Genomic DNA, 576,716 nt, shown 5'->3' with positions numbered 1-576,716 from the left:
TTCGAAGTTCGGCAGGTTTATGCCTCCCTTATCACTTGTGTTTTGCGATTTCCACAGTGCAACCCTATTCCTGGAGATGCCCCATAGGAAGCCCCTACACATGCTGTGAAGTTTCACAAAAAAGCGTTTGGGAATCAAGAACGGGACATTCACAAAAAAGTGCAAGAGTCTGGGCAAAACCACCATCATGCCCAGGGGTAGACGAGACCAAAACACCATGCTATTGCTAATGCCCTCAACTGCCTTCACTATGTTGTGTTTGTGCTCCATCTCTGTCTTATGGTAAATGTTTACGCCCAAATACCGGAATGTCACGGGCTGCCAGGGTATCTGCAGGATGGGTAATCTCTCCAGTGGGGTGTTCCTATATCTACCCAAGGGGAACAAACTGGACTTCCCAGGGTTCACCGATATTCCCGAGAGGGTGGCATAACGGTTCATCACCCCCAACACATACTGCAGGTTCTCCTCAGGGTAGCGCAAATAGAGGAGCATATCGTCTGCGTACAATGATATCAGATGTGTGCCGCTTGTCGTTCGGATACCAAGCTCCCCGTGTTGTTGCCGCAGGCATATTGCCAGCGGCTCTAATGCCTAAATGTACAACATGGGCGACCAGGGACATCCCTGTCTGGTCCTCCTACTGAGCTGCCATTTATCAGAGATTATGGTTCCCGTTTTTAACTCTCGCAATCGGGGAGCTATATAACATCTGGACCCATCTGGTATATCCTGGCCCCATCCCATATCCCTTCAGGGCCGCTTTCAGCCATGGCCACCGCACTGAATCGAATGCTTTGACCGCATCTAATGACACGATGGCCAGCTCACCAGGGTCTCCCTCAGCCTGATCAATAATATGGTGTAACCTCCTATGGTTATCTGTAATGTTCCTACCAGGGACATAGCCTGTTTGGTCTGAGTGTATCAGTTTGGCAATTACCCTCTTTAACCTATTAGCCAGCACTGCCGTGAGTATTTTACTGTCTTGATTGAGCGTAGACAGGGGCCTGTAAGACCCACAGTCCGCGTCTGGCTTGCCTGGTTTCAGGAGCGGGATGATTACTGCCTCACGGAGAGACACTGGCAGTTCCCCTTGCTCATAGGCCTCATTAAACATGGCGAGTAGCGGCTGGAGTAGCTCTTGCTTGTATGTTTTATAAAACTCACTGGGTAACCCATCTGACCCAGGCGCTTTACATGTGGGCAGGTGTTGGATCACCATCTCCAATTCGTCTGAGGTGATGGGGGCGTCTAGCGCAGCGTGCTCCAGATCATCTAAGGTGGGCAGCCCTATGTCCTCTATTGTTTCTTGTATTTCTTGACTCATTTCTTCTCCTGTATCCTCGTATAGTCGTCTATAATACTTGAGGAACTCCCCGTTTACTTCTTCCTGGGTATTACGGATTTGGCCTTCCGCGTCCTTGACCTCTCTGATCATCTGATGGGGGGGTCTCATTTTTGTATAACCAGGCTAGTAATCTACCCGGCTTGTCTCCCCCTGCATGTAGCCTCTCTGTACATTTCTTGTTATTTTATCTGCATAATCTGTCCCAGAGTTCACTGCAGGTCATCTGTAAATCCCTAATTCTGGCGCCGTCTCCACTAGAAGTCCCCCCACTTTGTATCAAGCCCTCTAGCTCTCTCTGTCTTTCTTGCAGTTCCTGTTCAATACCTCCCTGGAGTCCCTTGGATTTGGATATGGCCTCCCCGCGCACCACCACCTTTAATCCTTCCCATACTGTTCCCTCGGAGCGTACACTGCCGGTATTAATCTCAAAATATTCCTCAATGGCCTCCCTCAGGTCCTCTTGAAATTCCGGATCCTGTAAAACCTCAGTTCTGAGCCTCCATGTCAGGATCCGTGCTCTGGGGGGTTGATGTCGCCATTCGACGACCAAAGGTGAATGGTCGGACAGTACCCGGGTCTTGTATTCCGTGCCCACCATTTCTCCCATAATCCCTGCATTCACAAACACATAATCCAGCCTCGTGTAAAGGTCCCGAGGTGCTGCATAGTGCGAATACTGCTTGTCCGTTGGGTGCAATCGTCTCCACGCAACCTCTAGGCCAAGGTCTGTCAGCAGTGTCAGCAGCGCCTTGGCTGCCGGCGCCGGCTTTTCTAGTTTGTCATCCGACCTGTCTTCCCTGGGATTCAGGGTGCAATTAAAGTCTCCACCCCACACCGTTGCCCCACCCACCATGGGGCTAATTTTGCTATATAGGGATCTGAAATATGCCGCAGTATCATGGTTGGGGGCGTACACATTTATGATGTTTACCTCTCTATTTTCCAGGAGTCCCGCCATCACCACCATCCTACCCTCTGGGTCTATCGTCGAGCTAAGCAGCTGAAATGGCACGTGTGGTGCCACCCATGTAATTACCCCTCTTGCATATGCAGAGTATGTGGCCCCCATGACGGTGCACCCCATTTTCTCTTGACCACCTCCAGCTTCTCTTTAGTGAGGTGGGTCTCCTGTAACAGAGCTATGCCAGTCCGCATCCTCCTCAGGTACATCATCACCTTATTATGTTTTAGATAACTATTGAGGCCCTGCACATTCCAGGTAACAATTCTGAGATTACCCGATGCCATTAGCATGATGCATGCAGTACAGATCCCACTTCCGTTTCAGTGCCCCTAGGCTCATTCCCACCTCACCTCTCCCTCCAATATCTTCTCCAATGACCTGTTGGCTCGCCCCCCCCCCCAACTTCCCCAACTATACCCCACTGCACACAACTCTTCCCCACCCTCCTTCCTACCCAGCCCCAACAATTGCCCAGCTCCATCCCTGGATCTCAGGCTCAGCCGCGTTTGGTCCTGTCTCGTACCTCTGGGTACAAGGCGCGGGGCGTCACCAAACTAATAGTGACCTAACTAAGCGTAACGCTATGGGGTTCGAGGGTCGTTTCCCCAGAGCTCCCGCACATATGATAAGGTTTAATCCGTTCAACCGGGTCTTACATGAATATATACTATCCAAGCAGCACCACCTCAGAGGCTTATTCAATGCTATATTCTAGTCCCAGTGTCTTGCGCTCTGTCACCAAGGGTGCCACAGCCACATATTACTTATCTCCATCCGCTGCCGCCTGGATACCCGACTCCTCGGGGTGACTCTGCATGTCCAGCCAGCCCATCGCGTCCTCTGGTGTTCCGAAAAACAAAGTTTTGTTCCTGTGGAACACCTTCAGTTTGGCCGGGTAAAGCAGCATATATCTCTGGCCTGTTTCTCTCAGTCTTATTTTCACTGCTCCGAAGTTCATTCTGCTGCGCTGTACCTGCAGGGTGTAATCCGGGTGTGCAGTGATTTTGGCAGGCCCCCTCTCAATCGTTCTACCCTTCCGGAAGAATTCGAGGATCTTTTCCCGATCTCGGTAATTCAGAATCTTAGCCATCATTGGCCTGGGAGGGGCCCCTGGGGGTGGTCTTCTTGTCAGCGCCCTGTGCGCCCTTTCCACAGCAAACCCGTGGGTCAGAGTCCCCCCAGTTATCTCCTGCAGCAACATGGTTTCCACAAATTCTGTTGGGTTTGGCACTTCCATTCCTTCTGGCAAACCAACTATACGGATGTTGTTGCGCCTAGCACGTCCTTCTGCTTCCTCCGCTCTATTCTCCAGGTTGCCTACTCGCTGCACCAGGGCGTGTATTTCCGATCTGTGGGTGGCGCAGTCTGCTGTGTTTGGAGCCATGTCTTTCTCCAGATCTCCAGTACGCTCCGCGAGCGATCTCACATCTTGTCTAAGCAAGTTCACCTCCTCCTGGACCTCGCCAACCTTACGATCCAGTGCCACCTTAAGTTCGTTCACGGCCGAGCTCAATTTAGTCTCCCAGGTAACTTTAAGGTCCGCAATTGCCGCTAGCACCTCTTGGATAGTGCCCGGGGCCTCCTCAGTCACAGTGGAGGAATTGACTTTGCTCCGGGCACTATCCGCCCCGGGAGATGTTTTTGCAAAAGCCTCCAACGTGGGCTGCCTGCTCTTCAGTCTCACTATTTTGTTCGACATTATGGCGTGTCTCCTGCGTGTATATTGGCGCAGCCGCCTCTGCTGCGTGGGTCCACTTGGTGTGGCGCTGTTCCGGAGGCAAGGGCTTGGCAACCCCGTTGGGAGACGACCTCTGCTGCCCGCTGCACTCTAGGAATGGGCTGTGTCCTTCCACGTATGTGCGCTCGTTAGGTACCTTTCAGCTGGCTCTCTGGTGGCCAGAATCTGCTGCCTCTCCTACCTCTTACTGTGCCGGGGTCTGTCCGGGCCTCACAGCTCTCAGGCCCACCGCCATGTGTCTGGCTTCATTGTGTGCCCAGTGTCCATTTTAGCAATATTCCACCTCACTCACAAGTGGTGGGGCCTTCCAGGGACCACTCTTGTGCAAGCAGCCTCAGTGTGTTGTGCCTTGGCATCGAGTGCACAGCTTCCGAGGTGCGACGACTATTTCCCCCCCTCCATTGTTATACTGACCAGAATCCTTTCCCCCCCTTCTCTTGTCCGCCAGAACTCCTGTCACATCCCCGAGAATCCCACGCGGCTCTCTCCAGCGTCGCCTCTGGCTCTTCTTCCCACCGCCGTGAGCCTCCGGCTCCCCTTTCAGCACTCGCGGTCCGGCCGGGCTGCTGCTTCCGGGAAATCAATCCCCTTTGTTCCTTGTGCACCTAACGCCAGTGCGCTTCATTCGGGCACCGCTCTGTGGAGTCCTCGCGGGGGTGGGCACTCCAGTCTGTGTCCGCCTCCGCAGGGGGCAGGCACCCCTGCTTCACGCAGCTCACCTGGCTCACACCATGTGAGCTATTCAGTCTTGGCTGACTCGCCGGCAGGTGCCCTCGTACGGCAGGCACTTCTGCAGCTGCCGTTACCTCAGAGCGCCCGCCTCCCACAACACTGGCCGGGCGCTCTGCTTCCAGCCACTGGCCCTTCGCAGCCCGCCGAGCCCTGGCCTGGGCTAGCACTTCGCTGCGGCCCCCTCTGCTTATCCCAGAGGGGGGCCCATGATCTTTGGGTAACACGCGTGGGCCGTTTCCAACCCCGCTCGCGGCGTAGGCAATTAAGCCCCGGGTGATCTGCCGCCGCCGATCAGCGCTGAAGTTCTGGTCCTCCTCCATCTAACTGCTGCTCCCCACTTCGTCATTCGCTACTCCGACTTGACCGGCCATTTCGCACTGGGCTCAGCGCCGGCCCTTCGCTACTAGGATATGTACATGCAGCGAAGCTGCAGCGGGTGCCTCCACGCTACCAGTAACCTCTGTCCGCGACTTTAATGTCCTGGTCGCTTTACGACCCTTTGTGTGCCGCCGCTATTTTTGCTGTTCCATAGAGTCAGGCGCTCAGCCAGCTCCTTTCGGCTGCAGCTCCCTCAGCCGACGCCGATCAGCTCCACTCTGCATGCGGTGTGCTCCCTGAGCGTTCACGCATCTCTTGGTATGCCGCCAACCTGTTACATCGCCTGCATTCTCCGGTAATTCAAAGGATCGATAAAGGATAAGTGGGAGCCCCGTCAAGACGCGTCCACTCACGTGGCCATCAGGCCACACCCCCATAGCCAAAACTATGACATTGGATGATGATCCTGCCACACACATCCAGTTAATTCAGGAGATGTGGAGGGCAGAAACGGGAGAGGCATGGGACAAGAATTTGGCAAATTGTTACCACCTGCTAAAGAATGGACTCCCCAAGGAAGTTCACCATGTTCTAAATAAAGTGGTAGAGGTGGTGGCCAAGAGTTGGCCAGACATGCCAGCACATATTGTGAATTTTACGACCCAGAAGACAAACCCTGTATAGGTGTGCAGGTTGGTGACCGAACATTCTCATTTATGGTCAACACAAGGGCTACAAAATCTTGCATTAAGGAAGGTGAGTTCCCCTTGTCAGGTAATCTGCGGCAATATGGGTCTATCCTGTTGGTTCCTGATACTGTAGATCTACATATTAAGGTAGGTACTCCAAATGTATCTGCCTCTTTGTTGTATTGTAAAGACACCCCAGCAAATGTTTTGGGATGAGATCTCTTGAGCAAGTTGCAGATGTCGATTGCTTTCACAGTGGAAGGTATAGTATGCTCAACACCAGGTTAGTGTCCGTTAAGGGAAGCAGCACATTTGCATGCATACTGTAGTAACAGCACAATAAGGGGGGTGCCTATGCATACACCCTTGTTTCTTTATGGGCTAATGGATTTGTTGAGTGGGTTCCTGGAATCAGAAATCAGATATGGTGGATACAAATTGAGTCCTTGTTTCTGCCTGTTGTGCCGCAGGAGGTAACACCAGGAACCATTGTTGTGATTCTCTTAGAGGCAGTAGTGATCAAGAAGAACAGGATGGTTCTCTCAGGCACAGATCAGGAAGGCAGAGAATGGCGCACAGTTATGTGCATCGATCCAACCTTAACGCTAACTGATGTGTCTGATGAGCAACTGTTCAGACACTGAAGACATAGGAGAGATTGTTTTTGAAATTGGGGTGCCTTGCAGATAGCGATAGAGCAAAGGGAAATACCACAGACCATGCTCATTGTTAAAAATACATCACCATATTGGAAGGAGGATTTGAAAAGGTGCTGGACCATTTATGGACCAGCAATTCTCATGATGTAGGGGTGCTAAAGAGTGTTGGAGGAGTGCGAATAAAATTGAAACCCGGTGTGATATTACAACAGGTTAAGCAGTACACCATGTCTAGAGAGATGGACGAAGGGATTTACAAGACCATTGACGTGTTGAAGCATGGCATAATACAACCTTCTGTGTCCCCATCCAACACGGCCATATACCCAGCAAAGAAGGCAAAGGGGTCCAGTTGAAGGACGGTCCAGAATTTGCGCCCCCTCAAGAATTCCCAGAGGTACCGAATCCTGCCACCGTTCGCTGTAACATCTTTACTGGGTCGACCAACTTTATGGTGATTGATTTAAAAAATGCATTTTTCTCAGTCCCATTACACCGTGATTCTCAGTACCCCATAGCGTTTATGTATCATGGTCAGAGATTTAAGTACATGAGGTTGCCCCAAGGGGTACTGTGAATCTCTGAGTGTCTTTAACAGGGTGATTCAAATGGATTTGGGGAATCTACATGTGTCCAGTACAGTAATTTAGTATGTTGATGATTTTCTATTTTGTAGCAATGCAGAGGTGCAGTGTCGAGGAGACTCAATAATGCTCCTCACCCTGCTTGAGGAAAAGGGGTGCAAAGAGGACAAAGAAAAATTCAAGTACTGCATTGACAGGCAGTATATTCGGGGCAAGTAATATTGCATGCAGGAAGGAACTTAATGCCAGCAAGAGCCACTGCAGTTCAGAATACGCCTCAGCCAGTTACGTGAAACAAATGCAGCAGTTTGTGTGGCTCTGTAACTATTGTAGATCATGGATCTTTGACTGCTCTAGTTATGTGAGGCCCTTACTGCAGGGGCAAAAGGAAGTGCAGAAGGTGAAAGGTCCAACAGAGCGGTCTAAAGAAATGTCAGCTTTTGGGAACTCAAGACGGCGGTCAGCAATGCTTGGGTCTTGGCAACCCCAGATTTCAATAAAGCATTCGATTTGATTTCTCATTTAAATAGGCAGGTGATGACAGCGGTGCTGACCTAGCAAACATCGCTAGGCCACAAACCTTTAGCATACTACAGTGGACTCCTAGACCAAGTAATGCAGGGATAGGTCGCTTCTGAGCTAGCTTTAGCGGCAGTAGCTTTTGTGATTCAAAAGTCTTCAACCATTACTATGGAATGCACGGTGACACTGTACATAGAGCACGCGGTGTTCACGATTTTAGAAAAATCTAAGTAGACTTTAACCACCCAAAGAGTTTTCGGTGCATGAGGTAATTCTGCAAAATGCATCAATACATCCTGTGCTGTGTCACCCAGTCAATCCTACATTAGTAGCTGAGCCAGTGCGACCTGATGATATTGTTCATGGTTGTACCACTTATGAGGGGGAAGAGAAACAGAGGATAAATGTCAAAGAGGATGCCTTGAAGGGAGGTGAGGTACTTTCTGTTGATGGCTCTTCAATAATCAATCAGGACCCTGGTGAGAAGCATGCAGATGCAGTTGTTGTGGGCTTTGTGGATGGGGAATACCGAGTCAGATTGAAGAGAATTCTGCCTTTTGCATTACTCCGCACAAGTGGTGGAAAAAGTGGCACTTATAGAGGGGCTAGAAATGAGTATGCAGAGACAGTCACTATTTATTCGGACTCTGTGTATGTCACCTCCACTGTTCATTTGGGGTTGTCAAGGTGGCAGAGAAGAGTGTTTAGGAGATCTGCAAGGGCCTCTGTCCAGCATGCTGCGCTGCTATCCAGACTACTTGAAGCATTAACTTTGTCCGCAGAGGTAGGGTTAGTTAAATGCACTGTGCATACTAACCATACTAATTCAATATCCCTTTGGAAACGATGTTGCAGACAAGGAAGTGAAGGCAGCAGCACACTTACCTTTAACAGATTCACAGAAAATAGAAACCATGTCCCAGCAGGAACATATACATAGAGCTACAAGGAAAAGCCCGTAGAGAAGAACAGGAGATCTGGAAAAAGAGAGGATGTGTCCTCTCGACCATGGATTTGCTGTGGAGACATGAGTTGACAGGGAAAGTAGTAATGCCCATAGAACTGCTTCATTTGGCCCTAGAGCGACTACATTACCAGTTGCATACTTCTCGGTGACAAATTGCAGCAGAGCTACAGGAAGAATGGTTTATATGGATGTAAAGAACCTGCACTGGAGGGGGGTGGTCTGTACCTCCGCTCTCTATATGGTAGAGGAAAGGCACAGAGAACCCCTGCCAAGATTTTCTATTATTAGTGCGTGGTCAAGCAATCAAGGCCTAGCTTCTCAGGAGGTGATGCAGGCTGGTTCTTAAGTACAGTGTAGTCCCCAAGCACTGACAAAGGAATGTCCACACACTGTATCGGTTAAAACACAGTCTTTATATAATTAATATTCAAGGTCACGTACACTATCACGATAACTCACTTTGTACTCCGAAAATCAATAATGGTAAATATATACAGTTCTAAAGTGGTACTACTAACGTTATCAGATCACATTAAAGTGCATACGGTCAGAATGACACACAGATCAAATAAAGAGGAAACCAGCATGTAGAGAGAGGAAGGAAAGCAAGATGGTTGAACAATGGGCAGAGTACTGGCCCCGTACCACTAGACACGGTTCTGTGTGGAGATCCCGCCACCTGGGCAACCTGTAGAAGAAAGATACAAGCCCAGTCCATATATTGTTCACACTAGACTTTCCAATAGTTCTGCAACCCCAAAGTACCTGGCGTTTTAGCGTTCCTCATCGGGGAATCGACAGCCCTTCTTGAGTGTACTCCTTTTCAGGCAGGAGTCACAGGTCGTCGAACGTCTGACGGAGAACAGGTTGTGCTACGACGGTGAAGTGGCTGCGTCGTTCCTAGCGGTGCTCGTTGACGGGGAAGCGTAAACGTACTGCAAGGAAGAGGCGTGCGGGCACCTTGATGTCGATAGTTCTGGACCCCAAAGAGTTTGAAGGACTGTGGCCCAGCAAGGGCGTCGAGTCGTCAGCGTGTCTGTGGTCTTTGGGTGGCGGGAAACCCACCGGTGGATGCTCCTCGGCGCGTCGACGGTCAGGCCTTCTCCAGCAGGATACAGCGGCGACGATGCGGACGAGAGCGTCCTTGGATCAATTGAAGTTCTTAGGCAAAAATGGGAGCACGGCGGCTCCAGTCGGCGACAGCGGTCATCGACAGTGGCAGACAACAGTCCGGGCGCTTCTCCTTGGAGTTCCTCAGCAGTCTCCATATCGGGTCGGCAGCCTGTCGAAGGTCTGTCTACCAGGGAGCTTTGGCAAAGATCAGCTCGCGAAGAGGGCGCCTTACCAGGTCCTCTCTGGGTCAGTCCTTGGAGGCACAGCAGCTTTCAGATTGTGAAGGAGAGCAACAGCAATTCTTCTCGTCCAGCAAGGCTTCAAGGTCAAGCTTCAGTTTCTCCAGTTACTCGTCTTAGTGGACGTCAGCCTCTGAAAATGATTCCTAGCAGTGAGAGGTCCCCAGATATACTGTTGATATCCCATTCATTCCGCTGGGTAAAACTCAAGCATCCAATCACGACTAAGGGCATCCCTGCAGGCAGGCAGCCAATCAGCCACACAGTGCATTCAGGCCATTCACTTATCTCCAGACACTCACAACAAGTTATGTGTATTGGGACAAGTACGGAGCCATTCTACACTCCATACTGCATTCATATCGGTGTCGGGCAGGGCTGTCTCAGTCATTGTGTCAACCACCAGATACTAGACACCCACAACATAGAATGTGTATTCGTCACACACTCCATTCATCCAGGTTCCACCCACAGGCGTACCCACAACATACAGTCGTTGAGAAGGCTCCAGCCTGTCTGGTCGGCACTTCCCCACACTACCATATATGGAACTTCCACCAAACAGCCAGTCAGGGGGAAGGGACAGAGTCAGTACTTCCCGGGACTTCGGTAAGATCAAGGTAACAGGTGATGGAAGGCAAGAGGCCATGGGGGCCATTTTGTCTCATCCGGAATCTACCGATTTCAATGACAGAGCCTGGGCATCCCAAAATGGAGGACGCTCAGGGCACCAGGCATTTCAGCACGGAGCTTTCACCAGCCTGTACCCTGCTCTGTGGGTCACACACAGGTGCCCAAAAACATACACTAGGGGCACAGGGTTGTACCCCTACCCATGGGTGCCATAAGGGTATCCCATAGGTTTTTTCACCAAACCAAAAGAGAGAGCTGCACCGCCAGGAGTCCCACAAGAACTCCTGCATGGAAAACACGACAGAACACATGATAAAACGCAGTAAAGGACAAGGATACGGAGGCCCTGTCCCTCCGATGCATTTCCAGCATCACAATGGAACCTCCTAGGACATGTAAGTAGATTTGTGGGAAACTGTGTAGTTTGCAAATAATTAAGTCCCAGAAACACCATGAGGTCAATAAGTGAAGTCTCGCCTAGGCCCTCTGGGTTGTTAAGGGAGCTCCATATTGATTTCATGAATGTGATCATGAGGTGCAATAATTATCTGTACCACATTGTTGTTGTTTGTCTATTCTCCCAGTGGCTTGAGGTTGCTCCCTGCATACATGCTGATTCTAAGTCCTCAGCAAAGTTTCTGGTGAGGAATGTATTTTCACGATGGGGAATTTGTGAATTCTTAAAATCTGACAATGGAATCCACTTTTGTAATGCCTTGTTCGCAGACATTACTTCACTTTTAGGAAACAAGCACAGGTTGTGCTCGGTAAACCACCTACAAGCCAACGGCATTGTCAAGATATTAAATGAGGTCCTTAAAGCCAAGATAGCAAAAGTGTGCAATGATTTTAAAAAGTCGTGGTACTAATGTCTTCGCTTAGCATTGTTTTATTTGAGAAATCAGCCAGGAAAAGACCACCACTTGAGCCCCCGCAAGATCATAACAGGGCTTAGGCTATACACGCCTCTTTCACTTGCATGCACTTGTATCTCCTCTGTCATTGACAACTTATCCAACCTCAATCTGGCTCAAGAACTGGCCAAAGCGTACTAAAACATGCTTGAGAATGTGGTCCACAGCTTGGTTCCAGTTAAATCCTGTCTGTTAAGAGCACAGCTTAATAAAATGTGGTTCTCAGCAGATGCTTGCAGTCTTAAAAAACTCAAGCCCAAAGCACTGAAACAGTGGACATAAACTAAATCCCTCCAAGATAATATCAACTATTCTCTTGCTGCTAATGCATACAAACTTGCCATTTGTGATGCAAAAGAAATACACTATGACCAAAGAATCTCAGATGCCTGCATCCAACTCTACAGAGCTTTTTAGAATCCTTAAAGAGCTGAAGGATCCATGCTCCTGCCCGTCTCAGGTGACCAAAGACTCCAGCTGTTGTACAGCCATCCAAAATGGCTTCAAAGTTAAGCTGAAAAATATACAGACAGCTCTCGCAGCTAAACATGTCACACTCGACGACGGGTAATGTGAAGTTAGTTCCCTCAGGGACTATGGAGACATCCCCTAAATTTGAATTTCAGGCAGTTAATGAAGATCAAGTAACAATAATCCTGATGAAACTCAAGCCTACAAACGTTAAAGGGGATCTTTACCCCGCACTTACACTGAAGTCATGTGCCCCAGATAATCCCACTAATTAAAAAATTCATTAATGCCTCTTTCAGAGAAGACTGTGTACCATCCTGCATTAAAAAGGCAAGAGTCCCCCCCCACCTGATTAAAAATACCTTTATGGATCCTAATGTGCCAGGTAATTACCAGCCCATTACCAATTTTCCCTATCTCTTGAAAATCCTCACTCAAGTGTCCCATATAAAAATTGAGGAGTTCCTCTCTAAGCATGAAATCCTGGGAGAGAAACAATCTGGTTTTAGGCATGCACACAGCACAGAATCGACTCTGTTAGATTTGAAAACTAACATCTACAAATCTTTTGAGAAGGGTAATACGGCTTTGCTTGTGATGTTGGACCTGTCCACAGTATTCGACTTGGTGGATCACGCCATACTTGCGGATGGATTACAGCATTCGACCCCCTTTTCACCATCAGCGACCAAATGGTTAAAATCATTTCTTTCAGATTGCAAGGGCAAGGTCTTCTTCAAAGACGCAATGGCAGAGGAGTTCCCAGTAACTTGCGAGGTCCCGCAGGGGTCATGTGTGTTGCCCACACTATTCAACATATTCATGTTACCCTTGTTCGAACAACTGGACGCTGAGGGCATGGTGTATGCCAACTACGCAGACAACACGCAATGCCTGATCTCCCTTACTGTGAAGCATGCCACTGATTCACTCACTATCGATGCTATTTATGGCCGGTTTAAAACTTGATTGCGCATCAACGGCTTCACCCTTAATGACTCTAAGATTGAGTTTATGGTTATGGGTAATGCTGTGCATCTCCGGAATTTAGGCCCAGAATATCAGAGCTTTGTAATTGCTGTCTGTACTATTACTACCCAAACCAAAGTCAAGCCTTTTGGAGTTACTTTTGATCAAGAGCTTAATATGAAGGACCAAGTAAGCCTCCTTGTTTCTAGAACAGCTTATCAACTTAAATTGATTGTCCAGCTAAGACCATTCCTAAATTCCACCAACTGTGCCACTATTGCACGAGCCATAATAGCAGTTAAACTCAATTATTGCTCTACCCTTCTGATGGGCATTGCTAAAGGCGAACTGACTCGGCTGCAGGTAATCCAGAACAATGCTGTGCGCATTGTCGAGGGACTCCTCAGATCAGATCACGTATCTGCTGCTGGCACGCTCTACACTGGCTCCTGATCAGCAGCAAAATCTCTTTTAGAGTTCATTGTATCACACAAAATTGCTTGTATTGCTAGAGTCCAAAGTGCCTGTCGAGTAGTATCGCATGGGTACCTGCCCACAGGGTCCTAAGATCCAATAATGCCTGCCTCCTAGACACACCATGGGCTAGACTGTCCATTGTAGCTCAAGGGTCTTTCCCTTTTGGAGGCCCTAAAATATGGAAAACACTGCCTCCTGACGTGAGAGCTTGCTCCTCACTGGCTAACTTCGAACAAGGACTAGCAACTTTGCTGTTGCACTAGACTTCCCTCTCTCTGCTATTGCCCCTCCTGGCCCAGGCGTCCCACTCTGATTTGCACCTTTTGTTCCCTTTCTTGTATGTCTTGTCTAGACGCCTCTATGCCCCAGGGCTTCTTCTTTTGCACCATACAAATAAAATAAATAAATGCAATAAATAAATAATCTAGAGAAAAAGCCTCAAGACAAATATCTTCCTATCTAACAAATAAGTCAAACTGTCCTTCTTTTAATGAGTTAAATGGAAGCAGATCTGCCCTTAAAATTAGCTCAGTTGTGGAAAAAATCAACTTTGTGTAAGAAGACTACAAGTCCCAGAATCCCAGAAGTCCTGAGAGGAGGACGAGGGCTGAAGAGGCAGGCTGCCTGGGAGGCATAAAAGGCATCCTCAGGTGCAGGCAATAGGAAGAAGTGGAATGAGCTGGATCTGTGACTGGAATGCGAGCTGTAGCAGTAGTAGAAGGAAGAAGGCATGAGGCTGGCAAACCAAGCAGAAGTAGGAAAACAAGAGGGACGCCGGAATGTGGAGACATCAGATTTCACCAGCTTTTTTTCTGAGAGGGTCCTGTTCCCAAAACTCTGAAGTGCAGAGGATGCGCAGCAGAAAGCGTGCAGGAGAAATGTCTTTTCCCATGTGGCCTGATTGGCCTGGTTGTGGTGCAGCATACGTGCTGGAGAACAAGGAGTGGAGCAGTTGTCAAGCCGTGGGTCTCAGGAGAGAGTGGAGCTCCAGAAACGTGAGGCCGGACCGGAGGCACCTTTGCAGAGGAAGGAGTGGTTGCATGTCCCTATTTATGGACAGGGAACGCTGTAAAGGCATTACCAAATATGTAACCTTGACAATTCAATAATTGAAACCTTTACTTGTGAAAACTACATCAAGGAGTGGTTGTGTGTGACAAATTGTGATTTCCAATGGAGGATTGAACTTTATCCTTCACTTTACCACAGAGATGCAATTCAATACAAGTCTTTAAACTGTGAAAACTATGTTAAGAAGTGGTCAAGTGTGCATAATTGTGATTTCTAAGGGAAACCTGAACTCCATTCTTTACTTTAACATGGCACACCTTTCATTTCTAAGTTAAAGGGCCTCATTACGCGGTATGCGGTAACCATGGCGTTATTAGCGCCATGGTTGCCGCCGGTATTTTACCGTGTCCGCCTTGGTGGATGGCGGAATTACCGACCTACTCCAAGGTGAGCGGGGCCGGTAATTCCCCATTCACCAAAGCACTTCCCCATTCCCATTTTTGCCACTATAGGGCTCAATTGGAATGGGGAAGGAGGTAATTACGGTACCGCAAATTGCGGTACCGTAATTAGCACAGAGGTCCCTTTGCGGGCCCAGTCCTTAACGGCTGGTAAAACCAGCCGTTGAGGTCGGGTCCGGCAAAGGGACCTTGTAGTAAGGCGGTAAGGGTTTACCGGTACCGGTGCCCTTACCGGTACCGGTAAACCCTTACCGCATACCATGTAATGAGGCCCAAAGTGTATAAACAAATTATTTATTTATTTATGTATTTATTTAATTATTTATTAGGCCCCGAATGCCCACAGGCATCGGGTTGCCATGACATAAACACAAAAGGACAACCATCAAGAAACTAGACACATGGCAACTAGATTAGGCCGGAAGAATTAATTTGAACAAATGACCTTTCATAGATGTCCTGAAAGTAGCAAGGATGGCTTCAGACCTCAGGGCGATAGGATGTGAGTTACTAAATGTAGCTGCCTTAACAGGGAAAGATCTTCCCTGTCCGTTTGCCCGTTTGTGCTCCGTGCAAATAATCTGCTTTTTGTAAGAGGAGAGAAGGGTTCTAGTAGGACAGTACTGTGGAATTGAGGTATTCAGATAGGTGGGGGCTTGACCAAAATAGCATTTGTGCACCATGTTCCCGTTTTAAACAGGATTCTCTCCTTGATGGGGAGCCAGTGAAGATTCTGACTGTGCTTAGAGATATGGGTACGGCTAGAAACATTTTTAATAATGCGTACTGCATCATTTTCCAGAATCTGGCATTTTTTGATTCTGGCGCTAGACGCACCAATCGACAGGGCATTACAATAGTTGAGCTGGGCAATGCTGGTAGCTTGAGCTATCGTGGGACTATTCTCTTCAGAGATGTAAGGCCAAATGTTTCTCAGGAGATAAAGATGATAATTACAGTTTTTGCTCAACAGATCTACATTGGCCTCAGAGTTCAAGCTGGACGCCAGAGTCTTTACCTTGGTTTGAACAGGGATGATGTTATTATAAATTGAGAAACACTTCAAGGGCGGACTTAACTTTGTTCTGGCCTGTCTGGAGCCAAAGATAAGAATCTCAGTTTTGTTGGCATTCAAACATAGCCAGTTGAACGACATCCAGTGTTCAATCTGTTGGTAATTATTAACAAGGAAAGTGTTGTTAATTAAATGACCACCGGAACACACGAAAATGAGCTGGGGGTCTTAAGCGTAGTTAGTAAACACACCTAAGTCATCTAAAAGAGAACACAATGACCTTATGTAAAGATTGAACAAAATGGGAGAGAGGCTAGCCCCCTGGGGAACACCACACCAGATATGGATTGAAGGAGAAGCACAAGTTCCCCACTGGATTTTATGTTCACGTCTGGGTAAGAAGGAGTGGAACCAACCAACCGCCCCATCTGAGCATAGACCCAATTGACCTAGGCAGTGCAGGTGGCATTGGTGGTTCACCAGGTCGAATGCTGCGGATAGGTCCAAAAGGACCAATAGACCTACTTTACCCCTTTCCATCAAACCCAACATATGTGACTGCAGATCTAGCAAGGCTGTCTCAGTCCTATACCGAGATCGAAAGCCTGATTGTCTATCATGTAGAATGTTCTGCTTTTCCACAATTGCTTGAAACTGCACACACGCCAGTTTGTCAAGGATCTTAAGAAGAAATTGGCAGTTCGTTATTGGTCTAAGGTTGCCAGGGTCCCTAGGATCTAAGTCAGGTTTTTTTAACAAAGGTGTGACCACCAAAGATTTAAGTGACCTAGGGATCATGCCATCTCTAAAGGAGGTATTGACAAATCTGGTCAGGAAAGTGGCAAAAAGATCTCTATGTTCTAGAATCAGCATCAGAGGGAGTATACTTTCCAAACATGAAGTGGGGTGCATAGAGGACTGTAGTTTCTGCATATCTGGAATAGCTATGGCGGTGAAAGTAAAAGAAACGTGGCTCTCTTGATCATGTTCCGTGACATTTTTCTCTCTTGGGGTGTCCCGCAATCAGGCAAGGACTCCTTCATTTTTTCTCTCGCCATGGGTATTTTGGCCTCAAAGGCTAATTGAACAGCAATAGTGTCCTGGAGTGTCGCCACGATCAACATTAGAATGGGTTTAGGCTCCTCTAGGCGTCTCAGATTCTCAACGAGTTTTCTAGGACAGTTGGAGGCCTGGTTAATATCAAAGTAATAGTACTCCTTTTTCGATTTAACAATTTTATTTTTATAGGTTCTGTCTAGTTCCTTCCATGCTGCTTTATTTTCTTTGTTTGGATGTTTTAACCACTGGAGTGCCAATTTGTGTTTCTCTTTTTTCATGGTTGTGAATTGGGGGCTAATGTCACAAATACCAGACGGGGTAGAGTGCTGACACTCCCCCCCGAACCACAGAAGCCGAAATAGATTTGACTCTCCCACCGTGGTTGGCACAGGCACCTGATGTCAGTATAACAGGAACACCACGTGGCAGCCAAAGGGGGAAGAGGGATTAGGGAGAGGTTGTGGATAGGAAGGTGGAGATAAGGAACACCGGAAAGAGGGCTAGGAAACACATAATTGGATGGGACATGGGTAGATAGGAACAAACATACATAAGCATGAACTTGCAAAACCAGCCCCCTGACCTGAACACCTCCAATTCCTGCCTCAGCCTGTAACCTAGTTTCTATAAATGACACGTAATCATAGTGGTCCATGTGTCATGAAAGCCACCCACACATTTAGTTCGACATAATGACACTAACAAACATTGAGCATGGCAAAAATGAATCAAACAAGGGGATGACCCCTATTCCATGACTATGACAAAACCCATGGCCCATTGGGCGAGCGAAGCACATACTGCGGACTGTACAATGGATAATCATGTAGTACTGGCCCCAATCCTATAGTCTTTTTCCAAAGATTGTCCACCTGAACGTACTCGTGTCATAAATAAGTTCACAAACAAACTCCAAACCCCTAACTTTCTGAAGAGGACATGGACCTCACAAAATTAGACAATGCAGTCCTTATTCGGCATAATTTTGGCACAAAGTCATATAGGCACAACACAATACATCTTGGTTGTACTTATCTGAATGTCTGAGTGCTCCGGAGAACACTCGGACCAGAAGAAACGCTTCCCAGCATGAAGTCTTCGCCGCAGCCCCGGTCTGCCTTGTAACACTGCTCGAGTCAAGAATGAATAGGCAGCTGACTTTCCATAGTATCGTAGAAGCACTATGATGTTAGGGTCTGGTAGCACGCCAACAGTCCTTCGGCATAATGGAGCTGGCGAGATTTCTTCCTGCGAGCCGCCGCGTTGGCCCGTGCGGAACGCTTCAATAATCCGCACCTGGGCACGGGCGGCCGGGGTACAAATATCCCCACCAGATGAACTTCAGCTGCGTAACAGCGCGCAAAGGAACTACAGCTTCCCTCAAGGGTTGATGGAAAGTGTAGTTTCGAGTCATTACACAGTATTCGCTACAGTTTTCTAGCACCCACACGCCGCCGCCGCGACAATGCAGAGACCCTGACAGTTAACCATTTTTGATGGCCAGGGTTTTCTTGCACAATTTTAGACCAGAGCAGGGCTTTTTCGTTGAGCATCTTCAGAATGATATTGAAGAAGGCGGAGACCAGTTGTTCAACAGAGTCCCCACTGTTAGTTTCATTCAAAACCGTTGTTCAGCATGCAGAGAGATCCTGAGCCTTAATCCTATTGAAATGATGGTTAATAATGACTTTAGAGGGATTAGGGAGTTTGGTCACAGATTAAGGCAGGTGAAAATCGAAGCTCACAATATGATGGTCTGACCAGATAAAAGGTAGAGTTTCAGTAATGGAGGCAGGTATATTTTTGGTAACTACCCAATCTAATATATGATTCTTGTCTGTAGTGGGGTCAATATCAATAGCATGAAAATCAGGGTTGTTTAGAGTTATTTCCAGCTCTATAGCTCTATAGCTGTTTTGTCAATTTCTTACCCTTTCCAATAGTTGAAATCCACTAAATAGAAAAACGCTTGATTTCGCTGTCTACGAGTCCCAATATCGGGAAGATCTCCTCAATAAAGTCCGGCAACGCAGGAGGCGGGTGATAGAGGAGAATGAAATTCACACAAATGCCGGTGGTGGGGGTCATTTTTGCATGAAGGATCTTGCAGAGAAGCAAAGAGTGCCATTTCAGATTTTGCTATAATTGCCACTCCTCCCCCATAACCTATTTCTCTCTTTTTACAGAATATAGAGTAGCCAGGAGAAACAGCCAAATTAATAGCTGGTCCACTGGTGTTTCGAATCCAGGTTTCAGTTAGAAATAAAATGTCCAGTCGACTGTCCTGGATCAGATCATGTATATCCTGTTCATGTCTTATTAGGGATCTGGTGTTCAGCAAGGCCACTTTACATATAGTCCCATTACACCCTATGGTATCTGGAATATAGTTTTGTGCAGTTTCTTGTGGTAGAATCACAGGGTCTTCGGTACAAGTAGCACCAGAGTCTTGCTCAGAGTTCAAAATGTTACTTTCCTTCTAAGTTGGATAGTTTGACACTGACTTAATGGGGCTGACTCCCTGACGTAGTCTGATGGCAGGACGACTGAGACATTACAAAAGGCAGGCTGATGGTAGTCAGTCTCATCAAATTTGGAATACTTAAGCTTATTAATTAGCGCAAGTTGTTTTGGGTGCAGGAGAGCAAGAGAGAGGGATTCTTTGGGCAGAAACCCCATGGTTTACAGTCACAATAGTGTCTGTAGCAGGACAAAAACCTGAAGTTACCTAAAAACCAGAGAACTCAGGCAGAGAGGAAATGCCAACACGTCAATTCGGGCGATAACAGGGGAAGACTGGGCTTGACACAGGTGCACCGGCGCAGGTGCGTCTGGTCATCAGATAAATAGGAGTTTAGGAATGCTGGCAAGTGTAGTTCCCTGGCAAAAGGTAACAAAATGCTGCTACAATGTAACCAAAAAGCTGCTTTAAAATTGAGTTAGCATCAACTCACTATTGAAGAAGAGAACACGCATTGCCGAAGCCAAGAGTCTCCCCATCTTAAAAGTGAAAACAATGTTTCTTAGAGTTGAAAAGCAATCTAACTATACTGTGAAGTTAACAACAGTTCATTGGCCTAAGATACAATTGTGCAAGCTTTACCTGAAGCTAAGCGAGTGGTGTCAAAGCTGCTGTGTAATTAGTTGGGCTGATAACTGGCAGAAAGATGTAACTAAGGTTGGAGGAGGGAAACTTACTGCTTGTAAAGACTATGTTGAAGTTGACTCAACCTGTAGTGTCAAAGGCTGTAGAAGACAGAGAAAAGGGAGTCTTAAAGGCAAATCCAGGTGGTCATTGTGGATCAAAGACAATAGAGGGAAAGAGGCTACCGTTTTTTGAAGAGAGTTGTTCAGAGGAAGAGTGCCTTGCCTACTTGAAGTTGTTGAAGCACTTCAAAGTATATCTTGCCAAGGCCTCACTAGAAGTACAAATCACTGAAGTTGTAGTAGTAGTCCAAAGTACAGAAGCTGTGGTGGTATATCTAAGTGTCAGTAGATGCAACATTGTAGTAGTCTAAACAAAGTGGAGTACCGTGAGACAAAGGTGACTGTTCTAATTAATAGTGTATCAAGTAGAAGTGAAGTTGTTGAAGTAGAAGCAACAGCACTGAGAAGTCAGCCTGACAAATATACCATTGTGACGTCTAAAACTGTGACAAAGAGAATATTAACTGTTAACCAAGACCTGTATATTACTGGCAGTTATGGATGTTGCATTTTTATTTTACTGTGGTAAGTCTTCTTGAAGAGGTAACAAAGCAGTGTCGGCTGGGATTACCATTGGTGCTCTTTGGTGTAAGTTTAAAGTGGATATTTCACCAAGGAGAAGAGATGTGCTATCATTGGGACTTTGGTTAACAAAGTCAGGAGAGCAGTTTCCATGCTTCTGGCTGCTCTGAGGCCAGGCTGATGGTCATGGAGACAACCAACAGATTCAGTGTGTAGATTGAGCTGGGAGATGGCAAGCTTTTCAAGGAGTTTGCCCAGGAATACAGAGATAGAGATTGGGGGATAGTTAGCCAGAATGGAGGGGTCAGCTAAGGGTTTCTTGAGAAGAGGGTGCACAAGAGAGTGCTTCAGGGTGGAGGGGAAGGTCCCAGAGGCAAAGGAGTGGTTGCGGAAGTCCGCCAGGGCTGGAGCGAGGGTGTCAATGTGGTCCTTGAAGGTTTGTGAAGAACAGGGAAGAACCTGTTTTTAAGAGGTTTTCATAGATCGGACTTGTCTAGAAACCTCATCAGGGAGAAGAGAGGGAAGGCAGCGAAGGGGTCGGGGGTGGCCGTCGGGCGGCCAGGGGAAGAAGAGAGGCTGGAGGGATAAGTAGGAGAAGCTGAGAGGGTGGACAGGATGACATTAGTTTTTGAGATGAAATGAGAACCCATGTCTGAACAGAGGGCCTGGGAGGGGACAGGAGAGGTAGACTCTGCAGCAGAATTGGCCAGCTCCTTGCAGATTTTAAAGAGTTTGGCCGAATTGTTAGCTGCTGCAGAGGTGCAGGCTTGGATGTATGCTCTCTTCTTAGTAAGGACAGAGAATCGGTATTGCCTTTGGAGCAGGCGGCAGGCCGGTTTTTGTCAGAGGATGAACAGGAAGCAAGCCATTTCCTCTCAGCCACCCTACACTTGTGTTTAAGGGTAACAAAGTCAGAGTTGTACCAGAGGTTGCACTTAATTTTAGGCTTCATGCGGATTCTCATGACTGGGGCAAGTACATCAAGGGTATCAGAGATAGCAGATTGGAGCATGGAAAGGGCTGTGTCAGGGTGAGAGTCAGCAGAGGTGCAGGAGGGGAGAGAAGGATTCAGTAAAAGCCTCAACTGACACACGCTTCATGGATCGAATGACTGAGAAGGTGGGTGGGAATGTGGGGGTAGGTTTGGCCTGAGGGGTATAGAGAGAGTGAGATGGGAGGAGAGGAGAGAGTGGTCACTCCAGGAGAGAGGAATAGTGAGAGTGTTGAAGAGGGGGAGGTCTGAGGAGATCATAACATCAAGAGTGTGCCCTGCAGAGTCAGTTGGGCCAGAGGGAATGTTATTTATATAGTGAAAACATAACTACCAAGCAATAGACCAATGTTAAAAATAGAAAAATACAGAAAGTAACCACCAGGGAGAGCTGGGGCAGATGCCATTTATGTAGGGTCCTCCCTTGGTGCCAGGTGTTGCCTTTTATTCTCAGACAATCAATAAAATGAGTGCAATTTACTTGTGTATTATTTACATATGCTCTTTACAGTGCACTGCAGGCATCCAAGCAAAGCTCAGATTTTGGCCTGGTTTTGCTAACAAAAGAAAAGGATCAAATAAATATATCTCCTTTAGTTAACCTGTACACCTGCTACAGGCTCCCCGTAACATAGAGAAGGACTGCAATGTAGTGAACTTCTGGCTCCACCCCAGGTAAGGGCTCTTCATCCTTGAAAAGGAGGAAGGCACTCACATCCAACAGGCTTTGTCTGGGGACATATTCCACGTTGGTCTTGACTTCACAAAGAAGGGGGTTGAGGTAAGATAGGGCATCATTTCATGTAACAAAGTCATTGTTGGTGGGAGAAAAAAGGGTATTGGTGCAAAGATCTCAAGAGTCACAGAGCAACACCCATAGCAGTAAATGGTCTTCTCGCTCATCACCGTTATGCATTGGTAAAGATGTCAGACCCCATGATGCATTAAAAATGAGTCACCAAGCAACATGGGGCAAACAGGTAGATGGCCAGGCAGGTCTCATACTACTTCTGAAATGGAATGCAAGGTTTGCATATGGTCAGAGGAAAAATCAGAATAAGAGCAGCAGAGCTAACCCTCAACTTCAATTACACGTGAAGGTCTCAGACATTCTACATGCAATCAAGTCAGAGTGCTCGGAAACTGACCTGCCATCATTCAGAAACCTGCATGCTAAAAAATGGGGCCTATTTAGGCAGACTATGCAGGTGTATTTCTGCAAGGGAAATCCAGAGAAGGCTAAAACAAAAATGTAATCTGAGTGCAGTTTGTAAAAGAACATCACATTGCAGCTGAGAAATAAATGCAGCAATTCTTTTCAGTGAAACTGTCATCCATCAAAACAGGGTGCACTGGGACAATTTAGACCAGCTTTTCAGCAGAGAAATGAACAGCAAATAATGAAAATGTATTTTGTTATTGACTGAAAGAAACAGACGTACACTTTCAGCGCAAAAGTAAAGTGAACTCTAATCAGTAAATCACACTGTGTGTCAAAGAATAAAGTCTGATGTTAGAAAATGAATGCAGTATGTGAGTTCATTTCAGCCAAGGACAATGGGCAAAATTCACAAATGGCTTCCCTTACTTCCAGCCCGGTTTGTGCATCCCAACTGTTCACAATTGCAATAAAATGTGGCATGCCTGAATGGTGTTGGGAAAAGACATTTCTCGACTTGCTGTCTCTGAAGGCTTGGCTCTCTGCAGGACAATTGTCCCTGGCTGGTGCATGACCGGAATGTAGGGGGGAGGCATGAAAACAGGGGCTACAATCAAAGGAAGCTAAAACTTTGAAAGAAATTATAGAGGAGCAGCTGCATGCCGCTGCAGGTAACCCCACCCTCCTGCCTCCCATATGTTGTAAGCCTGAGTTTGTTTCGTGTTTGACACCAGCAGTTGTGCCAATACCGCAGCGTATGTTCGAACAAAAATACCCATTGAGACAACCCTATCAAATGTATCCCCGAAGTGATGAATTGAATTTGAGGGAGGAACTCCCTGAAGGAATATGAGAATAGAGCAAAGAAAGAAGCCTTTGACATCATAAACGAGTATGAACAGCGTCTCAGTATACTGGCTGAAGAGGATGTATGGATCCTACAGAAACTAATGACGGAGTAAAGAATCAAGTGAACATTTAAATACAAAAAAGATTACACATGCACGAAGTGCTACAGAGAATCAACCGTTCAATAATTATACGGACGCTGAAACGAAGTAGACTGTGGGGCTGATTCATGGAATTTGTGCACCGAAAAACAGGGATTTGTGCGCCATTCGGCCCAAAAATCCCCATTTGTTAAACAGGGATTTGCAGGCAGAATGGCGCACAAATCCCCGTTTTTCGGCGCACAGATTCCATGAATCAGCCCCTAAGTCATCATAGAAGCTGGCTATATATAGTGAATTGAATGGAGGCAAAGCCGCCATTGTATAAAAGCTGGATATCGGTATCATGAATTCAGAAAACCAGGACCCATGAAGAGGGAAGAGAAAAAATATGTCGCAGCAAGGATAAATTGAATCATGGTGCTGCATGACGAGGCTGTCTGGCCTGAAATCAAGATTGAAACAGCCAAGGTCAGCTATCTATTCTGGAAAGGAGTGAATGTACAAAGGATGAATCATCCCTTGTTAAGGTGAAAAATAAGAATGCCAAGAAGTGCCAAGTTTAATTAATTTAACACATTTAAAAGCTGCAAAATGGACCAAATCATGGTTTCCTGTCACATGAGCCAAGGATGAAAATAGAGTTTGAACTTGGAGTCCTAGAACAATTATAGTGAGCGCCTGAACTCCTGTGTATTCTCATAGACAAGGATACTTTGCAAGGCCAAGTTAAAAGACAAGCTTCATGGCAGAAGACATGGGTGATGAGAGAAGTTGGGCTAATTGGATGGGGAGGTAGAAACAGGCCCACCTCTTTGCACCTGGGTCTGGGCTTACATGCTGCTAAGTGATCTGAATGTTCCAGACATGGCACAAGCATGACAATCAATTGTAGACATCGATATGACGAGGGACGTTATAGTTTGAGAAACCAATAAGAAACAGTATACATAATATTTTTGAAGATTACATGTTTTAGACATAGGCATATGTAGTCCACGTGAAAGTGGGCAGCCAATTGGAATCCCAGTTCCTTCAGATAGTACACTTAGATATTCCCCTTAAGCCTATCCCAATCCCCAGTAGGTCTTTCATTATTTACCACATAGTATGACATCACCTCTGATGTATTTTTAGTATAAAGTCTATGTTGTGTGAAAATATCACAGAGATGTCCATTGATGTTCGTTGTAACTCCCTGTTTTAGATAATTGCTAATAAAACAGTACTTTGCCATCTTCCTGAGTTGGTTCGGTTATTTGGACTCTGAGATATTCTGTCTGATCCCATCCATTACCTGAACGTTCCTAAACAGCCATAAGCTCAAAATACAAGAAAAAGAAGCCTTTCAGATTGGAATGATGGTCCCCTTCAGATAAGAGGACAGGTCTTGTGACATCAGAGGTCTGGCCCAGCTCATTATTTGCAGTGGGAGATCTCTCTGTAGCAAATGCATCTCCAATTTATGATCTGCAGCCACCAACTTCAAACAACCAACATCAAAGAACAAAGAGACTAAAAGAAAACTCTGGCCATAGGCTGGCCAAGAGAGGCAAATGGCTTGTAGAAAGCAGAGCTCCTATTTGCATTAACATTAAGATTTACTATTAATTTGAAAGGACTTTTATAACTTAGGCCTTTTACCAGCAACCACAAGTCGTACTGCATTGCGACTTGGGACTTGGGGAACTGTAATGACCAGCTAATATGGGTTTCTGGCTGATCTGAAAATGTCCCGAATTTAAGAGTTGGCAAACGGGTGGAGTGTAAAATTTGGTATTTGGAGAGTAAATTCCGTGTTCATAATGGTTATGCTTTTTGTGTGAACAGTATAAAATTTCCACGTTGCTGTGCAACATGATGCGGAAATGGCTGTTGTTTTTTTTAATTACATTTCTCATGAGTAGCTGAAGCAGAATATATATATAGTTCTTTTTGCTTTTTCCTGTCAGTGACCTTTTAAAGCAATATAGTGATTTTTTTTACTGGAATCCACACAGTGTCCCTGCCTTCATTGCAGAAAGACATTCAGGCATTTTTCTGCTGCTTTTTGGGAGTGCACCCCGCCTGTTTTCTTTTTTTTTCTTTAGAAAGGATTCTCCTCAGTGGTCGAAGTGTACAAAAAGAAGTAGTGGAACTATGTTCCCTACTTGCCTGCACCTCTCCCCACAAACCCCATCACTGTGTTCCCTCCCATGCACAATACAGACCCCACAACACATGCGCCTGCTGTTTAAGGGAACGTCTAGTGCAGTGCACTGAAAGTGCAAGCTTCAACTTCTTCCGACACTTTTATTTTTAAAACGAAACTGTTCCAGAATGTTTTCTTTTAAAAATAAAAGTATAGGAACCATAAAACTTAATTAAATGAAGTAGAGGAGCACCTCTCCTGACCGCTCCTGCCCACTTCGACCACTGATTCTCCTGCAATATATATACACACACATATATATATATACATACATATATATGTATATATATATAAATATATTTATATATATATATATATATATATATAATGGCAGTTACTAGTACATCACAAAGTTTTTGACACAACTAGATTTTCCCAAAATTTGATATGTTAACAAAAGGGGATTGAAAATGGGAATTGCCAAATGTCTGCTCCAGACTCCTAAACCAATCCTTAGAAAGAGTCTGGACTTGAGAGGTGTGAAAAAGGTAACTGTCCAATCCTATTTGTGAGAACTCTTGCAGGACACTGCCAAAAATTGAAGTCTTGACGGTGTTATCACTGCTATATAAAGTGGATGCACTATGGGAAAAGGAGAGAGCTGCTAAAATTATCATCAAGAGAGCTGCAAAAACGTATCATCTGACAGCCTCAAGGAAACACCAAAAGGAGATTTGGCTTAGATTGCATCTGGGTGAAGCTGTATTTTGTTGGGACGGCCTTAAAGCTGACTGGGCCCTATGATGTGATATGATATTTTATTTATATCGTGCCCATACATAAGTGTTGCGGAGCATGACAAGGCAAGGGAGGGGTACAAGGGAGGACTAAACAACAAAATTACTAGGCCCAGTGACTTTGTTAATGCACAAGTGCAGGGGAGAGGGAAGGGGGGAAAGTGCAAGGGACAGGGGGGAGTGGAAAGTGCTGAACACATGATCTAACCAACAACAGGTAGCGTGGCCAGCTGGTGGCAGTGCAATAATAAGGTACAGACAAACATTGTCTAATAAGTGCAGGAAGGGGACTGTAGGGTTGCAGATACAGACCCAAGTGGGAGGCAGTATGGGTATGCGGCTGGGTGGGTAGGGATCTGGGCCCGAAATCAGAGGGTAGCCAGGTGCCTAATGCCAAAACAGACAGAGATCATCAGGGGAGAGGAATAGAGAAGGCAGAAGCAAAGATGAAGGTCTTGAGGTGCTTCCAGAACCGATGATGGTTCTCCTCAAGTTGCAGGGGGGCATTTAGGCTGTTCCACAGGGAGGACCCCACCGAAGACAGAGATATACCCCCAACTCGTTGCTTGGAGAAGCGACTGACCCTGAGGGAGTTGGAGGTAGAGGAGTGAAGAGCTCGAGTAGGAAGGTATTTCGGAATTGAGAGTTGAAGGTATTGAGGACCAGGTCCCAGAAGGCCTTGTGGACAAAACAAAGTGTCTTGAACTTAATCCTTGCAGCCACTGGGAGCCAATGAAGAGATTTCAGGGCTGGAGCGATACAATCCCAGGGCTTGAGGCCATGGACAAGTCTTGCAGTCCTGTTCTGGATGAGTTGCAGAGGGCAGAGTAGTAGCAGGCAGATTTAGAAAGAGGCTGTTGCCATACATGTCAATATTTAGAAAAATCGGGAGCCAAAGATTTTCCTATAGGAATGCATTGGGCAAAGATTTATTTTAGGCGGGAGAACGTGAAAAATAGCATTATTTTTCACTGAAAAATCGGGAGTCTCCCACCTAAATCGGGAGGGTTGGCATGTTTGTGTTGCAGTAGTCCAGCCTGGAGAAAACCAGAGCTCTAGAGACAGTGAGCTTCTGGGGAAAGGAGAGGAAGGGAAGAATGCCTCTGAGGAGGTGCAGTTGGTAGTTAGACTTCTTAGAGACATAAGAGAGAAAAGGACAGTGTGGATTTGAAGATGACCCCAAGGTTCTTCGCCTCACAGGTGTGAACAGGGATAAGGGCAAGGGAGACCTGCCAGAGAGTGACAGGAAAGGAAGTTGCAGGAGTGCCGATGAGGAGGAATTCTGTCTTACTGTCATTAAGGCAGAGGTCGTTGTCGGTCCACCACTCCTGGATTGCAGACAGACACTCAGGGATGAGAGAGGGAGAAAACCTGGAATAGGGAAGGCTGAGTGTCATCTGCATAGTACTGAACATTGGAACAGAGAGCAGCGATGCGGTGGGCGAGGGTTGACAGGCATTGGTTGAAAAGCCGGGGAGAGAGGTTAGACCCCTGGGGAACAGCAGAAGTGGAGAGTGGGATAGAGGAAAGGAAGGGCCCAAGTTGGACCTGGGAGGGTCAGTTAGAGAGCAAGGAGGTCAGCCAGGACAGTGCCTGATCAGTGATACCCAGGTTATGATATGATATGGCATTTATAACGCACCTATACACAAGTGTTTCAAGGCGCGACGAGGCAAGGGAGGGGAACAAAGGGAGGACAGACAACGATCCTACTAGGCCAGGTGTCCTTCAGATCACTCAAGTGCGTAGGAAGGGGGTAGGGACAGTGCAGTACATGGGAATAGATAGAACAATAAGTAAGGTAATAGCCATCACGTGGCAAGTGCATGGGTAAGTGCAGACATCAGGTGTCAAGGGCTGGTAAGGGGACTGTAGGGATACAGAAACAGTCCCCAAGTGCGGGGATTGACAGGTGGGCAGTGCAGGTGTGTGACGCTGGTGGTCGAGGGAACTGGGTCCGAGATCAGAGGGTGTCCAGGTAGCCGGTGCAGTTCCAGTAACACCCAGGAGGTCAGCAGAGGAGAGGAGGAGAAAAAGCAGTTACAAAGAGAAAGATTTTGAGGTGCTTCTGGAATCAGAGATGGTTCTCCTCAAGTTTAAGGGAGCCTATTCCAGAGAGAGGCCCTAGCCGAAGAAAGAGATCTACCACCAACTCATTGCTTAGAGAAGCGACTGACTCTGAGGGAGTTGGAGGCGGATGAGCGGAGAGCTCGAGAAGGAAGATATTTGGGGAGAGAGAGTTAAAGGTATTGAGGCCCCAGGCCCCAGAAGGCCATGTGGACAATGCAGAGGGTTTGAACTTAATCCTCACAGCCACTGGGAGCCAGTGCAGAGATTTCAGTCCTGGAGAGATACCATCCCTCGGCTTGAGGCCAAGGACAAGTCTCGCAGTCCTGTTCTGGATAAGTTGCAGAGGGCGGAGAGTAGAAGCAGGCAGATTTAGAAAGAGGCTGTTGCAATAGTCCAGCCTAGAGAGAACCAGAGCTCTGGAGACAGTGATCTTCTGGGGGAAGGAGAGGAAAGGAAGAATACCTCTGAGGAGGTGCATCTGGTAGTGTGTCTTCTTAGAGACATCAGACATGTGAGGGGAGAAGGAGAGTGTGGAGTTGAAGATGACCCTCAGGTTTTTAGCCTTGCAGGTGGGAGCAGGAAGAGGGCCAAGAGAGGCCGGCCAGAGAGCTACAGCAAAAGAGGGAGCGGGTGTGCTAATGAGGAGAATCTCAGTCTTACTGGCATTAAGGCAGAGGTCATTGGCGGCACACCACTCCTGGATAGCAGACAGACAGTCAGAGATGAGGGAAGGAGAGGAGGAGGCAGAGCGTAGCCTGAACATGAGCTCGGTGTCATAGCATAGCACTGAAAGCTGGGGCAGAGAGTGGCAATGCGGTGGGCAAGGAGTGCCAGGATTTGGTTGAACAGCCAGGGAGAGAGGTTAGACCCCTGGGGGACACCACAGGTAGAGAAAAAGATAGCGGAGAGGAAGGACCCAAGTTGGACCTGGGAGGGTCGGTCAGAGAGGAAAGAAGTCAGCCAAGCCAAAGCCTGACCAGTGATACCCAGGTTATCACAGAGATGGTTGAGCAGGATGGCATGGTTGACAGTGTCAAAGGCAGAAGAGAGATCAAGCAGGATGAGGACGCAGGGGGTGTTAGCGTCAAGGTTGGAGAGCAGGTCTTCATGGATGTTCAGGAGAGCAATTTGCAGCCTTCTGGCTGCTCTGAAGCTAGACTGATGGTCATGAAGACAACCAACAGATTCAGAGTGTAGATTAAGCTGGGAGATGGCCAGTTTATCCAGGAGCTTGCCCAGGAAGGGAGTGACGGAGATTGGGTGATAATTAGCCGGGCACAAGGGGTCGGCAGAGGGTTTCTTAAGAAGAGGGTACACAAGGGAGTGCTTCAGGGGGTATGGGAAGACTCCAGTGGCGAAGGAGTGATTGCAGAAATCAGCCAGGGAAGGAGTCCATGTGGTCCTTGATAGTTTTGAAGGAACAGGGGTGAACCTGTTTCGACGAGACTTTCATAGCTCATACTTGTCTAGAAAACTTGTCTGCAGAGAACAGGGGAAAGGCAGAGAAGGAGGGAGGAGAGGTGGCTGCAGAAGGGCCAGAGGAGGAGCAGGGAGTAGAGGGAGGGGAGGATAGGAGGAGAGTGAGTTTTAGAGATGAAGTGAGAAGCCAGTGCCATGCAGAGGGCCTGGGAAGGGACAGGAGAGGTAGACACTGCGGCAGGATTGGCCAGTTCCTTACAGATTTTAAAGAGTTCAGCTGAGTTGTTAGATGCCGCAGAGATGCGGGCTTGGATATGAGCTCTCTTCTTGGTTAAGACAGAGAGCCGGTATTGCCTTTGGAGCAGGCGGTAGGCCAGTTTGTCAGAGGGTGTACATGAAGCAAACCATTTCCTCTCTGCCACCCTGCACTTGCATTTTAGGGTGACAAGGTCTGAGTCGTACCAGGAGTTGCACTTGGCTTTGGGCTTCAGGTGGATTCTCATGACAGGGGCAAGGATATCAAGAGTATCAGATATAGCAGAGTGGAGCGTGGAGAGGGCTGTATCAGGGTGAAAATCAGCCAAAGAGGGAGGAGGGAGAGAGAAAGTGGCACGAAAGCCTCAAATGACACGCGCTTCATGGGTCGGATGACCGAGAAGGTGGGTGGCAGTGATGGAAGTGGCTTGGCCTGAGGGGTAGGGAGGGTGAGGTGGGAGGAGAGGAGAAAGTAGTCACTCCAGGAGAGAGGAGAGCAGAGAGGGACAGAGAGGGGAAGGACTGAGGAGATCAGAACATCCAGAGTGTGCCCTGCAGATTGAGTTGGGCCAGAGGGGAGAGAAGTGAGTGAGAGAGAGTCACAGAGGTCACAAAAGAGTACAGAGGGAGGATAGGAGACATCCAGGTGGATGTTGAAGTCTCCAAGAAGGAGCAGTTGAGTAGTTGAGGCCACAAGTGAGGAGAAGAGGTCCGCCCACTCAGAGAGGAAGGAGGAGATTTGACCAGGTGGCCGATAGATAGTAGCCACAGTAAGGGAATGGCTAGGGGGGAGAGAGAGCCTGCAGACGAGGCATTCAAAAAAGGAGTAGGACTGCGTAGGAGTGACAGAGGCAGGAATCCACTCGGGGAAGATCAGGGCTACACCCCCCCAGAGCGGTTGGACCTGGGCGTGGAGAGGATCTTGTAGCCGTCAGGTAGGAGGGTGTCAAAGCTATTGACAGAGCTGGCCGTGAACCATGTCTCGGTGAGACCAAGGACTTTGAGGTCAAGTTCTTCCAGAAGGCGGCAGATATCAGAGGAGTGTTTGACAGCAGAGCAAGAGTTTAGAGTGGCAATATGGAGAAGGTTGCCATCCTTGAAGGACTTGCGGGGAGGAGTACAGGTCAGAGGTACGCCCTTTGGAGGTGTAGAAGGAGCCCAAGAGAGGGCAGGGAGGGAAGGAGAAGGCAAGGTAGCCAAGGAGGAGGTAGAAGGGGGAGGTGAGGTTGCCGCGGAAAGGGTATAGGGGGAAGCAGGAGAAGAAAGGAAATTTATGAGGCACAGGAAGCGTCTATCAAAGAGGAGAAGGTTGGCCTGAGGGCCTTGGACCAGGACGGTCCCATTCGAGTAAACATTAATGATGAACTTAGAGGAATGGAAGGAGGCCAGGAAGGCATCCCAATGCGTGCCACCATTAATTGGAGGAGAGGAGAAAGGAGAGAGCACAGAGACCATATGAAGGTTCCATAGGTCTGGCGAAGGAACAACAAAGAGGATGCTGGTGAGAGTTTCCTTGGAGGTGGCACTGGTGTAGGTGTTAGTGATAGGGAGGCCTGGGTTGGAGACCAAATGTCCTTTTTAAACTTCTTCCTACCGGATTTAGTGAGGAGAGCAGGATAGTTAATAGAGAAGCAGTTAGAGAAGATAGGAGAGACAGAGAGCACCATAGAGTAGTTGGGAGAGGAGAGAGGTGGAAGGGAGAGGGGGAGGTACTAGAGAAGGACACTAGAGTAGGCAGGCAAGACAGCGAGAGGCAACCAAGAAAGTTTAGCAGGATGGCATGGTTGACCCTGTCAAAGGCAGAAGAGAGATTGAGTAGGAAGAGGACAGAAGGGAAATTAGAATCAAGGTTAGCAAGCAGGTCTTCACGGATGTTCAGGAGAGCGGTTTCCGTGTTTCTGGCTGCTCTAAAGCCAGAATGATGGTCATGGAGACAGCCAGCAGAATCAGAATGAAGATTAAGCTGGGAGATGACAAGCTTTTCCAGGAATTTGCCCAAAAAAGGAGTGATACAGATTGGGCGATAGTTAGCCAGGCAGGAGGGATCGACAGTGGGTTTCTTGAGAAGAGGTGGAGAGCTGGAGGCCATCCTTGAGAGTGGAGTGACCAGACAACTGCCCTACCTTTCCATAGGGTCCTGAAAAGCAGCTTGCTGTCCTGTACTTTAAACAGAGGTTTTCAATATAAGTAGACTTGAGCCTTTTGTAACCAAAAGGTAGTGGAATCTGCAGGCCTTAAAACCTTTCACTTTGCAGTGGGCGGGGGGGAGAGGGCAACACTGTGTAGATCCGTAGCCTATTTAACTAAAAAAATATTAATTTAAGTAATTCCCCTTGGCAGAACAATACAGGGTGATTTTTGTTCAAATTTGAAATTAACCAAGCTCATTCCCGGTGTGCGCTGAAAACTATAGACATTAGTGCAATTGGGTAATCCTATTTTGCCTGTTAAACCCAACTTCTTTTAGGAAGAGGGGTGCCTGTGTTCCCAAACCAAAACTAAAATAGAAATCCTCCCCATTTTACCATGCAGCTTCCCCAACATAGGCCTTTAAGTGGAGGGTGTTCTGAAATCAAAAATTACCAAATCATTCAAATATTTCTGTAGGACTTCCTAAACACAAACCAAAATGGGGGAGGGGGTCTGAAAAACAAACTGCTAAATCACACTGTTTATTTGAAAGCAAAAGTGTGGGTGAAATAATAATTGCCGTATGCATTTGCACATATTATTCTTATTATTTTTTATTATGTTTGGTTTATTGCAAACCTTTCATTAAATCAATTGTTAACTCTACCTTAACATCTCACAGTTTACATCACATATGCACAGTTCTTTAAAAGAAAACATATTTCATTATTCCCCCAGGACATCTTTTAGCTTCAAATTAGAAAAGGCGGGAGACAGGTAAAAAAAAGGGTGCGTCTCACTCTTATTTTCATCAATTTGTGCATTTGTTCAATATTGAATCTTACATTTTCAAAACATCTTTTAGATAATTCCTTACTGCTTGGTTGATAGTGGGTTTTTCACCCACTAGTAGTAAATCCCAACATTCATCCACACTTAGTGAGCTATAGTCTGCGGTCACTGAAGCTTCTCTGTCTTTCAGGTGCAAGACTCTCACACTCAGTTACTAAGTGTTTTGTGGTTTCTACTTTTCCATTGGTTGCACAAAATCTACAAGTAGGCTCTTCATCAATATTTAGCTTTCCCATTCCAAGAATCTCTCTAGTCAGTAAAACTTTAAATCTCAGACGCATAAACATCTCTCAATGTTTAAGGGTCGGGAATTTCTCGAAGTATCTCGGCAGTTGTTCAAAGCTCTTGTTTCGTGGGAAAGGTCTAGAAATGCTTTATACATGCCTCTCTTCACCGGAGTGTTTATTCAGTCTTGTTACACAGTTTGTTCTTATCTGTATTGATAGTAAGGTTTCCTTGGATTGATTGAAGGTGTCAATACAATCTTGACACTCAATTTTCCATTCATCAATCACTCGGTCTATTTTGGTATCGTCTCTGTTTTTTAGTCTCTCGAAGGGCAATAATTCCTCTTTTTCGATACACTTCCGATAAGAATCTATTTTGCGCCATTCAATCAAGGATTTAGGAAATGATAGTCCTAATTCGCACCGTATTACAGATATCGGCAAAGCCTGTGGTAAATGAAGGACTTTCTCCCAAAATTGGCCTTCAGTCAAATCCCAACAATCTTCTGGAATCATGATTGCTGTTTCTGCTCCATATGTTAAGATTGGTGCAACCTTTTGTTTATAGAACACAATGCTGGAATTAGAGTGAATTTCCCAAATGTCTTTAAGATCAGAGTTGTCGGATTAGCCAAGCACAAGCATTGACCTATGATGCATTCTACCCAAATTTTCTCTTTAGAGGTACAATTCACTAGTACACCCAAATAAGTTATTGATTCCACTTTCTCTAATATTTGATTATCGAGTGTCCATTTAAATTTGCAATTCATTCTACCCCTTTTAGTTTCCAAAATCATTATTTTTGTTTTCTTTATGTTTATTCTCATGTCATTTCCCTTGATGTAAGCATTAATTTGATCCAACTGTCATTGCAGTCCAATGGGAGTTAGGAGCATCATGTCCAGGTCATCCGCGTAGAGTGCCAACTGAAAATCCTGGTCATATATTTTAGGGGGAAATGCTCTTACCTCTCTTTGTGTGACTGCCTTGTCAGATAGATATAGGACAAATAATTTTGTGGCTAATGGATACCCTTGTTTCACACCTCAATGTATTTTAATCAGTGGAGTCAGGTGGCCTTCTCGCAACATTTTTATCCTTCTTGAGGTTGATGAGTATTATCCTATTATTGCTTCTAATAGCTCAGGCGGACAGCCCCATTTATTCAATTTTTGCCAAAGTTTGTTTTTATTGACTGTGTCAAACGCTTGTTCTAAATCAGTGACGGCTACATACATTTTCTTTTGTGTTGTTATAGCATTTATTTTTAATATGTTCAACAAGAACACATGTAAGTTTGTTCCAATGCCTTTAGAGAAGACCGCCAGCCTTTTATCAAGAATTCCTGCACATAAAGCCCATTTTTTTAGTTGGGTCAATAGGATTGATGCTTAAATCTTACCCAAAGAATCAAGAAGGGCTATGTGTCTGTAGTTTTTAGGATTTATCCTATCTTGAAAATTGGTATGATTATTGCTATTTTCCAAGAATCTGGAATTCGATGAGTCTGGCCAATTTGATTAAACAAGACAAAACAGAATTCCGCCCACTCCTCTGGATTTTGTCCAATTAAAAAATGATTTAGGCCATCCGGCCCAGCGGCTGTGGAGAGATTTAATTTCCTAATCAAGTTGGTTATTGCCTCTTTGTTATAATCATTTGGCCACAGAGAATTGGTCGAGTTCATAGAGAATTTCAAGTCCTGAGGTATTTCAGCAAATAGCTCACTAAAATGAAATATCCAATTTGCATCTGTTACTGCTGGGATAGCAGTCGCTAATGGATGCGTATTGCATTGTTCAAAAGCAACCATAACTGTCTTGCATTTTTATTAGTTAGACTATGCATCATTATTTCTGCATCAGTTTGGAAGCATTGAGCTTTGGTAGCAATCAACTAGTTTCTATATTGTTGGCGCCTTTATTTTTCAGCAGGACCTTATTTTCTATTGCAACATATTCAATCCTCCGTACATCTCTTCTTAAGATTCTTTTAGTCTGTTTCACCTGATAATTTGCAAGGTTTAGACTCTTGAATTCTCTCTTATTATGATCTCTATGTTGTTTCTGGAAATATATGAGGACTCTTGGATAATCAAGGGTGTTTCGATCAGTACCCAAGAGTGTTTTCAAATTCAAATTGATCTTCCTTGAGTAGATGGTGATCAGTATGAGCCATTGGGATAATATTCAAGAGTTTTCACCCATCGCTGAAGGTCACCAGACACAACGTAGTAATCGAGACGGGCAGTCAAGGATCCTCTATACACGATGTAACACCCCCAGGTATATTGCCACATGTCTGGCCATTCACCATTACAATATCTTGCTCATTCAATTCAGTGATCAATAACTTTGCTTTCCCTGCTAACATAGCGGTCTCAATAATTGAGCCATCTTTGTACGTGCAGTTTATGTTTAAATCCCCACATAAAAGTATGAGTGGATCATCAAATTGAATACACATATTATCTATCAAGGAAATCACAGTTTTTAGAAAAATAAGATCATCAATTCCAGAAGAGTTCCAATAGAGGATGAAAAGGGCAATTATGGACAAAGTTCTCATACAGTTTTGCTTCGACTTTAGAATCAAAAGTTGTATATACGGATTAATGTAGATAATTTTAATGAGTGTGAAATCACATCCCAGTTCTATCATTGTAAGAAGACCCGAGGAAGATCTAACACCTTTGTGTTTAAAGCAGAGTTCAAGTAGAGATCAAAGCCTTTCACAAATTGGTTTAGTTAACAGCCATGTCTCCTGTAGGCATATAATGCCAAAGCCACTGTGATTCCATGAGTCATCAATAAAAAGGTGCTTAAATACTCTGGTATTCCATGATCCAAAAGAAATGGGGGTCTGGCCATTGAGCGTTTGTTGTAACTATTCTTGCTTCTCTGCTAAGGCAACCGTGAGTGTAACACTTAACTCAGTTAACTGGTCTGCCTATCCATTCTCTCACGTTGCGCAAGCTGTTCCGGGTTCTTCCTCTAGTATGTCGGAACACGGAACAAGCTGCAACGCTCTAGAGTTTCTGCTGGATCCCAACGAACTGTTGGCCACGCCCCCAGGCTTTCGCACAGCCTATCTGGACATCTCACCGGCGGCAACGCGCGTTGCTTCTCTCGTCCTGAGTGGCGTTACGCTCCGTAAATTCGTTCATAATCTAATCCTACTTGCTTTCTTTACCTCTTAGTGCTGTCGGTAATTTCCAGCTCATTATATCCTTTGTTTCTTCCAAGACGGACTAACAGGGCTTTCAGCTGTTTGTTTTCTAACCGTCACAATACCTGTTGATTCTGACCGTGCTAGCTTCTTCGGGAGCTCGTTTAGGTACGTTGCAACGTACATATTCTGATAAGCTTCCACCTATATATCGAATATAATTTTTTCCCTTTCCTTGACACTATTATGTGTACGCTTTATCCCGTAGCACTCCAGACTCTATCTATTGTACAGGAAGAAGTAGGAAATTCTACCCGGAAGTACAGGAAAAGGTATTTCCATCCGGTTATCTCTTCAGGCGGTAAGAGGAGCTATCTTCGTGTTTCTGAACAGAAGCCATGAATCCAATCCATTTAGACTGACCCCCTTGTCTTTCTATAGCTCTTTGAGATTAGGCGTCAGCCTCTAACCGCTTTAAACATCTCGTTCAGGATTGGCCAGTTGACATCAAGGTAATCCTTTTTCTGCTCTATTATACACTGTTTATCCTTCCTTTCTACTCTCTAGTGCTGACTATTCTACTTCTTTTATTACATATCGCATCTCAGTATCCTGCTCTACTGACATCTTACAGAAAGACCCATTGGCTGAGGTACATCATCCCAGCAGTCCTCAGGATTCTACGAACCCTAGCAGCCCAACACAGGGTTTATCCCCCGTAGGGGTTTTCCCTGAGGGCTCCTTTACGTCCCGACTCTTGGAGCGGGTAGTGAAGGGGTTCCTAGGAGGAACCTCATTTGTCATCAATCAGAGATATTACAAACCCCCGGGAGAAATCAAGTCAAGAGGTGGGTGATATCTTGTATGTTGCTAGTTATGTTTAATGATAAGTACAAATTCGGAGGTTAGATATTACAGCAAGCAAGGCATGATTGGCCTAGAACTAAGGGTCAACATACAAGTATCTTATTGATCATGGACCAGCAGATCCAGCAGTTGATAACCGCAGTCCAATCCTTGACTGCAGAGGTTCAGAACCTTAAGCAGGAAAATGCCAACCTATGGCAAACCCAACAGAATCAGCAACAGGCAGCCCAATATGCTGCTCAACAGGCAGTTGCAAATAGAGTACCTCATTGTTCGGAAGTTCCTCCGGGGCCCTTGCCAGCGGGTCAGTTTGATGAAAATCCGCACAAGATTAAGGAGTTTCTCGACACCTGTTCCGTTCAGTTTTCATTTAAAGATGCCTTTTTTCATACTGACCGAGATAGAGTTGGATATATGATATCCCAAATGGTGGGTCCGGCTCTCACCTGGGCAACCCCTTTGGTCACAACAAATAATCCCATTCTTGACTCCCACACTGCCTTCTGTAACAGTGTTAAAATGATGTTCGGAAGACAGGAAATAAGAATCGCCACCCAGGAGCATCTGTTAGATTTAAGACAGGGGAATCAGGATATATTGACATATATTACCAGATTCAAACAAATCTCTAGTGAATCCACATGGTCAGATGATGCCCAAGTAACCTTATTCCGGAGGGGTCTATCGGAGGAGTTGAAAGACGAGATCTCTAGAGTACCTCGTCCATCATCCATGACTGAATTTATTACACTTGTTATGCAGATCGACTACAGATTGAAGGAAAGAAGTAGTGAAAGGCGTAAAGAGAAATTCACTCGTACCTTTTCTACTCCAGTCTCTACCCATAAAGGACAAGTTCAGAAGAACCAATGCAGTTAGGGGCAAGAGGGAAAGGGCCCCTACCCCCAGAGGAAAGGGCGCGCAGAAGGTCACATGGACTATGTATGCACTGCGGTTCAAACACGCACATGGTACAAGAGTGTCCGATTACGCCTCCAAGAAAATCAGGAAATGCCAACGCCCGGCCGTAGGAGGAACAGCGGTCCTGGATCCCGTGTCTCATCCAGGTTCCTCCACCCTTTTGCAAACCTTTCAAGGCAGTAATCCACATTTAACGAATATGCTAGTATTGCGTGTCATACTGAAATTTGGATATCATATTCTACCTGAGGTATTAACTTTACTGGACAGTGGCGTAGCAGGTATTTTCATTGATGATGGATGGGTTATGCAACACCATATCCCCAGGACGATCAAGGCAGAGGTTGTTCCAGTAGAAAGTGTCAATGGCAGCCCATTAATATCTGGCCCTATAATCAGTCAGACTTGCCCATTATCTATGTTTATTGCGACTCATAAGGAGATCATTACTTTGGACATCATACAAGCTGCTCATTATCCCATTATATTGGGATTACCGTAGCTTCGAAAGCATAACCCCTTTATAAACTGGACGGCTGGTTCATTCTTTTTGTGTTCACAATTCTGTTTAACTCATTTTATTGGACACGCTGAGAAGGGGTCTTTAGAGAATCATCCTCACGCTGAAGCCTCTATGCAAGTTACCTCCAGGCAGTTTACGTCGCTTAAGTTTGTAGCAAGTCTCCCAACAGATTATAAACAATTTTCTGAAGTCTTCTCCCAGGTTGAATATACTGAATTACCACCTCAGCGGAGGGATGACTGTGCCATCGATCTCATCCCGGAACAACCATTACCATTTGGCAGGATGTATATTCTTTCTACTTCAGAGAAGGAAGTTTTGAGAGACTACCTACACACAAATCTAAAGAACGGATTAATAACCAAATCCACCTCACCGGCAGCAGCATCCCTTTCTTTGTTCCCAAGAAAAACTCTACGGAACTCAGGCCATGTATAAATTTCAGACGGTTAAATAAGATCACCATTCCAGATAGGTACCCCATGCCTTTGATCACTGATATCTTGGAAGCCATCAAAGGAGCTAATATCTACACTAAATTGGATCTTAAGGGCGCGTACCATCTGATCAGAATAAGAAAGGTTGACGAGTGGAAGACTGCCTTCCAGACTCCTTTTGGACACTTTCAATATCAATCAAGTCATGCCATTCAGGTTATCTAATGCCCCAGCGGAATTTCAGCGATTTATGGACCATCTATTCTCGGATCTATTGCTTCATTACGTCATAGTTTACCCTGATGACATTCTGGTGTTCTCTAAGAATAATTCCGAATACAAAGTTCATGTTAAAGAAGTACTAGGTAGACTACTGAGTTACCATTTATATTGTAATTTCAAAAAGTGTTCATTTCACCAACCCAAGGTAACATACTTGGGGTATATTTTGTCCGCTCAGGGAATTGCCATGGATCCTGAAAAAGTCACAGCTGTTCAAAACTGGCCCATTCCTAAATCATGCAAGGATATTCAAAGATTTGTGGGGTTTTCCAACTTTTACCGTCGTTTCATACCCAACTTCTCCGCTCTGACTCAGCCCCTTACCAACCTTCTGAAGAAAGGGGTTCCTTATCTCTGGACCGAATTGACACAAAAGGCCTTTGAAACGCTAAAAATAAAGTTCTACACAGCACCTATATTGAAGACTCTGGATCAATCCCAGGGTTTTATCATCGTAACGGATGCATCTCAGTATGCTTTTGGAGCAGTTCTTTTACAGAAAGATGAACAGGATGTAGAAGGTCCCATCGCATATCTTTCTAAAACTCTTTCACCGACAGAACTAAATTACACCGTTCTTGAAAAAGAATTGCTAGCTATTAAAAGATCATTCGAAGAATGGAGATATTTACTGTTGGGGGCCCAACATCCAACAGAAGTAAGAACAGACAATCAGAATTTACGGTTTCTCCAATATGCACAGTACTGTAACAGCCGACAGGCTAGGTGGCCCATTATTTTCACCTTTCAGAATTGTATTCACTTTCATTCCTGGGAGGAATAATTTACAAGCTGATGCCTTGTCCCGTAAAGACAGTTATCTCAATCTTTCAACTAGACCTGAACAGATTTTTCCTTGTTTGGCAATGAGTTTGGTCAAGTCCCCAGATTTTGTACAACATCTGGAACAACATTCTGGCCCTTCCGCCTTAAAATCACTTACTAAAAAGGAACAAGTCACCCTTAGCAGAAAAGAAGGGTGTTATTTCAGGGGTGATTGAGCATACATACCAACCAAATCACTACAAAGGGAGGTTCTTGGCATGTGCCATGATTCTAAACTACAGGCCATCGTTGTTATGCTACCACTTATGAGTTAATTTCTCGATACTTTTGGTGGCCATCTCTGAAGGACGATATTCGCAGTTATGTGGAATCTTGCCCTCCTTGTTTACAGTCCAAGAGTCCCACACATCCTCCTTTTGGGACATTGGTAAAGATGCCGATACCTGCACGACCTTGGCAAATAATTTCTACAGAATTTATAGTCGAATTACCTCCCTCAGGAGGATGTTCTACCATTATGGTAGTAGTAGACTCTTTCACTAAAATGGCTAATTTCCTACCACTTGCTACCTTACCATCTGCAGCCTTAATGGCACCTTTCTTTATTTCTTGGGTTTTTCCCCTACATGGCTTACCCGAAACTATAATCTCGGATCGAGGATCCCAGTATACATCCAGGTACTGGAAACATATCTGCCATAGATTGGGGATCACTCGAGCCCTAAATTCAGGTTATCATCCACAAACCAACGGCCAAACCAAGAGACTCAATCAGACATTAGAAGGATACCTAAGGAATTACATTTCCGCTGCTCAAGACAACTGGAAGGAAGTGTTACCCATTGCAGAGTATGCTTACAATAACTCATATCATTCTGCCATAAAAACATCTCCGTTCTACTGTACCTATGGATTTCACCCAGTATCATTTCCAGAGAAGAGAACACAGGATAACAAAATTCCTGATGTGGATTCTTTACTAAAACAAATCCATCATTGCCAAGACCTCGCTAAAGAAGCTCTGAAACATACCCAGGACAGAGTGAAACGGTTTGCTGACCGACATCGAACCCCTGCTCCAGGACTGAAACCTGGGGATTGGGTTTGGCTATCTTCCAGATTCCTTCCCAGACATCTCAGACCCTCTAAGCTTTCGCCTAAATTCATGGGTCCTTTCCGGGTGGTAGCTGCCATGGGAACTGCAGCATTTAAACGCAAGCTTCCTAAAACATGGGCACGCATACATCCAGTTTTTCATGTCTCTCAATTGAAACCAGACCAACGGAGTGCATTCCATCCTTGTTTTTCCACCCGGCCCGCACCAGTTATAACACCCACAGGCCCTGAGTATGAAGTCTCAGGCATTTGTGACTCCCGTACACATCGTGGGAGGCTCCAGTATCTAGTTGACTGGAAAGGTTATACCTCATCGGATCGAACCTGGGAACCTACATCTGCTGTCCATGCACCACAATTGATAAAACCTTTTCATCAGAGGCACCCTGGAAAACCAGGAGGGATTAGACCTAAGAGGGGGCATACTGTCACACTTAACTCTATCATTGTAAGAAGACCAGAGGAAGATCTAACACCTTTGTGTTTAAAGCAGAGATCAAGTGGAGATCAAAGCCTTTCACAAATGGGTTTAGTTAACAGCCATGTCTCCTGTAAGCATATAATGCCAAAGCCACTGGGATTCCATGAGTCATCAATAAAAAGGTGCTTAAATACTCTGGTATTCCATGATCCAAAAGAAATGGGGGTCTGGCCATTGAGCGTTTGTTGTAACTATTCTTGCTTCTCTGCTAAGGCAACCGTGAGTGTAACACTTAACTCAGTTAACTGGTCTGCCTATCCATTCTCTCACATTGCGCGAGCTGTTCCGGGTTGTTCCTCTAGTATGTCGGAACACGGAACAACCTGCAATGCTCTAGCATTTCTGCCGGATCCCAACAAACTGTTGGCCGCGCCCCCAGGCTTTCGCACATCATATCCAGACATCTCACCGGCGGCAACGGGCGTTGCTTCTCTCGTCCTGAGTGGCGTTACGCTCCGTAGGTTCATTCATAATCTAATCCTACTTGCTTTCTTTACCTCTTAGTGCTGTCGGTACTTACCAGCTCATTATTTCCTTTGTTTCTTCCCAGACGGACTAACAGGGTGTCATGACCCACACTCCAAAGCCAGCCTTTGGGCCAGGGAGAGTCTTGACCCCAGTCACCACTAAGCCCAAGAATTCGCAGCCTAGGCCTTCTTGGGGCCAGTCCTGGCACCTTTGGCGCCAGGCTCATGTTTGAATATGGACTTGTGCTTGGGAACTACTTTTTGTTGATGCCAGTCAATGTGGAAGCATCCACATAACCTGGCTCCTTGAAACCAGGCTTGCAGTATAGTGTTTTGGGAGTGGTACCATGGGGACTATTTTACCGGGACTTCTTTCTTGAAGCTATTTAAACCACACCCGAATGGACTGACATGCTTCGCGTTAGTTTGCATTTCTGCAACGTAACGCTCACCGTGTTCATCTCCAGCCACGAACCTCGGAATAACAGCACCTGCAGAAAAAGGAAAAGACATCAAGAGAAAAGACAACAGCTTACCTGAACTTCATTGCCAGCGATCCGCAGCTCTCCCAATCATCATTCTGGAACCAGCGCTGCTCGGATCGACGGACCTGTAAGAGAAAAAAGACATTAGACATTACAAACCTTGCTGAAAGGCTTACCTCACCAGCTGCTCCTCGATCAGCATCACTTTGGAAATTCCAAACTCCGGCCGAGTACTGCGACCTGTGAAGAAGAAAAGATAACAGGTTAGCAAAGGCAAGGCATCTTAAGCGCAGCGCATAGCGCCTACTCACCGCATCAATGCGCTCCAAAACGCCCATACTTCGCGGCGAAACACAGATTCCACCTTGCCACATTCTGGACTTCCGTGTACCTAAGGAAGCAAAAGACATAGTTCAACAGGCATGCAAGGACAGCAATATTCACAGCAATAAGACCTACATAAAAGACTTAATACGGGCTGGCATCAGTGAAGCAACTCGATCGCCGTTGCCCACCAAGCACAACGCGCCCCTGCCAAGACAGCAGGACGGAGAACCCGCCAACATCTAAAACAAGGTGAGGAGAAGTCCAGAAGGGCCGCAGATCTACTGGGAGTTGGGAGGCTATTTACTCCGGCTGCCTAGCCCTGAACATCGCTTACCTGTATTTCAGGCAGAACTTATCCGCTGGTCGCATCTGGGCATCGCAAGGAGGGACACCTGAACCCCAACTGCTGGGTGGCGCCCCCGTGGAACCAGGTGAGCGTAACACAGGGCTTTCAGCTGTTTGTTTTCTAACCGTCACAATACCTGTTGATTCTGACCGTGCTAGCTTCTTCGGGAGCTCTTTTAGGTACGTTGCAACGTACATATTCTGATAAGCTTCCACCTAATTTTTTCCCTATCCTTGACTATATTACGTGTACGCTTTGACCCGTAGCACTCCAGACTATATCTATTGTACAGGAAGAAGTAGAACATTCTACCCGGAAGTACAGGAAAAGGTATTTCCATCCGGTTATCTCTTCAGCCGGTAAGAGGAGCTATCTTCGTGTTTCTGAACAGAAGCCATGAATCCAATCCTTTTAGACTGACCCGCTTGTCTTTCTATAGCTCTTTGAGATTATGCGTCAGCCTCTACCTACTTTAAACATCTCATTCAGGATTGGCCAGTTGACATCGAGGTAATCCTTTTTCTGCTCTATTATACACTGTTTAGCCTTCCTTTCTACTCTCTAGTGCTGACTGTTCTACTTCTTTTATTACATATTGCATCTCAGTATCCTGCTCTACTGACATCTTACCGAAAGACCCAGTGGCTGAGGCACATCATCCCAGCAGTCCTCAGGATTCTACAAACCCTAGCAGCCCAACAAAGGGTTTTTTCCCCGTTGGGGGTTTTCCCTGGGGGCTCCTTTACGTCCCGACTCTTGGAGCGGGTAGTGAAGGGGTTCATCAATCACAGATATTACAAACCCCCAGGAGAAATCAAATCAAGAGGTGGGTGATATCTTGTATGTTGAGACGTATTTTTAATGATAAGTACACATTCGGAGGTTAGATATTACAGCTAGCCAGGACCAATCCACTATGTCTTGTTTATTGGAGATCAAATTTGGAGTGGCCTTAACTTCTCTTTGTATGGCACTCACTAGTTTAAAAGTTATTTTTAAATCTGCTGTGTTTTTATTGCTTGCTGTATTTTCAAATTCCGTTTTGTTATTCACTCTAGTTTCTTCGCCATTAATAGTAACCTGCTTATTTAGGAAGTTAACCTTTTTCATCTTGTTGTTTCCCAGATCTAATGTTTCTCGTTTGTGATAATTCCAATGCAGCACTTTTTTGGAGAGTTGAAATCCCAATGGTAAGAAGTCTCGGGCTGCATCTAAGTGGGATTTTTTCACAAGCGGAGAGTATGGATGTAAGATCACCCAATCCATTCGAAGCTCAATGACAAATTTAACGATTTTAATATCATCAGGAGTGATATATATCAAAACTGTTGAGCAATGTAGTAATTTCAAGATGTTAGACCTGTTCTTAATTAAACCATTGGCCTCTGTCAGTACTCTTTCTAGTACTAATTGTATTGGGGCTGGGCCTACTTTTTCTGATGGTAAACTTGATCTTAACATCTCTCTGTTTTCTTGTGGACTGCTTTGCTTCACCGCATTTGTATCTAATGGTTCTGCATTATGTATTAATGTTAATGCCATTCGTTTTTGTTCTAATGTCATGAAGCTTAAATCTGTCTGAGTAAGATCAACCACAACAGAATCATTCTTATACTTACGATTCAGCAGGCATTTCATCTTTGTAGAATTCATTATCGCCGGTGGCTGTGGATCTAATTCAAGTTGGATATCAAAGGTGTTGTCTCATAGGTTCTCGGCCAGTTCCGTACTCTTATCAAATGAGTAGGTGGATAGATTTAACAGTATACTCATATTCAGGTCATTTGAATCAGAGACATATGATACTCCATTATAATTAGATGGAGGCGCATGCTTTTTGAGATCTGCATTATCTTGGAGGTTTCAACCAACAGTTTGTCAGGAAAAGTTAAGTTCCTTAAAAACACTCTTGGGCAATTCGACTTGAGTTTTTTTATAGGACAACATTCTTTTGCTTTCATCATTTGAACTGATGCTTTTTTAGAAGCTTTTCGGCCAGAAGAGCTTGATTTTTCAAAACTCAAAAAGGGTCTGGAGTTTGTTTTTTCCATGCCAACTGTTGTAGTCCCAGTTAATTTGGGCGCTATTGAATTTCTCTGTTTAGCGCCATCCATTTTAGACAATTTTGTCTCTTTGTTTGTACTGTTATGCGATTCTCCTGGTCATTATTTGTCAATACCCCAGCTGTATGTTGATGAATTAGCTGTTTGGCAACCCTTTTGGTGACTATTGGATCGATATTTATGTCGCTGGCCTGCATTGAACTGTTTGACGTTGTCATTGGTCTCGATTTATTTGGGGTCATATTTGGTTTATTATTTGTCAGTATCTCCTGCACCTTTGAGTCTGGCTTAAGAGTTGGATCCCCGTTCTTGGGTCTTGTTCGATTAAGGAGTTCCAGAATGGCTGACATTAGCGTCGTCTTCTCAGCTACTTCACCTCTGGCTAGGTCATAGAGTATGGTTTGCAATTGTGAAGTTAATTCAGCCTCTCTATCCAGCCGGATTTAAACACAACTACTGAAGGCTTTGATAGTTTGTATTTTTGTTGTCATTGATGCAATTCATACTGTTTGATCGCGTATTACCCCATTCAAGCCTTCATAGAGGTTAACAAAAGGATTTAGCCCAATTGCTAGTGAGGCAACTATCGTGCATTCTAGTTGGGCAATATCTGCAACACTTAACTGGCGCGCTGTTAGTATTGGTGATGTGGGACCAGTTATTTGCGCATCGAACTCAAAGGAGTCTCCAAATGACGAAGTGGTATTCTGAGGTCTTGAGAATTGAGGAGTGTTACTGGTTTAGGTTTTGTTCATGCTTTCTGTTTGGTTTGATGGATTTATATTCAACACAGGCATAGTTCCACTTGATGTCATTGGAATTTCAACACTCTCTTCTGATGCAATTTGTTCTTGCATGATTACTGGTCTGAATGTAGTTGGTGTTGAGCACTTTAGCAAATACTGTTCACTGAGCAAGTATTCCTTTGTTTAGCCATTGTTGCGCTTATGTTTGCCACATGGGCGTAAGATGTTTCTCTAAATGTCGATCGTTAATAGTGCCAGTTAGTGTAGCATATTCTGGTGAGTCTGGTCTCGTAAAGACTTCTTCTAGGAATACCAGATCAACACCCTCGCCATAGGCGTCGATGGTGTCATATATAGAGTCTTTACACCATTCTTTGCATTCATCTGCTGTATTCATTTTTTGGGTGAATCATTTTCCACAGTCTCAACCATCAATGTTTCTTGCCCTTGTAGTGATGGTGATATTGGTGATGGTGTTGGTGATGCTGAAATTCTCACTGTATGTTCCGACAACTTGTGTATTGCTTCTACAGTTTTATTTATGCGCACTTTGTATTGTTCAATTGTCTGGGTCTATGGTTGCAATAAGGTTTTATGCCCATTTATTTGCACTGGATTAAGTTGTGCCTGGCAAGTGTGTACTTGGTGTTTTCTATCAGCGTATGTCCTAGTTTTTCATGAATCTGTATGCTGTTTGGGTTCACTCTGACTCCGACTCCCAGCGCCCCATTCGCCAGAGGCGAGGTATTAAACTGTCTATCAAGTGTCGGTGCTTCACCACTCTCGAAACCCATGCGTTGCTCCGACCCACAGCTGGAAATTGTCAAGGAGATATTCTGCTGCGAAAAACATGGTAGGACTGGACGGATTTCTTTTTTTCCTTTTCCGCGTGTACAGGGCCCTGACATTTTAAACGCAAGTGGTGTACTCTTGGATGCTTTATTTTGTGGAGCAGTGTACGAGATGTTAGAGCAAAGTTAAAGAAATATGGATAACCTGCCCAACCATTTGAAGATATTGCAATATTCGCAAACACATTCCACTGGATAAGATGCTGGATAAGACGGAGGAGCCAATAAGACCGTAGGTCTCAAATCGGCAAATCGGCAAAGATTTCACAATGAATTACAACAGGAGTGTTCTCTCAATGGGGGCTTACCTCGCCTTCTCTACAGATATACCAGAGGTCGCAACTCAAAGATCTTGAGGATTTTATGTTTCTGCACCAATTTCTTTTAGCGGTCGCGCCTCATAGACCTTGCAAGGACTGCAAAGACTGCAGCACCTCTGCAGCAGCTCCACGGCACGCTCCGCGCTGTGGGGCAGGTTAACAAAGCAAGCTCCACCTCAGCAAACCACAGCCAGCAAGGAAAGACTTCCGTACAGCAAGGACTGCAACACCGCTGCAGCAGCTCCGTGGCGCGTCTGCAAATTTGTAAAACTAAACTGCTAGCCTTTTAAGCCCCCAGGAAAATCGAAATTGCACAGCATTGCATATGTAAATGGAATTCTGTCATTGACCAGTGCTTATTATTTCTTGAAGTGAACTCGGTAGAAAGAAAAGTATTGTAATGTGTGTTTTTCCCAACCCATTGGTGTGATTTATTTGTGTAACAAGAAGTTAATTGTGAGCCACAAAGAAGGTGGAGTGTGTAGTTTAGTGTGATTTCTATTACCTATAATTCAAATAAATACAAATATATTTCCTGTACACCGGCCTGATTCTTGGCTCATTGGTAGGGATCCAAGGGGCATGATAGGAGGCTGAAATAGGGTTGAGTAAAATAACTGACATTAACCGTTTATGGTGTGACAGCTTGGGGAGGGAAGGAACTACCTGTGTTGAGGGTGGCCTCTAAATAAACAGTTAAAGGAAGTAGCAGGCTTTTGCAAGAGATTTTCTCAAAAGCTTTGGTGGGCAGGGAACCTGAAAATAAACTCGCATTACAGAGGTTGACAAATAAATCTAAAGAGGGAGCTTGAAAGAACTGAATACAAAACATGGTGTTATTCCGAGAGATCAAGGTGAGCAGTTTGATGGGAAACAAATAGGTCAGTGGAGTATTTCGTATTGTTATCTAAATCAGATGGTAATGGTTTGTAATGGTTTGCATCAGAGATGTCAGATCTTTTGTTTTGGAAATTATTTTGAAAAGCTATTTCTGTAAATTTGAGGCGTTGGAAATCTCTTCTGAAAAACAGTGCTGCTTTGCTTTCCAAATGTTTTTTAAGTAGTCTACATGTATTTTCTGGTTTCAATGCTTTATATACATCGGCAGGCTCACTTTAATGTGTTCTGATGTATGAATAAGATTAATAAAGCATGAACATCACTGGAAAGACACAGAGCACTGTGCGTAGGGACAGATTCAGATTTTAAGCTGTCTAGGCCCACCGGCGAACCATTTTTCATGAATTTTATTAGGATATGCCATTGTTTGCTTAGAGACCAGTGCCAACAGGGTGCTTGATAAAACAGTCATATAATTACTCATTTAGACAGAGTCACACCCACCTCTTAGGAAGATCAGAACGAAGAATTCTACTTAATCCTGGCAAATAAATTCAGCCAAATCACAAATTTCCATTGTATACTTGTTTGTTTGTTTAATATTTATTATGCGCGCCAGACCCGAGGGTATCAGGGCGCAGGAAGCAAGAAGTCATACAGCTTAATACACAGGTTACATTGGTTACAAAGTAATGGCCAAAAAATTGAATGTAGCTGTTATTAGTATATAGGGACATACAGTTCGCAGTAGTAAAATATAGACAGTCAATATACAGACTGAATGTACAGTTATTTACAGTTATTTTTTCTCTGATGAGGATGTCATCCTGAACTCCTTTTTTAAGGTAGCCCCAATGACCCACTTTGATGACTCAGGACTCTGCAAGACACATCATACTCAGCAAGGCTGGAAATTAGTTGGGTCTATATGTGCATCCATCTATTGTTCCAATCTCAGCCAACCTGCCACATGCAGACATTGCTTCCACCATTGTGTTACTCTCTAGACTACATTCTGCAGATCTTCATGTTGTGAAGAAACTCAGAGAGCCATGTGTATTCTGTGTGCACAGTTGGGTGAGGTTGGGTGGGTCACATGCAGGGTATAGATTTTGGCACGCATTGCTGAAGGTATGACGATTTTTATAGATACTCAGCAAGCATGAATGGCATTGCAATCCCTCCATGATGGATGGCAAGTTGCTTTGATCATGGTGGAGCCAGGAAATCTGGCATGTTTGGGTAAAGAGCAGGTCAGCATCACAAACCATATGCACATTGAAGGAGTGCTTAATGCATATGTTTCGACATACCTGCTGTCTTGTCCTGGATTGTACATGGGATACATGTGTACAGTTCACAGCCCTTACCATATTGGGTAGGTCTGCTATGTGTACAACTGGGCTTCCATGTGGTTAGGACTAATGGGTCAGTGGGGAAGTAAATGTGGTGATGCATTCATCTCATCATGGTGGACAACACCAGTAAGTGTATGGGGAGAAGCATGGCTGGGTGATCTCATGTGCCAGTGCCACAGTGTGCTGGAAAGTACCCGTGACACAAATGGCATGCTGTAATGGGCTTCTACAGAGAAGATAAATATTGCAGGTTGCCTGTTGGGTTCAGTGTAGCGCTCAATTTCTGCCATGAGGCTGTAGATGGTGGGCAGGTCCAGGCGGTATGGGAAAAAGACCTGCTGCTCTATGAGATTATGCCAGCACAGCCTGGGCCTGTTCGGTGAGTTGGGTCTTGATGTTTTTCTTCCCCTCCTCTTGTTCTGACTCTGCAGTGGGGGATGGGGATGTGGTTCAGGCTGATGGGCTGCCTGCGGGGGCTTCTGGGGTGCAGTCAAGTGGAATATATTCAGGGGGACCTGGGGTGCAGGGTGATGAGCTGCATGTAGGTGGGCCTGGGGTGCTGGCCTGCCTGTGCAGGGTGCCTTGGGTATAAGATGATGGGCTGCCTGCAGGGAGCCTTGGGCTGCAAACTGATGGGCAGCTTGAAAGTGGACTGTGGTGCAGCCACAGGGAGTGCCGGTGGGGGGGCCTGCTGTGTAGGCTAATGGGCTGTTTGGGGGGCCTGTGGTGGAGGCTGAAGGGTAACCTGTATGGGGGCGCATAACCTGCAGGCTGATAGCTGCTACAGGGGGGACTTGAGTGGTGGCTGATGGGTCCCTGCAAGGGGAGGGGGGGCTGTTTTACAGGCCATGCTCTATCATCCCTTCTCCCAGAACAAGCTTGTTCGAATCACTCACCTGACGGACCCCTTCATCTCATAAAGAATCCATCACATTCAACCACATCTACAGACCACCTGCCCTTAGTGACTCTTTCATTACTGACATCTCCAAACTAGCACACACTAAAAATGTCTTTTTATGAGATTTTAACATCCTGAGTCTCAAGGTGGCAACTACAATTGAAGCTTGCTTTCTGCTCTGACTGGATCCTTGAACCTTAAGCAAATTGTGCTCTCCCACATGCACCATAAAGGCAACACAGAAGATTTAGTATATACATCATCCCCTTCATCACCGGCCTAGACCCTATCCCACTCGACTAGTCGAACCACGCCGGTATCCCACTGTCGGTCACCCACTCAACGACGGCCCATAAAGGTCAGATTTACCGCCTCCTCACTCAGCGCTGGTCATTCAAAACCTTCCCACTCAATGAGCTAGAAGCAAACTTTGCAGCCTTTCCCACCTCAAGGAATGTCTTGGTTCTCCTAGAATTATTCAACAATTCTACATTGGAACTGGTGAACACTCATCCCCCTTAAAAGCCAGACATGCTAAGACCAAACCACCCGCCCCTTGGCACACCCCCAAGCTCACCCCAACAAACGCTCAGTCAGAACCCGAAAGAAAAAGTGGAACAAAAATGGTAACCCTGAAAGATCTCACCAACCTCACATTTCTCCCTGCCAATCACATGATTCTGATTACAGAGGCCAAAGCTTCTGACTACCATTATGAACCTCCTGCTTACAGGCAAAAGGTTTGATAAAGTAGTGACTACACAGTTACTCACCTAAATCGAACAACTACATTTCCTAAATGATTATCAGTTAGGGTTCCACCCCAAGAGTAGCATTGAGACAGCCAACATCCAGGTGACTGACAATCCCCACCAATTCATGGATAAGAGTTACTCAAACCTCCTCATCCTCCTTGACTTCTTGGCTGCATTCATCACCTTCGACCACCTCATCCTTTTCTCCATCCTTGCCGAAAGAATGGGATTCTCTGCCACTGCCCTCAATTGGTTTACCTCTTACCTCTTGGGCAGACACCAGGTGGCCAGATGAACACATTCACCTCCTGTCAACTCTGCCAGGCATTACCTTGCGTACCTGACCCCGACTGTGCGATGGTCGTGGGAGCCCATGTCAATTCTAAACTAGATTATGGAAACTGACTTTTGGCCAATGCCCCGGCCAAACAGATTAACCGCTTATAAAAAGCCCAAAATGCTGGAGTAAGACTGGTGTCTTTGGCGTTGCCAAGAATACGCCAACTTCAGATCTTCGGCGATCCTTGCACTGGTGCGGTGGAAGAATGCATACAATTTAAAATTGGATGCCTGGAGTACAAATGTTTAAATCGGCTGGCACCAGTCTACCTAATAAACAAACTGAAACAATATCACCCGACTAGGGCATTAAGGTTGGAAGATCAATGTTTACCTATTATCCCTAGGACCAATTGTGTTTCTCGAGGAGACTGTAGTTTTTCAGTTGCCAGACCAAGACTGTGGAATAGTCTCCCACTTAGCTTAAGAAGGGCAGATTCCCTGCAAATCTTCAGGTCTAAAAACTTACTTGTTGAAGTAGGTTTGGTTATGTTACGGTTCTCTCTTCTAGTAGCGATATCTATTCATACTGTTGTTTTTGCTTCTCAGTTTTGGATTCCAACTGCGCATGGATACGATTCAGTTTGTTGTGTGCGCGTTATAAATATCTCAAATCAAATCATATTGCCTTCTAAACATACTCCCAGTGTCCTGTGCAGTCCCCCAAGGTTCCATCCTCTCACCAATCCTTTTAACCTTTACAAGGTGCCTCTGGGAGTCACCATCCTGTCCTAAATTCGAGTGCCTGACACAAACTTAACCCATTCAAGACTGAAATCATCCTTATCAGACGCCTAGCTAAAAAAAAAAAAATTGTCAAAGAATGGCTAAATGACATCAGCCTAGAATGATTTGATGGCAGCTTTCAGATGCAGAAAAAAATCCTTCGGCTTCACCATTGACAATAGCCTGATCTTCCAGAAACACATAGCTAAGAAGGCCCAAACAGCCTTGGTCCAAATCCCCACCCTTCACAAAAGCAGACCATTTATCCCACCACAGCACGTCTGGACAGTAGTACAGGCCCTTGTGGTCTTGACCATCGATGGGGGAAGTGTCCTCCTGACAGGGCTCCCAACTGTTCACTTGTCTCCCCTAAAAGCAGCCCACCACGCTACAGTGTGGCTTATTATGGGTGTGTGGATAGTTGACTGATTCACCCCCATACTACACAACTGCTTCCTCTCCAGACCAGCATACTGTTCAAGACTGCATGTATCATCTACAAAGCAGTTATGAGTAGCTCATCAGCCTACCTAGCGGCTAAGATCCACATATCTGGAGGCACACACTACTCATGTAGGAAATCGACCAGATGGCTTGAAACACAACCCGTCCGCAAAGAGAGGACCTGCAAACAATCCTTATCTTTTCACACGGCCACCCTTTGGAACTCAATCCGGGGATTGGCTTGGAATGCCCCCACAATTCTCAAAATGTGGCCCATCCCAATGGTCCCACAAATCGCAACTCACAGTACTGTGCTGGTGTTAAAAAATGCCAACCCAAACTGTGGCTACCCACACCCTGCAAAGCACTTCGCTGCTTTCGAACTAGGTCAGCGCTTTAAACAATAACATGAAATAAATAGGCTGATGGCTGCATGCATAGGGTCCTGGGTGCAGGGTGAAGTGCCGTCTGCAGACAGTCCTGGGGTGCAGGCTGGTGGATTGTCTGCTGTTATTCCAGCTGTGCCATCTGTACCTGTACTAGAACTCTTAGCTGAATGAGGTGCAGTTGGAAATGCACTGCTCTTTGTATAGTGATGGAAAAGTGAAGATAAGGGTGTGTCTGTTTTTGTGCTATTCCTACCGTCTAATTGGTAGATTTATCCAAGTGAGGCCTATTGTGGGTGGTTGGACACTTTGTTTCACTGATCTGGTCCAGTTGTGTAAATAGCCATTTGGCACACATAAATAACATCTGCTGTTGAGCATTTGCTATTTTGAGGCGTGAAGTGTACAGTAAATTAATGGGTGTGAATGGGCAAGGTGGTGCATTTTGGTTGAGGTGTTAAGTATTAATGTGAGGTGTTAAGTGCTGATGTGAGGCATTGAAATGAGGCATTAAGTAAAGCATAAACCCAAGGCAGTTTCAAATCTTTGTTACTACTCTTTATTTATGGGGTGCAAAGTGTAGCAGTTATCTCTGCATTATAGATTATGAGGTGCTCATTAAACCAAGGCATATATTATTATTATTATTATTATTATTATTATTATTATTATTATTATTATTATTATTATTATTATTATTATTATATTCATGTATGAATTTGTTTCATGCCTTGTGTGCCTGTAAAAAGAGGTCCTCAATATGTGTACAACCTTAAGGTGCAAAAGGATGATGTATAATGTGAAACCTAGAAAATTGCAAACTGTCAAACCAGACCAGTTTCCCCACTTGACCAATCTATGTCATCCCGTGCAAACCATTCAACCAAAATATCGATAATTTCCCTTCAATACGAAAATAGGATCAATATGGAGTGATTGAATTAAGTGTGCACTACACAAACAATATCTCATTCAGGCGTTGTAATAGAGTACAGGTTTGTTTCATACATGATAGCAATGCTGATCATTCGTATAGCACATGAAACAGGCTGAAATGCCCCTTAGATGACTCATGTCAACGTCATTTGATGACCATGATTCTCTGCTATCATACAAGTGAAATAAATGATACACCACAATATTTCATGGGTGAAGTGGCTTGACTAGGTTTTGGACCTTGGCCACTAGAACAAAAGCTTCAGCCAGACGCTAAGCTTAAAGGTTGTGTCTATTGGATCTCCACCTGTTGCCCCATTTCGTGGCTGGGGTAATTGAGAGATGCAGTGATCTTTGACCTGGGGATACTTACCTAGTCCTGAAGCTTGTCTCCGGCCACACATTGCTTTAGTTTAGGAAGTGTATCTTGTTTGGGGATCCTACAAGACCGAATGTTAGGTGCTACAACTAAACCATATCTCAGCCCACTACTAAGTTAGATCAGTAAGATGGGTGACTAGCTTGGAACAGGTAGATTTATATGTATTTTTAGTGACGAGGAAATTGTCTTCTATATTACGTAAATCAGGAGGAAAGTTGCTCCATAATTTGGCAGCAAAAATGGTTCCTGATCTTCAGTAAATTCTATACCTTTGGTAATGGCCAATGGTCTTGGTATGCTGGTATTGTGCTCTCTGTGGAGCGATGTGGAAGATACTATTCTAAGTACATTTCAAGGTACGTTGGAGCGGTAGGATATAAAGCTTTGTGTGCAATTGTCAGTAACTGAAGAGATTCTTAATTTCATCTGGAGCCAATGGCGTGATTCAAGAGCTGGAGATATATCTCTATATGTGCGCACACGTTTTTAATAATACTGGCTGAAATGTTTTGTAACAGTTGGAGTGAAAAAGAGGTTGATTCAGTGGCACCTGTGTAAAGTGAGTTACAATAATCTAACTTGGCTCCCAGGATTGTTCTGGCCATGGTAGAACAATGAGCCTCAGAAGGTCGGATTTGTCTGAGTAAGATCAATTGCAGATTAGTAGAGAGCAGCATGTTACTTATTTGTGAGGACATGGTTATGTTTAAATCACATCAGACTCCAGAGATTTGATGGCTCTTGATGGCTTGATTGCATGAGCTGATAGTCTAAATGTGCAGTATAGTTGCAGAGTTTTGGTCTGATGTCGGCAGAGGCTAACAAGCAGGATCTTTGTTTCCAAGATTCTATTTTTTAATATACCTTTGAATTTTGATTTGATTAGTGAGGGAATCACCCTCTAACTTGAACATGTTCTGAGTATCATATGCATCATTTTGGAATGTGACACCCAGATATACTAGAATATCATGATGATGTTTGAGGTAGCAATTGAATAGTAGGGAGAATATGCAAGCTCCTTGATGAACACCAAACTGTACCTTAGCTGGCACAGAGACTAAGGATCCTCATTTCACCCGCAAGATTCTATTTTTAAGAAATGAGTTCACTGAGGCTGTGGCTTTATCCAATGCTTGAATTGTATTGTGGAAGTTCTGGTGTAGAAAGGAATGATCCATGGTATCGAACACTGCCAAGAGTTCTAAGAGCATTAAGACACCTGGTGAGCCTTGATCCATAATGCAGTTTGTTCTGTGCTCCTTAAAAGACGAAAGCCAGATTGCCAATCTCCCAACAACAGCTGGATTCTAAATGAGCTTGTAGCTGGATGGTGGCCACCTTATCGAGAATTTTCAGAAGGAACAGGACATTAGAAATGCACAATAATTAGCACAATTCGCTGGGTTTAAATTAGCATCCTTCAATAGTGGCAAGATCCATGTCGGCTTGTGGCTATCTGGGAATAGAGCATCATAAAAGATGCATTAATTAAATTTGCATGTATGGGACTGATGTGATACACACACAGTTTTTTATGACCAAAGGGGGGCATGGATCTCGTGCACATCTAGTAGGGTAAGGATTAAGGATGGTAGATTTAATGTCTTTTGAATTGACTGGACTGAGGTTAAAGTCGGAATCAGACGTTTTTAAAGAGCTCAGGTTGCTCCAGAGTATAATTTGACAATGGACACCTGGTACGTTTGCACTCAGGAGTAGCCAGGTTCTCCCCACCATCATTTGCACTGTGGGGTGCAAATGTAAAGTGCAAAAGGTGGCATACAGGTTTGTACACAACCGTTTTCCCTTCACATTTGCACGCTGCAGTGCAAAGTCAGTAAATGCTGCCTGCCATGCTGGCATGCCAGACAGCATTTAATTTTCATTGTGAACACCGCTTGCCATGTTCGCATGGCAAGCGGTGCTCACAACTGAAATGAAACACTCCCCAAACATGTTGCACGGTAGGCAGCGTGTAAAATGGATCCCTATGCATAAAGCTGGAGAACCCCATAGGACTAGATGTAACACTAATGTAAGGTGCCCGATGAACAACTAAAAGCCGGGTGTTTAATGTATTGCTTGCTTGCATGCTTCAATTTTCTTCCACACTCTCCCACCATCCATGACAAGGGGGCTTTCACCTGCTGCTCCTACTTGTATCTGGTTGGTGTCTGGGGGAGGCTCCTATGGCCTAAGCCATCTAGCAACTTTGCTGGCCCCTTCCCCATTCCCTGACAGGACAGCATGAGCCAATTCAATATTAAACATTTTACCAACATCAGACCAATGAAATGCTTTGCTCGCTCATCCCACATGCAAACTTGTGAACTGAAGTTTGCCTAAAGATCTCAGCCAAAGGTTTACCAATCAACAAAAGTAATTTACAGATTATATATATTTTTTTATTAATATTAATACAGTGTGTTTTAGTGTACAGAAAAAAAAATAACTTTTCACACTTACAAAGATGAGATACATATACATATATATCGATAAAAACTCCTCTAAATTTCTTCAAATTCAGATTTAAAAAAAATTCAAACTAACTTAATTCTTCACAATAGTCGTTAACAGAATATTTCGACTTATTAAATCAATTAAAACAGATTAAATTCAAAGTATTGTTTCTGTGGGGTCACATACTTAAGGATCAGGGAAATGTATGGAAATATATACACGTGAAATCAGATTTTGGAAGTGAAAGCACAAATTGTGCAAGATAGAAAACATTGAATTAATTATAGCCACCAGGTTTTGGGAAGTAGTCCATGCAATTGAATTTTAGTCCATCTGTGCCATTCCAGAAGAGGAGCAGCTGTATGCAAATCAGTCTTGAGTCTGCCACAAATGGGAATAGGGAAGGCCTAGAGATGGGAAGAACTTAAGAGGGACAGTTGAAGCAAGGGCAAAAAAAGGCACCCAAGAGCGAGGGAAGAATAAGAAGAATCAGTTTGTGAATGCTGCAGATGGAGATGCAATGAAGATTAAGGCTAAAAAGAGACTGAACAGATGCATCCAGCAGAATGTTTGGGGATGATGTACGTTTCTAAACAGACTGCCATTGAACCCTAATTACATATTAGAACGGTATCACTGGCGGCAGATCTGTCTTCCAAAGCATGATATAATGCGCCAGATATTGCACAACCTAGGGCGAATCGCAAGTCTTTCCAATTTAAACTGCATGGATGCTGAGCCATCCATCACATGGTGGAGCGATAACACCCATTGGCGAACAATCAAACGGCCTAGGCAAAAGCATTGCCATGTCTATCAGTCAAACACAAGCACGTGCGATGTGACTTGTGAAAGACCAGCAGCCATCACATGGCGGATGTAATCATCCATTATTATTAAGATTGGAAAACAGCAATTAGGCTTGGCATTGATGGTACTTTGGGTCTGTTCTTAGAACAAATAAAATAGAAGTCTTCCAGAAAACATCAACGAGCAAAATAAATTAATTCATCTTCGTAATAGTGCAAGGTATGCCATGCAGCTGGATTACAGTAAGTCATGAGTAAACCAGAGTAACTTACAGTAACTTCGGTTGTGAATTAAAATGCCATCAACAATCAACATATTTTAAATCCGCCTATGTGAAAAATAAGCTCTAATTTAAATAACCAAGCTAAAATCGAAGGAAGCAGATTTAACCCATTACAAACATTTAACAAATCATAAAATTGAACAAACAAAAACATAAAAATCTATCTGCCCAAATGTGTAAATCAGGGAGTGTTGATGTGTTCTGTGGGCTGTAGGAGCAGAGAGGAGGAAGGTCCCCCTGTTCTCCTAAATCCTTAAGAAGTCAAAACATTTTTCAATATAATAGCAGACATTTTGTTAATGGGTACTTTCTTATTTCAACATTTGTTTTATTTTGACAACTTGCACTACATTTGTTGTAATATTAATTATCTTTACCTGGTCATTCGTGAATGTTGGCAGATGAAATAGAGTTATGGCTTTCTAAAGTAACAACAGAGATAGCAATCAACAAAGGTACCTATGTAATCTCGGATAAGCAATATCCTAACAAAATGTATGATAGGGAAATCAGAGACGCTAAGGGCCTCATTACACGTAGTGCGGTAAGGGTTTACCGGTACCGGTAAGGGCACCGGTACCAGTAAACCCTTACCGCCTTACTACGAGGTCCCTTTGCGGGTTGGTACTTTAACGCCTGCTTTTTAGCAGGCGTTAAAAACCAATCCGCAAAGGGACCAGGGTGCTAATTACAGTACTGCAATTTGCGGCACCGTAATTAGCGCCTTCCACATTCCCATAGAGCCCTATGCGGCAAAAATGGGAATGGGAAAGGGCAATGGGGGAAGGGGGAATTACCACCCCGCCAACCTTGGAATAGGGCGGTAATTCCCCTTTCCTCCAAGGCGGTGCAAGTATTTTACCGGCATGGACTAAGGTGCTAATTGCACCTTGGTCCACCGCCTACCTTGTAATGAGGCCCTAAGTGCTTAAAGTGCTGAAATATTCACTTTATTATTTGTTTATTAAAGTCAAAACTATTAAATAAATCAAAACTAAATATAGGAATTAGGTAAAGTGGTGGTGGTTTTCTCATAAAAAGGGCCAATGGCAAAGATTTTTGGAAAGTAGGGACACACAGTGTATGGCAGATGTTGGGTGGGGCGAAAAGGTACAAGTAAACACGTATAGTTAACCCGATACTTTCCACACAATGGGTTAAGTATGTAGCTTTGAATTTTATTCAGGAGGTAACACAGGTTCCTCAATTGGCCATTGATTTAGCCATTGATAGAGACTGTACAATCCACATAAAAAACCTGAAAGTGTCTAGAGCCTCTCTCCCTAATGGGCTATCAAATGCTGTCTTGAAGAATGATCCCGAGACCTGGGGTGTCCTGCTTGAGAACCTGTTCATGTGCCGAAAAAAAATCCCTGCTTCTTGGAGAAAATCATATTTGATACCCACATTTAAAAAAGGGAGGAAGACTGTGTCCTCGAACTATAGACTTTTGTCTATGTTGGACATCACAGGAAAAATATGTGCCTCTTGTATTGTAGATAAATCACAGAAACGGGTAGATTTCATTCAGCCCTTAGAAATAATTGAAACCGGGTTTAGATTAGGTTCAGGAATCATACACAATTGAACGCTTGCTGATAAATTAATAGCAAGATCAAAAAAAAAGTGGCCCTGTTTTATATGCTGTATTCATTGACTTTCATGCATCACTTGATTATCTGGATAGAGACAGATTAGGGTGGAAAATTGAGAGGGTTGGATGCCTTAGAAATCTGTGGCATGCTGTTCGAATGTCGCACAAGGACGCTAGTGTGCAAGTGAGGCTGCACGGCAGGGGATCCATTATGGCACCCATACCAACTAATAAGGGTGTTAAGTAAGGGTGTGTGATGGACCCCGTGCTTTTCAATATATTTTTGACAGATCTTCTGGCCTCACTACGATCGGTACACAATTGCCCACCTAGAATTAATCAGACTCAGGGACCTGTTTATCCTTTGCAGATGATCTTGTTATTTTTGATCACACCTTCACTGCTTGTCAGAGTTCTGTGAAGTTGTTAGTAAATATGCTAGTGAGAATAGTTTAACTATCAACATGAATACAACTAAATTCATGGAATTTTAAGGCACACTGATCGATAGACCCAGTTTGGTAATGGTCAAAGACCATATTGAATATGTGAAAATTACAAATACTTTGGGGTTGAGATGAGTACTAAGGGGGACTACAAGGAGATGATTGCAGTCGAAAGTGGTAGGGCTATGCTGCTGACTTTGCTGATCACAGGTTTTGTGAACGATGCATCAGGATATAGCTTAGAGGGCATAATGAGGCTCTATGTGCAATGTTTTTGCCCAGCACTTTTATATGGTATCAGTGCCCTCGTGTTAAAAGATTATCACTGGTTGCACATGCTTGAAGCCAAGTTCTTGGAAAAAAAAGAATGGGCTTGCCTACAAATGTATTTTTATTGTATGTTAGTAGTGTTTACAAATGTTCTGGTTGTCAGAGAAACTACCTACCAATCAATAGCCAGCAAAAACATGTAATATTGCTTTGGTGCTCACAAAGAAACAGATAATTGGTTTTAATATGTGTGAAACATTCTAAAAAGGATGAATATTTGTACAGCTAAACTGGTGTGTAACACACAACACTATTTAAAAAGCAAAACAATTATATTGACCTTGTAACTGTTTCTTTTTTAAAGAAAATGCAATGTTTGTTTCTAATTATTACTTCCGGTGTTAGATTGTTACACTTGTCTTACTGAGCAAATCATATTATAAAAGCCTTGAGAACCATGAAAATGATTTTCTGAAAGAAGGTTATCCTTCTAAGGTGGACATTTCAGTGAACTTTCTTTGTTTTGTTTCAAAATATCCCTCTGAGAAATGGGAAAGAAAAGAAATAGCAACGATGAGGTTTATATAAGAATGACCACAGATGTTCGCATTTGACAAACATGTGTGCGATAAAAAGCACACTGGGGTTGGTGTCCATTTAACTTGGGGCACAAAAGTTCAAAGCACAAATCATTCTGGAAGCACAATCTGTCCTTTTAAAGGAAACGATTGAAAAGTGTGTTACCTCAATTGGCAGAAATTGACTGGCCAAACTTTCTTTGTTAGAAATTATCTGTCACAATAATTAATGTATTGAATAAGGTTAGATTAGAGCATTTCAAAGTTAAAAAATATGCTTTTTCTTATTTAGCCCTTCTGCCGAACCCTCAAACTCTCTGGATGAAGTGTTGAACCCCCACCATTCATCTTGTCTTTTTCCGCTTGCCATACACACTGCTCCTCCATTTGCACCCGGCCCTTCCATTCAGCATCTTTGCATTCTTTTTAGATTTTTTTTGTACATAATTACAAAGCATAAATAGATACATCTTGGTAAATGTACACGCATATGTAGGAATTGAAGTGAAGTTTGAGATGATTTATGCATGGTAAAAAAGTAAACTGAAGCATGTTGCACTACATGTTCATTTTATACATGTACATTTATCACAATTATACAACTTTCCTATTTACACTGACCCAGCCACAAGTCTGTCAGACTACATTTCACTGATGATCCCTAATAAGGATTTAACTAATATGCAATCAGAAAATAGTCCATAGGCACCACTCTGTGAGAACGAACACCGCTAAATGGCCTGTTCTTTGGGGATGTACCCACTCGAGAGACATTTTAGCTCACTGTACCTTTCACAGAAGGTAAATATCCATTTTCATATCAGTCTTTGTCCCGCCCATATGGGCAGTCCAGCACCGAAATGCTATGGCAATTCTCTTCTGAACAAGAGTACCAACAACAACCCCAGACATGTTTTTCAACCTTGTTGGGCCTCATCAGTGAGGTGGAGCTGTTCCTCTCTGAGCACAGTGAGCAAGGGGTCCACGTCTGGATGACCCTAGGAAACTTAGGGTGATTAAACCTAAGTCACTTAAACAACCAGAAAATAGTTCCTAGGCGCCCATCTGCGAGAACGAACACGGCTAAATGAACTGTGTTTGGGAAAGTACGCACTCGAGAGTCTGCAGCCACACTTTAGATCACTATACCTTTCACAGATGGGAACACTGGCGTAACAGGGGCCCCCGCAGCCCCCGCGGTGCAGGTGGCCCCGCCAGCACATGTCCTGGGAGGGGCCCCCACTTGTAGAAAAAAAAAAAAAATTTGTAAAAAAAAAAAAATTACTTTTTTTTTCTTATTGAATTCCCTCTGCATTTATAAGGAAATAATTTCTGTTACAGAAATAATTTCTTTATGAAGTCAGAGTGACTTCAAAAAGAAACGATGGACCTCATTACGGGTTTGGCGGCAACCGTGCCATTGCTACCAGCAGGTTGCCGCCAGACCCGTAATGATTTACCGACGCCCGACTTCCCGGTAACACCGGGGGATTGCAACCCCGGCGGTCTGGGAAGTCAGGCGCCGGCAAATGGTAAGTCCCCATTTCCATAAAGTCCTATCGGACTCTATGGGAATGGGGAGCATAGAAGCACCGGCACCGTTAATAACGGTGCCACTGCTTCCGTGAAAACTAGGTGGGTGGGTGCCGTTCTGCCCAGCAGGTCTGACCTGCTGGGCAGGATGGCAACCGCCCGCAGAGCTGTAATATGCCGGCCTGGAAACAACAGTGCCGGTGAGCTTACCAGCACCGTTGTTTACAGTCCGGCATAGTTGTAATGAGGCCCAATTCCTTTTTTAAGTGTTAGGGCTCCCCTCAACATCATGACGTGTGTGTGTGGGAGTGTATGTTGAAAGGGTTCACACTTAAATGTATAGGTGGCTGCCTGTGCGAGTGTATGTTGAAAGGGTGCACACTTTAATATACGGGTGGCTGCCTGGGTGTGCCTGTATGGTGAAAGGGTGCACACTTAAATGTATAGGTGGCTGCCTGTGTGAGTGTATGGTGAAAGGGTGCACACTTAAATGTATGGGTGGGTGCCTGGGTGTCTGTGCCTGTATGGTGAAAGGGTGCACACGTAATTTTATGGGTGGCTTCCTGGGTGTACCTGTATGGTGAAAGGGTGCACACTTAAATGTATAGGTGGCTGCCTGTGTGAGTGTATGGTGAAAGGGTGCACACTTAAATGTATGGGTGGGTGCCTGGGTGTGTGTGCCTGTATGGTGAAAGGGTGCATACGTAATTTATGGGTGGCTGCCTGGGTGTGCCTGTATGGGGAAAGGGTGCAGACTTAAATGTAGGGATGGCTGCCTGGGTGTGCCAGTATGGTGAAAGAATGCACACTTAAATGTATGGATGGCTGGGTGTGCGTGTGTGTATATGGTGAATGGTGTGTGTGCTTGCGTTCAGGGGCGCAACAAAACCTACATTTCGGGGGCTAACCCTTCAAATGGTGGGAGAGGTGCCAACTTCATGGGCGGTGGGGGAAAGGCAAACTTATTTGTTTGGGTCATCTAATTTCTTCATGCATTTTTATGAGACTATTCTAGTGCAGCTTCAATGTTACAAGCAGTTAACCTTCTCCTTTAAGGTTTAAAGCACCCACTTATGGACTGCTGTGAGAATGAGTGGTCTCCTGTTCCCTCTCTACCCTTCCAATCACTCCCCTGGCATGCAAGTATTAAACCCACATCACGATTTCAATTGCCTAAAAAAAATGGCATTTGAATGCAGGTACTAACAGTGAATTGCTTTATGTTAGTAATTGGTGGGTTCTTGTTAACAGAGAAACCCAGGTGCCGTTTAACATCTGTGTCCTTTTCTGTCTGGCAACGGCTCTGAAGGTCAGCCAGGTCTGGTCAACATAGCCCAACATTTCAGTGGGGGTGGGGGGAGCTGAATCCTAGTCAACTCAATGGTGTTGCACCAATACTTGTGTTTAATGCCTGGATTACTTATTGGTAATCTTCATTAGCCCTAGCCCTATTCTTCCTCGTCCCAGTGTGCATGAGACAGTACTTGTGTATAAGTCACTCTGCCTCATACACAAGTACCGAGATGAGGTAGAGGTACATGGAAGTAACGCTTGATTTAGCTAGCTGTAATCTTCATTACTCGTAGTCCCACTCTTCCTCATCCCAGTACTTACCTATGAGGCAAGGAGCCTCAACCATAAGCTCTGGGGCAAGGAAGAGGGACGTGGTGGTAATTCTGGGCCAAGGAGCTGATTTTGGAGGTTGGGGTGGGAGGTAGAGGGGATGTGTGAGGGGGGCAGGATTATACGACAAACTATAATGGCTGTCCATGTCCAGGCTAAGCAGGCATGATATGTGGTATTAGTGGCTAAAGAGGCATTTTGGTGCAGCCAGTCTAGTCATTCCTCAGTTTGGTATGACTTTTTTTAATGGGGCATTTATGATAAAGCAGTCCTGCTAAGTGAATTACCTGGCTAGGCTGCCATTTGGGTGCTGCCAGTCAGCCGTTTCTTACTACAGCATTGTATATTTTTCTGGGCATCTGTCATCAAATGATATGGTATGAGTCATTTATAACGCACCTGCACACAAGTGTTTCTAGGCGCGACAAGACAAGGGATGGAATATAGAGGGAGGACAAGACAAACGATCTTACTAGGCCTTGTATCATTTAGATCGTGCAAGTGCGATAACGAGAAGCGCAAGGGGAAAGGGACGGGGGAAGTGCAAGGGAGAGGGGAGGGGAAAAACAGGGCAGCAATGCTCTGAGTAAGTGCTGTCAGGGCAGCACAGCTCTGGGTAGTGCAAGGAGAACAAGGGACTGTAGGGTTACATTTACAGCCTCTAAGTGCATGGTAGGACCAGAGGCAGTGCAAGGGTGACTGATCAAGAAAGAGTCTCGACTCAGTGAGACTCTGAGGGTAGCCAAGCAACCAGTCGGTACAGCAGACAGGTAGATCAGGTAGGCCAGCAGGGGAGGGAGAGAGAGAAAGCAGAGGAGAAGAGGAATGTTTTGAGCTGCTTCCAGAACTTCAGGTTGTCTGCTAAAGCTTGAGAGGGGCAGGGAGGCTATTACAGAGGAGGCACCTGTAGAGGAGAGAGATCTACCCCCCACTCTCTTCCTGGAGAAGCGTCTAACCCTTAGAGAGTTGTAGGTAGCTGAGCGAAGGGCTTGAGAAGGAAGATATTTTGGAAGAGAGTGTTGGATGTAGTGCGGGCCCCGGGCCCAGAAAGCCTTGTGGACAATGCAAAGGGTCTTGAACTTGATACTTGCAGCAACTGGGAGCCAGTGGAGAGATTTCAGGGCTGGAGAGATACGATCCCTGTGCTTGAGGCCAAGGATAAGTCTTGCAGTCCTTTTCCGGATTAGTTGCAGGAGCTGGATAGTAGAGAAAGGCAGATTGAGAAAGAGGCTGTTGCAGTAGTCCAGCCTAGAGAGAACCAGGGCTCTGCAGACAGTGAGCTTCTGGGGGAAAGTGAGAAAGGGAAGAGTCCCTTTGAGGAGGAGCAGCTGGTAGTGGGACTTCTTGGCAACGTCTGAGATGTGAGGAGAGAAAGAGAGTGGAGTCAAAGATGACACTAGTGTTGTTTGCCTCCCAGGAAGGCGAAGGAAAAGGGCCCAAGGCGGGTGGCCAGAATGAGAGAGGGAAAGCAGGGGCAGGAGTCCAAATGAGAAGAATCGCCATCTTACTGACATTAAGGCAGAGATAGTTGGAGGCACACCAATCCTGAATCGCGGATAGACAGTCGGGAATGAGCGAGAGATGAGGAGTCTGAGGGGAGACTGAAGGAAGCAGAGTGTCATCCGCATAACACTGAAAGTTAGAGGAGAATTTAGAGATCAGGTGGGTCAAAGGGGCCACTTAGAGGTTGAAAAATCAGAGTGAGAGGATGGAGCGGGGAGAAAGGGACCAAGTTGGACCTGGGAGGGGCAGTCCAAGAGGAAGGAGGTCAGCCACTCAAGGGCCTGATCCGTGATGCCCAGGTTCTCATGGAGTCGATTAATCAGGATTGATCAGGATGGCATGGTTGACCGTGTCGAAAGCACAGGAAAGATCAGGGAGGATGAGGACAGAAGGAATGCTGGAATCAAGGTTAGAGAAGAGAGCTTCACAGGTGTTCAGGACAGCAGTTTCCGTGTCTTTGGCACTGAAGCCAGACTGATGGTCATGGAGACAACCAACAGATTCTGTGGGGAGAGTAAGCTGGGAGATGGGCAGCTTTTTCAACAGTTTGCCCAGGAAAGGGTTGATGGAGATTGGACGATAGTTTGCCGGGCAGGCAGGATCGGCAGAAAGCTTCTTGAGGAGTGGGTGCATAAGGGAGTGCTTAACGGGAGAGGGGAAAGAGTGATTACAGAAATATGGTTCTTGATGGTTCTGGTGGAGCAGGAGAGCACCTGTTTGGATGACACTTTCATAGATCGGACTTGACTAGAAACCTCGTCAGGTGTTGTCAGAGAGAAAGAGGAGAAAGGAGGAAGAGAGGTAGAGAAGGCCAAAGGGGGGCCGAGAGAGGAAGAGGGAGAGGAAGAGGAGATGGAGGACAGAATGTCCCGAGTTTTAGCATAGAAGTGAGATGACAGAGCCATACAGAGGACCTGGGAGGGAACAGGAGATGTAAAGACCTCAACAGGATTGACCAGTTCTTTTCAGATTTTAAAGTGTTTGGCCGTGTTGTTAGAGGCCATAGAGACACATGCTTGAATGTGTGTTCTATTCTTGATGAGTGTTATTGCTTCGACTGCCATTTTGATGCAACCAGTCTAGATATGTCTAAATGTGGCCTGGCAAGCTTTACTATATTGTTATTACATGTCGACACTGGTCTACCTTGTGCAGCCAGTTGGACATGTTTTCATTGTGGCATGGCATTTTTAATAGCAAAGCTTTAATGTTCCTGTGCTCTGTTGGTGACTTGCATCTATTGGATTGGTGTTACCCTACAAAACAATTGCAAACACTCTGACTTTCTAGCCAATTTTTCTCAGACAGTGTTCTGTATGTTATATTAAAACACGTTGGTATATCTTTCTCCTAGTTCAGTGTGCGGCATATCCGTTCAGCAGCACGTGTGTGCGTATTGCACAAGTGTGATAATCTAGGCTGGCCCAGAGTGTGGCACGACCCTTGATTTGTTGCTGAGTTGGGGGGCCCCCTCAGCATGGCTCGCAGGGGGGCCCCCACATCTTGTGTTACGCCACTGGACGGGAAATATCCATTTGCATATCAGTCTTTGCCCCACCGACATGGGTGTTCCAGCACCGAAATGCTATGGCAATACCCTTCTGAACAAGAGTACCAACAGCAACCCCAGACACGTTTTTCAACCTTGTTGGGCCTCATCAGTGAGATGGAGCTATTCCTCTCTGAGCACAGTGAGCAAGGGTTCCACATCTGGATGACCCTAGGAAACATATGGCGACTAAACCTAAGCCCATTAAACAATCAAAAAATAGTCCATCGGCACCCCTCTCCGAGAACAAACCCGGCTAAATGACCTGTTCTTTGGTAAGGTACCCACTCGAGAGTCCGCAGCCTGACTTTAGCTCATGGTACCTTTCACAGAAGGGAAATAGCCATTTGCATATCAGTCTTGGTCCTGCAGCGAATTGCTATGGAAATTCTCTTCTGAACAAGAGTGCCAACAGGTACCCCAGACGCGTGTTTTGGCCTTGTTGATGCTCATCATTGAGGTGTGCCTCTGACTAATTTTCATACCCAATCAATGAGGTGTGCCTCTGACTAAGTTTCATACCCACAATGCTTTGCTCTTGTGGCCCTGAGCTGGCAGTGAATTCTCAGTATGGCTATTGGGTGGTGCTGTCTCGTGTGTGACTTTTCTCAAATGCCTTGTTCAATTTTTCCGATTTACACTTTTGAAGGGTGAGTAATTAGGAGAGGGGAAGCGTGTATCTACGAATGCTTTGAGAATAGGATATAGGAAAGGGTTGGTAAGAGTGTAAAAGAGGAGGTATTGTGAAACCCAGTAACAACTGAAAATAAGGAAAACAATGTTTTGTGTGTGTTTTTAAGAATTTCTGTGATTTATTTATAGTAGTCATTTACATGTTTTTCAATGACCATACCAACATTTTTTGCCAAATGAGATTCAGCCAGTTACTTTATGATGATTCATTTCTGTCAGGTAATTTGGTCCAAATGAGGAAATCATTTAAAAGTAATAGTTGTTTTCAGATCTTAAAATGTCTTGCTCTTCAGTCAGGGACGTCATTTAGGGGACGCCAGAGGTCGCAAAAAAGTTTTTTTTTGTTGTAATGCAAGCCCGGTGCTATGGCCAGCAATATGTGGCTCTTTACTTCTGGGGTGGCCGGCTTCCTTGTTCAGGCCCCTTAAAAAAAGAGAAAAATAAGAACAGGAGTGCCACAAGTCTAACACTTTCAGCACAGACCCTAAATAAGAAAGAATAGGAATACCAAATGTGTCTTTCTGGAATTCTATACAATAATTGCTAGACTTATTAAAGGTTTATTTCAGGCATCTTAACGATACACATGGCAATCCATTCTGGTATGATAGTGTACAATGCTATGTGATGCCACTTCCTGTTTTGTCAACGGGTGAAAGGTCGTGTTCCATCGCTACCCGCGATATCATTTTGGGGTGGGGTCAAATTACATCACTTCCTGTGATGTCATCACGGGTCAAGGGCCGTGTGATGTCACCCCTGGCATTTTGGTGAAATGACATCCCTGTCTTCAGTGCCTGCTATAAGGTCTGATGCTCGTTATCACCATTGTTTCAAGGGGCTGCAAATACTGACCTGTCAGTGGCAATCTCTAACACTGCAAGGGCCAGACATAGGACTTAAGTGGGAGAGGATCTGAAAGGGGCCACAAGCCGGCTCCTCTATCGCATAAGCATCTAAGACCACACACATTTCTTCTCGAGTTAGTGCCCTAAGTAAAAACATACCAATAGTTCTTACCAATTGTTTACCAGCCTTATGTAATTAGTCAACTGTGAGCAGACTTGTTGACATTGATAAATCTGAAAACCCTACTTTCCACGAAGAGCTGAGGAAGGAGGGTCCCCACTTTAGATGTATGAGTAGAAGTTAAAAAAGACACAGGTTCTTGGCCAAACCACAACTTAAACAGAAGTCTTTTTTTATTATTATTCAGGGGACTTTGATCTCACAAGGTGCACAGAAGGCAATCCAGAAAGTGCTGTCAATGATCATCACCTCTTAAAATGCTTTCCCGATATGATCAACTCCTGCTTTTTTCATCTCAACCTGGCCGTAAGAGACAAGGGCTACGAAAAAACACTGGCGTAATTAACGGACACTTCCAGAAGTTAAAAAGCCTTGTTGGAACCATACACCAGTGGTCACCACTACCATGTGCTCTCTCTTGACTCTTCCACAGTCAGAAATCAGATATTTTGGAGAAAGGAGAATATGCTTAGGGATCTTGGCTAGACCAATTTGGACAGTAAGCATTTTCCACCTTGGTTTTTGTGTCAAGTTGGCATGTACAAAAGTACTGTGCCTGTTGGTAGCTTGAAAACAATTCCACTTTGAACATACCCCACATATCTCAGATCACATGAAAGACAACCCAATATAACAGCTGGTCATTGCAGGCCATCGGATATTTCAAATGCCAGTTTGCCCCTGAGTTTCGAATGGCTGGCAGAAACTCTGCCCCAGTGGTTATGTAATGGTTCTGGCAATTTGTGTTAAAGATGTCACATGCCTTTCCACATTGATAATGACTTATGTATCTTACCTCTGACCCACTATTTACCCCTTTCCCTGACCAAGCAGGTTAAAGGTGAAGCACACCACCAGTAGCACCAAACTGATTATGCAATGGCACTTTTCTCCAGGCACACCTTCTCCACAATCACACCATCACAATATCAATAACAGTGCACTAGAATGCAATTCTATCACATTATCCTGACAATCCCCAAAGACTTCCAGCAGAGTGTATTTAATTCATCCTCCAGCAACTGAACCTCTCATGAGTACTGAGGGCCACTTTGGAGCTGAAGGGCTTTCAGCCTCTGGTGTGCTCTGCAATGGAGATCACCTAGGGAAGATGGGTCATATGTAAGACCACAGTCTTTCTGTTAGTATCAGAACCTTCAACAAGAATGTATTTTCTCATAGGCTTTGTGGTCGCTTTACTTATCTTCCTCAGTTTCTCCTGGGACAGTCGCGAAATCCCTTCCTGACGGCAACAAAGAATCCAAGCAACTTGATTGTCTGGGTGACTAGTGGCTTGTTCGCGAGTATAACTAGCATATTGGTTAAAGAGACAACGACCCTTGTCCAGGCAACCAACAGTCTTAAGACATTGGTGATATGTGAAGTCCATTTGCCTCCTGCTGTTTGGTGCTATTTGGCCGGATTCTCCCCAGCCTGTCACTGTTATCCTACTACTTGTCCTCTGAGGCTTACCACTATAACTCTCTTTTAAAAAGCAGACAAATAAAATTTCTAGCTGGATAGACAGTTCGGATAGCTGTTCATGTCTGGGTACTGTCTTTTTCCTATTACTGCTCCGGACCATGGAAGCTGATCAGCTGCTCAATAGTCTTACTATGGCATATGGGGGTGCACCTGAATCATGTCATCAGCCGGAGCCTTCTCTGCTCAAAAGAGTTCAGTTGAAGCAAAGGGCCTAAGCAAATCCTGCCTGAGTCGAAGGGTGCGTGGACGGCACATCCCTGTGACGGTCATCTTTAGACCCCTGTATGACCAGTGTTGCTCTACAAGGGTAAGATTTCATTTTGCTTCGATTTGTGAATTGATGGCAACATCCCCTGGAGATGTCTGGTCCGCGTCTAGGGCCAGTTGAAATGAACTTTGTATGGAGGAAATAGGACATAATTGCAAGGTAAATAAAGATGTAGATGCATTAAGAGTGGGGCGCTGCGCCAGAACATTATACAATGGTATGGCATTTGCAGTAAAAAACATGACAACAGTAACATAATATACACAGTATCCTCATAGGGCACATATATGCTTGTGTCAACAGATATAAACAGCATCCCAAACCAAGGAAGAATTTTCTTACCGATGCGGCCATGATAGAACTGCATGGAGACTTTCGGTTTTGAAGGTAGCACAACACAACTTGGGACAGAGTCGTGAAAAGTACATCCACAAAACAATGGGTGAGACGGTATTGAATTACTTACCTATTGTATTTTGCAAATGTACATCTTAATGGGGCTCCCTTTTGGAGTGACAAGTTCCACAAACATATTTAATCTGGTCCATTAATGGCTCTAGATGAGAGGGGGTTTCCCCTCTGAGAGATCTTTGCCTCTCATTTTGTGTATATTGCCGCGCTTTTGGGGAGCTGGATGCCTAGCCGGACTCAATCACATTACCCTTTTATGAACTCCAAGGAGAGGACATTGTCTGCCTTGCTAACATATGGGTGTAATGACCTAGATTGGACCATGCCCAAAGTATTTAGGGGCGTGGATATGATAAAGCAGAATGTTATGTTTTTAGAAGCCATGATACATGTTTAAAAATATGGTGGATATAGTGGAGAAAGATCGTAAACATCTTGTTTTTTTTCTCTACCTCTCATCTTTCTCTTTCCTCCCTTTCAGTACAAGTGGCTTCCTCAGTAACACATTTGACTTACAGAAGCATGGGACTTGAATTACTGCTAGAAGAACTGTTTGTTTTTTTCAAAATGTATATGTCCTGATGAGGTGCACTAGACGGAAAGTGTACAGGTCTGTCTGGTTGCCCGAAACTCGAGTAGACAACACCACAGAGCCCACTCCTCCCAGAGTTGGTTCTAACTTGGGTTTATAGAAAAAGAATGTGGTAATTGATACATGTTCAAAAGTAATTGTTTTGGAACATTTACCTTGTTTTTGATTCTCAAAAAAGACTGTCAACAGTGCACTTTCAGTAGACCAGGAATGAGCCCAAACAGATGGGAGTTCTGATTACAGAACAGAATTATTAAAACTGCGGTTTTTGCACAAGTACGAATGGTTGTTAGCATGAATGGGGATGAAAGAGGATGCGAGAAATGATGTGTGAGATGTGATCACTGGTTGGTGTGATATGTATTTTTATAGAATTGTTTTTTAATAGATGAGAAGTCAATGTGTTTCATATGATTTTTTGTAAATGTTTTTCCATGATGATATTTGACCGATGAATAAAACAAATGATTTCTAACATACACACTGGCGGGTCATTATGAGGTAGGTGGTAAAGGATTACCGGCACCGGTAAGGACACCGGTGCCGGTAATCCCTTACCACCCTATTCCGAGGTTCCTTAGTAGGTCTCTCCCTTAATCTGGTGTTACCAGGCGTTATGGAAGGGACCCATTGAGGGACTTCAGAGCTAATAACGGTACCGCAAATTGCGGTACCGTTATTAGCTCCATCCCCATTCCCATTGAGCCCTATGGGGGCTCGAATGGGAATGGGGAATGGTTCCCGGAATGGGGATTTACTGGGTCCTCCAAGGTTGGAATGAACCGGTAAGTCCCTATTTCAGGAACCCGAACCCACAATGCGGTAAGGGGGTAGCTCTTTTGTCTAGAACATGCACCCTTTAAGTAGGGATGTTTTTTGGAAGGGATTGTGTGGTGTTTTTACGCATGAATTGTATTACTAATGATTGAAGGGTTTGCAACTATCCATGGATAATTGCGTTTTTGTATCGATTTGTGACTCACCTGTGTTGTCTCTGCGAGCTTGCATTGATATACCTTGAGTAAAGTACTGTATTGTGTCTCCCATCAATCACAGGTGATTGATTCTTAGACTGTTTACGGTTTCTCCCGCAAACAACAAATACGTACTGCACTATTTGAGGCTCATCTGCAGAGTACTGTCAGATAATCTTTTTTCTTCACTCTACCTGGCTGCATGGTAGATTACTTTGACATCTGGGACTACTGCCCAAATGGGCAGAATCCTAGATCACATGCATGTTGGCTTGTGCAGTGTGCATCAAGTTACTGATTGTCATGGGGTTACTGGATTTAACGTTCAAGACACTTAGCTCCATAGCCCATGAGTTTCTCATGGTAAACTTATCTGCCCGATGCTGAGGGAAATTGCCATCACCAATGCATTTAACCCCTTGATCAGGATCAAGGGTTTTCAGAACAGAATTCAGAGTCATTTGCATGATGTGCCCAACCTCTCTCCATTCTCAGGAGAAAACTGTGATCCAAGAGGCAAGCAGTGACAAATACCTGCTTTTAATTGGAAATGTCCCACTCTTTACCTTGTCATGCCACTGAGCATACAGGCCTCATCCATGTCACACTGTCGACATAACCTGTATAACAGAAAGATGGCAAATCATATTTTATGACCCTACTGCTTCCCTGGCCTTCCACAATGGCTATTTGTTGCTTATTGCCGACAGGAACTAGATCAGTGCAAGGGGTGGTATCCCTTATTTGCGAGGCCCAATTTCAATATACGCTTGTCTTGCTACATAGTTTTGAAAATCTGAGCGCTAAACATGTCTGTCCGGATATTTCTCCAGAACCTTAATTTTTGTGATGTAATCAGGCCTTGCAAATACGAAAAGATCCCTCTAGACTTTCAGGGTGAGTTCTTTAGTTTACATACATGACCTAAGAGAAATACATGCACCCCATGGTGACAGGTTACACAATATTTACCAATGCTTTATGTACAATAGTAAAGTCACCATACGCACACGTCATATTTGGGCCAATGCTGCACACCAAAGGTCAACTATACACAGTGAAACTTATTTGCCATTTAGCACAAAGTTTGTTTGTAGTACATTGGGAATAAATGTTTCAAACATCCCCATACTTGCCAGCAAGGTTGAGTACCATGTAAATGGTAATCACCCTAAATAAAATCTCCTCTCCAATGAGAGTGCGCTGGTAAATCTTGGAAGCCCTGCTATAATTTCACAGGACAGTGACTATGACTTTGCATTCAACCTTTTGGATTTTCATAATTGGGGACCTTTATGATAGTAATGACCCTGGTTACTGACCTTTGAGCTACACTTTGCGACCTTGGCTTCTTACTGGCTGTAAACACATCAACATATAAGAGAGGCTGCATCCTCGAATGGGCCCTATCCCACAAAGTTGTGACAGCCAGTACCCTTGGCCTGCTACTGGATGGGCAAGATCATGAAGCTATTTCATTTCAACATTTGGACCTGCTCACACAAGGGTCACTTAGGATAGGACTACATAGCATTCAGAGACAACCGGAAATTAATAGATGCTCCACTTTCCCTGATAATCAAACAACTGCAGCCTTTCAGTTGGTCACCCTTAAATGTCCCTGACCTAATTAATTATAACACTCCAGCCTGTAGACTGCAATGAAGATAGAAGCCAGGGTGAACATTCTACATGTAATAACTGCATGCCCAAGCTACAATCATGCACTCAAACATCAGACTAGCTTGAGGGAAATGGCAACAGAAAAACATACAATTCAAACAGCAATGCATCGAAAATGTGTTTTAAACTTAATGTGTCAAAAAAGCCTATTAGACGGTTTAAAGATGCTTAAAAATACACAAAAGCCATATTGATAGACTAAAACACCTGAAGAAGTCCAACCCTGAAAAGAAGTCGAACCCTGAAAAGAAGAGACATGTAGTAACGATGTACAAGAATACTTTGAAAACAATATCTGAGGCATATCTACTGCAACAAAAAACCTGGAAATTATTTTGGACTCATAGAGCACTTTTAAATAACAAATCAATCCCCTGATAAAAAAAAAACAAAAAAAAAACACATAGCTAAACTCCTCACTTTCAGATACTTCTCTACTTAGGGACAAACACTTAAACAGAACTAGCACAGGCATTGGTCTTGAGTAAACCTAATTACTGCAACGTCCTCTACTTGGGCTTACCAAACCACCTCATCAAAGAGATGCATATTGTCCAAAACCAAGCCGTAGGACTGGTTTTTGGTATGAACAAACACAAATGCCTGTCACCAGCACTACAATGACTGAATTGTCTACTAATAGCATAACGAGCTCCCCTTAACACTCTTTGCACCACCCACAAGAGTTACTGAAAAAAAGGCCAAGGTTACCTATCACACTCCTCACTCACTGCATTCCTACCAGAGTACTCATGTTCTCTTCAGTGAAGAACCCAAATAAGACTAACATGGTGAAGACTCTGTCTACCAAGCAATCCCAGGACACCCAAGGATCGACACCCTGGAATGAAATCCCTTCTTAATTAAGACCAGTCCAAACAGCATTCTTTTTGGCACGTATGCCACGTGCAGTGTGAGTACATGGGACAGTGAGAAACTCTGAATCTCATCATCCAACAACTTTCAAAACACACCTATCCGTTATTATTAAAGATAGAAGGTAAATAAATGGAGACTGAACAGTACACACAGAGTCAATACTGATATGGTCACCATCAAACAAAGGTTTAGAGAAGTGTTCCTCTACAGTACAAGAAAAATACAGCACTTATTTCAAAATGAAGTGCAAAGCACACACAAATCCAGATTTTGTGAAGTCCTTTACTTTTTTATTTTTTTTATTTATTGTGCATGATAGTTTAGCAGTAAACGTGTTTGCACCACACTTTCACATACAGTTAATACCATCACATAACAAATACAAAAAACAGTTCACTCATAGACAAACAGCATAACCAATTAATTATAAAAAAAAACAGCATAACCAATTAATTACAAGTATATGCATTACAGGTCAAGTATATAACGCTGAAATGGCTATCAACATTAAAAGGTTCTAATGCGTAAAACAGAGCCTTCAACCTTAAGTCAAGTTTAAATGCATACAGTTATGAGCTCGTCTACCTTAAGTTTTAAACCACTTATATTACAATTAAGGGACACTAATAGGGGGTACTAACTATAGAAATCCAATGTACTAATGCAGATCTTCTGATCCTCCGTAGAGTGCATGTGCATACATGTGCTTGGGAGGATAGCTCAGGGGCAATGTGCTCGCCTTGGAAGCAAGATGACATGGAGCAACACAGGTTCGATCCCGGGGCCCCCCCTCTAGGTATTAAGCAAGTTATAAATATCCTATCATACATTCATAAAAGATTTGTCCCCACATTTTTAAGAAGGGCAAAATACGAAAAGTCGGATTTATTATTATTTTGCAGCAAGAAAGCCTGAACAGAGTGTAAAAATTGAGTAAGGAAAGATCATCAATTCTTACCGGAAGTGCGAGTGCATATGATCCAATATTAATCTGTCCTCATCTAATCAGGTTAGTTCTAGTATCTTAGATCAGACACATGGGGGCAGCATTCCCATGTTGCCAATTCCATGCTGCCAAATTGCATAGGCAGCACTGGTCAGTGAAAAATGTGTCATATTAAATATTGACTGCCACAAAGTTCTGTTTTCGTTCCAATCCCTTAACCTTCCCAGTACTCCATAGGTTTTCAGGTAATAATCTTGGAACACAGTGCAGCCTGTCAACAGATGTTCAGTAGTTTCTAGCGGGGATGTGCTCAACTCCTTAACTCTGCCCTTAAGAAAGCTGACAAGGTTCAACTTCTGAACGAGACCAACGAGGAAATATATGAACTAGAACATCTGTGAAACATAGCACATATACCTACTTAGAAAGCACTTAAAAGCACCCATTTGATATTTGTATTTGTTTATTATTTGTATCGCGCTCCGAACCCTCAGGTAACTGGGCGCTGGAAAACTTTAATTTTACAGGCATAAATAAGTGATGACAGTGTTGAGAAGACCCATGGTTACAGATAGGTCTGACGACGGACATTGCAAATGAAAGCGACAGCAGGGGAGATCAATGGTTACAGTTAGATCAGGGGACAAACATTACAAGTGAAAACATGCAAATTAGGCGATCCTAGGAGGGACAACCTAGGGGGGTAAAAAAGCATAGTTTCAGAGGTAGGTAGTCTCATCAGAGAGGTTTGCCGTTAAGCCAACTTTTTACACCAGTTTTGAACGCAAGAAAAGCTGGTTCTAGTCTGTAGGAGAGAGGCAGGGATTTCCAGCATTTGGCTGCTTGGACTGGGAAACTGGCTCCTCCTGCAGTTTTTAGGTTGACCCATGACAAGGTCCTGATGACTGAAATGGACTGCTTTCCCCTTGTTATGTGCTCCCTGTACCCTCCCCTTTCATATGTCAAATAGTCATTTTCCCTGGCACAATGTCTCTCACGGCAGCCATATTTTCTGATTTGTATCTTTGTTCTTTCCCTCTGACCCCATGTTATGTAATCATGTATGCGCTCTAAAGCACATTTGCTTGTTTTGTATACAGCATACTTAAAAATCACAATATATGAATAAATAAATAGGGGTCAAATCTATTCCCAAATCCCACTTTAATTAATTATTTTCAGATTATAGCCACCCAAAAATTCCTCCTTTTGGCAACTCAGTGTTTTGTACCAGCATTCACTAACCAAACCATAAGAACCATTAATAACTTAACTCCTTGATCTGACATAAGTGGCCATTGTTAAGGTGATTTCCAGAGTGGGAGACTCTGCTACGGGCAGAAATGACAAGGTCGTGAAAGACATTTCTCTTGTAACTCTCCATGCTTGATTTGGGACACTGAGCACACGCCCCTAATTTGTTTTTTGGAATGTTAAGCAGCGGAAAAGGGCAGGACAGGACCTTCACAAGAACTGAAATAATGTTTGCTTTAGCCCATTTTGAACCGTCTTGCAAGACCCTAAAACTTACTTTGACAAACGATGATCCATTCTGACGTTGGTCTATTAACACTAATAAAAAGCCTTTTGGGAAACATATTCCAGGTCTGGCTCATGCTTGATTCGTTTATACTTTGTAACTCGACACCATATACTTGGATTGATGCTGGGTCTTAATTGGGTCTATTTGCTTTTTCCCTTTAATGTGCAGTAAATTCAGCCACTTCTCGTCCTAACCCACTCCCATGGCTTCCTGTGCTATTTCTATGCTGACGATACGCAGATTATACTCCGTCTGGATCTCTTCTGACAGGAAACAGCTGCTCGGTTTAGGGGTTGCCTTGAGGAGGTGGGTGGGTGGATGTACGAGAACTGGCCGGAGTTTAACAGTGAGAAGACAGGGGTGCTGGTTGTTGGCTCCTTTCATCCTCTGCCTTTTTCGACTCGTGATTTCTGGCCCTCTATTCCTGGTCCCTTCCCTTCTCCTGTAACCTCTCTGAAGGATTTGGGGATACAAATATCTGCCTCACTGTTGATGCTTGTTCAGATGGCCTCGATCTGCCAAACGGGACATTTGAAGCTTAATATTCTTGGTAAAACTTGGTGGCTGCTCTTGTTCTGAGTGGTATTGAATACTGCAATGCACTCTATCTGGCTCAACCTGCCTATCTTTTTCGCTGCCTCCAGCTGTTGCAGAATTCAGCGGCCAGAGCTGTACTGCAACCTCCTTTTTTCACACATGTCACCTCTTCTGTGTCAGCTTCATTGGCTTCCTGTTCAGATGCGTTTGGTGTTTAAGTCTTTGTGCATTGTTCATGAAGCTTTTTTATCAACTTGGAGCTGAAATTCTTCAAACCAAGATTTCCCCTCATGTTCCTCTCAGAGCTCTTCGTTCCCAATCATCTTTGATGATTCAAATACCTTGGTGAGACTCTCATACTGGTGGCCATGCTTTCTCTGAGGCGGCAGCTAAGGCATGGAATGCGCTCCCTCTGCCCCTTAGAGCAACTATTAATCATCAATCCTTTCATCATGCTCTGAAGACTCTCCTCTTTTAAATTCACGCTGTTTTTTTCTAGAACCATGACTGTTAGATGAGCGCTGTGATGCCTCCGGGTGAACGTGCGCTCTATACATTTCATTAACATAACTGTAAGAAAAACATGTGCAAACAGTGTTAGTCACCTAGCCATAGCAAGCATTGTTAACATTTCAAGATGGCACACCCCTTTCACCAATTCTGAAACTGAATTTGGCCTCCTGAGCCAGGCTGAGGTTTGCAGCATAAAGGTACTTATGAGCAACGTTGCACATTGGACAGGCTAGTCCTCTTTCCTTCTTGTTTTGCATAACACTTTTCTTATCATCACCTTTTCACTCTGTTATTCCCCTTGCTGGACCAAATGCCATATTTGACAAAGTAAAGGTAGTTTCTGCAGAGAGAGTGTGTTCTGACAAATATACACACTTTATACATATGCTAAGTGGTTATAAAGTGGTGTCAGTGGTTGTTCCTTAGCTGAGTTCAGACTTAGGGAGAATGTAAATTAATTACAGCCATTCATATAGCAAGCATCCTGCAGAGTGTTTGGTAACATGGTGGAACTTGCTGCTGGTCTTTTTTCTATTTCATTGCCACGAGGCATGTCATGGTCTGTTTACCTGCCCTTTAAATTGTGCAGTAACCACGGACCATGCAGAGTGCTGTTTGGTAACGTGGAGGAATTTGCTGCTGGTCTTTTGTTCCATTTCAGCGCCAGGAGACGCTGCATTACCTGCTTTACCTTCCCTTTAAAATCTGGAGTAGCCGCGCAGCCTGCTGAGTGCTGCAGAGCGTTTGGTAACTTGGAGGAACTTGCTCGTCTTTTTTCCATTTCAGCGACAGGAGGTGTGTCATTGCCTGCTTTACCTGCCCTTAAAATCTGCATAGCCATGGAGTGCTGCAGAATGTTTGGCAGTGGGTAGCGGGTGTAAGTACCGTGGAAGTAAACAAGCGAACAATAAATAAATAAATAAATAAAAAACTACCAGTATCCAGTTCTTGTGAAACTCTGCCACTTCCAAGGGTTGCTGTGAGCAGCGAGGAGCTTTACATTGACTTCGAGAGGAGACAGCCAAGGCAGAGGTAATCCCTCGCTTTGATTTATCGAGCTCCATGTTGGCGTTTTACAGTTTATATTACGATCTGTGGAGTGGAGCAGGGCAGGGAAATATATCAATTCGGATTTACGAGCAGATTTCGGACCAGGATTTATTATTGGCTGCTAACATGCCGCGTCCAGCTTCTCCGTTGGGCTTTCCCGATGCATGTGTTACCTTTAACTCTGAGAACAGTGACTTTGTTTCTTCTCGGCTGACTACCGGAGTAAGGATTAATGAAAGCAAGTGTAAGCAGTCGGAAATAACAACTTTTTTTTTCTCTGCAATCGGGGCGCCCCTCAGCGCACCCATCTGCTCTGTCTCAGGGCATATTAGATTTGGTAACGTAAAGCACCGAGGCCCAGGCAATTAGGAGTGGGTCCAACCAAGAATGGTAAACTGCCCAGGAGTTACCCATTAGTCCCTCACAAGATACATCTATGAGGCAAGTGATCTCATCTCACTCCTTTTCTTTTGAACTGGACTAGATGAACAACTCCTCTATGGTGGCCACACCTGTGGACCCATCTGGCTTGGCTTTTTCAGAGGCCAACTCATCATCTACTTTTTCTTCAATGTCCTCTACCGTCCAGGTCCAACCACAGCGGCTGTCAGGAGCATTAAAGAATTTGGGCTCAAATTTAGGGTCGGGTACAGAGGACATTTTGTTGTAGATCAGTCAAGCACTGTGCATTTTGGTCACACTTTATGAGGGCATAAAGGTGTAATCCAAAGCCTATTCGTCCCTATTGGATTCTTTACTGTTTGGGACTGAAAATGTGAAAGTCCACAATAATGTGAAAGACTTCTTGTTGAAGAAGTGTCAACTCCCAATACAATCAGTGGAGGGCAATCTTTTGGGCTTCTTCTCTCACAAGAAGCATGATCAAGACTGTGTGATTGAGCCTTTAGGTCATAAAGATTGTAGTTTAAAAGGGCCATGTATTAATGTCACATATGGTTTTATCAGAACAATGAGGGTCGATTGATGCAGGAGGAAGGGGTTCAATCAGCTCAGGCTGAGACATCTATAGTTTGTACAGCAAGTCTGTTGGACTCATTAACATCAAGATTGAAAGCCTCTTCTGGAGTTAGTATCACCTTACCCAATGTCATGGAAGATGGGTTGTATGTTGTGAGCGAGGATACTGTTTTAGCTACCTTCACAGCTCATTCCACTCTTATACGTGAGATCATTCACATGTTGACCGATCCAGGGAAGTGTGACCAATTGGAACTCGACATTGGTAGGAGGGTGACAGTCTCTAAACTAAAAAAGAGAAATATCCAATTGGGAAAGAAATAAACAAATAAGACACCGCTCAAATGGAGTAAACCGGCATCCAAGAACTTCGTTCATTCCCTACTGAAGCATCCTACGGTAAAAGCTATCTTAGAAACGGTTGGAGATGCAATACCCACCATGGGAAACAAAGTTCTTGGATCAAATGTGGAGAGACATAGGCTGGGTGAAGATTTACCAATGGAGGGTAGTAAAGAGGTGGCCACGTCCCAAATGTCTTTACCCGTGATGGACATATGAGTTAGCAAAAGGTGAATATACAACTCTGTCGGAGGATTCGGCGACAGACTGTGTAATTTTGTAAGGGGTCCCTCTGTTTCATAGTCATTGTTAGTCATCTCTACTGTTCCCACAGCCAGCCTTGTAGGAACAGTTAGTAATATTGCATTGGGAAACAGTGGGCAGGTTCCCAAGGCTGTCACATTTGGTAAATCCCCCGTTATTCGGGTCCATCCAATTGAGGGTAATTGAGTGGAGTCTGAGAAAGTCTCAACCAGGATCTCTGGCTCACTGGGGGGCCTGACCCAACAGCAGGTATACTGCATATTAGGAGGATCAAAGGGTTGTGAATCCTTGGAGACCCCTCTTTAGGTTGATAAACAATTTAGCCCAGTAGACCCGAAGGCCTTAAAAAATTGTGATGTTGCAGCGCCAACACTTCCAAAGGAGGGGAACATGGAAACTCTCCATAAGATGATTTTCCAGAGTATTATGAGAGAAAAACAATTTGTCAAAGCCCTTGGGTTTGACCTCTCTCTCTGTCAAGAGCAGTTAGATGTAAGTGGGGAAGCCTTTAGACCTCCTTTACCTTCAGAAATAACAGCTTCACTGGCCAATGGCTCGGGCTGTCTCAGAGAGGGTTTGTCCTTTAGAAATACCTCCTCAGATGTCGAAAGGATACAGGACTGGTCTTGGTTGGTAGGCTTTCTCTGTAGGAGCGGTAACTGCGTTTGCGGACAGTCCTCCTAAAAGATATATGGGGACGGTCAACTACATATTTTGTCATGGAATATTAGAGGGCACAACCATTTAGTCTCAAACGTAATAGTGGCGCAGTTGTTGAAATCTTATGAAAGTGTTTCACTGCGGGAAACTTGGTTACTCTTTTCCCCTGTGTTGGGTGGGTATGTGGTGTGTGCACAGAATGCCAATCAGGGAGTTTTTGGTTGTCAGTATGGAGGCCTGCTAACTTCAATTAAGTCTAGTAAAAACTACCTAGTGATAGCCTCTAGAGCCATCTCTTTTGGTGTATAGCCACTCACATTTGTATCCATCTAAGTTTCACCAGTAGATTTATCAATAGTGAATATTTATTGGCATGTGAAAATGGGAGATTTAAGGACTACTCTAATCTGTCAGAATCTATTGTTGATTGGTATAATGCCTACCCAGGTGGGTCAGTTATTGTTTCAGGTGACCTGAATGCGACATTTTGAATGAGTGTAATTACCCGATTTCCAAAAATAAAGAAGACAAACAATCATTTGGGTATAAATGGTGGAATATTTTAAGTGGCTTCAACTTGCAAATGTTAAATGGCGCCATCGAATGCGATATTCTGAGTCAACCCAGCTGGTCGAATGCGAAAGCGGAATCAGTTTTTGATTTTAACTTTGCCAGTCATGTCCAATTTATTGGTTGTACTCTCTTCCAGAGCCTGAAATCCTAATTTAGTGATCATCGTCCGCACTCAGCTTTAATTAGAATAGGCAAGACAGCGGTTGATTCATCATTTGGAATGTCTCCAGGTTTTAGGGTAAATTTGGCAGGGTGCAGAATTCAATGAAACCCCACTTCTGTTACTCAGGTAAACTAATGCTACAGCAATGTTCGGAGGAGGTATCACAGTCCTGATTGTTTGAAACTTTGGCAGTCCCTAGGTTTGCTAATTTTGTGGAAGATCTACTAGCAGCGGATGTGATTGCAAAGAAGAATTGTTCCCAAGTAGATTGGAGAAAGCATTTACATTCATATAAGGCTGAGTTGGAGAGACCTGAGAAGGAAATTTAACTTTTTGAGAAAAGCAAAGGTATTGAAAGCCTCTGAAAAATGTACAAAAATCAAAGGTTTGAAGCAAAAATATCATAATCAGCAAAAGGGTAAAAAAGCCCTGATATTACAAAGAGATGCAGAGGCAATACTGCTGACTTTCACAAAAGAAAATACTCAGTCTTTTTGTAGATTGTTAAGCAATTCAGAGACTTCTCAGGACTCCTTATAGGTTAATGTCCACGAAGATGACTCGTTAGCTTATTTTCAGAATGTTTTTGCCTCCCGGTATCCTCAGCCCCAGGGTGTGACCGCCTTGAAAATGAAGGAGGATGAGGAATGAAGGCTCCTGGTTGATAAAGAGGACGTAGAGGAGGTGATTGTGAAAATCAGTACATCTACTGGTCCGAACCAACTATCCAATCTGTTATTTAGGGGGACCCCCTCGACTTGGGCATCAATCCTTACTGTTCTATTTAACCAATTTAACCACATGACAGCAACATATACTTTTCCAGATTCATAGTCCTCTGCTTTCATTGTGCCTATATTTAAGAAGGGCTTGAACTTTAATCCAGCAAATTATCACCCTATCAAAATACTTGACACTGATAGCAGTGTCTTTGCTGCCTTGCTGTTGGGGCACTACCAAAATTGGCAAAAATTATCAGGGGTTAATCCAAAAATAGCAGAAAGGATTCCATAAATCTTTGGGTGTGTCTCTAAGTGGATTTCTATTGAAATCAATTTTGAGTGAGGTATGGAATGGGAATGCTGGAAGAGTGTACGTTTTTTTTATTTATTTTTTATTTGTTGTGTGCTTATAAAGCGCTGAAAGCCTGCAGGCATTGGGGCGCATAAAACAGGGTTACAACATAAACAGATTCATGACCATAGCCTTCCTATTAAGGGCAACCCCTTACTTCAAAGGGTATGTTTTTAGGCTCTTGCAACCATCAATCTCTCTACGGCATTTGACACAGTTGATCGTGGATTATTATGGCCAAAGTTGCAATCTTGGGGAATATCCAAAGGTCTTTTACGTGTAATAATTGGGTTGTATGAAGGCTCAAGCATTCAGATACGACTTGATCATAGAGGGTCCCTCTCATGAAAGGTGGCAACACACAGAGGTGTCAGGCAGGGTCGCATATTGGCTCCCTGCCTGTTCAACCTCTATTTGTGCGACATTGATGACTCTTTGAATGCAGCAGTGTTTGCCCTTTTGAAATTGAAGGATGGATGGCATACTCAGACTATTTCCTCCTTTTTGACCGAACACCAATCAGCCCCCAATGCCTAACTTCTGCCTTCACAAAGAATGCCCACTCACACTCACTTACTGTTGATGCACTTAAATCAAAAGTGCTGATGTGTGAGAAAACGAAGAAGAGTTCAAAATGTAGATGAAATGTTGGGGTGAAGGGTCTGGAAAAGGTTCAGAGAATCCTGTATTTTGGCTTTCCCATTGGTGCTAAAGAAAACAAGACCATTGTGAAAGATTGGTTTACAGCCCGTACAACTGATCTGTATCATTAGTTTCTTTGACGCCCGAACCTAACATTTTATGAGGGGAAGGTTCAACCGAAGTTGTTGTATGGAGTTGAGCTCTATTCCCCCGGGATTGTGAACTAGTTAGAGTACCTGGAGGGGCTTTTTTGGCGAACACTCCCCAGAATGCCTGGATTGTTTCCTATGTAGGCTCTGAGATATGACCTGGCAATATATTCTCTTCAATTCAGAGTGTAATGGAAATTTCTATCTTTCTTTCGAAAAAGCTAAGATCCACTAAAGGAGTCACACTTTGTAGATTTTAAAATGTGGCAGTGTTGGGTGGTAATGATTTTATTGGTGCTTACGTCACGTATTGCTCATCACTTCTGGAGCCCTTGGGATTGACACATACCGATCTTATCCAAAACTCTGGGCATTTGAAAAAAATGTTATAACATGCTGACTGGTCCTCCTCCCTTGACACCATGCACAACTACATGCACAACTGCCATTGCAGCATCTTGAATTAGATCAGAAGACCATTGGAATATTGGCTCCTTTTTTAGCAGTTTGCCCCCATTAAATTAACCTATTATGCTTCAAATCCTAACATTCAAAAGGGAATCTTATCCCAACGAGAGAGGTCCTTGGGAAATACGGCTCTCTGACGATGGACATGGTGAATTGCTGAATCTGCAACGAAAATGGACAGATTGAGACTGTAAAACATCTTTTGATCTCGTGTGCAAGCCTCCAAGACTTGCCTTTTCTTTATTTTAAAAGATTTGTAGGTTCCTTTTTTGAAGATATGAATGACATGGTATGTGAATTGTGCTTGGCAGGTCGTACAACCTCTTTAGTCCTAGCTGCGACTGGTTTTATAAAATCACTGCATTTAGAACTATCATAAAACATGTATGTATTGCGAACATTCTGTTGGTTTAAGGATCATTATGGAATGAATCTAATTTAAGCAATTTGTAAAGTATATTATTGATTGGGTATTTTAGGCATTAAGATTTAAAATGAAAGTGATGATAGATGTATTGTACCCATGATGTGAATTCTGTCAGATCAATTCTTTTTGTTTAACTGACTTGTTTTGAACTGATTGTATTTTTGTAAACATGTTGAAATTTGATAAATTGTTAATGATCTTCAAAATTATTTTTTATAACTAAAATAGCAGAAATGTAATTCCCGTGTGAAAAGTCCAAATACACACTAGCAAATGGACGGCGAAATGGCCCTATTTCTGAGATAAAGTTACATGCCATCTCAAATGCACACATAGGAAACTGTGTAGCAGATTCCTCATGTTATCTTCTGTTAAGAGCCCATTGGCTTTTGGAAGATGTCCTAATATTATACAAATGACTCTTGGCACATCTCTAACTATGGCTACTACAACATAAAGGGTGGGGAAAGTATAGTATTTAAAAGGAATGTCTGCTAATTCAATACACTTTTTGGCAGCAATGATGTATTTCAATATATAAAGTCTAGTGTTTAAAACTCCTGAGCATTCCCAATGTTTATTCATAACTGTTTGCAGAGTGTTAGCCCCCTACTGGTGGGATGCTTCATATAACTAAATGCAAAGCAAGATTGTGCACAAAGAAACATGTGCATGAATGTCTCTATCAAAACTCCTTAACAGAGTCAATAACAAGGCCTACTGCTGGATTAAGGAGAAGAGATAAAACTGAAAGAAAACGTGTGGTAGATGTGCAACAGATGAATGGATCCCAGTTCCGGAAGGAAATCAGACATTTCAGGTGAGAAGCAAGAACATAGATACTGAAACGTACAGCAACTTCCTCATAACAAGATAACTAAGCAAGAGTGGCTTACCCTTACCATAGCCTCCAGGCTATGTAATGAGTTCAGAGACACCTTCAAAGCATGTGTCCTTTAATTATTGACTGTAAAGCTTTCTTCTATAAATTGGTCTTAGTTTTGATACCACATAGCGATCACATTTAGAATTGTATTGATAGGAAATGGCTCTTTTCTCTGATCCCAAAAAGGGCCAAATGGTTACATGATGTTTGTTATTGTAAACTCCTAATACAAATTAGAAACAGACTGTAGATAGTGGGTCCTTAATGACAATACGTAATTCATCTATTTTACCTAGATCTGTTCCTTAACACATGGCCTAAAATGGAATGTTCCAGAGACAAGAGTGAACAAACAGACCTATCAAATCCTACGCTACCTAAAGGCTCCTTACACTGCGGGAAATAGCAGCTGAATATTTAGAGCGTCAGCGTGTACAAAGAATGGGCTTCATCCTGACCCTGCCAATATCGTGGTGGTAGAGCAGCCAGGATACCGGCATTCAGTACTAACCTTTACCGGTACTCGGTCTGGCGGCATTGCCTCTGGAATCGCGAGTGCCATTGGGACAGTCTTAATCCCCATTTATGGACTACATGAGGGGATTTGCCATCATTACCTCTACCGACAATGCCAGTGCTTGTAATGACCCGTAGTCGGACGGTCCGGTAAAGTGCCAGTATCCACGGATACTGCGACTTTTTTACCAGAACGCCTGACTTGGAATGAGGCCCAATGTGTTATTTTCAAGAATACCAAAAGACACATATGCTATAAGGCATTGCTGAAAGATACTGGGTGCTATTTTGACAGTTATTGGGAAAGGGCACTGGAAATTTGACAACTAAGTCAGGAGGAAAGTAGCCTGCCCAGAATACAGTCTCTCAGGAGGCTACGTGCAATTTTAATGATGTTTTTGCTAAATGAGATTCTGCGTAGTTAGGTGGAACCCTACTTGAGCAATCCACTAATGCGTTTATAATTATATGAATCCAGTATGCAAAGAAAGGAAAAGGCCCCAAGGGCACATGGCATATTTCCGCATGTGGTACTTGCAGGACTGGATTGGTGAGTAGGCGTTTTTCACCTGGTGTTTAACAATAATATTGTGCTCTGGTATAGCACTTCCTACCAGACTCATCTAACTTTCACGAGCGGTAATCATAGGACTTACAATTACCCTTTTTCGAATGGTACTGGATTTACGACTTCAGAGGGAGGAAGTCAGCCCTGGGCGGGATTCAACCTTGGGGGCGGCCCTCATCTCACAGACTAACACTTTACAAGTACTGGCATCCACTGATAAGATCCTGTCACACCTGCAGCTATCGACCCATATGACGTTATGTATGGAGACAAACATCTATTGAGAATGGTCGAACTATGCGTGTCTTGAAAACAAGCACTGACAAAGCTAATAGTTCATATTCTGTATAGAAAAAAGGGACGTCTTCTCTCGCGCGCTTACACACACACACGTGCACATGCAAATGTGCCCACACATACTCACACACATGGATGGGCTGGAGAGGATATGTGCTGGGGCATAGCTTTGTCAATAATATTGAGTTATGCGTGTAACCAACTAAAAAGAACAGTTTAGTGAGTTTGTAACCAGCGCTGTATTAAGTGCTTTTATTTGAAACATTCCCTTTTTGCCTCACATGTGCATGATGTATTTCAGTCTTAAGCACATGCATTCAAGCCTCTCATGCAAAAGTTCTCATTTGCGCTCTCAAACCACCCCGCAGCCATCCTGCCCTCACATTAGTACTGTTGTAGTTTTATTTATTTCACTTACTCTACGAGGAGAGAACCATGGTTCCGAATTGATATGGTAGTGAGTCACATAAGAGATATTACAACAGTGCAGTCTGTTAATCAGGCATTATGTGTGTCTCTATATAGTGCACACTTAAAAGAATCACTTCAAGGCAATTCCAATTTTGTCAGATAAGGAGGTGAATGCAAATTAATGCAAAATGATTTGTCCGAGATCACATACTTAAGTGGAGCAGCTGGGATTTTAGGCTAGGTTTCATGATTCCATGGCCAGCATACTCTGCTGGTCATTAAGGGTATAGTGGTATAGTAAAAAGGGGCAGTAACAGAACGACAGCGACTCTTATCAAATCACCATTCTGCCGGCTTGGAGGAAAAGTAGAGGAGATACCTCCAGCAAATGGCTAGAGGTATTTTCTCCACTTTACCACTATAAACTGGTGAACGTGCTGGAGGTGGAATTACCTGCCACCTGTGGTAATTCCCCCACGTCCTCAATTGATTCCTATGGAACTCCATGAAGGGGACTAACACCATGTTACAACCACTTTTTTATCGGCATCTGTATAAATGAACGAAAGAAAAAAAAAGTGAATAGGATATTTATTCGAATTTTGAAATGTCTGCGGGAGAAAGAAATCGAAAGTCATTTTTGTTTAAATGACTTTCATTTTTTTTTCTCCCTCGGACAGTTCTAAATTGATCTAATCATGGACAACCCTTTTTATCAGGTGAATTCACCACAGATACGAGTGGCCGTAACGTTAAATGGGTATGATCGTGTTTCTGTGTGTGAAATAGCCCCATACTGGCAATAACCCCTATATCTCCTCCCATCTTTCATATTCCATCTGCATTCAATGCTTTCTACATAGTTGTCTTTCGAAAGCTACAATAGTACCATGTGTTCAATAAATCAGATGTGCAAAGCACCAAACCACATGGTAAATCAAGCTGTCAACAAAAAATATGGTTTACTTTAAAATGCAAAAGGAGCAGCAGAGACTGTGTATTTGCTTATGAATTTAAATGTTTCAGACAGTCTCCACCCTATTATGCAAGGAAGCGAAATTTTGTATTTAAAACTAAAACACATACTGATTTACCATGAGTATGTATATGAGAGGTTGACAAATTTGTTGAAATAAATCCATACCTCAAAATATCATTGAACAATTGTTAGTTTGGGGTGTTCAGACACGTACAACAACATATACTATAAGATGCGATTCTATGTTATGTTATCCAATATGTAAACTGTGCCCATCACCACCATAGTGGCCTTACGGTGACTGGCATTGTCTGAAAGGTGGCATATTGTGACCCTGCCATGGTGTCCCCGGACCTTAGTCTGTGGAAAGGAAGGGGAGGTTTGTCGAGGAGGTGACAGGAAAGAGAAACTAGAGAATGGACCAAAATCATAAAGGAAAAACTATTGGGATGAGTGGGAGAGAATATGTTTGCCAAAGCTGGGATGCTTGTTTATCAAATGTGATATGTTACTGGTAAGCATGAGTACGCATGAGTGTAGGACTCAGGAGGGTACAGCTCGGATTAGAGCAGAGTTTTATTGTGATGGCAATATATAGAACCAATGGAACTAGGGGCAGTCAGATGGTGAGCGGTTGTGCGACGGACTTGAGGGGTGTTCAAAAGGGCCCTAGTAGTGTGGAGGCATTTGCAAGATTAGTCTGTAAGAAACAATACCTATATCAAGAGAGAGCATTGGGTTTGCAAGCTGACAGGAGTGTCGGCACCATGCGTTGGACATGTATAGAAGTATGTCTGGGGAGAACATGAGGTAAGTGGTAGGGGAGGCGAAGAGGAGACATGATGGACTTGTGCCCAGTAATATTAGGTACTTTGAGCTAGGTATAATTCACTTCAGGTATAGGTAAATCAATAAAAATGATGATTTGCTATTTATAGAGCGCCTTACGCCAAAGCACTTTACAGAGAACATATTTACATACATTGGTATTGTTTATCGACATTGAAAACATCAAAGGCTGAGTTAGCTTTGGCGGGATTCGAACCTGCGATCTGTGGATCACACATAGATTGCATCAAGTGCTCAACCCGCTCAGCTATCTTATCAGCATCTTAAAATGACATTCATAGCAAAGTAGCTCAAGCAACTAGCTATTCAAGTTAGGAAGACAATTACAGTCTTAAGTAGAACCGACATCGCATCTTGCAGGATAAACCCCAACAAATGCTAGATACCCAACAGCACCATCTTGCAGATCAGACTGAAAACAACTGCAGAGCGAGTTGCCTTCTCATTAATGCTGATTCTGTGCCCTAATTACAACATCTTTAACTACTCCTTTAAAGCAGTACAATTTTACTCTTTGTTCTACCCAATTAACCACACCAGCAAGAGAAGTGTAAAATGTGCCTTCATAGACAAGATTGCCTTGACAATGACATTACCCTCCACTAGCATTCTGATTATCAGTACCTCCTGCATTCTAAGTCATGGTTACCACAAGGATTTTCTACTAAGAAGGCCCTAGTTCTGCTCCTGTATAAAGTGCTTAAGGATGCAAAGTCTGTCTTTAGCTCAGCAGTAGTCAGATATGTGAACCTTCCACAGTGTCATGGTAAGCCTGGGCATGTTAACGCAATGCCCAAGAAAACACAAAGGCGAATCCCTTCTACTTGTATTTGTATTTCCACCATAACAAAGTTAAAATAACAATGGTACAATCTTTTGATGAACATCGAGGAATAAATCACAAAGCAGAAGACCGGGATAGAAACTAGGACTTTAGGTGGGTATGAATGAGAGACTAGGTAGAGGAAGAACTAAATTGAAAGAGGGAAAAGAGTTCCAGTGGAGTGGAGTGAGAAGAGAAAAAGAATGGGAGCGGGATAAAGCACAAGGGGGTTTCGGAACCACCAAATGAAATGTGCATTCAGAACGAAGAGCTCGGACAGGGGAATAGAAGGCACTAAGAGAAGCAAGATAAGGAGGAGCAAGACCATGAAGACATTTGAAAACAATAGAAAGAAAATGAAACAAAAGACGAGATAAGAAGGAGAGAATGGCAGCAGTAGAGAGAGCAGACAAAATGGAAAATCAAGGGGATAGTGCAGAAAGTAGATGGATAGCAGAGTTGTATATAGAATGAAGAGGGGCAAGATGGGTAGCAGGTAATCCAATTAGGAGAACAGTAGTCAATACGGGTGAAAATTACAGCACAGATATAGAGTCTGGTAGCGTGTAAAGACAGGAAAGGATGAGCATGATGGAGATTATAAAGAAGAAGGTGACAGTAACGGGCAGTAAGAGAAATATGAGGGGAGTAAGAAAGAGAGGGATCAAAGTGAACCCCTAAATTTGGGGTAGTGGTACAGAGGGGAATATGGGAAGGAGGGAAAAGAAGGGAAGGAGGGGGAGAAGGAGAAAGAGAAGAGGGGGGAAGGAAGACTTTCAGATATTGAGGGATTTAGATGAATAAAGTGAGAGATTGTCCAAGCTTGCATGGAAAAAAAGTGATTCAGAGAATTCAGAAAAGGAAAAAAAAGATTTTAGAGTCGTGAGCATAGAAATGACAGGAGAGGTTAAACAAAGAAATAAGAGAAGAGAGAGGAATCGTATCGAGCAAAAATAAGAGAGGACCAAGGACAGAACCTTGGGAAACTCTGTAGAGGAGAGCATGGGAGGAGAAAGCTGGCCCGCCCAAGATACTGAGTAAGTGTGGCCAGAAAGATAAGATTTGAACCAAGCATGAAAAGACCCAGAAATGCCCAGGGAGGAAAGAGTAGATATCAAAGTGGGATGATCGACAGTGTGAAATAATTGCAGAAAGATCTAGTCGAATCAGAATAGAGGAGAGTTTATTGTGCAGAGCAGAAAGAAGAACGTCTGAGATGTGCAGGAGGGCAGTCTCAGTAGAGCGGCCAGACCTAAACCCAGATTGAAGTGGGGAAAGAAGAGAATGAAGATGAAGGTAGGATGAGATTTGCGAATGCAAAATCCTCTCTAGGAGTTTGAATAGGAAAGGAAGTAGGGACATAGGTCTAGTTAGTGGGGAGGAAAGGGTCCAGTGATGTTTTTGTTTAAAATAGGTATGACAGTAGCATGTTTAAAGGAGTTGGGGAAAACAGAAGATGAAAGAGAAAGGTTAATAAGAATAGTAATATATGAGAGAATTTTAGTATAGCGCACAGGAATTAATGTGGAAGGAATAGGATTAGAGGCACAGCCCGTAGGGTGAGCCCAGAAAGAAAGTGAGCAGTAACCGTTTCAGTGAGTGGAGAAGAAGCAAAAAAGGAAGGACTTGGTGAGGGAAAAGAAGGAGAAGGAGTAACCGAGGAATAGGAGGAAGGAGAGAAAGAAGCACATAGATTGGAACCGTTAGTAGCAAAATAGTGAGCAAGTTCAGAAGCAGGGAGAGAGGAAGGGTGGGATGGGTCAGGTGAACGAGGAGAAATAATAGATTTAAGAAGTTGGTAGAGATGACAACGGTGCTGAAAGATAGTCAGCAAAGAAGAGTATTGCTTTTTATTTGCCAGAAGAAGAGAATCATAGTAAGAGTGAGCAGTACACACAAGATTAACGTAAAAAGGGGATTAGGGATTTTTACACCGGTGTTCAAGTTTCTGGAGGGATGTGTGAAGGACAAGAAGAGAAGTAGTAAGCCATGGACGTGGGGGTTTACAAGAAGGAGTAAAAGAGTGTGTAGGATAAAGAGAATAGAAGGTGGCTGTAAGAGCTGCTTGAAAACTATCCAGAGCAGAATCAACGGTATGGGTAGAGCAAGAGTGAGTGGGAGGACAGAGGAAGTCAAAGAAGATATAAAGGAGGATTGATCAAAAGAACGTAAATGTAAAAACAAGTTAGTAGAGGGGGTAAGGGAGGGCGAGGAGAGAAAATGATAGAAAAAGACAAGAACAAGTGATCAGAGGAGTAAATAGGGTAGGAAGAGACAAAGGCATTACAAGGAATTGAAGAGAAAAGAACATCAAGGGAAGAACCTGAAATATGAGCGGGCGGACAGTCAAGAGCGGAGAAATGGTATGAGTCCATTAGTGGAAGAAATGAATAGAGTCAAGGTTTAGGTTCAAATCGCCAAGTAGGAAGAGAGGAGAAGAAGAGTGGAGAAGGGTAGAGAGTAAACTTCAAGATCTGAGATAAATGAATGAAGTGGTCCAGGAGGATGATAGATAATTAGAAAACAGATTTGCAACTGATTAAAGAACGATGAACAGTGATCCTCGAAAGAAGGGAAAGAGGCAGAAGGACCAGAAGATGTCTGGCGTACTACCTACTCCGTGACCAGATGCATGGGGGGAGTAAGAGAAATTGCAAGTAGAGGAAGAAAGAGAGGCAGGAGTGGCTGTATTAGAGGGGGAGATTGAGGTTTCTGTGAGACAGAGAAAATTAAGACCCAATTACTGGAACAAATCGAGAGTGGCATGTGATTTATTACATAAGGGTCTGGTGTTCCAGAGGCCAACAGCAATTGGAAAGAAAGGTTGATTCAAAATGGGAGGGAAGAAAAGGTTAGAGATAGAATGAAAGCAATGATGATAAATAAGCAGGAGTCAACGGGAAGTGTGAACAGGAATGGCATGTGACAGAATGGAGAGAAGTAGAACAATGGAGTAGCAGAGTTGAGACAATGACCATGTCGGCAGCGTGATAGCAAACAAAACCACTCACATCAGTAAGCAAGGAATCAAACGAGAAGTCGAAGAGGACCAGGTGTGAACAGGGGCAAACAGCATATGACAATGGCCTTGGATGAGTTGACCATGGGCAAGGTGCCGTAAGAGGATGTAAAAAATAGGGTGGCGTAAGGCACATGATCCATCACGTGACCCCAGTGTCCCCATGCGGAAAGCAGAAGATGGAGTAGTGACAGCCAGGCCAGGCAAGTCAGGCAGGCAGGGGCCAGCAAGAAAAGACTCAGTGCAGCAATGAAGCCTGCAATGGCGATCAGAGCCACGTCCATCAGCTCCCTGCAGTGGCGTCTCCTAGCCCCTGCAACAATATTTGGGAGGGGTTGTATGGCAGAAATCTGAATTTAACAAGATTGCAAAGCTCCTTGAAAAGCAAACACAATTTCCACTTTCTTTTGTTTCTTTGGCTGAGCAGTGGTTAGGCTCATGAGCATTCTACAGTGTCATGCTTGGCTGAGGCACGTTAAAACCATTCCCAAGCTACACAGCAAACAAAGCCCTACTACTTACTCCCCTGAAGCTTGAATGGTCATGAACGGCCAGGTTCTTTAGATGTGAAGGCTGGAATATGGGCACATTTAACTGAGGGTGAGATTTCTTTCACATCTTCGCTGGTAGCAGAAGGGTATCGGGTAATAATATCCATATATATATATATATATTAAAAATACACATGTGTGAAGGAAAGTTGTAGCACTACAAAAAAAAAACAACAACACCATGTGCTAAATAAACCCTGCACACACGACCAAACCGCTTGCTCAAAAAAACTTCTTTTATTGCATTTCAGAAAATCTCGTGCAACCAACACTGCCTAATGGCTTAAAAAGGGCAGACATCATGACCATGCCTCCCTTGCTGACAATCAGGTTTAAAAAGAACACTCACCCCACCAGGGTGGAAACCGCCACGCGTTCCGCTTGATTAACAAGCTTCCTCAGGCTTTTTTCTTCCCAAATACGTGAAAACACATTTCTTTTATAAAACAGGAAACGGGTCAGCATCGGTGTTAGGCTCCTCCCATTTGTTTTTAAGTATCCGATCATGTGATCGCGAAAGACTATAGTAGTCAACTCACAAGTTTGCGGCCATCTTTGAAGGTGTTCAAAGTGACTAAATTTCGATAAGCGCTAATTCTATATTAGCAAATGCTATGATGGAAAATTAATAGAAAAGCGCGGGAGAAGACACACACCAGATGCCATACCCTAATTCCTGAACAAACATTGAAAACAATAATGATGTGTTTATGAGCGCAAATGCACTAAAATATCATTAAATGGTTTGGTTTCATCCTACATGATGAAAACCACAAACCATTGCACTCCATGATACGGAGATTCCTTGACTGAAGCCAGAGAAGAGTGCAGCGCTTTCCTATGTTCACTCACGTTATGTCACATATATATATTGGATGAGACCGTTTTCCTACAGTCAGAATGGGAGGCTCCCCGTTCGACAGAGAATCACCAGGAAGCATGTTTACTGCAGACAAAATATCTTCTTTATTATGTAGGCCATGACTATAAATAAAAACCACAAAATACGTGGTGCTCCATACTTAGTGGCACAAAAATTATATATATATATGGGCGCCATATGTAATGTTGTCAGGAAAGGTTTGTAGCAACATTATATAGGTGACCATAAATATTGGGACAGGGGGAGTGGAGGATGCAGGGGTGTCCCCCGATCCCCTTGAAAAAAAAGGGATTCAGGGGTGCCGGGCTGTCCCCTGCATGTTCCATCTAATAATGTTCCTGCAAAAAAAATGCAATTTTGCATCAATTTTTTTGCATGGCGTTATTTTTGAGGTGACATCATTACATGGAACCAGCAGAAGCCCTGGTCTGGGCCTTCTGGAGGTTCCTCAGTTCTGATTGGACTTTTATGGAAATGGTGACAGTGTTGTGTGAGGCAGAAATCCTTTTAGGCTGAGGCTGGATGCTTATGGGAGTTCATTTACATATAACAGCCTTTGACTAGCCACCTCAATCTGGTCTGTAGTTAGTGTGCTCTGTTAATAGAGGGCATCATGCAGTTGTTACTTCAAAACAGGTGTGTAGGGTCTAGTTAACAGGTTAGATTTCCAGGCCTAAATTCTGTTCTTGTTTTGTCAGTGTTTTTTATTTTTTTATTTGCATGTTTTAGGCGTGCTCCTGCCTTATGGACACTTCAAGGCGCTTGAACATTGGACATCAAAAGCAAACGATTATAATTAAATCTCAACATAATTTAACTTGACATAACCAGTTAGTATAAAAGGAACCAACATCATGTTCTGGAGCCCCCACACCATGAAAAAGAGGGAATAAATACATACAAATGCAAATATAAACAGCAAAACTCAGGTAGTGTCTAGTTAACGTGGTTTAGTTTTAGGAAAAGAGCACATTAACCTCTACAAAACAAACAATTACACGCCATGTTCCTATAGCCGAAACACATGACATGTCGTAGTATAACAAAACACAATTCAGCATGCCAAACCTAGCTGGGTGTGGCACTTCAAAACAAGGCAAAGCATAGAACATATACCTTAGTGCAGGCACATAGCAAAATATGCCCTTACTAGACATCCCAGTCAAATAATGATGCAACCCAGCAGAAACAGCACGCAAAATAGCAAGGCCCCAGAAAGATATTACAGTGTAGTGTGTTTCAAAGCCCAGGAAAGAAAGCAAATACATTAATAAAGCTGCATCAAAGAAAGAAGAATCAGAGCACAAAAGGACTGTGCTGGGTCTTAGGGCACATTCTATGAGATGGGGATGCTCCGCGAGTAAGAAGCATTGCCTTATTGTATGGGCTACTCGAGTGAGGCGGCTACTAGTATGAAGTGACTTACTAGTGCCCTTCTTTCGTCTTATGTTACTTTGGTTTGACTGTTACCATGAGTCCATGCCACGTTCTGCCTGGTGCTTTATTCCACAGCCAGGGCCTCTCACAGGACTGAGAAGCAGTGAAGGAAGCTTTCGGGAACCCACACCAATAAGGTTCAATATCAGTGCACCCAAGGATAGCACTAAGGGGCCTTACAAAAACATAGATGACAAAGCCCTTCCACTTGCTTGTCTAGACCCCCAACAATACTTGGGAGGGGTTTGTGTCAGAAATCCGAGTTTGACAAGTTTGCAAAATCTCCCTGAAAAGCGAGCAAAACAACCTTTATTCAATGTGTTCCTTGTTTTCTTATGTCATGGTTACCAAATAATTTTTTTTGTAAAACTTCACCAAAACCCGAGGCATTTGCATTTGGGCAAATGGCTTAATGTTATGTTATGTTATGTTACTTGCCATTTATATAGCGCCTTATGTATCATTCGTATGATCTCAAAGCTCTGGTAGGTTGAACGCCTTCGGGACCTGTAGTTCAAGTCAGTAGAGAGAGATAGTGTTGTAGGGTGCGTGGGCGCACCGGATTTGTGTGCAGCTGGTGTGGTTGTTGCATGATAACCGCTTTTTAGCAGTAGGTGTGGTGCAGAGGAAATCAGTTGGATGTGTTCAGTCTGGAGGCTAAACACCCAGACTAAGTTCTGGCTGTGTTAAGCCTGAGGAGACACCTAAACTAGCTGGTAAGGACAAAAGACTGTCTTTGGCTCAGCAGTGGTCAGGATTGTGTGCTTTCCACACTGTCATGATGACCCGAGGCATGCTGAGGCCATTCCTAAGAAAACAAAGAGGGCAAAGCCTGTCTACTTACATCCCTATGCTACCAACATCATTTGGGAAGATTTGTATGTCAGAAACCTCAATTTAACAAGTTTGCCAAAGCTCTCTGAAAGGTTTTTTTGCGTGGTGGTTTCCTTTATTTATGTCATGTCAGGTTATGTTATCTGGCATCTGTACAGCCCCTTCTGCCATAGTTTATGGCATTGAAGCGCTTTGTCAGAGAGGCAAAGGAAAAGTATGATAGAACATGCAGTAGTGAAAGTGAGAAGCCAATTCAGAAAGATAGAAGGGAAGGGGCGGAGAATAGATACGTTGCTCAAAAAGGTATGTGAAGGAAAAGGTGGAGGAGCTATGTGTACAATTGGACCAAATTTATTGTGGGACTCAACTATATTCTATGGGTCATAGCGCTGAATGGAAGGATAGCTAGGGAGAGGTGCTTGCCGCCCCAAGGGGTATGTCTGGATTTGATAATAACATAGCTCAGTGGGTTGAGGGCATGCTGCAGAGATGTTTTTTTGTGTGTGTGTGTTCTCTAATTCAGAGATTTGGTCTTGGTAGCAAGGACATTTTTTAGGCTCATTACAATCTTGCCTATATCCTGGTGGTAAATCCACTAGGATACCGGTAAATGGAAATACCACTACTGGCACTGGTTCTGGCGGAATTACCACTGGATTCAAATGCCAGGGTGACAGTGTTAATCCCCATTTAAGGAGTCCTGCAGGACTCCATGGGGGATTTGTCAGTATTACAGGCGCCGGTATTACCAGCACCTTTAATACTGGTGATTTTTGCCAGTTGGGTAGTGGAATTACCTCTGGCTTTTAGCTGGAGGAAATTCCTCCACTCCACCAGCAAAGTAATAGTTGGCCGTGGCGGAAACATGCCGGTATATGTTAATACTGGCACTTCATTCGCGCCCTGTACAACTAGAAATAAAAAGAACATTACAGTGGACAAAGTGATCCCTGCCATTCTCCCCACACTAAACTCACTGCCTAACAATTCAAACCCTGATTATTTGGTCCATGAATACAATAAAATTATGCTCACCACAATGGATAAGATCGCTCCATTCAAACTGAGACCTAATAAGCCAAAAGCCCACCTAAACAAGTGTTTTAGCTCACAATTAAAGGACCTACACCTCCTAAAAAGAAAATGTGAATCTACCTGGCGACTATGCCTGTCCATTGGAAATAAAGTTAGATTAATGAATATCTCCACGCAATATAAAAATGAAATCTGTCTGGCCAAACAAAACTCCTACAATGAATGCATGACAAATTCCAACTCAAGCACGAAGGAACTATTCCTCATATTAAAATAACTAGTCTCCAATCCCCACACCCGACATCTGCATAAAAAACAAAACTTGGTGTTCAGATATTTAAAACGCCCTAGCCAATAAAATAAAGACCCTCCAAAATAAAATAAACCTCAAAAAAGACTCTCTAAATATACAGGACCCCCCTAACACTCCCTGTCCCAGCAGCACCACTACTCATACAGACCAGATCACCAGATTCTACTTTACTAAAACTACTACCTTAGAGGTTGAAAAAGTTATCTTATCTCTTAAACCTTCCAATTGTAATGGTGACCTCTGCCCTGCCCAAATTATAAAAGATGCCACCAGAGACATGGCCCCATTCATATCTAAATTGAGTAATGCTTCATTTGCCTCTGGCTCCATCCCATCTAACCTAAAACAATCTTGGGTAGTACCCCTCCTAAAGAAGCAAACCTTAGACCCACTCATTCCCACTAACTACCGACCTATCACAACAGTACTATTCCTCCTCTATAATACTGGATAAAGTTGCATATATACAGATTAAAAAATATCTTGAACTACACAAGAACCTAGGAGTAAGACAATCTGGCTTCCGCCCGCTACATGGGACTGAAACTGCCTTGATTGATTTAAAAACACAGATTGATGAGCCGAGAGATAAGGGCAAGACAGCCCTCCTCCTGCTTCTAGATCTCTCAGCTGCATTTGATCTTGTGGATCATAATGTCCTGTGGACTCAGCAGCTCACTTTTCCGCCGAAGCCATCAAATGGATCGAATCATTCTTGAGCGAGAGAACCATGAGAGTCTTCTCACCTTCAGCAGCTGCGGCCCCATCCCTATCACATGAGGTGTACCTCAGGGCTCCTGCGTCTCCCACACTCAGTATAACATATTCACCAAACCTCTGTTCGATGATCTGGACCTTCTGAGTATCACCTACACTAATTATGCAGATGATACACAGATTCTCTTCCCTCTTTCTGGGGATTATGGCAGACATGGACTATGCCTGAATGATGAGAAGACAGAGCTGATAATTTTGGGTACCCACTCAAACCTCGGCAAACTAGACCACAAATTTTCCTCATTTACCATAGATGGAAATGTCATCAAGGTATCCAAGGAGGTTAAAACCCTTGGCTTCTACTTGAACTCGACTATGTCCTTTGACAAAAAGGTGAAGTCACTAGCGTCCACCACGGTTTACACTTGTAAGCTTATCAGAGCAGGCAAACCATTCCTATCAAATGATAGCTGTAAGATTTTGGCCAGAGCATTGGTAATATCGACGTTGGATTATTGCAATGCTCTATATAGTGGCGCTAACAAAGCTATCATCCAGAGATTACAAAATCTACAAAATAATGCCTTAAGATCTGCATTGGGCATTAACAAAAGAGAACATATCTCTGCTACTAGAAGGCACTATAAATGGCTATCCACCCACAACAAAATCTTGCTGAAAACTGTCTCCCTGACCCATAAAGCACTAAACAATGCTACCCCAAGCTACCTCTCATACAGATTAAACAGAAGAGTGAACCTCAGGCCAACTAGAGCTAACAATACCAATTGTCTCTTAGTGCCAAGAGTTAGACTTTCCAGAATTGGTGGTAATAGCTTCCCTGTCAAGGCTGCTAAACTTTGGAACTCCCTGCCACTTGAGCTCAGAGCAGACCAACCATGTCCGCACTTTAGAAAAAAATATTTCAACCTGCTCAATTCCACTTCCCAATAGTGTCCAGTGTAAATATACTGCAGCGGTCCAGGACTGGAATTGTATTTTGTATTGTTGTATATAACATGTACACTTGTATATTCTTCACTTTGTACTCATTGCTCTAACTATATTGTATATTGTTTTGATTGTAATATCATGATCTATATTATGTTCTATCTGCAACTTTGTAAGCTGTGCATTCCCATATTGCTGCACCCTGTTACCCTTGGGTCTAGTGCGCATTAGAAATTAATAAACAAACAAACAAACACCATACCAACGTATAATGAGACCCAATGTGTTTAATTCTTCTGGTGGGAACAAACCAATTAGCTAGAGAGAATAAAAACAGTTGGCCTGCTTATAGTGTTCATATATTCTGCCACTATATTCCTGCAAATGGCTTAATTACCACAAACTTCCAAGTAAGAAACTTTTGAAGGGTGGTAATGTTAACATACTAATGGCCACTTTCATCATTTAACTTCCTTCCTTCATTTACACTAATTTCTGGAAAACGTTGCAGATCCAGAGCTACTGTATTGTCCGACAGAACATTTGTGTTCTGCGGGTTGTTTTTTTTGTATCTCATGAAATGTGTCTCCATTAGACAATAGCAACATTTAAAATTCACAGTGTAAATGCTGATCTTCAAGTAGCAGATGAACAGGGTGAGGCAGGCCTGGAGGTCAGGACTGGTGAAGTATTTAACACTTGACATTGGAACAGCCTGATATGTATCACACCTATCAACTCAAGTTTGTTTTGTGGCCATTACTGACTTTGGACCCTGTACACACTCAAGGCAAGCCACACACTCCTCAGTCGATTTCAATGGACTCCGATCTGCCAAAAACAAAAACGAAAACAGACCAACAATGGGGGTCATTACGACCCTGCCGGTCTGGTAACAACGGTGCTCGTAGGCTTACCCGCACCGTTGTTACCGGACCAGCAGACTACATGTTTGCGGGCCGGATGACCTCCCGCCTACCAGGTCTGACCTGGCGGGCGGAACGATACCCGCTCGCAAACTTTGACGGTAGCACTGGCACTGTTATGAACAGTGGCATGGCTACTTTCTTCATCATTCCCATTGAGTCCTATGGGACTCAAATGGGAAGGGGGAATACCATTTTTCCAGCGCCTTACTTCCCGGAACGCCAGGGTCGTAATACCCCGGTAATTCCGGGAAGCCAGGTGCCGGAAAAATCATGGGTCCGGCGGCCATATATATATATATATATATATGCAATGAAAAAACATTAGTTAATTATCAGTTAAGGTAAAAACCTATCATTCCAAAAAAAAAGAAATTCAATGCTTTGGGGCACTCAGGACTGGCTTACCTCAGTGCATTCCCATTGATCTCTCATATAATATTATATCCCCCATAGCGCCATTTTCTAACTAAAGTGTTTTCATTGAATTTCAAGGGTTTTGCTATTCTATAGATTGCTGCTGCACCACCGGCCATGGCCTGTGGCCAAGGCCTTCAACCATGCCCACTGTATATTTTAGAACACCACCAGACCGCCGTCCCCACTGTATTTTTTAAAATCACTATCTGGTCACAAGCATTGGCCCACTGTCCATTTTAAAACTCTATCGGACCACTAGCAAAGGCCATGGCCAGAGATTTTTCATCCCCGACCTCACTATCTTTTAAAATTACAAAAAACGTTTATTTTGTATTGCTTATTTTCTATAAACGCAGGTATCATTATAATTGGGGTCTCCTGGTTTCTGTGTTTCTGTGTTTCTTTTCTTACTTCTGTTTTTTTACAGTGTTCTCAAAATGCAGAATCTGTGTTTATCAGTATTTTCCCATGTGCCCCAGTCAAACAAACACAGATAACTGTTTTTTTCCAGTGTAAACACACACATATTCTTTTTATTGTTTCATTGCGTAATATCCCTCATAACCGTCTGCAACAATACCATATGCCCAGGTTTGAAAGGTTAACCTCGAAATCCACCCTAATGCAACCCATCCTTCAAACATGTTCATCAATCACAGACTGGGATTAACCTGTTTTGACAGTGGTAATGTTAAGTATAAAAGATGACAGGCTTTGAGAACTCAAAATTATTTTAGGCAATGTGCAGTGAGATTAAATTATTTGCCAAAGATCACACACTTTGGTTCAGCAGCGTGCTACAAGCCGTTGTTTTATGGTTGGTCTCTTTTTGACTGTTTTGAGACATTGCACGACCCAAACTAACCCCATTTAAGCAGCACGGAAAGGGGGAAAACATGAATGACTGCAAGAATAACATATTCCAGGTACTTTTGCCCCTATAGTGAAAATCAAAAGTTGGCACCCATGAATATAGGCACAGTACGTGAACATATATTAAAGTAACCAGGGCAGACACTGTTTAGTTTCAAAGCGAGGAAGGATACAGCCCCCTCAGGCGATGGTCCTAATACATGAACCCAAGTTACAACACCACTTAGAGCAACAAGGCCTGAGCGGGCTGGCCCCTTCCTCGCTTTGAAGCTAAGCAGTATTGGTCCCGGTTACTGCATGGATGGGAGATAGTCCACAGTCCTGGATGCTGTGTGTTTTATCTCATATATATATATCTATATGTGTAAATATCTCATAACACACTAAGAAAACACACAACATTCAGATAATTTAAAAAAAAAAAAACGTGCTATTGTCAGTCCTTCAAAGTATTGCACTCAGACACAATTTGTTTGCCATTTACTGAATTACATTCTGGTATTTGTAGTCTCACAGTGAAGATGGGGGGAATAATGCCACAATTTCACACTTTTGTCTAACATAGTTCTATAAGGATTTATATATTTGAGTGACACTATGGTATGTGTACATTTCAAGTTATCCTTATAAAGCAGATAATTGTTGAAAGCCAGACATGGGGGTGAGGAGAAGAAATGATGAGAGGGCAAGTAAGTCATTTGGCAAGTAAGTTTGCAATCCTGGACACTGGTGCAGTTATTTGCCCCTAACTGTGGCTGCATTTCAGGGCACAAGTAAAGGGCAGAGGAGGGAGGACAACATAACTTATTTTCAGAGGGCGGACGCAACCCTTTGTGTTTTCTTGAGGTTGGCAAGCTTGCTCAAGTATTTGGCTAACAGGATTTTACTCAGATTGTCATGTTACCAGTGCAAATGCTTACCCACAAGACCACAAGCACTTGTTTCGTATTGGGATTTTGTTTTCCAGGAAATATTTCTCGACAGATTGCTGGGTTTAAAAGGTGAGCAGCTTTGTTGGGAAGGGAACAAACCCATGCCACCCCCTTAGGCACTTCAGGGTGAGGTGAGTCCCATTAGAAGATCTATAATAGCCCAGGGGGGAGGAGGGCAGCCTAAGAGTCCCCACACAATCATAACATTATACGCAATTTAGCTGATCTAGACATAATGCGCACATATAAGTAGACGCCATCTTTTAACCATGGTCGAAGTATGGGGCCTGCATGGCCAAGTTGTATTTAGTGTGTTAAGCATAGGCCGCAAGTTTAATGGGAAAACCTAAACAGGCCCAAGCGCTGATGAGGGAAGCCCACGCTGCTAATTTCCACAGAAACCCTCCTTTGTTCTAAAATTGTTGCCAATATGTTTGCTCTAAGATAGAATGTGTCGAGCAAGACCACAAGACAGTGCTGGGCTCCTTGGTGTACGTGTTATCACAAACAGGCCAAAGCAGGCCTCTGACCTTCACCCAGCCAACCACGAGTTATAGCCCCTTCCCATGCCCAGTCCCCAGTTTTGGACCCCTGCATTCCAAAATACAAGTTGACCCCAGACCACCGACCATAAACTAATCAACCATAAAAGATCTAAAAACGATGGCGGTCCCACCTTTATTCACAATGGCATGATTTGTCATGCGAGGTACAGGGGGGATACATTATATTTCAAAGGCGAGGGTGGAAGCATTGGAAGTCGAGAGATGCGATCGGGATGAGGGAAATGTGTGTGTGGCTTAGCATGACCTCGAGGATCGCTGTGTTCCAGTCTTTTGAGCCTGCCAGGTTCACTGTATAATGATAGAGTGGATTTATTTGCAGCTAATTGTTTCTTTGGCTTTGGTTCCCTGGAGATGATGAGCCCAGCAGACTCCACATGATGGAAGATGGACATACTTGGCTAAGACCAATAGCCTGGCATCCCCTATGCAGCCACGCAGGTTTTTTCTGTATATGATGATATCAGAGATGACACCATGCCCTCTTTAAAGCGTCTGCATGTAACCTTTTTCCTCAGAACATTCCTCGACAGCAGAGTTCTTTGCTGGAACACCTATTTTTGTAGAAATAAAACTTTGTATCCTTGCAAGAGTTTCTTGGGCTTTTTTCCCTAGAGGGTTGCATTTTTTATGGTGTGAGCATTTAGGGGTGTGCTTTCATTTGGTGATGCCGAAGTGATACCAGTGCCCCCCCCCCACCTGCCCCATGCCTGTGGTGTCCTGGCCGCTTCTCCGCAGGGGCTGCGGCTACCTACAGCAGCCAGTCCCAAAAAAGGTGTATTGCTGAGTAGTTTTACAGGAACCATCTTTGCAGAATTCCTATCTGCTCTTTGGAGCAGGGCACGGCTCTGAGGAGAGTGCAGGCTGGTGTTGTTGGAATCCCGTGACAGAGGAGTTTGGGTGAACAAGCGCGCGTCAGTGTACACTTGCAAGTGATAACAAGAGGGGGACGGGTATATGGGAAGGTGTAAAGAGTGTGAGCTCGTGGAAATTGAGATTGTTGGCATGGAGTGGATGTGGTTTAGTGGATGTGGTTTATTTTATTTTTTAGTAGTATAAGTGTTTTAAAGAGAAAATTAGGGAACGGAAAATGGAATGGTAGGGAGCCTTCCCGAGTGAGTGGAGAAGGGGTACCACATATATTGGGTAACAGAGGAAAAAAGGAAGCAAGTAGGAGCCCCGTGCAATTGGTGGGCTCAGGAATGGTGGTTGTTTTTATTCTAGCTCGTTATTTTAGCTTGTTTTATTAATGTTTTTATTATGTAGGGTGGAGGCCCGAAGAGGGGCCTTGTGTGATTAGTAGTTTTTTGAGTGTATGAGGTGTGAGAGTGGGGTTGGGGGGAAAGGTATTTTGAATTTTTTGATGGGAGGGAGGGGATGAAGACTGACCGATTTTGACAAGCTGCAGCAGCAGGCTAGCAAAGGCGTAGGTGCAGCAGGACACAACCACCATTATAATGGGAGGCAAACACCAATAGAGTATGTCTATAAGGCCCTACCACTGTACCAGGCCAAACTCAAGAAATACCATAAACAATGAGTGAAGGAGACGTGAGGGGGGATACCCCACGTGTGGTCAGAGCAGGGCTCCCATAATAAGGGTATTCTGGAACACATGTCAATATTTCTGGCCACCAAATATAAGGGAAATCCATTGCAGAGAAGGAAAGAGATACTAGATCTTTGGAAGATGTTTGAAGACCTGGAAGATTGTGAGGAAAGTCGAGGGCAGAATGACAGCAAGGGCAATTGCCCAGTGAAGGAGGGTGGGGTGCCAGCGGATCATGGGGGATATACCCATTGACAGCCCGCCCCAGTGAGTTATACTAACCCATTCTATGTGTCAACAACAGTGACAGCTACGCCACCACCTTAAGCATCCCATCCAGATGTCCGAGCACACGCTGATGCCAATAAAAGAGATTTAGAAGTGGCACTGACATCGGCAAGAATAGTTTTGACTAGATTGCGGGTAGCACAGAATGAAGTGAAAGCTAACAAGCCAGCAGAGCAAGCACCAGATGGGTCGAAACAGGAGACTTTATATTCAGGATAGATAGCACAGCCACAAGAGAAAGAAGGTGAAGGGAGCAAGAGGGTGGACAGTCTAGGGTATGAGAACTTCAGATCTCATCGAGGAGATGAAGACGGGTGGAGTACGTTTGATGAATTCGAGGGTGATGAGGACGAGGAGGCAGAGCAAGTGCCTGAACAAACTCCTCGGGTGGGGAGCTTGTGGGAGGGCAGGTTAAGAAGCAGGTTTGGCCAGATGGCACTGTCAAGGAAAAAGGGAAGTGGAAAGAGGGCTGGCGGGAACAGGCCAAGGTTGCAAATTCTCTTCATACATAAGGGGTCTGGCAGGCCGCACTATGTGCCATGTGAACAGATGGACAAAAGAACATGATAAAAGCACTCCCGCCCCTTACTGCGTGTACAGGTAAGTGAATCTTTGAATTAAAAAACAGACAGCAGGGGTACCCCTAGCAGTCGGCGACGCTAAAAGCCTATTGGTATCGACTATCAGAGACCAAGCTGGGTAGGTGTGGGTAAAAGCAGGATACCCAGGAGTAACTTTGAGTTATGATACACAAGAAGGTGCATCCTTCAATATGATTCAAGCATAAATATGGGACGCGCTGTGACAAGCATTCCCAGACACACCTGATCTACAGTCAATAATGCAGTGCACTATGGGTGAGTATGAAGACCCCTCTCAGTTAATTCTTATAATCCAGTAGATGTGGAGTGCGGAAACAGGTAACACTTGGGATCAATTGATACCCTTTTTTCTACTTCATCATCAAAAAGGGTTTACCCAAAGAAGTACAAAAGGCACTAGACAAAATAGTAGGTTTCGATGCAAAGGGGTGGGCCAAAATACAGAGTATAATAATACACTGTTGCTAAAGAATAAAATAGTGTTATAAGGAAACAGCGCAGAGGCGGCAAGCAGAGGAAGCAAAACTAGTACAAAACAAATTAGCCAAGGCTACTGTGCAAGCATCAGTATCAACACGGGTATAGACAGAGGTAGCTGTAAACTCCCAAAACGTTGCCAATGCCAGAATAGCGGGGATTTGGTCAGAAGGAGGGAAAGGAAAGTGGGGCGGAGGTCCACAGTACCCCGGCCGACAGTGGCAACAAGGAGGGCAACAGCGAGGAAGAGGTGGGTTTCGAGGAGCGAGGGTAGGGAGTTTTGGGGGCATGGGCCCTGAGGGGGGAATTGGCCCTTCGCAATGTTGGAACTGTGGAAAGTGGGGAAACTTTTCAAGGGAGTGTATAAGCAAACAGTGGACAGGGTTTAACTATGCCCCACCACCTCAGGTTCCTTGTTCCCTGGGGCAAATACACATCCCAACTAGGACAGTTCACAGAGAAATCTTGCATGTCAGTCCTGTCAATGACCCTCAACCTTTATGCGGAACCCTTGATGGGGCAGAGATAGGAAACAAACAGTTAATTTTTATGGTCAACTCGGGTGCTGCAAAATCATACATTAGTGAGGGCACTTCCCATTATTGGGCAAAACTCTTGACATGCAGGGCTTCTCTGGGGCAATTTTTACCGTTCCATACACCAAAGATCTAGACGTAAGAGTGGGAGGAAAGATGGTGCACGTTCCTCTATTGAACTTGTTGGGCAGAGATCTGCTCAGTAAGTCTGAACATGACAATCTCATTTACTGATCATGGTATTGTTTGTGCCACACCAGGGATGTGTGCAATGATGGTGACAGTATTAATACATGCAATGGTGGGAGAAACTGTGGTCCGTGGGATACCCGTAGACCCAGGCATGTTCATCTATGGAATAACAGTACTTGTCGAGGCAGTGCCACAAATTGCTAAAGGGTGTTGGATAGTGCTAACAGATTTTATCTTCTCCCCAGAATTGGTTGCAGGCACCATCCATTCCCTATATCTGCAAGGCTTATTGGAATCAACTAAGAGAGTGATTGTACTAGGAACGCACAGGAGCAAGTGGCACACAGTACTTTGCATTGACCCCAATGTGCCAATAAAGGAAGTAACAGATGCAGAATTATTTGAGAACAATGACAATGATGGAGAAATAATATTAGAGATTTGTATCCCCTGCGAAATAATAGTGCAATACTGCACAGTGCAATGCCCCTTGATGGCCAGTGTGGCCCCGCCCCCGTTCATTGAAATAGACTTAGAGTATGCACCTCAGCAAATATGGACCGCCAATCCACACAATGTTGGGCTCTTACAAATACTGACCCCAGTACACATCACACTAAAAGCAGGAGCAGTGCTGCCCCGAGTTGAACAGTACCCATTGTCGAGAGAGGCAGAAGAAGGAATTAAAGACACCATGTAGGCTTGCTCAATGAAGGCATAATAGTGCCATCCACATCCCCATGTAACATGGCTATATATCCTGTGAAAAGGGCAATTGGAGGATGATCCAGGAATTACATCCCCTAAACAATGTAGTACAGAAAGAGTTTCCTGTAGTTCCTAACCCTGCCACCATTTTGTGCAGTATCCCCAAACAGATGACTCACTTCACTGTAGTGGACTTGAAAAACGCCTTCTTCTCAATACCTTTGCACCCCGACTCATTTTCCCTAGGGGTACTGCGAGAGCCCAAGCATTTTTAACAGAATACTACATGATTTAGGGAACATTCACGTACCCAGCACAATTATCCAATATGTGGACAATTTGCTTGCATATATAACGAAAATGAGAAACACTGCTTAAGGGATGCCATTACACCCTTACAACTACTGACCTGGAAGGGTTACAAGGTTGACAAGGCCACATTACAGTACTGCCAGCAGGAAGTGCTATACCTAGGTCAGCTAACAGCAAATGCCAAAAGAATAATACCAGACAGAGCAGCGCCTGTGTGTGTGACTCCCGACCCACCACAGTGAAGCACATGCAAACATCCTTAGGACTGTGTAACTACTGCATAGCATGGATTTTATATTATGCAACATATACCAGGCCGCTCCTTCAAGCCCTCAAGGAAGCGCAAAAGGACAATCGTAACCTCGAATGGACAGCTGACATGATAAACAATGTTAATGATTTGAAAGAGGTGATATCCACAGCCCCAGTGCTCCCTACCCCAGATATAGTCTCCCATTCTAATGGACAACTCATGACTGCAGTATTGACTCAGAAAAGTCTCACAGGCCAAAAGCAATTGGCCTATTACAGCGGCACACTGGCCTTAGTGATACAGGGATAATTTCCATGCGAACATGCACTTGCTGCAGCTGAGTTTGCAATAGAAAAGAGTTCTACTAATGTGATGGGCTGTTTTGTCACTTTGTACATTGAACACTCCTTATTCTCCATTCTAGAAAGGTCTAAATCCACCCTGACCACACAAAGCATCGGCATATGAGATTATTCTCTCAAGTCCAATCATCCATATTGTGCGATGCAAAATGGCAAACCCTGTTACCTTCTGACAGAGATATGTACGCAGGAGGACTTAGCAAACCATGACTGCGTAACATCAGAAGAAGAAGAAGATGACTTCCCCAAGGCAAGAGATAACCTATTAGAAGAGGGAGAGGTCCTCTTCATTGACGGGTCAGTGGCAGTTGACCAGGAGATATGCCAAAGACATACGGGCGTGGCAATAGTCGACCTTGAGGGAGGAGAATATGAGACATGGATCATGAAGAGACTGCCAATGCATTATTCGGCCCAAGCAGCAGAGCTCATAATACTCATTGAAGCACTACGGGTGTCACAAGGTTGCCACATGACCGTCTATTCTGATTCGGCACTATAACAGTGCATGCTGGTCTGTCACTATGGAAAAGGAGGGGTTTCCACAGAGCAGACGGCTCCCTGAAAGACCTGTTTATTTCCGTATTGTCCCAACCCTCTGTGGTGGCGGTCATCAAATGCACCGGCCACACCAATAACAAAGACAAAAATTCACTGGGAAACTCTGCTGCAGATGCTGAAGCCAAAATGGTGGCCTATCTTCCAGCAGCAATAATTTTGGAGTCTGCCCTGACGACACCGTCAAACGATCATCAAAACACACCGTACACAGTGTTGCCTATTGTGCAGCTCATCGAACTGCAGGGCAGAGTGCCAAATGAAGAGAAAGAAATATGGTGGAATAGGGGGTGCAAACAATCACCAACCGATTTGTTGTTGTGGCAAGAATGCACTGGCAAACAGTAATGCTGTATGAACTACTCACAACTCCACCACCCCTCCCACAGTTCAAAGCAGCACATTGCAGCAGACATACAAGAAGATTGGTTTATAGCTAATCTTCAGTAACACCTTCCAAACATGGTCATAAATTGCACCATGTGTCAGACCTTCAGCACAGGCATGATGCTCTGAACACTATGAGGAACCTTGCCCCATCCTATTGGGCCATTCCTTAAGCTACACATAGATTATACAGACATGGGAGAGAAATGTAAGGGGTCCTGATATTTAATTCTCATGGTCTGCCCCTTTTCACGGTGGCTTGAAGCAGGGCCTTGTGCACATGTGGATGCCAAATGTGCAGCCACATTTTTCATCCACAAGGTTTTCCCCCAATGGGGTGCATGTGATGTTTTAAGGTCCGACAACGGCACACATTTTCCAATGAGCTCTTTAAGGAGATCACGGCACTATTTGGCATCAAACACCAGAGGTGCTCAATTTATCACCCCCAGGCCAATGGCGTTGTGGAGAGGATCAACGGCCTACTTAAGAGAAAATGATCTAAACTTTGCACCATGTTGAAAAAGAACTGGGTACATTTCTTGCCCTTGGCCCTCTTCAGTGTATGCGGACAACCCAGCAAGGACCATCATTTATCACCCCATCAGGTGGTAACTAGCCATTGGATAAACACGCCCATATCCCCTGTCACAAGGGCATATGATCCCCATAGGGCAGCAATGATTCTAGGTGAAGAATTTAAAGAAGATTTGACAACATTAACACATCAAATGTATTTCCCAACACCTCGACCAGAGCACACATCGAACACTGCAAACAAACTACGACAGGTTCCCCACCCGCACAACCACTTCTGCCTGGTGACCTCATTTACGTAAACAACTTTGTCAGGAAGTGGAACAACCCCAGGTTCCATGGCCCCTACAAAGTGCTATTTTCCGTGCACCTCACTGTAAAAGTAAAAGGGTTTTGCTATTGGATACACCCCTCAGATGTCCGTAGGGCACCCCAAATACTACACAAGCACCTTAAACAGCACTCAATATTGTTTACTGACCTCAGCATTTATTAGTAAGACTAGACCCCCTTTCAATATTACACTGTTTTAAACATATTTTATAAAATCTCTCTCTCTCTCTCTCTCTCTCTCTCTCTCTCTCTCTCTCACCCGTTCCATCTCCTTGCGCCACCCTGTCTTTTGTGTGCATTTTCTTTTTTCCTCAGGTGTCAAATTCTTCTATTTATGTTAAGAAACGTACTAGTATGATATTAGTCATAGATGTTCATATGCTTACATGTGTGGTATGCATTTTAGTGCAGTGTTATTTACCATTTTAATGCTTAGTTTATGTATTAATTGGGGAGATTTTGTTATATTCGGATCTTAAATAATAGAGGGGGTGTATTTGCAAATATAATCAACAGTACTAGAAACATGAATAATATAAGTGATGAGCTTATTAACAATAACAATAAGTACCCCTGTGCATGTGAGTATGACTTTGAGCACGATATTCAAAAACTTTTTTGCCCTGTTTTAAAAGTGTTCATCATAACTTAACCATCATACCATCTATGATGACATTAGCAATAGAAGTATGATGAGCAAGCCAACTTGGCTATGCAAAAGAATGAAACGGCAAGCATATGACGAATCAACTTCCGGGGGAACCAGTGGTCCATGGATGAATATTGGTTTCTAAACCATCAATCAACCCCACACCTCTAGTACACCAGAAGGGATCTGAACAGATTAGAATACAAGTGAATTATAAGTCCTCCTTGTCCAATTTTGATAACTTGGACGGAACGGCAGGCTTATCTTCGCAAGGTCATGGATCGTTGGTTAGTTGCGACACAGCGAAAATACCATTATTACCCAATGAATAAAGGGACTGTCCAGTCAAGGTTGTATAACAAATATCTACTTTATTATTACTACAACAGATAGTTCTAGCACACTACAATTATGACACACGCTGCAAAGGAACACAGAGGACAGACAGTTTCACGAAGGAAAGGGATGCATTCTGGATACAGACAGGAAGGTATTTAGTAAAGTAATCAGTCTCATAGTTCAAGATTATTTGGTTCCGCACCAAAGGGGAAAGGGTTGTGACTGTCTCTAGGGGACTTCAGAGAAGGACCAGAGGGGCAGAACCACAATGTACCTGGTGCTGAAGAAGTTCTTGGTGCTCAACAGTGTCAAGGCAGTTCCAGGGCGCTTCGCAGCCCTTGAGACATAGTTACTGGCAAGAGACAGCTGTGGGTACCAGGCGGCAGGCAATTCGGCAAGCAAGGCTGGACGGACGTCTGCAGGCTGGATGGATGTCTGCAGGCTGTCCGGTGTGGCGGCTCAGGGCCAACAATCGTTGTCTCTGTCCTGGTTGGTGGATCTGGAATGCTGGTCGAGGTGGCTTGGACGGCTCTTGTGACTGTGGTGTGAAAACAGTCAGCGGTGCCACCAGATGCAGTTCGAGGATTTGACTGTCTCGAAAATGTCCTTAAAAGATGGACGCTGGATGATGCTTGTGTGGCACTCCTAGCTTCTTTGCAGGGCTTGTTTCTTTTTCATTTCCTAGAGTGATTGCAGGAAATGCCTTGTGTTTTGTCCAGAGACTCTCCGCCACTTCCCACCTAGGAAGCTTGCTGGCAGAACCTAGCATGGCACGCTATGTGCTGGCTGGGTACTGGTTCTGGAGCTGCTGGACGGGTCCTCTGAGTCCGGTATTTCCCTCTGTTCCCTGGGAGATGTTTAGAGAAGGGATCTTGCTTCCCTCTTGAAAATCCTGACCTTCCTTTACTGGCAGAAGATGTAAGGTAGACTGTACCTTCAGCTCGGGTCCAAATGAGTCCTTCCTCTTACTCCTTTTGAAGTCTTCGGATGATCTTCTAAGTGAGTGGTGCAGCCCTCTTTTAAAGCAAAATGTGCACTAGTGATTGGTGTAGGCTAAGCCTAACTTAATGAACCAATCCTGGTCCCCACCAATAATCTTCTGTTATGCATGAGTCAGGACCAGAGTGTTTTGCAACAGGACAGGCAAGGGGGTAACAACATATACCTAAGTCCCACTCATCTTTCTGTCTGTTTTAGATCAAAGTGTCTCTCTGGTTAACCGAGCCCTCTGTGACTCTTGATTAAAGCGCAGGTTTTCCTTGGATGTATGTTCTGGGAGCAGACTTCCTTTTTCCTCAAATCGCATACTTTTCTTCTCTGAAACGGGTCAGCTCTGCAGGGGTTTGCCTATGGTAAACAGTGGACCCAGACATGCATTGCACTGCCTTTCATACAGAGGGGTGGGAACTAACTTCAAGTTGACACATTGCACACCAAAGGGGTGTTAGTCCCACTTTCCTGTTGTCTCTCTGGCAACCAAGCCCACTCAGCAGGCTTGCCTCAATTATTTCTCATTAGTATGCACTGCCAACAGCTGGAGAACAAAGGAATTCAGATCCATGGAGCCTTTGATATTTTAATTAGGTTGCTCATGGCTGGAGGAAGGAGTGCCTTCCCCCATCTTGCAATGTTTTGATGTATCCAGGGCTCTCACATTCCATGTGAATATGACAGGGGAAGACGGCGTCTGTAGGCTGTGTCTTCCCAGATCACAGGTGACTATGTGTTTGGTGCGTTAAGCAGATGAAATGGGTGCAGAATGGCTGCAGTATTTTCTCGGAGGGTGGCCTCCCATCATTTATTTTCATTTATCAAAAAATCAAAAAAGCCAGGATGAGTGCACTCTCCCTGTGCGGATGGTCGAATTCCTCACAAAACACAAAGTGCGAAATATGACGCCTTTCAGGGGCTTGGCCTTGATGCCATTGTGGATGAACGACATCCTGAAATGACTAACAGCTGGTACATGGACATGAGTGCAGTAGGAAGACAAACAGACAATGGAAGTTGCTATGTCTGTACACTAGTCCTGCATGTGCCAAGGGCACCCAATTTCTTAGTATCCCAAGAAGTACCAATTATAGAGGCACAGTACCTAGTTCATCTTGCGCTATGTAGGGTTAAAGGCACATTCTAGGCACAAAGAGTATGACTTGAGCTTATTGATCCAGATCCTCTACAATGGAACGACAATCCAAGAGACATTAAATGCTTGCAACAACCACACCTAATTATCCAAGTACTCAAATATATAAAGAGAAAATGATAAAATACCACACTCAGTTGTCTGGCAGAAGGCCTCCTGGGGTACGAAGAGGAACTCCTAGCTTGAGTGGAAGCAACCTGAGCACAAATCTGGACAGAGAACGTCACAAAGCTAAAATGGATTGCAACAATGGAAAAACCAGTGAAGGAGCACCGAGAATAAACATATGAACTTTGCTTCCACAGTGAAGGAACTATCTGTATTGGCTCCAATGAAAAATGCAACAGAACACTCCTGATTCCAGACCTGAAGAATGGCATGGCAGCTGTGATGGATTACTACTGGGTCTGTGGACAACAAGTGTACTTGCACCTCACTGCACTCCTTGCTTTTAGTAATCCCAGATAAACTGTTCTTCAAATGTGGGGGCCGATACCCGACACATCCCCAACCATCTCCCCCACATTTGAAGAACAGAATCCATTACCTCTGCCAGAATTTCATGTTCTACCTGAACGAGGGCAGCATGAGAAATTGGTAGGAAGAAAACATTGTCCAACTATCTATCCAGAGACTCAGCTGCATTGCTCAGGGAGATTCCTGATGAATATCGGTTGTTCGCTCGGCAGAGACCTTCTTTGCCTCATTTTTGCTTCCTGGCGTACAGGCTGAAGCCAATGTAAAATGGCTGCAGATGGTACACTGGGAACTGGTGCAGTTTGCAAATGACACAGGGCAAGGGTTCAACATCATAAAGGTCGAGCTCCGTGCCCTAAGACTGATGACCATGCAGAACAGGTACATCCTGGATATGCTGGCTGCGGTGGAAGGAGGTGTGTGCCGCAAGATCTGGGATTATTGCTGCACATTCGCACCTCATGAAGATGCAGAGAATGGGTAGTTGTCTCACATAATCACAGCCATGCACGGTCTGGGAGTTCCTTGAAAAAAGAAGGAGGAATCTAAGGGAATGACTGGTTTGATGTTGCAATCAATTGGGTCCTGTCCTAGCTAGGAGTCATCATGAAGTTGCGGGTACCTGTCGATGTGTTCATCCTGGTCATCTTCTCCACCTGTCAAATGGGCCTCTGAAGTTGTGCCAAAGGAGTACCTAGTAGCGCAATGATGATGGTTTCAATTGGGGTTTGAAAGGTACCCTGCAATACAAGAGAAGAAGTAAATAGTTTATATCATACCGCCATTGGGCCTCATTACGAGTAGGGCGGTAAGGGATACCGGGCACCGGTAAGGAGACCGGTGCCGGTAATACCTTACCGCTCTATTCCGAGGTCCCTTGGAGGGAACCGTAAGGAACGTGTGGTCTGACCACACGTCACTTACGGGTCCCGCTAAGGGACCAGGGTGCTAATAATGGGCTTGCCATTCGCAAGCCCATTATTAGCACCCCCCCATTCCCATTGAGCCCTATGGGGGTTCAAATGGGAATGGGGAATGGTTTTGTTCAATGGGGACTTACCGGTCCCGCCAGGGTCGGACTGCACCGGTAAGTCCCCATTGAACAACACCGGACTCGGAAACGGTATGGGAGGCAGGCATGGTGCTATTAGCACCATGGCTACCTCCCATCTCGTAATGAGGCCCATTGTCTTACCTCCTGACCCTGAGAACTATGAGGAAGTATGGGTAGATCTAGCAGGCGCTGTGGGATGTATTTACATGACATCTACTCCTGAGGAATATGTGCAATCATGGGAGAGCTTGCGATCCATGTGCATGGATACCACGAAAGGGAACCCAACCATATGAAGCAGCTGTGAGGAGGGAGAATGAGTGCATGCGTGCGGGGGAGTTTGTTACTGTAGAAGTAATGAAAAGGGGGGAATGTTGGGAATGGAACAAACCCATCCTACCCACTTAGGCACTTCAGGTTGAGGCAAGTCCCATTAGAAGATCTCTAATAGCCCAGGGCAGGGAGGGCGGCCTAAGAGTCCCCACATGACCATAACATTATACGCAATTTAGCTGATCTAGACATAATGTGCGCATATAAGTGACGCCATCTTGTAACCATAGTCAAAGTATAGGGCCTGCATGGCCAAATTCTATTTAGTGTGTTAAGCATAGGCCGCGATTTTAACGAGAAACCCTGAACAGGCCCAAGCACTGATGAGGGAAGTCCAAGTTGCTAACGTCCACTGAAACCATCCTTTGTTGTAAAGTTGTTGCCAATATGTTTGTTCTAGAAAGAATATGCCCCACAAGGCCACAAGACAGTGCTGGGCACCTTACTGTATGTGTTATCACAAACAGGTCAAAGCAGGCCTCCGAAACCCACCCAGCCAACCACAAGTTATAGCCCCTGCCTGTGCCCTAGTCCTAAGACCCCTCCATTCCAAATACTGGTTGACCCCAGACTATCGACCATAAACCAATCAACCATAAAAGAGCTAAAGAGTTTGGCAGTCCCAACTTTATTTTTGCAATGGCATGATTTGTAATGCGAGGGACAGGGAGGGATACATTATAGTTCAAAAGCGAGGGTGGAAGTTTTGGAAGTCGAAAGACATGATCAGGATGAGTGAAATGTGTGTGTGGGTTAGAATGACATTGAGATTCCCACTTGCCAGTCTTTTGAGCTTGCAAGGTGAACTGTATAATGATAGATTAGCTTTATTTGCAAAAGTAGCTAATTTTTTTTTGGCCTTGTTTCCCTGGAGATGATGAGCCCAGCAGACCCCACATAATGGAAGACGTAGGTACTGGGCTGAGACCAATGGCCTGGCATCCGGCCGTCCCTGTAAAGGGTTGCACCAACCAGCCACACATGTTTTTACTGTATACAATGATACCAGAGATGACGCTATGCCCCCTTTTAAGCATCTGCGTGTAACGTTTTTCCTCAAAACGTTCCTGGCCAGCAGAGTTCTTTGCTGGCACACCTATTTTTGTAGAAATAAAACTTGTCATCCTTGCAAGAGTTTCTTGGGCTTTGTCCCCCATGGGTTGTATTTTTTCTGGTGTGAGCGTTTAGGGGTGTACCTTCACCTTTTATACTTTGTCAGCATATTTATTAGAACATTTCCTCTCTCAGGTTATTTTTCTGGTGTTCTTTACATGTTTTAAAAGTCCAATGTTGTTTGTTCTTGTGCAGTTTCTTCTACGGGGAAGTTCAAATTAACTACATTTGCATATTTCACTTTAAGATATAGGTTCATTTACTGTGCGTACATTCATGGGTGCCAGCTTTTGATTTCCGCTATGGGTGCAGAATATACCTGGGCATATGTGATTCTTGCAGCTGATCATTTCTTTCCCCTTTTCCATGCTGCTTAAATGTGGTTAGTTGGGGTCATGGGATGTATCACAACAGTCACCAAGAGACCGGCTATGAAACAAGGGGCTTGTAGCACACTGCTTAAGTGTGTGATGCTTATGAATGAATGTAATCTCAATGCACATTGCCTAAAAACATTGTGGTTTCTCAAAGCCTGCAATCCTTTATACATAACAATCCCACTGTCAAAACAGGTCAAAATCAGTTTGTGATGAACATCTCTGAGCGATGGGTTGTAAGTGTTTTAAAATATAGAGTGACCATGCTCACCGGCTAGTGGTCTGGTAGAGTTTTAAAATTGACACTTTGGCCATGCCCTTTGGCCTTGGCCGAAGGCCATGGCTCGTGGTCTGGTAGTGTTCAAAAATATGCATTGGGCATAGCATTCAGCCATGCCCTACCATGGCCCACGGCCCTGACTGGTGGTCTAGTAGTGTTCTAAAATAAACAATGGGCACGGCTGTAACCGAGAATAAACATATGAACTTTGCTTCCACAGTGAAGGAACTATCTGTATTGGCTCCAATGAAAAATGCAACAGAACACTCCTGATTCCAGACCTGAAGAATGGCATGGCAGCTGTGATGGATTACTACTGGGTCTGTGGACAACAAGTGTACTTGCACCTCACTGCACTCCTTGCTTTTAGTAATCCCAGATAAACTGTTCTTCAAATGTGGGGGCCGATACCCGACACATCCCCAACCATCTCCCCCACATTTGAAGAACAGAATCCATTACCTCTGCCAGAATTTCATGTTCTACCTGAACGAGGGCAGCATGAGAAATTGGTAGGAAGAAAACATTGTCCAACTATCTATCCAGAGACTCAGCTGCATTGCTCAGGGAGATTCCTGATGAATATCGGTTGTTCGCTCGGCAGAGACCTTCTTTGCCTCATTTTTGCTTCCTGGCGTACAGGCTGAAGCCAATGTAAAATGGCTGCAGATGGTACACTGGGAACTGGTGCAGTTTGCAAATGACACAGGGCAAGGGTTCAACGTCATAAAGGTCGAGCTCCGTGCCCTAAGACTGATGACCATGCAGAACAGGTACATCCTGGATATGCTGGCTGCGGTGGAAGGAGGTGTGTGCCGCAAGATCTGGGATTATTGCTGCACATTCGCACCTCATGAAGATGCAGAGAATGGGTAGTTGTCTCACATAATCACAGCCATGCACGGTCTGGGAGTTCCTTGAAAAAAGAAGGAGGAATCTAAGGGAATGACTGGTTTGATGTTGCAATCAATTGGGTCCTGTCCTAGCTAGGAGTCATCATGAAGATGCGGGTACCTGTCGATGTGTTCATCCTGGTCATCTTCTGCACCTGTCAAATGGGCCTCTGAAGTTGTGCCAAAGGAGTACCTAGTAGCGCAATGATGATGGTTTCAATTGGGGTTTGAAAGGTACCCTGCAATACAAGAGAAGAAGTAAATAGTTTATATCATACCGCCATTGGGCCTCATTACGAGTAGGGCGGTAAGGGATACCGGGCACCGGTAAGGAGACCGGTGCCGGTAATACCTTACCGCTCTATTCCGAGGTCCCTTGGAGGGAACCGTAAGGAACGTGTGGTCTGACCACACGTCACTTACGGGTCCCGCTAAGGGACCAGGGTGCTAATAATGGGCTTGCCATTCGCAAGCCCATTATTAGCACCCCCCCATTCCCATTGAGCCCTATGGGGGTTCAAATGGGAATGGGGAATGGTTTTGTTCAATGGGGACTTACCGGTCCCGCCAGGGTCGGACTGCACCGGTAAGTCCCCATTGAACAACACCGGACTCGGAAACGGTATGGGAGGCAGGCATGGTGCTATTAGCACCATGGCTACCTCCCATCTCGTAATGAGGCCCATTGTCTTACCTCCTGACCCTGAGAACTATGAGGAAGTATGGGTAGATCTAGCAGGCGCTGTGGGATGTATTTACATGACATCTACTCCTGAGGAATATGTGCAATCATGGGAGAGCTTGCGATCCATGTGCATGGATACCACGAAAGGGAACCCAACCATATGAAGCAGCTGTGAGGAGGGAGAATGAGTGCATGCGTGCGGGGGAGTTTGTTACTGTAGAAGTAATGAAAAGGGGGGAATGTTGGGAATGGAACAAACCCATCCTACCCACTTAGGCACTTCAGGTTGAGGCAAGTCCCATTAGAAGATCTCTAATAGCCCAGGGCAGGGAGGGCGGCCTAAGAGTCCCCACATGACCATAACATTATACGCAATTTAGCTGATCTAGACATAATGTGCGCATATAAGTGACGCCATCTTGTAACCATAGTCAAAGTATAGGGCCTGCATGGCCAAATTCTATTTAGTGTGTTAAGCAAAGGCCGCGATTTTAACGAGAAACCCTGAACAGGCCCAAGCACTGATGAGGGAAGTCCAAGTTGCTAACGTCCACTGAAACCATCCTTTGTTGTAAAGTTGTTGCCAATATGTTTGTTCTAGAAAGAATATGCCCCACAAGGCCACAAGACAGTGCTGGGCACCTTACTGTATGTGTTATCACAAACAGGTCAAAGCAGGCCTCCGAAACCCACCCAGCCAACCACAAGTTATAGCCCCTGCCTGTGCCCTAGTCCTAAGACCCCTCCATTCCAAATACTGGTTGACCCCAGACTATCGACCATAAACCAATCAACCATAAAAGAGCTAAAGAGTTTGGCAGTCCCAACTTTATTTTTGCAATGGCATGATTTGTAATGCGAGGGACAGGGAGGGATACATTATAGTTCAAAAGCGAGGGTGGAAGTTTTGGAAGTCGAAAGACATGATCAGGATGAGTGAAATGTGTGTGTGGGTTAGAATGACATTGAGATTCCCACTTGCCAGTCTTTTGAGCTTGCAAGGTGCACTGTATAATGATAGATTAGCTTTATTTGCAAAAGTAGCTAATTTTTTTTTGGCCTTGTTTCCCTGGAGATGATGAGCCCAGCAGACCCCACATAATGGAAGACGTAGGTACTGGGCTGAGACCAATGGCCTGGCATCCGGCCGTCCCTGTAAAGGGTTGCACCAACCAGCCACACATGTTTTTACTGTATACAATGATACCAGAGATGACGCTATGCCCCCTTTTAAGCATCTGCGTGTAACGTTTTTCCTCAAAACGTTCCTGGCCAGCAGAGTTCTTTGCTGGCACACCTATTTTTGTAGAAATAAAACTTGTCATCCTTGCAAGAGTTTCTTGGGCTTTGTCCCCCATGGGTTGTATTTTTTCTGGTGTGAGCGTTTAGGGGTGTACCTTCACCTTTTATACTTTGTCAGCATATTTATTAGAACATTTCCTCTCTCAGGTTATTTTTCTGGTGTTCTTTACATGTTTTAAAAGTCCAATGTTGTTTGTTCTTGTGCAGTTTCTTCTACGGGGAAGTTCAAATTAACTACATTTGCATATTTCACTTTAAGATATAGGTTCATTTACTGTGCGTACATTCATGGGTGCCAGCTTTTGATTTCCGCTATGGGTGCAGAATATACCTGGGCATATGTGATTCTTGCAGCTGATCATTTCTTTCCCCTTTTCCATGCTGCTTAAATGTGGTTAGTTGGGGTCATGGGATGTATCACAACAGTCACCAAGAGACCGGCTATGAAACAAGGGGCTTGTAGCACACTGCTTAAGTGTGTGATGCTTATGAATGAATGTAATCTCAATGCACATTGCCTAAAAACATTGTGCTTTCTCAAAGCCTGCAATCCTTTATACATAACAATCCCACTGTCAAAACAGGTCAAAATCACTTTGTGATGAACATCTCTGAGCGATGGGTTGTAAGTGTTTTAAAATATAGAGTGACCATGCTCACCGGCTAGTGGTCTGGTAGAGTTTTAAAATTGACACTTTGGCCATGCCCTTTGGCCTTGGCCGAAGGCCATGGCTCGTGGTCTGGTAGTGTTCAAAAATATGCATTGGGCATAGCATTCAGCCATGCCCTACCATGGCCCACGGCCCTGACTGGTGGTCTAGTAGTGTTCTAAAATAAACAATGGGCACGGCTGTAAGCCATGACCACTGGCCATGTGTGGAAAACATCTATGGAATAACAAAAACCTTGAAAATCAAGGAAAACACTTTAGTGGCAGGGACGCGAAGGTAAGCAATGCACTGTAACAAATCCTTTGAAATTCAAGGAAAACATTATAGTTGCTAGGATGTTAAGGTGAGAACGTATACAACAAAACCCCTGAATTCAACTAAAGCCAGATTATATTCGACCCCCTGTTGCACAGCCTATGAACATGATGATGACATCACTGATGACATCACTTATGTGATCACTGGTGACATCGCTAATAACATCAGATATGACATCAATGGTTATTTAACTAATGGCATCAGACATAACATCACTCTAGGTATTTGCCCATATTTAGACCACCTTACGTTTCTTCATATGTGATATTAGCATTTTCAAATAGTTTGTAACCATGTTTAAAACAATAAACAGCTACACAGGCATCATATCACTACTTGTGAAGATTTCCGTTGTAGCACTTTGGGAAAAGATATCTGAATTATAAATAGTACTCTGCTTAGAATGTTCCTGTGTGTGCCAAATATATCTAAGACATGTTCACTATAATTATATAATCTGTATATACATTTACAAAATAAATGTGTAGAAATAACTGGAGACACATGTTGAATCCTAATTATTGACTATGTTATAAAATAAACATGTAAATACTCCACTTCTTTATTGTAAGAAAAATGTGTACACGTATAATTGTTTGAATGACATGAGAAGTACTTTAAAACCAGGAAGAACTATGTATTCAGATATATTTTAAGATTTCCATACATGGGTATTGAAAAAAAGTGATCATTACTCTAACTCTAAAACTTTTGTGGCTGGTGGTATCCTGCCATCGGAGGGTGGAGGCGCATCCGACCACAGTGGTAGGTCTAACTCTGTTTATTCTGGTTTTCTGTACTTTTCATCTAAATAAGCTTCACTTAAATTGGGCTTCCATTTAAAGGACAGTTTTCTAAGCACTTTGGTTTATTGAGAATTTTGCAAGGGAAGTGAGAATTATCTCTCTGGTGAGAGAGTCAACTATTGTCAGTCATTCTACACAACATTATGTCTACACAAAAGGACAGAGAAAACGCACGTAAAGAGCAAGCAGTGTTTTTATTCTGCGAGAAGCAAACCTGCGCTGCTGCAAGCAAGCCTAACAACAAACCACCAGATACTCAGTGTAATGAAGAAGTGAGACTTCTCAGAGAACTGGAAAAGCTCCAGAGAAGGGAGATTAGCAAATGGTGGGATGAGTATTCGCTGCAGAACTACATTGACGTGGGATGGATCCCGAGAGGCTTACGAATACTACCTACACCGACTTTTGAGGAGCAGGACCCGGTCATGCTGGAAGAATGGGGTGAATCTAGCAACAGGTGCTCAGTGACATTCCTTAATATTCTCATAAAATATGCAAAGATTGATCGTCAAAAAGCATTGACCAAAATACTTGAGATTGAGGAACAACTCAAAAAGACCAACCAAAGTGAAGAAGGCAAAGCCATTCGAGTAAACATGGAAAAGGGACTGAAAACATTTGAGGAACAGATAAAACTGCGGAAACAATGAAAATTTCTCTGAGACAAGGAGGATTATGAAAAGGGATGTTGAGAACGCAGCATCGAGTATACCATCATCCTCTGATGTAGACTCCACGGAAAGTGAAAATGATCAGCCCCGAAGAAAATTTAATTTTTTAGAAGAGATGAGACTCTTAGGGATGGATGGCAGAAGCGGAAACAACAAAAAAACAAGAGGACGAGGACGGGGAAAATCAACCAATTCTCGAGGCACAAGAAAACAAGGAGGAGCAACCACCTCAGATACTGAAGTAGCGGACAAGATGGACAGACAGACACTCTCTGGAACAAAAAATTGATGGGAATACAAAGCCAATCACCAGACATGTCTATTGTCAATTTAACATCACATGTTTTCTCAATGGAAGAACAAGAGGTACTTAGACTCGGCCTGAATTTTTGCCCCTCCACATCGTATAACTACGCTGAAACAAGAATAGACTTCGACAAGTATATACGTAAGATCCGCCTGAAACAAATCTTTGCAGTCAATCCTCCCAAGACCAAAGATGATGAACCACGATTGGGATATACTCCTTTTGTCATTGAATATATGAATGTATTACAAGATCTCATACATCTAGAAACCGAATGGCAAGACAATGAAGACATAAGTGATCCCCAATGGGAACTTATGAGTATCTGCACTGATTGGCCCTGTAAGAGTAACCTCAAACTGAAATCACGCTTTAACCCCATGTTCAACCCTGGTGGTAACATAGAGGCTTTTCAAGATCTGGTTATAAATGACCTCAAAAAGTTCAGGAAAACCAAAATCGACATTTCTAATAACAATTTAACTCGACAAGAGCAGGAGATCCTATCCAGCATGAGAACACTGGAAAATTACATCATCAAACCCTCTGACAAAGGCACCAACATTGTCATTATGAATAGGTCTGATTAAATCACTGAAGCCAACAGACAATTAAGGGATCATAAATGCTATAAATTGCTGGATACGGACCCAACATTAGAAATGAACGACAAACATTTTGAGTTACTGATGAAATGGAAGGAGAAAGGCCTATTGGAAGAAGACGTGTAAATATCTGCATCTCTCGTTTCCAATGATGCCTACTATTTGCTTCTTGCCAAAAGTTCACAAAAATAAAACTAGACCACCAGGGAGACCTATAGTAACTTTATAATAATAATAATAATAATAATAATTAGGCTTTTATATAGCGCTACAAACCCTCAGGTATCTGAGCGCTGCTTATTATTACCCACGGTGTGTGGTGCTCATTTATCGACCTCGGAAGGATGAAAGGCTGAGTTTGGCCCCGCCGGGATTCGAACCTGCGTTAACAGGCTCTGCACGGGTGTCAAAGCGGGCGCTCTACTCGCTGTGCCACTTGACTGGCTGTATGTGGGGCACTACTTGAAAGTGTGTAAAAACTAGTAGATGAAACATTGATAAAATTTGTCACCAGCCTGCCGTCATATTTACAAGATACAAAGGACTTCCTGAACAAAATAGACAGCATACCCTGGGAAAAGACATACCTACTAGCCACATTAGACGTGGTCTCCCTATACACTTCGATCAAACCCATAGATGGATTGAAGTCTTGTGAGTAAATCCTAAAAACCAGATCATTGAATTATCTCGAGCATGGAAAGATGATTTTAGAGATGATCAACCTCTGCCTAACAAACAACAGTTTCTTATTTGATAATAAGTTCTACACCCAGCTGCAAGGAACAGCCATGGGCACTACGTTTGCTCCCTCATACGCAAATTTAACGATGGGATGGTGGGAGAAGTTTGCAGTGTGGGTCCCCTCAAACAGTCACCAAACGGACAAAGTGGTCTTGTGGCTGCGTTACATAGACGATCTATTTGTAATATGGGATGGACCCATTGATGAATGGTTGGAGTTTGTTAAGTCACTAAACATAAATGAACACAATCTCCAGTTTACTGAGTGCCACAGTAAGACCACTATTGTCTATTTAGACATACTTGTAACTGTGGCTCATGACAGTTTAGTGACTGAACTGTATCGAAAACCTACAAGCTCCAACACACCACTGCATGCTAAAAGCAACCACTCCACATCATTAAAATGGAGCATTCCCTATGGTGAATTTATCCGCATCAGACGGAACTGCTCCCAACTGGAAACCTATGACAAGGAATGTAGACCTATGGCCCTGTGGTTTCAACAAAGAGGGTATCCGAAAAAAGTGTTGGATAGGGCTTATCACAAAGCATGACAAAAGGATCGTTCCATTTTGCTGATGTCCAAGGTCCAAACTGAAAATGAAATAGAAGAAACAGATACATGACTCATCTTGACATTTAGCAAAGCCTCAAAGCACATTCGCCACATAATACACAAACATTGGCATGTACTTAAACAAGATGAGCATTTGGGACGGACCTTGGGGGCAAACATTAACATTACCTATAGACGTTCCACCTCTTTGAAAGATAGCCTAGTGTCAAGCTACATGAGTCCCAGAACCACATCAGTGGTTCCAAGCTGTCTAGGTGCCAATCCAGAAGGCTTTCACAAATGTACAAAGTGTAAGGCTTGCAAGTTTGCAAAAAATATCAAACAATACCTACATCCAGTACTAAAAAACAATGTGATCATAAAATCTAGGATTACATGCGAAACAGAGTATGTTGTGTATGCCCTTACCTGCCCGTGCAACAAGTGGTATGTCGGGAGCACGATCAGCAAGTTAAAACTCAGATTTTTGCAACATATAAGAGCGATTAAAAATGTCGATCCAACATATCCTATGGCCCTACATTTCCAAGAGAAGCACGGAGGGAAACTTGAAGGTTTTGGGTACTTTGGAATACATACCATCCAAAAAACAGCAAGGGTTGGTAATAGGGAACTCCTTTTGAGACAAATGGAAACCAGATACATTTTAGACCGTGAGACCAAGAAACCACAGGGCCATAACCTAGATGAAGAATTATACACATTCCTAGGTACCTGACTGCGTTTAGTAGCACCTTGAGTAATTTTATGCATGGACTGTTGAAGAAGATCCCAGACTCAAGCATGGCCTGTTTAGTTCCTGTCTTTTCAAATAATATGAGTTTTTAAGACTTTTTTCATGACAAATTGCACTATTAGCCTCATGTCAATCTAAATGCAAATGCTTTTTGTTGTCATTAGTATTTTCTTTGCAGCATTCTCAGGTGATATGTTTTCTCACAAATACTAAGGTTAGAAAGTTAGAAGGTCCATCAAATCAATATTCTTTCTCCATATGGAGGATTTTATGCACCTTAGACCTTTGTTTTCTTTTCTTTTTCTTTTTTATTACTTTTTCACTTCTTTCTCTTGTCAGGGCGAGCAACGTTTATTTTTTGTTGAAATACTTATGAACACAAGAAAAAAAGTAGTTGGATGCACATTTCTTCCTTTCCTTTTCGTCTCTCTCCATCATTGGCCAAAACAACTCTTGGGTCGGTAACATCATTTGTGGTCTGTTTTGCAATTGAGGTTTTATTATGCGTAGGCAATTGTTTTAATGATTGTTTGGAATTTTTAACTCATGCAGTAATCAATGATTCATGTGTATTTTCAAAGTACGGAAAATCTTTCATGCACTAAGCACTTTATTTTATTCTAATACATAGAATAATACTGTGAGGCTGCTAAATGCATGCTGCACTTTATCAACTGTGAGTCGTATTTTATGGCTGCTAAATGCACATAGCACTTTAACAACATTTTGTTGTATACTGCATATTTTGCACAGTTAGTGAATACAGGTATTTGTACTTGAATAGGTAAATTGAAATATGCATGAATGTCAGAACAAAAAGATTACGTGCACTATGCACTAAATTTAAAATACTGCATTGGCTTGTTTATACTAACACAAACCTCACATGAAGTGGTTTTTATTTTGTAATACCTTTTTGCCTAACGTTTATAATGCCCGATTTAAAAGCATGTTTTGTTTTGCTCTGACATTATGTTAGGCTTAGCTATTTAACCCATTGCAAGATGGTAGACTTGAGCAACAGACCGAAGGGAAGTGTGCACGACTCTCTATACCACAACCATAGAGTCTATGAATGAATAAGTAGTCCTTTCTTTGTGTTTCTCGCCCCAAACGTGAACAAGCGGTTTGTTACCGTGAAACGTGTCGTTTTTCGTGTTGTTTTTTCTTGTCCTGGACATTGGATTAATTAAAGTATATCTTTTTGGCTGACATACAATGGTTTCCTGCCTCAGTGTTTTGCCGTGATTTCCGCATGCAAGACCACTTCCTGGAGTGCCTTCTGCCTTCCCTGCACTTCTGTACAGGGTCTACCACACATATATATATATATATATATATATATATATATATATATATATATATATATATATATATATATATATATATAAGAAATGAAGTTTTAAAATTCAACATTTGCTTGAAAACATGTGTATAAATGCACGTTTCTTTCTGTGTTCTTTTGTAAGTGATTAACATGTCACAATTGAAATAAAACACATACTGTACAAAGTAAAAGTAATCTTTAAATAATATCCAATTTTGTATGCATTGACTTTTGTTTGTGTGATGGATAATGTCACCATTGAAGTCACCAGTGATGTCACCAGTGTGGTCATAGGCAGCGCAACAGGGGGCACAAATTTAAGGTGGCTTAGCTGAATTTCAGAGATTTTGTTTTGTTAAGTTATCACCTTAACGTCCCTGCAACTAAAGTTTTTCCCTGAAAATATGTATATATATTTATATATATATTCACTGAAAAAACGTTGTTAAAGGGACGTTATGGTTAAGCTGCACTAGCAAAAACCCATAAAATTCACTGAAAAAACGTTGTTAAAGGAACTTTATGGTTACAAGTAGAACTGAAAAACCCTTGAAATTTGCCTCTTATGGTACACTAAGCAACCACAACTCGTGCCAAATCTGTGCATTGCTAAGACTAACATCCAGGACATGAAAGATGACATCACAGATGTAATTGATGACATCACTTATCTGGCCCACTTCTTTTTGCACACTGACAAATTCCGGCCACGTGATTTTGTTCACTGATAGAGAACATTTTACCTATTAAAAGGTGTTACATATGTACACATCAACCTTCGTGTATGTTGTTAAGGCACTTTCCTTAGGATTTGGCATCAGTTCATGGTACACATACATGGCGAAATAAGCAAACCGCCAACACACAAATCATTGGTGTACTTGATGATGAAGTCTAATGTTACTGTAATTTTTGGGTGGTGTTGTTTCTTCCCTCCTTACTTAAGTTTCCTTCTATCTGCCTCAGATTTGTATGCATTGTAGGTCTTGATGGTATCTAGTAAGTCTTCAATTATTAGTTCTTAGCTATTAGCTATTAGCTATTTATTCCATGTTTATCATTAATGAAAACTTTGATAAGGTTCCATTCATTATTTTACTATCCAAAATTACCAGATTAAAAATAGTGCACTTCTATAGTGCATGCTGCAGCCATTACCTATGTTTATACATGTTTAGGCTCCTGTATTAACAACAATACTCCAATATTATGTTTTGTTGAAATGAGTACATTCATTAATACATTAAGTAGTTCATGATTTATCTCCTGATCACCCCTCGCATCTTGTTACTAGCATAATAAACTCAACCCCTTTTCGAGACTTTTTAGCACAATTAATTCCATATGTGATGTCATCGGTGATGTCATCTATCACATTTGTGATGTCATCTTTCATGTCCTGGGTGTTAGTCTTAGCAGTGCATACAGATGGTGCGAGTAATGGTTGCTTAGCGTACCATAACTGGGGAATGTCAAGGGTTTTTTGGTTTTACTTGTAACCATAACATCCCTTTAACAACGTTTTTTCAGTCAATTTCATAGGTTTTTGTTAGTGGAACTCAACCATAACGTCCCGTTAATAATGTTTTTTCAGTGAATTTCATGGGTTTTTGTTAGTGTAACTTAGCCATAATGTCCCTTTAGCAATGTTTTTTAGTGAATTTCATGGGTTTGTGTTAGTGCAACTTAACCATAATGTCTCTTTAACAAAGTTTTTTCAGTACATTTCATATGTTTTTACTAGTGCCTCTTTCATGTACCACAAGTTCCCTACATTATATGCCCCCCGCCCCAATATTTCAAGTAGGGAGTCAGCTGACAGCGCGGTAGTCCACGGACGTCAGGCAGCATTTACAAGGCTCAGAATCATACGGGAGACGCAAAAAAGATGTACCCAACAAGCAACAAACAGGTGTACCTAAAATCACAACTAATCAAAACTAATGTTTACAACATGCAAATATACCTTTTTGTACAAACACACATGGTAAAAAATACTCATTATTTTTTTATTTAACACACATTACAATGGAATTCTTTCTTGAGTCAATATATGTTTTGTACTATAAATGATTTGTTTATTGTTGTGTAATGTATCTTATTTTTTTTAAACTCCCATCATGAATCCGCGGACACTGCAACTGTCCTGGGTGTCCGCACTCAAAATGGAGGTGCCATCGGACAGGCGTGATGTCCGCAGATGTCTCTTTCGCATGATATACTTTTAATTAGTCTGCGGACACCGCGCCTGGTCCACGGACACCCAGCACATGTGCCCTCCGGTTCCCACCTGAAGAGTGTCCGTGGACGGCCGTTAGGGTTGCGGACATCATCATGTGACCGCACCCGTATGGCATGACAGGGGTGCCCCAAACGGTGTCTGATGACAGTTTAAAAGTTATTTTCCAGCCAATCCGGGGTGTTTTAAGCAGAAACCTTACCCTTGCACAGCTCCCAAACCCACTCTACATTTATCTGGCAACTTTTCACAACTTTTTAAGGCCTATTTCCACTCGATAGTCCGCGAACAGTATAACTGTCTATGGACAGTTCCTCTAAAGGAGCCCACCCATTACGTTTCCTCATTCTCAATCTGGCTATCCTGGGGAAAGCATTTTACATCACCTGTTTTGCATAGCTTTCTGTGTAGACAGTGGATATAATCATGGCATCTGCTATTGCCACTTCTGCTCCCCAACCACCCCCACCACGACCACCATCACCATCTGGAGGGCCTGGACAGGGGAACAGGTGCAATGATGTAGAGAAGGATTAAGAGGAAGATGAAGATGAGGTAGTGGAAGTGCCTACCTCCAGCACCCGGGTTGAGTCCTGGGTGTGGCAGTTCTTTAAGACCCTGTGTGAGGTCCCAAAGGCGAAGGCTGCTTGTGTTGAATGCATTGAGTGTGGGGTGAAACTCAGTCATGGATAACAGGGGCACTGCTCCTTCGGGACCACATCAATGTGCTGCCACGTCCATTCTAACGACCCAGTTGCAGTGAGACAGGCTGTTCCTTTTGCAGGGAGGAGCAGGCTATCTTCTTCTGTGCCATCTTCTTCTCCCACTCCTGCTAGGACACATGGTACTCCTCTGGGGCAGAGGATCCCACCAGCCACCTTGCGTGCCAATACGAATTCTGTAGATCCTTACCTTTCGAGGGTCACAGTGTGCTGCATGTACTGCACACACCACTCTGCAGGGGAAAACAGTTTCACAGTACTTTTGAGGCAGTTGTCAAAGAGCATGAGAAACAGTGCCCCCTACCTTAAATTTAAGGCATGCCCAACATCTTCCCCTGTCCACCTGCCCCTCCATCATCTCTGTGGTTGGTGCCCCTTCATTCACTTCCCTCCCTTCCCCACTTTAACTCCCCTATCCTGCAAAAAAACTGGAAAAGCTACACACAAAAATAAAACACGAAACAACACACACAAAAACGGTTCCTTTAGGAGCCACCTTTCACAGTTAAAAAATAGAAGTGAGAAAAAAAGTCACAGGCCCCTGTACAGCCTGCATAGTCCGCAGACGGCGCGGTAGTCTGGGACATCTAAAAAAGTCCAGGCATGGGACAATTGAAATCATTTTCAATGTTTTGCGTTCAAAAAGGGTGGCTCTTAAAATAACCTTTTTTGTGTTTTTGGCTTTTATATTTTTTTAAAATATTTGGTTTTACAAACTGAACTAAGAAAACATGTCACTGAATTGCATTATTTCTTTGCACTTTCACAAAAACTGCTTCAAAGCATTTTGAATGTTTTCCACAAAAATCTGATTACTCATATCAGTTAGATGGCCTCCATCTCGCCGAAAAATGTTGGCCCTATTAAATTTAATGTTCTCATTATGAAACAGTGTCATGCCAAAATCTTGAACAAAAGCACACACAGCTTTATTAACGTTGTGCCTCGCTTTTTTCATTTGTGGAGCAAATTAACTGGAACGCATCCACATGTGTCTCTGTGGAATACGTGAAAAGATTATTTTGGAATTAAGGAACATTTCCTTCAAGTTTCCCAATGTCTCCTTCATTGCAAACTGCAATGAAATTCCAATCATGTTCCCCAAACTATTCCCACCGCAATGAATGATAATAATGTCCGGATGTTACAATTGAACCATATTTGCACAAAATGGGTGCAGGTCCACCCACTTCATGCATCGCACTCCATGCCAGAACACTTCCAATTCAGGGAATCCAAGATTTGTGGCTATGCCACAATGCTCAGCCTACACCTTCACACAGTGGACCCAAGAGTCCCCCCAAATCCAAACACTCTACCTGCTGAAAGACATTGCCATGGCCATTTTCAATCTTCCCACAACTACTTCTGCTACCATCTCTTCCTGTACACCACACCCAAAAAACTTGATTGGCTGATCCCCCAATGTCCGTGGACACCTCGACTGTCCGCGGCCTCCCCATTCCCCTTTGAGTGCCAGGCAACCTTAAAGGACCTGGATGTGGGCCATGCCATCCACGGACACTGCAGTGTCCAAGGACCCCGTAGCACAGGGGCAGGCCTTCTACCCTTTCCACTTTCATGTTCTTAACACTCCCTTATTTGCTACTTTCATAAAGTCACACATCCATCCACCAATCACATCCAAAACCTCTACACCCAACCCTGTCCTCTCACATGACTTTATTTGAATATAACTTATAGAGCGCAACATTCGCACAAGGGCATCTTGGCACTACAGAGCAGGAAGGAACAGAAAAGCCAACTAGAAGAGGAAGATTTTCAAAGCCTTACGAAAGACCAGATGATTGACTGTCAATCTAAGGGAGTGTGGTAGAGCATTCCACAATTTAGCTGCCACAACAGCCAAGGAACGGCCATTGATGTGACTGTATTTCACCACAGGGATAGGCAAAATGCAGGCATCAGCTGAGCGCAAAGCGCATCTAGGTAACATAAGGCCGAATTTTCACCTAAAGATCCTCAGTTCCCACCCCCAGGTCTTTGACCATAGTGACAAGTGTCGGGAAGGGACCAAGAGACAAAGGCCAGAAATCAGTGGTCCAAAATAAAGAAGCAGAGGAAGGCCTACAACCAACATTTTGGTCTTGTCCCCATTCAACTTGAGCCAGTTGTTCTGCATCCAATCTCCCAGAGCAACAAGACACGCACGAAATCTGGCTGCTGACTCAGGGATGGACAAGTCCAGGCGACCAGGATCTGTGTGTCATCTGCATAAGCATAGCAGAGGAATCTGTGGGATTGGATGAGCTTGGTGCGCGGTTGAACGTGAACATTAAACACGACCCGGGATATGGCAGACACTTAAGGGACACCACAAGTCAGGGAGACTACTAAAGAAAGAAAAGGAGGCTGGGAAAGAGCTCGACAACAGTCAGTAGGAAAAGATGTGAACCAGGCTAGGACGGAGCCCTAGAGGCCGGCCTCTGCCAGACGATCCAGCAGGACTCCATTGTCCATGTTATCGAAGGCAGTGGATAAATCAAGCAGCAAAAGAGTGCTGACACCGACCCCATCATGGACCCGAGCTAAATCATGAATGACAGAGACCAAAACACTCTTGGTTCCCCGCCCCGGGTGAAAACCAGATTGAGAAGATCGAAAAAACGAAGTATCTTCAAGGAACATAGTGAGCAGCCGGCAAACCAATGATGCCAAAGGTTTCATAGCAAAAGGTAGAAGAGAAATAGGACGGAAATTATCAGGTACCAGAGCATCAAGAGAAGGCTTTTTTAGCAGTGGGAAAACAGTTGCCTGCTAAGGGGAATAGGAATCACCACAGTTGACAAACAGATATTGACTGCATTAGTCAGCAGTTGAATAAGATGGGGCGCCATATTTTTTTTTAATACTGAGTTGTATTGGATCTTGGGGGAAGAAGACTTAAGTCTCGAGATGGCATCAGCAACTTCAACCATAGAAAACAGACAAAAGACCGACCAGTTGGCTACAGCCAAAAAGATTGTAGGGGCAGCCGTGGAAACAGTAAGGCCAAGAGAAAAGCAGATGCTGACGAAAGGCTAGTACTGGTGTTGGAACTAATTATGTTAATTTTATCAACAACAAAAAAGAAGATAAAGAGTCACAGAGAGCCTGAGAGGTAGTATTAGATGGTGTAAGAGCACTCCCATGGTTTGCTCACGTTAGAATGTATTCTGGGAAAGCACATTTTGGTCTTGAATGTGTTCTGGGAAAATCCGCTCCCCATAGACATCAAAGCAAATCTGTAAATCAAACTAGCAGCATTAACCCTGCTCCGAGCGAGGCTGGAAAATGAATGTCCCAGCAGGAGCTTATGATCGCTTTATGTGTGGAGCAAAAGTGATTCCAGCTACGAGGATTATTTAGATGTTATTCAAATGCACAAGCCTTGTATATCGAATTATGACTGAATATTTTACAAGTGGCAGAATTTACTAGTAAGTGGACAAATGCTAGTATTGACATATGTGCGGTTTGTGGATCTGGTTATGAAACCTTGGTCCACCTTATGTTTTTAATGTGATGGTAACAAATACTTGAGAGTTAAATACCGGGAACTGCTTTTCCTACGAGCTAGCATGCGTACCGTTGACGAAGCAATGATGTTTTGTAAAGCAACAGATAAGGTGGTTGTAGTTTACAGGGTTGCCAAATGCCTCCACTTAGCCTGGACAAAGAGGCGCCGGTTGTTTACAGCTTTGAACTGATAATTCAGTTTAAATTGTATCAATTGAACGTGCTTTACTGTTATAATTATTTTATGGAAGATTCCTTTTTAGGAGCTTGACATTTTATTTGCGTCACTATGAAGCTGCTATTGCTGATCATGAATATGTTTTATTTGTGTGCTTATAAGTAGAAACAAAAATGTCGAATAAAGGTATTAAAGTCAAGTGCTAATGCCTGTCAAGAGTCACACTGATCAGAAAAGGCCTCATGCTGGGTGAACTGCATGAGCATTCCATGTAATAACGTCACCGCAAAAATGTCTCCTGACAAAAAAGTCGCTGTCTTTTGCAGAGAACATGCAGGGTACACCCCTGCAGCCCCCCAATTTATTTGTTTACACGGGGAGCAGGGGACATCCCCGCAACCCGTCCCCATGCATAATGCCACCATATATAATGTCGCCAATGGCTTTTCCCGGCGACATTGTATATGGTGGCATTATGTATGGGAGCATTACTACCCGATAACCTGCATGAGTACCATTGGCACTAGCAGCAATGCTATCACAAGAATGCAGGCTTCTTATTATGCAAATTCTTTACTACTAAGAGCCAGAAGCAAAGAAAAAATAAATTCTTAGTAGATACACTTGTTTTCTTTTCCTTAGGTATAAGACCTAAGAAGAAAGAGACCTGAACGCAACCCAGAGACTGTGAAAAAGATGTTAGTATTAAGCAATGCAATGATTTCCAAACATGTGAACTGCAGTTTTGACAGAGACCCCAGCAGTGAACATTAAACTAACTGTGCTGTCTGCCTGCCGGCCGATCTCGCCACAAAACGCATGAGCTCAGCTGTGGCACGTTCCTCCAAGAGATGGACCATTGCAGGGTTTCAGAATGGACTGGCACATAAAGAGACCACCCAGACAAAGGTCTTCTCTTGCTTTGCACCAGCCTACTTGATGACCATCCAGGTCACAATCAAAACTGCTTAACTCTGGGGTGCACAACATACGGCCCGCGGGCCATATGCGGCCCGCGCTATCGTGCTTTGCGGCCCGCTATGCACAGAACTTTCAGAATGAAGTGCGGCCCACTTCAAGCAAAAGAAAACAAAGTGGGCCGCACTTCATTACGAAAGTCTTTGAAGCCTGCACATTGCTGGCACAGGTGTCCATAGAAGTGGGTAATTGCACCCCTAATTGATGCCTGTCCCCCCACCCCCGCCTCTTGCAAAGAATTCTTTGCAGGGGACCTAAAGGCACTAATCAGCCCAGCCATCATTCACACATTAGCAGGCTCTATTTGCACCTATTTGCACAGCCTGTGTTCTTTTTTCTGGCCTGAAAGGGACACCCCAGGAAGCAATGGACCATGAATATCACTGGGGGCCATCACTGATGTAAGCAGGCTACCTACATGGAGGTCACACTTTTGTTTTCCAAATGTGCAGTTTAAGCTTGTCTAAAAGAAAAAAAAGACATTTCCAAACAAACATGCTTCTTTAGCTTAAATTCATTTATTTTCTTCGATGTGTGTTTTTCTTTTTCTCGGACTGCCACACAAATACCCAGTGATTTCTGTGTCCCTTCCTTTGTGTTTTTTGACAGTATATATTTCTAAAGCTCTTATATGTTTGTCAAACTGCTTCATTGCAAATACATGCTTCTATTGCGCTAACAGCAGTTATCAGGAAATTAAACTGTGGGTTCATGGGTGCCAACTTTTGATTTTCACTATGGGGACAGGCATTCCCCCACCCTCACCCTGAATATAAGGAAGCTGCCAGCCCAGCGCATCCCCTGGCTGAACACATTTTCATCTCCAGCTACACCGACCCTGTGCATACATTCTTTGACGGTGTTCCAGTGGCGCTTCTCCATAATGGGCAAGGTTGCGCTGACCCACGGGCACCCTCGCCCATAATGGAGTAACCAGCCCATTGTAAGCACTGAGCACTCACTCAGCTGCTTTATGCGACTGAGGCACGCTCCTCGGCTGGCTTGAACTGTCCAAGGGAAACACTGTTTCCATTTGACAGTTCTGTCGCTCAGCCTTCCATATCCAATGAGCCATGCAAAACCGGGGGCATTTTGCTTCCCTAACCTTGCCTGGCCCATTGGGGATTCTGGCTGAGGAACTGCATGTTGGTAAATGCGAGGGAGGGGCTCGTGCGCCTCCTCCCACATACAAACAGAGTGGGGCTCTTTGCTATCAGCGATCCAGCTCTTGCACGCATGTGCATGAACCAGTAAGTGCTCTTTGCTTCCTGTTCGTGCTACGCGGGAGCTGTAGCACTGGGAGGAAACCTCAGGACCAGGGCAGAAGGTACTTTAATTTAAATATGTGTCTGTCAGTGTGTATGCTTGCGTTTAAAAATGTACTCAGGGAGGTGGGAAGGAAGCCTCCCCAACCCCAACACCTTTTGATTTGTTCGGGCTCCCTTGCTATGCTACATCACAATGGCATATTTGAGGCAAATATTTATGCTCCTCCAATTTAGTACACAATTTTACCAACACCAGTGCTGTAAAGCATGGTTATAAGCAGTATAGAAAACAAACTATATCGGTTATATTTTCTTTCCATGGCCTGTACACACCACCTCTGTATGATGCATCAGAGCAAAGTATTGGAAAGAGAATATTCATTAATTCCCTTGGTGACAAAGCAATGTTGACAGCGGGCATTGGAGTTTTTTGTGGCACTACTTCTGAATGCAAAAGTGTTTTGTGGTGGCGTGTGGAGGATGAAAATGTAAAGGTTTTTCTTTAAATGTGATGGTGTTCTATGATGCTGGTGGCCTCCCAGTTTGCCCATACTGCAATTTTGTGAAGTGCAAAGGGTTGAGGCTGCATTCTCTATTAAGATCCAGAGGCAAAGCTTCCTCATGTAGTCATTAATGTGGACAGATCACTCATCAGCCACATCTGCACAGCTCTTTTCACCTGTAGGATAGCCATTTCTGTTAGGTTATTGCTGCTGGGGTGCATGGATGATTTTGTTCTCCAACTATTGATAACATGTTGAAGCCCAGGGGCAAATCAGTTTTTCTTCTGGCTTGGTAATAATGTAAAGACAAGAAGTACACCTCAAAATGCCTATCCTTTCCCCCACATGCTTACTAAAAATGCCTCAGGGTGGTCGTAAATTCACCACATGCCCCGCATGGCAATCTGGCCCCTGTAGACAGCTTGTAAGGTACATTCGGCCCTCCGGAAAAACGAGTTGTACTGTGTTAACTACTCCTGCAGTTCAGGAAGGAACTCAAGACCCTGTCTTCCGGGAATATCTTGGGGTCGCTACGGAGAGGTGGATAGTACCCAGGTAGCTTGGGGCATACAAGCTACTATAACCTTTAGCCTCCTCGTATACCAACCTGTTAACCCTGCATTACTTGTACAGTGTTGTGTTGCTTCCTAGCTTGGTTTCCTCTGTACAAATCCAAATATGAACAAATGTCAAACAATATGTAGTCTTGCAAGTGCTCACAACCACGGAAACGAAACAAAAGATGAATAGAAGTGACGCGTGCCGAGCCAAGGAGTGCCAGAATCCAGAATCCTGATTTTCGAACGAGCGTGACACCCACTAGTCGGCATTAATTCCCTATATATATATATATATATCTCACTACTGCGTGATGAGCGATATTCAACCTTTTCAGTTTCATGATTTTAAACTTCGATGTTTTCGGCCACGAACATATCACAGAGATCCATGTATTATGCATTCTTGATCTACTTTTCTCCCAAAACCCAAAGCCATGCAAACTGGCATACCAAGACTGCCTGAAGTGCTACAATGCCATAGCAATGTCAAATGAGTGCTCTTCAACAGACGCATAACCCAACAAAGTTGCTTGCCTATTTGCATGACCTTGGAAGAGCTTGAAGGTCAAAACCTCCTCTCAGGAGCTGTAGTTTTTGTTGACAAAGTCCAGAATGTTCATTTTCTGTCGACCGGTTTAGGTTTGGGCTACCACCTTAGCATTCTGCTAGAACAAGATCAGAGCTAGTGGGGTGCCAAAGAAGAGCACACCCCCTCACCCACAGTTGTCTTGCCAACCAATGCTTTTTGTGGTCTAGATCATCTGCACATGCCCCACTGGGTGCTCCTACCCTCCATGGGTGTTCTCCATTCTCCCCTCTGCTCTCAATGGGTCCTGTGTGCCCCTTGAGCCATGCACCCTTGTCTCCACAGATCCCCCATCATCACTGGCTGGGGTGATCCTGGAGACTTAAGTTCTTGCTGCCATGCTGAAGATGCCAAGGTTCTGCTGTGGGAGCCACTGTGCATAGAATGTGGGTCCTGTGCCGCTCTGTGTTGCGTGCAGGGCAAGATGTTTTCCTATTTGTGTTTCCACTGAATCCTCTCCTCTGCTCTCCTGTCTTCCTTGGTTGGGGTGATCTGGGGGTCTCCGACTTCGGTTGCCTCACTGTAGAGGGCAAGGAACCATACTGCGAAGAAACATCCTAAGTAGGGGTGGGGTTCTGCGCCGAGCAGTGCTGAGTGCACGTTTGAGTTTTCTACTGTTTTTGTTCTGTGATCTGAGAAGTCAGGTTCTTGCTGGTGACAGTAGGGAACAGGGTTCTATGTGATTTTACCGAAAACATTATTAAATAGATTTTTTACCGAAATAAAATCCATCGGAAACATCATCAAATTTGTTATTTTGTATTTGACGGCGTCGCTACAGCAAGCCCCCCCTTTCCCTAGGTTTTTAACCACCAAACCCTTCGCCTCCTGTTTTAACCCCTTACCCCCATATATATATATTTCTTTAAGTCAATGTTTTTCAGTGGATTTTTCGGTACAAAATTCATCGAAATTATTTTCCCTGGTAAAATCACTGGATACCAGGGAGCAGCACTAGAGCCATGCACATAGTTTGCAGATGCAAGGTGTTGCACTGTGCACAGAGGCAGAGCTTACTCGGACATCCTTAGTCTTTTATATATATGGACATGTCTCTGGAGGATAGCGTGTTCTCCTTGGAAGCAAGACGTCATGGAGCACCATAGGTTCAATCCGCGGGTCCGTGCTTAGAAACCTCTGGGGTATCCTGTATTATTGATGCATGGGGTAGTCAGTCCTTGGTGATGAAGGGTGTGTTCTTTTGTAGAGTTTCTCTTAGTGACCTAACATTCATAAAAATAATGTTCCCTTTTTTGGTCATTCCCATCTGGTTTGTGTTCTTGCTATACCACTTAATTGCACCAATCATGGTCTGATTTGGGAGTGGCTCTTCAGCCGTTTCTTGCTCTTCCAGTCACAGTCTTTTCTCAGCCAATTAGCTCTTGCGGTCCAGTGAGCCTGTAATTTGAGAGGTAGTGTAAGATGTGTTTGGTTGTGAAGTTGGTTGCAATCGCTCAGCTTCGTGGGCGTCTTGTGCTGTGTTCTTTGGAGCTGTGTCGGTCGTAGGTCTGTGATTCGCTGTTTCGCATGTCTTTTACTCTTGTCTCTGGTGCTTGATGGAACCCTCCTCATTAGGCTGTCTTTCCATTGTCGAGGCATTTTTGACCATGTTTAGTGTGGAGACTGAAAATAGTTAGCAGATGGTTCGGGGGTAGTTAATATTGATGCAGGTCAGTGTGTAGTTTGCTATTGGGAACGTTGCTGTGCCATTCTAGTGTCCAGAAATTGAGCAGGACCGCCAGATAATAAGGTCACAGGTTAGGAACTTGAGGTGGTGCAGATGGCGTTTTTGCAGTATTGTTCTAGGTGAGGCAAACATTGATATGGGAGAAATCGGGAGATAAATGCAGGGACCGCAATACAGCTGCAATGCAATGGTGCAATGGTTAGTCTAGTGTACTAAGGGAGCAGACAGTCGATCAAGTGGACCCACGGAGCAAATTGTAATTGGTTATTTATAACGTGCTTAATACCCAGAGGTTTGTAAGTGCGGACTCAGCGATCGAACCTGTGATGTTCCGCATCGTCTTGCTTCTATGGCGAACGCATTGCCCCTGAGCTATCCTCCCAGTATCAATACAATGGAGCAACAAATAATGAAGGAGGAAGCAAAAGCCGTAAATCGATAATTAATGTAGGATAACAAGGGAAAAAGAGAGAGCCGGGCTGCAGAATTCTGCTTGTCAAAAATATGTACGGTGGCTAACAATTAATCTAGGATATCGAGAGAGCAAATGCAGTTGGGCAACAGTTATTTAAATTGTCCTGTCTGGGAATAAGTGTTAAGTCACTAGAAAGCATAGTCCTAGGCTCTGGAGGACACATCAGAGCACACTGCACACCAAGAGTAGCCTGTGGTTGTTTCACTACCTAGCAAAACAATATTTTGGGGTTATTTTTCAACACTTTCTTTACATTTTTATAAGAACAAATAACCCAAAAGCACATGGTTTCCAAAATTTACAGATTAAAATTCAACATAAAAATATTCTTCCTGGATTATGTATTTCCATACTGATCTTATCCACTAAGTCATTTCATGCTGCTATAACAACTACCCAGTGTCTATAGGTCAACAAAATATAATAAATAAAGACAAACTAAATAGACTGGACAGGACAAGTCACAAACAAGGGCAAGTCACAAACAAACACTAATTTCAACACACAGCAAACCACTAGACAGACAACACACAAATCTGTAGCTCCTATATTTGACCAAGTCACGTACAGCCATACATCTCATTGAAAGATCCCCCATAACGCCAGATAAACCTCCTCCCGGTTTTGCTTCAGCAACATATGCTTTTCAAAGTTTGAGAGGGTCTGCACATCTGAGAGCCAGCCCTCAAATAGTGACTTTTTTCATGTATTCCACACACTTAGTATTAGCTTGGGAGGCATAATCAGCACTTTATCAATCCAATATGACGAGTAACGTGCCACATCACATCTACCTTTGGGTGAAAGTAAAACTACCGCAGATGAAGATCTCAGGAATGCCACCCCCAAAATTGCATCCAATCTATCAATCACACCCTTCCAGAAGTCAGCAACCCTAATACAGTCCCATAGCATATGCAGCAGCAAGCCCCTTTCTTGATCACAGCCCCAACACACCTCGGTGTCAAGCATACCCAATCCTCACAGCCGTACAGGAGTACAGTAGAGGCGACCTAGAATTCTCTGGTGAGTATAGTGTAGATTCAAATCCATTTTAGCCCTTGTCACCACTTTCCACAACCCCTCCTACTCTTTTACTGATATGTTTCTGCCTCGCTCCTCTATCCAGGTTTGCCTCAGCTTCTCCCAAGAAAATTTCAGGGAGTCTTCTACTGGCATCATCTTAAGAAAAGTTCACACCATACGGGTGGTTCATCAAACAAATCACATAATTTGGGCTTGTTTTCCATTGGTGTACTCAGCATCCTTAGCCTCTCCGATCACAAGGCTTTTAGAACTTTGTATCTCTTGAGCTCCCCATTACCTAAGCTGTATGTCTGCCTTAGAGTTACAAATGGCATAATTTGCCCATCCTGCCAGATATTTCCAATCTTCAGGACCCCTTTCTTAATCCAACTACGCTAGATTAATATTTTATTATCAATTGTAGACCTGGGTTGTGCCAAATTGAAGCCCCATAATACATTAACAGGCTCTGTGCATAGCCCAAAATCCAAGTTGTCAGTGCAATCTCAGTAACTATGATGGATTGTAATTTTGCCAAGTGCTTAGGCATTTTTCCAAGTGAGTGCACACTATCTAGGCAATATGGCAAATATTTTCCCTCTCTATCAACACCAATAAAGGCACTGATCACTCACTTTCATTAAAGTAATTGGCTGATTTTTTCAACAGAAACGCCTATGACATTTTCAAGGATTGAATAACCAAACCCTCCATTCCACACAATACGTGTCATGATGTATCGTGAGATCCTTGGCCTCTTTCCAGTGCCCAGAGAAATCCCTGGAATTCCTTATCAACACATTTAAGCACCTTCTTGGGAACATTCAAAGGCAGCACTTTTGGCAGAAGCAGCATTTTAATGGCATTTACTCTTGCCCAAACATTCAGGGTCATGTGCTCCCATCTGCGGATATCCATTTGGAGTACCTCTATTAGCTTTTTGACATTAAATTCCACAATTTTCTTTAGGTCTCGAATAAACTAGACCCCTAAGTATTTTACACTCGTGTTTGCCCACTAACAGTGCCAACCAGTCAATCTTCTACATGGTGGAGACTCTTTAATCGGGCAGACCACAGATTTCTCCCAGTTGATTTTGTACCCTGAGAGACAACCCACTTCCTCAAATAGTTGTTTCAGTAAGGCCCCTCCTTCATCTGCGTTAGCTAGCAATATGGTCATATAATCTGCATAGGCAAGTACCTTCACCTCAAGGTCTCCAACTCTCAGACTCCAAAGGCGTTGCTCTTGTCTGACATAGGCTAAGAAAGGTTCTAAACCCAAATTAAATAGCAACAGTGATAGTGGGCAGCCCTGTCTCATACCCCTAGACAGCTGGAAAGGTGTAGATAATTAGTTATTCACCCAAATACTAGCAGTTATATTGGACTGTACCATACCAACAGCGTTTAGAAAGAAGTACCAAATCCCATTTCGAGTAATGTGTAATTCAAAAAGGTCCATTTGATGCAGTTGAATGCTTTCTCAGCGTCCATGAAGATTAAGAACATATTTTCAACTTTAGCTTCTTGCAGTCCCATAATGTCTATTATCGTTCTACTGCTATCATATCCATATCTCAGCCTCATAAACCCTGCCTGGGATGGATCAATTAAATCCCTAATTTATTTATCTAACCTATTAGTTAGTATTCTAGTAAATATTTTAGCATCCACATTGAGCAACAATATCGGACGATAATTACTACATTTAGCATTGTCCCTCCCTACTTTGGAATCAAGGTGACAATTGCCTCTCTCATAGATGGACAGAGAATCCCATTCATCATAAAACTGTTATATAGGTCACAAAGTATGGGTGTCAGCTTTGAGCTGAACGGTCTATACAATTCTACAGGTAATCAATCCATGCCTGGGGATTTACCGGTATTAATTTGATGTATTGCCATTAAGACCGCTGAAGCATCGATAGGGGCATCTAACAAATTCCTTCCTTCCTCCAACAGACACAGAATGTTTATTTTTCATAAGAACCTAGCTAGATATAAACTAGAGGGTTGAACTTCCTCTGCATACAAAGAAGTATGGAAGTTCCAGAAAAAATCACTAATGCTCTTCTTTTTTACAATTATCTCACCTGACCTGAAAGATTAAAAGAATGTCGAGGCTTAATAGCGCACAATAGTAATACGCCAGTCACGAGTACTAAGATACAAGTACACTTTTATTTTAACAGAACAGCTCTCTGGCTCGCAACACCCCACAATGTGTGCAAGCAGACACAGTGAGATGAGAGAGTGCTGGACATTTTAAAAACATGAGTATTTATACAGTTCTCTCACAATCCCAGACACATCGTCCAGCCCCTCTTCGTGTAACACATTTACCTAAGGTACATAACCTTTCCACATAACTAATAAATGTTTAAACATCCTTGAATAGCTTATTGTTTTCTGTTAAACACTTCATATGTTTTTCAAACATTGGACACAAAGGTAACAGTCCTTATTTAATTTACTTATATTTGTCTACGATTTGTTCTTAAGTTTGAAGTCAGCTTAGTTTCAAGAAGCAAAAACAAAGATTTCTGCAAAAGAACATGTTCAGCTATTCATCATTCGGTTTTCGCTATTTGAACGGGGAAGACACTGTTGGTACAGATGGCATCTAAATTACTGATTAGCATGGCTCTTGTTTAACTCCAAAGTTCATTTTGCCCTGCTGGAGCCGAAAACACAAATTCTAACATGGGACAGAAAGCAGGAGTTAATCAATATGGTGGATAACTTAAAAAGGTGGCGTAGTCAGCCTATTTCAGGTTCATTGAAATGCGATTTACAGTGCGATACGAATGTGCTTAGCCCAAGGTTTACTATCAGACAGTATTCATGCAAAATATACTTTTACAAACCTTGCTTTTGACCTAAGCCAAGAGCATTACTCAAACATTAGCATCATCTGAAAACCATGTATCATCGTCAGAACATCCTGAATCACTATCTTCTAAACCATTGATCGCAATTAACTCCTTTATAGCGACATCCTCATTACCAACGCATTAGTAATATTTCTGGGCATATGTGTCTTAGGTTCTAGTTGACCAACCGCTTGTGCACAACTTCCCCCATGATACACATGCCAGGAAGACACTGTATGCAACAGCAGCAAAACAGTACAATGCCAAGGATCACCATTAGAACTGCAAAGATTTTCCAGCCACAAGATCGTAACAAGTCGCAGAACCATGTGCCAATATCCCAGTTTCCCTCTGGGGCGTGTAATTCAGTACTTAAGGTGTGCAATTTATTAATTGCCTTAAATATGGTGGGGGAGGAATCGGGTACAAAAACACAACATGCAGACCCCACCATTTTCCACACCCCACCACACTCAGCTAGAAGGATGTCTAGCACCATCCTATGTTGTAGAGCCACTACTCTAATAGCCTTTTGCTCTAGTGTAATGTTGTTTATGATGTCAGTGGTTTCATTGATGGTTTTCTCTAAAACCCTTGCCAATTTTCTAACATCTTGGGCATTTATTATCTGTCCCCAAAATGGCACAAAGGATTTAGTAACATCACCAAGAATCTGTGAGGGAGTGTCACCATTCTCATCCCACCTGGGGGCGAGGTCTAGAAACTTCAGCAGTGATGGTGACATATACACCTGGTAACAATATACCTAAATAAGAAGTACCCTCCCGATCTCTTGGCAACCAAGGATATGCCTCATTACAGCAAACAAAGTAAACAGGATCTCCTACATATAGAGGTCTATCTTCACTAGTTATCACAGCAACATTCGTACATCCCTCAAATGTACCCATTGGTTGGGAACCCTCTCTTCGTATGCAAAATGGAACAGAGTTTGGATTATGGTTAACAGTATAGGAAGGAGGCATGGCATCTCTATTACCTATGGCAGCCATTTTAAAGGTAATCATTGATTGGAAAGGTCTGGAAAGTCTATCAGAAGGCCTAATAGAAGCAACATTTAGCTTGTTCCTATTCGCAAATAGAGAACATCCTAAAGGTGCTAAAACCTGTTTTTCAAACACATTGAGATTAGTCCCACCAACATTCCCAGTGACACTATTGTTCCTTCTACCAAAGAATAATGCCCTAAGTGAAGAATAACAAGCATTAGTTAGAGGGAGCGGATGTATATACCAGTCTAATCCCTTTTTCCCATGTTGTGGCAGATGTGAACATATCCAACAATTGGTCTTATTTAGAATGGCATGGGTTGTGTTCATGATCATCAAGAGGATGTTGTTATGATAACCCCCTCTATGTTGGAGGCCTTGAGGATGAAGTGTGTGCGAATGCACATATAGTGGAGACACAATGGAGACACTTGCAGTTGGCAATAAAACATCACGCGTATATTTACTTTCCAGATAACAAAACCCGAATGTCTATCTAATTACAATACAAGCTGTTATTGTGATCAGTATCCATTTGGTCCTCAGGAACCATGACCCTCGATGGACAGACTAATCATAAGTAAAATGATCAAGATCCTTTTTAGTACGAGTGGCCCCTAAAATAGGCATAATTCCTCAGCGTCTGCTAAGAAGCCTCACTGTTAGGCTCTTTTAGTTCATCCGTGGGTGGCACTTGACTATGTGGCCTATCTTGATTGAAGGTAATTTTGCCGGTCCCTGCCTTTTATTGTATGCAGCAGAGGAATGACGAGGGACTGGCTGAACAGTGGTTTCTTGTGAGTTTCTTGTGGGCACAGAATCCTAGCTGTACTTTCCAATTCTATTTTCATTAATGTAATGTCAGCAGGCCCTAAATATTAATCATGTTCCGTGGTCGCAGATCATACCTTACAACTCCAGGTACGGAATGGTCAGTGACCAAAGCGTCGTTGTTTCTTGAAGAAGATGAAGAAGCAGAAACAAGATTGATCAACAGTGAAGAAGAAAATGAAGAAACAGCAATCTCCCCAGGTCCCACGGGCTCAGGAAGGACTTTCGTGACACCCTCAGTGTCGATCAAAGCAGGCTTGTTGTGAGCGTCGGGATCAATTCCCTTCTCCTCCCCTTCATCATAGGGCAGAGGAAAAGGAATCCTCTTCACATGTGTCGTGTGGATCCAGTGTTTCTTTCCGGTCACTCGTACTGCAGTTTGCATGGCCAAAAGGATCTGATGTGGTCCTTTCCAACGAGGTGCAAGGCAGGTGCCCCTCTCGAAATTCTTCACTAGGACCCACTGGCCAGGTCAGATTCGATGACCTGGACCCTCGTATTTTACAGGGATAGCTGCTCGTACCTGTCAGACAAAAGTGGGTACTCAATTTCTTCAACTGCTTGGGCCTCAGTGCATTCCATACTATGGCTAGTCTCCCCATGACAATCTCACGTCCTCTGCATAACCCTGCGCTATCAAATTCTGCTGTATGGTTTAACAACGATACCAAGGACGTAGACCTGGGTTGGGCTTTTGGTCATGAACAATGATTTTTAGAATGCAAACTAAGTGACATTGGCTAATCGAGGATGTCTGTGATTTATTAGACAGACAGGGCTAGTAAGGTAGATTTTGCCTGTGCTTCCTCGAATTGGATTATTATATTATGTCACTTAAGTTTTAACTGATTCATTCTTAAAATGTTGATGTATGTATGCATACATTTTCTACACTGGTTCATGTATTTATGTATTGATTAATTTACATAATTACAAACAGATCTAACTGGTCTTTTTTAAAGATTGCTATCGTAGGACCTATGGCCTACGCAATAAATTATAGAATTTTTAATATAACAACAATACTATTCTCTGTGTGTACTGTTCTTTGAGGTAATTTAATAACCCATGGAATAGGGCCCAGTTGTAGAAAAAACTAGGTCTTTGAACTATTTGGTTAATGGGGGACTCCCTTTTGTGTGCTAGTTCTGCTACTCATTTGTCCCCATGATGCCTTTTGAGTACTTATCCCTCATGTGATAGCATATGTGTATTGGGCCATGAGCCATGGTGACCATAGCAGGACATAGGCAATGGGTAGCATCCATCTTTGCTTCTCATTATCCACCCAGCAATTCTCCTCATCTAGACCCGCTGGACCCACAGCCCACTGTTTAGTTTCTTCTAGGGTAGCTTCAGCCTGAATTTCTTTTATACAGCTAATCCCTTCGTCCATCATACAAGTATCAGTAATGCATCTTGTTGGATCGAGCATGTACATCCTTGAGTGCAAATCAATAGCAGTCTGTTTGGCCATTCTGTCAGCAAAAGCATTCCCTTTTACTACATCATCCGTCACTTTCAGGTGTGCAGCACACTTCATTATTGCTAGTTGCGTCGGAAGTGCATGTGCTGATAGCAACTGGACTATCAGAGTGCCATGTTGAATTTTTGTTGAATGTGAGGTCAAGAATCCTCTCTCAGCCCATAGTTGACCAAAATTATGAACCACCCCAAATGCGTACTGACTATCTGTTTATATATTTATACTAAGCCTTTCAGAAATTTCACAAGCTCTGGCTCTGGATAACGCAATAATCTCTGCGGCCTGGACAGAAATACGCAGAATTTGTTTAGTCTCCACAATAGTGTTTTACGTGGTAATTGCATAAGCAGCTGCGGATGTACCATCCGGAAATTTATAACAGGAGCCATCACAGAATAGCTCTGCTTGCGGATTCTTTAAGGGTGTATCAATTAAATCAATTCTGCCCTTAGCTCTTTGTTCTGTAATAAAGAGGCAATCATGTGCCATTTCGTCACTGAAATCCTTCTCTTGTGGAGAAGGCAATACTCAATTTGGATATGCAGAGCAAATAGAATCAGCTTGTATCTTGTTAATCAAGCTGATCTGAGATGTTGCGTCTCTGTTAAATTTAATAGAATGTCTACGGAGTGGGGTGCCTTCACGGTTAAAGAATGACCTAAAACCATACCCTCACTTTGTTTAATGGATGCAGCAGCAGCAGCTACAGCTCTCAAACATCTCAGCAAAGGCATGCAACAGGGTCTAACGTGGAGGAAAAATAGCTGCACAGCCTATTCTTACCCCCATGTTCCTGTGTCAAAACAGCCAAAGCACACCCATCACGTTCATTCACATACAAAACAAAGCCTTTCTCGTAATTTGGTGTGCCCAAAACTGATGCTGAACACAGCGCAGCCTTAAGCAGATCAAACACGTTCTGGCAATCCATGTTCCACGGTAAAGGCATATCCTTTTTTGTCAGTGCCAACATAGTTTTTATCAACAAAGAAAGATTCAGGATCCACTGTCTACAATATGAGGCCATGACTATTAAAGCTTTGACCTCTTTCTGTGTATTTGGAAAAGACATATCAGAGGTGCTTTGTATCCATTCAGGTGTCAGTCATCTTCCTTCGACAGGAGATAGCCCAAATAGGCGACCACCTGTCGACAATACTGAAACTTCTTCAACAAAGCCTTATGCCCATGCTCTGCTAAATGAATAAGAATCAACAAGGTGCCTTCTTAGCAAGCAACTTCAGAATCAGCAGCTAGAAGTAGATCAACATATTGCAACAACCTGCAAGTGGAAGGTAACTGTTCTTTCAACGCTCTACTATAGATGCTTGGACTCTCAGTGTACCTTTGTGGCATACGAGTGAATGTGAACGAGCGTCCCCCTAGGGTGAATGCGAACAAATATCTGCTATCAACATGCACAGAGATACTAAAGAAAGTGTTTTTCAAATCCACAACACTAAAATGTGTAGCTGTGGCTGGAATCATAGTCAGAATTTTGATTACATCAGGCACAATCGGAAACTGTGGAGCAAGAACCTTATTAATTGCGCACAAATCAATAATAAAAAATAAAAAAAAGGAATCACATTATCCCCTTTTTGTAAACTGGTAAAATCAGACTATTACACACACTTCCTGCAATTTCCTCAATTACACCTCGGTGTACAAAATCAGAAATAATATTCTTCAAAGCCTGTTCACCTTCAACCGAAATCTTATTCTAAGGAATACGCTGCAATTTAACACCTGGTTTCAACACAATTTTAACGGGTTCAATTTATAAAATTCCAATGTCATTATCATTAACTGCCCATAAACATGTCGGAACCTTATTCAATTCAATTGGTAAAGGCATAGACAAAAATTGTGGAACGGAAGTTTGTTGAGGTGAAATCATTAAGTACACTCCATCTGGAGAACAGTAATTCACAGCATTCAATTCCTTTAATAAATTCAATCCCAACAAATTTTCACCACAATTTGTCGTCAATAGAAATGGACAAGAATCAGTGAATGGTCCAAGTGTAATTGGTACCGGCAGAGAGACCGGACTTACCACTAGCATACCAGATAACCCCATACAAATGTTGTTCTGCCCTGACAGTGGAATATCTGGAACCCGTGAATGGTCAATAGAACACCTCTGTACTTCTGTATCTATCAAAAAGAGAGGCTCCCTATTCCCCACCTTCATTTCAACGTAGGGGGCTTTCTGATCGATGGGAATAGGTATCGGTTCCAGACCCTGCTTTGGGCTGTCCTAACAGAACAGTATATCATCAGATCCAAAATCCTCAAACAAATAGACATTCGAAGGTTTATCAAAAATATTCCCACTAGTAACACTCGCTTGCTGATTATCTTGTGATGGTGTTTGTTGATTCTGTGCAAACTGACTTCTACCAGGACCCCCTATCCCAGGACGGCCTCTGGATCGTCTACCCATGCCACCATATGTGCTGTTTGATCGCTGTTGGAGGATCAGGCATTGTGCTTGCCAATGACCCTCCTGTCTACAATATGCACACTGGTTCATATGTACAGGACCCAGTTGTGCTCCACCCAGTGGTGTAAATGGACCTCTAAATTGTGTATTCCAACCTCTGGCTCCTCTAGCTATTTGCTACAATAATGCTCTAGTTTTCAGGTCTCCCTTCTTTCTTTCCACCTTCTCCTTCTCTGTATTAACCCTATTCTCATAGTACTGAGCCATGTGTAACACTTCAGATTGTGATTTCACTTGCCAAGCACTCTCAGAAGTCATGATCTGTGATTGGATTTCTGGCAATAATCCATGCACAAACCTATCAACAAACAGCCTCTTTCCTGGATCTGTACTTAAGTCTTAACCACTAAAAACCCCCAAAATACTTGCTCAAATCTGTTAAAATACTCTGTTGCACCCTCTGTCTTCAATTGCATGTAAGCCGTAAGCTTATCCCATATGATTCTTTTTTCAGGAACCAGAGTTTTCAATTTAGTCTCTATTCTATCTGGCAACATCAGTATCACCTGTGGCGGTTTCTCACCGGCATTCCTTTCCCCATCTATTCGTACTAAGTCCTCCCATGTATCACCCATCCCTGCCTGATCGTCTACAGTTCTATTCTTCTTACACAAATCAGCAGGAAGGATCACGGGAAACAACAAATCTATATCACCCAGCATGAAAACTTATGAATGCAAAACAGATTCAATTTCTTTATAAAATCCTGTTGGATTCTTCCAAATATCTGGAATTGATTGCCTAATGGTATTCACTTCCTGTCTAGAAAATGGAACATGGACACACTCTGAGACATAATGTGCTTCAATAGTAGTGGCAGGTGTTCCTGCTGCAGGATTAGATGAAATCTCTACTTTTGGGACAAATGTCGGAGGAACCTCCCTCATCGGCAATTGTACAGTAGGCAAATCCGAACGTCTATTAGGCAACAAGGCTAAATCAAGTGACAAAGTAGTTAAAGCAGTATCACACAAAAATGCTCTTTTATAAATAACCATCAAATCTGCGGGACAACATTCCTTTCTCTTCATAAATTCATCTTGTAGATACTCTACCTTCAACTGTAACACTTTCCTTTGCATTGCCGGAGCATACTGACTTAACGTGTCATGCACTTCAATGGGAGAAATTGAAACATCCGAAATCCATCTAAGAGCGTCTCTTGTGCAAATGTGCATTTCTTCACTCATTGGTTTAAATGGAGGAAGAAATCACTTCTACACATATGAAGCGTGCCGTTCATTACCATCCATTTCATCTTCCTGTAATCGATCTAGCTCCCTTTTAAACACAAATACCTTCTGTACATGCTCATATACTTTCTCTGCAGTGTCCCTTGAGCAGGCAAGGACATTCAAATCCCTCAAACCCTGTTGGACATTCATGTCCGTTAAATCACTCCATATATAAACTAAATACATTCCCATCCGTTCTATCAAAATATTCTGTTCAGGAATACCCCCTTGGTCATAAATCACAACTAAAACAGACGATTCATCACCCTCTTCTATGTACTTGTTAGCCCATGTATACAATTCTCTCATTCTGCCTTTAGATACTGTGCCACAAGTCACTATTCTTGGATCAGCTCCCGCCCCTTCAACCACTACAGGTGGAGCAGAACCACCTGACAAAGAGTCAATAGATAACGGAGGCAATACCACTACCGGTGCAGATGGAGCTATAGGGACATCAACTGTCAGCAAGGGCTGAGGTGCAGGAGGGGGAACAACGGGAGAAAGAGGAACAACAATGGGAAGAGGAGGAACAACAACGGGAGGAGGCACATAAGGAGGTGGTGCAGGTGAAACACTTCTATGTTCATTCAATAATATATTAAGTAACTCATTTGATTTATGAAAATCCTGAGAGGGATATATCTTTTGCAGGTCTAGTTGAAAAGCCCTATCCATACTTCTAATGGATTCTGACAGTACCTGATGATCATGCAACAGCATTCGTCATATATGCTTTTCTCTACTTCTGAGTTGCTGCATAGCGTCCTTCCTCCAATCTCTAACTGCATCAAATGCTGCAGGCCTAGCCTTTTTCTCAACAATACAGATTCTAAAAGCTCTAAGCAGACAATTTCAATACTACCATAGACTGGCCACTGAAGTTCAGAAAAATGCCTGGTCTGTCTGTGCCAAATTTCATTAAATACTATAGTTCCTAGGCCATAATTACAATACTTAAAATAAGCCGGTGACCCATCGGGTGGCACCGGTTGGCCTTGTTTCAAAGAATGTCTCTCTCTGCAGAATAATACCTTGAAACAGGATGACAATTTCCCAGGCATACCAATTAACTGTCTTTACCTGGCATCATTTGTATTTGCAAAAACAAAACTGCAACCAATATCAGGACTTTTAAGAATCGGGACACGACTCACCTGATTTCAAATTTCAAAGGAGTCTGATCTGATTACAAATCATTGTGGCTGGTGTTTTCGCAAAACAGACCTCAATACGGGGACCCTTGTTGTGATGTCCTCCTAAACGCTGCTCACCATCCAGGGATCAGGCATGCAGTACTGTGGAGGAATCGCGTCTCACTTTTCACGGGCCCCCGTTACTCTCCGATCCCTGTCCAGCAGCATCGTCTTCATCTAGCGATGTGACATCAATCCTGAGGGTCCCTATTCGGGCGCCAAAGAATATTGAGGCTTAATACCACATAATAGGAATACGCCAGTCACAAGTACTACGGTATAAGTACACTTTTATTTTAACAGAACAGCTGTCTGGCTCTCAACACCCCGCAATGTGTGCAAACAGACACATTGAGATGAGAGAGTGCTGAAAATTTCAAAAACATGAGTATTTATACAGTTTTCTCACAATCCCGGACACATCGTCCAGCCCCTCTTCGTGTAACACATTTACCCAGGGTACATAGCCTTTCCACATAACTAATACATATTTAAACATCCTTGAATAGCTGATTATTTTCTGTTAAACACTTCATATGTTTTTCAAACATTGGACACAAAGGTAACAGTCCTTATTTCAGTTACTTATATTTGTCTACCATTTGTTCTCAAGTTTAAAGTCAGCTTAGTTTCAAGGAACGAAAACAAAGGTTTCTGCAAAAGCACATGTTCAGCTATTTATCATTCTGTTTCGCTATTTGAACGAGGAAGACACTGGTGGTACAGATGGCATCTAAATTACTGATTAGCATGGCTCTTGTTTAACTCCAAGGTTTCCTTAGTGCAGGAAAAACTATCCACCTTAGAAGCTTCAGCATGCTTATCTATGTTGACACAGTACAAAGTTAATTTTGCTCTGCTGGAGCCAAAAACAGAAATTCTAATATGGGACAGAATGCAGGAGTTAATCAAAATGGCGGATAACTTAAAATGGCGGCGTAGTCAACCTATTTCAGGTTAATCCAAATGCGATTTACAGTGCGATGCGAATGTGCTTAAGCCAAGTTTTACTATCAGACGGTATTCATGCAAAATATACTTTTACAGACCCTTTGTCTATCCTATAAATATATGATCTCTCCATCAATCCCTTCAATTTATTTGCAAGGAGACGACCCACTCGGTCTCCCTTCTCCCAATATTTTTGCCTCATAAAAAAAACTTCTGCCTGTGTATCCATCTCACATGTTAGCAGCACTTTAGCCCTATCCATCTTTAATTTGTCACCCATGTCTTTGGACAAGGCATATTTCTTTTTCATATCACACAGTTCCATCTCTATTACAATTAAGTTCTCCATTTCTGACCTCCTTGCCCTAGAGGTTCAATCCATTAATTCACTGCAAACTGAAGCCTTGAAGCAATCCCATACTATCAGACATTGCATAAAGACTTCTGGGAAACCCTTTACCGGTACGAACACAGCCCATTGACCTGTTCTTGGGTGGATGGCGTCTGGGAGGGTCTCAACCACAATTTAGCTCACTATGCTTTCCACAGAAGAGAGATTTCCATACACATATCAGTCTTTGTCCCACTCATAGATAGTCCAGCACCAAAATGGTAGGCAATTCTCCTCTGAACAGGATTACCAACGAACACGGCCCATTGACCTGTTCTTGGGTGGATGGCCCCCTGCAGGGTCTCATACCACGCTCTACCTCCCTATGCAAGGTGCATATACAGAACCCAAAGTCATCAACGTTCCCTCATATCTCACATTCACCAATAACATTCTCCCTTCATCATCCATTGTCACTTTCTCTATGGCCATTCCCAATCTTTCCCTGAACAGAACACCAACCCCTCTTGACTTAGATGAATAGCAGTTTAGGAACACCTTGGGCCTTATTACAGGTCCGGCGGTAACCCTGCCGGTGCTACCGGTGGGTTGCTGCAGGACCCATAAAAAATTACCAGCACCTAACTTCCCGGTGCCACTATCCTACTCCAAGTCCAGCAGCCGTGCAGTCATGCCCTGGTAATTCCTTTAGTCCCCATTCCCATAGAGTCCGATAGGAGTCCGATGGGAATGGGGACACGGGCGCATCAGCACTTTTGTTAAAGGTGTCAGTGCTCCCCTGAAAACAATGCGGGTGGGTGCCATCCTGGCACCCGCCCACAGAGTTGTATTATGCCAGTCCGAAAACATTGGTGCTGGTAAGCTTATCGGCACCATTGTTTCTTGAATGGCGCACTTAGAAAGAAGCCCCTTGTCATACTTTGATTTGCTTAGTAAATTCTCATGTTTTTCTAGCAAGTCAGATTCCGGTACAAGGACCACATCTACCCTCTCCCTCCAAATCCTTGATAAAATGCTTCTCTCTTTTTTTGGGCAGTTTAAGCCTTTAACATTCCAAGTAGCAAGTGTTAACAATCCCATCTACAACAGTATATATCTGTATGTATGTAGAACATTGTATGTTTGTGCATTATATCTTTTTTCTGTTGTGCTGGCTGCAATGACTCAACAGTACATACAAAGTATATTTGACTCTAATTCCTAAGCCTACTACAGCATGGACGTTTATCAATGTTGCAGAAAATTCAGAACATGTTTCTTTCCTCCATATCAAAGACAAACAAAAAACATAGATGCAAAGACACATAAACAAATGTGTTTTTTGACAAAGTCAGTCAATTGAAAAATGGCCTGTTTGAAAGCACTAATATATACAATTCGTCTCTCATCAGAACTATACCCCAGAACCCCATGCCTCTGTTTTGCTAATATTATTCTTATTTTTACCTTTGTCCACCTTATGTTAGTAAGACAATATATCCCAGCACATTTTCAAAATAATCCCTTATAAACCTGTCAACCCATCTCAGAGCCACGCTTGCAACATTTTAAAACCTTTACATTCTTCACTACCCATCAGTCTGTGTAGGCAGTGTTTATATACTGCAAAATACTAGCTCGATAGAAGGTTAAAGACACAGGTCATTCATGACTATCATAGTCTTACATTACATTTCATTACCCAGAAATACAGATATTACAAATTATGTATTCCTATAATGTTTACCATTTTTTCAGAGACTGCCCTTCCATTTAACTGCCCTCTATTATGCAACATCATTCAAGAATACAAACTCTTGGGAAATAGCCCTGGCAGAAAAAAGAATAATACAATGACAATCTTTTGGGGCATATAGACATAAATCAGCTTAACTCAAATCCTCAACTAATACAAGATACACCCTTGTGCCATCTCAATCGCTCCCATCAGCGCCTCCCAACTGATTTAGGCACATGTTAGTTTAAATCCCTTACTGCATTTAACAAGCAACTGCTGCCTCGATATATGGAGGATCGCTTAGGGCGTATAGTCAGAAGTCAGTCAGCTCGATTCCACAAACTACTATGAGCAACTTACTCATGCCATTACAATCGCTCCCATGAGCGTCTCTAAGGTCTCTGCTTCACACGTCGGTATATGCTTAATAATCTCTCACTGTCTCTAGCAAGCGGCTGCCTCCACGTTACACGGAGGATGGCTTCCGGAAGTTATCCATAATCAGGAAGCAGTGTTGAAGTATTTCCTACCAAGGAGAAATAATGATGCATCACACAACATACTCTGCGCTTTGTGGGTGCTTTCCTCTAGCTTTCTTCATGTTGCATCCCAAGTTCTAATCAAACAAAAATAAGTATAACCGTCAAACGTAACAGTCATCTATGTTATATATATTGCCTGCCTTAAATTTGGATTAATTAAATTAGCAAAATCAGGGAAATTAAATAGACAATGCAAACCATAGTTATATATGTTTTTGAGATGACAATGTGCTCCCAACAAATATGTTGTGTAAACCATTCAGAAATAAAACCCACACTATCTTTTTTTCTTTGAATGCACATGCCTCTGGGTGATAGTTTCCATGGGTTCAATATCCATGTCAGTAAAAAAGCCCTCAGCACTCCTGTATTCTGTGAAGGAGTGTACCTGTCCCTCCAGGATAACTCCAGGATAACACGAACATTGCTGGGTAGACCATATCATATTTTAGCTTCTTGCTCCTTGCTTTTTCTTTTGCCATATCAAAAGCTCTCCTCTTCTCCAGAACATCTTTGCTCAGGTCTCCAAAAATCATGAATTTATTTCCTCCCTAGGAGAGGTCAGCAATTTCCTGTGATTTTTCAGCAATTTCCTGTGATTTTTTCAAGATCATTTCTTAACAGGGAATCTTAGAAATTTCACAATAAAGTGTCTGGGGCATTTGTGGGCCTCTGTCACAATGATCTATGGGCCCTTTTGATATCCAAGGACATCCTTGGATCCAAGTTAAGCAAAGTAGTAAGTGTCTTGTCCAGGAAGGCAATGGGGTTGCCCTGCTCCACATTCTCTGGAAATCCAGCAATCCTAATATTGTTTCTTCTGGAAAAGTTCTCCTGCTCTGATAGTTTGAGGGCCAGTTTGTCATTTTGAATGTGTACATTTCTTATCTGGTCAGCCATCCTCAATGTTTTGTCATACACTGAAGTAAGGTGTTCCTCCACTGTGATCACCTTTGTTGTTAGCTCCATATATCTTTCTTCAGCATTGAAGAGTGTAGTCCTGATCTCAGCGATATCCAAAGTTACTTCAGTCAGGAGATCCAGTAGTTTCTCATCTCTCTTTTCAGTGTCCTCATCACCTTTCTGCCTCTTTGCAGGTTGGGACGCCACAGTTGAATAAGGGTCAGTCATTGTAGAAGAGAAGGTCCAAGCAACAGGGCACAGTAGCACAGCTTTCAAGCTATCACCTGTGGTGCTGGCAGTTCTATAATCCTCAATAATCAGAAGTTTTAAATGTATTTGGTTTTTCAGGGTACAGCAGGAAGATTGTGCTACTAAGAGGCCTTAAAAGGAAAGTGCACCTGAAAGGGCAGTTGGGCAGTGTAGGAGCAAACACATACCAGACTACTGGTAAATTGCAAGTCCTGCACCCTGCCTTGAATCCTTTGTGATGAAAGGGTGTTTTAGGAATACCACAGATTTCCAATAGCACAGAAAACAAGCATTGGCAATGCCAAGAGTTTGGGTTGTGTGTAGGCACGGGAAAGGCACTTGCCAGGCGCTGTCATAGAGGAAGTAACTGGCCATTTATGGTGGCAGGTGCAAAATGGTGTGAGTGCCTGGGCATCTAATAGCAGTGCCAGGCAAATGTCTAATATGTATACACATACCAAAACTGTTGGCTTTGCCAATGCTTGTTTTTAACAGGACTTTAGTGAAGGATATGCATTGCGCTTATACATCCAATGGCCCTGGCCTCGAGCCCAGGGACTGCATGTCTCCAGTGCTGAAATCCCTCCACTGGCTCCCCGTGGCTGCAAAGATCAAGTTTAAGTCCCTCTGCATATTCCACAAAGCTTTCTGGGGGGCTTGGGCCTGTACTATCTACAATGCTCTCTTCCTAAATACTCTCTTTCCAGAGCCCTCCGCTCGGCCTCCTCCAACTATCTGCGGGTGAGCCATTTTTCCAAACAGAGGTTTGGGGGTAGATTCCCATCCTCTGCAGGTGCCTCCCTCTGGAACAGCCTCCCTACCTCTCTCTGTCTGGAGCCAGAAATTCTTAAGGTCTGGAAACTCCTCATGACCTTCCTCTTCTCTTCTTCTTTCCCTCTCCTCTCCCCTGCTAACCTTCTTTCTCTTCTCTCCTGCTTCACTCCCTTTTCTATTCCCCAACCTGCTCAGTTCGCTAACTGGTAGGTTTGTGCACCTCCAGCGCCTCACTGGTGCCAGGCTTCCCAGCCAGTCCTGCACTTGCCTCTGGGCCCCTGCACTCCGCTTTGCACTAATGCACTAAGAATACATTCAATGAGAGTGGCAACCACTCTGCACTTAACCCAGGCCTCCGCTGGACTGGGCGCACTTGTCCCCCTCAAACTCCCTTGCACTTCCTGTCTGCGCACTTGCACGACCTTGAATGTACTAGGCCTAGCAGGTTTGTCTGTCCTGTCCTCCCTCTGTCTCCCCTACCTAGCTTGGTTGTGCCTGATATACTCATACGTAGACGCATTGACCAACTTTGTGTTTCTGTATGTCCTTCTCCCTCTCCCCCTCTTCGCTTCCCATTCTTTGTCATGCATTTACACCAGTAGAAATGCCTCTGGCCTAGTATGATAGTATGCTAGGTATTGTTGTTAGATCATTCCGAATCTTCAAGGCCTAAGAATGACTACTTTATCGCTTTGTACCCTTCCCACCTTGAAGTGCTTTGAAGCGCTTCACTTGTGTATAAGTGCTTTAAACAATTACAATTACAATTACAATGATTGAAGGCAGAGCTGGTTTATTAGTTCGTTCATTCAGACTTTTTTTCAGCAGTCATGCTATAAAAGAAAGGATTACAATACATATCAAAACACAATTAAACCCTGAGTGTGCCAATAAAATCAGACCCGTTAGAATACGAAATGTGGGGATAAAAGCAATTAAAACTACATTTGATCATAGATAAGAAGACCTGAGACGAAGCATTGCTGACATGATATTGTATAAAAAAATCAACCCATGAGTCCAAGCAGGAATAAAACATCTGATTTAGAACGTTTTAAAGGAATGGTTCGGTCAGAAATTTTTATTGGCCCTACGGGTCGGCCATGTGTTTTTAAGTATGAGTCGCTCGATATAAGAAAAATATCCTATGGACCTTACCCGAGTTTTCGTCCATTAAAAGCACGCGAAAACAAGCAGCAGGCCGCATCCATTTTATGATAATCCTATTACTTGCCCCCATCACCCTGGGTGACCCGCTTTTGTGGCACTAAAGCATATCCCCCGCCCCTGAGCCTGACATTATCAAAACATTCATATTCCCCGCCTCTCTCTGTGACGTTACTGTGCTGCATAGGCAAACGCGCCCAGTCGTCTTCTACACGACTTCACACAGAACCCGGAAACCAACACAGATCAACTCACAACACAGCGCGCCACAATTCGGAATATGAAACTGTACTTTAAAATCAAACAGCAATACGGTACATTTGGTAAAGTACATTTATTTGACATTAAATGTTTAGAGAATATTCAGCAATTGGCATATTAAATCGGAATGGAATTTTTTTTTTCTTTGCTATCGATCCGCAAATCCTCTAAAGTTTATCGTGAGTCACGCGCTGTTCCTTTATGGTACACACAGTGTTGGTTTTCGTTAAAAGAAGCACTTTGGTTGCACGGTGAATTGCAAGGCAACTAGGCACTAGGCCATCGTAAAGGTTGATATGTTGCTTCTAGCCGCTAGTACTGCGTAACGGCATATGGGCCCTTGGCGATCATCCCATAAGATAGTTAATGTAGTGCAGTTGTTTACAAGAAGCAGCAGCTGGCGATTGAAGAAGCCATTGGCCGGGGTCTGTAATAGGTGGCAGTCGCAGTATGGTAGGATGTACCTGTTTTGAAAACATACAAATTGAAATTAGTCTCGCCAGCCGATCTTTATTACTATTATTCATTTCATTTATTAGGGCCGAGGTGAAACTATTTGCTTGCGAGGATAGTGCAATGGAGTATGTTTGGCTCTAAAAGCAATGCGAAAACTGACGAAAGAAATCGAGGTTAACACACAATGTAATGATTTATTAGCGTTGAACCACTGAGAAACGACTGTTTGTCTACATGCGTGTCGAATGGGCACATGCATGCCCATGTGCCCGGTAGAAAGACGATCCCACAAATGTTTTACTTCATTGTAATATGCCACACAGAACGAACAAGTGCAACTTAACCTGCCTTTAACGGTTCGCTATTGGTATTATATTCTGGTATAAAATCGTCTAAAGAGTTACTTACATTATATTTGCCATTTCCATTGTGTCGGCGTAATGCAGTCTGTAAAGCCCACTCTGTTTGTGCCAATGATTTCTCATATACTGAACTAACATGAAACTCGGTGTAGTTTCAGAATTTTCAGCCTTATCGTCTCTTACATTATTGCACCCCTCCTTCAAATGAAGTCCTTTCGGCATGGTCCCTGTCTCTCAAGGTCAAAAAACAATAGAACCTTATACTGCCAGTGCGAGCTGTGGGCCTCTTCAGCCCACGAGCAATAAATCAAAACCGCTGACCTTCACTCTGCATGAGCATACATTCTTACTTTGCAACATCCCGTGTAAAGCCATCTGTGAGAACTTGAATTTTCGACTCCATCTTTCTACTAGGCCTCAATGTGCTAATGCAAACTGGCTTCTCTCCCATCTGCAACGCCTCGCTTGGCGCGTTCTAAGCCCCCTAATTTTGTCCTCGTTGTCCGCGAGCTTTGCAGCCCTAGAGAACCATAACTATGGAGACATTGACTTTTTGGGGGAAGGTCAGGAAAAGTATAAAGTACCCAAGGAGTTGAGTTGAAAGTGAGATTTATTGTTTGTTTGTTTTATTATTTGCAATGCGCAAGCCTCCCCTCAGTTAACAGTGTGCAGCATTTACATGAGATTGCGAAGCTTAGTTACAGCAACAAAAATATATACATACACATATTGACAAGGTCAGCGATATGAGGTGAATAGAGAGCGAAGTCAAAGATGACACCCAGGTTGTTCGCCACCGAGGATGGTGAAGGGAGGGGTTAGGGTTAGCATACTTTGTATGTACACTGTACAATAACATTTTTTTCAAAAAGACAATCAGATTACAATGATTTAAACTGGGATTTGTACTTGTCAATGAGCTCTGCTTTGAGTGGACATGGCACAGTGGCAATGTTTGGTGGCAATGCATCAGTGCTCCGCACAGAATCAGTCGAAATTCCATGTCTGTGCTTCTCTAGTACATTAACAATAAGGCCTTTAACAAAGTCGAACTTTATTTCCTCATATACTGGTTTCACCACCCATTTCTTACTTCTTTTTGCAAAGGCCGTAGTGTAGCGAAGCATCCCTACATTTCCCGTAGTCCTAGATTGTTCACGGCACACATTCTCGTTATGGGCCAAGACCGCTAGTAGAGTCCTATGTTTAATGTCCTGTATGCCGAAATGCAATCGCTTTGGCCTGTACTTTAGGCACATATTGTGGAACACCTCCAAACCTCCTGTGTGACAGAATTCTGTCAGTCCCCTCAAATCTCTTGATAGAGTTTTATCAAAAACAATCTTCTCAATGGCATTGTGAGTAGGTGAAGATGGAATCAACCACTTCTTCTTCCGTGCCTCCTCTGTGGACAAAGGGCCATGTTCACATTGGTGGAAATGTTGGTTTTCTGTCCAGAGGTGAACGTTGGTACAGTGGTGCATCAGTGACCGCCATTTTTCAAGTAGGATTTCCACTGACCCTTCACAAGTTTTGGAGCTCCACCAAAGATGGTTGCTGATAGACTGGGACCACTGTGAAATACTTTCCAAACCATTTTTTTCGCTGCAGCCGAGATTTTCTTATTGATTGATTTAGCAAGATGCCATACGTCAAATTGATGTTTAATATGTGGAACTGCTCTCTCATTGTCTTGACTATTGAAACGTGTCTGTCCGTGGCTATGAGGCCGATGTGCATTCCCCTCGATTGTAGATATTCCAATGATTTTATAAATCCTAGTTTCTCCATGGCCACTGAGGATTTACATTGGGACACCTGCACGACCACCGAACACACAATTTTCTTACTGTCCATGTCCTGATAGTGGTAGGTGCAGTACTTGGCAGAAAATGCAGGGCTGTCGCACTGTCCATCGCCGGCTAGCCTGAATCGTTTGCCTTCGAATGTACTTTCTAGAGACAATTGTTCAATTTTCCAGGCATCACTAATGGCCGGAATTAGATAATCATGTTGGAATTTGTAGTACTGCGTTTTAGAAATGAAATGGAGTCCCACAAACTGAAAGAAAGACTCTAACTTTCTAAAACTGGACCCACTCAAAAGTGAGGCAGCTGCACACAGTAGATTGCCTGCTGGCAGTTTCCCCAGCATCGGTTGTGCAGTCCATGAGAACGTATGATGTAATGTACAGGTGCATGTATTTTGACGTTACTGCCTTGTGTTTGACGAGTCGCTTGAATCAATGGCTTCCCACATACTTCCCCTCTAACAGAATACCCACATTTCAGCATACTTATAATATCCATCAAACAACTGTCGAATACTATGTATTTGCTCTCTTTCATTAGACTGTCATCCTGCATCTCAGTTGTTTCAGACTGCATTGTTGCGGACATATCACCACAATTGAAACTAATATCGCTGATATCAGGTTCTGATGCGTCGGTGAATAGTGCTGCTGGTTCATTCTCTGTCATTTAAACATCTGTTGCTTGAACATTGATGGGAGAACACAACAATGTAGACAGCTTCTTGGGTGGCATTTCTTTTGCTGGTGTAGATTGTGTGAATTGATCTGCGACTACTTCAGACCTATCTTCAATACATCCAGTATCATCTTCTTGTGGTGGTGCAGTTGCACTGTAGCAATGGTCCAATAAAACTTTACTGGATTCCCCAGACACATTCAATTCATTTTCTGGCCATTGGACATGAGCATCTCGAGTCTGAACACGCCACGCCTGAATTAATAGTTCCTCCATAGTGTAAATGGTCTGGCAAAAAACATCTCTCATTTGTTTCACTGTCTGTGTATGTATAGTTTGTACACCCACGGGTAACTAGAGGACAGATTGGAAAAGGGATTTTCAGTTTAAACACAAGATAAAGTATAGTACAATTGACAGAAAAAAAACATAATATAGTCCCCAGCACAAAACAATTTCTAAAAACATGACCTGTTTGTAACTAACCTTATTTTTGTTTCTTTTCTTTGCAACTTTCTTCACTCGAACTTCAACATCTGCACGCTGTTGCTCCGATTCGTTTCTGCATGTCTTCCCATCCTCTTGCACTGCAACGACTATATTTTCTGGATCCGCATAGACAGCACGGAATGACGCTCCATCGACTCCCTGAAACATAGTACTTTCATTACTATGTATCACAATATTGGAAACATAAAACACATGTGAGGACGACTACACAGGTATATCTCAATAGCGAAACACGAATTAAACATTGTGTTGAACAATCAAACGTCAAGTTTCCGAGCTCTGATGATGTAGTTTGATGGACCTGTCAGTATCCATACCTCTGGCTCCGCATAGACTGCCATGAATGATTTTATTGGAGAGGGCGCCTCAGCAACTCCCTGAAACACAGTACTTGCATTAGTTCAATATTGTAAACATAACACACACTTGGTGTCAACAGGCACAGGTACATATAAAGAGATAACCACAAATGATGCATTGTCTAAAAGAATCAATGGATATCTAAATATGATCCGATTTAATCGACTTATTTCTCTGATTTCTTTACATCTGCATCATCTACAAGGGATCTTGTGATTGTAGAGGAAGCTCTGTCGTCTCCCTGAAACACAGTACTTGCATTAGTATGGTTTTCAATATTGTAAACATAACACACACTTGGTGTCGACTGCACAGGTACATATAAAGAGATAACCACAAATGATGCATTGTCTAAAAGAATCAATGGATATCTAAATATGATCCGATTTAATCGACTTATTTCTCCGATTTATTTACATCTGCATCATCTACAAGGGATGTTGTGATTGTAGAGGAAGCTCCGTCGTCTCCCTGAAACACAGTACTTGCATTAGTATGGTTTTCAATATTGTAAACATAACACACACTTGGTGTCGACGGCACAGGTACATATAAAGAGATAATCACAAATGATGCATTCTCTAAAAGAATCAATGGATATCTAAATATGATCCGATTTAATCGACTTATTTCTCTGATTTACTTACATCTGCATCATCTAAATGGGATGTTGTGATTGTAGAGGAAGCTCCGTCGTCTCCCTGAAACACAGTACTTGCGTTAATAAGGAAGAAAGTATAGCAAATGGAATCACGTTATATGATCACGCTCGATGGAGCTGTCAGTATCCATACCTCGTGCTGCTGAAGAATATCTATGGATGTTTTAAATGTAGTGCGCACTTCCGAAAGCTGTTGCGCCGATTCGTATACGCATGGTCCCGCTTCTACTTCCCCTGGAATTACTTGAATGTCAGGCTCCGCATCAAGTGCAGGGGTTGACGCTCCATCAACTGCCTGAAACATAGCACTTGCATTAGTGAGGATTACAATAGTGAAAACATAACACACACCTGGGGTCGACCGCACAGGTACATATCAATGGCTAACCACGAATGAAACATTGTGTAGAACAATCAAACGACAAGTATTCCAGCTCTGAGGATCTAGTTCGATGGAGCTGTCAGTATCCATACCTCGTGCTGCTGAAGAATATCTATGGATGTTGTCAATGTGGTGGAAGCTTCAGCATCTCCCTGAAAGACAGTACTTGCATTAGTATGGATAACACTAATTATAACTGAAAACAAACACCAGGGGACGACAACTAAGGTGTATATAAATTGGAAAGCACTAACCAAACATTCAGTAAAATAATTACACGATACATAAAAACTATTACTTGACATGCATAAAACAAGTCTGTAGCGGAAAAGCTAACTAAGATTACCTGATACGTGCTAGAAGTGGTTGATAACTGCATGCACATCACGGATGTAGAATGTTCTTGCTTCAAATTCAGTGGATAGTCAAGCAGTTGTAAAGGTAAATTATTGTTTGATAATGAAATGCCAATATTAAAAATTGCCATGTAAGCCGACAGAATACTTGAGAATAATGCTATTGAAAATGTGCAATATAGCACAGTTCCCTGTGCCCATAAATAGATTTCCTTTGGGGGTTATAAAATCGAAAAATAATTTATTGATAAATGTCATTATTCAAAAAGCTATACACTCACATCAATATCGAAAGTATTACAAGGGACACAACACCTAAAATATCAATTAATCCATTCAGCTACCTACACAATACTGCAAGGCCTAAAGCTAAATCCGGACACTTGACTCACCAGTGTAGGAATGTGGACGAATAGAGTTGGAATAGCGTTTGCAAGCAATTTTTGTGTCGTTCGCCGTTTATTCTTCTTTGTTACCCAAGATGTGGCGTACATGTTAGAGGAAAAGTGCCGGCTGCAGATGCGGTATCTATCACCCCTCTTGTCCTCAAAGACTTGTTGGACTCTACTTTCAAGCTCATCCAGTGGATATCCGCAATGTCTGACCCATTCTCTTATTGGATCAACAGTTTTAGGGAATACATACATTGTAGTGCATTCAGATTTAGCATGGGTCTTCGAAGGGCAACCGCTAATCGAACAGGCAGGCATTGGTTGAAAATTCTGAAAAGTAAATATCAAGATTATTATAAAACCTTGATGAATAAAAATGTCATAAAAAGGTAAATGAACCATACCATGTTCAATGCCAGGTTTGTTTTGGTCACCGGAACTATACCAGTTCATCAAGTGTGGCTTAGTATTTGCATTACTTTCACAAATTAAAAAATGATGGAACTAAACTCTGAACATGTGACTCGTCCCTTGGATGTACTGTCTTGCACGAGAAGGAAACATGCTTACATTATAGACACAACCCAGAAAGGATGCAATTCGATGACAATTTACACAGATGAAAATAAATAGAAACTCAAGTAAATAATAATGAGACCAATGAACATAGCACTATTCAGTACTCTACTCGCAAATAGATAGAAATTTAAAAATGACCGAAATATGACTGTGATACATGGCCTTACCTTGACCAACAAACAGTTAGATTCAGCAAGCCCAGTAGTTTGTGGCAAGTGAACAGGTAGATGGCCACAGCTAGCACACTGACGAGTTTGCTCGAAGCGCTCACAGAAGTTCACAGATAGCACGACGACGAGCAGATTACCATCGATCTCAGTGGTTCTCAGGTAGCAAGTTCAGGAGTTGACTTGCAAAGCACAAAGATGTTCTCATGAGACATATCAAGTGGTTTATAAAGTATTAGAGACAGGGGTGTGTTTGTGAATGAATGACGTGTATATGTCGTGCTATTATGTGGTTTGCCGGGGGGTGGCCAGCGTGACGGGGGGCTTCTGGGGGGGATCCTGGCCGGAGACACGGGGTCTGAGGAGGCCATGTGAGCGATGGCCCCTGGGCGTGGGATACCTTTTGAAGTGTACATGCTGGTTGGCACCTTGGCCGTTTGCGCCCCTGACAGCCCCCCATGGCAGCGCGCATCCACTGGCACGAACCGCCTTTGATAGAGGGGGTAGGATGGATGGGCCTGGGGCGTGCAGATAAGGCACAGGAAGACTGCTGAATGGAGACACACTTATGTGGATTGCAGGGGGCGGCCAGCGTGAGGGGGCATACCTGCCGGAGACACGGGGCCTGAGGAGGCCATATGAGCGATGGCCCCTGGGCGTGGGATACCTTTTGAAGTGTACATGCTGTTTGGCACCTTGGCCATTTGGTTTGTCCCCTGACAGCGCCACATGGCAGCACGCATCCACTGGCGCGAACTGCCTTTGATGGGGGGGGTGGATGGGCCGGTGGGCATGCAGGCAAGGCACAGGAAGACTGCTGAATGGAGACACACTTATGTGGATTGCAGGGGGCGGCCAGCGTGAGGGGGGCATCCTGGCCGGAGACACGGGGTCTGAAGGTGGACATGGGAATAATCACCCATGAACGATAGACAGCTTTGAAGTGTACATGGTGTTTGGCACCTTGGCCGTTATCGCCCCTGACAGCACACCATGGCAGCGCCTAGCCCCGGGTGCGAACTTCCTTTGATAGGGGGGTGGGGTGGATGGGCCGGTGTGCGTGCAGGCAAGGCACAGGAAGACTCTTGAATGGAGACACACTTGATTCATTTAAAAAATCAAAACAACCGTTGTTAAAATATATTTGGTGTTTTATTTTGTTTCTTATTTTGATGGCACAAAAACACAAAACTTTACACATTCTACAGGTCAGGTTGCAGCACAGCGAGGGAAAATCCCCTGTACTGACCGCTGTCACTGGGGAAAGTTTGTCTTATGGCAGCAACGGCACAGGCGGGTATTACTCTTCGAACGCGGTGTCCAAGCCTCCCGCGAAGCCACCATGTAAAGGAACGATAGGCCACCAGCCTGTACCACCTGTGAAAAAGAATGATACAAACTGTTTTTAATTGACCAAGATATGTTTATTAAACCTTTGTTGTCAATGAAAATTCTTGTAACTAATGGCATTCTGCTCGGACAAATGCAGTCTAGACACTGCACACTATTGAACGACTTTCATGCGTTACAATGAAATGTATATGTAATTTTAAATATAGGAGACGACCATGAAATAGTAGCGCCATCACAACCATAGTATACTTACTCGTTACTCAGATTACGAGGACGAACAGTTGCGCGAAGTTCGTGCATAAGCACCATCATTATTCTCAACACAGACCGTGTAAGGCAGGCTGCCCTGAAGTCTGGCAGCTCGGTGATGCATTGCAGCCGTGGCTCGCCTTCCGAAATGTAGGCCACGCATCCCGAGTTTTCACAGCAGCAGCAGTTCTCGTCCTCGGTTGGCATTAGCTCGCACCGATTGCATGTGCACCAGGTGGAAACACCGTCCATGCGACTAGGTCCAGTGTCTTCATCCGTTGATTCGTCCTGCCAACTGCCGTCTGAAGCCCCATCGTTTCGCATGTTTCCCTTTCCAGTAGTTCCTCCCCGGTATACTCGAGCTCGTACATGTAGGGCATTATTGTAGCCATTGAGTGGTAAACAAACTAAAATAATTTATAGCGATGGTACAGGTGTTGACACGGACTACAAGCGGCGAAGGTAGCTGACCAGAGCACAGAAACGAGTCACAGAATACTCAATAAGTATAAACGGACCGTTTCACAACACACAGCAGCAGATTTTCGATTCCATTCCTCTCTCTGTTTTACTTTGAGTAAAGAGGCATCCTGCCATTTCCATGGCGACACGTCATTAGCTGAAGCGCAGCGAATGTTGACACGAGAAGTGCTTTGGCGTTGTGAAATGGGCGGTAAGCGTCTGCTGATGACAGGCTCAGGGGCGGGGGATATGATTTAGTGCTGCAAAAGCAGGTCACCCAGGGCGATGGGGCAAGTGATAGGGTTATCACAAAATGGATGCGCCCTGCTGCTTGTTTTCACGTGCGTTTAATGGACGGAAACTTGGGTAAGGTCTATAGGAAATGTTTCTAATATCGAGTGATTTCGGCTTAAAAACACATGGCTGACCCGTAGGGCCAATAAAAATTTCTGACCGAACCATTCCTTTAATACCTTAGTTGTATGTTCTTTTGCATAGGGCCCATGATTCTCGCTACCCTATTTAACACAAAGGAAACCGAACATTATGACATATACAAAGCATGAAGTTCCAAGGACGATCCATCGTCATCACACACTTGTAATATGTCTAAGTCTCCATGCCCTGAGTAGATAATTACCCATACAATGGGTGGCCAGGGTGTCTTGGCAGCAAAACACAATGGCCCTCATTACGACCCTGGCGGAGGTCCATGGTGCAATTTGCACCATGGACCATGGCGCAGAGCTGCCAACACCGCCATGGGGGTTGGCGGACTTACCGCCCCATTCCGAGGTTGGCGGGGCGGTAAGTCCCCAATCCCCATTTACCCTTCCCCATTCCCATTTTTGCCCCATAGGGTATAATGGGAGTGGGGAAGGCGTTAATTACGCCACCGTAAATTACGGTGGCGTAATTAACAACAAGTCCCGTAGCGCCATGGATTTTTCCGCCTGCAAAAAGCAGGCGTAAAAATCACCATGGCGCTACGGAATGTCGTAGTCTGGCGGAGAGGTACGCCATGCATTACGCTGGCGTAAACCCCTCTCCGCCAGGGTCGTAATGAGGGCCAATGTCATGGCCTTAGTGATGGTTCTAACTGCACGCCGGGCCATCTTAAGTGCTTTTGGGGCCCTGGGCACGGACTTCTTTGGGCCCCCCTCCACCAAACCGAAGGGATTAAGAGATCAAGAATACTGGTCACGCCCCGACCCCCAGAATGATAAACAAGTAGCATTTGAAGACCAACATTAGCTGTCTACAAATGGGTTACTGTTCTAGTACATACAGGATACTTTTTTTATCAATAACATCCAGGAAGGTAGATGTAGTTTTAATGCAGGACTGTATGTAAAAGGTACATGTAACCCATAATAGACAGATAACTCACATTAGCTGCCTCACAGAATGTAAAAGTGTTCATGCATGGACAGACCACCAATTGGAAGGAATGAGAACGTTACACATCCTGTAGCATGGATAGTGGAATCAGATTAGAAGCTACCAGGAAGATGTCTTTATCCAGACTGACTGAGATTAGAAGTGGGATATGGTTTTCAAATAGTGTTGCCATTAGTTATCAAAGGAACAAATGCCTGTGGTGTGCGATATAAATATGCTCACTATTAACACAGTGAAACCATGAATAAGGCTTTTATGAAGATCATACCATGAGAAGGAAATCATTCGGAAGGGCTGACCATTTTGAAAGGTTTTGGGACTGGCAATATTGACAGGTTCGGCAATACAAGATTAAATGAGATGGTCAGGATCACACATTGGTGAAAGGGTGAAGGGGTGAAGCTGGGATTTGTGCTAACTCTGTAATTTCTGCATTCGAACGAGGCATGCTAGCAGCCAGTATCCGCATCGAGGTCAAATAGATAATCTTTTCCATGTATATCAGGCCAATCCAAAGCAGTACAAACAAGGAACCTCACTAGAGACTTGCATCAGGCGCACTCCAAGAAAATGCAGCTCAGCCAGACATTCGCACTATAAGCCCCAGTGCTAATCACCAAAAGTTCAGAGGCACAGGATCCCTCCGTATGCACAGTCACGGGAATTCTATACGAAGGTCAAATGCACATTTAATATCTCGCCACGGGGAGTGATTAGGTGACCATAAACTGCGACACTGTTTTTACAAAGTAGTAACAACAACAACAAAGCATGACCCGATACTAGTAAAGATAAAAACCAAAAGAACCAGGGAGCGAAAACACACACGGCTTGTTCAGGGGGCTGCCTTTGTCCGTCCGTTCCCACATAACAACACGGTTGGGCTTGTTGAAAACGTGTAATATGGGGTCACTTTGAAAATTGTTTCCAGGGCCTCTTTTGGTTCCTAGTCCACCCATAGATGCAGCACTTTCTCAATGTCGTGGTTCTTGGCCTGGAAATTTAGACACCAGGACAAGGAAGAAAAGCAGGGAAGTGGGAGAACAGGAGAGGCAATAGGAGAACCACGTGCCTACCTGCAATACTGGTGTTTTCCTAGAAAAACAGTACAACTGTCACAAACAATGGGTTGGGCAAGAGAAATGCGGCAGAGGAACCCCGGGGACTCCTTACATCTATGATTGTGTGTAGGCCTCAAAGAGTGGGGCACCCCCGAGGTGTGCGAGGCACAGGGGACATGAGCAATATGCCTCACTCTCCTATGGACTGCCAACTCTGGGAGGTGCATCTGTTGGCATCCTGTTGTGACGTGGGCAAAACTGGGAGATAAATGACTGTGACAGTTGTGTGACTAAGCGCACTGTTGGACGTCAGCACAACTCTGCTCGCTGCGATCCCTTAACCCTTTAATTTAAATCATTCAATACCTTTAGCCTGGGCAGGAGAGTAAGAAATAGTGTGTCATGAGATATAAACCTGCCCGCGTTCACCATGACGTCTGGGAGTTAGGCTAGCAATCTTAGTGTCAGTGACAAAATGTCCTAAAAAAGATTACGACGTGCAACACCGTTCTGTAAATTAATATTTTACCTTTCATCACATCTTCCAGAAAAGGTACTATATTAATACGAAGAAAGACTTTGGAATTAATCTAATATGGAAAATGAGTAGCAACTTTTACCTATTATCATCTCCCCAGAATCAATGTCCTTACTTGTGCTATGCCTAAGCCTAATAATAAACATCAAGAGAAAAATATTGTAGGCATTAACTGGCCAACCTGCCTTATTAATTAGGCAATCAGCCACGAGCCCAGGGGGTCCATAGTGACAGGCTTGAGTGAAGCAAAGGCCGTAGCTCAGACCCCAGCGAATTACCTGAAGTGGTAATACCCCCTTGTGAGGGGCTTATTGCCTAATTAGTATCCTGGCCCGTAACTCTGGGTTACTAAAAGCAATATTTTTTCAGTTGTGAAATCCTTTGGCATTTTGAAACTGAAAACATAAAGATTAAAATGGCCACCAAGGAAGGGGAAATTAAGTCTGTTCTCCCTTTCCATGGCAGCCATTGAAAATAGTTTTTGAAAAAAGTAAACAACCAAAATGGCCAAGTAGTCCCTTCTCCATTTCCATGGCAGCCATAAAAAAATTTGGGGAAAAAGTAAACAAAAACAATTTCCGCCATGGAAAGACGCGAAGGGACTACAAGTAGTCCCTTCTTCCTTTCCATGGTGGCATGTGCCAGATCAGAAGTGGACACGCAGGGCAGTGTTGCCAGCGCGTCAGCTCCTGAGAAGGATACAAAATGAAGTTAAGTGGGGGTAATCTGTGTATTGGGGGTGGGGAGCACTTACCTTGTTTCCCAGTGCGGAAGATGGCAGCCTCCAGCCCTGAGGAGGCTCGGAGCGGCGGGATTACCATCTGGAAATGCCCCGTTACGAGCCTCCTCATTGGCTCGGAGGCTGCCCCCCTGGCAAGTACTACCGAGTTATACTGCATCATTCACTGCTGTCCACTCATTCCTTACTTAATGTCCATTCACTGCTAAGCCTACCCTCATCACGGGTCTCACTGTTGCATCCACCACTCACTGTTACAGCTCACTGCTCATTCTACCCCACGTAATGCTCAGGCTGCTCCATTCAGTGCTCATCCTGACTTATTCATTATTCAATGCTCAGCCTGCCTCATTCACTGCTCTATTTGCCCCATTCATTCCTCTATCTGCTGCATTTATTTTTCAGTCTGCCTCTGTTAGCTCGTGATCCCCACGGGGCGCGGCGCAGCTGCGTGCCGGGCCAGTAGCGGTCCTCTCCACCGCTGCGCACTGCACGGTAAATTATGACTGGAGGGGGGGCACTTATGTGGGTTGCAGCTACCCCGTCACCAATGTCAGCTTGTGGGCCATGATACTACATTTGGACACACGCGTTTGCAGCCAGGCAATATGGATACCTGCACACATAGAGAACTGGCAAGAACTGACTTATTTCTGTGCCGGGCGTGGCCACTTTCTCTTGGATCACATGCCCCACATGTTTTGAACGTGCCAGTGTCACCTGACACTAGGCACAATGTTACATCTTCCCCCAAAATAACACTATCCTACCCTATCTCCTCAATCCACCAGCGCTGCGGACGCCGGATGATCCTCCATGGTCACCCGTCGGCTCTGGGATGAATGGGCTCCTCCTGTCACACTTAGCCTTGAATCTCACCTGTTTATCTTTTGAAGTCTTGATCTGGGGTTTTTCTTTCTTCCGAACGACTCGGGTCTTGTAAAAACACGGGCGAGTGTCCTCAGTCGCCAGTGTGCAGGTAGGAATCCAACAGTAGTTAAGTGTGTGTTCAGAACTCCAGGAAGGATCAGGTAAAAAGTCCCGGGAGGAAGGAAGCAAGGAGGGAACCAGAACTCGTACCGATGGCAGGTAGGGAACGAGTGCGCAACAGCCCAGTAGGGGCCCCTGGAAGGAGGACCGCGGGGGAATTACAGCAGGAGGCGTGGATGGGACTTGAAAACTACCTGGAAGGATAGAATGCGCTAACAAGGTGATAGCACGAAAAAGAGGGAAAGTATGACAAACTCTTGCCGATAGTTCGGAAAGGTAGCGTTGAGACGCGCAGAGCCGCGGGGGCCGCGGGAGCGCGTCTATTTTTAAGGAGATGGCGAATCCTTGGAAACACTAGAGCGGTAGCTCTGCACTGGCGTCGGCCATGTTGGAATTACTCTTGTGGGTATGTTGCAGTGTCTTATGGACCACGTAGTCCAGAAAGGGCTGAAACATGCCCCCTCTTAAACTGCGATCCACCTGGTTTGCCTGGATGGGTTAAGTGGAATCGTCGTAGCAACCAGGGGGCATTAATGTTGGACATTGGTTCCCAAGTACGTTCACTGGGTGGATATCCCTTCCATTCCAATAAATATTGTAGTTGAACCCTTCTATATCTGGAGTCACAAATCCTGGAAACTTCAAATTCGACTTGTTCATTGTTAAGTACGGGGGTAGGTTGAGGAGTGGTCCTGGTGGTTTGAGAATAAGGTTTTAGCAAGGATGTCTGAAAAACGGGATGGATCTTTTTCCATGAATCTGGTAATTGTAGTCAGAAGGCTACAGGGTTGATGATTTCTTTTATCGCAAAAGGCCCATAGAAACATGGAGCCAACTTGTTGGGTTTTAAGTGTCGAGGTAAGAGTCTAGGGGAAAGCCAGACCTTGTCGCCGATGGCATATTTGGGACTGGGTCTTCTCCTGGTATCAGCATATCGTTTGACGTCCATCCTGGCCTTTTCCAAATGTCCTTTAACATTCTTGTGTAATGTGACCAAGTGCTCTATCCAGGAATCGACCGGTTGAACCTGGGTGGAGTGAGGCAGGACTGTAGGTCGGACGGATGGATGAAATCCTTGGGAGCAAAAGAACAGACTGGTCTTAATGGTAGCATGGTGAGAGTTGTTATAAGCAAATTCAGCCACTGGAATCAACACAGACCAATCATCCTGGACCTTAGAGGCAAAGCATCGTAGGTATTGTTCAAGTGTCTGATTTACTCGTTCTGTTATCCCATTGGTTTGAGGATGATATCCTGAAGACAAGGCACGTTGAATACCCAACATCTTGCACAAGTACTTTCAGAATTTCGAAATGTATTGAGGGCCGCGGTCAGAAATGATTTTGGAAGGGAGGCCATGAAGTCTGAAGATATGGCTTAAGAAAATCCCTGCCATTTATTGTGCTAGGGTAGCTTTTCCAAGGGAATGAAATGGGCCATATGCGAAAACAGGTCGATGGTAACCATAATGGTTGTGAAGCCCTTGGACGGAGGTAATTCCACAATAAAGTCAGTGGCAATTGTCTCCCAAGGTTGGTCCGGTAATGTAGTTTGATACAGAAGACCAGCTGATTTCTTATTGTCACACTTATTCGGACTACAGACAGCGCAGGCTTGGATGTATGCTTTTATATCATCGGCCATTCTGGGCCACCAAAAGTTCCTCTGAATGAGTCTAAGAGTTGCCGTAATGCCCCGATGTCCAGAATGGAAGATATCATGACAGAGGTTTATTATCTTGGATCTTAATTCTTGTGTAGGTATAACCAGGCACTTGTCCTTGAAAAGGTAACCGTCTTTAGCCGTGAGAACCCAACTGTTTGTCTTAGTATATTCCTTCCACGGATCTGAGGGTGGGGTTTCTGTGCGGATGGTATCCAATAAAGTATTGGCCTGGGCTATAAAGACAGACTCGGGAAACATCTTTGGAAGGGCACAGGTTTAATCAGATTCATAGTCAGGTCGTCTGGATAAGGCGTCAGCAATAATGTTGGTTGTTCCTGGTACATGGTGTATATGAAACTGGTATTGGGCAAAAAAGAAGGCCTAGGGAGCCTGACAACTGTTTCTACGCTCCAAGGACTGAAGGACCTGTAAATTCCGATGAGCAGTCCGAACTTGAATTGGAAACTTGGCACCCAAGAGCAGATGAAGCCATTTGGTAAAAGCCTGACGGATGGCAATCAATTCCTTCTCCAGCACTGAGTAATATGTTTCGCTAGAATTCAGAGTACGAGAAAGATAAGCAATGGGATGTTCTTTCTTATCTTCATATTCTTCTTTCAGAACAGCCCCTATGGCGTAATCCGAGGAATCGGTTTCCACCAGGAAGGGTTTGTTGATGTCAGGTTGAGCCAGGATGGGTCCTTGGGTAAACTTTTGCTTTAATTCTTGGAAGGCGGATACTTGGTGATTTGTCCAGTTGAAAGGAACATCTTTCTTCAGTAATGCAACTATAGGCTGTACAATAGCAGAAAAGGTAAGAATGAATTTCCAATAAAAGTTTGCAAGTCCCAGGAGTGATTGTATTTGTTATACTGATGTGGGTGTCGGCCACGAAAGGATTGAGTCGACTTTGGCAGGATCCATTTCAATTCCTTGAGGACCTAAGACGAAACCCAGATAATGAACAGTAGGAACATGAAAAATACACTTCTCTGGCTTAACCAGTAGTTTATTCTCTCGTAAACGTTGTAAGATCAGAGACAAATGTTCTTGACGTAGTTTAGGATGTCGTCCAGATAGATGATAACAAAAAGGAATAGCATGTCTGAGAATACTCTCTCCATAAAGCACTGAAAAACTGCTGGAGCGTTAGATAAACCGAATGGCATCACTAGATACTCGAAATGGCCGAAGGGTGTCCTGAAGGCAGTTTTCACTGATCGCATTCCCTTATCCGGATCAGATGGTAGGCGTCACGCAGATCAAGTTTGGTAAAAATAACGGCGCCGCAAACTGCTTCCAGGATATCTGAAAGGAGTGGCAACGGATAATGGTCCCCACAAGTGCTCTGATTAAGACCCCGGTAGTCCAGGCTGGGTCGAAGTTCCTTGGTATCTTTCTTAGGAACAAAGAATAAGGACACCCCTTCAGGGGACTTAGAAGGGCAAATGGTTCAGTTGGAGAGATTGTATCCAAGTATTCACGTAGAGCTCTCTTCTCAGGTTCAGAAAGTTCGAACATCCTTCCAAATGGTTTGACTGCAGATTCGTCAGTTTCGATGGCACAATCTTCAGGACGATGGGGAGGTAATGCTTGAACGATATCTGATGAGAATACATCTGAAAATTGCTGATATGTCTCAGGCACCTGGGTAATGTTAGACACACTAATGGACGATTTCTTGGATTTCAGAGTTTCTGAGGAAATGGGTTGCATACCCTGGGACAGTGTTACGCTCACCTGGTATCCATAGGGACGCCACCCAGCCGGGTTACTTGCTGGTATGCTTCTTAGCTTTGCCCTGATGTGGTCTGCGGGGAAGGTTCTGCCTGAAAATACAGGAGGACTGTGTTCAAGACTGACCGACTGGGGTAAGTATCCTCCCTCCACCCCTGTATGATTTCAGTCCCTCTGGCGCCCTCTCCTCACCTTGTGGTAGATTTAGGTGTGCTCTCCCTCCTGCCTTCTTTGCAGGGGCGCGTTATCTTTCATGGGCGAGTGCCGTCCAATTGCTTCACTGACGCCGGCCCGTTTGATATTGTTCAGGTCGGTCTTATTGCTGTTTTTTAGTTTTGTTGCTATCATGCATGCCTTTCTTGTTTAAAATGTCTCTTTTTTCTCCCTTAGGTATGCAGAGCTTCAGTGCGGCGAACTGGCTTGGTTGAGCCCCGCCGGTAAATGATGGCACATTAAGAGCGCTATGATGCGGTAAGTAAGCGCTATGCGCAGCGCTGCGAAGTCTTGCCTTTGCTAACCTGTGTTTTCCTTCCTTTTAGGTCACGGTGTTCTTCAGCGCGAGTGGAATGTCCGGAGTGGTTCCAGCCGAAAGGCGACCAGCCAGGTAAGCCTTTTGAGCAGTTCGTAATTTGTAAATGTCTCTACTGCTTTCTTTAATGTTGCCGCTATCTTCCTCTTTCAGGTCATTCTGTCCTGGAGGCGTGCAGATTCCAGGAAGCTGTTCTCAGTAGCTTCAAGTGTTTAAAGATGAAGACTGCAGGTAAGATGCTGCTGCTAATGATGTTCCTTTTGTCCCCTTGCAGGTTCTGCTTCTCCGAGGTTCGAGGGAATAGCTGGACACGGTGAGCGTCACGTTGCAAGCTGCAAAGTAACGCAAAGCGTGTTGTCTTGCTCAGGTGTGGTTTAAATAGCCCCAACAAAATAGTCCAGGTAAAGTAGTCCCTAGGCTATCACACCCAAAACATTAGACCGCATAGCTTGGTTCTTAGGAACCAAGCTATGTGGATGCCTCCATGTTGGCTGACAATACAATAAAGTAGTTAGCAAGCACATTGTTTTTCATGGTGTACGAGCCTGGCGCCATAGGCGCCAGGACTGGCCCCATGAGGGCTTTAGAAGAGGATGCCAGGCTCTAGAGGCCCGAGTCCTGACTCCACCTGGCATATGGGTTTGCCAGAGGTGGTTTTGGGCGAGGGTCGTGACAGCACTCCCCTCTAAGGCCCCTCCCATGGTGTTCCTTCTGTCTGGCCCAGGTTTGGTTGGGAAGTTCCTATAGAATTTCCTGATTAGACCTGGTGCGTGGATATTCTCACTGGGCAACCGGGATCTATCTTGTGGTCCAAATCCTTTCCAATCGATGAGATAATATAGCTTGGTCCTAGAGTATTTAGAGTCCAAGATATCTTTGACTTCGAATTCTGGTTCTCCGTCAACAAGTATGGGCTTAGGTGGTGTCCCAATCCGTGTGCCGGGTTGCATTGGTTTCAGGAGGGACACATGGAATACCGGGTGGATGTGTAGATTAGGTGGTAAATCGAGTTTCATGGCTGCTGGGTTGATAATTGCCTTAATAGTATAGGGCCCTAAGAATCTGGGATGAAAGGTCTGGGTTCCCTTGATGGGTACGAATTTAGCGGTTAACCAAACTTTGTCTCCTACTTGATAATCAGGGGCCTTTTTCCGGTGTTGGTCACAAATCTCTTTTGTTTTTCTTTGGCATGAATAAGGTGTTCCTTTGCCCTTTTGAAAGCCTGAGTAATGGTTGTGTGTAGAGTCTTTACCGCTGACATTTCCAAGCTGGCTGGAAGGTCTAGTTCAGAGGTACGTGGATGTCTGCCATAAAGGGTATAGAAGGGAGTTTGTCCCGTGCTTGAATGCAAAGAATTGTTATATGCATATTCGGCTATCCATAGTAGGTCTTTCCAATTCCTTTGTTCGTGGTGCAGCATGCACTGTAAATATTGCTCGAGTGTCTGATTGGTTCTCTCGGTTTAGTGTCAGTTTGGGGATGGTGACTGGTAGATAGCCGAACGTCGATCTGCGCCATTGCACAACATTTTTTCCAGAAGTTTGAAACAAACTGGCTGCCTCGATCAGAGACTAGAACCGAAGGGAAGCCATGTAGCTTTTCCACGCCCTCCAGGAACACTTTGGCTAAAGTGGCTGCGTTGGGGAGGCCTTTGAGAGGAATAAAATGGGCAATCTTCGAGAATAAGTCCACAACTACAACGATGGTGTTGAACCCTTATCTTGGAGGTAGATCAGTGATGAAGTCAAGGGAAAGAGTGTGCCATGGAACTGGAGGAATGTCCAATGGTTGTAGGAGACCAGATGGTTTTTGTTTCTGTGATTTATTTTGTGCACAGACATCACAGGACTGAATATACTGAATGGTGTCCTTACGCCAGGTAGGCCACCAAAAGTTCTCTTTCACCTTAGCTAGGGTTTTGGCGATCCCAGGTTACCCTTCGATCAGTGAATCATGATAGTTTGAAATAATATGCTGTTGTAATTCCTTCTTGGGTACATATAGGCGATCCCTAAAAAGGGTAGATGGTCCTTGATGGTATATTGTTCTCCTTCAGTTTGCCATGCGAGGTAGGCATCAGGATTCATTGTCCGTTGGATTTCTTTTCGTAGTTCTGCTTGTGTTAAGGCTGTCATGATACCCAGGAGTTTGTCTTGAGGTTTAATGGGTACTGGGTGTGGAGTTGTATATACTATTTCATCTATGCCCATGCTAGATCAGGCATCCGCCTTACCATTTCTGATCCTGGTCGAAATGTGATTACATAATCATATTCGGCTAAGAAAAGGGCCCACCGTAATTGGCGCGAGGACTGGGCCTTGGCTGTTTTGAGATATTGTAGGTTTCGGTGGTCTGTGATGACTGTAATGGTGTGACTGGCCCCCAGAAGGTAGTGCCTGCAGGCTTTAAAGACAGATTTGATAGCCAGGAGTTCCTTATCCATGATGGCATAATTAATCACTGGAGGTGAGAACTTTTTCGACCAGAAGGCCACAGGATGTAGCTGGCCAGTTTCCGGGTCTCTCTGTGAAAGGACAGCCCCCATTGCGAGACTGGACGCATCAGTTTCAATGTCATAAGGGAGGTCTGGACGAGGATGTCGCAGGATTGGAGCAGAGGTAAACCTTCATTTAAGTTCCTGAAAGGCTCCTTCTGCTTCTTCGGTCCAAGCAAACTTTTTATTGTTTTTTCATAATAGTACTGTGATTGGGTGCACAACCTGAGAGAAGTCTGGGATGAACCGGCGGTAGAAGTTCGCAAAGCCCAGCATGCTTTGTACCCCTTTCAGAGGCGTCGGTGAAGGCCATTTCAGAATGGCATCTACCTTGTGCACGTCCATTCTGATGCCTCCTGGAATAAAGATAAAACCAAGAAATTCTATTTAGGTGACGTGAAAAACAAGCGATGTTGACGGAGCTTGGTGAGGACTGAACGTATGTGCCTGACATGATCTTGTTCCGAGGCTGAGTATGCTAAGATGTCGTCTATGTACACTATGGCGCACACATCAATTAACTCTCTTAAGACGTCATTCATGAACTATTGGAATGCTGCAGGAGCGTTGCATAACCCGAAGGGCATGACTTGATATTCAAACAAGCCGTACTTAGTACAGAAGGCGGTTTTCCATTCATCTGCTTTTCTGACTCGGACCAGGTGGTACGCTCCTCGAAGGTCCAATTTGGTATAAATCTGGGCATCTTTAACTTGGTCTAGCACCTCAGGGATACGTGGCAAGGGGTAGTGGTTCTTCACAGTGATCTGGTTCAATGCGCGGTAGTCAATACAGGTTCTCAAGTCTCCTTCCTTTTTCGGTATGAAGAACAAAGGACTGGCTGCGGGGGACTTTGAAGGATGGATAAATCCGTTTGCAAGGTACTGGTCTAAACAGGATTTCAAATGAAGGTTTTCTGGTTCTGTGAGAGCGTAGATCCTGCCGCAAGGGATTTGTGCACCAGGAACAAGGTCGATCTGACAGTCATAGAGCCTGTGCGGCGGCAATGTATTGGCTTGGTCCTTTCGGAAAACATCCTGGAAATCATGGTATTCACTTGGCAAGGTATTAGTTGCTCCCAGGGTTGATACTGTCGCTCCGGGAGTCATGGGGATACAGACGTCGGGTTTCTCCTCTTGGTAATAGCAGGCAGGGGAGCAGTCACCGGGGACGGTTAGTTTTCGTGCCCACCAGTCTATCAAAGGGTTGTGAGCAACCAACCATGGCATCCCTAGTATTAGCCTGAACTTAGGTGCCTTGATGAGATCAAATGAAATAGACTCCCGATGTCTGTCCTGGCACAGCAAGGTTATCCTGGCTGTGCACTGGGTTACTGGTCCGGAAGCGATTTCTGTCCCATCCACGGTGGTTACTTTGTCCATAGTTGGCTTAGAACACAAAGGAAGCCCCATCTCTGCTGCCAGTTCTTGATCAATATAATTTCCAACTGCTCCGCTATCGATGTATGCTTCAACGGCATGCATTCTTGATGACTGTTGGTGGTTAATTAAGATCACTGGTATTGCAAAGCGCGAGGTTAGCAGCTCTTTCTTCTCACTCTACAAACTGACCTCTACGTTTGTCGAGCTTGGTAGTTTTCCGATTCCTTAGCTTCATCCTTCTCTGTGGCCCCGACTGTTCTTCTTGGGGGTTTTACTGGACAGTCCTTCAGGAAATGTCCTGGTTTCCCACAATACAAACAAAGCTGTTGTTGTCTTCTTTCGTCCCGCTCTTGTTTTGTTAATGGAGTCCGTATCCTTCCAATCTGCATGGGTTCTACAGCATTTTCAGGTACACAGGGTGTGTTTTCCCTTGGTCGAACATACACGGTCCGCGGTCCATCTTAGACCGGTCTGCCTTTCAGTCCTGCAACCGGTGGTCTAGCTGCATGACCAGATTTATGAATTCTGCACAGTCTCTGGGTAGATCAGCCACATGGTCTAAGACGTCCTTTAATTTGCCTCGTAAGCCTCGATGGAATAACGTTGTTCATTTGTTTTCTGGCCACCTAGCTTCGGCAACCAGTCTGTTGAAGGTAGCAATGTACGTTAACAAGACCTGATTCCCCTGTCGGAGGGACAAGAGTTCATTGTCTACTGCTTGTTCCTGGGTATGGCGAGCAAAAGGTTTTTCCATTTCTCTCTGGAATCCCCGAAAGTGATGTAATAGAGGATCGTCATGGGTTACCAATGGCACCGACCAATCTGCTGCACTACCACTCAGGTATGATAAAACCAAAGATACCGAGCTTGGTCGTTTGGAAATGCTCCAGGCCTACAAAGAAAATGAAGGCGGCACTGATTAATGAATGCTCCATACTTCGTGGGTCGTCTGAGAACCTTTCTGGTGGTGCCAGGGGCACTGTTCCAGGTAACGTGATCTGTACCGGAGTGGGTGGTATGGCGGGGTTTTGCATCGTTGGATTGCTTCCAGGTAGAGGCGTCTGTCCTGCCTGTTATTGCAAGTATTGCCTGATAATCTCTTCAGTGCGTTCTTTGGTCACTATTATGTCTCTCCGGAGGGCATTAGTCTCTTGTCGGGCAGAATGAACCTCAGCACGAAGCTTTACTAGTAATTGGGCCAATTGGTCCATTTCTGATGTCTCCATGGCGCCCAGGTGGATTTGTTATGGTAGGCTTCACGTTCTGTTAAGCTCACCTGGTATCCACAGGGACGCCACCCAGCCGAGTTACTTGCTAGTATGCTTCTCAGCTTTTCCCTGATGTGGTCTGCAGGGAAGGTTCTGCCTGAAAATACAGGAGGACTGTGTTCAAGACTGACCGACTGGGGTAAGTATCCTCCCTCCATCCCCGTATGATTTCAGTCCCTATGGAGCCCTCTCCTCACCTTGTGGTAGATTGAGGCGTGCTCTCCGTCCTGCCTTCTTTGCGGGGGCGCGTTGTCTTTCATGGGCGAGTGCGGTCCAGTTGCTTCACTGACGCCAGCCCGTTTGATATTGTTCAGGTTGGTCTTATTGCTGTTCTTTAGTTTTATTGCTATCATGCATGCCTTTCTTGTTTAAAATGTCTCTTTTTTTTCCCTTAGGTATGCGGAGCTTCAGCGCGGCGAACTGGCTTGGTTGAGCCCCGCTGGTAAATGATGGCGCATTAAGAGCGATATTGTTAGGCAGAATCCTGTGCAGTTCCCTTGGGGAACACTGCAATAAGATTAAGACTACAGGAGTAAGCAGTAAACCCAATTGGTAGCAGTCTGCACCAACCAGATTTACCTGGTAGCTGTGGCTGAGCAGTCAGACTTCTCTCAAGATGAGTAGGGCAGTATACAGAGGATACACATTAGGGCTAAAAACACAGTAGAGCAAGCAAACAATGACCAGAGCTTGGTATCAAAAGTATATAATTATTTATTTAAAACACACTTTAGGAAATACACTAAGCCCTCTGAATGAAAGCAAGTTCAAACACAGTCAGATAAAGTATACACACCTCCCTTAATAGTTATTAGACAAGTCTAGGTCAAAACACCACTATTTCTAAAAACAGATGTGAGTTCGTAACTTAGATGGCACTCCAATAATTAAGTTAAAGGGGGAGAAAAAGGCAGGTCATGAAAATAAAACAGTTCCCAACACTTTTCTAAGACCACAGCAAGTTAGTGAAGGCAGAGTCTACTGTAGAGCCAAAGTTCATAGGCCAGGCCCACTTTAAATGGAGCAAGGCGACATGTGCCCAAGATAACACAGTTTAAAAAGCACTCAAGTCTTTGCAGAAATGTTCAAAGGAGGTTGGTTTGATGCAAAAGATAAAGTTAGAAGGTCTGGGGGCCAACCCAGTTGGAAAGCCAAGGATTTAAGGGTCACCTTTAGCAATCCGCAGAAAAGGGAGGCCAGGCGGAACACAGTACGTTAAAGAGTGAGGAAGCTCCAGCGGTGGCAGTTGTTCCTGGCAGCGGGTGCAGTTCATGGCTTCGACCAGGGAAGGGGAAGATCTCGTCAAGCAGGAAACTTGGAGTCGTTGCACTGCCCATGGAAGAGACCAGCTGCGGAGTTCGTTCAGTTAAAAGGTGCATTCCTTTTATTCGCGGTCACAGTGGTCAAGCTTGGCTATCCAGCTGCCGGGGTGCTTGGCACGGGCGATTCGACCAAGGGACGTCCTGGAAGGCGAATGGCGAACTGGTTGTCCCCACCAGCTCAAAAGGAGAAGACTCTTACAGCAGAAGATCTTCTCTTGTCGTCGGGAAAGTGGTGAGGTCGTTGCAGCAGGGCTCCACCGGTGGTGTCACCATTGCAGATGGCTCAGCTTCTCCCCTCTTCGGATTTCTTAGGTCCTGTGGCGACTTCTGAAGTTCCAGCCCCAAAAGCCAGCTGGGTTTGCCAGAGCCGGGCGGCTCACCACTGGGCCAATCAAAACAGAGTGTGAGTTGGGTTGCTAAGGCAACGCAGTCCAGGGTGCCAATTCCCCACCCACACATCCTGTGGAACCCAGACAGAGTGGCACCAGTTGGAGGGCTTCTGTGGAGAAGCCCGCCAAAAAGTGGAACTAAGGGCCCGACCTTGGTTGGAGTTACAGAGACGGACACAAACGCCATTTTGGAAAAGAGTTCTGGCGAAAAGACCCAACCGGTGATTTTATATTAAATAAATAAACCGGCGGTATCTTTACCTTTGCACCAAAAAGTGGTGCGTTTAAAATCAATGGGAAAATCCCATAGGAAATATTCTGGTGGAATATTTTGCGTGGTAACCACTGCCACCAGCCAGAAACTCGACAAGGGGGGACTGGACAGTGCCCCCTTGGAAACAGACCCAGGGGCAATCAAATTAACCCCTTCCAGTACTTCCACAATATGATGGTTTGTACTGGTTCTGTTCACAATTTTGGACTAGTAAAGCCAATGGTGACTTTACATGCCCTGGGAGACAGTAGTCAGTCCCAGGGTATGGAGTCTATGTTTGGGGGTCACTATGACACCCATGTGTTACTGCACTGAAGGAGCTGTGTAACACGTACACTAAAACAGATGATACCCTATGGAGTAAAAAGACCCCATAGCCGATAAGCACACAATAAGTCAAAGACATACCTCAAATCATGCCTAAGAGTGGGAGGAAAAGAGTCTCACTCTTAGCAGGAGAAAAAAACAAACCCCAAAAATCCAGCAAAGCTGCTGGGGGACTCACTAAAGTAAGCGCTATGCGCAGCGCTGCAAAGTCTTGCCTTTGCTAACCTGTGTTTTCCTTCCTTGTAGGTCGCAGTGTTCTTCAGCTCGAGTGGAATGTCCGGAGCGGTGCCAGCCGAGAGGCGACCAGCCAGGTAAGCCTTTTGAGCAGTTCGTAATTTGTAAATGTCTCTACTGCTTTCTTTAATGTTGCCGCTATCTTCCTCTTTCACGTCGTTCTGTCCGGAGGCGTGCAGATTCCAGGGAGCTGTTCTCAGTAGCTGCAAGTGTTTAAAGATGAAGACTGCAGGTAAGATGCTGCTGCTAATGATGTTCCTTTTGTCTCCTTGCAGATTCTGCTTCTCAGAGGTTCGAGAGAATAGCTGGACACGGTGAGCGTCACGTTGAAAGCTGCAAAGTAACGCGAAGTGTGTTGTCTTGCTCGGGTGTGGTTTAAATAGCCCCAACAAAATAGTCCAGGTAAAGTAGTCCCTAGGCTACCACACCCAAAACACTAGACCGCATAGCTTGGTTCTTAGGAACCAAGCTATGTGGATGCCTCCATGTTGGCTGACAATAAAATAAAGTAGTTCCCAAGCACATTGTTTTTGATGGTGTATGAGCCTGGCGCCGTAGGCGCCAGGACTAGCCCCATGAGGGCTTTTGAAGAGGATGCCAGGCTCTAGAGGCCCGAGTCCTGACTCCACCTGGCCAATGGGTTTGCCAGAGGGGGTTTTGGGCGAGGGTCGTGACAGACAGGCAATGTGAAAGACAATATTCTGACCCTAGAAACAAGGAACCTGCTGTCCAGTTGATATATGGGTTGTGTCTTTGAAGCCAAGACATGCCTAGAACCATCAGGTAATGATCAGCTTTTATAATGTCGAAGTGCAGAGCCTCCTGATGGTTGTTTATTGTTAGTAGCAATTCCGTAGTTTGCTGAGTTATGGGCCCTGAAGATAATGGTTTCCCATCGATTCCTTCGACTGCCTGTATGATATCCTTGGATTTTCGGGGGATATTGTGTTTCAGAGCCCAATCATGGTCCAGGAATATGCCCATTGCTCCACAATCTACCAGGGCCAGGACGGGGTGCTTTTCCTTATTGGTAATTGACAGGAACACCTGAAGAATCACCAAGCTATTTGTGAGTTGACTGCTTTCGCTTGGAGAAGATTTGGAGCAAATACCTTTCTCCCGAAGCTGGGCTCCGTTCAAGATCGGGAGCTGGCATTTCCCGAACGCTCAGGTGGAGCTATTGGGCAATTTCTTACAAGGTGTTTGTCAGAAGCACAATACATGCAAAGTCCAGTATTGATTCGACTTGTTCTTTCTTGCGAAGAAATGGGTCCCCGTAAGGAACCAAGTTGCATAGGATCAGGATCTGGCGAAGAAGTAGGAGCTGCCTCCTTTGTACTAGGATAATCCAAGGGAGCTCTTGCTAGCACAGAGCGTGTTTTCTTCTTTTCTGCCTTTCTTTCCTGGATGCGGAAATCGATTTTCAAAGACAAATCGAATAAAGCCTGGAAGGAACTTGGGCACGCCACTCTGGTGAGTTCATCCTTGATTTCACCATTCAATCCTCGACGAAACAACGTGAAACAGGCTTCTGGTGTCCAATCAGCCTCCTTTGCCAATTGTTTGAAACGGGTAACATAAGACAACATATATTGAGTGCCTTGATGGAATTCCAATAACTTATCTTGGGCACTGTATACTTGTTCTGGTCAGTCAAACATGGTTTTAAGAGCGTCCACGAATCCCTCATAGTTGTCCAGGAGTGGGTCCCCTGAATTTACTAAGGGAGTTGACCAGGCCAATGCGTTTCCCGAAAGATGAGAGATTATAAATCCCTCTTTGGCCCTGGGTGTAGAGAAGTTGTATGGTTTGAAAGTAACGTGCACTAAACATGAATCAAGGAAGGAAAGTAGTGCCTTGGTGGTTACATCATATGTGTCCACTATGCCCCTGACCATGGCACTTTCTTGGAACGCGGAATCCCTGGAGAGCACAATCTGTTTCAATGCTGCATTTTCGGCTTTAAGGTTCTGTACTTCAGTGGTTAGCTCTTGCATACCTCTCATGAGGTCCTGAACAGCGGCTTCCATATTTGTATCAATATCCAATCCTTGGCGTCTGAAACTGTCACACTTAGCCTTGAATCTCACCTGTTTATCTTTTGAAGTCTTGGTCTGGGGTTTTTCTTTCTTCCGGACGACTCAGGTCTTGTAAAAACACAGGCGAGTGTCCTCAGTCACCAGTGTGCAGGTAGGAATCCGACTGTAGTTAAGTGTGCGTTCAGAATTCCAGGAAGGATCAGGTAAGAAAAGCCAGGAGGGAACCAGAACTCATACCGATAGCAGGTAGGGAACGAGTGCGCAACGGCCAGTAGGGGCCCCTGGAAGGAGGAATGCGAGGGAGTTACAGCGAGAGGCGTGGATGGGACTTGTAAACTACCTGGAAGGATAGAATGCGTTAACAAGGCGATAGCATGAAAAAGAGGGAAAGTATGACAAACACTTGCCGATATTTTGGAAAGGTAGCATTGAGACATGCAGAGCCGCGGGGGCGCGTCTATTTTCAAGGAGATGGCGAATCCTTAAAAACACTAGAGTGGTAGCTATGCACTGGTGTTGGCTATGTTGGAATTACTCTTGAAGGAACGTTGCAGTGTCTTATGGACCACGTAGTCCAGAAAGGGCTGAAATGACAAATCATGACACCTCCATCTGTCTGCCTTCAGGGTCGGTGCTTCTCTCAGCATCTGACACTTCTTCATCTCTTGTGTACCCCTACTCTTCTTGAGCAACAGTCTCGCCATTCCTCCACCCTGGTGCTTTCCCTGCTGTTGTTGAAGTATCTTTTTTAAGATGGAGGTGTTCCTCGTTAAACATTTGTCAGCTATTTCGGCCGTGACCATAGAGCTATTCATTCAGTGAGGGGTTGAGGGTCAAATGGCAGCTCCTCTTTGTGGGAGGCTGTTTGCTTTGCGATAACACAGTACCCAATGTGTAGATACAATTGTCCGGCTCTACGTTGGCATCAGTGTAGGCTTCCATCTGGTCTTTGGCTTCCTTGTTCTTTACCCGTACTTTGCGGTCATTGGCTCCGCGGTCTCCATCCTTGGATTCAAAGGGCATTTTTGTGCAGACTGGGCATGCAAACATGTTTTGTGCTCGGCATACTCCTGTGGTGTCATGAGGTGTGTTTTCATAGTCCCTCAGGAGATAATATAATGACTGTTCAATGGGCATGTGTGTAATGCTGCATATCCTGACTGCCTTCTTGATGTTTGCCATAAAACGTTTTCCTGCCCCATTTGCCTCGGGCCATAGCGTGGTGACTTTTCTGTGGTGGAAGCCCATGTAGTGTGCAAAGTCTTGAAAATCGTGACTGGTGAAGGGGGGTCCATTGTCCAACTTCAGTTCCTTTGGAATGCTGTATGACAAAAAGGTCCGATCCAGTGCTGGGATCACTGCAGTGGCTGCTGTGGACTGCAGGATCTTGATCTCGGGGTACCTGGAGTACTCATCAAGGAACACTAGCATGTAATCCCCTGACCTGAGTGGACTGAAGAAGTCGATGGCTACTTCTTCCCACACCCCATCCGGGAGTGGCATCATTTTCAGGAGTTCAGGGGATGTCTGGGGTTACAGGCTGAGACAAATATGGCACTCACAGTGGGTGCCCTCAATGATTCTGTCCATACCAGTAAACCACACCTTTCTCCGAAGCATTCTTTGGGTGGAAAATCCCTAGATGACCTTTGTGAGCTACATCCACCGCTCTCTGATTCAGAGGAGCTGGTAGCATGATCCTGCCACGCTTGACGATTAGCGTGGATGGGGACACAGATAGTACCTCTCTGGCTCGGGCGAGTGTCTTGAAGAGTTTCCCCTCCACAGCAAGGTTGTTCTGTATAGCGGCTTCTGTCGACTTCCATCGTCCACTGTGGATGCAGGCAGCTATGAGTTCTAGTGTAGCGTCCTCAGTAGTGCATCGCACTAGCTCATCCATGGTGATGGCCTTTGGTCTAGCGTGGTGCACTATAAAGTTGACGTACCCATGCGCATGAATCCTGGAGGGTTGAGGGCCAGACAGCAGCTGATGTGACAGGAAATCCACAGGATTTTCTTCTTTACCCGGCTTCTGCACGATGTTAAAGTGATATTCTTGCAGGCATCTGCACTGTGGGTTTGCCATAAATAGTGACAAGGGCCTGATGGTCCATAATCATGGTGAATGGTTTGCTGTATAAGAACAGGCGGAAGGGCTTGCAGGCCTACACTATAGCAACACCTTCCTTCTCAGCCTGCGAGTACCATTGTTCGGCTCCTGTAAGGCTCTTGCTGGGGTGCAACACAATCTTCCTTTGGGGGTGTGTTCACTGCTGGAGTGCTGGACTAGATGGCACCTAAGTCGACCAGGCTTTCATCAACAGTCACTTCTATTTGTAGGTTGGGGTCGAAGTACGACATGCAAACTGCTGCTGTGATGTCTTTCCTGATGTTGCATACTGCTTGCTGCGCTGGCTCCATGCAACTCATGGTCATTCTTGGTCAGTGCTCGCAGAGGGGCGCTGGTGGAGGCAAATTCAGCGTGGTAGAATGTGCAATAGCTTGCCAGTCGTAGGAATGACCGTACTTGGGCAACGTTTGTTGGGTGGTGAGCTTCCATCAATGCTTTGATCTTGTCGTGTTCCGGTTTAATGCCCTTTTCCGAGAATATGTGGCCAAAGAATTTAAGGGTGGCTTTGTTAATAGCAGGCTTCTCCTTGTTTAGTGTTAGATTTACGTCGCTGAGGGCTTTGCAGACTTTCATGAGGGTTGCGTCATGGGCCTCCTGTGATTTCCCAAACATGAGAATATCGTCTCTGTAGTAAATACAGTGTGGAGTGTAGCATATAACTTTCCAAATATCGACCTGGAATATTTCTGCAGCCAACGAGAATCCAAAGTTTTAAAATGTTTTCATTGTGTTTTTATTGGCATTTTGATTAATAACAAACATGAAATTCCACCCCCTCTCCACCCCTCTGTCCCCTCACCCCACTTTCACTGTCGTACATGGTTCCAATAGCTTTGTTTAAGGATCATGCAATACCGAGAATTTGGGGTTTCTGAGGGCAATAGGGAATATTGTAGTCATTTTGAAGAAAGTTCAGTACCTTGTCCTAGTCATTGGTGAATTTGGATTGTTTCCCTTGTATGGAGTACGTAATCCATTTGAGTGCCACAAAATTCCAAACCTTATAGAACCATTTGGTAATATGTGGCAGATCTTTCGATCTCTGCCCTTGAACAATCACCAATAGAGTCGCTAGCTGCAAGATGACAAAGGTTTTGGCACGTTTGCTTAGAGCTTTGTTGCAGTTCTTCTTCTATAAAGGCAAAAAGAACAGGATCTGAGAGTTCTGGGCACTTGTAGACTAAATTTCTGTGTCATGTGGTTATTTACTTCTTCCCAATATTTTATTAACCCAGGCCAACTCCACCAGATATGCACCCAATCACACCTATCTGAGATAGACGGTCTCCTTTTGTGTTACCGGGCTGGTGTGTAATGCCACTGAATAAGTAGTTTGTACCAGAATTCCCTAACTTTGGACCTAGTGATTTTCGGTATTTCCTTCCATAAGTTATCCCATTCATCTACCGATAGCACCTTCCCCAGAGTCAGATGCCAAGGATTTGTGTATCTCAGTGGAATTTTGGGAGTGATGTCATCCATTAATTTAATACAAATTTGAGATAAGGGCTGTGTTTCCTCGATAGGAGGTTACACATTCTTTGAATGGAGTTAGGTCTCTAACTACCGCTTTCTTGTTTGGGGGAGCCAATATCCAGTGCCTAACCTGATAATATTGAAATCGAGCAGATTCCTGAAGCCCTACTTCTAGTGGTTCCATGTGATAATGTCTCTGCCAAAATGTCGGTATGCAAGAATGGCAGAGTTTTTTTCCGTGGGCATTATCATAAGGAACTGTGGAGGACACCCCGCAACCCCTGACTTTTTTTTATAAAGGGAGCGAGGGACACCCCTGCAAGCCCCGCTCACATTTAATCCATATATTGGCCCCATATATAATGTCGCCTATGCTGTTTCCCGGTGTCTATATCTATGGCGACACAGGGATAATATTAACTGATACCATTCTAGTTTACATTGTCTAAAAGATTTAGGATCCTTACCATGAAGCATGTTGCATAGTCTGATAGAGCAAGCCTGTTTCCATTTACCTAGTGAGTGGGGCTTAAGGCCTGGGGTGAATTGCAAATTGTAAAACAGTGTTCCTACGACCAAGCTTGTGATCCAACTCATATGTGTGTTGGGGGGACGATTTTTTTTGGATAGCCACAACTTATCCCCAAGCTGCAACCCACCAAGTGTCCTCTCCATTTAGACCCATCTTTATCCAGAGTTTTCCAAGCACCAGTCTTTCAGGGCCTGGATTTGTGTAGCATGATAATATTTCAAGAAGTTTGGAAGACCTAAGCCCCCCTTAGCCGTAGGGATCATCAATGTGCTCAGAGCTTACTGGGGGTGGGATTTATTATTCCATATAAAGAAAGAGATTGCCCAATGCAGTTTTTGAAAGAAGGAGGTGGGGAACCTGGATTGGTAGTGCCTGGAACATATAAAGGACCCTGGGGAGAGTGACCATTTTTCCGGAATTAATTCTGCCTACCCAAAAGAACGAGAGCAGGCCCCATTTCAATATTTGGCCTTTAACTTAATTTAACAATGTGGGATAATTGGCCTTGTATAGCCTATCTAACGTGCAGGGGTTGGTTACTTCAAGCAGCTTAATCCCTCCCTGAGCCCATCCAGGTTGTGTATGTGATTGTAGAAGCTACAGATCATCAGCATTTTAAGCCTGCGACCAACTCAAACTTTGCCAGTTCTTTTACCTCTGCTTCCAAAGAAAGCAACAGATTTGAGGCTAGGAGCAACATATCGTCTGCATATGGCATCATTTTGTGTGGGACGCCTCCAAAATCTATCCCATGAATGGCGCCTGTCCATCTGATCTTGGCAAGAAGTGGTATTAAATGCAGTGCATATAGAAGCGGGGACAGTGGACACCCTTGTTTGGTCCTGTGTTGTAGAGCAATGGGGGATGATAATTAACCGTTGATAAATAGACTGGTGCTAGGTTAAATGTAGTTAGCCTGTATTTTATCGAAAATGTTTGCCTGAACCGCATCTATTCCAATGTTTGAAAGAGAAACGACCATTCGACTCAGTCAAAAGCTTTATTAGCGTCTAGAGATGAATGAAGCGCTGGTATGCTTTTCTTTTCCATTTTCTCTAAAATATGACACGCTCTCCTAATTTTGTCATGGGTCTGATATTGTTTTATAAAGCCAGATTGGTCCAGGTGTATTAATAATGAGGGGCGGTCCTCCATCCTATTGGCTAATACCTTAGTATACATTTTTGCGTCCAGATTTATAAAAGCAATAGGGCGATATGACCCGCAGCTGCTCAGGTCTTCACCAGGGTTTGGAAATAATACAATTTTTGCTACCTCCATAATGGGGGAGATGCAACCCGAATATGCAAAAGAATTATATAGATGGGTTATCCTAAGCACTAATATATTCCGGAATGTTTTATAAAATAAGGCTGGGTATCCATCATTCAACGTAAGGTTACATTTAACCTTGAGAATTTCATCTTGAGTAATATCAACTTTGAGCTATTCCCTATTCACTGGCGCCAACTGGTGAAGAGTGACTGCATGTAAATATGCTTTTAGGGATAATGAATCCGGAGATTCAGACTGATGCAAGTTCAAGTAGAATGTGTGGAATTGTGAAATAATATGGGGAGTCTCGGTGGCTATCTCGCCTGATGGGAGCCGGAACGATTGTATGGTCTGAGATGCCATTTTCTGCTGAAGTTGTCTAGCTAAGAGAAGGTCTGTCATATTGGTTTTTATGTAATATTATTGTTTGAGGTACAGCCTGGATTTGTTCTGCATTTTTAGTTTGAAATAGATTGAACCTACCTGACACCATTGTAAAGGCTTTTTGTGGAGTTTGCCCTGTATTTGGTTCCATGTCATTATTGCTCATCTTAAGTATTCCTCTAGCTCTATTTCAAATGCCCTTTTTTGATTAAATCTAACAGTCCCTTCAGCTATCAGATCCCCCATAAAGTTGCCTTGAAGGCAACCATGTCACATTTACCCCAGACTCCTCGACTGGGTTGAGGTCAAAGAACTCGCCTATCTTTTCTTCAAACTTATTCTAAGCACCTGGTCCCCAAGTAGCTTGAGAGGAAATCTCTGGGCCCATAAGCTTTGTTTCTATTGTGGGATATCCAGGTCTATGGAGATTGGAGCGTGGTCTGACAGCGTTATTGTCTGGCATGTAATTTGCGTGATGTTGACCAAAAGTGGGATTGAGGAGCAAGCATAATCTATGCGTGAGAATCAGTGATGAACTTGTGAGTAGAGCGTGTATCCCCTTTCTAATCCTCTGTACGTTGGCCAAACATCCACCAGGGACATTCGTGCAAATGACTGCTTTAATGTGTTGGAAGGTGGGGATTGTGTGTAGCTTGTGACCATAATCCAATTCTGATATTAAAATCTCCTAGAAGAATTGTTTCGCCCTCCATAAAAGCTTCTCGATGTGTGAGGGTCATTTTTAGGAAACCCTCTTGGCCCACATTAGGGGCATATATTGACACCACTGTAAGTGTCAGGGAACCCAGGCCCAAGATCGCTAATACATATCAGCCTTCTTTATGGGTGGACCACTTTGATTTGGACTCCAGCCCTGATTGCTATAAGAATGCCTGTCACTTTCCCCTCAGCATTCACATGTAAGATAATAGGGTAGTGTTGCAAAGGTAGTTTGTGCCTGTCTGTATGGCAGATATGAGTTTCCTGGAGCACCACCAAGTCAGGTTAGCAGCACCACAAAGCCCTACAATTATTTACATTTTAGTGGTGTGTATAGGCCCCTAATATTGATCATAAGGCACTTGAATTGGCTTGATATTGAAGGGACCTCAATGAGGCATGCGATTGACTGATCCTGCTATGACGTAAGTACTTGAAAACAAACCATAACCTCCGAGCCCTCAATTTAACATTTTGCAATCCTAGAACCTAGAACCGATTTTCCCACTAACCCTCCCTTCAAAAGTCCCCTGGTGTGAGCCACAGTACTTAATGTAAGCTGGGGTGAGAACCCTCAGCTGTGAGTCATCGTTTTCCCCAGGGTAATGTGTGGGGTATCCTAAAACCCCCTTCTGTTACCTGAACAGATAAGATCCAAGATGTTGTGCACTGTCTCTGCTAAAGTTGGGTATACCCCTTAGTTATTAGTTATTTTCATGTTTACCCAGTGCTGCGTTTATATGTAGATGTTTTTGGATTAAGTCCCCTGAGGTGGTTTTCCATTCATCTTTCTGCGTGCCCTTATTTGTGCGCCCTTGTCGATCATATGAAGACCATACCCAGGGTTTGGGTTGCTTGGAGGGCTGGCTGTACGTGCCTTCACTGGGCCCGCTGTCCTCTTCAATCGGAAGTAGAGCAATTCCTTACTCTCGGGCAGTAATTCTATGCTGTCGGCCATCATTGGATAAAATTAATCTGAATGGAAATGTCCATTTGTATTTGATACCTTGTGATTGTAGGGTTTTTACCACCACTTGCATGTCTCTGCGTTTTTGGAGGGTAGTTTGCAAGAGGTACTGATACAACTGGATTTCCGACCCGTTGTATTTTATTGGTGTCAAGTTTCTCACTTCCTTGAGGAGTTGTTCTTTTTGTGGGTATAGTGCACAGACAGACAACTAGAAAATCTCGAGGGTAAACACCAGGTTCCATTCTTTTCGGGCCGTCCTGTGAACCCAGTCTAGAGGGATGTTAATGGCCACTTCCCCTGCGATTAGATCAGCGAAGATATGCGTTACTGTGTACTTTAACTCAGCATCTGCCATTGTTTCAGGGAGATTTTTTATTCAAATATTAGAGCATCTTGATCTGTTTTCCAGACCCTCGGAGTGGATTTCAAGGTTATGTGCAACCATCAACAGATCCATTAAAGGTATATCTGTTTGCTTACTTTCTTGTGCAATTTCCTGTATTGCTCACTTGTTTGTGTCGACTCGATCTCCCAAAGAGGATATTTCCTTGCTGAAGTCAGATAGTGATTGCCAAATTTCAGATGTACACATGGAAAATTGGAGTTGAAAAGACGCAGAGAATTTGTCTCGAAAGGCTGGGAACCTTTTTGTGAAGTCCTCTTTAGAAGCTACCATGTCAGGGTCCGCGTTACGTGACTCTGGTATAAGGTTAGCTTCTGATGTATTTTGAGCTAAGGGCAGGGTCTTTTGGCAAGAGTCTTTGCAGTGGATTATTTAGCGTTTGGTGAGCCTGTGTGTGCCCTGCTGGGGAACGCTTTTTTTTTGCCTCTCGGCATGTGCGTAGTACTGCAAATGTGAAAGTAGCGTGGGTTTCGTTAGTTCCAGCAACAATCAGCTGGGATAGAACATCCCAACATTAGTCAGAGACTTTAGGACTCCTAAATTAAGCTCTGCTGTGCCCACGAAGAAGATAGGTCAGGTGGTATCTTGGGCTAAAATGTAGCCTCTTGTTCCGACCACCTCCCCACCATAAAGAATCCACCAGCAAGGTATGCAGCGACTATCCAGTAAGGGGCGCTCCTGTACTCATCGAGCAGAGGGCCACTATAATACGAGAGTGGTGTTAATAAGAAGGCTATGCCCCGGCCCCAGCCACTGCAGATGCCTTGAAGCTTGGGTTATTTGGAATCGCTTACCCGGTGTATCTGGGTCGGAAGGATCTGGGACTCTCAGGAAAGGTTTAACGTGGAGGAGAGATCTGAACTGAAGAGGGCCTGGAGTCCAACGCTGTCTTCCCACTTCTGTGGTGTGTAAATCTGCTGATGAGGGATTTATTTCAAATCTTTCTGCTCCCACCAGTTGGGCCTTGTTAATTGCGGCAAATGTGTTACATGAGCGGGGAGGAGGAGCCACGTCTATGCCTTGCTCGATTTCGGCAAAGCCCCTACGTAACTAACTGTCCCGGTTCAGATGCATTGTAGCAAGGGGAGCTTGCACAGAGCATTGTTCAGACCTGGAAACTCTGATGCTCCGAGGCAGAGGAAGCCGCACATCTCCAGCATGATTCATCCCAGCTGGGGGAGCATGCCTCCGCTTAAGTTGTGCCGCCCCTGTGGCATCACGAGCAGGCTGTCCGTATGCCAGACTATGATAAGGTTTTTCCCGCACTGCATTCGGATAAGGGCCAGCTGCAGAAAGGTAGCCCAGATAAATTGTTGCTGTAAAGAGACGCAGCACACACACGCACATCTTTGCAGTGCAGTGACCATCTTGTAATCCCGAGAACCCAAAGTTTGACCGTGTTTAGCGAAATTGCCAGAGGTGCATCATGAATGTCATGATGTAGTGGGATTCTTCATTCAGCTCAACCTGTTGGTATCCAATATTCAGGTCTAGCCTGGAAAAGACCTTGGAACCATTCAGCAGGTGCATCATATCGGTGATGCGTGGGGATTGATGGTGCTCCCCCAGTATTGCCTGGTTGGTGAGGTGCATGTCTACGCACAGTCGTATTTGTCCTTCTGGCCCTTTTTTTGGGACTGGTACAACCGGTTAGAACCAGGGGGTGAGGCCCGTGGGGGGGGTTCAATCACATCGGCATAGATAAGGGTTAGCAGTTTGTTCACAAATTGCTGCTGTATGTTGAAGGGTATCCCTCAATAGTGCTGAGCAACGGGCTTCACCAAAGTGTCGATGTTCAGTCATATTTTGCACTCTTTCAGTTGTTCTATTCCTTTGAACAGAGATGGAAAGTTTGCTTCAATCTTGGTGGCCTCTGTTATGTATTTGCCTGCCATGATGTGGTACAGGATGTGGATGAACCCCATCTGGATTGCTGAGTTGAAGCTCAGTATGCATCCACCTAACGCTTCCGCCTCAATGACATGGATTAGTATGCAGTTGTGTTTGTCCTTGTGCCCGCATGTAGTCGTAAATGCCCCTAGACATGGGGGCGGTTGCTTGGCACCATATTCATAGTTTTTCACTCTGGTTTTCTTCAGTCGTGGTGCTTGTGTGAGATTTTGTATTCCCATTTTGGCATTACGTTGACCATTGCTCTTGAGTCGATGAGGAAATCGAACATCTTTCCTTGCAGGGTGATGGGCAGCGTGGGGCTGTGTTCTGAGGTGGATATGTTACCTTTGATCCGTGCAGGACTTGGACTCACATTCACTTGTAGACGGCGTGGTTGTGTGCAGGTGGTGAACCCAACACCTGTCTTTCCTGTGCAAATCTGGGGAAGCGCTTAGATCTGGCGCTGCGTCGTTCCATGTCGTATTTCCTCTCTGAGTACCAGTGTTTCTCTTCCCTGTGTTGTCAAGGTGGAGATTTGTATTTGCGGGTTTTGGGGTCTCTTTGGCTCGGTCTTGAGGCCTTGGGGTTGCGACACACGGATCGAAAGTGGTCTTCCACCCTCCCCGCAGGCTGAGAATTCTTGGCCGATGGCCTGGCATGTGCCCTCGTGTGGGGCACATATCCGCACTGGAAGCACTGCTGTATCTCTAATTTATCATCCCTCGCCTTGGTCGGCAGAGTCACACATTTGTTGAGAGACTCTTCTTTGATTGTTGCTGCTGGCGAGATGTGAATCCTGCTCAAGGTAGATAGTAGCTGTTCTAATGCCATGGTTGTTCTTGCTAAGAGTAGAATTTGGGCTAGAGTGTGGGCTTCTGTGCCAGTTTTTACTTGAGGAACATCGATTTACAGCCCACGATGACTTGGGATTTAATGGCCTCTCCATTAGTGCATGGGCTGAAGTCACAATGTTTCACTTTGAATCTGAGACGTATCACGAATGTGTCCATTGGTTTTCCTGGGCGCTGCATCGTGGTGTGGAAAACGTGAAGTTCATAGTCCACATTTTTGTGGATGGCAAGGCGCTCATTCAGTATGCGCTTTAGGTCTGGGTACATATATTGAAAGCCTTCGGGCAGTTAAAAGATTATGTCTCTCACCTCTGGGCCTGCTGTGAGCGTGAGTAGACCTGTGATGCACTTGTTATCTTGTGGTCCTAGGGTGTTCAAGTAGGCATGTCATGTCGAAGGGGAGCAGGGATGTTATGGGCAATGAATCCCTCACCTCCTGTGCCAGTGCCACAGCTGCTGGGTTCAGCGCTGGATTTCCCATCTTTTCAGTGGCAAAATGGCATGGCGATCCACTGACAGCACTTCAGATGCCTTCAGACGCCTGTGACTGACCTATTACAGAGCATTGTCTCTCACTGGTGCTATTGTCTGGCCCCTTTTGCTGTGATGCAATGCCAAGTAAGTGCTCCTTACAGTGTTAGAGATTTGTAATGTAATACTGCTTGCACCATTCAGGCCTGCTTGGAGTGTTCTGGGTACCCCCTGCCTTGGGGCTGCTCTAAACTCAGCACACATGCCCTTGTGTCACCCTCCTGGGCTTCACGATGTGTTGCTGTGCGCCGCTGTCCTTTATTTTGTTATTAATTCATTTTTTTTCGGGGTGGTGCTGGGACAGCACTTACATGTGCAGAGTTGGGCTCTGATGCCTCGAGCTCTGATGCTGTGTTGCAGGTGCGGCCGCTTCACCTTCCTTGTTCTCCTTCCTTTGTGTCACCTGGGTGGGGTGCACATGTGCGCCCTGTGTTCCCCACAGGGCGCGGGCTGATGCGTGCTGGGCCAGTAGCGGTCCTCTCCACTGCCAGGCACACACGGTAGGTTAAGACTGAAGGAGGGGGGGCGCTTATGTGGGTTGTGGCTCCCTCGTCGCCAATGCCGGCTCGTGTGCCGTGATACTACGCGTGGGCACGCACGTTTGCAGCCTGGCAATAAGGACACCTGCACACACGGAGAACTGGCAAGAACTGATTTATTTCCGCACTGGGTGTGATCTCTTTACCTTAGATCACATGACCCACATGTTCTGAATGTGCTGATGTCACCTGACACTAGGCACAACGTTACAGTCCCATTCAAAATTGAGCCTGACCCGTTAACAGCAGAGTCTGTTCAATTCACTGTTCCGCCTACAATGTAAAGAAGAGGAAGTGACGTTGGAGGGAGGGGGTCTTTACGTTGTAAAATAAATAAAGTGAAGGATATTCTTTGTGGCGTCTCCCACGTTTTCTTTTCTGAGTCCCCTGCCATGCAAGGCGGGGACCAGAGCCGGCCTTAGGCTCGTGCCACCCCGGAGTTTCACTGGGACGCCACATTAGCCTTCCGTCCTGCCACACCAGCTGGGGAGTCTTTCAAGGTCTTCCCTAAACTGGCATGGTGAGTGAAGATACAGCAGGCACCCTATTGTAGTATATTGCACCCACTCTCTCCTGCTGGGCACTCCAGTAGGAGAGCAAGGTGCTTTTTATTAAAATAGGGCGTTGATGCTAAACCAGTATGGGGCAGCCTTTCGCCCAATGATGCAATAGCATTTGCGCCCTATTGAAGCGATTAACTCCCCGCTCCACCATGAGAGCAGGAAGTTAATCACTTGGTTAATTGGTTAAAATGCCTGGTTTGGCAGCAGCGCTCTATTTAGCAGAGCAACGGGGCCCCCTGACAGTCGAGTCGGGGAGCAGTTCCCTGACGGAGACACTAAAGGTCGATGACTGTAAGTGGTGATCTTCTTTGCGCTGCTGCAGAGAACCGTGTTTAAAGTCTGACTCAGAGGGGTATCAGGGAATCTGCAATGGGATCATTACGAAAGGCTGCTAACCCTGTAAACTGGAACAGGTAGTGTCTGATCAGGTTTTATGTATTTGGCATCAGACATGTGACGCAGCACCCTTTGCCCAGAGAATCAGATAATGAATGAACTCAGTCATCAAGAACGGGTTAGGCAACTAGCGAGCGGAAGAGCTCATAGAGAATCGATTGGAAATATGGTAGGTAACCCAACGGCAGGAGCGGCGTAAGCCATGTATTGTAAGATTGAAGAGGGATGGATGATATGTGTGAATGTTTCTGGTAATGCCCATCTTAACCATCGGCACATTTGTCATAGCCCACTTTTATTGAACTGCGGCCTGTCAGGATGGTTGCATCCACATTTCACACATTGAAGGGCACAAAGCAAGAAGAGGGCAGATGGGACCAGCAGAGTAGCGCAAGGTAAGGAGTGGGGCCATGGGTGGGGTAGATTGGGTTTCCTGTGGGGAGGGCGTGGAGGGCAGGGGGTGCAGGGTGAGTTTGGGGAGAAAAAGTGGTACCTAGCTGGAGATCAGGGACTGCGGGGTGTGTCCTCACACAACAGCAGGATGGGGCAAAGAGTCGGTTGGGGGGTGAAGTGCTAATGGGCAGCGGTGTCCTCTACACAAGAGGAGGGGAGGAGAGTGGTGGAACAGATGAACGTTGGCAGCAACACCAAACGCAGAAATGGGAAATCTCGGACTCAGTAAAAGTGGCACGCAGGCAATTTTCATGGATCCAATGTTTCTCTCCTCAGAGCTACTCAGAAGAGTTTTCCAATATTTGCTCCCCATACTCAATGCCACAGAAAATTTGAATACTTTTTGTCTGAGTGTGTTATAATGGTTCTTGGGTGGAATTCTACTTTGTAGAATTCCACCCATGCTATGATGTCATGTTGCATGTGTTTACTGATGGTTATTGTTCTACATTCCAAGAATACAGTTGGTGGTTATCTGAAGAGCTGTACTGTAGGCTCAGCACTGCTGGGCTGAGGCTGGTTGCCAATAAAGGAGTTCACTTACCTACTGTGTTGCTTCTTTACTACACTGGCGACGAGGGCAACCAGTCTCCCAACCCACGCAGCCACTTCTGGCCCAGCAGTTGCTTACATGATCTGCAGGCCGTCCCTGAGCTCTGTACGAGCAGAGGTGCCAACCGATGCTGTCCACGTCCTACGAGATCCTTCCTGCGTCGTCTCTACGCCACAGGCCAGCGTCCCTGGCCTGCGCTCCCCAGCCAGGGTAGAGCACCATGTCCTGCTTCGGTAAGCAGTAGAGTCAGCAGGCACACGGCCAACGGACGCTGCCAGAAGGGACCGGCCTGTCCCGTCTGCGCTCCCCATTCGGGTCGAGTGCAGTGCCTACCTCTTACAGCGATCCTCGAGGAACAGGGATAGTCACAGGTGAGGACACCGCAAACGTCTTTCCCTATGCCGCCGGCGTCGCCAACTGCATCCCTTCCCCACACGGCGAACATCACCGGTTCCGTGTTCTCCACGCCTCCCTGCTGTAGCTCGGCGCTGTTCGTTCGTGGGGAGAGAGGGAGCCGTTATCCGGAAGAGCAGCTAAGCAGTCGGGGCACGGCAGGAGAGGTAGAGCAGTCAGCACCCCCCCCTCCTTCACGTTCCCTTGCTGCAGACAGCGCCGCGTATCCAGAGCGCAGGGGAGAAGGAGGGATTACTCGAGTGTTGTTGGGGGCAACGGTCGAGCAGCCAGACAAGGGAGCCGCAACCTCAAAGAGGCAGTCACGACCAGGAGGAGAGCGGAGAAGGCTCTCGGGTCAAAAGAACCCCCGGCCACCACGCACAGGGGGGCGTGTCGGAGCTGTGTTTTCTCGTCGAGCAAGAGAAAATTAACCCCGTACAACATCCCAGGAGGAAGCCAGCACCAGGAAGTGAGCGGAGACGGCTCTCTTACCCAGCAGGGTCCCGCCCATGCACACACAGAGGAGGAGGGCGTGTCCAAGGAGTGTTTCTTCATCGCTTGGAGAGAAAGTTAACCCTGTGCATACCGACCTTCCATCTGGCACTGTTCTCATTGCTTGTCGTTCACGAGCTTGGTAGGCTGTGACAGTGATAGGAAAAGTTGAACTGTCTCCTGCTCAGTGAATTTTTCTTCAGCGCCTAAAGACAATATTAACCCTGCGCATACTGTGTCCATCCACCTGACACTGTTTTCATTGCTTGTCGTCCACAAGCTTGGAAGACTGACAGTCATAGAAAAAGTTGAACAGTGCCCTTGCTCAGTGAATCTGGCAGCTGGTTTGCATCGGCCCTGACATGCAGCATAACAATGCCCGTCCACCCCCAGCCTTTCTGGCTAGTCCCGGTGAACCTGCAATTATATGGGACTTATGGGTTGACACGTTCAAGGTTTACTTAAGGACGGCAGGTGGCGCAAAATTCACAGATGATGAGAAAGAAGCCGCATTACTTAACTGTTTGGGCACCAAAGGACTCAGGCTGTTCAGGCACCTTCCTGGTCCCAATGTGTATGCTGCCCCCGCGGAAGGAGCTGAAGGGGGTGATGCTCTACCAGGGTTAGTACTAGCCTATGAAACCGCCTTAGGCAAGTTGGAAGTGAGGTTCGGCAAGAAAGCCAATGTGGTACTTCAGAGATATCATTTCTTTTCGAGGGCTCAAGGTTCCGGTGAGGGCATTGATGCCTATGTCACTGCTCTACGTACTTTGATAGCAACCTGCAAATTCACAGGCACCATTGACGAATACATCTGTGATCAAGTGATGATGCGGACGAGTGATGTGCGTGTCAGAGAGAGACTGTGGATAGAGAAAGATCCACCTCTAGATAAGGTCATTGAAATAGCTTGTGCCATTGAAGAATCCAGGAAAAGTGTGAGAGTCATGACTGACAAGGGAGAATCTGTACATGCTATCATCCCCCGCAGGTCCACGGAAACCAGAGGGAGGAACAAAGACACCAGAGCGGGGTCTTCCTCGAAGGACCGGTGCAGGAATTGTGGGTGGCGTGGCCATGCTGCGGGTGTAAAGGGATGTCCTGCTGCCAATGTGGTCTGTAGGAAGTGCAAATCTAAGGGACATTATGCCCGTATGTGCAGGAGTGTTGTCTCCACTAAGGACTTGGTGAACATGGTGGACACTCAGGATGATGATGATGATGTGACCATAGTAAGCTACATGGGTTGTTCTGATGGGAGTGAAAGGAGCGTACTGGAGGGTTCAATGCTGAGTGTGGGAAGTTGCAAGAAGAGAGCTTGGGCGACCCTTATGGTCAATGGTGTTCCTTTGGAGATGATGGTGGACACAGGGTCTCCATATACCATGATATCCCTTGAGCTTTATGAGTCCAAATTCCACAAAAGAGTTTCTGATTTGTCCTCCCCAGACATAAACCCATACGCTATGGACGTCTACCAATTAAGGTTCTAGGATTTGAATGGGCTGACATAGAGTTTCAAGGTAGGAAGGCTAGGGGTAAGTTGTATGTAGCCCACAAGGGTGACCCTGTTGTGGGGTGGGAGGAACAAGCTGCCTTGGAGCTACTTATAAGGCCGGGAAAACCTATTCCGGTGATGAGTGTGACTGAAAGTAACAATTGCAATGTGTGGTCTGGGGGATAACGGCAGAGATCCTGGAGAGTAGGTTTCCGTCTGTTTTCACTTCTGAGTTGGGCAAATTAAAAGGTTTTGCACACAAAATAGTTCTCAAGAGAGGTTCAACACCCGTTGTTCACAAAGTCAGAAGGGTCCCCATCATGGCTCGTGATGCTTTAAAAGAAGAACTGCACAAACTCAAGGAATCAGGGGTCATAGAAGAAGTGGAGTGTTCAGAATGGCTGGCCCCGGTGGTGTTAGCACGGAAGGGTGATGGAGGATTGAGAATGTGTGTAGACCTCAAAGATCTCAATTCATGCATTTGGGTTGACAGACACCCTCTACCCAATATCAATGAGATGCTATCATTGGTGTCTGGGGCTTCATATTTTTTCTACTTTTGATCTCTCATCTGCATATCATCAGATAGAGCTACACAGAGATTATCGCCCACTTACTTCTTTTGTAACCCCTTTTGGCGCATTCCGCTTTTGTAGGATGCCGTTCGGATTAGCTTCCGCTGCTGCGGTTTTTCAGAGGATTATGCAAAAACTCTTCGGTGCCATTAAGGGTGTGGAGTGTTTTCAGGATGACATCCTTGTGTGGGGAAGATCGCAGACAGAGCACGATTGCAGGGTTCTGGAGGTGATGGGCGTTTTGCAGGATAGTGGTCTCACCGTAAAACTCAGCAAATGCAAAGTAGGTGTCCCCTGCGTGACTTATCTGGGACATGCTGAGGGTATTCATCCCAAGGCAGAATTGGTGTGGACATTGAGTGATGCAGCAGCTCCGGTAGACAAGGAACAATTGAGATCCTTTATGGGTCTTGCGGAGTATTACAGCAGGTTTGTGCCCTCATATGCTGACAAGACCGTCAGTATAAGGTCGTTACTGAAAAAGGGTGTGCATTTTGCGTGGTCGGATCAGTGTCAGGCAGAGTTTATCAAATTGAAGCAGGATATTGAACAAACCCCGTCTTTAGGGTCCTTCTCCCCAGCCAGAAAAACTATTCTCACGGTAGATGCCAGTGAGTATGGAATAGGCGCTGTTCTGGAGCAAAGAGTGGAGGGTGAACTACGACCCATTGCCTTTGCATCCAGAGTGCTCAGAGAGGCTGAGGGTAGGTATGCCGTCATTGAGAGGGAGGCTCTTGCTGCTGTGTGGGCATCCAAGTATTTCAGAACCTTTTTGTGGGGAATTGAGTACACCCTACGTACGGACCACAAGCCCTTGGTGCATGTGTTGACGACTAGGGGTTTGTCTCACGCATTTACGCGCATCATGAGGTGGATGGCGGATATGGCTGAGTATAATTTCAAAGTTGAATATGTTCCGGGAGCTAGAAATGCAGTGGCGGATTGTCTGTCTCGCTTTCCGAGATCTCTTGATGATGTTGAGCTGCAAGTGGCGGAGGGGGACGATTGTACCCTGGTGGCCAGTATAGTGCCCGCAGTGTCAGAATTGGAGTGGAGTGCACAATGTGCAACTGATCCGGAGTTGATGGAAATTAGGAGGGCGCTCAGCAGTGGAGTTGTTGGGCCTGAGTTGCCTAAGTCCTATGGGCATGTGTGGGAGGAATTGTCTGTGGGTCCATGGGGTGTGGCTAGGGGCCCATGGTTGGTCCCTCCCCGTTCATTTAGAGGGAAACTTGTGGATTTGGCCCATGAGGGGCACATAGGGAGATCCATGACTAAAAGAAGGCTCAGGGAAGATTATTGGTTGCCAGGAATGGATGATGATGTGGAGGACGTAGTGAAAGATTGTGCAGCTTGTTCCACCAGTGACAAGAGCAAAGTTCCTGCTGCCCAGCCCATTTATCCGGTAGAACTACCCAACGAGGTGTGGTCCAAGGTGGCACTTGATATAATGGGCCCCATTGATTCGTTGGGAGGAAGCTTAACATTTATTGTTGTTATGGTGGATTATACTTCGAGATGGGTGGAGGCCACAGCCTTGTCTACGGTTACTTCCGAGAAAGTGGTTGATTTTCTCTCTGCGGTGTTTGACAGGGAGGGTGTTCCTGCAGGTTTGGTGACTGACAATGGCTCTCAGTTTGTGTCGGAGTACATGCAGAAATTTTTGAGTGACTTGGGGATTCGTCATCATAGAGTCGCACTATACAACCCACAGGCCAACGGTCTGGTGGAACGTATGAACCGTTTTATCAAGGGAGCCATCCAATAGACTCTTGCCAATGGTCTTCCGTGGGGAAAAGTGGTGTCAGAGTCTCTTAAAGCCTACAGACTTACCCCTTCTGTTGTCACGGGTCATTCTCCTTTTGAGCTGATGCGGGGGAGGAAACCTGGCACCAAGTTGAGAGTGCCAGCCCTGGGCGGCGGTGTTCAGACCCAGGTGGACATGCAGGGAGTTTTGGATCGAGTTCGCGGAAAGCAAGAACGCTTCTTGAATGAACAACTGGCCCGTAGGAAGCCCCTTGCTGTGAAGGTTGGGGATTGGGTTCAGGTCAAGAATCCTAGGTTTGTGGCCAAGGGTCTCAGCAGATACTTAAATCCACGCAAGGTAGTCAAGCAAGGCTGTGGCTATGTAAAACTTGATGACAGTTCCACATGGAGTCTTAGGCAAGTAGTGGTGGTGGATAAAGAGAGAGAGTCTCTGCAGGCAGCGAGACTAGTGCGCCTGGGGACAGTTCAAGAGATGATGGGGTGATTTGTGATGGCCCCTTAGAGGACTTAGCAGTTTGGGGGTTACCAGTCAATTGGCAGCCTGTGGTCCCTGGTGTGGTTCTTGATTCCCTGGGAGTGGAAGAACATTCCTCTTCCGTCTCTGTGTCTGATTCCGGTGTTAGGAGTCTTCCGGTGGGTGGGAGTGAGGTCTCGTTTCTGGGGTGGATGCCTCTATTCCTACTCATACTCTGTCTGGCAGGGAGAGGAAGATTCCTTGTTCAGGTTACAACTACACTACTAGCTTTACTTCCTGGGAAGAGAATACATTAGACAGGTTACCACTCTCACTACATCTTGTGGAGCAGACTGCTATCCTGCTGTTAATTTCCCTGAAATGTCCTGGGTACAAGATCTATCTGCAAAGTAAATGAAGTCTGGGTATTATCGAACAGTGTGGAAGAGATCATAAAGAGTTTGTGTTGGGTGCTGTAGTTTAGTATCACCTATTGGTCTGTTTTCTTCATTCCAAACCATGCTTTGGTTGCAGGTGTGTCCATCCTTAAGTGTGTGTGTGTTGTGTGTGTGTGTGTGTGTGGTGTGTGTGAGTGAGTAACCTGGGGTGGTTGTTTTTGGGAATAAAGGGGGGAGAAGTGTTATAATGGTTCTTGGGTGGAATTCTACTTTGTAGAATTCCACCCATGCTATGATGTCATGTTGCATGTGTTTACTGATCGTTATTGTTCTACATTCCAAGAATACAGTTGGTGGTTATCTGAAGAGCTGTACTGTAGGCTCAGCACTGCTGGGCTGAGGCTGGTTGCCAATAAAGGAGTTCACTTACCTACTGTGTTGCTTCTTTACATGTGAAAGTGCAAGAGAATGGGCTACTGTAAACAACTTAATAGTGGGTCGATTAGTGCTGATGTTAGCAAGTCTAATAATGGGACCGGGTCAAATGAAAGAGGTGCCAATATCATTAAAGGGCACTCCAGTGCATGTATGTATTTACAAGAATGGTAAGCTTCAATCTGGCGAAAAATCCATAACCAGTTGGTTCCAGTAGAAGATACCATTCACATCAATTAAATCCGACCGAAATCCAAAGTGTGCATTAGAACTTAGAAAGGAGAGGGTTAGTCCAAATCAGTGGGGAGCATATTCTGATTGGCATGAGGAAGACATAGAAAGAAAAATATGCTTCAAAATTAAAGGTAATTCAAGATTTGAATGAGGAGGTGAAGGGTCAAATTTCGAATTTGAGGGATAGAATAAATCCCAGGAAGATGGTGAAGAGGAGACAGTTTTGGTACCCCGTAATCCTCAAATGGTGAAAGAGGAAACACTAGCAGATATAATTAATGCTTTCACTGGCATACAAACCAGTACTAGACCAGATAATCAGTCCAATGTTCCTGGTACCCCACAGTCAACTGTTACGATGTCTAAACCATATGGCTCAAATTGCAGCCACACCTATTACTCTACAGCCAACCATCCAAAAATTGCACTTCCCTGTGTTCATACAGAGGCGTTCAATACACTCCAAAACAGTCCACAGTGCCAGTGGCACCAGCCTAATCTCCTGCATAAGTACCTGAGGAGTTGACTGGTAGGTTTTGCAGATACCAATCACGCCCACTTTCACAGGGCAGGAACTGACTACCTGAAGGAGGCTCCTATAATACAAGACCCTATGAGACAGATGCCAATACTAGCCCAAAAGATGTGAGGAGAACTTGGTCGTAGAGCAGTTATCCTGGGCATCGGGAAATTTGGGGAAAGTGGTGGAAGAGTTTCCAAACATACGAGAGGAAGCACATTGATTCAATGAGGAGCTGGAAATGTTCATCCAATGTTATAACCCTTCCTGGGTGTATATGAACAAGTTAGTCAGGGTCATTATGCCAGCGTAGGGTAGGCAGAGGCTCATGCCAGTCCCTGATCCATGTTGGCCAGTCCCTGCTCCATGGATGGGTGCAAAAAGTGGTTGAAGTCAGCAAACGCTCTTGAATGCTGTCACCCTGGTGTGTCTCCAGGAACAGGTTGGGCCAACATACCCAACTTTAAGCAAACTCAAAGGGAATCGCCAGCAGACTTCTATGGGCTTAAAAGAGTGTTCACACAATTCAGGCATAATTAAACAATCTAAAATGGTAGAAAAAGTGGTAGTAAATGCCTTTGTGACTACATCCAAACCTACAACAACATCTGAAGATGATATTTGTTGGGTGGCAAACTAAGCCACGGTCCGTACTTGTTACCATAGTGAATCATTGCATCACTTGTCAGGATCAGACGAGAGAGAATGCAGAGAACATGTTTATGACCCAACAATTGCAGAATTTTCAGGAACCAACTTCCCAAGGGAGATGATGGTGTATAGGGGGAATGGCTAGGAAGGGGCAGACAAAAAGAGAGAGGTGAAGTATCAGATACTCAGGCAAATTGGTTTATAAGTCTTGCAGCCTGTAATTATTGAAAGCTGGGAGGTCACTGGAAAAATAAATGGCCCAAAATACCCCAGAAAAATGTTAAACCCCGACACCTTGATCCACCCCATTCTCAGTCCGAAATGTTCCTAGATTCACACCAAATAATACACTGCTCACTTACCCCCCATTGAGGAACAGTATTGAAACTGCCTGACAGAAGACATCATAATGAACCCCTTAGTACTTGTAGGAGGTTCCTATGTACAGTACACAGTTCAAGGGTGGACACATTTGAATTTAGTTGATGGAGGATCTAGTCAAGCACCCATATGATCAGCGATGTCCCTCTATAATCTACTGCCATAAATGCAGTGACTATTTCCAATGCTCCTGTGCCACATCCTGTTTCCAAACACTTATCAGTTGGGCTAGGGCCCATCACAGACAAAAATGCGGCATTCAGCCCCTCTTCATTTATTGCATATAGATCTCCTTCGGAAAGCTGAACTGTAATATTTACTTGGCCCCAGATGGACATTTTTTTAGAAATCCCTACAACAACACTGAAGCTGTTATTGTGACACTCCAATGGGTGTCTTCCTCGGTAAGATGCAAACCAAAAAGAACATCAGATCTCCCCAGAGCTTATTGAATTAATAGCCAGGGTTCCCATATTGGCAACCCATGATAATAAGGTAAGAGTTATTGGTACTGCAGAACAGATCTAAATATGAGTTATAATAAGATATGATTTGATAGGTTATTTATAACATGCTTAATACCCAGAGGTTTCTAAGCGCAGACCCGCAAAGAGTTGATATGTCTATGCGCTTGTGAGGATTCTGCAGTACCAATTGCTCCCAGAAGGGGAGGAGGGCATTGCCCCAGTCATAAAATCAACTTTCAAGCAGGTAATTACTACACCAACTAGTACTCTCTGTAAAAGCCTTAAACGTCAGTAAAAAAAAACAAGAAAGAACACAAATGACATTGTCTATGCAGTTAACCCTGCTGTATTGCCCCCTTCCTTAGCTGTCAAAAATCCTACACTATATTTTCATGCATTCATCAACCAACAGCTACACTTCAGTGGGATAGCTTTTAGAGCCTAATACACACAGGTAGTTGAAATATTTACTACTTATCAAAGAACGCACTTTCCATTGACCGATCTTCCAGAGGGGTACTCCTTGTCAATGACTTTGTTTTCTAAACATCTCAATAGGACCTGGACAGTATCAATTTTCTGGGACAGTCTGTGTTAGTAGTAGTAGTAGCGTTAGTAGTTTGTCATTTATATAGCACCTTTAGCTAATTAGTATTGCCTCAAAAGGCTTATGGGGGAATGCCCCAGGGGATTGAAATCCAGGGTATGGTAAAATTGTCAGAAAGACTAAAATAGGGGGTTGGGTGGGAAGGCCATGCCCCAGTAAGCTACCCATGATGGTCCGCCATGTGGATGGGTGCTGAGAGGCGGTCAAGAAAGTGTGTCTGAGTGCGAGAGACTTGTTTTGTGTACAGCTAGACCTAATTCATTGTCATAGGACATAGCTGTATTCTGATGGCAGAGGTGTTGTGCTTTGTGTTTTGGTCTGGTTTATGAAGGTGAATGCTTGGGTTGGTTGGCCGTGCCTGCGGCTGGTGTCCACTGAAGTGGTGAGTAACTACTTGCAATACATGGCTATGCAAATCGTCTAAGTGCAATACACAGGTTAGCTTTTGCAATCATCTAAGTTCAATAAATAGGCTAGCTTAGTAGTTCTTCTAAGTGCAATACATTGGTTAACCTTCACAGTTCTAAGTGCAATGCAATTGCTACCCGCCAATATTCTTCTGAGTGCACTACATTGGCTACCCTCAAATGTCTTTTGAGTGTAGGAAATTGGCTACCCTAGAGTTCTTCTTAGTGCAATACATGGGCTAGCCTTCACTGTTCTTCTAAGAGACAAAATAGCTAATCTTCATAGTTCTTCTAAGAGCAAAATTGGCTATCCATCACAGTTCTTACAAGTGCAGTACATGGGCTAACCCTACAGTTCTAAGCGCAGTACATTGGCTACCCTAGAATATTTTTCTGAATGCAATACATAGGCTAGCCATCACAATTCTACTAAGTGCAACACATTGGCAACCTTCACAAAATCTTCTAATTGCAATACATTGCCTACCCTTCACAGTTCTTCGAGAAGAAAAATTGGCTAATCTTCATAATTCTCCCAAGAGCAAAACTCGCTAACATTCAGTCCTGAATATGGACAATTTACTCTTAGGACGACACTCATTTGACACTCGAGTGTTATTGACAGCTCTAACCCAGAAAGGTCATATAGCATCCAAGCAAAAATCACAATTGTGCTGGGATCAAGTCCATTATTTTGCATACAACATCATGGTAGGACCACAGTTACTGATTAGCGCACAAACAGAAGCAATTCTCAAAGTATCCAGGTTAAAATCTATTTAAAGAGATGCAAGCATTTCTCACCATAGCAGGTTATTGTAGACAATGGTGTGATACACTATTTGTAAAACTGCTACAACATTTAACAAAGCATGGTACACCAGAACCTTTAATGTGGTTGGAAGAAGCTGAGCAAGCTTTCACACCAGTTAAACGTGCACTGTTCAACACAACAACTCCAGGTTTGCCCGATTACAAGAAGAAACTTACCTTTGACTGTCATGAAAGAAATGGGTTTTCACTAGCAGTCCTGGCTGACTAAATAGGTACTAGATACTTCTTAATGCATCACACATAATGCTGACCCGCTGTTGAGTTCTTAATCTAGATTCCTTACTTCCTAGTCCATTTTATGGGAGTACCCATGATAGCATACAATTACAGATGATCTATTGGGCCCAGAAATAATCTCTTCCACACTGTTCGATAATACCCAGACTTCATTTACTTTGCAGATAGATCTTGTACCCAGGGAAATTAACAGCAGGATCGCAGTCTGGTCCACAAGATGTAGTGAGAGTGGTAACCTGTCTAATGTATTCTCTTCCCAGGAAGTAAAGCTAGTAGTGTAGTTGTAACCTGAGTATGCAAATTAGCCTAGCAGCAAAGCTTCAACATATACACATACTCTAGGCATACATATGGGCGTTCCTGACTTCAGCCAGCTATCGAAGCAGAGAAGGTTCTCAGTTTATCAGGTTCTCCAACAATGAAGCATCAGCATGTATCAACCATTTATATGGCATCACTTTGCCTGAATAATTAGCACGTATAAAGTGTGCAGCACACCAACAGCCTAATGATGTGGTCTCATGCGGTAACACCTTAGCAGATGCAGCTGATATGAAGGTAGCCATTTCCACCTTTTTGGGATGAATACGTCTTACAAATAGCGAGTCAGACACAGGCTCCTCATTTCCCATATCTGGAAGAGGTAGCATTGATACAAAAAACTGCTGCAGAACCAGAAAAAGGATTTTGCTCCAGTAGGGGCTATTGCCTGCACTCTGATATCTGTTTGCAGGATGAACATGATCGTCTTGTTACACAAAAGACTTTGTATATTTCATGTATATCATGGAGTCGCCATGTCGGAAAGAGAGTATGATCTCCACTTTGAACCAGGATTGGAATGCACAAGGTTTTTTGTCCATACTGCAGCTCTTTTGTAGAAAGTGTATAATTTGTCTGCAGAATAAGGTTGGAAAGACTCTTAAAGCAAGGCCACCACCGTTGGTCTCTTTGTTAACACGCAAGATGATTTGTTTCTGCAACAAAAATGCACTGGCTATCAAACCTTTTTTGGCTGGGTAGAGGCCTTTACATGTTGCACAAAGACACTTTATCTGGGATATAACACTTTTGGTTACCAGTCAGCATAAACAGTGATAGAGGTACCCATTTCACAGGATAAGCGGTGAAGGAGCTATGCAGCAAACATTTAAATGCCCCCAACTTCCCCAGTCTACAGGAACAGTTGCAAGGTAGAATGGAATCATAAGAACAGGTTGACCAAGCTCTGCACTGAGCCAGGTCTGAAGTGGCCCAATGCTTTACCTGTGGTATTGTTCAGTATTCGTAGTACAGTTACCAAGAGAACAGTGTTGAGCATACAGGACATATTAATGGGATATCCTTCATGCCTTCCCTCATCTTTACCTTTTTGAGAGTACCTTTTTGAACATTTATTTAGTCAATGATGTGTTGGTGACTTATTGCTGAGGGCCCATCTCTTCCATTAAGTGTTTGCACTCAGAGGTATGAGATGTGCTAATGAAGGGACCAGACGAGGCCTGTCATTCTCTGAAACCATGGGCTTTTGTGCCTGCAAAGGTGCATCAAAGACAAATGGCACTGGAGCCCATGTGGAGGGGGCATTGGCAATCACTGCTTGTAAATGCATCTGCAGTAAAGGTTAGAGAAATATATGCGTGGTATATGCGTGGATCCATGCGACTAACTCTAAACACAGCGTGGTGCCAGAAAATGCAGATCAGGCCAACAGTACTGAGTCTTCTGGAAGACCCTCTTCACATGGTGACTTTCATTAGAGATATCAAACTTTGGAAGAGACAAATTCAAGTAGGTTGTTTGGCTAGATAAATTATCAGGATTCATTTGAGCAACGTTATCACCACCTCAATGTTTCATATTTGAGCATGATGGAGAAAGAGGAACATTATGGCGTGGCAAGTGGGAAACTGTTCTTTTCACTGGTTATGGCAATGTGTAGTAGACTTGACATGGGTATTTATTCCATCTGCAGTAGAGTGCAAAAAGGAATGGGTTGTCCCTCCCTTGTTTGCAATCCAGGACTGGATGTTGGAAGAAGAGTATTCCAGGGCACTAGCTGCTGTTGACAAAGGCCAAACTCCTAGCCCACAAATCAATTCAACGGCCCTGTTGTTGTTCATATGACCACTTTTATACCCACCTCAACGTTAACCGACATAATGCTGTAATCTGGTACCCACTTGTATTTTTCAGAAACTGGCTGACTTAAAGGCATGGTATAGTAAAAATTGTTATTGTCCCTACGGGTCGGCCATGTTTTTTTAAGCCTAAGTGGCTCAATTTTAGAAAACTCTCCTATGGACCTTACCCGAGTTTTCGTCCATTAAACGCACGCGAAAACAAGCACCAGGGAGCCGCCATTTTCTGATAATCCTATCTTTTCCCACATCGCCCTGGCTGACCTGCTTTTGCGGCACTAAATCAATTCCCCCGCCCCTGAGCCTGACATTATCAAAACATTCATATTCCCCGCCTCTCTCCGTGACGTTACTGTGCTGCGTAGGCAAACGCGCCCAGTCGTCTTCTGCGCGACTCCACACACAACCCGGAAACCAACACAGATCAACTCACAACACAGCGCGCCACAATTCGGAATATGAAACTGTACTTTAAAATGAAACAGCAACACGGTACATTTGGTAAAGTACATTTATTTGACATTAAATGTTTAGAGAATATTCAGCAATTGCCATATGAACTCCGAAAGCCATTTATTTTCTTTTATCTGTATCTGCAATAACTGTTCCGTTTCATCTTGAGTCACGCGCTGTTCCTTTATGGTACACAGGGTGTTCATTTTCGTAAAAAGAATCACTTTGGAAGCACGGTGAACCGCAAAGCTGTTCCATCAACTAGGCACTAGTCCAGCCTAAAGGTTGATATGTTGCTTCTAGCCACTAGTACAGCGTAAGGGCATGTGGGCCCTTGGCGATCGTCCCATAATATGGTGATCGTGCTCCAGTTGTTGACACAAAGCTGCAGGTGTCTGCTGAAGAATCCATCCGCCGGTGTCTCAAACAGATGGCAGTGGCAGAATGGGATCAAATACCTGTTATGAAAACAAAAAAATTATAATTAGTCTCGCTAGCCGAACTTCATTAATATTACTCATTTTATTTATTACGGCCGATCAGAAACTATTTGCTTGCAAGGATAGTTCAATGGAGTATGTTCGTCTCTAAAATCAATGCGAAAAGTAACAAGATAAATCGAGGCCAACACACAATGATAAACGACAGTTAGTCTACATGCGTGAGGAATGATATGATATATGATATGGCATTTGAAACGCGCCTATACTCAAGTGTTTCTAGGCGTGACGAGGCAGGTGGGGAACAAGGGCAGACAGACAACGATCCTACTAGGCCAGATCTCTTTCTGATCGCGCATGGGGAAGGGCTGTACATGGTTTGTTGAATACAAATTAAATAATAGGGCCAGCTAGTGGCAAGTGCAAGGTAAATGCCGGGAGAAGAGTTGAAGGATACAGAGACAGTCCCGTAGTGCAGGCAGGCAGTGCAGGGAAAAGTGGCTTGGCCAAGGACCGAGATCGGTGAGACCAGTGGACCTGCATGCCCATGTGCCCACTACGAACACGTTTTACTTGCTTTTCCTAGCTCTTCATTCATTCATTTATTCATGCATCCATTCATTAAATCTTCATTCCGGTATAAAAGCGTGTAAAGATTTACTTACATTATATTTGAAATTTCCATTGTGTCTCTTCGTAATGCAGTCTGTAAAATGGACTGTGCTCTTGACAACGATTTTTCGTATACTGGACTAAAATGAAACTCGGTCTAGTTTCTGAATTTTCTGCCTTATCGTCTCTTACGTTATTGCGCACTCCCTTCAAATGTAGTTCTTTCGGCATGGTCCCTGTCTCAAGGTCAAAAAACAATAGACCCTTATACTTCCAGTGCGACTTGTGGGCCTCATCTGGGCGCTGTCCTTCGCATTCTTTATTTGCAGCATCACGTAGTATAGGCATCTGTGAGAACTTGAAGTTTAGAATCCGTCTATGTAGTGCGCCTCAATGTGCAAATGCGAACTGGCTTCTCTCCCAAATGCCACGGCCCGCTTGGCTGGCGCGTTCTAAGTGCCCCAATTTTGTCCCCGTTGTCTGCGAGCTTTGCAGCCCAAATTGAGACATTTAATTTTTGGCGGAAGGTCAGGGAAAGTATAAAGTACCACAGGAGTTCAGTTAAAAGTGAGATTTATTGTTTGTTTGTTTGTTTTATTATTTGCAATATGCAAGCCTCCCCTCCGTTAACAGTGCGCAGCATTCACATTTACATGAGATGAGACATGAGAAAAATATATACATACACATATGTGAGGTGAATAGAGAGAATTCAAAGATGACACCCAGCTTGTTCGCCACCCATGATGGTGAAGGTAGGGGTTAGGTTTACAGGTACACTGTACAATAACATTTATTTACAAAAAGACAATCGTATTGCAATTATTTAAACCGGGATTTGTACTTCACAATCAGCTGTGCTTCGGGTGGGCATGGCACATTCGCAATGTTCGGTGGCAATGGATCACTGCTCTGCACAGAAACGTCCAAAATTCCATATCTGTGCTTCTCTAACACAGCAACAATAAGGCCTTTCACAAAGTCGAACTGCATTTCATCATAGACTGGTTTGATCACCCATTGCTTACTTTGTTTTGAAAACACCTTAGTGTAGCAAGGCATCGTTACTTTACCCCTAATCCTAGATTGTTCATGTCCGACATTGCTGTTATGGGCCAAGACCGCTAGTAGAGTGCGATGTTTCATGCCCCGAAAGCTAAAATGCAAGCGCTTTGGCCTGTACTTTAGGCACATATTGTGGAACACCTCCAAATCTCCTGTGTGACAGAATTCTGTCAGTCCTCTCAAATCTCTTGATAGAGTTTTGTCGAAAACAATCTTCTCAATGGCTTTGTGTGTCGGTGAAGATGGAATCAACCACTTCTTCTTCCGTGCCTCCTCTGGGGACAAAGGGCCATGTTCACATTGGTGGAAATGTTCATTTGCTGTCCAGCGGTGAACTTTGGTACAGTGGTGCATCAGTGACCGCCATTTTTCAAGTAGTATTTCCACTGACCCCTCACAAGTTTTTGAGCTCCACCAAAGATGGTTGGTGATAGAATGTGACCACTGCAAAATACTTTCAAAACCTTTTTTTTTTCCCTGCAGCCGAGATTTTCTTATTGATTGATTTAGCAAGATGCCATACGTCAAATTGATGTTTAATATGTGGGAACTACTCTCTCATTGTCTTGGCAATTGAAACGTGTCTATCCGTGGCTATGAGGTCGATGTGCATTCCCCTTGATTGTAGATATTCCACTGATTTTATAAATCCTAGTTTCTCCATGGCCACTGACGATGTACATTGTGTTACCTGCACGACCACCGAACTCACAATTTTCTTACTATCCATGTCCTGAAAGTGGTAGGTGCAGTACTTGGCAGAAAATCCAGGGCTGTCGCACTGTCCATCGCCGGCTAGCCTGAATCGTTTGCCTTCGAATGTACTTGCTAGAGACAATTGTTCAATTTTCCAAGCATCACTAATGGCCGGAAACAGATAATCACGTGGGTATATGTAGTACAACGCTTTAGAAATGAAATGGTGTCCCACAAACTGAAAGAAAGCCTCTAACTTTCTAAAACTGGAGCCACTAAAAAGTGATGCAGCTGCACACAGTAGATTGCCTGCTGGCAGTTTCCCCAGCATCGGTTGTGCAGACCATGAGAACCTATGATTTAATCTACAGGCGGCATTTATTTTGACGTTACTGCCTTTTATTTGACGAGTCACATTAATCAATGGCTTCCCACATACTTTCCCTCTAATGGAGTGCACACATTTCCGCATACTTATAATTTCCATCAAACAACTGTCGAATACAATGTATTTGCTCTCTTTAATTAGACTGTCATCCTGCGTCAACGTTGTTTCGGCCTGTGACGTTGTGGAGATTTCAACACATTGGAAAGTAATATCGCTGATATCAAGTTCTGATGCGTCTATGGATGCTGCGGCTGGTTCATTCTCTGTCATTTCGACATCTATTACTTCAACATTGATGGGAGAACACAACAATGTCGACAGGTTTTTTGGTGGCAAATTTTTGGCGGGTGTAGATTGTGTAAATTGATCTGCAACTACTTCAGAGCTATCTTCAATACATTCAATAACATCTTCTTGTGGTGGTGCGGTCGCACTGTAGCTATGGTCCAATGCAACTTTGCTGTAGTCTCCAAACACAGTTAATTCATGTTCTGGCCATTGGACATGAGCATCTCAAGCCTGAACACGCCTCGCCTCAATTAATAGTTCCTCCATAGTGTACACGGTCTGGCAAGCCACATCTCTCATTCGCTTCACTGTCTGTGTGTGTATAGTTCTGACACCCACGGGTAACTGGAGGAGAGATTGGAAAAGGGATGTTCAGTTTAAACACAAGATGGAGTGTAGTAGAATTGACTGGAAAAAAACATAAAATAGTCCCCAGCACAAACATTTTTTTAAAGTTATGAACTGTTTGTAACTAACCTTTTTTTGTTTTTTTTACTTTGCAACTTTTTTGACTCGACCTTCAACATCTGCACGCTGTAGCTCCGATTCGTTTCCGCATGTCCTCCCTTCCTCTTGCGCTGCAACGACTATATTTTCTGTATCCGCACAGACAGCACGGAATGAGGCTCCATCGTCTCCCTGAAACATAGTACTTTCAATACTATGTATCAAAATATTGTTAGCATAAAACACACGTGAGGACGAACACACAGGTACATCTCAATAGCCAAACACGATTTAAACATTGTGTTCAACAATCAAACGACAAGTATTCGACCAGTGATGATCTATATCGATGGAACTGTCAGTATCCATACCTCTGGCTCTGCATGGACTGCCATGAATGGTTGTATTGGAGAGGAGGCATCCGCATCTCCCTGAAACACAGTACTTGCATTAGTATGCTTTTCAATATTGGAAAAACAACACACACTTGGGGTCGACGGCACAGGTACATATAAAGAGATAACCACAAATGATGCATTGTCCAAAAGAATCAAGGAAAATCCAAATATGATCACATTTCATCGACTTATTTCAACGATTCCTTCACATCTGCATCATCTAAATGAGATGTTGTGATTGTGGTGGAAGCTTCGTCGTCTCCCTGAAACACAGTACTTGGATTAGTATGGTTTTCAATATTGGAAACATAACACACACTTGGGGTCGAACGCACAGTTACATATAAAGAGATAACTGCAAATGATGCATTGTCCAAAAGAATCAAGGAAAATCTAAATATGATCACATTTCATCGACTTATTTCTCCGATTTATTTACATCTGCATCATCTAAATTGGATGTTGTGATTGTAGTGGAAGCTTCGTCGTCTCCCTGAAACACAGCACTTGCGTTAATAGGGAAGAAAGTATAGCAAATGGAATCACGTTATATGATCACGCATGATGGAGCTGTCATTATCCATACCTCGTGCTGCTGAAGAATATCTATGGATGTTGCAAATGTAGTGCGCACTTCCGAAAGCTGTTGCACCGATTCGTATATGCATGGTCCCGCTTCCACTTCCCCTGGAATTACTTGAATGTCAGGCTCTGCATCAAGTGCAGGGGTTGATGCTCCATCAACTGCCTGAAACATAGTACTTGCATTAGTGAGGATTACAATAGTGAAAACATAACACACACCTGGGGTCGACAGCACAGGTACATATCAACGGCTAACCACGAATGAAACATTGTGTAGAACAATCAAACGACAAGAATTCCAGCTCTGATGATGACGCTCGATGGAGCTGTCAGTATCCATAGCTCCTGCTGTTGAAGAACATCTAGAAATGTTGTAGATGTGGCGGACGCTTCAGCATCTCCCTGAAAGACAGTACTTGCATTAGTATGGATAACACTAATTATAACTGAAAACAAACACCAGTGGACGATAACTAAGGTGTATATCAATTGGAAAGCACTAACCAAACATTCAGTAAAATGATTACACAATAAAATAAAAATATTACTTGACATGCATAAAACAGGTCTGTAGCGGATTAGCCTAGTAAGATTACCTGATACGCGCTAGAAGTGGTTGATAACTGCGACCACGTCAAGGATGTAGAATGTTCTTGCTTCAGATTCAAGGGATAGTCAAGAAGTTGTAAAGGTAAATTAATGATTGATAATGAAATGCCAATATTAAAAATAGCCATGTAAGGCGACAGAATACTTGTAAAATGCTCAATACAGCACACTTCCCTGTTCCCATATATATACATTGCGTTTGTGGGTTATGAAATCAAAAAAGAATATATTGGTAAATGTCATTATTCAAAAAACTATACACTCATATCAATATCGAAATTATTACAAGGGATAGAACACCTACAATATCAATTAATCCGTTCGGATACTTACACACTACCGCAAGGCCTAAAGCTAAATCCGGACACTTGACTCACCGGTGGCGGAATGTGGCCGAATAGAGTGGGAATAGCGTTTTCGAGCAATTTCCGTGTCGTTCGCCGTTTATTCTTCTTTGTTACCCAAGATGTTGTGTACATGTCCAAGGAAAAGTGCCAGCTGCAGATGCGGTATCGATCACCCCTCTTGTCCTGTAAGACTTGTTGGACTCTACTTTCCAGCTCATCCAGTGGATATCCGCAATGTCTGACCCATTCTCTTATTCGATCAACAGTTTTCGGGAATACATGCATTGTAGTGCCTTCAGATTTCGCATGGGTCTTCGAAGGGCAACCGCTAATCGAACAGGCAGGCATTGTTGATAAATCTGAAAAGTAAATATCGACATTATTATACAATCTTCAAGAATAAAGATTTTGTACAAAAGTAAATGAATCATACAATGATCAATGCAAGGTTTGTTTTGGTCGCAGGAACTATACCAGTTCATTATGTGCGGCTTAGTATTTGCATAAGTTGCAGAAATGTATAAATGATGTGTCTAAATCTGAACATGTGACTCGTCCCTTGGATGTTCTGTCTTGCACGAGAAGGAAACATGCTTACATTATAGACTGGACCCCTGAAGGATGCAATTCGATGACAATAGACACAGATGAAAATAAATAGATCTATTGATAGCATAGCAATGGAAACTCAAGTCAATAGCAATGAGACCAATGAACATAGCACTATTGTGTACTCTACTCGCAAATAGATAGAAATTTAAAAATCTGCGAAATATGACTAGGATACATGGCCTTACCTTGACCAACAAACAGTTGGATTCAGCAAGCAGAGCATTATGTTGCAGGAGAATAGGTGGGTGGCCACAGGTAGCACACTGATGGGTTTGCTCTAAGCGGTCACAGAAGTTCACGGATAGCACGACGACGAGCAGATTAGCGTAGATCTCAGTGGTTGCCAGGTAACACGTTCAGGAGTTGACTTGCAAAGCACAAAGATGTTCTCATGAGACATATCAAGTGGTTTATAAAGTATTAGAAACAGGGGTGTGTTTGTGAATGAATGACGTATGTTTGTCGTGGTTTTAGGGGGGCGGCCTGCTTCAAGGGGAGGCCTGGCTGGAGATACGGGGTCTGAGGAGGCCATGTGACCGATGGCCCCTTGGCGTGGGATACCTTTTAAAGTGTACATGTAGTTTGGCACCTTGGCCTTTCGCGCCCCTGACAGCCCCCCATGCCAGCGCGCATCCACCGGCGAACCGCCTTTGATAGAGGGGGGTGGGATGGATGGGCCTGGGGCGTGCAGATAAGGCACAGGAAGACTGCTGAATGGAGACGCACTTATGTTGATTGCAGGGGGGTGGCCTGCTTCAAGGGGAGGCCTGGCTGGAGACACGGGGTCTGAGGAGGCCATTTGACCGATGGCCCCTTGGCGTGGGACACCTTTTGAAGTGTACATGTAGTTTGGCACCTTGGCCTTTCGCGCCCCTGACAGCCCCCCATGCCAGCGCGCATCCACCGGCGCGAACCGCCTTTGATAGAGGGGGTGGGATGGATGGGCCTGGGGCGTGCAGATAAGGCACAGGAAGACTGCTGAATGGAGACACACTTATGTGGATTGCAGGGGGGCGGCCTGCTTCAAGGGGAGGCCTGGCTGGAGACACGGGGTCTGAGGAGGCCATGTGACCGATGGCCCCTTGGCGTGGGACACCTTTTGAAGTGTACATGTAGTTTGGCACCTTGGCCTTTCGCGCCCCTGACAGCCCCCCATGCCAGCGCGCATCCACCGGCGCGAACCGCCTTTGATACAGGGGGGTGGGATGGATGGGCCTGGGGCATGCAGATAAGACACAGGAAGACTGCTGAATGGAGACACACTTATGTGGATTGCAGGGGGGCGGCCTGCTTCAAGGGGAGGCCTGGCTGGAGACACAGGGTCTGAGGAGGCCATGTGACTGATGGCCCCTTGGCGTGGGACACCTTTTGAAGTGTACATGTAGTTTGGCACCTTGGCCTTTCGCGCCCCCGACAGCCCCCCATGCCAGCGCGCATCCACCGGCGCGAACCGCCTTTGATACAGAGGGGTGGGATGGATGGGCCTGGGGCATGCAGATAAGGCACAGGAAGACTGCTAAATGGAGACACACTTATGTGGATTGCAGGGGGGCGGCCTGCTTCAAGGGGAGGCCTGGCTGGAGACACGGGGTCTGAGGAGGCCATGTGACCGATGGCCCCTTGGCGTGGGACACCCTTTGAAGTGTACATGTAGTTTGGCACCTTGGCCTTTCGCGCCCCTGACAGCCCCCCATGCCAGCGCGCATCCACCGGCGCGAACCGCCTTTATATCAATATATAGTATATCGTCTTTAAATCAATGATAGTATATCGTTGCTTATCAATAACAAATGCCACATAACGGAGATTCTTGTGAGCACAGACCCACACTTCAACCGGTGTATTATAGTGGTCAAGACCCAAGGCCTGTATAATCCAATGGTAATTGTTAGTATAGGCATATGTTTGACTTTTATAGAGACATAACCCACTGAAGGACTTTGAACAAGTGTTATTTAGTGCATGCATTATCGAGAATATGTTATGTTAGCTTAGATAGATAGTGACCACCCTGCTTCACAGCGACCAGACCTTCTTCCATTCAGAGCACAGATGTCTGACGTCCATCCTTGAATGGAGACACACTTGATTCATTTAAAAAATCGAAACAACCGTTGTTAAAATATATGTGGTGTTTTATTTTGTATCTTATTTTGATGACACAAAAATACAAGACTTTAAACATTGTACAGTTCAGGTTGCAGCACAGCGAAAGAAAATCCCCTGTACTGACCGCTGTCACTCGGGAACGTTTCTCTAATGGCACGAACGGCACAGGCGGGTATCACTCTTCGAACGCGGTGCCCAAGCCTCCCGTGGAGCCACCATGTAAAGGAACGATAGGCCACCAGCCTGTACCACCTGTGAAAAGGAATGAAACAAACTGTTTTTAAATGACCAAGATAAGTTTAATAAACGTTTGTTGCCAATGACAATTCTTGTAACTAATGGCATTCTCCACGGACAAATGCTATCTAGACAATGCACACTAATGAACGACTTACATGCGTTACAATGATATGTAGATGTAATTTTGGATATAGTAGAAGAACATGAAATAGGAGTGGCATGACATGCAGAGTATACTTACTCGTTACTCGGATTACGAGGACGAACAGTTGCGCGAAGTTCGTGCATAAGCACCATCATTATTCTCAACACGGCCCGTGTGAGGCAGGCTGCCCTGAAGTCTGGCAGCTCGGTGATGCATTGCGGTCGTGGCTCGCCTTCCGAAATGTAGGCCAGGCATCCCGAGTTTTCTCGGCAGCAGCAGTTCTCCTCCTCGGTCGGCATTAGCTCGCACCGATTGCATGTGCACCAGGTGAAGACGCCGTCCATTCGACTAGGCCCAGGCTCTTCATCTGTTGATTCGTCCTGCCAACTGCCGTCCGAATCCCCATCATTTTCGCGTGCTTCCCTTTCCAGTAGTTCCTCCTCGGTATACTCGGGCTCGTACATGTAGGGCATTATTGTAGCCATTGTGTGTTAAACAAACTAAAATAATTTATAGCGGTGGTACTGGTATCTGTTCACACGGGCTACAAGCGGCGAAGGTAGCTGACCAGAGCACTGAAACGAGTCACAGAATACTCAAAGTAACACAGAGAGAGGAATGGAATTGAAAATCTGCTGCTGTGTGTTGTGAAACGGTCTGTTTATACTTATTGAGGAAAGAGGCGTCCTGCCATTTCCATGGCGACACGTCATTAGCTGAAGCGCAGCGAATGTTGACACGAGACGTGCTTTGGCGTTGGGAAATGGGCGGTACGAGTCTGCTGATGACAGGCTCAGTGGCGGGGGAATTGATTTAGTGCCGCAAAAGCAGGTCAGCCAGAGCGATCGGGGAAAAGATAGGATTATCAGAAAATGGCGGCTCCCTGGTGCTTGTTTTCGCGTGCGTTTAATGGACGAAAACACGGGTAAGGTCCATAGGAAAGTTTTCTAAAATCGAGCCACTTAGGCTTAAAAAAACATGGCCGACCCGTAGGGACAATAAAAATTTTTACTAGACCATGCCTTTAATGACAGAGCTTTATGACAGAGCTTTATGGTGCTAATTACATAGTACAGGTAACTCAAGGTGATCTAACTCCTCAAGTAGGAAGCAGGTAGGTTTTCCCCAAAGCAGTGGGCATCATAATAGTCCAGAATTATTGTGATATTGAGACATTGCATTGATAACTTCAACTGGCCCTTTTGTTTTTTCGCTACTCGCTGAACTATGGAAAACTATGAACCATAACCGAAAGAGTGTTTTCTGACCGATTACGTTATTGTGCAATCAGGCACAAGATTCAAATAAGATCCTGACCTATTATGCAATATTCTATATGCCATTGTATGAGCGTGGCAGAATTTAAGAATATCGCGACTGTGCCAGGACAAGAACTGTAGTATGACATGGCAGAGAGACAAGTCAGAATTTAGGCATACTTTTTAATGTATCTCTAGGTACTTCCGGTCACATTACAATATTCAAATTGTTCCAATGGTGTAGCCATCGACTGGTGTAGCAGAAAGAATTGTTCTTTACAAAAAATAAAGAAATAAGTGGGATACTCGTATCACACATCAAATACAGCAAATACTGTTCTTGCAGCTTGAAATGCTTACGGGGCCAGTCTCTTTGATGACTGTTTGAGTTGTTTAGAAAAAACAACTGTTCTGGGGCACAAATGACAACTGATGATGCCAACAGTGGAGAACTAAAGACAATCTCTGCTCTGGGCATGATAACTAAAGAACGCCTGACTAGTCTAATCTGGAATATTCCCATGGCTGGAGAAGCTCTAGAATGGGATATCAGTTCTGCAGAAGTGCAAGACCTCCTGAATGGGCGCCTGCTGAGGATTGGAAAAGATGCTCAACCTCAGGCCTGGCCTCAGAGCACCCCAGAGAATATGCAATTCCTGCAGAATCTGGAAGTATAGTGTCTAAAACTGTCAGAGGACAAAGGGTTCTTTCCAAGGTTGTGGGCCAGCCGAAGGAGTCTGGGCCCCTACCAATTAGATATTGCATGGTCAATGAGCTGGGTGCATCTGAGACTAGGTTATTCGTTGAGGTTTGTGGCAAGTCATAATTCCAGGGAATCCTGCCCAATTCCTGCTCAGTGTCCCGGAGATAACCCTGGGTGTCTGAAAGGCCTGCCAACAAATTGATGGATCTATGTGATCACTGATACCACACATAATTGCGATGGCCGAAAATACAGACTTTTAAAAAAAATTAAACCCTCTTTGCACCACATAGATATGCAGGGGAGACCCCCCGCAGTCACCCATATTACTATAACATCCCATAACCCCCCACATATATATGTTGGGTAATGGGGATATAAAAAAGAAAAGTCTCCATTTCCGGCCGTCGCAATTTTCAGGTCGACATTTTTGTATGATTCCCAAATTGATAACAAAGGCCCCTTGAGCCTCTGCAACTGCAATGCATCAGGAAGTGAGAACCAAGCCAAATAGTAATGATAGGAAAAAGGCTATGTTGGGAGGGGAGGGATACAGATAGTTGTGTCTGGGCAATTGAAACCTCCTCCAAAGACCTACACCTTTTTCTTAAAACATGTGCTAGAACTCACAATGTGTGCTGGCCCACTGTACAGACAAAGTTGTTAACTTAGGTATGTGAAATGCCAATTAAATTGACCACACTGTTACCCCAGATGTTACTGAATCTCTCAAGGATTTCCCCCTAGCTACAGCGCACAACAAAGAGAAACAGACATATATTTTGGAGGCAGCATATGATGAAGACAAAAATCAAGTCGCATAAGGCTTTAACACCCTGTGCACGCCTTCAGAAATCATATGTTAGTCGAGAAAAAACGTTCTTGTCCCTAAGTATGTTCTTAACAGTGGGCCTCATTCCGAGGTTGGCGGTAAGGGGTTAACGGCACCGGTGAGGGTGCCGGTGCCGTTAGCCCCTTACCACCACATTATGCGGCCCTTTAGCGGGTCCTGCTAAGGGCGGCTGGTTTTACCAGGCGCCCTTAGTGGGAGCCGCTAAAGGACCAGGGAGCTAACAACGGCCCGTTATTAACGGGCCCATTGTTAGCTCCCTCCCCATTCCCATTTGAGCCCTATCAGGGCTCAAATGGGAATGGGGATGGGTTCTCTGAATGGGGAAATACCGGGTCCTCCAAGGTTGGAATGGCCCGGTATTTCCCCATTCAGGGAACCCGGACCCGGTATGCGGTTTGGTATGCGGTTTGGGGTAGCCATGGCGCTAATAGCACCTTGGCTACCTCCATACTCGTAATGACCCCCAGTGTCTTTTATTAATAGCTGCAGGTCCTGTGCTGGGAAGAGAATGATCAATGTCTACACCACCAGACCTCTTGCAACAGCTGAGGGGGACATGTTCCAGATGAATCTTCAAATTGATGATGACCTTAATCATATCAGTAATCAGTTGCAAAAAGAGATTGGCACCTTGATGAATATGGATATTTAGATTGTATTGTGGGGAGGTAACAAAGGTCAGTCCGCATTGACCTAGACTCCATAAAACCAGTGAAATTTGTAACAGGGTGAGGGTTCTACTTTAATCAAAGTGTTTAGTTGAATAGAAAATGCTAAAGGGGGGAGGGATTATGTGGGCAAACGTTATTGATATTTCAATGCATTCTTTGTGTTACTTTTTATGCACAGAACAAAGAGAGAAACACCCAGGATAAACAACACTTCCACTGAAGTGTCATGGATCCAGTCTCGCTCCAGACTCAAAAACACTATACCACCAACAACAGAACTGGATCCGTGTCGCTTTGTGCAGAGGGAACACTCCAACCTGACTCCAGACTCACAGTATAAACATATCTTTATTTAGTCACATGAAAAACCTCTACAAAAATCTCTAAAACGAGTGCTAGACATTCATTAATCAAATACTCTTGCCACATACACTCCTTCAAACATTCCAATACTCAGACAAAAAAAATTGATAACATTTATAGCAACCAGTGTGGGCCTTCCTATTCACAAAGCATGATGGACATCAATGTTAACATTAGATAACAACAAGAACACGTCATGATAGCAAAATATACATAGAACACAGGCAAACTAAATTGTTTGTATCAAAGCCCGACATAACATGTCATGTTTCTGTTTGTTATGCTCTAACTGCAGAACATTCATCAGGGGCTGGAATTAAGTGATCAACTCAGTAGAACAAAGGAAAACACACTGTTACAAGTTTCACAAGAGATTTACAGTATAGCTTTGTTCCCACCTGCAAACACAAAACCAACATGTGCAATTAATGCCAAAATGTCGAACTTCCCAAACCTTGCTGTAATTACCTTATTGTTTCAGGACGGGGAAATAGCATATAAATGAATGCTCTGCACAATGTTATAAACTGAAGCTACATCTGCAGGAAAAAGCAGAACCAAAGCTGTTAATTTCTGTGGCTGTCAATATCATTCCACCACCAACACTTCCAATTACACCTATCCGGTGTCAATCTCAAAAAACTCAGTTCTAACTACAAGGCCTTCAACATTGATGGCAATACCATCACAGTGGCCAAAACAGTGAAAACACTAGGCTTTCACCTTGATGCAACCATGTCACTAAAAAAACAAGTCAACTCACTAGCATCCTCCACCGCCTACACATGCAAGCTAATTAGGGCAAGTAGAGCCTTCCTCACCCAAGCTAGCTGCATCATCATAGCCAACGCCCTAATACTATCCAGACTGGACTATTGCAACGCCATGTACCTAGGAGCCAACAAATGCATAACCAACAAACTACAGACACTACAAAACAACGCTCTCAGAACAGCCCTCAACCTACCCTCTAAGGAACACATCTCCAACAAAAGAAGAGAACACAAATGGCTTAAAATCCATGACCGCATCTCCCTCAAAACGGCATCACTCACCCACAAATGCTTAAACAACACAGCCCCCCCCTATCTCGCATCCAGAATAAAGAAAAAAACGTCCTCCCGCCCCACCAGATCGATCAATTCCTACTGCCTGCAAGTACCCAATTTCAGACAAAAGAAAACCGGCGGCAGCAGCTTCCCTGTCCTGGCAGCCCAACACTGGAACGCCCTCCCACTCCACATTAGGACTGACCAATCCTACTTTAGCTTCAGGCGAAACACCCTCACTTGGCTGCGGGCCAATGATCCTCACGACTAACCCTGCCATCTAATCTGATCATGCCAGTGCTATAACCTGACTACCATGTACAGCCTTAATTTGTAAATATGTAAATGCAACCGAACTGCCCCTATGCACAGTATTAATATGTAAACCTGTAAGCTTTCGCTCAATTATATGTATATATGCACATCCCACACAATGTAACTGTAAATGCAATGCTCTTTTTCTCATGCCTATCTTATTCTGTAACCAAGTTTTTATGCAATCCTATCTTCCTGACCTCTGTTGCGCCCTGTTACCCCTGGGTTTTGCGCGCTATACTAAATAAATAAACAAATAAACAAAAATAAACAAAATAAAAACCCAATCGTGCTACTTACTGGCTCTACCTGGGCTGCAGAAATTGCCAATCTTAGGCCAAATTCGTCCTATGCCATAATCAAAAGGGGGCTGTGAACGACAAAATGAGACACAACTTCTAATTAGATCAACAATATTGACAAGTCCCCAACGTGGCTGTTACTCTGCACTCATAAAGCATTTGCTTACCACATATATTCTTGTTAGCTGTGGACAATAATTCAAAAAACATCCTCACTAGCCCATCGAGCATTTCTGGCAAGTATTTCTAGAGCATGCTCGATGTTACCAATACTGATCACTCAGAGAACAGTGCTTACCATAATTATTCTGTTCAGCCCACCTCGCACTTGGCAACACCAGCCAAATTCCACACCAGCATTGCAATCTTATCTATTTTGCTGCTCGCGGCATAAGCAGGAACTAAAAAGCAACCCCTTTGAATTTTTCAATGCAATGCGAGTGAATGCACAGCCTTTGTTTGGTGGCCATCTTAGAGTGCCCTCATATCACCATTATTAATGGTTCAAATGCAGTAGAGCGTTAAAAAACACATCTCGCTGCCTACGAAACACATGATCTTCCTGGATAACTGACAGGATGATTATACAAAACAGGGCATATGTCCCACGATCCCTTACTCTAAGCGTGCACAACTCCAAAACATATACCCCCTTGCGCATTGCACACAATCCTGCATCTGCAACACAAGGAGTCCATGATGACCACACATGTCCAACCCCGTGTAACCACACAATAGTCCTAAAAAGGGCTTCAGATCTTCAGGCTGTATCTGGTTTACTACAAAGACCTTTGGTATCTGGTATAAGTGGCTGTTGACCTGATCACTAGTGAACACTCTGAGAACACTTATAAACAGGGAACACAGGGTGACCCAATCAAATCGGAATGCCTGCATCCCATCAGTGTTTCAGTTGATGCCTGTCAACCTTCTCATTGATACCCTTTGTATGACAGTCTGTGAGAAAGATCGGCTCCTGCTCCGCTTTGATAAGCTTATTCTCCCCCTCCTGTTTGTGGTCAACAGAGATTCTCAGTAATGCCGTCCAGTGGAAGTCTTCAAAATGATGTTGCATTTCCATGAAGTGCTGAACAAGAGGCGACTTCTCTATGGTATGTTTTAAACAACTTCTATGCTCCTTAATTCGAGTTTTGAGCTTGTGAATAGTTTTTCCAAGGTATTGATGCTTGCAGGGACATACAATCCGATAATCCACACACTCAGTGTTACAGTTGGTAAATTCAGATTGAGACCACAATGTGTTCAGTCGTAGATCTAGCTCTATGGACTTGACGGTTAGTTTGGAAACTCTGAATACACCACAAGGTTGGTGTCCTTTGGTAGGTGGTAAGCCCCATAATTGGGGCAGGAATTCATTACCAACTTTTTGTTTTCGCACTTTGTTCCTACTTACCATGTCATGAATAGATGTATTTCTCTTATATGCAAAAATAAATCTCGGTATCACTGCCCCTTTCTTATGAAAGATTCTCCAATTTTTGCAGATTATATTTTGGATCTGCCATCTTAAATCAGGGAAGGTGGTGACAAAAACCAATTGGGACATGATTTGTTTCTTCTATCTGGGCTCCAACACTGCTTCCCTTTTCTTATTGTAAGCCCTTGTAGGCGATTTCCGCACATGTTTTTTAGGGTACACCCTCTTAAGTAACTTGTCTGTCAAGGGACAGGCCTCATTCTCAAAAGACTCCTTAGTGCCTCTATTTCTCTTCAGCCTTAAAAACTGGCCGAAGGGAAGATTGTCACAGAGATGTTCCACGTGATGACTGGAATAGTGAAGTAGTGAGTTCCTATCCATGCTTTTATGGAACGGTTTAATCAGCAAGTCGCTGTCATGATGGTAAATAGTAATGTCAAGTCAGTTCAGTTCACTATTGCTAAGCTACGTGTAAACTGGAGGAATCTATTTTGACTATTGAGCCAATCAATAAAGGCTTCAGCTTCCATAATAGTCCTTTCCACAGTGTTACCATATCATCGATGTAATGTTTCCAAATGGCGATTTCCTGGCCAAACTGATTTGTCTTTGGATAAAAAGTAGATTTTTCAAAGCTCTCGCCATATAGATTCGTCATGCTAGGGGGGCCATATTGGCCCGCATAGCCGTCCCCTCTATTTGTTGAAAAAAACCTTCCCATACACTTAAAGTAGTTTGATGTTAAAGCCCATTCCACACACCATGTCAGAACTTCTTCAACCACCTACAGAGTGCCATGTTGCGGGATCCCTGTGTATAAAGACACAATGGGCCTCATTCTAAGTGCGGTGGTCTGGAAAAAAAGGGTGGCAGTAAGCTTACGGCATCCTTGTTTCCGGACTGCCACACTATGAGTCTGCCTGCAGGGACCGTTGACCCTGGCAGGGTCAGGCCTGCCAGGCACAACAGCCCCTGCAGGCAGACTTTTCAAAGAAGCACCGGCACCATTAGCAATGGTGCTGGTGCTTCCGTCTCCTCACCCCATGGAGACCTATGGGACTCCATGGGAATGGGGAGTTACCAAACCCACCGCCTGACTTCCAGCACCAGCGGGACTTGGATTTTCCTGGCAGCACTGAGAAGTCAGGCAGTGAATTCAGTGTTTCTGGGTTGGCGGCAAGGTGCCGATGGCACAAGCGGGTTACCGCCGACCCGGAATGAGGGCCAATATCTAACCCCATCAGGAGGTCTTCCAGGGGATTAAACTCAAGATTTTTCAAAGAGGGTTTTTTCATGGTCAGTGTCCTTAATGTAGGACTTCATATTTCTGACCAATGGCTTAAGGAATGGCACATTTAGACAAACGTACTAATACAGAATAAATGCCCAATACAATCGGGTGCCCCCGCAGTTGTTGCACATGTTTATGGATTTTCGTCAAGCAATAAAAATATGGTATGCTTGGATTGCTATTCATTAGAAAATCATCTTCCTGTTTCGTGATCCACTGTCTTTCCACTGCTTTTTGTACCTTCATTAAAATGCTTAATTGTAATTTCTGAGTTGGTATCCGCTATTTATCAATGGCATTCCCTGATGTAAGGGAGCAAGGGTGTGGGGTGCAGGCTACCACTTCCTCTAGACACTTACAGGTGAAGTACACTATACATGAAACAGAAAGTAGTACTTGAAATCTGTATTTTCATTCAGTACATCACAACCTTTTGTGGTACAAAACACGTTTTTATTACAAGAAAAAAAAAAGAAGATGGGTTGAAAACCATCCTTTTTAGAAATTATATACATAAGAAAGAACTTAAAAGCCCATATTTTTCATTATATTGTATAATCATATAATGTAGCTGTCTCATAGCCATAGACAGTGTGAGGGTTAGTACAAGGTGACTGAGAGTGTAGTTCTTGTGAAGATGCACCTATCAAGTTGTAACTGTTTTGTGTTTCCAGCTTAGAACAGAAAACGTAGTATTGGTATAGTTGTGTTCCAAAGCTTTCCACAGGGCTGGGTTGGGCAAGGATTGTTGGCTAATCTTCCACATATTAACAGTTGGACCAAAGTCACTATGGATAAATAAAATGTCAAAGTTTGAAAAACGTGTCTACATACAAGAGGGATTCTTGTCATGTATGTGTGACATAACATACCTGTTTCAATAGCGTTTGTGTCTTGGGACTGGGTATTAAGAAAATGGCGTTCATCAATTGCCAGGAGTTGAGAGTCCTTCTCGGCTCTAGTTGCGGTCGTCAATTGGTGATCTGCAACATAGATAAATTGATTTGTACTGTGGTCTGTCTGTATAAGGGACAGATCTACTTTGTAATACGTGAAAGGGCAGTGAGCCTGTGCTGCTAAATTTAATTGAAATGGTGCCGTCTATGGTGAACATTGTGGGGGAGGAGCTGGGTGAAATTTATCAAAGATCCGTATGGTGGGTCTGGCTGCCCACCTGTGCCTACTGATGCGTAGGGGCTGCAAGCGTCTTGTGCTTGCTGACAGCGATTCTGACCTCTTCTCCTGATGAGGAGAAGACGAATGTCACTCCTCCGAGTAAGCTGTATTCGCTGGAGACCTCCGTGTGTCCTCTGCACATGTGCGCTGATGTGCAGAGGCTACATGAGGGATCTAGAAATCTAAATGGTGTACGCCTGTTGCTATGCGACCGTTCAGTGTACTACTCGGTGCACATGCGCGTAATAGGCTTGCAGCTACTCTACAGGGAACTACTGTTCTGTTTTCAACTGGAAAAACAATCCGGTATGCTCTACTGAGACATGCGCAGTATGAGCAATCGTACAATGGATATATAACAAACATAGCTTCGTTTTTGAATATACATATTTGTATGTTGTGTTTACACAACTTTTGTATACCTATTATCCAGTGCCCACATTGCATTTTTTGGCATTTGACAAGTTTCTTTTCAAGAAATACATAATATGCTTTGTATCTCTATGGTTGGGAATATATGTTTCTTATTGCCCTAGCGGGTATACATATTCACCATTGTCTACACCTATGATAGTGTATGGACGCAATGTGTCCTTGGACTATTTGGGTCATGGGCAGTGTATTTTAGGGTCCCATAATGTGGTGTATATAGTTATTATAGGGGTCTGAATGTTGTTTTTGCGGGTTTGATGCTAGAAGAATAAGTTCCACTCTATGCAGATATTTGCAGGGTAATTCATAGAATTTCGCAGAAAAGTGTCGCAATCGGCTGGCGCAGAGTGTCCGCGTGCGATTGACTGCGCCAGGCACGTGCGATAAAACCGATTTCCGCGCACAGCGTATTCATGGATTACATGCTCCCAAACCAGCCGTGGCGCAGAGTATCGCAGCGACCCTGCAGCAGCGCCAGTAACGCCCCCAAGAACGCCCTCTCGCAAGGAAAAGCCAGCAAAATCGCTAAATCATCGCAAAGGGCTGCGCTAACTCTGGACCAGTTTACAGGGCAGCCAAACAAGGAACGCAAAGCGGGTAACGTGCATATCAGGGGTACACGTGAAGTCATACACGCGATTAGCCAGGGTACGTGTATTACAGGGGTACGCGGGAAGTTTAACACGCGATTGGCCAGGGTACGTGTATTACAGGGGTACGCGGGAAGTTCAACACGCGATTAGCCAGGGTAAGTGTATTACAGGGGTACGCGTGAAGTCATACACGCGATTAGCCAGGGTACGTGTATTACATGGGTACGCGGGAAGTTTAACACGCGATTGGCCAGGGTACGTGTATTACAGGGGTACGCGGGAAGTTTAACAGGCGATTAGCCAGGGTACGTGTATTACAGGGGTACGCGGGAAGTTTAAAACGCGATTGGCCAGGGTACGTGTATTACAGGGGTACGCGGGAAGTTCAACACGCGATTGGCCAGGGTACGTGTATTACAGGGGTACGCGGGAAGTTTAACACGCGATTAGCCAGGGTATGTGTATTACAGGGGTACGCGGGAAGTTTAACACGCGATTAGCCAGGGTAAGTGTATTACAGGGGTACGCGGGAAGTTCAACACGCAATTAGCCAGGGTACGTGTATTACAGGGGTACGCGTGAAGTCATACACGCGATTAGCCAGGGTACGTGTATTACATGGGTACGCGGGAAGTTCAACACGCGATTGGCCAGGGTACGTGTATTACAGGGGTACGCGGGAAGTTTAACAGGCGATTAGCCAGGGTACGTGTATTACAGGGGTACGCGGGAAGTTTAAAACGCGATTGGCCAGGGTACGTGTATTACAGGGGTACGCGGGAAGTTCAACACGCGATTGGCCAGGGTACGTGTATTACAGGGGTACGCGGGAAGTTTAACACGCGATTAGCCAGGGTACGTGTATTACAGGGGTACGCGGGAAGTTTAACACGCGATTAGCCAGGGTAAGTGTATTACAGGGGTACGCGGGAAGTTCAACACGCAATTAGCCAGGGTACGTGTATTACAGGGGTACGCGGGAAGTTTAACACGCGATTAGCCAGGGTACGTGTATTACAGGGGTACGCGGGAAGTTATACACGCGATTAGCCAGGGTACGTGTATTACAGGGGTGCGTGGGAATCATCACACGCGATTAGGCTGGGTGGGTCCTCACAGGTGTTCCCTGTACACCCTCCACGGCCCCTGCAGGCAGTCTACAAAACAGGGGACTACCCTGCACACCTGCTCATGTCCCCCTGCACCCCCACCCCCCCAGCAGTGCAGGGGCAGCCTCCACCAGGCCCCCACTCATGTCTCCCACCACCCCCACCCTCCCGCCACCAGGGGCAGCCTCCACCAGGCCCCCACCCATGTCTCCCACCACCCCCCGCCACCAGGGGCACTCTCCACCAAGCCCCCACCCATGTCTCCCACCACCCCCACCAGTGCAGGGGCACCCTCCACCAGGCCCCCACCCATGTCTCCCAACACCCCCACCCACCAGCACTGTGGGGCACGTGGCCAGCAGGCAGTCAGGCAGCAGCAGATGGCAGGTGGGAGCGTGCTCAGGGCTCTGGGGGGCAGTAATTTCGCCTCCTGGCCAGGAGCGTGGTCTCTCGTGTGTGAACGCGTGGACAGCCTGATAGGTAGTGAAATCCCACACGTCAGCAAAGGCCCTTAGCGCGTAAACCCGTCAACAGCATATGCGCGCCTATAGTCACCTGCACGTGCAGGAAATTGTTGCGTGACACGTCCCAGTGTCAAAGCGTGTGATTGGTGAAAATGGATGTACACGTAGAAGTGACAAAGCGTGTGATTGGTGAAAATGGATCTACACGCAGGAGTGACAAAGCGTGTGATTGGTGAACGTACACGCCGCGTAAGTGACGCTGTACGTGTGGGCCTGTATATAAGGTACATGTAGAACACCATTTCCTTGTACGTGCTTTTCGTGGAGAGCGAGTGGGTGAAATCTGTACTTCTTGTCGTTTCACACGCGATTTACTTCACGGCGTTTCCAGTTCGTATTCCCTGTTACCTCTGACAGCTTTTTCTCTTTTTTCTCTTTTACTGGTTTACCTGGGCCTGTTCCCTCAAACAGTGTCCCCTTCTACTGTTGTCCTGTCTTCTCAGACAGCGTACACATCTTCTTTTGGCGGGGGTTTAGCCAGCCAAACGCGCTCATTCTTCACGCTCTTTTACCTGGCAGACGGTGAGTCACGCACGTATCCAACTTCTGTGCTTGCCCCGTGTGTTGCCTACCCCTTCAGAGGTCATTCTAGGCTGCGTGTGACACGCATACGTTCATTCTTGTGTTACTGGGTGCCACAGCGTAGTGCAGGTTTTTCTTTCTGCACACGTGGTCTAGGAGGGGTTGCGTGCACGTCATCTCCCTTTTTTGGGCCTCCTGTGCGTTGCGTGACCCGTCATCTTTCCCCAGGGGTTACAATCAGCCGTGCTAGAGCACTAGGGTACAATTACCATCTGGTACCCAACCCCTTTGACCCCCAATTGCCCAGGACAATTGTCTACAGCCACTCCCATACGCACATTAATATCAGTGCCATGGCTGGGAGGCGAGGATTCCGTAAGGGTGGCAAAGGTGGAAGAGCCACAAGTGGTGGCCGTGGTGGATCCGGTAGGGGACGTGGTCGTAACTTGCAGGGTGAGCCTGTCCCCCCATGTGTGGAGGACCAGTCAAGGGCACCCATCATCCCCCCCCCTCCCCCCCTCCCCCCCTCCCGTTGAGGCTGAAGTGGCTGACACCATCCATGCTCAGCCCTTGTTGGACCAGCCCATTGTGGCACCAGACCTGGCTGACTCCATGGCTGACTTCCAGGTCAGCAGGGCTACGACACGTGCGCTGGTGCACGTTGATGCCATCATGCCACGTGGATCTGGGGCAGCAAGGTCATCTACTGCACCAAGGAGGCAGGGCGGAGTGGCTGCAGGGGCAGCTGCGGCTCCATCCACCCCAGCCCTCACACACCCAGCCAGGACAGTGTCGGTCCTAGTCCATGCTGCTGAGATTCCCCCTGACACCATCACACTCGAGCCAATGCCTGCACCAACTCCCATGCTGAGTGTGCAATCCCACACTCCTGATACAGAGTCCACCAGGGCTCCTGCCCCTAGTGTCCAGAGCGGCGCAGGACACTCAGGATCACCACCACCTTCCAAGCGGAAGAGGAAGAGTGCTCGTCCGGCACAGGCTGATGCCCCAGACACGGCTACACAGTCCGGCCCGTCCAGGAAGCCCAGCTTCACGGATGACGAACTGAATGCACTTGTCGAGTATGTGTCCGGACATGACAACGAGATGGTCATTGTTGCAGGATCCAAGACCACACCTGCACAACGCCAGGCACACTGGCAGACCGTTGCGGACATCGTAAGTGCCCTTGGAATCGTGAGGCGCACAGCCAATGATTGCTATAAGCGCTGGAATGACCTAAAGCGCAGGGCAAAGAGTAAGCTGGCCTCAAGTCATGCCGCAACTCTAGTGACTGGAGGTGGGTCTCCAGTAGTAGACATGGAACTCACTCCACATGAGTCAGTCGCTGGGACCTACGTCACGGAGGAACAGATCCAAGGCGTGGGAGATCTGGCTGATTACGAGGCATTGTCCGGTGAGTGCACATGCATGTGTGTGTCATACATGTGCATGGTGTGTGTGTGAGGGCTTCTGTTTGGGTGCCAGGAGAGAGTGTGTGCGCCTCAGTCGTATGGGTCAGCCATGTGCTTCATGCAATACTTCCTGCGCAGCTGCATTTGGCCATAGCAGTATCCCTTCTGCCAACAGTAGACATCTAGCACAACTGCACGCCAGTTGCCCTTGAAGTGTCACCTTGACACAACAGATTTGCTTATTTTTCACTGTTCATTCAGTCAGTTTGTTTGCATTCCACCACTTTCACTAGGCATGTCGCTGTCCACTAGTCACATGTCTGACATGGGTATGGTAAAGGGGAGTGACTTTGTTACCTGGATATCATTTGTACACACATGTCCCTGTGCAATTTGACCATTACAGACTGGCAGCTCCAGGTGAAAAATCTGACCTGTTAGAATCAGAAAAGCTATTACATGCGGGAACTGGACTGAATGAATAGGTGCTGCCCTCCTCTCCATCTTCACTCAATAGCAATGGTACATGCCATCTGTGTGATGGCATGTGTGTTTCACCTGCCAATCACAGGCCAATGTGTGATGCCACTGCCAGGCAGCATGCAGAAAATTTGTTCATCTTCCATCTTGGTGTCATCAGTGTGTGCCGTTTGCCTGCACTTCATACGCAGTGAGGGTGCATGCATGGGAGGGTTCTAGTCATGTGGGACATGTCAATCAAGTACTGGTTCTCTTGCTTCTCAGCCCTCAATGTGTGCCATGGTGCTAATGCCTGTTTCCATTACTTTGTTTTCATGTCTTTGCAGGGGAAGACGCACCTGATACTGCTGGGGTTGTGGAGATGGTGCAGACCCAGGAGGTGTCCCAGGGCCGACCAACCACCAGTGAGGGACGTGGTGTGGTGGTGGGGGAGAACCCACAAGTGCTGCAGGTCGTGCTCTCAAGGGGTGTCTCTGGCTGCACCTCCCCCGAGCTGTACTCAGGTGTTGATTCGGATGAGACCTACGTGCCGTCGCTGGTGAGTGTTCCAGGGAGGGATTCTGTTCTGTCTCACCCACCTGCACCAGGGTCAGTACCCTCCATGGGGATGTCAGTGTTGGCAGCTACGCCTTTGGTGGTTACGGATGCAGGGTCACACTCCGCGACATCTGATCCTGTTCCTGGGCCAGCAGATCAGAGGGGGAATGCAGTCCTGCAGCCTCAGGCAGTGCCGGCACAGCAAGGCGCAGTTCGCCTTGCCCCAGACAGGTGTGGTGCCCGCCGACGTGGTGGCCGTACGCCACCTGGCAATACCGCATGGGAGCAATCCATTTACGGTATGGCTACCCAACAGGCTGCATCATCCGAGATGATGGCTCAGGCCATGGATAGGGTGGCCACTTCCATTGTCCCCCCAGAAAGGCTGATGGAGCGACTAGAGCAGGCAACTGACTCCATCTGCCAGTCACACAGGGAGGACATGTTGGGGTCCAACAGGGACAGGCGGGCGGCACTGGCGACTCTGCAGGAGGCCATCTCCATTGAGTCCCAGGGCCACAGGGAAGCCCTGAGGCAGGAGCTCCTACACCTCAGGACGACTCTTGTTGAGCTTGAGGCTTCAACACACCAAAGGACAGAACAGCAGCTGGAGCGTCTCACCCGTACGCTCTCAGCTGAGATGCAGGCAACGAGGGCGGAGGTCCGGGCATCCCGTGAGTTGTTGCATGGGGACCTCCGCACACTCATCCTCCAGAACCAGACCTACCACACCCGCATGCTTGCAGCCATGGAGGAGCAGACTAGGGCCTTGCGTGGGCTGCCTCCCATAGTGCAACCACCTCCGGATGCAGCTGCACAGGGTGATAATAGCGACAGCAGTGACACTCCCACAATAGGGTAGCCGTGTGGGCCATGAGCCCATGGAGGTGTTTTATTTTCCCAGGATCCACGCAGGTGGGTTCTGGTGTGCATCCTGTCCTCGGACCTCCTGGGTGGCCTCCCCAACCCCCCCGGGCCCATCAATGGCCATTTTTGATTTTTTCTTATTTTTATTTTTATTTTGATTTCTTTTATTCCCAATTTTTTTGGGAGGATCTGTCGGCTCCGATCTGTTGGCTCCGATCTGTTGGCTCCGATCTGTTGGCTCCGATCTGTTGGCTCCGATCTGTTGGCTCCGATCTGTTGGCTCCGATCTGTTGGCTCCGATCTGTTGGCTTCCGTGGTTCCTGTGGGCATACGCTGCATTGTGGCTGGGCACATGCAGGCTTGTAATGTATTTGGTTCAGATGCTTGGGTTTGAGTCACACACACCCCTCCTGCTTCCCGTTTCCATGGGCTTGCAAAGGGTGTGCCCAAGTGACAGTGAATTACACAGTGACGTTGGACTCCCATGACCTGTGTGGCCAGTCTGTAGTCAATACTGTGTATACATTCCTAGTGCATATTGCTGTTGTGTTGTACACTGCATGTTGCATTGATGTGTAACTCTTCTTCTGTGTCTACCTCCCAATTTGCAGGTCCCTTCCTCAAGTCCACACAAGGACCTCTAGTCTGGCGATGGGGACCATGTTGGCAGCAGTGCACCTACAACTCTACATGGCGCCAACACTGCACAGTTGGTAGTGGTGGGAGTGCAGGCATTTCCAGGTGGTGAGACTACTAATATGTTACATTTTTGATGTCATGTTAATGGTACTACGTGCTCAAGTATGTTGTTGGTCCGGCATTGCTGTGAGCATTTCAGGTGTTGCAGGTTTCTAATAGTGCCACTGTACATAGTGAGAGTGATGTCATGTTGTGGGGATTACTTTGTTTACCTGCAATTAGCATGACATGGCACGGTGTGTCGTGTGGCAGTGCTGGGGTTGGGTTGGCTGACATGGCACTGTCCTCTTGTTGCATTTTGCAAGTGGGTATTCATTTTAGCTGCTTCAATGTGTAACTTCACAAAACTGCATTGGTGGTGTCTGTGTGGGTAGGGATGCACACATTGTGACACTTCCAGGTGAACAATCTCAGGCTGACATGGAATTCCCGGTTCATTCTCCACACATTCAGGATCAGTGTCAGGTTGAGTCATCATTGATTGTCAGATGGAATGTGCCAGGGCAGTGTGCACTCCACAGGGGTGTGATTTCTATGTGAAGTAATTAGCCACTAGCTGTGTACGGGCTGCCTCCCCCCGTGCCCTTTCCCCTCCCATGCGCAGCGGCTGTGCATGTGGTTGGGGATGTGGGGCCACCACCATGTCCACGGCCAGGCCCCGGCGTGTTGCAACGTTGTGCAGGACACATGCTGCCACTATGATCCTGCACACTACTGGGGGAGCGTATAACAGCTGCCCGCCAGAACGGTCAAGGGAGCGAAAGCGTGACTTCAGCACTCCGAATGTGCGCTCCACTATGCCCCTGGTTGTAATGTGGGCTGTGTTAAATCTTACCTGGGGTGGCGTGGTGGGGTTCCGAATTGGCGTCATCATGTGGGGGCTGAGAGGGTAGGCACTGTCCCCTGTGGAGGTGGGGATTGGTATCATTGGTGAGGTTGTGACCTTGCTCAGTATCCAACATGCATGCATGTGCAGTGGCATACATACTCACCAAGCAGCCATGTATCGCCATGCCGCCCAGCTTCTAGGTCCCGGCTTAGGGTGGACATTCGGTAAATGAAGCTGTCGTGGGTGGAGCCGGGATAGTTGGCATATACTGAGGTGATGATTCCCTTGGCATTACATGCTACCTGCACGTTGATGGAATGCCAGTGCTTGCGGTTCCTATAGATGTGCTCAGATGCCCTGGGGGGACGTAGAGCCACATGGGTGCAGTCGATGGCACCTAGCACTTTGGGGAATCGTGCCACTGCGTAAAAATCCAGGGCGGCAGCATGCCTTTCTGCAGGTGTTCTAGGCAGGTATATGTGCCTGCGGACTGATGGGCGTGCAGTCATGATGTTCAAGACCTGGTGTAGGCAGCGTGACTGGGTGGCCTGTGACACCCCACCCACTATGGCACTTGTCCGCTGAAATGATCCAGTGGCTAAGAAGTGCAGTACATTGAGGACCTTCTCCAGGGGGCTGAGTGCTTGGGAGCACAGGGTGGGTGATGTGAGGTCATCCTCCCACTCAGTCACCAGGTCCAGTATGATGTGTGGTGGAAACCTGTACCTCCCATACACCTGGTCATCAGGCATCCCGAAAAGGCTGGTTCTGGGTGTGAATATTCTGGCCCTGACTATCCTCCTCCTCCTCCTTTGGTAGCCCACTGCCACTGCTGCTAGGAACGGTATGTTCATCCTGGCGTCTGAGCTTGTTATTGTTAAAGTCCGCAATTTATGCTTAGCGCGTGTTCTAGGCGAGCGTGTGACCCGCGCAGCCCTGGAATCCTGTTGCCAGTCCAATAGCGTGTGGAAATTCACACGCACCACGGGATACAGCGTGTGACCCGCGCAGCCCTGGAATCCTGTTGCCAGTCCAATAGCGTGTGGAAATTCACACGCACCACGGGATACAGCGTGTGACCCGCGCAGCCCTGGAATCCAGTTCCCAGTCCAATAGCGTGTGGAAATTCACACGCACCACGGGATACAGCGTGTGACCCGCGCAGCCCTGGAATCCTGTTCCCAGTCCAATAGCGTGTGGAAATTCACACGCACCACGGGATACAGGTTCGCTGACGTACTTGCGTGTGTAAGTGGCCGCGCACCCATTAAATACACGTACATAGGCCAATCGCGTGTACGCGCACTTTTGTCCAATTACACGCGATGACACTCTGACGTGCAGTATCTCCACGTGTGCCCCGTCATCACGTCCTGAGTGGGGAACACCCGTGCGGGTCACGTCACAGACGCGCTTACGCGCTGAGGGACTCTGGTCCAATAGAATCGCGTATGCGTGCTGACGCGCTTACGCGCTAAGGGCCTTTCCTCGGATTTCACGCTGACGTGCAGGATTTTCACGTGCCAAATCACTCCGTATCAAGCTGGCCACGCGAAAACACACGGAAGCCCACGCTCCTGCCCAGAAGGCCGAGTTACTGCCCCCCAGTGCCCCGAGCAGCCTCCCACGTGCCATCTGCTGCTGCCTGCCTGCCTGCCTGCTGCCACCGTGCCCTGCCATTTGGTGCCTGCACATCAGCCATCTGCAGGGGTCCAGTTGCTGTGTCCACCCCTGCTGGAACTGAAGACTCCCGACTGGTATTACATCGCTCCACAGCCCAGCCCCAGGACCCAGTTGCCCACCCACACCTGCCTCTGGGGTTGCCATGTCGGGCACTTCCACATCTGGCACCAGTGGCAACCCCAGGCCAGAGGGGCAGAGGGGCACCAGCTTCACTGTCACCGAAGTTGGTGTCCTGGTGGAGCATGTCCTGGGGCAGTATGATGCCCTCTTTGGATCGTCCCGCGCCAGCAAGGAAGGACGGCAGAGGATCTGGGCCGACTGTGTGGTTGCCATCAACGCAGAGGGGGTGGCAACCCGCAACGTCCTGAAGATCAAGAAGCGCTGGGAGGACTTGAGGTCCAGGACCCTTGTGAAGGCCCGGCGCCTCGTGGAGGGGGGCCGGGGCCGCATGAGTACCATCCAGATGAGGGTCCTGGAACGGGTACGCCCAGCGCTCCACGCCCAGATCCTTGAGAGGGAGGCCCGTCTGGAGTTGAGCGGTAAGTGTCCATGCATTACTGTGTGAGACAGGGCATGTTGCGGTGTGCTGGTTCTATGATACTTGCCTGTATGTGTGCCATAGCCCATGTATGCATGTATGTGTGCAGGGACATCATGGTAATGCATGTGCGACCAGTGATGTGTGATGCACATGGTTGTTGCATGTGTTGAAATGCCGCATGGGGAGCCCTAATCAGATTATGAACATGAGAGCATGCCAGTCTCTGTACCTGAACATGGGTGGGGGTGAGGGATGGGTGCTGATGCCAGGTACATATATGGTAGCCATGTCTGTGTGCCTGACCTGCGTGTCTGTGACTTGTGCATGCCATGGATGCATGACACATGTGTGTGACAATGCAGAGATTCAGTAAAGCAGCAAAATTACCCTTGTATCCGCTGTGTTTGGTGTGTTTGGGGCCAGATGGATGTGACTGAGGTGATGTGTGTGCATGTGATGGGCATGAGCCATGATGCATGTGAGTTACATATCATTGAATGTTTCAAGAGTCCATTGGACATGCATGGAAATGTCCATGGCATGCACCATGCCTGTTACTGTGTGTGTTTTGCCTGGACTGGCCCATGTGTTGTGGAGGGACATGATGGAAGTGTACTTTGACAGTGGTGCTCATCTGCTATTGCTTCCTGTCTAGGGGACCATTGTACAGTGCCCTGATGCTTGTGTTCTTTGTCTCCCTCTACGCAGCGGCTAGTGAAGAAGAGGGCGGAGACGGCGCTGTGGAGCAAGGCGGCGGGGATGCCCCCACGGCTGCAGCGGAAGGGGTGGGTGAGCCCCCACAGGGGCCTGCTACGGTGGGAGACGGTGAGGAGCCATCCAGGTTGGTGGTTTGCACAGAGGAGGAGGAGGCCGCCACTGGGGCACACATGGGGCCTGGTGGGGGCATCCCTGCTGGTGCAAGTGGTGCAGTCCAGGGCCAGGGGCAGGAGGCAGCACAGGTCACCGTGGAGGGGCCTGTGCATGTCGCTGTCCCTGACCCTGTGAGTGCACCACCATGCACCAGCAGGGATGCCCCGTCCCAGGCCTGTCCGCAGGTAGAGGGGATGTCCATGTCACCTGACTCCCCTCCACCTGCGGACGTGGGAACCCCTGGCCGTGCGGAGAAGGTCCTGATTGGGGTCGCGTTGCGCACGGCTCCGATTCGTGATGCCGTGCGTGCTTCCCGGGAGGAGCACGCACGTCATCACGAAGTGCACCGTGCCGACGTGGCCCAATTGGGATCGGCCATGTTCGGGGGTTTCCTGCATGTGTTGGCCAATGTGGCGGCCCTCTCCTCCTCTGTGCAGGCTATCCACCAGTCGTTCTCCTTGCCGTCTTCCAGCCCAGATGCCACCAGGGCCCCCTGTGGACCTGCCCCGACCAATGCAGCCAGCTCGGTGGGGATCCCATCCCTGCCACAGTCGGGAGTCAGAGATCCAGCAGGGGTGGACACCAGAGCAACTGGACCCCAGCAGATGGAGGATGTGACGGCATCATCGGGCAGGGCACGTGCACGACGGCGTCGGTGGTTTCCATCAGCCTGGATGCCGTCGTGCTGGCACAGGCAGTTGCGTCGGAGGCAGCAGCAGGCTCAACGTGGGAGGCATCATGGCTCGGGGCCATCAACATCAGGGGTGCAGGCATCGGCCGGAGGGCAGGAGAACCCTGGAATGGGAGTGGCTTCCGTGTGGGAGAGGTTGTGCCAGCGGATAGGTGCGGAGCGGCAGCGGGCAGAGGAGGAACGGCTCACGATGGTCAGGGCAGAGGACTCCATGCGGAGGGCGCTGAGGCGGGCTGAGTGCCTCGAGGGTCTTCGCAGGGAGTTTGAGCTTGACACTGCGTTATCCCTGCGGGACCTCGGGGCCAGGGAACATGCCCGCCTCCAAGCCATTGAGCAGGAGTTCGAGGATGCCCTGGCCCATGACAACAACCAGTGAGCCGTCCAAATAGCCCGCTGCCTTTGTATATAGTTGTATAGTTAGGGTTAGGTTTCCTTTGTTTTTTTGAATTTTTTTTGGGTTGCGATTGGACAATGCACCACTTTTTTGTATATAGTTCCCTTTTTAGTTAGTAGTCAGTTAGGTTTAATTTGGTAGGGCTCATGGACCCAGGATTATCTTCTTGATTGGCTTATTTTATTTTTTCATAATTTTTTCATGGACATTCATCTTGTTTTGTTTGATTTGCTTTGTGTTTTTTCTTATTTGCTGTTCAATACATATTATTTTTTTAATCTTCAATGTGTCGTATCATCTCATTGCTTTCAGGCATGTCATGTTGGGTGTTTTGTCATTCACTTGCAGCCATTGTGTGTGACAGACATGTGTTAAATTGCATTATTTACATTGGGGGTGTAACATGTAATTGCCTTTGATATGTGGGTGGGTGTGATAGTTGGTTGGGCCTTTTGGCAGGGGAGGATGGGCATTACGGACATGATTGGGGAATGTTGGGACCCAGGTGCAGGGGGGCATGGATTGGACATGGGTGGGGGCCTGCTGGCAGGTGCCCCACAGTGCTGGGGGGTGGGGGTGGTGAGAGACATGAGTTGGACATGGGTGGGGGCCTGCTGGCAGGTGCCCCACAGTGCTGGGGGGTGGGGGTGGTGGGAGACATGAGTGGGGCCCTGGTGGAGGGTGACCCTGGTGGCTGGGGTTTGGGGGTGGTGGGAGACATGAGTTGGACATGGGTGGGGGCCTGCTGGCAGGTGCCCCACAGTGCTGGGGGGTGGGGGTGGTGGGAGACATGAGTGGGGCCCTGGTGGAGGGTGACCCTGGTGGCTGGGGTTTGGGGGTGGTGGGAGACATGAGTTGGACATGGGTGGGGGCCTGCTGGCAGGTGCCCCACAGTGCTGGGGGGTGGGGGTGGTGGGAGACATGAGTGGGGCCCTGGTGGAGGGTGACCCTGGTGGCTGGGGTTTGGGGGTGGTGGGAGACATGAGTTGGACATGGGTGGGGGGCTGCTGGCAGGTGCCCCACAGTGCTGGGGGGTGGGGGTGGTGGGAGACATGAGTGGGGCCCTGGTGGAGGGTGACCCTGGTGGCTGGGGTTTGGGGGTGGTGGGTGACATGAGTTGGACATGGGTGGGGGCCTGCTGGCAGGTGCCCCACAGTGCTGGGGGGTGGGGGTGGTGGGAGACATGAGTGGGGCCCTGGTGGAGGGTGACCCTGGTGGCTGGGGTTTGGGGGTGGTGGGAGACATGAGTTGGACATGGGTGGGGGCCTGCTGGCAGGTGCCCCACAGTGCTGGGGGGTGGGGGTGCAAGGGGACATGTGTTGGTGTTCATTAGTTCAAGGAGACATGTGCCTTTGCTGGGGGGCATGCCCATGTTGGGTGGGCTGCCTGCGGGACATGACCAGGGATGCAGGGTAGTCCCCTGTGGTGTGGGCTGCCTGCAGGGGCCGTGGAGGGTGTACAGGGTACACCTGGGAGGAGCCACACTGTCAAATCACATGTGGAACTTCCCGCGCACCCCTGAAATACACGCGCCCAGGCTATTCGCGTGTGGAACTTCCCGCGCACCCCTGAAATTCACGCGCCCAGGCTATTCGCGTGTGGGACTTCCCGCGCACCCCTGAAATACACGCGCCCAGGCTATTCGCGTGTGGAACTTCCCGCGCACCCCTGAAATACACGCGGCCAGGCTATTCGCGTGTGGAACTTCCCGCGCACCCCTGAAATACACGCGCCCAGGCTATTCGCGTGTGGAACTTCCCGCGCACCCCTGAAATACACGCGGCCAGGCTATTCGCGTGTGGAACTTCCCGCGCACCCCTGAAATACACGCGCCCAGGCTATTCGCGTGTGGAACTTCCCGCGAACCCCTGAAATACACGCGCCCAGGCTATTCGCGTGTGGAACTTCCCGCGAACCCCTGAAATACACGCGCCCAGGCTATTCGCGTGTGGAACTTCCCGCGCACCCCTCAAATTCACGCGCCCAGGCTATTCGCGTGTGGAACTTCCCGCGCACCCCTGAAATACACGCGCCCAGGCTATTCGCGTGTGGAACTTCCCGCGAACCCCTGTAATACACGTAGCCCGCTCCCCCAGGCCCGATCGCGTGAGGAACTTCCCGCGCACCCCTCAAATTCACGCGCCCAGGCTATTCGCGTGTGAAACTTCACGCGAACCCCTGAAATATACGTAGCACGCTCCCCCAGGCCCGATCGCGTGTGGAACTTCACGCGAACCCCTGTAATACACGAAGCCCGCTCCCCCAGGCCCGATCGCGTGAGGAACTTCACGCGAACCCCTGTAATACACGTAGCCCGCTCCCCCAGGCCCGATCGCGTGAGGAACTTCACGCGAACCCCTGTTATACACGTAGCCCGCTCCCCCAGGCCCGATCGCGTGAGGAACTTCCCGCGCACCCCTCAAATTCACGCGCCCAGGCTATTCGCGTGTGAAACTTCACGCGAACCCCTGAAATATACGTAGCACGCTCCCCCAGGCCCGATCGCGTGTGGAACTTCACGCGAACCCCTGTAATACACGAAGCCCGCTCCCCCAGGACCCATCGCGTGAGGAACTTCACGCGAACCCCTGTAATACACGTAGCCCGCTCCCCCAGGCCCGATCGCGTGAGGAACTTCACGCGAACCCCTGTAATACACGTAGCCCGCTCCCCCAGGCCCGATCGCGTGAGGAACTTCCCGCGCACCCCTCAAATTCACGCGCCCAGGCTATTCGCGTGTGAAACTTCACGCGAACCCCTGAAATATACGTAGCACGCTCCCCCAGGCCCGATCGCGTGTGGAACTTCACGCGAACCCCTGTAATACACGAAGCCCGCTCCCCCAGGACCCATCGCGTGAGGAACTTCACGCGAACCCCTGTAATACACGAAGCCCGCTCCCCCAGGCCCGATCGCGTGAGGAACTTCACGCGAACCCCTGTAATACACGTAGCCCGCTCCCCCAGGCCCGATCGCGTGAGGAACTTCACGCGAACCCCTGTTATACACGTAGCCCGCTCCCCCAGGCCCGATCGCGTGAGGAACTTCACGCGAACCCCTGTAATACACGAAGCCCGCTCCCCCAGGCCCCATCGCGTGTGGAACTTCACGCGAACCCCTGTAATACACGTAGCCCGCTCCCCCAGGCCCGATCGCGTGAATAACTTCACGCGAACCCCTGTGATGCACGTACCCTGCAAATCGCGTGTGACACTTCCCGCGCACCCCGGTATACATGCACACGTATTTTTTGTCAGCGGGTGTCCGTGTTTGTGGGTACCCCTTTGCACGTCATTTTTCCTGGAGGGCCACAGTATGGGACATTCATCATGGCAGTATATAGGTGCTATTTGTTGGCGCACCTTTTGGCGCACATTTCTTACAGCCGCAGAGACGCTACCGCCTCCTTTCTTGTGGCGGTCGTGTTTGTGCCTGTGCGCTGGTTTGAGCGTGCGCTTTTTTCCCCTATTCTATTCCATGAATACGTGTTGTAGGCGAGCGTGTGGGCGTTCCGCGCACTTGTGCCCTGTACTTCCCCCGTGACGCCCACGTTTTGGCAAGTTGTTCCCCATTCCGAGTGTTACGCCCGTGTTCCGCCTACTTTTATTGCGTGCGCCGCGCTATGTGCAATTTTCGCTGTGGCCTGTGCGATTTTCGCTGTGACCTGGCGCACGCTGTTAGATGGCCTGTGCGCTAACGTGCGCCGCGCACTTTTTATCGCACATCCGCTGGTTTTCTCGCGCACGGACTTCCATGAATCGACGTGCGCTGCTTTTCGTGCGATTTTCGCACGTTCACTGCGATTTTCGCTATTCCACTGCGATTCGCACGTTTTTGCCCACTTGCGCCGCGCTAATTATTCCATGAATCGGCCTCTTAGTCTGTTTCTTACTGTGTCAAGCCTGTGGATCCATTTTTGTTCAAGTTTTTTGAGTGCCAAATCCCGCTCTCCTCCTCTAGCTTTTTCACTGATGGTCTGGATGATAAACCACTGAAATTCAGTGTGTTTATGTTTCATTTTGGTGAAATGTGCTACCTTAGGTTTGTCCTCTACTGCACCTTTTAGTCACGACCTGTGCTCGCAGATACGCTGCCTAATTTCTCTTTTGTTCTTCCCTATATATAGAAGGTTACAGGGGCATTTTATTACATAGATACTCCATTTCGTCAGGCAGTTGGTGAAAGTTCTGTATTTCCACATGGTTCCATTTAATGAGATTTCTTTTTGATCTTTTGTTAGACTGCACACTGAACATTTTCCATATCGGAAGTGCCCGATCACTGGGGGTAAATTCCACAAATTGGTTTGTCTTATTTTTGTGGGTACTGGATTGGGGTATGTGTGAACCAGACGGTCTCTCAGATTTTTACTCCTTTTGAATGCGAACCTCGTTTTTTCTGGACAGAAAACTTCTGTTTGTAGAAGGTTCCAATTGGCCAGTATAGTTTTTCTGATATTGTTACTGACTGGAGCGAATGTTTTGACACATGTCATTTTGTCTTTGTGTTCTACTCTTTGTCGTTTCGTGAGGCATGTCTCCCTGCTAGTGTTTCTTGCTGTTATCCGCGCCCTTCATATGATTTTTGGTGGGTATCCTCTTGCTTTTAGGCGAGCTTCTAAATCTTTACCATTTCGGTCATAATCTGGCAGGGTTGAAAAGTTTCTTCTTATCCTTAAAAACTGACTGAACGGGAGGTTCTCTCTGAGTGCTTGGGTATGGAAGCTTTTAAAATTGAGCAGTCTGTTTTTGTCTGTCGGTTTTCTATATAGAGTCGTCATCAAGGTATTGTCATCCGTTGTCTGGATGTTGAGATCCAGGAAGGGGATGTGATGTTTATCTGAATGGATGGTAAGTTTTATGCATGGGTCTATGCTATTGAGCCATGTGTGGAATTCCTGCAGTTGGGCATGGGTACCTCTCCAGATGGTGAAAATATCATCAATGTATCTGACCCAGCCTATCAATATGTTTTTGTATCTGTTGTCTTCATTGTAGATGTTGGTGGTTTCCAAATGGTCCATGTACAAATTTGCTACATCCGGTGCGAAAGTCGATCCCATGCTCGTACCTCGTATTTGCTGGAAAAATTGACCTTGGCACATAAAAAGGTTTTTTGTGAGCGCTAGGCGTATGTATTCCAATATGAATGATGTGGGTGTGGTCTGGTCTGCCCTTGTGTCTAAATAGAGCTTGAGTACTTCTCTGCATTCTCTTTGTGGAATTCTGGTGTAGAGGGTTTCCACGTCAAAGGTGACTAGAATGTCGTCTTGTTCCATTCTGATGTTGGCCAGATGATGTATCATTGCTGCAGTATCCTGGGTGTAGGATTTAGTAGGATTAAATTGGACTCTGAATTCAAAAGGGTCATGCCGTTTGGTAACAAGAAACCCTAGACCCTTATTGCGGGCTCTTTCTTCGATGATAGACAATGGGTACTATAAGGAAGTCGTGCTTCGTGTCTGTCTCGGTTCCAAATCCCAATCGCCTCGGCTCCGGCCCTATTGTAAAACAGGCCTATTACCTTGGCCATGATTTGTACTTCGTCGTCCCCTACGGGTGTAACCATAGAACTCTTGGAAAATGTTGCACTATTGGAGGGGCCATCTGCGGCTACCTCTGTCTTACTGCTGTCATCACTTGTACTGTAAGACTTGTCACAGAAGAGGACCCGTTTGTTCTTACTTACCTGATTCGTAGTCTGCTACCCAAGGTTCCATTTATAGCCTTCTTTGATATAAGGAAAGGCCTTCACATGCTCGTACTTATATAATGCTTTCTTAATGTCTCTATGATGTCTTCCGTGGTAAATTAGGCCATCTCCTGTTGTAATTCTTCCAATCTTTTTTTATAAACCTTGAGGAGAATGGTTTCCTTAATCTCCTCTAGCTTAGTAAGATCTATTTCTATTATCTGTGCAACTTCTTCAGCAGTAACGATAGTTAAAATCAGCCAATCCCTCCTGCATGCATTGGCCACATCGCTCCATTGCACTTTAAACTTCTTGTGATCTAGAAATTGACGTAGCTCACTTCGAACTAGCAGATCTTGCAGAAGGGCTTTATTTTGTATGCTACATGTTGATGTTCTTATTAGAATGGCCAATTTTAAACAAAACACTGCAAGTAAATTTAATTAACTATTATCTTCTTGCATCTGTCAGAAATGACAGCATGCATTATGAAATTGTGATTTAAAGTGAGAGGATGCAGGTTTTTACAGCTGCATGGCCTTAGCAGGTACTGGTATTGCTGACATTACATTTTCTGAGGCAAGAACGGCAGAAGGCACATGGTACGGGCACTTGAACTGTTGACTTTGCATGTCTAATTGAATGTTACCAGTATGTGAAGGAGGGAGTGGGTAACTGTTGGTTACCCCTGGAGTTGGTATGATCTAGAAGGTTCTGTGTCAAGTGATCAGTATGGCTGGAGCTTCTGCATCGACAACGGATAATGTGGCAATGAAGGACTGTGTCTTTGGAGTGGGAAAAGGCACCTTCCAAGAATTTACAATACTGTTACTGTTTGCCTTATCTTTGTTTTCAATACCCCCATCATCACTGAGGGGGAGACTATTTAAGCCAGGGTCGAAAGGGGGTGGAGTTAGGTTGCTGCTGAATAGGACAGAGGAAGTGTTGTCTGTTATTGCTTTGTAACGCATACTTTTTCTTTCCTTTGCTACTGTACACATTGTGTGAGGTTGGGTTCCTGCAACCACACAGATGCAGTAAAAGGTCAATGGAAATTGGATGGTCAGGGCATATCAGGGGTATCTTTGATCTTACTGGATGTCTGTGTGCATTTTAAAATGTCTGACCCATGGGATCCACTGTTGGCAACCAACAACTTATTCTAGGACTCCCAAAGTTTGGCCTCTTCTTATGATGATATTAAACGCTGTGTTAGGCAGAGTTTGTATGCAGTGCCCTTTGGGACCACTACACACAACTAGGACTACAGGTGTAAGTAAACCAACCTTTGGTATAAGTCTGTACTACACAGTTTTGGTAGCGTTGCTGTGCAGCCAGGCGTATCTCAAGAGGGGTATGTGAGCTGTAAGGATGTTACACAGAGGTCAACAATCACAAGTATTCAAATAAACTCTTACACTCAAGGTTTCTTGGTAAAACACGTATTAATTTATTTCACAGTCAGTTACAAAACATTCACACACAAATATACTTCAGTACTTGGCACTGTATGTTTGTGAGGCATTTAAACTACTTTGAAGGAGGAGAACAATGGCATTCAGAGTACTTTGAAGTAGGCACAAAAAGGCATAGGTTAATAAAAAGAAGATTACAGTTACTCTTAGACAGTGCAAATACTCTGAGTTCACCAGAGGAGTTATTTCAATGCAATAGGTCAGGCCAAAGTCAATGGGCTAAAGTCTTGTATAGGATGAAGCAGTTCTGCTAGTTATACAGAAAAGTCTTTGACAAAGTTATCAGAAGTAGTTCATAAAAGAAGGAATCATATGTTGGGTCACAAGCTGATTAGGCCTGCAATTTGGGAAAGATTCAAGCGCTTTCACCACAAGAGGTAAGTAATCTCAGTCTCGTTTCACAGTACCTTACAAATGAAGAAAAAGGTGCAGCTGAAGACTTCTGTTCCTGGCACTTCCTGCAGATCTCGCTGTTCCTGAGCCGAAGTCGTGGGGACAAGAGGGAGGACGTTGGAGGACTCCTGCACAGCACTGGGACTGGTCGCAAAGCTGGCAACTGGCAAATCTTTGATTCCGCTAGCTGTAGTAAAGCATACAAACTGGTGTCCCTCTCCCTGGTTATTCGGTTTCCTGCAGCACTCTGAGGAAAATACAACCAGCTCTGAGAATGGTATCCAGGTGGCTTAGTGTCAAGTTGATTGGTCCCACCAACTCAAAGGGAGAAGTCGTCCTTGCAGGGCTTCTCTGTCGAGGTGAAATTAGCTATTCGGACCTGCAGCAGAGCTTCACCGGGCAAACCAACGGTCCAGGAGTTGGAGCAGCCGTCCTCTTCAAGCTGGTCTTCGGTTCTTTCGTTCCAGTGGTCGACTCTGCCTTCCAAGCCAAGAGACTCGCCTTTTATTCAGTTCTCTCCCATTCATCCCAGCCTAGCTGTCACTCACCCAGCGTGGTGGCTGTCTTTATCGGACAGTCAGCCAGCCAATCACACCAGAGTGCATTTGGGTCTACTAGGAGACTAAGCGCAGGGAGTTTCGGACACCTCTCTCACTTCCTGCCCAACCCAGACACTCGGACGCCAGAGGCAGTCTTCAGTCCTGAAGCCCGCCAAAGGCGAAGGAACAAAGGGACAAAACCTGCTTTGGTGCACAGAGACAAACTCTAGAAGGACCTTTCCAAAATGAAATGGCGAAATAAGAAGATCGGAACCTGTTTAAACAAAGGGGGCTCAGACGACATCTTGAAAAACATGGCTCCCACGATTTAACACTATCGGTGTTTGCGGTGGGGAAAATTCATGGTAGTTTGTTGTAAAACCACTACCACCAGCCATTTCGAAAGGAAAGGGTAGCATTTGACTGCTACATCAGTTTCTAGACACAGGGTATACTAGGTAACCCCACCAGCACTCTATTGTAAGATAGGGTGTGCTGGGTCTAGGAATTTGAAAAGCCTAGTAAAGTTAATTTCACTTCACTTAATCTGGGAAACAGTAGTTTATCCCAGAGAAGGTATTTAAACCTTGAGAAAGCCTGAAAAGGTTTCCCTGTGCCGCTGCACTGAGGGTGCTGTGTGACACATATTAAAAGATGATGCCTATGGAGTTGTCTAAAACTCCATAACCAAAGAAAACACAAGACTAAAACACATTCAAAATACATGAGAGAGTGGGAAAAAAGGCTGACACTCTCTCCAGGTAAAAAAAATCAAGTTCTCAAAATCCTGCAAAGTTGCTGGGGGTCTTTAAGGTGATAGGAATTAGCACATTTATGAGAATTCTTCCTAATACGCTGATTCTGAGGCACTCAAAAGGGTGTATAAATAACAATGTGTAGGTACGCAATGCTAGTAAGCTACTAGTGTAATAACTAACTTTATAAAATGTTAAGAATTGTTTCAGGTGTGCTGCTTAACCCCCTGGCAACAAGGCCTCAAATATCACTGCTAAAAGGTTCTTTAAAAATTAATAAAATACCCAGGCACTGCTATCGGATCCCCCCTCAAATAATTAAGCATCTTGAAATGTTGTACCAATTTCTCCATCACATTTATTAAGTAGAACATATGTGTCAATGTTACATAACCAAATGCAATTCCATTTTAATGCACAAGTTTACATATTTTTAATTCGAACAGGAATGACAATGTGCCAACACCTTTCTGCAATGTGACAATGTACGTAACACAGGAGTGTTCCTTTCAACATCAAGTAGATGGATCTTCAGATTGTCGCCTGTAAATCACTACGTTTTTCGGGATACTTCCATTCCTTCTTCAGGTAAGTGTGTACTGTCTTTCTCTCTTTGTGATCTGGTAGTTGTTTATGGCGAGTAAACAAGTAGAAAATGTTGTCTAGATATGTCGTTCACTTGATAATCATCTCAGTCAGCTGAAGCCAACAAATGTGCTCTTTTTGGAAAAAGTGGTGTGTACTCAGTTCCAGGCTTTCGTGGATAAAGAGAACCTATTGGATAATCTCCAATCAAGTTTCCGCCCAAACCATGGCACAGAGTCGGCCCTTCTAACCATACATGATGATTTAATGGAGGCCGCTGATAGGGGGGATCCATAGTGTTAATAATGTTGGATCTCTCTGCGGCCTTCGATACTGTAAATCACCAGGTAATGGCAGAACGGATCGAGCAGGTGGGAAAAGCCTCAGAATGGGTTGTGAAATGGTGTGAGTCATCTCTCAAAGATAGAACCCAGAGGGTCATACTGGATGGTTTCACCTCACAAATGGTGGAACTTGATTGTGGGGTTCCACAGGGCGCCTCTCTGTCCCCACTCATTTTTTATCTTTATTTTCGCCCTGTCTTTAGGATATTCAGGAAATATGGTCTGCTATTTAATTTATATGCGGATGATGCGCAGCTGTATATTGAGTTACAAAATAGTGAAGAGGATTTTGAGAGAATCAACCAATGTATGAGAGAACTTAATGAATGGATGAATAATAACCATTTACAACTAAATGCAGCAAAAACGGAAATCATACTGTTCAGCCCAAAGAATAAAAAAGCATCGGAAATTCAAAGTCCCCCCCCTCTAATCCTAGGGGAACAACTGCAATATGCAAAAAAAGTAAAAAATCTAGGCTGCTGGTGGCAGGAGAATTTGAATAGTGAGACGCAAGTAGGAGTTAAAGTGAAAACAGTTCATTTCGCACTACGATCACTATGAAAAATACTCCCCTACATTCTGATGGAAAACAGAGCAGTTGTGGTGGGGGCATTGACTAACCCCCACCTGGATTACTGTAATAGTTTGCTGGCAGGAAATCCTCAAAAGCAAATGATGAGACTTCAAAGAGCGCAAAATGCAGCAGTAAGAGTAATTGGCAACTTGAAGAAAAGAGACCATGTGTCATCAATGCGGAGACCACTCCACTGGTTGATGGTGGAAGATAGAATTCAATTTAAGATGGCGTGCCTAGTGTTCAAATGCATTAAAGAGCTTGTCCCTGCATATTTAGCTGATAAAATTGTATTATATCAGCCGAAAGGAGTTTACGCTCAAAGGACAAACTCTTACTCTGCATTCCACGAACAAAATGTATTTCAAGAGGAGATAGGAGCTTTGGTGCCTATCGTCCTAAAGTTTGGAATCAACTACCTCCTGAAATCAGAAAGTGTGAAACCCGAGACCTTTTTAGAAAGAGATTGAAAACATTTCTATTTAAATAAATGCAAACAGTTAACTAAGTCAGAATGCCAGCTATGCCCTGTTCTTTTCTTATGAAATCCTTTATTTTTTAGTTACCATGTGTGCCCGAATACGGTTTATTCTGTCTGGTGCGTGTAATTAATTACTCAAAATCAAAACCAAAAATGTATTAGTTTGGGCTATAAGCCGAAACGGATCTATGTGACTATTGCAACCCCCATAATTAGGACGGCTGAAAATGCTGACTTTTTATTTAAACCCCGTTTACACCACATAAATATGCGGAGGGAGATTCCCAGCAGACCCCCATATTACCATTACATCACATACCCCCCCACACATATATATATTTATATATGGTGTAAAGGGGTCTTAAAAAAAAGTCGCCATTTTTGGCCGTCGTAATTGTGAGTGCGACATTTTGGGCCATTACCGCCAAAACTATTGCATTAGAGTACAGATAGACAGAAAAGGCACATTAGGAGGAACACACAGCTTATAGGTGTTGTTTGGTTGTTTGCCCACCCATTGACTATCCATGGCCATGCTAATCCCTATGGCCTATCTCACACAGTTCCTCCCCATCCCCACCCAAAACACCTCTGCATGGGAACTCTTTGAGCTCGCATTATTCAAGCCTTACCATCAAACTTTGCACTTGAAGTGCCTGCCAGTGTTTTTTTCAAAGCAGTCTTTAGAGAGTTATTTACTTAACCCTTAATCTAAACAATAGCATGTGGGACGCATCAACCTATTTTTGCACGGAGCGTGCATTCACATTGCAGCTCCATGTGCTGAGAGGCTACTGCTTAATACTGTCAACCAAAGCACTACATTCTACCATTCTTTGACTGTCAATATATTTAAGTAAAACATAAATATCCTGTATCCAACGGGGTGCACCTAAATGGGACCTGCTCCAAAAGTGCTTGGCCGAAACGCCCGGCACCCAAAGCACTGGGCTGGAATTTCTGGCTTCGATCGGGTGCGCCTTATTGTGCTGGACGAGGAAGAAACTGCTGAGAAGGCCTGGGGACTCCTGCCCTCCTTCCTGACTCAGCTCCCGCCCTTCATTCTTCAAACTCCCTTCTCCTCGTCGGAAGGCAGTTGGATTTGGCATGTGTAAACTGGAAGTTGCCCTGCGCATACCTGTGCGTTCCAGGCTCCAGAAAGGCACAGGGGCAGCCAGAAGCAAGGCATTGCAGTCAGCGACGGGGGATGTCACAGACCAGGCCCTGCTGTTGACGTCACTTCACGCGCTCTCTCCTTTGCTTTCCACCTCTGGGAACGAGAAGAGGTCGTCGCATTGGTGGAGAGGATCCTCGGGGCTGCTTCCAACACCATCTCGATGCCCAAGACTATGAACGTCTTTCTGATCCCTCTGTTGGTCCAAGTTTCTCTGGTCAGCGCTGCCTTTCCAGGTAGGTGACTCCCAATGCATGCTGTAGAGGCAAAGTGTGTGACCCGGGCACCACCCAGAATCAGTGGTAGCAGTGTACCAAAAAAAGTAGCAGAACTGTGGTCTCGGCAGGGGAGAGGGTAGGCAGAAAAATACTGCAACATGTGATAAGGGTGTTGCGGCTGGGGCATTGCAATGATATAATTGACTAGTAACTGAGACTCCTATTACAACTTCACACTTGCACAGGTGAAAATGGTCGTAAAAAGTAGAGAAATGGTAAACAGAAAAAAAATACAAGTAGTGGAACACCACTCCTGACCGTTCCCGCTCACTTCGATCACTGCCCAGAATATTGTGTTACTGCATTTGTACCTACTTAATGCACCTCTCTAGAAATGCAACAAGAGGCCCACAGAGGCCGACCCCCCCCACCTCCACATGGGCCAACACTTTTTGGCCATTAATACGAGATATGGACACAGCAGTACCCCCATCCCACGACCTCTGTGCAGTCGCCTCTGCAGTGTGGCAGCCCCTCTGCAGGCTAGGCCTGGAGTTGTTTTCCCTCATGAGGAATGTGTGTCAGCCCTTTGCAACCAAATGGTGTTATTGGCAAGCAGCCAGGCGTTCTATAACAGCTGACTTCTCTGATCAACGTGGTGTCCACCTTTAGCTAATGTCTGCGCTGGGTTTCGATCCCGGGTGATCAAGTCGGTCAGGCAGGGGCAAGCGAGAAGGAGAGCATCCAATGAGGAAACAGTCAAAGGCAAGTGTTGCTCTGCCCTACAGGCTATGTGGCACGCTGCCACAGGCTGCAGTTTGTGTGGATGTATTCTTTGGACCCTGCCCTATAATTCTGCAGAACAGAGAAGAGGTGGATGATCCTGCAGGATGACCTCCTTAAGAGCCACTCTGCCCATGCACAGCCCCCTCTTGCAATTAGGATTAACACGCCAGTATCTTTCTGGATCTAGATGGGAAACTCAAGTTTAAGTTCCCCCACCAGTCCCAGGCCTTTGAGCCATGGTTGCTATAGCACTTTGGCTAGCCTAGCCGGACAGGCCTTCTCCACCCATTGACTGCTGCACTTTCATGCTCTTTTCCTGGAAGATACCCCATGGATTAAGTGCTCACTTTTGAAACGGGGTCAGACTGCACTTTGCAAGTGAAAATACTGGCAGGGCAGACTCAGCCCTTCTGATGTTGATACATTGCGCAAGGTGTATAGTCATTCCATCAATTTCTTACCATCGACAGACCATTCCATTGAAAAAATTGAAATGCATTTTTTTTATTTTTCTTAATGGGGGGGTCCCCCCAACACCGGCTTTTTTACCCTTTAAAACCCATTCAAATTAAATGAAACCCTTTACCTTCAAAAAACATGCATTTGATGCTTTTTTTATACCATTTTTTAGATGGAAAGGCATTCGATGGTATTGCATTCGATGCAATGAACAAGTACCATTGAGCACTTTTACATTGGGCAGGAATAATAGCTGTTTTTGCAGCACTTAAAAGCAGTAGGAGTCCGCCGTGAAGCACTACATAGCCTGATAGTGTTATCTTCTGGACCTAGTCGGAAGGTGCTCAAGCAAACACAGAGATGACAGCCAGCCAAGGTGATGGGATCTGTCTTCGAATGTCCTGCTTTCGCAACAGGTAGAATCAACAAACACACGCCTAGGTACGATTAAGCAACGCTTGTAAGAGGGTGCTGGCAGCACTCTCCCCGTAATCGCCAATTCCCTGAGGCAGGCGGAGGTATCGCCCAACGAGTCCAACAGGACAGGGAAGTGCTTTCACCTGCTGAGGAGACCTGGGCCATTTTCACAACCGAACCGAACTTTGCACTGCCTGCAGCGAGCGCTGGACTCTGGATCAGAGGGGGCCTGCCACTACCCTACAGTGGAAACCATTCATATTTAAATCTAGCAAACTATGCACTGCTTCCTAAAATGAGCACACACACGATCTCACACACTCACACACTCGGCAGCATAACAATTCTGACTAAACCGAGGCAGGTGTTGCTCCGAATAATGTTTACTTTTCCCTATGTCAATGGAAACAGCTCACACTCCTGCCTGAGTGGCTTATGTTAGTGGCGTCTGTGTTATGGAAGCCATCATCACAGTTAAATATTTCACGCTAACAGTGTTGTTCGCGCAGTTCATCACGTTGGTCTGAAACAAAGCACATCTCAAGGGTATCAGGTAATATTATCCCCACCAAAAATATCGCCGTATATATGGTCGTTGGGGACGGACATAGGCGATATTTTTTGTGGGGATAATATTAGGGTTTTTGGGAAGCAGTGGTTGCGGGGGTGCCCCATGCTCCTTTTAAAATAATACAGGGGTTGCAGGGGGGTCCTCCGCAGGTTCCATGCCTTAATATTGCCGATGTGGCAATATTTTTGTATGGCGATATCTTTGCGGGGATATTAATACATGGAACCACCTCAAGCCAGGTGACAATGATTTTGGATTTCCTGCAGGTGGGGGTTTGAGATAGGTCTCTCATTATCTTCACTAAGAGCAGCACCACGTGTGCCTGTGAGGGGGCCCATGAGCTAGTACTTAAACATTAGTGCCCGTGGGCTGGAATAATCAGTTGTGATGTGCCCTGAAAGCCCGACTTAACAGCCGGAACAAGCATTGGAGTAACTTTGCTGAAAATGTTGGGGGGAGGGCATTTATTTATTGTTTGCTTGTTAGGCGCTTACACAGGAAATACATTCTGTTTCAAAGCGCCTACAGGGCAACAGGGAGGGAACATGGGATTGCACTACAATTAAATAGAAAAAATACAGAGGGGGAAGGGATGGCCAAACCTACTATGCCTTGTGAGTATTCAGAACGTGCAAGTGCAGGAAGGAAGAGGGCAGTGGGGTAGGTGCTGTGATGTCCGTGCTCGAGGGTGAGCCCCAGATGAAGCGTAAGGTAAGGACATGACATCTAAATGAAAAGGGACCCTGCCAAATGAGTGGGACCAAATAGTGTGGCACAAAAGTTGTGGGGGGACAGACACCTTTGTCCCCGTACTAAAAGTACGACCATGGGAGCAAGGTGGGGACCTTCCACTAGTCCTAGCTAGACAGTCTAGAGGAATTCTGAGTGAATACAGGGTAATAGTGCCTAGAACTTCTCAGAAATTCTCGTTCCCGATCTGCTGAGCCAATCACAATGTAATAGAAAGGATGACAATTCATCGATAGAGCAGTAGACTGTTCGATAACTCAAAGGTTTTCACATCCCAGATCCCAGAATGATATCGTCTCTTCTATCCCGGGAGCACCTGCTTTTGAAAAAGTCTCTTTAGGTGACTGATTTGAACCTTAGGGCTTAGTCCCTCTTCATATCGTGTCATTAAGTTAATTCATCTAGTATCCATCTCTTCAGAAAGGAGCCTGGGAGAGGTGGCTGCTCCGCTGTATATTTATATTTATTTATTTATAGTGCATTTGCAAGGCTCTTATACATCAAGTAAATTGTGTTTCGAAGGACCCACAGGGCAACAGGGAGGGGACATGAGAATGATGAACAAATGAAAGAACGAGGCGGACCTACTAGGCCTTGTGAGCATTCAGAACGTGCAAGTGTAGAAATCAGTTCTTAGGAAGTTCACTAGACCGACAAACTGCTTGAGTTTTGCAACTTATCATTTGGTTCTGGAATTCTCCCCACTTAGGTGAAATGATCCTCCATCCTGCCACAAAAACAGAAGAAACAATATTGTCCCACACAAGCCCTCAAACTTCCACCACTTCTGAAATATGTTGTTCTTGGGCCAATAGAAACTGGTCACCAATCAATTATAAGCTTACTGAGGTTTCAAACAAGGTAGAAATATTGAATCTTCCTGCCACATGTGAGAAAGCTCACTATAGGTCCATGGTAATAATCAACAATCCATCTTAATACTCCTCTACCTATCTTCAGATTATGATGTAGTGGCGCACTCTGTACTGTGCACAAATGACCTCACCTTAAGTTGGTTGAATCTTTTTTTTCCCTGACAGGCCTGTCCACGTCAGATTGGGTAACTTCCTCTCTCGCACTTGTCCATTTCCCAGTGTTGTTCCCCAAAGAGCACCCCTTTCAACGTGGCTCTTTAATGCCTACATGAGGCCTTTTCTGGAATTGAACGAATGTACTTGTATGCAACTGTATGTGGATGACGCCTACGTGCTTTTACACATTGATACGTACAGTGGAACACACCCACAAATTGCTGATACAGTGAACAATATCAACGAGTGAATGAGTGAAAAAAATGTATTTGGTCACCAAACCCGAGATACTTTTTTTCAAAATCGAAAATCCCCCCCAACTGTAAGCCCCCCACCCCCAATAAACAAAGCTAGAGATGTTATCTTTGATTATTCGAATTTTCCCCTCATTCACGAATGAATGTTATTTCTAAAGAAAAGGAAGTAGGCAGAGGCGTTGCTTGGCGGTGCTGAGGGGGCTATAGCCCCAGGTCTTTTGGTTGTGGTCCCAGATAGAAGCTTAGGGGATACAGCCAAAAAACTAGCTATTCCCGAATCCCAACAGTCCCAACATTAGCCTAGCCCGCGATCCTTTCCAGAGCTAGCAACACCCCTGGAAGTGGGTCTATTGCTCCACCAAAACCATCTCGAATTAATAGTGCTCGTTTTTTGCACGAATTATAGCACCAAAATCTATATGGTGGGTTCGCAGTCAGGCAAAAAGACACTATTAGTGCGGGTGGGGCACTGAGAGGGTTGTTGGGGATGCAGAGGGGGCATGGTTTGCAACCACATGACATACTGTACTCTCTCCCAGCGAAGCAGCAGATCGAAATTAAAACACCCAGTACTGCCCACCAAACAATTGGAAGTGCAAGTACCGCTCAGGCCTATTTAAGAAACAGCTCCCAGGGAGATTTTAGAGCCGCACTTCCATTGGCAGACTGGTTCCATCGCCCTACACAGACCCAAACAAGGTGCCAGAAACCATGTTGAAAATTGTGCAACAGTCGCTGCCCTATCCTGAAACCTGGCAGGTATTACAAGATACTCTGCAATTCCCTTAAAGCTGACCTTAACTCACAGTACTTTGACCCTCAATAACACATGTTTCTCAATACGATTTGCTCAGTCATGTCTGCAGCCTCCATCACTTTTCCCTCATAATGGAATACAGTTCTGTTGCACTGAGGGACTCTGCCGTGGCTGCAGCACTTCCGCTAGCACTTGCTACTCTCATGTGCTTAAGATTACTGTGCATCCTTCCACAGTCTTGGGAGGATAGCTCAGCAGCAACATGCTAGTCTTAGAAGCAAGACAACAGGGAGCAACACAGGTTCGATCCCCGGGTCTGCGCTTAAAAATCTCAGGGTGTTAAGCGCCTTATTTAATATATCATTGCCCGAAGGTAGCTCCTCGTCAACCTTGCATGGATAGCCCTACACCACTTACCCTTATATGTGCTACTTATCCCCTTTTCCTCCTGTAGAGGAAGTCCCAGATATGGCCTGCACTCCAGCCACCCCTTTTGAAATACCAGGAACATACTTGCCGAGATATGTGACGTATGATGAGCAAATAAACTAACAGAGAGCCACACTGGGGCTCTGCCCAGTGCCCATCAGAAGAGAAATACCTGTTGAAGTGCCAATAACCAGACAACCATGGGCAGCACGGTACCCATTGAGACAACCGTACCAACAGCTGACACGACACAAAGACTACTTTCAGACTGTCCCAGAAGAAACCCAAAGGGCCTTAATGGAAGGTGAATGGTGATGATACAAGAGCCCGGACAGACGTACAGAATGAACATAAACGACAATGGAAAGATGACACACAAGGATGAAATGTAAAGAATAGTGATGTAATGAACATGGAAGAAGAAACAATGTTGAAATATAAAGAAACGTAACCATAAAGCAGGATGAAAGTATGCAACCTGCTAACGCCTGCACATAGGCTTGTAACACAAGAAGCTAAGAAAACAGTACGGCTTGCTATGCTTAGTAGAAGAATAGAGTGGCAAGCCCCAACTATATACATATATATATCTACCTCAATGAAGCACATTATATAAGTGCAGTCCACTTTACATGGAAGCAGAATTAAGCCGAGGATGGTAGGGGCCAAACATGCCAGGATTCATATACCAGCACAAAGCCAGACGAAAGAGTGGAATCGAAACGTAGCAAGAAGCAGCTCATGCCTAGGAATTCGAGGTCAACCCAAGGAAGAGAGGAGAGCGGCAACTCCAAAGAATCGAAACTTAAGAGCATAGCAGCCTACCCGTGAAGGTCGAGATAAGGAGGCCCAGGCAGGTGGCGAGGCCAAAGAGAGAATCAAATATGCAAATAGATGGAAAATGAAGCAGCTTCACGGTGTACCGACACGTGACCAGCCAAACACGAAGAGGTACCAATATCTGATGTCACCCAAAACCAGAGGATGCCATAACTTTTCCTGATAAGAAGCTACAGTTTCGAGGCCGTCATCAGCCAACTAATTGACACATAGCCCTAAAGTACTGATTGATGGAAGGGAGGCAGGGTGCATCTTGGGGCATGCCGCATCTGGGTAACCATTCTGCAAGCTGCAAATTAAAGTGGAGATTTATGCCTAGGGGTGTAACCGACCCAATCACAATGGACCAAATAATCTAGGGTCCTATAGCTAGTAGAACCAATGAGATGTCGTATTTGTAGTGTCGTCTAGCATGAGTGATGTAGAGGGATGGGCGTAGACGCCCACCCGATAAGAGTTATCCAATCCTCACACCCCGTTACCATATACAGTTATAGTACCTATACTTAAGTTACCTTTTCCAACCAATAGACTTGTATGACAAACTTTCGAGTGTTACACGTCAATGATGACGAATATTGCCTATAAAAATTGCTGTTTGAATGAAGATTGTGGAAGTTGAAGCGAGACGGACAATCGCATCACTGATGATTTCCTAATGTTTCCCCGTTTTTTGTACTTGTCATTAAACTGACTTCCCTTTGCCAGACCATTTGAGTTGTCCTTATTGATTGGTGTTGGAGTAAGAGAATCCTGCAACCGGTCCGCCTCAAGGTGCAGCTATTTCGTCTTAAAACACTCGAGGGTCAGCTCTGATCCCATGGGCCCGTCAGAGGTCACTCCGCCCTCTTGTACACTTGGTAGCAGTGAAGATGGTTTTGACCATCAGCTATTGATTATTGATTATTGATAAGACACCTATTGACCGTTGACACAAAGTAACTTTAGGTCTTCGGCAATATCACAAGCCCTTCGCCAGTTTGGCCGTGTAGACTGTGAAGCTTCCCGTGGACAATGATAGTGTAAATTTGTCCAAAAAACTGCAGTGGGTTTGAAGGGCTCCGTTTTATAAACATAAACCCTTCCATTCCTACGGGCAGCAGAACAGACGAAAGACTAAAAGAGGCGGTAGCGGAGGTGGTGATCCCGAAGATCCAGAGAGGAACCATGCAAGCAGTGAGTGAAACAAAAAATTAAATGCTTTGGCAAATGTCATAGGCATTAGAACAAGTAAGGGAAAAGGTAACGGAGGGAGGTGGAATAAACAAAATAGTCAGAAGTAGAGAAGACTGTATATATCTATATATAAGGGCATAATGATTCGAGAACATTTGAGATATTAAAGAATCCCGGGGTAGACACCCGAGAACAGAGTGAATACCGGGGTAGACACCCGAGAAGAGAGAGGATGCCAGGGTGGACACCTGAGGAGAGAGAGGATTCGCCTTGTTCCTGTGCTTTAATAAAGTGGTCAGAAAAAACGTGAACTCAGAACCCACATAATAGGGGACAACTAGGCTACTACCACGTTTAAAGACGTCGTAAAAGGAGTTTGTTTAAATTCCATGTCGGGGTACAAATTAGGGGCAGAGATATTTGTGTCCAGCTGGTGTCTGTCTAGTCCGTCAAATGTCTGTTGTATCTGTTCTGTTGTATGTCACATGTAAGAAATTTTGTCTTGTATCGGTTGAAATCAAATAGGGTTTTTATGCAATTCTATAGTTCAAAGGGGATCGCACTTGAATTGATGTTCTTGAGTAAATTGGTGATAAAAAAAAAAAGTTTTTATGGGAAAGGATTGGATTGGAGCTTGCGATGTTTGGTGCTCGCTCGTATTATTGGCAGTGTTAAAATTGCATGGAAGCATTGAAAAATGGTGTTTAAGAGGAAAGTAGAACAGATTTAAGCATGGAAGAAATTACACCATTAGCACACTTATGTAAGCAACTGCCGAAACATGCACCCAAGCTTAAGAAACATAGCACAGAGTGGGTTAAGGGCACCGCCCACAAGATGTTTATGTCGTGGCCACAAAATGGGTCTTTATCTAAAGCCGTTTTACAGCACATGACGACTTACTTGCATGCCACATATACAGAAAAAAAACTAGAAAAACGCCTTGCTGTTCTAGAACTATGGAAAATGTTTGAACAGTTGAAAGTGGAAGAGCCACCTGCAGACTGGATATTAAAGGTATGCACCGAGGGGGGTGAGATGCCTACCGCACCACCTGCCCCACCTGAAACAGAAACCGAGGGAAGGAAGCCTGAGGGACTCTACCCATTAAGGGAGCTTAAAGCAGCCACAGAGTACAGCAACCCCGCATATCAGTCACCTACTTACAGTAGTGATGAAAACAAGGGAAGGATCAGGACAAGATTCTTACCTTCGCAGTCCCGAGGGACAAGGAGAGACGCGATTATGAGAGGAAGGATCAGGCACAGATTAGTGCATCTCTCGATAAGGGGAGAGAGGGAAAGAAATGGAAAGAAGGTGAAAGCAGAACTGATGAGATAGCATTCGCAAAAGACGAATGGATGGGAGGACAGATATTGTTGAAACTCGATGGAAAAGGAAGTGATGATGTGAGACCTCTAGAGAGGTTAGATGAGGTGCAGAGAAAGGAGAAAGATAAGGGAGTCAAGGGATGAAAGGATGGGATGGAAGGATAGACTGAGGTGTGAACAGCTATACCCGAAGAGCAAGAGAAACAGCTTGATCGCAAACAGAGAGCAGTCTATGCCTTGGACATACAGAAACAGCAAGGTTTAGAAGAAGAGCAAAGAGAACGTGACAAGATAAGAAGATGAAGGGATGAGGAAGTTCGAAGGGAAAATGAACATAGAAATGAAAGGAGAAGAGAAGAAGATAAGGTCAGAGAAGAGACGAGGAAGCGCAAAGAATGTGATGATGTCATAGAACGTAAGCGTAGACAGAGGGCACGCGATCTCGAATATTTGGAGGGGGAAGTTAAAAAACACAATCCTGTTGTAGAATGGGAAGACATTGAAGAATTCCTCCCTGCGTATGACTCAGTACCAGGCATGACCAGGGCAAATATTGAAGATGACTTCGACACCAGAAGCATCGGGGAAACGATCAATAAGATATATGACGAAATGGGTTAGAACAAATATCCCAAGGGGAAAGGGAAGACGAACGCCTGGAGAGCACTCAGCTGTATGACACTGAGGATATCACCCAAAGTAGTGGGAGCAGGAGACTGTCCCTTGACAGACTAGAAATCAGTAAAAATGATGATGACACAAGGAGTTGCGTGAATTAGGAACAATCAATGTCTGACTCTGGAGAGGAAACGGAGCGTGAGAAAAATTAAGAAGGGAGACAGCGCGAAAAGCGGCTCCCAAGGGACAAGGGGGTACGATGGTAAGTTGCTTGTGAGTCCGCACCAAGGACATCAGAGTCTGCCACACAGTCGGACCAGCATGATGGAACACCCCATGGTCAGAGGGGGTGTCAGCACCCGCCTATGTAGACAGGTTGAGGACATTGCCAGGCAGACGGCGATGCAGGAATATTACCCCAGCGGTAGACAGGAGAGCTATGAGAGACGAGAAGGAAGGCTGGGCATTTCAATTTCCCTACTAGAAAAGGGGGAGCAAGACCTCAATATATTCCATAGCCACACATGGATCGAGAAAACCTGAAAAACAAGCTTCCAATGCTGACATCGGGACCCGGAAAGTGGATACACGAGTTAGAAAAAATGACAGGGGGTGTCACGCTCGCAATAGGGGACATTAAAGGTCTCCTGGTAGCCATACTTGGTGAGAGAACAGACGATGTGTGGACACGGGCAGGGTACCCTGGGGTAACCATAATTAACACTGCGCACGACAGAGCACCATTTAATAATTGCAGAGCAGCAGTATGGAAAGCGCCACGAGTGCTGTACCCAGACACCTCTGATATGGGAGCTATAATGACTCGCAAAATGAAGGAGTCAGAAGATCTGTTGATTTATATCCAGAATTTCCAAGACGCATGGGTGCTTGAAACGCATGAATCTTGGACGAAATCTATACCAGTGTTTTACCACATATTATGCCAAGGGTTGCCAGAACCAGTACAGAAACAGCTCAAGAAATTGGTAGGGGTTGAGGCTAAACCTTGGGCTGAAATACAGTTAACTATCGCATATTACTGTAGATTGTTCCAAGAAAAGAATCGGAAAAAGGAGGCAACACGAAAGGGTGAGGAAGCAAAGCTGGTGCAAAAGAAATGATCAAAGTATGCTCTCGAAGAAGCCATGCTAACTAGCCCAGCTGAGCAGAACTTACAACAGGTGGCTAACCCATAGCAGAACAACCAGGGTAACGTAGGACAGTACCCAAGGGGAAGAGGATTTAGAGGAAGAGGATGGCAAAGTAATCAAGGAGGTTTCCAGAGTAATCCAGGAGGTTTTCAAAACGTGCAAATGGGCAACCCAGATATGTCAAACAGACAAATAATCTAACCACCACCAGTATGTTGGCTGCGTGGAATGACGGGCATTTGGCGCGCACATGCAGAAGTCAAGACGTGTGGCAGACTAGCCAAGGAATGGGAGTAGGCATGGCAAATCCACCTGCGATCTCACAACAGGCTAATGTGCAAAACCACACATGTGCAGCAGCAAGCACCAGGCGTGCAGCAGGGTGCGCAACAAGGGGTTCAACCCCTCAACATGGGGAATTTGCCTCAAGGGCAATTTCAACAGGCACCACTGCAATCGTCTCAGGGCACAAACACCCGAAGGGGAGGCAGCCAGGGAGTGAAGGGAATCCGCAAGTGTACAGTGGGCCGAATTTATATATGAACTAGGACAACTCACTGGGAACCCTGATGTTCTCTATCCTATCAGTGACTCCAGACCCTAATACAGAACCTCGGGTGAATGTCGTCATAGGGGGTAAAGATTATTCCTTCTTAGTTGACACGGGTGCAACACGCTCGTGCATAAGTGAAGGCAAGTTTTCCTTTTCCGGCGAGGCCATAGACACTCAGAGTTTTACAGGAGCTCACATTCGAGTTCCCTTTAGAGACGCACTCCCAGTCTCCGTAGGAGAGTGCGAGATGAATGTACCTTTACTATATTCACGACAGACCTCAGTAAACATTTTAGGTTGACGCTTAATGACAAGGTTGAACATGACAATCTCGTTTACAGAGGAGGGCATAGAATGCTCCACTCCAGAAATGCACTATTCAAACGTGTGCAAAATGATCAGGGCATAATCAGGGCACATAGCCATGAGAGCCATACCGCTAGAGCCAGAGGTTTTCACATACGGCATGCGTATGCTCATGGCAGGATTGCCTGGCCTTGCAGATAGGACCATGAGAACCCCCGCTGAATTTTTATTCAGACCAAGAATACCTATGCATGAAGAGGACGGACATGTATTTCCCTTGATGATACATGCCGCAGCAGTACAAGGGAAAGTAGCATTGGTCGAAGGCTGCGATGATGAAGGCAGACAATGGTGCGCGATTATCGCGATTGAAGAAGGGTATCGAGTGACTGATGTCACCGATGACAATCTGTTTAAAGAACAACCAGACTCAGAAGAGTTGAGGGTAGAAGTGAGTCTCATATTTTGTTTGGGTAAAAATGATCAAAAGAGAAGTGCCCCAGAGAATGATGTTGGCACTGATACGTCCGGAATACTTTGATAATGATATGGCCTGTCTCAGTATGGACTACAGGACCTTATGATGTAGGCCTCCTGAAGGGGGAGGGAGAGGTGAAAATGAAACTGAAACCAGGAGCAATTTTACCAAGGGCGCGACAATATCACATGTCCAGAGAGGCAGATGAAGGGATTGCAAAGACAATTTCCGCCATGATGGACCAGGGCATCTTAGTGAAATCAGAGTCACCCTGTAATACAGTGATTTATCCTGTCAAGAAATCAAAGGGAGGGTCATGGCATTTAATCCAAGATTTAAGAGCATTAAACAATATTGTTGAAGCCGAGTTCCCTCTAGTCCCTAATCTATCTACAATCCTATGCAACATACCCATCGAGGCAAAATATTTTATGGTGATTGACTTGAAAAATGCCTTTTTCTCAATCCGTTGCACCGTGATTCTCAAGATCTGACGTCATTCACTTTCAGGCAAATGCGTCTGAAAAGCATGAGGTTGCCACAGGGGTACTTTGAGTCCCTGTTCATTTTCAATAGAGTCCTACAGATAGACCTAAGCAATATTGCATTCGAAAGTGTCATCTTGCAATATGTAGACGACATCTTGATCTGCAGCTCCACGGAAGAACAATGCAGATGCGATTCTATTCGGCTATTGACTATACTGGCTGAGAAAGGGTATAAGGTTGACAAAGAAAAGTTACAATATTGTCAACAAGAAGTGCTATACATAGGCCAGCTGATCACACATGAAGGCAAGAAGGTGACCCCAGAAAGGTCTGAAGCCATATTGAACATGGCTAAGCCACACACGATAAAGCAAATGCAGAGCTTTCTAGGCCTATGTAACTATGTTAGAGCATGGGTCTTCGATTAGAGCTCATACACCAGGTCTTTGCTTCAGGCTCTAAAGAAAGCCCAGGTGACAAAGGAAAATATTGAATGGTCTGAGACAATGGAAAAGGGGTTTGCTGAACTCAAGAGAGCGATTTGTACAGCTCCAGTTCTCAGAATTCCTGATTATGCAGAGGAATTCTACCTGTTTTCACACACAGATGGCAGTGTTATGACGGCAGTGCTCGCTCCAAAAACTTTGTTGGGTTATGAGCCCCTGGCATATTACAGTGGTATCCTGGACCCAGTAATGAGAGGCCACTTCCCATGCGAACAAAGTTTAGCTGCCGCAGCGTTCACCATAGAAAAGGCAACCACTATTGTGATGGGAAGTTCCATGACGTTATACGTCAAACATTCACTGCTTGCTATTTTAGAGAAACCTAAAGGCATGTTGATGTCTCAGAGAGCCTCTGCATATGAAGTGATCATATCTAATCCATCGATCAAAATAGTTCAATGTAAAACAGTGAACATTCATAGCAGAGCCAGTCACTGAAGGAGAGCCGATACATGACTGTGCAAACTATGAAGAATTCTATGATGAAATCCCAGGGTGAGAGAATATGCCCTGGCGGGAGGAGAGATCGTTTTCATCGACGGCTCTTCAAGAATCGACCAAGAAGACGGACAAAGATATACAGGCGTTGCCGTAATGAAACACATAGCAAATGGAGAATTCCGGGTACTCAGTGCACAAATACCATCTCATTATTCAGCGCAGGCTGCAGAACTATTGGCATTGATACTCACCATAGAGAATCACGCAGACCAGGAAGTAACAGTGTACAGTGACTGCACCTATGTAACGTCCACAGTGCACGCATGATGGAGGGGCTACCTCCGAGCGGACGGCATGCCATTGCAGCATGCAGCCTTATTGGACAGGCTGGTTAAGGCACTACAGCTCCCAGTGGGCATAGCGGGCGTGAAATGGTCCACCCACACTAAAGTGACAGATTTCTTGTCACGCAGAAACCACGCAGCAGACACGGAAGCCAAGCGAATGGCATCCAAAAGTGAGACGATCATGGAAGTGGAAGTGGCATGTACACATGAGAGAATGATGGTTTCACGAACCACACCTGAAGCTTATAGCGATATGGGGCAGACACAACTAATGGAGCTTCAAGGGGAGGCACCGCAGGACGAGAAGAACCTATGTCAAAGGAAAATTTAGTAGCAACACTCGCGGAAGACTGGTTCATACCGAATTTAGCTGAGCATGTTGCATTCTTTATGGTGAACTGCATAATCTGCCAGCAATTTACTGCTGGGCACACATTAAAGGTAGTGAGAGGAGTCATCCCCCGGCCAAATGGGCCTTTTCAGCACCTACATATCGACTATGTCGACATGATTCAAGTATGCAACGGGTACAGATACTTAATTGTAGTGGTGTGTCCATTCTCTAGATGGATAGAAGCAGGTCCATATACACACCCAGACTCTACCTTTGCGGCCAAAATCCTAGTGAAGGAAGTGTTCCCTAGGTGGGGTGTGTGTGAAGTAATGAGGTCAGATAATGGTGCTCATTTTGTAAATTCAGTCTTTGAGCTGATTACCTTGTTGCTTGGTATAAAGCACAAGTTCTCGTTGGCGTATCATCCAGAAGGTAATGGTATCTGTGAGAGGCTCAATGGCTTGTTAAAAGAAAGGATAGCCAAGTTGAAGCTTACTCTAAAGAGGGATGGTTGCACTGCCTTCCACTGGCATTGTATGGTCTTTGGAACCAACCAGGCTCCAACCATCATTTTACGCCACACAAGATAGTCACAGGAAGGAGAATGAATACTCCCCTAACCCCTAGAGACAGAGCTAGATGTGATGCCCAGCCAACCCGAGAGGTCCTGGGATCCAAATTACAAGAATATCTGAACTACATGACATCCAGTCTTACTGTAATTTCAGACCAACTGCAGGTACGACGAAAAGGGTGCAGCACAGCACAAAAAGCAGCAGGGGACGCTACAACAGACCCAGCTCAAGGTCTACATGTTCCACTCGTCTTTCCTGGAGATGTGGTGGTAGTAAAAAACCACACCAGGAAGAGGTGGGACGAGCCAAGATTCAATGGCCCTTTCATCGTAGAGGACTGCACTCCTTCAGCTGTAAAACTGCAAGGCAGGAGAGCATGGATGTTTCTCAATGACATTAAGCCCTATATCAGAGAATGTCCTCTAGCTTCACCCCACCACAAAGAAATTAAAGACAACTGGGAAGAACCTCAGCAGGTGCAGACGAGATCCATGACGAGGAAGAAGGACGCATGAGCAGCAAAGCCAAGACAAAGACCTCTTGAGCAAATTGTGGCTTAAATTGGACATTTCCTCTAAGCAAAAAGGGGTATAAGTACATAAAACGGACACTCTGTGCATCCTAGTTGCAGGGTGAAGAAGAGAGTTGCGCATTTAAGCCACAACACGTTCTGTTGACACGAACTTGTGAATTAACCCACACTCCAGCATTGTTGAGAAAAAAGACTCTGACAGACATTGATCAAGAACTTTTACCTTAAGAGCTAAACACAATATCATGAATCACAAAATATCAAGACTTTGTTTGACAGCATTTATGGTGTCCCCTAGCAGAAACATCAAAGAGGACGTACTCACCTACTTCCAGTTAGTATAGGTATCATACCTGTGCTGGTAGGGAGGGTTACCAGTATCACAGACTTTATCCAAGATGCTGCAAACAAGAAGATAATCTGGCAAGTACTTACCGTCATCGCGGAAGCCTTCATTGACTGCCTGAATACAGTGATAAAGACACAAATGCTTCCACCACAGGCAATTATAGATGAACTCGTCAATACGCTTTTCTTTCGCATCATAGAGAAATGCCCAGCTATTGTCGGGAGAACCACAGACACTCTCACGTTTATTCGACATCCAGCAAACTCTGAACTCTTGAGCCAGCTGTGGACCAAGCTAAGTTCTCTGGTCGCAATCCACGAGCCAGGAAAGTGCAAGCATTGTTCATGTCAAGGGAAGAGCCTGTAATCCTGAACCCAGTAAGGCAGGGCAAATGTCCCTGTCACCTGAGGACAGCTGACTGGCTCACAACGTCCTATTCCACCTAGTAAATGACTTTCCAGAAATGGTGGGGAGACCTGTCGAGGTTGACGTCCTCACCTTCATCAGAGACCCAGCTAACGTCGCACATATGGGAACGCTCCTCCATGGCATCATGCTTCAATTGGTGCTGTCCAACTTTCAGAGAGATTATGTAAGGAGATTTCAATGAAACCTTCCGCCGAGGGACAGATCGAGGAAGCCGAAGCGAACACTTCATCTTTACGCCGAGGGACAGATCGAGGGAGCAGAGACAAGAACTTCACCTTTATTTGTTTTGATTGCCATTTTCCAATTTCTTCACATTGAACAGTGTCCAGCATGTCCTCAGGACTGAAGCGATTCGGGGGTGGACTAGGAACTCACCTACTGATAATATACACAGTAAAAGTGACTTATCGAAGTGTTAGTCTAATCTATTTTTCCATAGTCTAGCAAGGATACTGCATCCTGTATCAAGAGACAATCATCACCCGCAAGAGGGGGGACACTTGCGAAGCACCAGACACTTTATGATACAAACTTTTGGAGAACAAGTGAATTGGGGGAAAAGAATAAACATTGACATTTTGTTATGAGCGGGATGGGGGCCCAAAACAGTAACCTGGTCCTCCCACAAGCATAGGGGCACCCTCGCTTCTCTGGAAGGAAATGCTGCCGCCTCACGTACTGTACCATCATGTAATTATGCATTATGTTTATCATCATTTTGCTGTGATAACGATCAGAGCTGCATTTTTTCTTGGTGCACGAAGCGTTCCAATTTCAGTGCACCCACCTGATGATGTACGCATGAGTCCCACAAAAGCACCCAGAACCTATATAGTTATTCCAGTCCCAAGAAAATCCAATGGTAAAGTAAATGAACTGAAAATGAATGTAATTAACAGTGACACATACACACTGGAGGTAACAAATGAAAAGAAGAGCTGGAGACAGGGTCAGCACGGAATGATTGAAAACATAGCACTGACAACTACATGCACCCACACACTGAATGCACACGAACCAGGGCATGTGTCAATGGCCACAGGACCTCAAGCAAAGGCAATCGAGAGCATGAGACTGCCTACCGAACAATCAGCCCCAGAAAACAATGAGAGAAACCAAGAAGAATCAAGAGAAGAGACGACGAAAGAAGACTTAACACAAGCCTTTCAAAAAACAGAAGCGGCTGTCTGAGAATTCACTGCTAAAACACAAATGTTAATAGATCATTTATTCCCGTTTATAGCTAGAACAAAGAAACGGCATGAGGAACTGAAAAATAAAACCGCAGAGACTGTACTTACAATCACTCAAGTTCCAACACAAGGAACAAATACCAGGCCCACGATGCAGCCATACACTGGGCCAGTGACAGGCTGGTGGCTAACAAAGGCACTTATAGAGGGCAGAAAAAGAATGCAAGAAGAGAAGGAGTGAATTGCAAAACCTCCACCTACCACATTGATGCAGATAAAGGAACCTGCTCCATCGACCAGAATGCCCAGGAGTCCTCCAGCAAGGAAAAGCCACACAGACGCGTTTAGAGATGTAGTTATAGCAAACTACAGGAAAACACTAAGGATCAAGAGGAGCCTGCATGAAGATAACAGTGAACTGAACGACTACCTGGACAGCACAGCATATCTAGGAAACAACATTTGGTACCAACACATGAAAGAAGTCAGAAGAAGAAAATCAGAAGGAGAATGCTTTGTTTGCGCACTTCTACCGTACAGCATGGGGAGATCCAAGATCTTTGTGGCTGTAGAAATTGATGTCCCGACAGCACACTGTTTGTCACACGTAGCAATGTACAACACTAGAGGACAGTTTATGGGGAGGGATACCTCGTTGATATGGGCAACCGAGACAAATTACCCCGACGAAGATGATTATATACAGGACATTAAGACAAGAAACAAAGCCCATACCAGGAATCATGTGATCAGGTACGAGAAGCCTGGAGTTAAAGGAGCAGCAATCAGATGGGAAGTGAACCCAAAGCTAAATGTCCAAGGAAAAACTCCAGAAGAGGCAAAAAATTGGAAGAACAGAGGCCAAATGCAGATTTGGGGAACAGTGCTTTCACAAGACGGATGGGAAGAAGGAGGGGTGATCTGTCGAGCATGGATGGTCGATGGAGCCTATAAGGAAGCAATAGAGAACTCACAGAGGTTGCGCAAACCTCAATGGCCAAAACTCACAAGATTACTGACATGGGTTGAAGACAGAGGAGGACCCCTGCAGATAGTGCCACTGGAAAGCCCAAAATTGTGCTTCACGAACAATGGCATGAGGAAGATGGGATTGAATCAGAATTGGGGACCAATTTTTGAGGCTCCAGGAATGACGCATGGAACCGCAGTAATTATGGATCATTACTGGGCTTGTGGATCTTAAGCATACATAAGACTGCCGAAAAACTGGGGAGGCATATGCACAATAGTGAATGTCCATGTTCCTAAACTAGTGATCCTGAAAAGTGACCTGAATAATGACAATTTCCGAAAGCAGATGCTCACCTGAGGAAAAGGAGATCTGTGGAACTGGTATCCCGTAAGAAAAGAGAGAATTACTTTTCTGCCAAATCAGTTGAAGCATTCCATGCAATCTCGTATGAGCACAGGCTCTTCAGCCTCACCTCATCTGTGTTCACAACGATCATCATGCCCAGATTTAATGTCGGAGCAAATAAGAAGTGGTTACAAATCACCAGATGCGAACTACTGCAAACCGTCAACTCGACAATAAAGGGATTCAACGCAATCAAGGAAGAGTTAAGAGCAATCCAACTGATGACTCTACAGAACAGATATGTGCTTGACATGATCACAGCGATGGATGGAAAAGTTTGTGCAAAAATCAGAGAATCAGGTTGCACATTTATACCTTCTCATGATGAAGAAAATGGAACCTGAACAGAAGCTACAGAACCAGATGATCGATGAAACTGACGAAGTTGATGATGGCAGCTGGTTTGGAACACTTTTCTCATGTGTCTCACAATGGATGGCAGACATATTTAAGTTCCTGGGATCCCTGCTACTGATGATACTATTAGGATTTTGTGTTATCAAGATAATTATCTCACAATGCCAGAAAACTGCGAAGAAAGCCATTGGGATGAAGATCATGATCGATGTCAAACCAGGATGGAAGCCCAGAGACCTGACTGATGAGGAAATAAGAGACTTTGTGAATTTGCACCAGAAGGAACAACATTTGTGTATCCCAGGAAACGAAGAAAGTACGAAGGAAAATTGATTTATTGTAGCCCAAATGGACAATGCCAGCTAATGACCTGGAACAAAGATGAACATGTAAAAACAGCAGGAAGTTTGAAAGGAGTGATAAGAATGTGGACTCCGAAGAGACACTCCTTTGCACGATCATGTACAAACCCAGAAGATGAAGAAGAAATGACTACAGAAGAATCAAGTAAGGTGAATCCAAAAGGAGGAAGTAGAAGTGGTCAATGAACCGACCAGAGGGGGAGTGTAGAGGAGGTCCCAGATACGGCCTGCACTACAGCCACCCATTTTGAAATACCAGGAACATACTCGCCGAGATATGTGACGTATGATGAGCAAATAAACCAACAGAGAGCCACACTGGGGACTGCCCAGTGCCCATCAGAAGAGAAATACCTGTTGAAGTGCCAATAACCAGACAACCATAGGCAGCACGGTACTGTCAAGGATGGCACTCTATTAAGAGTGGCACAGGACACAGAGGAAGGATTTGGGTGGTTGTGCCAAATTAAAGAGGACAGAATAGTACACACACAGCGGAAAGAAAGGAGAGTGAAGAGTAGGCAAGTGTAGTAAAGGAAAAGGTACAGGATAGATTTCCTCTTGAGGTGTATGCAGATATTGGAAAAGAGTATTCCACGAACCTTAGGGAAACTCTAACCTTCTGCACAGTTTGCTATAACAGAGGCCCACACTGTTTGCTCATGGCTTGGAACAACAGCTATGGGTGTCTGTAACGTAACAACTAGACAAGGGAAAGGGCAGAGGTTGCCTGACGGAAACCAACAGACAAGCCCTGTACAAGGGTTTTACAAACAGTACAAGAGAAGACGCTAACAGATAAATCCAGGGAAAAGGAAGTTGAATAGCAAACTAGCAGAAGGAAACAAAGGGAAAGCCGTAGAACAGGATTGGATAGGGAGAAAGAACTGAAGGTTGAAAACAAGTAAGAACGCAAGGGAACAGCAGTCAGGAAACAGCGGAACTGTAATAACTGAAAGTAAATAATGAAGGTAAACTGATGTGGATAACAGAGGACGGTAGGGGACAAGGTAGAAAGCTCAGAAAAGCAGGGAAGCAATGGACCAGCCCAAAAGGAGCAGGGCTGTAAGGAAGGAAGCCCTGAGGGATAGGGCTTAGGGCAGCGGAGTGAACCAGGCTGCACGGCAAGGAGCCCAGAAGGTACGGGCAGCAAGGAGTGGGCCCAGAGGAGTAGGGCCGCTGACTGTAGAAGGGTGCAGGAGAACTGTAGAAGGCTGCTAGACTGGAAGCTTAGCAGACGAAGACTGTAGGTTGAAGGCAATGGAGTGATCTGCTGTAAGGCAGGAGCCTGGAAGGCAAGGGCAGAAGGTAGCAGCGGAGCGTGATCGGCTGCAAGGCAGGAGCCTGGAAGGCAATGGCAGAAGGTAGCAGCAGAGCGTGATCGGCTGTTTGGGTGGAGCCTGGAAGGCAATGGCGGAAGGTAACAGTGGAGCGTGATCGGCTGCTTGGCTGGAGCCTGGAAGGCCAGGACGGAAGGTAGCAGCGGAGCGTGATCGGCTGCAAGGCTGGATCCTGGAAGGCAAGGACGGAAGGTAGCAGCGGAGCGTGATCGGCTGCAAGGCTGGATCCTGGAAGACAAAGACAGAAGGTAGCAGCGGACCATGATCGGCTGCTATACAGAGGAACCGCATACAAAGATACGTAGCTCGAAGCAAAAAGGTGCTGGAAGGACTCTTAATGCAAGAGACTGAGCCCCTGCAGGCAGCAGCTTTTATACTGCCCAGCCCAGCACAGAGTCAGGCTAATTGGTCGCACATGGCTAAGCACACCTGCAGACCATCGGCCACCTCCCTCTCTGTTCCTGAGCTGGTGGAAGCAGAGCAAATCCCTAAGGCTTCTGGGGATTGTAGTTCTGAAGATGACGAATAGGAAGGGCCAGGAACAGATTGGTTGTAGTCAAGTACATTGTGGTAAGTGTAGTTTCGCAAATGGGAAATAAAGTCCAAGAAGTGAATATCAGTTGATCCAAGAGTTTTCCACAGATAAATGAATACCAATTTGTCAATTTTGATCGCCAATGTAGGCGCCCATGGCGCAGGCATGACAGGTACCCATTGAGACAACCGTACCAACAGCTGACACAACACGAAGACTACTTTCAGACTGTCCCAGAAGAGACCCAAAGGGCCTTAATGGAAGGTGAATGGTGGCGACACAAGAGCCCGGACTGACGTACAGAATGAACATAAATGACAATCAAAAGATGACACACAAGGATGAAATGTAAAGAATAATGATGTAATGGACTTGGAAGAAGAAATGATGTTAGAATATAAAGAAACGTAACCATAAAGCAGGATGAAAGTATGCAACCAGCTAACGCCTAGACATAAGCTTGTAACGCAAGAAGCTAAGAAAACAGTACGGCTTGCTATGCTTAGTAGAAAAATAGAGCGGCAAGCGCCAACTATATACATATATATTTCTACCTCAATGAAGCACATTATATAAGTGCAGTCCACTTTACATGGAATCAGAATTAAGCCCAGGATGGTAGGGGCCAAACAGGCCAGGATTCATATACCAGCACAAAGCCAGACGAAAGAGCGGAATCGAAACTTAGCAAGAAGCAGCTCATGCCTAGGAATTCGAGGTCAACCCAAGGAAGGGAGGAGAGCGGCAACTCCGAAGTATCGAAACTTAAGAGCATAGCAGCCTGCCCATGAAGGTGGAGATAAGGAGGCCCAGGCAGGTGGCGAGGCCGAAGAGAGAATCAAATACGCAAATAGATGGAAAATGAAGCAGCTTCACAGTGTACCGACACATGACCAGCCAAGCGCGAAGAGGTACCAACGTCTGATGTCACCCAAAACCAAAGGATGCCATAACATTTCCTGATAAGAAGCTACAGTTTCGAGGCCGTCCTCAGCCAACTAATTGACACATAGCCCTAAAGTACTGATTGATGGAAGGGAGGCAGGGTGAATCTTGGGGCATGCTGCATCTGGATAACCATTCTGCAAGCTGCTAATTAAAGTGGAGATTTATGCCTAGGGGTGAAACTGACCCAATCACAATGGACCAAACTATCTAGGGTCCTATAGTCGGTAGAACCAATGAGATGTACTTGTAGTAACGTCTAGTACGAGTGATGTAGAGGGAAGGGCGTAGACGCCCACCCGATAAGAGTTATCCAATCCTCACACCCCGTTACCATATACAGTTATAGTACCTATACTTAAATTACCTTTTAAGACATGCATTACAAACTTGTACCAATAGACATGCATGACAAACTTTCGAGTGTTACACGTCAATGATGACGAATATTGCCTATAAAAATTGCTGTTTCAATGAAGATTGTGGAAGTTGAAGCGAGACGGGCGATCGCATCACTGACGATTTCCTAATGTTTCCCCGTTTTTTGTACTTGTCATTAAACGGACTTCCCTTTGCCAAACCATTTGAGTTGTCCTTATTGATTGGTGTTGGAGTAAGAGAATCCTGCACCCCGTCCTCCTCAAGGTGCAGCTATCTCGTCTTAAAGTACTCGAGGGTGAGCTAGGATCCCATGGACCCGTCAGAGGTCGCTCCACCCTCTTGTACACTCCCTGCCTGCGATAACTACTTTCTGCAGACCTTTGACCACGTGTTTTTTTTGTTTTCTCTTTTTGTGCCATCGAGTCCATACGCACTGATAAGTTTCATTTTAGTGTAGCTGCCTCAATCTTTTCCTTCCCCTGCTCCTTGCCTACTTTCCATCGTTGCCCCAAGAAACCGCATGTCCGTGTATAATTGCATTGAACGAACCATCAATCAAATAAAAAAGGAATGCATAAAAATAAATGCCCCTCTCCCATGTCTGTGGGGACGCCACCTGGGCTTCTCGTGACACTTAAATATCTCACTACAAGTTGGAGTCAGGGACACAGGTTCATCCTTTGGTACTGCTTCTCCTGACTCCGTATCAGTGTAAGAAAACGGATTACCATGAAATGATGTAATGGAGAAATGAACGCATTTTTTTTAATAATTCGGGGGATACCCCCCTTCCACCCTCTCTCCCCTATCTTAACTATTACCTTTACCCCACCCACAGCTATATTTTTGTAAAATGTCCCAAAATGTCGAAATAAATTGGTAAAGAAAGTCGGTCATTTCTCCATTCGTTATTTTAAATTCGATCATTTCTACGGATTCCTAAGAAAGCACAACAGATTGCCGGTCATGGTGTTTGGAATGCCTTCAGACCATCCACTTTGCTGAGTATAAACCCATGTTGAGGATGCTGGGTGATCTTCTTTACACCGAGTCCTAGGTTTACTCATCACAGTCCTAAACACCGGCAACTTGCCCAAGAATCGGACAATGATCCGTGTACTACATGGGATTTGTGCAGCAGGTGCAGAGGGACGCAAGGCTATTGAAACCCCATCCCTCAGGAGGATTAAAAAATAGTGTTAAAACATATATAAGAGTAGGGCACCTGTCTTCAAGGGGGACACCACTCATGTTGAAGCCCCGGACAAGGAAGATTACAACTCAGTGTGGTGAAAATGATTGGTGAGTATCAAGGCATTACCCAAAACACCTGAGCACCTTTAAAGAGGCTAACCTATTTAGGCTGATGAAACTCGTTTCCCATTACTGCATGCTGTAAATACCAGGTACATGGAGAAGTCTGCATGCTTCCAAGTCATGCAGATCTTTCCGTTATTCCCCATTTTCGATTCCCATAGAACTACACAGGGGCTGGTATTTATCACATGTGGTAATTACTGCACATGCAGTGATGCAGTTGCATGAAGGTATTTGCCCCCATGCAGAAGCTGGCAGCCCCATCTGTTGCATTAAGAAAACTCAAAATTTGGCAGAGCGGTGAAGCATCCGGTATTAAAACATACACGACATGTTACCACTAACAACAGCAAACTCTTAATAAGGTGCTTCGAAACATATCTGGATACTTAAATGTAACTGGTCCTTGTTCACCATTTTCTGTGGGTCCTGGTTAAAAAGGTTCCTCTGATTCTGGGTGTGTCCTGTTCTTTGGATCCTGTGAAGGGAATATGCTCCAGTGGTTCTCTGGGTATGTTTGTAAGTCTAATAGATTGTATTATAGTTCTGGTGCTGGCAGAGCACCATTAGGAGTGCAATGAAATAGTCTCCCAGGATACATGAATCTGGTTTCACCTGTGGTTCTGAGCCAAACACTTCCGTGACAGGCGTCCGCGAGGTAGAGGTAGTCAGTGCAACATTTGCCTGTGTTAACAATGTCTCAATATTTGATGTGGCTCAAGGATTAGACCTCGACAGAATATTCGAAGATGTGCATTTTTTGAAAAATGTATAATGCATATATTGGGAAAAACAAAGTTAAGAATGATTTAGATTAGCCCAAACAATTACAGCAATAAGAGGCTGGGGAAAAATGACATTGGGCCTCATTACGCATTACAGGCACGGCTACCGCCGAACTCACATCCGGCACCGCCACCGGCAAATGGGCACTTACCGGCCCATTACGAGTTCAATGGGCCTGTAATTGCCAATTCGCGGGTGGCGTTAATGCCGGGCTCCTCATCTCCATTCTGCCCCAAAGGGCAGAGTGGGGATGAGGAGCATGGATGCACCATTTATAACGATTTCGGTGCATCCATGTGTTTCCCTTGTTGGTGCCAAACAGCAAGGTACCCGCAAGGGAAACTCGGAATAAGGCGGTACGCTATGGACGGTGCCGGTGCCATATCGGCATCATCCATACCGTACCGCCAGGGTCATAATGATGCCCATTGTGGTGCTGAAAGGGCAGATGTGTGGGTGTTGATAAGTTACCTGTCTGTTGAAAAAAGATACTTTCCTCAGAAGGGCATAGTTGAAAGTTGATAGATTCCTCCCCCAGACCACTACCAATCCAAGAGTCTGTCTGGTTTACCCACTTTGAGCACATCTTTAAGTGAAATCACACTGACTATCAAACACCTATAGATATCCTGAAATCTCTGGGTGAACATGGGCTTGCGAGACAATTATCTTTTTGGAGAGTGAAGTTGAGGCAGCTATAAATTCCCAAAAGTCGGGAAAAGCCTGTGACCCTGACCAGATCACAGGAGAGATGTTCAAAAGCAGACTCAATAAATCGATCCCAATTTTAACCAAAATGTTTAATGATATTAATGCAGGTCTTTGATTCTCTCAAAGTTGGTCAAGTGCAACGATAGTTCTGATATTTAAAAAGGACGAACACGTTGAGCCAGCAAGTTATCGACCAATTTCACAACTAGAGTCTTTAGCCAAAATATATGGGAAAGTGTTATTGGGTTGCATGGAGGAGTGGGCAATTGACTCTAATATCCTAGTAGATGTACAAGCTGGCTTTAGAATGGGTCTTTCAACAGTTGACCAAATGTTTAAATAGTGTTTATTAATACAAAAATGGTGAGGAAGAAGGGTTCACCCCAATTCCTCCAAGTCGGACATAGTGGGCCTCATTATGGGTGGGGCGGAAAGGCAACAACGGTGCTGGTAGTGCTACCGGCGCCGTTGTTACCTCTCCACCACACTACGAGTGCTGCTTGCCGGTGCCGGACTGCACGCCTGGTCTGACCAGGCGTGCATATCGGCACCCGCGAGCAGAACTCATGATTGCACCAGCACCGTTATAAACGGTGCCGGTGCAACCATGCTCCCGACCCCCATTCTGCCCTATGGGGTAGAATGGGGATCGGGAGGCCGGCCATAATGGCACCCGCGAAATGGGCAATTACCGGGTCCGCCAAACTCGGCATGACCCGGTTACTGCCCATTCGCGGGTTCCCGGAAAAAAAACAACTCCGGCGGCAGCCGTGCCCTTAAGAAGGGCACGGCTACCGCCAGAATTATAGTAATGAGGATTGCAGGATAGCGAAGTCCGATATATTGAATTGCCTAAAAAGACGCTGTGGCCCAGATAAAACTGAGTTGAGATTTATCAGGGCATCATATAAAACCCTGGTTAAAGCTAGAAAAGAGGCCCATGCATGGCTATAATGGGACAAAATGTAGGAAGCTTTGCAATCTGTTGATTCACACAACTTTTAGAGGAAAGTGAGGTGGAACAATGAAGGGCAAGTTAGGGGTGTGGTGTCATAGGTAAGCCCAAACACCTAAACAAACCACTTCCACGAGCTCTATGGAATGGGAGACCAGACATATGACATGGGTACTATCCAACAAAATCAGGACAGTGGAATATCGTTTGAACCATTCAAATTAGAGCTGTGGGAGGTATGTAATGCCATATCTACCCAGAAGGGGGGATAATGCACCGGGTCCAGACTTAATGCCTATTGACCTAATTAAAGATTAATAAATGGTATGGGTGCCCACTCTATGGCTCCTTTTTAACTCTAGCCTTTAGCAGAGCAGGGTCCCCAATTCCTGGCAAAAGGCAACAATCAGCCTGATTTATATGAAGGGAGGTAGGGAAGACCCAGTTAATTATAGGTCAATTTCCTTATTGGATGGAGTGGGAAAAGTTTTTGCAAAAGCCATACATGTGCATTTGCAAGAATGGGTTTCCGAGGGAAATGTGATAGACCACCTGCAAGCCAGTATTTTACCAAGAATAAGCTCACTAGATCAGGCTTTGTGTCTCCACATGATTACACAGAAATGCGCGGCCCTGAAAAAGATGAAGGTATTCTCGTCTTTGTTGACCTCAGGACCACATTTGACTGCGTGTCTAGGGCGACTCTATGGACACTGTGGACAAAACTAGCAAAAAAGCGGGTACCAGCTGAACTTTTACAAATAATAACCCAACTTTATTCTAACAACACCGCCTCAGTGCGTTGAGGAGGAACTCACAGACTCATTCAAGGTATCCAGAGGCGTGAGGCATGGATGCATCCTGGCCCACCTCCTCGTCCTGATTTAAATAGATGAGGTGGTTTGTTATGTTATGACGAAATGCCTTGATTGCCTGAAGTTGGGACAAGAGGCTTGCCCAATTCTCCTCTTTGCAGATGATGCAGTCCTCTTATCAACATCTGCTAAGGGCCTTAGGACCACGCTGGAGGCTTTTGCAGAGAAATGCTTGGATTTCCAACTTGAGATTTACATGGAGTAAAGCAAGACATTGGTCTTTCGTCCTAGATTTAGCAAATTTGCAAAGTTTAGGCTGGCCATCAACAACACCTCCCTCGAATAAGTGCAACAATATGGCTACCTAGGGGTGAGATTCAATGACCAAGGCAATTGGCCCCCAAGTTGTCTAAATCCAGCCTTTCCCTGGAAAAATATGGGGGGGCGAGGGCATATTGAGATTTTTCTATCCACACAGCCAAGGCCCTATTTCACCTGACATCAAAATCTATTCAGCCCAAGCCAAGTCAGCAGCAATGTACGGGATCGGAATTTGGGGCCATTACGAGAGTAACAAATTGGTGCTGGCATAAAGATCTTTTCTGAAAAAACATTTAGGATTGCCTAAATCATGCCTGAGTACCCCCATCTATTTTGAATTGGGCCTAAAATCAATCCAGAAAGAGGTCCAATTCAGTATTTTTCTGGTTGAGATTGTGGTTGGTCCCAGAGTTGCAAATATATCGGGATGCTACGTCCCACACTCTAGAGGCCGAAGGTGGAAGATCTTTGCCCTGGTTCCAGCATGTTACAAATCTATTAGTGCAAATGGAACTGGGAGACCTCTGGCAAAACCCACAGGGAATCACCCAGGATGATTTATCCAAAGCAAAAAATATCTCCCGGAAACTGATCCAGGTCTAGTTAATCAATGACTGAATGAGAGCAACATCAGGTATTACTTGTCCCACAAGCCAACTATGGGGCTCGAGAAATATCTAAATTATGTCAGGCCCCCATTTGCACGTAGCCTTTACATAAGATTTAGATTCTCTCAATTGAACTTGGCATACAGTGCTAAAAAATTGTTGCACAATGAAAATGAGATATGTCCTGGTTGTGGATCTGCTAAAGAATCTTTGCTCCATTTCTTCTTCTTTTGCCAGGGCTACCGTGTAGCACGACGTACGTTTTTAAAAACATATGGTATACGTCGTATAAGTCTCGCAGTCTGGCTTTTTAAAAACTACGATGATATTAAATTGGTTTATTATGTAGTAAGTTATCTTGCCCAGGCTTAGCGAGTAAGGGCGAGAAAACCATAAAAGATGGAACTTTGGTGCTATGATACTCAGGTACTTTCCAACCTGTATGCACTTTATGAGTCTGTTAAACTTCACGCTAAATGGTGCTAAACCAATGTGGATTGTACTGAGCAAATGATTTTAGAACTTTTTCTAGGTTTTACCAATAATTTTATACTATATATTTCTATTTTGACTACGAAATAATTATGTTTTTAGATTTAGTGTACCTTTTATATTCCCAAAATGTGTATTTATGGCAAATGACTATATTGTTGAATAAAAGCCAATTGATTTTAATTGAATTGAATTATTCTGCCCAACCTATAATTTACTGCGGATATTGCTTCTCACTCCATTATTCCATAGTTATAATATTAATATGACCAAAGAGGCCATTACGTTGTGCTGTAGTCGTAATAACTTTCCTATGAGTCCTATCCTTATATACATGAAGTTTTCATATTCGGATGCATGGTAAAACAGTTTTAGAAACGCTTAATTCATTTTAGCGTGGCCATTTTCTTTGGGGTGTGTACAGACATTGTGATACATTTATAAATTGTTGTGGCATTATCCATGAGTGCCATGTCAACAGTTGGTTGGATCAAACACATTTTGATCGGTACACGTCTAAAAACGTATGGGCACATTTTGTATGAGTTTTTGTGATTGTTTTTATGTGTTTTGCTACAATAGCAAAAGTTGATATTAAAGTGGTTGAACAGCATAGTTGAAAGAAATGTTGTCAGCTCACAGCACACACTGGGATAATGTATTATTTGCCAATGAGCTCTCGTCTCATATAATTTTTCCGTTTTAAGTTGCACTCTGGCGGATTTGCCTATAAGCTTTTATTTGCCCACCAAAAGTATGCAAATTAAGGTGGAAGTCTATTCTTATTGGATCAATTTCAAATATGTTTACATCTGCACCAGGAAGGCTTGTGCCGTAAAAGAGGACCCTTGGCATATGAATGCACACTTGAGGCCCGATTGATAGAAAAGTGCACAGAAATCCTGCAATGCCCGTGTGCCGAGACCGTCACTGCGCCTGCCTGCGTGCAGAAGTTTATCTGCGTGCTTTGCATATTCATGCAATTTTTCGTGTAAAGTAACCTTATATTCAAGTCATGGCCGCAACGCCCCCAACATGCCCCACGCAAATCAAAAACAGTCAGAAACAGCGGCCTTTGCATGCTTTCCCTGGCACCAACACATGCACCCTCAGAACAGTGAATGGGGTCCCCCGCAAGCAGGCCAGCATCTCATGGACCCAGCGTGTGGTCACCCGTAACTGTTACCTGCACTGTGACAAAATGCGTACAATTTATCGTAAATCGGGTAAAACTTAGAAAATCTGCGTGCAAACCCCTGTAAACCATTCCTGCACCCTGCTACACAGTGTACAAACACCCCTAAATTAGAGCAGAAACCAGGCTGCGTGCACGCACCCCTAAATCGGAAACCCGATCATACCTCTGCACAGTGATTCCTATGCGCAAGTGTCTGTACGCCTGCCTTTGGGTGGCGGATAGTATGAGGGCTTTGTGTGGCCATTTCCCTGCCGAGAGGTTGCGTGGTCAGATCCCTGAATATGTACTGTTCTTTGCAACAGTGGGTATGCGATGGACTGTCTGCGGCCCGTCCCTTGCAAAGCCCACTTTTTCACATGTTCTTCCCCATTGTCGGTGTTACGCCCCATTTTCCGCCCTCTGTGCAAGCCACGTCGTCACTCTGTGTGGTGTCTCATGTCAGGCACTCGGCCTCTCGCAGGGGCTTGCCGGGCTGCCTCAAAATCGACACACATTCAAGGAAAATCCTGCACATTCAATTCCATGGGTCAACGAACGAGATGGGGCACGCAGTTTGGCGCGCAAGTTACCTAATTCCATGAATCGGTCCCTTGGGGTTTATACTTATGCACTAACTGCAAAAAAAGAACAGAGTTCGGCAAATAAAAACCTATACCAAAATTAGCCAGATAGTGGGACTTGAAATAAACATATGAGGTGAGAGCTCAGTGGCAATAATGAATTATTTCAGCTTGTGCTGTAAACATGGTTGTTTGAAAGCATGCCTTTCCGTGGAATGCATATTTCTTCAACAGACAACCAACTTCCCCTTTGCCCCACACATCTGCCCCATTGTAATTACTCCATTTAAGGCAGTAAAGATGCAAACCACACTTTCAGGGTAATTCATAGAAATTCGCACAAAAGTGGCGCACGCGGCTGGTGCACAGTGTCCCCGTGCGATACACTGCGCCAGCCGCGTGCGATCAAATCCTTTTCATCGCACAGCGTATTCATGGATTTTAGCCTCCAAAACCAGCCGTGGCGCAGAGTGGCGCAGCGACCCTCCAGCAGCGCCAGTTACGCCCCCAAGAACGCCCTCGCGCAAGGAAAAGCCTTCAAAACTCCAATATCATCGCAAAGGGCTGCGCTAACCCTGGACCAGTTCACAGGGCTGCCAAACAGCAAACGCCAAGCGGGGAACGTGTATTTCAGTGGTTCTCGGAAGTTTCACACGTGATTGTCCTGGGCACGTGTACATCAGGGGCGCGCGGGAAGTAACACACGCGATTCCATCAGGGCACGTGTATTCCAGGGGTGCGCGGGAAGTATCACACGCAAAAACAGCAGGGTACGTGCATTTCAGGGATTCCAGGGGTGCGCGGGAAGTATCACACGCAAAAGCAGCAGGGTTTGTGTATTCCAGGGGTGCGCGGGAAGTATCACACGCAAAAGCAGCAGGGTACTTGCATTTCAGGAGTGCGCGGGAAGTATCACATGCAATTCCATCAGGGTACGTGTATTCCAGGGGTGCGCGGGAAGTATCACACGCAAAAGCAGCAGGGTACGTGTATTCCAGGGGTGCGCGGGAAGTATCACACGCAAAAGCAGCAGGGTACGCGTATTTCAGGGGTGCGCGGGAAGTATCACACGCGATTCCATCAGGGTACGTGTATTCCAGGGGTGCGCGGGGAGCACTACACGTGAATTGCCCATGTGGGTCCCCCCAGGTGTTCCCTCTACACCCTCCATGGCCCCTGCAGGCGGCCCACACCAGAGGGGACTACCCTGCACATGTCCCGCAGGCAGCCCATCCACCATGCCCATGCCCCCCAGCCAACCCCCATGTCACCTTGCACTACTGCCCACCAACGCATGTCCCCCTGCACCCCCACCCCCCAGCAGTCAGGGGCACCCTCCACCAGGCCCCCACTCATGTCCAACTCATGTCTCCCAGCACCCACACCCCCCAGCAGTCAGGGGCACCCTCCACCAGGCCCCCACTCATGTCCAACTCATGTCTCCCAGCACCCCCACCCACCAGCAGTGCAGGGCACCCTCCACCAGGCCCCCACTCATGTCCACCTGCACCCCCACTCCCCAGCGGTCAGGGGCACCCTCCACCAGGCCCCCACTCATGTCCCCCTGCACCCCCACCCCCCAGCATCCAGGTGCACCCTCCACCAGGCCCCCACTCATGTCCCCCTGCACTCCCACCCCCCAGCAGTGCGGGGCACCTTCCACCAGGCCCCCACTCATGTCCCCCTGCACTCCCACCCCCCAGCAGTGCGGGGCACCCTCCACCAGGCCCCCACTCATGTCCCCCTGCACCCCCACCCCCCAGCAGAGCAGGGCACCCTCCACCAGGCCCCCACTCATGTCCCCCTGCACCCCCACCCCCCAGCATCCAGGGGCACCCTCCACCAGGCCCCCACTCATGTCCCCCTGCACTCCCACACCCCAGCAGTGTGGGGCACCCTCCACCAGGCCCCCACTCATGTCCCCCTGCACTCCCACCCCCCAGCAGTGCGGGGCACCCTCCACCAGGCCCCCACTCATGTCCCCCTGCACCCCCACCCCCCAGCAGAGCAGGGCACCCTCCACCAGGCCCCCACTCATGTCCCCCTGCACCTCCACCGACCAGCAGCCAGGGGCACCCTCCACCAGGCCCCCACTCATGTCCTCCTGCACCCCCACCCCCCAGCACTGTGGTGCACCCTCCACCAGGCCCCCACTCATGTCCAACTCATGTCTCCCAGCACCCCCACCCCCCAGCAGTGCAGGGCACCCTCCACCAGGCCCCCACTCATGTCCAACTCATGTCTCCCAGCACCCCCACCCCCCAGCAGTGCAGGGCACCCTCCACCAGGCCCCCACTCATGTCCCCCTGCATCCCCACCCCCCAGCATCCAGGGGCACCCTCCACCAGGCCCCCACTCATGTCCCCCTGCACTCCCACCCCCCAGCAGTGCAGGGCACCCTCCACCAGGCCCCCACTCATGTCCCCCTGCACTCCCACCCCCCAGCAGTGCAGGGCACCCTCCACCGGGCCCCCACTCATGTCCCCCTGCACCCCCACCCCCCAGCAGTCAGGGGCACCCTCCACCAGGCCCCCACTCATGTCCAACTCATGTCTCCCAGCACCCCCACCCCCCAGCAGTGCAGGGCACCCTCCACCAGGCCCCCACTCATGTCCAACTCATGTTTCCCAGCACCCCCACCACCCAGCAGTGCGGGGCACCTGCCAGCAGGCCCCCACTCATGTCCCCCTGCATCCCCACCCCCCAGCATCCAGGGGCACCCTCCACCAGGCCCCCACTCATGTCCCCCTGCACTCCCACCCCCCAGCAGTGCAGGGCACCCTCCACCAGGCCCCCACTCATGTCCACCTGCACCCCCACCCACCAGCAGCCAGGGGCACCCTCCACCAGGCCCCCACTCATTTCCCTCTGCACCCCCACCCCCCAGCATCCAGGGGCACCCTCCACCAGGCCCCCACTCATGTCCCCTTGCACCCCCACCCCCCAGCAGTGCAGGGCACCCTCCACCAGGCCCCCACTCATGTCCAGCTCATGTTTCCCAGCACCCCCACCACCCAGCAGTGCGGGGCACCTGCCAGCAGGCCCACACTCATGTCCCCCTGCATCACCACCCCCCAGCATCCAGGGGCACCCTCCACCAGGCCCCCACTCATGTCCCCCTGCACTCCCACCCCCAGAAGTGCAGGGCACCCTCCACCAGGCCCCCACTCATGTCCACCTGCACCCCCACCCACCAGCAGCCAGGGGCACCCTCCAGCAGGCCCCCACTCATTTCCCTCTGCACCCCCACCCCCCAGCATCCAGGGGCACCCTCCACCAGGCCCCCACTCATGTCCCCTTGCACCCCCACCCCACAGCAGTCAGGGGAACCCTCCACCAGGCCCCCCACTCATGTCCCCCTGCACCCCCACCCCCCAGCAGTGCAGGGCACCCTCCACCAGGCCCCCACTCATGTCCCCCTGCACCCCCACCCACCAGCAGCCAGGGGCACCTTCCACCAGGCCCCCACTCATGTCCCCCTGCACCCCCACCCCCCAGCACTGTGGTGCACCCTCCACCAGGCCCCCACTCATATCCAACTCATGTCTCCCAGCACCCCCACCCCCCAGCAGTGCAGGGCACCCTCCACCAGGCCCCCACTCATGTCCAACTCATGTCTCCCATCACCCCCACACCCCAGCAGTGCAGAGCACCCTCTACCAGGCCCCCACTCATGTCCCCCTGCACCCCCACCCCCCAGCATCCAGGGGCACCCTCCACCAGGCCCCCACTCATGTCCCTCTGCACTCCCACCCCCCAGCAGTGCAGGGCACCCTCCACCAGGCCCCTACTCATGTCCCCTGCACTCCCACCCCCCAGCAGTGCAGGGCACCCTCCACCAGGCCCCCACTCATGTCCCCCTGCACCCACACCCCCCCAGCAGTCAGGGGCACCCTCCACTGGGCCCCCACTCATGTCCAACTCATGTCTCCCAGCACCCCCACCCCCCAGCAGTGCAGGGCACCCTCCACCAGGCCCCCACTCATGTCCCCCTGCACCCCCATCCCCTAGCAGTCAGGGGAACCCTCCACCAGGCCCCTACTCATGTCCAACTCATGTCTCCCACCACCCCCACCCCCCAGCAGTGCAGGGCACCTTCCACCAGGCCCCCACTCATGTCCAACTCATGTCTCCCACCACCCCCACCCCCCAGCAGTGCAGGGCACCTGCCAGCAGGCCCCCACACATGTCCCCCAGCCAACACGTCATCACAATCCAGATCCCAGGCTCCTATGCCCCCCAAATCACAACCCACGCCACCTCAGTCCAAACACCCAACCAAGCTTTACATCCATTCAAAATTGAAATACCCATTACATGATAGATAACAAATAAGCAGTATGCGCATGAGTACAAGTCCGTCAGACCCACACAATGGCAACACATGACTGTGAAAACCCACATTGTGGCAGGCATGAAACCAATGAGAGAAGTCCACACATTGAAGTAAGAAACAAAAATGTATTACATTGTAAATGAAGTGAATGAAATCAAAAGAAACAATAATGGCAACAAATATCAAAATGCAGCATGTCCACCAAAATAATAAATAATGAAAATGGGAATCCAAAATAACCGTAATGAAATTGTGTCCAAAGTCACCGTCCAACAAAGCAAATCCAAAGGGAAAGTAAAGTGAAAATCCATTGCTCCATGGTGAAAAAATAATAAAAAATGAAGGCCACAAATCCACTGTCAAACTATGTACAAAGAGCAAATCCAGGGTCCATGATCCCAACGATGTAAATGAAACCTACAAAAAAACCCACCTAACTAATAACTATATACAAAAAAGTGGGGCGTAGTCCAAGTGCCCCAAATTAAAAAAATAAAATAAAACCTAACACTAATTAACTATATACAATGGCAGCGGGCTAGTCCAACGGCTCACTTCTGGATGTTGCGGGCCAGGGCATCATCGAACTCCTGCTCAATGTCCCGGAGGCGGTCCTGTTCCATGGCCCCGAGGGTCTGCAGGGACGACGACATGTTCTCCTCCGACTCCCTGCGGATTGCCTCGGGGTACTCGGCCCGCCTCAGGGCCCTCCGCATGGAGTTCTCCGCCCTGACCATCGTGAGCCGTGCCTCTTCTGCCCGCTGCCGCTGCGCATCTATGGCGTGGCCCAACCGCTGCCACACGGAAGACACTTCCCGTCCTGGGTCCTCCTGCCCTCCGGCCGATGCCTGCCCCTCTGATGTCGAAGGCCCCGAGCCATCGTAGCTCCCACCTACAGCCTCCTGCTGCTGCTGCTGCTGCTGTCCATGTGACCTGTCCGATGGTGCCTGCACATCCTCCTCCAGCTGGGGTGCAGTTGTTGATGTGGCCACCCCTGCTGGACGTCCGACTCCCGACTGTGGCAGGGATCTGTTGTCCACCAGCCTGGCCGCACGGTCAGAGGCAGCTCCACAGGGCACCCAGGTGATACATGTGTGGGAAGATGGCATGGAGGGCGACTGGGGCATAGGGGGTTCCGTTGAGGAGGGGGTCGGAACAAGGTCCAGGAAACGGAGGAATCCGGCCATGGTGAGCTGTCCCAGTGGGTCAACGCTGTCAACGAGCCATGCGAGAAGACGTGCAGTCTCATCATGGCAAGACTGCAGGTCAGCTTGCATGGCCCGTTGACGCAACGCCACCCCACCCTGGACAGGCTCAACCTGTTGCAGCACAGCCACATTCGCAGGGAGAGGAAGGCCAGTTGGTGTAAGCCAATCCCCTCCCTGAGAACGGGTCTGGAGGTAGGCATCCCTTCTGGTGCAAGATGATGCAGTAACAGGAGCAGGGACAGGATTGCACACAGGCACCTCCGCGGCGGCCTGTGCTGCCACCTGTCCCTGGTCCTGCACTGCACCACTAGCACCAGTGGAATCCCCACCTCCAGACCCCGCCTCTGTTGCTTGCACGGCCTCCTCCTCCACCAAACCCCCCACCAACCTGGATGACTCCGTGCCATCTTCCTCCGTTGGGCCCTGTGGGGTCCCAGCTGCCCCTTCTGCTGCCGAGGAGTCCAACTCCAACCTCCGCCTCCTGGACCTCCCCTCGGCAGCTGAAGCCTCGGACGCGGCACCGGACTTCTCACTCCCCGACGAGATCACAACCTGGGAGGGGAGCCGGGCCTTTCGTCTCCGGCTGGTGGTGCGATCCCTGCCGCTGTGCTCCACAGCACCTTCTCCGCTCTGTTCATAAGTTGACGCTGCAGACAGGGAGAAATAAAACACAGGCATCAGGGCACTGTATAATGGACTCATAAACACATGACAGTTGTACATGAGTGGCATTGGCAAACCTCAGACATGGCATCACAATCCCCAACACACATGTCATTTCAACTTGCACACATGAGCTATACCACAGCCATATCGCAACAGCCAGCACCATCCATGCACATACAACAGCATTAGCAGGCAAAGGTGAGCCAGACATCACATGCGACACAGGGAGTGCACTACACATGCACACACACCACTACACTTTCATGCATGTGTACAACTTCGCCAACTGTCGCAGTGTTCAGATCGGCATCCATATCACACCTGCCAATCATTCTTCCATATCCTTTGCCATGCAAGCCTACACACACAAGCAGCATCCATGTGTCACACATGAGAGCCCTTGCATGTGTCAGCCTCACGGCCCTGTAACCCCCCCATACTTGGCCACATAAAACCACATGTGCAACCTGCACACTCCTGCCACACCACCACACGCACAGCTTACAATCAGTATGCATGTACACTTATCGCTCGACTCCAGACGGGTCTGCCTCTCAAGGACCTGGACGTGGAGCACTGGGGATATGCGTTCCAGGACCCTCATCTGATCTTCCGACAAGTGGACCCGGCGCCCCTTAGCATCCGCTGCTTTCAAGAGGCGCCGGGCCTTCTTGAGGGTCCTGGACCTGTAGTCCTCCCAGCGCTTCTTCACATGATGGAATAGTCGGACTGCCACCCCCTCCGCGTTGATGGCAGTCACGATGTCCGTCCAGATCCGAGTCCGTCCTTCCTTGTCGGCGCACAACCTTCCAAAGAGGGCATCATACTGCCCCAGGACATGCTCCACCAGGACACCAACTTCGGTGGCAGTGAAGCTGGTGCCCCTCTGCCTCTATGGCCGGGGGTTGCCACTGGTGCCAGATGTTGCAGTGCCCCACATGGCAACCCCAGAGGCAGGAGTGGGTGGGCAACTGGGTCCTGGGGCTGGGCTGTGGAGCGATGGTATCCCAGTCGGGAGTCTTCGGTTCCAGCAGGGGTAGTCACAGCAACAGCACCCCTGGCTGATGTGCAGGCAGCAAATGGCAGGACACGTGGGCAGCAGGCAGCCAGGCAGCAGCAGATGGCAGGTGGGAGCGTGCTTGGGGCTCTGGGGGGCAGTAATTCGGCCTTCTGGGCAGGAACGTGGTCTTCCGTGTGCTTACGTGTGGCCAGCTTGATACGGAGTGATTTGGCACGTGAAAATCCAGCACGTCTGCGTGTAATTCGAGGAAAGGCCCTTAGCGCATAAGCGCGTCAGCACACGTACTTTAATTCATTGGCCCAAAGGCCCCCAGGCGCGTCTATGACATCACGTGCATGGCTGTTGAGAATGGCGCGTGTTAAAAAAAAATACACGTCCCGGTGTCAAAGCGTGTAATTGGTGGAAATGGCCTCAGCGCGTATGCGCGTCTGTGACGTGTGTATAAAAGGTACGTGTAGAACACCATTTCCTTGTACGTGCTTTTCCTTGAGAGCGAGTGGGTGAAATCTGTACTTCTTGTCGGTTCACACGCGATTTACTTCACGGCGTTTCAAGTTCGTACTCCCTGTTACCTCTGACAGCTTTTTCTCTTTTCCTCTTTTTCCTGGGCCTGTTTCCTCAAACAGCATTCCCTTCTACTGTTGTCCTGTCTCCTCAGACAGCGTACAATTCTTCTTTTGGCGGGGGTGTTGCCAACGCGCACACGCGTGTCTTTTTCACGCTTTTTTTCCTGGCAGACGGTGAGTCGCGCACGTATTTAACATCTGTGCTTGCCCCGTGTGTCACGCACCCCTTCAGAGGTCATTCTAGGCTGCGTGTGACACGCATACATTCCTTCTTGTGTTTCTGGGTGCCACAGCGTAGTGCAGGTTTATTTTTCCACACACGTGGTCTAGGAGGGGTTGCGTGCACCTTACTTCTCTTTTTTGGGGTGCCTGTGCATTGCGTGACCCGTCATCTTTCCCCAGGGGTGACATACAGCCCTGCTAGAGCACTAGGGTAAGATTACCATCTGGTACCCAACCCCTTTGACCCCCAATTGCCCAGGACAATAGTTCACAGCGACGCACAATAACATCAGTGCCATGGCTGGGAGGCAAACAAGCCGTAAGGGTAGCAAAGGTGGCCGAGCCCCAAGTGGTGGCTGTGGTGGATCCGGTAGGGGACGTGGCCGTGACTTGCAGGGTGCCCCTAGCCCCCCATGTGTGGAGGACCAGTCAGGGACACCCATGCCTCCCCCCCCCCGGTTGAGGGTAACGTGGCTGACACCATCCATGCTCAGCCCTTGTTGGACCAGGCCACTGTGGCACCAGACCTGGCACAGGGTGACTCCATGGCTGACTTCCAGGTCAGCAGGTGTAGGCCACGTGCGCCGGTGCACGTTGTTGTAATCAGCCCACGTGGATCAGGGGCAGCTAGGTCATCTGCTGCCCCGAGTAGGCAGGGTGGGGAGGCTGCAGGGGCAGCTGCGGCTCCATCCACCCCACCTCTCACACACCCAGCCAGGACAGTGTTGGTCCAAGTCCATCCTGCTGACATTCCCCCTGACACCATCACACTTGAGCTAATGCCTGCACCAACTCCCATGCTGAGTGTGCAATCCCACACTCCTAGTACAGAGTCCACCGGGGCTCCTGTCCCTAGTGTCCAGAGCGGCGTAGGACACTCAGGATCCCCACCACCTTCCAAGCGGAAGAAGAAGAGTGCTTGTCCAGTAGAGGCTGATGCCCCAGACACGGCTACACAGTCCGGCCTGTCAAGGAAGCCCAGCTTCAATGAGGCCGTACTGAATGCACTTGTAGAGTATGTGTCCGCACATGAACGCGAAATGGTGATTGTTGCAGGATCCAAGACCACACCTGCACAATGTCTGGCACACTGGCAGACCATCGCGGACATCATAAGTGCCCTTGGAATCGTGAGGCGCACAGCTACTGAATGCTACAAGCGCTGGAATGACCTGAAGCGCAGGGCAAAGAATAAGCTGGCCTCAAGTCATGCCGCTACTCTAGTGACTGGAGGTGGGTCTCCAGCAGAGGACATAGAACTCACTCCACATGAGCATGTTGCTGGGACCTACGTCACGGAGGAACAGATCCAAGGCGTGGGAGAACTGGCAGATTACGAGCCATTGTCCGGTGAGTGCACATGCATGTGTGTGTCATCCATGTGCATGGTGTGTGTGTGAGGGCTTCTGTTTGGAGCCAGGTGAGGGTGTGTGTGCCTGAGTGGTTTGGGTCACCCATGTGCCTCATCCAATACATTCTGCGCACCAGCATTTGGGTATAGCAGTATCCCTTCTGCCAACAGTAGACATCCAGCCCAAAACCACGCCAGTTGCCCTTGAAGTGTCATCTTGCCACAACATTGTTGCTTATTTTTCTCTGTTTATTCAGGCAGATTGTTTGCATTCCACCATGTTTACTAGGCATTTCTGAGTCCTATTGTCACATGTCTGACATGGCTATGGTACAGTGGACTGACTTTGTTTCCTGGATATCAATTGTTTAGACATGTCCCTGTGCTATAGGACCATTTTGGACTGGCAGCTCCAGGTTAAACATTTGAACCATTTCAATTAAAAAAGCAATTTCATGAGCAAACTAGACTGAATGAACAATTGGTGCTCTCCTCTCCCTCTTCACTTTATGGCTAGGGTACATGCCATCGGTGTGATGGCATGTGTATTTGACCTGCCAATCACAGGCCAATGTGTGATGCCACTGCTAGGCAGCATACAGCAAATGTGTTCATCTTCCATCTTGGTGTCATCAATGTGTGCCATCTGCCTCCCCTTCATACGCAGTGACAGTGCATGCATGGGAGGGTTTTAGTCATGTGGGACATGTGTCAATCAAGTACTGGTTCTGTAGCTTCCCAGCCCTAATTGTGTGCCATAGTGCTAATGCCTGTTTCCATTTCTTTTCTTTTATGTCTTTGCAGGGGATGACGCACTTGATACTGCTGGGGTTGTGGAGATGGTGCAGACCCAGGAGGGGTCTCAGTGCCGACGGACCACCAGTGAGGGACGTGGTGTGGTGGTGGGTGAGAACCCACAACTACTGCGGGTCGTGTTCTCAAGGGGTGTCTCGGGGTGCACCTCCCCCGAGCTGTATTCTGGTGTCGATTCGGATGATGAGACCTATGTGGCGTCGCAAGTGAGTGTTCCTGGGAGGGATTCTGTTCTGTCTGACCCACCTGCACCAGGGGTAGAACCCTCAATGGGGATGTCAGTGTTGGCAGGTACGCCTTTGGTGGTTACGGATGCAGGGACACACTCCCGAACATCTGATCCTGTTCCTGGGCAAGCAGATCAGAGGGGGAATGCAGTCCTGCAGCCTCAGGCAGTGCCGGCACAGCAAGGCGCAGTTTTCCTTGCCCCAGACAGGTGTGGTGCCCGCTGACGTTGTGGCCGTACGCCACCTGGCAATACCGCATGGGAGCAATCCATATACGGTATGGCAACCCAACAGGCAGCATCATCAGAGATGATGGCTCAGGCCATGGATAGGGTGGCCACTTCCATTGTCCCCCCAGAAAGGCTGATGGAGCGACTACAGCAGGCAACAGACTCCATCTGCCAGTCACACAGGGAGGACATGTTGGTGTCTGACAGGGACAGGCTGGCGGCACTGGCGACTCTGCGGGAAGCCATTTCCATAGAGTCCCAAGGCCACAGAGAAGCCCTGAGGGTGGAACTCCATCACCTCAGGACGACTCTTGTTGAGCTTGAGGCTTCAACAAACACAAGGACAGAACAGCAGCTGGAGCGTCTCACACGTACGCTCTCAGCTGAGATGCAGGCAACTCGTGAGGAGGTACGGTCATCCCGTGAGTTATTGCATGAGGACCTCCACACGATTATCCTCCAGAATCAGACCTTCTAGACCCGCATGCTTGCTGCCATGGAGGACCAGACTAGGGCTTTGCGTGGGCTGCCTCCCATAGTGCCACCACCTCCTGAGGCAGCTGCAGAGTCTGGGGAGAGCGACAGCAGTGATTCTCTCACAATAGGGTAGCCGTGCAGGCCATGAGCCCATGGAGGTGTTTTTTGTTCGCACGATCCACACAGGTGGGTTTTGGTGTGCACCCTGTCCTCGGACCTCCTGGGTGGCCTTCCCCAGCCCCCCCTGGCCCATTAATGGCCATTTTTTATTTATTTATTTATTTATTTATTTATTTATTTATTTTTATTATTTTTTATTTTTTGGACAGTGTGTTCCCTTGTGTGGCTCCCGTGGGCATACGCTGTATTGTGGCTGGGCACATGCAGGCTTGTCATGAATTTGGGTCAGATGCTTGGGTTTGTGTGACACACTCCCCTCCTGCTTCCCGTTTCCATGGGCTTGCAAAGGGTGTGCCCAAGTGACATTGACGTACACGGTGACGTTGGACTCCCATTTGATGTGTGGGCAGTCTGTAGTCAATACTGTGTATACATTCCTAGTGCATATTGTTGTTGTATTGTACACTGCATGGTGTATTGATATGTGCCTCTGTATCCATCTCATCCTCCTAATTTGCAGGTCCATTTCTCATGTCTTCACAAGGCGGTCTACTTTGGAGCTGGAGTCCATGTTGTAAGCAGTGCACCTACACTCTTGCGTGGCGCTAACACTGTATACTTGGAAGTGTTCGAAGTGCTGGCATTATCAGGTAGTGAGGCTACCAATTTTTTAAGTCTGTACTGTTATGTTTATGGTAGGTTGGAGGTTGTGTAGGTGATTGGTATTCTTGGTAAGTATTTGGAAATGTGTGTTGTAGGTCCTGCATTACTGTGAACATTTCATGCGTGGCCAGTTTCCATTAGGGACACTGTAGTTGGTGACACTTGGGGCATGTTGTGGGGATTAATTTGTTTGCTCTCACATTGCATGACATGCCATGGTGTGTTGTGTGGCCGTGCCGGGGAGGGGTTGGGTGACATGACACTGTTCTCATGTAGTATTTTGCAAGTGGGTATTCATTTCTGCTGCATGGAAGTGTGTCTTTTGATGACACGGCATTGGTGGTGTTTGTGTAGGTAGGGATGGACACATTGTGACACTTCCACATGAACAATCTCAGGCTGCTATGGTTCTTACAGTTGACTGTCCCTTTGTTCGTCATAATTGTCAGTTCGAGTCATCATTGCTTATCAGATGGTATGTGCCAGGGCTGTGTGCACTCCACAGGGGTGTGATTTCTATGTGAAGTAATTAGCCACCAGCTGAGTATGGGCTGCCTCACCCCGTGCCCTTTCCCCTCCCATGCGCAGCGGGGGCGTGCATGTGGTTGGGGATGTGGGGGCACCACCATGTCCACAGCCAGGCCCCGGCGTGTTGCAACATTGTGCAGGACACATGCTGCCACTATGATCCTGCACACTACTGGGGGCGCATATAACAGCTGCCCGCCAGAACGGTCAAGGGAGCGAAAGCGTGACTTGAGCACTCCGAATGTGCGCTCCACTATGCCCCGGGTTGCAATATGGGCTGTGTTGTATCTTACCTCGGGAGGCGTGATGGGGTTCCGAATTGGCGTCATCATGTGGGTGCTCAGAGGGTAGGCACTGTCCCCTGGTGAGGAGGTGATGGTTATCATTAGTGGGGTAGTGACATAACTCTGCATCTGACATGCATGCATGTGCAGTGGCATTCATACTCACCAAGCAGCCATGTATTGCCATGCGCCCAGCTTCTAGGTCCCGGCTTAGGGTAGACATTCAGTAAATGAAGCTGTCGTGGGTGGACCCTGGATAGTTGGCATATACTGAGGTGATGATTCCCTTGGCATTACATACTACCTGCACGTTGATGGAATGCCAGTGCTTGCGGTTCCTATAGATGTGCTCAGATGCCCTGGGGGGATGTAGTGCCACATGGGTGCAGTCAATGGCACCTAGCACTTTGGGGAATTGTGCCACACCGTAGAAATCCAGGGCGGCAGCCTGCCTTTCTGCAGGTGTCCTGGGCAGGTATATGTGCCTGCGGACTGATGGGCGTGCAGTGATGATGTTCAAGACCTGGTGTAGGCAGCGTGACTGCATGGCCTGTGACACCCCACCCACTATGGCACTTGTCCGCTGAAATGATCCAGTGGCCAAGAAGTGCAGTACATTAAGGACCTTCTCCAGGGGGCTGAGTGCTTGGGAGCACAGGGTGGGTGATGTGAGGTCATCCTCCCACTCACTCACCAGGTCCAGTATTATGTGAGGTGGAAACCTGTACCTCCCATACACCTGGTCATCAGGCATCCCAAAAAGGCTGGTTCTGGGTGTGAAAATTCGGGCCCTCACTATCCTCCTCCTCCTCCTTTGGTAACCCACAGCCACTGCTGCTAGGAACGGTATATTCATCCTGTCGCCTGAGCTTGTTTGTTGTTTGCGCGCACTTTTATGCTGCGCAGGTCGACGTACGCCTGCTTCCTGCTGGCGTACGTGTTTCCGGATTAGCACGTTTTTTTGTGCGCATGCCTTAGCCCCGTTCAATTCCATGGATACGTGTTGTTGGCGAGCGTGTAAAACTTCCCGCGCACCCCTGTAATACACGTAGACAAGAAAATCGCGTGTGAGAATTCCCGCGCACCCCTGTAATACACGTACCCAAGCAAATCGTGTGTGAGAATTCCCGTGCACCCCTGCAATACACATACCCAAGCCAATTGCGTGTACGCGCACTTTCACGCACACGCAATGATACTCTGACGTGCAGTGTTTCCACGTGTGCTCTGTCATCACTTGCTATGAGGGAAACACCCGCGCACGTCACGTCACAGATGCGCTTACGCGCTGAAGGCCTTTGGTCCAATGGAATCGCGTATGCGTGCTGACGTGCTTACGCGCTAAGGCCTTTTCCTCGAATTTCATGTTGACGTGCAGGATTTTCACGTGCCAATTCACTCCGTATCAAGCTGGCCATGCATAAGCACACGGAAGACCACGCTCCTGCCCAGAAGGCCGAATTACTGCCCCCCAGAGCCCCAAGCAGCCTCCCACGAGCCATTTGCTGCTGCCTGCCTGCCTGCTGCCACCGTGCCCTGCCATTTTGTGCCTGCACATCTGCCATCTGCAGGGGTCCAGTTGCTGTGTCCACCCCTGCTGGAACAGAAGACTCCCGACTGGTATACCATCGCTCCACAGCCCAGCCCCAGGACCCAGTTGCCCACCCACTCCTGCCTCTGGGGTTGCCATGTCAGGCACTGCAACATCTGGCACCAGTGGCAACCCCCGGCCAGAGAGGCAGAGGGGCACCAGCTTCACTGCCACCGAAGTTGGTGTCCTGGTGGAGCATGTCCTGGGGCAGTATGATGCCCTCTTCGGATCGTCATGCGCCAACAAGGAAGGACAGGCCAGGATCTGGGACGACTTGGTGGTTGCCCTCAACGCGGATGGTCAGGGCGGAGAACTCCATGCGGAGGGCCCTGAGGCGGCCCGAGTGCCTCGAGGGAATCCGCAGGGAGTTGGAGGAGGACATGTCGGCGTCCCTGCGGACCCTCGGGGCCATGAAACAGGACCGCCTCCGGGACATCGAACAGGAGTTCGATGATGCCCTGGCCCGGGACACCACGGAGTGAGCCGCTGGACTAGCCCGCCGCCTTTATATATAGTTAATTAGTGTTAGGTTTTATTTCTTTTTTTTTAATTTGGGGCGCTTGGACTATGCCCCACTTTTTTGTATATAGTTATTAGTTAGGTAGGTTTTATTGTAGGTTTCATTTACATCGTTGGGATCATGGACCATGGATTTTCTCTTTGTACATAGTTTGACAGTGGATTTGTGGCCTTCATCTTTTATTATTTTTTTCACCATGGAGCAATGGATTTTCACTTTACTTTCCCTTTGGATTTGCTTTGTTGGACAGTGACTTTGGACACAATTTCTTTACGGTTATTTTGGAGTCCCATTTTCGTTATTTATTATTTTTGTGGACATGCTGCATTTTGATATTTGTTGCCATTATTGTTTGTTTAGATTTCATTCACTTCATTTACACTGTAATACATTTTTGTTTCTTACTTCAATGTGTGGACTTCTCTCATTGGTTCCATGCCTGTCAGAATGTGGGTTTTCACAGTCATGTGTTGCCATTGTGTGGGTCTGACGGACTTGTACTCATGCGCATACTGCTTGTTTGTTATCTATCATGTAATGGGTATTTCCAATTTGAATGGATGTAAAGCTTGGTTGGGTGTTTGGACTGGGGTGGCGTGGGGTGGGATTTGGGTGGGCATAGGAGCCTGGGATCTGGATTGTGATAACGTGTTGGCTGGGAGACATGTGTGGGGGCCTGCTGGCAGGTGCCCCGCACTGCAGGGGGGTGGGGGTGCTGGGAGACATGAGTTGGACATCAGTGGGGGCCTGGTGGAGGGTGCCCCTGGCTGCTGGGGGGTGGGGGTGCAGGGGGACATGAGTGGGGGGCTGGTGGAGGGTGCCCTGCACTGCTGGGGGGTGGGAGTGCAGGGGGACATGAGTGGGGGCCTGGTGGAGGGTGCCCTGTACTGCTGGGGGGTGGGGATGCTGGGAGACATGAGTTGGACATGAGTGGGGGCCTGGTGGAGGGTGCCCCTGACTGCTGGGGGGTGGGGGTGGTGGGAGACATGTGTGGGGGCCTGGTGGAGGGTGCCCCTGACTGCTGGGGGGTGGGGGTGGTGGGAGAAATGAGTTGGACATGAGCGGGGGCCTGGTGGAGGGTGCCCCTGACTGCTGGGGGGTGGGGGTGAAGGGGGACATGAGTGGGGGCCTGGTGGAGGGTGCCCCTGACTGCTGGGGGGTGGGGGTGCAGGGGGACATGAGTGGGGGCCTGGTGGAGGGTGCCCCTGACTGCTGGGGGGTGGGGGTGCAGGGGGACATAAGTAGGACATGAGTGGGGCCTGGTGGAGGCTGCCCCTGACTGCTGGGGGTGGGGGTGGTGGGAGACATGTGTGTGGGCCTGCTGGCAGGTGCCCCTGACTGCTGGGGTGTGGGGGTGGTGGGAGACATGTGTGGGGGGCTGGTGGAGGGTGCCCCTGGATGCTGGTGGGTGGGGGTGCAGGGGACATGGGTGGGGGCCTGATGGAGGGTCTCCCTGGCTGCTGGGGGGTGGGGGTGCAGCGGGACATGAGTGGGGGCCTGGTGGAGGGTGCCCCTGACTGGTGGGGGGTGGGGGTGCAGGGGGACATGAGTGGGAGCCTGGTGGAGGGTGCCCCTGGCTGCTGGTGGGTGGGGTGCAGGGGGACATGAGTGGGGGCCTGGTGGAGGGTGCCCCTGACTGCTGGGGGATGGGGGTGCAGGGAGACATGAGTGGGGGCCTGGTGGAGGGTGCCCCTGACTGCTGGGGGTTGGGGGTGGTGGGAGACATGTGTGTGGGCCTGCTGGCAGGTGCCCCTGACTGCTGGGGGGGTGGGGGTGGTGGGAGACATGTGTGGGGGCCTGGTGGAGGGTGCCCCTGGATGCTGGTGGGTGGGGGTGCTGGGAGACATGTGTTGGTGATCAGTATTGCAAGGTGACATGTGGGTTGGCTGAGGGGCATGGCCATGGTGGATGGGCTGCCTTGGGGACATGAGCAGTGGTGCAGGGTAGTCCCCTGTGGTGTGGGCTGCCTGCAGGGGCCATGGAGGGTGTAGAGGGAACACCTGGGAGGACCCACGAGGTCAATTCACGTGTAGTACTACCCGGCACCCCTGAAATACACGTACCCTGCTGAAATCACGTGTGGAACTTCCAGCGCACCCCGGAATACACGTACCCTGCAGAATTAGCGTGTGGAACATCACGCGCACCCCGGAATACACGTACCCTGCGGAAATCGCGTGTGGAACTTCACGCGCACCCCGGAATACACGGACCCAGGTAATTCGCGTGTGGGACTTCCCGCGCACCCCGGAATACACGGACCCAGGCAATTCGCGTGTGGAACTTCCCGTGCACCCCGGAATCCACATACCCTGCTGAAATCGCGTGTGGGACTTCCCGCGCACCCCGGAATACACGTACCCTGCAGAATTAGCGTGTGGAACTTCACGCACACCCTGGAATCCACGTACCGTGCTGAAATCGTGCGTGCAACTTCCCACGCACCCCGGAATACAAGTACCCAGCCAATCGCGTGTGGGACTTCCTGCACACCCTGGAATACACGGACCCAGGCAATTCGCGTGTGGGACTTCCCGCGCACCCAGGAATACACGGACCAAGGCAATTCGCGTGTGGAACTTCCCACGCAGCCCGGAATACACATACCCAGGCCAATCGCGTGTGGAACTTTCCGCGCACCCAGGAATCCATGTACAGAATACACGCACACGCTATTTTTCACACAGCGGGTGTCCGTGTTTGTCACGTACCCCTTTGCACGTCATTTGTCTTAGAGGGCCACACTATGTGACATTCATCATAGCTGTATACAGGTGCTTTTTGTTGGCGCACATTTTGGCACACATTTATTTCAGGGGCAGGGACACTACCGCCTGCTTTCTTGTGGCAGAACTTTTTGGGCCTGTGCGCTGGTTTGACCGTGCGCTGGTTTGCCCTATTGGATTCCATGAATACGTGTTGTAGGCGAGCGTGTGGGCGTTCCGCGCACTTGCCTCCTGTACTTCCCCCGTGACGCCCACATTTTGACGAGTTGTTCCCCATTCCGAGTGTTACGCCCCGTGTTCCGCCTACTTTTGTTGTGTGCGCCACGCTATGTGCGATTTCGCTGTGGCCGTGGCGCACGCCGTTACATATCCTGTGCGCCGGCGTGCGCCGCGCACTTTTTCAGCGCACATCCGATATTTTTCTTGCGCACGCCCTTCCATGAATCGATGTGCGCTGGTTTCCCTGCGATTTTCGCACTTGCACTGCGATTTTTGCACTTTTACTGCAATTCGCACGTTTTGGCACCTCTGCACAGGAATTTTCGGTGCACATTAATTTCATGAATCGACACCTTTGTGTGCTATTTTTCTAACGCCATGTTTCTTTTCTGAAAAATGGTAACACGCCTTGACGTGGAGTTGCAGCACACAAGCCACTTAATCGTTTGTGCTAATTTTCACATATAATTTTGAAACATCCAGATAGGTTTAATTGTAAGATATACATGCAGTTCTGGGCATGTAACAAGTTCTCTTGGTTCTCTGAAGTTCATTCACGGTTCTAGGTGTGGCAGGTCCTCTTGGTGGCACTGCCTTGGGGTTCTGGGTGATATTCATTTGCAAACTCCTTATCTTCATATTATTGTCTAATTGCCTCTCACAGTTTCAGAGCTGGACTGGCAACCAAAAAGCAGCCCTGAAAAATCTTGTCAGACTACCATCATGTTGCTTAGATAAGTGCACTGAACAGCGCATGAACCCTACTAAGGGATAGAGGTTTTAGAATTGCTCTTACTTAAGGGTCTTCTGTAGTGTTTTACACAAATGATCAGTTATGTGAAATCTATTAATGTAAACATGTTTACCTCTTTATGGAAAACCCACATAACATGGGAAATGGATGCATAGCTGATTTAACTATGTATACTTTGTGTATTTAATTATTACTCCTTAGTTTGAAGCACTTGCCACCTTAAGTCAATGTTCCCTTTATAAGTCACCTGCTTTCGAGCATACATTTTATTTATATCTGTTTTATTTTGACCCTGGTGTATGTCCTATTTTTTTACACCCTCATAAATTGCCTCACTACTTGTTTTCATCTTTATGCTATTGTACAGGCCCTCTTCGTGGGGCTGCCTCTGCCATCTATAATGTCTTATTGTAAGTCATTTCTGATCGGAATTGACAACCCTGTTCTTCAAATAAATACAAGAAAATACAAGATACAATAAATAACTAAGCCACACCAAAGAGAGCTTGAATTCCGGGGAATTGGCAGCCAATCTTATTCGAGAGCATGTGCCTGAGGTTATGGCCATTTAGTAACGTGCATGCAATGGATGGGATCGCAGAGTCATTCTGAGTCCAAATAATTGAAGCAACTCAGGAAGATGGCAAAGATGCTGTTTTAATAACAATTATCTAAAACAGGAAGGTTACAAATGGCTTCAACGGACGTTCACTCAGGCTCTCAACGATTTTCTTATAAAAGCATCCTTATATACATAAAATATGTCAAAGGTGACGTCATACTACGTGGCAAATAATAGAAAACCTATCAAGGGTTGGGATTGGCTAAGGGAGACATCTAAATATACTTTCTATGGGGACTTGGATTGAGATTGGCTGCCCACTGTCAGGTGGACAATGTATGCTTACCTTTAAAATGTGTCATCTTTAACACTATTAAGTACACAGTTTATCATTGGTCTTCAAAGTATAAGGCTCTTCGTTATATGGCCCTCCACAATTGGTTGGTACGCTCGTGCCATGTCTGGAAAATGTGGTTCAATTAGCAGCCCGCGAGCTCAGACTCAGGTGCCAGGAGGTGGACTTGATTTTACCTCCCCACCCAATTAGCCCAACATCTCTCATCACCATGCATTCTGCCGTGAAGGTTGTCTTTGAACTTGGCCTTGCAAAGTATCCTTGTCGGTCGGAATCTATAGGAGTGCAGGCTCTCACTATCGGTTTTCTAGGACTCCAATCTCAACTCTATTTCCATCCTTGGCTCATGTGGCAGGAGACCACGATTTGGTCCATTTGCAGCATTTAAATGTCTTAAATGAATAATACTTGGCACTCTTGGTGTTCCTTCTTTGCACCTTAACAAGGGATGATTCATCCTTTGCACATTCACTGCTTTCAAGAATAGATAATTTACCTTGGCTGCTTCAATTTTGATACCAGGCCAGACATTTTTACCATGCGCTTCCACAATTCCAGCTTATTCTTGCTGCAACACAATTCTCAGCCTTTCCTCTCCATGGATCTGGGCTTACTAAATTCATGACACCAATGTCCAGCTCCTTTACAATGGTGGCTTCGCCTGCAGTCTATTCACTACATATAGCCAGCTTCTATGATGACTTAGTCTATTTATGTTTCAGCATCAGTACAATTATTGAACGGTTAATTTTCTGCAGCACTTTGCACATGTGCAATCTTCTTTTTGCACATGAAAGTTTACTCGATTCTTAACTTAGTGATCAGTTTCTTTAGGATCCAATAATTCTCTTAAACCAGTATTCTTTGGTTGTCACACATGTTTCTTGTGACATCACTAGCTTCTCTCTTTGCTCTTTTTTCAGACTCCTTCAGGGAGTTCCTCCCTCAGATTGTCATCTCTTCTGGGAAACATTCAATAGGGTTTTCTTAGTGGATACCTTCTTTCGAATATCAGCTGCAGTATTGGCAAAACTGCTGATGTCAAACATGGCACGATCTCAGGCTCCAACATATAGGAGGTCATGGGGCGGGAGTTCCTGCAGAGGCATGTAACTACTCCTCTGCATGCCTGTCCCTTGCCAAATCCTAAAACAAGAGCAAATATGATGTTTCTACTTATCTCCTATAAAGTTGTAGGTTATTTCCACCCCTTGTGGTGAGGCAGTCCACTTGGCTAGTATTACAAAAATCACTTAGCTGTATTCTGTGAACTGTAGTACACCACCCTCCTGTAACTGCTAGCTACATGTATTTGGTGTGTTCCTTACAGTTCATGTGGACTCATTAAGGCAAAAATAACAGGATCCTGTCCGAAAGTGAATTCTAAATATAATGTCAATTAAATGTGTATTCTATCTGTTTCATTGTATAGTCTGTTGTTCTAAAGTGGGCACACACAGCTGAGTACATTTGGTGTGGTTAATTTTAGGGCACTGTGCTCAGTCCATCCTTTTTGTCAACTTGCCAACTGTCGCTCACCAAGAGTGATGGACTAACCATTGGAACGTTCCAAGTTCATCCCATTACAGCGGTTACACGTCCTGGCAGGCTGGCATGGGAGAATACAACACTTCCATTGCACCTCTATTGCACAGCTCCAGGCAACAGGGCGGCACTGTGGCAAGAGGAGGGGACAGAGAGGGGGAGACTCTGCATATGGTTATAAGTTTGTTTAAAAGAGATTAATTAACTGAGTTGGACACGGATAAGAGCATTGGTCAGGGAGAAGGGGAAGGTTGTCAATAATGCATAGTCTTCTTTCCATCTTGGCTTGTGGAATTGCCTGGACACATTGATGTTTTCTCCAAGGCCATCACTGCACATCAGGGGCCCTTGATGAGACCCTGTAGTTGTGCCTTCTTTGGAATTTGGGCCAGCCAATTACAACAGGAGTTCTTGGGCAATTCTAGTAGGTAGTTCTGGGTCAGTGAGGACTTTCATCAAATCGCTACATGACCACCACTACTCATTATCAAGAACAGCTTTGTACCACTTTGGCGAGCAGTCTTCATTTGGACCAGTCTTTGTGTACAAGCCTTGGCTCCTTCACTCTGACATAGTCACCAGGAAAGACTGGAAGCTTCCTGGCCACATATCTGGCATTGGAATAATCCCTGTAATAAGTCCTGTATTTGAGCGTGTTCCTTTAAATGTCTCTGTGATCTCTTCTCAAGTATCTGCAGATACATAACCTTGAAACTTTAGGGAGCCTTAGTGAAAGACATTCAGGTTTCTGCGCATTGCATGGCACTGAGACCGCCCTGCTTGATCTGAAATCTAGCATCATTGGTATCATTGACAGTGGTCATGGTGCCCTGTTAATAATAATGGATCTTTTGGCAGTGTTTGATTTGGTCGAACACTCTATTATGGTCGAGCATCTCATCGAGGTGGCTCATTTCTCCCCTTTGTCTTCCTCTTAGGTAAAGTCCTTTCTAAATGATAGATAAGCTAGAGTTTTTTTCAGGGAACGATGAAGCTCTTCCTACCACCGTGGCTTGTGGTGTACCTCAGGGTTCCTGCCTGGCCCATACTTTGTATAATGTATACACTTGTCCTCTTCTTGACTGACTGGTCAATCTTGATGTTAAATGCACAAATTATGCTGATGACATTCAGATACTCATCCAATTATCAGGCATTTTTTAAAATGGCTCTAGGGCCATAAATTATATTTACTCGGTTATTCAGGCCTGGGTGGCATAGAACGCACTGGCACTTAATGATACCAGAACTGAGTAACTGATCCTGGGCACTGGCACCCGTCTCGGGAAGTTGGTTTGTGATTATACTTCTTTCACTATCTCTGGCTGTGTCATTACTGTGGCCTCCAAGGTTAATACTCTGGGAGCCATTTTGGATGCGTAATTGACCATGAATCACCTTACATACTCTTTTGCCTACTTTCTTAAAGTCATTAGGCAGATCCGGCCTTATTTGTGGGACCATAACTGTGCCATCCTAGCCTGTGCTATCACTTGCTACAAGAATGATTATTGCAATGGCCTTTTTGTCGGTACTTCACAGTTTAACCTGGCATGGTTGCTTGTCATTCAGAACAATGATGTGCAAGCTGTTGTTCGTCTTTCACGTCTTGATTATATTACTCAGGCTGGGCACTGGCTTCACTGGCTGCCTCTTCGATTTTGGCTCTCACTCATAAATGCTTACATGGAGTTGGCCCTATTTATTTCTCGTGACGCATTAAGTGTTTGACTGTTCGTTGAACACTGTGTTCAAATGATGATGGTCGCCTGGAGCTGTGGTGCTTCAAATTGCAGTGGACCTGTAAAACCATGTTTGATCATATTGCTCCAGCTCTGTGGAACTCTTTGCCACGTGTTTTGTCCCGTATTCCAGATTTGTCAGCTTTTAAGGCTACCGTAAAAACCCTCCTTTTTGATACTTATCCTGTTGTCTCGTAAGGATACTGTGCCACAGCCTGCTCTTTGTGTTTAGTTCTGTCTTTTGCTCTGTTCTGTTCTGTTCAGCACACTGAGGCCCACGGGCGAGTTGCGCTTTGTAATAAATAAATAATAATAAGAAGAATCTTTTGCATATCAACACTAGTCTCATTGTCCTTGTGGACCAGAGCGGTTTCAGGTGGCATGCAGCCTTCCATCCTCTTAATAATATAACTTGCTCTTACCTGGTGCTGGAGTGAGGTGTTAGACTTTAGGCAGCCAAGGCTTCTTAAAGTTATTCACTCCATTCGTGTGAGCTTGCAATAGGCAGCTGTATGCTTACTTTGAAGATACGATTCATGCATTCTATCATTCCACTTGCATCAGGATGGTACATGGACGTTCTCTTGTGCCAGACATTATGCTCACTCAGAAAGGTACACATTTCCCTTAATATAAATTAGACTCCATTGTCAGTGACTAGTTCACTGGGAACACCCACTCTGTCAAATCCATCAGGAAAGAACTTCACAGCACTCACCGTGCTTACCAACCCTTCAGCACCAATCTCGCTTGTCACCGGTGTAACAAAGTGGGCACGCATAGCGAACTAGGTTTGACAAGGTTTATTTCAGGGAACCATCCTGAGGTGACCCTTCTTGTCAGCTTGTCAACAATCACTCACCTCAAGTCATTGGATGACCATAAGAATGTTCCTACATGATTCTATTCTAGGGTTCCCCCATGCCAACACCCTAGCAAGTGAGAATATAACATTTGTTCGCCTAAATGATCTCTTAGATCAGATTTCTGGGACATTGCAGGATATATTTTCTCATTTAAATAGTGAAATGATTTTGCATCTTTCATGTGTTGTGTTTCTGTGCTGGTGTTTGACCCAGTGATGAGGCAAATGTAGTCCAAGTTTAAAGGGAAAATAGTCGTTGAATCAAGAAATAAAGTGTTCATCTTTTGTATAAACGCACTGTATATGCAGTAGTACATGGTATACATCCTGCTTGCAAAGGGTGTGCATACACAATCCTGTGACCAATATTCCAACCCGAATTTGGTTTGAAAATTGAACAGGTGAAACCTCTCCTTTCTGGTTGTGATGCTGAAGGCCGCTTCTTATTACAGAAATTGGTTTGTCTTTAATGCAAACATATCATCTACTTGGGGTGTTAGAATGAGCACAGCGGCATTATATGTGCTTCTCTGGGGACTGAGGAATGGCTAGAGTTTGGAATATGTTTCACTTCACTCTTGGCTGCGTCTAATGCACTACGTACAGGCTGGGAAGAATGTCTTTATGGGCCAGAGTTTAGGGCACTCAGTACTTCACTGGGGGGGGCATGGCTGCCACAGGGTTTGGTGAGGCCATGGAGCCAACACTCTGCTGAGTCCCCCTTACTGTGTTTTGCACTGGCCCAGCAGCAGCATGGCGTCGCCGACAGGAGCCACAAGAACTCTGCTTTCAGTTTAGGGATGGAGGAACCTGAATTTGGTTTATTATTATGACTGCAAATACAAGAAAACAAAATGAGGGTCAAGCCAATAATCACGGGACAGGCAAATAGTTGCATAGACATTTCAATCAATTAACACCATTAATAACCAATAGCCAGTTCCTATGTGGAATTGTAGTCATCCCTGTCTCTCTAATGTAGTGAAGAAGATGTGATGACAAAACACATGCAATCAACTTGCTTCTAGTGAAAACCATTTGTGACTGGTTGCGTGTAATGTTTCACAAAGGTAAAATGAGGACCAGTCTCTCAGATAGCGGTTCTCTTGAGAGACATACGTATGTCCTTCAAGTGGCAAGTATATCACTATCTCCCTGAATGGCTATAAGCCACACCATGCAACCATGCCAAACCTACACACCACCCTTCTTTAGAGAGGACACCTCCTTTTTGGCCACATAAATGTGTCAATTTCTAAGGCATCCCCCTTCACTTTGGGCATACCAATTATCATTTGCATCCCCTAATGCTTGCCTAACAGGAAGCACATATCTCATTTGAACAAAAATAGTCCTGTTGCTAACTCAAGAAATCCAAATTTGGGGCTCTGGATTCCCTTAAGATGCTGTATTTGGCAAATTATTCAGCCACTATACAAAATGGAGTTAATTTGATAAAAAGATACTGACCATGGACAGTAAGCTTCTTCAACATATTTAAGGATTGGTCACCCAATGTTATTGGTAGCTTACTGTTGGCGACATCTTTTCTCATGCCCTAGTAGCTGTGTAAATGATTTGAACCCGGCAGTTCACCTAAGTCGATGCCTAGTGTGTGATGCACAGCTGAAACCCTTAATTAATTATTTGTGTCTATAAATTCTTTTATTTCTGAATGATTTAATACTTATATCATGCCCCTCTCTTTGAATCCCCCCGGTCACACTGAACCAGGAAGACGGCTGGTTTGCAAAGTTAAAAATATTTATTTTATGTATTTCACAATATATATTACACTATTGAATAGGTATAAAATGATCACCAATGGGGTGATGTCACACTAACAATCTCTTTAATCACAAGGAGTAATGAGGGGAAAAAGAATGCAGCATAGAAATAATACCTTTGTGTGTTCCATCAAATGGCAATGTGGTCAATATTTCCCCCTGCACACCCTTCAATCCCACCAATAAACAATATAAAGAATATAGAAGGAGAGAGTACAGGTTTCAGGAATGCAGAATTCAAGCAAATAGTATCAATTCCAATTTCCCCAAGCAAACACAGAGAGAGAAACAGGAATGATTGCAAACTTGTCAAAAATGGTTTTAAAATTGGCTTGAATTAAATGGTAAAAACACTGAAAATGGTTTTAATTCACTGAAATGGTGGATATACTAATGGGAGCCACATTGTATGGTATCAGACACACACTAACAATGATTTAAGAGTGAGAAGCAAGTAGAAAACCTGAGGTTGGGTGCAATGTACAGCTATTTCACACGTAATAGATTTGAGCCAAATGAAAAATTCATGGCAAACTTTTCAGCGCGTGGTAAGCGCGATTGCGGAACAACTATAAGTCTTTGGGTTCATTGGAAAGCTTAGGATGTTAGCTTCAAGTAGACACTTACATTTCGTTTCTAACATAAACAGTGAAGAAGTAATGGAGTTTTTTGTGGAGGTCATTTTTTCAGAAAGTGGCAAATTTGTAAAACAAGAATGTGCTTTTAAAATTACAAACAAGGTTTATTTACACTAGGGGTAGACTATGAAGATGCAAACTACACAACAGCACAGCCACCAGCCCAGGATATCTCTGTATGGTTTTGCCTGCCGAGACGCTCGCCTTCTTCAGAAAATATATCAGCGCAAAGATGATTTAACACTGTTAGTACAGGAGATAATAGGGATGAGATGGAGAGTTCAGGCAAGACAAAAATATTCTAACAATGCACTTCTGGATATAGTATGGGATAGATTTGGATAGGGATGACTTATGGACAGTACATATGCTAGTGACAGTCCTATACTAAGGATACTCACTATATATTTTTGGACAGAACCGTCAGGGATTCAGGCGAGTCAAGATTTCTGGACAGGAATTCTGCTGGGCACACCTGACTGGATCTGCTCTGGTTCTGGTTCACAGCTATCTGGTCACAGCACAGCTCTACTGGGTTGGATCTTTGGATTTTGGCAATAATTCTTAGCAGGAAAGCAGCTACAGCACAGCCAGGCTGTTCTTTGGTTCCCCTTAGAGGTCAGCGGTAAATTCTGGTTTCTCGATTTTTAAAGGCCAAGCTGAGAATGGTTCAGCTTTGGAAATGTGCCTTTCTGCTTTCAAAGTTTCTGGATTCTGGAGTCTGGAATATGGATTTCTCTTGCAAAGGGCTCCGCCAGCAATCGGTTGGTGGGTGAATGTGTCTGTCCTTGTGAGCCCTCAGCTGTCTCTATTTATGTATTTACTAAAGGGGTGGGTATGCTGAATTATCCAAAGCGCACACCCTAGGTATTCTATTGGCTAGGGTCTTTCCTCTCCCTTGATTGGAGAAGAAAACAGAGTGTCATCATGACAATGTGGTTTATGAGGCAGGAAAACCCTCCCCTTTCTTTTTGCACATGAAATCTACTTTTCATATAATACATATTTACAATTTTACAAACTTGATAGCAATAGCATATCTAGATCACATATTTTGTGGAGCAAGTATTCATCCAAGCCCTGTCTCTGTAGGATCTTGGGTCTGGATTTGACAAATTTTCGCACTTTTTTGTCCGGGATACAATATCTATTTTGTCCAAACTTGGTACACATGTACTCAATGCATATGGGCATAAGCGTGTGAAGTTTCATATTTCTGACATCACTGCATTTGCTATAAAACCACAATTTCTACAGTTATGTCCCAGAACATAGCACAGAGTTCTGGCAAATCTTAAAATGTGCACCCACAATTTAGATTCTGGGGTTTCTATATTTTTAACAATTGTCCGCAATAAATTATCAGTCTTATTAGAAATCTGATTTTTGTCCATTTGTGAATCAACAAAACTGTCTCTCCCCGCCTCCAAAAATTTCTTGTAGCTCAAGAGCAATCCCTGCCTTCTTCCTCTGGCAGAGAGCACTGTTGACACTTTAATCTGCATATCCTTTCAGCCCAGGAAGGTCCCTTGTCTCTCCCAGGAGCAGCAGCCCAAATCTCCTCCCCTCTTCATCAACACCTGAATGTGATTTCCTGGCCTTTTGGTGGGAAGCAGAAGGGAGGTGGCTTTCCCAGTGGGGGAAGTTTCTTTGTAGTTTTGGCTGAATCAGGCTTACTTTAAACGTACATTTGTTACATTTTTCTTTGTTAAAACAAACATCTAGAACACTGATTCTAAGCTCTAAATAATGGGGTTTAAATAGTGACAACATAGTTTGCTCTTGATAACATGTCACTTAGATTTGAGACATTAGATCTGAATGGTAGAACTTTTACAGTTTTAAACAGGCTTTTGAAACAGTCACAGGCGGCCATTGGTACTGTGCCCAGATTTTGACAGCTTTCCCAGGCAGACAAACTGGCTGTGCATGTTTTTGTGACCAATTCAACTTTCCTGGAGATTGCAAATGCACAATAATTCCTTGTATTCCATAGCATGGGACACCCAACAAGAAGATTGGATGTTTGCAGGTGTTTGTATTTTTTAGCGACCAAGAAAAGATTTAAAAGCAGATTTCGGATTTCTTTTAGCAAGCACTGCTTTTCATCTGTGCTCCATTTTTACATGTTGGACAGCCCAATGACATGTTTCAGAGTGCGGTCTCCATTCCACCACTGACAACATACATGGTAGATTTGGCAGCCATTTTTTGTGCTTGGTGGAGTGCAATTTCCTTAGGTTTTGGCACACATGAGATTTTCGCTGCAATTTTGCTGATTCTGGTGCCACCAGCACACAGTAATGCCGCAGGGCAGAGCCTAGTGGGTCAAAACATCCCACAAAGCCCCCCCTCGTGATTTGACTTTTGACCTCCCGTCAAGGGGAAGTCGCGAGATTGGGATGTTCTTTTTGGTCCAAGTGGAAACAACTTTTGCTGCTTCTCCCATCAGTGGTGGATCGACAGGTTCTCCTCGCCGGTTCTAGATGGAAGTGTCTGGAGCGATACCCTGGGCCCCTTGGATCTTTCCTCCTGGTCCCTGAGTGGTCCTCCTTGGTTTTTGTATCCATGTTTTCAGTCCTAGGATGACAAAACAGAGCATATTTGTAGACATTTCCCCACCACTATTCATGTAGTGGGGCAGATGCATACATTTTGACATATCAGGACAATGTTTTCTGTTTACAATTGTTACTAATTATAACAGATGGAATAGTTTTATGGTTAGAATTCTAGGGGTCTGCAATGACCCCCTCTGGGTTTCCAGATGAATTCTCTAGTTGCTGCAGAGTGTGCCTAGGACGGCAACACTTCAGTTGGCTGATATGGACCCACTTATCTTCCCCCTCTGCAAATTTCCTTTGGGGATAGGGATTTTGTAGGCAACTGGTGAGATTTTGTCTACAATTTCAAAAGGACCCCTCCAGCTAGGCAAAAATGTGCGCTGTTTGGCCTGGTTCCTTTGGAAATTGTATAAGTAGACCCGGTCTCCTACTTGGTATTCTTTTCTAGTAGTCTTTAGGTCATAGTGGGTCTTCATACTGTCTGCAGATCTTTCTATATTTCGCTGAGCATAGGCAAAAGCATGTTGAAGGTGTTTTCTCAGATTTTCAACATACTCATGAGTTGCGGAGGCATTGATCAATGTCTGCTCTTGGGTTCTGTAGAGCAAATGCTGGGGAAGCACCATCCTTCGTCCAGTCATCAGCTCAAGTGGTGACATTTTTGTTGCAGAAGAAGGGGTAGATCTGATGGCCATCAGGACAAGAGGTAGTCGATGTCCCAACTTGACCCAGAATCTGCCACAACCTTTTTTAATATGCTTACAGTTGTCTTGTTGTATCTCTCCACTGCACCACTAGAGGCTAGCTGGTAGGCAATGTGTAGTTTCCTTTTGACCCCAAGTTTCTCCCACATCTTTGTCATTACTTTGCTAGTGAAGTGGCTACCTCAGTGTGACTCAATCCTTTGGGGTAGTCCAAAACGCGAGAAGATGTGATTGATCATCAGGGCAGCTGCTGTTTCTGCCTTGCAATTTGGGGCGGGGAGACATTCCACCCCTTTAAGTGAATAAGCATGTCACCGTCAACATGTACTTGTTCCCCCTAGAGCGAATCACAGGCCCGATAAAATTGACTTGTAAATCTGACCAAGGCATTGTCATACTACTCTTTTGGAGAGGCGTACAGTGTGTGAGGGATGTTGGCTGAAATTGTGCACACACAAGACACCCCTTCAAGTATTGGTTGAGGTCCTGCCACATGTGTGGCCAGTATGCAACCTCTCTTACGATTTCAAGAGTTGTATCAAACCCCCTACGACTGTCTGTGGCCGCGTCATGGGCTTGACTTAGCATCAGATTTCGGAATGAGGAAACGACCAACCACTGATCATGGCCAGCTAGGGATCTTTTTACCAACAATCCATTTTGGACTCAGAGCATTTTTGGACATTTCATCAACACTCTGAGGTCCTCTTTCCCAATGTAATCGGTATCCGTCAGGGGAAAGTTCTAAGGGTCCTCAATGTGTTGATAGAAATTACCAATTATTGGATCCCTTTTTGAGCCGTAATCAAATCAGTATCTGGGGTCTCCTTACTCCATTGTGCAGTTGAGAGTTCATTGTGAGCATTGGTCTGGATCTAGTGATAGCAGTGACCTGGATTTCCCCCAACAGGGACTCGATCTCAAGTAGATCCCCGTGGATGGCTCCGGTTTTGGCCAGCTGATCAGCTAGATCATTTCCAGTTTTCAGTTTTATCTGGTCCCTCTACTTTAGAATTACCCTTTTTCTTTTTCCAGTAGATGGTCATCCCATTCGAGGTGACCAGATCATCAATGTTTTGGATTAATTTTCCATGTTTAAATGATTTGTTATTAGCATATAGCATGCCTCTGGTTTTCCAGTTAACCAGGTGCTCCACGAACTCATTCCGTACATAATCCGAATCTGTGATTATGACCAGTTCGTGAATTTGGTGTTGGACAGCAGTGAGGATGGCTTGATGCACAGCCATCAACTCTGCCACTTGACTACTTCGGGGACCGATTTTGTACCCAGCTGAGGGTTCTGAGGCATCATTCACCCATGCATTCCCTACGCCGGCCACAAGTTATTTTTCCCCGTTGTTGTCAACATGGTAGGAGCATCCATCCACAAAGACAGTGGGCATTCTCTCACACTTGTCTTCTTCAAAGACTTTGTGTGGGGAATTAAGGTATGACTCCATGTTGTCCTTGATTTTAAGACTTTCGCCCTCGAGATAGTTTTCTCTGGCACAATCATGCAAGTCAGCCGGACCTTGCGTGAGGGGACTCTTCTTGTTTTGGCCATATCTGACCTCCACAGGAAAGCCTTGCATTGACAGAATCCAGGAAGTAATTTGGGAATTACTCACATTTCCGGCCCGGATTCTGTCACTTTGGAGATATTGCAGAGGCTGGTGTAGAGTCTCCACTATGATGTGTTCCCCCTGGATAAACGGGCGGTAATTCTTCAATGCCCACACTGTTGCCAGGAGTGCCTTCTCACAATCGTTGAATTTTTCCTCCACAGAGGATTAAGTTTTACTCGCGAAGGAGATTACTTTATTGACCTTGTCATGCTTTTGATATAATACTGCAGTCAAGCATGTATTTGAAAACACCGTCTCCAAGAAGAACTCCTTGTTTTTGACAGGGTAAGCTAGGCAAGGCGCTTGTTAGAGACTTCTTTTGAGTTGTCTTACTGCCTCTGCTTGTTCTGGACCAAAATCCCACTTGACCCCCCCTTCAAAAGATGGATGAGGGGTCTTGTGATCTCTGCCTAATCCTCAATGAACTTTCTGCTGTAATTAGTCAGTCCAAGGAGGCTCCTTAGTTCCCGCAGAGTTGTGGGGTCTTTTAATTTCCGGAGTGCTTCTACTTTCTTTTCCTGGGAGCAGAGATCCTGAGGAGTAATCTCATGCCCCAAGAAATTGACACGGGTTCTACACCACTGTGCCTTTTTGTCATGATGCCTACCCCCGGAGCACCAGGCCAGGCCCAGCACCCCCGGGAGCAGGCATCATGCCCCCGGGTAAAAGCCCAGCGGCCCCTTATAGGGGCTCTTTGGACTCTGTCCTGGCGCCGTTGGCGCCAGGCTTATGTGGGACATCAGTCCTGGTGCCATAGGCGCCAGGCTCATAAAGGAAGGTGTTTTGTGCACTTACCTGATGCAGACCATGCTGCAAGATTCAGGCCTCCCTGAGACCTAAAAGGGACTATTTTTTCATTGGTACTATTTTGCCACTCGGGTGTGGCCAGGGAAGGATACTTACCTGGAACTACTTTGGGGGCTATTTAAGCCACGCCCAGACAGTAGCTCACGCTTCGCGTTGTTCTGCATCCAAGCAGCTGAACGCTCACCATGTCTGCTCCTGCATCGGGTCTCCAGCCACGCCTGCCTCGATCCTGGAACACCTGTAAGGAAAGAAGAGAAGAGAAAGGTGAAAACCAAGAATTTTATCAAACTTCTTACCTGCATCCGGAACCTTCACGCCAGCGTTCCTGTTCCTGAGAAAAGACTTTCATTTAAAAGCACCGCGTTGCTCGCTGCAGCGCCGCGCTTCACTCACCTGTCCTCGGGAGTTCTTCTGGCTCCACCTCGACTGTCTGCACCGGTCGCCACTTCTCTGCGCCTAGGGGAGAGAAGAAGAGACAAAAGGTGAGCAGAAGGAACAAATGAGGAAAGCCTAATTTTCCGCCATAACACTTACCGGTCTTCTGTTGGTGGACCATTCCTCATTTCGGGTCGGCGCCGCTTCGTTGGCAGGTACCGCACCCCGGCCCCTATGGGGAAAGGACAAAAGACATTACTGGAGGAATATAAAGACATTAAGAGGGATCGCCTCCATCGCTAACTCACCTGAGTTTACCATCGGCAATTCAATCCCTCAACGCATCGCCTTCATTCTGCACCTGAAATAAAGGACAGATCACAGGTTAGGAAGGCAACAGAAAAGGAGGCTCAACACTTGAACTTTTGTAATCTTCATACTCACGGCGTTCCGCTCGGAAAAGTCAAGTGGATTTTGCCAGCGCCATTCTGAAAACCAGTGAAGTAACTGGACTAACACGCGCCCCTGCACCAGAAGCAGGATGGAGAGTTCATCCTTTCAAACCATAAGGTGAGCTTCAACCGGGGATTTCGGAGGAAGTTAGAGAAGAACGAAAGGGGGAAAGGGGGAGCAAGCGCACTATTCTGCAGACTGTGAATCCCCTTTCTCATCTGCAGAAGGATATTCCTACGGGCCAGACAAGCAAGATTTGAGGGTCCTGTTCAGTCGGTGTTCCGAATTCTGCACATCACGCTCGAAGAGGCCACAGCAACCCAGACTAGACCAGCGGCTCTGTGGGAGTCAGGTGAGCGTTACACTTTTGAAAGGAGAGTTTTGCTCCGGCAGCCCTAAACTGTGTCAGAACATAACGGATCTCCGCTATGTGTTCCTCCACAGTTGAGCTTTTGACTAAAACATCATCTACATAGGCCAGGTTACCCCTTTCACCCAGGTCGGGCATGGCCTTATGTAGAAAAATGTTACATTTGTTGCCAGAGTTGATGTATCCGAAGGGAGTTCGGGTCCATGTGTACTGCTGCCCCCCGAAGGTGAAGGCCAGCTTGTATTGGTCCTCCCTACTGACAGGTACAGTCCAGTACCATTGGTCAGGTCTATTGCGGTGAATACATGTGACCCCTGGATCTGAGCCAGCCCTTGGTCAATGTAGGGAAGAGGCCATCGGGAAGTATGGACCCATTTGTTGAGCTCCCTAAGGTCGGCGCAGAGTCTCCACTGGCCGTTTGGCTTCAAAACCCCAGCAAAGGAGTATTTAAGGTGCTGTGGACTGGGCGGATTATCCCACGGGACTCAAGGTTCTTAATTGTTTCAGTAAGGGACTCCATTGATGTGAGAGGCAAGCAATATTGATTCACAAACACTAGAATTATGCCAGGGTCCGTGGGAATTGTTGTTGGGTGGATGTCGGTGCGACCACAGTCATATGAGTCCACTGCAAAGAGATCTTGAAAATCTAAGAAAACTTGTTTCAATTGTTGCTTTTGCTCCAGAGTCTCACAGACATCGGCTAGGTTGATTCTCTCTCTTCAACCATCTGCCAGAAGCCTGGAAAGGCTTCAGGTTTTGCTATCTCAGCAGCCTCCTCCAGCTGGGTGGAGTAGTCCCTGCTCAAAGTGCTGATTTGGACTGGTGGCTTCAGGTGGGTAAGCCAGTCCTCGTGGACTTGGAATAACACCTCATCCCTCCTGAAGTCACAGGTCACATCTTCCTTACCATAAGGGCAGGAAGTGTACACCAGAAAATTCCCCTCATGCCGGGTGAAGATCCTGTCTGGTGTTGTGTCATCGTCGCTATGACTGTCAAAACAGTCCTTGGGGATTGGTCCTAACAATTCATTACCTAAATCTATGGAAAAATGTCAGTCATCAACCGCCATTCAATAATGGTGCCTGCGGCTAGAGTGATACTCTTTAAGTCGCTGTTATCCACCTCTTTTGGAATGGTGTCATGTTCTATGTTGGTTAGTGGTGTTGGGTTTACCCCCAAACCTTGCTGTTGGAAATAAGCATTAAGATGAATATAGGCATCAGGGTTTTTCATTTTCTGTCCTCTTTTAACTTTCACTTCCAGTGAGAATTGTCGGGTCCTTTCTGGGATGGTGACTTCCTCTCCAATCTGAATTTCAACTGCATAAGACAGCAGTTGAGCTGACCTAAATGCTTTCTCTGGGTCATCAAAGCCCATGGAATTACCCACTAATCGGGACCAAGCTTTGAAGTTTATTAGGTCCAAAATAATGGCAAAGCGATTGAGAATATCACTGCCTAAGTAAAATGCGGCAGGGACATTTCGCACAACCCAACAATTATGGACTATGCTCTTGTTGCCTATGGACATTTTTAGCATGTACCTGCTTGGCAGGAGATGTTTGGAATTGGGTGTTTCCATGTCCATTTCCCATTTGTCTATCAGTTTAAATGTGGGAATGGCTGGATCTTTTGGGAGTTTGTGGAACATGGCTTTGCTAATGAAGCTCTTACCGTTGTTCACACACACTCGGGCAAGAACAGAGTCCTTCCCTTCAATTAACTGAATAGGGATGAAAAACTGCTCTCCAATTTTCTGGACTATAGGAGTGGGATTTTCTGATTGTGAATTTGTAAAGAATTTCAGAGTGTTTACTTCCAGTGTGGAATGCCACCTTAGACTGGAAGGAAGGTTGATTTTTGGAAATAGAGAGGACCCCTCATCACCAGTTTGCTGTCCTACTGCTATTACTGTCACATCTGGAATTTGGTTGTTCTGGAAGTGAAATTCTATTTGGTCAGGTTTTTGTTCAACCATGTGGCATGTGCTGTTTAAACTAACATGGTTGACACTCTGTTTCAATTTTATTGGTCGGCTAGTCTGGGTCCAGAGGAAATTGTTTACACAATCTATGAGGGGTGACAACCTACGCAGGAAGTCATTGCATAGTAAACAAGGTGTTCCCTCTGGAGTCACAACTATGACCGGGTGCTTCACCTTGTGTCGCCCGATTTTAATGTCCAAATCCCCAGTCCCCTCGACGGGAATTTCCTTCCTGTCGAAGTTCTGAAGTTGTCCATGAAGAGGGGTGAGAGGAATTTGGTATTTCTCCCCCCTTCCCGAATTCAATTGATCAAAGGCCCTTTTTGACAGAAGGGTAGCTTGGGACCCAGTGTCCACTAGTGCCACAATTGTACACTGCCCCTGTATTTGGACCTGGGCATAACATTTTTCCTCCTTTTCCTCAAGGGGACAAAGATAATGTACATTTTTGGACAACTAGTGGGTTAGTTTCTTGGTTTTGGACACTGATAGAGAGGTGATTTGGGCAGGATTCTGTTTGGTGTCTTGGGAATCTGAAAGAAAGAGGTGACAGCTAGATATGGGGGAAGTTTTGGGTTCCCCTGGTTCTGGTTCTGGGCTGCCCCCCCTTTTTGGAGGCAGTCACCAGGATGGGTTTGAACCAGGGGATTTTCATGCTGATGATTCTGGGGTTTGATGATGGGCGGTGCTAACTCGGTCCCCACACCTACCCAGTCTGGATTTGGATCCTTTGGGACCCATTTTTCTTTGGCAGGAGATCCCCCATCTCTGAAGGATAAGATCCTTTTCCCAGCATCCTCTGAGGATCCCACTCCTTCAAACTGGAAGATTCGTAACTCCTCCTCAAAATGGGTCTTTTTGGGCTCTTTATTTCTCCTACCCCTCTCTGCTCCTTGGGTTGCAGACTTTCAGGGGCAGGAGGTTTTGGTTCCAGTTCCTGGGTTTCCAGGGGCTTTTTACAAGTGGGGAAGCTTCCTCCAAGGCTTTACACCCCTGTCCCCCCCTTGTGACTCCTCCCTAGGAACCGGTGGATTGTCGGGGTTCTTCCCCCGTCATTGCTCTGGAGCACCAGGTCCTGGGTTGGAGGCATTCTGCGCCGCCATGCTCATCTGAGGGTTCTGTTGAGCCCTCAGCATGCAACCCAGATCCTGTGCCATGTTTTGGACCTGGTGCTCTAGTTGGGACACCCGCTCTGGCTGGTACGGGGCCCTCATGTCTCCCCTGGGCTGATCCCAAGAAGGGTAGCTATCCCTTCTCACAAAATACCCTGGGTTAGGGAAGTTTGGGTACCCCTCCACCCTTGGCCTCCCCTCTCCCAGATTGGGCTGTCTGGGCTCAGGAAATTGGGGAAAGAAGGATGGACTGTTTTGGGGTTAAAGTTGGGCGGGTACCTTGGGAAGAAATTCTGTCCAGTATTTGGGGGACTACTGCCCTCCTGGGGGAAGTGAGGAGGGACGTTCCCTGGGTTAGCTGCTGTCTGGTTGGATCCCCCCTTAGGCTGGAGGAGTCCACACATAACCCAGGATGGGTCTATTGCCCTTGTAGCGTGGGCTGATGTAGTGAGGGGAGTTAGGGGTTCCATTTGTGGGGTTGCCTCCCTGGCTCCCTCTTGGTGATTGGCCTGAGGGCCTTCTGGGCTTGGGGTTGCTTTGATTCTGTGCAGGCAGGTTTTTAGGCCCCCCATCTCCAAATCTAAAATGGGGCAACCTTCACCTCAGCCACTTTAGGAGCAGTGGGGGTGTTGGTTGTTTTGGGGCTTTTGGGATTATTTTTGTTTTCCACAGGCTTTTGCACCTCATAAATGGACGTGGGTTGTTCAATGGCCCAGTCTAGTGATCTTTTCTCGTGAAAGTCTCTCACTAGCTGGGTCATGATGTACTTGGGGAGAGCATGGAAGAAAGTATTTACAAACTCTTTGCTGTCAGTGCGCACCCTCCTAGTGGTCTGCGCAAAGGCACGCTTCAATTCTTGAACAATTTCCCGTGGGGCCTGATCTTCCCCACATTGCAAGTTATAGGCTGCTTTGCGAGCCTCCTGAGGATTCCTGTGCACAGAAAAATGTTTCAAGATGGCCGCCCTATAGGTGGACCATCTAGAAGGATTCTGATCCTCCAGCCCCGCAAAAAAACTGGAGTACTTGGGAGAGAAGGTCCATTTCACATATTGAATACAGCTTTGGCTGTCTCCATCATTTGTTCAAAGAGCGTAAGGTGCTCCCAAACGAATATTTCACGTTCTTATAATAGGGCATGATGACGCTCCTAATGGCCTTTATTTGTTTTAGGGGATCCTTGAGCAAGGCTCTTTTGACCTTGTTGGCTTTTTTGGTTTGGGAGACCCTGGTCGACTCATCCTCTCACTCAGAGGCGCTGCTGCCAGAGGTGCCTGTCTGGTCTTCTAGGCTCTCCCAGATTCTGCGAGCTTGGGAAGGGCTGGCAGAATGTGGGGGCCTAGTTTCTTGAGTCCTGTGGCGCTCAGAGGAGTCTTCTGATTCCTCCTTGCTCCCAGGATTTGCTGAGCACCCCCCTCTGTCCTAGCTGGGCAGAGGTTTTCAGAATGCCCTTAGTGGGCCTACTCTCATGGAGTTCCCCACTAAATTTTACAGCACTTGGGAACCCATATCTAGATGCCCGCCCATCCATTCCTGGGAGGTGCTGATCTATGAGCCCCATATTCCTCATTGATTGAAGTCTGCCTTCCCCATGGCCCTTGGCTCATGTGCGCCAGTGGACATGGGGGTGGCAGAGTCCATTGGGTTGAAGAGATGAAAGCCTTTGGTACTAGGATTCCTGAGGTTATGCTCAGGTGTTTCCCTTTCCCAGAGGACATTATCTCTCTCAGCCCCTGCTCCTTGTTGCCATGCAAGAACCTGACCTCTCTATCAATTGTTCTTGCATAGCTACCTGTCTGTGGAGCCTGTAATTTTTCTCACAGAGAGCCTCATTGTCTCTCTGTGCTTCCTGTGTCATTTTAGAGTACTGGGCCAATTTTTGCTGCATGAGGGTTACCTCCTGAGTCCTGTCCTTTGTGGCCTGGTCACTCTTCGCCAGAGCATCTTCCATCCTTCTGGAGTGCTCTAACAGTTTTGTGTAATCTTTTTGGAGCTCACCCAGTCCCTGGAGGGCCAGGTGATTTTCTTCTATTTTGGCTTTTAGATAACTGACCTCCTGGCCTAAGGTGCCCCTTTCCAGAATAAGAGTATGCCTCTGTGCAGCCAGGTCGTCTCTTTGTTTGGAGTGCACCAGCTTTCTGGCGCTCCTCATCAAATTCTGCCTGGGTGTCCAGGTCTTTGAGAATTAATGTATTATTCTCTTCTTTTTCTTGGTCTAGGCTGTTTTGCAGGGTGACTACCTGCTCTGCGCATGCTCTATTAAAATGTATTTGCTGTTCCAGCTTTTTCTGGCTCTGTAGTAGAGAGTCCAAACTCTCTTGGCACTCTTTCTGCAGGGCCAGTACTTTGGTATCCTGCTCTACCTTCTCCTGCTGCAGGATATCCATATCTTCTTTTATTTTTATCAGGTACTGCCTGGTTTCATTTTCTAATTCATGGCTCTTTTGTAGCCTTTGCTCTGCAGAGTCCAGATCAGTTTGGGCCTTTTCTAGTGATTGTAGTTGCTTGTTTGCCAGATCTAGGTTTTCAGCATATTGGTCCTGTATTGCTCCAATGTGGAAATACAGTTATGCCGCTATTTTGGCAATCTTACTTTCCTCTTCTTTCACCTTAGGTGCCATATACAGTTCACTCAGTGCCATATGTAATGGACCCTGATCCTGCCACATATTTAATCCTGTTGCAGTGGCCTGTTCTTTAATTTCCAGCAGCCACACATTCTGATCCTGCTCTGTCCATTCACCCCTAACAAATAGTTTGTGCAGTAGGTGTTCTTTTGCCATATTGATTTCTACTAAGGTCCCCATTCCGGAAATATTAATCTCCTTTCTGACTTACAGGAGTTATTTTATTTTTGCAAAACTGACTAAATTCCTTAGAGCGTTCCTGTTGAGGGGTGCTTATCACAGTGTAACACAGTGTGGTAGCCCAACAGGGTTTATGTACCCCGTTAGTTAGCACGCGGTATTAAGCTGTCACAAGTGGTATGTCTAATTCAGAAATCCCAGTCCACGAGCCGCCAATCTTGTAAATGATTTCAACCCGGCACTTCACCTAAGTCGATGCCTAGCATGTGATGCACGGCTAAAACCCTTCATTATTTGTGTCTATAAGTTATTTTATTTCTGAAAGATTTACCACTTATATCATGCCCCTCTTTTTGAATCCCCCCCGGTCACACTGAACCAGGAAGCAGGCTGGTTTGCAAAGTTAAAAATATTTATTTTATGTATTTCACAATATATATTACACTATTGAATAGGCATACCATGATCACCAATGGGGTGATGTCACAGTGACAATCGCTTTAATCACAAGGAGTAATGATGGGAAAAATAATGCAGCATAGAAATAATACCTTTGTGTGTTCAATCAAATGGCAATGTGGTTAATATTTCCCCCTGCACACCCTTCAATCCCCCAATATACAATATAAAGACTATAGAAGGAGAGAGTACAGGTTTCAGAAATGCAGAATTCAAGCAAATAGTATCAATCCCAATTTCCCCCAGCAAACACAGAGAGAGAAACAGGAATGATTGCAAACTTGTCAAAAATGGTTTTAAAGTTGGCTTGAATAAATTGGTAAAAACAATGAAAATCTTTTTAATTCACTGAAATGGTTGAAATACTAATGGGAGCAGTGTTGTATGGTATCAGACAAACACTAACAATGATTTAAGAGTGATAAGCAAGTAGAAAACTTAATTTTGAGATCGGGTGCAATGTACAGCTATTTCACACGTTATAGATTTGAGCCAAATGAAAAATTTGTGCCAATTCTTTCCGCACGCGGTAAGCACGATTGCGGAACAACTATAAGTATTTGGGTTCATTGAAAATCTTAGGATGTTAGCTTCAAGTAGACACTTTCATTTCGTTTCTAGCATAAACAGTGAAGAAGTTAGGGACGTTTTTGTGGAGGTCGTTTTTTCAGTAAGAGGCACATTTGTAAAACAAAAATGTGCTTTTAAAATTACAAACAAGGTTTCTTTAAGCTAGGGGTAGACTATGAAGATGCCAACTACACGACAGCACAGCCACCAGCCCAGGATATCTATGGATGGTTTTGCCTGCCGAGACGCTCGCCTTCTTCAGAAAATATATCAGCGCAAAGATGATTTAACACTTCTAGTACAGGAGATAATAGGGATGAGATGGAGAGTTCAGGCAAGACAAAAATATTCCAACAATGCAGTTCTGGATATAATATGGGTGGGTATGCTGAATTATCCTAAGTGCACGCCCTAGGTATTCTATTGGCTAGGGTCTTTCCTCTCCCTTGATTGGAGAAGAAAACAGAGTGTCATCATGACAATGTGGTTTATGAGTCAGGAAAACCCTCCCCTTTCTTTTTGCACATGAAATCAACTTTTCATATAATAGATATTTACAATTTTACAAACTTGATATCAATGGCATATCTAGATCACATATTTTGTGGAGCAAGTATCCATCCGAGCCCCGTCTCTGTGGGATCTTGGGTCTGGAGTTGACAAATTTTCGCACTTTTTTGTCCGGGATACCATATCTATTTTGTCCAAACTTGGTACACATGTGCACATTGCGTATGGGCATAAGTGTGTGAAGTTTCATATTTATGACATCAATGCATTTGCTATAAAACCACAATTTCTACAGTTATGTCCCAGAACATAGCACAGAGTTCTGGCACCTCTTAAAATGTGCACCCAAAATTTAGATTCAGAAGTCCGGCTTTTCTATACTTTTAACAATTGTCCACAATAAATTATCAGTCTTATTAGAAATCTGATTTTTGTCCATTTGTGAATCAACAAAACTGTCTCTCCCCGCCTCCAAAGGTTTCTTAAAGCTCAAGACCAATCCCCGCCTTCTTCCTCTGGCAGAGAGCACTGTTGACACTTTAATCTGAATATCCTTTCAGCCCAGGAAGGTCCTTTGTCTCTCCCAGGAGCAGCAGCCCAAAACACCTCCCCTCTTCATCAACACCTGAATGCGATTTCCTGGCCTTTTGGTGGGAAGCAGGAGGGAGGTGTCTTTACCAGTGGTGGAAGTTTCTTTGTAGCTTTGGCTGAATCAGGCTTACTTTAAAAGTAAATTTGTTACATTTTTCTTTGTTGAAACTAAACTTACAATTTTAAAACAAACATGTAGAATACTGATTCTAGGCTCTAAATCATGGAGTTTAAATAGTGACAACCTAGTTTGCTCTTGATAACACGTCACTTAGATTTGAGTCATTAGATCTGAATGGTACAACTTTTACAGTTTTAAACAGGCTTTGGAAACAGTCACAGGCGGCCAGATTTTGACAGCTATACCAGGCAAGCACACTGGCTGTGGATGTTTTTGTGACCAATTCAACTTTCCTGGAGATTGCAAATGCACAATAATTCCTTGTATTCCATAGCATGGGACACCCAACAAGAACATTGGATGTTTGCGGGTGTTTGGTACCAGCATTCTGTATTTTTTAGCAACCAAGAAAAGATTTAAAAGCAGATTTCGGATTTCTTTCAGCAAGCATTGCTTTTCATCTGTGCTCCATTTTTACATGTTGGACAGCCCAATGACATGTTTCACAGTGTGGTCTACATTCCACCACTAACAACATTCATGGTAGATTTGGCAGCCATCTTTTTGTGCTTGGTGGAGCGCAATTTCCTTAGGTTTTGGCGCACATGGGATTTTCGCCGCCATTTTGCTGATTCTGGTGCTACCAGCACACAGTGATGCCGCAGGGCAGAGCCTAATGGGTCAAAACATCCCACAGCTGACATGGTTGGAATCCTCAGAAATGGTGTAGAGGGTAGTATTTCTAAATTAAAATAAAGATCTCATACTTAAGGTGGTCACTGTTTTGGGAATTCCCAATTTTAGCACATATCTAGACCATGGCACAGAGAGCGAAAGTGATTTGCCCATGATTACTCAATTTTAGTAGAGTGAGAAAATCCAGCTTTCCTCTTTCCATATTATACACCCCCATACATCAACAGTTTAACACAATTATCCCGTGCATCCATCTACTTCCCATACAACTATGACTTTTCAGATCAAGGAAACTTACCAAGCTTCCCACTTATATATTGTGTATTGGATCGAAATGAGTTGGAATAACTTTGATTGTTTAACCTGGGGGCGTTTTACATTCCATTTGTGTTGTCTTTTGGAAACCCATCTGTCAGGGACTCTCCACGGCCACCAAAGAGATTGTAGAGTATCATTTAGTTGACTTTTCTGCAAGACAACCATGGACACAAGTGAACCTGACAATGCATAAGGTTATAGAAACATGCCAGGCAAAACAACCATGTCTCACCTTTAGTGGTTTAATAAGGAGCATTTTTACTGCTTTTGTCTCAACCCTATTACATCGAGCCTCATTGAAAATGCTGTATTTGAGTAAGTAAAGTGAAAAACCAGATAATAGACTGGTTATCATCATCACTCCTAGTCCTACTCTGCCTCGTCACAGTACTCATGAGTATAATACCAACCTCCATGACAGGGAATCCACTTAGCTTTTTTTTAAAAATCTGTCACTTACCTTTGGGAGCATAACACTCCTCCAAAGCCAACATGCAGTAGTTACATTTACCAAGCAGCTTATCGACCCATACATCCCTTTCTAGGAGGGTGTGGAGGGTTGTAAATTCTGTAATGAGGACGAGTAAGATTAGGATGCAGCAGCGTGTCAGCCCCTTTCTTTCTTCATCCATGGGAGGTCAACCAGGAAAATGTCTGTGTCGTGGAAAGAGGCCCAGGCAGTTCCAGGTCAGGACATTTGCAGGACATCTCCATGGGCCGAACCAAACACGTTTATTTGACACCAACACCTGAACGTGCCATGTCATAGTTCCACAGCCCTTGGCACAAGTGTCCTGAGCGCTAGCAGTCACAATAAAGAGTGAAGACTGCAACGTTATCCAAAATAAATTTGGTGATGGGGTATCCACAAAATATTATTATTGTACCCACCCATCTCTCGCTTTGGTATTTTTCACCCATTAGTACTTGAATGAGGAAGAGGGATGTGGAGGTAATGCTATTAATTACTCACCAGTAATCTTCATTCTTCTGATCACCCCCTTGCTGTTTTGTTTTCAGCCATTTAACATGAATTGCACTTTAATATGCTTCAATGCAAAAAATAGACAAATTGGAGCAGGGCACTTCTGAGCTCAGAAATTCATCTGGTGCCCTGGCGACCGATGATCACGTTGGGTGACATGTAGGCTGCCCGGGCATGGGCCTTTTATTTGCCATGATTGAGCTCTACTAAGACAGTTTTTTCCACTCTCTCTAGGCTCCACATTTGACAGTCATTCTCTGGTTGTTGTGTGTGTTAGAATCCCTCCAGGCTCCAGATCTGTGGGTACAAGCCTTGCCTCACTCTTTGTATTATAGCCTCTTTTATGAATGGTATTAGTTTGACCATGACAGGCAGATTCCCTAACTGTAATGGCCCAGTTGAATCTCTTAAACATCTTATCTTGAAATGTACACACTTTACGTGGCAACAAACGTTATATTTGAACCAAATTTGTGAATCCTGCATTTGTGGATTCCTATGACCATCTATGTGCCAGAATGATGTTAGGAATTCACAAACCATTGATCTTTGCTCTTGTTCAATTGCTCCGTATTATTGAAGTTGAGTTGAAAAACATTGAATAGTAATGTGTATAAACAACATGGAGTTGACAATAAATCACTGAAATAATGAAGACAAATGGCAGCTACTTTGTAACCTACATGCATCTGAAATTGTATGAAAAGGTTACATTTAGATCCCTATTGAAAAAGCTCTGTCATTTTATGTCTGCACCATCTTATTCCTTTATATAATGGACAAATTATAATTACTTCGAATGTTGCTTTGAGTACTTAGGAGAATATTTTTGCACATTGTAGTTTGCACAGTAATATAAGAAAATTGTATTTTGCATAGGAATGACTTACAATTGCTTATCAATTTGATCCTTTTAATTGAATTACCTGCTTATTTTCTAAACAATATGGTACACCGTGCAAGTTTTAATATTGGTCTTCTTTATGTTGAATTTGGTTATTGACTCTGTCATGATTTTAGAATCATATCTCAATGCTACTTGGCTGTATACATGTATGATATTGTTATGTTTTTATTAAATAGTGTAAAGGTGTTAACAAACTTTACACAATACAAAAAATAAAATAAATAAAAAACAGCCTCTGTTAGATATATGTGCAGCAGTTTTACTGGGCTCGATGTGTTCCTGTCAAACTGGATATTAAATTATGCCTCCTATTGTAACGATTGTATGTATATTGGCCTACGCCAAGTCGCTTAAAACTGTACGCGAATAACTCTCTACGGCAAGGTCTTGACCTTAGAAATTGATGTAAGCCGCCATCTTGAATCAAGCCACCATTTTAGGTTCTCTTGCTGTGTAAAAGTCACCCTGTACATCAAAATGGTGGACGATGCCATTCCGAACAGAATCTGGTCATCATGACCTCAGTGCAGCTAATGTATAACTTGCCTGCAGGCCACTTGTTAGGGTCGCGAACTGAGACCTCGTCCTTCTGTTGACCTGTGTGTAAAATGGATTACCTGTATCAAGGGAACTGATCTATGCGCATACTGATGTATGTATTAAATGTTGACCTGGCAGAGACCCTAGACCAGTAATACATTCAAGGAATGGTTAACCCGCGAAGGGGTTGGACAAAAGGCTGGAGAAATGTATAAAAGCCTGATTGTCCCAATGTACACTCTCTCACTGAATACATCGAACCCCGTTGAAGTTCGTTGTGTTGTACTGAGGGCCGATAGCTATCCGATCTGTCATTTGACTTTGTCACTGCTTGACCTTAAAATAAAGTACTTTGTATGTTCCTTTGTAACCGGTGTTTGGCGTGTTTCGTTTGGGTTTCCCGGCCTCATACTATTTTTCTGTTTTCACAGTTGGTGCCCGAATAGGGACCCTCAAGATTGATGCCGGATCATTGAAGGTTGACGCATGCTATCGGACCTGGATCGGACGGTGTGATACTACGGGCCCGACTGAATGAGACGCGACACCTCTACAGCGCTGCACGATCCGATCCTTGGACGATAGCCGTGTGGTCTGAGACGGCATCTTGACGAGGGTCCACTTTTGAGGCGGGCAGATTTGCCGAAATCACCAAAACACAATGGTAAAATTCATTAGTTAAGTCCTTTGATAAACCGTACGGTCCCCCTTAGGTTTGGTCAGGTGAGTCGTGACCCGACTCTTAATTTAACCCTGACAATTTGAATTTGGCGCATTGTATCTGCAGACACAATTATTGACCAGGTAACACCAAGTATTTAAGAAATGCCTGGGAAATTGTCTAGCTGCTTTAGGGCATTATTCCACAGCGATCGACAATTTTTGGAATTTAGCCGCCCGGCACCACAGGAGGGGTCGCCGGCGTTTACTATGTATTGTAAGCATGGCATTGGAAGTGTAGTATTTAATGATATTTGGCACAGACAAACCAGACATGCCTCCGAACTTCAGTGGCCAAACAATGGTAGTTTTGAGATCCCTCGTATTGAATACTTAGAGTCGGTCTTGTTAAAGAAAAAGGCCAGACCCGCAGCATTTGATGTTCTGCAGAATTGGAAAAAAGAAGCGTTGCAGCAGCTTAAGAGTAGGGAAAAACATGCGCGCCGTCATAAAACGAACGCTGAAAAGGCGTTGTTATATGATCAGGACAAACAGTTTGAGTCAGTTAGGGATATGGGTAGGGCTTTCTCATTCGGTATTCAGAAAATCTATCCTTCTAAAGACCTTCATGTTTCTGACGAGTTTCTCGACAAATTGTTAAACGAGCGAAGGCATGGTGCCTCTGCACCACCTCCGTATGATCCTCTTCCTGTTGCTTTGCCTCTTCCTGCTGTTATTCCTGCTCTCCCTGCTCAACCTGCTGTTCCTATTCTTCCGGCTGTTGTTCCTCTGCCTGCTCTACCACCTCTTCCCATTGCACCAGTAATAACACCTCCATTGAATCTGCCTGCACCTCCACTCCCGAGTGGTTCCGAACCGACTATAGTTGATCGGGGTGCGGGGTCGAAGGTTGTTACTCGTAATACTGTCCCTGTAGATAAGAAGCAGGATTTGTTTGCATGGGCTAAACATTGTATGGAGAGAGATGATCGAGCTAATGTTTTCGCCACACTGTCTAATATGGATAATTTTCCTGAGAAAAATGTTTTCATTGAAGGTTTAGGGATTCATTTATGTGTAATGTTGGGTACATTAAATAATGCGGATCCCCCACAAGGGCTGAGGGATCTGAATACTTTAGCACTTTCAAGAGACACTGTGGAGAAAGTACATGAGCATGTCGAGAGGTTATTTGAGTATAGGAGAGATTTGGAAAAGTTACGGAATGAGGATGACGAAGAAGAGAGTATGTATGTACAGAAACGATTTCTTCCGTGTCGTAAATGGGCATCTGAGGAAGCGCGAATTTGTACAAAAGATGCGATTAGATGGATTTCGGATTTATCGATAACTCCAGTTGAGGTATATGACACGTACAGTCAATATACGCTAGAAATGCAGAGGAAGGTGATTCAGGTAATGGTAGAGTATCTGCAGGATGAATGTGTGAGGAAGAAGGTTAGTTGTCCCACAGAGTTACTGGGTATTTATTAGAGAGCTTGTTCACTTGACACTTCTTCGACTGCTTTAGCGCTCGACTTAGCTCTGTTGCTCAGTAAGCGTTCAGAGTTGCCTTTATCTCAGTTGCCTATGAGAGAGGTACCTCCGACATTTGTCCCAAAAGTTGAGATTCCCGCTAATGTTGCAGCGGGTACAGCTGCTGTGGACATTCCCGCACATTATGTATCGCAGTTTGTTCACGTCCCGTTTTCACGACAGGAAGTGAACACTATTAGGCAATCTATTCCCGACATTAGGAAAACTCCGACAGGATTCTATAAAGAGATAGAGTCCGTCTTGCAGTCCTCAGGGTTCATCCTAGCATATAGACTTGCTATTCCCTGCACTCCTGCCCGTAGATTTGTGGAAGCAGGTTAGAACAATAGATGATGCACCTGGGTTGGGAGACACGTGGCCTAATATGACTAGGCTTGACGGGGAAAGGCCACCTGGTGAGAGACCGCCTCAGGTGATACTCACTTTGCTTGACAGAATCATTGCAAAATTAAAAACTATAATTCCTGAAAAAAGAATTATTTGGGACAAGCTTACGGCCTGTGTCCAAGGAAAATCTGCGGGTGCCACCGAGTTCTTTAATCGGTTCGAACAAGTATTCTCGGACTTCAGTGGACAGGATTTAGGCACAGAGTCTGGGAAAAGGTTATTTATGGACAAATTCATGCATGGATTACTGCCTGACATCCAGTCACAGATTATGGGCCTCATTACGACCCAGGCGGTAAGTTACCGCCTGGGCCGTGACTTTACCACCATGGCGTAAACTACGTTTACGCCATGGTGGTTGGCGGACTTACCGCCCCATTCCGACCTTGGCGGGGCGGTAAGTCCCCAATCCCCATTTACCCTTCCCCATTCCCATTTTTGCCCCATAGGGCATAATGGGAGTGGGGAAGGCGTTAATTACGCCACCGTAAATTACGGTGGCGTAATTAACTCCATGGTCCCTTAGCGCCATGGATTTTAACACCTGCTAAAAGCAGGTGTTAAAAGCACCATGGCGCTAGGGGACCTCGTAATTGGCGGTAAGGGGTCGGCGCAGCTAACGCTGGCGTTAACCCCTTACCGCCAGGGTCGTAATGAGGCCCCATGTCTTCCGAGAGCGCTTGGCAGGTCGAAATCCCAATCAGAAGTACTGCACATGGCTCAGTACTATGAGAAATGTGTCAATAATGAGAAGAGAAAAGGAGACTTAAAGACTAAAGTATTGTTACAACAAATTGTTAGAGGCCCCAGAGGGGGTAGTTCGCAGATTAGAGGTCAATATGTTCCACAATGGAACATGCCCTTGGGTCCTGTGAACATTAACCAGTGTGCCTACTGTTGCCAGGAGGGTCATTGGTGTGCACAATGCCCCGTCCTTCAACAGAGGTCGAATAACACATTTGGGAGTATGGGTAGATGACCCAGAGGTCGCCCCGGGGTGGGGGTCCCTGGTAGAGGTCAGTTTTTGCAGGATCCTCAGCAACCTTTTTCACAGGACAATCAGACTTCGAGTGTGGATACTAGAAACATATTAGATCACCCTTCTGCTGCTTACCTCTCTGAGGAGCTTCCTCTTGACGATATTCTGTTTTGTTAGGATTGCCCAAAGCAGGGTTTGGAACCTACACCTATTCCTGTTAGTCAGAAAGGCCCCTACGTTGAAATGGTAGTGGAAAATAGGAAACATCAGTTTTTGATAGACACTGGAGCACAGAAGTGCTCCATTGATCATTCTCGGGTTCCAAACATTCCACTGTCAGGGCAAACCAGGGCAAACCAATGTCTCTGTAGGGTTTTCTGGCACACCAGTCGTTTGTCCGGTTTCTTTGCCGGTACCTATTTCTTTGGGTCCCTTTACGGACCACTGTCCATTTCTTTTGACTTTGAATTGTGGAGAAAATTTGTTGGGGTTGAATTTGTTGAAGGAATTAAATGCGGTAATTCATTGTTCGTCTGATGGAGTGCGTTTGACGATTTCACCACAGCAGTTTTCTGTTTCACAATTTTTTACTAGACCTTTGCCACCAGAATTCAGTAATGTCCCGGAATGTTCATGGGCAATTAACGACAATGATGTCGGTGTTCTACAGATTGAGCCTGTTAAAATAGTTTTGAAACATGGTATTAAGCTGCCACGCATCCCGCAGTATAAGATCTCGGTTGAAGGTGAGTGAGCTTTGAAGAGCATTGTTTCCGATTTTGTGCATCGTGGGGTGATTGAGGAGATTACAGGAAGTTTGTGCAATAGTCCGATTTAACCTGTGTACAAAAAAGGCGATAATGCCATTCCGTTTCGTTTTATAATTGATTTGCGTGCCATCAATAGAGTTGTCGCTCCGCAATTTCCAATTGTGCCTGATGTGACGACGATATTAACTATGATTCCAGCTACGGCTACTTACTTCAGTGTTGTGGACCTGAAGAATGCTTTCTTCAGTATTCCTATACACAAGGACAGTAGATTTTTGTTCGCGTTCACCTTAGGGGGACGCTCGTTCACATTTACTCGTGCACCTCAAGGTTACACCGAGAGTCCTAGCATTTATAGTAGGGCCTTGAAAGAACAGCTTGATACTCTTGAATTACCTCCTACTTGTACGCTGCTTCAGTATGTTGATGACTTGCTTTTAGCAGCAGATTCTGAAAGCTCTTGTAAAGAGGGCACTGTATTGTTGCTCATCCATCTAGCTAAGCATGGTCACAAAGCTTTGCTTAAAAAGTTTCAATATTGTTGCCAGGAGGTCGCCTATTTAGGCGACCTCCTGTCAAAAGAGGGAAGAAGATTGACACCTGAAAGAATAAAACACATTTCTGGCATGTCTGTCCCAAATACACAGAAGGAAGTCAGAGCCTTAATAGGTATGGCTTCTTACTGTAAGTTATGGATCCCGAACTTTTCACTAGTGATAAAACCGTTGTTGGCCTTGACAAAGAAGGACATTTCTTCGCCACTGCCATGGAAATCGGAACATCAACAATCATTTGAGCTTCTCAAGACTGCATTGTGCTCTGCACCGGTTTTGGGTACACCAAATTACAACAAGGCCTTTGTGTTGTTTGTGCATGAATGTGATGGAAGTGCTTTGGCTGTATTAACGCAGGAACATGGAGGGAAGAATAGGCCGTGCGGTTACTACTCTTCTGCCCTTGATCCTGTTGCATGCGCTTTGCCAAGATGTTTGCGAGCTGTCGCTGCTGCTGCCACGTCTGTAAAGCAGAGTGAGGGAATGGTCCTAGGCCATGATCTAACCCTGATGGTATCTCACTCTGTAGATGTTCTATTGAACAAAACCCAAACGCAGCACCTCACTTCAGCACGATTGACAAGATATGAATTGATCTTGTTTGCTCCCCACATCCAAATTAGGAGGTGTTTGTTCTTAATCCGGCTGAACTCCTACCTTTCCCGCAAAATACTGTTTGCAGTGATGATGAGTCACATGACTGCCTGTATACTACTGAACAAGAAACAAAGGGCAGAATTGATCTTAAGGACACTCCTTTGGATAATGCGGAAGGGGAGCTATTTTGTGATGGCTCCTGCTTCAAACTTCCGGATGGTACATCCACAGCTGCTTATGCAGTCACTACATTAAGTACGGTTGTAGAGACCAAGAGAGTTACGCATAACTCTGCGCAGGCCGCAGAGATTATAGCACTAACCCGAGCTTGTGAGCTTTCCGAAGGGCTAACGGTGAATATATATACTGACAGTATGCTTTTGGGGTGGCTCACAACTTTGGGAGACTTTGGTCAGAGAGAGGGTTTCTAACTTCACATGGGACCAAGATTCAGCATGGTCCCCTGATAGTACAATTGCTCTCGGCGCTTGCGCTCCCTAGTCAGTTAGCGATTATGAAATGCGCAGCGCACGCAAGATCACAGATGATGTAGGAAAAGGGAATGCTTTCGCTGATCAGATAGCCAGACAAACTGCCACAGATCTTCGCACAGAAATATATGCTCTAAGAGAAACTAGGGATGCCTATGTAATGGACGAGGATATTGGGTCCGTGCGGGACATCCAAGCTGATGCCACAATGGAAGAATCTAAGAAATGGGCTGAAGGCCTGGGGAAATTAGATGATGATGGGTGTTGGGTGGACACAGTTGAAGGGAAATGGTTACTTCTTAATGCCTACATAGTCATGATGGTTACTATGGCACATGGTCCCACACATGTGTGTGCTCAACAGATCACGAAAATGTTAGAGAAAGTTTGGGTAAATGATAAGATTTCGAAAATTGCTCAGCATTATGTCCAAAATTGCATGATTTGCCTACAGCACAATGTGGAGAAGGGGACAGTAACTCTCAGGGGTAGCTTTGGGCCTCCTTCTGTCCCGTTTGAAGTGATTCATTTTGATTTTATTGAGATGGAGCGGTGCAATAGCTTGAAATATGTCCTTGTGGTCATTTGTGCCTTTAGTAAATGGGTTGAGGCTTTCCCTGTGAAAGATGCTACAGCCATGACTACTGCGAAAATTATGATAAAGGAGTATTTTCCGCGGTTTGGGTTGCCAAGAGTCATTTGGTCGGACAATGGTCCACATTTTGTTGCTGCTGTAATTTTGCAGATATGTACGGCACTACATATTGATAAGCGATTTCATTCGGCTAGACATCCTCAAAGTGCCGGGTTGGTAGAGAGACATAACGGTATCCTAAAGAACAAGCTTGCTAAAACGTGTGCCGGTACCAAACTAAAATGGCCGTACGCCTTACCGATCGTGCTACTAGCCATGCGCACTACCCCTCAAACTAAGACTGGGCTCTCTCCATTTGAGGTGGTGATGGGGAGGCCTGCCAATATTTGGGGTCTCCCGAAACCTAAAGCACTGAGAAGTGTTGAGAATGTATTGCTTTCAGACTACTCTAACCAGTTGACAAAAATCTGTATTTCATTTATCATCAGGTACGATCAGCTTTACCTGTACGCTACGAGGTCCCAGGTCACAACATCCGGCCTGGAAGCTGGTTCCTGGTGAGAGCATACGAGCGGTCCTCTTGCCTCGCGCCTCGCTGGCGGGGACCTTTCCAGGTTTTGTTGGTCACCCAAACGGCAGTGCGGGTGATAGGAAAGAAGAATTGGATACACGCAACGCATGTCAAGAAACTTCCTCACCCAACGCCGCACGTTACAGAAGAAGCAGAACCCCTCGCTAACGCTGCAATCGACGATCCTAAAGCAGCAAATAGCACTGTGAGTGAGTCAGAGAATATCTCTGAGCCCGTGGGGCTTGGGGAACCGTCCATTTTGTCTCCACGCTCTTTGGAAAAGCCATTTCCGGAAACCATTGCTCCGAATTCTGCAACTTCCGTTGCCCCTGATGCGTTGCTTCCCTCAGGAAGTGATGTTACCTTATTTCTGGATCAAACAGTACCGGGAACCACCAGATATAATCTTCGGCGGAGAAAATAGACCTGCGGCACGGTTCAACTGTGCATTTAAAGAAGGAAAGGATCATCGAAGGCTTGCTTTTGCCCAAATTTGAGAAAGGCGATTCTGTTGGCTAGGGTTGGGGAAGGACTAAGAAGCTGCGCGACTGGGGGGTCGTCAGCAACGAACATTGGGGATGCCTGCCACCGCTACTGCTCGTATTGGACTTGTAAAGAAGGGGGTGACCAACTTGGACAATGAACAATGTGCCTGGGCTCCGAAAACGTATTGCTGTGTTTTGATGATAATAATTGAGGTTTTTATAGTAACTGCTTTAGGATTTTGGTACTTCGAGGAGATTTATCCTCTAGAGCCTCTTTTGCCAACTGAAATGGCACCTACTGTTTTTACTCCTTTTGTACATTTGCATACACTGTCACCTAGGGACTCTCAGCATAGACGGAAGTATCACAACAATACTTTGATGTTGATTATGAATTCGACACATGCCATTTTTAGCAAAACCAATTGTTGGGTCTGCTCGCATTTACTGCAACATGGGGATAAGGGGCTAGGTTGGTATATTCATCCCTTACCTTTGACGACTGCTTGTTATGCCTCTCTTAGAGCACTGTTCTTTGGCCGATGGAATGATAGCATCTCGAGGAATTTTGATGGAACTAATTTGAATAGTTTTGAAAAACGTGTTCTGACTCCCCTGAGATGCTCGCTTTTCACAAATAGGAGTAAACTCAATGTTGCTTCAATTAGGCCTTCTGATAGACTATCTCGTCCTTTCCAATCTTTGGTTTCCTTTAAAATGGCTCCGATAGGCAATAAGGATGCCGTGCCTCCTTCTTACTCTGTTAACCACAGCCCCGATTCAGTTTCTTTCTGCATACAGAGGAATGGCACCCGGTCAATGGGAGATTTTAAAAACTGTGCCAATGTTGCAAATTTGACTGGGGAAAACAGACCTTTGTATGTAGGCGAACCTGTCTATTTCGTTTGCGGTAATGTAGCATTTCCCTGGTTGTCCAGGGATTGGCAGGAACCTGTTATTTAGGGATCCTGTTACCAGGGGTGTTCGTAGCAAGCACTTTGGAAGTTTCAAAGGCTCGTCCACTGCGGGACGAGAATGATGATACCCCCGCACAAGTCCTGGGAGATATAGCAAAATCAGTTGTGCCATTCTGGGGACAGATAGCAAATTCCGAAGACATCAGGAGACTAGCCAGAGTACTGGAGAGAACCATCAACCGGACCACAGATATACTTTATAACATGACACTAGAGCAGAAAGCGATAAGATTAGTAGCACTCCAGAACCGGATGGCATTAGATGTCATTCTGGCTGAACGTGGTGGAGTATGTAAATTAGTGGGGTCCGCTTGCTGTGTTTTCGTACCAGACTCCTCCCCAACCATTTTTAAAGCAATTCAGAATCTGCACGTCCTTAGCTCAGAAGTGCATGTTCCCGAGGGGAACTGGAATATTAATGCTTGGTTTTGGGATTTCTTGCGATCTAGGGGTTGGAAGGTGCTTTCAGTCTTGCTGATCATTTTGGGAATTCTGCTATTTCTTTGTTGTTGTATCCAATGTCTGCGTAGTATATGTTCGATGCTAGGGGGATGTTGTGCTCAGGCGATAGGAACGATAGGACATAAAGTATATGCCCCGGATAAAACCTCCAAGGAGTATGTGTTAAAAGAGATCTTAGTGAACGACCTGATGGCCATAGATATCTCTGACAGCGATTCAGGGTGTATGGACGATGACGTATGGAGTTACTTGCAAGGAGATCAGAAGTAGTTTAGCACTTGGCATTGGCCAAAAGGAGGGTTTGTCAAACTGGATATTAAATTATGCCTCCTGTTGTAACGATTGTATGTATATTGGCCTACGCCAAGTCGCTTAAAACTGTACGCGAATAACTCTCTACGGCAAGGTCTTGACCTTAGAAATTGATGTAAGCCGCCATCTTGAATCAAGCCGCCATTTTAGGTTCTCTTGCTGTGTAAAAGTCACCCTGTACATCAAAATGGTGGACGATGCCATTCCGAACAGAATCTGGTCATCATGACCTCAGTGCAGCTAATGTATAACTTGCCTGCAGGCCACTTGTTAGGGTCGCGAACTGAGACCTTGTCCTTCTGTTGACCTGTGTGTAAAATGGATTACCTGTATCAACGGAACTGATCTATGCGCATACTGATGTATATATTAAAAGTTGACCTGGCAGAGACCCTAGACCAGTAATACATTCAAGGAATGGTTAACCCGCGAAGGGGTTGGACAAAAGGCTGGAGAAATGTATAAAAGCCTGATTGTCCCAATGTACAGTCTCTCACTGAATACATCAAATCCCGTTGAAGTTCGTTGTGTTGTACTGAGGGTCGATAGCTATCCGATCTGTCATTTGACTTTGTCACTGCTTGACCTTAAAATAAAGTACTTTGTATGTTCCTTTGTAACCGGTGTTTGGCGTGTTTCCTTTGGGCTTCCCGGCCTCATATTATTTTTCTGTTTTCACATTCCAGCCTCTATTAGATGTGTGTTGTGCAACAGTCTTGCCTGGATTTGTCTTCCAGCTGTCAAATCAGTGTGCACTAGCCTTGCCTCACTCCTTGTGTTACAGCGTCTGTTAGATCTGTCTGCAGCAGTCTTGCCTGGCTCAATTGTTACAGCACCTGTTAGATCTGTGTGCAGTATTCTTTCCTGGCTCCGTGTGTAACAGCCTTTGTTAGATATGGGTGCTGCAGTCTTGCCTGGCACCTGGTAACACGGCCTCTGTTAGATATGCCTGCTGCAGTTTTGCCTTGCACCTTGTAACACAAACTTTGTTAGATCCTTGTGCAGCTGTGTTGCCTGGCTCCAGGTGTTAACCTATCTGTTAGATCTGTGTGCAGCTGTCTCGCCTGACTCTAGGTGTTCCGGCCTATGCTAGATCTATGTGCAGCAATCTTCCATGGATCCAGGTGTTCTAGCATCTGCTAGATCTGTGGGCAGCAGCCTTGCCTGGCTCCAGGTGTTCCAGCCTCTGCTAGATCTGTGGGCAGCAGCCTTGCCTGGCTGCAGGTGTCCCGGCATCTGTTAGCTCTGTGCAGCGGTTACTCAAGACTTTGATTGATATGTCTGTAAGGAATGTGTTGACATGCTTCCTTGTTCTCCTCCATCCAGACAGAGAGAAAGATCCGAAGTACTGGAATGACCAAGCGCAGGAAACACTGAAAGAGGCCCTGGGGCTCCAGTTAAACTTCAACGTGGCCAAGAATCTTATCATCTTCCTCGGGGATGGTAAGTCATCACCAGCTTTGTGGCAGAGAGAATTTGTCCACATAAGGTAATTGGGCTGTGAGGTATGTGTCACTGACCCGAGAGTATGAGCGAAGGCCTATAGGAAGACATCAGTCGCCTTGCTGATTGAATTTATATTGTTTACAAAGCAGGTTTTGCATTTTTTTAAACAAAAAGTTTGTGAAAAATGACACGAATCTTACTTACCAGCTCCTGTTTTTAACAGCTTCCTTTAAGATGCACACATTTGACATACTTGGGAATTGGATAGTATTGTCATCAAGGATGGAAGGGAGGAAGGCAGGAAGGAAGGAAGGAAGGAAGGAAAGAGGGAGGGAGGAAGGAAGGAAGGAAGGAAGGAAGGAAGGAAGGAAGGAAGGAAGGAAGGAAGGAAGGAAGGAAGGAAGGAAGGAAGGAAGGAAGGAAGGAAGGAAGGAAGGAAGGAAGGAAGGAAGGAAGGAGGGAGGGAGGGAGGGAGGGAGGGAGGGAGGGAGGGAGGGAGGGAGGGAGGGAGGGAGGGAGGGAGGGAGGGAGGGAGGGAGGGAAGGAAGGAAGGAAGGAAGGAAGGAAGGAAGGAAGGAAGGAAGGAAGGAAGGAAGGAAGGAAGGAAGGAAGGAAGGAAGGAAGGAAGGAAGGAAGGAAGGAAGGAAGGAAGGAAGGAAGGAAGGAAGGAAGGAAGGAAGGAAGGAAGGAAGGAAGGAAGGAAGGAAGGAAGGAATCATTCTGTGGCTATGCAAACAACACAAACTCAAGCCTCCGACGGCAGAGCTTCCTTACACATATCTTATACTCTCAAAGTGTACATGGCGGAGCTGGTTTTTGTAGTTCCTGCCAACTACCTCCCATTGTTTCTTACTTCTTCTCTCCTGTTCGCACATGTGATGTTTGAAGATACAGTAAGGCATCTCACTAAATTAGAGCACAGGGAATCTGTTGCTGAATCGGACCATATTTAGTCATTGTCTATCTTCCCACTTCCCTTTTTAATTGTTGTCTATCTTCCCACTTTCGAGCACCACTTCCATCATAAATATTTCCCTTGCCAAATACGCTATTCCCCTTTCATTCAAGCAGGCAAAAGGCACCCCTTTATTTGAGAAAGTCAATTTGGATCATTGACTCATTGCCAGGTTGCCTTTCTGACTAAAACAATGACGAATGGATTTGCTCCCCAACTACAAACCTACGTGGGCATAAACAAACCATTAGACTCAATTAGTCAGGCTTCCACCTTTATCATGGGCTTAAACAGCACCACTCAGCATCTTTGACACCGCATTGGAGGTGTTGGAAAAAGGCCACTTGGAGTTATGATCTGATTGGCCCTCTCAGTGGCTTGTGATGCTGTTGACCATGAAATGCTGATCTTCCTCCTTTCTGATTGGATGGCTGCCAGGGATAGCATATGAGATTGGTTATTTCCCTTTCTAGTGGACTGCATTAAGAGGATCCATGTAATTTTCTCTTCAGACCATTTTTGCCAAAGCTCGGTTTACTGGGTTTAGATTTGCCGTTGCAGGGAAACATTTTTTGTAAGATCACCCTGCCCCCACCCCCTTCACTGATGTGGGAAGAGCCGAGCATTTCCCACAGATGCCTTGCCCCTTTTCCCCCACCCAACGACCTGTCTAATTGGAGGGACACCCCCACAGCCCGCAGTCTCCTGTCCGGCCTGCTCCTCGACCTCCTACTACTTGTCTCACCCTGCCTCCACCCCCTCTGCCCCTCTATAGACACCTTCTTAATGTCCCTGTCCTTTAGATAATTTACCAATAATTAGCATTGCAGTGCATACAGATGATTTGCTGTGTACAGCACTATATTAATACACTTCATTCAGACATTCATTCACATTGCATAGATGTTACAGACACACACAGGAGTCAGAAAGCATAGCAATCTCTCAGTTTAAACAGATATCTTCTGCGATAGTAGGTAGCAGAGATTTCACATTTAGAATTAGGAGTGATATGCAGGGAAGTCCATTCACCAAAATGCCAGGGGTAGCGGAAGTGACATCACACACCTGATGACATCACAGGAAGTGATGTCACATTACCTTTCACCTATATGGCATCAGTTCCTCTTAACCCTGGTGACATCACAGGAGGGGGCTTGCGGGCATACAAAAAAGTACATATACGTACAATTAGTAAAATACCAAATAGGTACTAAAGCAGACAGGAATATTTTAGATACCAAACCACATTTTAATATGGTTGCTGCCTTGATATGCCAAGGATGGGGTCATGATATGATAGGGTTAGACCCAGTGTAATTAAAATAGACTGAGGCACTGCCATAGACATGCCACTTCAGCATTGCATGGCCAGTTACTTCCATATTATGGCATTTATTGCTGCATACCAGGTATTGTCATTATAGGACAAGTAGAGCCCCTACATTGCCAATTGCTGCAATAATACAGTATCCAAAAATCCAATAGATGAAAGTCCCCAACAATGCACAGGAGCGTTAATGCTTTAATTCATGTTAATGATTTGTTATTTATATAGCACTATACATACCACATATTTACATACAATTATAATCCCAATCGAAGTTGGTACACCTATAGCAACCTCGTAAGAATGAAAGGCTGAGTTGAGCTTACCGGGATTCAAACCTGCAACTAGTAGATCAAACATACACTGCAGCAGTGAGCGCTCAACCCGCTGAGCTATCTTACTACTTTGCTTTAAAAATGCAATGCTACAGTAAGAAAACATATCAAAACTGGCTGCACATTGTAGGCCAGACAGGTAATAACACTTACCATGTTTGCTGTGGTCTTGATGATTCACAGTAAAAAATTCCATGCCACAATAAGACATACCTAGACTGGCTGCACCAAAATGCCAATCTAATCACGTAATAACACTTATCATGATTTCTTTATCAGAGATACCAGTACAAAATGTCAAACTACAGTAAGACATTGCTAGACTAGCGACGCAATATATCACTTATGATTCCTACTTCATTATATATGCCCAGAAAAATATGCCTTCACGCAGTAAGTAATGGCTAGACTGGGTTCACCCAAATGCCAGTCTAGCCACTAATAACAATTATCATGCCTACTTTATCATTGATGACCATTATGTATTAGCACACTCCTCTCCTACCCGACCCTTCCCACACATCCCCTCTCCCTCCAACTCTCATCTTCCAACTCCCAAAATCTGCTCCTCAGCCCAGCAATACATCCACATCCCTCTTCCTCATCCCAGTACTTATGTATGAAGCAAGGTGCTTCATGGGCAAGTACTGGGATGAAGACGACTAGGACTCGGAGTAACGAAGAGTACCCATAAGTAATCTAGGCATTGAACACAAGCACACACATTCACACACCATGCACTTGCTCATTTACACATGCATCATTCAAAATGTACTCAAACACGCACACCCAGCCACCTATCCATCATGCACTCACACATTCCCACACATGGGCCTCATTACGAGTCCGGCGGTAACCCTTATGGTGCTACCGGAGGGTTGCTGCTGGACTTGTAAAATGGTACTGGTGGCTGACTTCCTGGTGCCACTGGGAGATTACAAGTCCAGCGGCCCGGGAAGTCTGGCCCCGGTAAAATGTAAGTCTCCATTCCGATAGAGTCCCATAGCACTCTATGGCAATGGGGACTCAGAAGCGCCAACACCATTGCTAATGATGCCGGCTCTTCCATGAACGGTCTGCCTACCGTGGCCGCTGTGCCTGCCATGTTCAAGTCTGTCGGCACAGCGGCCCCGGCAGGCAGACTCCTAGTTTGCCCGTCCGGAAACAAGGGTGCCAGTGAGTTTACCGGCACCCTTGTTTCTGGACCGGCAAACTTGTATTGAGGCCATGCAATATATACACACACATACATTACATAATATACACACATTACAACATATGACGTCCCTGGTGATATGGCAAAAATGTAGCTCAGGGGTGGAGGCGCTTTCTGCTCTTTTGTCTCCGACTGAGAAGTACAATCACCCTCACAGTGCTATGGAAGAAGGCCCTCAGGAGTTGGCTGTGATTTCACAGAGGGTGCTTATTAAGTATACACCTGTCCTGATGCTGTAGTTGGGTCATGTGGTTTATGGGTTGGTAAGAAAGTGGAAGTACCAGGAAGTAATCCGATGTGCAAGCCTCGCTGCTTGCCTGGGATTGCTTGCCTGGAAATCCCCAATCCACAATTGGAAACAAAATTATTTCTTCTTCCATTGTGTGAATGTAGCTGTCAAAGCCCTGGTGCTCATGTACAATAGCAGGAAACACATCTACGCTGCATTATATAACACGCTATCATCATTTAGGGAGGGGCTAGGCTTTTTTTCTATCTGCCAGCACAGGCATGAGATGTGAGGACAGTACTGGTTTGTGTGGTGTTAAAGCAGAACAATCAAGGGTGTGTGGGAGAAACAGAGGTCAGGAGATGTGAGGGGAGTCCAGATCAGCAGGCAGAAGAGCAGCGCAAGTCAGAATGTTTCAGGAAAGCACAGAACAACAAGAGGTGCTGGTGCGTCGTGGATTGGCACTATTAGGTTTAAATTATTTCAATGCAATTATCTGCTCCAATCCTCTTTAGCCACAAAGGCCATTCTAACTACATTCAATCATACAGAAAAAAGGACACCTTGTCATCACCCGGTCTTTCAAAAAACGGAGTGATATTATTGAAAAAACAGTCAAATCAACAAAACAAGAGAATGAATAAATATTATTTTACATGTTATAATTACAAAAAAATGCTGCAGAGAAATTGTATACAGTGAAATCCAACATATAAGTGTGCATTAAAACAACATTAGCATCAACGAATAACCATTCTTAGACATAGACATGAAATACATACATTAAAGATCATAAACTCAAAACAAAGAAAAAAAAGGGGGGAAATAAATAAATAAATAAATAAATCGAGCATGGGGAGACCCATATATCAATTTCACGCTCAGTTTATCGGTTCAGTCAGAAATAAGGCTTGTTATTTTTCAAATTTACGACGGAAACCCAGAATTGGGATTGTTCAAATTTGGGGTTAGGTCTGCCAACGCAAAAGGGGGAAACTTGAAAAGAGCCTCAAGGGATGTTCCTTCAAATGGTGGACTTTCAGTGGTCCAAGGTCCAAATTGGAAGGTTCCCCTCTTGTGAAAGTGCGTTTCGGCGGTTATTGACAGATGGATTCTTTCATTCAAAGTAGAAGAAAGTGGTCCGCCTTCATCAGGGCAGTGGGTGAAAAGACCCTATAATCAGTGAAGACCCGCGTACAAACATCGAGGTCCTGGTAAGCGTGTGCTTACAAATACTGCCACACGTGTATGAGGTCGCAGTGGTCTGACGTCTGAAAAGCGAACATCAGATATGGTGCACCTGTATTATATCAGCTGCCTACTATCTGCTACCATGTGTAGTGTGGACAACAGCTTGTATACTGCATCCTAATTCAGACAAGTCAGGGAAGTGTTCCGCCTGTTGGGTCCTCCAATACAGCATCCACCAAGTGCTAACAAACAGCAACGTGGAATGTCTGATGGAACGCAAGGAGAGCAAAACTCCTTGTGGTGTTCAGGAGTCAAAATTGCTGTGGCTGCGCAGTCCTGGGTGACAGTCCTGGGTGCGTGGCTGCGCAGTCCTGGGTGCGCAGTCCTCAGGACAGCACAGGTCAGACGGTGAGGGGAGCACAGGCCAGGATGCTTTAGAGGGTTTCAACTAAGTGGTCTGAGGGCAGAAGAGAGGGCACACACGTGCTTTCAGGTGACCACAAGACAATAGATAGCTCTCTACACTAAATATGCTATATATGCTGATCGTTTTTTATACATTGCTACTCACTTCTATAGTGGTCTAACAGCGCAGAGGTTTGCTCGGAAAGTGGTGGATTTTGGCTCCGCCAGAGGTATCCAGGCATTACTGTGTGGAGCAATGTGAAATAAGTAGAGTAAAACAGACATGAAATACTGATACAGTGTGTGAGGGAATCCAAGGTATGCATGGAGAATGTGATAATTTGCATGCCTGCAGTATCAGTGAACAGTGGTCGAAGTGTAAAAAAGAAAAGCAGTGAAACGATGTACCCTCTGCACCACCCCCTTTTCTCCCCACCCACACTCATCGTCACCCCCCCATTCAAACCCCATACCTCTCAACTCTCGCTCAGCTGTCAAACACTCCTCTGACATCTGCCACCTCCTTGAAGAACTAGACCTTGATGTCCTTGGTCTTACTGAGATATGGTTCACCGCCAGCCTCTATCATTCCCACTCAGACCTACTCCTCTTTAGAATGCCTTGTCTGTAGGTTTTCTCTCTCGCCTACCCAGTCTCTTACTGTGGCTACCATCTACCGGCCTCCTGGCCAAATCAGTTCATTTCTTTCTGAGTGGGCAGACCTCTCCTCCTCCCTCCTGGCCTCTACCACTCACCTCCTCCTCCTCGGTGACCTCAATATACATTTAGACTCTCCTTGTTCACCCTCTGTACTCTTCCGTGACTTCTGTGACTCCCTCTCCCTGTCTATCCTCCCCTCTGGCCCGACTCACTCTGCAGGGTACACACACGATGTCTTGATCTCCTCTGACCTCCCCCTATCCATCCCTCTGACCACTCCTCTCTCCTGGAGCGATCACTCCCTCCTCTCCTCTCATCTCTCCCTCTCTTCCCCCCAAGCCAAGCCTACCCCAACACTGCCACCTACCTTCTCGGACATCCGGTCCATGAAGCGTGTGTCAGTTGAGGCTTTTGCTGCCACTTTCTCCCCCCCCCTCCACCTTTGGCTGTCTCACATCCTGACACAGCCCTGTCTCTGCTCTACTTTTCAATTTCTGATACTCTTGATGCTCTTGTCACTGTCATGAGGATCCGTTTGAAGTCCAAAGCCAAGTGCAATTCCTGGTATCGCGCTGACCTAGCTACACTTAAACTTAAGTGTAGGGTGGCTGAGAGGAAATGGAGGACTTCCTGTTCATCCTCTGACAAACTGGCCTGTCGCCTGCTACAAAGGCAATACCGACTCCATGTCCTCACAAAGAAGAGAGTCCACATTCAAGCTTGTGTCTCTGCGGCATCTAACAACTTGGCCGAACTCTTTAAAATCTGCAAGGAGCTGGCCAACCCTGCTGCAGTCTCTACCCCTCCTGTTGCCTACCAGGCTCTTTGCAATGCCCTTGCTTCTCACTTCATTTAAAAAATCCAGGACATCCTGTCCACCCTCTCCACCCCCACCCTTCCTCTCCCCTCTCCATATGTGCTTGCTGACCCTCCTTTAGCCACCTCCCCACCATCATTCTCGTCCTTTCCTCTTTTCTCCCCTGACGAGGTCGCTAGACAAGTCCGATCTATGAAAGCCTTGTCAAAACAGGTTCATCCCTGTTCCTCTAAAACCATCAAGGACCACATTGACACCCTCGCTCCAGCCCTTGCTGATTTTTGCAACCACTCCTTTGCCTCAGGATCCTTCCCCTCCCCTCTGAAGCACTTCCTTGTTCATCCTCTTCTCAAGAAACCCACAGCTGATCCTTCTTGTCCAGCTAACTACTGCGCAATTTCCATTACTCCCTTTCTGGGCAAACTCGTGGAAAAGTTGGCCATCTCTCAGCTTAACCTTCATTCCAATTCTGTTGGCTGTCTCCATGACCACCAGTCTGGCTTCAGAGCTGCCAGTAGCACGGAAACTGCTCTCCTGAACATCCGTGAAGATCTGCTCTCCAACCTTGACTTTAACATTCCCTCTGTCCTCATCCTCCTCGATCTCTCTTCTGCTTTCGACACAGTCAACCATACCATCCTGCTCAACCGTCTCCATGAAAACTTGGGCATCACTGATCAGGCTCTGGCATGGCTGACCTCTTTCCTCTCAGATCGACCCTCCCAGTTCCAACTTGGGTCCTTTTTTTCATCTATCTTCCTCTCTACCTGTGGTGCTCCCCAGGGGTCTAACCTCTCGCCCTGGCTTTTCAACCAATACCTGGCAACTCTCGCCCACTACATTGCCTCTTTCTGCTCAAATTTCCAGTGCTACACTGACGACACTCATTCATTTTCAGGCTGCCCTCTGCCACCTCCTCTCCCGCTCTTATCTCTGCTTGCCTAACTGCCATTCAAGATTGGTGTGCCGCCAATGATCATTGTCTGAATGCCAGCAAGACGGAGATCCTCCTCATCGGCACACCTTCACCATCCTTTCCCCTCACTCTCTGGCCAGCCTCCCTTAGCCCTCCTCCTACCCCCACCTGTGAGGCTAAGAACTTCGGGGTCATCTTTGACTCCACCCTTTCCTACTCCGCCCACATCTCTGAGGTCTCTAAAAGTCAAATATCCTACTGCCCCTCCTCCGAGGTACTCTGCCTTTCCTCACCTTCCTGCAGAAGCTCATGGTATCCCAAGCTCTGGCTCTCTCTTTGTTGGACTATTGTAACAGCCTCTTTCTAAATCTACCTGCCTCTACTCTCTGCCCTCTGCAACTAATCCAGAACAGGACTGCAAGACTTGTCCTTGGCCTCAAGCCCTGGGATCGTATCTCTCCAGCTCTGAAATCTCTTCATTGGCTCCCAGTGGACGCAAGGATTAAATTCAAAACCCTCTGCATTGTCCACAATGCTTTCTGGGGCCTGGGTCCAAAATACCTTCAGCTATCCCTCCACAAGCACCTCACCTCTCGAGCTCGTCACTCCTCTACCTCTAACTCCCTCAGGGTCAGTTGTTTTTCAAAGAATCAAGCTGGGGGTAGATCTCTGTCTTCGGCTGGGGCCTCCCTCTGGAACAGCCTCCCTGCCACTCTAAAACTTGAGGAGAACCATCTCCGGTTCCGGAAGCACCTCAAGACCTTCCACTTTTCTTCTGCCTTTGCTCCCCGCTCCCCTGCTGATCTGTTCTCTCTTGGTATCGTGCACCTGGCCACCCTCTGTCCTCCGGGCCCAGGTAACTGCTCACCCCGCCACCCTCCCACACTGCCTCTGGGCCACCCCTTGCACTGGGGTCTGTATCTGTACCCATACAGCCCCCCCTTTTTCTTCCTGCACTTATCAGACCTACCCTGTCTGCTGTGTTAAACCTAGCACTTGCAAATTGCTGGCTGCACTACCACTGTTTGTTGCCTTTATTATTTATTCATTATTTATCTGTTTCTCCTCTGCTTCGCACTTTCCACTTCTCCCCCCTTCCATGCACTTTTCCCCTCCCCCTCTCCCATCTACTTGCGCGTTCTCAATGTCACTGGGCCTAGTAAGATCGCTGTTTTGTTCTCCCCTGTTCCCCTCCCTTGCCGTGTCGCGCTCTGAAACACTTGTGTATGAGCGTGATTGAAATAAGATATCAATATCAATACCTGGGTCCTTCCTTTCCTCCACTCCACCCTGCAAAATTTTGTTTAACAATAGTTCTAGTGAGACTGAAGAAAACACGAAACAAAAGGCGTTTATGCAGCCTCCCCTTCACCACCCACCTTTCGGACCGGCACCTCTTAAGAACATGCCCATGTGCACACACCCCACCCCTCTCATTGCCTGCAAAGAAGGCTGAGCCTACAGCCATTCATATGCAGATTGCTGTAACACAGTGCCTTTTGGCTGTCTGTGAATGGGTTCTATATTGCAAGTAGTCTATTGAAATAAATAACGCCACATTCAGCATCTGTGAGATAGCTCAGTGTGCTGTTACACTGGCTTCATATCCGCAGCACTCCATTTCGAGGCCCCTCTAGGGGTGACTTTTTTTTTTAAGTTGCCATCCTGGAAGGGAATTCTCGGTCGTATAAAGTAAGGGAACGATGGAGGATGGCCCCGGAAAGTAAGGGAACATCATACCCTTTAGTTCCTGCCCACTTTCACCTCTGTGAGTGAAGAGTAATCACAGCACATGGATAATCAGGAAAAAGGTATAATGCATAATGCTCTTAAGAACAAGCTAGGATGAAGTATCCTACCTGGCCCTTCCTACCGGTAGCAGCATGGCCTTGTGGGCTGGGTACTTGCCAGTGCCGGTGGATGATGGGTCCAGGCCTAGGATGGGGAGACCCACGAGACATTCTCCCACTGTTTGTGCTGTATGGCAGGGGACTGCCACATTGGAGTCACCAAACCCCCTCTTTAATGAATGTCAGATATTAGGGAGCACCTCCCAACACACTTCCTGTCTGCGCACTTGCACGACCTTGAATGTACTAGGCCTAGCACGTTTGTCTGTTCTGTCCTCTCTCTGTCTCCCCTCCCTTGCTTGGTTGTGCCTGAAATACTTGTGCATAGGCGCATTAGTAATGACCAACCACCAATCAATCTGAAATGTCGCCATGCCTAGTACAGTAGTTTATTGTTCTGTATGTCTTCCCGCACCCTCCCCTTCTCCCCCCACTCTTTGTCATGCACTTGTACTATCTGGCAAGTCGTTAGGCATAGTACGGTAGTTTATTGATTGTATGCTCTTTTCCTTCTTCCCCACCCCTCTTCTCTCATTCCTTCCTGGCATGCACTTGCACTAGTACTAGTAGAAATGCCTCAGACCTGGTTTGCTAGTTATTTTTGTTAGATTTAAGACCTAAGAAAGACGACTGGATTCCCTTGTTCCCTTCCCGCCTTAAAGCGCTTTGAAGCACTTCGCTTGTGTATAAGGGCTTTACAAATAAACAATTACAATGACAATCACAAGTCATTGTCAAATATATTTGGAAACAGCTTGAAACCATGACTATTTCTATTAGGATATTCGGAGAAACACAGGGCATGTTTTATTGCACTCATCTTGATTTGACCTATGAAGAAATGTGTGATATGTTGTGATTTTGACCTTAATTTGGCACTTTGGACCTCATTCGCTTGTTAGACAAATCCCAATTGTGTTTGTTTGTTTGTTTGTTTGTTTATTTATTTGTATAGCGCTCCTGACCCAGGGGTATATGTGCGCTTTGAACATCAAGTTACAGGCAACAGTAGGGAACAATAGTACAGTAATGAGGCATATGTATAGTTGACAAGAAAGCAGTTAGTGCATAGATAATAATAGGCAAACATAATAAAGGATACATTTGTGCATTAGGTATGCATACATAGATGGTTGGTTATTTGTTGAGTAACCAAGTGATGACCTTAGTTCTGAAGGGTTGGAAGGTGGGTGTGGATTTGATATCCAGTGGAATGGTGTTCCATAGTTGTGAGGCTAGAGCTGGGAAGCTGGATCCACCAGCTCTTTTGAGGGAGTATTTGGGCACCGTCAGTTGTAATGTATTAGAGGATCTAGTGGTTCTGGTATTCTGTCTTAATGTAAATTTGTTAGTGAGATAGGGCGGGGCTAGGTGGTTAAGAGCTTTGTAGGTGAGGCATATGGTTTTTAGGTCTATTTTTTGTTGGATGGAGAGCCATTTGCATGAGATTCTTGTAGCAGAGATATGTTCTCTTCTGGGAATATTTAGGGCGGCACGGAGTGCGTTATTTTGTAGAACTTGCAATTTATTGATTACCGTTTTGTTGGCGCCTACATAAAGGCTATTACAGTAATCCAGTTTGGATTGAATGAGTGCTCTGGCTAAAGTGAGGCAGTTGTTGGGGGAGATCAGCGGTCTGCAGGCCCTAATTAGTTTATCAGTGTAGGCAGTGGCTGAGGCATTCATATTAATTTGTTTGGCTAGGTTGGTATTCGTGTCTAGGTAGAAACCAAGGGTTTTACACTCTTGGCGATGGGGATGGTGTTGCCGTCAATGGTGAAGCTGGTGTAGCTGGGACAGAGTTTCCGGATGGTGTTGGGTGAGCCGACAAGGAGCAGTTCGGTCTTGTCATCATTCAGGCAAAGGCCATGTGTGGCCATCCATGCCTGAATGATGGAGAAGACTTCATTGATCCAGTTGGCGCCCAAGTTGTAATTACCGGATAGGGTGAGGAGTATCTGGGTGTCATCTGCGTAATTCGTGTAGGTGACACCCAGATGGTCCAGCTTGTCGAATAGGGGCTTTGTAAATATATTATACAAAGTAGGTGAGACACAAGATCCTTGTGGGACACCACAGGTAATGGGGATAGGGTTGGCCGCTGCTAGGGGTGAGAAGACCCGCATGGTCCTATTGTCCAGGAAGGATTGGATCCATGTGACCACAGAGTGGGAGAAGTGTGCTGCCGATGACAAATGGTTGCACAGGATTTTGTGGTCAACCAGGTCAAAGGCAGAGGAGACGTCGAGGAGAAGAAGAATGGCAGCCTTACCTTTATCTTTGAGTTCGTCTGTCTGGCACTTGAGATCAGCAAGGGCCGTTTCTATCCCGTGTTGTGGTCGAAAGCCAGATTGGCGAGTTCCTAATAAATGGTTTGTCTCGAGGTAAACCTCGATCCTTGGCTGCATCTTTTATGATCTGTGCGGGGCAACTGTCCCCCTTGCAATTCGAGGGTTTCAAAGATGCTATAATTGTTTGTACCTCCGGTATGGATACCTTTTTGAAAGTAAAGCCTGAGCTAGTGGCGGTAGGTGGAGGAGGGGTGGAACTGGAAGTAGGACCATGAGTGAGTTGTTGTCGTTTGTTGTCAATTTTGGTTTGGAGCCCTGAAATTTTGTTAGCAAGAGCATTCTGGATCCCTGTGCACCAAGGTTTATCCTTAGTGCAAGAATCAGTGGGAGGAGTGGGGTTTTCTGATTCCTTTAGGATGTTAAAGAGCTCCTTTGTGCTAGAGCTTGCCTGAGAGATCCTGGAGTTAAGAGATTCTTTCTTTGCGCGTGTAATCTCATTTTTGTAGAGAGTGGAGATATTGGTGAGATTAGTTCTGTTATTTACTGAAGGCACTGATTTCCATAGTGCTTCGAGTTTACTTTTTTGTTGACGGAGAAGTTTGAGCTCTGGGGTGTACCATGTATTCAGGAGCACTTTTGGTTTCCTTTTGCACATTTTTAGTGGGGCAATGATGTCGATGGCTTTGGCCATGGAATCATTATAGACGTTGACCAGTTGGTTCAAGTCAGTTGTAGCTGGTAGTGCGTTCAGAGTAGGGGTCACCAAGGGTATTAAGGATTCCGCTGTGATGTTACTCTTTTTCCTAGTTGGACAGGCAGGTGCAATAACAGGCCTTTTATGCACTAAATTGCTAGTATTAATGTCAAATGGGAGGAAGTGGTGATCAGTCCAGATGAGCTGTACGGGATCTTTCATGGTAATGTTGCAGTTAAGGGCGGTTACCCAGTCAAGGATTCTGCCCTTCGAGTGGGTGGATTTGGAGCAGAATTGTTGGAGGCCATGCTCCTCTAATGCCGTGGCCAGGGCAATGGCTGGGGTGTCGAGAGGGTCATTAAACCCAAGATTGAAGTCTCCAAGTATAATCATTTGTGCTGACGGTTTGGAACTTTCGGCAACTAGTGAGGTGATGTCTTCCTCAAATGAGCCAGGTGGGCCCGGGGGTCTGTAAATTAAATGCAGCGTGATAGTGCTCTTAGGGGAAGTTTGTAATTTGACTGTGAGATGCTCACATGATTTAAGTGGAGGAGAGGAGGCTAGTCTAATATCAAGCGAGGACTTAAAGATGATAGCTACACCACCTCCTTGAGCGTTAGGTCTATCTGCTCTGAGGATGGTGTAGTTATCAGGTATAGCTAGGGTGAGAGATGGTCCTGCAGCATCATGCAACCAGGTTTCGGTTACAGCAAGGAAGTCCAGGTTGTTAGTTAGAATAATGTCGGCGACTTCTATGGAATGGGCGACTAGTGATCTAACATTTAGAAGAGCTCCTTTAGGAATAGGAGGGGTGGAATTGATGGGTGTTACAGTGTGATTGTTGGTCTTATTGGGTAGTTTGGCTGGGCGTTTGCTAGTTCTGTGGTGGGTTCTGGCACCAAGTCTAATGTTCCGATCGGTAGGGATGAAGGTAGTGGTTCGGGAGACAGTTAGGTTAGTGGTTATGGAGGTGCTGTCGTCAAGGGTGGGGCATGATGCTCTCGTGTCGGTAGGGTTCCGCTTGGAGATATCTGAGTACATATTGGCTGGGACATCAGAAGAGTGTGCGTGGCCATAGGTAGGATAGGCGGATTGTGATTCCGGGAGGAAGCCTGGTGTGGTAGGCAGGAATGGTGTGGGGCAAGTGATGGGGTAATGTCTTGGGCAGGCAAGTCTGGCTAGACCATTTTTGTGGGCTATGTAACTATTGCCAGTGCAGAGTATGTTGCTTTGACACAAAAGGGGAACATGATCGCGGTAAGGCAGAGTAGCATGCTAGGGCTGGGGTGATGTGCAGAGGAATGGCAAATAAGGGGCATTGGTGACATAAGGTAGGCACAATACAATTCAAATGTGGACAGGAAGCGACCATAGGGCACAACACAATTCAAATGTGGTCTGGAGGCGACCATAGGGCACAACACAATTCAAATGTGGTCTGGAGGCGACCATAGGGCACAACACAAATTCAAATGTGGTCTGGAGGCGACCATAGGGCACAACACAATTCAAGTGTGGTCTGGAGGCGACCATGGGGCACAACAGAAGGGCACAACACAAATTCAAATGTGGTCTGGAGGCGACCATAGGGCACAAAATGTGATTTGCCTCTCCACCCACTACGTGAGGTTAATATGGCTTGCTTTTTTGGGCACAGCATCAAATTCACTATAAGAATTTCTGATTGGATGAAATAGATTTTTGTATGACTCTGCCTCCTCATTAATTGTGTGATTTTTTATTGATACACACACAATCAAATACAACCTGAACCTTAGTTATGGATTATATGGAGCTGCGCATCATTCCTAAATTAAGAACGTACATTAGTGAAATGTTACTAACATACCTATTTCTTAGTTATTGCAACTTCACAGATCTGAAATTCCGATCACAAAATCGTTCTTCTCTTAATCTGGCTACTTGTGTTTCAAGCCTTTGACTCTTCTTCAGTGCAGTTGTCATTAGTGATGTTAGTTATAGGTGCACGTGAGTAGTTTAGTTTCCTGTATACATTTCTTTGTGGATGAAGCAATACTAAAGTGTTTGCTATTTCATATTCAATTTTCATCTTGACTGCAATTCCTGCTGATTTCTTGATGTGCGATCCCAGGCAGTGGATAACTAGGATCACCTTCCTGTTGCGATTCAGTTATCCTTCAGTTTCTTCAAATGTTGATTTAATTTGCTCCTGTATTTGAGTTTACTCCTCCCTTTCATCAGTTTCCAATTATTGCAATCTAACTATCCTCCCTGTTTGGGATCTCTGCTCAGCTAGCACACACAAACACATTTCCCTTTGCAACTATTTGTCTATGGTACACACAGCTATGGCACGTGTAGTATAGCTCAGTGGCAACTCCCTATTCTTGGAAGCAACACGGGTTCGAATCTCGGTCCGTGCTTAGGCGCTTCTCGATAGTAAGCACGTTATAAAAAAACAATTGTAATTATGTGCATTTGTCCTATTGTGAAATCATAAAATACAATATTAGGGCTTTTACACCATGCAAAGAGAAATGCACCGACACGGGCTTGTAAAGATTCCCAGAATCTTTATTACAACACTGAACAGTTTACAAAACAAAGTACACAAATAGCTATTTGGCCGTCAGTACATCACAGAGAACACCAGAAGGTTCAATGTGAGCAGTGAACAGGAATTGCTAGCTGGACATCAGCCTATTTATATAGTTCTTTGCACCGATGTCCAGCCTCTTACAAGTTAATCATGTACTGGGCTAGGGTTCGTGCCAGGTTTACTTCTAATTTGTTAGTCTATTTGTATCTAGTTCATCTTTGGTTTATACATCAACAAGCAACAATGGTGACCGTGTATGCTCTAGGCCTAACATTACGCCGCAGGACTTAATTTATACAATGTAGTTAAACAGGCGTTCCTATTCAGTTACTCAAACAACATTATGTTTAATATATGTACATAGATCAGTTTCGTTGATATAGGTAATCCATTACACACAGGTCAGCAAAAGGACAAGGTCTCAGTTCATGGCCCTAGCAAGTGGCCTGCAGGCAAGTTATATATTAGCTGTACACAAAGGTTATGTCGGCCATGTTCTTTTCTGAATGACATCGTCCACCATTTTGACTCACAGGGTGACTTTACTGGGAGAGTGAACCTAAAATGGCTGCTTACATTGATTTTAGGGTCAGGACCTTGCAACACGAATTTCTTCGTAAGTAACTTGTTAGCAGCTTGGCGTAGGCCAATGTAAATATAATCATAGCAGTAGGAGGCACGATATAATTTCTAGTTTGACAAACCCTCCTTTTGGCCTATGCCAAGTGCTAAACTACTTCTGATCTCCTTGCAAATAACTCCATGCGTCATCGTCCATACACCCTGAATCGCTGTCAGAAATATCTATCGCCATCAGATCTTTTACTAGGATCTCCTTCAATACATACTCCTTAGAGGTTTTATCCGGGGCATACACTTTATGTCCTATTGTACCTATCGCCTGAGCACAACATCCCCCCAGCATCGAACATATACTAGGTAGACATTGGATACAAAAACAGAGAAATAGCAGAACTCCCAAAATGATCAGCAAGACTGAAAGCACTTTCCAAACCCAAGATCGCAAGAAGTCCCAGAACCAAGCGCTAAGATCCCAGTTTCCCTCGGGAACTTGCACTTCTGAACTAAGGATGTGCAGATTCTGTATTGCCTTGAAAATAGTTGGGGAGGAATCAGGCACGAAAACACAACAAGCGGACCCCACTAACTTACATACTCCACTGCGTTCAGCCAGAATGACATCTAATGCCATCCGGTTCTGAAGTGCTACTAATCTTATCGCTTTCTGTTCTAATGTCATGTTATAGAGTATATCTGTGGTCCGGTTGATGGTTCTCTCCAGTACTCTCGCTAGTCTCCTGATGTCTTCGGAATTCGCTATCTGCCCCCAAAATGGCACAACTGATTTTGCTATATCTCCCAGGATTTGTGCTGGAGTGTCACCATTCTCGTCCCACCGTGGACGAGCCTTTGAAACTTCTACAGTACTTGCTATGAACACCCCAGGTAACAGGATTCCTAAATAACAAGTTCTCTGCCAATCCCTGGGCAACCATGGAAATGCTACATTACCGCAAACGAAAAAGACAGGTTCGCCTACATACAAAGGTCTGTCTTCCCCAGTCAAATTTGCAACGTTGGCACAACCTTCAAAATCTCCCATTGACCGAGTGCCATTCCTCTGTATGCAGAAAGAAACTGAATTGGGGCTATGGTTAACAGAATAAGACGGAGGCGTGGCATCCTTATTGCCTATAGGAGCCATTTTGAAAGAGATCAAAGACTGAAAGGGACGAGACAATCTATCAGAGGGCCTAACAGAAGCAACATTTGGCTTACTCCTATTTGCAAAAAGCGAGCATCCCAGGGGCATCAAAACACGTTTTTCAAAACTATTCAAATTTGTAACATCAAAGTTCCCTGAGATGCTGTCATTCCAACGGCCAAAGAATAGTGCTCTAAGAGAAGCATAACAAGCAGTTGTCAAAGGTAAAGTATGAATGTACCAACCTAGCCCCTTATCTCCATGTTGCGGTAAATGTGAGCAGATCCAGCAGTTGGTCCTATTAAAAATTGCATGAGTGGCATTCATTATTAACAAAAGAGTATTATTCTGATAGTTCCGTCTATGCGAAGAATCTCTAGGCGACAAGATATGCAATTGCACAGAGGGAGTGGGTATAACAGATACATTTTCAACAGGTAAAAAGTCCTCTAGCGGATATGCTTCCTCCAGATACCACAACCCAAAACCAGTAGTTACTAAAAACCCAGTTATTTTTACAAAAAGGCAACAATACGTTTTCAGGGTCCCTTTAGACATTTGCTCATTGTCTCTGCTAGTCACATATTTATCTAAATGTTTGGTACGAGCGGTAGCGGGTGCAGGCATCGTAGTCTTCAATCGAAAAACACCAATTGTTCGTTTGCTGGTGACTCCAGTCGCGCGTCTTCTTAATGTCTTTCCCACAACCCTTAGCCAACAGAATCCCTTCGTATAGTCAGGCCAAAAGGCAAGCCCTCAAATGATTTCTCCAATTGCACAGTCAAACCGTGCCGTAAGTCTATCTTGTAGGACGTAAATTATATTTCACAATTTCCGGTGCTGAAGGATCAGAAAGTAGTGTGTCGTCACTTCCCACTGGAGGTGGCGAGTGAATGGAAATGGGATCAGAAAATGAATGATCCGGAAGTACCACTGTTGGAGAGTGCGGAGACAACATGGCCATTTTGTCTGGCCTTACGAACTCTGGAACGGGCCCCCATACTCTCTTGTCGATTGTTGCTGTTTTGGGCACGTTGGTTACAACATTAGAAGGGGATTCTGTGTCTTCTGTATCGTATGGCACGGGCTGCGGGATCCGCTTGGTGTGCGTCGCGTGTATCCAATTCTTCCGCCCTGCTACCCGCACCGCAGTCTGGGTGACTAGCAGGACCAGGTAGGGAGCCCTCCACCGAGGTGCAAGGCAAGACGACCTTTCAAATACTTTTGTGAGGATCCAGTCTCCTGGTCGTAGACTGTGACCGGGACCCTCGTACCGTACAGGTAATGCCTCTCGCACCTGGTGATGAATTGAAAATAGATTTTTAGTCAACTGGTTACAGTAGTCTGAAAGAAGCACATTCTCTACATCCCGCAATGAGCGACTCTTTGGCATACCCCAAATATTAGCAGGCCTCCCCATCACCACCTCAAAGGGAGAGAGCCCAGTCTTAGTTTGAGGGGTTGTTCTCATCGACAGCAACACGATCGGTAAGGCGTCTGGCCATTTTAACTTGGTGCCAGCACACGTCTTAGCGAGCTTGCTCTTTATAATGCCGTTATGTCTTTCCACTAATCCGGCACTTTGGGCATGTCTGGCCGAATGGAACCGTTTATCAATCTGCAATCCTTCACATATTTGTAGAATTACAGCAGCGATAAAGTGTGGCCCATTATCCGACCAGATGACTCTCGGCAGCCCGAACCTAGGAAAGAACTCTTTCAACAGAGTCTTTGCCGTGGTTATGGCAGTTGCATCTCTAACAGGGAAGGCCTCATCCCACTTGCTAAATGCACAAATGACGACCAACACGTATTTAAGATTGTTACAACGTTCCATTTCAATAAAATCAAAGTGGATGACCTCAAACGGAACAGAAGGTGGAGCAAAACTTCCTCTAGGAGTCGAGGTACCTTTTCCTACATTGTGCTGCAAACAGACCATGCACCCTTGGACAAAGTGCTCCGCAATTTTGAAGATTTTATCATTGGCCCATACACTGTGTAACATTTTGATCAGTTTACACGCACAGACATGGGTCGGACCATGAGCAATAATAACCATTATCGTAATATAGGTGTCAGGGAGTAACCATTTTCCTTCAACATTGTCCACCCAACACCCATCACCCTCGACCCATTTCTTGGTCTCCTCTACAGTAGCATCTGCTTGAATGTCCTTTACAGAATCAATACTTTCACCAAAAGTGCAAACATTTACAGGTTCCCTTACAGCATACATTTCTGAACTAAAATCAGTGGCAGTTTGTTTAGCTATCTGATCAGCGAAAGCATTCCCTTTTCCTATATCATCTGTAACTTTCTGATGTGCTGTAAATTTTACAATGGATAACTGAACAGGGAGTGCAAGCACTGAAAGTAATCGCACTATTAAAGTGCCGTGCTGTATTCTTGTACCATGTGAGGTCAAGAAACCTTGTTTTTTCCAGAGTCTACCGAAGTTGTGAACCACCCCAAAGGCATACTGGCTGTCGGTATATATATTTACTGTAAGCCCTTCAGAAAGTTCACAAGCTCGAGTTAATGCTATCATTTCTGCGGCCTGCGCGGAATTATGCATGATTCTTTTGGTTTCCACAATCGTGCTTAAGGTAGTGACTGCATAAGCGGCCGTGGATGTACCATTCAGAGTTTGAAACAAGAGCCATCACAAAATAGCTCTCCTTGTGGGTTATTCAAAGGCGTATCTTTCAGATCGATTCTACCTTTAGTTTCTTGTTCTGTAGTGTAAAGGCAATCGTGTGACGTTTCGTCACCATCAACAGTATCTTGCGGGACAGGTAAAAGTTCAGCCGGATTTAATACACAACACCTCTGAATTTGAATGTGGGGAGCAAACAAGATCAATTTGTATCTTTTCAATCGGCGGAAGTAAGGTGTTGCGTTTGAGTTCTATTTAATAGAATATCTGCAGAGTGAGGTACCATTAGGGTTAACGCATGACCCAGGACCATTCCCTCGCTCTGTTTTACAGATGCAGCAGCAGCAGCGACAGCTCTCAAACATCTCGGCAAAGCGCATGCAACAGGATCAAGGAAGCATGAGAAATAGCCACACGGCCTATTCTTCCCTCCATGTTCCTGCGTTAACACAGCCAAAGCACATCCATCACGTTCATGCACATACAACACAAAGGCCTTTTCATAATTTGGAGTTCCCAAAACCGGTGCCGAACACAGAGCGGTTTTGAGTAAATCGAATGCTGTCTGGTGTTCCAAAGTCCATGGCAGTGGCAAAGAAATGCCCTTCTTTTTCAAAGCCAGCATTGGTTTAATCGTTAACGAAAAATTAGGGATCCACAATCTACAGTAAGAAGCCATACCTATCAGGGCTCTAACTTTCTTCTGCGTATTTGGGACAGACATGCCAGAAATAGTTTTTATTCGTTCAAGTGTCAACCTTCTTCCCTCCTTTGACAGGAGATAGCCTAAATAGGCAACCTCCTGACAACAATATTGACATTTTTTGAGTGAAGCTTTATGGCCATGTTTTGCTAAATGACTAAGCAACAGCATGGTGCCTTCTTTACAGGCACTTTCAGAATCAGCAGCCAAGAGGAGATCATCTACATACTGTAGTAACGTGCAAGTAGTAGGCAACTCGAGAGTATCGAGTTGCTCTTTCAATGCTCTACTATAAATACTTGGACTCTCAGTGTACCCTTGTGGTGCACGAGTGAATGTAAACGAGCGTCCACCTAGGGTAAACGCAAACAAATACCTACTATCCTTGTGTATAGGAATGCTGAAAAACGCATTCTTGAGATCAACAGCGCTAAAGTGAGTGGCAGAAGCCGGAATCATAGTTAGTATCGTTGTTACATCAGGTACAATGGGAAATTGAGGAGCCACAATTTTGTTAATAGCACGCAAATCAATTATAAACCGAAAAGGAATCGCATTATCACCTTTTTTGTACACCAGCAAAATCGGGCTGTTACACAAACTAACTGTAATTTCCTCAATCAGTCCACGATGTACAAAGTCAGAAACTATACTTTTCAAAGCTTGTCCGCCTTCAACTGAGATTTTATATTGTGGAATGCGAGGCAGTTTAACTCCATGTTTCAGAATAATTTTAACAGGTTCAATTTGAAGAATGCCAACATCATTATCATCAATTGCCCATAAGCATTCCGGAATGTTACTGAATTCTGGCGGCAAAGGTCGAGTCAAGAACTGAGAGGCGAATGATTGCTGAGGTGAAATTGTTAACCGAACTCCGTCCGAGGAACAATGTATTACTGCATTCAATTCATTCAACAAATTTAACCCCAGCAAATTCTCTCCACAGTTTGTAGTAAGTAGAAATGGACACTGTTCTGTGAAAGGACCCACTGTAATCGGTACCGGCAAAGAAACTGGGCAAACTGCTGGTGTGCACGAAAACCCTACGGAAACGTTGGATTGCCCTCACAGTGGAATGTTTGGAACCCGCGAATGGTCAATGGAACACTTTTGTGCTCCTGTATCTACTAAAAATAGATGTTTCCTATTTCCCACCATCATCTCAACGTAGGGACCTTTTTGATGAACGGGAATAGGCGTTGGTTCCAAACCCTGCTTTGGGCAATCCTAACGAAACAGAATGTCATCAAAACGAAGTTCTTCAGAGAGGTATGCAGCAGAAGGATGATCAAAAATGTTTCTATTATCCACACTCGATACTTGTTTATCCTGTGAAAAAGGTTGCTGTGATTCTGACGTAAACTTACCTCTACCAGGACCCCCTGCACCTGGGCGACCTATTGATCATCTACCCATGTTCCCAAATGACCTTTGCTGCAAGGCCGGACATTGTGCGCACCAGTGACCTTCCTGTCGACAATAGGCACACTGGTTAATGGTTACCGGAGCTAAGGGCATACTTCCCTGTGGAACGTATTGACCTCTAAATTGCGTACTACCCCCTCTAGGGCTTCTAACAATCTGTTGTAATAATACTTTTGTTTTCAGGTCACCCTTTTTTTCTCAATTTTTTTCCTTTTCATTATTCACACGATTCTCATAGTATTGAGCCATGTGCAATACTTCTGATTGAAACTTCGCCTGCCAAGCGCTTTCGGAGGACATAATCTGCAACTGGATGTCAGGCAGCAATCCACTTACACATTTGTCGACAAATAGCCTCTGTGCCTAAGTCTTGTCCACTGAAATCCGAAAACACTTGTTCGAACCGATTAGAAAATTCAGTAGCACCTTCAGACTTTCCTTGGACACAGGCCGTAAGCTTGTCCCAAATGAATCTTTTTTCGGGAACTATGATTTTTAATTTTACAATAATCCTATCAGGCAAGGTTAATATCACCAGAGGCGGTCTCTCGCCGGCTGGTCTTTCTCTGTCGAGCCTAACCATATTATCCCATGTATCTCCTAACCCAGGTACATCATCTACAGTCCTAATCTGTTTCCACAAATCAACTGGCAGGAGTATGGGAAATAATAAATCAATATCACTTAAGGTGAATACAGATGATTGTAAGACTGACTCTATTTCTTTACAGAACCCCGTCGGATTCTTTCTTATATCAGGAATAGATTGCTTTATGGTGTTCACTCCCTGTCTCGAGAACGGGACGTGAACGAACTGCGATACATAATGTGCAGGAATGTCCACTGCGACTATACCTCGTGCAGCATCGGTCGCAATCTCAACCTTTGGGACAAATGTCGGAGGGACCTCTCCAATAGGCAACTGAGAAGTAGGTAGCTCCGAACGCTTACTAAGCAACAGAGCCAGATCAAGCGCTAAGGCAGTCGAAGAAGTATCAATCGAAAAGGCTCTCTTATAAACAGCCAATAATTCTGCCGGACAACAAATCTTTCTTTTTACACACTCATCCTGCAGGTATTCTACCATAACCTGTATCACTTTCTTTTGCATTTCTAACGTATACTGACTATACGTGTCATATACTTCGACTGGAGTTATCGGCATGTCCGAAATCCATCTTATCGCATCCTTTGTACAAATTTGCGCTTCCTCACCTATCAATTCACGGCGAGGAGAAAACCGTTTCTGTAAGAATATAGTGCCTAAACTATCACCATCTGCTCTTCATTCTGTAACTCTTCCAACTCCTTCCTATACACAAAAATCCTCTTGACATGCTCATATATTTTCTCTGCAGTATCTTTAGACAACGCTAAGGTATTCAAATCCCGTAACCCTTGTGGGAGGTCTACATCGTTTAATCTATTCCACATTATGCTCAAATGCCTTCGATAAAAACATTTTTCTCAGGAATACTTTTTAGATTTCGAGTGTGGAAAAAACATCAGCTTGTTCACCCCTCTCCATACAATGTTTAGCCCATGCAATCAATTCATTCTTTTTATCTGGGGACACAGTATTACGAGTCACAATCCTTGATCCGTTCCCTGGTCTACTACTAGAGGTGCAGAGTCACTTGGAAGAGGGAGAGTAGGCACATTCTGAATATCAATAAGTGGAGGCAAGGGAGCAGGCAAAGGAGCGACGACTGGAGGAACAACAGGAAGAATAATAGGAAGGACCGGGGGAACTATAGGAGGGGGAATAGTGACAGGAAGAGGCAAAGCACCAGGAGGAGGAACGTACGGGGGTGGCGCACAGGCATCAGGCCTTCGTTCATGCAAAAGTTTGTTAATCAATTCATCGGACGTATGAAAATCTTTCGAAGGATACATTTTCTGAATGCCTAATTGAAACGCTCTGTCTGTGTTCCTAACCGATTCCAATTGTTTATTTTGATCATATAACAGCGCCTTTTCGTCATTCGTCATATGTCGACGCATATGTTTTTCTCTACTCTTTTGTTGCTGCAAAGCTTCTGTTTTCCAACTGTGCAATGCGTCAAATGCTGCAGGTCTAGCCTTTTTCTTTATCAATACAGATTCTAAATATTCTAAACGAGGGATTTCAAAGCTACCATTGGCTGGCCACCGAAGATTAGAGTTATGTCTGGTCTGTCTGTGCCAAATATCATTAAATGCTATACTACCAAAGCCTTTATTACAGTACATAGTACATGCCGGCGACCCCTCCTGTGGTGCGGGACGGCTAAATTCCAAAGATTGTCTGTCACCGCGGAATAATGCCCTGAAGCAGGCAGACAATTTCTCAGGCATATCAGAATTCTGGTGTTACCTGGTCAGACAATTGTGCTTGCGAGTACAATGCGCCAAATTCAAATTGTCAGGGTTAAATTAAGAATCGGGTCATGATTCACCTGACCAAAGGACTGGGAGGCCCGATCGGGTTACTAAGGACAATCTAAGGACCCACGTGTCTGGTGATTTCGGCAAATTTACCCACCTCGATATATGGACCCTCGTCAAGACGTCGTCTCGGGCTACAGCTCACCGTTCAGGGATCGGATCGTGCTGTTCTGTCGAGGAATTCGCTTCTCGTCCAGAGGGGCCATTTTGTTGTCACCGTCCGATCCCGGTCCGATAGCTGTGCAAGCCTTCAACAAGACGAAGTCAATCTTGAGGGTCCCTATTCGGGCGCCATCTGTGAAATCATAAAATACAATATTGGGGCTTTTACACCATGCAAAGTGAAATACACCGACACGGGCTTGTAAAGATTCCCAGAATCTTTATTACAACACTTAACAGTTTACAAAACAAAGTACACAAATAGCTATTTGGCCGTCAGTACATCACAGAGAACGCCAGCAGGTTCAATCTGAGCAGTGAACAGGAATTGCTAGCTGGACATCAGCCTATTTATACAGTTCTTTGCACCGATGTCCAGCCTCTTACAAGTTAATCATGTACTGGGCTAGGGTTCGTGCCAGATTTGCTTCTAATTTGTTTGTCTATATGTATCTAGTTCATCTTTGGTTTATACATCAACAAGCAACAATGGTGACTGTGTATGCTCTAGGCCTAACATTACGCCGCAGGACTTAATTTATACAATGTAGTTAAACAGGCGTTCCTATTCAGTTACTAAAATGACATTATGTTTAATATATGTACATAGATCAGTTTCGTTGATACAGGTAATCCATTACATACAGGTCAGCAAAAGGACAAGGTCTCAGTTCATGGCCCTAGCAAGTGGCCTGCAGGCAAGTTATATATTAGCTGTACACAAAGGTTATGTCGGCCATGTTCTTTTCTGAATGACATTGTCCACCATTTTGACTCAGAGGGTGACTTTACTGGGAGAGAGAACCTAAAATGGCGGCTTACATTGATTTTAAGGTCAGGACCTTGCAACACGAATTTCTTCGCAAGTAGCTTGTTAGCAGCTTGGCGTAGGCCAATGTAAATATATTCATAGCAATAGGAGGCACGATATAATTTCTAGTTTGACACTATAACTCACACACCTGGATGCAATTGCATCCCTATAGCACACACAACATCGATTCTGGGTCATGTTTTAATACTCTATCCCATATTAAACGCTATGCTAGGTAATATTATGTGATGTATGTCAGGGAGAGAATTGTATGCCATCGACAATGTACATATGCCCTGTCATGTGTTTTGCAATGTTGATAAACCATCGACCAGAAACCCAGAACTGTACAACACTTCACATTCAGACAGCTCACAGTGTTGAGAGGTCGTACCTATGGTAGATGGGCACTTTACACATGACACGTAATCTAACACACATTAGGGGGTGTGAGGCAGCACCTGTCGGATTGTATGAGCGAAGAGCAGAGGTCATGCTCTTGTGAAAAGTTTACAGTTTATACATGTAATGTAATGGAAAGTGGTCTTACAAAACAGCTTTCTGACAATAACGTTGGCCTCGCTGCACATAATAGCTTTCGGCTCTGTGGAACTTTCATGCTTAAAATCATACTTAAATGTTTAAAGCATAAGAACCAATGTGATTATCAGGACGAATAATTGATTAGAAAAATAGACATACAAAGGCGTTGCCTCGAGTTCCTTTTGATTGATTGATTGATTGATTGATTGATTTATAGAACGCTTTACACAGTTTTGGTGCATTGGCAACAGTTTACAGGGCAATTTAGAGGGAAACATGAATTGTGGTCCTGCTGCCCTTTCACAGCCGTTCTATTGTGTGAATGTCGATACACAGGATCAGTTTAATCGTGGGAGATCCTTGTGACCTGCCCCTGCGAGATTAGTAGAAGGCGGCTGGTGGTAGATTTAGCAATACCCTCCACCTCAAAAAGAGTTAGGTAGGAGGCGCAAAATAAACAGCCGACACATATTAATCTTGCCTAAGGTGCTTTGTGCACAGAACTTAAAATGCTGTCGTGGTGCACCCCTCTCTGTGTGTCGATCTTAGAGTACTGTGGGCACAAGCAAACAGAATTAGCTAAGGCTGTGTTACCGTAGGTCATAGTACTGGTCATGGGGTCATAGTACTGGTCATGGGGTCATAGTACTGGTCATGGGGTTTAAGGATAGCACCGGCCAGGGGATGTGTGAGGGTAGCACAGGTCGTAGGTGAGCAAAGTTCCGGGGTGCAAGGACCGCGCAAATAAGGGGATATGAGTAGAGCACGGTTATGTTATGGGGTGCATAACAGTTAAGAGGGCTCATGGCAGCACATGGCAGTGTGTTAGTGCAGCATAGGTTTGAAGGTTTGTGAGGACAGTACACATGTCAATTTGTGAATGAGAACAGAACAGGTTATGCTATGTCATTTTAAAGGTTCTTATGCAGCGCACTGTTGCCATCTGCGTGGTCTCTTGGCTCTCTGTTGGACAGAGGGAAGCACATGTCAAGGGGTCTTCAGACAAAAGCGTTTGTGAAAATGGTCCGGGTCTAGGTTTTTGGTGGGAATACATTTCAGGGTGGGAAAGAGCAGCACAGATCTGTGAGTTTTTTGCGCACGTGCATTTGGGACAGCTGACCATGTGTAGGGCATGTGAGGGAAATTAGGAATGGGGATTGTGAGAAACACAGGACATGTGTGTCAGTGGAGTCGCAGAGTCGCACGTCCTGGTAGGGTTGAGGTCAGCCATTGTCAGGTAGCATATATACTGCACTGGACAGTGAGCTTCTTCATGAGAAAATTCAGGGAAACATGGGACGGATCATTTAAGAAGATATTATCAAAGGGCTCAACCTCCAGCGGAATGGACCTATAGATTTGTGAATCGTAAGGATACAATGTAGCATCATACACAGGACAGGGCATCCAGTAGGCTGTGGTCTTGCATGCATGTCACACTGAGGTGATATGCCTCGAGGTGGCGGGCCAGCTCTGTAAGTAACGGCCTGACGGCCAAGTTAAGGGGCCGAGCACAGCGAGGGTCGCTTTATGAGGGGGCGGTGCCGATACCAAAATGGTTGGCACGCCACCGAGGGGCATATGGCCATGAGCACATGTCTATTTGTCTACACAGGTGCTGATGTTGTCTTTTTTTTTTTTATATAAAAAAGGAAACTTACCTTTACAGCGCAGCCCGTGGCATGCAGTGCTGGTGTGCTGTAAGTCCATTTTCAATGTTGACGACGTCGTCATCAAAATTGAAAAAAAACTTTGACAACACCACCACTGTGCAGCGCTAGGTCGTGCTGTTAAGGTTCATTTCTTTAAAAAAAAATAAAAACCATTTGGTGCTATGTAGGAAACTACATGGGTGCTAAGGTGAGGAGGAAGGAATAGTGGGCAAGGGGGAACTGGCTAACCACGGTGCTGCTCAGAATATGCGCTTGTACCTCAGAATACAGCCCACGTTCTGAGCATCCTGATTGGTCAGCACCCCCTCCCAATGTGCTAATGAGGCGATGTGTCTCGGGTGGTGGTCCGACCCTGTATGTAATGGCCCGCCGCCAAAGTTAAGGGCCACAGCACAGCAAGAGTCGCTGAATGAGTGCTGCGCTGCTGATACAGAAAGGGTCGACACGCCACTGAGGGGCATATCACCATTAGCGCCCATGTATTTGTCAGAACAGGTACACCGTGCAGTGCTGGTGTGCTGCAAACACGTTTTCAATGTTGATGACTCTGACATCATCAACATTGGGAAAGGACTTCGAGGACACCAGCACTGTGCAGCGCTGGGCCATGCTGTAAAGATACATTTCTTTTTCTTCAAATAAAAAAAGACAGTATTAGCACCTGTGACGGAAGCAACACGGTTGCTAAGGTGAAGGGGAAAGGGGACCGGGGAAGCAAAGAGGGCACTGCCTAACTATGGTGCTTCTCGGAGCGCAGGCTCGTCCCTTAGAATACATCCTGTGTTCCGAGCATCCTGCTTGGTCAGCACCCCCTCCCAGGGTGCTAATTAAGCAATATGACCCGAGCGGCGGTGGCATTACCGACTCAGGACTCAGCTTCGCTTGGGCCTATAACTATGGGCCCCGGGGCATTACCTGTGTCGTTAATGCCCCCGCGGCGAGGGTCATATTGCTTTTAGTACTCCGGCCCGCAAGATTTGTGTGACCGGGGCACTAAAAGCATTTTTTTTCTGTCCCGAAGCGTTTCGGGACAAACAAAAAAAAACGACCCAGAAAATGGCCGCCGGGAAAGGGAAAACAGAGTCCGTTTTCCCTTTCCATGGCGGCCATCGGGAGCAGACGTGCTGGAAACAGTTGTTTTCCCAGCGCATCCGCTCCTGAAAAAAAAGGAGAAGAAGGTAAGTGGGGTTAGGAGGGAGGAAGTGAGGGAGGGGAAAAAAAAGAAAAACAAAATTTATCTGCGTCCCCGGCGAAGGCAGCCTCTCAGCCGTGGGGAGGCTCGGAGCGGGGATGGCCCTGCTTCCAGCCTCCTCATTGGCTGAGGGAGCTGCCACACCCCCCCGCCGGGTACAATGGCCATGGATTCCCGGCTGAGGGATTCCCAGCCGGGTAATGCCTCAGCGAGGGCCAATCAGAATGGTTGTTTCATTCTGATAGCGCCCTCGCCGGGTACTAATAAAGAGTATAACCACATTACAACCACGTGATCGGGAATCCCAGATTATGTTATCTCTGAGGTGTATGCTGTGTGTGAGGTAGGGGCATACTTTGTGAGTATTTCAGAAGGTAGTGTGGTGTTGTATGTTGTGATTGAGGATTACCAATGGTGTTTAGAATTGGTGATAAAAAATGATGCTTCACTAAGATGAGCGAGCATCCTTGCGTGGAGCAATGTTCAAACCCATGTGCATAGCATTGTACTTGCTAGTATGTCGACTTATTCACACACGCACCCTTTTTCAGAATCATGTGTGAATCCTTCTATGGTCTTGCCCTCAGAGACTTTGACATGCTGTCTTTTTAGGGATGGGGATACCAACAGTGACCGCAGCCCGGATCCTGAAAGGCCAGTTAGATGGCCAGCCTGGAGAGGAGACACTGCTGGAGATGGAAAAGTTTCCTTTTGTTGCTTTATCGAAGGTAAGTCTGGGCATTCCCCCTGTCTCTGAACAGCCATATATTGAATCAGTCAGGCCAATCCACAACATACTGATTTCCATCTAAGTGCGGACGCACTTACTCAGAAACTGCGAAACAAAGGCTATCCACCTAGAGTTATTAAGACTGCTTCAAAAAGAGCATACAATAATAATCGGGAGGCTCTTTTGGAGAAAAATGTGAAAATAAAGAGAAATATTGTTTTTGTTAATACTTTTTCAAATTTATCGTACAAAATTAAATCTATTGTGATGAAAACTTGGAAAAAGGTATACAGAGGAAAAGAAGCCTTGCCCCCTTTGGTGGCCTTTAGAAAAAGTCAAAACCTAAGGAACATTTTGATCAGGAATGATGTAACTGAGAAAAGTACACCACTGGTGAGACAAACCAGGTTATGCGGTTTACCGGAAATAAAAGGGCATTTTCCTTGCGGTAAATGTAGTATGTGTGCCCAAACTAAAGAGATTCGATATATACAAATTTTACCTAATCTGAAATGCGTGTGTAATGAAATGACCAACTGTAACACATCCAATGTTGTGTATTTAATCACATGCCCCTGTGGCCTATATTATGTAGGCAAGACTAACAGACAATGTAAAGTCTGTATGGTGGAACATCGGAGCTGCATCAGAAATCAAGTGATTGCAGCTCCTTTAGTGAAACATTTTCTTGATATGAAACATGGCTGCAATGACTTTACGTGGTTTATTTTGAAAAAGGTGCATGGCCATAGGAAAGCCGAGACAGACCAGAAATTATTGAACCTGGAACAAAAAAATATTTTTAAATTGCAAAGTAATGTTCTGGGGCTCAATGAGAGTATTGATTGGCATCTGGTCAGCCAAACATAAATGTTTTCTGTTATCTGACTATTGTTTGCAATTTTGGCTGTGTTTTGAATTTTTTTGAATTTTCCTTATTTTGTGCCATCTATATTTGCAAAAATGTGCACATGTCTGTTGCTTGATTTTTGCAATACTGTATCGATTTCTTTTGAATGGTTTTGCGCCCTCCTGTGCACTTTCTTCTCAACACTGCTTCCCTTTGTTGTTGGGTGGTTTGATGCAAAGATGGCCGCTAGTTTTTTTCCTACCGGCTAGTACCTAACTGAAGAGTGTAGTCCTTCCTTAGTGTTCACTAGGAAGATTGCACGTAAAAGATGGCCGCTGCATTTTCTTGCCGGCTAGTATTTAATCGAAAAGTATAGTCCTTTCTTAGTGTTTACTAGGAAGTGGTGAGCGTTTGGCTGCACTTGGTGAAAACACATGCTGGTGCTGCACGGTCTTCTTTCAAACCCTGCGAGTCATTAGCGAGGAGTTTGTTTCTCCTAATCTAGAGGTGAGCATGTTGTTCTTGAACTTTAGTAGCTACATTACTTTTAGTGATGTTGGTGGCTATTATCCCTTTTCCGCAGTTTTTTATTTACTGAACATTAAGGTGTTGTGTACTATCTCTCACTACTTGGTCACGTTCAGCATGTTTTTACACATTTAATGGCTGTGAAGACCGCTGGTTTATGACACTACTGTTTGGAAGCATGAGCTCTAATGCACGACCTAGGCTGGGCTTGAAATGGTTTCTTTTCTTCCCTTTTTTTACACATTTGGGAGCCGTGGTGTATCAGTGCATTTTAATGCTCTTTGAGATGGTTGGTGACCGCCCTTCTTGTATTACAGATTGGTTCTGCGTCCTCTTTTGTAATCATCTGCAGACTTGGTTGTCATTACTAGGGATTTCCTCCCCTTGCCCCACGTTGTGGGTGGCTTCACTTGCGTGAAGGTAATTTTGATTTAATATATCCTGAACAATTCATGACTGTTGTCCTGTAGTGATCTGTGGCTCATTGGTAGTGTGATGTGTCCTTTCTAGGTGTGACGATATTTTCGGCGGATTGAGACGCCTTTTGAAGTATCTTGGTTTTTCAATGAAGAAGAATTAGCCTATCTGTCATTTACAGACGTGCGTTGAAGATTCACCACTTTAAGATAAATCTAATTGGTTTAATTTCTAAACCTTTTTGTGGAATTGTTCTCTTGACTGAGTCAACTCCACTTTTACATTTGGTAATACCCCCTCCCCTGGGGATCTGATTAGTTTCCTCTGTTTCTCTTCTTTGCAGGCTGGTTGCCTGAAACTACCCATTCAACACGGTGTTGAGAAGAATAGTGGATGTTTTAAAGGTTCCCCTGAAGAATGTTCGCCCGAAAGGGGCTTTAAAGAACAGAAACATGTTGGGATTATATGTTGTTTTAGTGACACATTTAGGTTTTTTCTATGTACTGTGATATGTGATTTCGTCTGTGTCCATTTGTAAGTGGTTTATTTGTAATTTAGCTTTTTAGATTTTGTAGGTTTTAGTGGTAGTTTTGTACACTGTGTTAGGTGTGGGTAGTATCTTATGTTTTAATTTAAATATTCTTTATTAAACAAAAATGTTTTTTGAAATTTGGAATGTTGCACGCAGTCTATGTTGTCAAGACCTGTAGTGCCGGAGAATCTGTCAGAGGTGTCTAATCGTTGGGGGAGAAGGAGGGGTGGAAGTAGAGAAAGTTTACCATCTTATCCTTCTTTTATAATATAATCTATGTTCCTATTGGTGAAGTAAGATGTGGTACATATAAATAGGATCCTGTGTACCTATTTGATTACATGCTTTCAGAGGCTCTTGTGGTCTCGTAGGTTGCGAATAAGGAGATATTGTATCACACCAGGACACTACACTACTAGCCATATAACATGGCTACAGCCTCAGACAAGTGCCTAGCATATAGCGAGGATCATGTGAAAAATTGTTAGACACATTATCAGTGCTGGCTGGCACCAGTGAAAATGAGATCAATATTAACAGCAATGATCAATGGGACGAATCGGTCCAATTAAGGAAACGCCTTATTCGTACTAAACTGCATGGAGCTATTATGCTTGAGTATTTGAAAAATCAGGCCCTTCCTCAAGGTCTCATAGTGAGAAATGAGCCACGCCTATTTTTAGACAATAAGGAATTTAAACTAAAATGGAGTTACATATCTAATAAATGTGGGAGGGACTGGTTAGTCCTAATCATAGATACAGCTACTGAAGTGTCAAAGAAAATAGAGATAGATATTACAAAGTTGGAAGAAGAACTCAAAAAAGATCTTGATCTAGATACGTTCAAAGTAAAACTAGAACAACACCTTAAAGGGTTAGTAGATTTTAAAAATGATACTACCCTAGAAAGGGTCAAAAGGTTGAAAAAAGACCTCACCAATTTTACACATGAAAAGGCCTTCCCTTATGTTGTAGAGGGCCATAACTTTGGTAACACATTTCAGATTCCGAAAAACAATAGACGTGTACATTTTAGGGATACTTCATATAGCTCAGGTGAAGATAGCACAGGAGACAATGAACCTGTAGCTCAATCGAACCCGGGCAGAGGCAGGGGAAGGGGCCAGAGAGGGGCAACAGACAAAGACAAAGGATGTCTTTTTTAGGGCAGGGTCCCAACCAAGGGGATTGGGACAACCAGGTCAGGACATGGAGCCGAACAAGGAATCAGTGATGATTAACTTGTCCAACTATGTACTTTCAAGTGAAGAAGAGAATACTCTCAACAGGGGCCTCAGCTTTGTTATGACCAAAACCCATGATCCCTTTGAATTTCGTACTGAGTTTTTTGCATTTATGCGTAAAGTACGCCTTAATGAATATTTCAGTGAACACGAGGGTTACAATAGTAATAACTGCAGTGGTCTGCGTAATGCGTTGACCTTCTGTGCACCCAGCTACTCCCACACCGCCGAATCCACGGTATTTGAAAGACAAGTGTTGGCTGAAGTTCTAAAGTTAGAATCCTGTGAGAAATCTCATAATTCGAACTTTAGTAAACCCCAGAGAGATTCTGTTCTAAAACTTGCAAAAGATAAGAATCTCATTATCAGATAAGCAGATAAAGGGGGAGCTATTGTCTTGATGAATCGCAGTGATTATGTTAAAGAATGTGAGAGACTTCTTTCTGACAGTGTGATCTATTTGAAACTTACTTGTGACCCTACTGCTCGGCTGATGAAGATCATAAAAGAAAAAGTTACTTTGGCATATGACTCAGAGATGATTAGCAAACAAGAATTTGAATTTCTAATAAGGGAACAAGGCAGGGTACCTGTGTTCTATATTTTGCCTAAGGTGCATAAGAGATTGGTAGACCCTCCCGGACGTCCCATAGTCTCTGGGGTCAACTCCATTTTAGAACCATTGTCTAAGTTCGCAGATTTTTATCTGCGCCCATTTGTGATGAAAATGCAGAGTTATTTGAGGGATACTACCGATGCCATCAATAAAATAGAGAACATAGATTTTGTTCAAGGCAATTCTTTATTGATAGGTTTGGATATTCAATCCCTCTATACTATGATACCACAAAGGGCGACATTAGAGGTTGTTGAAGACATTTTGCTGGGCAGAGAGGATGGACACCCTGTGAGCAGTGCCTTTATTTTGTGGTGTACTGAGTTTGCCCTTACCCAAAACTTTTTCCAGTTCCAAGGAACTTTTTTCCAACAGATAGAGGGCACTGCCATGGGTGCAGCCATGGCCCCTAATTTAGCCAACCTCTATGTTGAATATTTTGAAAAAATTGTGATATACCCAGCCACTAATCCTTATATCCATCAGTTGAGGAAGTGGCTGAGGTATATAGACGATATACTAATTGAATGGGATGGCACGAGAGAAGAAGCTGAATGCTTTATGACCTGGTTGAACCAACAGAATCTTTCTGAAATTTACGGGATCCATAGGTGACTTTGAGACTCATTTTCTGGATATTACCATCTTTCATGGGAATGGAGTGTTAAAAGTGAAGCCCTACACAAAGACTACTGACAAGAATTATTTTCTGCACTTTAACAGCCATCATGCTAAGCATTTGAAAAACAACTTACCTTTTGGGCAGTTTTTAAGGTTAAAAAGGAATAGCAGTAGAAAAGAGGATTTCCGTCTAAGTGCGGACGCACTTACTCAGAAACTGCGAAACAAAGGCTATCCACCTAGAGTGATTAAGACTGCTTCAAAAAGAGCATACAATAATAATCGGGAGGCTCTTTTGGAGGAAAATGTGAAAATAAAGAGAAAGATTGGTACTGTTTTTGTTAATACTTTTTCAAATTTACCGTACAAAATTAAATCTATTGTGATGAAAACTTGGAAAAAGGTATACAGAGGAAAAGAAGCCTTGCCCCCTTTGGTGGCCTTTAGAAAAAGTCAAAACCTAAGGAACATTTTGATCAGGAATGATGTAACTGAGAAAGGTACACCACTGGTGAGACAAACCAGGTTATGGGGTTTACCGGAAATAAAAGGGCATTTTCCTTGCGGTAAATGTAGTATGTGTGCCCAAACTAAAGAGATTCGATATATACAAATTTTACCTAATCTGAAATGCGTGTGTAATGAAATGACCAACTGTAACACATCCAATGTTGTGTATTTAATCACATGCCCCTGTGGCCTATATTATGTAGGCAAGACTAACAGACAATGTAAAGTCCGTATGGTGGAACATCGGAGCTGCATCAGAAATCAAGTGATTGCAGCTCCTTTAGTGAAACATTTTCTTGATATGAAACATGGCTGCAATGACTTTACGTGGTTTATTTTGAAAAAGGTGCATGGCCATAGGAAAGCCGAGACAGACCAGAAATTATTGAACCTGGAACAAAAAATTATTTTTAAATTGCAAAGTAATGTTCTGGGGCTCAATGAGAGTATTGATTGGCATCTGATCAGCCAAACATAAATGTTTTCTGTTATCTGACTATTGTTTGCAATTTTGGCTGTGTTTTGAATTTTTTTGAATTTTCCTTATTTTGTGCCATATATATTTGCAAAAATGTGCATATGTCTGTTGCTTGATTTTTGCAATGCTGTGTCGATTTCTTTTGAATGGTTTTGCGCCCTCCAGTGCACTTTCTTCTCAACACTGCTTCCCTTTGTTGTTGGGTGGTTTGATGCAAAGATGGCCGCTAGTTTTTTCCTATCGGCTAGTACCTAACTGAAGAGTGTAGTCCTTCCTTAGTGTTCACTAGGAAGATTGCATGTAAAAGATGGCGGCTGTATTTTCTTGCCGGCTAGTATTTAATTGAAAAGTATAGTCCTTTTTTAGTGTTTACTAGGAAGTGGTGAGCGTTTGGCTGCACTTGGTGAAAACACATGCTGGTGCTGCACGGTCTTCTTTCAAACCCCGCGAGTCATTAGCGAGGAGTTTGTTTCTCCTAATCTAGAGGTGAGCATGTTGTTCTTGAACTTTAGTAGCTACATTACTTTTAGTGATGTTGGTGGCTATTATCCCTTTTCTGCAGTTTTTTATTTACTGAACGTTGAGGTGTTGTGTACTATCTCTCACTACTTGGTCACGTTCAGCATGTTTTTACACATTTAATGGCTGTGAAGACCGCTGGTGCATGACACCACTGTTTGGAAGCATGAGCTCTAATGCACGACCTAGGCTGGGCTTGAAATGGTTTCTTTTCTTCCCTTTTTTTACACATTTCAGAGCCGTGGTGTATCGGTGCATTTTAATGCTCTTTGAGATGGTTGGTGACCGCCCTTCTTGTATTACAGATTGGTTATGCGTCCTCTTTTGTAATCATCTGCAGACTTGGTTGTCATTACAAGGGATTTCCTCCCCTTGCCCCACGTTGTGGGTGGCTTCACTTGCGTGAAGGTAATTTTTATTTAATATATCCTGAACAATTCATGACTGTTGTCCTGTAGTGATCTGTGGCTCATTGGTAGTGTGATGTGTCCTTTCTAGGTGTGACGATATATTTTCGGCGGATTGAGACGCCTTTTGAAGTATCTTGGTTTTTCATGAAAGAAAAATTAGCCTATCTGTCATTTACAGACGTGCGTTGAAGATTCACCACATTAAGGTAAATCTAATTGGTTTAATTTTTAAACCTTTTTGTGGAATTGTTCTCTTGACTGAGTCAACTCCACTTTTACATTTGGTAATACCCCCTCCCCTGGGGATCTGATTAGTTTCCTCTGTTTCTCTTCTTTGCAGGCTGGTTGCCTGAAACTACCCATTCAACACGGTGTTGAGAAGAATAGTGGATGTTTTAAAGGTTCCCCTGAAGAATGTTCGCCCGAAAGGGGCTTTAAAGAACAGAAACATGTTGGGATTATATGTTGTTTTAGTGACACATTTAGGTTTTTCCTATGTACTGTGATATGTGATTTCGTCTGTGTCCATTTGTAAGTGGTTTATTTGTAATTTAGCTTTTTAGATTTTGTAGGTTTTAGTGGTAGTTTTGTACACCGTGTTAGGTGTGGGTAGTATCTTATGTTTTAATTTAAATATTCTGTATTAAACAAAAATGTTTTTTGAAATTTGGAATGTTGCACGCAGTCTATGTTGTCAAGACCTATAGTGCCAGAGAATCTGTCAGAGGTGTCTAATTGTTGGGGGAGAAGGAGGGGTGGAAGTAGAGAAAGTTTACCATCTTATCCTTCTTTTATAATATAATCTATGTTCCTATTGGTGGAGTAAGATGTGGTACATGTAAATAGGATCCTGTGTACCTATTTGATTACACAGTCATTTCTAGCTCCAGATCCCCAGCCCAAGATAGTTTCAGTGCTTCAAATGTGGGGGAGGTCACAGACTGTAGTAAGGAATATAATCTGGAGATTTTCCCCTTAGTATTCATGGTATCCATTATTTCAGATAGGATTGGGTTATCAGGGGGTATGACAGGGAAGCTAGGGTATCTCATTTTAAGGATCTGATGAAGGGCCGAGTGCTGGAGCCAAACAGGAGATCTACACTGAAGGTTTTTTTCTGTTAGATCCTCCCACTCAACAAAGTGGTCCTGTTCAAAGACATTGCGGATGTGAAAGAGGACGATACGATCTGCATTGGGTAGGAGACTTACCAGGTTTAAGTAATATGGTTACAACGGCCTCCCGAAGGGTGGGTGGGAGTGTGCCAGATATACAGGATTCATCCCATAGCGCTGAGAGATGGGGGACTAATCGAGATTTGAATTGTTTATAGAACTCAATGGGGAAACCGTCAGAGCCCGGGCTTTTGCCCTCTGCCAGTGAGTTGATGGCTTTGGATATTTCTTCTGGTGTGATAGGGGAATCCAGGGCAGTGCTAGTGTCTTTGGAAAGAACAGAGAGGGAGGGCATCGAGATATGCATCCATGGTAGCCTCGGAAAGGGTGTCAGTGTTTGTGTATAGGGCTAAGTAGAATGAACGGAACTGGTCGTTGATGTCCGGTAACTGAGTAGCTAGGGAGCCATCCGCTTTTTCAATCGCAGGAATGTGCAGCGAGCCCACCTCCTGCCGAAGGAGTCTGGCTAGTAGGCGGCCTGGGCGTTCGCCCTCACCATATCGCCTCGCCAGCCCAGGGGTGTTTATGAACTTTCTCTCTCTTTCAACATGAGAGCGGAAGGTCTCCAGTTCTGTCCCGATACTGGCTAGAGTGGTTGGTGAATGATGTAAGGCATATTGGGCCTCTAGGGAAGAGAGAGTAGATTTGCTTGATGAGATGTCCCTTCGGATAGACTTGAGGATCCCAGACTCTTTGGAAATATCCACTCACCTAACGTAGGCCTTAAATGACTTGCATAGAGTCGCTTGTGTGAGGACAGACCCTAAGTTCAATGTAAAGTATTCGTCAATAGCCTCCTCTATGTCGGTCCGGAAGGCCACGTCTAGCAACGCTTGAGGTTTCAATTTCCAGGAGCGGGATGTAGTGTGTATCGAGCCCCAGGACAGGGAAATGGTCACAGGGGAGTGATCGGAGTGAGTCCTAGGGAGAATTAGCATTTGCTTGACGTGTCTGAGTAGCGTATCTGAGGTGATCCACCTGTCTATCCTGGAGTGGTAGTTATGGATGGAAGAGTAAAAAGAGAAGGACCGGGCATCGGGATGTATTACTCTCCACGCGTCTGTTAGCTCCAGTTGTGACAGGGATTCTAGGAAGATCTTGGTCGCTCTGGAGAGTTGGCGTGGCCTGGTGCCTGACCTATCCCAGTTTGTGTCCAGAATCGTATTGAGGTTGCCACCCCAAAGGATGGGGATCAGGGGGAATCCAACTAGTAGTGTAATGAGATGAGTGTAGAACTCGGGGTCGTCGATATTTGGTCCGTACACATTGAGGAGTATAATCTCTTTGCCGTTCAGGTTACCATGCAGCAGGACATATCGCCCCAAGGGATCTATGCAGGTGGAGATGAGGTGAAACTTAATGCTTTTATGGATCAAAATCATAACACCCCTGTTCTGAGTGGAATAGTTCATATAGAATCTCTGGGTTCCCCATGACTTCGCAAAGCCTAAGCACCCCTGTCACCTGGCGTGCGTTTCCTGTAAAAAAAGAACCTTAGCCCGTGACGTTCTACGTGCAATTGGACAGAAAGCATTTTTTTGCGAATTCCCAGTCCCCTCAGATTCCAGCTCAAGAAGGTCAGTACATCATCAGCCATTAGAGATGTTTAAGATCAGAAGTTCCATGCAACGGTGGAGCGACATACCCTGTGTCATTACTGGTTGATTTGAAAAGAGTCTGTCCAGTTAGAGTAAGTGAAGTGATATAGACCCACACCCCCCCGTAGTAGCCAAGCATTTTCTTGTATCACACTCCAATTCAACAACCCTCAACAAGGTCCAACACCACAACAACGTGGCGGACAACAAATGATGCTTCGCGTAGCGCCTCCACTTGCGGTCCATAACAGTTCCCCGCCCCCAACCCAAAGATCGATATCCAATTCGCCCAACCCCACCCACATCCCTCACCCAATCGGAAGAATGAAGCCCATCCCTGGAATAAACCAACTTAGAACCTTGGCAACTTTGCCTGGGGGCCTTAGCGCCAGTCAGACATGAGCATGCACGTGCTGGGATAGTGACAAGGTCATTGCAGCACATGGACGTTGGGATAGTCCTCTGTTGCAAAAAATATGGTACCAAACAAGGGGGTACAGTCTCCGTCCGGGACGGTCATACCACCAAAGAATACGAGGCGTTGGTTCCTCGAGGCTGGGCCACCAGAAAGGGGAGCCGCAAACATAGTAAACAATCCAACGGCCGACCACATAGTGGCAACCGCTGCAGCGGGACCTAGCCAAGAGGGGAAGATGCGTGTGGTAGGCCTCATGCGGCCAGGACATTAGTTGTAAGCAGACGGGCGGAGACCTCAAGACAAGAGTGTAGAATCAGCTATTCATAGTGGTGAGGTCAACCATGGAAGTGTTCCTCTATGAATCTGGTCGGCTCTTCAGGAATGGTGAAAAAGTGAATCCTGTTTGCGTGTTCGACCCTGAGTCTGGTATGGTAAAGCATGGAATATTTCACCCCTAGATGGCGCAGCTACTTCTTTACTGATAAGAACGGTTTGCGTTCCTGCTGGACGGCGGAAGATAGGTCTGGGTAGAGGTGGATTCTGGAGGATCCCAAGTGTAGTTCACCTTTGGCTCTCGCAGCGGGCAGCAAGGCGTCCCTGTCGCGGTAGTTGAGCACCCTCGCAATGATTGGACGGGCAGGGGCTCCGGGCTTAGGTTTGGCGGTGAGGGCCCGATGGGCTCTCTCAACATCAAATTGCGGGGACAACTTGGGCGAGTCCAACAAGGTTAAGAGGATTTGTTCCACATACTCTTCCATAGGACCTTCGATGTTGTTTTCTGGGATACCAATAATGCGAATATTGTTGTGCCGGCAGTGTGATTCGAGGTCATCATTCTTCCTACTGACCTCCTGGACCCTGCTAGACAGGGTGCTCACCTTGGCGCGAAGGGATGCAATGTCGTCCTCTACGGTTCCCACCCTATTCTCAACCTCAGTAACCCGGCCATTGGTCTTCTCTATATGTGCCTTAATCGAGCAGATTGTCCAACTCATGTCCTCCAGCTTGGAGTGGTGAACCCCTCTATCATGTATTCGAGCATTCTTGTAGAGTCCTGGCCATCTGGGGCCAGTGCCGTGTCCATTGTGGGTTCAGGGCGGGTCTCCACCAGCTTCGGTGTGGCCTTTGCAAACATTTGGATCGTGCCCTGTTGCCCATTGTTTTTTCCAGGCATGCTGTCTGTGAGGGCGACCGTCGGGAAGCACTCCTCCAGTGTTGTTCCTGGCCCTGCAGGCTAGCTGCCAATGTGAGGGAGTTAGGAGGTCCCTGGTTACTGGGGGACTACTGAGCAGGATGAGTGGCACCGTCCAAGGAGGTGGTAACCGGGTCTGGGGGCTATACGACCCCCTCGATCCACAAGAGCTGTATTAGAAATGGGTTATGTCCTCCCATGTAGGCACAGTGATCGAAGTGTGTTGAAGGCCACCGTGCGACTTGGGGCGGTCAGGACTCCCCCAGTCCACGCCCCAGACAGGCGGCAGGGCAGTTGAGGTAATTGTGAAGGCGAAGGTATATATTACAAATAAGGTGCAGGGGAAGGTGTAGAACAAATGAGGAGGTGGAATCCAGGTAGAGGCCAGTCAAGTCTCAACGCCAGTGGCAAAACCAAAGAGAGTTTAGTGGTGGATGATCCCACAGAGGGAGAGCACAGGTCGTAGCACGAGGCGCGCAGTGGAACCAAAGGATCCATAAGTAGTTTCGAGAGAGAGGAGAAGCTTGTGCATGCTCATCCGCTGTGGACCATGTAGGCGCCAGCTCATAGGGTGATGCCCTGGGAAATGCCGTGGGAGTAATGGGCTCGACAATGCAGTCGCATCCAGGGATGCAATGAGATCTTTTGTATGTGAGCCCCCTGCAGAGTCGCCTAAGAGATTTATCGGCCCACTTACTTCAATATTGTTGTGGTGGTGGCCGATTCGGCGAAGAGCCTCACCCGAGGCGTTGATTCGGACCAATGTGGCGGGGGGCTAAGCAGCCCACACACCAAGGCCCGCATCCAGAGGGCCTCGGCGCCAGACGTGCCCGGTATGTGGTGCCCTGTCATATCGGGTATGCAGCGGGGTCGGCAATGGGCACAGGGTTGTGCAAGTGGTCCGCGATGCTGGTGGTAGATGCGTGCGGCCCTGTTCCTAATCCTCCAGGGGACCGCCAGGGAGAATCGTCGATCAGCAGGCCCAGGCAGCACCGCACCAAGAAAGGCATGCAATATGCATAGGAAGATGAAGCAGCTCGCCCCTTCCCCAAGCAGGCTTCCGGCGCCTCGGCCTCTGGTGTCTAGGAGGGGGCCGGGCCTGCAACCGCTCAGTGGGTGCAGACAGGAGTCCTCCACGGTGATGTTGAGTGCGGCGGAGCTTCCCGTCGCCGGTTCGGAAGAAGCTGCAAGTCGGGCAGGGAGCAGATATAAGATTCATGCAACAAGATGCTGAGTGGCAAGGCAGTCTGCAAGGCACAAGTGCTGTTAAATAAAATGAAAAATATGCCCAGCACGGAGTTCACGCTCTAAGCGGCCATCTTGGACCATGCACAACAGCACCCCTAGCCTCACCTACTTAACCCCAACTCTCGCTCTGCTGTTAAACACTCCTCTGATATCTGTCTCCTTCTTGAAGAATATGGCCTTGACATTCTCGCTCTCACTGAGGCGTGGTTCACTGCCAGATCTGTCGCTGCTGTCGACACACACCTCGCTGAGGGCTACAAGATCCTCTCTAAGCCTAGGAATAACCGTTCTGGAGGCAAAGTGGCCTTGATCTTCCCTGAATTGGTCCCTGCTACTATCATTTCCACCCAGACTTACACTTCCTTCGAATGCCTCGTCTGTAGGCTTGATGTCTCTACACCACTCTCGTTCTCTCGTTGACTTTCTTTCCCTCACCATTCATCCCTCTGGGCTAAGGCACTCAGCCGGACATACCTTGGATGCTCTCATCCCAGCAGACATCCCCATCTCCAACCCTCTCACTACACCTCTCTACTGGTCTGACCATGCTCCCCTGTCCTCTCACCTGGAACACTTAGGTTCCCTCGCTAAGCCTCTGCCTGCACTGCCAGTCTCCTTCTCCATCATTCGACTGATGAAGCGAGTGTCAGTTGCTCATTTTGCCGCCACGTTCATTCCCCCACCCACTCCTGCCACAGACTCCCACACTGTCTCTGCCCTTGCTAATATTCACCTCTCGATCACCCAACACCCTGGACATCCATGCCCCTGTCATGATGATACACATGAAGCCTGCCCCCAAGTGCATCATCTGGTATGACTCCGACCTAGCCTCTCCACAACACAAGTGCAGAGTTGGTGAGACGAAGTGGTGGGCATCAGGCACATCCTCTGACAAACTGGCCTATAGTCCGCTCCAAAGGCAATACAGACTCTCCATTCGCTCGAAGAAGAGGGTCCATATCCAAGCCAGTATCTGCCTGAGTTGTTAATGGCACTACAAACTGTTTAAAATCTGCCAGGAACTCGCCAATCCTATTGCAGTATCCACTTCTTCCCTGCCATCCCTGACCCTTTGTACTTCATTGGCCTCCCGCTTCTTAACCAAAACTCAGGACATCCTGTCCTCACTCTCCTCTACTGCCCCCTCCTCCGTCCCCAGCTCTCAGGCCCCCCGTGGCCCGTCCTCTTCCCTTCCCTCCTACTCTATTCTTTCTCGCCCATAGCATCAGATGAGTTCTCTAGACAAGTCTCTATGAAAGTCTGCTCCAAACAGGTGCTCCCCTGCTCCTCCAGAACTATCAAGGACAACATTGCCTCCCTTGTGCCAGCCTTGGCCGATTTCTGTAATCACGCCTTTGCCACTGGCTTCTTCCTGCTACCCCTCAAGCACTCCCTTGTGCATCTTCTCCTCAAAAGGCCCTCTACTGACCCCTACTACCTGGCTAACTACCACCCTATCTCCATTACCCCCTTCCTGGGTAAACTCCTGGAGAAGCTGGTCATCTCCCAACTGATCCAACAGTCTGTTGATTGTCTCCATGACCACCAGTCATCAGAGCAGGCAGAGGGACGAAACTGCTCTACTGAACACCTGTGAAGACTTGATCTCGATTCCAACTCTCCATCTGGTCTATCCTTCTTTATCTATCCTCTGCCTTCAACACGGTTAATCATGGCACCTTGATAAATTGGCTCCTGAAACCCTAGGCAGCACAGGCCTGGCACTGGACTGGTTGACATCATTCCTCTTTGACTGACCTTTGCAGTTTTAACTGCACCCTTTTCTCTCCCCTATCACACTCTCCACATGTGCCGTCCCTCAAGGCTCTATCCTCTCACTGTGGCTCTTCAACATCTACCTTGCCCCTCTGGCCCAACTGATCTTGCCTTTTCCAGTGTTATGCAGACGACACGCAGCTCTCCTTCAACCTTCCCTCTACTACCTTGTCTTCCTCCTCTCTCATCCCTGACTATCTGAATGCTATTCAGGCATGATGTGCTGCCAATTATCTCTGCCTTAATGGCAGTAAGACTGAGATCCTTCTCTTTGGGACCCAAGCTCGCTCCTTCCCTGTCACCCTCTGGCCTCCCTCTGTGGGTCCCCTCCACTCACCCTCTTGTGAGGCAAAAATCCTTGGTGACATCTTTGACTCCTCTCTCTCCTTCTCTCCTCACATCGCAGACCTTGCCAAGAAGGCCCACTATCAGCTGCACCTCCTCAGAGACATTCTCCCTTTCCCCACCTTCCCCCAGAAACTCAATGTCTCCAGAACTCTGGAGTTCTCTAGGCTGAACGACTGCAACAGCCTCTTCCTTAATCTTCCTTTATCCTCCCTTCACCCCCTTCAACTAATCCAGAATAGGACTGCAAGACTTGTCCTTGGCCTCAAGCCCAGGGACTACATCTCTCTAGCCCTAAATCCTCTCCACTGGCTCCCAGTTGCTGCTGGGATCAAGTTCAAGGCCCTCTGCATCATCCACACGGATTTCTGGTGGCTGGAATACAGCTACATCCAACTCTCTATCCCTACATAAATCCCAGCAAAAGCCCTTCGAGCTTCTAGCTCCAACTCTCCATGGAGCAGACACTTCTCTAAGCAGAGAGTGGAGGGTAGATCTCTCGCCTCCGCAGGAGCCTCCTTCTAGAATGGTCCTCCTGCCCTCTCAGGCTTGAGCCGGATCTCCTTAAATTCCGGAAGCTCCTCAAGACCATTATTTTCTCTTCTTCCTTCCCTCTCCCCCTCCAAACACCCCTGTCTTCTGCAGTGACTGGCTGCCTGGTTCCCTCTGAGTTCTACAGGGCACCAGCCCCCGCCCAGTCCACCACCCCCCTTCTCGCAGTAAGCATGTGGACCCTCACTCCCTGCACCTCATGCAATCCCTGGCACTTTCCCTCCTGACCTCGCCTTAGCACTTGCCTAGCTCCTGTGGCCCTCCCCACCCATTCACCCCCACTTTCACTTGCACTTTCTCCTCTTTGCCGTGCACTTTCTTTCCCACCCTAGCACTTTGAATCTCATACAGACCGGCGCTCCCGTCCACCCCCCCCTCTCCCTTGGACTTCTTCTTACTGCACTTGCATGATACGAATGTGACAAGGAATAGTAGGACCATTTACTATTATCTTTCTCCAAGGGTGTTGCTACGTCTGGGAAAGATCTGGGGCTATTCTAATGTCGGGACTGTTGGAGCTTGGGGCTAGCTAGCCTTTTGGTTGTAGCACCTGCACTTCTATCCGAGGCTTTGACCAAAAGACCCGGGGCTATAGCTCCCTCAGCCTTCCTCCCCCTAGCAACGCCTCTGTCTTTCTCCCTTGTTCACCCCCCCCCCCTTTTTTGTCTTGTGGTACTTTCAAACACCATTTGTTGTATAGACGCCTTACAAATATCCAATAAATAAATAAAATTCCCTTCACAGCCAGAGTGATAATCTCCAGTGTGCTGCCGCCTCCCAGCAGTATCTTTTGGGTCAGCCTGGTGAATGACCTCAGTGTTGAATCTGTTAGCAGATCGTATCATTTTGTTGCAGAGATTTGGGTTGATCTAATCTCATGGACAATATACATCTGAGCTTCTATGCATTCAACCTGCTTGATGGAAGCTACTTTAATTATATCTGGTTTGGGCTCATGCTACACCTCAGTCTCCCGCCCAAGTTAACATCAGCAGTACAGCCAAACCTACCAGCTTTATCGCACACCTGTGCCAAAACTGTGAGTGCCTCGAGACACTGCATCCAATATTCATCAAAAGCCTAAACTCCTCCACCCGCACCATCCCTATCCATGGCTGTTAAGTGAGGATTTCTAATCTAAATATACAAAATCCTGCTAACCAACAGAATCCTCTGTTTCATAGAAACAGCACTTGTGGTTGGCATCAAATAAGGAGGCGTCATGGTATGGCAGTTAATCTCTTTTAACCTACAAAAGACGAGATTCTGGCCACTCTAAACTCATATCCAAGCGGCGGTATTCAGTGGTCAAAGCAAACAAATAATTAAAGGGCTCATCTTCACCATAAAAGGCACTTCATGGGAACTATAGTTGGTGGAACCATTAGAAAGTGGCAGGTTGTCATCAACATTTTACCCGTTCCATCGCCAAACCATTGTCAATAAAAATGGAAGGACTCCCCAATGAATTGGGCCCTATCTGAGACCCCATATTACATCTCGTCACCGGAGGCATCATTAAGAAACCCACAACAGTGTAGCAGGAACAGCACTTGACTGACCAGGAGGGCTGCACTACTTGATGGCCCAGAGACAGAAAGGGCAGGATGAAAGACAAAGGGGAGGACGGAGAAGCAGAGAGAGGCGTGGAGGGCCCATTGCAAAGGAGCCAACCAAAAGGAACAAGGGAGATACATAGTGAGCACGGACGTTGGTCCGGTAACTTGAACATAGCAAGGAATGAAGAGAGGCGACATTAAAACGCGGCCAACGATATTGATAATTACTAAGTAAAGAGGTAGCCGTGCTACGACATGCAGTGATCTGAGGTAGATGAGAAGGACGACACCTTTAAACTTGGCTGTAGTTATACCAGATAGACCTGAAGCATCAGCACTGTTGCCGCTACCCACTCCTTTCCTCTCTTTACCAAGGTCAGGTCACTATTCTCATCGTCTGGACAAATTACTGCCCTTCAAAATACGACCAAATCTACTGAAGTCCTGAAAGGCGGTTTCCCGTACAGTGCTCAACTGCTCCGACTCCATCCCCCAAAAAACAATCCCAAGAAATGTCATGTGTAAACGGAGCTGCAAAGCCAATTCCAGGACTTTTCCTTGTACCACAATTACCCATACTACCAGCTATGTCACCCAACTTCTACAAGGAACCCCAATGTGATAGCTGACTACACCAAGGCAAACATTCATATCCCATCCCTAGACTGCTTCTCACACGTCAACCTGCTACGCTGGCACTGAAAAGTGGGCGAACATCCCCATCATCCACATCCTGGTGCTCTGAGTTTTCTATCTTTCCTTAATCGGTGCGCTCCATTAGCCTAAAACAATGGTATCTAGCATCAGATTCAAAAGCTTCAAACTTGGCAGCTCAATCTCAGTGGACAAAACCACAATCACCATAACTAGTGCTACCAAATACCCGAGCATTCAACTTTACCAATGGAGATATTCTGTTCCTCCAACATGTTACATTCAGAAGACTAAGCCTTGGCCACCTAAACACTGGCCTGCAGGAATTCCTTACAGGCAGCTACAAAACCACCATCCCCTTGCATCGGTTCTGCAAGAAGTAGGGAATCTGATCAGCTGGGTTAAGGTAGCTCATGATAGGGACCTCTTGTTTTGAGAAAGCAACTCCTTGCCTTAAGACATGCCCTGCCCGTTGAATCTCCTAAGCATGATTTACAAATGTTTCCATATAAACCACCACCACCATACATGGCTCCCAGACTAAATAATTATGGGTAAACCCATCCCCACCAACCTCAAATCCTCCCTACAAATGCAAGCCAAACCCAGTATGTAGGTTATATCCGCTGCCTGCCACTGCTTGACAATGGGAAGTCCATACCGTTAACCTCCTCCACAGCTATGGCAAGACCATGCTTTTCAAGAACAGCCCACCTACTCCCTAAGTAACAAATAGCACCCATGTTGAAAACCCACCTCCTCACCAACTGCAATAAATGCTTAACAACGCCAGAGCCAATGGCTTCCATCATAAGGCTTCTAATCCTGAACGTCAAGGGTCGTCACGGCTAAGCATTTATGGCTCTTTCTGAGGTGCCATGGAGCACGGCAACCGAAACGGTCCACACTACTGGAATTCAAAGGAAATAATCCTATACTGTCAGAATGGCTTGGAACCTGTTTTGATAACCTTTTTTGTAGTTGAAAACCAGTGGCAGGATATTTGGAAAGGACTTTACATCATTATCCCAGTTTTAGTACTTCAAAATAGCATCCATGTTGGAAATAGTTTCTCATCTAGCCCAAGCAATGGCCCTACCAGAGAGGCGATGCATTGCACACCTGAGAAACAAACTGAGTGGCCTAGTTTGCTCTCGATTGACTGTCATGAGTCGAAGCACCAATACATGGCTTAATATTTGGTCCGTTTTCCAACAGGAAATGGGGACTAGTGAATCCCAAGGATCGTGTGCCAAAGAAATACCCATTGCCTAGCATGTGATGGAGCCAGGCCAGTGACATTCATTCTCTTCTTGGTCTCTGTTTTGTTTGTGGAGGTCGTTTCCCCAAATTGAAAGAGGAATTTAGCCATGGTTCCCATTTTTTCAAGTGCCCCACTTATGGGCTAAGGTGTGGTCTTGTACAACCCCATTTAAGCATTTTCACATTTTTGACCTCTCAGCAATCTAGAATCTGGCATATTAATGTTTGCAAATTACAAAGGAGTTTCACGGTTTTTGCGATTGGTAGTTATGCAATAAATATGAAGAGCATTTTCAGTTTTAAAAGATTTAATTAAAATTAGGTGTTAGTATATGATAGCAGTTCCCATACAGACTCATCAGCAATTCTAAATGTATAGAGCAAAGCCACATACAACATAGGTGCCAAGAACATCTTAGAAAATTAACATTGTAACATTGTAACATCTTTCCAAGCAACATTGTAACATTGTAACATTGTAACATCTTTCCAAGCAACAGTGATTTGATCCAGTGCTGTAACATCTTTTTTTTTTCGTTTTACACCCTACAGACCTACAATACTGATCACCAAGTACCCGATAGCGCTGGCACAGGCACTGCCTTCCTCTGCGGGGTGAAGACCAACATGGGCACTCTTGGGGTCAGTGCTGCCACTGTGCACGGCCAGTGCAACACCATCAAAGGCAACGAGGTGGACTCAATCCTCAAATGGGCCAAAACGGCAGGTGAGCCACAGATGGGATGCATTGCCATGCCAGTGCCTCAGAGCACACAACCTACAGAGCTATCACATAACATGGAGACAATGGGCCTCATTCCGACCCTGGCGTTAACCAAGGCGCTATTAGCGCCTTGGTTGACGCCGTTATCATTCCGACTCCGCCATGGTGAATGGCAGAATTACCGCCCCATTCCAAGGTTGGCAGGGTCGGTAATTCCCCCTTCCACCATTGCCCTTCCCCATTCCCATTTTTGCCCCATAGGGCTCAATGGGAATGGGGAAGGTGCTAATTACGGCACCGTAAATTACGGTGCCGTAATTAGCTCCAAGGTCCCTTTGCGGGTTGGTTTTTTAACGCCTGCAAAAAGCAGGTGTTAAGTTCCAACCCGCAAAGGGAACTCGGAATAGGGCGGTAAGGGTTTAACGGCACCGGTCTCGTTACCGGTGACCGTTAACCCTTACCGCCCGACTCGGAATGAGGCCCAATGCTAATTATATAATGTATGAAGGTGCTGGCAATATTCGTCCTGCCCCTTCTGCGCCTTGAACTATGTTAATGCAGTTCCGAGTCTGAATCGGTACATATGCTTGAGTACATTGAATACCAAAGAAAACCCGCTTTTAAAACATCATGCTCAGCTTTTTGTGGGACTGCACATTTTTCAAATCATGCTTAAAAGCTATCTGCATGCCCTATACATGACAGCTTGCCCCATTCTAACCAGGAAATCTTCATCCACTCCTCTTTCTATCTCTGAATGTTGGGACTTATATTCCTGGATTTACAATGGAAAAAGCAGAACTAGTCCCAACAAAACAGGCCTGTACACGCATTTCCTGACTGGAATGGGGCATGTTGGAATGCATGCAGCCACACACAATTGTATTGTATGGCATTGTACTTAATGATTACATAGTTCAACCAGGGGTGGACTGGGAAACAAAAGAGGCCCGCAAAATAATTTTCAAAGGTGGCCCCTTATTACACTTTTTCAGTAAGCCCAACTCTTCTCCTATGAACACTTTTGAAATACCACACAAAAGTGGCCCAGAGTGCAGAGGCCTACTGAGAAATCTATAGGCCAGTGCACACCTGAGTGCAACCTTCACCCAATGAAGCCATTTTGGCACTAGACTAGTGTGTCCAGAAGAATCTGTTTGTATATGTGACTTAAGAAGGTGTGCGAAGTACTTGATGTAATGTACCAAAAAAAGAAGTGGAACTGTGACACCAGCAGGGGATGGAGTAGGCAGGAAGGGAGTCACTCCCTATCTCTCTCTTACTGCCTTCTGATTGTCCTCTCCCAACACGACCTCTGACTCTGTCCTCCTGTGTCTCGCGTCCCTCTCCCTCTATCTCTCTCACCCACCCACAACCACACTCTAACACAGCCTTTTCTCACTACTATCACCCCCTTTTTCAGCCTTCAAAACAGTCACTCACTGACTCAAACACAAGTCTATTGGTATCACCCTCTCAGACCCAGCACCTTACCTCACTCTCTCCATATACTCCAACAATCTCCAGAAACTTCTATGCGCAGCATCCAGGCAGATAGAGGACCCCAACACTACAGAGAGATGTGAGAAAAGGGAAACACACATTTTTTCTAAAGTTGTACCCCCAATAGAAAGCAACTCTCCTTCAACCAACAATTCCATTGAAATCAATAAGAAAAGCAACCCAGTCCAACAAAAGAACGTTATTGCACACAAACAAATCTGCTGAGAACAGTCGGTAGACAAACTTGATTTGAAGAAGAAACTTGATTGAAAAAGGGGAAGCCCTCCAGAGTCAAAGAGTATAGATAGTAGCAACCCTGCATCTCCACATAACAAAGACATTCAAAATGGCAGCTGAGCTATTTAAATACTTCTATCCCAGACTCTCAGGAGGAAGTTGTTGGGTCAAAGCCCTATATGAAGGGCGATCTCGGGACAGCAATGAAAGGGTGTTTTGGTGTGCAGAGTTGGTGGTGCACAATATAAAAACCTTTAAAACTGTAGGAGAAGAAGGAGGTGACCGAAAGGGAGAGGTTGGGGCAGATTGTAAAACCTGGAGAATATAGGCAGGTGGAGTGAATAAGAAAACTCAGAGAGCAGGGGAATTTGAGGGAACAAGAAAATCCAGAGAGTGGAGGAAGATGGAGATAAAGAAAAAGCCCACAGCCTGCAGAGAGGTAGGGGTATAAGAAAGCAAGGATGGGAAAATGATAACATATGGAAAGTGAAGGAAGGAGGTATAAAAGAGAAAAAAACAGGCAATTGAGGAAGGTGGGGTGAAAGAAAAAAACTGGAAAAGTGGGTGAAGGTATGAGAGGAGAACACCTAAGAGGAGCAGATGAAGGTGAGCTGGGTAGTTTACCTCAAGAGCAAGGCATATTATCCCCAAGGAACAAAGACAGAAGATGTGGCCTACAAACAGGCAGAGGCTGTGGCCAGTGAACAGTCAGAGGAGAAGTGGGTGAATGGGGAACCTTATCCTGACAAAAGAAAGATGATAGATGTGGGCTGTGAACAAGTGAAGTCTGGGCCCAGAAAAAGCCCCAAAAATAAAGGCAGAGGCTTTTACTAAGCACAAAGTGGAAAGTGAAAAGACCAAAGCTGTGGCCAAAGAGGGAGAGGAGAGATTAATGGTGGAAGCCCTGGTCACAGAGGAAGTGGAGAAAAAGATGAAGCTCTGAGCAAAGAAATGTCATGGAGAAAATAAAACACAGCTCTGGTCAAGGAATTTGTAGAGAGTAGAAATGCCTACTGTAGAGGAGCAGACAAACACATTTGTAGGAGGTAGTTCCCCCTACATCCCCTGTATTGGAGCCATGAGACCATGCTTTGTCTAACCTCAGCTATTGTACCAATAATAAAGCGAGCATATAGAAGATACTATCCATTAAGATTACCATATTGAATGTACCCTCGAGTTGACAACAGCGTACAGGAGGTGCTCCCTGAAGGAATATGAGGAAGAGCTAAGAAAATGAACTGATGTCACAAGAAAGTATGCATGACGTCCAGAGATACTGAATGAAGATTTTGTATGGATCCTAGAGGAGAAAGGATGAAGTAAAGAATCAAGTGAACTCTCAAATATAAAGGAATAAGATTACACAGTAAAAAGCTCTGCAGAATTCAGAGAAAACACAAGGGGGGTGGTCCTGGCTGACGTAGTCAAAGCTAATTGCAGATGATTGGACTGCAAATAAAATTTGCTATATGTTTTGTTGAGCTTGGTATCAATATGTTTTTGCTTTGTACATGTCTAAATATGTGAAGAAACAATATGTAATGAAAACATTATACAATGCAATGCTTGTACCATTCATAGGTCCAGGTAACTTTTGTTTGCTTTAAAATTGTACTGCATCCTATGTTTGGTTTATAAATGAATCCTTGACGGAGGAGAGTAAATAAAAAACACTCCCAGTCTTATACTAACTAAGTGTTTGTGGTATATATCCTTACTCCTTGGTACTTTCCCACTGTTCCTTTGTATTCATATCAATGAGTATTTTAACAAAGGAGTAGATATAGCAAATTTTATTTGCAGTCCAATCATCTGCAATTAGCTTTGACTACGTCAGCCAGGACCACCCCCCTTGTGTTTTCTCGTTTATGATAGCCCTTAGTCCTGTGCTTTGTTTTGGGCTTTCCCTTTCGTATATTCATCTGCAGAATTCAGAAGCATGAAGAATGTACAGACGCTGAAACGCAAGATAGATCAAGTCATCGTATAGGCTAGCTGTAATTAGTAAACAGAAATCAGGCAGAGCCGCCATTGTATAGAAACTGGACATTGGTATCATGAAAAAGTAAGCCAAAGAATTATTTAAAAAGAATAAAAAACTGTGTTGCAGTATAGCCGGGTAGTGAAATTGCGTTGAGAGGCTGTCTGGCCTGAAGTCAAGAACTGAGAAGTCGAGGTCAGCTATCTACTCTGAAGAAGAACGTGTGTGCGCAGGATGAATACTCTCACGTTAAGGTGCAAGAAAGAACACAAGAGATGCCAAGTCTTAATTCTTTTAAAACATTTAAAAGAGTGTAGAATGAGCAGAATTGTGGTCTCTTGTCACGTGAGTCATGGATGGAAATAGGGCTTGAACTTGAATTTCCAGATACAATAGTGAATGTCCTCACTCCCATTACATTCCCAGAAAGAGAATAATCTGCAAGGCAAAGTACAAAGAGAATTTCATGGTAGAAGGCATGGGTGTTGAGAGATGCTGGGCTAATTGGGTGGTAGGGCAGCCTCATTCCCTACCTACTCGCATCTGGGTCTTGGTTTACGAGCTGCTAATTGAACCAAATGTTCCAGACATGGCACAAGTGTGCCAAACCAATTGTATTAGTCGGTAGAATGAAGGACCTTATAAATAAGAAACTAATGAAACACTATAAAAGATTTTTCGTAAATGACACGTATGAAGAGGTAGGCATAAGTTGTCCACCTGATATCGGACAGCCAACAACAAACTGAGTCCCTATATGATAGTGTATCTAGATGTGTCCCTTAACCAATCCCAACCCTTAATAGGTTTTTCACTATTGCCACGTAGTATGACGTCACTGTGATACATAAAGAAGTATATAATTGTATTTTTTGAAGAAACCGCTGAGAGAATGAGCGTACATCCATTGATGTTTGTTGTACACTCCCCTGTTTTAGATAATTGTTAATAAAACAGCAACTTGCCATCTTCTTGAGTTTGTTTGGTTAATTGGACTCAGAATTATTCTGATGTAATCCCATCCAGCCATAAATGCACATTCCAAGGGCCAAAAGCTCATGTGGTGGCAGTACAGATGGTTTCAGATCTAAACTAGTTTGACTTGAGAGTTTCAGATGATCAGGCATCCTCTGCTATTAGCTGGAAGATCGTGGAGTTTCCTTTGGAGAGCGGCCCATAGAAATAAACTTGCAAGAAGAATCGAGACATGGACAGGTCCCTCTTTGAAGAAATCCCTGCTTGGTTTCCACGGGTGCTCCGTTGACCGAAGGCAAAGTGATCGGATAGGAGGAAGAGTCGATACCGAAGGCCTCCAGTTTATTAAACAGATGTAAGTAGAGTAAGGCAAATGGCAATATAAAGGGGAGGGATTGTGATATTTTTGGGTAACGGGATGTTTGTGTGGATAAAGGAATGCCTAGGTAATCCTATTTCAAGAGAGATAGAAGAAGACGTCTCAAATTCCAGTCGGAATATTAAGAGAGAGAATACACACGGTCAGGACCGTGTAAGGTGACGTCTCAAACTCTGTACGGGGTAATATAATTGGAGGTCAAGAAAGAATACCTCTTACTATAAATGATTATAGGGTAAAGGGAAGGTGATCACAAAAGTTATTAATGTGTATTGTGTAATTATTTTGAGTTTTATTCGTTGTGTGAAGTTTTGAGAAGTGACAAGCTGTGAAGGTTGGAAGTGACATTGTGTTGAGTTGAGTGTAGTAAACGATTGGCGCCAAGTAAAAGACAGATAAGGCCAGTCAGAAGACAAATAGGTTCTTGAGAAAAAAGAGGATTGGGCCGCGATTGATGGTGCTTGCTCACATTTACTGTTTTTAAGATTAAAAGTGTTGAGCAATAAGCTTTGAGATTTATTAAATATAAATAAGGTAACAACCCGGTAAGTATCGACAGTTAATTGAGACTTGTCATTATGGAGGACAATCCTCTTATGCACCTATTTTATCACCACAACAAGCGCCCAAGCATAAACAGTACAGTGCAGAGTGGGTAAAGGGCACAGCTGATAAAATGTTCATGCCATGTCCACAAGGGGGATCATAGTCAAAGGCAGTATTACAACACATGACCACATATGTGCGCAGGAAAGAAATTAGAAAAAAGACTGCCAGTTTTAGAACTTTGGAAAATGTATCAAGAGGAGAAAGGGGACCACAACCACAGGAGGGGTGGATGCTTAATCAGCATAAATGGGAGGGCATCGAGCCCTCAGCTCCACTTACTCTGCCTGAAACTAAGAATGTAGATGTAGAAGAGACAGGATTTCATCCTTTAAAGAATTGAAAGCAGAGGCGGGGTATAGTAACCCGACATCTGCACCTCCCACTGATAGTAGAGATGAAAGCCTAGAAGAGAGCAAACGGAAGGAAGATGCGTGTAGGATTATGTGAGTCAAAGAGGAACAAGGTGAGCGATTGAATACATCAACAGATATAGACAGAGAAATTAAGAGATGGAAAGGAGAGAATGACAGGTCTGACGAGGTAACGCTTGTACAGAACGAATGCATGGGAGGACAGATATTACTCAAGTTAGATGGGAAAAGTGTCGAGGAAGTTAGGCAGAAGGATGACAAAGACAAGCAAGAAAAGAAGGATAGGGAATGAGAAAAGCAGCAGACGGACAACAGGCAAGGAAGGAAAAGCAGGGAACAACAGGAACAGATATATGGAGAAGAAGAAGAGAAGGATGAAAAGCAGGCAGAGTAACAAAGGAAGTATGACAGCCGGAAGAACGAAGAAAGGGATAGGAAAGAAAGGAAGAGAGAAGTAGAGGCACAAAGAGTGAAGGAAGGAAGAAAGATTACAGAGAAGGAAAGAAAAAGAAGAACGAAGACAAGAAGTAAGACGGGAAGAACAAAGACAAGAAAAAGAGACGGAAAGAAGGGATGCGAGAAAACAAAGGGAAGTGGAAGAAGAAATTAAACAGAATAGAAGGTGGCAGGATCTTGACACCAGTCTTGTTCTTAAAGAACAAATAAGACCAAATGACGAAATACAGGGGCAATGGGAAACGGTAAGTGAAGTTTTCCCAAGGAGAGAAATGACTCAAGGAATACCTAATGTATTACAAGAAGAGGAAAGATATGTTGCCGAAAAGTATTGGAGAGAGGCTTGATAAGATATAACAGCTGATGAGGCAGAACAGCTAGTATGGGACTCAATGGAGCAGCAAACGGTATTCGATACCTAAACCAGGGGATGAGGAAGAAAACAGGTTCAGTGACGAACGCAGAACACTGTATTTGAGCAGATTAAATTTAGATAGAGAAGAGGAGGGTGATAGTCACACCAGTTGGGGTAGAGCAATTTCAGATGAACAAAGGGAATCAGGTTGTGAGCCACAAGGGGAGGGTACGTGCACCCTCTTAGGAAGTCAAAACCTGGATAAAGAAGTAAGATGATCAGATCTGGAACACCCTAAGAAAAGAACACCAGATCCCACACCATATCCTGAATTTCCCTAAAGAAGATTGTGTAGTGAGAGAGGTGAATCTTCACCTTATGTGAGTAGGTTAAGGTCATTACCAGCACAAAGACAAATAGGGACAATTAGCCCTGCATTGTGTAAATGAATAATGGGGTCCAATTATGGGATGGGGCTCTCACAGTTCCCCTTGCTAGAGAATGGAGGGGCAAGACTGAAATATATTCCATGGCCTCAGATGGATAAGAATCCCATAAAATGCAAGTTACCTAGTTTGGCTTCGGGGCTGGGAAGTGCATATATATGAATTATAGAAAATGACAGGGTGAAATACGTTGGCCATAGGGGACATAAAAGCTCTATTGGCAGCCATTCTCGGAGCGAGAGCTGACGACATTTGGAGATGAGCGGGATATGCGGGTACGAGAGCATAAAACACAGGGCATGATGGAGCACCATTTAATAATTGTAAGTCAGATGTTTGCAGGGCTCTCAGGGTACAGTATCCTGATACATCAGATATAAGTGCAATTATGACATGTAAAATGAAGGAAGATGAAGACCCTGTTGCTTATATTCAGGATATTCAAGAGAAATGGCAGGTTTAGACGCATGAGCCTTGGGAAAAAACAGTGGCACTCTTCTATCAAATCTTGTGTCAGGGATTGCCGGAACAAGAACAAAGACAAATGAAAAAACAAGAAGGAATGGAAACGAAGCCGTGCACAGAGATACAGTTGACTATCATGCCTTATTGATGATTTTTACAAGAGAAGATTAGAAAGAAAGATGTGAACAGAAAGATTGAGGAAGCCAAGTTAGTTCAGAAGAAATTGTCAAAATGTGCTATAGAAGGGGCAGTCTTGACACGTGGGGAAGGAGGAGGAATGCAAGAAAATAACGGGTGCATCACAGGTGAATAATGTACACCCAGTGGATCAAAGTGGGTATGGGTTTTGGCCGTGAGGAAGGAGTTCCGGAGGATTTAGAGGAAGAGGATGTGCATTTCAGAACACCCAAGGTGGATTTCGAAATGCCCAGGGGGGAAGTCAGACTAGTCAGGGAGGATATAATGGTGGGTTGGCCAGACAGCCACCCCCAGCGTGTTGGAATTGTGGGAGAACAGGGCATATTGCGCGCGCAAATAAAAGCTGAGGAAACATGCAACAAAATGGACTGTCAGGAGGCAAGACATAAATCCTTCCAGTATGGACCCAAAGGGGGACCAAAACCTAAAGACTCCAAAGTTAGCAGGGGCTAGCAACACTAGAAACAGACTACTTCCTCACAGGAGACTGTTATGTCCCATTTGCAGGAGAATGGCAGCAAAGACTTCACTACCCAGATCCCCCTGGGTACAGAACTACAAGACCAAGCCCAAGAGGGGCGGGACTTGTGCGCGCATGCGCACCAAGAAAACCCAAGCACGGGGCTTGTGCTTAAGCTCCTGGCTGGTGAAGACGTGTTCGGAAGAGCTCCGAGGTCGGGGATCAGCACGAGGGGCCACGCCCCAACCAGCTCCCATTCTAGCCCCTCGCCAAGAAAAGCTAAGTAGCGCTCGCACTAGGGGAACTCCAGTCTTAAGGGGAGAACGCATGGTGATGCCACCACTGTGGTCCAGGAAGGCAGTTGGGGGCACGCGCAAGGGGGACTCCGCCCGCAGTTACTGCCCCCCTTGCCACTGAAAAGCTAAGTCAAGATCGGGCATTGCACCGCGAACCTGGCATATCGCGTGTGTAACCCTGGTGAGATCCCAAACCCAGCGCAGTGCATGTTATTTGATTGGCAATTGCCACGTGGGGGAATATCGTAGAGCAGAGTGCTCAAGCCGCTGCAAGCCACGTGCGGCCAACACCGCACTTCCTTGGTTTATAGGCGGATCGACCCTGTGGCTTCATCAGTACAGTGCGGGGCCCCATGCGGCGACACCGCGTTGTTGGTTGACAGAATTAACCCGCGCACAAACTAACTACTAACTAATAGTACTCTGAACTGCTAGCAGACGCAATGGGGGTGTGAATAACTAATTGCATGCTCATGCTGGCCAGTGTTGTTCTAAGTGTGTGTGTGTGTGTGTGAAGTAACACACAAGGTTGTAACTCCATGCTCTCTTGCAGCGGTAATACGCTCCAGATTACGACCGCACCTGAGAGTACGCAGGCAGGAGGCCAGTACTCACCCCAGAGCTAAGTCTATTTCCATCTTCTATGACTCACTGCTGTATATGTACACTATTTCTTGTGAATGTATGTTAAATGTTTTATCCGATGTTCCCCTCCCTGTCCACTTCCCCTCACCTAATCCTCTCACCGGTTACCCTACAATTGAACCTATCCAACCATCGAGTCCCTAACCCTCTTTCCCCGCTGGAGTCTCGGTAACTTGAATAAGGTAAGACTTGCAAGTGCCCAGACTGCTGGGGGGATGGTTGGTTCGTGCCACTCCTGAGCCTGAAGACTGGAGTCTGACAGAAGCACAAGCCCAAGTGTACTAGACTCCTGGGTGGTGCGGGCCAATCGGGTCATGGAGGACCTTACTAAAGTCCTGCAAGAATTGCAGGCCGAGCTCGCTGCCAATAGACAGGATTATGCGGTTTTGGCCACTCAGGTGCGCAGTTTGGCAGCGCAGACCTCTCCCCTTCCAGGTGGTGCAGGCGCCCCTAGTCCCGTTCAGGTTCACGTATCCCCAGAACCTGTGGTGCCCTTAGCTCCCGCTGAACGATACTCACGAGATCCACAAAAGTATCAGACTTTCCTCACCCAGTGCAAACTCCATTTCCTGACCAAGCCAGCAGTGTTTCGAGCCATTCAGGCAAGAACTGCATTCGTTATTTCCTATTTATCTGGTGATGCAGCGGCCTGGGCAAACCCTCTGGTGCAAAGGGATGATGGGATCCTCTATGATTGGGAGGAGTTCCAAATGGAGTTTGGTAAAAAATATTAACCGTAGGGCGGCAGCCATGTGCAAAGACCGTGAACTTTTAACTTTACGTCAAGGAAATAGAGAATTGATCACATATGTGACCCAGTTTAACCGCTTAGTGGCGGAAGCTGAATGGCCACGCGAGAAGCAGATGTCTCTGTTCTATCAGGGGTTGAGAGATGAGCTTAAAGATCTCATTGCCCAAGTGGACCCACAGCCCAGGGATTGTTCCGCAATGGTGGACTTGGCCTTGCGGTTAGACCATCAGACCGAGCGTCGAGGGGACAAGAGACGTGGTGACACACGTCCTATTGCTTGGTTGGATCAGTCTCGAGCCCCACGTCCCGCAGGTTCACTTGACAAATCAACCAGGGATGAACCGATGCAAATCGGCGCAACTAAGGGTCCGCTTACTAAGGAGGAGAAAGAGCGCCGCCGGAAAGAGGGACTCTGTTTATATTGCGGCACCATGGGGCATTTCGTGAAAGAATGTCCTACAAAACCAAAGTCTCAGGGAAACGCCTCGGCTCGGCAGTTGTAGGGGTAGGACAGTCGAGCCAGGTAGTGGAAGTTACCCCTGTGGTCGGGTTAGTTAATTTTGCCCCGCATGTTACTCTGTCTGGAGTTTTGGGATTTCTGGGTCGTGAGATCCCTGTAACCCTCCTCTTGGACTCAGGAGCCACGGAAAACTTCATCGATATTACCTATGCTCGCAAACTGGGAATCCCGTTATGTCGAAAAGAGACCCCCGAGGTTGTGAGGGCAGTTGATGGGACTGCTTTGTGTTCTGGTCCTGTAACTAACAGCACTCAGACGCTGACGTTGTGTTGCCAACAAACTCATGTGGAAAAAATCCAGTTTGACCTGATCGTAGCACCTCAGTTCGGGCTAATTTTGGGTCTCCCTTGGTTTAGTAGGCATGATCCTCAAGTAGTCTGGTCAACAGGGCAGGTGTCCTTCACGTCTCTGAAATGCATAAAGCAATGTATTCCTATTCCTATGACGCACAAATCACAGACTGGTGAGGATTCCGGTATTAGTGTGGGAGCAATAGCTACAGAAGATATTGATTTGAGTACCCTACCTTCTGAATATAAGGAGTATGCTGATGTGTTCAGTAAACAGTCTGCCAAAACCTTGCCACCCCACAGGTCGTTCGATTGTCGAATTGACCTCGAACCCGGGGCAGTGTTATCGTGTAGTCGGGTGTATGCACTCACTGAGGCCGAGACAAGTCACCTGAAGGAGTACATAGACACCAACTTGCAAAGCGGGTTTATAAGACCTTCTAATTCTCCAATTTCGTCTCCCCTCTTCTTCATACCGAAAACGACCGGAGATCTGAGAACATGTATAGATTACGCAGAATTAATCGCATTACAGTCAAGAACAGATACCCATTACCATTAATTCCGGTGTTACTTGATCAGGTACGAAAGGCAACCATCTACATCAAACTGGATCTGCGTGGGGCTTATCACCTGGTACGAGTACGGGCTGGAGATGAGTGGAAAACCGCTTTCAGAACCAAATTCGGCCTGTATGAGTATCAGGTGATGCCCTTTGGTCTATGTAATGCTCCCGCGGCCTTCCAGCACTTCCTCGATGAGGTATTGCGTGGTTACCTGGATGTATTTGCCATAGTCTACATAGACGATATCTTGATCTATTCTACGAATCAACACAAGCATGTAAAACATGTCAAGGCAGTTCTCCAGCGGTTAAGTGAACATCGCCTATTTGCTAAAATTGAAAAATGTGAATTTCATTGTACCGCAGTTGAATTTTTGGGATATTTTCTGACGCCTCGGGGTGTACAAATGGACCAGCGCAAGATACAGGGTGTGCTAGACTGGCCCGCCCCAACTGCTGTCAGGGAAGTCCAAGCCTTTCTCGGATTCGCCAATTTTTATAGGCGTTTTATTAAGGGCTTTTCTGAGTTAGTGACACCCATTACCAAACTACTTCAAAAAGGGAAATCCTTTTAGTGGGACAGTGCGGCTGAGCAGGGGTTCCAACGATTAAAGCAAGCCTTTACCACGGTACCTGTTTTACGGCATCCAGACTTGGCTCAGGCATTCATTGTGGAAACAGATGCTTCCTCTTATACTATTGGAGCGGTACTCTCACAACAAGACCCACAGACCGGATTGTTACATCCGGTAGCTTATTATTCTCGAAAACTATTGCCGGCTGAGACACACTACACTATTGCCGACCGTGAACTGTTGACAGTTAAAGCTGCGTTTGAGGAGTGGCGGCATTACCTTCTGGGGGCACATCATACCATCATGGTAATTACCGGTCATCGGAATCTGCAATTTATTAAGACTGCTAAGACTCTTAGTCCATGACAATTACGTTGGGCTTTGTTCTTTGCTGATTTCGATTTCCTCATCACCTATCACCCCGGAAGTGATAATAAAAAGGCAAACATATTGTCCCGTTACCCTGAGACGGAAACCAAAGTAACTACTGAACAGCTGCCCTTAATACCAGCCACACGCATCATAGGAGTAATAGGGAGGCCAAACATCATTGAAGATGTCTTAAAGGCTATGACGGCCCGAGACTTGCAAGAATGGAGCACGAGGGGTTCCAAGCATTCGCTCGTAGATGGCCTTCCATATTATAATAAGGCCTTGTATTTACCCACGGTGACACTCAGAAAGGAGGTGTTACAATGGTGTCATGATGCAGTAACCGCTGGTCATCCGGGCGTTGCCAAAACTCAGCAAAATATCGCACGTCACTACTGGTGGCCGACTCTCCACCGTGATGTGCGGGTGTATGCAGCTGAATGTAACACATGTGGCAGACAAAAGGCAAGTCATCAGAGGCCAGCAGGCTTCCTACAACCTTTACCCACTCCCCCCACGCCATGGCACACAGTCACCATGGATTTAATCGTGGATTTGCCGCCACTTCAGGATTATACTTCCATACTAGTGGTAGTCGACTCCTTAAGTAAAATGAGCCACTTCATTCCATGTAAGGGAGTGCCCACGGCAGGGGAAGTAGCAGAACTGTTTTTGCAAAACATAGTACGATTACATGGATTACCAACACGAGTCATTACCGATCGTGGTCCGCAATTCACCTCACGGTTCTGGCAGGCTTTTTGCCAGTTAATAGGAATGGATGTGAGTCTGTCCTCCGGTTATCACCCAGAGACAGACGGACAGACGGAAAAGGTAAATCAAGGATTAGAGGAGTATCTGCGTTGTTACACCACAAGTGCAGAGTCATCCTGGGTCCAGTACGTGTGGTTAGCAGAGATTGCCTATAATAACATGGTGCACATGTCAACAAAGTATACACCTTTTTATGGGGTATACGGCTATCATCCAAGGGTATTGTCCATGGCCGTCAACTCACCACAAGACAACCTACCCACTATACTTGGACGACATGTCCATGCACAACAAGTCTGGTCAAAAATACAGCAAAATTTGGAAGTGGCCAAGAGTACTTATAAAATGTACGCTGACAAGAAGCGTAGAAAGGGACCCCAATACAAATGTGGTGATCGAATTTGGCTCTCCACGCGAAACATTAAGTTACCGGGTCCTCGTAAGCTTCAACCACAGTACTTAGGGCCATTTAGTATAACCGCAATAATCAATCCAGTGGCAGTGAGGCTGAACCTACCCAGTCAAATGAAAATACACCCCACGTTCCATGAGTCATTATTGAAACCAGCCGATCCTTCCATCCGTACTACGCGACCCCCCCATTCTAGTTGAAGGTTATCCGGAATATGAGGTGAAGGCCATCCTGAATTCCCAACGAAAATGAGATGGGTTGTACTATCTGGTAGATTGGGTGGGGTATGGTCCGGAGGAGCGATCCTGGGAACCCGAGAGTAACGTGCATGCTGCCAGGTTGATAAACGAATTTCATCAGAATCACCCAACTAAACCGAAACCCAGGTCCTTCTGTGCGGGGGGGAAGACTGTCAGGAGGCAAGACATAAATCCTTCCAGTATGGACCCAAAGGGGGACCAAAACCTAAAGACTCCTAAGCTAGCAGGGGCTAGCAACACTAGAAACAGACTACTTCCTCACAGGAGACTGTTATGTCCCATTTGCAGGAGAATGGCAGCAAAGACTTCACTACCCAGATCCCCCTGGGTACAGAACTACAAGACCAAGCCCAAGAGGGGCGGGACTTGTGCGCACGTGCGCACCAAGAAAACCCAAGCACAGGGCTTGTGCTTAAGCTCCCGGCTGGTGAAGACGTGTTCGGAAGAGCTCCGAGGTCAGGGATCAGCACGAGGGGCCACGCCCCAACGAGCTCCCATTCAGGCCTTTCGCCAAGAAAAGCTAAGTAGTGCTCGTGCTAGGGGAACTCCAGTCATAAGGGGAGAACGCATGGTGACGCCACCACTGTGGTCCAGGAAGGCAGTTGGGGGCACGCGCAAGGGGGACTCCGCCCACAGTTACTGACCCCCTTGCCACTGAAAAGCTAAGTCACGATCGGGCATTGCACCGCGAACCTGGCATATCGCGCGTGTAACCTTGGGGAGATCCCGAACCCAGCGCAGTGCATGTTATTTGAGTGGCAATTGCCAGGTGGGGGAATATCGTAGAGCAGAGTACTCGAGCCGCTGCAAGCCACGTGCGGCCAACACCGCACTTCCTTGGTTTATAGGCGGATCGACCCTGTGGCTTCATCAGTACAGTGTGGGGCCCCATGCGGCGACACCGCATTGTTGGTTGACAGAATTAACCCGCGCACAAACTAACTACTAACTAATAGTACTCTGAACTGCTAGCATACGCAATGGGGGTGTGAATAACTAATTGCATGCTCATGCTGGCCAGTGTTGTTCTAAGTGTGTGTGTGAAGTAACAGATTATGACCGCACCTGAGAGTACGCAGGCAGGAGGCCAGTACTCACCCCAGAGCTAAGTCTATTTCCATCTTCTATGACTCACTGCTGTATATGTACACTGTTTCTTGTGAATGTATGTAAAATGTTTTATCCGATGTTCCCCTCCCTGTCAACTTCCCCTCACCTAATCCTCTCACCGGTTACCCTACAATTGAACCTATCCAACCATCGAGTCCCTAACCCTCTTTCCCCGCTGGAGTCTCGGTAACTTGAATAAGGTCAGACTTGCAAGTGCCCAGACTGCTGGGGGGATGGTTGGTTCGTGCCACTCCTGAGCCTGAAGACTGGAGTCTGACATGGACAACCCTCAAGAGGGGGGACAGCTTATCCACTGCCATATAGTACACAACACGAGAGTGCTTTGCCCAGGATTACACATCTTATCAGATACAGGTGCCACAAGCACAGCAGTCACAGCAGAAGGGCCAGTGCAAATTTACCCACCGCAAGGGCAATTGCAACAAGCACCTATGCAGACATAACAGAATGCGATACAGGGCAAATACTAACACCTAGAATAGGGGGTGTCACTGTGGTTGGACGGAACCATTTCACTTGGACGGGGATGAATGTGTACCCTCAATAGGACAGGTCACAGCGTGACTTGATGTGTTCAGTACTATGAGTAACACCAAACCCCCAAGAGGATCCAAAGTTCGATGTGATGATAGGAGGCAAATCGTTTTCTTTTCTTGTAGACACTGGGGGGTGACTTGCTATTGTATAAGGGAGGGAAAATGCCCAATATCAGGTATTACCATGAATGCTCAAGGGATCTCTGGAGCTTTGAATTTAGTTCCTTTTACTGATAAATTACCTGTTTCTAAAAGGGAATGTGACATGTCTGTCCCCTTGTTATATTCGCGACAAATGCCTGTTAACACTCTGGGAAGAGATTTGATGACAAAACCTAACATGCCGATTTCATTCTCTGATCAAGGAATAGTGTGCTCCACTCAAGGAATACACTATTTAAATGTAGGAGAGCTTATACTGACATTTGCAGGTCAAGTGGCTCTACGAGGAGTTCCGGTAAATCCGGAAGTGTTCATGCCTGGGGTGAGCATTTTATTAACATGGCTACCTGGATTAGTAGGGGCAATTGTGAGCATACCTGATGAATTTTTATTTAGACCACAAGTACCTGTGGATGAGGAAGAAGGGTAGACTATTCCTATAGAACTGGAAGCAATTATAGTACGAGGGAAAATAGCAATGCTTGAAGGAGTAGATGATGAAGGCAGAGCGTGGAGAACAGTGATAGCTCTTGAAGAGGGATACAGATTAACTGACATAACAGAAGAATAAATGGTAAGTGATGAATGTATAGATGATGAGGTAGTGTTTTCTATAAGCATTACATACTAAAGATTGAGAAAAGGGAAGTCCCACAGCGAATGGCACTGATTCGACAAAGACCAGCGTTCTTTTAGGAAGACTTATAAAAGGTGCCAAGTGTCCTTTGGACTATGGGCCCATATGACCTAGGCCTAATGAAGGGAATAGGGAGGTTAAAATAAAACTTAAACCAGGAGCAATTTTTCCCCGAGCGAAGCAGTACTCCATGTCTCGAGAAGCTGAAGAAGGCATGTTTAAGACTATTTCAGCATTGATGAATCAGGGAATCCTAGTGCCATCTGAGTCGCCCTGCAATACTGCGGTGTATCCAATTAAGATATCTATAGGAGGGTCATGTAGATTTATCCAGGACTTGCACCCTCTTAATCATATTGTAGAAGCATAGATTCCATTAATGCCGAATCCTACGACAAATTGTGTAGCATCCCAGTTAAAGCTAAATACTTCAAAGTGATCAATTTGAAAAAAATAATTTGCGATCCCATTGCGCAAAGACTCACAAGACCTTACTTCCCTTAGGTTCAGACAAAAGAGACTAAAACATACTCTTTTATCTCAACGGCATTGTGAGTCCCCGTCAATTCTTAATAGGGTCCTGCAGATGGATTGAGGCAACATTGAACTCAACATTGTGGTAATTCAGTACGTAGATGACATATTAATCTGCAGTGAAACAGAGGATGAATGTAGACAAGACTCTGTTCAGTTAATGACTATATTGGCTGACAAGAGATACAAGGTAGATAAGGAGAAATTACAGTATTGCCAGGAAGTGGTGTTGTACATACGTCAGTTAATTACACATGAAGGAAAGAAGGTGACACCTGAAAGAGCTGAGGCTATCATGAAAACACTAAAGCCAAATACAGTGAGGCAAATGCAGCAATTTCTGGGTTTATGCAATTATTGCATGGCCTGGGTGTTCGACTACAGCACATATACAAAATCACTTTTTGAAGCGCTTAAGAAAGCACAAGTTGGTAAAGAAAAGATAGAATAGACTGAAGAAATAGAAGAAGGATTCGAGAAATTAAAAAGAGGAATCTGTACAGCTCCAGTTTTAGGAATTCCCAATGATAGCAAACAATTTTATTTGTTTTCACACAACAATGGGTCAGTAATGACAGCAATACTCTCTAGATGAACAACCCTAGGGTATAAACCTTTAGCATATTACAGTGGGATTTTAGATCCAGTTATGAGAGGACATTTCCCATGCGAACAATGTTTGGCTGCTCCCACATTTCATCATGGGCTGTGCTGTAACATTGTACATGGAGCATGCCTTATTTGCCATTTTAGAGAAACCCAAAGGTACATTGACACAAAGAGCTTCTGCTCATGAAGGTGTGATTTCTAATCCAGCGATTAAAATTGTAAATTGTAAAATAGTGCACCCAGCCACGTTTATAGCTGAACCTGTAAAAGAAGGTTATCATGTGCATGACTGTGCTAATTATGGTAGGGAAGATTCTCTTTATTGATGGTTCTTCAAAAATTGACCAAACTAGTGGGAGAGGCTTTCAGGAACCACAGTTGTAAAACACAGATTAATCGGGGAATTTGAGGTATGGTTTGGTATGGTAATGTTTATTTATATAGCACCTATACACAGGAAAGTGCTTCACAGCACTCAAGGAGAGAGGGAACACGGGGAAAAAACAACAGTTGCTTAGAGCCCTTGTATTTCTGAACTGATAATGGTCTGCACAGGCAGATTAGGTGAATATGATACATTTAAAAGTTTAGATAGAGCAAATAGGCGTGACAGCGATTCTGCGTTCTTTTCAAGTGCACAGTAAGGGGTGAAGACAAGGGAGAACAGACAGAACATTCTTCAGGCAGGGCAGCATACAGATCATGCAAGTGTGGGAAGGGCAAGGGATGGGCAGGGGACCAAATGCACCCAGTCGGTAGAGACTGGTGAAGTGCGGAGAGAGAGAAGTGCTCAAAGTTTTATTACAAGTGCAGCGGGGGGTGGGGTTCAGGGCCCTGAAGCAAGTTCGGAAGGACTAGCAGGGGTGCCTGGAACCTGTGAGACTCTGAGGTACACCAGGTGGCCAGTCAGTAAACTGTGTGGAAAGGAGGGAGAGAAGGAAGAGCAGAGAGCTAGGTTAGTAGGGTAGGGTCAGAGAGAAGGAAGAGGAGAAGAGTGAGGACTTGAGGAGTTCCTGGAATTTAAGAATATCAGACTCAAGATGGAGGGTGGCAGGGAGGCTGTTCCAGAGGGAGGCACCTGGTGAGGAAAGGGATCGCCCTCTAAATCTCTGCTTGGAGAACCGGCTCACTCACAGAAGGTTTGAGGTAGATGAGCGGAGGGCTCGAGGCAGTATTTAAGAAAGCAAAGTTGAAGGTAAGTAGGTCTCTGGACCCGGAAAGCTTTGTGGACAATGCAGAGGGTCTTGAATTTGATCCTTACAGCCACAGGGAGCCAGTGAAGGGATTTCAGTGCCAGGGAAATGTGCTCCCTGGGCTTGAGGCCAAAGATAAGTGTTGCGGTTCTGGATCAGTTGCAGAGGGCGCAAGGTGGAAGCAGTGAGATTGAGGAAGAGCCTGTTGCAGTAGTCCAGCCTGGAGCGAACCAGCGCTCTGGAGACGATGAGCCGCTGAGGGAAAGTGAGAAAAGGTAGAGTACCCCTGAGGAAGTGTAGTTGATAGACTTTTTTGAGGTGTCGGAAATGTCAGAGGAGAAGGAGAGAGTGGAGTCGAAGATGACCCCAAGGTTTTTGGCCTCACAGGTGGGGGTAGGCGCAGGACCAAGGGAGGCCGGCGAGAGTAAGAGGGGGAAAGCAGGGGCAGGTGTTCCACTGTGAACAATCTCAGTTTTACTGGCATTGAGAACAAGGTTGTTTGCAGCACAACAGGACTGAATAGCAGATAGACAGTCAGGTATGAGTGAGGAGGAGAAGGTGGCTGAGGGTAGCCTGAAGGATAGTTGTGTATCATCTGCATAACACTGGAAATTAGAGGTGAAACTGGCAATCACCCATGTCAGGGTAGCCATGTAGGCGCTGAAGAACCAGGAAGATAGGTTAGAACTTTGTGGAACACTGCAGGTTGAAAGGGTGATAGTCGAGAGAAAGACAGCAAGTTCAACTTGGGATGGGTGGTCAGAGAGAAAAGAGGTTAACCAAACCAGAGCCTGACGTGTGATTCCCAAGGTGTTACGAAGCCGTGAGATCAGGATGTTGTGGTTAACCATGTCAAAGGCAGAGGAGAGATCAAGGAGAATGAGGACAGAGGGAGTGCAAGACTACTGTGCTATTTTTCAGCACATGCGGCAGAATTGGTAGCTCTTATTGGTGCGCTCAAGAAACACAAGGACCAGGAAGTGACGCTGTACAGTGACTCTGCTATGTGATGTCAACTGTACTCACAGGGCTGTCACGTTGGAAAAGAAGGGGTTATCTCCCCACAGACGGCACTCCAGTGCAACATGTATCTGTATTGCACTGGCTCATTAAGGCACTACAACTCCCAGTAGTCATAGCGGTCATAAAATGCGCAGCACATACAAAACAAACAGACTTTATTTCTCCCAGAAATGAAGCCGCAGATGTAGGAGGCAAAAGGGTTGCATGTTCCCCAGAAATGTTGAGTTTGACACCAAAAATGTTAAAGAAATATTGAGTAGAATCATGGTGGTGTGAGAGGGATTTAATATGCTGTCAATTACCCAACTAATAGAGATACAGGGTATGACACCACAAGAAGAGCAGGAGCTATGGAGACATAGGGGTGTCCAATATCCCCCAGAAAGCACTATGGCGACAGGAAAGCACTTGAAAACCAGTGATGCCGGTGGCATTACGGAAAGTCGCACTTGAGCAGCTGCATTACCCTGTGCATATAACCAGAGAAGGTCTTGCTGCCACCATTGCAGAGGACTGGTTTGTTTCTAATTTATTGGAACACGTTGCACGGTTCTTTGTGAATTGCATTGTGTGTCAGAGGTTTTGAGCTGGACATACACTAAAAACAATCAGAGGAGTAATACCCCATCCAAACGGCCCATTTCAGCATTTGCATATTGACTACGATGAAATGCTGCAGATATGTAAAGGATATAGATATATGTTAGTGGTGATGTGTCCCTTTGCTCGATGGATCGAGGCAGGTCCTTGTACCCATCCTGATGCCACTTGCAAAGCGCAGTTTCTTGTGCACAAAGTATTTGCAAAATGGGGTGTGTGTGAAGTATTATGGTCAGATAATAGGCCACACTTTGTCAATGAGCTGTTTGAACAAATAGGGCTTCTGTTGAGCATAAAACATAAATTCTTTTCTGTTTATCACCCACAAGCAAACAGTATATGTGAGAGGCTCAGCGGCCTCCTTAAGGAAAGGATAGCAAATATCAGATTAACTTTGGAAAAGGGATGGCTATATTGCCTACCTTTAGCCTTGTATGCACTTCGAAATCAGCCTGGTTCGGAACATCACCTTACGCCCCATGAACTAGTAACAGGATGCCCCTTACACCCTCATCTACTGTCAGGAGTGATGTCCAGATTGTAGCGCAGACTCAATGTGATGAGATGCACAATTATTTGACATGTATGATTACCAGTGTTTCTTTCATTTCCGATCAAGACAACAAGACAAGCATTGGAGGGAAGGGTCAAGGAACATAGGACAGTCCAGTAACCAATTCAAGTGAATTATTATCACCACCGAAGTTATATGTTGGTGACCAAGTGCTTATTAAAAAATGTAACCGTAGGTGGCCTGAGCCAAGATGTAACTGTCCTTTTTGTGTAGAAGAGGTTTCCCTACTGCAGTTAGGGTGGCTGGAAGTAGGGCTTAGTTACATTTAGGAAATCTAAAAATCTACAAAGGTGAGACCCTCCCTCCTGTACTTGCTGACCAGGAAGCAAGACAAGAAAAAGAATTGCTGCATGTGCAGACTCATTTGATGACCAGGAAGAAGGATAATAACACAGTGTATGACTTGAAAATGTCTTTTGGACTGGAATTCATTTGATACTCCTTAAAAATGTAGTAGGAAGTGCATGGACTTGCAGAGAATTCCAGAGCTTTTTAGACACTCTTTGAAAAAGTAAAATTATATCGACCTTATGCTCAAGCACCAATTCCTTATTAGAAATTGGACGAGAGATCAATACCCAGATTCATTTCGAGGAGCATATCTATTTTAAGAATAAACACATGACATCAGCTGATAGTGATACACATACGCTTGTAGTTGCAGTTTTTTTTATACTCCAGTCATACCCTACACTTGTTAGGAGATATGTTAATATTCTCAAGTTTCTTCATGACCCAAATAATGGGCCAATTATAAGAAGGCTTTTATTTGCAATAATTGAGCAAATTGTGCAACTGCGAATGTGAGTCAAATAATTTAATTAAACATGATTCAGGAGGCAGAAAATGCAGTTGCAAGGAGACTAGCAATTCAAAGAGAAATGGCGTGGCACACAAAATGTTTTTCCAGACTCCTATGCCTGATATACATTTGTATGTGCATTCTCCTTTTATTTCTGTATCTTACCTTTCAAAGTCTTTATCATTCTGTTGGTTTAATTGAAAACACGACAACTGTGATCTTTCCCAGTATAAGTGCAAATGATGATACTTTATTTGACCTATTTGGGCATGTCAAACAACACAGGAGGGATGCAGAAGAAGATACCCAGGGGATAAATACCTATCTTGATATTGTGGCTCACTTGGAGAATAATATGTGGTACCAAGACATGAAAAAGGTGGGAGAGAGAGAATCTGATGAGAGCTTCTATGTCTGCTCTCTCATCCCCTATGCCATGAGTACAGTAAGAAAATTCATTTCAAAAGAGATGCCGGAACATGATGCAAAGTGCCTTATCCATCTAGCAGCATGTACTACCAGAGGACAGTTCCAAGGGAGCAATGGCGATCAAAACAGTCATTCCCGTACCAGGATGATTATATCAAGACAACACAAACGTCCATGGGACAAGACAAAGTAATCGTTGAAGAAGTTTTGGATTTTAAAAATACAATCTCAACATGTCTATAGATCAACTGTCTTCAGAGGTTTTAAACAACTATAAATTAATAACACACAGCTGGACCTGGTGGCTATTTCAAGGAATATTGTTTTTACATATTCTCACTGTAGGGTTTGACCCTGGTTCAGGCACCAGTCAAGTCTTGTAGAGCTGTCCTGTAGTGGGGCTGTGATCGTGTTTTATTGCTACATGTGTTCCAGCACAGATAAGACATTGCTCTTCAAAGTGTCCAGCTCATCGTTATCACAATCAGGCCACTCAATTGATGTGTCTGTGTGTGACTCCATGACACCGAATCAGCTTTTAAAGGCTATGTTAATGCCCTGTTAAGGATGATCAGATTGTGCCCACATGCCGTACGATGGTTGGAAATTGTGCTGTCTCATGCGACCCTTCGATGACTCTCCGATGTAGCTCGAGCTGTTTTTTTATTAAGTGGACCCCAACATGTAAAAGTTAACGACTACCTGTTCTGTTGCTCCCAGGAACATCTAAAATACATGTATTAGAAGTGCCTACAGCCAATGTCATTATTCTCTAAATACCACTAGACACACATTTATTAACAGCTATCATATAACTATAATATATAACAACAGTTATAGAAGTTATGTATCAATATAAAGAGTAACAATCTGTTGTGAAATATATAAATATTTCTGTGAGCTGTTCTAGACAGTGTGTGTAAATATGTATAACATCCTAAATGTGCAGGCTGTCGATCAAATAGCTAAATATTGCTATGAAATGTGTCAGATAACTAGCAATAGTATGTGTGCTTCTTTATTTTATAGTTCAATATCAAACTGATACGGTCGCTATCAAAGTTGTATTGTTTATATCAAATGTATCGGGTTCTTATCAAATTTATATCGAATTTATGTCAAATGTATTTGGGGGACATCACATTTATTAGGGTTCCTATCAAATTTATATCGAATTTATGTCAAATGTATTTGGGGGACATCACATTTATTAGGGTTCCTATCAAATTTATATCAAATGTATATAACTTTTTTGGGGGGGTATTACATTTATTGGGTTCTTATCAAATTTATATCAAATGTATATAGCATTTTTTAGGGGGACATTACATTTATTGGGGTTCTTATTAAATGGGGTCATCAAATTTAATGGGGTTTAATTAAATTCATAGGGGTTCAGGAGCTTGCCAATCCTGCTGCAGTCTCCACCCCTCCTCTCACATCCTAGGCTCTTTGCAATGCCTTTGCCTCTCACTTTATCTCTAAAACCCAGGACATTGTGCACACTCTCCTCCACTCCCCCTGCTCTGCCCTCTCCTTCTCTGCTTACTGATCCTCCTTCAACTACCCCCTCTGCTCCATTCTCCTCCTTTCCTCTTTTTTCCCGCGATGAGGTCGCTGGGCAAGTCCAATCTATAAAAGCCTCATCAAAACAAGTCCATCACTGTTCCTCTAAAACCATTAAGGATCATCGATACCCTTGCTCCGGCCCTTGCCGATTTCTGCAACCTCTCCTTTGCCTCTAGATATTTCCCCTTCCCCCTGAAGCACTCCCTTGTGCATCCTCTCCTCAAGAAATCCACAGCTGATCCTTCCTGTCCTGCTAGCTATAGCCCAATTTCAATTACACCCTTCCTGGGTAACTTCCTGGAAAAGTTGGCCATCTCTCAGCTTAACCTTCCTTCTGATTCTGTTGGCTCTCTACATGACCGCCATTCTGGCTTCAGATCTACCAGAAGCACGGAAACTGCTCTCCTGAACATCCACGAAGACTTGCTTTACAACCTTGACTCTTACATTCCCTCTGTCCTCATCCTACCTGATCTCTCCTCTGCTTTCGATACGGTCAACCATACCAACCTGCTCAACCATCTCCGTGACAACCTGGGCATCACCGAGCAGGCTCTGGCCTGGCTGACCTCTTCCCTCTCTGATCGACCCTCCCAGGTACAACTTGCGTCCTTCATATCTTCTATCTCCCTCTCTACCTGTGGTGTTCCCCAGGGGTCTAACCACTCGCCCTGGCTTTTCAACCAATACCTGGCAACTCTCGCCTACTGCATTGAAATTTTCTGCTCAAATTTCCAGTGGTATGCTGATGACACCCAACTCATTTTCAGGCTTCCTTCAGCCACCTCATCTCCTTTCCTTATCTTATCTCTGATTGCCTAATCACCATTAAAAATGTGTGTGCCACCAATGATCTTGGTCTAAATGCCAACAAGACAGAGATCCTCTTCATTGGTACACCTTTACCATCCTTTCCCCTCACTCTCTGGCTGGCCTCCCTTGGCCCTCCTCCGACCCCCATCTTCAAAGCAAAGAACCTCAGTGTTATCTTTGACTCTACACTGTCCTTCTCATCACACATCTCTGACGTGTCTAAAAAATTAAACTTCTTAATGCACCTCCTCAGAGGTACTCTGCCTTTCCTCTCCTTCCCTAAGAAGCTCACTGTCTCCCAATCTCTGGTTCTCTCCAGATTGGACTACTGTAGTAGCCTCTTTCTAAATCTACCTGCCTCCACTCTCTGCCCTTTGCACCTAATCTAGAACAGGACTGCAAGACTTGTCCTTGGCCTTAAGCCCTGGGATGGTATATCTCCAGCTCTGAAATCCCTCCATTGGCTCCCAGTGGATGCAAGGATTACAGTTAAAACTCTCTGCATTGTCCACAAGGCTTTCTGGGGCCTGAGTCCAAAATACCTTCAACTATCCCTCCGTAAATACCTTCCCCTCAAGCCCTTCGCTCCTCTACTTCTAACTCCCTCAGGGTCAGCCATTTTTCAAAGAAACATGCCAGGGGTAGATCTCTGTTGTCTTCGGCTGGGGCCTCCCTTTGGAACAGCCTCTCTGTCACCTTGAAACTTGAGTAGAACCATCTCTGGTTCCGGAAGCACCTCAAGAAATTCCTATTTGGCTCTTCCTTTTCCCCTCTTCTCCCCTGTTGATCTGTTCTCTCTCTTGGCACTGTGCGCCTTGCCACTCTCTGTCCCCCGGGCCCAGGAGCCTGCTCACCCTGCCACCCTCCTGCATTGCCTCTGGGCCACCACTTGCACTAGGGTCTTTATCTGTACCCATACAGTCCCCCACCCACTTTTACTCTGCACTATCACATAACCCCTATCTGACTAACCTAGCACTTGCCACTTTCTGGCTGAACTACCACCTTTTATCGCTTTAATTTATTTATTTATTTTACTTATTAATATTATTCTGTTCTCTCCTCTGTTCCGCACTTTCCACATCTCCCCCTTCCGTGCACTTTCCCCATTTTCCCTTTCCCATGCACTTGCGCGCTCTTAATGTCAATGGGCCTAGTAAGATTGTTGTTTTTGTACTCCCCTGTTCCCCTATCTTTGCCTGGTCATGCTCTGAAACACTTGTTTATGAGCGCAATATAAATAAAATATCATTTAATTGCATTTGCATTCAGATAACTCTATATCAAATTTGTATATGCACTACAGCGTAGTTCTTATCAAATTCATATCAGATTTATATAACATGTATATAACATTTTTTAGGGGGTGATTACATGTATTGGGATTCAATTAAATGTATAGGGATTCAGAAACATATATATCAAATGTCATATATACTGGAGCGGGACTCTGTTCGACTTTATATAATATGTAAATACACTTTTTTGGGGATGTAGGGGTTCAATCAAATATATAGGGGTTCAGGGCATGATAAAAGGGGCGGGACCACCTGTCACTTGAAATACTTGATGAAAGGTATGCCACTCTACTACTCTGGTTGTTTCCTAAACTATCATTAAGCCAAATTGGATGCTGTCATTGTGTCAAGCAATGTCCTGTTGTCTGGATCCTATACAGCAGGTAAAGAGTAGTTCTGCAATGAGTTAAACATGTCCATCTCAGCCCATGTTCAGTCTTACTGTACAGATTGATATGGACCATTGATTAAGATATTGCTGGATCACCATGATGTCCAGCAAAAGCTCTGCTGCCATTTAAGTGAAAACCTTGACTTTCCACTGACTGTCCTTTATATTCTGGACTGTGAGTATTACATCTCGGTATGAGACCAAGCTAATTCACTATGGAGTATCCGCATTTGAAGAGAGACTGACTCCTTGCTTGAAAATTATTCTGACTTATCCATTCCCATTGTGGTCAGGAAAAGCAACTCACAACTGTTTTTGCATGAGCAGATTCCATGGTGAGATACTCCTGTCATGAAAATCTAAACCCATGTTTGTTAATGTTTAACGGTCATTTACAGCTTTAGCACTTTAAAAAATCCAAGTATGCTGTGTGATATGTTTTCAATGGTTATGTTTTTGTTTCTAATATCCTACTAATACCTTGGTCATTTATTGTAATTGAACAGGTGTTATGCTGTAGTCTGATAAAGGCCATCCATTTTTTCAGTGTACAGCCAGAGTGTTCTGTCTGCCTACCCAATCATGAACCAGATGTTCTTGCAAACCACTTGTTTGACATTTCATTATGCATTGTCTGTACAGGAGTGCCAGGGAGCTGAAAGAGGATCACCCGTGGGCCTTGTCAAATCTTATTGGGGCTTAGAGGGAAACACTGGTCTCACAGTGATCCATTCACATTTTGCCAACAAAAGCCATCATTTTCTTTCTTCAGGAAACTGTTAATTACAAACATTCTGTGTACTCCCCGCTTGCCCAGGACACCCCACCTGTATCTTGTACCTATATTACAAACATCCCTTATTAATCTGACCTTCTGTCTATGTTCACTATAGGGAAGTCTGTGGGAGTCGTAACAACTACCAGAGTCCAGCACGCTACCCCGGCAGCATCATATGCACACACTGCAGACAGGAACTGGTACTCTGATGGCGAGATGCCTTCAGATGCCATCCAACAGGGCTGCACCGACATCGCCTGGCAGCTGATAGATAACATCCCTGACATTGAGGTACAGGTGGAGGGGTGATAGTAGGACATGGTACGGTGGGCGGATGAGAGGAAATAAGTAATTGCTGTGATTAGGGGGGATGTGAGGGATGATTTAATTGCTTTTAATTGGCAATTATAATATTTGGTATAATGCTTTAGATAATATGCATTCCATCAAATTGCCTGAGCTTGAGAACCACAGTCTCTAGTGGCCTCTCAATGACATTGGTTAGGAAATTGTCTTGACCTAATCATATGCTGAGGGGATGGTAAAGAATATCTCAATAATATTCTGGTCATTTGGTCCAAGAACTTTGTTAGGATGTTTACATGTGACTGCATCAGGCATCAATTCCATTGCGCTGGTTGTGTATCAGAGTGACTGGTGTCTTGCAGAGTTAAAGATCTCTCTGCTAGCACCATACACGATCTATGTTTGGCATTGACACCCCCCATTCAGGAATTAGAATTTGAAACCTTCCTCTCCTCTAATGTAACTAATCTACAGAATGTTTGCAACTCCTTTGCCCCTCTTCAAGCAAAAAAAGAAACAAGAAGCATAAACACTGTTGGTTCACAACATACTAAATATTTACGACAAGACTACCCTAGAGTTGAAAAAGAACTGGATGAAGCATAGGGACTTTCATTTCTTTCTGTTGCCAAATTGTTAAAAAAAGGTTATTTGTTTAGCAAAATCTACCTATTTGAAAAACTAGATCGATAATGCATCTAACAAACCACATGAGTTGTTCAGTGTTATCATCAGATTTTGCAGCTCTTCATCTATGACAATCACTATGGCACACTATTTCTTCTATGACAAAATCAAATCCATTCAGATTCAAATGCACAATGTGGAACTAGCTCCCTCGCCTATTTAGCCTTTCTCTGTCTTTAAGCCCAATCCTCCCACTTTTGATTTTTCACATGTTCCTTTTGATCTTATAGTTTCACTTCTTAATGCTCTGAAAACCATTATTTGTCTCTGTGATACCATACCATCTGCTGAGCTGCTAGACACACTTTACACTCAGCTGACTTCATCCAAGTCTTTGTGGATTTGTCCCTTTCTCAAGGGGTAGGCCCCGGTCTTTTGAAATCCTCTACTGTGATGCCATTGGTTAAGAAACCTTCACTAGAGTCAGGGAAAATGAAGAACTACTGACAAATAGCAGGATTAGCCTGGCCTGCAAAAGACCCTCAAAAGGCAGTCATATTGCAATTACCGAATCATATTGAAGAACATCATCTTATAGATTTGCTCAGTCCGGCTTCCGTCTAGTACATGGGACTGAGACAGTTCTTCTGGCAGTTTCAGATGACATTCTGAACTTTGCGGACAAAGGCACTTGCATACTGCTTGTTATGCTAGATCTGTCTACAGCATTCAATACCATCAAGCATGACTTTTTACTGCTTAGATTATCAGAAATCGCTTGTGTATCCTCACAGGCCTTGGCGTGGTTTCATTTGTTTCTAGAGAGTCGCACTCAAAGAGGTTGGAGGTTGTCTATCTGACCCACTTCCTGTACATTGCAGTGTGCCCCAGGGCTCCTCCTTGTCACAGCTGCTTTTTACTTTATACATTCACCATCTGATGTCTCTTATCTCACTTCAGTCTTCATTATGATTCATACTCTGATAACACAGATTTATCTTCGTGTCAATAATGCCACAGAATCTTTTCAAAACATCTTGGTCTATGCACGAAGTTAACCATTGGATGGTCCACAATTAACTTCAACTTCAAAGACTGAGGATATATTATTTGGGCCTGATGATATTCTTAATGATCAACTCAGATTGCCATCTTCACCTCCTATTGTTGTGCTCCCGACCTGCTTTGTCCCTAACGTTAAGAATTGTGATTGCTATTGGCAATCCAATCTGGGCTGTGAAGCTCATGTGGGAAGATAGTTAACTCTATCTTATATAGACTCCTCCACTTACCAACTGCTGTGCCTTTTATCTTGTTGGGGTAGATCAATTGTATTCAAATAGAGGAGAGAAGTTTACAAAATGCACACCATATTAACCTTAAGAATGGATGAAATATTGTTATAATGTTGCAGTTTTGCATGTGTCTAGAATAGTTAATAGAGATTTGTCAACGGTTAATTTTAGTGTTATTTTGTGTCTAGTGTGATATATTTTAGATTTGCATACATGTAGCAACATAAAACTGTGTGAATATAATATGGGAACAAATTGTGCGACTTAACACAATGAGATTTAAAAACAAACGTTTTCACATGCAGTAGGTTTTTAGCACCCGTATATGAAAATAAACGGGCACAGATTTTTGTTTGACCTGGCTGGCCGTGAGATTGGCAGGGGGGCAGCTGAAACCACATGGGAACGGCTATTTGGAGCTATAAATAGAATGGGCCCAGGGTTATGGCCCTGGAAAAATGTTAAGCAGTGGTCAGCGAAGCTTCAGCCACCTGGTACTGTCAATCTGGGGTTAGTGGCTACATTTATAACAAAGCGACTGGGAAGCGAAGATTACTGCCGGACTATAACAAAGTTAAGTGGGTTAGCAAGAAACAGATTATGATGGGAACAGAGGCCACATGAAGTGAATTGATGGCTGTGCACGATGGAAAGGCGAGAGAAACGCCAAGAATAAATATCTAGAGTGTCATAGTGCACGGGGAAATGAGTTAGTGCCTGATCAAAGGAGTTTCTTTATTAGCTCTCCGAGCCCCATACAAAAGTGTTCATATATAAACCATGTGTGTCAGATTTAGCATTACAGGTCTGTGATTAAATGAAAGATGTAGTAAAAATGTATTGTATGCCATGTTAGGAATGTATATCTTGCAGGAAGAAACCCAAGAAGAGGGTTGGGCTTGCATTTGCAATGTCATAAACATTCTGTATTCATGGGGATGGTGCTGGAGTGAAAGGCAGCCAATGGGAATGTGGAGATTAGATTTCCTTGTATAGGGCCAATGCATTTGTATTGGGTATGACTTGTAAGGGAACATGAGAGAAATGGGAGCGTGTAAAGTGTCCTGGACATGCATATATACTGTATCTGTTCTGTGGGTGAGGAGGGAATAGGATAGTTCAATCTCCAAGGAGTTGCCTAGCCCCTCTCCCAATGGCCGTTGAGAAAAAAACTTGATTTAATGACAACATGCATTCACTTCTTTTAAAGAGGTGAGCTATTTTAGAGTGCAGAGCTCTGAGGGCAACCCTTACAATCTACTCAATTGATCATCCAACTGTTGTCGGCAAACTGACAAACTCCAAGCTGGAATATGCTTATGCGATCCTTGCTGAAATACTGCAGCAATATTTGTTGTGCCTGTAGGCTGCACAAAATGCTGCAGTCACACTGGTATTTTTCATCTAACCAAATATGCCTTGATTTCGCAATTGCACTTATCTCTGCGCTGGTTGCCAGTGAAACAGAGAATAATGTTTCAAATAATGTGCTTAGTGTTCAAATGCTTGCACGGTTTAGCACCACCTTACCTTTCAAAACTAATTTAGGAGTGTCAACCATCTTGTACCCTTCACTCGCTAGCCAATATCTACTGGTTGTTTCAAGAACCGGATATGTGTTGCAGGGAGGCAAGCACTTTTCTGCCCTGAGACCTCGTCTATGGAGGTCACTTCTGGTTTACCTACACTCAATCAATACACCTTTCCCTCTTCGTAAAGCTCTAAAGACCAAGCTTTTTATTGTCTACATCTTTTTTTACTCTTATTCGGTACATGACTCATTATCAGTTATGCCCAGATCAAGTTAATTCTGCCCAGGTTTGCACATTACAAATAGAAATACAAAATACAAATACAAGTACAAAATACATGGTACTAATGAAGGTTGTGAGCTGAACGGGGAACTAAAAGTGGATCTGCTATTGGGTAAAATATTAACAATGGGGCTTTGATGGATGACATAATGGTGGCCTTTCTGGAAAAAGGGCAGATTTGCTCCCTGAAAGAACGGCTATTTATGACCCCTCATGTCTCACACATGCCAGGTTTAAAAGGATTTATATTGTATTTGAATATCCCCTGTGAAACATTGGGATTAAGACACTACATTAGGCCTGGTAATTTGTCTGTGTTAAAGATCTGCAAACTCAAGGGCCCTTACACATCAATGCTCCTTTAGTCAACCTTGCCCTGACATCCCATAGCTAGAGGATGTTGTGACAATAAAATGGGCACACCTGAAGTTGGGAGCATGGAAATTCTGATAGAAAACGATCTGTCAAGTTTGTTTGTATCGTTCCTGGCACCAGTGAACAGAGCAAGCCTTTCATAAGTGAATATTCAGTTTGATTGCACTCGCTCTCCAGAGTTGACCGCTGAGTTCTCCACAAACATGTGCAGCAAAGTGTTGTTTCCTCAACAGAGTAGGAGCACTTCAAAGTTAAGACATGTTGGGCCCTTGGAACCTCAAGCTAGAAATAATCCGGCTCCTCAGTCTCCTTCGTCCTGCTGATGACACAGGGTTTTTGCAGGAACAACCTTGAGAGTAAAGCAAGCCACCTTAAAGTGGATCCTGCCTTCAAGAGAGACCCAGTGCTGTTCATTGATTTTTCCATCACCATTTAATGAGAATAAAAAAAGAAAAAAAGAATGTTGAGAAATATTATTGAAAATCAGTACATTTGGCAGATTAATTAGACTATCAGACATCAAATGCAATGTATGTCTTCATTTAATCCTGCCAATACTGACTTAAAGGTGTTGAGTGCACCCTTGCAGCAACAATGTTTTCTCTCTATTGAACATTTCCATCAGATCTCCCAGTCGTTCAGATTTAGACACAGGGCCTCATTACAACCCTGGCGTTAAGGGGTTAACGGCACCGTAAAAGGCTGCGGCGCCGTTAAACCCTTAACGCCCGATTCACACTTTAACGCCTGCTTTTTGCAGGCGTTAAAGTCCAACCCGCTAAGGGACCTTGGTGCTAATTACGGCACCGTAATTTACGGTGCCGTAATTAGCACCTTCCCCATTCCCATTGAGCCCTATGGGCCAAAAATGGGAATGGGGAAGGGGCCATGGTGAATGGGGATTTACCGCCCCGCCAACCTTGGAATTGGGCGGTAAATCCGCCATCCACCATGGCGGAATCCGGCATGGACCATGGTGCTAATAGCACCATGGTCCAACGCCAGGGTTGTAATGAGGCCCACAGAGTTGATCGTTTGCAGTTGCTCACTATCTGTATTCAAACTATTATGCAAGCAGTAAAAAAAATTGCCAAACATTTCTCCTCATCTCCACTTTTCTAAATTTCTAAAGATTATCATAAGGCCAGTGAGCTAAATTTTGTAACTGACTATTTGGGAATCGGATCAGCAATACCAGTGCAATATCATCCTAATGTTTGAACAGTGAATGTAAGGTGTTCCAAGTCCACATTCATAGACCACTCAGGACAGCTCACCATAATAGTTGGGAAGCCTCCATTTAAATAAGCAGGGCTGGGATATAATAGAATCAGTGTATTAATTGAGATTAAATGCTGCGTTCCAAGAGCCGTTACTTTAAGGAAATGGCTTCAGACAAAATGTATCGAAGGTCAAGAGATGTTACCATCTTGTAATAGCCCAAGAAGCTGGATGTTAATGTTACTGGAATAGTCCACCAAAAAAGAGTAGAATGTTCTGTTTAAAACACAGAAAGACACAGCCGAAACAATGGATTGTCAGGCCAGAAGATTTATGGCAGCCATTAGTACCCGGCAAGGGTCAATGAGCTTGTAAAATGCAATCTCAATGGCCCTCGCCTTGGCCTTACCTGTCTGAGAAGGCTCTGATCTTCTGCGGCTTCCAGAGTGCTTTACGTGACTGGCTGCCATGGAAAGAGAAAAGGGACTACGTGTAGTCCTTTCGCCCTTTCCATGGTGGCCATGTTTTTGTTTACTTTGTTTTCGGCATTGGTTTAAATGGCTGCCATGGAAAGGGAGAAGGGACAACATGTAGTCCCTTCTCCCAGATCCCCAGGGGCCATTTATGTTGCTTAACTTTTCTCAACTCGAGAAAAAGTGCAATTAGTACCCCAGTAAAACGTGTCGCTACTTGCAATATGACCCTCGGGTTGAGGTGGGGCATTACTGGTCGGTTATTGCCCCGGGGCTCTGTTAAAGCCCTCACTTCTCTTCGTTCGGTCTTAGTGTTCTTTGCTGCTGTATTGTCTGCAATGGAACTGGCAACATTGCAGTGTTCTGATTAATGAATAATCATCAATTCCACAGACTGTACCAGGTAGTAATAGCCCGAAGCCCATGCTAATAGACCTCACCACAGCTATGGCCTTTAACAAGAGTTCCATGACCTTTATGACAGTTACAGCCCATGGATTTGGTGATTATTTCTATTAGCAACCTGGGGCCAAACCCTGAGGTGCTAAGAGTAAATAGAAAAGTCAGAAATTGGCCACCTATGTCACTTTCCGCTGGTGCTCTTCCATCTTCTCCTGCGCACAATCACCTGCAGCCTCTCACTGTCTCCAGGCAGTCCAAGACCTCTGCTGCATTCTGTTCCTGTATTACCACCATGCCCTCTCCAACTGTGCTGTTGATTAAAATAGTGCACAGCAACAGGTCTAGTGTATCTGAAAAAGCTAAGATGTCCTCCTCCTGTATCATGTCAACTATTGCCATCCAGACCTTCCAAAACAAATTCACCACCTCTAGCACAACAACGCCCTACACAGGTTGTGCTTCCTCCTACTCTCCTTCCCCTGTGACATGGCAACCCCTCCATAATCAGCTCTGCCTCGTCCTCTTCTTCCTGTCCCTTGGGCCAAGGAAAACCGTCTGGTCAGACCTGCCTGCTCTCCTCTTTCATTGCAGTACCCCGTTCACTCTCCCACCTCAGTTAACCCCTTGCTGTGGCTGTGTCTGTGAGGCAGATGCAGGGCCCACAACCACAAGACAATAACAACAAAAACAAGTGATTAGGAAATGGATTCACACGTGGTTCATGAACACACAAAGGAAGGTGACTAAAACAGTAAGGACTCTCTGGTTGAAAACAAAAGGGAACAGTTAATTTTTTTATTTGAGATTTCTTTTTTATTAGTCATCACGGAAGGGTAATACAATACAGTGTTAAAATCAACAGTTAACAGCAAATTTACATCGTGTGGAAATCCCAATTACTCTCGTAGTAATGGTTACATTATTTGCCATACAGCCCCAATAGAAGCACTCCCCTGCCCTAGCCAGGGACGTCATTTCACCAATATGCCAGGGGTAGCGGAAGTGACATCACACGACCCTTGACCCCTGATGACATCCCAGAAAGTGATGTCATTTGACCCCACCCCAAAGTGATATCGCGGAAACTTACGTTTAAGCGCTTTATATAGAAAAAATATACACTCAATGTCACCCAACCTCTGTTGGTACTCATTTATCGACCTCAGAAGGATAAAAGGCTAAGTTGAGGCGTTTAAGAACAGACTAAATCGGTGACTCACCCCCTGAAGTGTGCCTGAAATAAACCTTTAATGAGTCTAGCAAATATTGTATAGAATTCTAGAAAGACACATTATTTGGTATTCCTATTCTTTCTTATTTAGGTTCAGTGCTGAAAGTGTAAGACTTGTGGCACTCCTGTTCTTATTTTTCTTCTTATTTTTAAGAGGCCTGAACAAGAAAGCCAGCCACTCCAGAAGTAAAGAGCCACATGGTGCTGGCCACAGGCCAGGAGCGTGCATTACAAAAAAAAAAGTTTTAATTTTTTAACATTTTTTTTAAGGTCGCAACGGAAACCACAGAGGTCGCAAGGGAGACCTCAGAGGTTGCAGTTGCGACCTCTGGTGACCTCTACTTGACGTCCCTGGCCCTAGCCACCTTCTTTTCCTTTACTGCAGCTTTTCGGAAACAACCATCTATTTACCACTGCATTAATATACTGTAAGCCCTCCATTACCCCAACTCCATTGCCAATCCAAAGAGATCAATCATCACTCCCAACCTACCCCCCGGTACCCTCTTCACATCATGGAGGCATCATGTCCGGAGATGTCGTAAGAACATTCAGCATTTGACACCTGTCAGCAAACTACCCCCTCCTCCGGTTTCAATGCCCTAATTGTGTATACAATCTCCATTTCTGCCCATACCCACCTTTTAATATCCAACACTGATTACGCATCAAGGCAGTGCGCTAGTAGCAAAAGAAAACATGCTATTTTCTTCTTATGCCTCTCCTGCTTGCCCCCCACCCCCCGCAGCTTCCCCAATATACATGTGGACGGTGTACATGTATAGGCACCATTTATTAAGGTCTTTGTCCTATTCAGCACTTCATTCCAATGTTTCTGGATTGTAGGACAATCCCACACCATATGACAGGACCATGCCGAGCCTTCATTACGTATAGGGCAAATATGGAGTACTTCAGGATTAACTGCATACATTTTTGCCAGTGTCATGTACACCCTATGGAGAAGATTGTATATAATTTACTTAAATCTGGCGTTCCTGGACACCTTCGCTACATCCTCCCAAAACCTTTGCCATTGCTGCTCAGACATTGTATAACCTTGATCCTTTTCCCGTTTTGCCTGAGCTACGCGGGCCAGAATTTGCTTCCCTCCCATTAATAATGAAAATCATTGATATCAATCCCATCCCGTCCCTCATGGAAAGAAGCCTCTGTATCATGGTGTAACGCTCACCTGATTCCCACGGAGGCGCTGGTCCCGGCTGAACTGTTATAGTCTCTTCAATTGAGAAGCGTAGAGCTCGGATGACTCTCTGGACTGGGCTTCCTTTTATTGACCGTCTGGCTTGCAGGGTAAGGTTTCTGCAGGCGGAAGAAAAAAGGGTTAATGACCGTTTGGCTGGACTTCCTCCTCACTAATCGCCAACTCTCCGAAAGTCCAATGTCCTGGTGAGCTCTCACCTTAGGCGTATAAATGCTGGGCTCTCCATCCTGCGACTTATGCAGGGGTGCGTGGGTTCCAGTTACGTCACTGGAGGTCCTCAAAGTCTTTTGTGGCCTTAGAAGTGGCACAGGTGCTGAGATGCCAAAAGGTGATGCCGCCGTTACTGCACGAGCGGATGCCAGTAGGTATAAAGAGTTTATAGTCTTGAAGAGATGGGCACCTTTAATGAAGTCTTTGCGTTGTCTTTTTCAGGTGCCTGGATGCTGAGGGCGTGGGCACTGAGAGCACGACACGTGCGGTTGTACGTAGGTATGGGAATTTCAATGACACCTCAATAAAGTCCCTTGTTTTCTGTTTTCAGGTCTTGAGGTGTTGCGGGCGTTGTTCGTCCGTTGCCGTTGCACGTGCGAAGTACGTGAGTATAATGATCTGTGACCTTATTATAGCACCTCTAACAATGTTCTTTTCTTATTTGCAGGTGTCGGGACCTTGCGGGCGTTTTCCCAGTCGCGGATGCACGTGGGGAAACACGTAAGTGTTAGGCTTTCTTGCAGTCTTTAATGGCACTTAAATAATGTCTTTTCTTGTTTTCAGGTGCCGGGCTGCTGCGGTTGAAGAGATCGTAATACGCGCACAAAACAGGTAAGAAAAGTAAATGCGGCCGCCTTCACCCGATTCCTACTTAACAATGTTCTTTGTCTTTACAGGTGCTGTAAGGCTGCTGAAGAGAAGGCCGCGAAGAATCCGTGAAAGCACAGATGGATCAGGTAAGCGAGCGCGGCTGCGAACGTGTTGCAACTTGCTAACCTTATGTTTCTTTTGCTTGCAGGTTCTGCCGGTGTCTGGATTCCTGGATGGTAAGTATAGTTCTCGTGTCTTTCTTCCACAGGTTGCTGAGCTGAAGCTGGAGATGTCACTGGAATGCTGGAGCTGACTCGGTGAGCGTCCTGCTGCAGATGCAGAATAACGCGAAGCACGTTTTCCCAATTGGGTGTGGTTTAAATAGTGTTGGAGTGATTGGGTGTCTTCTTCCTCAGCCTCGCCCAGGTAAAAGAGTTCCTGTGTTCCAGAGCTAAGGAGTGGCACCAGCCCCACCCAGGTATGATAGTAGTTCCAGTTCAGGGAATAGTTCCTCCCAGCAGAAGGCTGGGGACTTCATCCTGCCAGCATTTGCAAAGGTGAGTATGTAGCATGGTCTGCTACAGGTAGGTCCACCCAAGCACCTTTGCAAGAATTATGAGCCCGGCGCCCCTGGCGCTGGGACTGAGGTTCCTTATGAGCCTGGCGCCAGAGGCGCCAGGACATGGTCCAAAGGGCCCCAATAGGGGTTTGCTGGAGCCGGGGACGAGGGTCGTGAGCCTGCTTCCGGGGATGCTGGGCTTGACTTGGCTTCTCGGGAGCAGTGCTCATGACACATGGGAATAGACCAGGTTCTGTTGGTAGATCTAACCACAATTATGGCATCCTTTTCACCAATTTCGTGTAATTTGAGGTCTACTATATTTCGCGGCACATTATGCAAAAGTGAGTATCGTGCCCCCCCATAAAGAAATCCCCCATTGATCTGCGCTCTGCTCTGTGTAGTGTGGCAAGCCCCATATTTTGAAACATCCACCGGAGACACTCATCAAATCCCAGTGGCAATTCAGGGCAATAGGCTTCATGCAACCCAAATGTCACTACTAATTGTTTCCACGCCTGTTGTACCACATGCACGACATCCCCTTATGTCCCATCATATCACAGAGTAGCTCTATCCTTGATGATGATTTGGGAGACCCCCAAACCGTGTGCCTGGGGTGCCATCAGGTGAGTCATCCCAACTCAACACATCTATCTTTGTATCAAACATTTTGAAGAAGACTTATTTAACCATATGTTTATATAGAAAGTGGAATGTATGTATGTGTGTCTATGTTTGTCCGGCTATACAAATCCACACCATTGAACCGTCATCTCCCAAATTTTGCATGGATTCCTCTTTTGTCTGGGGCAAGAGCGTAGTCTATGTTTGGATGCAAAAATCTTATATACAAAAAAAATGTTGGATGTGTGTGTTTATGTTTGTTCGGCTATACAATCCACATTGTTGAACCCACTGCTACCAATTTTGCATGGATTCCTCATTTTTCTGGGGCAAGATTGTAGTCTATTTTAGGATGCAAAAAATTAATTCTGTAGAAACCCTCATTTACTGATGCTCACCCCGATTCACTACAGTAGTTACTAGAAGGAGGCAAAATTTGGCAAAGTGTCTGAAGCAAAATGTTTGATGTGTTGGTTATTCCTTTAAAATGTATTACTACTGTATATAGTTCGAAAGTGTTTATTAAATCATTTTTTAAGGGCACTAAAAAAAGACATTTAAATTGTTTTTTATCGTGCCACTTCAAATATGGGAAATGGCAAGGCTACAGTTTACTTAAGTTCATTAAAGAGAAGAGAGCCCAATCAATCAATCAATGAATCAATCAATCAAATTTTCTTGGACATTTTCTCATATGTGCTAAAGCCATTGAGTGACTGAAACATCCCGCAGAGAAAACGAACATCACTTGGAAAAGCTCCATCTGATGCAAAGCGAAAATCAATATCAAGAGCTTCTGAAACACAACAACAAATAGCAGCACAACTTGCCGAACAGAGGACAAGAGCAACTTTGTCCAGGGCAAATGAGATGCCAGAGGAAACTGAAGCAAGACTTGCTGACATGAGGACAAGAGCTGTCACACACAACTGAAATTCCGCCATGCATCCAGGAGCATTGATATGCAAACGCATCCCAAAAGCAGAAATAGATGTGTGTAAATAGCAAAGCCTACACATGTACTGAATTTAGTATATCACCTCCATCACACACCACCTCTGTCAGGCACATATCACAGGCAGAAATGACAGATGGCAACACAGAAATGGCACATACCATAAGCATTCGGTGTGGGCCGCACACCCTTAATACCCACTTTGGGTTAAACAGTTGCTTGATACTTGTATACGAACTTCAATACAGCTGTAACCATTTCAGAGTGCTTTTATTTTTCAAAAAGTGATCTGTTTTTTCAAATCATCAAATTATTGATTCAATTTAATCAATTAGGCTAGCACTGAGACTGGGGCAAACAGTAAGTCATTGGGCTAATGCATTTCGGAATTATTCCTTCTTCAGAGCCCGGTTATAAATACTAGTTTGGTGGTATTCACATATCGAAAAGTATCATGTCAATTAGTGCATTGCAAGAACCCCAAATCATAATTCCACGTTATAATGCAACATAAGACAATATTGTACATGACAATTTTTCAAAAAACAGGGCGCCCACAGGTGCAAACAAACATTAAACAATGTATAGAGAGAAAAGGTGAGAAAATTGACTTGATTAATCTATATATTCCATGAAATCTCCAATTGCAACTTTGGGCATGGCCTTAAACCAGTTAACACAGTGTTCATAGTTCAATATTTTATCTGCATGCATATGTGTGCTTTGGTCATTCAATATTAGCTTAATAGTGACACTACGGCGTTCGCTTTCATTAGTGATTATGGCAATGCTTTCTATAAAGCAGTGTGCCCCATTGTTGTGATCTGATGTTCGTTCAGATAGTGAACTAGTCACCTCTATATTATGGGTAGATAACGTGACTGTGCATTGTTTCATGCATCAGGCGTCACTGACCTGTCTGCTGTGGTTTTTACTTGCATGGAGGGTTCCGTGTTGTGTCGATCGAGATACACTGTTAGGTAACCATATGGTCAGAGTTAGAGTTTCTCAATATTACCTTTGTGTTGTCTATTACAACATATGATTGCTCATTCTTACATTCAGATCATCTTACCTTGAGGTGTAAGGAGCCAGGTCCTGCTCCTGCTAACACGTTCGGCGAAAACTGATCGCGGTTCGTGGCATTGCTATGGCAGCGTTAGGTACCAATATGGCCGCATGTGTGTTGCCGCGTCGGTGGGGGCAAAGTTAGAATGTTTATGTGTAGGCTATACCCTGAAGCCTGTACACTGAAGCCTTTGTCTTTAGTACAGTTATTGTTGCGGATGTCAAGTCCATTGACCATACAGTGATCACGTCCTAAAACTAATTATGACGATTCAATACCGTGTTATAGACTGCGACACATGGGTTTGTAGGCAATGTGCTATAACGACCAATATTGAGTGTTAAGGATCAAGTATTAGTGTTTATTCAAATCACTGAAATTTTTGTTGTTTGCTAATGACAACTAAGGTCAGAGTGACCAATCAGGCAGTCCCACAATTCTTCCATAGTGTAAATATTGGCTGTGCTGTGCGTCGTGGAATGCTACATGCTCGCATTGCACTTGTTGTATGGGAGGATTTCAAACTGAATGATGCTCTGACCGTAGTGCATTCATTCATCTCACATTGACAGTGTTACATTGTGCTTGACATGAACAAAACAACAATATTATTTACAAAAAACTATTATATTATTTTCAAAAAACAATTAAGATCAAACTCTTCATTGAGTGCTCGTGGCGATAGTGCTTCTAAGCAGTCTATCCAGTATGCTTCTTTTTCTGTCTTCTCTCCTTCGTATCTGTGTGTGAGCCGTGTGCTTCAATGATTTCTAAGACTTGAAATTTGACCTGAGAAACATTATGCTCAGACTCTTTTTTCTGAAACCCCCACATATGCATATCAAAGATCAAGTAATCTGAGAGACTTGCTCGTGAACACCAGAGACACTAAAAAGAATAGGAGCAAACCAAAGAAGGTAGGAACTTATCCCTGCGTTAATTGCAGCAATTGTAACAATATCATCAAAGGCGGATTAGTCCCACATCCTTACACTGGAGAGAAAATAGCAATCAGATGCTATGCAACTTGCACCACAGAAAACTACATTTACTGCATACGTTGTCCATGCGGGCTTTACTATGTAGGAGAAACAGGATGAAAGTTGAGAATTCGTATGAACGTACATAAGTCATGCATACGCAACAGCAACATGAACTCTGCGGTCGCAAGACATTTCAATGAGAAGAAGCATAATATTTCTCAGGTCAAATTTCAAGTCTTAGAAATCATTGAAGCACACGGCTCACACACAGATACGAAGAAGAGAAGACAGCAAAAAGAAGCATACTGGATAGACCGCTTAGAATCACTATCCCCACGAGGACTCAATGAAGAGCTTGATCTTAATTGTTTTTTGTAAATAATATAATAGTTTTTGTAAATAATATTGTTGTTTTGTTCATGTCAAGCACAATGTAACACTGTCAATGTGAGATGAATGAATGCACTATGGTCAGAGCAGCATTCAGTTTGAAATCCTCCCATACAAGTGCAATGCAAGGATGTAGCATTCCATGATGCACAGCGCAACCAATATTTACACTATGCAAGAATTGTGGGACTGCCTGATTGGTCACTCTGACCTAAGCTATCATAGGCAAACATAAAAAAAAATCCGTGATTTGAATAAACACTAATACTTGATCCTTAATTAGAATACACTCAATATTGGTCGTTATAGCACATTACCTACAAACCCACATGTCGCAGTCTATAACACGGTAATGAATCGTCATAATTAGTTTTAGGACGTGATCACTGTATGGTCAATGGAGTGGACATCCGCAACAATAACTGTACTAAAGACAAAGGCCCTCATTACAACCCTGGCGGTAAGTACCCTACATTACCGGCATGGCGCAACTAACGTGTCCGTGCTGGAGCGAAGCCGTAAAAAGCGGCACATTACGACCCATCGGGCACGAGCATTGCGCCATGGCGGTAATGTAAACTACGCCATGGCGTTAATGCCCCCAAAACGGCACCTACCGGCATCGTATGCCACGCAAGGTGCACTACCGCCACCCCGGCCACCGATCTGAGCGGTGACCGTAATTAGCGGTCACCGCAATTAGCGGTGACCGTAAATAAGCGGAACCGGAAGTAGCGTCATCGCGGCGGAAAGGGAAAGAGCACGGTGGCCATCTTTAAAAACACAATCCATTGGCATCCTCCGCAACCAGTGGACATCCGACCCTGAGAACCGGCAAAAAGCATCAGCTACATATTTCCTGCAAGAAAATGCCTAAAGTTGTGAAGAAAACTTGTGACCGCCAGCGGCAGGACCGTTTCACCAGGGAAGAGCTGAACATGTTGGCGGAGACCCTCCAGGAGAACGCCGCTGTAGTGTTTTCAAGCCAAATGACCAGACCGGCAATTGCAAAGAAGAAGGCCATATGGGCCCTAGTTGCACAGCGGGTCAGTGCTGTGGGAACAGTACCCTGCAACGCGAGCCAGTGCAGTAAGCGGTGGGATGATCTCCGGCTCTGCGTTAGGAGCATCCTATCTGCAAACAGGAACATGGGCATGGCAACCGGGGGAGGATCAGAGTCCCCAATAATATTGCAGCCCTGGGAGGAAATCTGTGCCACTACAATCGGCATCGAGAGCATTGAAGGGGTAGGAGAATTGGAGAGAGGAGCCCTGACATCTGGCGATGCAGGTAGGTGCCTCAAATCAAGCCATGTAAAAGTAGTCCATTCATGTGAAGCACAATGTTGCCCTATGGTGTAAATGCAACACATTAGCAGGAGACTGCCTACAGCCACATCCGACCTCAACCCTGTACACATGCAGTATGCACACCCTAACTGTAGGCACCCACATACCTCCATGCTACTTCCACACAAAAGGGAGACAATCTGTATGCCCCTGCCTCAAATGCGCCGCATCTAGTAACCAAAATGATGGCAGTCATCACAATGCCCGCTCATTGTCCGCAGACCCATCAATAACACTTTCCCTCCTTTGCTCCACCACAGGCTCAAATTCCGACCTCGACGATGAAGACACTACTGCCACCACTCCTGCCAAGAAGGCCAGGACCACAGTGCCAGCAAACCAACCCTCCACCTCTGCTGTACAGACCAAAACCCCACAGCAGCCAAAATCTGTGGCAAAAACACAGGACATGGCACTGACAGGCACCCCAGCAGGCAGCACGGTACCAGCAGCAGCAGCAGACATACCCCAAATGGTGGCCACAGAAGGGACTGGTTCAGCAGGAAGCAGCACAATCGGGGAAACTGCTGCCATTGCAGCTTCCTTGGACAGTGATGCAGGGAATGATGAGGAGATTGATGTAGGACCCCCCACTGCCCACCCTCATTCCCCCTACCTGTCCCAAAGCAGCCCGCATGAAGATGCCACACAGGGGCAATTAGATGATGAGGATTGGCCAGGCTCTCCATGTTCAGTGCATGATGTGCAGGAGGTGAGCAGCCCAATGGAAATACCACTGGCAATATCCTGGGCCAGAAAAACCAACAGTCGTTGGAGGAGATCATCACCCGGCAGCAACAACTCTCCTCCCTCCTAACGGAGCATTTGGCAGAATGTGGGGGTGCAAGGGCAGCAATGGAGCAATGCGCAGAGACAGTGAAGGCTGCAATACAGTCCTCCACAGAGGACATATGTGCGGAACTCGCCACGGTGCGGCACGTGATCTCTGAACTTGTTCAGACAATTCGGGACATGCGTCCCAATGAGCAGCCAGGCACCTCCTCGGGTGCCAGTTCAACACCAAGCAGCCCCGTCCGCCGATCGGGCAGGAACCTGCGTAGCACAGGCAGGGGTGCCCCAGGGGCCGGGGGGGGGGGGCTGCCAATAGTGGCCGCCAAGTGGAGAAATCCAACATCAGCCACTGCATCACAGACTTCCTCACACCTTTGTAGGGAGTTCAGGGGGGAGGGGGGAGGGTGGAGTGGGTGTGTTGGGGAGTTCAGGGGGGAGAGGGAGAGGGGAGTGGGTGTGTTGGGGAGTTCAGGGGGGTGGGGGGAGTGGGTGTGTTAAACAAAATCACATTTACAATACACTTTTCCTTTTTGCACAATTCACATGTGTGGACATTGCTCATTGCGTATGTGTTATTTATTGGTGAACAGTCCCCAGTGTCCATAACAGACACACACAGTGCCCCAATTGTCATCTCCATGTGACACCCCCCATCCGCGTGTGCTAGAAACATTGGTTGATCAGAGTACGACGTATTTCACGCTTCTCCTGTGCATTGCCGCCTCCCTGAGGTGCTGCCCCATCCCCAACCTCCTCATCCTCATCGTCAGGTGGTTGCAGTTCTGCGTCAGGGGGCAGAGGCACATTTCGTCTGATGCACATATTGTGTAGCATGACACATGCCATGACGATCTTTGCCACCTTCTCATGAAGGTAAAGGAGTGCCCCACCAGACCTGCTGATGCAGCGAAACCGTGCCTTCAGTAGGCCGAATGCCTGCTCAATCACCACACGGGTACGTGTATGTGCATGGTTGAAGTCCTCCGCGTGCTGGTTCTGTGGGTTCCGGACTGGTATAAGGAGCCACCTCTTCAGGGGATAGCCTGCATCACCTCTATGTGGGCAACAATGTATGTGTCAGTCATGACATCTAATTCAAAACATGACGTGCCACCATGGCATGCATTCAACTGTTACTTTGTACCACTTTTAAATGCACTAATGGATTCACACTATGTGACCGGTATATGTTCATGGCTCTCTGTTTTGCATGCCATCAACCAATGTATGCAGGGGGTCAAGTGCCTTGTGAGTACCCATTGACTGTGTTCGTTCATGGTGTTTGTTTTGGTGACCTGGCACGTGTCCTGTGATATCAACGCTCACATCATTGCAACATTGCTGTCAGCCTCATAATGACCCCAATGAGCACTACTGATGTTGATAGGGAAATTTGTGGGCCTTGGTGTCTGTGTAATGGTGTATTGATGTTTCTGTCCGTCATGTGCCTCCTTTGTGCGCAGTTATGGGGGACAGGGCTTTCAGTTGATGGTGTTTGGTGCCGTGCATGCAGGTGCATTTCGTTGAAGTCAATGTGGTCCGCATCAGTACAATGCACTTGCAGATGGTTGTGTCATGGTTGGGACACACCTTCATTCACATGGTAGGGCTGCTTACATCAGGCATTATGTTTACAGGTGTCAGCTGACGTTTGTGCTGCTTTAGGGTATGAGCTGGCTCCATTGCCTCTGCTACTCGCAGCCAGCTAAAGTATGCATTACCCCCCCCCCCCTTTCAGCCAGGTGAAGTATGCATCATCCCCCCCATTTCAGCCAGGTGAAGTATGCATTGGTACGTCGATCACCTACCCACTTCACATTTCCATGGTCATGACATGAGACTTACCGAGTAACCAGGATCTTGGCCCTGCATGTCGCTCCATGTAGCGTGGTATTGTGGAGTTCCTCAGGACCATTGAATCATGGGTTGATCCAGGGAATCGGGCACAACAATGTGTGAAGATCCTGTTTGAGTCACAGACCATTTGCACGTTGATTGAGTGAAATAGTTTACGGTTGCGGTATGGTACCTCCATGGCATGTGGGACCACCAATTCCACATGGGTGCAGTCGATGGCACCAATGCAACCAGGTATGCCGGCTAGTGCATGGAAACCCACTTTGGTGTTTGCAATCTCCTGGTCAGAGCGTGGTAATGAGATGTGGTCGTCTTTGTGCTTGAGGAGGGCGTTGAGCATTTGGATCAGTGTACGTGAGAATAATGGTTGTGAAATGCCATGCAAGTGCCCCAATGTGTGTTGGTAGGTGCCTGTGGCCAGGAAGTGGAGCACGGACACTACCTTCAGTAGGGGTGGGATGGCGGTGGGTGTTTCTATCATGCTGACGATGTTGTTGTGTGTCATGTCTACGATGGTGGTGATGGTGTCCCGGTCCAAACGGTACAGGGTGTGGATCTGCTCAGCGGTGAGGTTGAATGGACTGGCTCTGATGCGTGGGATTGGGGGCTGCCTGCATGGTGGCACTGGCTGTGCTGGTGGGGCTTGCTGGCCCTGCCTTGCCCTCCTTCTCCTCCTGCGTCTCCTCTGTGCTGCCTGTTGTTGTTGTTGTTGTTGTTGTTGTAGCTGTAGTTGTAGCACTTGCATTGCTATCAGGTCCTCCAGCCCCAACATTGCTAGTCCTATTGGAATCATTGTGGAGTGTGACTGGGTGTGGGAAGGGGTAGGTTATGCTCTATTTGTACTTGCTGAGTGTGTATTGCCTCCACCTGTGCTGATTCTGTGCACCTGTGGCAGCTGGATACACTGCACATGGCCATTTACGGTTGGTTCGCGATGGCGTAATTAGCACCATGGCGGTAAGGTACTTAATGGGCTTTATGATGGCGTTAGGAGCATGTCCGCTTGTTTCGTGATTCGCGTAGCTTAGCGCCATGCCGGTATTTACGCCGTGGCAGGTCGCGTGCGCGCGACCTTGGTGCAGTTAGCGGCAGCGTTAAGTACGATGCTGCTAATGGCATCGTAGTTAACGGTCACGGGTCATGATCGGACCGAGCGGAAAACAATGCCGGTAATCATTTACCGGCATCGTTTTTCACTTACCGCCAGGGTTGTAATGAGGGCCAAAGACTTCAGTGTACAGGCTTCAGGGTATAGCCTACACATAAACATTCTAACTTTGCCCACACCAACATGGCTGACGCGGCAACACACGCGCGGCCATATTGGTACCTAACGCTGCCATATCAACGCCACGAACCGCGATCAGTTTTAGTCGGTCGTGTTAGCTGGAGCAGGACCTGGCTGCTTACACCTCAAGGTAAAATAATCTGAATGTAATAATGGGCGATCATATGTTGTAATAGACAACACAAAGGTAATATTGAGAAACTCTAACTCTGACCATTTGGTTACCTAACAGTGTATCTCGATCGACACAACACGGAACCTTCCGTGCAAGTAAAGACCACAGCAGACAGGTCAGTGACGCCTGATGCATGAAACAATGGACAGTCACGTTATCTACCCATAATATAGAGGTGACTAGTTCACTAGCTGAACGAACATCAGATCACAACAATGGGGCGCACTGCATGACCAGTGTCACTTTATATCAAGCATTGCCATAATCACTAATGAACGTGAACGCCGTAGAGTCACTATTAAGCTAATATTGAATCAACAAAGCACACGTATGCATGCAGATAAGATATTGAGCTATGCACACTGTGTTAACTGGTTTAAGGCCATGCCCAAAGTTGCAATTGGAGATTTCATGTAATATATAGATTAATCAAGTCAATATTCTCACCTTTTCTCTCTATACATTGTTTAATGTTTGTTTGTACCTGTGGGCGCCTTGTTTTTTGAAAAATTGTCATGTGCAATACTGTCTTATGTTGCATTATAACGTGGAATTATGATTTGGGGTTGTTGCAATGCACTAATTGACATGATACTTTTGGATATGTGAATACCACCAAACTAGTATTTATAACCGGGCTCTGAAGAAGGAATCATTCCGAAATGCATTAGCCCAATGACTTACTGTTTGCCCCATTCTCAGTGCTAGCCTAATCGATGAAATTGATTCAATAATTTGATGATTTGAAAATACAGATGACTTTTTGAAAAATAAAACCACTCTGAAATGGTTACAGCTGTATTGAAGTTTGTATACAAGTATCAAGAAACTGTTTAACCCATAGTGGGTATTAAGGGTGTGCGGTCCACACCGAAGGCTAATTACCCTAGGTCTCTCTTCTGTTTCAGTTTACTTTCTGTGCCCCACACGGTGGCACTGGATAGTGGGCTGCACCCTACTAATGAACATTCAATTGACAAAAGAATATTAAATGAGAAATAGTACAACATAAGAAACGAAAAAAAGCTGTGCACTTTCGCCCTTTCTCTATTTACATACCATAAGCATGTCTGAACAGCCAAATGGCCACAGCTGCAAGTGAATCCAAACACACCATGACACACATAATATGCATGTACACATGCATCACTAAATCATCATCACCAATATAGCTTCATCCATCTGCAGCTTGGCCCGTACCGGGCGTCATGGACCATGTAGACATAGTGAATGTCCCGAGTAAAGCGAGGGCCTGCAACCAGGCATGAGGGACCATAATGCCCAGTACGGTTCGAGCTGCCGGTCCATGAAGCATCCAAAACACCCCCCAGGGCCTGATACAGCACATTGTGCATTGATTGTGCCCTAAAAGATTATTTAGTGTGTCAAATCATCACGGCCAGGCCTCACCAGATTAGCTAAGTGGGCCTGGGCGTACACATACTGCAGAACAGTGCACCTTCAGGATTGTGCCAGTTGAACATAACGGGCGCAATGCTGAAATCGCAGCAGCATTAACGTTAATCAACTACATATTAGTCATTCAACAAAAAAGCTACAGAGAACACATGTGTAAATGAACACTTTCACACACACATAAGTGAGTAGCTGCAATGTTGCACTACACAATGTTGAAGCTGCTTGCATATGTACATGGGAAAGTGTTCAAGAACACCCATTTTCATATACACCCATATGGTGATTATTAACAGCATCCTATACAGCAAAGCAAGCAGCTACAACGCTGCTTGCTTTGATGTATGTGAAAGTGTACACATACACACGTGAAGGCAGCTCCACAGTCATTACAACCCGATTGGCAGGCTATAATCAATTTGCGGCCTATACCAGTTAGAATAGGCCGCAGATTGACCAATCAACTTTGCTAAACACACGCTAGAGTTTTCCAATACTGAGTACATGTGTCACAGGATGCACCTGTGCCCGTGCCTTTCATGACAGTGAAGGGTTGACAATCTGGCCATACATGGCAGGTCACTTTGACATTGCAGCAGTGAGTAGGCATGTAGAATGGTGTAACATGGCTCAGAAGTGGGTTGGTGCAGTACAGAACATGGGTACGTTACCGACTATCTACATCAACAAGTACATTATGATGTCAATCAAAAAACATGAAGGCAGTGTGAGGGCAAGTTCAGGCATCACGTGCAATGTGCATGCAATGGGTTGCATGGCTACATGAACCCCCCCCTTAGTGAAAATGCAGGGAGGCATTGCATGGCAGTGAAAGGTTGACCAGAAAACTGTGTATTGGCAGACAGTGTTGAGTAGCGTCAATTGCATCATCTGAGTCAACTGACAACACAGCAGATGAGAATGGGACAGTAAGCAGGACAAATGATGAACCCTCTGTAGTACACCCATTTGTGCAGAAGGCACTACAACAGTTGAACAGAGTCAGGGGGCCTGAAACAGGTGGAGGCCTGTGCCCCACACAGACTATGACACCCTAAACATGAGCGTGATGCAGGACTGAGCCAGAGTGAGCATGGAATGGATGATCAAATGCCATTTAATGTATGTCATCCTGGACACGTACTACAATGCTCATCCTGCCAAGGACACATAGGGGCATGCATGGAATGCACATGAATGTGCACTGATGTCCTTGCAGAGCATCTGCCATCTGCACAGTCTGAGTGAGACAACCTGCATCAAGGAAAAAGGATGTACACCACAGTATGTGTCTGGCAGGTTGGCCGGGGGAAGTGTGCATGTACACAGGAGTGTTGAACATGCCATTGCAGTAGTCCAACATGCTACCCACCAGTGCAATGGTGTAATAGTGGTGCAGGGGGGTGGAGGGGCAAGGTAGCATGCCTACGTGGAGTACCCACATGCAGGCAGAACACACATGCATGTCAGTCATGCAATGATATAGTCCGAGTGCTCAGTGGAAGGACACCCCAGGCTACATGCAGAAGGGCCAGTGAGCTGGAACATGGACCGGAAGGCAGCTGGGGACTAGCATGTGAGTAGGGTGCAAGTGTGGTGATGAGGACAATCCCTGTCTGCTCTACATGTCCAGCATGCTGCACAGCAGGCACGCATTAGTGATGCATTGCATGACTCGCACATGAGAACCATGTCCACATAGCATGTAGTGGCAGTCTGTAAAAGAGCGGGAGTTTCCTCTGACTGGCCCATAGAAACAGAGCTCGCCCTCAAGTACTTTAAGACGAGATAGCTGCACCTTGAGTTGGAAGGGGTGCAGGATTTCTTACTCCAACACCAATCAATGAGGACAACTTCAATGGTTTGGCAAAGGGGAGTCAGTTTGATGACAAGTACAGAAAACGGGGAAACATGGAGATCAACAAGGATGTGATGGCCCGTCTCGCTTCAACTCCCAACAATCTTCATTCAAACAGCAATAGTTATAGCCTAAATTCGTCATCCTTGACGTGTAACACTCAAAGTGTGTCATGCAATTCTATTGGTTGGAAAAGGTAACTTAAGTATAGGTGCTATATCTGTATATGGTAACGGAGTGTGAGGATTGGATAACTCTTATCGGGTGGGCATCTACACCCTTCCCTCTACATTACTTATGCAAATGTCACTAAAGGAACAATGTCTCATTGGTTCTACTATCTATAGGACCTTAGATTATTTGGCCCACTGTGATTGGGCTGGCTACAACCCTAAGCATAAATCTCCACTTTAATTAGCAGTATGCAGAATGGTCACCCAGATGCAGTATGCCCCAAGATTCACCCAGCCTCCCTTCCATCAATCAGTACTTTAGGGCTATGTGTCTATTAGTTGGTTATGGTTGGCCTCGAAACTGTAGCTTCTTATGAGGTAAAGTTATGGTATCTCCTGCTTTGGGTGACATCAGACATTGGTACCTCTTCACGCTTGGCTGGTCACGTGTTAGCACACCCTGAATCGGCTTTGTTTTCCTTCTATTTGTGCATTTAAGTCTCCTTTTCGGCCGCCACCTGCCTAGGCCCCCTTATCTCGACCTTCACGGGGCAGGCTGCTCTGCTCTTAAGTTTCGATTCTCCGAAGTTACTGTCTGCCTCCCTCTCTTCGGTTGACCTCGATTTCCCAGGCACGGCCTGCTCCTTGCTGAGTTTCGAGTCCGCTGTATCTCTTCCTGTTTTAGCTGGAATAAGAATCCTGGCCTGTTTGACCCTGGGTTAGTTCTGTTTTTGTATAAAGTGGACTGCACTTATATGATGTGTTTTGTTGAGGTAGATATATATATAGATGGTGCTTGCCACTCTATTCTTCTACTAAGCATAGCAAGCTGCACTGTTTTCTTAGCTTCTTGCGTTACAAGCCTATGTACAGGCGTTAGCTGGTTGAATACTTTCATCCTGCTTTATAGTTATGTTTCTTTATATTTCAAAATCGTCTCTTTTTCTATGTCTGTGATATCCTTATCCATGGTGTTTTGTTTTTGTGTGTCATCTTTTTGGTTGTCGTTTTTCATCTGTACGCCTGTCCGGGCCTTTGTGATGTCATCATTCGTCTTCCATTAAGGCCTTTTGAGTTTCTTCTGGGACAATGTCTAAACAATCTTAATTCCTTGTCATTTGCTGGTATGGTTGTCTCAATGGATATCTTACTGCCCATGGTTGTCTGGTTATTGGTGCTTCAGTAGGTGTTGCTCTTCTGATTGGCACTGGACAGAGCCCTAGTGCGGCTCTCTGTTGGTTTATCTGCTCATCGTACGTCACATATCTCGTTTTGAATGTTCCTGGTACTTCAAAATGGGCGACTGGAGTGCAGGCCGTATTTGGGATCTCTTCTACACTCCCCCCTCTGGTCAGTTCATCAACCACTTCTGCTTCCTCCTTGGGTTTTGTCTTACTTGGTTCTTCTGTATTCATTTCTTCCTCGTCTTCTGGGTTTGTACATGATGATTTGAAAGAATGTCTCTTCGGCGTCCATATTTTTATCACTCCTTTCAAGATTCCTATTGTTTCACATGTTCATCTTTATTCCATGTCATTAGCTGACATTGTCCACTTGGGCTGAAATAGATCAATTTTCCTTCATAATTTCTGTGTTTCCTGGGATACAGAAACTTTGTTACTTCTGGTGCATACTTGCTGGCCTTCACAAGGTCTTTTATTTCTTCGCCAGTTAGGTCTCTGGGCTTCCATCCTGGCGCGACATCAATCATGATCTTCATCCCTATGGCTTTCTTTGCAGTTTTCTGGCATTGTGAGATTATCATCTTGATAACACAAAATCCTAATAGTATCATCAATAGCAGGGCTCCCAGAAACTTGAATATGTCTTCCATCCAGTGTGGGACCCACGAAAATAGTGAACCAAATCAGCTGTCATCATCAACTTCGTCAGCTTCATCGATCATCTGGTTCTGTAGGTTTGTCAGCATATAAATGGCTTCTGTCAAGGTTCCATTTTCCTCATCGTGAGAAGGTATGAATGTGCAACATGATTCTCTGATTTGTGCACAAACAACTCCATCCATCGCTGTGATCATGTCAAGTACATCTCTGTTCTGGAGAGTCATCAGTCGGATTGCTCTTAACTCTTCCTTGATTGCATTGAATCCTTTTATTGTCGAGTTGATGGTTTGCAGCAGCTCCCATCTGGTGATTTGTAACCATTTGGTATTTGCTCCAACCTGGAGCAAATACCAATATATTGTCGTAAATACTGATGAGGTGAGGCTGAACAGCCTGTGTTCGTATGGGATCACATGAACTGCTTCTTCTGATTTAGCAGAGAAGCAATTATCTCTCTTCAGTCGGGATACCAGCTCCACCGATCTCCTTCTCCTCAGGTGAGCATCTGCCTTTGGGAAACAGTCAATATTCAGGTCATTTTTCGGGATCACTAATGCTGGAACGTGGACATTCACTATTGTGCATATGCCTCCCAGTCCTTTGGCAGTCTGATGTATGCTTTGGATCCAGACACCCAATGATGATCCATGATTACTGCAGTTCTGTTGGTCATTCCTGGAGCTTCAAAGATTCGTCCACAGTTCTGATTCTCTCCCATTTTTCTTGTGCCATTGTTCCTGAAGCACAATTTCGGGCTTTCCAGTGGCACTATCTGCAGGGGTCCTCCTCTGTCTTCGACCCATGTCAGTAATCTTGTGAGTCTCAGACATAGAGGTTTGCACAACCTCTGTGAGTTTTCTATTGCTTCCTTGCAGGCTTCAAGGGCCATCCATGCTCGGCAGATCACCACTCCTTCTTCCCATCCATTGGGGGAAAGCATTGTTCCCCAAATCTGCATTTGGCCTCTGTTCTTCCAAATTTGAGCCTCTTCCAGGGTTTTCCCTTGGAAGTTCAGTCAATGAAGCATCCCTCCCCATGAACTGGCCTCTGGTGTTGCACATTGCTATATGTGACAGGCAATGTGCTGTCGGGACATCAATTTCTACAGCCACGAAGATTTTGGATTTCCCATGACACCTTCCAACTTCTTTCATGTGCTGGTACCAAATGTTGTTCCCTAGATGTGCTGTGCTGTCCAGGTAATCATTTAGTTCATTGTTATCTTCATGTAGGCTTCTCTTGATTCCCAGTGTCTTCCTGTAGTTTGCTATAACTACATCCCTAAATGCATCTGTGTGGCTTTTTCTTGCTGGAAGACTCTCAGGTATTCTGGTCCACGGTGCAGGTCTCCTTATCTGCATCAATGGGGTAGATGTAGGTTTTGCAGTTCTCTCCTTCTCTTCTTCCATCCTTTTCCTGCCATCTATAAGTGCCTTTATCAACCACCAGCCTGTCGCCGGCCCAGTGTATGGCTGTATCATGGGACTGGTACTTGTCCCTTGTGTTGGACAATGCGTGCTGGATAGTACAGCCTCTGTTGTTCCGTTCTTCAGTTCCTCTTGTAGTTTTCTTACTCTGGCTATGTTTGGTATTAAGAGATCTACTAACATTTGTGTCCTTGCGGAGAGTCCTTCTGCGGCTGCTTCTGTTTTCCACAGGGCGTCTGACAGCACTGCTTCTGTTGACTCTCGTCTTACTTCGTCTCATTTTTTCTCCTCATCTCCTGTGAAAGTTTTTTCGGTAGGCAGTCTCGTCTTCTCTGTTGCTTTCGTATGAAGTTCTGTGGTCATCGACACTAGGCCTGGTTTGTGTGCATTCAGTGTGTGTGTGCATGTGGGTGTCAGTGTTTTGTCTTTCCTGCTCATTCATTACCTCAAGTGTGTATGTGCCACTGCTAATTACATTAATTTTCATTTCATTTACTTTACCATCAGATTTTCTCGGGACTGGAATGACTATATAAGGTCTGGGTGCTTTTGTGGGTTTCATGCGTACATCATCAGGTGGGTGCACTGAAATTGGAACGCTTCGTGCACCAATAAAAAATGCAGTACTGATCGTTACTGGCAGTAAAATAATGATAAACACAATGCATAAGTACATTATAGTTCGATAAGTAAGGTGGCAGCATTTTCTTCCAGAGAAGCGAGGGTGCCCTTCTGCTTGTGGGAGGGCCAGGTTACTGTTCTGGGCCTCCATCTCGATCATTCGCCAAGTGTCAATGTTATTGTTTTTCTCCACTCAATATTGTTCCTTGAACAGTTTCTGTCATAAAGTGTCAAGTGCTTCACAAGTGCCCCCCCCTCTTGCGGAAGGTAATTGTCTCTTGATGCGGGATGCAGTTCCCTTGTTAGACTATGGAAAAAATAGGTTAGACTAACACTTCGGTGAGTCACTTTTACTGTGCAGGTTCAAAAGTGTGTGAGCTCTAGGTTCACTCCTTTAATCTGGTTCAATCCTGCGGCTGTGTTGGGCTGGAGTCAGCATGAAGAAATAGACAAAAATGACAAACATAACAATTAGGGCTCTTGACTTTGCTCCCTCGATCTGTCCCTCGGCGGAAAGTTTTTTCAGAATCTCCCCAGATAGTCTCTTCGATGAATGGAAAGTTCCACTTGGAGGATTATTCCATGCAGGAGCATTCCCAATTGTGCAACATTGGCTGGATCTAGGATGAATGTGGGGCGTCAATTTTGATAGGCCTCCCCACTAATTCAGGAAAGTCAGCCACTATGCGGAAAAAGACTCTGTGCACCAGTCTGCTGTCTTCTAGTGAAAGGGACATTCGTCCTGTCTTGCTGGGTTCAGGATTATAAATTCTTTCCTTGACGTGAACAATGTTTGCACTGTCCGGTCATGTGGAGTGCGACCAATATGCTAATTTTGTTTAACAAATTGCTCAAATGTTCGGTGGTTGCTGGATCTTGAAGAAAAGTCAGCGTGTCTGTGGTTCTTCCGACAATAGATGGGCACTCTTCGATTATGCGAAAGAAAAGTGTATTGATGAGTTCATCTAGTATCACCTGTGGTGGAAGCATTTGTGTCCTTATCACTGTACTCCGGGAGTACGATAAAGGCTTCCGCAATGACAGTAAGCAGGTGTCTGATTACCTTTTTGTTCTCAGGATCTTGTCGAAAGTCTGTGACACTGGTGACCCTCCCTACCAGTGACGGATATGATACTAATACTAAATGGAAGTATGTAACCACGTCCTTTGTGATGTCTCTACTGGGGGACACCATAAGTGCTGCAAAACAAAGTCTTGGATTAAATGTGACTTGGTTAAAAAGTTCATGTCAACAAAACGTGCTGTGGCTCATATGCTTATATGAGTGATTATCTTCTTCACCCTGCAACTAGGATGCACAGAGTGTCCGTTTTTTTATGTCCTTAGCCCTTTTTTCTTTTGCTTAGGGGAATGTCCAAGTTAAGCCACAATTTGCAAAAGGGTTCTTTGTCTTGCTTTACTGCTCATGCGTCCTTCTTCCTCGTCATGGATCTCGTCTGCGCGTGCTGTGGTTCTTCCCCGTTGTCGGTATTTTCTTCATGGTGGGGTGCAGGCAGGGGGTTTTCTCTGATATAAGGCTTAATGTCATTTAGAAAAATCCATGCTCTCCTGCCCTTTAACTTCACAGTTTATGGAGTGCAGTCCTCCACGATGAAAGGACCATTGAATCTTGGCTCGTCCCACGTCTTCCTCGTGTGGTTCCTCACCAGCACACTATCTCCAGGGAACATGCATGGAACACGTAGATCTTGAACTGAGTCTGTTGCTTTGTTCCCTTCGGTGTTCTGTGCTGTGCTGCACCCTTTTTGTCATCATTGCAGCTGGTCTGAAATTACAGTAAGGCTGGATGTCATGCAGTTCAAGTACTTTTGCATTTCGGATCCCAGGACCTCTCGAGTTGACTGGGCATCATATCTAGCTCTATCTTGAGGAGTTAAAGGGGTCCTCATTCTCCTTTCTGTGACTATCTTGTGTGGCGTAAGATGATGGTCGGAGCCTGGTTGGTTCAGAAGAGCATACAATGCCAATGGAAGGCAGTGCAACCATCCCCTCTTTAGAGCTTTAGAGTAAGCTTCAACTTGGCTATCCTTTCCTTAAACAAGCCATTGAGCCTCTCACAAATTCCATTAACTTCTGGATCATACGCCGACAAGAACTTGTGCTTTATACCAAGCAACAAGCTGATCTGCTCAAAGACTGCATTTACAAAATGAGCCCCATTATCTCATCTCATTACTTCATACACCCCCCACCTAGGGAACACTTCCCTCACTAGGAATTTGCCCGCACAGGTAGAGTTTGGGTGTGCCCATGGACCTGCTTCTATCCATCTAGAGAATGGACACACCATGACAATTAAGTATCTGTACCCGTTGCATACTTGAATCATGTCGACGTAATCGACATGCAGATGCTGAAAAGGCCCATTTGGCTGGGGGATGACTCCTCTCATTAGTTTTAATGTGTGCCCAGCGGTGAATTGCTGGCAGATTAAGCAGTTCACCATAAATAATGCAACATGCTCAGCTAAATTCGGTATAAACCAGTCTTCCACGAGCGTTGCTGCTAGATTCTCTTTTGTCAGGTGCATCGGGTAATGCAATTTCTCCAATGCTATTATTAGTAGGGCTACAGGCATCACTGGTTTACCAGTGCTGTCTTGCCACCACTAGCTGTCAGAGGGGTTCAGAGAGCACCCTCGACTTTTCCACTGTTTTTTCTCCTCCTGCGGTGCCTCCCCCTTGAGCTCTATTAGTTGTGTCTGCCCAAGATCGCTATAGGCTTCTGGTGTGGTTCCTGCTACCATCATCCTTTCATGGGTGCACGCCACTTCCACTTCTATAATCGTCTCACTTTTGGATGCCATATGCTTGGCTTCCATGTCTGCTGCGTGATTTCCTTGTGACACAAAATCTGTCCCTTTCGTGTGGGCGGTGCATTTCACGACCACTATGCCTACTGGGAGCTGTAGTGCCTTAGTCAGCCTGTCCAATAAGGCTGTGTGCTGCACTGGCGTGCTGTCCACTCGGAGGAAGCCCCTCCTTTTCCAGCACGCAAGGCCTGAATGCACTGTGGACGTCACATAGGCAGAGTCACTGTACACTGTTACTTCCTGGTCTGCGTGATTCTCAATGGCGAGTATCAGCGCCAATAACTCTGCAACCTTTACTGAGTAATGAGATGGTATTTGTGCACTGACGAGTACTCAAAATTCTCCATTTGCTGTGCGCTTCACCACAGCAACGCCGGTATATCTTTGTCCGTCAACTTGATCGATTCTTGAAGACCCGCCAATAAAGACGATTTTTCCTCCTGCCAAGGCATTTTCTTTTACCCTGGGGATTTCATCATAGAATTCTTCATAATTTGCACAGTCATGTATCGGCTCTCCTTCAGTGACCGGCTCTGCTATGAACATAGCTGGGTTCACTATTTTACATCGGATTATTTTGATCGATGGATTTGATATGATCACTTCATAAGCAGAAGCTCTTTGAGATATCAATGTGCCTTTTGGTTTCTCTAATATGGCAAATAATGAGTGCTCGACGTATAACGTCATGGAACATCCCATTACAAGGGTTGTCGCCTTCTCTATGGCGAACGCTGTTGCAGCTAAACTTTTTTCTCATCGGAATTGACCTTTCATTACTGGGTCTAGGTTCCCACTGTAAAATGCCAGGGGCTTGTACCCCAACAAGGTCCTTTGAGCGAGCACTGCCGTCATGACGCTGCCATTTGTGTGCGAAAACAGGTAGAATTCCTCTGCATAGTTAGGAATTCCTAGAACTGGAGCTGTACACATTTCTCTTTTGAGTTCAGAAAACCCTTTTTCCATTGCCTCAGGCCATTCAATCTTTTCCTTTGTCACCTGGGCCTTCTTTAGGGCCTGGAGTAAAGGCTTGGTATACAAGCTGTAATCGAAAACCCATGCCCTAACATAGTTGCACAGGCCTAGAAAGCTCTGCATTTGCTTTATCGTGTGTGGCTCAGCTGTATTCAATATTGATTCAGCCCTTTTTGGGGTCACCTTCTTCCCTTCATGAGAGATCAGTTGGCCTATGTACAGCACTTCCTGTTGATAGTATTGTAACTTTTCCTTGTCAACCTTATATCCTTTCTCAGCTTGTATAGTCAGTAGCTGAACAGAATCGTACCTGCATTGTTCTTCTGTCGTACTGCAGATTAGAATGTCATCCACATACTGCAAGATGACACTTTCTAATGCAATATTGCTTAGGTCCATCTGCAGGACTCTGTAGAAGATGGATGGGGATTCACAGTACCCCTGTGGCAGCTTTGTGCTTTTCAGGTGCATTTGTCTGAACGTGAATGACGTCAGATCTTGTGAGTCACGGCGCAACGGGATTGAGAAAAAAGCATTTTTAAGTCAATCACCATGAAATATTTTGCCTCGACCGGTATATTACATAGGATTGTAGATGGACTAGGGACTAAAGGGAACTCGGCTTCAACAATATCGTTTAATGCTCGTAAATCCTGGATTAAACGCCAAGACCCTCCCTTTGATTTTTTGACAGGATAAACCATTGTATTATACGGTGACTCTGACATCACTAAGATGCCCTGGTCCATCATGGCTGAGATCATCTTAAAAATCTCTTCATCTGCCTCTCTGGACATGGGATATTGTCGGACTCTCGGCAAAATTGCTCCTGGCTTTAGTTTAATTTTCACTTTTCCCACCCCCTTCAAGAGGCCTACGTCATAGGGTCATAGGGTCATAGGGTCCTGCAGTCCATACTGAGACAGGCACTTTGGCTATATCCTCATCCTTCTTCATTTGCCTCGCGCTCCTCCTCTTCAGAGTCAGACATTGGTTGTTCCCAATTCACGCAACCCCTTGTGTCATCATCATTTCTACTGATTTCTAATCTATCCAGGGACAGTTTCCTACTCCCACTACTTCAGGTGACAACCTCCGTGTCATATAGCTGAGTGCTCTCCAGGCGCTCGTCCTCTCCCTCCCCTTGGGGTAATTGTTCTAGCCCCATTTCATCATATATTTTATCGATCGTTTCCCCGATGCTTCTGGTGTTGAAGTCATCTTCAATATTTGCCCTAGACGTGCCTGGTACTGAGTCGTACGTGGGAAATAATTCCTCAATGTCTTCCCAGTCTACCACAAGATTGGGTTTTTTAACATCCCTCTCCAAATATTCGAGATTGCGTGCCCTGTGTCTACGCTTACGTTCAATATCATCACTGAGATGGTCTGTGCTTGATCCTTTCTTTCATCATCGTGTCTCCCCTTGTCCCTCTGGACTATGGAGGTGAGATTCGAGTCTTATCCTTCCCTTGATTATAGTCACTATTGTAAATAGGTGACTCATATGCGGGGTTGCTGTACCCTGTGGCTGCGTCAAGTTCCCTTAATGGTTAGAGTCCCTCAGGCTTACTCTCTTCGGGTTCTGCTTCAGGTGGGGCAGATGGCACTGTAGGCGTCTCACCACCCTCCGTGCATACATTTAATATACAGTCTGCAGGTGGCTCTTCCTCCTTTGGCTGTTCGAACATTTTCCAGAGTTCTAGAACAGCAAGGCGTTTCTCTAGCTTCTTGCCTGTATATGTGGCATGCAAGTACCTCATCATATGTTGTAAAATGGCTTTTGATAAAGACCCATTTTGTGGCCACTGCATAAACATCTTGTGGGCGGTACCGTTAACCCATTCGGTGCTATATTTCTTAAGCTTGGGTGTGCGTTTCGGCAGTTGCTTACATAAGTGTGCTAATGGACTAATGTCTTCCATGCTTAAATCTGTTTCTATCCCTCTTATACAATGCTTTTCAATGCTTTCATGCAACTTTAACGCTCCCAACAATATGAGCGAGCACCAAACACTGCAAGCTCCAATCCATTTTTTTCTGCCAAAAGAAATATATATATATATATTTTTTTTTCATATCACCAATTTAATCAAAAACATCAATTTGTGAGTGATTCCATCTCAAATATCGAATCGCGCAAATCTTAATCAGGTCTCACTCAAAACACACAAAAAGTATCCCATCACATGTGATGGCACAACAGAACATGTAAGAGAGACACTTAACAGACTAGACAGACACCAGCTGGACACAAATATCTCTGCTTCTAATTATTAGCCCTACATGGAGTTTAAACAAAGCCCGTTCATGACGTCTTTAAACGTGGTGGTAGCCTAGTCATCCCCTATTATGTGGGGCTCTGAGTTCACGTTTCTTCTGACCGCTATATTAAAGTGCAGGAATAAGGCGAATCCTCTCACTTCTCAGGTGTCTGCCCTGGCACACTCTCTCTTCTCAAGTGTCCGCCCTGGTATTCTCTCTCTTCTCAGGTGTCTGCCCTGGTATTCTTAATTTATTCAATTATTCTCGAGTCACTATCCCTTTATATATATATATACAGTCTTCTCTACTTCTGACTACTTTGTTTTTTCCCAGCTCCCTCCGTTACCTTTTCCCTTACTTACTAATGCCTATGAAATTTGCCAAAGCACTCAATTTTTTATTTCACTCACCGTTCGCATCGTTCCTCTCTGGACCCTCGGGATCACCGCCTCCGTTACCGCCTCCTTCAGACTTTCACCTGATCTGCTCCCCTTAGGAATGGGAAGGGTTATGTTTTTTTAAAAACGGGTCCCTTCAGGCCCCACTTCAGTTTTAGATCAATTACACTACCATTGTCCACGGGAAGCTTCACAGTCTACTCAGCTGAATGGCGAAGGACTTGTGATATTGCCGAAGACCTAGAGTTATTTCGTGTCGACGGTCAATAGGTGTCTTATTTTAATCAATAATCAATAATCGATGGTTTCCAACCATCCTCTGCTACCAAGTGTACAAGAGGGGGAGTGACCTCAGAGCTCGCCCTCAAGTACTTTAAGATGAGATAGCTGCACCTTGAGGTGAAAGGGGTGCAGGATTTCTTACTCCAACACCAATCAATAAGGACAACTTCAATGGTTTGGCAAAGGGGAGTCCGTTTAATGACAAGTACAAAAACTGGGGAAACATGGAGATCAACAAGGATGCAATGGCCTATCTCGCTTCAACTCCCAACAATCTTCATTCAAACAGCAATAGTTATAATCTAAATTTGTCATCCTTGACGTGTGACACGCAAAGTTTGTCATGTAATTCTATTGGTTGGAAAAGGTAACTTAAGTATAGGTGCTATATCTGTATATGGTAACGGAGTGTGGGGATTGGATAACTCTTATCGGGTGGGCCTCTACGCCCTTCCCTCTACATTACTTATGCAAACATCACTAAAGGTACGATATCTCATTGGTTCTACTATCTATAGGACCTTAGATTATTTGGCCCACTGTGATTGGGCTGGCTACAACCCTAAGCATAAATCTCCACTTTAATTAGCAGTATGCAGAATGGTCACCCAGATGCAGTATGCCCCAAGATTCACCCAGCCTCCCTTCCATCAATCAGTACTTTAGGGCTATGTGTCAATTAGTTGGTTATGGTTGGCCTCGAAACTGTAGCTTCTTATCAGGAAAAGTTATGGTATCTCTTGCTTTCGGTGACATCAGACGTTGGTACCTCTTCGCGTTTGGTTGGTCACGTGTTAGCACACCGTGAATCGGCTTTGTTTTACTTCTATTTGTGCATTTAATTCTCCTCCTCCTTTTCGGTCGCCTCCTACCTAGGCCCCCTTATCTCGACCTTCACGGGGCAGGCTGCTCTGCTCTTAAGTTTTGATTCTCCGAAGGTACTGTCCGCCTCCCTCTCTTGGGTTGACCTCGATTTCCCAGGCACGGCCTGCTCCTTGCTGAGTTTCGATTCCACCGTAATTCTTCTTGTTTTAGTTGGAATAAGAATACTGGCCTATTTGACCCTTAGTAACCTGGGTTAATTCTGCTTTTGTATAAAGTGGACTGCACTTACATAATGTGCTTCGTTGAGGTAGATATATATATATAGTTGGCGCTTGCCGCTCTATTCTTCTACTAAGCATAGCAAGCCGCACTGTTTTCTTAGCTTCTTGCGTTACAAGCCTATGTACAGGCCTTAGCTGGTTGAATACTTTCATCCTGCTTTACAGTTACGTTTCTTTATATTTCAACATCGTCTCTTCTTCTATATCTGTGATATCCTTATCCATGGTGTTTCGTTTTTGTGTGTCATCTTTTTGGTTGTCGTTCTTCATCTGTACGTATGTCCGGGCCTTTGTGATGTCATCATTCGTCTTCCATTAAGGCCTTTTGAGTTTCTTCTGTGACAGTGTCTAAATAATTTTCATTTCTTGTCATTTTCTGGTATTTGTTGTCTCAATGGATATCTTACTGCCTGCCCATGGTTGTCTGGTTATTGACGCTTCAATGGGTGTTGCTCTTCTAATTGGCACTGGACAGAGCCCTAGTGCAGCTCTCTGCTGGTTTATTTGCTCATCGTACATCACATATCTCGGTTTGAATGTTCCTGGTACTTCAAAATGGGCGACTGGAGTGAAGAGGGAAAATCGAGATCAAACCCATGCCCCCTCACCCCAGGCGCATATACAGAAGAACAGCAGGAAGAACAAGGAGCGCACTTATCATTTGAACCAGGCCCCAGTGCACCCATGGTTGACAAATATGCTGAAAGACACCCACCTCACCAACAGTGCAACTTCCATGCTAAATAACAATCAATGCAGCAATATCACAATCTACAAACACAAAAATCCCTGTTTAAAGGCTTGCAAATGCCTATATGAATTAACATGGTCTAATTGCACAGTGTAAAGCCATGTTTCAGGAAAATTACAGCCAAGTTCATTTCTCTCACTGAACACTAGCTGCAGATGCCTTCACCAATACTCCTCGCAAACCCACGAGCAGCCAAGGTCGCGCAGTCAGATAACATTGCTTTCTGCAGACAAACATTTTTTAATTATCCACTAATGCTACTAAGCCACGGCAAAGCAGCAAAGCCCAGTGTGTTTTTTTTTTCTTTTCTTTCTGGGAACAAAAGACATTTTCGCAAAGACTCGCACAACATTTGAAACATAATTGTAACAAGAATGGCTCAGCCCTAGCCAATGAACACTGAGAGCCCACGGGTGAAAAAACGTCATAATGCAACAAGCTAGAATTAGCTAATGGTGGGCTGGCACAGCTAAACCAACCCACTGACGCAAAAGTCTAACATCCAATTATCAGGCTCTCTACAAGGACTGCATAGGTAACCTATTACCTAGCAGCCAATAACAGGAGGAGAGCTGATCCAATTCTGTGAGGTCAGCCTGCAGTGTGGGGAGACGGCGCCTGAACTCTCGATGTGCACGACGCTCTGCATGTTTTTTTTTTTGCTGCCCAGGAATAAACGCAGTTTAGAACATGTGGCTGCCTGCTGGGGTCTCTGTTGCATTTCTGGGGACCATATGGGAGGTGTTGGGGTCTCCCATAGCTGGTGAGGGTATGGCTGCTGGCCCCCCACAGCCCTGGTGGGGGTCCAGCTTCTCCCCAACAGGAGTGCAGGCCATATTTGGGACCTCCTCTACAAGTCAAGCACGACACATCACACAAGCAAACCACACATGGCCTGGACAAACACGCAACAACACTCACTGGACGGGGCATCAAAATCCAGCATCTCTCCCACTCCTTCAACCATTTCTGCCGGGATGAACTCTGCAGCGTTCAACTCGTGCGGAGTGAGTTCTTCCTCCTCAGGTGGTGGCCCGCTGCCAGTCATCCGAGTCATGGCATAATTGGAGGCACGCTTTAGCTTAGCACAGCGTCAGAGCTCATCCCAACGCTTTTTTCACTCCTGAGCTGTGCGCACCTCATGTCCGAATGCACAAACACCCTCCGCAACATGCCTCCAGTGGTCCAAACGCTGGGCAAGCATAGTGTCACAATTTGGGACCACTAGCATCTTATGTTTGTGTCCCGACACGTAGCCCACAAGGAAGTCCAGTTCCTGCTTGCCGAAAGGCTTCTTCATCGACGTGCCAGAGGCTGGAACCGTGCCTGGGGTCCCAGCCTCTTGTGCAGGAGCAACCTTCCTCCTCTTGGGCATTGGTCCCGTACCTGACTGGCAAATGCCACCCTGATCAGTAGGGGCTGTGGTGCTGGTGGAGTGGACCAAGGGAGTGGCAGGTTGAACTAAGACGAAAGCCCTGACTTGCGTCAGTGGCTGCTGGGTGCTCTTGACTGGACTGAGCGCAGCAACCACCACTGTGCCAAGATCATTGACTGAGACTGTCCTGGCTGGCAGACTCACAGCCGGGCTGGTGCCGGCTGCATCTGCCCATGCAGTTTCCAACGCCCGGCTGTTCAGGGCAGCATATGACAACACTGCCCCAGGGACATGTGCCTCGGTCAGAGCAGCCCTGCGTGCACTTACCTTGTGCCTCCTGACCACCTGAAATTCTGCCTGGGAATCGTCAGATGCCAATGCATCATGCGTTGACAGACCCTGAGCCTGGGTGGTGGTTGCCACAGCTGCACCTGCAGCTACCACTACCATTGGGCCCGTGGCAGTCGATGAAACTGACTGCAGGGTCACATGGGCGCCAGTGACAGATGCAAGAGCTGCATCTCTCAGAGCTGCAGGGGGTGGTGGCATGACTGCACCAACACGTGGCAGAACATCCTGCCCAAGTGGCACACCCCTGCCTCTTCCCCCTCTGCAGCCACCCTGGGCACCCTGGACTCCCCCTACTCCCTGGTCGCCCCCGCCACGTCCCTGACCACACCCACCACATGGAGGACGCCCAGCTGAGGTGCCCCTCACCTTTCGTGGCCTCCCAACCATGGCACACATGTAGTAGTGCCAATGGGAGGTGTACACGACAATTGTCCTGGGAAATTGGGGTGAAGGGGGTGGGGTACTAGATGTAAACAGCACCCCTGTGCACCTGCAAGGCTGTATGTGACCCCAGTGAGAAAATGACAGGTCACAGAATGCTCAGGCTCCCCAAAACTACAGTAAAACCGTGTATGCAACCCCCGGTAACCCACGTGTGTGGAATTAACCTCCCGCAGTACGCTGTGGCACCCAGGGACACGAAAAACACGTAAGCGTGGGACACACAGGCTACTATGACCTCGAAAACAGGTAAGCGATACACAGGGGGACTCGCAGTGGGAAAAATAGCGTGCGCGACTCACTGCGTGAAACAACAAGAAGTCGCAACACACGCATCGGTCCCCACGAAAAGCACATACAGTGAATTTCTGGGCCCCACTCACCTTTAACCCGGGCAGAGGGAAACGCCCGCGCGCATCACGTCACTTACATGCTTAGGCCCTTTCCTCGAATTACATGCATTAACACGCGGATGTTCTTTTTTTTGCACGTGCGGATTCACTATGCACCCGTGCATAGGAAAATGCCCGTGCATGTCACATCGCTTACATGCTTATGCGCTAAGGGCCTTTCCTCGAATTACACGCTGACATGCTGTTTTTTCACGTGCCAAATCACTCTGCATCACGCTGGCCATGTGACAACACACTGAACACCACGCTCCTGCGCAGAAGGGCATTTTCCTGCCCCCCAGAGCCCCGAGCCACCTCCCATGAGCCATATGCTGCTGCCTGCCTGCCTGCTGGCCACATGCCCTGCTATTTGGTGCCTGCACGTCAGCCATCTGCAGGGGTCCAGTTGCTGTGACCACCCCTGCTGGAACAGAAGAATCCCGACTGCAGTTCCATCGCTCCACAGCCCAGCACCAGGACCCAGTTGCCCACCCACACCTGCCTCGGGGGTTGCCATGTCGGGCCAAAATCCATCTGGGACCAGTGGCGACCCCCCGGCAGAGAGGAAGAGGGCTGCCAGCTTCACTGCAGGAGAAGTTGGCATCCTGGTGGAGCAAGTCCTGGTGCATTATGATTCCCTCTTCGGACGAACATGTGCCGACAAGGATGGACGGAAGAAGATCTGGATGGACATCATGGTTGCCATCAACGTGGAGGGGGTGGCAACCCGTGACCTACCACACATCCATAAGCGCTGGGAGGACTTCAGGTCAAGGATCCTCAGGAAGGCCTGGCGCCTCTTGGACACAGCGGATGCATTGGGGTGCCAGGTCCGCCTTACCACCGACCAGATGAGGGTCCTGGAAGGCATTCGCCCAGCACTTCACCTCCAGGTCCTCGAGAGGCAGACCCATCCAGAGTCGAGCGGTAAGTGTCCATGCACACTCATTGGACGCAATGCATATTGTGGTGTGCCAGGAGTGTGCAGCTTGGACATGTGTCTGGAAAGGCCCATGTATGGATGTGTATGTGCAGGGACATCAACGTGCTGCATGTGAGTCCAGTCATGTGTGATGCACATCAATGGTGTATGTGTTCCAAAGCATGATGCACAACTGCATGTGGATACGCACACATGTTAGCATTTCTGTGTATGTAGTATGCCATGGTTGGGGTGTGGCACATGGATGCTGGTTCCACCTTCATGTACGTGCACGGTGTATATGTGCGTGTGTGTGTGTTTGACATGTGTGCGACTGTGATACGTCATGGATGTCATGTGACACAGACATGTAGGAACCCGATAGGCAGATGTGACATAATTGCCGATAATTGCACTGTAACAGGCGGTGGAGATGTACAGATGCATGTCTGTCTTGTGGTGTGTGTGCATGTTTTTTCGGCACTCCCCAAGTTGATTGTGACGTCATCCCAACCTTCGGATGTTCATGCTGTTGTGTGTGTATGGATGCTGCTGCCTGCTGCACGATTCCTGTTAATTTGTGCATGTGTGTGGGTTCAAATGATATGAGTGTTGGGGAGTGTGATGCCATCTGTGAAGTTTGACACTGCCACTCATGTGCAACTGTCATATGTGTATCAGGCCATTGTACAGTGCCCTGATGCCTGTGTTCGGTCTCTCTCTGTGTGCAGCGTCGACTGATGAAGAGGGTGGAGATGGTGCTGTCGAGCACAGCGGGAGGGATCCCACCACCAGCCGGAGACGCAAGGCCCAGCTCTACTCCCAGGTAGTGATCTCTTCCGGAGTGAGGAGTCTGGTGCCGCGTCCATGGCCACAGCTACTGAGGGAAGGTCAAGAGGCAGAGTTTGGAGTGGACTCCTCGGCAGCAGTAGGGGCAGGTGAGCCCACACAGGGGCCTACAGAGAAAGATGGCACAGAGTCATCCAGGTTGGTGGGGGGTTTGGTTGAGGAGGAGGCCATAAAAGCACCAAGCATGGGGCCTGTAAGGGGGGATTCCACTGGTGCTAGTGGTGCAGTCCAGGGGCAGGGACAGGAGGCAGCACACGCCGCCGCGGAGTTGCCTGTGTGCAATCCTGTCCCCGATCCTGTGACTGCATCATCTAGCACCAGCAGGGATGCCTCCGTCCAGACCCGTTTTCAGTGAGGGGATGCGCAAACAACAACTGGCCTTCCTCTCCCTGCAGACATTGCAATCCGTGACCGGATTGAGCCTGTCCTAGCTGGGGTGGCGTTGGGCCAACGTGGTATTCGGGATGACGTGTAGGGTTCTGTTCTGGATAATGCACGTCATTTCGATTACCTCTTTGGCTGCGTCGACCTACTAGGACAGGTCGTCGGCACGGGGTTCATCCGTATGCTGGATCTTCTTACGACCCCCTCCTCAATTGAACCCCCATGCAATGCTGGTAGAGGACACATCCGTGCCACAGTCGGGAGTCAGAGTTCCAGCAGGGGTGGCCACCCAACCAACTGGACCCCAGCAAAAGGACGATGTGCAGGCATCAACAGGCAGAGCACGTGCACGGCAGCAGCAGGCTCAGGGTGTGAGTGATCATGGCACGGGGCCATCAACATCCCAGGGGCAGGCATCGGCCGGCCGGCAGGAGGATCCAGGATTGGGAGTGTGGCCAGCAAATAGATACGGAGCGGCGGCGGGTGGAGAGGGCACGGCTCACACTGGTCAGGGCGGAGAAATCCATGCACCAGGCATTTAGGCGGGCTGAGTGCCTCGAGGCAACTCGCAGGGAGTTGGAGGAGGCCATGGCTGCATCCCTGCGAGCCCTCGAGGCCAGGGAAGAGGCCTGCTTCCGGGACATTGAAGTGGAGTTCGATGATGCCCTGGCCCTGTACATCAATGAGTGAGCCGTCGGACTAGCCCGCTGCCTTTGTATATAGTTATTTAGGTTTAGGTTTCATTTGGTTTTTATTATGATTTGGAGTCCACGGACTTTGCTCCACTTTTTGTATATAGTTGGATTTTAGATAGGGTTTCAGGTCGGTTTCCTTTTGTTTTGGGATCATGGACCCTTCAGACTTTCATTGTAAATAGTTCCGGAAATGTAAATACTTTTTTTTTGTAATCCCATGGAGTAATGGTTTTGTATGCTTTTCATTTTGAGATGTATTTCTATGGACTTTGGCAATGGACCACTTTTCATTTTTCATGTCTTGGATTTTCATTTTTCCTTGGATTTTACTTTCTTTTTCAGATTGCATTCATTATTTCGTCATTTGCATGTGTGATTTTCATTTTGTCATTTGGTTTTATTTTTAATACATTCCATTATTCTACATTATTGGTGTGGTGTACTATGATTTATTTTGCGCATGTCTCCATGAGCATTGGCTCAGTCATGTGTTGCCTATAGGACATTTGTTGATGGGCATGCTGGTTCTTTCAGATTATCATGGAATGGGTAATTTACTAGGGAGTGGGTGCAGTGGATCGTTGGGTGTTTGCACTGGGGGGTGGGGGGTTGGGATTTGGGTTGGCATTAGGGCCATGGGTCTGTATAGTTATGATATGGTGTTTGGGGGGACATGAGTCAGGCCTGCAGGCAGGTGCCTGTTGATTGGGGTGGGGTGGGGGGGACATGTGTCGGGGCCTGCTGGAAGGTTGCCGTCACTGGGGTGGGGTGAGGGGGACATGAGTCAGGGCCTGTGGGCAGGTGCCTGTTAATTGGGGTGGGGTCAGGGGACATGTGTCGGGGCTTGCTGGCGGGTTGCCCTCACTGGGGCTCGGGTGGGGGGACATGAGTCAGGGCCTGCAGGCAGCCTGCCCTCACTTTGGGTGGGGTTGGGGGAACATGTGTTGGGGTCTGCTGGCAGGTTGCCCTCACTGAGGGTGGGGTGGGGGGGACATGTGTTGGGGTCTGCTGGCAGGTTGCCCTCACTGGGGTGGGGTTAGGGGGACATGAGTCAGGGCCTGCGGGCAGGTGCCTGTTAATTGGGTGGGGTGGGGGGGACATGTGTTGGGGCTTGCTGGCAGGTTGCCCTCACTGGGGCTGGGATGGGGGGACATGAGTCAGGGCCTGCTGGCAGGTTGCCCTCACTGGGGGTGGGGTGGGGGTTGAACATGTGTTGGGGTCTGCTGGCAGGTTGCCCTCACTGGGGATGGGGTGGGGGGACATGAGTTGGGGACTGCTGGCAGGTAACTGTTAATTGGGGTGGGGGGATATGTGTCGGGGCCTGCTGGCAGGTTGCCCTCACTGGGGGTGGGGTGGGGGGACATGTGTCGGGGCTCCCAAGTGCATGGTGCCATGTGGCCTGCCTGCGGGTCATGGTGAGGGTGGATGGGCTGCCTGCGGGGCATGGTCTGGGGTGATGGGCTACCTGCAGGGCATGGGGAGGGGTTGTAGGTTTGTCCCCTGTGGTGTGGGCTGCCTGCAGGGCATGGGGAGGGGCACACCCAATTGTGTGTAAAATTCCCTGCGCACCCCCGGAATACACGTAGCCCGCTCGCGCCAGGCCGATCGCGTTTAGAACTCCCCACGCACCCCCAGAATATGCATACCCCACTCGCGCCAGGCCGATCGCGTGTAGAACTCCCTGCGCACCCTCGGAATACACGTACCCCGCTCACGCCAGGCCAATCGTATGTAAAACTCCCCGCGCACCCCCAGAATACGCGTACCCCGCTCGCGCCAGGCCGATCACGTGTAAAACTCACTGCGCACCCCCGGAATAGGCGTACCCCGCTCGCGCCAGGCCGATCGTGTGTTGAACTCCCCCGTGCACCCCCGGAATACACATACCCCGCTCGCGGCAGGCCGATTGCGTGTCAAACTCTACGCACACCCCCGGAATACGCATACCCCGCTCTCGCCAGGCCGATTGTGTGTAAGACTCCCCGTGCACCCCCGGAATAGGCGTATCCCGCTGCGCCAGGCTGATCGCGTGTTGAACTCCTCGCGCACCCCTGGAATACGCATGCGCCGCTCGCCCCAGGCTGGTCGCATGTAAAACTCCACGCGGACCCCCGGAATACACGTACCCCGCTTGCACCAGGCCGATCGTGTGTAAAACTCCTGTGCACCCCTGGAATACATGCAAGCAGCCAATCCACCCTCCCCATGCCCCGCAGGCAGCCCATCAACCCAGACCATGCCCTGCAGGCAGCCCATCACCCCTGGGCACGCCCCACAGGCAGCCCATCACCCCAGACCATGCCCCGCAGGCAACCCATCACCCCTGGGCATGCCCCGCAGGCAGCCCATCACCCCAGACCATGCCCCGCAGGCAGCCTGTCACCCCTGGGCATGCCCCGCAGGCAGCCCATCACCCCTGGGCATTCCCTGCAGGCAGCCCATCACCCCTGATCATGACCCGCAGGCAGCCCATCACCCCTGGGCATGCCCCGCAGGCAGCCCATCACCTCAGACCATGACCCAGAGCCAGACCATCGCCCCTGAATATGACCCACAGGCAGCCCACACCACAGTGGGGACATTTTCCATGCAATTTGCCTGGCGCAGGCGGAGTACGCGTATTGAAGGGGGTGCGCGAGTACATTTTCACACGTTTTGGCTGCTGCAAGCAGGGTACACATTTTCAAGGGGGTGCGTGAGTACATTTTCACGTGTTGTGGTACGCGTAGTTTTTCACACGATTACAGTGTAGCGGTCCTGTGAGCTGGTCCAGGGTTAGCTCAGCCCTTTGCGCCGTATTGGGGATTTCAATGGCTTTTCCTTGCGCAACGGGCGTTCTCGGGGGTGTAACTGGCACTGCGGGATGTTTGCTGCGCCACGGCTCCTAATGGCTTGGGAAATCCATGAATACTCTGTGCGCCAGAATGCTGTTTAGCGCACACGGCTGTCGCACGCTGGTGCACGCTCCCACTCTGCGCTGCCCGTGTGCGCTGCTTCTGCGCTGAATTCTATGAATTACCCCCTCAATGACAGACGCTTAGCTGACCATCTTTTGAAACTCGGGACAAAAATGAGACATACTACAGGAGAAATATTTAGATTTTCCAAAAACTTGGGCCATTCCTCTCCAGCTCACATGCTGACTACATTTAACGGGAAAGCAGTGGCAGTGGGGACATATGGATGTGAGATATACGGTCATATTGACCTGCTAGTGCTGTAAACTGCAGAAAACATGCTTTAAAAAAAGCTTTGATGTGTCCTCCAGTCTACTTTGAGCTATTTACCCCATCTGGAAACTTGGCAGTCTTACATAGCTGACTTGATTCATGCGTTTTTTGGCACATCATATAACCCGAAAGGGGGAATAGCTTGACTAGCGATTTGTTTGCTGGCTCATAGCAGTGGGGGCAAAATTGACTGGCTGGTACATATCGGGCCTATGCTTCACAGTCTAGGTCTGTAAGCAACCTTTAAGGACACTGAAAAGCTGTTCAACATTTCAAAAGGAACCCTGAGATCTCAAATGATAGAGTATCCTGAAGACATTAGGGAAAATGAACTGATTGCTAGTACCCAGGTAGGAATGTGTCTCCCCCTCTGTCCATCGGTCGTTTTTCTCGCCTTTGTGAGTAATCACCAAAAAAAAGGACCATACTTACCAGTGCTAGGTTTGATGTTTCGACTTTAGCAGCACATATTTGCAGATGGAAAGGAGGAGGTTATGTGCATATGTGGGGCGGTAGAGAATTCGGCCCATTTTATTTTATGTTGCCCTATCTATGAGGATTTGAGAAGGATGTGGCTGCTAAGTACACTTAGGGGCAGTGGTTTCAGAAATTATATGCCGTCTCTCGCCTTTTTATTGTTGCTGTCTGAGGTGAGAGTAGCTGTTTCTCTGGGTGCCTATTTAAATAGGGCATGGTCATGTAGACAGCTGCTTCTTAGTGTATGACAGAGCTGTAAAGATATTGGGCCTCATTACAAGTTTGCCGGTACAGTAACAACCGTACCTGTAAGCTTGCCGGTACCGTTGTTACGGTACGAGCAAACTATGAGTTCTGTTCGCGGGTGCCTTTTCGCCCGCCAGATCTGACCTGGCGAGCGGACTGGCACCCACGAGCAGAGCATGTCGGATGCACCGGCACCATTCTGAATGGTGCCGGTGCATCCGGCCTCCACATTCTAAGGAATGCTGAGCATTTTTTACCAGCGCCCAGGAATGGCCAATTACCAGGTCCGGTGGGGCCGTAATGACCGATGAATTGCCCATTCCCGGGCACTGGAAAAATTTGCAAGTTCAGCGGCAGTCTGCCGGTTTTACCGGCAAGGCTACCGCCAAACTTGTAATGAGGCCCATTGTGTATGTTTTAATCTTTTGCTATTGTATTTGGCTTCTTTTAAATGGTTGATGTGTTACAATGTATTCCTGCTGAGGATTGTATGTTTTTATGGAACTTTGTGGATAAATTTGTATTTTGTATAATGATTTATAATCTTTTATGGCGGTTTCAGGCGAAATAAAGGTATTTGATTTGATTGAATAAATAATGTTAATTGGTCAGTCTTTATTTGTGGCTATTGTTGATGCCGTATTACCGCAGCTACATAGCCAATGCAAAACTAATTTTAAAATTACACTTGCCAAACAACAACCCCAGGCCATTCCACAATCAAACATTGCCAGCTCATTTAAACTGTTAAAAAGGACATATTCCTTTTTTTTCTTGCTTTCTTGGGGGGTATCCACGCCCAGTTACCACTTCTATGAGAGACATGCTATTATTGCCCAGTGAGATAACTGAGGCTAAGAAGACACATGCTATTCCCACAGCTACCGAAAAAATAATTGGGCCCGTAGACGTGGTATTCCCGCATCTACACAGTCATTTTGTGAGAAAGCTTACATTGCCATTTGTTAGTACAAAAACCATAGGCTACACCACAATCAAACATTTCTAGGCCATTGGCACTGTGAAGCCAGAAAAAATCTTGCTTCTTTAAGCTTTGTTTTATTTTCTATGGTCGGTTACCACGGCTACAAAACCACGGCCACTGCATAAGCGCAATGACGCCTGCTGTTGCATCGCAACGCATCCCCGGACTGGTCTGCATTCATAACCGCGATAACTTGAGCACACCCAAAGGAAATTTGGTCCGAACTTTTGATGGTTCGAACCTTTGGTTGTGAAATCAAAAAGAAGATATCGAGGCTAAGTACCCCAAAAGGAAATACACCAAACGCGGGTTACAAAGAAAGATACAAAGATCTTTATTCTATACTGAACAGTTTCAAAGGACAAAGCAACAGAACAACACAGCCCTCAGTACAACACAGCGAACTCCAGCCCTGTTCGGTGTGCTCAGTGAGTGGGGCTGTACATTAGAATAGTCACACCTTTTATACTGTCCAAAACATGATGTTCAACCCACCTACAAGTTAATACAAGTTAATACATCACGGATCTAGGGTTTGTGCCAAGTTCATACATCTATACATTTAGGGTTTACCATTAATACATTCACCAACAAGTCACAATGGCAACAGTATGTCTTCGGATTTCTTGTTAAACCTTATCATACATCTTTATACAATGCAGTTAAACAAGTGTTCACATTTCAGTATTTGAATACATTGTGTTTAACATGTGCTCGTGGATTAGCTTCGTTGGCAGAGGTAATCCTTTATACACATGTCAACGAAGGACAGGATCTCAGTTCATGACCCTAACATGTGGCCTGCAGGCAAGTTACACATTAGTTTGTACACAGAGGTCAAGACGGCCATGTTACATTCGGAATGACACTGTCCACCATCTTAGAACACAGGGTGACTTTAGAGAGAGAGTCTAAAATGGCAGATAGACCTAAAATGGTGGCTTACTCAGATCTAAGGTCAAGACCTTGCAACGTGGATTTTCTTCATAAGCGGCTTGGCGTAGGCCAATATACATATATTCATACACTATAGGAGGCACGATATGATTTCCCGTTCGACAAACCCTCCTTTTGGCCTATGCCAAGCACTAAAACTACTTCTGATCACTTTACGAACAACTCCACGTCTCAACGTCCATACACCCTGAATCACTGTCGGAAATATCTATCGCCATCAGATCAGTTATCAGAATTTCCTTCAGAACATATTCATTGGAGTTCTTATCTGGGGCATGTACCTTGTGTCATATTGTACCTATCGCTTGTGCGCAACATCCCCCTAGCATCAAACATATACTAGGTAGACACTGTATACAGCAACAAAGAAATAACAGAATTCCCAAAATGATCAGCAAGACCGAAAGTACCTTCCAAACCCAAAATCGCAAGAAGTCCCAGAACCAAGCGCTAAGATCCCAGTTTCCCTCGGGAACATGCACTTCTGAACTAAGGACATGCAGATTTTGAATTGCCTTGAAGATAGTTGGGGAGGAATCAGGCACAAAAACACAGCATGCGGACCCCACTAATTTACACACTCCACCACGTTCAGCCAGGATGACATCTAATGCCATCCGGTTCTGAAGTGCTACTAATCTTATTGATTTCTGTTCTAATGTCATATTATAGAGTATGTCCGTGGTCCGGTTGATGGTTCTCTCCAGTACTCTCGCTAGTCTCCTGATGTCTTCGGAGTTCGCTATTTGTCCCCAAAACGGCACAAAGGATTTCGTTACATCTCCCAGAACCTGTGCTGGAGTGTCCCCATTCTCATCCCGCCATGGACGAGCCTTTGAAACCTCTACAGTACTGGCTATGAATACCCCGGGTAACAGGATCCCCAAATAACAAGTTCTCTGCCAATTCCTGGGCAACCATGCAAATGCTACATTGCCGCAAACAAAGTAGACAGGTTCGCCTACATACAAAGGTCTTCCCCAGTCAAATTTGCAACGTTGGCACAACCTTTAAAATGTCCCATTAACTGAGTGCCATTCCTCTGTATGCAGAAAGAAACTGAATCGGGGCTATGGTTAACAGTGTAAGACGGAGGCATGGCATCCTTATTGCCTATAAGAGCCATCTTGAAAGAAATCAAAGATTGAAAAGGATGAGACAGTCTGTCAGAAGGCCTAAAAGAAGCAACATTAAGCTTCCTCCTATTCACAAAAAGGGAGCATCTCAGGGGGGTAAGAACACATTTCTCAAAACTATTCAAATTAGTACCGTCAAAATTCCCCAAGATGCTATCGTTCCATCTGCCAAAGAACAGTGCTCTAAGAGAGGCATAACAAGCAGTTGTCAAAGGTAAAGTATGAATATACCAACCTAGCCCCTTATCCCCGTGTTGCGGTAAATGCAAACAGACCCAACATTTGGACTTATTAAAGATAGCATGTGTTGCATTCATAATGAGTAATAATGTATTATTGTGGTATCTCTGTCTATGCTGAGAGTCCAGAGGAGATAAAGTGTGCAGATGCACGAAAAGAGTAGAAGCAGCGGATACATTTTCAGGAAGCGACGTATCAAGAGCAAATGAGGATGCAAGGTCCGGAACAACAGTTTCCGGAAGAAAAACCTTTGGAGAGTGTGGAGGCAAAATGGCTGTTTCCCCAGTCCTCACTGACTCAGGGAGAATCTCTGATGCACTCTCGTTGCTGTTTACTGCTTCGGGATCGTTGGTTGCAGTATTGGTGTGGGGTTCTGTTTCTTCTGTATCATATGGCACCCGGTGTGGAATCCTCTTGACATGCGTCGCGTGGATCCAGTTTTTCCTGCCTGCGACCCGCACTGCAGTTTGTGTGACCAGCAGTACCTGGAAAGGGCACCGCCACCGAGGTGCAAGGCAAGAAGATCGCTCGAATGCCTTTATCAACACCCAGTCACCGGGCCGAATGCTATGACCTGGGCCCTCGTATCATACAGTTAAAGCCTCTCGCACCTGGTGATAAATCAAATACAAGTTTTTAGTCAACTGGCTACAGTAATCTGAAAGATGTACATTTTCAACAAAGACTGACATTTTGGAAGGTTCCAGATATTACCAGGTCTCCCCATTACCACCTCAAATGGAGAGAGCCCAGTCTTAGTTGAGGGGTTGTATGCATGGTTAGCAACACGATCAGTAAGGCGTCCAGCCATTTTAGTTTGGGGCTGGCACACGTCTTAGCAAGCTTGTTCTTGATGATGCCGTTGTGTCTTTCTACTAATCCGGCACTCTGAGCGTGTCTGGCCGAATGGAACCGTTTGTCAATCTGTAGTGCCGCACATATCTGCAGAATTACAGCAGCGACAAAATGTGGACCATTGTCCGACCAGATGACTCTTGGTAGCCTGAACCTTGGAAAATAATCCTTTAACATAGTTTTAGCAGTAGTCATGGCTGTAAAGTCTTTAACAGGAAAAGCCTCAACCCATTTGCTAAGAGAACAGATAACAACTAGCACATATTTCAAATTATTGCACTGTTCCATTTCGATAAAATCAAAGTGTATGACCTCGAAGGGGACAGAAGGTGGACCAAAACTTCCCCTGGGAGTTGATGTTCCCTTTCCCACATTGTGCTGTAAACCGATCATGCAGTCCTGAACATATCGCTCAGCTATTTTAGAGATTTTGTCATTTGTCCAAACTTTCTCCAACATTTTTGTAATCTTGCGGGCACCTATGTGTGTAGGGCCATGAGCCATGATGACCATCATCATTATATATGTGTCAGGAAGTAACCATTTCCCTTCAACTATGTCCAACCAACATCCATCATCATCGAGTTTCCCCAAGCCTTCAGCCCATTTCTTGGACTCTTCTAATGTGGCATCGGCTTGGATATCCCTTACAGAGTCAACACCCTCATCCATTACATAGGCATTTGCGATCTCCCTTGAAGTGTATATGTCTGCAGAGAGATTGGTGACAGTCTGTTTAGCTATCTGATCAGCGAAAGCATTCCCTTTTCCTATATCATCTACAATCTTTTGATGTGCTGCACATTTTACGACTGCTAACTGAGTAGGGAGTGCAAGCGCTGAGAGCAGTTGTACTATTAGGGAGCCATGCTGAATCTTTGTACCATGTGAAGTTAAGAACCCTCTTTCTGACCAAAGTCTCCCAAAGTTGTGGACCACCCCAAAGGCGTACTGACTATCAGTGTATATGTTCACTGTAAGCCCTTTGGAAAGTTCACAAGCTCGGGTCAATGCTATAATCTCTGCGGCCTGCGCGGAGTTATGCGTAATCCTCTTGGTTTCCACGACCGTGCTCAATGTGGTGATTGCATAAGCAGCTGTGGATGTACCATCTGGAAGTTTAAAGCAGGAGCCATGGCAAAACAGCTCCCCTTGTGGAGAGTTCAAATGAATGTCTTTTAGATCAATTCTACCCTTTGTCTCTTGTTCGGTAGTGTACATGCAATCATGTGACTCTTCGTCACTGCAAGCAGTACCTTGCGGCAAAGGTAAGAGTTCAGCCGGATTAAGAACACAACACCTCTTAATTTGTATGTGTGAAGCAAACAAGATCAATTCATATCTCGTCAACCATGCGGAAGTGAGGTGTTGCGTTTGAGTTCTGTTCAGCAGAACATCCACAGAGTGAGGCACCATCAGCGTTAGAGGATGGCCTAGCCCCATTCCCTCACTCTGTTTCACAGACGTAGCAGCAGCAACGATGGCTTGCAAATATCTTGGCAAAGTGCATGCTACAGGATCAAGGGCGGAAGAAAAGTAAGTGCATGGCCTATTCTTCCCTCCATGTTCCTGCGTTAATACAGCCAAAGCACATCCATCACATTCATGCACAAACAACACAAAGGCCTTTTCATAGTTTGGTGTGCCCAAAACCGGTGCTGAGCACAATGCAGTCTTGAGCAGATCAAATGCTTGGTGGTGCTCCATGTTCCATGGCAATGGCGAAGAAATGCCCTTCTTCGCAGAGCCAACATCGGCTTAATCACTAGTTAGAAACTGGGGATCCACTGCCTACAGTAAGAAGCCATACCTATCAAGGCTCTAACTTCCTTCTGTGTATTTGGGAAAGGCATGCCAGAAATGAGTTTTATCCATTCAGGTGTCAATCTTCTTCCCTCCTTTGACAGGAGATAGCCTAAATAGGCGACCTCCTGACAACAATATTGAAACTTTTTAAGTGAAGCTTTGTGACCATGTTTAGCCAGGTGTATAAGTAATAACACAGTGCCCTCCTTACAAGCGCTCTCTGAGTCTGCAGCTAAAAGCAAGTCATCAACATATTGAAGCAGCGTACAAGTAAAGGGCAATTCGAGGGTATCAAGCTGTTCTTTGAAAGCCCTACTATAGATTCTAGGACTTTCCGTGTAACCTTGCGGTGCACGGGTAAAGGTGAAGGAGCGTCCCCCTAAGGTGAACGCGAACAAATATCTACTGTCCTTGTGTATAGGAATGCTAAAGAAAGCATTCTTCAGATCCACAACACTAAAGTAAGTAGCTAAGCTGGGATTATAGTCAATATTATCGTCACATCACGCACAATTGGAAATTGTGGAGCGACGATCTTATTGATAGCACGTAGATCAATTATGAAACGAAAAGGAATTGCATTATCGCCTTTTTTGTACACGGGCAAAATCGGGCTATCGCACAACCTGCAATCTCCTCAATTATATTGTGGAATAGGTGGCAGCTTCACTCCATGTTTCAAGACTATTTTAACAGGCTTGATCTGTAAAACGCCGACATCATTGTCATCAATTGCCGATAAACACTCCGGAACATCACTAAATTCCGGTGGCAAAGGTCTAGTCAAGAATTGGGAGACAGAAGGTTGCTGAGGTGAAATCGTCAAACGCACTCCATCCAAAGAACGATGAATTACCGCATTTAATTCCTTCAACAGATTCAACCCCAGCAAATTCTCTCCACAATTCAAAGTCAAAAGGAATTGACAGTGGTCCGTAAAGGGACCCAAAGAAATAGGTACCGGTCAAGAAACCGGAGAGACAACTGGTGTACCAGAAAACCCTGCAGAAACATTGGTTTGCCCTGACAGTGGAATGTTTGGAACCCGAGAATGATCAATGGAACACTTCTGTGCCCCTGTATCTATCAAGAATAGATGTTTCCTATTTCCCACTATCGTCTCAACGTAGGGACCTTTCTGATTAACGGGAATAGGCGTAGGTTCCAAACCCTGCTTCGGGCAATCCTAACGAAACAGAATATTGTCAAAAGGAAGGTCTTCAGAGAGGTAAGCATGATCGAATATGTTTCTGATATCCACACTCGGAGCCTGATTATCCTGTGAAAAAGGTTGCTGTGGATCCTGTGCAAACTGACCTCTGCCAGGGCCCCCTAAACCCGGGTGACCACTGGATCGTCTACCCATATTTCCAAATGTGTTGTTTTTTTCTTTTTTTGAAATGTGAATGCAAACTGTAAATTTTATGTTTTTAAAGCTCTTTATAGTTTGTAAAGGTTATACTTCTATGTAATTGAACCAAAAACAAATAAACAAAAAAAAAATGTGTTATTTGACCTCTGTCGAAGGACCAGGCATTGTGCACGCCAATGACCCTCTTGCCTACAATAGGCACACTGGTTAATGTTTACAGGACCCAAGGGCATATTTCCTTGTGGAACATACTGACCTCTAATTTGCGAACTACCCCCTCTAGGGCCTCTAACAATTTGCTGCAATAATACTTTGTCTTCAAATCACCTTTCTCTTTTCAACTCTTTCCTTTTCATTATTGACACGATTCTCATAGTACTGAGCCATATGCAATACTTCTGATTGAGACTTTGCTTGCCAATCGCTCTCAGAAGACATAATTTGCAACTGGATGTCAGGCAACAATCCACGCACAAATTTGTCTACGAATAATCTTTTCCCCGACTCTGTGCCTAAGTCTTGTCCACTGAAACCCGAGAATACCTGCTCGAACCGATTAAAGAACTCAGTAGCACCCTCAGATTTCCCTTGGACACCGGCCGTAAGCTTGTCCCAAACAATTCTCTTTTCGGGAATTATAGTTTTCAATTTTGCAACAATTCTGTCAGGTAAAGGTAGTATCACCTGAGGCGGTCTCTCGCCAGCAGGCCTTTCTCCATCGAGTTTAATTATGTTAGCCCATGTGTCTCCTAACCCTGCTATATTATCTATAGTCCTAACCTGTTTCCACAAATCTACAGGCAGGAGTACAGGAAATAACAGATCAATATCACCTAAGGTGAATACTGAGGAATGCAAGACAGACTATTATTTCTTTATAGAACCCTGTCGGATTTTTCCTAATGTCGGGAATAGACTGTCTAATGGGGTTCACTTCCTGTCTTGAGAACGGGACGTGAACAAACTGCGACACATAATGTGCAGAAATATCCACAGCAGCTGCACCCGTTACATCATTAGCCGCAATCTCAACCTTTGGGAAAAATGTCAGAGGAACCTCTCTCATAGGCAACTGAGAAGTAGGCAACTCCGAACGCTTACTGAGCAACAGAGCCAATTCGAGCGCTAAAGCAGACGAAGAAGTGTCAAGTGAAAAAGGTCTCTTATAAATACTCAATAACTATGTGGGACAACAAATCTTTCTTTTTACACACTCATCCTGCAGGTACTCTACCATTACCTGTATCACTTTCCTCTGCATTTCTGGTGTATACTGACTATAAGTGTCATATACTTCAACTGGAGTTATCGACATATCTGAGATCCATCTAATCGCATCCTTCGTACAAATGAGTGTTTCCTCAGATATCGATTTACGACAAGGGAGGAACCGTTTCTGTACATACATACTATCCTCATCTTCATCCTCATTCTGTAACCTTTCCAACTCCTTTCTATACTCAAATATCCTCTCAACATGCTCTTGTACTTTCTCCACAGTGTCTCTAGAAAGTGCTAAAGTGTTCAGATCCCTCAACCCTTGTGGGAGATATGTATTGTTTAATCTGTCCCACATTACGCATAAGTGAATCCCTAATCCCTAAATAAAAAAAAAATTCGCAGGAAAATTATCCATATTAGAAAGTGTGGCAAAAACATTAGCTCGATCATCTCTCTCCATACAATGTTTAGCCCACGCAATCAAGTCACGTTTCTTCTCTGGAGGTACAGTATTGCGAGTGACAACCCTTGATCCCGCCCCCTGCTCTACTACAACCTGTGCAGGACCACTTGGAAGGAGAAGAGCAGGCAAGTTCAACGGAGGTATTATTACTGGTGCAATAGGAAAAGGTGGAGGAGCAGGTGGAGGAGCAGCAACAAAAGGAGGAACAACGACTGGAGGAAGAGGAACAGTAGGAGGAGCAGGAACAGCAGGTGGAGCAGGAGGAGCAGGAATAACATCAGGAAGAGGCAAAGGAGCAGGAAGAGAAACATATGGAGGTGGCGCAGTGGCACCAGGCCTTTGTTCATTTAACAATTTATCGATAAGTTTGTCGGAAACATGAAAGTCCTTAGAAGGATAGATTTTCTGAATGCCAAGTGAGAAAGCCCTATCCATATTCCTAGCTGACTCAGACTGTTTATCTAGGTCATATAGCAATGCTTTTTCGGCATTTGTCTTATTACGGCGAGCATGTTTTTCCCTACTCTTAAGCTGTTGTAAAGCTTCTTTCTTCCAATTCTGCAAGACATCAAATGCTGCAAGTCTAGCCTTTTTCTTTAATAAAATGGATTCTAAATATTCAATACGAGGGATTTCAAAACTACCATTGATTGGCCACTGAAGTTCGGAAGCATGTCTGATCTGTCTGTGCCAAATATCATTAAACACTATACTACCAATGCCATGCTTACAGTACATAGTACAAGCCGAGGACCCCTCCTGTGGTGCCGGATGGCTAAATTCCAAAGATTGTCTATCGCTGCGGAATAACGCCCTGAAGAAGCTAGACAATTTCCCAGGCGTATCCGAATACTGGTGTCACCTGGTCAATAATTGTATTTGCAGATACAATGCGCCAAAACAAATGATCAGGATACTTAAGAATCGGGTCATGACTCACCTGATCAATCCTAAGGAGGTCCGATCAGATTACAAAGTTCTTTTCTAACAAATTTTACCTTGTGTTTGGTGATTTCAGCAAATCTGCCCGCCTCAATAAGTGGACCCTCATCAAGATGCCGACTCGGACCTCGAGCTCACCGTCCAGGGATCGGGCCGTGCAGAGCTGTTGAGGATTCGCGTCTCTTCCAGAAAGGGGCCCCTTTTTGTTACACTGTCCGATCCCGGTCCAATAGCTTGCATCAACCTTCAACGAGCTGGCATCAATCTTGAGGGTCCCTATTCGGGCGCCATCTGTGAAATAAAAAAGAAGATATCGAGGCTAAGTACCCCAAAAATAAATACACCAAATGCGGGTTACTAAGAAAGATACAAAGATCTTTATTCTATACTGAACAGTTTCAAAGGACAAAGCAACAGATAGCTATCGGCTCTCAGTACAACACAGCGAACTCCAGCCCTGTTCGGTGTGCTCAGCGAGTGGGGCTGTATATTAGAATAGTCGCACCTTTTATACTGTCCAAAACATGATGTTCAACCCACCTACAAGTTAATACAAGTTAATACATCATGGATCTAGGGTTCGTGCCGAATTAATACATCTATACATTTAGGGTTTATCATTAATACATTCACCAACAAGTCACAATGGCAACAGTATGTCTTCGGATTTCTTGTTAAACCTTCTCATACATCTTTATACAATGCAGTTAAACAAGTGTTCACATTTCAGTATTTGAATACATTGGGCCTCATTACACGGTAGGCGGTAAGGGTTTACCGGTACCGGTATTTTACCGGTACTGGTAAATCCTTACCGCCTTACTACGAGGTCCCTTTGCGGGTTGGGGAATTTAACGCCTGCTTTTTGCAGGCGTTAAAAACCAACCCGCAAATGGACCAGTGGAGCTAATTACGGTACCGCAATTTGCGGTACCGTAATTAGCGCCTTCCCCATTCCCATAAAGCCCTATGGGGCAAAAATGGCAATGGGGAAGGGCAATGGTGGAAGGGGGAATTACCGCCCCGCCAACCTTGGAATGGGGCGGTAATTCCCCTTTCCACCAAGGCGGTGCCGGTATTTTACCGGCATGAACCATGGCGCTAATGGATGTCAGAAAAGTTATGTCAGCGTTGGAGGAGTTTCCTGTGACATCAGTACCAAATCTGCTCTTTTGATTTCTCCGTGTGAATGCAATGCTGTCTTAATTATGTTTTAGCACGTCTTTGCAGTGGTTGAGTTTCCTCACCCTCTTGCTCTACAGAGGAATTGCAGTTGTTTGGCAATTTAGGTTCTTCCTCTGAGAAATCCCTTTATTCTGGTTCATACGGGTCCCATGCATTTGATGATGCTACACTGGATTTTTCAGAGTTTTTCAAATCAACATGCAAAGTACAAGCTCACACATTTTCAATGGAAATATTTACTGGCAGAAATTCACTATAGCCAAACGAGGTGACATTACTTGTAACTCCTAATTCGGAGTATATATGATATTTTGGAATTCGGTCACCAGCCTTTTAAAAATCCCTGAAGAAGAGTGAGATACCCTCTTAAGATAAAATATATCCCAAACTATAAAATTCCAAATAAAAACGTGCAATTCTCACTTTGGGATGAATCCTGAAAACAATGGCAGCACTATGAATGAACTGTTAACATTTTACCAAGAACCCTCATACTGTTGAATGCCCTACAAGCTGCCTGAGAACAAATCAAATGAACCTTTTTATAAATGGAGATAAATCCAAAATACATACATTAAAATCTACAAACGCCACTTCTTGTCTGATTGCAACATCACCGTCTTCATTACCTTCTACCTCAGAACATCTTGGATTTTGTCATCCATCTTATCCAGATTGGACTATGTCAAATTCCTTTAAATTTGGCCTTCCAGAAGCTTCCATAGCAAAGCAAGCAAGCTGGAGCAAAGTTGTCAGTCTGCTTTTGATGGTTGACCACACTAAGATCTAGCTGTTGGCACATTGAGTATAAGGCAGTCTTCTTAACTAGGATTATCCAGGGACCATGTTTGGTGAATGCAAACACTGCAGTAATCTTTAAGGTAGTTAATCCAGCTATAGTCCAGCACACAGTGTCTAACCAGATTTAATCAGAGCTGGAAAATCACCTTTTCATTTGGCTTGAATGGTGAGGGGTTTATGTTTAGGTGGCCAACTTAAGCTGGATGTTTACTCAGGTAGGAAGGTTGATCCTATATATTACATTTAAGTCACTTATGTCATTGATGTCAGATAGTGAAGTAATTGGAATAGGCGTCTGTGATTTGGACTACTTATCCAGTTAGTTTACTTCTGGGTTCTAGTCTTGGAATAGATAGTTGCGTAGGCTCTCCCACTCATTGTGTGGTTATTCATTTGGGGTGTAACAAATATAAAGTCTTCATTTTCTTCTGCATCTTATTGCAAGGAAACATGGCCTTCTTCAATTGCATGACTGGACATGTTGCTTTACATGCAGCTCAGTGTGCAGGTCTTAGGAGTAGGGTGAATTCAGATGGTGCTAAGAAGTGAAAAATATTCTCTCCGATAATAGGGTGTCACCCTCTGTATACAGGACACACCATACTTGTTTGATATTTTGTAAGGTTCTCTTAAGTTTCCCTCATCAAATAAAGTACAGAGGGTCACTAATCATAATGCTCTGAATGGACCCAGGCATAATAGGCTAGTGTGAGCAAAACAGACTCCCTTGGTGTATTTAGGATGCAAATGACCTTTGAGTGTGCATATTCATGTTAGGCTGTACTCAAATTGTATGCACAATGCTGATGAAAGGGGGACCATTTGAACCTCTGATCCTGCTAATACTAAGCCATACCACTCTTACCATGCTCAATGACCTCTCACTTGAAAGGTTTTAGAGACACCCACAATATCTGCTGCCACCGGCCTAATTATCCTCTGCAGCATAACCCATACCTCGGACAGAACACGTTTCCTGCAGACAGACTGGTCATCCCAGTGATGAGTGCAGTGCTAATTTCACAATTCAGACAATCAGTACTATCTATCAAGAACCTAGGAAGCACCTTGGAAACAAAGGATGGACAATAGATGCTCAAACCCTTTTGACAAAAAAAGAATTCCAGTGCAGGAGGCGTAGGCACCAGCCGGGACCCAGTACCGCCTCAATACAGAGGCTGGGGATGTGCTTCAGCTAGAGGGCTTCCATGCATCAGCTATGAAGCGGCTCCTTGAGTGGCACATTATAAAACCCTAAGTGTGGTGGTAGTGGTGCAAGATGCTCCCGGAAGATCAAGGCAGCACATTCAAGTCAATTCTGCTCTTTGCAGGAGCATCATGATTCTTTGATCCACGGTTCCAGAAGCATATATCCATGCCTGTGGTGAATCCATGGCATGCAGACACACCACCCCAGAATACCCCCTGCACCGCCTCACACACACACTCACACAAGAAGCAGCAAATGTGGATAATAGACCTGGAATGTCTTTTTTCGTACTTTTTCTCCATGTACAGGTCCATACATCTTTGCTTCCAATGCAGAGTTAATATTTGAAATTGGTAAATTTTTTGAGAAGCGAAATTCTCCCTAATCCAATTCCCTTAAATTTTATGAAGTTACACACATTTGAAAACATTTGTACCATTTTTGCAATTAAAAAACCTTTAACGATTAAATTACTTGCATTTATTTAAAAGTGCATACACATGCTTTAGATGGTTTTGCATAATGTTTAATCCTCACCTTTATTAAAGCTCTGAATGGGTTCTATAGACAGACAATAATAATACTCTCATGAATTGTTGAAAATTAATGATCATGTAGGTCGCTGTTCTGCCTCACCCAGGCATGGTGTAGTTCATTGTGGTGAAATGCGGTGCAAATATCGTCCAAACCGAGAATCCTAGGGCCTTAAAACGTGGCTGAGTTGTGTTTATTGTGTGGGGACCGGTTTAGAAACAATGGGCCTCATTCCGGGTTTGGAGCTAACCATGGAGTAATTAGCTCCATGGTTGCCTCCGAAACCGTCCCAAATCCGGCATGGTGAATGGAGTAATTACCGGTCCATTCCAGGGTTGGAGGGACCGGTAATTCCCCATTCACGTTTTTCCCTTCCCCATTCCCATTTCTGCCCCATAGGGCTCAATGGGAATGGGGAAGGAGGTAATTACGGCCCGGTAAATTACAGTACCGTAATTACCTCCGAGGTACCTTTGCGGGTCCCGTACTTAACTCCTGCTAAAAGCAGGAGGTAAGGAAGGACCCACAAAGGGAACTCGGAATACGGAGGTAAGGGATTACCGGCATCGGCACCCTTACCGGTGCCGGTAATTCCTTACCTCCAACCTCGGAATGACCCCCAATATGTTTTGTTTCCCTTCCCGGCGAACATGGTTTACAACTTCTGCAGCAGACACCATCTCACAGAAATCCTCTAGAAAAATAAGTTCACCTTATACGGCAAAAAAATGTTTGCCGTTCCTGGTGAACATGGTTTACAGCATTCTAAAGCTTGATTAGAAACATTTTTTGTTTCCCTTCTTGTTTAGCATGATTTACGGCTTCATTGGCAGGCACCATCTCGCAAAAATCCTCTGGAAAAGTAATTTCACCTGATGCAGAAAAAAATTGGAAACTTCTGGAATGCTACCAGCCTTTACCTTCGCCTCTTAGGTCCATTAGCCTCCCTCATACATTTTTTGTTTCCCTTCCTGGTGAACATGGTTTAGGGCTTTGTCGGTAGGCCACAAATCCACAAACACGTTTTAACTTTTTCTGAAATCTGGGGAAAGGGGTGGGGTGTCCAAATGGCATGTAGCCAGTAATGTCTGGAAGGTCCTAACAGGTAAAGGAACAACGCTTAGCCAAGCCCAAAACCGCAAACCCAGCCACAAACCCACAGACCAATATTGACCTTTATATATACAAATTAATGACAGTGTTTTGAGAGTAAACCGATTTGCCCATGTTACTGAACATGTTCCTGTACTTTCATCATGTTGTCCACCATGTGGCAGGAAAGTAAAAAAAAACACAACAACATAGTGGGCCTCATTACGACCCTGGCGCTAAACCATGGTGCTAATAGCACCATGGTCCATGCCGAGGTCCGCCATGGTGAATGGCGTAATTACCGCCCCATTCCAAGGTTGGCGGGGCGGTAATTCCCCATTCACCATGGCCCCTTCCCCATTCCCATTGTTGGCCCATAGGGCTCAATGGGAATGGGGAAGGCGCTAATTACGGCACCGTAAATTACGGTGCTGTAATTAGCTCCTAGGTCCCTTTGCGGGTTGGTTTTTTATCGCCTGCTAAAAGCAGGCGTTAAAGTGCAATCCGCAAAGGGACCTCGTAATCAGGCGTTAAGGGTTTAACGGCGTCAACACCTTTTACGGCGCCGTTAACCCCTTAACGCCTGGGTTGTAATGAGGCCCACTGTATTGAACTCCCCTTTTACATAAACTATTGTGGTCCTTTTTTGTAGAACCTAGTTCTCCAGATGCTTTTTATACAGCACTGTCATTCCAATAATAGAATCTGCACCAAAGGCCCGAGGATCCAGATTTTTAATGTAGTCTTTGAAGCATAAGGATTTCCATAAAGACCTTGAGTTGGGCCCCAAATATCCGCCACATCGATTAGTCTTACTTGACAGAATCTTAGAACAATGTCATTGGCCCTCATTACAAGTCAGGCGTTAAGGGTTTAACGGCGCAGCCGCAATTTGCGGCACCGTACTTAGCGCCTTTCCCCATTCCCATTATGCCCTAAGGGGCAAAAATGGGAATGGGGAAGGGCAAATGGTGAATGGGGAATTACCGCCCCACTCACCTTGGAATGGGGCGGTAATTCCGCCATCCACCATGCCGGAGTCCGGCATGGACCATGGTGCTGATAGCACCATGGTCCACCGCCTGATTCGTAATGAGGGCCATTGTGTTTTAGTTGAGCATGTGTTAATTAGCATTCTTGGGGAATTCTTACAAGTAGCAAGTTCTGCCTGTCTCTACAGAAGACAGGCGTGCCCTTAAAGACCCCACTCGCATGTCCATATAAATGTTTAGGTGCCCATGCAGGGATGATGCACATAAGGTCAAACACAGATCATATGTGGAAAATAGAGAATCTGAGGGATGCGAGAAAGCAGGTCACTCACTCTTTATCTCCATCTCCCCTCTCAGGTGATCATGGGAGGTGGACGGATGTACATGTTCCCCAAAGACACCCCTGACGTGGAGTACCCGACAGACCAGTCCGCCAACGGCACCCGTCTTGATGGTCTGAACTTGGTCAAGGCTTGGGCTGAAAAGAAAGATTCTTCAAATGTAAGGAATGCTCTGCTTTCTCAGGGGTCTCTTCCTTGAAAGGGATGTGGGGAAGGCAGGACTCTGAATATAACAAGGGCAGACTTGAGGAAGGGAAGTGGTGAGTATCGGAAATAGATACTACTTCCTTGAATGCACGGTTACAGACTACTGGTGAGTGAGTTTGAGGAAAACAGAGAGAGTAAATGAATACATTTGTGAGTAGGGATACATTTGTGGGAGAAATGTGGTTAGCAAATGAGTGGGTGAGATTGCAATTGTGAGTGAGAGAAAATGAGTTCGTGAGTGTCTGAGTGAGTACAAGAGAGGCAAAGAGTAAGCTAATCAGAATAAAGGAGTGATAATGAGTTGGGGCGATTGCATGCAGTTAGCTGGAGAGAATGGGCCAGTGAGGGTGCACGAGTAAATTAGCAAGTGTCAGCAAGAGTGAAAAATGTATTTCTACTTTTTTTTATATTTACCTTGTTTATAACGAAGCAGGGAATACAGACACAAATAAAACATTTCTTGTACAATTCTCGCAAGAAAACGAGTGCTATTTGCAGCGGTTCTAGAAATTGACAAATTATTTTTGCTACCTCTCAATGGGGCTAGCAGGACAATTCATGGAAGGCCAGCTGTTTTTAGAATCTCTAATGCGCTTTTTTTATGCATGGCCTTTCTTCCTATCAGCTCCATGTAGCAACATGCCGAGTCTCTGATCTCATGTATTCATAGTTTCTCCCTGATGCCCCTTCTTACGACACATACAGGTTGCCCGCTACGTGTGGAACCGGACAGCGCTGATGGACACGGACCCTAAAAAAGTGGACTATCTCATGGGTAAGTGCCGGCAATGGCGCGCGTCATGACATGGAGAGTCGGCACATGCGCATACGCCAATGTTGGCAGTCAACCGAAAGAAGCATGCTGGGAGTGCATGGGCTGTGGGAACAACACCTAACTCTCAGGTCAAAGGCAACTTCCCAGAAATATCAAACTGCCCTGATGTCCGAACGTCCGCTGAGCGCCTTGGGTAATTCGTACAGGCTGTAGCCAAGGTTTGCACATTCAAATACTTATGGATGAAAATACAATTATTAGTACAATTGTTAACAGTTATGTGCCAGCTATATTTGTTACCATGAATCGGAATATCCAGAAGGGTACTGGCACAGACAAATTGAATTTTTTGGTCTTGCGTTTTCCATGTTTACACAATTATGTAGTGTTGCATAATGAGTCATGAGATTGTGTCTGAGTGATTGTTACAAAATAATGTTCGACATCACAATATGAAATACTTAAGCAATATTACCCGAGCAGGCAGGGCAGTACTAGGACAGGTAATGCCCTAGGCCAGGTAGAAGCCCAAGTGAAGCAGGGGCTTTACTTTTAGCCTGGGGCATTACCAGGTCCGGTAATGCCCTCCCCCTGCAAGGGTAATATTGCTATTAGTATCCGTCATGATGTACCGGATACTAATAGTTTGTTTAAAAACATTTTTTTTTTTAAAGATGGCCGCCTTGGATCCTGTGAAGGCACTTAGTAGTCCCTTCTCACTTTCCCTAACAGTCTTTGACGAGGCTGCAGGAACACGCCAGGAACACTGGAAGGAAAGTCTTGTGGGGATGGGAGTGGGAAAATATGTGGAAAAGTGGGTGGGGGAAGGGTATGCAGAGATGCAGGCCGCGGGGCAGCACTTACTTGAGATCCTGGCGGGGGGAAGATGGCAGACTCCCGCTATGATGAGACTCAGACAGCAGGATTTCCATGTCGTAATTAATGCCCCCGTTTTGAGACTCCTCACCGGGTAATGATGCATATAGCTTGATTTGTGGTGCAGTTTTAAGTTTGTTAGACATATTATAAACATTAAAATACACAGGGCCTCATTACGACCCAGGCGGTAGCAGTGCCCTTATTAAGGGCACGGCTGCCCTTAATGTTTTTTTACCGTGTATCAGAAAAGGGCAATAACTGGGTCATTCCGACCTTGGTGGACCCGGTAATTGCACTTTTCTGGGACCTGGTAAAAATGAATCACCATTCCCATTTGAGCCCCATAGGGCTCAATGGGAATGGGGAGGATGCTTACAACGGGCCCGTTAATGATGGGCCCGTTGTTGGAATCCTGGACTGCTAGCGGGACCCGCTAAGGATGCCTGGTATGACCAGGCATTCCTTAGAGGTTCCCGCAGCAGTCCTCATAATAGGGCAGCCCGTAATGAACGGTGCCGGTCCTGTACCGGCACCGTTCATTACGGGACCACTAGGGCCTAATGAGGCCCACACTGTTTTCTAATATATCTGGTTGTACAGCATTTGTATGTTTAACATATTGTCTAGTTATTTCTGCTCCATGAAATAAGATTGATGGATTCCATGTATTGAATACATTTTTATTGATCTCATCTGGTAGGATTTTCTGTTTTTTAATGTATATTCCCACTTACTACTTGAATTATTGGGTGACCCAATAGTTGTGTAATATCTTTATTTCCTGGCCACAGGTCTCTTTGAGCCCTCGGATATGAAATATGAACTGCAAAGAAACAATGATACCGACCCATCCTTGACAGAGATGGTGGACGTGGCCATCAAGATCCTCCAGAAGAACCCCAAGGGTTTCTTCCTGCTTGTGGAAGGTATGTGATCCCTACTCTACTGTAAACCTACGGCAATGCCGCGACAGGGAGAGGTGGCAGATACACGGGAGAGAAATTCTACAGAGGAGTAGATTGAGATTTGGGAGGTGGGAAGCCCTGTTTTGGATTTCAGAGAAGGAAGTGTCTATACTTTAATTGGGTGGTGGGCGGAGCCAGATGTAATGCATTGTTAATGGTTGGACTTTGGGGAGACACTTATTGAATTGATGGTGTGTTACGCAGAATTGCATGCAGTACCCTCTGGGACCACCACATACAATTAGTACTACAGGTGTAAGCAAAACCAACCTTTGGTATAAGTCTGTACTACACAGTTTTGTGGTAGCGAGTGAGTGGACAGGCTTATCTCAAGAGGGAATGTGAGTAGTAAAAGAGGTTACACAGAGGTCTTACAATCACAGTGGTTCAAGTAGACACTAACACTCAAGGTTTCTTGGTAAAACACATATTAATTTATTACACAGTCATTTAGAAAACATTCACTAGAAGGAGGCAACTTAATATCATACACAAATACACTTCAGTACCAAACCAATACATTTCTAAGTAAATTAGGCTCTCCTGAAATAGTCACTTTGAATGGGAGGACAAAGGCACAAGTTAGCAGAATAGATCACAAATACTTTCTTAGGCAGTGCAAATAGTTTTAGTTCACTAGAGGACTAGATTCAGTTCAATAGGCCTAGGCCAAAGTCAATGGACTAGTGTCTTGGATAGGAAAGAGCAGTTCTTGAAGTAAACGGTAAAGTCTTTGCCAAAGTTCTCAAAAGTAGTTTGTATGAAAAAGAATGATATGTTGGGTCACAAGCTGATTAGGCCTGCAAGCTGAAAAAGTTCCACGAACTTTCACCGCAAGAAGTATGTTCTCTCAATCGGGTTGGCACAGTACCTTGATATGAAGTACAAGATGCAGCAGAAGATGTTGGTTCCTGGCAGTTCCTGCAGATCTCACTGTTCCTGAGCCTCAGTCGTGGGGACAAGAGGGAGGACGTCGGGGGAATCCTGCACTGCACGGGATCGTTGAAAAACGTGGACAAAATGGAGTCACTTCAGTTCCAGTAGCTGTAATTCAAGCACACAAGCTGGTGTCCTTCCCCCTAGTTAATCCTAACCATCTCCGAGAATGGTATTCAGGTGGCTTACGAGTTGATTGGTTCCACCAACTCAAAGGAAAAAGTCCTTCAAGGGGCTTCTCTGTCGAGTTGAGTTTGGCAATTCGGACCTGCAGCAGGGCTTCACCGAGCAAACCAACGGTCCAGGAGTTGCAGCAGCCGTCCTCTTCCAGCTTGTCTTCGGTTCTTTCGTTCCAGTGTCCGACTCTGCTTTCCAGTCCAAGAGACTCGCCTTTTAAACAGTTTTCTCCCTTTCATTCCAGCCTAGCTGCCACTCACCCAGCAGGGTAGCTGTCCTTGCCGGAGAGTCAGCCAGCCAATCACGCCAGAGTGCATTTGGGTCTCCTAGGAGACTAAGCACAGGGAGTTTCGGGCACCTCCCTCACTTCCTGCCCACCCTAGACACTCAGACGCCAGAAGTGGTCTTCAGTCCTGTAGCCCGCCATGGGCATAGAAACAAAGGGACCAAACCTAGTTTGGCGCGCAGAGAAAAACACTAGAAGGACCTTTCCAAAAAGAAATGGCGAAAAAAGAAGACCGGGACCTGTTTAAACAAAGGGGCTTAAGGCGCCATCTTGAAAAACATGGCTTCCGCGATTTTTAGCTACCAGTGTTTGCAGTCGGTAAAAATCATAGTAGTTTGTTGTAAAACCACTGCCACCAGCCATTTCGATAGAAAAGGGTAGCATTGACTGCTACATGAGTTTCTAGATGCAGGGGATACGAGGTAACCCCTCCAGCACACTATAGGAAGATAGTGTGTGCTACGTCTAGGAAATTAAAAAGACTAGTAAAGTCAATTTAACCTTACATTCTCTGGGAAAATGTAGTTTATCCCAGAGAAGGTATTTAAACCTTTGGGAAGTCTAAAAAGACATCAATGTGTCACTGCACTGGGGGTGCTGTTTAACACACATGAAAAGATGCCTATGGAGTGATCTTAAAACTCCATAATCAAAGAACACAAGAGTAAAACACACATCAAAATACATGAAAGAGTGGGGGAAAAGGCTGACACTCTTTCCAGGTAAAAAAATCAAGTCTTCAAAATCCAGCAAAGTTGCTGGGGATTTCTCAAAGGTGAAGGGAATTAGCTAATTTATGAGAATTCACCCTAACAGCGTGAACAAAGATCGAGTGCACGAGAGGTAGGGAATACTTCTAGTTGATGACTGTAAATGGAATACACTTTTAGTGGTTTGGGACAAGTAAGTGGTAGAAGGTGCATTGTTAGTGGTTGGAGGAGATAGTGTATGCTGGCTGCTCGTTTAGTGGCTCTCCAGATTATTTGCATGAGTTCAAGTTCAAATCACCTCGAGGGTCGCATAATGTGTGCCCATGCAGGATGTGGGAGATGGAATGTTCGATTAGCTGGTGGAGAATGGGGCAAATGGGGAACTATTAGGAGATGGATGCTGGGGAAGATTTGGGGACATGATAGAAGGTGGTGACCTTTGGAATGCACTATTAATGGATGATGGGTGGGGTGGAATGTGCTATCCGTGTGTGTAGGCTGTGGTGTAAGGGGCAAGATACAGTGTCTGCACGTGCAGAGGGCGCGAGACGAGAAGGCCTATTTGTTGATACTGGTGGGAGATAGAAAATGGCTTTTGTGGATAATTAATGGCGGATATAAAACCAGGCATTGTATGAGCTGTGGGCCAATGATTGAGTAACCGAATGAGTTTGGTTTGGGAGCTCACTCAAAGCAAGACATAGCAATCCCCAATTCTAACGAACGGTCCTGACAGGAAGCTTTTGTTTTTTTCTTTTTTACTGCACCCCTAAATGCCTTTGACTCTCTGACTTCCATTGTCGTTGCTTTGATGTGTTATTTTGTATTAAATGTTGTGCAGTTGGTAACAAGAAATTAAAGAGATTCTAATGGACCTGTAAATTGCTTTATAATCGAACCGTTTCCATTAATCTTTCCCACCTGGCCGATTGCTTACCACGGCACTTCTTCTTTTTTTAAGAAACAGAGTGTGTCTGGTAACCACTGAGAAAGCAAAAAGAAGATATCGAGGCTGAGTACCCCAAAAGGAAATACACCAAACGCGGGTTCAAAAGATACACAGATCTTTATTCTACAACTGAACAGTTTCAAAGGACAAAGCAACAGATAGCTATTAGGCCCTCAGTACAACACAGTGAATACCAGCCCTGTTCGGTGTGTTCAGTGAGTGGGACTGTACAGTAAAATAGTCGTGCCTTTTATACAATCCAAAACATGACGTCCAACCCACTTGTAAGTTAATGAATCTCGGATCTAGGGTTCGTGCCGAGTTCGCTTCTAATTTATGCATTTATACATCTAGAGGTAATCCTTAATACATTCGCCAGCAAGTTACAATAGCAACAGTGTGTCTTTGGATTTCACGTTGAGCCTTCGCACATATCTTATACAATATAGTAAAACAAGTGTTCACATAAGATGTTCAAACAGTATTGTGCACGATATATGTTCATGGATTAGCTTCGTTGGCACAAGTAATCCTCTATACACAGGTCCATGAAGGACAAGGTCTCAGTACATGACCCTAAATTTTGGCCTGCGGGCAGTTAACACATTACCTTGTACACAGAGGTCAAGACGGCCATGTTACATTCAAAACGACACTGTCCACCATCTTAGAACACAGGGGGACTTTAGAGTGAGAATCTAAAATGGCGGATGAACCTAAAATGGTGGCTAAGACTGATCTAAGGTCAGGACCTTGAAGCGCGGATTTCCTCGCAGAGCGACTTGGCCTAGGCCAATATATATATATATATATATATATATATATATATATATATATATATATATATATATATATATATATATATAGACATAGGATCTAGAGGGTATAATATAATTTCCCGTTCGACAAACCCTCCTTTTGGCCTATGACAAGCGCTAAACTACTTCTAATTACTTTACGAATAACTCCACGTCTCAACGTCCATACACCCTGAATCACCATCGGAGATATCTACTGCCATTAGATCGGTCACTAGAATTTCTTTCAACACATATTCATTGGAGTTCTTGTCTGGGGCATCCTAATGTACCCATTGCCTGTGCGCAACATTCCCCTAGCATCGAACATATACCAGGAAGACATGTATACAACAACAAAGAAACAACAGAATTCCCAAAATGATCAGCAAGACCGAGAGTACATTCCAAACCCAAGATCGCAAGAAGTCCCAGAACCAAGTGCTAAGATCCCAGTTTCCCTCGGGAACATGCACTTCTGAACTTAGGACATGCAGATTGTGTATTGCCTTGAAGATAGTTGGGGAGGAATCTAGCATGAAAACACAGCAAGCGGACCCCACTAATTTGCATACCCCTCCACGTTCAGCCAGGATCACATCTAATGCCATCCGGTTCTGAAGTGCTACTAACCTTATTGCTTTCTGTTCTAAAGTCATATTATAGAGTATGTCAGTGGTCCGGTTGATGGTTCTCTCCAGTACTCTCGCTAGTCTCCTGATATCCTCGGAGTTCATTATTTGTCCCCAAAATGGCACAAAGGATTTCGCTATGTCTCCCAGAACTTGTGCTCGAGTGTCACCATTCTCGTCCTGCCGTGGACGTGACTTTGAAACCTCTACAGTACTGGCTATGAATACCCCGGGTAAAAGGATCCCTAAATAACAAGTTCCCTGCCAATGCCTGGGTAGCCATGGAAATGCTACATTACCGCAAACAAAGTAGACAGGTTCGCCTACATACAAAGGTCTGTCCTCCCCAGTTAAATTCGCAACGTTGGCACAACCTTTAAAATCACCCATTGACTGGGTACCATTCCTCTGTATGCAGAAAGAACCTGAATCGGGGCTATGGTTAACAGTGTAGGAAGGAGGCGTGGCATCCTTATTGCCTATAGGAGCCATTTTAAAAGAGATCAAGGATTGAAAAGGACGCAACAGTCTATCAGAAGGCATAATAGAAGCAACATTAAGCTTACTCCACTTTGCAAAGAGCGAGCATCCCATGGGAGTCAGAACACGTTTTTCAAACAGATTCAAATTAGTCCCATCAAAGTTCCCTGAGATGCTATCATTCCAGCGACCAAAGAATAGTGCTCTAAGATAAGCATAGCATGCAGTTGTCAAAGGTAAAGGATGAATATACCAACCTAGCCCCTTATCCCCATTGTGCGGTAAATGTGAACAGACCCAACAGTTGGACTTATTAAAGATGGCATGTGTAGCATTCATGATGAGTAATAGTGTGTTATTATGATATCTCTGTCTGTGCTGAGAATCCCTAGGAGATAGAGTGTGCAGATGCACAAAAGGAGTAGAAACAGTAGGTACATTTTCAGTCGGCAACAAATTCTCAAGCGGATGTACTTCTTCTAGATACCAGAAGCCTAAAACAATGACTATTATAAACCCAATTAACATTATCACAAAGCAGCAGTACGTTTTTGGGGCCCACACAGTTAAATGTTCATTCCCGTAGCTGGTCACACAGTCTTTTCCCTTTTCCATACGAGTAGAAGCGGTTGCAGGCATTGTAGTCTTCAAACGAAAAACACCAATGTTTTTAGCTGGCGACCTCCAGGCCGAGCGTCTTCTTAGTCCTTCCACAAACCCTAGCCAACAGAATCCCCTTTTCAAACAATTGATCGGGCCAAAAGCAAGCCCTTGATGAACAACATGTTGTCACTTCCCACTGGAAGCAGCGAAAGAACGGAAGTAAGATTAGAGGCACAATTGGGGATTGCCTCTGGAAACAAAATGGTTGGAGAGTGTGGGGCTGGAATGGCTGTTTCCCCAGATCTCACAGGCTCAGGGGGAATCCCCGACACACTTTCAATGCTAGTTACTGCTTCGGGATCGTTGGTTACAGTACTGGTGAGGGGTTCCGCTTCTTCTGTATCGTATAGCACTGGGTGTGGAATTTTCTTGGTGTGCGTCGCATGGATCCAATTTTTCCGGCCTGACACCCGCAGTGCAGTCTGTGTGACCAGTAGGACCTGGAAGGGGCCCCGTCAATGAGGTGCGAGGCAAGAGGATCTCTCAAAGGATTTCGTAAGTATCCAGTCACCAGACCGTATGCTGTGACCAGGACCCTCGTATCGTACAGGTAAAACCTCTCACACCTGGTGATAAATCAAATACAAGTTTTTAGTCAACTGGCTACAGTAATCTGAAAGAAGTAAATTTTGAACATTTGTCAAGGAACGACATTTTGGAATATTCCTGATATTAGCAGGCCTCCCCATCACCACCTCAAAGGGAGAGAGCCCAATCTTAGTTTGAGGGGTTGTACAGATTGAAAACAACACGATCGGTAAGGCGTCCGGCCATTTTAGTTTGGTGCCGGCACACGTCTTAGCAAGCTTGTTTTTGATGATGCCGTTGTATCTTTCCACTAGTCCGGCACTCTGAGCGTGTCTGGCCAAATGGAACCGTTTATCGATCTGTAATCCGAAGCATATCTGCAGAATTACAGCAGCGATAAAATGTGGATCATTGTCTGACCAGATGACTCTTGGTAGCCCAAACCCTGGGAAGTACTACTGTAACATAGACTTTGCAGTAGTCATGGCTGTAGCATCTTTAACGGGAAAAGCCTCAACCCATTTGCTAAAAACACAGATGACAACTAACATGTACTTCAGGTTGTTACATCGTTCCATTTCAATAAAATCAAAGTGTATAACCTCGAAGGGGACAGAAGGTGGACCATAACTTCCCCTACGAGTTGATGTGCCCTTTCCCACATTATGCTGTAGACAGATCAGACATTCTTGGACAAAGCGTTCAGCTACCTTAGAGATTTTGTCGTTTACCCATACTTTTTCCAACATTTGTGTGATTGTGCATGCACATATATGTGTGGGACCATGAGCCATACCAACCATCATCATAATGTACGCGTCGGGAAGTAGCCATTTCCCTTCAACTCTGTCAACCCAACACCCATCATCATCAAGTTTCCCCAAGCCCTCAGCCCATTTCTTAGACTCTTCTAATGTGGCATCGGCTTGGATATTCCTTATGGAATCAATACCCTCATCCATAGTACAGGCATTTGTGGCCTCCCTTGAAGTGTACATATCTGAAGAGAGATCAGTGGAAGTCTGTTTAGCTATCTGATCAGCGAAAGCGTTCCCTTTTCCTATGTCATCTACAATCTTTTGATGCGCTGCGCATTTTACGATAGCCAGCTGAGTAGGGAGTGCAGGCGCTGAGAGTAGCCGTACTATCAGGGAGCCATGCTGGATCTTTGTACCATGTGATGTCACAAACCCTCTTTCTGACCAAAGTCTCCCAAAGTTGTGAACCACCCCAAAGGCATACTGACTATCAGTGTATATATTCACAGTAAGCTCTTCTGAAAGTTCGCAAGCTCGGGTCAAAGCTATAAACTATGCAGCCTGCGCAGAGTTATGCATGATTCTCTTGGTTTCCATGACCGTGCTCAACGTAGTGATTGCATAAGCAGCCGTGGATGTACCATCCGGAAGTTTGAAGCAGGAGCCATCGCAAAACAGCTCCCCTTGTGGACTGTTCAAAGGAGTATCTTTTAGATCAATTCTACCCTTTGTCTCTTGTTCGGTAGTGTAAAGACAGTCATGTGACTCTTCGTCACTGCAAGCAGTACCTTGTGGGAAAGGTAAGAGTTCAGCCGGATTATGTGTGGTGCAAACAAGATCAATTCATATCTCGTCAACCGTGCGGAAGTGAGGTGTTGTGCGGAAGTGAGGTGTTGCGTTTGAGTTCTGTTCAGTAGAACATCTACAGAGTGAGGTACCATCAGGGTTAAAGCATGGCCTAGGACGATTCCCTCACTCTGTTTTACAGATGCAGCAGCAGTGACAGCTCACAAACATCTTGGCAAAGCGCATGGCAAAGCGCATGCTACAGGATCAAGGGCGGAAGAAAAGTAACCGCATGGCCTATTCTTCCCAACATGTTCCTGCGTTAATACAGCCAAAGCACATCCATCACATTCATGCACAAACAACACAAAGGCCTTTTCATAATCTGGTGTGCCCAAAACCGGTGCCGAGCACAATGCAGTCTTGAGCAAATCAAATGCACGCTGGTGCTCCATGTTCCACAGCAATGGCGAAGAAATGCCCTTCTTTGTCAGAGCCACGATCGGCTTAATCGTTAATGAAAAGTTGGGGATCCACTGCCATTCCTATTAAGGCTCTGACTTCCTTCTGTGTATTTGGAACAGACATGCTAGAAATGAGTTTTATCTGTTCAGGTGTCAATCTTCTTCCCTCCTTTGACAGGAGATAGCCTAAATAGGTGACCTCCTGACAACAATATTGACATTTTTTAACTGAAGCTTTATGTCCATGTTTAGCCAGGTGAATAAGCAACAACACAGTTACAAGCGCTCTCTGAGTCAGCGGCTACAACAAGTCATCAACATATTGAAGCAGTGTACAAGTAGAGGGCAACTCAAGGGCATCGAGCTGCTCTTTCAAAGCCCTACTGTAGATGCTAGGACTTTCCGTGTAGCACTGTGGTGCATGGGTAAATGTGAAGGAGCGTCCCCCCAAGGTGAATGCGAACAAATATCTACTGTCCTTGTGTATAGGAATACTAATGAAAGCATTCTTTAGATCCACAACAATAAAGTGAGTAGCTGAAGCCGGGATCATAGTTAATATCGTTGTCACATCAGGCACAATTGGAAATTGTGGAGCGACAATCTTATTGATGGCACGTAAATCAATTATAAAACGAAAAGGAATTGCATTATCACCTTTTTTGTACACGGACAAAATCGGACTATTGCACAAACTACCTGCAATTTCCTCAATCACCCCTTGATGCACAAAATCGGAGACGATGCATTTCAAAGCTTGCTCACTATTGACTGAAATCTTATACTGTGGAATATGTGGCAGCTTCACTCCATGTTTCAAGACAATTTTAACAGGCTCAATTTGCAAAACACCGACATCATTGTCGTCGATAGCCCACAAACACTCCGGAACATCACTAAATTCCGGCGGCAAAAGGTCTGGTCAAGAATTTAGAGACAGAAAGTTGCTGTGGTGAAATCGTCAAATGCACTCCATCAGAAGAACAATGAATTACCGCATTTAATTCCTTCAACAGATTAAACCCCAGCAAATTCTCTCCACAATTTGAAGTCAAAAGGAATGGACAATGGTCCGTGAAGGGACCCAAAGAAATAGGTACTGGCAAAGAAACCGGACAGACAACTGGTGTGCCAGAAAACCCTACAGAAATATTGTTTTGCCCTGACAGTGGAATGTTTGGGACCCGAGAATGATCAATGGAACACTTCTGTGCCCCGGTATCTATCAAGAATAGATGTTTCCTATTTCCCACTAACATTTCAACGTAGGGACCTTTCTGATTAACGGGAATAGGCATTGGTTCCAAACCCTGCTTCGGGCAATCCTAGCGAAACAGAATGTCGTCAAAAGGAAGTTCTTCAGAGAGGTAAGCGGCAGAAGGATTATCAAATATGTTTCTAGTATCCACACTTGGTGCCTGATTATCCTGTGAAAAAGGTTGCTGTGAATCTTGTGCAAACTGACCTCTACCAGGGCCCCCTACACCCAGGCGACCTCTGGATCGTCTACCCATATTCCCAAATGTGTTATTTGACCTTTGTCGGAGGATCGGGCATTGAGCACGCCAATGACCCTCTTGCCTACAATAGGCACATTGGTTAAAATTTACAGGACCCAAGGGCACATTTCCTTGTGGAACATACTGACCTCTAATTTGTGAATTACCCCCTCTAGGGCCTCTAACAATTTGCTGTAACAATACTTTTGTCTTCAAATCACCTTTTCTCTTTTTGACTCTTTCCTTTTCATTATTAACACGATTCTCATAAATACTCAATAAATCTGCGGGACAACACATCTTTCTTTTTACACAGTCATCATGTAGGTACTCTACCATTACCTGTATCACTTTCCTCTGCATTTTTTGTGTATACTGAGTATACGTGTCATATGCTTCAAAAGGAGTTATCGATGTGTCTGAGATCCGTCTAATCGCATCTTTCGTGCAAATTTGCATTTCCTCAGATATCGATTTACGACAAGGAAGGAATTGTTTCTGTATATACATAATGTCCAAACTGTCTCCATCTTCATCCTCATTCTGTAAACTTTCCAACTCCTTTCTATACTCAAATACCCTCTCAACATGCTCTTGTACTTTCTCCGCAGTGTCTCTAGAGAACGCTAAGGTGTTCAGATCCCTCAACCCTTGTGGGAGATCTGTATCGTTTAATCTGTCCCACATTACACACAAATAAATCCCTAATCCCTCAATAAAAAAAATTTTCTCCGGAAAATTGTCCATATTAGAAAGTGTGGCAAAAACTTTAGCTTGATCACCCCTCTCCATACATTGCTGAGCCCACGCAATCAACTCACGTTTCTTCTCTGGAGGTACAGTATTGCGAGTGACAACCCTTGATCCCGCTCCCTGGTCTACTACAGGCGGTATAGAACGACTTGGAGGAGGAAGAGTAGACATGTTCAACAGAGGTGCTATCATTGGTACAACAGGAAAAAGTGGAGGCGCAGGTGGAGGAGCAGCGACAAAAGGAGGACCAACGACTGGAGGAAGAGGAACAATAGGAGGAGCAGGTGGAGGAGCAAGAGGAGGAATAACAGCAGGAAGAGGCAAAGCAGCAGGAAGAGGAATGTACGGAGGTGGCGCAGGGGCAACAGACCTTCGTTCATTTAACAATTTATCAATAAGGTCATTGGAAACATGAAAGTCTTTGGAAGGATAGATTTTCTGGATACCAAGTGAAAAAGCCCTGTCCATATTCCTAGCTGACTCAGACTGTTTATCTTGGTCATATAACAACGCTTTTTCAGCGTTCGTCTTATGACGGCGTGCATATTTTTCTCTACTCTTAAGCTGCTGTAAAGCTTCTTTCTTCCAATTCTGTAATACGTCAAATGCTGCAGGTCTAGCCTTTTTCTTTAATGAAATGGATTCTAAGTATTCAATACGAGGAATTTCAAAACTACCATTGATTGGCCACTGAAGTTCAGAAGCATGTCTAGTTTGTCTGTGCCAAATATCATTAAACACTATACTACCAATGCCATGCTTACAGTACATAGACCAAGCCAGGGACCCCTCCTGTGGCGCCGGACGGCTAAATTCCAAAGATTGTCTGGGCTTGCGAAATAATGCCCTGAAGTAGGCAGACAATTTCCCAGGCATATCAGAGTACTGGTGTTACCTGGTCAGTAATTGCACTTGCAAGTGTAATACGCCAAAACAAATTATCGTATGCTTCTGAATCCCTCATCAACTATGAATCCATTAATTGGACTAGATATGAAGCACTGTTTTGGAGAAAAACCTTATCCCTTCCAAGATCTTTTCCTATGGCTAGAATACGATTCGAACTAGCTCTCCAATCCATTAAATCCATCGTTCTATGGAAGCAAATGGACCTTCTTAGAAAAATAATCACAAAAGATAAGATCCCGTCATTGGAAATATTGAGAGAAAAAAAAACCGCTTTCCACATCACAGCACTTACAAAATGGAGCTCTAAAATTAAAATGGAAATGCAAGCTGGCGATATATCTGAGGAAATGTTAATTAATAGACCTCAATATGCCAAACGCAAAATTCAGACGAACGACTGGATCCAAACCATCGGTGATCAAGACCAATACAAAAGACATCTAAAATGCCAAATAGAATCAAGAGCCTTACACGAATTACCTGCTTATCTAAACATCTTTCCGGATTGCTATATCCGTGACCTGTTCTTCCGATTTAGGCTGAATATCCTACCAACACAAGAGTATCAAGCTATGATTGATAAAACAAACAGAATAACACCATACTGCCGTTTTTGCAAAATTGCAACCAACAAAGAAACTTTATTTCATTTGGTTATGGTCTGCACGGCCTTGATAGACCAAAGATCACTACACAGAGACTATTTTGGTATATCAAATAAACAACTAACAACCAGTGAAAGATGGGACAATCTGCTAAGAGGTCAAGATCAAAAGTTAATTTTAACAATTATTAAATTCTGGATAGCTATTAACAAATGACATTTGAAACGCACGAAGGAAGCAGAAACAAGGATTATATGAGATTCCTATTTTATAATGTCACTTTGTCTAGTTTCTTTTGTTGTATTTTATTTTTTATGAAGAAATGAAAAGTTTGTAAAATCAAACAAAACATTTTAAAAAAAAAAAAAAAAAAAAAAAATTATCAGGATACTTAAGAATCGGGTCACAACTCACCTGATCAAGCCTAAGGAGGTCCGATCGGATTTCAAAGTATTCCAAAAAAACAAATTTTACCTCGTGTTTGGTGATTTCGGCAAATCTGCCCGCCTCGATAGGTGGACCCTCTTCAAGATGCCGACTCGGACCGCATGCTCACCGTCCAGGGATCGGGCCATGCAGCGCTGCTGAGGTGTTGCTTCTCATTCAGGAAAGGGGCCCCTTTTACACCGTCCGATCCCGGTCTGATAGCCGTGTCAACCTTCAACGAGCTGGCATCAATCTTGAGGGTCCCTATTCGGGAGCCATCTGTGAAAGCAAAAAGAAGATATCAAGGCTGTGTACCTCAAAGGAAAATACACCAAACGCGGGTTCAAAAGATACACAGATCTTTATTCTACAACTGAACAGTTTCAAAGGACAAAGCAAAAGATAGCTATCAGGCCCTCAGTACAACACAGCGAAAACCAGCCCTGTTCGGTGTGTTCAGTGAGTGGGACTGTACGGTAAAATAGTTGTGCCTTTTATACAATCCAAAACATGATGTCCAACCCACTTGTAAGTTAATGAATCTCGGATCTAGGGTTCGTGCCGAGTTCGCTTCTAATTTAAGCATTTATACATCTAGAGGTTATCCTTAATACATTTGCCAACAAGTTACAATAGCAACAGTGTGTCTTCGGATTTCACGTTGAGCCTTCGTACATATCTTATACAATATAGTAAAACAAGTGTTCACATAAGATGTTCAAACAGTATTGTGCATGATATATGTTCATGGATTAGCTTCGTTGGCACAGGTAATCCTCTATATACAGGTCAACGAAGAACAAGGTCTCCGTACATGACCCTAACATTTGGCCTGCAGGCAGTTTACACATTAACTTGTACACAGAGGTCAAGGCGACCATGTTACATTCAAAACGACACTGTTCACCATCTTAGAACACAGGGTGACTTTAGAGTGAGAATCTAAAATGGCTGATGAACCTAAAATGTTGGCTAAGACTGATATAAGATCAGGACCTTGAAGCATGGATTTCCTCACCGAGCGACTTGGCCTAGGCCAATATTTATTTATTTATATATATATATATATATATATATATATATATATATATATATATATATATATATATATATTCATACGATCTAGAGGGTATAATATGATTTCCCGTTTGACACCACGAGTTGGTGGAAAGAAGCTTTATGATATGATAGGTTGTTTATAACGGGCTTAATACCCAGAAGTCTCTAAGCGCGGACCCGGGGTCGAACCTGTGTTGCTTCGTGTCGTCTTGCTTCCAAGGTGAGCACGCTGCCCCGAAGCTATCCAGAGACGCTATACATTTCCAAAAGTTGCATGGGTATTTTCTTTCGGAAGTAGTGCTACCGTGAGTTTGTTGCAAGATAGTTATTGTTCCACGTCCTCTTTACTGGTGCATTTGGGTGTGACAGTACATTGCTTTGGGCCACAAGTGTGAGAATGTGAGTTAATTATTTTAATTTAAGTACCATAACTAGTGGATTTTGTAATCGTGTGGGACGCATTTGCACTTTCAGCAGCACAAATGGGAGCTCATTTTGTTGCTTTGCATAATTTGGGAGTGGCAACCTGTTGCATTTTTAATGCAGCGTAGCCAGATCTCTGCCCCCACATGTTCATCATTTGCATGCCAGAGAGCAAAAGAGGAGAGCAGAAGGTGGCGTACGAGCGTGTACACTACCTTTTGCCCTCCCCTTTTGCACTGCACCATGAAAATGGAGTAAACGCCAGGAAACATGAATCCATAGCAGGCACCATTTACAATGGATCCCTATTGATCCTGCTGGCTGTTTGCTGGAGTAAAAATCAGGTGGACTGCGGACTGCATAGGGATCTCCAGCATTTGCACCGGCATGAAAATGCATGCCGGCGCAAATTCTGGATTACTGATATGGTTGAGAGGAAGGGCACAGCTGAAACGCAAGTTGCATTCCTCCTCTTGGCCATTCAACTGCAGGAAAATATGGAGCACTGGAAATTAAATTTGTAAAAGTGGCTTTTGCGCATTTCGTTTCCAGTACTCGGAGCACAGCATAGGGTTTCTTTGTGTGGAGGTGATTACGCAGTGCGACCACAATCACACAGTTTGATGCAGTGGGGAATTCAGGAAATGATCCAAGATCCTCAGGTCATACAGTTATCAACATTGCTCCCACCAACATTGTTGTGTGTTGTTAATTGAATCCTTGTAACAATGGTATTTGTCAAAGCTTGGTTTATTTAGCACTGACAGCTACAGTCTTGCAGTTGTCTGGTGTTTTACAGAACATGCACTATTACAGCCTATTTATGGCCCGATTCATGAAATAATCGGCATGGAAAATCAGGGACTTGCGAGCAAAATGGCGCGCAAGTCCCTGTTAATCGATTCATGAAACACAATGCGCGGGGCTTACCTGGGACTTGCGAGTAATCCACGCTGGTCCAACATGTCAGGGCAACACCATGAACACTGTGCGAGAGACTCCAAGTAAAGGGCCGGCCGGTGCTGCTCAGCCACCAAAAAAGTTCAGTTTGTGCTGCGTGGCCTGCTTACTAATGCAACACCCTCCTCGTCTTCCTCCTCTGTGCACTAGTCATCCTCCGGGGCACACCTTCCGGGCCAGATAACACCAGGGTGCCCTGTGCACCAATCCAACCCAGATTGCCCAGTCTGGTGGAGCCAACATCCCTGCCTGTGTCAAAGGTCAATCTGCCGAGGTGGTCACCGTGCCTATCCAGGCACAGGCAGGTTCACTGGCAATGGAGGTGCGGCAGGCACCCAGAAGCAGGGCACGGCCGTATGCCCCCGGGTATCATCAGCCGAGAGGGCGTACACACAAAGCAGGCACCGGGCTCTGTGTGAGCAGCAGGCTTTAAGGAGAAGGCTACTTATCTCAGGGTCCATCGAATGGGGGCAGGTGCAAGATGTAAGGTGGGAGGAACACGTGGACTTCAGGGAAAGGATGTCTTTCGTGTTCCAGCACTATGGGCAGGAAATCAGAGCAGAGAGGCAGCAGGCTCAGGAGGAAAGGATTTTGATGGCCAAGGCTGAGGTTGCACTGTGTCGGGCAAGGAGGCAGGCTGCCATCCTGGAGGCCACTTGCAGAGAAGCAGAGGTCATATAGACACATATGCTGGAGGCCCTATAAGCCCTCCGGGGACCAACAGAGGCCCGCCTCGGGGAAGTGGACATGGCGCTGGACTCAGCCCTGGTGGAGAGATTGGGCAAGATTGGGGATGAAGAGATGGACTAGCCCGCTGCCTGTGTATATAGTCATTTAGCTGTAGATTTACTTTAGTTTATTTATTTTTTCACCAGACTTTTCAGACATTCCTACCCCTTTTTTTTTACTATATATAGTTATTTAGGCATAAGGTTTTTTTTTTTGGTAGGATTTTACATGGACACATTTAAGTTTCATTTGTGAATTTTTCATGTACATATTTATTGAATATATTTTTTACTGTTTGATACATTCCACGCTTCGTGCATTTCATTTGTGTGTCGGCCTGTTTGCTAGTTCTATTTTGAGCCAGTGCATTTCTCCATTTCAAGTCATGTGTCTTGTTGCGTGCATGCTTTTGTATTGTTGTTGCTGGGATGGTTGCGGATGGCAGGATGAACATGTGCCTGACATGTGGTGGTATGTCAATCAGACGAATGGTTGTGCACTGTCTATTTGGATTTACATTGACCTGTGCTGTAACACTCTGTGTTTGGCATCACTGTGGATGGGGTAGAGGGAAGTTGGCACACTGTGGGAGTGTTCCATGGTCACCGTCATAGCACTTAACTTTGTTATTGATGTGTAATGCACCTTCAACAGCATGTGCAATCACCCAATGGCTTCTCTCAGGTGTTGGTCAACCTATACCACTGGGATGCAGTAGTGGCATATATTTCTTATTCCTGAATGGCTCCACAAATCACCAGTCTCTGTGAGTCATGCTCTCTCTGACTGCCCTACCATCACCCATGCATGGACCGGTCATGTGATAGTTCCCTGACAGGGTTTTTACTTAGACTGTGACACACCTGCCCATTGTTTATGCATTTTGCACAATGTTTTGGTATATTTGCTTCGTGGGCGCACATTCCGTCCCTGTACTTTGATGGCATAGCAATGTGGCATGGACAGCAAGCACCTGTTTTAGCAATCACTTATCTTATGTGTATGCAGGGCAATCTTAAGAACTTCTGGGGCCTGGGGCACAGACACCTTTGGGGGCCCCCCTCCACCAAACCAAAGGTATTAAAAGATCTGAATATCTGGTCATGCCCACCTCATCGCGATCACTACCCATGCCAATAGCTTGATATGGTTCCTCCCAGTGATCAAAATGTGTCTGCTACAGACAGGGAATAGGTCTAGCCTAAGCAGCATGCCATAACATATGCTGGCATGTGCCATTTATGTTTGGTGAACAATTGGAACCTGACCTCATTAGATCAGGCAGTCTTGTGGTGCCCACCTTCAAGATGGGGGCTCGGGGCAAGTGCCCCTTTTGCCCTCCCATAAAGATGTCTCTGTGTGTATGTTGGAGGATGATTAAGCCACAAAGAGTGTGTGACCAGATGCTGCACCCATGGATGGATCTCCTGTGATTGCAGTTGTTTGGATTTGCAGGATACCAGTTAATGTTGAAATTCAGGGTGCGGTCACAACACACAGGTTCAGGTGAGCAACAGACAATCAATGCAGTGGTGATGTGTCACACTGTCATGGTACTGCCTGCGGGAGGTGTCACAGGTGAGGGGTCTTGTGCATTAGTGTCTTTCCTGGAGATGACTGCCTGCGGGGGGGTGTCCCTTCTGGAGGGGGCTGCCTTAGGGGGTATCACATATGGAGGGGACTGCCTGTGTGGGGTGTCACAGGTGAGGGGTGCTGGGGGGTGGTGTCCAGTCTCGAGGGGGCTGCCTGCGGGGGGGTCCCTTCTGGAGGGGGCTGCTTGCGGAGGGTGTCCCTTCTGGAGGGTACTGCCTGCGGGGGGTGTCACAGGTGAGGGGAGCTGGGGGCTGGTGACCAGTCTGAAGGGGGCTTCCTGTGGGGGGTGTCACAGGTGAGGGGGGTAAGGGGTTGTGTGTGGACAGCAGTGGTTCATGCGCAGTAGGGGGTATGTGGACAGGGTTTGTGCCGAGGGTGTAGGGGGGAACTCGCGTTTTTGTAACGGGTGTAGCCTACACTTATGAGGGGGTGCGCGATTTCGCTGGTGTACGGGCTAGGCTTGCGAGGGAGGCCCCTCTTTGATCTGGGGTGTGGACTGGGATTGCGAGGTGTTGTCACGCGATTTTGCTGGGGTACGGGCTGGGCTTGCGTGGGAGGGCACGCTTTTTCTCTGGGGTGCGGCTTGGGAATGAAGGGTGTTGTCGCGTGATTTCGCTGGGGTACGGGCTGGGCTTGCGTGGGAGGGCATGTGATTTATTTGGGGTGCACCCTGGGATTGCGAGGTGTTGACGTGCGATTACCCTAGGGTAAGGGCTGAGCTTGCATGGCAGGGCACATGTTTTCTCTTGCGTGCAGCCTGGGAATACGAGTATTTGTCACGTGATTTCGCTGGGGTACGGGCTGGGCTTGCGAGGGAGGGCACGCGTTTTCTCTGAGGTGCGATCTGGGAATGCGAGGTGTTGTTTTGCGATTTTGCTGGGGTTCAGCCTGGGCTTGTGAGGGGGGCACGCATTTTATCTGGGGTGTGACCTGGGAATGTGATTTAGCTGGGGTGCTGGATGCTGAGCCAGGGATGGCGTGGGGGCTTGTGCCCTGTTAGTCCTTTAACCTCGTTTTTGGTGTGTGTGGGGACGTTTTGGGGGCGTTCCTCACGCAGCTTGTTGTTACTTGTGCAACGGCTAGTAATGCCTCTTGAAATCCATAAATACTTGTGCCGCACATGTTTTTTTCTCTGCCACGGCTCGCACAGGGTCCTTCTCGGTGTGCGGCCCTTGCACCATTTCTGCACCTGATTCTATGAATCAGAGCCTTAATTTTACCTAGGTCATTAAACTTGGAAGGGTGAAATGCTATGCCACCCCTTTTTGGATTTAACCACTAACCCAGAGGACCACCTTTAAACATGAAACAGTAATTACATATCAGGAATACAGACCATGCAACACATGCCTCGCTGATGAAAGAAAATTAACTTTTTAGCTTTTACCATTTCAACTCTTAAGAGAATATGAAAATGATATGCAATAATCATTCAATGGGAAATATATGGTTCTTAAGGAGGGTTGTCAATGACTGATTTGAAGTTAACGAGATGTGTGCATTAACAAAGGCCAGAATGACCAGTTATTTTATGTTGCTGTCATTGAAAATTTGACATGTTTTACTACGAATTTTGCATGTTATTTCACGTTTGCATTTTGTGCATATGTTCATTAAATGTTGCTTGTGCATTGCATGTTTGCAACATAAATCCCCTAACATCCCATCCTATTGCGGTGTGCCGTGTGCAGCCTCTAGGCGTGCGGCCACGTCAACCATAACAGGGCATTACATAGGATGTGCACTAAACATGTTGCCTCCTTTACATTAAAATTAGCATGTAAGGGCCAGATTCTGAGGTCCATATAAAATTAGAAAAATGTTATTCAGTACAGGAAAGCCGATATTCACCCATCGAGTTTCCAGCACCATTATTTTGATGTGGGTGGAAGAATTGGAGAGGAGCTGCTTTTCTTTCCAGCTGCAAAAGCTGTTCAAATCAAACCATGTGGGGGCAGCATGTGCACTAGTGTCAATGTAAGGTTTCTAAAAAGTCTGTCACTTTTCTGATTCACAAAAGTGTCCTTGAGTTTACAGTAAGTCAGAAAAGTAGTGCTGCTATTCCGGGAAAAGCCTAGCTTACAAAGGAAAAACTGGATAGTAGATGTTAAGGGCACCTCACAGGTGCCATATTTTAACTCGTATGGTTTTACATGCAAAAGTAAGACACTACAAGGAGAATGCCCTTACGGTGTCTGCCATGCTTTACTTATGGTAGCAAGGACCATTATCAGGCTGTAAACCAGGCACATGCAAGAGTCTAGGCATTGACGTCACAACGCCACATTATTTCTTTCACAGAGTATGGTGCTTTTAAGAAACGTGTCGACCCTCCACTGAAAACCACTTTCTTGATATTATACCACCCTCAGTGTGTTCAGAGGACGAGGACCAGAACTCGAAAGCCTTGAGTTTTTAAAGGAAACAGAGAGTAGGAGCGCCAGGACTTTAGATTGAACAACTCGACTAAATAATAATAATTAGGCATTTATATAGTGCTACGAACCCTCAGGTATCTGAGCGCTGCTTATTATTACCCACGGTGTGTGGTGCTCATTTATCGACCTCGGAAGGATGAAAGGCTGAGTTTGGCCCCCCAGGATTCAAACCTGCGTTAACAGGCTCTGCATGGATGTCAAAGCGAGCGCTCTACCCGCTGTGCCACTTGACAGGCTATAAAGATATGTATGTCTAGTTTCTGAGCCAGATATTTGAAGTATTTACTCCGAAGAGTTTTATGTGACTAATACACAGTGGTCGAAGAGGACGCAGGTGGTTGGGAGCGGTGCTCCTCTCCTTTTTTTGTTTTGTTTTACTGTTCCTATACTTTTTTTTTTTAACCGTTCCGGAATGGTTTAGTTTTTTAAAAAGTGTAGGAAGTTGAAACGTGCAGTTCAGTGCAGTACACTGAGCATTCCCTTAAACAGCAGGTGTGCTTGTTTGGGGGTTTGGATTGCGCATGGGAGGTGGTATGGTGATGGGGTTTGTGGGGAGTGGGGCCAGCCAACAAGGAATATAGATCCACTACTTCTTTTCGTACACTTCGACCACTGATAATACACACATTTTTTATAGGTGATCCTGTCACTCAGTCTAGGTCTCACCACAGACTGGAGACATTGAACCTGATTCACAGAGCGTTTCCCTATGGGATTGCACTATTATAAAATGCTTCTGTCAATCGGGCCCTCTGTGTCATTGAGTGATCTCACTCCAACATCGTGTGTGCATTGCCAGCCAATGAACAGTCCACTGGGATAATCGGGGAATGAATTTGTCAGTGGACGGTCACGGAGTCTTGATAGTGCAACTCCTATTTGTCTTGTCTGACCTACCATCTAATTGAAACACCCTCCAGTCATGAGCCACTATGCAGACACACACAGACTTAAAACATCAACGTCTAATATTGTAAATAACCACTTCTAAATTTAATCAAACCGGCACACACTTACTTGACTAAAAACATATGGTCATACAATACTTTATTTCATCTAATGTTTACACATTTATGGGGGTAAATGGGGATGTGCTGGGAAGTGAAGGGAGGGAAAGGACAATTGTAATATTCAAAATATGCTGCTACTTCAAATGTCTGCATCTTCTGTATATAGGCCCTTCTAATAATGCAACTGCAAGTTGGTAACGGTGCCTGAATACTAGGCTCCCTCACTATTTCCCTCACTATTTGGGATAAACTATACGATATGTTTCCCTTTGTGTAGTTGGAAATACGCAGCTTTGGTGGTAGCAGTTCTCTGTGTTCCGAGTGTTGATTTGAAGTCTGAGATTTGTTATTATGTCTCTAAATTTCAATCTCTGAGAAGTACGTGAGCCAGCAGCGATGCCGTAACACGCAGGTTCTTTAGGATATCGGGCCACTGGAAATTCACCTGCGGCCACTTCGATGTCACAAAGTTCTCCTCTGTTAATAGGCTGCTCAGTCATGCACCCCATTGGTCATGCTCGACACGGTGGATACAAAGATCTAAGTGTCATCGACATACGAGTGTCAGGCCGGGGAATAAGATAGGGAGAGTCACGACTACATTGACCAAAAAGAGCAAAAGTGGGGGACTTCCTGATACCCCACAATTAATCTGCCTATCAGTGAGACAGAATGTTTCCATGTCCCTTTGAAAAATTCAGCCATAGCAGCTCTGTGGGGCTCATATTGGTCATCACTGACAACTGATCAAAGGTTGCGGAAAGGGTGAATATGGTCAGGAGGTAAGATAATGTGTTACTTGGTCGCCAAGAAGTTATACAAGACCACTAAGAAGGCGATCTCTGTGCCGAAGATCGCTCTCTGTCTCAAAAGGCTCATTTGGAATGGATGACACCTATTGCGATGACCCTGAATTTGCTTCGTCAATGAACTATCCTATACTCCATAGAATGTTAACACATCTGTCATTATGGTCAAGGTTTTTTCAGGCTTTAACATGCCTATTTAAAATGCTGGAAGTGTCATGCCACTGCTTGAACAGTCATTAAATGCGTCCATGAACAAAGGGCCCAGTTGTTGAACTCAAGAAAGACCAAAGGGAGATAAAATCCAACGCAGGTTATGTGAGCCGAACGGCCATCAAAATAGGAAGACTACTTTTACTTTGAATTGGAGTGAAGTGGGAGTGGGGACGGTCTACCAAAACCTGGGTGGCTTTGGAGGCCATAGGGAGGTGACTGCAGTGGGAAAGAGGGCGAGGGTGACATGTTTGGGAAGGGGCTCGTCTGTTCAGTTGAACCAATTAATTTCCTTATTAGTAGAATCTTCGGGCCTAATTCACAGAAGCAATTTATAATGGCAAAATCACATTGGAAAATGCTCTGTGAATTAGGCCCTAAGTGTAGACATTGGGCCTCACTACGAGTTTGGAGGGAGCCATGCCGTTTTTAGCGGTATGGCTACCCCCAAACTCGGGTCCCGCAAAATGGGAATTACTGGGCCATACCGACCGTTGCGGGCCCGGTAATTCCCATTCGCGGGACCCGGACCCGGTACGTCCCCAGTCCTATTTGAGGCTCAATGGGAATGGGGAGGATACTAACAACAGACACGTTAATGATGGGTCCGTTGTTAGCATCCTGTTCTGCTAGCGGGTGCCACTCTGCACGTCTGGTCTGACCAGGCATACAGAGCAGGACCCACTGCACAACTCGTAATGTGGCGGCCCTTACCGGCACCGTTCATACCGTGGCCGCCACATTTGTAATGAGGCCCATTGTCTGGTAGATCCCTGGAGACTTATAGGTGATTGAATGTTCTTCAATGTCCTTCACTTGAGTCTTCTGAGTTACAGAATTAAATGTAACACACCTTGAAAAAACGCCCTAACAAACACAGCCCAAAACTCAAGAAATTCCTCACTCAAGGAAACCTTACATCTGCCAACATGATGAAAAGCAATTCCACTTCTTATAATACGTGTGGTCCAGTGGAAGAACCCTTAGGGGGTATATCGGACACCTTTACTCCCTAATAATAGACAAATGCTCCCAAAAAATAAATATGGGGAGTGAAATACTCCCCAAAAATATAGGAAATAGACACATAGGACTGTAGCATCCCTTCTGCACCCCCACTTTCATCCATACAGCTCTATGGATATGTTTGGATGAGAAGTAGCTGTCGTGCCACAAGACGAAACTCTATCATTATTAATACCTAATCTCAAGAGGTAAATATGTATATTTTAATCTCCATGAATACAGAACATTACTGTTTTAAAGTTAAAACATTTTTACTTGCTTATTTAATACTCTAATTGGGAATGAGAAATGCTTTTCTAATCCCTAAAAAATAATTTAACTCCCAAATTTAAAGGGTGGGGAGTAAAATACTCCCACTTCAAAATGTTATCTGGAACACTAAGTACAGCCACTGGGACAATCTCCCCCCTCTGTCAGGTGTGAATAGAACCACCATAGGTTTGGGAAATTACTGAAAACCTCACTCTTCAAAGAAGCCTTCACAGAGAAGGTCATCAACTTGCTTCTACCCTTGACCAGGCTGGAAACGGCCCAACTTAGATGGGAGATCCCATCAGTGCTGGGTCAAGGTTCTTTGACATTCTACCGACTCCCTCGTGCCTTCAAGATCAAAGTACAGTTTAAGAACTTGTCTACATTCCAGCCGTGCTGCACGGATGTCCCCGTGTGGGCGCCCACCACTTCCTAGAGTGAACATTCTATGAACTCTTAACTACTCATGCACTTGTTGCCTCTTTGCCTTTTCTATGTATTGCTTGGCCTTTTGTATCCCTAGGCATATTTCCTTCTTTCTTCTGCTCCTCGCTTCCTTTAGCTTTATCCTGATCTGGAATGCACCAGGAATTGCAAATTACCACTTACCAATCTTGTTTCTTTTACTGCGATTCCCTTCTTTTTGCTCACCCTCCTACCCAATCTTTTCCCAGACCGCTGAGAATCCCTTTCATGTGTTCGGAGCTTGAGACAGAACCAAGGTGATTGATGGGTCTCAGTCTAGCTTGTGCGCAGTGCTGTCTTCTGCTCCAGCGAGGGCTTGAGAGAAGACGTCCACCAGGGAGGGCCATTCAGTTGTCTGTGTGTTCTCAGCACTCAACGAAGCTTAGATGAGAAATTCTAAAAGTCCCTTTTAGGCGCTAGGTTTTGGCTGAAGGCATTAGGACAGACTCAGAGTATGTCAGTTGAAGATATTCTAAACAGACCTTATGATGTCAAGAGAGCTGTCTTGCATAAGATCCCTGAGCAATCACTACAATTCCAAAGGCGGACACTTGGTCTAACAGTTCCAAGGACATCCTTAACTCTGACACCTTGTCCCACAGGTTAATCTCTAGTGAGGGATATGTGTGTCTTTCCAATGGAACGTCAGTTTCTAAAGTCCAAAGGTAAGTGGCAGAGGTGGCGTTTCTCTCTGGGGGACCATAACAAAGATTTCCTTTCCTGAAAGTGATAGGGACAGGTGCAGTCCTTTCCAGAGTAAGTGAAGGAGACTGGACCTGGTTAGCCTTTGGAGATGGGAAGAAAACAGTGAAGTAACTCTGCCAGGCTTTCCCAAATGGAAAAGTATACCGGGACAACTCACTGCAGCAGTTTCATCGCATTTAGTGAAGCAGCCATTTCCCTGCATTTTTTGTGGCATTAATTTTTATGTGGGTTGCAGGGTTTGAGTATGTTTCAAATTACATATTATAGTAGTTGGGGAATGGGTGGTGGGCGTAGAAGGTGACTATGGGGGACTTGCCCTCCGCACCCTGTTATAATTAGTGTCTTCCCTCCTGTGTCTTCCCTCTATTCCATTTCTTTCCCTGGATTGGTGATGTCAGTGGAATGACGTGATGTCACTGTGCTTAGAGTGTTGTCATCTGAATATGTGTTCCATGGGGGGCAGTTGGAGATAGAGAGATGGCTGGCAAGGATGTGCCGGTGTTTCCTGCTGTGTACATACTAATAAACCCAATTAACTTACCTGCTGGCTCAGGTGTGTTGATGACAATATGACATTGTTACACTGGTGACGAGGATGGGATCCTGTCGTGGAGGGGACAGCAGTTAAACAGGACACAGCCCTCCAAGTGTCCACGTCCTGAGTAACAGCCAGCTTTGCAGCTTTGGAGGTCCGGATCAGAGTTGCAGCTCAGCAGGCTGGGTGGTGCTGGAGGAAGAAGGCTCCTTTACAGTGGGAGTCTAGGCCCTGGAGGCGTAGGGTTAGGGGAAGCTGTCTGGAGAGCTCTGGTGGTCTGCAGCGGGGGATTGAACCCCTGGGTCCAGAGCCGGAGTGTCGAGTGGCAGGGAAGCTGTCTGCAGACTGGGGGCCGACTGGCCCAGTCGTCTGTGCAGGAGAATCAGTCATCTGGTGAGGAGACTGGTTGGTTCTCATTGTGCCGTGCCCCCTGCGCTCCTCAGTGCAGGAGGGGGTCGAGCGCGGCGGCAGCAATCCCCATCCAGAAAAATGTCGCTTTGTGGCTTGCCTGGAGCCTGATGTCCAGTGTTGTGGCGGGCGGCCGTATGTCCCGAGGTTGTGCGTGGAATTGTGCCTAGTTTGAGTTATGATTATACTGGGGCTCAGGTTTTTCATGCGTCTGCAGCATTGCTGGAGGAGCGCTCATATCAAGGACATAAATGGGTGTCCTATCAGCAGAGCGGATTGTCCAGTTGGAGGACGGTGGAGATGTGATTGGTGTGGTCCTGATCACAGAGTGATGACGTTGGTGTGTCATCAAGGGGTGTCCCAGCCGCTCGCCCTGGAACGCAGAACAACTTTGGAATGCGCTATGTGCGTGGGGCGCGAGGAACATGCTCTCGTCATTCCCTTTGTTGCCGGAAGATGGCTGCGTCGGTCCGGCGATTGTAGCATGAATGAACTTTGTCTCTCTTTGGAATTACGGACCGTCACCGGGGAGAAAGAAAGGTCCCTGGGAAATGGGCATTTGCGAAATGCGAGGTGCGCTGTGGCCTGTCGTTTTGAGCGCGCTTCGCAGAGGTCTCCAGAGGCATCGTTCCTGTTAGCCGAGCCTGAAGATGTGAGGAGATCTTCTTTGGGGTGTTCGCACAGTGAGTTCGAGGATTTGGAGGAGAGGTCTTTGGTCTATAGCTGCCCGATGTCAAGGGGAGGACAGTCTCTTTTGGGGCAGAGGTTTCTTCGATGGAAAAGGACCCAGTGGTGTCAGTGCGCTTTTGTACCTTTATGGTAGTGTAGAGTGTTTATGCTCTGTTGTTTGCCTTGGTGTGTGAATGGGCTTCATGTGGACCATTTCCTGGGGTTGGGTCTCGTGTTCATATGAGCTTGGTTGTTGCTGGGGCAGGTACGTGGTGGCCATGCGTATTTGTATCGGTATTGTGTAGGATGGTACTTTGTGTGTAGGAATGACTAAGAATCTACCAATGTTTGGTGCTTTCTTATTAGTAAATGAAGGGAGGGAGAAGTGTTATAATGAGTGCCTTCCCTCCTGTGTCTTCCCTCTATTCCATTTCCTTCCCTGGAGTGGTGATGTCAGTGGAATGAGGTGATGTCACTGTGCTTAGAGTGTTGTCATCTGAATATGTGTTCCATGAGGGGCAGTTGGAGATAGAGAGCTGGCTGGCAAGCATGTGCCGGTGTTTCCTGGTATGTACATACTAATAAACCCATATAACTTACCTGCTGGCTCAGGTGTGTTGATGACAATATGACATTGTTGCACACCCCCTGATAATAAAGCTGCCAAAAAATGAGGGGAAATGACCAGGATGAGTTGGGATCTGATGACATGTACCAGATCCATGGAAAAGATCATTGCAACCAGAGCATTTGGCTAGAGTGGAAATATGAGCCACCAATCTTGGCAATAGTCTGGTCCTTGCAGCCCAATTTAGTGAAAGATTGGGCACATGCTCACTAACTGCTATTTTTTCTGAGCGTTGTCCTTCCCAAGTGTGCCCAACATGAGCGCAAAAAAGGCAAATCTTTTCAGAAGAGTCCATTGTGTCGGATCTGGCCCATCCCATCAAGGTATACACAATGGAGAATAGAGGTTGTCCTGCAGTCACTAAAGTTTGTGCTGTAGAGTAATGTGTGAAGGTCTTACAAGCATGGAATGGAAAGCAAGTCCTCTGGTCACACAGTGAGCTATCTCTCTGCCAGGTCTCGTCACCCAGTCACAGTCAGGACGGTTATTGAGTTCCATGTGGGAGCTTCCCGTAGAGTCCTCGGCTATGGATCCCTCTAGCCCCAAAATGTACAAATTGCCTGTGCCGGTGAGCTAGAGATAGGCTGGGACACTTTCACTACCACAGATAATGCTAGCAGATGGCATGGCCAGAGGTCCGGGCCTGGTCCTGTGAATCCTGAATGAAAACCAAGTCCCCGCCCGCACCCTCCTCCAGCACTATCTGAAATGTCGTCAGGCCTAGTACGATAGTCGCTTGTTTTGTTCCTCCCCTCCCTTTCTGCACCCCTCACACTCAATTTTTGTTTTTCTCCAGCTCTACCAGAAATGTCATCAGGCCTAGTACAGTTGTCGCCTGTCTATTTCCATTTCCTTCCCACTCTCCCCCTCCCTTCCTTAGCTATGTCTTAGCACTATCTGAAATGTCGTCAGGCTGAGTATGATAGTTAATTTCACATCCTTACTGCTCATGGCCCGTAAGCATAAATAAACTATCATATCATATCATGTAGGTGCGCCCCCTTTCACGTCTCTGAGCCTAATCAGAAGAAGTAAGAGATGGAAAGATGAAAGACAAAAGGAAGGTAGCCGTAGAGTGGAGGATGCCTATGGAAAATGTTTAGTTTACAATAAAAAACTAGTTTGATAAAAGTGCCTCTGATTCCTTTCCGTCCATTCTCCTTGCCCACCGCAAAACCCAGGCCATACAACATAAGAGAATTTCAGGTCATTGGAGCGGGCATGGCCAATCACCGGCCAGCACAGGAGTCATGTGCAGTCGTAAAGGCGGGCTCATCTTGTCAGCCAATCCTAAAGGGAGGTTGGTCTACAGGTAGGTGGCACATCAGACATGCCCCATCCTCAGCACCCTTATATGAATATAGGAGGGAATAATTAAAGTGCCCATCTAAAAACAGTTGGAATAGAGTGTCTTACAGCTCAAGAATATTTTTTTACAGTAAATGTTTCTACTGATTAAAGGGATGTTAACAGGTTGGGATTTTAAAAGGTATACTCATTGTATGACAAGTGCTTGTCTGGTTTTGAAAACTCAAATAAAAACATCCTAAAAAAGAATATTTTTAACAGGCATTCTAGGAGGCGGTGTATCTTTTATCTCCTAGGAGAGATACTGGCTCATCCCAAAGACAGGCAAAATGTGGGGATCCTACATTTTAAAGTTAATCACGTTAATACATATGCACCGTTTGTGTTGTGTTAGTTTTTTTGCGGCTCTGAGGCTAGCGAATAAGCCTCTGGTCTGTGGCTCGAACCTTCGCAGGGGTCTTCAACCTTTGGCTCTACAGATGTTTTGGACTCTGACTCCCATGTTCCCTCACCATTGACTGTACTGAGTAGGGCCAATGGGAGTTGGAGTCCAAAACATCTGGAGAGCCAAAGGTTGCAGACCCCTGCTTCAGAGATTACGTTTTTGACCCATACTCTCTGTTCTCCAGGAGGAAAGATCGACCTCGCCCACCATGAAGGAAAGGCCCACCTGGCACTATATGAGACGGTGGAAATGGACAATGCTGTGGGCCGAGCCAGCATTCTGACCACAGAACACGACACCCTCACCGTGGTCACGGCCGACCATTCTCACGTGTTTAACTTCGGAGGCTACACTGAACGCGGGACTTCCATTTTTGGTAAGTACCATTTGTGTTCCATTGGTGAAGTGAATCAAATTACCAAGGGGTAGGTCATAGGCAGAATCCCATATCGAACGAGGATCTCCTGAAAGATGCCTTGCGTACAATTGATCTCCCTGGTGTAACATGTGGAACCACACAAACAGCAACTGGTCCAGAGCAGCGAACGTCTGAGCTTTGGAATAAGACTCAGAAGGATTTGCCTGACAGTTTATTGATATTAATTCTGACTTACTTTTTTTACCGAGAATTGTGCTTCTGAATGGCTGCTAAATAGCATTGCTTAGCTGGTACTTATCCAATTGTGCACGAGACTGCACACTTGCATGAGACATTGGAGACTGGCACAAGACATTGCAGACTGGCACAAGACATTGCAGACTGCCACCTGACATTGCACACTAGCATCAGACATTGCAAACGTGCATTAGATATTGCACACTGGCATGAAATATTGCACACTGCACACTTGCATGAGACATTGCACACTTGCATGAGACATTGCAGACTGGCACAAGACATTGCAGACTGCCACCTGACATTGCACCCTAGCATCAGACATTGCAAATGTGCATTAGACATTGCAAACGTGCATTAGACATTGCACACTGGCATGGGACATTGTACGCTTGCTTGAGACATTGCACATTTTCTCACAACATTAAAGCTATGATAATGTTCACATCCAGATTGCCTGATATCTCTTCAAATATACACTGCAGACTGGCATGAGACATTGCACACTAACATGAGACATTGCAGACAGGCATGAAACACTGTACACTTGCTTGACACATTACACACTAACATGAGACATTGCACACTTGCATGAGACATTGCACACTGGCATGAGACATTGCAGACAGGCATGAGACACTGTACACTTGCTTGACACATTACACACTAACATGAGACATTGCACACTTGCATGAGACATTGCACACTGGCATGAGACATTGCAGACAGGCATGAGACACTGTACACTTGATTGACACATTGCACACTAACATGAGACATTGCACACTTGCATGAGACATTACAGACTGGCACGAGACACTGGACACTTGCTTGAGACATTCAACACTAGCATGAGACATTGCACACTTTCAGGAGACATTGTACATTTTCACACAGCATTGAAGCTATTATAAAGTTCATATCCAGATCGCCGGGTGTCTCTTCAAATATACATTGCAGACTGACATGAGACATTGTACACTTGCACGAGGCATTGCACACTTGCTTGAGACATTGCACACTGTCATGAGACACTGCAAACTTGCTTGAGACATTACACACTAGCATCAAACATTGCACAGTTGCATGAGACTTTGCAGACTGGCACGCAACATTTTACACTGGCAGGAGACATTGCAGACTTCCATGAGACGTTGCACACTTGCATGAGACATTGCACACTGGCATGAAACATTGCACACTGCCACGAGAGAAATTGCAGATTTTCTCACATCATTAAAGCTATTATAAGGTTCATATCCATATTGGCTGGTGTCTCTTCAAATATACATTGCATACTGGCATGAGACATTGTGCACTTGTGTAAGACATTGCACACTGACATGAGACATTGCACACTTGCACAAGACATTGCACATTTTCTCAAGCATTGAAGCTATTATAACGTTCATATCCAGATCGCCCAGCGTCTCTTCAAATATACATTGTAGACTGGCATGAGACACTTGCACAAGACATTGCACACTTGCTTGAAGCATTGCAGACTGTCATGAGACACTGCACACTTGCTTGAGACATTGCACACTAGCATCAAACATTGCACACTTGCACAAGACATTGCACATTTTCTCATGCATTGAAGCTATTATAACGTTCATATCCAGATCGCCCAGCGTCTCTTCAAATATACATTGTAGACTGGCATGAGACACTTGCACAAGACATTGCACACTTGCTTGAAGCATTGCAGACTGTCATGAGACACTGCACACTTGCTTGAGACATTGCACACTAGCATGAGACATTGCAGACTGGCATGAGACATTGTACACTTGCACGACACATTGAACACTGGCATGAGACATTACACACTGGCACGAGAGAGTGCACATTTTCTCACAGCACTGAAGCTATTGTAAGGTTCATAGCAATATCCTCTGGCGTCTCATCAATTATACACTGCAGACTGGCATGAGACATTGTGCACTTGTATGAGACATTGCAGACTGGCATGAGACATTGCACACTTGCACGAGACATTGCACACTTGCACGAGACATTGGATGTCTTCCCACAGCATTAAAGCTCTTATAATATTCATACACAGATCGCCCAGTGTCTCTTCAAATATAAACTGCAGGCTGGCATGAGGCATTGTGCAATTGCACAATACATTGCACACTTTCTTGAAACACTGCAGACTGTCATGAGACACTGCACACTTGCTTGAGACACTGCACACTAGCATCAGACATTGCACAATTGCATGAGACTTTGCAGACTGGCATGAGACATTTACAACTGGCAGGATGCATTGCAGACTTCCATGAGACTTTGCACACTTGCACGAGACATTGCACACTGGCACGAGTCATTGCACATTTTCTCAAAGCATTGAAGCTATTATAAGGTTCAAAGCCAGATCGTCCGGCGTCTCTTCAATTATACATTGTAGAAAACCGTCTTCAGCCAATTGAGACGAGCTTTGATGCTCTGTCTGAAGAGATGAAACACGTATTCCCTCGTATAATCATATGCAACTTAAATATATTAAAAATTGCACAATTGGATGACTAAATACTGCTAAGCACTATTATTCAACAGCCACCCGGTAGAACATGAGCCCTGCTGTTTGGGGATCCCTCCTGACTCCTCAGAATTTAACATTGCAACACTGGCATGCTGCCCGCGCCTCAAGGGGTTCACAATGCAATTCGACTAATTCACTGCCCAAATAATAACTCTTGGCATGCAGGCCACCTATCGTGTTGCTTTGCTCCTCTCAATCACTCTTGAAGTGCTATTGTCTTTCCAGTAGGAAATGAGTGGTAAGCGAGAGTCACTACTGGTAACTCCTTTGTGATTTTCATATCCTCTTTCTAGAAGTAAATCAAGAGTAAGCGAGAGATACTAACAGCAACTTCTTTGTAAGCTAGCCTCTATGTTTTCAAACTTTCTATCCTGACTCTCTGATGCTTGGAAAGGGAAAAAGGGGAAACATGAAAATCCTCTGACCTGACACAGAGGAAAATGGGGAGGGTTCACAACCAGCACGGGTAGTATAGCTTAGTGACAACGCGCTCGTCTTGGAAGCAAGACGATAAAGAGCAACACAGGTTCAAATCCGGGGTCTGCGCTTAGAAACCTCTTGGGTATTAAGTGCGTCATAAATAACCAATTACAATGGGGTGGGCAGAGTCAACTACATAGCTGAGGAGTTCTCAAAGTTTTGGCGGGGGCTCCTGAAGAGGCAGGCTTACATCATGCAAACTACGAAAATATCAGAGTGCGTCGGGTGATAGACGAAAATCTGATCAGCTGGTCCAGCTGCGACTGCGATAGAGTCCATCACAGCAGATGAGACTCTCAGGAGACCACGCAAGTGAGGGTGAAATGCGTGCCACTTGTCACCCTGCTTTAAGTGAAGTAGAAAGGGCAAGGGTAGGGCACCAGTGGGTACCTAGTAACGATTGGCTATGAAAGTCATGCCTGAGCCAGAGAGAAGGCCACAAATGGCACTCTTCCTCAGGTGGTAAAAATGTTCACGTAGTCCATTGGTAGAGACTGAGAACTGGATGGTAGCCATCACGCCATGTGACGGAGTCCACCGGGTTGGGCTCTGAAATTGTTTTCGAAGAGGGCTTAATCTGATCTGCCTACATTCAGTCTTCCAGGTGTGACATAATCTCGTTAATTGCAAAGGGGTTAGCTACAATTGACCCTTCACAGGATCTATCCATGCCACTTTCTGCTATAATTAAAGAGATAGAAGTGACATTGTTGATATAATACCTTCTGTCAAGACAACCAAGCTAGCAGGAGCCTTTTGTGACTATCTGGATGCGGTTCCTGGCTACTGTTGACGAGCAGCGGCACCAAATGCTAGTGACTGCCCCCCATAATTGGAAAGGGGTTCCATATCATGCATGATACATTGAGCCAGTCCTGTGTAGTCACTTTGCAGGTATTACTCGAATTGTTCGTTTACAATTGTTCGAATTACACAATTGTTCGAATAATACGGGTCCGAATTGACCTTCTGCACAATTGACCATATGGTCATTTTTATATATATTATGGGTTAGGTTGGTGTAATAATAATCTAAGGGGATTGGGTGGGGGGTTGGGGTGGGGGTTGGATTGGGTGGGGGTGTGCGGGGGGTTTCCCTCCGCATATATATCCTAATTGACCGTTTAAATTCGGTCAATTGTGCAGAAGGTCAATTGTCATTCGTACAATTCGTATACAACCACTTTGCATGCTGGGACTCACATTCTAATACTTAAAATGGCGACAATGAAAAGCGAAAAGCCAAGACTGGCTCACGTGCATTATTCCAGTAAATTCATTTGGAGGCAGCAGAGTCGGTTGGGAAAGCTGGGGCTTGCTAGAGACAGACATGCCTGAAAAAGGCTGGCAGGGTTGGGTCAGAGTACGACAGGCGCCTGTTGGGGAGATCACGCAAAGGGCCAGCCGTCCTGCTGTAAGTGTTGATGTCACAGCTGTCTTTCTTGCCCTTGGTCTCGCCCCCTTGCAGGGCTCGCTCCAGATCTCAGCAACATCGACCACAAGCCCTTCACCAGCCTCCTGTACGGAAATGGCCCAGGGTTCAAACTGGCGAACGGAAGCAGAGAAAACATTTCGGAGATTGACACAAGTGAGTGGGGGGGAGACCTCTGTTTGCTCAGTGTGTGCTTGTTTGTGTGTGTGCATGTTTGTGCATGTACGTGTGTGTATGTGTAAGCACATGGGTATGTGTGCCCACGCATGTGTGTCTGTGTGTGTGTGTACATGTCTGTGTGCGTGTGTGCCTGTGCGCTGGGAGTGTGTGCATCTGTGTGTTTATGGAAGCACATTCACACGTGTGGGTGTATGCATGTGTGTGTTTGATTCGTGTCTATGGGTATAGCGAAGTTGCGAAAAATCCAAAATGTGTCAAAAAGTATGGCTGCATTATAGAGTGTGAGGCCTGTGATGCAGGGTCGGATTGGCCCCTCGGTCTTTCGGCCCGTGGCCGGGCCGAAATCGTCCCTGGGGGGTGGGGGCCGGTTTCTGGCCATACCTGGGCCGGTTTTGAAGAAGAAAAGAAATTAAATAAAATATATTTTTTTATTTCTATTTTTCAAAAAGCCTTTCATTCTTCTTAGGTCGATAAATGAGTACCAACGCAGGTTGGGTGATATTGTATGCATATTTGTTCTATAAACAACAGCTTAAGCGTCAGTGCTATACAATAACATATTATCATTTGGCCCTGGACGTCTGCTTGGATTCACAGTAATTTAGTGTACTTAGGACAAATGCTATTTGATGCCACTTCCTGTTTTGTCAAGGGGTAAAAGGTCGTGTTTCATCGCTTCCCGAGATGTCACTTTGATGTGGGGTCAAATGACATCACTTCCGGTGATGTCATCAGAGGTCAAGTGTCGTGAGGCGAGGGTTGGGGCACTTTTTTGAGGCGAGGGGTGGGCCACTTTTTTTTGGGTGACAGGGCCTATTTCTTATCCCAGTCCGATCCTGCTGTGATGCGAGGAATGAGTGGGACTCCCATTAGGGGGTGTTAGAGTGTGAGGGCAATGGTGTGAAACTCTAACCCAATTGAAGAGGCTGAGACCAGTGATGTGAAGACTGAGGGTGGCTCCATTATAGCGAGAGAGATCAGTGATAAAGTGAAAGAGTGGGTCTCCATTGAACAATATGAGAGCAGTGATTTGAGGAAGGAGCGGGGCTCGATAGAACCTTATGAGGCAGTGCTGTGTGGAGAGTGGGAAACCAGTGATGAGAGGAATGAGTGATACTCCCATTATTGAGTGTGAGGTCAGTTATGTGAGGAATGAGTTGGACTCCATTGGAGAGAATGAGATCAGCCATGTGAGGAACGGCTTTGACTTGTTTCAACAGAAGGAGGCCAGTGGTTGGAGCATTGATGAAGTGATTATGGATGTGTGCAAAATGGTGTCCTGATGATTACACTGCCTCTGCAATCAGTCCTGCTGCCCAGAGGTGCTCGTGTGCTTGCTCGGCCTCTTCCCCCCCTGTATTGTTTCCTCTTTCTGGCTGTGATCCAGCCCTGCCAGCTCTTCTCGCCGTGTTGGTTGCATGCGCAGCGCAGTTAAAGACCATCCTGTATACCAAAGTTTTAGTGCTGATTTCCAAAGAATCATGCAACTTACACATGTGATGAGGGTGTGCTTTTTGAGTTGTGTGTTTCAGAGACATGCACGCGACCACCTGTTCACACAGGTGGATTTCTCAGCGGTTGTGCACCACCGTGGCCCGCCCGCTAGGATACATTGGTGGCAGGCGCACCTGTATTATGAGCAAACTAGCACCACATTTTGCTGTGATGGGCCCTTGCAGAGCCTGTTATGGCGCACTGTTTGAAAACACCAAACCTCGTCTCTGTCACTGGGTGACAGGTATTCAAGTGGGACAGCCACTGCTCTCTTGGCACTGGCCCGCTTCAAAATAAATGCACGGAAGTGCCATGAATGTCCTTTTATGCGCGATGCATTATGGGGCCATCCGCACCTGATGTTAACTGGTGGAAGAGGATGTATTGCTTTTCCAGGCAGCGAATCAGGATGAATATTTTGCATTTCGTGAAAACGAACTCCAGCAGCCCCTGTGCCTGTGCAATTGACCCGGTGGTGGGGAGGGAGCACCTTGAATGCGCGCAATGTATTGCTTTTCTGAACGTGCCTTAGCTTGTCCCTTCATTTCCAATGAAAGTAGCTTTGTGAATCGGCTACTTGAAACAAATCTCGCTGTGCCACTTCTCTGCAATATGGCCTGGTCTCTGTTAAGTAGACTTTGGCTCTGGTTTTTGCGCAATCTCGTATTCACTAAGGGCCGGATTCATGGAATTTATGTATGGTTCAAAGTGATTTTGCACTGCCGACACAACCCCTGATTCATGGAATTGTGCAAAGTGTATTTTTGCAGTGCAAAGTTAGTGCAAGTGGTCATTTTTGCAGTACAAAATTACTTTGCACTGACTTTCCACGGCAAAAATACTCTTAGCACAGTTCCATGAATCAACTTTGAACCGTGCAAAAAATTCCATGAATCGGGCCCTAAATGTTTTCCCATTCCAGCTAAACAAATCAACTTTTGGCCTGATTCATCAACAACTGAATCCCAGAAAAGTATGTTCAATAAGTCTGATGAGACCCTCCTCTTCAAGGAATAGCTCTTCCCTAACAGCTATGTCCATACAACGTCTACTCCCCACCTAACCTGAGCCTGGGTGATCTGCCCCTCCCCACCCCAACCCTGTTTCCTGCCCTGGTTGCTTGTAGATCCATGCTACCAAATTCCCTCACCTTCTCCTGTCATTAGCTCCCACTCCCTTGTATCCTAGCTTCTCTCACTGTGTCCTTCACCATGTGATCTGTAAAGCGCTCCATTGCTTCCTGAAGCAAAATCCAGGCTCAATAAATACCATAATAATAGTAATAATAATAATAATGATAATAATAATAATAATAATAATAATAAACCAAAATAATAATAACAAGAATACAAATAATTTCAGACTCTAAGTACCCTGCAGTGCAATACATTGACGCTAGATGGCAGCATTGGACAATCTTATTTTTTAACATATTAAGTCATGACGCAAACAAAGAGCTTTGATTACAATCGCAGCACATTGAAGGTGTGCTAATGCTGCCATGTTTTGATGTTGAAAATCCAATTTATTACCAGGGGTCTATTGATCCAGAGAATACTGTTCTTACGAGAACAGATGATTTAAGAATAACAGTAAAGCACCCGCACATAGTCGCCATGCTATCGCCATGCTATATGGGGCTTGAGCTCCATCAATAATAAATTGATTTCCGGGGGGCCAGCCGGCCTCCAAACCCCCGTGGAGGCAATGAATGACTGTATGGTGCCCACCCCTGTGCCTGTAAACAGCGCTTGTTTAAAGAGTAAATCACCAAGGTCAGCCTCTGTGATTTTAGGGCATGCCCCCAGTTGGCCTACACAGCCGGCACGTCATTTGTCTCGTGTCTTTGTTCTTTTGAGCAGTGCATTTAGCATGTCTTTTGATATAGGCTGCAGCAGTTAGACTACGGATAGACCATGTGTCTGTCCAGTAACAGCTTACCAGGTAGGCCAATTAGCATGTTTAAGCCTCTACATCTCGGCATACTCTAAAGTACAGTTGTACAACTCCAGGCCTCAAGGGTCAGATCCATGCTGGATTTTCAGGATACCCCTCATTAATATTCATGAGATAAATGTGCATACAATGATTCTAAGTGTTTGCACATTTTCCCCATGAATATTAATGCAGGATATCCTGAAAACCCGTCAGGATTCCTGCCCTTGTGGCCCTGCAAAAAGTAAGAACCTCAGTTGTATAACTTACAATGCATACTAGTCTAGCTGTATGTGCTTGGTTTACATGAAAGCAATGTGTTCAACAGTTTACTGGCAATCCACATTCTGGCAAGTCACAGTATTGGCCTCACGTTATAATCTTGAAAAGTGTATGTATTTAAGAATACAAAATTAGAAGCACTAAAGAAGATATGACATACAGAAAAAGACTCAAGAGCGTTGTTTTTCCATATCTGATAATCCAATTCTATTAGCACATGGAGATCATTATTGACCTCCTCTTAGCCATTCAGAATGTTCAGAGTGCATTCCATGCCTCACAAATCCCCTATGCCATGTCCTCTTGTACCGCCTTTGAATTCACCATCCCTACTATTGCTCGTCCTCACTCGGTTCACATCATCTCCATCTTTCTCCCTTCTTGTCCCCCTGGACAATTCTTTGATGATTTTGGGCAACTCCTTGATTCTCTTTCCACTAAGCATCACCTCATTCTCTTAGGTGACTTTAACCTTCCCTCTCCAACCACTTCTCAGAAATATGAACTTCAGTCTTTTCTTAGTGACCACACTCTCCACTCTCTCCATTACCCACCTTCCCACACCCGGGGTAACTCTTTAGACACCTTATTCATCTTCTCCTCACCCTAAGCCACTAATACTACTTTCAAACCATCCGTATCTGGTCGCTCCATTGTTTCCAACACCATCTCCTTTCCACCCTCTAACCTTTCCTCACCACTTGCTTCACCTACAATTAAAAGGAAATGTAAAACCTCTGCCATTCCCCCTTTCTCTCCGATCTACAGTTCTCACTTTCCTTCTTCCCACCCGATGCCTCTTTTAGAAACACTGCCTTCTGCTTACAATCACTACTATATGACTCATTCTCCTCTCACTTCCCACTGCTTACTTTCACCCCTAAGTTTCAGCATCCCCAACCATAGGTCACTCCATTCATACGCGAGCTCTGCACAGACATGCGTCGGCTGCTGCGCAATTGGAGGCGTACCCACTCGCATGAGGACCTGCAACTTTACCTCTCTGCCCTGAACTCTATCATCTCCACTCTTGATAGAGCGAAAAGGGAATTCTAGCTAACCCTCATTGACTCTCACTCCAACCAACCTCACCGGCTACAGGGTACCCTAAACTCACTCCTCATTACTCTTAAATCTATAACTATCAACTCCACTCCCACAGCTAATGACCTAGCTGAATACTTTGTTGCAAACCTTTCCATAATTAGAGACTCTGTCGTGAACTTCATCCTAATCCCTCCTCTTACATTTTACACCCCTCCTACTCTGCCATCATCCTCTGCTTCCTTCTCCCACTTTAGTCACACTAATACTGACCAAGTGCTATCTGTATTGATGAAGGCCAACCCCTCTTTTGCCCCATCAGACCCTGTTGCTCCTCAACTAGTCAAGCCTATTTCCACTTTAGTGGCCTCTCACCTCGCTGAACTCTTCAACCTGTCCTTCAGCTTGTCTTGCTTTCTCTCTATTTTCAAAACAGCCACATTCATCACTCTCCTAAAAAAACAAGGGACTGACCCAAACCTACCATCTAACTTTCACCCTATGTTTCTCCTTCCACACTACTCGAAAGTGCTGGAAAGTGTTGTGTTCAACCATCTTATCAATTTCTTAGACATTAACCTTTCAGACTTCCTACAAGCTGATTAGCCCTCGCCGGGGCTTTACCCGACCGGGAATCCCTCGCTTCACTCGGGCCTATAGCTATGGGCCCCGTGGCATTACCTGACTCCGTAATGCCCCCGCGTTTCGGGGCTTATTGCTTAAATAAAAAATGATGCTATTGGATCTGGTTATGCTTTCATTTGGGAGAAAAATGATAGAAAAGAAAGATAACGCAGCAACAATAAACACTTGGCGGCTGCAAAATCTAGGAGGGTTGGTGTAGCAAATGAAACTATGCATGAGAAAATGAAAGTTCATTCTTTTCAGCAATGTTGCCTACTTTGCTGTGTCTACAGGTCAATTTTAAGTACTTTAATTTGATGATAATAAAACCATCTTGGGCTTATATTGCAATGATTTTATAATGTTGGGGTAGATTTCAGTGCAGGGTTTGCGGTACAGAGTTCATTCTTACCCCTCTGTGATGTATTGTTTAGAAATGTCCATGGAAGAGGGCACTGGGAGTGAGAGAGGGGGCAAAGGGTTTATTTTAAGCCATGTTCTGTTGCTTGGATTGTGCAATAATGGTCCATAGTTCAAGTTAACAAACCCAAGCGACGTGAGGGCCTTCTGCGTAGGATGTCACTCAGTATGTGGCATAGCGCTTACACCTTCAGCCTGCCATGGCTTCCTTTCATGGTGGACCCACTGGCGGTTGCGGGAATGTCATCCTCTGTGTTTCCTGCAGGTTTCCACTCCTGGAACACCAAGGAAACTGCTCTTGTGAATGTGTCCAACTTCATCACCTCTGCTGAGCACTCCAACCTATCCTCTATCCTAATTCTCCTTGACCTGTCTGCTGCCTTTGACACAGTCGATCCCTCTGATCTCCTTAATACTCTCTTTCTTCTTGTGATTTTCGTCAAGCCCTTGCCTGATTGAATCCTACCTTGCACCTCACCAATTCTTTGTCTCCTGGAGCAACAACACCTCTCAACTCACTCCTCTAACTGTGGGTGTTCCACAAGGATCTGTCTTGGATCCAATGCTTTTTACACTCTGCACCTGCGCTCTTGTGGCACTAATCTCATCCTTTGGGTTCTTGTACCAACTCTTCGTGGGTGAAACCCAAATCTTCTCTTTTCCCAAACTCTCCTCTGATCTCTCTATCAAAATTTCCAACTGTCTTTCTGCCATTAAATAGTGGATGACTTTGCACTCTCTGATGTTAAACTCTACCAAAACAATGGTGCTCTTCTTCCCTGCCCAAAGCTCTCTCTCATCTCTTCCTCTGCCTATTCGGTTCCAGCCTGACACTCTTCCCCTACTCTTCTTCAGCTAGAAAACCTCAGCGTCATCTATGATCCTTCTCACACCTTCTCTACTTTAATCTTCAAAACTGGAACAGCAGCTTGCCTCAACCTTTTAAATATTAGGAAAATGAGGCACCTCCTTCCTTTCAACAATGGTAAGCATCTCTTAACCACTCTTTCCTTCTCTAAACTGGACTACACAGCCAGCATTCTGTTTGGTCTCCCTAACTATGCTCTCTGTCCTCTTGACAATATCATTAACTTAGCTACCAGGACTCTCTTTGAACTCCCTCACTTCACACCTACCTCCTCGTACTATCACCAGGGTGGATGGCTGAAGATGCAAAACAGGGCCGGGTAAAAATGTCTTCTCCTGGTTCACTAACCTATCCATCATAAGGCACCACTGTATCTATCTTCCTCTATCCAACTCGTAATCTCTGCTCTGCCTCTTCAACTCCCCTTGTGGCTCCTCGCCCTCCCTGTGTTTCTTCTCGCTTTCTGCTCTTCTCTCTTCTTGCTCCATTTGCATAGAATTCTCTTTCACCAGACACCTGAGAAACAGTCCACACAGAGCTGATCAACAATAAACTAAACGCCTACCTCCTCGCCTCTGCGTTACCATCTTAACCTACCTCTCATATGCCGGCTAACAAAAAATATTCCCTCGCTTCGAACATGGCTCTGTCCCTCATTTCCCCTGCCTCAACTCTACCACTTCACCCATAATGGCCACATCCCGAGCATAGCTGGCTGTAGCACCTACCTACGCTTAAAAATGTCTTGTGTTCATTGTCCTTAATCTATGTATGTCCACGTATGTATTGTCCCCGGTGACTGTACCACTTACTCCCCTCAACAACCTAGTCAGAATGTCCATTAAACTCACCCCATTGTAAGAAGCTCACCGCCTTCCGTGAAATCTGCTTTCTTATCTATTGTACGTTCTTTTGTGATCAAAAGAGCATTGTTTCTCCCGCATATAAATAAATAAATAAATAAATAAATAAATAACTTCTGGTACATCCTGTCTTCAGAATAAGACAGGGGAAACAACAATGCAATTTACAGGCGTGTTTTTTTTTCAACAGGACAGTTCCTCTCTGGGAAGACCATTCTTTTGCTGCAGCCTTCTTTTTACACATGAAAGAGAAAGCTAAATCAATGGAAAACGTTTTCACTTTCTTATGGAGTGTTTACTTTCACATTATAGCTAATGCAGGCTTATTTTAAACCTGTGCCAGTTCAGCCAAGTTGCAAATAAAATGCTTAATTTATGAAAACAGCCATGTTATTTAAATACTACAGCATAAAACCAGATTTAGTTTACTGACTCAGTTGTTTATTTGCTTTTCTCACTATTAAAGTAACCGATTTAACTTCACCACCAAAACTCCACAAAATGTATTCCTACTACCACCTTCTGCTAATAGTCTTATAGACCTCGGAGGGGATCATCATTGCTTGGGATAGTGACCCTTACCCAGTTTATAACCCTCGGATTTGCCTCGGGCCATAACTTGATTGCAAGTCATTATCCCATGATAATGACCACTCCCTCAGTCTATAAGGCTGTTTTAGGTGAGAAGTGTGTGCAATGGGAGGTCTGAATGACTAGCTTTAGAATGTCCATTCCCCTGTTGTAGCTCGTGCCCAGAGTTCATGGAGTAGAGCTGCTGAGAGAGCAGGCGAGGGAGGCTCAGCATAAAAAATAGTTTCCAATGAATGGAATCACAGAAGGAGACTTGCAGGTTTATTGTTAAGACCAAACTTTTAAAAAGAAAGACGAATGAAACTGGGAGACTAAGCAGTGTCAATCTGCATTTATTTTCAAGCATATGTGTGGTGTAATTGACTTTACTGACTCTTGGGATTTAGGGTTGGAGGGAGAGAACATTAATTTCACAAAGAAGGAAAGGGGATGCTTTAACACAATGGGGATGGGCATGGTAACCTTTAGTCTGAGAGTGTCACCACTGGGTGGAAGCCCCAGAATCAGGGGCTTCCCTATGCCGGTGGTGTGGCACTGGGCTCTAATTTTCTAGCATGGTGCCCTTCACTACATGGGGCCACCTGGCTAGCACCTCTCACCACCAGAATGTCCTCTTCCCATTGCTGGGCTGATGGCTCCTCCCAATCCACTGAAAGGCACAAGGAAGCTTTACAAACAGCTCCTCTGATACTTTGCTCTGAGATCACAGAGGACACCCGCCGCCTTCTCCAGCCAAAAGCCCCATTTCTGATGAATCCTGGCTTTCCCGCTGCCTTTTATTCATGAACAGAGAAAATAATGTTATAGTTATACTCCTTTAACTTGTTCCCAACATTATTAAAATTTTGTTTGGGTGGTTTGTCGTGTGATTTGTATACTTTTAAAGTAATCGCTTATAGCCCTAGGAAGATAACCATTAACACATAGCAGTACCAATTAGTACCAGTTAGCTATGTGGCCAAACGCCAACATTTCAGACTGGGATCAAATTGTGGCTTTAAGCAGAGTAAATTAATGAGTGTGTGATCCTGGGCAATCATTTAATCATGAGGTGCTTTATCTAACAACATTGGGAGTTTCAAGAAGGGATTCAGTTCACAGTGTATGATATCTTATTTAAAAACGTACTCGTAGGTTACTTGACTATAGCATAGCTGTGGTAAAGACAATACTGATGGCCTGTGTACAGTTAAAAGGTTTTCTTTGTTGGAACATATTCCCCTTAAAAAGAAATATGTTTTGTTTCCAGATGTGTGGGCTGCCCTTACGATCTTGGTTGCAATAGCTACTGCTGATAGTTGAGTGGAGTTCCAGTAATTAGTACCCTGTGAGGATCAATCAGAATGTAACAGACATTCTGATTAGCCCTCGCCGGGGCTTTACCCGACCGGGAATCCCTCGCTTCACTCGGGCCTATAGCTATGGGCCCCGTGGCATTACCTGACTCCGTAATGCCCCCGCGTTTCGGGGCTTATTGCTTAAATAAAAAATGATGCTATTGGATCTGGTTATGCTTTCATTTGGGAGAAAAATGATAGAAAAGAAAGATAACGCAGCAACAATAAACACTTGGTGTAGCAAATGAAACTATGCATGAGAAAATGAAAGTTCATTCTTTTCAGCAATGTTGCCTACTTTGCTGTGTCTACAGGTCAATTTTAAGTACTTTAATTTGGTGATAATAAAACCATCTTGGGCTTATATTGCAATGATTTTATAATGTTGGGGTAGATTTCAGTGCAGGGTTTGCGGTACAGAGTTCATTCTTACCCCTCTGTGATGTATTGTTTAGAAATGTCCATGGAAGAGGGCACTGGGAGTGAGAGAGGGGGCAAAGGGTTTATTTTAAGCCATGTTCTGTTGCTTGGATTGTGCGATAATGGTCCATAGTTCAAGTTAACAAACCCAAGCGACGTGAGGGCCTTCTGCGTAGGATGTCACTCAGTATGTGGCATAGCGCTTACACCTTCAGCCTGCCATGGCTTCCTTCCATGGTGGACCCACTGGCGGTTGCGGGAATGTCATCCTCTGTGTTTCCTGCTTGGCCACCCTCAGGCCCTGGAGGCTGCCATCTTAGCCACAATGCGGCTGTGCCAAGGACCGGTGGCTGTTTGACACACATGCGTGGTACAGGCAGCATGGATCATTGCCATAGACAGCCAGTGTGTTGCCGCGCTGATTCCATTAGACGCTGCACACAATGAGAGCTTGGTGGGCACCAGCCTTGATAGAGGACCCACCCTGTAAACCTTTCTTCAGAGTTTATTTGTTGCTTTGTTTTTGGCTCCCACATAGCTTACCTCTCAGTGCCATGATGCCCTAGCTGGTGAAGGCAGCGCTCAATAAATGTAGTTAACATAACATTTCAAAAAAGGTAGCAGGCGCTACTCTCCAGAAAGAACATGGCATGATAACCTGTTCCGAGATGAGAGTTTGCAGCACACGCTTTTTGCTCACTGTACCTTTCACAGATGGGAACTATCCATTTGCATATCAGTCTTTGTCCCGCCCACATGGGCAGTCCAGCACCGAAATGCTATGGCAATTCCTCTCTGAACAAGAGTACCAACAGCAACCCCATACGCGTGTTTCAGCCTTGTTGGACCTCATCAGTGAGGTGAAGCAGTGCCTCTCTGAGCACAGTGAGCAGGGAGTAACATAACGTAACATAACAACCCCTGAGCCCTCATCTCCGAGTTAAGACTCCCTTGCAATGCTCTGAAGATCACACACATTCGGGGGTATATGTGTACCCTCCATTGCCAATGTTCACCACTACTGCACAATGCCCACCTAGCGCCTATGGGGATTGTGTCAGTATGCATGCTATATGAGAGCTGTGGTAGCACATTATAATGACACCATAAACCATAAGAATGTTAGGCGGGCGAATTGTAAATATCATCTGATCCTTGAAATGATATCGTTGTCTTGGAATTCACAAATCACCAACATTTATTTATAAAACGACCTTGTTGTGTATGACATAAAACACACTTAAAAAAATGTAAGCAGGAAAATATGTAGTCAAAATAGTTAGCAAAACACTGAATGGGCTACTTGGCAGCATTTTCCAACAGAAAATAGAACAGAAAATAGAACAGATGCCACACAGTAAAGTTAGTTTGTGCTCACTTTAGTCTATAGGCTTGCTGTTTAATGGAAGGGATCAGAGTTGTCCCTTCTTTTGGTTGCTGTTCGAAGGCATCTTTTCCTTGAATTCGGTGACAGGGGAGAGTTGAAATCTGTTTCTTGGAATAATTAGCAAACAGCGCCAACTGAGAGGATGGGCGTTTGGAATGGAAAGATGATCCTACCAAAGGAGATCAAATTGATTGGTAAGGGGGGTGGGCGGTGTCAGTGAAAGTGGCCACTTGATGAGAAGGTTAACCATTCCGAATCGTTCACCCTTGAGTATGGGCCTTTGATTACATTTGCTCTGCACATTATTTGGCAATCTGGCACTGATGCTAAGGTGGCAAACCACATTGTTTACTCCATTTAATATGGTTGAATATCATTGAATTGCACCACAATCGTGTATATTTGTTGGATTTTGTGTAACTTTAATTTTTACATGTTGGCAACCAAAGAAACTTGCCTTCTACAACCCAAGTACCTTGCTTGCTTGCGACAGGAACCATTTCTCTTCTACCCATTACAGTGCTCCACTAAACACTCCCCATCTACTCGCTCGCCTTCCCCGTCTCACAATATGGTATGGACATGCACACAACCCCGTGCATTTAGATATATACACACACTTGTGCTACTTTCATTCTTCATTTTGATTTTTTTTTATTTATTTGTGTTATTATGGTTAAAGAAACCTTTTAACACATAAGAACATAATTCAAAAACACACATTCTTAAATACATGTTTAAAACATTATAAAAACATTATAAAAAAGAGGAGTACATATTTTCAGGTAATACAATTAATTCCTGCAGTCACGTACTAGGTTCATAAAATATCCCTATTTAAATTTTTGATACACTCTAATATTTTAAGCCACACGATACATTGTGAAATTTAAAATCATACATTCACCTGAGTACCATAAGCTCCAGATTTGATCACTTTCAAGTTTTCATTCTGTATGCACATTACACATTCCAATGACTTACTTGTATATGACATGAGCTCAGGTAAATTATAGGGTAACATTGGCAAGTTTGTATTTCTGTCATACAACCCCTGCCAAATGTTGTTGGGGGCCCAAGGGAAGTAAGTAAAAGGGATTTGCTGCCCGTGTTTTCCTGGGCATGATTTTGCCTTGCAACGTGAGATGTGTGGGGAGGGGTGCCAAATTCACAAATGCATTGGTGGGGTCCAAGCAGTGATTTGAAATCTCCCAAATTGAAAGGCATGCAGGGGGACACCAGGGAGCTCATTTTGTAGAGCTGTACTCTAAATAAAATGCCGAAAACCTGGAGTAAGGCTTTTATGCATTTCGCTTACAGCTCGTTTTCATGTTTTTGTATGGTGGCGAGGAGGGGCGGAATGCAACTTACGTTGCCGCCGCCCCCTTTCTCTCCACCAAACAAATACTCCAGCATTTGCAATGCCAGGGGTTTTCATGGCGGCACAAATGCTGAGGATTCCTATAGAGCACGCTGGCTTTTGAAACAGAAAAAAAGCAGGCAGACTCCATAGGAATCCGTTGTAAACACTGCCTGTCATGCATACATGTCAGGCAGCATTTTCTCCGTTTGTACGGCAAAGTGGACTCAGCTTTCACACTCTGCCATGCAAATGAGGAAGATTTGGCAGTGAAGACCTGTCTATACTAAAGTGAAAACGAAACAGTTCCCCACCATCAAATTATGGGAGATTCCAATATGAGTTCCTATGCGTTATAAGCAGGGAATCCACAGCACCCATCAGCTTTGCATAAAAGCAGGCTTTATTCACAGATGCAAGCACATGTCCAAAGTTGCTGGGCAGTGTGCCATCCCCCAGTGCCTTATTTGTCGGCCTGCCTCCAGACCTCGCCACCCTTTCTTCACTCCACCATGTCCGCCCTCTCCCCTGCACATCATTATCTAGTTCCAAAATTGCAGTTCGCAGACTTTCGGCCTCACATGACTGCAGTATCCGCCCCATGCCCCATTAGGGCAAGGCCCCCCGGGGTGCCATGCCCCCTAGGGCGCCATTAGCCCCCCACCACGCCAGCTCTGAGGAGTCTTTCAAGGGCTCCCCTTAGCTGGTGTAGTGGGAGAAGGTTCGGCAGGCGCCCTTTTGTTATTATATGCGTCCTTTTGTTATTATATGCACCCACAGTGGCGGGCGCATTTAATAACAATAGGGTGCCTTTGCATCAGCACCCTATTCACATGATTACCTCCTTGCTCTGACGCGGGAGTGAAGCGGTTTGCCTTAGCATGAGTGTCCTATTCCAGTGATTAGCTCCCTGCGAGGCACCGGAGCGAGACGGTATAGAAAAAATGTGGCGCATTCGCCCATGATGCTGCTGCTGCTGCTAAGGCCGGCCCTGCCTGCCCCTCTTAGGCACCTATGCCATGGAAATGGAAAAGAGGCTCTGCTTGGCTCTCATTTCCATGGCAAGAGCTACCCATGTTTGCTCTGCTACATCACCCTTCACACCCGGGCATTTGCTATGGGATGCTAGCAGCCATAATATCCCATTCTTCGGCCCATACTGGGGAAAGAAACAAGAACTATGAGGATAATTTTTACTGGTGGTCTGTCGCACTGAGGATCTAGGATGTGATTACAAAGTTTTTATCCGTGGTGCTGCAGTGAGAGACCAAACGACAGGCGATTCTCCTTAAGCCTTATTAAGTTATTAATATCCTAGTTTGCTGCCAAATGGCACTCGTGTCTGCCCTCACTGCCCATAATCTATCTGGTCATTGTTGATCACTTTGTGTTATAGAAATTGTACCCTACGAAACACATCAGTTTATTTGATCGTTTTGCTTTTGGTATTTTGTCAACTTTTTCGCAAATATGAATCGCATGCAAAGTGCGCAAAATGCAGATTTAATAATGCCAGAAAATGCCAACACGTGTTTTAAGTTTAAAAAACTCTTCTTCAGGGCAAATATTCTACACAATGTGGTGAGTAAATTATAAGTGATGAGAACATAAATATTAAAGAAAGCAATGCTGCATTTCATACAAGTTGACAATTATAAGAGTTCTTCCATAACGTGCTTAATACCAGCGAGTGGCTTCAAAGCGCGGGAACAGGATGCAAAGCTAGGTTGCACTGCGTTGTCTTCCAATGCAAACGCAATGGCTCATACAATCTTCTGTGAGGGTTCTGTAAAGGTTCTGTGGGAATACAGGCCTAAGCCAAATATGAGAGCAGAGGGCCACTCGTGGGGTGCCCGTTTGCCCTCACTGTTGGGCAATAACGGCACTCAATGTTTTGGTGGGCTCTCCCTTATCTCTTAACTTGGAGGACTTGTCCAAAGCCGTATGCCAAAGTGAGGCCTGATACAACCAGGTATGCCCTCTATGCCTGTAGTCATCTCACAAGATGTATCAGAGGGCGGGAAAGGGATAAGTCGGAGTCAGTAAGTAGGACCACCAGGAACAGAGGATAAAAAAAATGCCAGACCTTGGAGCTCTAATATACAAATGCTCCCCCCCAGCTCCATCTCACCTCAGAGAACTGCGCTTAGCTCAGCACCGGTCGCCGGTCCCCGCTCTTCTAACGCCGGTTTCTGAAATCCAGAGTTGCTGGCTGTCTGATACTTCGAAAAGAGTTGCCATTTTCGAATAGTCCTCAGAGTCTCTCTATGACTGCATACAGAATATAGCACAGCTGACACAGCCAAGAGCCAGAGACTAGAAGCCACAACAGAGTTATTCACAAGGTGAGAACCTAGAAGCGTCACTCAGAGCGTGACTCCATCACAAGCCGCAAGCCGCACCGATGCAAGATCAGCCGCTTCCGACACTCCCTCATTTTTGGGTTTGAAGATGTGAAATAATAGTCTGCTTTATACAGATGGCTTTGTGGAAAGCATGTAGTGCCCTGCACATTTGCATTCCGCCATGCAAATGGCCAAAATTTGGTGGCAGGGAGCCGCCTATGTGTAGTGCTACACGTAACGTCTCTCTGCCGCCAAATTGATCTTTGCAACAGAAAAAGTGTAAATGCTACTTCCAATTAAAGATTGTGTGAGCCACCCACAATGGTCTGCTTTGGAATCTGCCTTCTTTTACCAGGTGTAAATGTCAGGTGGATTCCAAACGAATCAATTGATTTTCCAGCAGCCTAAAAATACATGCTGATGGAAAGACAAGCAGATTTGGTAGGCGGACCTGAAAGGGCAAGCACACATTTTAAGTCTGCTCTGCTCTCCAAGGTTGCCTACCAAATTATACAAAATTCGGTGTGGCATAAAACATGTCGGTAAACACTTTTACCACCACTTTTTCCACTCCTCCAAAAATGGAAAACAAAGCCATGTGATTGTACCATTATTTTCCCCATCCTGAATGGAAGCATACACATTTCAGCGGGAAAATCAATAAGAACCTACAAAAAAGCTAAAGACACAAGGTGAAAATGTGTGAAAGGGTCATTGTTTCACATTGCTTGCAGCTAGTTCAGCAAGTCCCCCTCCCCAATGTCCAATCCACCAGAAATCATATCTTAATAAAACTTTACAGAATTGTAATAACAAAAAAGTACTACAGTACTGGTCACTGCCAGTTACCTGTTAACATCACTAATCACCACAGTTGTAAATGGTCTGCAACTGAAACTGTAAGAGATAAGAGATAAGGGGCCTCATTACGACCCAGGCGGTAAGTTACCGCCTGGGCCGTGACTTTACCACCATGGCGTAAACTACGTTTACGCCATGGTGGTTGGCGGATTTACCGCCCCATTCCAACCTTGGTGGGGCGGTAAATCCCCATTTTCCCATTTTCCCTTCCCCATTCCCATTTTGCCCCATAGGGCATAATGGGAGTGGGGAAGGCGTTAATTACGCCACCGTAAATTACGGTGGCGTAATTAACTCCATGGTCCCTTAGCGCCATGGATTTTAACACCTGCTAAAAGCAGGTGTTAAAACCTCCATGGCGCTAAGGGACCTCGTACTCAGGTGGTAAGGGTCGGCGCTGTTTACGCCGCCGTAAACCCCTTACCGCCTGAGTTGTAATGAGGCCCAAGATCTCAATGGAAGGCCCTTAGTAGCCCGGGCTGTTTGCCTGTGAGGTGAGAGAGGCTGAGCAGGGGGGTCCCATGGGCTATTGTCCCTGGCCCGACTGATGAATCCGCCTCCTGCACCATGGCAACTGTGACTGACATGGCATCATGCAGTGACTAACAAGAATCCCTCAGAAAGGGCCTGCACTGTGGAAGATATGGCAGATAGACTCTTTTCAAGGGATTTTTTGGTATTACAGAGGTTTGCTGAATGGCATTTTCGCCAATTTCTTTTGACGCATTTGTGGGTGATTTTTTGAACCACAACAAATATAGATGGTAAGTTTGTGAAAGTTTTAAAGAAAATGAGCTGAGGGACAAAACGGGATGGAAATGAGGGGTCTCCCCCGGTTTTGTGAAATTACATCACATCCATTCCTCTACTTGGTAAAATAAATGCCAGGGTTAGATTGATCAAAGACTTCAGGTAGCATACATATGTCTCCAATGAAGATGTCATCTTCATTGCCCCCAATAGATTCATGAGTCACATTTATAACTAGCTGTGGTACCAGGCATTGCCCGTTTCCTGATCGGCTGGTGTCTCATGTGCCCTGGAGGATGTTGCTCTTGTCCTCTTGCCGGCAAGACTTTCTTCAGTTTGCTCTGGTGTCTCATGTGTCCTGGAAGATGTTGCTCTTGTCCTCTTGCCGGCAAGACTTTCTTCAGTTTGCTCTGGTGTCTCATGTGTCCTGGAAGATGTTGCTCTTGACCTCATGTCAGCAAGTCTTGCTTCAGTTTGCTTTGGCATCTCATTTGCCCTGGAGAAAGTTGCTCTTATCGTCTGGTCGGCAAGTCGTGCTGCTGTTTGTTGTTGTGTTTCAGAAGCTCTTGATATTGATTTTCGCTTTGAATCAGATGGAGCATTTCCAAGTGATGTTCGTTTTTTCTGCAGCATGTTTCAGTCACTTAATGGCATTAGCACATTTGATAAAATGTCCAAGAAAGATTGATTGATTGTGCCCTCTTCTTGTGAATGAACTTAAGTAAACTGTAACCTTGCCGTTTCACATATTTGGAGTGGGGTGATAAAAAAAATGTATTCCCTTTAAAAATGCTTTAATAAATACTTTCGAACTGTATACAGTAGTAATACATTTCAAGGGAATAACCAACACATTAAACATTTTGCTTGAGACATTTTTCCAAATTGTGCCTCCTTTTAGTACCTGCTGTAGTGAATCGGGTGAGCATTAGTAAGTGAGGGTGTCTACGGAGTGAATTTTTTGCATCCAAAAATGGACTTCAAGCTTGCCCAGACAAATGAGGAATCCATGCAAAACTTGGTAGCCGTGGGTTCGACGGTGTGGATTTGTATAGCTGGACAAACATACACACATTCAGCTTTATGCATAAAGAAGATAAGGTGATTAGCAGACACAAGCCCACATGAACAATTCCTTGTTATCTTTATTTGAATGTCATTTTATTTGGAATTTTTGTAATCTGCTACTTGCTTCCAAAGGTGCTAATTCATGGAATTATCGGTGCAGAAAATAGGGTACTTGCGCTCAAATGTGTGCAAATCCCCCTTTGTCAATTCATGGAATCGACTGTGCTGTACTTTCCCGGGACTTGCGTGGAGTTCGCGCTGGCTCCGCATGTCTGTGCGAGATTTCAAGGGCCTTGCGCAAGAATCCAAGCAAAGCATGACTGTGGCTTGCGCAGAGGGCTGAGAAGGGGGGCGGAACACCAAAAATGGGGAAGAAGTTGCAGAAAAGTGGGAGTTCCGCAGGCAGTCCCTCGCACCCCCACAATTGTGCAGCATGAGATGTATTCATGGATTTGATTGTGCAATGTCTCGGCTGCGAAATGACCACGCAAGTCCTTCATATGATCCACCATCCAAAAGCAGGAGTAAGTAAACTTGCGTGTAGAATTTTCAGCATGCAGGTGGGCTTGCATGTCGGATTTCAGGGTGTGTGTGTACTCAATCGGAGTTTCGCTGTAATTTAGGGGTGGGCGTAAGCAGTGTAGCAGGGTGCAGGAATGTTTTATGTGGGTTTGCATGCAGATTTCCTGAGTTATTGCCGAGTTGCGATTATTGTTAGCGGCATGCCGGATACAGTTACAGGGGACCCCGCGCAGGGTCCCTGAGTCACAGGCCTGCCAACAGAAGAATCAATGCACTTTTTGAAGGGTGCATGTATTTGCGCCCAGGGGAGCATGCAAAGATAGCTGTTCTAGCTGTTCATGCTTTGCGTGTGGACATGTCAGGGGCGTTCCGGGCGCAACTTGCGAATGCGGTTACTTAGCGCTGTCAATTCCATGAATACGCATGGCGCGCATTTTTCTTCGCGCAGGCTCGCGCAGTTTCCTACTCGACACAAATTGCTTGCGGGATTTCTGTGCGAAATTCCACGAATCGGCCCCAAAGGGTGCATCAGAATGTGAATCAGGGGAGGTAGGGAAGGAGCAGGAGTTACAGAATGTGCTTGCAGCAGTTCATCATTGGTGAGTTCAAAGAAGGGCCAAGGTTAAGAGTCATCGGCAGATCGGAAGAGGCGGGTCTTCAAGAACTTCAGCTCCTCTTATTCTCGGCAGAGGGCTGAAGGGAACATTGCACAGGAATGCGCAGAATAAAGCATGGATCTACCATCAGAGCTGTTATACCGGAAGGTGCGAGTGTCCAATAAATATTGAGAGGCAGACATTGTGTGTCTGGATGCCTTGTTGTGGGGAAAATGTTTGATGAGTTATCCATTTGTAGGAACTGTCAGGAAGGCAAGTGGATCCACAATGTGCTGAACACCAATTGTAAGTAAAACAGGCTTTCCTGTCACAAAATGTTCTTGGTCGGTTTACCTAAATTCAGTGGTGTAACAAAATGAGGAGGCACACCAGTGAGCCCTGCTGAGCCCCCACCCGAAGCTCCTCGAAGAGGCATATTCTGCATCAGAGACTCTTGGGACGGCCTGGGCCACCACTCACCCCTAATGGAAGTGATGCCCATGCTGCCAGAGCATCCTTCTCTGGACTGCACTAGGTGAAAGATGTAGGGTTTTGAATCAAATCATACATCTTACACCTAACATAGAAACAAAGTGCGCTTGCACTGAACAAGCGACTCTGTTGGAGAGGGAAGCAATGTTTCTGATGGTGATTAAAGGGAGAAAGCAGCATGTAACTGTGGTCTCTTTTAGGGGGGCCCAACACCACTGGGGGCCAGAGAAGGATGCTCTGGCAACTGGGGGCCCTGCTACGCCAGTGGTCAAATCTTAAATCGCGTTCCAGCTGACAGACTCCTACGGGTTTTTGCTAGGATTCAAAATGGTTGGAGAACTCTGTGTCACTTCCAGTCTCGGATAAACCATCAGCAAATACGACTGGGAAAGCACCTCTCACAATGGTCTCCTGTGTTCAGTCCAGTCTTCTAGTCAATTACTACTATCCCTATCCCTTGTCTCTGTCTGTTTCTCCCTTGTCTTCACTCCTAATTGCACTCTTAAAATTGCAGAATCGCTGTCAGGCCTATTTGCTGTATCCCATACTGTTAAATGTATTTTTTACGCACTTACTCTGCCTGTGCAGACTATTATCGTCTCAGATCTTCAAGGGCTCTGACCGACTGTTGGTTTTTTACCCCCGTGTTCCCACCCTCCTTGAGCGCTTTGAAACACTTGCCTGTGTATAGGTGCTGCATAAATAAACAATACCATACCGTCAATGCGAGACAGAGTATATATATGCTGAGTCGGTGAAGCTTTGCTATATACGTGTGCTTTCACTGTCACTTTTTGTTACAATTTAGTATCTCTTTAAAATGAACAAAATGAAACACTAGATCCAGTGCAATTTATTTCATGGCAGTTTCTCATTTTCTTTCCCACAGGTCATATTCATTACATGGCACAATCAGCTGTACCTCTTAAGCAAGAGACACACGGTGGTGATGACGTTGCCATCTTTGCCAAGGGCCCTTTGGCACACACCCTGCATGGTGTTCGTGAGCAGAACTATATTCCGCACGCCATGGCCTATGCTGCATGCATTGGTCAGAACCAGGCCCACTGCGAGTCACATTATGTGAGAAACAGGTCCGCGCGGTCTTCGGGGCCCACATACGCGCTGCGGTGGCTGGTCTTGTTATGCTTTTTGCACTAAGAGAACTAGCTACACCTCCTCGCCTCAAACTTTAGCAAAGTTATCTTGTGTGAAAATCCTTGCATAAGGGTGTACTAAAGAGGGGATTTTTATTTTATAGTTAACTTTCTTTTTTTATTGGTACTCTGTTTTACTTTGGCAATTTCTGGCCCAACTGTTCATGATTCCTCGACGGTATGCAGTAATATGCAAAAAAGTTGCCTGTACAAAAAAATTCCAGAAAAAAATGTTGTGGTTTGACCTGTTAAAGATGTACCCCATTATAACATTTAAGGGGAGCGGGGGTTGCTGGGCCAGACGGGTTAAGCACACATCATGTTCTAACCCATATATAAAATGTACTTTTCCTAGAGACTTGCTTGACAAAGGGGTGAACACAAGACTGCTCTTCTCCTGCAAGTAACACATCCGAGCTTGGTCTTTGCAGAACGTCTAGCAATCCCTAATACAAAGTGCATTAAAGCCCCCACCAGGTTTCAGACTCATTTTCCTAACACATCTGATTGATGGATATTTTTATCCTTATGCTCCACTCCTCTTTCATAGGGGACTTGATGGAGTCATCTAACATCATGAAGGCTTCACAATCATGCAGCATTTGTGTTTATTTGAATTTATTTGGTTGAAAAGGTTGGCACCTTTGACCAGAAGTGCTGTACAGAGATGGAACAGGTGGTACCGTCACACAGTTACAGTGAATATGTAGGTAGTGGAGAGGTGTGTAATGTGGGGATAGTGCATACATGTCTGCCTTGCACCAGTGGTTTTAAGAATTGGCATGTACAGTTGTTTTACATCAGGTTTGGGCAGTGAGATGGCCTGTGGGGAGGGTATGGAGGGGGAGGAGGGGAGTGTGCACCTTTGCAGGCTTGCGGGTGGAGCTTAAATCTGGTCTTAAACACTTCCACTGGCTGACCTGCTTTGATGGCAGGGGTAGACAGAATTCAGCAGTGAGGGGGCAGTAAGTAAAAAGAGCAACAGCCTGGAGTAGTGCAGGGGCATGGCATAGCAATGCTGCAGAGAGTTAGGGAGCATAAAGCCCAGTAAGGAGATAAGTGGGAAAATGCCTTCGGGCGGGTAGAGAGTGGAGTCTGAGCTGAGATTTAAAGACAACTAGCCGAAACCTGAAGAGGGATCCATTTTGCGGGGCGATAGTGCATAGAGGTGGAAAAAGATCTAGGTAGACTGCAGAGGGATCATGTAGCTAAGTTGTGTGCCCTGAGGCCTACGGGAATGTGTGTGCAGTACACACATTTAAATAAATAAATTAAATACATTTGAAGGAATCAGAGGAGTAGGCCTGAAGTATGCTAGAACAGTTTTCAAGTGAATTGTGGATCAGGGTGGCGATTCAAGTTTTGTCAGTTTGATTGGTGGGGAGCAGGTGGGTGTTCCTGACGTTCTAAGCTTGCTGCAAAAGAAGACCACACGGTTTTGAGCCCTGGTTGGTTGAGTTAGTTGATCATGAGGAAAGGAGTTGAGCGATGGGAGAGTGGATTTGGCGTGCGATCAGGGCCAGTTCATGGAAACTGGTCAGCAAGGAGTGCTAGTCAGCAAGGTATGCTGGCCAGCAAGGAGTGCCAAACAGCAGGTATGTCCCTCTGTTATAAATTACCGGATTACAAGAGAAAAGTAAACCAATCTTAGCCAAAGTGGCTGAATCATGCCCTGCCTCAAGCCATAGTGCTTATAGGTCAGGGCTGCTTGCCACATGATCTGGCACAAAAGTAAAAACACACAGGCCTAGCAGGAAGAAGTATTGATACAACAGTCTGATTAGGCCCAGGGACGACAGCCTAGGCATGTGATATTCATGGTAATCTATCTTGGAACGTCTGGGGTCAGCTAACGCAGAAACCTCAAAGGAACAAGGAGTTGAATGGCCTTTTCCAGCACATTATGGGCCTCATTACACGGATGGCGGTAAGGGTTTACCTGTACCGGTATTTTACCGGTACCGGTAAATCCTTACCCCCTAACTACGAGGTTCCTTTGCGGGTTGGGGAATTTAACGCCTGCTTTTTGCAGGCGTTAAAAACCAACCCGCAAAGGGACCAGGGAGCTAATTACAGTACCGCAATTTGCGGTACCGTAATTAGCGCCTTCCCCATTCCCATAGAGCCCTATGGGGCAAAAATGGGAATGGGGAAGGGCAATGGTGGAAGGGGGAATTACCGCCCCGCCAACCTTGGAATAGGGCGGTAATTCCCCTTTCCACCAAGGCGGTGCCGGTATTTTACCGGCATGAACCATGGCGCTAATAGCGCCATGGTTCACCGCCATCCGTGTAATGAGGCCCAATGTCTTAAACCTTTTGATTAGTATTAGTAGCCTAATTGATATAACACTTTAAGCAATACTGAAATGGCCGCTTCTTAGAAGTGACTCTATGGTTGATTTGTTGCAGAATTTGCTCTCAAGCAGAAGTGTATTTATTCATGCAGCTTTTAAACTATTGCTTCAGTTTGGTCAACACAATACTTACAAAGTTGCCATACTTTGTATGTGGGTTAAATCATAGTTTGAAGCATATACCTTGTACCTTTTGGAACATTAACAAAGAAACACTACCGAACTGATTTCCCAATTGTTGTGCTAACGATTCAATCAATGCTGAACAATAATGGCCAGTGCTTGCCAGTGTATGCCAGTCTACGTTTATGTTTATCTATTGCAGGTTATAAAAACAAGTCAAGCAAGCTAGCTGAGAATGTGTGCTTGTTGGGGGTAAATTCATAGCAATTAACACATGTGCATCCTCTGATGGTATATGAATCTTACAGTGTGATGCATTTAACTAATTGAACATTTTGGAAGGTCATTCAAGAATATTAAGTAATTTGATCCTAGCAAAAGGTTTGACCTTTGCCTATCCAGATCTACCGCTATGAGGGACATGCCCTGCCTAATGGAACTAAAACTAAGGGTGCTGGTCAATGTCTGAAAATAAACAGCCCTGAGTCCAAAGCCTAGAAAGTAACTGGCACTACTACTTAGAAGAATAACAAAAAGGAAAAAGAAGGAGGCCGGAGCAATGGTCTCTGCTTTTGGCTTCATTTGGATCTCTTTTCCTTATGTGCAAAGTCCGTCAGTGTCCAAAAACACAGTTCACAACCTCTCTGTAGGTTCTGTTGTCAAAGGTTATTATCTCTCACATGGCTTTCTCCTCTCCAGGAAAATGAGGGTTTTTCTCATACAATTTCCCCAGATTCTATTATGTTCTTGAAACCCTCCAGGTTCTCTTTCTCTATAGTTATTACATTTCATGGTTCTCTTACTCTTCAAAGTCCCCTGGTCCTCTGACAGGTTTATTTTCTTACTGTCTCGGTCTGGCCTTAGCATCATTCGTGTTTACTTAATTCCTGCCACCCTGATGGCTCTCCCAGCCTTCAATGTTACAGTCTATTTGTTTCTCAGGACACCCAAAAGTGCTCAGGCTTTCTATTTGCTTTGTTGCAACTTGCTTTAAATAGGGTGTTTGCCCACTCAGACTTATCATGATCCAATAACCTTGCTGGCTTCCCCAGCCTTGATAGTCTCTTAGTTTCGCTGTGCTCTCAGAAACCCTATGGCCCTCTGATAGGCTTGCTTTCTCTCTGCTCTGATCTATCAGGCTCCCATAACCTTGTTGGCTACCCCAGCCTTGATTATCAAAGTTCATACCTCTTAATGTTGTTCTCTCCTCAGGAGCGTTTGCTTCCCTGCTGTTGCTTCCCCTCTCCAGTCTGGACTCAGCATTGGTTACTGAGCCCCAGAACCACCACGGCTTCCCTGTAGGCGTGCCACCAGATGCGACAGTTGCTTCCGTATCTCCATCTTTCTTCCGACCTTGGCTTCCTGGTCGGTCAGGACACCTGGCTTCTGTAGTCCGGCTAGCAATTTTCTCGATCTCCACACCACCGCTGGCTCCACAGTCTAGCATGCCTCTGCCTTTCCTGGAGGTCTTCTTGACAGAGGCTCACCGCTGCGAAGGAGTCACTCTCCCGCCTACGTAGGAATTTCTCTCCAAATCAAAGTTCCACATGCTTTTATGTATGTAACTATAATTCAACTATAACTCAAATTAGGCTTAGCAACAGTCTTTCAGATCCCCATGTAGGCAGAAAGCATGTTCCGGACATAGTGTTCCTCCTAGGAATGGGAGTCTTTGTCCCCTAGAGCGGAGTCACTCCCAGTGAGGTCCCACTTGCCAATACCCCTAGTGGTGGTCTTGTGCTCTCCTGTGGGGATAAGGGATGAATTGTCCAGATTCGTCACATCATGCTGTTCTTATATGTGGAGGAAGCTTTCAGAGGCAATGAATTTGCTATACCTGTGCCTGAGAAACATTTTCGCTGCCCCGTTCATAGTAACATTTATGCATTTGTGAAGGAAGCTTGACCTGGCTCTACCCATGTTGCTTATGTACTCAGGCAAACTTATTTCCCATGGTCCTGTTCATCCTACACTAAACCTGTTTGTGAGGTATTTGAAGCACGATTCCCAGAGGTCTTCCTGATGAGAGTTTCCTGGGCTGGTGAGGTATTACTGAACTTCCCAAAGGATGAAAGAGAGACAGCATTCCGGCCTATTGTCCTGCTGACTAGCTATAATCCACATAAACTTTCCATAGATGGCTTCAGCTTGCAGGGTTGGCATGAGCATGATACAAATCTGATGTGGCTTTAATAATCGTGTGTACTATCATTCACTATCATTATTCTTAGAGATCCCCCTGCCACCAAATAGTTAGTGCATCACATTTATTATAGTTTTGGATCAGAGGTGCATATTTAAATGAAACATATGTCACAGCAGCTGTCAAACAGGGCACATACAATCTCTGAACCTGCTAATCCACTGAAGAGTAGTAGCTGCAGATCACAAGACTGAGGCAGCAGGGCACACATGTTCACTATGTTTTTTGAATGACGCTTTTGGAAAGTGGGGGTCTGTTTAGAAGATCACCCTTTCTGTGATGGAATTGTGTGCATCATTTTATTATTGAATGCAGATCAAGAAAGCTAGAGCTTTCACACCCTCACCAGATGTCAACTCCTCACTGGTGGTTTTGATTATTATGCTGACGGTCCTGCTGGAGTGCAAGCCCTTGACATCCCCTCTTGAGACAATCTGGCATGGTACTTGTTTTGAGTCAGCAAATCAAGTACTCTGCAACATTCAGCTGGGAAGGCTCCTTTTTAAAAAAAAAAAAAATGACATTATTTTATGTCTGAAGTAGATGCTAATGATCCAAACTCATACCTTTCTGAGCATTATTATTATTATTATTTTATTTTCTCAGCTCCTCCTCCCCAGAGCCCATGGGTGAACTATTTCTGCGTTCATAATACACTTGATGTGGTCTTTTGCATTTAATTGTCAATTAACTCTAAAAGCACAGTCCCCAGTAGCTTTTTAACACTATACAGTATTTAATTTGAACTAGTCTGCAACGGTTTTACCCGAAAATATTGAGAAAGAAAAGTTGAATGTGCATTTACTGCGCATTCGGCTTTAACCAAAAAATAGAATACCATAATGGCGAACAGGAGGAACAGGGTTTGCAGAGGTGTGCTCCGCACCCCTTGTTCAGCATTATCGGCTATGGGGTGTGCAGGGGTGTCCTCTGCTTCCATAATGTTGAAAGTGGGGGACAATAAGGAAAACAAAAAATAGAAAAAAGGACCCTGCAGTGCCAGATCTGGCCCACCTTAGTGGGAGGGAACTGGCGCTGCAGGGGGACAGAATAGTTGGTGGCACACTTCTGTGTGTGCCCCTGAAAAAGGTAAGTGGGGGTAGGGGTATGCGGGATGGCAGATAGTGATCTATGTGATCACTGTGCAACAGGATTTTACGATTTGATCTTTTCGGATTTGCAATTTCCTGATGCGCGGTAATCATGTAGGTCCGTCTGCAACCATTACCTGACCACATGGCACCACTTTGCCTGCCTTCGTGTACCGGCTGGCATCTATTGGAGTGCCCCTTGTAGCCAAGCATGGTGCACTGTTGCAGCACCTGTCTTCATTAGGTTCATAATTATTTAATATTCTTAGGACATGGGAAAGTGAAAGACAGTGGTTGAAGTAATAACAGGAAAGAAGCTGAAGAAAAAACAAGGTCGCCAGGAGCCTTTCCCCGGCCAACCCCTTCCAAAAGGTACTCAACAAACCGCATAAGTTGAGCCAGGTCCAACTAACCACAGAGGCATTGACCGTGCAACAATAGAAAGGCAATTCACAACATTTACTCAAGAAAGCTTATCCACAAACTGCAGCGGGAGCCCTTTCCATGGGTGGCTGGCTTGCAATTCCTTACTCCATTAATCCCTTCTGCTGTTTTTTACAATCACAACCAGGGCCTCTTAAATTCTGCTATTGCAACAAAAAGTGTCTCCCCCACGCCCGAACACAAATAATAACTAATTGTATTGTTGTAGCTTCTTATTGATTAGAGGTTTCAAGTTCCATGGCCTGGAAACAGACTCTCCCTAACATGTCATTATAGGTTTGAAAGATTAAAGTTTGAAACACGAATCTCCCACTCATTATGGCTGGCAGATTTTCAGTGAAAAACATGTATGCGGTTTTTACGTTTACAAAGGGAGAGATCTGAGCTTTTGACTTTATGACTTTACCACGACAATTGTTATGAGAGTAATTTCCACATATGTAAAATGTATACATTTGGCGTTCTATGGGAGAAGACTTTTGCTGTATTCAGAATGACTGTGCGTTCTATGGGAGAAGACTTCTGCTGTATTCAGAATGACTGTTGCGGCATGTATGCAAAACAAGAAGAATTGCAGTGGTCATTTTGGGTTTTCTAATCCATTTAAAGTCACCCATTTCTAGCATCTAATTAGCAAATGTGACCAGCCAATTGCAAACCAGGAGGTGATACACGATGTGGATTTGTTGCAGCAGAAGCTGAAAGTCCTTCAAGAGGAAGACAGCAAGGAGGCACTGCTCCAGTTTAGCCACTTCCTACCAAAACGAGTTCCTGGGAGTGCACCCAGCGCCAGAAGGTCAATCTGGGCAAGGGTGTGGTTTCCCACTCACCTGTTTCTCATTGAACTATGAAAGCAGCTGTTGAAGACCTCAAGGGACATGCCAGGACTCTCAAGGCTGAACATTAACGGAAGTTCATGGCCACTGGAGGGAACACTTTATAGTTGGTCCCACAGCAGAGACGTTTCCATCTGTAAATGCCCACACAGGGCTGCTGAGTGGGCATTTACAGATTGTGGGTGTGCCTTGCCCACTCAGGCCGTACCCTGTCTACCCCCCTGCAGTGCTTCTTTTTCTTTAGTCCTGAGAGGAGAGGGCACTGGCCGTTCAGGACATGACCAGAGTGGAGGACACCAGGAGTCAGGAAGTAGGAGCTGGAGCACCTGCAGCCTGTGGTGAGTAGATTAGAATGCCATATATGTTGTACACAATAAAGTAAGGTTTTCATCCGACCCCATGCAATCTCGAGAGCAGTTTTGTCCATCATAGACCTAAGCAGAAAGCTCATGTCTCACCCAACCCTTTCACACACGATGAGCCGTTCAATTCAGGGACATGTGGCGCCAAGCATGATCAATGAATGGAAGACCACAAAAGCCAGTATGACAAGAGAAGATCTGTGCATGTGCATGCATGGAAGTCAAGGAAACCTCGCCAAAATGTGACAAATGATTTATAAGATGGTTTGCCCAAAATAAATTAATTAATCACAAACTATAGAAAGTAGGGTCCTGTAGATTAGTATTCTCCATCACTACCTGGCCCTTATGAACCTTATGGACATGCAGTTCCCAAATGGTTCGTATTTGAGAACCCTTTCTTGAAATGTCACAGAAAAATTGTACATCATCAATTGACATGTGTGAGATACATACCTACAATATGGCTAGTACCAGCGATGAAGTGCCATGTTGAGGACAATGTGCTAGCCTCTAGGTAATTTGGACAAGCAAAGCTGCATGAGATCCAGTTAATGGCTATATAAACCCGATATGCAGGACCTAATGCAACACTGGCGTGACTGAGTGGCCTCCAAATAACATGACTTTAGGCACACTCAGAGCCATCAATGTACAGACACTAACCTATACAATTTGAATTTCCAACACGTGCTGTCATTTTCTGCAACACTGATGCTGGTGGAATAAAGGACATGACGTTGAGACAACACCTCCAGCCATTCCGTGACCACCTGCATCACCACACGCACCCCCACTGCAGCTTCACCCAACACCACCCCCTGCACAACTACAACTGCACATCTCCGGCTCCTCGATCACAAGTGCAGCCACCACCACCCTCTCTCTCCCAGCCTCCATACCCATCCCTGCCGCACCAGCCATGGAAGATGAACAGAGGGTAACGTACGTCCTGCTACCCTAGCGGCCTTGACGTTGAGACAACACCTCCAGCCATTCCGTGACCACCTGCATCACCACACGCACCCCCGTGCAGCTTTGCCCAACACTGCCCCCTGCACAACTACAACTGCACATCTCTGGCTCCTCCATCACAAGTGAAGCCACCACCACCCTCTCTCTCCCAGCCTCCATACCCATCCCTGCCGCACCAGCCATGCAGATGAACAGAGGGTAAGGTACATCCTGCTACCCCTGAGGAAGCTCCTTTGCAAGGGTCTCTCACCAACGTTCACCCTTTTGTCTGCACCGTCTCCCTCTCCAATGACACTGCCAGTGTCTGATAAGATACAGACATTTTGGGAGGCTGTCTCAGCAGGGAAGTTTGTGGAGGAGGAAGCAGACACAGACACTCAGTACAATATAGGTTGGGAAGATAGCTATGATCATCCATATTGTCCTCCACAATCTGATGTCCCTTACACTATAGATGATCATGATGGGGGTGATCTTGGTGGTTCTGCTGATGTTAGTGAACTCCCCCATGGAGAAACTCCACCAACTCAGATGGCAGGAGGGATAGGTCCAGGGCTGTTGTTGGCCTCCCTACCTCTTATTGTTGACATCCGGCAATGTTAGGCTGCAGGAAATAGAGGGGAGGAATGGGGCCTGAGTGCAGATGGCTTCCCAGAGTTTTGTGGAGTTTTGTGGCGATTTGCCAAATGTGGAAATCTATCGGATGGTTGGGGAAGAATGTGCGGCACTACCTCTGAAAGAAGTGCATGATGCAAGAGTCTGCAGCAGCTGCCGTGACTCTCCGGAGCTAGTGGTTAAAGGAAGTTAGGAAGAACACTACAAAGTATCTTAGAGAAGGTGGAGCAGTTTGTTGGACAGGAGGGTGAGCAGGACTTCTCCACACCAATCACCTCAGTCTCGACCACAGAGGAGATCTCTACCAATAGCCCTCATCAGGGGCCATCGCAGGCAGATGGTCTTGGTCTCATCCAACAAATCCACGTTGCTAGGGACACAATTGTTGGAAGGTTAAGTGGGACCTTTATCTATGACCAACCACGTTTCCAACACAAGTAATGGGGAGCCCATGCAAATCAGCTCAATCAGGGCTCCTTTGACACCCGAATAAAGGGAGTCGTGAAGAAAGAACAACTTGTGCTTTTACTGTGGATCCTCTGAGCATTTGTTGCGTTCTTGTAACAAAAAACCCAAAAGGCAGGGAAACGCCAGAGCTCGGCAGTAGAGGGAGTCATACTACCGAGTGGCCATGTTACGGACTCGGTAAGGTCGCCTCCTTTCTTGATTCCGACCCGGTGTACCATTCCAGGCTTGGAATGGGTCACTGATGCAGTACTTGATTCCGGGGCGACTGCTAATTACATCGATGATGACTTTGCTAAAAGCCTGGGTATTCCGGTCATATTGAAGGCACACCCTGCGGTAGCAAGTGCGGTTTATGGAACCACGTTGCTTTCAGAACTGGTCACTGAATGCACAGCTGATCTTACAATGGTCATTGGAGATGGAAATACTGAAATCATTTGGTTTGACCTAATCACCGCACCACAATACTGTGTGATCTTGGGCCTTCTGTGGTTGGTGTTACACAATCCAGTCATCGATTGGCAAGCTGGAGAAGTGGATTTTGTTTCTAAACACTGTGAGAATTGTTGTTTGGGTGAATCTAAACCCTCTCACAACCCATGCTGTCCGCTTTTACTGCATACCCCCGCAGTTGGGGCTACCACGTCTTCTCCCTTACCAAATGAATACGAAAGCGTTTGTGATGTATTCAATGCTAAAGCTGCTGAAACACTGCCACCACATAGGCCGTATGATTGCCCCATAGATCTCGTACCAGGGGCTCAACTACCGTCAGAAAGGATTTATTCCTTAACTCAAAAGGAGGAGCAGAGTCTTATGGAATACATTGAAAAATCATTGAAAACAGGCTTCAATCGTACCTCCCGTTCACCCACGTCTGCTCTGTTATTTTTTGTACCTAAGAAGGAGGGGTACCTACGTCCCTGTATTGATTACCGGGCATTAAACTCCATCACTATACGGAACCAGTGTCCGATACCTTTAATATCTGTTCTCCTGGACCAGTTGGGTTCTTCTGTGGTGTTTTCTAAGCTAGATCATAGAGTGGCATATCATTTGGTGAGGATCAGAAGGGGAGATGAATGGAAAATGGCGTTTAAAACAAAATACAGGCTTTATGAGTATTGTGTAATGCTGTTTGGTTTATGTAATGCCCCGGTCACCTTCCAACACTTTATTAACAACGTCTTTTGGGATATGATGGATAGGTTTGTGGTAGACTATCTTGACTATATCCTTGTATATTCAGATTCTGTTGAAGCACATGTCAAACATGTCACCCATGTTTTGCAACATCTTTGTGATCAATCCTTGTATGCTAAACTCAAAAAAGATATCTTCGATGTTCAGAGTGCCGAATTCTTGGGCTATCTCATCACCAATAAAGGCATACAGATGAGCACCGATAAAGCACAAACTGTCTTGAATTGGCCAGTACCTACCTGTTTGAAGTCCTTGCAATCCTTTCTTGGCTTCACAAATTTTTATAGGCGATTCGTGAGATCATTTTCAGACATTCCTTCTCCGTTGACTAGGCTTACGAGTAGCAAGAAAGAATTCTTATGGAATTCCGAGGCTGATCGTGCTTTCAAGGCTCTCAAGACCGCTTTTACCACTGCTCCAGTTCTACACATCCAGATTTTGCATCGCCTTTCATTGTGGAGATTGATGCTTCGGATCTGGCACTAGGGGCCATACTGTCTCAAACTTGCAGAGACACTCAAGCCCTTTACCCCTTGGCTTACCATTCCAGGAAACTGACTAGTTATGAAGTAACTATACAGTCACGGAAAAAGAGCTTCTGGCCATCCGGGGTGCTTTTCTTGTCTGGCAACATCACCGGCTTGGTACCACCACTCCTGTCATTGTTTATACAGACCATCAGAATTTATTGGCCTTACAGTCTCTGAAGTGTTCCACGGCGCGCCATGCTCGTTGGCACAAATTATTTTCTCAGTACAATTTCACCATTACATATCGTCCAGGTGTCAAGCATTCAAAGGCTGATGCCCTGTCCCTTCTTGACGGTTTAACCAAAAAAGGGTTGGTAGTGACACACTATTGCTCCCTAACCAGGTTGTTTGTGGTTGTACCCTACAGTCCTCTATGAAGGAATACATACAGACATGGGTTAAGAAGGATCCCCAAATCATTGCAGGTAGAAATTTTGATATCGTTCAATCCTTGCCTTACAAGTGAAGCGCTTTCTACCAGATACTTCGTCCCGTCAGTTGGCTATACAGTGGTGCCATGATTCTAAGATCACTGCACATCCTGGCAACAGGAGGACGATTGACCTATTGCACCGCTGGTGTTGGTGGCCAAATATGAACAAGGAAATAGCCATGTATGTGGCATCATGTGCTGTTTGCGCACAGGTTAAGGAGACACATAACAAGCCGGTCGGCCTTTTGCAATCGCTAACTGACCAGCCTTGGTCCATGATTTCGATGGATTTTATTGTGGAATTACCATTTGTACAAGGTTTTGATACTATATGGGTGGTCGTGGATTACTTCACGAAGATGGCCCGGTTCATACCTTGTAAAGGTCTCCCGAGTGCTCCTGTTTTGGCCAACTTGTTCCTTAAGCATGTCTTTAGGTCTTTCGGGTTACCTAGCATCATCATCACGGATTGTGGCTCACAGTTTACTTCCTGTTTTTGGAGGACTTTCACGTGTTCCTTTGATGTGGAGGGCCGATATTCCAGTGCTTACCACCCTCAGACTGACAGGAAGACCGAGCGATTCAACGCTACCCTTGAGCAGTGTTTGCGTTGCCTCACAATACACTAACAAGGAACAACTCTGTACACACAGCCACTGGTTTTTCTCCTTTCTTTGCTATGTTTGAACAGCACCCCTGTGTCCTTCCAGTTCCTGCATTGGTTTCTCCTTGTAATCTTGCCACCCACGCTTGTGCACAGGATCTATCTGTACTCGATACGGATATTAGACGACATCTCATGTTAGCCCAGGCGCTAAACAAGAACAATGCAGACGCACGTCGTTCCAATGCTGCCTGGAAGATCCATCCAGTGTTTCATGTTTCCCTTCTGAAACCAGTGCATGAAGGGGGTTGTCTTCTCAAGCATTCACATCCACCAGCCTTGTTAGGTTCAGATGAGTATGAGGTGAACAGTATACTGGACACTAAGGTTAAGAATGGATGACGCATGTATTTCATTGATTGGAAAGGATACGGTCCTGAAGATCGCACATGGGAGCATGCTCAGAATGTTCACGCCTCTTCTCTTCTGACTGATTTTTGGTCTACACGTAGAGTGAGGCATTCTTTGGGTAGGGTACTGCCAGGAATCCATGTTCTGCTACGGTCTCTACATTATGCCTCTCTCATGCAATCAGATCAAAACTTAGATTTAGGCACACTAAGAGTAAAAGCCCACATTTGTCCCGCTCCCAAATACACTTGCTGTCCTTGCCCAAGTTCAGGCATTGTTGCCCCTCCATGCGGTCTCCACATTACAAAGACCAAGGTCCTGTGCGATCCCGCAAGAAAGGACACTATGGCCCGGACTGGAGGTTTCCACAGAGATTGACAACACAGCTGCAGCGTCTCAGATGGCGCACACCACTCCGTGGTCATCGTGACATTTAAGCACCTCCTTCCTGTTCAGTGGTCTGGATTCCATGGCCTTTTCCTTGTCTGTTTACATCACTCGATCTTGCCTTGTCTTCAACCTGCCAACCTGGAACGTCTACTGAATTGAATTGCCTCACCCATTCCGGCTTCGTTTGCTGTGTGCTCTCTACGACATTGGTTCCAACCCAGAACGCCTCCTGGATTTGCCTCGCTTACTCCTCATGTGCTTTGTTTTCTATGTGTCTGCTACTCAATTGTTTTTTTCTGATCCGGAACATCCCTTGGATTCTTTTTCTTGTTTTTTGGCATTCTTGACTCTGGTTGAATTCTACTTACCTGGATCTGCTGCCTACTGATATTGGAGCACCCCGCGGATTGTCACACACGGACTGGTGAAGTCTGTTGTGTGTTTTGCATCCTCGTTTCGTCGGGTTAGAGCCTGGACTAGAGACATTCCGTTAGGCGTCCTCAATTTGTCAGGGATAGTCGGAAAGTGGTAGCTCCAGTTCTGCATGTCTGCTGCTATAATGCTTACACCTGGGAACACGTCCAGTATTAACTCTCTGGATTCCACGCTAAGATATATTCCCAAGTTCTGTACCGCTATACACACATTGGTAGAGATATTTCTATGGCTAGACTATAGGGTATGTGTCTTACAGGTGTCATAACATATCTTCTGGAAGAAATCCTATCTGCAGCTATAAAACTGCAGTTGATTCTTCAGCAGTTCTGTCCTTATTCATTAAGGTTGGTTTTGAGTTTTTCTCAGTTACTTACCATTATTGAGAGAGTACAGGATTAATTATTGTCCTTCCTCTCTAGGTTGTCTGCTGGTTCCTGCTTCCTTCTTCACCTGTGTTTGTGGAATCCATTCTTTCAAAGAATAGATCCTACTGTCTCGTTTTTTGTCGCAGAGAGTAGGTTATATTGTTGAAAAGAATCTGTCGGCTACACTACGAGGACAAGTAGTGGCGGATTCTGACACATGAACACTCAACTCCTCAAGAGTATGAAAATGGATTATTACTCTTGAACGTTAAACATTGTTAAGAAACAAAGAAGGACTAAACAGAAACACAATATTTGAGGCACAAGTAATCATTTCTAAATTAATTAGATACTTTTATTAAATGCAAATAGCAGTAAAGACAGCATATTTATACATAAAACTTGGGCCTAATTAGACGCCTCGCGGTTGGGAAATAAGGGTGCCGGAAGCAGCGTACCGGCATCCTTTCTGGACCGCCAGACTACAAGTATGCCTGCAGAGGCCGTTGCTCCTGGCAGGTGTGGCCTGCTGGGGGCACAGGCCCCTGCAGGTATGGTTTTCACTGAAGCACCGGTACCGTTAGCAACAGTGCTGATGCGTTCATGCCCCCATTCCCATGGAGCCCTATGGGACTACACAGGAATGGGGAATTACACTTTCCACTGCCTGATATGCGGGTCGGCAGGACTTGTAATGTCCCAGTGGCACCGGGATATCACGCTGCAGAATAGCGAGTTCAGTGGCAACCCGCCATTAGCAACGGGGGGGTTACCGCCAAAATCTTAATGAGGTCCAATGTAGGTTTAACTCCTCATTTATTTAGTTTGGGGAAACAGTGTCTAACCTATGGATCCAATATTTTGTTCTAATTTTCTGTTAATAATGATTGTGAGACCTACCTCATTCACTACTTTGAGTATTTGAAATATGATCTGGGATAACTGGTGGTTACTTTATTGAAAAAGTCTGGAAACAGATAAGTTTTGGTTGTGTGGTCTGAAATTTGACACAAGTTTTTAGACAGGTTTGGCCAACATAAAGAAGGCCACAAGGGCATTTGATGGAATATATAACATTTTGTGAATTGCAAGTGGCATGATGCTGTAAATGAATCTTTGCCCCTGTTTTAGGGTGCATAACAAAATCAACATGTATAATGTTATTGCAGCTGTTGCATGATAGACATGGAAATGTGCCCTCTTTTTTGGATTTGAGTTTCTCCAAGTCAATACAATGTATTTTTCAGCCTTGTTGGGCCTCATCAGTTAGGTGGAGCTGTGCCTCTCTGAGCACAGTGAGCAGGGAGTCCACGTCTGGGTTCCTAGGGTGACCAACCCCAAGTTCCTTGCAAATATTTTATTTAAAGTTAGCAGGGCCCCTCTCTAGAAAGAACATGGCATGATAACCTGTTCTGTGGTTTTTCCCCACTTTTAGAGTCCTCAGCCATCGCTTTTTGCTCACTGTACCTTTCACAGATGGGAAATATCCATTTGTATTTCTGTCTTTGTCCCGCCCACATGGGCAGTCGAGCACCGAAATGCTATGGCAATTCCCTTCTGAACAAGAGTACCTCCAGCAACCCCATGCAGGTGTTTCAGCCTTGTTGGGCCTCATCAGTGAGGTGGAGCTGTGCCTCTCTGAGCACAGTGAGCAGGAAGTCCACATCTGGGTTCCCCCAGGTAACTTAGGGTGACCAACCCTACGGTCCTGGAGAAGATATTTGCCGTCCATGGCATTCTATCAAACATCAAGAGTGACAACAGACCTCCCTTCAAGTGTAGAGACCTACAACTCTTCTTTGACAATCTGCCACCATTGGATGACACCATATTGGCAACAAGCCAATGGAAATGTTGAAATGTTCATGGTCTGAATAACAAAGTAGTGCGTATTGCCAAAAACAAAAACAGACCATGGCTGCCGGAACTATATAATTTCCTTCGCTCATACTGCCAGACCCCCCACACCTTAACACAGGTGAGCCCAGCGGCACTCATGTTCGGTGTCCCAATCCAAGTAGGGCTCCCTCCACACCACACAGTGAACCCGCCACCTCTAGACACAGAGAGAGTTGAATAACACCATTTGGAAGCAGGGTTCACCATACAGAATAATGGCCCCATGCACTCTAACGGCCGCACACTGGACTGGGTCACAGACATTAATTGTGTTTCCCTCATAACAGCAATTGAACCTTGCATATGGACTGATCACTATCTGATCTCATTGACCATTTCAGATCTTCCCCAACCTAAATATACTAAACCACATGCTCCTCCTGCCTTCACCCGCTGCAAATAAAATATAACACTATCAAACCTCCTCCCTCTGATCCAATCGATCACTAATCACTCTATCCTGATCACCAACCCTAATGATCTAGCTGACCTGTACAATAACACCATCAACTCAGCGATAGACGCCACTGCGCCGCTTAAGCTCACCAAATCCAAACCTCCTGCCCATCTCAATACCTGGTTCAACCCTACACTAAAAGCCCTAAGCAAAGAGAAACTACATGCAGAAGCCTGCTGGAGAAAAAACCCTTCTCCCCACAACAAAAACCTCCTTACTGCCCTCACCAACAGTTACAAAAAAAAATCATTCAGGCAAAAAAAGAAACCTTTAACAACAGAATCAAAAAAGCAAATTCTAATACCAGGGAAATCTTCTCCATCCTGAGAGAATTAGAATCCCCAATTGCACCCATAGACTCCTGCACCAAAGACAAAGCCTGGTGCACAAACATTCAAAATGCCTTATGCAACAAAATCACAATGTTACAAGACAAAATAGCAGCTAAAAAATCCTCCCTCCACAACATTGCCCCCTCCACGCAAGAAACCATCCTCCAGGAACTTGCCGCCAACCAAACCAAACCTCTTAACCAATTCAGTTTTAGAGCCATTTCTAAAACAAGAATATCATTACGCCTCTTAAACCTTCTCGATGCCTTGGTTACATTTGTCCAGCCCCTATTATCAAAGAGGCTGCACATGAACTAGCCCCCTTCGTCACATCATTTATCAACGCATCATTCAAATCATATTCTGTGCCAACCAACCTTAAAGATGCTTGGATATTACCTCTCCTAAAAAAAGCAAACCTGGACCCTAATGTCCCAACGAACTATAAGCCCATAACAACTGTTCTGTTCCTCCTCAAAATCTTAGATAAAGCTGCATATCTACAGATCCAATCTTACTTGGAGATCAACAACCTACTAGGGACAAGATAATAAGGATTTAGACCGAGACATGGAACTGAAACGGCTCTCCTTGATCTCAAAAACCACCTAGATGAGCGTAAAGATAGAGGAGACATTTCTATTCTCCTACTCCTAGACCTATCAGCCGATTCGACCTGGTAGATCACAAGGTTCTCTGTAACCACCTCAAATCGGCTGCCAGCTTCTCCACAAAAGCCACGGCGTGGATATACTCATTATTGGACAAGATAACCATAAGAGTCTTCTCACCTACATCAGCAGTGGATCCAGTCCCCATCACCTGTGGAGTCCCTCAAGGGTCATGTTTTTCCCCCACTTTGTACAATATTTTTACAAAGCCTCTCTTTGATATCTTGGACAAACTAGGGGTCTCATATACCAACTACGCGGATGACACTCAGATTCTTATCCCAATCCAAGGAGACTATGACAATGACACCAGCCTCATAAATAAAGTCTACCAAATCATCCAAACCTGGATGGCCACACATGGCCTATGTCTTAACGACGACAAGACCGAGCTCTTAATCATCGGGACCACTAGTAAACTTAACAAATTATCCCATTTCTACAATTCCATCACTATCGATGGCATCAAAATCAAGGTAGCCAAGGAAGTTAAAACCTTAGGATTCTACTTAGATTCAGCTCCCACCCTCGACAAGCAAGTAAATGCTACATCCTCAGCAACTAGCTACACCTGCAAACTTATTCACGCATGCAAACCATACCTGTCCACAGACAGCTGTAGCACCATAGCGCGAGCCCTCATCCTCTCCAAATTAGACTACTGCAATGCACTGTCCCTAGGCACCAGTAAACACAATACCAACACACTCCAAACCTTGCAGAACAATGCCCTTAGGACAGCATTAGGCATTCCTAAAGGGCAACACATATCTGACCAAAGAAGAGCCGTCAACTGGCTTGCCATCAATGACTGTATCAAACTTAAAACTCTGAATATTACACACAACTGTATGACTAATAAAGCACCTGCATACCTCACAGAGAAATTCACAAAGTACACCTCTGAACGACCCATCAGAAAGGCCCAATCAAATAGTATCAAAATCCCCAAATTCAAATTGAAAAGAACGGGAGTGTCCAGCTTCCCAGTACTAGCAGCTCATCTTTGGAACTCCATCCCAGACTCACTTAGAGCTACTCCTTCCTTCCATCTGTTCAAAGCCAAGGTCAAACTCTGGCTTCACACCAATGACTGCTAAAGCCTCAACTGTACGTACCGAACATTCTGTATATTTAATGTAAAATATTTGTAACTGCAACATATCCTATTTCTAAGCTATGTGACACTGTAACATAAGTAATACTGTATATTTGATCCTGTAACATAAGAAATGTATAATATTTATGTACTTGTAACCTAAGATTCTGCAAGCGCCCAGTTGCTTAACGGCCTGGTGTGCTCTATAAATAAATAAACAAACAAACAAACAAACAAACAAGCAACACTGCTGAGAGATGAACGAGAGTCAGGCTCGGCAAACCACCCCAAACACCCGCCAGATAGGAGACACAGTGCTAGTAAAGAACGGGGTGCTCCCACAGAAGCTAGCCCTCACATTCAAATCACAACCATGGATGGTCATGGAAAAGAACCACCGCATTTTGATGGCATCAGGAGGCAGTGAGAAAGTGACCTGAAACTCATCCCATTTTCAGAAAGTACCAACAACCCTGTGGCAAGAGGCTTCAGGAACCCCCACATAGCAAGGCAAACATAATCTGGCTGAGACAGCACAACCCTGAGAAACCAAATGCCGTTCCCGGAACAGTGACCGCGAACTGCCACCAGTAGACGAAGGAGAACCACTACTCCCAAGGGCTGACACCACTCTGAGACGCTACTCCCTCCAGCAACAGCCAGCATGGTCCACCTGGCTTACATGTTTTGTGCTGCACGGGATGTACTGGCAAGCAGGCACACACCAAACAATCGTAAGACTGTGAAAAGTTATTTAATGTTGTTAATCTCAGTTCATGTTATTATTCAGTTTGGGGAGGGATGTGATATGGTCATATGACTACCACAGATGGTATTACGGGGAGCGTCATGCCATAACGGGAAAAGTGAAAAAATATGGACAAAATCCTGCCAACAGGACATTGCGTCCCTAACCCATACAGAGTGTACGTGTGCCTTATTTAAGTAGGGCCTGGCAACCCCTGGGCACTGTACTTGCAACACCATCCCGGATACCTATATAATATATGCAGGGCTGAAAGGAACGACCATATTGGAGTGGTAATATACGGGTGGACCTGGGCATAGTGCACATGCACGACAGCCACCTAAACGTGAAAGAAGGGAAGCAGCATTGAAAACAGATAATAGCCCACACTGTATATACCTGCCACTAGATATTTGATAATTGGCAAATATTTCGGCTGATATAATGCTAGTAAAAATACAATTGCAATGAATCCAGGATAAGCTTGAATATTGTTCCAAACATGAAGTACATAATTACATTGAGCACAATGATACATGCAAATGTATTATCATCAAAAAGCATAAACACAAACTAGACAAATATAAACTGGACAAATGTAAATTCAGGATAGCATCAAATCGCAACAAATGAAATTGGATAACACAAAAGTGACGCTTATTGCAATGTCCACTGGATGTTCTCATTCAGACCAGACACATGACTCTGAGTTCCCATGATTCATTGATGTTCAAGTCTGATCAGCCGGTCTTGTGACTGCCGCCATCTATCGTTCATAGTGCATTTGAGACCGCAGCGAAGGGTGAAGATGACTTGGATTTAGCTTTCACAGCACAGGAGGGATCAGCACACAGGCATTGTGGGGACCCTGAGTGGGGTCAGTATGCACTGAGGAACAACGCAGGTGGACCTTAGGTTCCAGCAGTCACTTACTCATGTGAGACCTCAATAGATTGGTGAGGTGCCAGCATTGCAGAGAGGAGGCCAGCAGCGTTTGTAGCCCCAGCGCTTTAAGTTGCCCATGCAGTAGTGGAGTGCAGTCTCAGATAGGTGCATGCAAATTGCATGCTCACAAGCTTTTCCAACCTCAAGGAGGTTATTGATGCAGAGAATGGGGGCACCAATTCAAGGGGATGGCACCTGGTTCAGGTAGTTTTGTCATGATGAAGTCAAAGGACCAATATGCAGTGGTTGGCTCAGCCTGTGCTTGTCACAACAGCAGTCTTCCATCAGTCATCAGCTTCAGATTCTTGGATCTTGTGGCCAACCCTCCTGACTGGCTACAACCCTCTCCTGTTATTCCAAATTCAGACTAGGCCTCATCACGAGTTGGGCAGTATTCCCAGCTGTAATACCGCTGACTGTAATAGCCCTAGCACCGACCGGTCCGGTGGTATTACCACCGGATCACGGGTTGGGCCTTAACGGTAAATCGCCATTCCTGATTAGGTCCATTGGATCCAATGGGGAATTTTCGGTGCTAATACTGTGGGCTAATACAGCCGGCTGTAATACCGCCGAAAACAGGGATTTTCACCTCCAGAAAAAAGCTGGGGGTAAAACAGCCGATTTAGCGCTCAACTCATGACAGGGCCAGCCCTTAAATGTGGCGGTAATACCGTTATCGCCACATTTAAGGGCTACAGCCCAACTCGTGATGAGGACCAGCTTTCAAATAGTAGGGACATGCATCAGTCAAACAACTATTGGTTGTCCAATCATGCACATCCATGTGTTTAACGGTTTTCCCAGCAAACAAGCACACTCTTTCTGAATTGAGGTCAGGCAGTCCTAATTCCCAGTTTAAACTAGCTGAGGCACAAAAAGCACCAACGGTAAGTCATTTGAAAGTGTATTTACATATATAGCAAGTTCCACCCTGTGAGCAGCCATTTTGAGTGTATGGGTGTTTGGCATTAACGTTACAGAAAATAAATGTCCACAGTAGTACATTGGAAAAAGAGTAAAATCCAGGTCACAGCCACCTGCCCATTCTGTACAAATCACAAAAGTAATAGAATGTTACTTACAGCACAAAAGGCGACAAAAAGTACCCCTGCACTACCCCACTCTGGTTTGCAAGTACTGCAACGGAAAAACAAAGGTGAAAATCACATCAAAGCTTTCTCCCTTAACTGGGAGTGTAAAGACCTACCCAGCGCACCGCAAACAAAATAGTATGAGCAGCTGAGTGAGGTATATAGACCTGACCTACCCCAAAAATCAGCTAGTGTTCTAATCTAATAACAGATATGCTGGGGGGGGGCCATTGAAGTCAATGAAGAAAACATTCAAAAAGATAAATCTTTCCTGGAATCCAAGTTCATGGCCTGATTAGTCGGGCTACCATTTCTAACCTCCAGAATATCAAGCAAGTGGATTGCCTTACATCGGGTAGATGGTGCCCCCCCTGCTGGATGGATTTTCTTAGTCAAGTAGTGGTGTGTGTTGAAGAACCATACATTTACAAGTGATGTGGCCCATCAAAAGGGAAATCGAAATAATCTTTCTAAGATGTTGTCGAAATGTATTGCCCCATTACCAATCTTGAGGCTGCATGAAACGCTATTCTCAGTGGTTGCAGAGCACATTTGAGAATTCCCATGAGTACAGCATTGTCACCATCAATATACGATAAGACCAGAAACGGCTCAGTTTTTCCAAAAAGTCAACAGCAACACAAGTTTTGGTCTTCGTAAGCAGGGAGCTCTGAAACTGCGCAGATTGGACCTTCTTAAAGTCTGAGGTCTTGGCCTTTGGCACAAGAGTCACAACAGTGCCATATTTAGTTAGAATGACCATCCAAGATTGAGGATGTATCTCACTTCCTTGAGAGGCACAAAGAAGAATCGCAGTCTTTGCTGCTTTGCATTTTCAATTGATGGCCGTCATACAGGCATCTGTCGCTGCCAAGAATCTCATCAGGAGATGTACATAATACTCTGGTGACACTTGAAGCCATAATTGAGCATTGTTTGTGTATGATATGATATTTTATTTGTATCACGCTCATACACAAGTGTATTGCTAAGCAGAGGCACCAAGCTCATGCACCAAATTGCCCAAACGGCACCACATATACAGATTAAATAGTATGAAGGACAGGATGGATCCCTGAGGTACTCCAGATAGCATGGATAAAATGGGATACCTAAATGTCTGTACAACGTTCATTCATCGATAGTGTTTTTTATTTGGGGTTTTTGCTGATTTTCTCCACCCAAAAAACTCATCATAAAATATAGGGGATTGTGGGTGAGGGTGCATAAGTGGTGCGGGGGTCAGGAATAGCAAACAGTTAATAGGGGAGATTCCCCAAAAATAACATTTTTGATGAGTTTTGTGAGAAAAAGAAATTCGGCAAACAAAAACCATTGAAAAAAACACTGTTGATGAATGAACATAAAATCCTAATTGTCCACACTTGGACAGCTTGCTTTCTTCAACAAAGAAACAAGCTGACCCAGTCCAGGAGTCATCTTCCCTACTCCATGTATGCACATAGAATTGATAGGAGTGCCCCATGATCTAGTGTGTCAAAGGCCACTGAGAGATCCAATGATACGAGCAGTTGGGTGGCCCTATTTTTCATCATCTTGAAGATATCATCAAGTACATAGAGAGCTGCATTCTATGTACTATGGTGGGTTCCATGTAATAATGTCCCCACAAAAATATCGCCATGCAAAAATATCGCCGAAAAAGGGCCGTTTTTTGTGGGGACATTATTGCATGGAACCTTTTCCCGGCGATATTATGTACGGCAACCATATATATGGGGATAATATTACCTGATACCCTATGGTGGAAGTGGAATCCCGATCGATAGGAGTGTGGTGGAGAACATCGATCTACATTGGCTAACAATTCTATGGACACTACCTTCCCAAGAAAGGGGAGACTTGTCATAAGGCAGAAACAGCTAGATCAATCAATGCTTTCTGAAGAAGTGGAGAAAATAAGTTAGTCCCAAGATGGGAGGGTAAGACCCCCTCGACTGGAAGCATTCAACAATGTTCATAGCGGTTGCAAAGCTTCAGTAGAGAAATATTCTTGTAAATGTAGCTCGAATAACATTGTCTACAGATGGTGAAGATTTCATGGAGGAAACGAGAGAGGTGAACTCATTCAAAGGGAAAGGGGCAAAATCCTCTCAAGTAGGGATGGCTCGAGGTAGAAATAAGGGGACACATACAGGGAAATTCTTCACTTCATGTGGCCCTCTAATAACCTTGACATTAAAAATCAAAAAGGCATTGGGCCTCATGACATGTCCAGCGGTAGCCCTGCCGGTGCTACCAGTGGGTTGCCGCCAGACCTGTAAAAATGTACCGGGAAGTCAGGCGCCGGTAAATTTGTTAATCCCATTCCCATAGGACTCTATGGGAGTGGAGACACGGAAGCACCGGCACCCTTATTTCCAGACCGGCAAGCTTGTCATAATGCCCTTTGAAATCAGTACATTTTTCTACTAGATGAAGAAATCCAGTAATGGGATGGAATTAGCAAAATTCTGAAAATGTATTAAACTCTAGTTGACAGCTCCAGAAATGTTTTGAGTATAAGGTAAAAATGTTGCTTCAAAGATCATTGTTTCTGTTGACTCCTGAAATTGTAGAACCTTTTAAGTCTTCATTGGAGTTTGTTTTGGCAAAGCATTTGAAAGTACCAGGTTGTGGTCTAACTCCTGCAGAGCCTCTTATGCGCCGGCGCTGCAGAGGTCACCACAAACTAAGGGACTGCACTGAAAAAACTGTAAAGCAGATGATATACTGCTGACTTGGGCAGCATCTGTACAGAAGTTACTCTGACTTCATAAAAATCCTTATTTCAAATCACAGAAAAATCACGTTGAAGACTTTCTGTTTCATTTGCAGACTAACTTTGCAGGCTTGTGATACTGAGAACAGAAAGGAATCAAATAATCCAATCCTTAATTGAAATAAGTGCACCATAGGGCCAAAATAACCTGATAAACAATAGTTCATGCTTGATTGACAATAACATTTTGGCATGAGTGCAAATACTGAGTCCGACAGAAAGGAGGACAGGCAAGTCATTCCATCTCATGGAAACATTGGTCCAGTCGAGAAGAACTATGGCTGTTATGCTTGATTTATGCTTGATTCAAAATGGCGCGGGTGCGCAATGCATTCTGGGAGTGCTCGGAGCCATGTTGGATATTTACTTCATATCGCAGTGAAAGGCTGCACACATTTTTCTGAAGTGTTAGATTCAAGGTGCTGAGACAAACATGCTTTTTCAAACCTGGTATGCGGTCAAGGTCATTTCTGCTGGGAAAGCTAACATTGTTATGGCTTGCTACTGTTCTCCGTGGAGCATGTTTTTAGAGCAGGAAGGCCCTGCGTTCCTTGGGGGGAGCTCTCGATTGACCCAGCTTTCAACCGACGGCTGTTCCTCAACTGCGCAAGTGCAATTTCCAGAATGTTCGAGAATTAACTCCCTTTTGTGGAGTGTGTATATATGTGGAGGCACGGAGGGGGTCAGGTGAGACTTCAGCCATAGAAGGACGCTTACATCTGGCCTTCCTGTGAGCTGTGCTACTCTCGGCCTGGCTGTCCCCGGGGTCTTCCAGCCGCTTCTGGATGTGAGGAATTCTGTTAAACTCACAGTGATGTATTTCCCTTTGACTTCTTTACTTCTTCTGTGATCTATGACCTTATTATTTTTATGAGTTATTTCTATGTACTTGTAAGCTTTGAATAAATAGCTGTAAAGAGCTGATTTATCTTCTAAGAGTGCGTGGTTGTGAGTTATTGTGTCTGTCTGTTTTTTTTTTGTGGTTCAAAGTACTTGCTCTATATAATTGCATTGATGATTTATGGTTGTTTCGTGCACTTTTCGGGGGAGAGCAGTACATTTTTGGCGTCACGAACAGGATGTACGTGATGAGTTGTTCCGTGCATCCAAGAGTCTGTTGAGGCGTAGATAGGATTTGGTTGTCGTGTAAGTGAAGTTTTTTGAAAAGTGAAGTCTTTTGTCTCTTTGGTAACTGTTTGAGTGCCTGTGGGAGTGATTGCAGTTTGGAGAAGAAAATATATAGATTCAACGAGATTTTGCTTTGCTTGCGATAATGAGTAGTTTGTTCAAGAAGAAGAACGTTACCGCTGGCGGTGACTGTTCTGATGTTGTTATTCCAGGTTGGACGAAGAGTCCGTATGATAAGTTGCCTCAAGCGTGGGCATGTGGTGCCGGTTTAAGTGAAACTTCGGATCAAGGATTGGGAGATGTCGATCCGACTGATGTAATTGCATGCGTGCAACAAGTTCCAGTAGAACGTGGCAAAGAATGTGCAGCATAAAGTAGGCGAGGTTGGGTTCTTTTGCACGCTTATAGGAAAATACATCAGATGAAAACAGACATGAAAAATGAGGTTTTGCGGTTAGAGAGAGAGTTAGCTGCAGAACGGCAGACTGCATTAATGCAGCAGATTCAAATGACATTGTTTAAAGATAAGGCTGACACATATCAGGTGGTGGCCGAGAGGGCAGCAGTCAGAGTCGCTCGATATAAGTATAGGAAAAGACGGGGAGGGGTCAACAAAAGAAAGGTGGCAACTGTAATCGCTACCGCTGGGGTAGACTCGGATCCGGACAAGTGGGATGGTGATATTTTTGATTCGACCAGTCTAGAAAGTAGTTCCGCAGAGGAGTCTGACCCCAAACCAGAGGTGAAACAGAAAACAGTGGCGGCTAAGCCTGTTAGAAGGTGGCGAGCCGGACCACACCCGCAGAATCCTGGTGGTGGTATGGTGGATTTAAGCACTTTTGAAGATTACACACAACAGGAGGTTGGGGAAATTATTACCCGTTTGAGGCAAAAATCAGGGGAAGCTTTATTAACATGGATGGTGAGATTGCTAGATGGGGGTGCTGCAGGATTGTTGGTAGATTCCACTGATTCACTGCATTTTTTACCCCTGGCAATTGACACCAATGTACAGGAGGTCTTAAGAGCAGGACCGCCCCCTGACGCGAATGGTCAAGATACTCAGGTGTCTTTGTTGCGCCTGATAGCCCAAGCATGTAACTGTAAATACCCTATTAACACAGATTGGCCCAGTGAAGAAACAAAGTGGTATACATTGAGAGAAGCAATTCAAAAAGTCAGAGAGCATGCGATGAAAGAGGCGATTCACATAGATGCTCCTGATCACATGGGAGCCGTACCGCTCTCAGTTTCAACGCGAAACATGGTGATTAGAAATGCGCCACCTGCATACAAAAGTGTCATTATGACTTTGGTCGTAGGTATGACGGGCAAGGCTACTGATGAGGTAGCAGATGCCATTCGGCAACTCGCAGATTTGGAGAGTGGGATAAGAGTAATAACAAGCCATGGGAGAGAGAGGGGCGTAGTGAGAGAAGAACCGAAGGCAGGCGGCAAGATAGTAGAGACTCTTGAGTGTCCCGAAAAGACATGTTTTTGGCTTTGTTAAAAGATGGTGTGCCACACGAAGAAATTGATGGCATTGAAACCAGAGTAATGTATGAATTATGCAAAAAACGAGGACTTGCAGCCAAAGAGCACTACAAACAGGTTAAGAAACAAGTAGTCATCATGCCACAGGGGGACGCCTCACCTTCTGCTCTCCCTGCGGAAGAACAAGATGAAGGGTCTATGCGGACACCTTCCCCTTATCAGCCAACATATGCTGATTTGAGAAAGGTGGTGAGTGCGATGCTAGAGGCGGAGACGAGTCACACTCATCCGAAGTTTGACTAGGGCTTCTGCCAAGCTCCGGCAGCGTCTGCCCGCATAAAAGTGGATAGGCGGCCTCATGTTGATGTTAAGATTTTTGGGGGGCCAGAAAATACACAAGGGGTGCGAGCATTGATAGACACCGGGGCGGAGGCCTCTTTGATTCATGGTAATCCGACACGATTTAAGGGAAAACAGTTTACGATCACAGGTTTAGGGGGAAAGGAAACTCCTGCAGTGCAAACGCGAGTGGAGATGAAAATAGGCAATTTAAAGAGGCAGAAATACCAAGTGTTGATTGTCCCGATACCTGAGTATATAATTGGCTTTGACATTTTGGAAGGGCTAACCTTCGGACTTGGTGGTAAAACGTACCAGTTTGGGGTGAGTGCATTGATCTGTACACCCATTACTGTAGGCAAATTGAAGATGCGCCCAGTGCAAGTGCCAGTTGCAACCAAGCGGGTAGCCATGAAACAATACCGCATTCCTGGGGGGCACAAGGAAATTTCCGACACCATCAAAGAGTACGTGGAGGCGGGTGTATTGCGCCCTATTACCACATCATGGAACAATCCGCTCTGGCCATTAAAAAGGGGGATGGATCGTGGAGGATGACGGTGGATTACAGGGAGTTGATTAAACACACTCCTCCCTTAGTGCCCGCAGTCCCAGATGCTATTACTTTGATTGAAAATGTCCAAAAGTTTGAGGGGACTTGGTATGCAGTGATCGATTTAGCTAATGCATTTTTCTCCGTGCCAATTGCTGACGAGTGTCAAGAACAGTTTGCATTTTCATGGGGTGGACGTCAGTACACTTTCACGAGACTACCCATGGGGTACATGCACAGTCCGACTATTTGTCACCGGCTGGTGGCAGAGCACTTAGACAAGATACCGTGTAAACCTGACATACAAATCTTTCATTACATTGATGATATTTTGATACAGGGCAAGGATGAGTACAGTGTGCAAAGTCAGCTAGATGTCATTATAGAAGGATTGAAAAAGGAAGGGTGGGAGATTAATCCGAGTAAAATTCAAGGTCCAGCTGAAACAGTGATATTCTTAGGGATTCAGTGGCATCATGGGCATCGAGAAATGGTGCCAAAAGCACGACAGAAAATACTTGAATTCACCACTCCAACGAGCAAAAAGCAAGCTCAGCAGTTTATAGGACTGTTTGGGTTTTGGAGACAGCACATTCTGCATTGAGGGCAAATATTGGCCCTCCTCTACAAGGTGACACGAAAGAAATATGAGTTTCAGTGGGGGAAAGAGCAGCAGAAAGCTTTTGAGATGGCGAAAGACACAGTGCAGCAGGTACTTGATTTATGGCCCTTGAAGGAAGGTGAAGTGAAATTAAATGTGTCTGTGCAAGACGATTATGCTAACTGGAGTGTGTGGCAGAAACAAGACAGGAAACGTGTGCCATTAGGATTTTGGAGTCGTAAGTTGCCCGACGCTGGTAACTCATATACTCTGTTTGAGAAGCAATTGCTGGCATGTTATTGGGCTCTGGTTGATACCGAGCAGATGACGTTGGGTCATGATGTATTCATGAGACCTGAAATACCAATCATGCAGTGGGTACTGAGCTCTCCTAAAACACATCATATAGGACATGCTCAAGAAGCCAGCATAATTAAGTGGAAACGGTATATTCAAGACAGAGCCAAATCAGGAAAGGGTGAAGTGGCAAAACTACATGAGCAAGTAGCCAACATACCACACTCAGATTACATACCACCGTAGGTGCCTGAAAAACGTGAGTCTCCCGTGAAATGGGGAGTACCTTACAGCGATTTAACTGTGGAGCAAACAGAGCATGCTTGGTTCACGGATGGTTCAGCTCGATATGTGGGAACTGAGCGGTATGGGAAAGCAGTGTCGTACAATCCCAAAAAAAAAAGATGTTGACAACGACAGGGAAAGGAAAGAGCAGTCAGTTCGCTGAACTTTACGCAGTTTACCAAGCATTGAAACAAGAGACCAATGGTCAATGTCAAGTGTACACAGATTCATGGTCAGTGGCGAATGGATTGGCAGTGTGGTTGCCGACTTGGCAAAAGAATGGATGGAAGATTCATTCAAAAGAGTTGTGGGGAAAGGAACTGTGGCAAGATATTGCAGAAATGTTGTTACAAAGTGAAGTCACTGTATATCATGTGGACGCACATTGTGCCACAGATTCATTAGAATGTTGGTTTGATTCTGTTGCAGACGAACTCACCAGGATTGCGACAATGGATGCAGAGGCTCGGGAAGACGATATGGAGGGTTTGGCCAAATGGGCCCATCAGAAAAGTGGGCACCTTGGAGAAAAGGCTACTATCAGGTGGGCACAAGCTTGAGGCAGCAGTCTTCCTTTCGAAATAGTGAAAACAATCATTTTGCAGTGTCCCGTGTGCCAACACCAATTGCATAGACCTATACCTCAGATTGTTAGGGGCACATTGAGAAGAGGAAAATTACCAGGTCAAATTTGGCAGATTGATTATATCGGTCCTAAGCCAAACAGCAGAGGTTGTCAGCATGCACTATTGTGGATACATACTCGGGATATTTGATGGTTTTCCCATGCAAACGTGCAACCCAATTGAACACCATCAGGTTGTTAGATCAGATCATATTACATTATGGAGTGCCTTTGCAGATTCAAAGTGACAATGGGTCACATTTCAAAGGCAAACTGATCCAAGAATTTTGTCAGGAAAAGAGCATTGAGTGGATTTACCACATCCCCTACCATTCAGCTGCGGCAGGGCTAATTGAACGAATGGATGGGTTACTGAAAGAACAGTTGCGCAAATCTGGAGACGGCAGTTTGGCAGGCTGGCGTGATCGTGTGTTTGATGCGGTGCAAGTGTTAAACAATAGGCCTGTGTATGAACATGAAACTCCTTTGATGCGGTTAATGACTCCTAATTTACAGGTTCAACCCAATTCAGTCAGAGAAACATTGTTATACTGGGAAATTGCCCCAGGTTCTTTAGCTCCCTATCGAGCAACGGGGTAGACTTGCATTCCCATGAAGAAATCAGATTAAATCCAAGAGGAATAGTTGTTATTGAAACAGGAATTGGAGTACAGATTCCCCCAGAGCATATGGGATGTATTGCCCCTAGATCTAGCCTAGCATTGAAGGGAGTTCCAGTGTTGGGAGGAGTAATTGATGCTGATTACCAAGGAGAGATCAAAGTCATCCTAATGAATAGTGGGGATCAATTGTTATCAATCCACAAGGGTGATCGAGTGGCCCAATTGATAGTCATTCCCATTAAATTGTCCATGAATAAGAAAGGGGAGCCTCCTACAGTGTTAACTACCCGTGGGATCGCGGTTTTGGCTCTTCAGACAGTATGGTACCGGGTGCAAAGGTGTGGGTGGAAAAGCCGAGTGGCCCACCAGTGCCAGCAGATGTCATTGCATCAGGCAAAGATCAAGTGGTTTTAATAATGGAGCCTGGTAGAAAGAAATGGCAATATGTGCCCGCAGACAAATGTTACCTGAGAGAGTGATGTGCAACACTGATATCTCTTTTCTGGGTTTGCTTTGTAGATCCTGGGTCTGGTTGGTGTGACTGTGGCACTAAATGGATTCCATTTGGGCAAATTCAACGATCTACTGTTACCAGCGACAAATGTCACATCTGTGCCAGTGATCAAGGGGATACTGATAGTGATGAATAATGTTGTCCCCAAGCAGCCCTATGCCAGTGCCGATAAGCCCGCCAGACCGAAGACATGGATCAGTGAAATGCGACAAACACATCAGGAGCAAGTGAAAACAACTTTGATGCCAACCGTGCCTGAATCATTTGTAGGAAGGAGGAAACACTCTCCTATGATCACACAAGAAGAGAAAATGTGGATATATCTGGCACAGCAAGTACTGAATATATCACACTTTTGTCTTACTGATGTGCCCAATGCTGAAGCTTTATTGACTACATGTTTAGAAGCGGTGCCGACGCCTATTCCGGTTTTAAAGCATATCTTCGACGTTACACATAATGATTCTTTGGTTCAAGACTCAGGCATTAGACAATCTTTTTCAGTTTATGAATATTGTCGGTTCTGCCAAGAGACTGACAAGAAATGGAGAAATTTGACACGTGTGATTATGTACAACATAACTCAAGGCGATGTGTGTTACATTATGACGTGCAAAGCACAAGAAATTGGTAAATGCAGACAAATAGAATTGACCAATCAGTCTAATCACACTACATTAGTGAGGCGACTGTGTTTGCGAATGTCACGCAAATGCACCAGTGTAAATAACACTATGTCTTGCAATCATACAGTAATAACTGCTAGTCATTTGAATCATGTGAAAATTCCAACAGGATGGCTCTTTTCATGTGGTAACATTACATATACTTATATTCCAGCTAACATATCTGAAGGTCCATGTGCTTTGACTCGATTAGGACTAATGATGTTTCCTTTACACTCAGTGATAACTCGAGGTAAAAGGTCAACTCCTGACTGTGATTCACATGTACATTTGCTATCAGAAGCTGATGTTCTAGCATTAACCCTTTCATTAGTAGGTGTTTGGGGTTTAGCTGCTGGAGGTTACAAATCGTTGATGAAATTAGCGTGTTTAGTAGTTAAAGGTCTTAATCATACTTCGCAGGCTTTAGAAGAATTACTCCTTGATAGTCAAGTTATTAGAAAAGCAACTTTACAAAACAGAGCTGCTGTTGATTACTTATTGCTGAATGGGTGTAATGCCTTTGAAGGTATGTGTTGTTTCAATTTAAGTGACCACTCACGATCTATTGAAAGTCATATTCGAGGTTTGAGGGATCTCATTTCTCATGTGTCTCAAGATCGTAACAGAAATTGGTGGGATTGGTTATTTTCATGGATACCTGATATTGGGGGCACACTACGTTATATTTTTGCTTGCATTTGTATTATACTGTTTATTATAATTGCTTGTTGTTGTTGCGTTCAATGTGGTCCCAATTTAGTTTTAACATTTCGTAGGTTTCAGAGACCAGTTCCAGTGCCACCTGGCTACAGAAGATAAATATCCAAAGGGTGGAATTGTTATGCTTGATTTATGCTTGATTCAAAATGGCGCGGGCGCGCAGTGCATTCTGGGAGCGCTCAGAACCATGTTGGATATTTACTTCACATCGCAGTGAAAGGCTGCACACATTTTGCTGAAGTGTTAGATTCACAGTGCTGAGACAAACATGCTTTTTCAAACCTGGTATGCGGTCAATGTCATTTCTGCTGGGAAAGCTAACGTTGTTATGGCTTGCTTCTGTTCTCCGTGGAGCGTGTTTTTAGAGCAGGGAGGCCCTGCGTTCCTTGGGGGGAACTCTCGATTGACCCAGCTGGCAACCTACGGCTGTTCCTCAACTGCGCAAGTGCAATTTCCAGAATGTTCGAGAATTAACTCCCCTTTGTGGAGTGTGTGTATATGTGGAGGCACGGAGGGGGTCAGGTGAGACTTCAGCTAGAGAAGGACGCTTACGTCTGGCCTTCCTGTGAGCTGTGGTACTCTCGGCCTGGCTGTCCCCGGGGTCTTACAGCCGCTTCTGGATGAGATGAGGAATTCTGTTACGCTCACGGTGATGTATTTCCTTTTGACTTCTTTACTTCTTCTGTGATCTATGACCTTATTTTTTTTATGAGTTATTTCTATGTACTTGTAAGTTTTGAATAAATAGCTGTAAAGAGCTGATTTATCTTCTAAAAGTGCGTGGTTGTGAGTTATTGTGTCTGTGTCTGTCTGTTTTTTTTGTGGTTCAAAGTACTTGCTCTATATATTTGCATTGATGATTTATGGTTGTTTTGTGCACTTTTCAGGGGAGAGCAGTACAATGGCCCTCCTGGAACAGGTGATAAAGTTGGTTAGTATATTCATATTCTAAATTAAAGGATAATGGATGAAATGCATCCCTCAAAAAGAGATGAAAATATCACTGTAAGTAGATGCACCATAGATGGGAAATAAACAATTATGCATAGCCAGGGCTTATTGGACCAATGGTACTTATGTGCAGTCCTGAAGATGCCCATCTCCCTGCTTAGCAAAACTGACAACACAGTTATCAGAGCCAGAACACCCACAGTTATCATAGTTTGTATGCATTTATTTATTTATTTATTTATATAGATACAGGAGCGACAATGCTCTTTTGATCACAAAAGAGCATACAATAGATGTGAAATAAGAGTTGATGGGAGGAAGTGAGCTTCTTACAATGGGGTGAGTTTGAGGGACATTCTGACCAGGTTGTGGAGGGGAGTAAAAGGAAATGTCACCGGGGAAAATACATAAGTGCACATACATAGATTAAGGCTAACCAACATTGGAAATTGATTTTTAAGTGCAGGTAGGCGGTACAGACAGCTGTGCTCGGGACGTGTCCATGATGGGTGAAGTGGTAGAATTAGCAGCACAGGAAGTGAGCGACAGAGACAGGTTAGGTGCAAGGAAAAATGTTAGCTAGCAGACAGATGAGAGGTACGGTAAGAGGGTAACTCAGAGGTGAGGAGGTCGTTTTTTAGTTTGGTTTTGAACAAATCTGTGTGGACTGTTTCTCGGAAATCCGGGGAAGGAGAATTCCCTGCAAGTGGAGCAACAAGAGAGAAATAGCAGAAGCGAAAAAAAGCACAGGGAGGGTGAGGAGCCACAAGGGTAGTCAAGGAACCCGAGCGGAGATTACGAGAAGGCTTGTAGAGTTTGCTAGAGGATAGATACATTGGTGCCTTACCATTGACATATTTGTGAACCAGGAGAATACATTTAAATCTGGCACTGTTTTGCATCATCAGCTATCCAGTCTAGTGACAGTACAAGGAAGTAGGTGTGAATTGAGGAAGTTCAAAAATAGTCCTGGTAGTGAAGATAATGATCTTGTCGAGAGCACAGAAATTATAGTACGGAAGTATTCTGGCACAGTAGTACAGTTTAGAGAAGACAAGAGTGGTTAAGAGATGCTTGACGGTGTTGAAACGAAGGAGGTGAGAGAGTTTCCTAATATTTAAAAGGTTGAGGCAAGCTGCTGTTCCAGTTTTGGAGATGAGAGTAGAGAAGGTGTGAGAAGGATCATAGATGACGCTGAGGTTTCTAGCTGAAGAAGAGTAGGGGAGAGTGTCAGGTCAGGTGTGATCTGGATAGGCAGAACAAGAGAAGAGTACCTTTGTTTTGGTAGAGTTTAACATCAGAGTGTGCAGAGCCATCATTTAATGGCAGGGAGACGGTTGGAAATGTTGATAGAGGGATCAGAGGAGAGTTCAGGAAAAGAGAAGAAGATTTGGGTGTCATCCACGAAGAGCTGGTACGAGAACCCAAAGGAGGAAATTAGTGCCCCAAGAGCAGACGTGTAGAGTGTAAAGAGGAGCGGACCCAAGAGTCTTGTGGAACACCAACAGTTAGAGGAGTGAGTTGAGAGGTGCTGTTGCACCACGAGACAGAGAATTAGTGAGGTGCAAGGTAGGATTCAATCCAGGCAAGGGCTTGATCAAGAATCCCAAGAATAACAAGAGTATTAAGAAGATCTGAGCGATCGACAATGCCAAGACAGCAGACAGGTCAAGGAGAATTAAGACAGAGCATAGGTCTGAGTGCTAAGCAGAGGCAATGAAGTTGGGCACATTCATGAGAGCAGTTTCCATGAAGTGACAGGAGTGGAAGCCTGCTTGTATATGCATGGACTGCTTCTGAGGGTTACAGACCTGCCAACAAATATTGGAAAAAAGAAATACATAACCAATCAGTGGACACTCATACTTCTTCAGTCTCGAGGGAGTAAAGTTAGAGAAGGTATGGCAGTTCAGATATTTGGGAGACAGGTTTATGTAAAACCATAAAGCCTCAACCAAAAACAACAGCAAAGTGTAGCCATTGCACAGGTGAATGGAACCCAGTCAATAAACTACCTGTGCAAACATTCAATTACTGCTATTCTGTGCATATACTTAGCCAGATCAAGAGCCATTGGGCTATCTGGTGGACACATTTGGGTGCATGAATCATATGCCAACATCCAAAATATGAAGATGCTCTTTTCAAGAGACTATTGGCTATCTAATGCCAACTTCTCAGAACATAACTAGTTTGGCCAAGGTTAATTTTCGGATTACGACAAACATGAACCAGTGCTCTTTTGGATGTCACTCTGGGTTAATACACATTTAGAATGATCTCGAGTGATTGTAGAGGATGTCCGGATTTGGAATTTCTCTGCTATAACACCTTGGCTCTCTCATATCTCCCAGGCCTTTTTGTTGCTTTTTCACATAGCAATACAACTGTAGTTGGGGATGGTAGAAGGGTTGTGTTCTCCTTATTAATAGAGAGAAGACATTAGGGAAGACAGCAAACTTGGGAAGAAGAGTAATCAGCTGCATTACACTGGGAATACCTATGGGCTTACTCACTTCAGATTTAAGTGGTAGTGGTAGAATGTGGCTTTCTGGCAACATTCTAGCAAGCCTAGTCCTTTATGTTCCTTCTGGGCACACTTAGAAAAGACATGGCTAGTGGGACCAGAATAAAGCTACTGGGGTAAGATGTAAAGGGGCCGAAGTCTGTGGCCAATGGTCATGGGCGAATGCCATGGCTAGTGAAAAGAAAAAAAGGTAGTGTTTACAAATATACAGTGCACCCAAAAGACATGTGTAGTGACTGCAGCCAAAGGCTGTGGCCACCTAGTGTGTCCAAAAGAAATATATTAGTGGAATATGTACAATGGACACGACCAAAGGACATGGCTAGTACCCCGTAGTGAAGGCTCTGGCTAGTGGGCTAGAAAGACATGTATAGTGGCCACAGTGGCTGAAGGGCCTAGCCACCTGGTGGGTCCAAAAGAAACATATTGGGGGAACATGTACAGTGGACACGGCTGAAAAAAACCCTAGAAACGCACTGAAAATAACCTTAGTTATGTTGCATTTAAGTTGCACAGAATTAACCCAACAACACCATTGAAATTCAGCGGATGTGGAAAGTCATGACCAGTCATGACTCGGCACGTTCCCGTTACAAAGCCCATGAAAACATACATATTATAAGAAAAGGGATGAAATATAAAATTGAATTATAGAAGACACAGCATTACGGGGGACATCAACAGCAGCGCGCCGAGTTAAGCTGGTCATGACTTCCCACATCTGCAGAATTTCAAGGCTGGGTTTTTCAGTGAATCTTGAAACACACCTTGCTGGCTTCCTCCATTAGGATTGTGATGTGAAAGAATAAAGTACTGAAGAATTTTGGTAAGTAATTAAAGCATTGACGGCCTTGAAACATTATTTCATGCATCCCATTTTCTTTTGCCTGGGACAATAGCGCCCCTCTGTGGAATAATTGCTATGTTGAATTGTATTCATACAGGCACGTTTTTGGCAACATTTTGCCTTCATAATTTGTTTAGTAATGTGCATTTCCCAGCAGCACAGGTCAATAATAAATTATAATTAGCAAACGATCTGATTACAGCCAAAAAGCAAAGAAAGGGGTTATTTTACCCATACCCAGCACATCAATCCAAAACACGCCTTAATTTCTAAACAGGGTTATAGGCCACGTGCCGTCTCAAATCCCGGCTCCATTCATTAAATGTAGCATAATGCGATTTCGTCAACTCAATTATAGAAAGGCTTTCATATTTAAATACGATTCATAAATAACTAGAAACTGCCCATCCATTGCAAAGTCAGCACTGCAAAAATACACTTTGCCCAGTTCCATGAATCAGGGTGTATGTAGGCAGCGCAAAGTTCCTTTTCAGCAGTGCAAAGTCGCTTTGAACCTTGCAAAAAATTCCATGAATTGGGCCCCCTGACTGCACCCGCCGCGCGACTCTTGCTGTAAAGCTGAGACCTAAATATACATTTGTACTTTTGAAGAAGTTGCATTTTGTTGCCAGCCAAAACCACACGGTTTACACTGGTTTCTTCTGAGGACAAGTATTTAAGTCTTGCCACTGTTTATTTCCCCTGCACTGGAAGGGCACTGTTCATAAATGGCAGCCAATTTTCTCAGCCGGCCATGCGCAGTAAAGTCCATTAAGACTATCACCCGCATAAATCAACAGGCCCTCCTGCAGGGTGTCATTTTTTGTGAACTATTAAGGAAGCTGTTCAGGCGTCTCTGGTAGAGCTTCCAAGAAACATATATAAATGAAAGAGCAGGCATGACAAATCTCTCACTGGGTCAGTGTACAGCCTTTAATTGAAGCGGTACGATGGTTTCTGAGCCTGTCTAGCTTGACTTCCCGAAATAAGGATCCGCACACGACTAAATCCTGCTCCCAAAGCCATGCCCAACCTCAGGAACTAATACCGTTGGAGGTGGATAGCCACCCCATTGGAAATAAAACCACAAAGGAGTTTAATACTTTATTAATTAATGGAGATCTGGGCACCATTGGATCAGGGAACAGTAATGATCAAAAGTGCCGATTGGCTTGGCCACGGTGTGAAGCAGTCCATTCCTGATTATTTATTTATTTATTTATTTTGCATTTGCGAGGTGCTTATACATCAAGTAACTTATGTTTCAAAGTCCTCGCGGGGCAACAGGGAAAGAAAAGTAAATATAACAATGAAAGGTAGAGGCGGACCTGCTAGACCTTGTGAGCATTCAGACCGTGCGAGTGCAGTTGTGCACCCTTTTCCGGATCCCCAACCAGATGGTCATTTGGGTGCCATGTGGACAAACAGGGAGGTCGCCCTGGCCCGCAATGGCTTCTGTGGTAAGAATGAGCCGTGGTTGGGGCATCTAATTTCGTTAGTGCCCCAAGCAGATGGCGTGAAGGTCCCCTCTATTCTGCTGGCTATGTAGCATTAGAAAGGGACTACTCACCTTGCTGTGATTTGTATTTAAGGCCCTATTCCGAGTGCCCGCATAGAGGACCTAATGGGGACCATTGACCAATGGGCAGAGGCCCTGGCCGGCAATGACTTCTTGGGGGAAGCTGGGCTGCTGGCGAGGTATCCTGATGCGAGGGGGACCAGCAATTAGGGAATGGCCTGACGGGCCCTATTCAGATGGTGGTGTCCTTTGGAAAGAGGCCCTTGGGAGAGTGGCGAGTTTTGATGCAGTATGTATCAGTTACCAGGCAGTAGCTGCCATTACCTCCAACCCAGTAATATGGTAGGCAGCACAACACGTGATATTTGCATAGTTCTGCAGGTTTTATCAATTGCACAAAAACCTGTAATGATGGCAAATGGGCCATAACATTTCTCTACCCAGTCATGTGTTATACACAATAATCAATACTCATACACCAAAGGTTATTGAAGCCACCTGAAACCATAAAATGTGATGAACGTCCTCAGTTGTAATCGTTTAAGTATTGGCAAAACTGCTCACTCGCCCAGCACGGCACAAGGCATGCCTCACCATTACCAAGCAGGTGTCCCAGAACAATTGAGGCAATGTGAGGCAAAAGAAGCATTATCCTGCCCTTCCTACCCAAGTCACTGAAATATCACTGTACAGACCATAAAGACGGGCTCACAAAGCGGGACTTGACCTTTCAAAGAAACACACAAATAAACGGGGTCACGTACGAGACGCACCTATTCCTTCAGGAATTGCCTCAGCGGCTAGGGGCGGGGGTCAGGCAGGGGTGTGCTCACAGGCACACTCCTCTCATTGGATGAGAGCACCTGGGAGGGAAAGGGGGAGGAAATCAGGGCGTAAAAAGCATTTCACGGCCCCATTCGCGCAGAAAGAGTTGTGCCGGGACCTGACTTCCGGATTTCGAAATCAGGTCCCTGCAAAAACCGGGACTGTAGCCACCCACCCTTGGAAACCTGGGACGGGGTTTACTCCTTGGAAACCCGGGACGTCTGGTCATCGTAGCTGTAAAGGACATCCCTCACGTTCCCCAATGCCCTTTGCTTCCATACCATAATCAGACCTGCCTACATTTCTAAACTCAAAACCCAGAGAAGGACGTCACCGATTTCCACCAACACCTCAATGCGATTTGCCACAAACTGTCTGTTTGTAGCCAACCACATTGAGGCTTGAGCAGCGTTCCTTGGATTGCCGGAAATCCCGGACACTCCATGCTCTTCACCGTAGACCCGGAGAAGAGCATAAAAACCTGGAGTCTCCCGGATAAACCCATAGATTAGGCAGGTCTACCCATAATGTCAAAGGACTCAAGAATGTTGTACTGAAAAAGGCAACATTCGAGGAACTAGTGAAAATGTTTCTCATCACCCTCGGAAATGTGGTGGAATCTGCAGAAGGGTAAAAACACATAGGGCCTCATTCCGAGTACGGCGCTAACCAATGGCGCTATTAACGCCTTGGTTGACGCCGTACCCGGACAGGCAGCGCCTTGGTGGATGGCGGAATTACCGCCCCATTCCAAGGTTAGCGGGGCGGTAATTCCCCAATCCCCATTTACCCTTCCCCATTCCCATTCTTGCCCCATAGGGCATAATGGGAGCGGGGAAGGCGTTAATTACGCCACCGTAAATTACGGTGGCGTAATTAACATCAAGGTCCCTTAGCGCCATGGCTTTTAACACCTGCTAAAAGCAGGTGTTAAAACCTCCATGGCGCAAAGGGAACTCGGAGTATGGCGGTAAGGGATTACCGCCACCGCTCTCGTTAGCGGTGGCCGCTATCCCTTACCGCCATACTCGGAATGAGGCCCATACAATTCAAGCTGTGTCCCACCCCAAAAGGGTAATACCCAATGAGGCTGAAACGTGTACGTGGTGCTTGTGGTCTCGTGCAGAAGGCATGTGACATAGCGATTTGGACTCGCCTCCTCCCTTTGGAGTGGGGCCAAACCTTATTTGCACATGGTTCTTCTTCAGGAACGATCGTTTGAAGGTTTGTCCATAGCAATGCCAGTGATTATGATTTATTAAAACCTTCAATCTATCACACTTTTGCGTCGACCACGGATTGTCACGATAAGGAGTTGGCCCAAGTCACAAACCCCTCGAAGGCTTTATCAGCTCAGTTGATTTCTGCTCTTTATGCAATAGCTGCAGAGGGTAAATGCTTACATATTGTATTCTTCAAAACCAGTACCACGTTGGCACATGGTTTTAACCTATAAATAAGTGTATGTTGCATGTCATTGGTGGTTCTGTTGGTACTCTACATGGAGAAAATGGGCGGGCGGTGGGGTGAGGGTGAAAATCCACGTATTCCATTACTGGAACAAAATAAAATAAATAACAAATCCAAAACTTAAAAGGTTTCCTAGTCCATCAACTGACATAGTGCGTTATATCATGGTTGCTCCACCTTACTGCTGATCTGTGATTCTGGAAAATATACTGAATAGCTACACAATAATAGTGCCACGTGCACAGAAGCGTTGCTATAATCATCTGCTTAACTTAGTGTTGTTTGGTAAAGAAGTGTAGTGCGCACCGCGTCATAACACACAGGTGCGTAGCGTAGGAGAAGATGTGGCAGAAGAGAACGCTCTGAGCTGGGAGGAGGAAGCTCTGACCAGAGCTCCCAGATAACGCACGTGTGTCTAAGCACACATACATACAGGGTTCGAAATTGGTGAGCTCCATTTAGCTCCTGGATAGGGCCTAGCAGAGCCTGGTTAGCTTGACATCAAAAGCTTCCAGGAGCTAACTTTGTCAACTGGTACCAGACAAATATACCTATCTGATATTAACTATGTGTGTCTGGGAAATTGAATTAGTAAACCTGTACAATACATGCACAGCATGAATCATCATGTCTGTGGCGCTGCCCGATGATGGGACGTGCACGCGGCGGCGTGACATTGCACGCCGCCATGTGCAGTATAAATAAACGGGGTGTTCCCGGCCGCGGCTGTGCGACCGGGAAGCCCGAGCCAGAAGGACGTGTGTGTGTGAGTCCTTTGTGTGCTGGGGGCTTACGGGAATTGCCGGGGGTCTGGACACACCCCCAACAGTGGCGACGAGTGGGGAGATGATGCCTGGGCCCGGCGGTGATGAATCTGCAATTTTTCTCTCTGAAACGGAGTCTTGCTGAAACTTCGTTTCGTGACGTAGGCCGTGCATCACCCACGCGGCTGGCGGCCATTTTGAATACAAGGCCGTGGAACTTCACAGAGCTCCGGTTTGGGCGGTGAGTGGCATCCAGGCCTAATATTTGGACACAATGCTAGCAGGCAGTTATACCTGCATGCCTATGCCCGATTTCTGATTTTTCTTCAAATTTTGGGTCTCCTACGTCGAGTGCAAGCAAGAAGGAGGGCTACAATGGCTGGTCCTGCATAGCCCACAATTCTTTCTTGACTCAATTTTTGGGCCAGCTGAAGGCTGGGGCCTTCTTTATCCTCTTCATCATCAGACTGGTGGCCCTGTTCTTCTTCATTTTCTTCATCATC

The 576,716-nt window shown here is 45.5% G+C and overlaps 1 protein-coding gene across 1 annotated transcript; it reads left to right on the top strand.

Moving 5' to 3' along the window:
- Positions 1-256,263: 256,263 nt before the first annotated feature.
- Positions 256,264-535,692, top strand: LOC138473638 (alkaline phosphatase-like). Its single transcript, XM_069612170.1, has 11 exons — positions 256,264-256,556; positions 341,944-342,060; positions 371,473-371,588; positions 390,653-390,827; positions 417,917-418,092; positions 479,075-479,218; positions 479,971-480,040; positions 481,711-481,845; positions 510,099-510,290; positions 515,030-515,149; positions 535,322-535,692. The coding sequence occupies exons 1-11, from the start codon at positions 256,484-256,486 to the stop codon at positions 535,591-535,593; spliced, it is 1,590 nt and encodes a 529-aa protein (XP_069468271.1). The 5' UTR covers positions 256,264-256,483; the 3' UTR covers positions 535,594-535,692.
- The last annotated feature ends 41,024 nt before the right edge of the window (positions 535,693-576,716 follow it).

Source organism: Ambystoma mexicanum, chromosome 8, assembly GCF_040938575.1.
Source record: "Ambystoma mexicanum isolate Mex_15411 chromosome 8, UKY_AmexF1_1, whole genome shotgun sequence".
NCBI classification, from domain to species: Eukaryota; Metazoa; Chordata; class Amphibia; order Caudata; family Ambystomatidae; genus Ambystoma; species Ambystoma mexicanum.
Note: the sequence above shows the minus strand (reverse complement) of the source record. Positions and strands in the feature narration are given on the sequence as shown.

Coding starts and splice junctions, on each gene's coding strand:
- LOC138473638 (XM_069612170.1), top strand. CDS start 256,484: ATGCCCAAGACTATGAACGTCTTTCTGATCCCTCTGTTGGTCCAAGTT. Junction 256,557..341,943: donor GGTCAGCGCTGCCTTTCCAG/GTAGGTGACTCC, acceptor TCCTCCATCCAG/ACAGAGAGAAAGATCCGAAG. Junction 510,291..515,029: donor ACGCGGGACTTCCATTTTTG/GTAAGTACCATT, acceptor GCCCCCTTGCAG/GGCTCGCTCCAGATCTCAGC.